This window comes from Monodelphis domestica, chromosome 4 (assembly GCF_027887165.1).
Source record: "Monodelphis domestica isolate mMonDom1 chromosome 4, mMonDom1.pri, whole genome shotgun sequence".
In the NCBI taxonomy this organism is placed as follows: domain Eukaryota; kingdom Metazoa; phylum Chordata; class Mammalia; order Didelphimorphia; family Didelphidae; genus Monodelphis; species Monodelphis domestica.
The window spans coordinates 222,349,254-222,925,969 of NC_077230.1; the positions used below are offsets into that span (position 1 = coordinate 222,349,254).

At 36.5% G+C, this 576,716-nt stretch overlaps 5 protein-coding genes and 1 non-coding gene across 17 annotated transcripts in view; 5 read left to right on the forward strand and 1 right to left on the reverse strand.

Annotated features, from left to right (window-relative positions):
* Positions 1-32,180: 32,180 nt before the first annotated feature.
* SPATS2L (spermatogenesis associated serine rich 2 like) lies at positions 32,181-276,230 on the forward strand. 5 transcript variants are annotated; one of them, XM_056794168.1, is made up of 13 exons: positions 32,293-32,629; positions 46,745-46,871; positions 159,329-159,390; positions 193,023-193,131; positions 198,627-198,676; positions 205,386-205,626; positions 222,025-222,231; positions 223,953-224,088; positions 258,087-258,145; positions 266,106-266,215; positions 267,643-267,745; positions 272,845-273,062; positions 275,343-276,230. In XM_056794168.1, the coding sequence occupies exons 3-13, from the start codon at positions 159,352-159,354 to the stop codon at positions 275,736-275,738; spliced, it is 1,668 nt and encodes a 555-aa protein (XP_056650146.1). In that variant the 5' UTR covers positions 32,293-32,629; positions 46,745-46,871; positions 159,329-159,351; the 3' UTR covers positions 275,739-276,230. The 5 variants fall into 5 exon arrangements, with proteins under 5 accessions (XP_007494645.1, XP_056650147.1, XP_056650146.1 ...); XM_007494583.3 differs by lacking the exon at positions 46,745-46,871 and having other exon boundaries at positions 32,181-32,629; XM_056794169.1 differs by lacking the exon at positions 46,745-46,871 and having other exon boundaries at positions 32,223-32,629; positions 222,028-222,231.
* Positions 276,231-280,274: 4,044 nt separating this feature from the next.
* On the reverse strand, positions 280,275-309,108 carry KCTD18 (potassium channel tetramerization domain containing 18). Of its 4 annotated transcripts, none has more exons than XM_001379522.4 (7): positions 308,741-309,108; positions 305,348-305,551; positions 302,851-303,062; positions 301,127-301,314; positions 294,681-294,775; positions 292,078-292,180; positions 280,275-287,548 (listed from the first exon to the last, which is right to left on the reverse strand). In XM_001379522.4, exons 2-7 carry the CDS (start codon positions 305,502-305,504, stop codon positions 287,035-287,037), a joined length of 1,269 nt encoding a protein of 422 aa, XP_001379559.1. In that variant the 5' UTR covers positions 305,505-305,551; positions 308,741-309,108; the 3' UTR covers positions 280,275-287,034. The 4 variants fall into 4 exon arrangements, with proteins under 4 accessions (XP_001379559.1, XP_056650148.1, XP_007494648.1 ...); XM_056794170.1 differs by lacking the exon at positions 308,741-309,108 and adding an exon at positions 308,609-308,629; XM_007494586.3 differs by lacking the exon at positions 308,741-309,108 and adding an exon at positions 308,299-308,444.
* A 20,225-nt stretch (positions 309,109-329,333) lies between these two features.
* On the forward strand, positions 329,334-360,524 carry SGO2 (shugoshin 2). Its single transcript, XM_007494588.3, has 9 exons — positions 329,334-329,492; positions 336,171-336,332; positions 340,670-340,845; positions 342,379-342,456; positions 345,891-345,976; positions 347,406-347,686; positions 351,486-353,582; positions 355,082-355,232; positions 360,186-360,524. The coding sequence occupies exons 2-9, from the start codon at positions 336,185-336,187 to the stop codon at positions 360,298-360,300; spliced, it is 3,132 nt and encodes a 1,043-aa protein (XP_007494650.1). The 5' UTR covers positions 329,334-329,492; positions 336,171-336,184; the 3' UTR covers positions 360,301-360,524.
* A 24,151-nt stretch (positions 360,525-384,675) lies between these two features.
* AOX1 (aldehyde oxidase 1) lies at positions 384,676-488,152 on the forward strand. 3 transcript variants are annotated; one of them, XM_007494589.3, is made up of 35 exons: positions 384,676-384,936; positions 390,565-390,622; positions 393,704-393,800; positions 395,710-395,818; positions 398,070-398,196; positions 402,378-402,439; positions 411,507-411,596; positions 413,789-413,869; positions 414,431-414,575; positions 414,774-414,866; positions 415,983-416,134; positions 416,317-416,410; positions 417,299-417,408; positions 420,042-420,226; positions 421,882-422,044; positions 424,997-425,089; positions 425,735-425,904; positions 426,866-426,992; positions 433,784-433,906; positions 442,394-442,490; positions 447,623-447,747; positions 448,803-448,936; positions 452,498-452,585; positions 454,829-454,915; positions 455,996-456,187; positions 457,176-457,403; positions 463,712-463,807; positions 467,156-467,284; positions 469,060-469,134; positions 471,709-471,761; positions 474,168-474,282; positions 479,319-479,384; positions 482,528-482,716; positions 483,085-483,252; positions 486,231-488,152. In XM_007494589.3, exons 1-35 carry the CDS (start codon positions 384,880-384,882, stop codon positions 486,279-486,281), a joined length of 4,029 nt encoding a protein of 1,342 aa, XP_007494651.1. In that variant the 5' UTR covers positions 384,676-384,879; the 3' UTR covers positions 486,282-488,152. The 3 variants fall into 3 exon arrangements, with proteins under 3 accessions (XP_007494651.1, XP_056681075.1, NP_001278595.1); NM_001291666.1 differs by having other exon boundaries at positions 384,880-384,936; positions 421,882-422,053; positions 486,231-486,281; XM_056825097.1 differs by lacking the exon at positions 482,528-482,716 and having other exon boundaries at positions 384,695-384,936.
* Positions 411,847-411,904, forward strand: MIR12348 (microRNA mir-12348). The gene has a single exon (NR_162904.1). It is a non-coding gene; the product is annotated as a microRNA mir-12348 (primary transcript).
* A 5,465-nt stretch (positions 488,153-493,617) lies between the features above and the next one.
* Positions 493,618-576,716, forward strand: part of LOC107648868 (aldehyde oxidase 3-like) — a 159,603-nt gene continuing 76,504 nt past the window's right edge. For 2 of the 3 annotated variants that reach the window (XM_007494930.3, XM_056794172.1), the window contains exons 1-16: positions 493,619-494,868; positions 496,471-496,528; positions 505,002-505,098; positions 507,401-507,509; positions 509,051-509,177; positions 527,044-527,105; positions 528,437-528,517; positions 529,813-529,893; positions 535,370-535,514; positions 536,066-536,161; positions 543,048-543,199; positions 543,694-543,787; positions 548,592-548,701; positions 550,737-550,921; positions 555,016-555,178; positions 555,548-555,637. In XM_007494930.3, the coding sequence (XP_007494992.2) occupies positions 494,812-494,868; positions 496,471-496,528; positions 505,002-505,098; positions 507,401-507,509; positions 509,051-509,177; positions 527,044-527,105; positions 528,437-528,517; positions 529,813-529,893; positions 535,370-535,514; positions 536,066-536,161; positions 543,048-543,199; positions 543,694-543,787; positions 548,592-548,701; positions 550,737-550,921; positions 555,016-555,178; positions 555,548-555,637 (1,707 nt within the window). In that variant the 5' untranslated portion in view covers positions 493,619-494,811. Of the gene's footprint in view, positions 494,869-496,470; positions 496,529-505,001; positions 505,099-507,400; positions 507,510-509,050; positions 509,178-527,043; positions 527,106-528,436; positions 528,518-529,812; positions 529,894-535,369; positions 535,515-536,065; positions 536,162-543,047; positions 543,200-543,693; positions 543,788-548,591; positions 548,702-550,736; positions 550,922-555,015; positions 555,179-555,547; positions 555,638-576,716 lie in introns of all 3 variants that reach the window. The other variant, XM_056794171.1, reaches the window with a different exon arrangement.

Below are 576,716 nucleotides of genomic sequence, written 5' to 3' on the forward strand. Positions count from 1 at the left end.
GGTTTGGTAGGGGAAAAGATGACTTCAGGTGAGTCTGAAGTGATAGTGGAAATGCAAATGGAAATGTCCAAGACATTGAACATTGGGGAATAGAACTCAGAGAAGAGGGGTCAGGGTCGGAAATATAGATTTAGCTATCATCAGCAAAGAGGTGGTGGATGAGCTCCCTGAGGAAGAGATTGGAGGAAGAAATGAGCAGAGAGCTAAGGATTGAACCTTGGGGAATGCCTATATTTAGGATTAGGAAAAGGAAGGTAACCCATTGGAGGAGAAAGAAAAGCAACAAAGATATAGAAAGAGACTCAAAATCATATACTGACATGGAAGCCAAACTAGAAAAGAAGGAGGAGGTTAGTGGCTGGCCAATCCTACTGGATGCTGCATCGACATCAAAGATTATAAAAAGCATAGATTTAGAACTGGGAAGGATAATAGAGGCCATCAAGTTCAATATTCTCATTTATAGATGAAGAAACTGAAGCACAAAGATATTCGATGGCTTCCCCAAATTCATACAGCTAGTAAAGTATCTGCTATGAGATTTACACCCAAGTCTTTCTGACTCCAACCCTCAGCTCTCTAACCACTACACATACTGCCTGTCGGGAGGCTAAAAACAGAAGGGGAAAATAAACCCTAGATTTGATTACTTGGATATTAAGAGATCCCTGGCATCTCTTAAGTGTCAAGTTTCAATACTGATAAGGATGAAAGCCCAACTACAAAGGTCTAAGGAATAAGAGGAATAAATTATTATGGTGAAAAGAGATCTCAGCTCAGGGTCAGGAAAATCTGGGTTCAAGTCCTATCTTTGACACATTCTGGGTGTGTGATCCTTAGTCAGTGCTCATAAGACTAGTTGCCAAGTGATTGTTTACTAATTTTGATAGGGAGAGTGCCCTATGCTGGTGAAACCACAAGTCCAGACCAATCCAAGAAGTGATAGGCTATGTCTCAAGGAAGGCAATAAGTGTATATATATATATATATATATATATATATATATATCCAGGGAGAAGCCTGGTAGCTATAGGATAAGAATAATAAAGTGTTGAGGGGGAGAGAGGAAAGGGTCAGATAATATGATCTATCCATTTTATCTCCTACTATATTTCAGGACAATATCTCTACTCCAACTGCCCAAGGGTCTCCTTCAGGTCGTCAAATATTGAGTACCACCAATTTGAAGCCCTTCCTCTTCTCCTTATCCTATCTAAATAGTAGCCCTCAAGGTTCTGCCTTTTCCCATTGCTCTAGACTACACTAATACATCCCTTATTCTAAAATACAGTATTTATAGAATTAATTTTGATCCTGAATTGTATACTCAACTACTTCTTATGTGTATACCTTTCTTTCTTTATTTTTCTTTCTTTCTTTTTTCTCTCTCACATGATTTCTTTCTTTCTCTTTCTTTCTCCCTTCCTTCTTTCCTTCCTTCCTTCCCATTGCATGGAAAAATCATCACAACTTATCATCACAACTAGGCTCATAAGACCTTAGATATAGGGCTAGCAGAAACCTGAGTAGCTCTTCCCCCTCATTTTAAAGATGTAGAAAATAAGGCTCAGGGAAATGAAGTGACTTGCCTAAAATGGCATGAACAGAAAATATTGAGGCAAAATCTGAACCCCAGACCTCTAACTTCAGAGCCATGCTTTCTTCAATCTATTACCACTGCTTCATCTTACACAAGAATAATATTTTCTAATATTTCTTTTATTTGCTCCTCTACTCATTACATAATACTATTGCATAGATGAGACCCTCAATAAATATTGAATGAATCAACCTGCTATCAGACAGTTCTGCCCTGATTTCCTCTCAGGATTTCCAATCAATGGATAGAGATGTTAGTTAGTCAGAGAACAGAGGGAAATATGGATCCTATCTGCATTCCAGTGCAATGGCTTAGGGACCCTTTATGGTCTATTATTCCCTGGGAACAGTCCTATATTTTCATATTATTCCAATAGTTTGCAACTCCTACGACCAATAGTTAGTTGGCCACTTCACGGAAAGCAGTGATGCTTCATGAGCAGCCACTCTTCTTATATCATGACCCCAGACTACCAGCATCACACTGAAGGAACATTAAATCAAGGGCAAACAATTAGCCATAATCAGTCACTCTTCAGTATTCTCATCCTGGAATTAGTGGTGGCTGGATTGAGTGCTATACAGAACCCACTTAGCTATCTCTCTTGCCTCTCTTCAGGTCTCAGGTACCACAATTTAGGAAGGATATTGATCAACTCTACTCAGCATAACACCTGGCAAATACTTGGCACTTGGTGAATAAATGCTAGGTGACTGGCAAAATGGAGTGCATTCTGGTGGGAATCTCTAGAATGGTATACAAACTCACACCATATCATATAGGATCATTTTAAATGTCTAGAGATGTTTAATCTGAAGGAGGGACATGAAACTGATCTTTCCATTTTTTTAAGAATTTCATGTAGGATGAGGATTAAACTTGTTTTTCTTTCAAAATTCCAACAATGATGGGGCAGCTGGATAGCTCAGTGGATTGAGAGCTAGGCCTAGAGATGGGAGGTCCTAGGTTCAAATCTGACCTCAGACACTTCTCAGCTGTGTGACCCTGGGCAAGTCACTTATCCCCCATTGCCTAGCCCTTACCACTCTTCTGCCTTGGAGCCAATACACAGTATTGACTCCAAGACGGAAGGTAAGGGTTAAAAAAAAAATTCCAACAATGATATCTAATACCAAGAGATGAAAGCTATAGGGAGACAGAGTTCATTCAATAAAAGGAAGGATTAGAGCTTTAATGAACTGTCTTGTGAGGGAGTGAATTTCTTGTCATTGGAAGTAAGTAACCACTTACCAAGAATGCTAGAGACTATGCCTACATGAGAGGCTGGATAAGAGAAGCAGTAAAGCACTATCCAGCTCAGAAAACTTATGGATTTTGTTCATTGCTTTGGAGTCATCTTTAACTCCTCACTCTCCTTCAATATCCTTCTTAAAATAGAGGTCAAGTATTATTGATTCTATTTCCATATCTTTCCTATTTGTTCCCTTCTCTGAAGTCATTAGCTCATACTGCCATTACTCTAGACCTCTCTCATAACTACAATAAAAGCCTACTGATAGAGTCAAGAAAATGAGATTCTTGGAACACAAAGATGACCATGTCACCCCAGGCTCCAAAGACTCCTGTGGCTCCCTCTTATCTCTAGGATCAAATTCAAACTCTTCTGCTTGGTTCTTAAAGCTCTTTGAAATCTAGTTTTTTCCAGACTCATTGTACATTGGTTCCTTTAAGCACTCCATGGTCTAGCCAAACTGTCTGGCTTGCTGTTACTTGAACAAAACACTATATTTCTTATCTCTACAGCTTAAAAGCATTGCCTCCTTGCCCCTGTCTCTTAGAATCCTTGCTGTCGATATTCAGTTGTTTTCAGTCGTGTCTGACTATTTGTGACCCCACTTGGGGTTTTCTCGGCAAAGATACTAAAGTGGTTTGCCATTTCCTTCTCCAGATCATTTTACAGGAAAGGAAACTGAGGTTAATAGGATGAAGTGACTTGCCCAGGGTCACAGAGGTGTCTGAGGCTATATTTGAACTCATGAACATGAGTCTTCTTGACTTCAGGCCCTGTTCTCTAGCCATTGTGCCACCCAGCTACCATTAGAATCCCTAACTTTCATCAAAACTCAAAGGACAGATCAGACTGATATAAGAAGTCTTTCCTGATCCACCAGGTACTAGTCCTCCCTCCCCCATGTCTTGCCTTATATATACTACTTATATTATGTTTTAGAGTTACTAATACATACATATGTTTCCCCTAATAGAAGATCCTTTAATAACGGGATCTGTTTCAGTTTGTTTTTATATCCCAAATGTCATGAGCAGTAATTGGAACATAGTAGATGCTTAATGAATCCTTGCTGGTTGATGGGGTGACTATGCTTCTTCTCTCCTTGCTTGATGTGCACAGAATGAGAACTGTAAGGAGACAGCTTAGTTGGCTTGCAAGGCCTGATGCTGACAGGAGTCAGAACAGCTTTATTGATTTATACTGCAGAAGATAAGATAAGTTTGCCATTTAAAATGTGGCAGTTTGAACTTGCCGACTTTATGAAAACTCTCCAAAGGTGCTAGAGCATGGTATGTGACAATTTTACTTTTAACCCTTGCATTTTAATAATTCGAAAATGACCCAACTAATTTAACAGTTCCTCCCAATACCTTTTCAAGGTACTTCTTGGCCAAATCTATAAAAGGACGGTGTTTAGAAACATCATTTGTCTTAACAACAGGGTTACCACTCCGATAATTACAGAGGACCACAAGCTCATATCTCAAGGGCTAGAAAGAAGTAACTTTATTTAGAGATTTTCAAAGTGTGACTCTTTCAGGATATCTGCAAGGTCAAAATTATGTTCATAAAAATATTAAGATATTTAAATTTCCAACATAGTAAATTATCAACAGATGTAACCTACATAAACAAAAGCTTTTTGAGTTTTTTACCATTTTGAGTAAATAATTTTTAAGAGTGTAAAGGGGTCCTGAAACCAAAAAGTTTGGGAAATGATGATCTTGTCCAATCTCTATATTTTACAGTTGAGGAAATTAAGACCCAGGATTGTACAATAATTTTCCCAAGGTCATACAAGTGGCAAAATGTGGCAGAGCCAGGCCCAGAATCAGTGTGATTAAAACTAAGAGAGCCTTAGAAAGTTTATTTAGTTCAGTGGCTTGCAAATTCTTTTGAATTAGAAGCTATTTTCTCAGGGCTAAAAGATGTAAAGGATTGTCTTCCTGACTTTTTCTCATTTTCTACTGTAAAACAACCCACAGTCCAAATTGTGCCATAACTAAAATGGGGGAGATTTAGAGGGTGTCAAATTTAGAAGACACTTAAGAGCACCTTTCAGTACTTCAGCTAAGAAAAATAACAGAGCTGAGTACCTAGTTAATATGAGTAATTGGCTAAAATATAAAGATACCAGATTCACAATGAATAAACTTCACCTTTAGCTTCACAAAACTATTCCTGCCCCACATTCCATTTCCTCCTCAAATTGGAGTCTCACTTCTTGCCACTTCTCTTAGGTACAGTTTATGGTACTTGTTCCAAGTGAAAAAAAGGCAGGATACAGCTTAGATAACTTTAATTTGGACCCCCTCCCTCCAGAAAACACACTATTAAAAGGGGGAAAGTTCTTTAGCATTTAAACATGAAAAATAAATGATTTAATAATTTTTTTAAGTTTGTGTCCTCCTTTCTCGGGCACCTGTTCAATATAGTTAATATTTATATAACTCTTTGGTAATAAGTAAACATTATTGCAGTTACACCTTCAAGGTTTTTGCATCCTAAAATGTAGGTTCAATTCTGTACTGGAAATATATGTTTAAGTAGACAAAAGATAGAAATAATGTTGAAAGTGCAATAGGAAGACAGGCACATTAGTACACTGTTGGAGCAGTGATTAGATTCAACCCTTCTAGAAAGTAGTTTGAAACTATGATAGAAAAGTGGCTTAAATATTCATACCCTTTGACCTAGCAATGACACTATTGGATATTTACCCAAGGAGGTCAAAAGCAGAGGGAAACATTAGCAAAATGTTAGTGGAAACACATTTCACACTGGCAAAATAGAAAAACAAACTAGAGATAAAATGGGTGTCCACCAATTAGGAAGTAGTAAACAAATTGTAACATAACAAATAATAGAATATGGTTGCACCATTGGAAATTACAAATAAACAGAATTCAGACAAACTTGAAAGGATTGATATGAAATTATGTATATCAAAAGATAACAGAACCAAGCAAACAATATACAAAAAGACCATAAGAATAAAAAGGAAAATAACAATAAGAGACATTGGGAATAAGATTTTTGCAATGACCAATCCTGATTACGAAGTACCAATGATAAACATACATCTCTCCTTTAGGAAAAGAAGTGGTGAACTATAGGTGCAGAAATGGGTATATATTGATTGATCTTCAGTGTATTCCTTTGTTTTGCTTAGATGAACTTCTTTGTTTAACTAAATGTACTTCTTTATTACGAGAGAGGATTCTACAGGAAGAGGGTAATTACGTTTATTCAGGAATAAAAGTGATTTTGAAAATTTTTTACGGCTTAAAAATATTCTTAGAAGACATTTTGGAATGCTTTATGCTTTGAATAATATGAAGAAATAACTCTAAAATCATATCTAACTATGTTGGATAGATAAAAATTCACCTTATTTTTAAAGAATTCTGGGAAAGAAGGAGGATTGAATGATTTGTATTGATAGTTCATCCCAATATTGAATAGTTCTTTTGGGAAATTCTTCCTTCATGTCAAATCTAAACCCTGCATGCTGCCATGTAAGCCAATCTGTTCTGTCCTCAGGAGAGAGAGAGGGAACAGCTGGTCAACATCTCTATATAACTTGAAAAGAATTATTAAGTCACTCTTCAATCTTCTTTGCTCTGGGTTAATTTAGTTTGGGTCCCATAGGTTTTCCCCCTTGGTCCTACTTTTTAACCCTAAGGTGATCCTTTCTGAACTATTTTCATATTCTGTGATTGAAATTTTAAGAATCACTTTCTGTCTTATTTTTTAAGTAGTGAACATCATTTGGCTCGATATGTTTGCACAATCATAAACATAAGAATTCCTTCTTGCTCTTAGGTGCTTTATTCTGTTGCCCCTCTAAACCTCCTACTCAATATCTAAATATAATTTGTAAATATTTTTCAGTGTTACATCTTAAAAGGCACTATATCCTCCCAGAGGAAGTACATATTTCTATGTAATTGTGCATGTAAGATAACAATATCTTTATTTTTGATAGAGAGAAAAATAATATATACCAATTCTTTTGTGATAGGTAGGCAATGCAGTTTTATAATAATAATAATGGATACTTATGGTATCACTCTTTATGTCTAAATCATGTTTTGACTTATCTTAGTATATACAGTGTGAGATGTTGGTCTGTACTCATTCTTTACCATACCTTTTTCCAGTTTTCCCAGCAAGACCTACATAAACTGATGAAGAGTGAAGTGATCAGAACCAGGAGAACATTGTACAGTAACAACAATATTATATGATGAACGCTTGTGAATGACGTAGCTATTCTTAGCAGTACATTGATCCAAGACAATCCTCAAGGACTCATGATGAAAAATGCCATTTGCCTCCAGAGAAAGAATTGATAGAGTCTGAATGCAGAATGAAAAATACTATATTTTCTTTTTTCCACTTTTTCTTACTATTTTTCATTCTAGTTCTCTTTCACAAAATGACTAATATGGGAAAATATTTTACAATATTGAAAATTTAAAATCTATATAAAATTGCTTGTTGTCTCAGGAAGGGAAAGGAAAGAGAAAAGGGAAAGGAAGAGGAGAATTTGGTTCAAATATTTTTTAAAACTAAATTTAAAATTGTCTTTTCATATAAATGAGGAAAAATACTTAAAATCTCAAAGTAATAATTTTAAAAGCTTAAAACAATGTTTATACAAAACTCTAAGGTTTACACAGGACTTTAGGTTATTTTATTTAAGCCTTATAACAACTCTATGAGGAAGATATTAGAAGTATTATTATTTTAAAGATGAGGAAGCAGAGTCTCAGATTTTAACTTGTCAAGAAGGATCATATAATGAATGGAAGAGGAAGGATTTAAATCCAATTTTTATGACTCTAAAACTAGCACTCTACTGTACTACACACATTGTCACTTTTGTACCACACTAGTTCCCCTCCCCATAGTCCATAGATAACTTGCTTTGGAATCTGGAAGAACTGGATTTAAATCTTGCCTCTGACTTTTAGTACATCTTTGACTGTAAGTCAATTAGCTATTGTTCAATTGTTTCAGTTGGGTTCTACTAAAAATCATAACCCAATTTGGGGTGTTTTCTTAGAAAAGACACTGGAGTGGTTTGCTATTTTCTTCTCCAAATTGTTTTACAGATGAAGAAATTGAGGGAAATAGGGTTAAGTGACTTGCCTAGGTTCACACAGTAAGTTTTTAAGGCTGGATCCAAATTCAGGAAGATGGGTCTTCCTGACTTCAGACCAAGCACCCTATCCACGTTGTGCCATACAGGTCCTGTTACTTACAGGCTTTATCTTCTTTGGCTTGTACAACTCTATTTCATTTTAAAAAATCACTATTTCCTCTTAGATACAATGTGCTACTTATGAATAACCTCAAAACCAAGTTCATACTTAAATGAAAAGCTTAATTAGATTAATTAAAAGATGAAAAAATAAGAAGTATTAGACATTTTTATCACATATAGTGGGAGTGAGATTCGGTTCCCTCCCTAGGTCAATTTGTATATTCAAGAAATCAGAGCAGAAAACAGAAATAATGATATGTTAAAATATTAATGGCAGGAAAAGATCACTTACTACTCTCTGTTATCCCTTCATGAAGTGTGAAAGGGTTATCCTTAATAGAATTGAAAAGGCAGCTGCTTTCTGGCTTGGCTTAAATTGGCCATGCCTTGAGGAGCCTTTAAAAAGGTAAGGCAGTTGAATTGTTAGAAAGGTCAAGGCATTTTAGAAAAGGAACAACTTTTTTGGAGTCTGAACCTTTGCCTTTAGCAGAAGCCAAAAGAGGCTGAAACTCCTACCAGTGACCATGGAGTCTAGCAGTTGACCTATCAAACAGCCTTTGACCCTATGAGTATATTTGCTCCCTAGGAACCTATCCACAAAATCTGTGAGTGCTGAATTGGAGAGATAATCCTAAGAAGATATGTTGTAACTTTTTATATTTAGCCCCCCTTTCAGACTGGATTCAGCCTGGTCTTTTACTCTATTCTGTCTTCCCAGCTGTGTGTAGGAGAGAGAGTGAGAGACTATTCCAAAGTTCAGTGCCTTATAATGAATTTCTCACCTTGTAGTAAAGCAAGAGTAAGATTCAGGCAGTTAACTCACAACAGGTTGTCCTCACAGGATGCAGAGCAGTGCAGAAGCTTTTAGCAATTCTCTTGGATGTAGGTGACTAGCTGAACCAGCCAGCAGGTTAACTATGTTCATGGTCCTACAGCTCTGGATTTTATAAACTCCAGGATATATTGGCCTGGCTCGTGCACCTGTCTATCCCTGAAATCCTAGAACTGAAAAACTAATGACCTCAAAGAGCTACCCTGATTGTTACAAACCTAATACCAACAAAGAACAGAGGCACAAGTGTGGCTGACCAGAGTCCCCAGCTGTTATTGTTTTCTCTTCCTTTTCTCACGTGTCTCATGGCAATCAAACCAATGGCATACATGTTGGCACTGAAACCAGCTGGAAAGTGTCTTGGTACTGGTGATGTCTATAAAAACATTTTATCCCAAGGTTCTGGGATTGGGCCCTGATACATTCATTTCCTGAACTATGTTTACAATAAAGAAATTCGGAGTATGAACTCATAAACAAAGTGACAGCAGAAATCAGAGGACCATCAAATCTTTAAGGTAGATTTGAGTTCATTGATCTCTTAGTCCATCTTAAACCTAAAGAAGAATCGCATCTTAAAAAATCCCTCAAAATTAACCATTCACACTTTTGCTATCAGCCCCATTGGTGAGGGGCACATAATGGTAAGTTGAATTTGTTCTTCTTAAAATATCACTCCTAGTTCTTTTATCTAAAGTTAAGCAGAGCAAGTATAATTTTTATTCTACAAGATAGCCCTTTCAACACCTAAAGACATCTATCATGATTCCTGAGGTTTTTTATTCTTCATTTTAAATATCCCTAGATTTTTCCAATAATTCTTTTATTGCTTGATCTATAATATCTATACAATGTCCCAAACTGTAAATTGATGATTTATGTTTTGTGTTTATAAAGTGCTTTAAATAGCCTTATTTGGCTAGTTAGTGGCAAAGCCAGGATTGGAGCCCTGGCCTCTGCGAAGTGTGAATACTAAGTGAATTTGAAAGTCACTTGCTAAAATGATTGATAACTCCAGAACTCAACACTAAGGAAGAGTGTTGGCAAGTCATTTGCTAAAATGGGTGATAACTCAATTAGTCAGAAACTTGTGAATTCTTTTAAAGAGTTCATGCCCACAGACACTGTTCAATCAGGAAACTGTGAACCTTTTTTATGAAGAAATTGACTTTCAGAAGGTGAGAACTGGTTCCCACCAACACCAGGATGAGAGGTATGAATTTCACAAGCACTGGCAGTGCTAGACAATTTGGAAACTGTGATTGGCCCTTGTAAAAGGGGGAAGGGACGAGGAGCCAATGTAAAAGATCCTGAATTTCTGGGGCTAGGGAAGTTGACTCCAAGAAGGAAGTTGGCTTCAAGAAGGAAGTCAGCTTAAGGAAGAAGGTCAACTCAAGGGAAATAGTAGGCCTTAGGAGTCATTTTCAGCTTCAGTCATTGTCTTGACCTGCCTTTTGGAGGGAACTTGGGTGAGCAGATAACTGACTTTCCCTTCCTGTCTTCTGGAGAGAGTTTCATTCCAGTTGAAGGTCAACAAGTCCTGGCTGAGTAGGTCTTCTCTACCCTTTTGTATTTCTCTAATTTCACCACCTCTTTTGTAAATAAAAGCTATTAAAGGTCACTTTGAGCAATAATACTTTGAATTATATATTTTAGTCAAACCCTTAATTTTAACTCTTACACCTCTTAGATGTCAGCACAATATCCCTTCCATTGTACCACGTGCAGAAAATATATTGTTTTGAATATAGATTACTAGGTTGTTTCCCAATATGGGGCATGCTTCTAGAAATTTCTTTGAAAAGAAAATAACATTCATGAACACATACAAACACAAAGTCCCAAAAGACTTGGTGCAGTTTTAAGCTTAAAAGTTGTTGTCTTTTTGTTTTAAAACCTTTATCTTCTGTCTTGAAACCAATACTTAGTATCGATTCCAAGATAGAAGAGTCGTAAAAGCTGGGCAATTCGGATTAAGTGACATGTCCAAAGTCACACAGCCAGAAAGTTTCTGGAGCCATATTTGAACCCAGAACCTCCCTCTCCAGACCTGGATCTCCTTTTCACTAAGCTACTTAGCTACCCTGATTAAAAATCTTGAACTCAAAACTTCACCAAGATTTTTTCTATATTCAATATAGATGTAGGTATACATTGGGAAAAAAGACAGAATGTGGCTTCTATCTGGATTAATACAGGAACAAAATTAAATAGCTAGGAAGCTGAATTTGGTGGGAGGAGGCTAAAGGGGACCAAAGCCAAAATGGTGGATTAAAGGTAGCAGTCCCAGCAAACTATCTCAACATTCTCCTTCAGACAACTTTAGAATAATGCCTTAAATAAAACTTTGGAGCAAGTGAGCCAAAAAAAGGTCAGGGTGAGACATGTTCCTAACCTAAGAAAACTTAGAAAGTCTGTAGGAGAGGTCCGTGACACCAACGTGATGCCCTGTCTGGAGGGTAGGCAATTGGTGGCAGCAACAACAGCATCAGCTTCAGGAACTCTCAGGTCAGAAACAGTAAGAGGGTTGACCAATTGGTTGGAAAGAGATTACAGGGGACCCTTTCCTGGCACTGGGTACAACTAACATTGATTAGCAACTCTATTGCCCATACACAGTTCTGAGTTACAGTCCCAGGACACAGAGGAGTGCTTGTGATCAGTCACAAGGGAGCAGGGGTTATGGTCTCAATTCTAAGGTGGAGAGGAATACTAGTGCTTACAGCTACAGTGGTGCAGGGGCCTTTCCTGTGTAAAGACCACACTACAAACCAGGAAAGCAGTGGCCACACCTTTCCTCAAATCATACCAACTTGAAAGCACTGAAAACTTGCAGACTCCTAGAAACTAGCTCTGAAAACAGGAGCAAAAATAAAGAAGCCCAAAAGGAGCAAAGCACAACTTTAACATAAAATGCAAAGTTGAGAAGTGGGCTGGAAAATGAGTAAACAACAACAAAAAAATTTTGACCATAAAAAACCATTACAGTAGCAGGGAAGATCAAGACAAACCTAGAAGACATAATTGTGGAAATAGCTACAAGCAAAAAATGAAAGGAAAATGTGAATTTGACACAATCCCCACAAGGATTCCTGGAAGAGTTGAAGAAAGAGAAAGAGTGGTAGAGGAAAGATCAGGAAAAGAAATAAGAGGGATGCAAAAAAAAATATGAAAAGAAATTTAATGACTTAATAAACAAGGAACAAACTAACTGAAGAAAATAACATCTTAAAAAAAAAAGAACTAACCTAAAGAAGCCATAAAAACTGATTAAAGAAAAGAAGTTCTTAAAAAAGAAGAATTGGACAAATGGAAAGAGAGGAACAAAAGCTGAGAATATGTTTTGCATTATTTCATTTGTACAATTGATATTATCATGTTGCTTTCTTAGTGGGTAGGGGAAAGGTAAGAGGGAGGGAGAGCATTTGGAACTGAAATTTTTTAAAATAAAAAAATGTTGAAAATAAACAAATATATAAATTAAAAATCAAACCAAAAAAATAAAAAGAATCCAAAATGCTGTGGATCTATGTTTCAGTATAAAATGAACTACATTTATTCTGCAGAAATAATTCTGACATTTGTAGAGAAGAAAAAGAGAAAAAAATACTGATAAGATCAGCATATTTACCAAGAATAATTAGTCAGGAAAAATATATGCTATCCTTACCTGTGTAACAGATTCCATTAGTACAGTTAATACAAAATTTGGCCTATTCCTTTCCAATATTTTTTACCTAAAGGTTATATAGATTACCCCTTTTCCCCTCAATTCTTGGGAACATAGAGTCATTCTGTCTGGGCTTCAGGTATAACCATGGTTCCAAGCTGAAAGTCTGCTCCCCACCCCATCTGATTCTGTCTCTCTGTCCCTGTCTTACTCTCAACATCTGAAACTTAAACCAGTTATTCACTCTCCTCAATTTCACTCCAGAAACTCTTCAACAAATCTTTTCTGGTCCTCCCTGCTATTCTCACCACCCCCCCTAACTAGTTCAACTTTCATTATGGGTTTCCTTTCTTTCCTTGTCCTTATTATTTAATTACTAATTTTGTGTTGACCTTGAAAAAGTTATTTTCTTTTTCCGGGCTTAAGTTTCCACATTTTAAAAACAAATAAATGTGATGATCATAAATTTTGCTGCCAGTTTTAACATTTCATGATGCCATTCTTCTTCCCTTATGCTTATGCTCTAAGCCTGCCTGATTACTGGAATAAATATTTTTGGTTTCATTCATTTTCATTCAACATGTTTCTAAAATTACCAGGGTCTAATGGCTCTAGAACCAATCCATCTTGACATCCATATTGTTTTCCTGTTTCAAGAAGGATCCAGGAACACCAAGAAAAAACACAGAAACTCCAGCAAATTGGACACGGGCTTTGGAAGAACTCAAAATACAATTCAAAACATAATTAAGAGAGGCTGAAGATAACTAGGAAAAGAATTTAAAAAGCAAGATAAATCATCTGGGAACAGAAAACAGTGTCTTGAAAGTCAAAATTAATCAGCTTGAAAATGAGGCAAAGGAGATGAAAGATGACCTCTAAAGAAAATCAGACCAGAAGGAGAAGGATGATCAAAAAGCCAGGGATGAAATCCAGTCTTTAAAAACTAGAATACAACAATTAGAAGCAAGTGATTTCACAAGGCAGCAGGAAACTACAAAGCAAAATCAAAAGAATGAAAAAGTTGAGGAAAATATGAAACATCTCATTCACAAAACAGAAGATTTAGAAAATCATTCCAGGAGAGACAACTTAAGAATCATTGGTCTACCAGAAGACCATGACAAAAGAAAAAGCCTGGACATCATTCTACAGGAAATTATCCAAGACAACTGCCCCAACATTTTAGAACAAGGGGGAAAAGTGGAAATTGAAAGAATCCACAGATCACTTCCTGTACTTAATCCCCAACTAACAACACCCAGGAATGTTATAGCCAAATTCAAGAACTACCAGACCAAAGAAAAAATATTACAATCTGCTAAGAAGTCATTTGGATACCATGGAACTATAGTTAGGATGACACAAGATCAGGCTGCATCTACACTGAAGGATGAAAAGGCATGGAATATGATATTCTAGAAAGCAAAGAGAACTAGATTTACAACCAAAAATCTACCCAGCAAAATTGGCTATGTTCTTACATGGGAAAGTATGGTCATTTAATTAAATAGAAGATTTCCAAGCATTTGTAAAGAATAGACCAGACCTGAACAGAAAATTTGATGCCCAAACACAGAACTCAAGAGAATCATCAAAAGGTAATTGAGAAAGGGGGAAAAAAGAAAAACAAAATTAACAAACTTTTCTTAAGGGACCCAATAAGTTAAAACGATATGTATCCCTACAAGAAAAGAGGATATTGGTAATTCTTAAAAATTGTTATTATCACCTGTGTAGCTAGAAGAATTATAATTAGAAGGAACAGTGAAACTGTATAGGATGAAATGCCAACACAAAAATATGTATATATATATATATATATATATACAACTAGAGTTTTAAAAGGAGGTTAATATTAAAAGAAATGGGAAAATAAACAAAATGGGATAAATTTATATGTCACAAAGAAGCACATGATGGGAGGTGGGGAGAACATCAGTACATTGGAAAGGTAAAGAGGTTGGAGATAAGAAATACTCAATTCTTACATGCATTGAAATTGACCCAAAGAGGGAAGAACAATTCAATCCATTGGGGCAGAGAATTGATTTGTGCCCTATAGGGAAGTAGAAGGGTAACAAGAGGACTGGTAGGGAAGAAAGCAATAATACAAGGGAGGGAGAGGGTGGGGAGGATAGTTTTAAAAGACTGTAAAGAAAATAACAAGGGAATATGAAGGGAGGAGGTAGGAAGGGAAGTAAAATAAGGTGGGAATTAGGGGGACTGATTAAAAACAAAACACTTGTATAGGAGGAAATAGTGAAAGAAGAAAGGGCAGGACTAGGAGTAGAACTCAAAATGCTGGGAAATACACAGCTGGTAATCATAACTCTGAATGTGAATGGAATTAACTCACCCATAAAATGCTAGCAAATAGCAGAGTGGATTAGAAATCAAATCCCTGCCATATGCTGTCTACAAGAAACACAGATGAGGAAGGTAAACACACATAGGGTAAAAGTGAGAGGATGGAGCCAAATCTATTGGGCATCAACTGATAAAAATAAGGCAGGAATTGCAATCATGATATCTGACAAAGTCAAAGTAAAAATAGATCTAGTTAAAAGAGATAAGGAAGGTAATTGCCTCCTGATAAAAGGCAGTATACACAATGAGGAAATATCAGTACTCAACATGTATGCACCAAATGGCATAGCATCCAAATTTCTAAAGGAGAAACTAGTGGAGTTCAAGGATGAAATAGATAGAAAAACTATACTAGTGGGAGACCTGAACCTTCCTCTATTAGACCTAGATAAATTAAACCAAAAAATAAGTAAGAAAGAGGTAAGAGAAGTGAATGAAATCTTAGAAAAATTAGTGTTAGTAGATATGTGGGGAAAAATAAATAGGGGAAAAAGAAATATACCTTCTTTTCAGCAGCACATGGTACATTCACAAATATTGACCATGTACTAGGGCATAAAACATTTCAAACAAGTGCAAAAGAGCAGACATAATAAATGCAACCTTCTCAGACCATAATGTAATGAAAATAATAATTAGTAAGGGTACTTGGAGAGGTAAATCAAAAATTAATTGGAAATTAAACAATACAATTCTCCAAAATCAGTTAGTTAAAGAGAAAATCATAGAAACAATTAATAATTTCATTGAAGAAAATGACAATGATGAGACGTCCTTTCAAAATCTATGGAATGTAGCCAAAGCAGTACTCAGAGGGAAATTTATATCCTTGAGTTCATATATTAACAAATTAGGGAGAGCAGAGGTCAATGATTTGGGCATGCAAATTAAAAAACTAGAAAGTGAACAAATTAAAAATCCTCAGATGAAGACTAAATTAGAGATCCTAAAATCAAAGGAGAAATTAACAAAATTGGAAGTCAAAGAACTATTGAATTAATAAATAAGACCAGAAGCTGGTACTTTGAAAAAACAAATAAAATAGACAAAGTACTGGTCAATCTAACTTTAAAAAGAAAAAAAAGAAAACCAAATTGACAGTATCCAAGATAAAAAGGGAGACCTCACCTCTAATGAAGCGGAAGTTAAGGCAATCTTTAAAAATTATTATGCCCAATTATACAGCAATAAATATGGCAATCTAGGTCATATGGATTAATATTTACAAAAATATAAATTGCCTAGACTAACAGAGGAAGAAATAGAATACCTAAACACCCCATATCAGAAAAAGAAATTGAACAAGCTATCAAAGAACTCCCTAAGAAAAAATCTCCAGGACAAGATGGATTCACTAATGAATTCTATCAAACATTCAAAGAACAACTAATTCCAGTATTATACAAACTATTTGACAGAATAAACAAGGAAGGAGTTCTACCAAATTCCTTTTACAACACAAATATGGTACTGATTCCAAATGCAGAGAGGTCAAAAACAGAGAAAGAAAACTACAGACCAATCTCCTTAATGAACATAGATGCAAAACTCTTAAATAGGATACTAGCAAAAAGACCCAGCAAGTGATCATAAGGGTTATTCATTATGACCAGGTAGGATTCATACCAGGAATGCAAGAATGGTTCAATTTTAGGAAAACCATCTACATAATTGACCATATTAACAAGCAAACTGACAAAAATCACATGATTATCTCCATAGATGCAGAAAAAGCCTTTGACAGAATACCACACACTTCCTATTGAAAACACTAGAAAGTATAGGAATAGAAGGGCCTTTCCTAAAAATAATAAACAGTATATATCTAAAACCATCAGCAAACATCATCTGCAATGGGGATAAATTAGAAGCCTTTCCAATAAGATCAGGAGTAAAACAAGGATGCCCATTATCACCTCTATTATTTAACATTGTACTAGAAACACTAGCAGTAGCAATTAGAGAAGAAAAAGAAATTGAAGGTATTAAACTTGGCAATGAGGAGACCAAGCTATCACTCTTTGCGGATGATATGATGGTTTACTTAAGGAATCCTAGAGAATCAACCAAAAGTTACTCGAAATAATCGACAACTTTAGCAAAGTTGCAGGATACAAAATAAACCCGCATAAGTCATCAGCATTTCTATATATCTCCAACACATCTCATCAGTAAGAATTAGAAAGAGAAATTCCATTTAAAATCACACTAGACAATATAAAATACTTAGGAATATATCTGCCGAGACAAACACAGGAACTATATGAACACAACTACAAAACACTTTCCCTACAATTAAAACTAGATCTAAACAATTGGAAAAACATTAACTGCTCCTGGGTAGGGCGAGCAAACATAATAAAAATAACCATCCTACCCAAACTTATTTACTTATTTAGTGCCATACCAATCGAACTACCAATAAACTTTTTAACTGAATTAGGAAAAACCATAACAAAGTTTATTTGGAAGAACAAAAGATCAAGCATATCCAGGGAAATAATGAAAAAAAAATGCGAAGGAAGGTGTCCTTGCAGTACCAGATCTCAAACAATACTATAAAGCAGTGGTCATAAAAACAATATGGAACTGGCTAAGAGACAGAAAGGAGGATCAGTGGAATAGACTTGGGGTAAGTGACCTCAGCAAGACAGCTTTTGGGACAAAAATCCACTATTTGATAAAAATTGCTGGGAAAATTGGAAGACAGTATGGGAGAGATTAGGTTTGGATCAACATCTTACAGTCTACACTATGATCAACTCAGAATGGGTGAATGACTTGAATATAAAGAAGGAAACTGTAAGTAAATTAGGTGAATACAGAATAGTATACTCCTCAGATCTTTGAGAAAGGAAAGATTTTAAAACCAAGCAAGAGTTTTAAAAAAAATCACAAAATGTAAAATAAATAATTTTGATTATATCAAATTTAAAAGGTTTTATATAAACAAAACCAATGTAACCAAAATTAGAAGGGAAGCAACAAATTGGGAAATGATCTTCATAACAAAAACTCTACCGTGGTCTAATTACTCAAATTTATAAAGAGCTAAATCAATTGTACAAAAAAATTAATCCATTCTCCAATTGATACATGGGTAAGGGACATGATTAGGCAATTTTCAATTAAAGAAATCAAAAGTATTAATAAGCACATGAAAAAGTATTCTAGATTTCTTATAATCAGAGAGATGCAAATCAAAACAATTCTGAGGTATCGCCTCACACCTAGCAGATTGGCAAAAATGACAGCAAAGGAAAGTAATGAATGCTGGAGGAGATGTGGCAAAGTAGGGACATTAATGTATTGCTGGTGGAGTTGTGAATTGATCCAACCATTCTGGAGGGCAATTTGGAACTATGCCCAAAGGGCGATAAAAGACTGTCTGCCCTTTGATCCAGCCAGAGCACTGCTGAGTTTATACCCCAAAGAGATAATAAGGAAAAAGACTTGTACAAGAATGTTCATAACTGTATTCTTTGTGGTGGCAAAAAATTGGAAAATGAGGGGATGCCCTTCAATTGGGGAATGGCTGAACAAATTGTGTTATATGTTGGTGATGGAATACTATTGTGCTCAAAGGAATATAAACTGGAGGAATTCCATGGAGACTGGAACAACCTCCAGGAAGTGATGCAGAGTGAGAGGAGCAGAACCAGGAGAACATTATACACAGAGTCTGATACACTGTGGTACAATCAAATGTAATGGACTTCTCCATTAACGGCAATGCAGTGATCCTGAAGAACCTGGAGGGATTTACAAGAAAGGACACTATCCGCATTCAGAGGAAAAACTGTGGGAGTAGAAACACAGAAGGAAAGCAACTGCTTGAAAACATGGGTGGAGGGGATATGATTGAGGATGTAGACTCTAAATGATCACCCTAGTGCAAACATCAACAACATGTAAATAGGTTCTGACCAAGGACACATATGTAATACCCAGTGGACTTGCTTGTTGGCTATGGGAATGGTGGGGGTAGGGGAGGGAGGGAAAGAATATGATACTTGTAACCAAGGAATAATGTTCTAAATTGACTAAATAAAATTTTTTTCAAAAGGATCCAGCACATTATAAATCTAGCATTTCTGAAGCCTACCTTTACATAGCACATATGATATCATACCAAAAAATAAAAAAATTACAAACCAGAAAACTTTTGTCTACAGTATGGAAGTATGTATTTTATTTTATCCAGGCCTATAATTCTTTTTCTTTTTTTGAGAGAACTACATGTGGGAATTCCATCATTAATGTAGATGGCCAATTCTGCAGTTTATAGTCTTAATTATTTGCTGAAACAAAGAATGTGTATATGACTTGCCTATGGCCATATAGTTAGTCTATACCACAGGTAGAATTTGAACCCAAGTCTTCCGGATTTCAAGGCTAATCTTTTATCCACCTACCTATATAGCCATAGCTTATATAATCAGGGATAGGATTTATTCCTCACAGGGTTTTAAGCCTCTGTGGGAATTGAAATTCATTTTGAGACATTCCAGCAGTTGTAGAATGAACTAAATCCAGCTCGTCCTTTCTCTGACTGTTTTTCTCTCTTTCTTCCTATCTTATTCTATGTCTTCCACCCTTATTTTTGTTTCCATTTCCTTTTGAATACAAAACAAAATTCTATCAATTGCCATGGAATAGCTCTTGAATGAAAACGAATTCTTTCAGTTTCCTGCTAGTCTGAAACTTCATGCCTGGAAGAATGGAACTTTCCCATAGTACAATATAGGAAAAGGAGGGTGGGCCAGACCATTTCCTTATGAGGAAAAATAGCAAGATAGACTACAGGACTTTGCCTTTCTATGTTTACATGTACGAGTGTCAGCTTGTTCCATCCATGAGATCAATATAAAAGAAACTATTTAAAAATAATTAAACTAGATATAATTATAAAAATTAAAGTAATTTTGTTCATTCTTAAAACAACAAAAAAGGTAGGGTTTTTTTACATAGTGAAAAACTTTCCTTAAATTAGCTTAGAAAGAGATTATGATTTATTCATTATAATTATAGGGAATTATTTCAATTAGCATAATTATATTATCAATAGATGAACACCTAGATAGCTAGGGATACATAAAATATTTCCAACTATTTTTTAATGTTTGGCTGAAGTATAAATATATCGTTTTCCATACCAAATTTCCCTGGATTTTATGCCCACGTATATTTTTACAGAAATGTAACCCATATGTTTCTTATTCATTTATGCGTAACTCATCAAAATGTTGCTTTGTTAAGTTATTTGGAGTGCATGAAGCTTTTTATGAACCTTTTTATAAGCATTTAAATCTCTTTTTTTAGGTAGAAATTCTCTTTTTTTTGCCACAGGTAAGTTAATTTGGACAACAAATATTTTATATTTGCTTTTAAAGTCAGTCATCTCTTAGAATTTAAAAAAAACTTATTTCTGAAGATTAATAGTGTCTTCTCGCACTTGTATTTACTATCTGAGTCAACTTAGAAAAATTTAATTCATTTCCTCTAAGGTACCTTTAAAAACTGTTTTTGTTGTCTTTTCTGAACTTGACAAACACCTTTTGAAGTTATTTTTAAGTTATCTTTTCAAGGCTTCATTTCTACTAGGTCATACAATTTCTAACTATCCCCCATGATAACATATGTTCTGTCTTCACCTTTATCTCTTAGAAGATTTTTCTCCTTTCAAGTACAACCTCTTCTGACGATTTTCTACAGTCCCTTCAGTCTCTTCATTTGGCACTGCCCTCTACCTTCTCAAATGACTTTGATTTTATGTGGTATCTTCTGAAGATTAAATGTAAACTATCAAAGGGCAAGGATTGTTTAATATTGGGGGCCCTGATTAAATTTGGGGGTGGAGTCGGGGATTGCCTTCCTTTCCCCAATACTGAAAACCATACCTTATACATAGTAGATAATTGAAAAATGTTGAATTGAAATGTAACTCTATTGAAAGGATCATAGATTTTAATTAGAAGAGCTCTTCTTAAAGGTTATCTAAACCAAACCTTTATTATTTTATGAATGAGAAAAATTGGGCATCAAAAGTTTAAGTAATATACCTAGAGTTGCACACAGAATAAATGGCAAAGCCAGGATCCTAGTTCCTTTGACTCGAAATCAGACCCAGTGATTACTGTACCAGGCTGGGTTGTGCTACTTGGTCTACTTCAAAGTTATCTCATAAAGCAATTTAATGCTTAACTTCCTTGCTTTATTCAAGGTGTTTTCAATAGTCTGTCTCTATAGCTACTATTTATTAGCAAATACTCTCAAAAATAAAAAATTATGGATGTTCTTTTGAAAGTCCTCTCTTTTTCATGCCAACTACAATGAAATTGCCTTTGATGTATTCAGTCAAGCATTGTTTGTTGACTGATCATCAACAAACATTGACCAAAAATCTAATATGTACCAGGTACTGTGCTAGGCACTGGAGATAGCAATACAAAGATTGATGCAGTGCCTAATCACAAGAAGTTCACATTCTATTGGAAAAAACAATAAGTATGTATACGTATGTGTATATCCACATATATGTATATATACGTATACATATATGTATATGCACATATATATACATGTGTGTATATATACATACATATGCATATACATATGTATGTATATATACATACATATGAATAAAGAAAACAAGAAATGGGGTATATGAGTGTTAAAGGAGGATTAGTACCGCCAGTATCAGAGCTTGCTGAGCCTTTTTTTGGATGGTTCATTCACTTTTGGGATCCTCCTGACATTCAACTCTCACCTGTGGTTCCAAGAAGCTTTGCATGTGCAGTGGCTACATTCTAGTAAATTCCAGTTAATTGGCTAAACCAGTTTCAGAGCAACTGACATGCCTCAAAACCATTGGTAAGTTAGTAGAGATGTCTATCCCAAGCATGTGAAGACTTCCTCCTGTGGAACAGACAGAAAAGAATAATCTACTCCAATGACCATAAAGATGGCTAAAGCTGGTGCTGTGGAAGACTTAGAAGACATCAAGGTCATCTATTGTATCTTGGGCCATCACCCAGTTGTCCTGACTTTTGCCTTGCCATTGAACTTGGATGATTCTGGAAAAGAGTGAAGCTGATGTCTTTGTGCAACCCTGCCTCATTTAAACCCAATTTGCACAAAAGTAAAATCATCACCTTGTAATGCCATTGATCCTCTTCAAAAACTAAGGACAAACAACAGCAACATATAAATAAATATATACAAAATAATTAGAAAAAATAGATGCCAAAAAATACAAAACAGCTAAGGCACTAGTAAATTGTGGGATTAGAAAAGGCTTCATGTAGAAAATATTGCTTGAATGGAATCTTGAAAGAAGAGAGAGACTCTACAAAGCAGAGAGATGTGAACATTCCAGAAGTACATTTTTTTTAATTGGTACCAAGGCAGAAGAGTGGTAAAGGTTAGGCAATGGGGGTTAAGTGACTTGCCCAGGGTCACACAACTGGGAAGTGTCTGAGATCATATTTAAACCCAGGACCTCCCATTTCTAGGCCTGGTTCTCAATCCACTGAGCTATCCAGCTGCCCCCAAGTACATTTTAAATATGGGGAAGAACATATATTTAAGCACAGAGACAGGAGTTGGAGTACAGTGTATGAGTTTGACTTAGCTATTTAAGCTTAGCCCTGCAGGTTATGGTAGTTGGAGCAGCAAAGATTGAGGATACCTCAGCAGATTTAATTAGAAACAACTTTTTAAATCTCTATGAAGGAAAATCATAATTTCCTATGTATTATAGAATGATAGTTTTTCTTGGGTTATAATCTTAAGTTAAAAATAAATAAAGGCTGAAATTGATGCCATAGAGTTCTTTTTTTTTCAAGGACAAAAAGCAAAAGATAGAGGTTAAGACAGATTTCAACCAGGATGCTTTCATTTTGCTTCTGGTACTTAAACATTTCAAGGGTAGCTAGAAGGCAACCGTAAATAGAATGCGGGGCTTGGAGTCTAGACACCTCATCTTCCTCAATTCAGATCTGGCCTCAGAAACTTACTTAACTGTATAACCGTGGACAAGTCACTTAATCCTGTTTGCCTCAGTTTACTTATATGTAAAATGAACTAGAGAAAGAAATGACAAACCACTCAAAAATCTTTGAAAAGAAAATCCACAAGGGATCACAAAGATTTGGACACAATTAAAATAACTGAACAACAACTTTAAATTTCCTCAGAAACATAGGAGATAATTTGAAATTATATTTGTCTTTTCTATTGGTGGGCAATTCAGCTTCTAAACATAACCCTTCTTGAAGGAGAGCAGAGAGATGGGACTCGAAAGGAGGCTCATTCTTTCATAGTCATACTTCAATTCCTTATCCTAGCTGACTTGGGAAGCAGGGGTCTATTATGTCACCATATTTGAACTTTGCCAGAAAGGTGTTTGAATTTTGTTAGTCTGTGTTTATTGATGATGTATGATTTATGATTCTTTGTACTTACAGAGATGCATTATATTAGGCCCTTGCACATGATTAGTATGGGCACAAGAATGCTACTGAAGACCTGTTGAGTGTATAATCCAAGCAGCTATCGAGATACCCTTCTGACTCTAGTAAGGAGGAAAGTTAAGGATTTGGAAATTATAAAACTCCATTACACAGGAAAGATATCTGTCCTTTAGCATCCCGCCTCTAGAATTTGTTACCTACAATACTATGTTCATGCATAATGATTGAGAAACTACACTTTTTTTCTCATAATACTCATTTGTACCTCATAAAAATAGTGGCTTCTTGCATGTAGCACTTTAAAACTTCCAAATGCATTCCTTTTAACTCTGTGAAATAAATCATGTAAATGTAGTTATCCCCATTTTGCAGATGAAGATAAATGTCTATTAAAGGTTCTACTTCTTCACATCCGTCCTCTTCTCTCCACTCCAGACACTTATCACATCTCTCCTAAACTTAAAAAACAAAACAAAACAAAACAAAACACTTTTTACTGATGCCTTTTGCCTTTAGTCAGACTTCCTCTTGACAAAGAAAAACAACTAAGTGACAATGTCCTAAAACAGGAAATGTGTTCAACAAGCACATAATGTTTCTTTTGTTGTATTCTCCAACCTCTCTGCCTTGTGGGAAGGGATAGTTTTCATTATCTTTTCTCTGGAATCTCCACTGGTTTTTTTCACTATTCACTTCAGTCTTCCTTTTAGTGTTCTCTTTTCTGCATTGTTGAAAGCATTGTATATTTATCCTCTTGGTTCTCGTGGTTTCTCTCTGCATTCGTTAATACAAATCTTTTCGTGTTTCTCTGAATTTCTCATATTTATTATTTCTTATTCCACTATAATATTCTATTATGTGCATACATTGTAATTTATTCAGCCATGCCTAAACCAGTGGATCCCTACTTTCTCTCATTCTTTACTATCACAGAGTGCTTCTTGACTGAATTCTTAAAATGACCTCCTAATTGTTCTCTATTTCTCCCCTTGGAGTTCTTACATTTTTATTTTTTTGGTCACAGACCCCTTTGTATAGTGAAGCAGGTGGACCCTGTCTTGGAATAATTTCTCCTCCACTTTGCATCTGCCTGGTTTTAACTCCATGGAACAAGATGTTCTCTTGCCAGTATCTCCTGGTCTTTCCACCTTTCCTGTCTCCTTTTTTGTATAGTCTTTTCCTTTATGTTGTAGGCTCCTTGGGGGCAGGAAATGTGTACCTTTACTAATTGTATCCCCAGCACTGCGCAGAATGCATGACACATAGTAGGTATTTATTAAATGTTTATTAGATTGGATTGGATATATCTAAATGCATAAAATAAAATCCCTGGCATCATAAAGGAAATCAATTATGCTAAAATTCATTTTTTTTAAAGTTCACACCCCCAAGTTAAGAATTGCTGGTCTAGCAACTCTCCTCTCTAATACATCCTCTATATAGTTACCAAAGTGATAGCCTTAAAGCACAGGTCTAAATATGCGATTCCCCTACTGAAAAAGCTCCAGTCACTCACTTCCTATAGAATACAAACTCCCCTTTTTCATACATTGAGCCTCCTTGCTTCCCATAGACATGAATTCTCTGTCTCCAGATGCCTTTGCCCAAGCTGGAATCCTCATACAATTTTTCTCATATCCATGTATTCCCTCCTCAACTCTACCTTCGAGAATTCCTAACTTACTCTAAAGTTCAGTTCAAGAGCCATCTTCTTTATATGGCATCCTGATTCCTCAGCTGCTATCACCTCTCCTCCTCCTCAGTAGAGTGTAAGCTTCTTCAGGTCAAGGACTATTTCACTTTTTTTTCTTTTTGTAGCCATAATTAGGAATAGAGGCCAAAACATAGTAGATATTGGAACAGGGAATGGACCTGTAATTTCTAGAGAGAAATCCTGGTAGAAAAACTTCCTCTACCAATGGAGTGCTATCTTTTTTCTGAAACTTACACTTTTAGAGAATTGTATCAGAGATGAGATGAAACCCCTATGTTCTTGGCTTGGAGGCCAGCTCTCTAACCACTATACCATGCTGCCCCAGAGGGCAGAATGGTGTGTGAACATTACACAAAGTAATCTAAAAGGAAAGTGACTGAAAGTAGGCAAAAAAGCCAGGTGGACAAAAAACTGGCGAAGGAAGCATTTTATTAATGTTTCTTGATAGAAGAAATAGATTAATGAGGCTTTGGAAAGTTAGGTGACTTGCTCACTATCATACAACTTTTGAGGAAGGATCCAAACACCAGGGATTCAGATTTGTCACTCACGTTGGATCAATTATCCCACACTACTTCATGCTGAACAATCCGTTTTTATCTCTGTTCTTTCTTTAACATATCATAGTTATTACATCCTCCAACTAAAAAATCCTCTTCCAATGTCTGGTTGAGGCATCACTGAGTTCAATTACAATTTAATTACTACTACATCTACTCAGATGACTCATTGAGCCCTAATCTCTTTTCTGAGGTTTAGTCCCAAGTCACCAACTATCTAGCAGACATTTCAAACAAGATTTCCCATAAGCATCTCAAATACAACATTAGTCAAATCACTTAACCTCCCTGGGCCTCAGTTTCCTCACTTGTAAAATGAGGGCATTGGACCAAATGGCCTCTAAGGTTTCTCCTAGCTTTGCTTCTCTGATCCAATGATCCTTCATCTAAAACTGAACCCATTTTATCTTTTCCCCAAAATATTACTCCTTTCTAGATTGTCATTTCATTCTTGAGAACACCACCATCTTTCTAGTCACTCAGGTTAGAAACTTGTATAATCCTTGACTCCTCATTGGCATTTGCCCCATACATCCAATCCATTGCCAAACTTTATTTCTTCACATCTCTCCTATATCCTTCTCCTACTCTTAAACAGTCATGACCCTCATTACCTCGACTAAATCACAGTAAGAGTCTTCTAACTGGCCTCTTTATCTTAAGCCTCTGCCTACTCCAATCTGTCCTCTATTCAGGAGCCATGGTGATTTTTGTCTAAAGTAAGGGTCTGGGGCAGGGGCCAGCTGGGTGGTTCAATGAATTGAGAATCAAACACAGAGATGGCAGGTCTTGGGTTCAAAGGTGACCTCAGACATTTCCTAGCTGTGTGACCCTGGGCAAGTCACTTAATCCCCATTGCCCAGCCCTTACTGCTCTTCTGCCTTAGAACCAATACACAGTATTGACTCTGAAACAGAAGGCAAGGGTTTAATTAATTAAAATGAGAATCTGACACCCATCAATGTTAGATCACCCCTACCTTCACTCAGGAAACTCCAGTGGCACTATTACAACTAAAGTCAAATATAAACCTCTCTGTTTGGCATTTAAAGCTATTACAACCTCAACCTTCCCATATTCCCATAGAATACTCCCCATCATGAACTCTATGGTCACAGTACAGGAAGCTAAATTGCAGAAGGTTTTTAAAAGAGGGAGATGAAAGAGGATCAGTGGAATAGACTTGGGGCAAATGACCTCAGCAAGACAGTCTATGATAAACCCAAAGATCCCAGTTTTGGGGACCAAAACCCACTTTTTGATAAAAACTGCTGGGAAAATTGGAAGACAGTATGGAGAGATTAGGTTTGGATCAACATCTCACACCCTACACCAGGATAAACTCAGAATGGGTGAATGACCTGAATATAAAGAAGGAGACTATAAGCAAATTAGGCGAACACAGAATAATATACTTGTCAGATCTTTGGGAAAGGAAAGACTTTAAAACCAAGCAAGAGCTAGAAAAAAACACAAAATGTAAAATCAATAATTTCGATTACATCAAATTTTTGTTTTTGTACAAACAAAACTAATGCATCCAAAATTAGAAGGGAAGCAACAAATTGTGAAACAATCTTCATTACAAAAACCTCTGATAAAGGTCTAATTACTCAAATTTATAAAGAGCTAAACCAGTTGTACAAAAAAAATAAGCCATTCTCCAATTGAAAATTGGGCAAGGGACTTCCGGTTAAGATGGCGGCTTAGAGAAAGCTAAAGCTCAGATCTCCGGAAAACCCTTCCCGACCGATCTCAAACTATAAGCTCCTAAGGCGCCAAAATTCAAAACGATCAACAGCACAGACCCTGGGAACCCTCCTCCTGGACCTGGACCCGGTTCAAAAGGTACGGCTCCCCTCAAAAGCCAGAACCCGAGATCACTCGGACCTCAGGGGTAGGAGCGCAGAGTCCAAGGCTCCGGGAAGCCGCAGCCCGGCCGGGCTCAGAGAGCAGAACCCTCAGGGCCTTCTACCCGAGTCCCAGTGAAAGTTACTGCCTGCGGCTTCCACTGCAGAGAGCTGGTCTAAACAACAGCAACCCTCAGGGCGGGCAAGACAGCCTCACGGGCTGGATCCTGCTATCCAAGTCTCAGTGAAAGTCCTTGCCCTCGAGCTTGGGAAAGCTGCAGCCCATCCCCCGAAGGCCGAGGAAACAGCCTCACGGCCAGCGATTCTGAAGGCAACTTCCGGAAAGCGAGCCGGGGGGAGAGTGTGGCCTCGTGGTCCGACCCTTCCATTCCAGTTCCAGTGAGGCATATTCAGTTTAACCCAGGGAAAGCTCATAGAACCATCTGCCCAGGACTAAAGCCTCTGATCACCAGACAGAGATAAGAAAAGCTAATCCTCCACATTCAGAGATGACAAACTCCACAGAAGCACAGAAGCCCCAAAATACCAAGAAAAATAAGAAGAAAGGGGCGACTTTGGACACATTCTATGGAGCCAAAATACAAAATACAGAGCAGATGGAAGATATACAAGAAAATTCTCCAAAATCTTCCAAAGGAAATAGAAACTCTCCACAAACCCATGAAGAATTCGAATCAGAAATGACCAAAAAGATGGAAGCCCTCTGGGAGGAAAAGTGGGAAATAATGCAAAAGAAATTCATGCATCTACAAAACCAGTTTGACCAAACTGTAAAAGAAAACCAGGCTTTAAAGCAAGAACTAATAAAGCAAAGCCAAAACACCAAGAAATTAGAAGAGAACATAAAATATCTCACCGACAAGGTGATAGATCTGGAAAATAGAGGGAGAAGAGAAAATTTAAGAATAATTGGACTCCCAGAAAAGCCAGAAATAAACACCAAACTGGACATGGTGATACAAGATATAATCAAAGAAAATTGCCCAGAGATTCTAGAACAAGGGGGCAATACAGCCACTGACAGAGCTCACAGAACACCTTCTACACTAAACCCCCAAAAGACAACTCCCAGGAATGTAATTGCCAAATTCCAAAGCTATCAAACAAAAGAAAAAATCCTACAGGAAGCCAGAAAAAGACAATTTAGATATAAAGGAATACCAATCAGGGTCACACAAGACCTTGCAAGCTCTACTCTGAATGATCGTAAGGCATGGAACATGATCTTCAGAAAGGCAAGAGAGCTGGGTCTCCAACCAAGAATCAGCTACCCAGCAAAACTGACTATATACTTCCAAGGGAAAGTATGGGCATTCAACAAAATAGAAGACTTCCAACTTTTTGCAAAGAAAAGACCAGAGCTCTGTGGAAAGTTTGATACCGAAAATCAAAGAGCAAGGAATACCTGAAAAGGTAAATATTAAGGAAAGGGGAAAAAGGTTATCTTCTTCTTTTACTCAAACTCTCTTCTATAAGGACTACATTTATATCAATTTATGTATACTAACATATGGGGAAAATGTAATGTATAAATAGGGGGTAAAGAAAGACCAAATAGAATAATCGTTCTCACACAAAGATTCACATGGGAAGGGGAGGGGAAGAAAACTCCTATAAGAAGGAGAGGAAGAGAGGGGGGGGGGTTACTTAAACCTCAATCTCAGGGAAATCAACTCTGAGAGGGAAAAACATCCAGATCCATTGGGATCTTGAATTCTATCTTACCCAACAAGGGTAAGGAGAAGGGAAAACCAAGGGGGGGAAGGGGAGAGGGAGAACAAAAAGGGAGGGAAAGAGAGGGGGGAGGGGGAGGGAAGAAAAAGGGAGGGACTAAAAAGGGAAACATCAAGGGAGGGGACAAGGGGCACTGATTCAAAGTAAATCACTGGACTAAAAGGTAGAGCCGAAGAAGAAAAGGTTAGAATTAGGGAAGGCAATCAAAATGCCAGGGAGTCCACAAATGACAATCATAACTTTGAACGTGAATGGGATGAACTCACCCATAAAACGTAGACGAATAGCAGAATGGATTAGAATCCAAAACCCTACCATATGTTGTCTTCAAGAAACACACATGAGGCAGGTTGACACCCACAAGGTCAGAATTAAAGGATGGAGTAAGACCTTCTGGGCCTCAACTGATAGAAAGAAGGCAGGAGTGGTAATCATGATATCTGATAAAGCCAATGCAAAAATAGACCTGATCAAAAGGGATAGGGAAGGTAATTATATTTTGTTAAAAGGGACTCTAGACAACGAGGAAATATCATTAATCAACATGTATGCACCAAATAATATAGCACCCAAATTTCTAATGGAGAAACTAGGCGAATTGAAGGAAGAAATAGACAATAAAACCATACTAGTGGGAGACTTAAACCAACCATTATCAAATTTAGATAAATCAAATCAAAAAATAAATAAGAAAGAGGTAAAAGAAGTGAATGAAATCTTAGAAAATTGGGCAAGGGACATGAATAGACAATTTTCAGTTAAAGAAATCAAAACTATTAATAAGCACATGAAAAAGTGTTCTAAATCTCTTACAATCAGAGATGCAAATCAAAACAACTCTGAGGTATCACCTCACACATGACAGCAAAGGAAAGTAATGAATGCTGGAGGGGATGTGGCAAATTTGGGACATTAATTTATTGCTGGTGGTGTTGTGAATTGATCCAACCATTCTGGAGGGCAATTTGGAACTATGCCCAAATGGCAATAAAAGACTGTCTGCCCTTTGATCCAGCCAGAGCACTGCTGAGTTTATACCCCAAAGAGATAATAAGGAAAAAGACTTGTACAAGAATGTTCATAACTGCGTTCTTTGTGGTGGCAAAAAATTGGAAAATGAGGGGATGCCCTTCAATTGGGGAATGGCTGAACAAATTGTGTTATATGTTGGTGATGGAATACTATTGTGCTCAAAGGAATATAAACTGGAGGAATTCCATGGAGACTGGAATGATCTCCAAGAATTGATGCAGAGTGAAAGGAGCAGAACCAGGAGAACATTGTCTATAGAGACTGATACACTGTGGTACAATCAAATGTAATGGACTTCTCCATTAGTGGCAATGCAGTGATCCTGAACAACTTGGGGGAACCTAAGAGAAAAACCACTATCCACATCCAGAGGAAACACTGCGGGAGTAAAATCACCGAAGAAAAACAACTGCTTGAATACATGGGTCGAAGGGATATGGTTGGGGATGTAGACTCTGAATGAACATCCTAGTGCAAACAACAACATGGAAATAGGTTCTGATCAAGGATACAATACCCAATGAAATTACACATTGGCTGCAGGAAAGGTGGGTGGAGGGGAGGGAGGGAAATAATGTGATAATTGTAACCAAGGAATAATGTTCTAAATTGACTAAATAAATTTATTCAAATGGAAAAAAAAATAAAAGAGGGAGATGAAGGGAAGCAGATGATGGAGTGGAAAGGAGCTTGAATCTTGAAGATAATTCCAGTGTGCATAAACTCTAGCAAGTTCTACCAAGTAGACCCTGAGAGATATATGTCTGTCTTCTCATATCACCTAAGTAAATTCAGACACTTATCCACAAAAGGTTGACCACTAAACCATGAAGGTTTCTTACTGAGAGCAATTCATGGAAACCATCCCCCAAGACTTGGAGACATTTATGGTACAGAGAGCCCCCATATTGATGAAATGACTCCTGTTGTGGAGTTTTGAAGTAAATTATCCAACACACTCCTGTTCCATCTGAGAAATGTGTGTGTTCACCATCTTCAGGGAAAGGAATGTAAACACAGAATAAAGACAACACAGCATGAAGGAATGGGGAGGAAATTCACTCTTCTGGTTGGTCAAATTTCTAAGACCAGTCTGAAAACCTAAGGCAATTTTCTTTCTTTAGTTCTTTGTGTATCTGTGAATTGTTTATATTGTTTAACAGATTTCCTAAAAATATCACCATCTTCTAAAAATCACCATATCTTCTAAAAAAGTATTCTTAACCATTTTTGTGTCATACATCCCTATGGCAGTCTAGTGAAGCCCATGACCCCTTCTCAGAATAATGTTTTTAAATACATAAAATAATTTTTATGCCTTTATCATATTTTTTAAAAATAGCTGAAGAACCCCTATTCTAAAAAGAAGAATTGCCCTAATTATCATTTCCCCCTTTTTAATTCATGGACTGTTTTGAAGGAAGCAGTTCATTTACCCAAGAAGGTGGTATGATTTAAATCTTTGAGTAAGTAGGTGGCACAAGGGGGTGAGAATATGATGGGGTGGAATGGAATGGTTTGTGGAAACAGCAAAGAAAGCAATCCCAGGATAAAGGAACTGAAGGATGGGAGAATTCAGTGGTCAGGTACCTAATGCAGGTGAACAGAAGGAAATTTTGAAAGAAAACTCGGGTCTTTCTTAATGGCTTGGTTGCAGAAAAATATAAGAGCTTGTGAGAAAAGTGTATGCGAAAGAAGGAGAGAGAGAGAGAGAGAGAGAGAGAGAGAGAGAGAGAGAGAGAGAGAGAGAGAGAGAGAGAGAGAGAGAGAGAGAGAGAGAGAGAGAGAGAGAGAGAGAGAGAGAGAGAGAGAGAGAGAGAGAGAGAGAGAGAGAGAGAGAGAGAGAGAGAGAGAGAGAGAGAGAGAGAGAGAGAGAGAGAGTGTGTTTTGTGCCTGTATGTATGAGTGACATTGAGAGGGAGGGAAGGAGGGAGGAAAAGCCTGAGTGAGTGAGAGGGGGGAGTGTCTATACGTGGAAAAGAGAGACGGGGAGTTGTGTCAGTGAAGGAATCCAGTTAGGGGGCTGAGCCAGGGCTATGCTCTCAGTTTTTAGCGCCAGCAGAGCAGGGCGAAGTAGGGACGAAGAGGAAACCCGCGGAGAAGCAGCTCGGCGCCCAGCCCTCCTTCTCCTCCTCCTCCTCCTCCTCCAGTTGGCTCTGGGGGCTAGCAGCTGCGGCGCCTTCTCTCCACCCTCACTCTCTCCCTCTCCACGGCCCGGGCCGAGCAGAAACAGTCCTCTGGCAGCGAGGTAAGCTCCTGGGGGGAACACTTGCTGCGGCGTTTTAGCACAGGGTTCAAGGCAATGTTGCCGGTGCAGTTTGTGAGCCCCCCCCCCCTCCCCACTGTCCTCTTCTCCACCTTCTCCGTCTCTCTCCTTGCTCAAGCTGTGCCCTCCTCCCTGCAGCCACCAGGGGTTTGCATAACGGGGGAGAAGAGAAGAGAAAAGAAGAGGGGAACATAAGGGTGAAGGACAAGAAGAGGGACGTGCTTATGGGTTTCTGGGCTTAAAAAGGGGATTTTGCACCTTAGTTGTAGAGGCATGCCCTCCCCCCCCCCCTTTCCTGGAGCTGCACGGAAACCCACAGAACACTGGGGTGTGGTGTTAAATCACGCCTGGATATTAATGGTTTGGGGAAACGCTCTGTAGACTGGACTTTATGTGAGAATTGTGATCCCATTTTTTTCCTCTTCCTCCTTCCCCTTACAAAAGGAGAGGCTGTGGAGGGGCACTTTGACTCTTGTGCCCGTTCAATTTATGGGATGAAAATGTTGGCCAGCTGCGATCCAACGTGGACCGGCCCGCCTTTCATCCACCCCCACCTCGAAAATGCAACTTCACCCATTGCTGGGCTTTGCTCCTCAGTTCCAATACACTGAATAGCCCAGCCCTCCCTTTACTTACTCACGGGACTAGCATATCCTCCCGCTAAATCACCCGTTTTAAATGAGATTTTACATTCCAAAGTCAAAGGTAAAACCCTCTCGCCGCCACCTTCCTCCTGCTCCGATGATTTAGTGGAGCCGTTGGGAGCTGTAAACATCAACCGAAATTATTCTTCTTACCATGCTGTATTCAGTATTTTATTTCTTTCCAAGTGAGACTCGAAAGGAAGTTGGATTGCATTTTACAGCTCTGGTCGATATTATTACTTGAAAACAAATGATACTCAGCAAATTATAAGACTATTCCTGGAGTCTGCTCCCTTGAATTATGCCCATACAGTTGTGATTGCAGGGGAGAAAATGCTGAAACAGCACCATATTTTCATCAAATGTTGCATTACAGTTTGTCTGAGTTGCCATATGTTCACATATATACTGTGATTACTGGGCAAGGAGAGAAGCTAAATGTTTAGTGCATTTTTCTACAGTGTTTTGTGGAACAGCCTAGCCAAAAAATAAAATAAAAACAAAAAACATGTCAAATGTTGTAAATGTATGTGTGTATGGCGTTTGCTTACTAAGATGGCAATAAATGAAGCTCAACTGGATGGATGTTGATGCATAAAATATTGACTGATTATTTGGAGATCAATATTGTGTTCTTAAAGCTCTGTTAAGCAGCAGACTTTATTGCTTTTACTTATGGTAAAATTTGCCAAGTATTTAAATAATTATTGTTCAAAATTGACTAAATAGCTAACAAGCTGCACTGCCCAAAACTGGACTCTAATGTAAAAAAAAAATGGGAAAGAACCCACCATCATCGGTCACTACGGCAGCCTGTATGTAGAGAGAAAAAGAAAAGTATCTCTCACATACTATTTGCTTATTTCAGGTGTAGAAGAGAGCACTCACTGGGTGACTTTCCTCTTGAGAGAAATGTGAATGACAGGTTCAGATTGTTGACTTTTTTTTAACTTTAGGAGATTTTAGTTAACTAAGAATCCATATTCTAGCAAATGCCAAGGTTTTGAACAACTCAAAGCACTTGGACTGTTTGCAGAATGTACCTGAGGCTATTTCTGAATCTCCAATATGACAACTAGTCAAAGTATTAAACTTCAGAAATGGCATCCTTTTCCTTGCATCAAATTCAATATGCTGTTAAGGGATCACTATCCTAATAATTAAAAAAATTGTCATTATATCTGATCATTACAATCTCCTCTCTTTCAGGCTTCTCATTGTATAACAAAATATAAAAGAAAAAAATTGGCCCCCTTAATTTTAGAAAATATGGGTCTTTTGGTGGGTTTTGTTTGCATTTTTTGCTTTTATATAATAGATGGGCATAACTTTGTTCTGCAAAAAGAGTGTGGGGCCTATTTCTAGTAGATTCAAATCTTACTTGGGAATTTAAAAGATCACTTTGCCTGTTAGTCTTTAGGGAACAATTTATTGCAACTCTTGATTTATTTTTCGCTGTGACACATTAGAATCAAGAGTGGCTGAAAAAAGAAGCAGAAAACAGAATGAATCTCACTTGGGAAAAGAAAAATAAGATTATAGAGTCAGTGATTTTCAAAGGCTGCCCTAAAATAAAGGTTTCACATTGTAATCAGGACAAATCATCAGCCCCCTTTGAAACCAGGTCTCTGATTGAGAACAGCAGTAAGTTATGTGGATAAAAGCAATTATATTGGAACTACTATACCAACTCTAGGCACCAAAATGACTGAAAATGTTGTATATGTATGATTGTGTTTTTGCTGAATCTTTAAGTGGAGGAAAAAAAAACAACTTTTGTAATAATTTTCTATTTGGACAAGGCAAATAGTGCTGCAGTCCCTAATTAGAATTTTGGAATAAGCTCAAATCTCTATCATTTGTTCAAGTCTTTTTTTTTTTTTTGGAACAAAGTACTAGAAAACACGTCAAGTTTTCTGTCTCTGTGTGGTGGGGTGGAGAACACTAGAAAGATACATCTTTTGAATATAATAAATGTTGCTTCTATTTAACAGGTAAGCAAACATAAACCACCTGGAAGGGTGTATATTTTTGACAATGCTGTTTTTCTGATTCCTGCCTCTGATGAAAATGTTAAATGATTTTCTAAGTATCTACTTAGTCGAATGCATTAATTTTGATGGGCAAATGCATCAATAATTCTTTCAGGCTAATTTTATTTTACTGAGCTTCTTGATAAGAAGTCTATTCAGTTTAGCATTGTACAATCACTGATTTTTCAAGTGGTCATTCAGAGAATGAGTATTGATGGCCTTTTGAGGTTTCCCAGTGAGCTCTCTAAGTATCCATAAGTAATAATAAGCAGCATTACTCTCTGGAAAGCCTTGGTGTTCATAAGCTTTGAAATGCATGATGAAATGAGATAGCATATGCAAAAGCTACTCCAATTAACCTAAATATTTTTTGGTGGAGTTGAGCCTTGTGCATTTAAAATTTTGAACTAAAAGCATTATGTGAAGAGAGCATTTGGCTACCTCTGTCAATTAATATTTAGAAGATGTAAATAGGAGAGTAGAAGAAAAATTCTTGGAAGGGAGGAAGTCTGGATTTTTGCCCAAAATAGATTTAATGTTGAAAGGGGTCTTTACAGGTCATCCAAAATCCAACTCCCATTTTACTGATGAGGAAACTGAGACACACTGAAGCTATGTGACTTGTCCAAAGTCATAATATGGTAATTGGCAGGTCTGGATTTGAACCCCGCTTTTCTAGCTCCAAATTCGGTGCCTTTTTTATCATATAACCCTGTCTTCTGAGTTGACTTATTAAAGCTTCAATTTCCTCAACTGAACAATGCATTGCCCTCTCACAGGGTTGTTGCAAAAAAGGAATTCTGTAAAGTGCCATGCGGATGTGAGATATTATTATATGTTTGGGGCATAGCAGTTGTTTTCTCCTCAGAGCCCAATCCAGTGTTATTAACATTGAAGAAAGTGACCCAGGGCCATACTGTTGGAAACATCTCTGATAAAAATTGAACTGAGGTTGTGTTTAGAAAGTTTTTTGCTACTACCTCCCATCCCTCCAAATGAAAAATTTATTGTGGCTGATCAAAAGCAAGTCAGTCTTGCTTAGTCACTGCTCCATGCTACTTCAGAATTGACTTTGGGCAAGGTTTTTTTTTTTTAAAAGATTACAAGCCCTTTAAGAACAGTTTTTGTTGTTTCCCTTTGTATCCCCAGCACACAGGCATGATATAGAGCACTTAGTAGGAGCTTAAGAAATTTGTTGAAAAATGAATGCATATTATTCCTGTATGTAAGCAGCTGCTAACCCTCAGGCTTGTTTTTGATACCTTTGTGAATGGTAGCCTTTAGGAAGCATCGGTGTAATCAGACATTTGAGGGGTCTGTTCATTGATTTATACACACATTTCTGCATATAATTCTACAACTAAAGTGTTCTATTGATATCTCATCTTCTAGGGTAACAACAATGTAAAAAAATTCTTTTTATGAAACATAGGTTAAAACCTATGAAATCCTCTACTGCAGAAGACATCCAAATCACCTTTCCCACCCTCCTCATTTCCCCTCTTTTGTAAAATAAGGTTTTATAGAACTGTTATTTCCTTGACATCTCAAAGTAGCTAGTTTAATGATCTTGTGTTATGTAAACATACCAAATGTTTAGTTTCTAAGGAAGTTTATACTATCAATGTCATGTTATGGAGTAGCATCTCATGAGTGGGGTAGATAAGGAAAATTACTTTATGAAGATGTATCACAGTAATACACCTATTACAGTTTCCTGCAGTTTGTCATTTTTATAATTCTAGATGAATTTAATGGTCAGTGTTTTCATTATAATTATTATTTGAAGCTTTATGATATTGTCCATCCAGATATACATAAGATTGCACATGTAAATCTGCATCCTAGGCACTGACTTCTCATCCAAATCTTCAATTCCACATTTCCACCTACCAAGTGCATATTTCCATTTAGATATCTTACCAACACCTCAAATTCAACATCTGAATCAAAACCATCTTCTTTAATAAATTTATTCCTTTTTTCACCACTTCCTTATTTTCTATTTCTATCAGAAACTACCATTCTTCTAGTCAACCAAACTCAGAACCCCAGTCTTCTCAGATTTCTTCCTCCCCTTTAACTTTCATATCTGGTTTATAATCCTATTTATTTGTCCTTTCTAGTATTCCTCTCTTATTGGTTGTTTCTTTTTCATTCTACACTAGACCAAGATCCTCCTGACAAGTTTTTGCCCATTGTTTTTCATCATTCTAATCCATTTTATATGTTCTTCCTGGTTTAAGATTTCTAAATTATATCACTTTAACCAAAACTCTTCTGTGGCTCTACATTCCCTATTCTATCACATGAAAGTCTTCAAGCTAGCAGTTAAGGGCTCACCACACTTGGGTCCAAAAATGCCTTTCCAACCTTAACTTTCCAAATTAAACCTTTAACCTAACCACATCAATCACTTTATTCATTTATTCCCCAAAATTACATCCACATTTTCATCCTTTGCTCATAGTGTGCCTCTTCCTTGAATGTCCTGATCCAGTCCTTCAACTTGAGGTGTTACTTTTCTACTCCCAAATCTTCTCTAATTGTTCTAGCTCCCATTGTTCTCCTGTTTCCCAAAATCTCTATAGCATATTATTATTATTATTATGGATTGAACAACAGATTTAGTATTAAAATATCTAGATTCAAATACTGGACCTAAATGAGCAATAGGTCATTCAGTCTCTCTGGGTCTTAAATTTTCACTTCTTGTAAAATGAAGGGGTTGGATTAGCTACAAATTTGAACAAATGTCAGAGCATCCAGCTTTAACATTTATTTTTAGTACAGGGAAAACCTCAGAGATCAAGCCTCTCATTTTTATAGATCAGGAAACTGAGGCCTAGAGAAGTTAAGTAACTTGCTTAAGGATACGATATCAATGGTGGGGTGGCCTTTGAATCCAAATTTTCTATCTCCAAACATAGCATTCTTTCTATTACACTGATTCCTGTCTTTAATTTTGCCACACTGTCTCATATTAATATTAATTGATAGTGGTGACAAAATACTTTCTTCCCATAATACTTAATATTACCAATATTAATATTATTAATACTGTCCCATATTAATAATAATAAAATGTTTCATGAATTGTACCTCCTTTTTCCTTCTAGATTGCAGTCTTCTTGAGGGAATGATCTGTGCCTGATAATTTTTTGTACCATCCCACAGTGTCTGGCACAGAGTAAGTTCTCAAGAAATACTGACTCAGTGAAGTATAAAGAGGAATGTTTTCTGGAGGTGCTGGAACCAGGCATTACACCGAAATGATAGAAACATTAAGTGGCAGGACGCTTTTTCAATTTGTTTTCAATGGCTTCAATCAATTTCCGTGATAACCAGATGAGAGTTTTGAGAACTTTGCATTTTCCAAAGTTAAGAGATAATGATGGACTGTGTTGCAGCTGTGACATCCTCTTTGCACTAGCAATAAAATTTTCATTATATTAAGACCAGAGTGAGGAATCTTAATATTGAACATAAGCAGAATATTTGAACTTTATGCCAACATTTTAAAAAATCAAGCCAATTAAATTGTGTCATTCAATCAGTAAACATTTATTTTATTAAGTGCCTACTATGTACCAGGCACATTGCAGACTATCAACTATATAAAAATTTAGCCAACTACTCATAATCTTTCAGACTTTTTATAGTATTTCTCAACCCTTTTTGTTCTTCAATGATCCAACAAACATTTCCAAAATCTCTGTGGAACATCTGGCCTTTTGAGGTTAAGGTGAAAATCTCAATACACTAATGCTGTATTTGGAATAAAGTATTTGTTCTGATTAAAATGGATATGAGAGGAGAACACGATGGGCAAGTTTTAGAAAAGGATACAGAAAATAGAGAAAAATTAATGTAGACCACCCATGCCCAAGAGAGCCCTATACTGTATTCTAAATAGGGGAGGGTATAGAGAGATAAATAGAGTAAATAGAATAAAAAGGTAACACATCAAGTAACAGGCTATAAAAGGAAAAAGGCTGACCTGGGAAGAAAGCCCACTGAGGCCTTTCTAATAAAGAAATCGGTCTTTTTTTATTTGAAAATTTTTATGTAATTAATTGATTTAGAATATTTTTCCATGGTTACATGATTCATGTTCTTTCCCACCCCTCCTCCCATAGCCAACAAGCAGTTCCACTGGGTTTTACATGTGTCATTGATCAAGAAGAAATAGGTCTTTACATACTGAAAAGCACAGCCATATATGTTTATATAAACCTTAGGCAAAGACTTCTAGGTTTTAGCAGCCCTTCAATAAAGACATGACATGCAACTTGTCTGGAAGAGACTGACTCTGGTTTGGTTACCCTGGAAATTGTTCCAAATAAGTGTCAAGGAGTTTATGGCATTGAAGCCAATTCTAAAAGTATAGCCATTATCACTAGTCTTCTTAGATATCACTTTTTTTAACATATCTAATTCTCTAAACTTTATACATAATGACCTAAATATGTGTATAACAAAGTATGTGGGAGGCAACATGGTGGTTGGATGGAGAGATAGATAGCCTTGGAATCAAGTAGACCTTAGTTCAAGTTCTGCCTCTGACATATATTTGCTGAGTGAGTCTAGGTGAGTCATTTATTCTGGTCTGAGTCTAATTCAGGCCAATATAGTGATTCAAGTTGGAGGTTAGCATGTAATGCTGTTTTCATGGACCATAGCATGTGATAAAAACAATGTGGAATAAGATTTTAAGGGATTTCATTCCTAATTAAATTAAAAAAAAATACCATTCCCACTCATCTCCATGTTTACTACAGTAATCAACCACACTCTGTCAAGAAAATAGTAATTCTGCTAGAATTTCTGGACACTGACACCATATAGACTGGGCTTTTTAATGCCCTTAGCTCTCAGGATTTAGCTAGGCCCCAAGGAGAGAACTTCCTTGATTCCTTAAAGAGAAATCCTCCCACTCCATATTAAACAAGTAATAATCTTGTTTCATCATCAAATTTCTCAGGTTTAGATGCTGACCTGGCACTGGTAGAGGGAGCTTCTTCATGAAGCATTGGTATAGTTCCCTATCTCAGTGAAATGATGGGTATGGTCCAAAAGGAAACCCAACTAAATGCAAATATTGGTTTATGTGGAATCCAAAATTGTTAAGTGGCAGTCCTCATGTGGGAATTTACCCCAAATAGAAGGCTGAAAACCATATTTTTTTTTGCTCGCTGAGTGTGTTAAATATAAGCATGTAGTCACTAGTTTTATCCTCTGCCTAATTAAAGTAAGAAACTCTTTAGGAATCCTATAGGGTCATGACTGATGGACCTTCAGATTCCAGCAGCCAAATACTGTCCATCACTTGTTTGGCCAAAACTTAAAAATTATTCTCACAAATAGTAGAATCAGTGTCATTGAGTTGGTTTGTGGATAAAGTTCTTGGGATAATAAATAGAATTCCTTGACCATTCCATGGTAACCCTCTAGTTCTAAAAGGTTAAAATACAGATATAAATGTCAATGTAAATAGTAAGCACATAAAAGGTCAGTCTTCTTGGCTTCAAGGTTGATACACACTAGCTATAAAGCCATGGACAAGTCACTTTAGCCTCCCAGTCTTCAAACAAATGACTCAAGTTAGAGTAGATGTGTTGATCTGAATTGGGGAGGGAGTTTTCCACACTAGGAGTTCATTACACTGATGAAACCATAGCTCCGAATCAAGAATAAACAAAATTCTCCAAGAGGTTGCCTACCAGACAGCCACCATCACCGGGAATATTATGCCTTCAACCCACTATATACTCAATAAATATTTGTTAAATGAATGAATGCATGCATGAATGAACAATAACCCAAAACTAATAGTTCTCTTTGAATGGGAAATACTGAGGGATCAAGGAACTGCTTGTAGCAAAGTCAATATAATAATACATTGTCAACATTGCCAACTCTTCATGGTTTTGGAACAAAGTACAACTTTGTTGAATTCAGTGTCATGTAGATCAGCCTAAATGTAAAAGTGGAGTGATCCAGATGTGGACAGATTTCCATCAAACTTAGAGACTTCTTTTCTGAGTTAAAGGCATGCTGTGAATTATTCCACACCTTTGTGGTATCACTGAAGATCTGCCAAGCAGGGAATCACATTGAAACAGGACTGTCAGTTACCAATTGCTTCATTGTGACATAGATCAGACCTCATGAGAGCTACTACTGTAGGAATGGAACTGAAATCTTGAGGGTGCAAGAGATTGGAAAGAAATCAAACTCCTTGAACGAGGTTGAGAGGGTAGGACACAAAGGCATTAGTTCTGTATAATTGTCATTCATGGTAGGATGGGGCACTTGCCTTCTGTGACACCATCGCCCACTTATAATTTGAATAATTATGTTGGCCCTCCTGATGCAGATGAACAAAAGTCTTATCAGTTAACTTAAAACTTGAAACTGTTTCAGAGCAGGTGCAGAATAGCCAAGACAGGTTTGGAAAATAACTCCTGCAGGCTCAAAATGAAGGAAAGACTTTCGGTGCAGTGGAAAGTTGCTTCCCTTTAAAGAGATGAATTTGGAGTCAAAAGGCCCAAGTTCAGATGTGTGTCATTTCTGGGGCTCTCAGTTGTAAAATGAGGGGCTAGACCACATGACCTCTGAGGTTCCTGCTAGCTATAGATTGATAATCCTATGATTTTAAGAGATCAGGGTAGAAATAATTATCAGTCAAGTAGCCATTCCTCATAAATCATTAATTTCACACAGATATTGGACAATAATAGTCCAAAAAGTCAAAAAGTATAGTTAGTGGGGCAGCTAGATGGCTCAGTGGATTAAGAGCCAGGCCATGAGATGGGAAGACCTGGGTTAAAATCTGGACTCAAATACTTCCTAGTATTGATTCTAAGATGGAAGATAAGGGTTTAAAAATCATTTTAAAATTGAGATTTTTCAAAAACATTAAGGGAATGATTTATATGTGATTAGAAATCCCTAGTTAATAAATACTGTGTCTTATATAGGTGGCATTTGACCCTCTAACTGCCTGTAGTAATATTTTATAAAGCTTTAAGGTTTATAAAGTGTTTCCCCCCAATTCTAATTTTATGAGGTAGTTACGTCAGGTGTCCTTGTTCCCATTTTTCAGAGAAGAAAATGAAGGTTCACAGAAGTTGTGATTTGATTATGGTCACACTGCTATTGGTTTCTGAAGTGAGATTTGAACTCAAGTTTAAATAGCAAGCTCTATCCATGATTCCAGAATGCTTCCCCAGAGTAGAAAGTGGCAACTAATTGGAAGAAATAGTTAACTGAGGATGTGGGCTAGTTAGAAGTTGAAGAAGGATCAGTTTTGAGGAAACTAGGGGATAATCATGAGGACAATAAGTCAGAATTTAGAGTCCACTGAAATAGATGCAGACATGAGTTACACATTGTATAATAAGAAAAAAGGGGAGGGGGAGGAGAGCCAGGAAAACAGAGTTGAGTTTCTTAGGTTTTTGAAGTATTGTCTTTTATCCCCCTTTGGGAATAATAGTAGAGCCTGCCTTGTACCTAGACAGAGGATGTAGCTCGCTTTGTGATATGAGTGCAGGGCCTTCTCTACCCTGCCTCTCAAAAGGCTCCCCTGCAGCTCTCCGATGCTGAAATGCCACAATTAGAATGCTTCATTCATTTGATCATAGAGTCTGAATAATAACAACAGCTAGCATTTATATAGTGCTTTAAGATTTACAAAATGCCCAACATATGTTATCTCATTTGTTCGTCACCACAAAAAAAGAACAGTCATCACTACCTGCACTTTTCCAATTATGAAATGAAATCTATTTAAGTCAAGGACACAAGATAGTAAACTCAAGGTCACAAAGGTAGCGAGTGCCAGAGGCAGGATTTGAATTTAGGTCTTTCAGTCTCAAAGACCTCTTTCCAGCTGGCTACCTCTAACACCAGCACTGACATAGCTTCAACAGACCAGATGCTTCCTATCCTCTATTTCGATGCAGACCCCTATGAGGGCTAATACAAGGAGACTTCTCAATCTTTTACATGTCATCTGTTTGTCCACTACGTGGATTTGATGGGAAGAGAATGGATGGTAAGAACATGAAAACTGCCTACTGGAGGAGAGACATGGTGACATTTAAGATGTTTCTGGTGACATTGGTTTGATTTTGGTTTACTGATTGATTTGATTAAGAGCAAAGTGTGTGGGGGGGAATATAAAGGTGACTGGGAATTCTTGAAACTTTTTTCTCTTTTCCACAATTTTGTCAAAGGCCAGACTTGACCGCAGGTGGCCGATTGTGGCCATCTGGGGCTTTGGGTTTCACATCATAGAGCCATTGAACAAAGCAAAGAGAAACTGTCCTATGTGAGTACAACATATCAATAAATAATGCTAGTTTTAGCATCTCTGAATATTCTGACTTTAGCCCACTGCCAAAGTAAATCTTTTATTTTCACCCCTTGCTGATAAATTGCCCACTTTCTAGAGAAAAGGGAAATAAAGGGGGGAGGAGGAATGCCACTGAGGAATTCTCTGAAAAAGGACAAATCATATACAAATTGAGACCAGGGACAGATTCACAGTCATTTGTTAGCGCCATTCTTCCCTAAACTGTGGGTGCTTTAGAAGTTCTTTTGTTGTGTCCTTTGTTGTTGACAGGAGGGTTCTGGGGGAGATATTCTATACTGAGAAGACATGATTTTAATGGGAAGCAATACAGATCCCAGGGTGGGCTGCCTTTTTTACATTATAGTGATTGCTAAAACATAATCAACTGGAGCAGTGATGAAAATTCCATCTGACACAATGCTTCTTATGATAGGCAGGTGTTTTCTCTGGGATTGTGTACAATTCTGTAATGTTCAAATGGGAAATCAGAAAACACAATGGTAGTGGCTGTGACTTTGCTAATGTATCATGCACAAACCCCCTCCCTCCCAGGAAGTCTGACCCTTAAAAGACACATAGACTCCTCACAACCTTGGCTGCCGTCTATTTGTATGCAACTGGCCACATCATAGTCATGTAAGATCCAAATGCCATTGTCATTTAATGCCCAAATTACAGATTATTAAGCAGAATAAGTCCACTACCATCAGGAAAATTCAGATTGGAGGCACTTTTAACCCTCTCCCTCTCATTGCCAGGATGGCAGATGAGGAGATATAAATTCCTGTGTTGTTCTAACAGCCTCTTCAGAGGGAACTTATGTGCTGCAGTGAATTCTCTGATATAATCAGTGAGGGTTGCCATGGCAGCATTAATTTATAATTTCCATACTTTTGTAGCAGACTCGCCGATTGGGAGGGGGTGTGTTTAAATTTATTGTGTGTGTGTGTGTGTGTGTTTTTACCCCTCATTGATTCAAATGAAAGGAAGATACTTCATATCCATTTGGCTAACCATAAGGTATTGTGTGCTACCTGGAGCTACATTTTCCTAGTACTCAAGCTAGGGTTTGATTGTAAGTTACTTTGAAAAACTGAATTATTTCTCTTGGGTTATTAAGATATTATTCAGAATGGAGCTGTTCCAGTGTATAGCATGTAAAGCTATAAAGAATAAGCTAAAGTATAGATAGTAAAGTGTACGTACCATGCTTTATCTCAAGGTCAGCCTTCCAACAATCTCAGCTCTCTAAAACATGGGCTTCAACCCTAAAATTCTTAGAAATACCCGGCGCACCCAAGATAGCTGTCACAGAAGCCGAGCATGGTATTTCTTCACTCGGAGCTTTATTGACACTGATGTTACATGATGTTAACCAACTCTGTTTTCTGGTTTCTCAACCCACGGAACATCCAAAGTATCAAATTAGGACAAAGGTGGGGTAAAGGGATGCTGGAGGCAGGAACCATGAAATCAAGGAGTGTTAACTGGCAGCCTGATATCAAGAGAGGAAGCAGAAAAACTAAAAAGCACACCCAGAATTATATTAAAGTGCTGTAGTGAATATTTGCAATTCTTCTAGTCCTTTCGGTATTTAGAGTTTTGCGGAACTATTCCATTCCTATTTCAAAAGCAATAGGGCCTTTCATGTTTAGGAAAAATCTGAGGAATGAGACTTAGCAGGAGGCACCCAAAGCTGAGATCATGGATAAGAGCCAGGGGCATCACAGGAAGACCCACCCCCTACCAGGATCCACTGCCAATACCTCCAACTCTGCCACAGCTCCTCACACCTCCCCACTCCCAACTTGGGAGTGACTGATAACGTTCAAAATAGGAAAGGGGATACAACTAAGGATATTGCCGGGCATAAGGTCTGATCTTCTTCAGGTCATCGTGAGAAGAGGGAATCCACGGATTTGGTGCATGATAACACCAAACTTACTTTAGGGCATTTATGGGAGGACAGACATACTAGTGCATTGTTGATAGAACTGCAAGTTTGTCTGGACCTTTGGATAGAAATTTGTAACTGTATCCAAAAAGTCATTTTAACTGTGCATACTCTTTGACCCACTGATATCAAATATAGGGTATACACCCAAAGAGAGAAAAGTCTCATGTGTACAGAAATATTCATAAAAGCATTTGGGTTATAGCAAAGAACTAGTAATAGGGTTGAGAAGTGGCTAGAAAAATAAGCAGTATTTAGAATATAGTGGAATATTATTGTGCTATATGTCATGATGAAAAAGAATGAACTCAGAGAAATTTGGAAAAACTTACATGAACTAATACACAGTGAAATGAGCAGAACCACGAGAACAAATTGATATAAGGAATATCTCTGTAACAAAAAATGTCTCTGAAAGACTTAACTATGAGTAATGAAGTGAATGACAATGACTCCTCAGGAATGATAATGAAGCATTATAAAGAAGAAATGATAGATTGAGGATTACAGATAGAACCTGTTTTTGGACCTGACCATTGTGAGGATTTGTTTGGTTTGACTATGCTTTTATTTGTCACGAGGAACTTTGCTTGAGGAGATGGGGAGGTACAATGATGGGGAGACAGTTGTAATGAGAGTGCTGCCAGAAAAATTAAGAAAATATAGTTAATAAAACCTTTACAACAAATGAACAGAAGAGAAAAGAATGTTAGTACAAAGAGAGAGACCCTGACTATCAGGGTAGCTTTAAAATTCAGGTTGAATTTATTGTCATTTAACAAATATAGCTATGGACTAGACATTCATAGTTTTTTATCCTGTATAACACTCTTCTGTTCTTTACATATTGAAGTGTTCACAATGATGTTTGTCAAGTTCCGAATAACAAAAAATAAAATTTTTGCACTTTTCAAAGCTGTTTGGTGATTCAGAGCAGCTTCCTCTTCTACTGTCACTGTTTTATTTTGATCATGTGTAAATTTGACCTGCAAATCCTACCCTCCAGATCCCTCCCAAAGATGTGTCCTCATTCAAGGACTCTTGCCATACACTCAGATACTTCTTATTTGTAACAGTTTTCTATCTGAGTCTTTTTCTATTTCCTAGACCATTGGCAGCTGTCTTTGAGGCATCCACAGGAACCGCCTGCCCGTGTAGGAGAGATTTTCATGAATACAGGGGTAAGAGGCCAGGAAAAGAGGAAAGGAAGGAATACAGCATTTTGGCTGCCTCAGTAAGCACTAATTAACTAGTTTATTGGGGAAAAGCTGCTCCATATGGCTGAATAATAAAATTGATGGAATGTTTTTATTTCTCCTCAGGCATATATGGTGATTTCTAAAGTATGCTAACAGGACAATGTGCTAGTATTCCTTTATAAGTTTTCTTTTCTCTAGGCTAAGCATCCCCAGTTTCATCAAATGTGCTGCAAACAACAACATGGTTTCTTGATCCTGTGTCATGCCAGATATCCATCTCTGTGAAGTCACTGCCTCTTTTAAAGTGCAATGTTTAGTGTATTGCTGCTACTATTATTAAATTAGGTTTATAGTGCCTTAAATTTGGTACACACACACACACACACACACTCACACAAATTGCATTTTCTTATTTGAACCTCACAATGACCCTGTGAAATAGTTACTATAGGCAGAAAGAGAGTATTTATTAAGCCCAATGTGCCAGGTGCTAGAGATACGAATCTCTAGACAAACAAGAAAGACCCTGGCCATATGGAGTTTACACTCCAGTGGGAAAAGATAACACCTAAAGAAAAGGGTGGTAGAGGAGGTACCCACATAGCAGCAGGGTTTGGAGATGATAGCCAGGATGTGAGGTTGTGAGTCTGGTTCTCAGCAAGATAAAGCTAAAGAAAATTCATTATCAGAAGCCAGAGGGGTTCTAGGATTTCTAGGGAGGAAGTGGAGGTGATGGCCAGATATTAGACAGAATGGGCAGAAGCTGGGGGCTAGGAGGTTCCCATTTTACAGAGAAGGACTCTGATGATTGGAAAAGTTGCCCAGAGTCACAGAACTAAACAAAAGTCTCTAGTATGGCATGATTGAAACAGAGAGGAGCAGCCCTGTAATCTAAGCTCCCAATGCTTTTGTGGCAGCCATGCTACATTGTTGAGCTTAAAAACCACTGTATGTTTTTCACATAAACAGTTAAGTTAGGTGTCCCCCATCTTGTATAAGTCTGGGACATGTATCCATATGAAATCTATTTTAATCATTATAAACCATCATGGGATCTAATAAAGGGCATTAGATACCACCTAGTTCAAGCCTATAATTTCACATATGAAAAAATGGGGCCCAGAGAATTTAAGTGGCTTACCTCAGAGCACACATTAAATGGCAGATCCAGGAATTCAATCTAGGCCTTTGCCTTACACTCTTAACACCTCCAGATCATCTAGAAATCTGTCAGCTGAAAGGCACCGATAAAAACCAGAACAAGTGTGAAAACTGAGCCTTCTGGGATATCACTCTATAGTGATATCTGTTCAGCACTCTGTTCAGGCTGACATTGGTTTGTATGGTAGCAGTCTCTGAGTATTGCCATTCACCCACTTAAGAGTCTTTCCAAATCTTCTGTGATCTGGTCCAGAGGTGTCAAAAATCGAGCCCACATTACAATGTAACTGAGATTTATTTAACAAAAAATAAAAATATAAACAGACAATATTACATTTTTAAACTAGTCAATATGTGGCCTGCAGAAATCCTTATGTATGGATTAGTGGGTCCTCTTTCAATTTGAGTTTGACACTATTAATCCCGCCTGTTTATCTCCAGCTTATTCTAAGGATATGATGTGAGACTTTGTCAAGTGTCTTGTTAGCCTTTAAATACACTTTTGACTGCATTGAGGTTTATGATCTTTTGGGGGGAGGTCTTCTTTGACAATCTGGTGAAACCTATTTACCTCTCTTCAGAATTTCTTTTTTTAAACCCTTACCTTCCTTCTTGGAGTCAATACTGTGCATTAGTTCCAAGGCAGAAGAGTGGTAAGAGCTAGGCAATGGGGGTCAAGTGATTTGCCCAGGGTCACACAGCTGGGAAGTGGCTGAGGTCAGATTTGAACCCAGGACCTCCCATCTCTAGGCCTGGCTCTCAATCCACTGAGCTACCCAGCTGCTCCCAGAATGTCTTTTTTTAAAATCATGAATAAATTTCAGTTATAGGATAGTGAACATAAAAATGTAATTTTTTGCCATCTGAGTTAATGAATGCCCCTGAAGTGTGTCCACTGACCCAAGGGACTTGGACTCCAAATTAAGAATCCCTGGATTACTTTATTTCCCAATCTACCAGTCCCATAACACCATGGGAAAAAAAAAAAGATGGACCTTTAATTTGACATTATTCATTCTTAGTGAATTTTTTAAAAAATTATTTTGGGAAAAGTTATTAGGCAAAATCATTTACTAACCTATGAGTGTTATGTAGTCTATTAATATGCAAGAGTGTTTTCTGACATTCAAGATTTTAGCTCCTTCTGCAAAACTTTCTTCTGAAAACTGAATTGGCAGATGGGGGTGGGGAGGTAGCATTCATAGGTATAGCTTATTAGCATGCATGTTTTTCTCCATAAACAAAGAATCAATCTAGGTCATATCTAAAGAGTATATGGTACTTTATGTAAATAGTGACTAATATGAAAGTATCAGGGGTGTCGCTGTAATGACATTTCAATACAAAATTAATTTGAAAATTCAACATTTCTTGAAAATGTTCTTACTTCGTAGTATCTTTTGAGATGTTTACATTGGAGGCATGTATAATATTAATAATCAACATTTATATAGCACTTTACAGTTTATACAGTGTGCTATTCACAACCAACCTGTTGGAAAGATAGTGCAAGTATTTTTATCCTCATTTTATAGGTGAAAAAAATGAGGCTCAATAAGATTCCCGTCTGAATTTAAGTTGGGATAAATGTAAAGTTTTATGCTTGGATTTGAAAAAATCAACTTCAAAGTTGTACAAAATGGATACTGCATTATATTTTTAAAATATACTTATCACTTTCTCTCCCCTTTCCTCCCAGCTCTCTCATAGGATTGTTGCTCATAAGGATAACCTACTTATTGTGTAGTTAACTATTACCATGACTGGTTTATTTAATCTAAAAAGTAGTCCTAAAATACAGATTAAATAGATGGAAAAAAAGCAACATGATCATTAAGAGAGGCATAACTTTTACTGTGGCTATCTAATCTTTTTTTCTTACTCACAGAACACCATTATTTGCCATACCTGAGTGAGTCATGCCATAACTCAATGTTTAAAGTGGCATCGCTGTAGGAGAATTGAGACTCAGCTGCACATACATCTTTCAACAAGAGCAGCCATTTTTTAAGTACTTTGAGAATTCAGTTCTGACTTGTTTTGATATTTGTGTTACATTTAATAGTCAAGTTTTGTTTATTTTGTGGCTATTATGCCTATCATACTATTTATGATCTATCTCCTGAATTGCATTAATGGGTCTAATCCTATATTAAATAAGCCAAAGAGTAAAGTGTAAATTATTCTCTCCTCCCAGGATACCACAGTATGATTTTTTTAAGTCTGACTTTCTGTCTTAGAATTGATAAGTTTTGGTTATAAGGCAAAAGAACAGTAAGCATTAGGCAATGGGGGTTAAGTAACTTGCCCAGGATTATAGATCTAGGAAGTGTCTTGAGGCCATATTTGAATCTAGGGTGTCTTGACTCCAGGTCTGTCCACCAAGCCACCTAGCTGCTCCCACAGTATAATTCTGACAGGCAAGGTAGTTTTTCCAAAGGAATACCAGACTTGGAATCAAAAGAACCCTAATTCAAATCCTAACTCCAAATGCACAGCCTTTTTAATTTCCAATTTCATCTACAAAATAGGGCTAATGAAACTTACAGTTCTTACTCACCAAGTTATCGTAAGGCTTCCATGAGATATTAGGCATCAAGGGTGATGTGAACCTTAACGCTGGCTATAAACATTATTTTTGTAAGTTACCTTCTCCAGAATATTAATGTCCTGAACAACTGAATTCACATAAGATAGTTTTAAAGTGAAGTCGCTCATTACTCATGGAGCGACTTATTCATGTGCATCAACAACTGGAATAATGAGCACAGTCCTGGTGACCTCACCTCCAGAGAGCTGGAGACATTCCAGATGTCAAGAGGAATGGAGAAGAGGAGTCATATGAGGACAGTCTGAAAAGATTATGGCTCTTTGGGTCAGAAGAGAAAGGCTGAGACCATAGATATGGGCAAAATACTTTTTATTTTCCATTAAATCCAAAATGCTAGAACTAGAGGGTATGCCATGAAGAATGAAGGTTAGAATAGATAAAAAGAAGTACCATCCTACTTTATATTCTGGGTATTACATTTAGGAGGTCGCTACCCTGACTTCCGTAAGAGATAATATAAGCTTAAAATATGAGTCAAGAAGTATTTTGATAAAATTATGAATGATTCATCATAATGCTGTAGTAGAGGCATCTAAGTGGTATATATATATATATATATATATATATATATATATATATATATATATATATATATATATATATCTTCCTGCTTAGAGGTCAGTTTCATGGAAAGCAAATATTTTTTAGTAGAAAATAATTCCTGGCTCAGAATCAGAAGACTTGTACTAAAATACTGACCCTGCCTCTTAGTAAGCATGGAACCAAGTAAGTCACTTAAAAATTCTCTGAGCCTTAGTTTCCTCATCGTTTGTTGTTTAGTCATGTCTGACTCTTTGTGATCCCATTTGGGGTTGTTTTTTGACAAAGATACTGGAGTGGTTTGCCTTGTCTTCTCCAGCTCATATTACAAATGAAGAAACTGAGGCAAACAAGGGTAGATGACTTGCTGAGTCACACAGGTAGGAAGTGTCTGAGGTCAGATTTGAACTCCAAGCCTGGCACTCTATTCACTACACCACCTAGCTGCCCTTCTTTCATGTTAAATGAGATTCATTATGCCTGCACCAGCTACCCCATGAATTATTATGAGCAAAGCGCTTTAAAAACCTCAAAGAATCATATAAATTGGAGTTCTTATTATAGAGTATTCTACAAAATACTACTTAATTCCACTGTGAGAGACAGAGTATAATAGAATGAGCCTGAGGCCTGGGAGTCAGGAAAACTAGAATTTATTTCTGTCATGAACTAGCTATATGCCCTTGAGCAAGTCTCTCTCTATCTCTGAGCCTTATTTTTCTCATCTATTATATTTGGGTATTGAGTAGAAAATCCCCGGATTCCCTTACAACTCTCCTATTCTATGATATAATACTAGGATTAATGCATTGGCCTGGCTTAGTGTATGGTTTCTTTTATTTTCTTATATGTAACAGAATGAAACTCTATAGCAAGTTAGTGTGGTAGAATTGGAAGCTTGAGGAACTGGGTTCAAATCCCAGGAGCCATTTCGCTTGCCCCCTATGTGACTTTGGGCAAATCACTCTTTTAGCTTGTAATCTGGGATGCAATGAACAAAGCAGTGGGCTGAAGCAAGTCGGAGATTTTGAAAGACTACAAAGGAAATTTTTCTAAATCTTGGGGAGAAGAATTTAGCCACCTCTCCCCATTTGCTGGATAATCATGCAAACTTCCATTTCTTTTTAGTCAGATGGACCAGATGACAGATTGATTTTTCTCTGAAATACTCAGAATAATTCAAGTTGAGTAATTAAGTCAGTTTGTGTAACTAGATCCTAGATTTAGAGCTGAAAAGGAAACATAGAAGTCAGCAACTATCTCATTAGAGATGAGCAGAACGAGGCCTGGATGATCGAAATAATTTATTGAGAATTATGTAGGTAAAGTGGCAAAGCTGGGATTTGAACCCAGGTCCTCTAACTCCAAATCTAGTAGTCTTTCCACTGCCCATAAAGAACAAAAATAAAGTATGTTGACCCTGACAAGAAAATGATACTGTTTCACAGTCATCTGGTGAACCTTTTGAGAATTAATTAATGCTTGAGAGTAGGAGTCCAACAAGGAATCACTGATTGATCATTATTTATGACATAGCACACTAGAAATAAGCTAACATGTGAATACAATTACTCTCTGGTGTGAGCTCCTTGGGGAAGACACATTAAGATGGAATGAACCTTTAAATAATTGTTCAGATACAAAAAGTGACAGGCTGCCCCAAAACAGTCGGTCACTTTGAACACTTATCTTTCTAGCTCTCAAGCCTAACCCCCAGTGTGTTAGAGTGACAGTTAATTTTATATGAGAAAGCTATAATTAATATGAAGACCAAGTATACCTTCTCATACCTTTGCAGTGTTACAGGCCTTGCCAGTCAGCACTTACTGCAGTTTCTTAGAACAAAGAAACAACTGAAGCTTCTTTTAAGCCAGAGGATGGGGATTTGGCATTTTGTCAGTTTCAGCCTATAATGAAAAACATGAATTAGGGCCTCATAGTAAAGACAATCTCTCATAACAAAGCAACACCTTGTATTGTGTTTTATAACCTTCTTCTAGGCAATGAAGGCTGTATTTTTCTTTTCTAGTTCACAGGAATTTCTAAGGCTCTAGGGCTTCTGAATTCTATCCCTCAAATTACATCGCATAGATTTCTTTGACTGGATTTGACTTCCCATCCATAGGGTTGGCTTTCTTTCAACCATTTTGGCCTTTTTAAAAAAACAGATGTTGCCTCTCTTTTATGAGGTAGAAGATCCTAAGAGAACATCTTGTAGGACTTCAGTGATTTAGGCCCAAGCTCAGTACTGTTTGTGAATATTTCCCCTGGGATTGCCTTAAGAGGAAGGTCAGATAGATGGTACGAAAGAAAGGAGGGAGAGAGAAAAGGGAGAGGGAGAGAAGGAGGGAGAGGGAAAGAAAGGGAGAGAGAGAGAGAGAGAGAGAGAGAGAGAGAGAGAGAGAGAGAGAGATGAGAGAGAGATGAGAGGTAGGTAGGTAGATCCTTGAACAAATTTCAAAATCCACTTGTGGCTAACTGTTATTGGGACTTAGTTATGCTCCCTTGGCTATGCAGCCCCCACTGATATTGCTGATTGTTGAAGCTCTTTCCCTTCCTCATGTGTCTATGAAGTCTTTGATCTGGCATATTGTCTTTTAAAGCTCCATGGCTCACTCCCTAATACCTTTGATGGGGAACCGTCAGCCTACACATATAGATAGGGATCCTACAACCTAATAAGACTCCCAGGGTAGCCAGTTTCTTTTTATTGTGGCCAAGGCCAAGTAGATTCCTCTGATTCAAGCATGTATAGTGTGTTGTCCTAAGAAAGCAAGAAAAAATAAAATAACAAAATTTCAGTGTTGGAAGGTACCTGAGAAGGCATCTAGTCCAGCTTATACCTGAGTAATTATCACTTTTTATAACTATCCATGACAGGTGATTATTTAATTTCTTACTGAAGATTTCCGGTCAATGAGAAGCCACAACTTCTATCAGAATGTTTGTGCAGGATACATAATGTAACTCTACTGAGAAAAGCTCAAAGTAATATACTGTGAAGCTTAAAACCTCATGTGACAGGGTGCTGCTTCAAAACTTTGATGGAAACCTTGGTTTCACTGGTGTGAATACTCTGGTAGAGTTTACAATGCCCTCTTATCCTAAGCATTTCTTTTCTAAAGTTCTCCATAGAGGCTACCCTCTAGAGTTTTTAACTATCTTTGTGTCATGGAACCCTTTGGCAGTACGGTGAAACCTATGAACCATTTCTCTAAATAATGATTTTAGATGTGTAAAAGAAAATGCATCATATTACAAAGGAATCTAATTATATTGAAATCATTTAAAAAATATTGTAGTTTAAAAAAAATAAGGTCATGGATCCCAGATCAAGACACCCCCAATCTACATCTTCTGATACCTTGGTGAGGAGTAATTCTGCAATTTGGTCTTTCTCACAGAGCCCTCATTCTTAACACATAGCCAACCTATTCTTTTCTGGTCACTAACTCTTCAATGCCATTTTTCACATTAAAGTTATTATTGGCATCATATGTTAACATACTTAAAGCTGCCACCATGCTTTTTCACTAAAATTAACTTTTAAAAAATAGTAATCTGACCTTGACAATGATCATCAAACATGAACATTTCAGAAGAGGCAGAACAGAAAAAAAGAATTGTACCAAAACCAAGAATCTCTTTCCCTTTCTTTCTCTGTCTCTTTCTTTCTCTTCTCCTCATATATTTGTGTATGTATAAATATGCATGTCTATATGTATATATATATATTTTTTAATATTTTAAAAATAATATAGCAAATCCAACATATTATTTCCAAAGCTATTCTTCTGCTTTATATCTCCCTCTGAATTTTCAATTTATATGAGCTTAACTCATATAAATTGAAGATAGATAGATAGATATACATACACACCTTATATCTTTTGAGTTCCACAACAACCTATGTGGTAGACAATACAAATGTTATTATCCCCCTTTTCACAAAAATGAGACAGAGAAATAAAAGTTTCAACCACAATCTCTCTCTCTCTCTCTCTCTCTCACACACACACACATACACACACACACACATATGCACACACTCTCCTTTACCTAGGAAGTATTGGGTTTTTAATCCATTTCTTTCTGACTATTCCATGCTGTTTCTATTCATCTCCATTCTTTTTAGGTCATGGTTTTTCATACTTTTCAACCATATAGCATTACTGGGAGAACACTGGTCTTAAAAAAGGGGCTTTTGTGTCAGCAGCATTTTATATCATTAAAAAGATTATGAATTTTTACAAATGCAGTTAGTCCTTTTACTCTGTTTTGGATCTATCCATTCCCCTTTCCATTCAGTTATGGGTCTAGTCCAATTTCTGTCTATAGTATATGATATATATATACACACATACACAATATATACATATATAAAGAAACACATATGTACACATATATACACATATATACATATATATGCATGTGTGTGTGTGTGTGTGTGTGTGTGTGTGTACATATGTTAGCTAGGTGGTACCAGCCCCAGAGTGAAGAAGACCTAAGTTCAAATTTGGCCTCAGATACTTAATCCTGGGCAAATCACTTAATTTTGTTTGTCTTAGTTTCATTATCTATAAAAATCATTATCTATAAAATTAAGTGGAGAAGGAAATGGCAAACCACTCTAATGTCTATGCCAAGAAAACGCCAAATTGAGTTACAGAGAATTGGACATGGAAAGGACTAAACAACTCTCGTGTCTCTCTCTCGCTTTACACACACAACACACACATATCACATCACATGTGCACATATAACACTTAAGTTATAGACATGTGTGTAAGGATATATACATATGAGGAAAGAGCCATTAACTATGTTTATATGTATATAACAACTCAACGGTCTAATCTCTAGCTTTATTTTTCATCCACTTTGTTTTTCAATTGCAGATTGTTCAGTAATAATAACTGACTTTATAGTATACTTTTCATATTTTACTTTCCTCACAATAGCCTTGCAAAGTCAGTAATACAATTACTATCCATGTTATGGGTGAGGAAATTGCAGCTCAGAGAACTGAAATTATTCCCCCAGTGTCTCAGTTTTTGTAAGAGCCTCAGTGAGAAGCCAAGCTTCTGACATCAAGTCCCAAGTTCCTTCTACTACACCATGTTGACACCCATACTCTATTATCTCAAAATATGGAAAATTAATCGATTACCAGAACAATTATATTTCTGTCTAGGAAGGAAAGAGAACGGGAGAGACCAGAAGTAGCATATGGTAGTGGGAAAAAAAAAAAGAGCCCTGGCCTGGGAATCAGAAATTCTCTGCTTTTCCTACTGGATGGCACTATTGACTCCACAAAGGGGCTATGAGACATCAAGAAAGAGGCCCCTACAAGCTATTGGGTGAGCTCCTGGAGCATGCTGGGATAATCCAATCCTCTTTACCTACACCTTCCATTAGAATGTAAGATCCATGAGGGCAAGAACCATGTTTTATTTAAAGTTTGTATTTCCCCTGGCATCTAGAATAGCTCTTTATATAGATTGGTATTTATTAGATCATTATTTAATGAATGAATGGTCTCATTTTGATCAATTCCCCCCCCAAATTAAAACTTTTAGATATGGAAAGCTATGCTGAATATCTTCACATTTTTAATAGGCTCAGACTTTATTCTCTGAACTTTTATAAAGTGACACTTTCTGCATTTCCCACACTAAATTTCATCACAAAAATCCTATACCATGTAGTTATTTACATAGAAAATCCCACAACAACAAAAATATATCCAACGATAAAATATTACCTAAGGATGATCTGTTATCATATTATTGTTATTTCTGTACTGCAGATAATTGGCCACTTATTTCAAGCATTGATACAGCAAAATTCCTGTACAACAGAAAAATTTGGTTAGTCTCTTGGAATCTATTGAAATAGTATTCAATCTGTATATTAGACCTGTCACAGTTCTGATATTTTTCATTTCCACAGGTCAATAAATATGCCTTGATAGAAAAGCCAGTGAAATCAATATTTCTTGCTGTAATAAAGCAACAGCAACAATAAATTCTGACCACATATATTTTATCATAAATGTAGCTATTTGAAATATCCTCAAATGTATATCACCAACACAATACCATCAACACAACTATAATGAGAGAAAAAACCTGGAACATTTATAACCCCAAATGTTCCCTCCTTGATTAATTCTCTCATGTCTCCACAGCAACTTGAATATTTATTGTGCTTGCTGCATATACATAAAATCTGAGAATCTGAAGGGTTCTTGGGCAATCATAATCCATTTCCCAAGTTTCTAGATGGATTTGTGCCTGACCCGAGCCCATCTTCCTGTTCCTCTAAGTGCAGTTTAAGGGATGTAGATGTCTGAAAACAGCTTTAAAATATTATAATCACAATTTCCAATTCAAAGGGTTTGGGTGAGGAAAATTCTTTGTAAGCCATACATGTGTGTACATGTGTGAGCACATACATGTGAACTAGCCATATAAATATATACTGTTCTTAAAATGTGATGCCTGGAAGTGAACAGCTCTCCAGATGTGCACCAACTAAGGCAAGAAGTAGTTCTATCACTTACCTTACTATGAATAATATGCTTTCCATAATGCAACCCAAGATCTACTGGCCAGTAGTACTTTCCGGTCGCAGATGATGCAGTTATCTTATACTGGAGTTGGTAAAAGTTATCATGCTTTTTTTTGCCAATTAATCAGAAGTCATTTATTAAGCACCTGGTGGCATGAGCAGCTAGGCAGTATAGTGGATAGTGTGCCAGGCAAGTCAGGAAGATTCATCATCCTCAGTTCAAAACTGGCCTCAAATACTATGTGATCCTGGGATCACTTCACCCTGTTTGTCTCAGTTTCCTCCTCTGTAAAATGAGCTGGAGGAGGAAATGGCAAACCACTGAATATCTTTGCCAAGAAAATCCCAAATGGGGTCATGAAGAGTCAGACACTACTGAAAAATGATTAAATAGCCAAATGCTAAGACAAAAATGGCCTCTTGGCCTATGGATCCTTTGACATCATTTCTTAACTTAGGTGTGTTATCATAGTAATTCAGACTTGTCCAGTATTTTTTTTCTGGTCACATCTAGAAAAGCATAACACATTCTATGTATGTCTGTAATTATCATGAGTGCACATTTTGGGTTGTTTTTAAAAGGCCTGCCTCTAACATGTCAAATATACAGCTAACTATTTCTACTCATTCTATATGGCAATATTTATATTATTTACTATTTGAGATCATAGGATTTGGAACCAAACAAGAATTGTAGAGATTATCTGATCTAATCCTTTCATTTTACAAAGGGCATCTAATCAGTAATGTTGAGTTTTCTAAATAGAAAAAAAAATTAAAAGGGGAGTTTGTTTTTTTGCCTTCTCTGGTTCACATAGAAATGCAGAAAGTTTTGAATCTTTGTCAAAGTATGAAAAAAATTAAAATAAATCTCCTTTTAATGAGTATTATAATCACTAAGCAATTTCTTCTGCAAAGCTCCCTTTTATGAGAAACGAAATGTATCTAAAAGATATTGAGCTGACCTTTAAATTAAGTCTACAGCATTTGGGGACAGAAATACTTGTCATACAAGTAGCTGTACTAAAACAGATTTTGTGTGGATATGGAAATTGGCCACAAAATACTTTGGCAAAGTTTTGTTAAGTATCAGAGGAATGAATTTTTCTTGGGGTTATAACGCATAGGCCTGTTTGTAGTGTGCAGATTCTTCATAAAACTGTTAAGAAAAAGGGAATGCTTAAAAAGGAAGAAGCAGGGGGCAGCTGGTATCTTGGTGTATTGAGAGCCAGTCCTAGAGATGGAAGGTCCTGGGTTCAGATTTGGCCTCAGAAACTTCCCAGCTGTGTGATCTTGGGCAAGTCACTTAACCCTGTGCCCAGCCCTTACCACTCTTTTGCCTTGTATTGGTTCCAAGAGGGTTTAAAAAAAAATAAAGGAAGAAGCAAGCATTCTTTGGGCCCCTTCATTTCAGATTCACTTAAGTGCAGATAGAAAGAATAGACATCCCCTGAAATTTGACCATGACATCCCCACATAGCAGATCCTTTCACCCTTCTGGTGGCCTTTATTCTAGGACCATGCCAGAGGTTTTAGGGCTACTACTAAGGTTCAAGTCAGGGCAGTTGGCAAAAATCCTTACAGGTTCCTCTCAATTGTCATCTGAGTTCCAAGAGAATTAGATTTGAACTCAGAGGATCTGAGTTCAGTTCTAGTTTTGTTATGCTCACATTTCCTGTGTACTCTGAAGCAATTTATTTAACTTACATAGGCCTTGGTTTCCTCATCTGAAAAATAAAGGAGTTAGGCTCAGTGACCTCTAAGAAGTCTCTTCCTAAAGGGCTAAATCTATAGTTCTTTATGATATATGCCAATTTTACTAACATAGTAATTATATAATATAGTAAAATTTCTCAAATGAAGGTATATGGCTGGTTTTAATTAATAAGCATAAATTATGGGCCAGAAATATGAATATTAGAATTAGAAGGGATCTTTGAGATCATCCAGCCTACCTTCCATTATTTTATAGATGTGAAACCGGAGGTCTGGAGAAGTTAGGTCGAAGGAGAAATGAAAATAGAGCCTCAATTTTATTTTTATTGGGGCCAGTGCTCATTCCACTATAATATGTCTGCTTCTTCTTATGACCCTTAAATTATTTTATGACTATCAGGCTACTAACTGCTTGGGGCTGAAGTTTTCACCCTTTTTTCTGTCTTGGACCCCTTTAGCAGGGTCCCTTTCTTAGAATAATGTTTTTAAATGCATAAAAGAAAATACATAGGATTACAAATGAAATTAAGGCTATTGTAATTATGTATCTGTCCAGAGGTAGATATAGCCTAAGTATAGATATAGATTGAGATATAAATTGAAATCATGGACCCCTGTTAAGAATCACATTTGTTTCTATTCCCTCACAATAATATAGTATTATAACAAATAAATATTTTTAATTAATTAAGACCTAACTTTGTCAGCATTTTCACTGTCCCAGGTAGAGGCAGGTGAATTTTAAATTTGAATGATTGGGTGAATTTACTATAGTATAGTGGGGACATCTTGCTTTTCACAGCTTTCAGTAGCATGAGAAGGGCCTAGGAAGAAAGGAAAAATGAGGATTCCATTGTATTTTGCATTGTGTATTGAAGAGGACAGGGTAAGGTTTGAGGAAAGAGGAGTGAATCTGAATAAGCTACTCCATTGACTCAGGCTCCAGCTGCCACTCAAATCTGCTAAGCTCTGTAAGGAAGACTGAGGGGGTCAGAAGGATTCTGGGTGATGGGGAGGTTGCCTTGCCCTGGACTTCACTCCCTGAAGGTCACATCTGAAGGTCATAGGGAGTGTGAGTGAGCTGGCCATCTCCGGGAGGCAAAAATTATGGACACCTGAAACTTGGAGGAACCTAGGAAGGCAGAGAACCAGATTAAACCCATTAAAAATCCTAAATCTTGAATTTTTAAAAAAAGAAAGATAACTTAGAATTTATTTTAGTGCAATTCCTCTGGATAAACACAGACCCAGAGAGATAAAGTATATTCCCCAGCACTACACAGGTAGTAACAGAGTCATAATGTAAAACTTAGCAGATCATGCCTTTCTCAAAAGCCAGCTATAATTGCCTTGCTTACCCTCCTCTTAAATAGCTCCCCCCCCAACTTCCACCCCAGGGAATAGCCCTAAAGAAATAAAATTTTATTCCTCTTCAGTACATATGGTAATCTAAGCCTGCTTCATAAAAATGGTTGCCTAATAGAGGTCCTTTAAAAGTCATTTTTCAAAGAATAGACAATAATGGTTTGTAATTAGCATGTAAGTGATTTATATGTGAATAGGTGTTGCTAAAGTACCTGGATGTGGGAGAAAACACTTTGTCCTGTTCAGTCATTCCCTATAGCTGCCTACAATCTTGTTTGCTTAAATTCTTTCTTTTTTTTTTCTTAAAAAAAATAAAACAACCCAAAAACCTTTACCTTCTGCCTCAAAATCAGTACTAAGTATTTGTTCCAAGACCAAAGAGCAGTTGGAGATAAGTGACTTGCCCAGGGTCACTAGAGCTAGAAAGTGTCCGAGGTCAAATTTTTAATTCAGGACCCCATGCCTCCATGTCTGGCTCTTTATCTCCTAAGCCACTTAGCTTTCCCATTTACTTAACTTCTTTAGCAAAACTTTTCTTCTTAAAGATAAAGTAAATTTTAGTCTAGTCCTTGTGCAAGTAGCCAGGATCTTAATTGTACCTTAATGTAAGGTGATATGTGAGAGTTAGTGGGTGGGGAAAGAGTTAGATAAACTGAGGCAAGAGAGGATTTCTCACTTCTTCTGTTTTGTTGCTGACTAGACTTGTGGCAAGGGGGCCCAAATGGTGGCCAACTAGCTAAATGGAGCAAACAGGAAAGTAACCTATATCTCTCTCGTATTTTTCCATCTTTTTACCTGCTACTTTTTGATTAATAAAATTATTAATTTATGACCAGTCTCGTAATTTTCCCTCCTACAGTTCACTCTTTGTAGCTTAGAATTCTTATACAGTTTAAATTGTTTTCTTTTTCCACTGAGCCTGAATCTGTCTATTCTAACAAATTGATTCTGAATCACAAAGATGTGATGATGATTATTGTGAGTTGTTCGGTTTGTTTGCTTTTTCTTACTGTATAAAATACATTTTTCATTTTCCCACATCTTCACCTCATGCAGTAATTCTGAAATGTCCTGAATCAGACTCACATAGAACACATTTCCCATAAAAGTAGAGGGGATACAGATATAGCTGGCTCATTCCTTTTCAAAGTTACTTTTGACAAGACTGTCAGGGAAATGTTCCATTTCTTGGTCAGGCAAATGAAAGAATTAATATGTTAAATTCTGGCACCCTCTTCCCATCAGACAGGTAAGGACACAGTTAATTCCTGTTCCCTGGAAGAAATATCCCTAATCAGAAACTCTATTCTTTTGGAAGCCAATAGAAAACGGGATAGAAGACAGTAGCAATTGACAACTGTTATGATCAATTTGTGAGCAGAGAATGAGTTACGACAGCTGTTATCAGTCGTTATGATTATAGGACACATACCATAATTGACCATGCTCAAATGTAGAGAATCATGGCTTTCCTGGCTGCTCATTCCAGGGGGTGCAGCTTGAAACTACTTTTCTGAGATCAAAAGCCTTGCCTGTTTGTGTTAATCTCAAACATATGGTTACAAGGGCAAACTTAAAGAATTTTCTAATTACAGCTCAAAGGACTTATTCTCATTTTTAAGCTCTTTCCTGAGACATCATTGATTGAAATTATTTTTCCCTCAGTATAATTCCATTGCCAGATAGTTACATCAGAGTAAGAAGATGGCAACTAAAACCCATAATAACTTGGAGAAGAGGCCAAATTCCATTAAGAAGAGACAAGTCCCACATGGAAACATAAGCCATATAAATCCATTTTAATTGTGAGCTGTGGCACTTATCTGGTCATGTTTATTTTGGATGTTGGTGCCAAAGTTGGAGGTAGACCAGAACTCTAGCTCTGTAGATCTAATGACTAATCTGGGTATCCAATGAATCCCTTAATTCATTTCTTAATTAGGTCTCTCAGAACTCTAGGGTTGCCTGGTTACAGCTCTGAAAACTTTCTCATAAACTAGGGCAGATGTAGACATTTTATTTGGATATTTTGTGACTTTAGCCCCAAACATGAAGACATGCAAATGCCCAAAACTGTCATTCCAGTCATACTATTCATTATTTCCCTTTTAAATACTCCTGTTGTGTTCTTTAGTTGATTAGTTGCATCTGATTCTGGTTTTCTTTGTAAATATTCTGGAGTGGTTTGCCATTTCTTTCTCCAGTTCATTTTACAGATGAGGAAACTGAGGCTAATAGAGGCTATGGATGCCATTACTGATAAGTGTCTGAGGCTGGATTTGAACTCAGGATAATGAATCTTAATGATTCCATGCCCAGTGTTACCACTGTGCCATCTAGCTGCCATTATAATAATTATTCAGATTTATAGAACGCTTTATGGTTTTACATAGTACTTTTCCTTCTGAAAACAACCACCCTAAAAGAACCATAGGCAAGGTATAAATTATTACTCCCATTTTACAAAACTGAAATTAAAAAAAAAATTATTCGTCCAACATCCCACAATGACATAGGATTTAAACTTATGTCCCTTAACTCCATGGTACCTCTAATAACAGGAACTCACCTTTAGCTTAACCAAGATAAAATGCTTTCTTCATGAGAAACAACTACTTTAGTAGGAAGAAAAAAAAATCCATGCATTATTTTATAATTATAATTATTATGTAATAATTATATATTATACATATTTTATTTTAAATTTTATTTTATAAAGAAGATTGTGATGCATGAAAAGAGGAGTTCCAGTCAAAGTGCTAAGACAACTTTGAGGAGGGAAAGACTTCTTATACCCAGGATAGAATGGTATAAGAAGGGAATTAGTAGGGAATAGAAGAAAGCCCAGTAGAAGGGATATAATGCTAAATTTAGGCCAAGATAGATAACCTCCACAGACAGAGAGAGGGGTTGGGGAGGTATCTCAAGCATCAGCAACAACAGAAGCATCCAAAAACATGGAGGAATAAAGAATAGTTCAATTTCACTGGGAGGTGTAATACATGAAGAAGAAGAATATGAGATAAATCTGGAAGAATAAATTGGAGCCAAGCTGTAGACAGCCTTGAAAGCTAGCATCAGGAGTTTAGGCTTTGTTGTGAAGACAATGGGGAACTACTGAAGGATTCTGAATACCATACTGATGGGATTTAGCTGAAACCTGGGAATAATAATATAGCACATAAATGGTTTGATGAAGGAAGAACCTGGAGACAAGAAGACCAATTAGGGAAATATTCATGAGAGAACTTCAATGTCACTGAGTCCAATCCTCATATTTTACAGATGAAGCTGAAACCCAGAAGGGTGACTTGCCTAAGATCCTGCAGTTGATATGAGAAAGAGCTGGGGTTTGAACCCATCTCTTCTCATCCTATACCTGAGACTTTTCCTTCTGTACAATGCAGATTATATAACTAGGTGAAAAGGGATGATGACATAAAATGGGATAGAAGTGAACCAAAGGGATCCAGTATAAGATGCAAAAACTATTGTTAAGGAAGAAGCAATAGAATTTGGCAACTAATTTCATGGGTATATCAGAAGACAGAGTCAAAAATGATTGACTTCATTTTAAAAGTAGCTTTTTTCTCATTAAAAAATTTTTTACCAGTGTTTTACAATATGACTATAAGATTAATGTTCTTGAAATTCCCCCGATTTATCAAAAATGTTATCTGACATTTTTTTTAGGGAAGGAAGGAAAATTCTTTAGAATATTGAATTAATATTGTGTTTTCTCAACATACACAACACTGGCCCAGTATAATGGCAAATATGACTAAAATGCACAATCTTATTTTCCAAACAGTTAAATTTTTTAAAAATCACATAGCAAAATATTTACCCTAATTGTACATGTGTTGGGGAATGAGAGAAGAAAGCAATTGGGCTTTAATGTTGACTGTGTTCAGTGATCAATTCTGTTGATAATTTCAGGTACATTTCTTCAGGGTACCCATTTTATGAATATTCAGAAGTGAAAACCTTGAAGCTATTGCAGCCTAGTCATTTAACATGTTTCCACACTGACTGAATGAAGGTCATGTAACCTCATAATAGATTATCAGGAGATGCTGTGTAATTTTTCTCCCAGGGAGGATTTTTGTTTTTTTAAACAGATCCTATTTCTAAACCAGTTTAGATCTAGTCTTAAAGTAAATTAGATGAATGGTCTCAAACTATAATTTTGTGGTTGTTTTTACTATTTATATCAGAGCCAGGAAAGCTAAGATTAAAATCTCATTTCTAACATATATTAGCTGTGTAACCCTGAGCAAGTCACATAAACTTAAAGTGTTCTAGGAAATCTTGAAAACTGAATTTTAAAGAGCCAGCTAACATTGGTGACAGAAATTTCCTCATCTGGGAGTTCCCTCTATGAATGAAATTACAGACCTAGTCCCTATCCCTAATATATTGAGTGGTACGGTGGGAAAAATGTTAGATTTGATATCAGAGGACTCTGGGTTCACATCCTTGTTCTGCAACTTAACTGTATGGCCTTGACCAAGTCACTTAATTCTTCTGGGCCTCAGTTTCCTCATTTGTAAAATTAAAAGGATGTAAGTTCTAATATTTTGATGTCATACAAGAAGATTTTTTTTTTATTTGTAAAGCCTAGTTAATCTAGTTGCAGATTGGTCTGGACAAAAAGACCAAGGGCTATATAATGTTTTGGGCTTCTGGGACTCAAGGTAGCTGGTTTGCTTTAGCTGAGATACATGATTTCTTGAAATTGCTTTTCTTATTATTGTGGCTAAGGAAGAGGAAGCTACTGCCTCACTTTGTGGTAGAGAGGCTGCTGGCAGCAAATCTGAAATAAGCCAGAGATTGAGGATGGTAAAATATGCTCTCTGTATCAGTGCAAGGCATACCTTGGTCTAGGTCTCACTCTACTATCAGCTGCGTTAGCCCAAAAGGTCTTTTTTTTTTTTTTTTGGTAATTTCTGAAACATCCTCCTGTAACACCAGAAGAATTTTTGCCCTCTTCTTTGGCTCATTGCCTGAATGAACCTTGCCTTTGCTTCCCCTCTGCCAAAAAAGAATGTCTAATATCATTTGTATGTAAATGACTGGCTTAATATCTCTCCAACCTTGACCTCTTTCAAATTGAGAACTGCAGTTCGCAAATTAGTCCTGTTCCCACCAAAGCAGGACAAAAGAATATTGGATGATAGAACTGGAATTGGAAGAGAGCTCAGAGGTCATCTGGTCCAACTCCCTTCTTTTTCAGAGGACAAAACTGAGATCCCAAAGAAACATAATGATTTGTCTAATACTGCATCAAATTACAGAATTGGGATTAGGACTGGGGTCCTTTGATGCTGAATCCAATATTCTTTCCTTTCTGTCATATGTCTTTTATTGTAAGAATCATTTATCCCATTTGCTGCCCCCAATGATGATTATAGGAAACCCTTTTTGGCAGGACTCTGCTCTGTGTATGGCTGTGGGGCACTACTCCTAAAGGGACAGAAGAGAAAAATACATGGGCAGCTAGATGGCACAGTGGTAGTGGGCAGAGCCTGGAGTCAGGAACACTCATCTTCAGGAATTCAAATCCAGCCTCAGCCACTTACTAGCTCTGTGATCCTGGGCAAGACACTTCATCCTGTTTGCCTCTGTTTCCCCTTCTGTAAAATGAACCGGAGAAGGAAACCACAAAGGACTCCAGTCTCTTCACCAAAGAAACCCCAATGGGGTCTTAAAGAGCCAGACACAACTGAAGCCTCTGAACAATAACAACAATGAGATATAAAGAATACGAGAGAGAAGAAATTCCAGTCATACAGTCATACATTCTGAAGGGCTTGTGAGCAACAGGTAGAGATTTTAAGACTGTAGGAGTTACATTTTGGAGGTGTTGAAAAATAGTTTGAGTGGTGAAGTGGGTAGGATTGGTGAGGGATTCAGAATTAGGAAGTTTGCAGTTTAAACCCTGCCCAAGATATTTATTTAGCAGCTGTGTGACTGTGCAGGCCCCTCAATCTCTCTCCAGCTCAGTTTCTCCATCTATAAAATAGGACTAAGAATAGCACCTATTTCAAAGGGTTGTTTGTTAAGACCAAATGAGATAACACACAAAGCATTTAGCAAACCTTAAAAACTCTCTATAAATGCTGTTTTTTATGATGATTCATAGTGAAACAACTTGGGAGCACTCTACTTCCAAACTGTTTTGACTATTTTGTTTGAATTGATCAGTAAATTCAAAATTTTAAAACCTTAAGATAAATCAAGTAAAACCTTTTCATTAAATTCAATAACCAGCTGAATAGGGGGTCATTTTTATTTACATATGACTAAATTATTCACTTTTTCAGACAATTCAATTTAGCAAGCATCTATTAATGGATAACTTTGTGCTGGGCACTGTGGTCTGTGCTCATGAAGCAATGAGGAAAATCACTACCTTTGCTCAAGTAGTTTACATTCTACTTAGCAAAAATATCCATACGGATGAATATATGAAAAATATGTGCAGTGTAAATATAAGGTAACTTAAAGGGATTTGCTAACAACTGGGAAAGGGTGTCATCCGAAAAGGCCTCCTTTAGCAGTTGGCATCCAGGCTGTGCTTTGAAGGAAACCAGCATTCTACAAGACACATGAGAAGAAGGAAGCAGCTGGGTGAAGGCTCAGTGGATTGAGAGTCAGGCCTGGAGATGGGAGGTCCTGGGTTCAAATATGGACTCAGACACTTCCTAGCTGTGTGACCCTAGGCAAGTCACTTCACCCCCATTGCCTAGCCTTTATTGCTCTTCTTCCTTGGAACTAATATATAGTATTGAGCCTAAGATGGAAAGCAAGGGTTTTAAAAAAAAAAAGACAGATGAGAAGAGAGAGCATCCTATTAACGGGAGATAACACATGGAAAGACAAAGGCAGGAGAGAGATTGCCATGTAGAGAGAGGAGGGGAATAGCATAAGACCAGAGCAGAGAGAAATTAGGGCCATATTGGGAAGGGCTTTGAATGCCACCCAGAGGAGTTTTATCTTAGACTGAAGCTTCTTAAACAAGGGAGTGCATAGTCAAACATGTGCTTTAGGAATATTAATTTCTTGGCTTTGTGGAGAATGGATTGGAGAAGGGAGACCAAATAAGAGGTTATTGCAATAGTCGAGACCAGAGGTAATGAAGACCAGAACTAGTCGGGTGGCATTAGGAGAGGAGAGAAGGGAGATGGATGTGAAAGATGTCGTGCAGGCAGATTCTAGAGCAATTGGCTGTCAGTTGTTTGGGCAGTGTGTAGACACTGACAGATTAAGGAATCAAAGGCACAATGTAATGCTAAGTCCTGGTGTTTTTATGGTATATGACTACGGAGATTGTACCAATAGCATCCATGATACATTAATTTAAAATTCACAGTGTGGTCCTCAGCTCTTCTCCTCTGAAGGGATGCTATTCAAGGAATGGCTCATGCCCCATCTGATTAGCTATCTACTCTACTTCCATCCATGGTCATAAAGCTGTCATTCAGAAACTCTTTTCAAATCATAACCTTAGTAAGCAGTTTAATTAAATGAGATAAAAGGAGGATAAATACAAGCAATCAACATGTATTTCATGGAAGTTCCCATATCTGAACTCTTGCTGCCCTCCCCCTTTCTTGAATGCTCCCACTGCAGGATAAAAGAAATAGAAAGTGTATATGCTTCACACAGATGCTCCTGACTCCACTGGGCATGGGAAGCTTTGATAACAGTTACTCATGACAGTCAGCACCATCTAGGAACTGTAGTTCTTCCCTGCCTCAAACAGCTGCAGAGATTTTACCTGGTGCATTTGCAGGCCATATTTACTGTTCTCTTATTGGTGTGACTAGTGTAATAAGGGACTATTTTGAATGGTAAATGATAACTACAGATCAGACTTGTAAATCTTCTTCCTTCCTTCTTTCCTTCCTTTCTTCTTTCCTTCCTTCCTTCCTTCCTTCCTTCCTTCCTTCCTTCCTTCCTTCCTTCCTTCCTTCCTTCCTTCCTTCCTTCCTTCCTTCCTTCTTTCCTTCCTTCCTTCCTTCCTTCCTTCGTTCCTTCCTTCCTTCCTTCCTTCCTTCCTTCCTTCCTTCCTTCCTTCCTTCCTTCCTTCCTCCCTCCCTCCCTTCTTCTCTCCCTTCAGCCTCCCTTCTTCCCTTCCCCTTCCTGGTGATCTTCTATTAGTCTCTTAAATCAATTCAGGGTGAGTTTATGATGTCTCAAATAAAATACTCTTTCTCTTCTCTAAAGTAAGTAAGGGGTTTATTGGGGAAGAAAGGAAAGATTAAATTGGAAGGAGAGAGGGTATGATATTTCCCTAAAACTAGAATGAGTCTTAGGTTGAATGATGGTAGAATATAGTTCAATTTGGGGAAATGGCTGATAGGTCTGGAAGTTCAATCACTATCACAACAGAGTAAATCAGAGAGAGCTGAACTTTGTCCTTCTTTATTCTGTCTTCCAAGCCAAAAGACAACCTTCAAGCTTCAGTCTCCAAAAGCCAAGAGACATCAGACCCCTTCTGTCTTCCAAGCCAAAGGGGACCACACACACCTTTCTGTCTCCCAAACCAAGAGTTTAGACTTCAGTCGGTCTGCTCCCCTTCCTCCAACCACTTCTCTGGGTCAGGTTCCAAACAGAATGCTCTCCTTTGAATGACAGGTCGTTAGTCCCAGCTATTCCTGTCTTGTTGCAGGCTTTCCCAATTTCTCTCTTCCACACTAGGAAGAAATTGATTTGGCATGGTGTGACTGCCATGGGTCTGGATCACATTCTCTCCACACTGCGGCTGTAGGAAAGCTACTGGGTGCCCTTTTCTTGATTCTGGGGAAAGGTTATGCCCATAGTAGCAACCTTTCCCTTTCTCCACCCCATGATCTCCTTGCTTTTGGAAAGGCTTTCCCCCCAGTGATATCCATGCATCCTCCACTCAAGCCTTTGGGGAATCAATTCCAGGATTTATTTACTTTTTGCCCCAAAGCCATCTGGGAATTATAGTCTCTGGGAAAGAGCATCTAAGTTCCTAAATTCGCTATACCTATTATCTACTCAGCATTCTTAAGACGTTCCCAGCCAACATTTTTCCGCCATCTGTGAACATTTTGAAACACATTTAAATAGAACAGAACAGTTTTTCGGCAGGGATATACAGAGGTTTCTTCATCACCCGCAGGCTTACTGACATTATTTGTGAAGAATAACAGAGAAGAGTCAGCTGTGTGGAGAACCAGTCTGGTGGGGGCATAAAATGTATTGGGTCTGAAGTCAGGACAACACAATTATGGTGCCCTTCTCTGCCACTGATTTGCTGTGTGATTTAGGGTGAGTCATATAATGTTTGGGGGCTTTGCTTCTTCTTTTAATTAGATCAAACGTTCTTAATCTGAGGGCCACAATCCTTCCCCAAAGAATTGATGGATAATTTTCAGAGAATCTGTGAATTTACATGGTAAAAAAACCAGACACATGTATATATTACTAATCTCTAACTGTCCTTGAATTATGAATTTTTAAAAAATCATTCTGAGGAAGTTCACAGGTTTCACCAGACTGCCAAAGGAGTCCATGTTGAAAGAAGTATAAGGATCCATGAAGTCTAGAGTATCTCTTGAGGTTTCTTCTCGTTTGAATAGTGTTTAGAACAGTACTTGTTGGATGAATGTTGAATGAATGATTCTATATTGGCACTTATTCATTTGTGTTTTTGCAATAAGGAAAAGATGCATATGCACCCATGGCAAACTAAATGCTTATGGTGTGTGGTTTTTTGTTTGTTTTTTTTGTTTGTTTGTTTTTTGTTTTTTGTTACAGAAAAAAGTGGGGAGTGAGTTTTAGAGTTTTGTACTAACATAGCCAGAACAGATGGTGATGGGCCTGTCCCATTAGAATCATTTATCATGATCACGTCTAACGAATGCCCAAATTCCTTACAATCAGGAAGAAGCATACATGTGTATACCATAACCAAGTTTATGTATTACACACATTTTTAAATTGCTTTGCTCTGCAAAGAAAGATTCTTTCATGGTCCCAGTGCTTTGTTGAAGGAGCTGATGAGGTAATAATAAGCATCAGCACTTTACCTAATGTCCATTTCCAAAGGGCCATGGTGTAACAGACTCTGCAGTTCATACTTTGTTACCCCGCTCTCAATGTGTTATCAACCCAGGGCCTTTACACTGGTTGCAAGGATGATTTATTATTAGTCAGGTTTTAAGTGCTGACCCCTGAAATGTTAGACATCAATTGGCAGCTGTTGTCCTAAGGCTTGTAGGTGTCTTGACAAATGCTTTGAGAAAACTAGCACCCACAATAAATCACAGCATAAATAATGTTGCCATGAAATAATGGGAAAGATTGTGTACCTTGGACCCTACAAGCTATTGTGCATAGAAGTTCTTTACATGGGAAAGCTAAATAGATGGGTAAAGCAATTCTCAGGCTTGAATACTTGGACTTGGAAAAAGCCACATCTGATAGTAAAAGCATTTATGGTATCTTTGTTCTCCTGACCCTGAGATTTTTTGGCTCTGGAAGCAGAACCAGTACCAACTGTATGGCTAATCGCATTCCTTTTTGCTCAGAGAACTTTCTCAAAAAGATTTCATTCTTCTTTAAAAGAGGGTACCTTCGATGTTAGTTCTTGCTGTGACAGCTGTTATTTGTAAGACCTCTTCAGATATATCTGCGAAGAGAACTGGTGTGCTTTGTCCACCAGTAAGCAACCATTGCTTGGATCCTTGGGAAGCACACAAAGAATTATGGAAGAAAAAAAAATGTAGAAGATACAATCCCTGCCTTCAGAGGTTTATAGTCTCGCGAGGGGGCTTGTAACCTAGGAAGCTGTGTGATACAGCAGATAGAGGCAGCTAGATGATGTCCTCATAGAAGCACCCCTACCTGGAATCAGGAAGACCTGAATTCAGATCCTAAGATGCTAAAGAGTATTTTTTTTTACTAATTTACTGAATTTTAGTAAATTCAGCCTAAGATACTTGTTAGCTGTGTGACTCTGGGTTAGTCACTCAAACCCCATTTGCTTTGGTTTCCTTATCTATAAAATGGAGCACAGACCAAGAATTAAATGAGTAAAGAGTTTAGTACAGTGCCTGGCACATTGTAAGTGCAATAAAAATGTTAGCTGTTTTATTACTACACCTAGAGTCAGGAAGACCTAGCAGCCAGCTCCCCTCGCAGGTGCTTGCTAGCTGTATTATCCTGGACGATTCACCTCATTGCTCTGTGCCTCATTTTCCTGAATTTGCATTTTGGACTCTAAAGTCTCTTTCTGCTCTAAATCTGTGACTCTTTTGATATACCTCACAAGGTTGGTGTGAGGAAAATGTTCCAAAACTACTATGAAGGAGTGCATAATTACTGTTCATAGACTAGGTAGCAAACATTATTTCTGCTATCTCTACAAATGATTATTAAGTATCTTTTATCTACTTACACTAAAGTTTCTCTCTAATGTCTTATGGTGACATTAAGGTAGTCCTGCATTCTTGAAGGCTAGGCCAGCACACGGCAAGCTGTGGCAGGTCCATGTGGGGTGCAAAAACTTTGAGTATGGCCTTGGTGATGGGTTCCATATGGGCCATCTGAGAACCAGCCTTGCTAAAGTTGGAAAAGCTCGTCACCACTTTATGATACAAATTTATGAACTTTGGGGGGGACACAGCAAGTCTTTTTAAAAATTTCAAAATTTTTTTAAAATTGATGCAATTTTTAATAATTGTTTTCTGACATTTTGCAATCCATGCTCTCTCCCCCCCTTCCTCTCCTCTCCCCCCTCTGAGATGGCAGTTAATATGATAGAAGTTGTGTATGTGTATATATGTACATATATATATTATCATATAATACTCATTTCCATGTTCATCATGTTATAAAATAAAACACATTACTTATACAAGAAAAAACTGATGAAGGAGATAAAAGTGCTTCAATTTGCATTCAGACTCCATTAGTTCATTTTTTGATAACTTTTTTGTCCTGTTTCTCTTGGAAGTTATTCACAATTAATCATCCTTTATTATTGCTGTTACTGTATATAATGTTATCCTGGTTCTGCTCATTACACTTTGTTACACTTCATATAAGACTTTACAGGGTTTTTTTTATGATTATACTGTTCACCATTTCTTATGGCACAATAGTGTTCCACTGCTATCATATACCACAGCTTGTTCAGCCATTCCCCAATTGATAGACATCCCTTCAGTTTCCAATTCTTTGCCTTCACAAATAGTTGCCACAAATATCTTTGTTTATCTTTTCCCCTGTCTTCACAGTCTTTGGACCTAGTCGTGGTATTGGTGGATCAAAGGGAAAGTACAGTTTTATGGCCCTTTGAACGTGGTTCCAAATTGCTCTTCAGGATAGTTGTATCAGTTCACAACTCTACCAACAATGTGTTATTGTCCCAATTTTCCCACATCCCTTCCAATATTTGTCATTGTCTGTTTTTGTTATATTAGCCAAACTGATAGGTACCTTGACACATCAGTATATTTTATTAATTTTATTTTTTCTATATTTTTTCAGTTTTGTAAGTGGCATAACAAGTCTTGAAGGCTGTTTTAGTAACTCATAGAATGGTTGAGATCTACTTTAATGGGGGGAACTCCCGCACTGATGAAATCATACATGATTGAACTACCAAAAAAGAAACCTATTTATTATATTCCATCAGAGCTCCCCAGAGCTATCACTGTTGAACTAGATTCTTTGAGTATACTAATTAATTAGTATACTAATAATAATTATCTTTCAGAAAAGAGAGTACCTAGCTGGTAGATCTATTGGTAGATTTGCAAAGGGAGGGCATTTAAGATGACAAATTTAGAAAAAAGCTTCCATAAAATAAAAAGAATGCACACAAAAAGATTTCCCAGAAATCATAGTGCATGTAGATAGCTTGGAGATCAAAGGTGTATTAGAATACGAGCATGCTGGCCGCCATCTTCTGCACGATAATGGATAATGGATCAAAATATGCAAAATGTGCTGGATTGGTTTCAGCAGCATTGGCACAATGCTAACTGCTGATGAAGTGCCTGTGAAGATCTGGGCACCGAAGTTGGATTCCCCAGTGCTGTCCTGAGTATTTATGCATTAGAGTCTACCATAAAAAGGAATGAACAGAAACTTTTGGTCACCCTGTTTGCAACAAAAGAACTAAGTAGGGTCATGACTGCTTAAATACAGAAAATGCTGCAGGTTGTAGACTGGGAGATATACTCTAGAGTATATTGGAGCCACACAAACAGCTGACCAAGAGCCAAAAACATAACTTGGTGGAATGACTGACTAGACCCATTTATGGTAAAAAATGGAAAAAGTGGGTGGGTATATGCTTTCCTGTCATTGAAAGACAGATATGAATGAATGAATGAATCTTAAAATATTATCTGACCCCATTGCCTAGCCCTTACCACTCTTCTGCCTTGGAGCCAATACACAGTATTGACTCCAAGACGGAAGGTAAGGGTTTAAAAAATATATATATTATCTGATTCAGTGAACTTTTATTAAGCACCTACTATGTGCAAGGCACTGTACTGCATACTGAGCTTCAAAGACATAAATAAATAATCTCTGACCTCAAGGAGTATATAGTCTACTCAAGCAATAAAACGGATATGCTAATATAGAGTAGGAGGAAAAGTGAAAAGGAAGAAAGCAAGAAGAACTGGTTATCCATGAAATCTCACAAAAAGGGTTAAGGATTCCAATTTTACCAAGTCAATGAGAAACTGTCAGACCAAAGGACTTAATGGAGCTTCACAAAGTGCTTAATTTATTGCCCAAAATAGGTTACACTGCAGGGAGATTTGAATTCCTAGGTCCTTGGTAGTAAAAACAATATTAATTTGTATATTTATTTAGTTTTTTATAGTTTTTGAAAGAGATAGTACAAGTATGACCACCTCTTTCTTTATGCATGAGGAACTGAGACCTGGAGATCACAGGATTATAGATTTACAGCTGAAAGTTTTAATCTGTCTAGTCTAATCACTATAATTTACAGTTGAGAAAACCAAGGTCCAGAGAAGAGCAGCGACTTGCCCACAATTACATTGATAATAAGTGGCAGAGCCAGGACCTGAACCTGGGGGACTGTGACTCTAAGCCCCCGACTCCACACTGTCCAGATACCTGCATAGCATTATTATTGAACAGATTAGACTGAACACAAATGTAAATGTGAATTCAGTTGCTTAGAGCCTACGGCTGAGATCTAGTCTTCCCTCCCATACCTTGGCCACCTAACTTACAGATTTGTGTGATTGATTACCAAAAGAACCGGATGATGGAGAGTGAGTGACTTAGTATTAATCGATTGCCACTCCTGGAAACAAAAACCCCTAAAGGCAGACGTCCTGCTGACAGATAGCTGGAGTATCATCTTTGGATGAGGAAAACCTGTAATTTAATGAATAACACTACAAATGGCATCAGCTGGTCCACATTATATTACTGTGAAGACAGGTGGCATTTGGTAGTGGAAAAATTGCTGGACTTGAAGCCAGAAACCCTAGGTTTGAATGTCATTTCTGACACAAAACTGTGTCACCAGGGGTGAGTCATTTAACCCCATTGCCCCATATCGAAGTACCTACCTCATAAGGTTCTTCTGAGGCTCAGTTAAGATTATATATTTAAAAAATGTTAAAATCACAATATACTTTGTAAATTCCTATTATCATTTTATATTGTATACTTAGATACATTTATATGTCATATACATACATGTGTGTCATTATTATATATAATATATATATATATCACATATTATATGGCATGCATTCTCCTATAAGGTCCCCTTTTCCAATTGGTGAGTTTCTCTTGGAGTTTCCATTTTTAAGGAAAGGTCTAGGCCAGCTACCTTTCGTTCTTTAGACTTTACCACCATGTCTTGGGTGAGTCTCTCTTAACTTTCCAGCTTCCTTTTATGTATTGTCTTCCCCTATTTAAATTCCTCCTTGAGAGCAAAGACTATCTTACTTTTTGCTTGTATGTGCCCAGTGTTTAGCACCCTGCCTGGCACAAAGTAAACATTTAATACACAATTGTTGACTGCTTCTTCTCTTCCTCCTTCTCCTCTTCTTCCTTTTGCTTTTTCCCTTCCATTCTTTTCCTTTTTCCTTCTCCCTTTCCTTCTCTTCCTCATCATTCTCTTTCTTCTCATTATATCATTATTATCATCACCAAAGTGCAAATATTATCCCCCATATTTCTATGTTGTACAAATATATCATGAACTCTGTCTTTCTGTTTCTCTCTATATATAAATATATATACACACATATACATATATATACATGTACATATGGACTACTTCATGTCTATTTGGTTTTTTAGGAAATAATTCCTATATATAGATAGCTTTCCTAAAGAAATAATAGTGTAGGTAGGTGGGAGCAGCAGCAAGGTGGCTCAGTGGATTGAGAGTCAGGTCCAGAGATGGGACGTCCTGGGTTCAAATTTGGCCTCAGATACTACCTAGCTGTGTGACCCTGTGCAAGTCACTTACCCCACCCCATTGCCTAGCCCTTACCACTCTTCTGCCTTAGAACCAGTTTACAGGATCGATTCTAAGACAGAAAGTAAGGGTAAAACAAAAAGAAATAATAATTTTAACTTGTGTTTCCCCTAAGCTGTGGTATGTAAATAGACCATAATCATTAGCATTCCAACAATACTCCATAACTTTATAATATAGTCCCTAATTATGCTTCTTAAACTGTTTTAGACCCTTGGGAGCATTACTATAATAAACTAATCTTCAAAGCGTTGATTTATTGATAATACTCCTAAGGAATGTCTAAAGGTGCAGAACTAAAGGGATGTCATTCTGACATATATCTAATGTCTGCATTAGATATCTGCAAGAGTCTGCAAAGAATCCTCTAGTGTTTACTTCTTATTTACTTTACCCCTAGATTTAATTAGCCCTTGTGGATTAAGAATAGATCTCCTAGAATGATTGTAGATTCAGTGTCTAAAAATTATCACTACCTTTTGTAAAAGTATAAGCAAAAAGCATTTTCCCACCAATTTGTTTGAGGGCATAAATTTGTTTTAACATGTAGTCAATTCTAAGGAAATCTATGAATACCATTAAGGGTCTATGCTATTTCTTCAAGAGCAACTGATATAAGATCCAAGACAGTCTACATTAAGCATATGTGCCAAGCTTTACTACAATCGTTTTTACATAGAATCTATTTGTATGGCTTATAGGTTTTAGACGTGGAATAAAACTTGAAGATAAATGAAGTTCAACCTCCTCCACATTTTACATATAAAGAAACTGAGACCCAGAGATGTTAGAGTATTTAAAAATAGGATTTCTATTGAACTTTGATCATTAATTATGAAGCAGTTCATCTTTAAAAGTTTGAAATGGAGTATTTTATTTTGAAAAAAATTTAAGAGACCTTACTTAAGCTTTTTGCTTTTCTCACCTTAATCATTATATTGCCTTTAGAATGTGTTTTTGTAATCTGCTTTCTTTTTTGCAAGCATTGTTCACCAAATTATCTTCCAATAAAATTCTGAATCATAGAATAATGAAATTATGAGAAAAGGGAATCATGTGCTCTTAAAAAAAAAAAACCCTCAAGACCTTTACCTTCCATCTTAGAATAGATACTAAGTACCAGTTTCAGGGCAAAAGAGAAGGCAATTGGAGTTAAGTGACTTGCCCATTATCACAGAGCTAGGAAGTGTCCGAGGTCAAATTTGAGCTCAGGACCTTCCATTTTCAGGCCTTGTTCTTTTCACTGAGCCCTGCAGTGGCCCCCATGTTGCATTTAAAGATCACTTCACATAATTAGAAAATCTGCATTTATCCATAATTTTCCATTCTAGAAAATAGACTTATATGAGATGTTGTACTTGAAACTGACAAAGAAAATGTTGACTTTCCAGAAAATGAAGTGGTTTGTCCATCTAGAATAGTAGCTTCTGGAGCATATTGTAAAGTTTGTGACTACAATAATGTTTATCCCAGGTAATAATTGAAAAATTCTTCCAACCTAGACTTCTCATTACAAACAAACTCATTGTAGTTTAAATAATCCCCCTTGTAATCTCATTTATTCCACTATTTTGCTTAGAAAAACCTTTTTCCCAAACCCTGTTAAAGTATTTAAAGAATAGATGATTTTATTGCTTTGCCAACACAGATAATCTTTGCTTAATCGATCACCTTTGAGAATTGTCCTGGTTGAGGACAACTGGGTGGCTCGGTGGATAGAGAGCCAGGCCTGGAGAAGGGGGTTGGGGGTGCTGGTCCTGGGTTCAGGTCTGGTTTCAGATATTTCCTAGCCAGGTGACCCAGGGCAAGTCCCTTGCCTTTAATTGCCTAGTCCTTACCTCTTTTCTGCCTTGGCACCAAAACTTAATATTAGTTCTAAGACAGAAGGTAAGGATTAAGAAAAAAAAAAGTTGTCACAGACAAAAGATTTAACAGCCAGCAGCCAATTTAGTGGTGCACCTCACCATACTTAATCCATTATCAAAGTCTTTCCAGGTTAGCAGGACCTTCCAGAGCTCACCTTTGACTAGAAAATATTTTCAGGAACCAAGGTCACCCCTCATATTACATTGAGATGTTGGGGTAGGATTTTGATGCAGATTGCTAGATCTCACAAAAGTAAATTTCTTCCCAGACTATCTAGATGTTCAATGAATCTAATCTATGAAGTTCTAACGAATTGTCTCTTCAGAATTTTAATGCTGGTCCTAGGCCCATGTGTGAATAGAGAAAGGGCTATTAGACTAAAAGCAGGAAAAGTTGAAGTATTGGTTAGTTGGTCTGAGTTGAGAGATTAGATTAGAAGAGAATGATCTATAAAGGCCAACCTGTAATCCAGAAGTTCCTTACATTTTTCTGTCATGGATTTCTTTAGCTCACTGCTTTAAAAAAAAATAATTGAAGGGGGCAGCTGGGTAGCTCAGTGGATTGAGAGCCAGGCCTAGAGATGGGAGGTCCTAGGTTCAAATCTGACCTCAGACACTTCCCAGCTATGTGACCCTGGGCAAGTCACTTAACCCCCATTGCCTAGCCCTTACTACTCTTCTGCCTTGGAACCAATACCCAGTATTTATTCCAAGAGGGAAGGTAAGGGTTTAAAAAAAATTGAAGGGAACACTTAATTTCAGTTAGAGGTCAAAAGAGGTTCTCTTTTCACTAAATTCACAGACTTCTTAAAACTCACTCTGTGGACCCCAAGTTAAAAACCATTGATCCAAGAAAACCTAAAAATCTAAGAATCTGAGGTCCAAAGACACAAAATCTAATCTAGAAGTGTTAGGAGAACCAGGGTCAGAAACCTAGAAGGCTCAGAGATGCCGTAGAAGTGGACTAAGGAGAAATGGGAATCATCAGAGTGTTTGAGAACTTCAAGCAAAGAAAGGAAAGCCAACTGTTGCCTTACAAGTGCAAAATAAAGCTTTAGAGTCCTCACAGCCTTGTTCCTTACTTACCACTATACTCTGGCTTCCCATCCCTTAAAAGTGCACATTCCTGCTTCAAGTGACTGAAAAGGACAGGGTTACGAAGGTTCATGAGAGGCTTAGGATCCCACATTCTCGTGGATATACTGTCAGTCCAGGGCAGCATGTCCACTTGTGGTCCATTATAAGGGCTGCTACTTCCAGGTTCTCAGTGGTACTGTTGTTGGGCCCTTTTCCAGGGTCTTCCACTCAAAGTAACAACAGTACTGTAAATAACAAAGCTAAATGCATGGCCCGGAGCTCTTGGGTCACACTATTGTTAGAAGGTCCCTAATGGAAGTGGAGGAATTCCACGGAGACTGGAACAACCTCCAGGAAGTGATGCAGAGTGAGAGGAGCAGAACCAGAAAAACATTGTACACAGAGACTGATACACTGTGGTACAATCAAAGGTGATGGACTTCTTCATTAGGGTCAATGCAATGTCCCTGACCAATCTGCAGGGATCTAAAAAACACTATCCACAAGCAGAAGATAAACTGTGGGAGTAAAAACACCGATGAAAAGCAACTGCTTGACTACAGGGGTGGAGGGGATATGACTGAGGAGAAACTCTAAATGAACACTCTAATGCAAATACCAACAACATGGAAATGGGTTTGAATCAAAACACATGTGATACCCAGTGGAATTGCACATGGGCTACGGGAGAGGTGGTAGGAGGGGGGAGGGAAGAAAAGAAAATGATCTTTGTTTCCAATGAATAATGTTTGGAAATGACCAAATAAAAATTTTTTTAAAATTATGACAAAACAAAAATAAAACAAAAATTAAAAAAAGAAGGTCCCTAATGGGTAGAAGACCAGTCTCATGGACTCATTTTTAGATAGCACGCTAAAACCATATATTGTTTGATCTGACTCTGGGTTCTGCTTTTGTATCTTAAATGCTTTGTGAAATCATTGGAGTTTCTGTCATATTCCTTTGTGTCACATTGGCCAAATCCCGCTCTGATAAACAGCCCAGTATTTGGACCACAACTGTGAAGAGACCGATGAGCTGTTTCAGGACTTACCAAGTATCCCAACTCCTTGCAGGGTTGCTTAACCTAGGGGTCTTTAAATATTTTAATAACTGTATTTCAGTGTGATTGATTTTGTTTGTAATCTTAAGGACTATATTTTAAATGTCTAAAAATAGCGTTCCTAGAAGGAGTCCACTTCACTGGACTGTTAAAAGTACCCATGACAAAAAAAGTTTCAGAATCTCTGCCTAGAAGGTCTTAATGGTGTATGTGTTTCTGCCATAGAGGAAAGAAATGCACTGTTCTGGCTCTGAAAGAAAGAGCTAGCTGGATGAGAATTTATAGTCTTTTTTTTCTAGTTTTGGTTGGATTCTGATTGGGCTATTGGACTGACAGATAAATTTGAATGCTATTCGAAAAGCAGCTGGTGAGCAAGATGTCTGAAAGTAATCTCAGTGAAGTCATGGCTGACATGAACTTCGTAATGAGTCCTCGAATGATTGTATCTATTGTTTAGCAGAATGGATTAACAGAATCTTGAGTAGTTTGGGAGGCACGATGGAATGAGCATTGTCTCTGGAGTCAGAGGACTTAAGTTAAAATCTTACCTCTAATGCTTGCTATATGTATCTTCTTGGGCTTATCATTTAACTTCCCTGGGTCTCAGTTTCCTAATCTGCAAAATGGAACATTTAAACCAGATGGCCACTAAGGTCCCTTCTAATTCCAACTCTGTATGAGTCTATGAAAAAAGCCAATGCATCCTTCCCTGCTGAATTAGGGAAAACATAACCTTTCAAAATTTCTTTAGGTTTTTTTTCCTTAAAGTTCGCTTTGATTCAGCAAACAGGATGTAGGACCCAATGGATTTCTCAGAATCATAATTATTAAGGAATGAAAGACATCCATCAGTTGTGAGGAATACTCTAAATATTCCAGTAACCCTCAACATAAATTGAGTAAAATCTAAATACTGCCAGAATTCAATGAAGTAAACTTTCAAACTCCTTTCAAAATGCATCATTTAAACCAGAGGTTTGGAAAATAGTGTCTGCCTTCTCTATACTCCCTCTGACTAAGCCAAAAGAGATGACTTTCCCTATAACTTTGCCCATTTTATGGTCACAGCAATTGAGTAACGTTGATACTATAGGTATCGTATCCCTACTTTATGGATGAGGAAACTCAGAGAAATTTGAGACTCAAGACAAATCCTGTGGTAATCCATGAAACCCCAGGTACTGCTGAATTTGAATTCAGAGTCTTCCTGAGTCAAAGTCCTCTTCACCCCGCTGTTCATGGCTCTTGATGACTGAACTCCCTGCCCTGAATTTTGCCATTCTTTCTGCTCATCAGGGTGAAATCTTTCAGCTAAAATAATATTTCACTTACCACCTTTCCCCTCTGCTTCAAAACCTTCCATTGGCTTTCCTTTTCTCCTGAATATATATGCTATCCAAGAAAAGGAGACAAAAATTATTTATTAAAATAGGGAATTTGCCAAGAGTGACTGGGGAGGAACACGTATAGCATCTGCCTGCATTGATTTTACAGGATTCTTTCCTTCTCTCTGGCAGAGCTATTTAATACACATACACACACACACACACACACACATTTATGCACATACACACATTTCAAGGCATTATCTTTTCCATATTTTCTTAACATTTGTCTGAAAATCAGTTATAGATTCAGGGCTTAAAGATCAACCAATCCAGTACTCTCATTTTACAGATGAGGAAACCGAGGCCATAGGCAAGAAATTACTTGGCCAAAATCATAGAAAAACTGGCAGAGATAGGATTTGGACTCACATTCTCTAACTAAATCCAGTATTCTTGTCCACTACTACCCTCCAACTTCTGTTTTCTGATATGACTTCATAAAGAGAGGAAGAGTCTCAGATTCATGGTGTGAGGTACACATGAAATCAGTAGAACCAAAAGCAGCTGTTATCAAAGACTGGCTACCATACTGATCTGACCAAGTTATTTTGTGCTCCTGTATCACTCCGGTCTTAGTCTTTATCATTCTTCCCAGATCATATGTGCTAAGGAGCTGCCTAGGGCCACCTTGGTCATTTAAAGCACAGGGGTAGGCATTAATCATAGAGACCTTGACTGAGAAAGTTTTAAATTCATTAAAGCGTGCTCTTTGATGAAACTTATAAAAACTAGTTTAGAAAAAGTATGGTTGCTCTTAAATCCTATGAGATTTTTTTATTCTCCTGAAAGCTCTTGTTAGGCTCATTGACCAGGGTGCATCCCTGTGGGTGGTGACTTAGAGAGATGCTCCTGTCAATATATATATATATATATATATTTAAAATGTTTTAAATTGTTAAAAATGAACTAGAGCTGTTAACAATTAAAAATCTAATTCTAACTAAAAATCTAAAAAAAATTGTTTTTGTGGTGGTTGTTTTTAATTTCCCTCACTGAATCAATTTCTCCAGGCTTAGCCCTGGCCTTAGGAATCACATGGGTTCTCTCACACTCTCACTATGTACAAAGGCAAACAGGTCACTGGCTAGAGATGATTATTCTCCAGGGACACACAGAGAGAGCATACAGCCCCGAGTCAGGAAACTCTAGCAAGCTCTAGTAAAATGGAAACTCAAGACTTATTGGAGAGCAGTAGTTCCCTTGCTATGATAACTTCATCCTTGCATTCTCTATAAACCACATACCTGGATGATGCAGCCGACTGACTTTGGCTTCTCCAAAATGAGATGGGCAGTCTCAGGATCGCCAGTGTCAGCAAACACTCTGACATCTTGTGCAGTTTGTCTTAATCTGCTGCCAGAAAATGACCAGAAACAGCTGGCGTTGGGCATCTGACTGAGATCCTTCTGTGCCTGCACACTTGCTTCATGCATTAGCCATTCTCTTCACTTTTCTATCACTGTGGCCATTTGTACCTGCTACTTCCAGGCTACTGTTATTAATGAGCACACCTGTTGTTACTTGGGAGCAAGAGCTTTACCTCCTGTCTTCCATGACTTTTTTACTGATCTGCTAAGTTTGTGCCTTTAACTTTAAATATGCTTATCCTTCCATTCCATTCCTTCCATCTTTCCTTCCCATAACTGAAATGAGTGTCCAGTGTATAGATAACAAATGTTAAATAATATTATCTTAATAAGATGTCTGTCTACTGAGGAATAAAGAAAAGTGGGAAATGGATTCCCAGTACTTCATCTTTTCTTTTTTAATCCTCACCTTCCGTCTTTGAATCAATACTGTGTATTGGTTCCAAGGCAGAAGAGTGGTAAGGGATAAGCAGTTGAGATTAAGTGACTTGCCCAAGGTCATGTAGCTAGAAAGTGTCTGAGGCCACATTTGAACCCAGGACCTTTCATTTCTAGGCCTGGCTCTCAATCCACCATGCTACCTAGCTGCCCCTGATTCCCTGCACTTCAAAACATATCTCAACAGAATAGCTTTTAATCGCCTTGAAAATTAATACTTAATAAACCATAATTTAAATCATCATCAGACTTACCACCTTAGAATATAAATTTCCATAAGATAAGATCATATGTGTGTATGTGTGTGAGACATATATCTATAGCTATATATCTGAATAGCTTTAACAGGAAGAAAAAAAACTAGGACAGTTGAAAGTTAAGAGATGATATACACTGTTCTTTTTTAATCACTCTTGACAAATCTTGTGGTGTTATAAATAACTTTTCTCTACTTTTCTTCTTTAAGAATGTCAGAATTACCTCTCCACAACAAATGTAGTTTTAAATTGAAACATGGATCTGCAATATCTTGGTTTCCTAATTCTATTGCTGAATTGATTCCAAGAGAAGACATTTTCCCCCAAATGTCACTTGTATAAAACTGGAATGTAGCCTGTAATCTGTGTTATTTTTTTACTGTGTGTTTGTATATAATTTTCCTTTAAAAGGTTATTCATTCAGGGGTTACAGCCTATATTAGAGAGCAGCCTACATTCAGACCAATAATGTCCTCTTCAAATGTGGTACAGGTGGACTGAATACTGCCCTGAGACCAAGGTTCCATTTTTGTCTCTGCCACTGCAGAGATGAGCTATGAAACTACCTCATAAAACACAAAACATTCCAAGCAGTGTCAGTTATAACAGGCCATTGACTGAAGGAACTGGGAATGTGTAGTCTGTAGACAAGAAGCTTTAAGGAGGAACATCATGATTGTCTTCAAGTATTTGAATCAGGCATGTCACAAGGTCAGGGGATTAAACATATTCTACTTGGCCTCAGAGTTTGGTAAAATTAGGAGCAAAGAGAGGAAGCCACAGAATATCCAGACTTAACTTAAAGAAAACCTTCCCATTAACTGAGGTTGTTTAGTTATTTTCAGTTGTGTCTGATTCTTTGTGACCTCACTTAGGATTTTCTTGGTAGGGATACTGGAGTGGTTTGCCATTTCCTTCTCCAACTCATTTTACAAATGAGAAAACTGAGGCAAATAGGGTTAAGTGACTTGCCCAGAGTCCAAGGCTAGATTCAAACTTGGGAAGTTTGAATCTTTTACTCCAGGCCCAGTGCTCTCTCCACCATGCTACCTAGCTGCCTTTCCTGTTAATGAGAGCTATCTCAAAAAAGACCAAATTGCCTCCACTGGCAATGGTACCTAATCACTAGAGATTGTCCATCAAAGGCCCAATGACTGACTGTTTGGAATGGGGTAGAAAGGGTTCTTTGTCAGGTACAGGTTGGACTCCATGACTTCTGAGCTCCTCCCAGCTCTGAGATTCAGTGATGATGATGATGATGATGAAGAAGACACATAAGTAGCATTTCTATAGCACTTTAAAGATTTCAAAATTTTATGAATTTTATCTCATTTAGTTCTCATAGCAACCCTGGGAGGTAGGGGACTATTGTTATTCCCCCATTTTACAGATAAGGAAACTTAAACAGAGGTTAAGTGACTTGCCTAGAGTCACCTAGCTAATAAATGTCTGAGGCAGGATTTGAACTTAAAACTTCCTGATTCCAGGTCTAGCAGTTTCTACTGGGTCACTTGGCTACCCCTAGTACTATTACTAGAATTGTAGTATCTTGAGTGAAGTAATACTTCTACTATCCCTCTTCCTCCTCCTCCTCATCTTCCTCCTCATCTTTATCCTCCTGCTCTTCCTCCTCAGAATGCAGGCTCCCTCAGAACCCACCCAGTTGGATTGCCTTCCTGAAGAGATCTAGTGAAGAAACTGTACATCTGTCACTTATGTTAAATTTAATTGTGGTTGGACTCTGAATATTTATGTAGGTGGTCACCAGGGATTTAATTTCTAAATCCCAAAATGAATTACTAAATTAAATGGAATTTATGGTAGCTTATTTACAATAGAGGGAAGATATTGATGAAAGAGAGAGAGACAGAGAGACAGAGAGAGACAGAGAGACAGAGAGACAGAGAGAACTCCAGCTTCCTCCGAGCCAGGTAGAAATTCTAAGGCCCTAATCAGAGAAAAAAGTCTCAAGAGGATGAACCTTTGGGCTTCATGCCTCCAGAAAGGCAGGTTCACTAAGTCAGCCTTTCACTCACCAATGGTGACTTTCTAAAAGGGAATCAGTCTGAGGTCTCCTGCATGAGCTCCTCCAGGGTTGAGTTCCTCTTCCAGGTTCTCCTGAAGTGTAAGATCTTTTTCTCTTGTGTCACCTCCCCTAAATTTCATGTCCACCATTCACAGCAGAGGCTTCTCTCCAGGTCAGCCCATTCTTTAGTTCACACCTTCTTTGGTTAGATTATATTTTTTGGGTTACTTAACATCTTTTTTGTAGTTAAAATGGGTAGATCTACTTAAAATACTGAGTTATCACCTTTTGCGATTAAAATCTAAAAATAGATTGTGGATTACAATTCAATCTTCCCAATAAAGGAAGAGCTAAGTACCTTCATTGTTACAATCAGGAGATAGCTAAATCCAATCTTCACACACTTGAGGACCAGTCCAGTTAGATTCAGGGAGGTTTTCTACCAGGTTAGCTGAAGGGTGATGAATTTTTCCTCAAAGACAATTTTTGAGGATAATGTACCAAGTTGTCAGGGAGTTGCAGTCTACATAGGGGGAAAAGCGCCATTGCTGATGAAATCACAGGTCCCTGAAGTGCATATTCAGAGAGAGACAGAGAGACAGAAAAAGAGAGAGAGAGATACTAGCTATTTTTCATTTTCAAAGAGGACCAATAACAATTATGGGGTGATGATTTGACTTGTGCATGAATTGGATATAAGTGCGGCAGAGTTATGTAAGGCTGTCAACCTCATGCTTTCTTCCAGAGACATTCAAGTCCAGGAGCAAGACAAAAGTCAGAAAGACTGGGGATGACCTTTGCATCTTTGATGTCTGACCAAGCTCTAAGAGCTCCACAAAGCCAGCTTTAGCCACCTTCATGGTCTTTGGAACAAATTGTTCTTATCTTCTCTTTTCACCAGGGGAAGTCTTCATGTACTTGATGCATAGCTCCCTAGCTCACTGATGGGTTTGTGACCCATTGGTTACCCTCACCTTTGTTTAGCCCATCTGCCAAGAGAGTTTTATTGCATTATGGCTGCTGCAGGTGCTACAGCTTCTTGGAGCCACAGAAAAAAGTTGAGTTCTAGGTGGATAATAAATGTGAGTGAGCCCTGAAAAGGGTTCAGCAAGTCTCATATCACAGGTGTGAGTGCTCTGAAAATTCCTCTACCCTGCAAGAGATAAAATCTTACTATGGGTCTAATATATCAGTTAAACTGTATTGTATGTATATGTGTAAGAAAATCATGTTGTATATTAGGATAGCAGGTGTTTGGTATATCTGGGGTTTCAGCTATCCATGGTAGGTCTCAGAATACATGTCCTAGAAAATGGGGGCTCTCTTTGCACTGGAGTAAACAATTTTACCTGAGACTAATGGGAGTTTCCTTATCTCTGAATGAGGGTGTTGGACTTAGTTATTCTAAGATCCTTCCCATCTTTAACAATGTATGACTGAAAAATAAAGATCATGTCACATCATCCTGTGTTACTTATGACCTACATGACCTTGGGTCAATCATTTTCCCTTCCTGGGCCTCAGTCTTTTCATATGTAAAATGAGAGTGTTGTCCTATTTGGCCTTCAAGGTCCCTTCAAGCTCTCTTTTATTCTAATATATCAACAACTAAAAAATAAAATACCCATCAATAGTTAATGTTCTCCCTGCTACTTGTGTTACTCATAATAAACTATTTTTTCTTATTTATCTTCTGTTTTTTGGCCAAACTAAATCATTTCAGCCAATTTCTTTTATTTCATTCTTTACATCCTCAGATACTACTGCCTGTGCCTTTGGACCAGTGGGAATTTTTTTTTTTAATGCAGCTTCTCTCATTATACTCCAGTTTCTAAAGATATCCCTGGGGTAACAAAATGTCAGCTCAAAGATTCTCACATTTGTTATAGATTGTAACCTAACCTACACAAGTTTAACACATAATTTGAAACACAAAGATTCCTTTATTGGAGACACTAAGCTCGGGAACATACAGTATGATTTATCACTGTAATTTAAAAAGAAAATGTGATTTAACATTTTTAGGATCACATTTTCAGTATCTAAACTGATTATGTAAAATTGGATCCCAGCATGTATAGTAGGCTCTGCCTTTTAAAATGGAAAATGAGCTTCTTTGATAGAGTGGAAATTTCAAGTTTACTTGTCCATTTTCCTGGACAAATAAAAATGAGGCAATCAGCAGTGCCTCGCTGCAAACTAAGTATCTTTGTATTGAAGAGTTGATCACTAATTTGACTGGGATTGTAACATAATTCAAACCATTATTAAATTTAACAATTGCCTCTCTGAGTACCTTACTCATTTTGAAAAAATAATATGAAAGCTAAGGTGACCACTCAGTTTCCAAGGTCCTAAATACTTATTAAGACCTTATAAATGCTGTACATTAATGAAGTCAAAGGCTTAATTCCCCATTATAAAACTAGATCAAGTCAAACAAAAAAGGATTTATTAAGCACCTAATATGTGCCAGGGACTGTGCTAAGTTTTGGGGAAACAGAGAGAGGCAAAAAGTACTTGCTTTCAAAGAATTTACACTCAAATAGAAGAGATAACATGTAAAACTTGCACTCACAAGAGATATATACCATAAAAATGTAAGGGGTGTGCATGAGGACTCGTGAAGTTCTTCTGCAGAAGTTGGGATTTGAAGGAAACCAGAGAAACTGGGAGTTGGAGATGAGGAGGGAGAGAATTCCCAGCATAGGAGACAGCCAGTGGAGAGGCAATCAAGAGACAAGGCACAGTGTGCAAAGAATAAGGCCAATTTTACTGGATCAGAAAATACAGGAGAGAGTAAAAATGTAAGAAGACTAGAAATGTAGGAGGGAGCCAAGGTGTGAAGTCTTTAAAACAAATCAAGGATTATATATTTGATATTTCATTTTTTAAATTTTATTTAATTAATTAATTCAGAATATTTTTCCATGGTTACATGATTCATGTTCTTTCCCTACCCTCCCCCCAACCTCCTCCCACAGCCCACATGCAATTCCACTGGGTTTTACATGAATCATTGATCAAAACCTATTTCCATATTATTAATATTTACATTAGGGTGATTGTTTAGAGTCTACATCCCCAATCACATCCCCCTCAACCCATGTGATCAAGAAGTTGTTTTTCTTCTGTGTTTCTATTCTCACATTTCTTTCTCTGGATGCAGATAGTGTTCTTTCCCATAAGTTCCTCAGAATTGTCCTAGATCATTGCATTGCTGCTAGTGGAGAAGTCTATTACATTCGATTGTGCCTCAGTGTTTCAGTCTCTGTGTACAATGTTCTCCTGGTTCTGCTCCTTTCACTCAGCATCACTTCATGGAGGTTGTTCCAGTCCCCATGGAATTCCTCCACTTTATTATTTCTTTTAGCACGATAGTATTCCATCACCAATAGATACCACAATTTGTTCAGCCATTCCCCAATTGATGAGCATCCCCTCGTTTTCCAATTTTTGGCCACCACAAAGAGCGCAGCTATGAATATTTTGTACAAGTCTTTTTCCTTATTATCTCTTTGGAGTATAAATCCAACAGTGATATGGCTGGATCAAAGGGCAGATGGACTTTTAGTGCCCTCTGGGCATAGTTCCAAATTGACATCCAAAATGGTTGGATCAGTTCACAACTCCACCAGCAATGCATTAATGTCCCTACTTTGCCACATCCCCTCCAGCATTCATTACTTTCCTGTTAGCCATTCTGCTAGGAATGAGGTGATACCTCAGAGTTGTTTTGATTTGCATCTCTCTGATTATAAGAGATTTAGAGCACTTTTTCATGTGCTAATTAATAGTTTTGATTTCTTTAACTGAAAATTGCTTATTTGTATCCCTTGCCTCTTTATCAATTGGGGAACAGCTTGCTTTTTTGTACAATTGATTTAGCTCCTTATAAATCTGAGTAATTAGACCTTTGTCAGAGGTTTTTGTTATAAAGATTTCCCCCCAATTTGTTGCATCCATTCTAATTTTGGTTGCATTGGTTTTGTTTGTACAAAATCTTTTTAATTTAATATAATCAAAATTATTTATTTTACATTTTGTAATTTTTTTCTAACTCTTGCTTGGTCTTGAAATCTTTCCTTTCTCAAAGATCTGACTATTCTGTGTTCACCTAATTTGCTTATAGTTTCCTTCTTTATATTCAAGTCATTCAACCATTCCGAATTTATCTTGGTGTAAGGGTATGAGATGTTGATCTGAACCTAATCTCCTCCCATACTGTTTTCTAATTTTCCCAGCAGTTTTTGTCAAATAGTGGATTTTGGTCCCAGAAGCTGGGATGTTTGGGTTTATCATATACTGTCTTGCTGAGGTCACTTACCCCGAGTCTATTCCACTGATCCTCCTTTCTGTCTCTTAGCCAGTACCATGCTGTTTTAATGACCACTGCTTTATAGTATAGTTTGAGATCTGGTACTGCTAGAACCCCCCTCAAGGATTATATATTTGATCCTGGAGGTAACAGGAATCCTCTTGAGTTTGCTGAGCAGGATGATATGGTCAGAGCAGTGGTTAAGAAAGATAATTTTGGCAACTGAGAGCAAGATGGATTATAATGGTTTAGAGGCAGGAACTTGGGTGAGGCAGAAGAACCAAGCAGAAAATTATTGCAGTAGCAATTACAGGCACGAAATGATCAGAGATTGTACTAAGATGGTGACTGTGTGATTGGACAGAAGAGGATATGTATGAGAGATATGAAGATAGAAACAAGATGGGAAACAGATTGGATATGTGAGGTGAATGCAGATGAGAAGTCAAGGATGACAGTGAGATTGTAGATGTGGGCGACTTGAGAGGGTGGTAGTGCCTCCACCAATAATCATGAATTTTAGAAGAAGGGTGGTTTGGGGAAGGAATATAATGCACTCTGGAGCATGTCAAGTGGAGATGTCAGTGGAACATCTAATTTGAGATGTCTAATAGGCAGCTGGTGATGTAAGACTAGAGATTAGGAAGGTTAGGAAAAATTAGGAAAGAAGACAAAGCTTGATATGTAGACCTTGGAATAATGATAATAATAAAAATCAATGGAAGCAGTGATGATAGCACCAGTGGAATACTATATAGGAAGAAGAGAAGAGGGCCGAAGAAAGACACTTGGGGAATACTTGTGAATAGTGGGTGTATGCTAGATAAAGATGCAAGAAAGAAGACCAAGGACTGGTCACACAGATAAGAAGAGAACTAAAGAGAGAAGGGCCACGAAAACATAGAAAAGAGAGAATGTTCAAGAGGACAGGGTGCCCAATTACCAAAAGCAGCAGAGAAATCAAAGAGAACCAAGAAAGGCTTTTAGACTCGGCAATGAAGAGATCAGATGCTAGAATATATACCTCTTGGTTCCATAGGATCATAGATTTAGAACCAGAAGGAACCTTAAAGGTTATTTACTCAATACCTTCATTTACAGTTAGTGAAACTAGTGCTCAGAGAGGTTGTGACTTGCCCAAGTAGTAAATATTTGAACCCATGTCATGAGTCCAAATCCAATTCACTTTGCTCTATACCAAGCCTTACTTGCTGAGATACCGAATACAGTGATTGCTTTTCTTATTATTAACTAATTTTCTTATTTTCATTTTTTTGATAAAACAATTTTCTCAAAATTTTGCCAATTAAAAGAAAAGATATTTGCATTTGGACATAAACTTGTATAACAAATTAAAACTAAATTAAATAAAAAACATCTTGCTATAAATCCTGAAAAAGCAGAAGTTTAAAATAGAAAAGCCAGCAAGCCTTTAATTATATAACATTATGTAATGATACTACTCAGGTTCAGCATTTAAATAAGAGAGGTTTAAAAATATGCTGACCAGCTTATTAGGCGCCATTATTGTTGTCTTTCCTTTTGAATAAGGGAACATGGGAAACTGATTTCAAAGTGATTTGCTACTGTTACATATAGAAACACCATTACCAACAAAACCAATGACACAGTTCTGACAGTGCTCAGATGGCCTTCAATTAGCTTTGGGTTAGGCAACTTCTAGCAGGAGCCAGTATTGATTTCTCAGGATGCTTTCTAGCCTCTCAGAAGAAACGACACTATCATGTCAATCATTTGAAGTGAGAGAAAAATTTGCTGGAGGATGTACTGCTTTGAAACAATTCAGCACAGGTTGGATGAAATTGGAGTTCTGGGCTGCAGGTAAAGGAATCAAGGAGGAACTGAGGAGAGAATAATGGAATGATCTGTGTCAGGAGGAATATCATTGACTCTTTTAGTCACTTTTTCTTCTCATTTCCAATGACCACAGAGGAACTGAAATGGAAGAATGGAGATCAAAGGATTATAGATAACAGAGTCCTCAGAGGCTAATCTCATTTTCCAGATGAAGAAATTGAAGAAGCTAGGTGAACCCTGGGCCTGTAGTCAGAAAAACCGGAGTTCAAATCCAACTTCTGACATTTAATAGTGGTGTACACCTGGGCAAGTCACTTAAGCTCTGTTTTCCTCAGTTTCCTCAACTGATAAATGGCGATAATGACAACTGATATCTCACAAGGTTTGAGGACCAAAAGAGATTTTAAAGCCCTTGACACGTAGTAGGTACTTAATAAATGCTTGTTTCCTTGCTTCCTTGCCAAAGTTACAGAAACCTTAGAAGTAGAATTTGATTCCAAGTTCCATTGACTCCAAAGCCAGTATTTTTGGTTTGTTTTTTCATAGTGCCTAAAGGAGGGTAATTCTTCAGGTTAACTTCACCTTCCTGCTGCAATTTCCCTGACTGTCAAAAAAGGAAAGTGTTAATTTTACCTTCACCCCTTAATTAAATAATTAACTAATTAATTAATCACCTTCACAAGTGAAGGAGGCATATTTGAAAGGAACCTGAAGTCATTAGAAATATATTTAGAAAAAGGGTGTCGTTGCATCATATGTGAAAAAAAAAGTGATCAGAGGATTTGTGGGAGTGGGAAGGAACTTGGAAGATCATCCTGTCTTGCCTTTAGACAGAACTACATCCAAAGTATTCCAGACTGATGACTATCTTTCCTATTTTTAGGCTCCAAAAAAAGAAGATTCTGTGGTTTATCTTAATAACCCATTAATGTGTTTTTAAAACTCTCACCATAAGGAATTTCTTAAATATATCAGATCTAAATCCTTCATACTGTTGAATAAGTCTACTTCTTGTTGCTTGACCATTTCTAGATTAAAAAAAAAGCTGAACATCATCTGTGGTATAATTTTTCCTATATTTGAAGATTTACAATATAGAATCTCAAAATTTTAGGACTAGAGAGTACTTTAAGGTTTATATGCCTTGATCTTTTAACTTATAGAAGAGTTAGTGAGGGCATAAGAAAATAGCTGGAGTGATAGAGACTTTAGAGACCATTCAGTCCCATGTTATACGTGAGAAGACTTGGGCCCAGGAAACTTAAGTGACATGACTGTGGTCACGAGGTTATAAATTATACGACAGGATTTGAAACCACGTCTTCCTAGTTCTACACTAGAATTCTCTTTCTTACACTAGGTATATTCTCTATACCAAAAATATTAAAAGAGTAATAGAGAAGGAAAAATTGATTTATTCTGTGTGGTCCAAGCAAAATTAAGCTACATATCCTCAAAATGTGCTAGGCATTTCTCCATCTTTCATGCCTTTGTTGATACCATTTCTTGAGATTACCCAGCTTGGAGTTCGGGTCAAATTCAGCTTCACATGTGAGGCCTTTCTTCACCCCTTCAGCTTAAAGTGACCTCTTTTCTCTGAACTTCAATACTGATAATTTTTTTTTTTGCTTCTTAGATTTATGCAGTTATTAAGGTAATCCCTTTGGGGTGTTTTATTGTTTATCTTTGGCATGAAGGGTATGACTTCTTTTCATCCAGATTATAAATTCTTGGAAAGAAAGGACCATATATAGCTCTCTGTTCTTTGGATTCTCCATAGTATCCTTGTACAATTTCATAGCCATAATCAGGACTCAGTATATGTTAACTGCTCTTTTTGCCCATTCAATCTAGTCTTTCCAAATTCTCATTTTTCATATTGGAAAGTTGTTGATATGAAACTATAACATTAATGAATGGCTATGGAAATATTGTATTATAAAATTTTAGAGATAGAGAACTTGGAAACCATTTAGCACCACCCCAATTAAAGTATCAGTCCCCAAAAAGGAGTGCCCTGCCTTATTTGCAGATCTTTTGTGACTGGACTTAAGCGACTTCTAGAACAATTCATCCCAATTAGAGATAGCTCTAATTGCTAGGAATTTTTTCTTTGTTCTAAGCCAAAATTTATATCCCTTTAACTTCTGTAGGTAGATTGGTATTAACTTTTTCCTCTAAAAGGCAAAGTGGAATGAATTTAAACTGCTGTCCATGTTGCAACCCTTCAGATATTTGGAGATAGTTAATGTGACTCCCATATCAGAGGATCTTTTAATATTAGAGGTGGAATTAGTGATAATCTCATTTAAAGTTCACACTTTAAAGATGAAAAAAATGAAGTCTCAGAGAAATTAAATGACTTGCTCAAGGTCACATAGTGAGTGGTACATTAATGAACTCAAACCCAGGTTTTTTAACTCCAAGTTCAATCTCTTCTTGAAGCTAAACACTTCTTTTCTTTTTTTTTTCAACCCTTACCTTCGGTCTTGGAGTCAATACTGTATATTAGTTCCAAGCCAGAAGAGCGGTAAGGGCTAGGCAATGGGAGTCAAGTGACTTGCCCAGGGTCACACAGCTGGGAAGTATCTGAGGCCAGATTTGAACCTAGGACCTCCCATCTCTAGACCTGACTCTCAATCCACTGAGCCCCCCCCCCCCTAAACACTTCTTCCAACGAATATTTGTATGGCATGATTTCAAATCTTTCCAGCATCCTGTTCACCTTCTGGATATACTTTAGTCCAACAGTGTCCTTCCTTATATGTGACCCCCAAATTAAACAAAAGAAACGACATGGTAGGAAAAGGGAGAAGTATACTGAGATAATATTCATTCTGAACATTCTGTTAATATAGCCTGTAATCATATTAGATTTTAGGGGGAAATCACATCAATCACTGGCTTCATATCAAGATTTTAGATATTAAAATGCTCAGGTATTTTTCTCCTTAACTGGTGTTAGGTCAAACCACATTTTTGAGCCTAAGTATACAACTTTACATTTATTCTTACTGATCTTTCACTATCTTAAATTTGACCTATTGTTCCATCCTTTTGAAATCTTTTTGGGGTCTGATGTTTTCATCCATCATATTAACTCTCTCAATTTAGAATCACCTGAAAATTTAATAAGCATCTCATTTCCATTTATTATTTTTTAATGTTAAGTAAAACAAGACCAAGGAGAGACCTCTGGATCAAACCAATTCAGTATTCCTCTAATCTGACATTGATCTATTAACCATCATTCTTTAACTCTAGTTCTGAATTCACTTAATCCATAGAATTCAGCCCATATTTTTCTACCTTCCCCTTACAAATATAATGAGAAACTTGGTTAAATACCTTGCTAAAATCCAAATATACTTACTAACATGGCATTTCCCTTGTCTACCAGTCTAGTAACGCTGGCAAAAAAAGGAAATGATATTAAATCTGATATGATTTGTTTTTAATAAATCTAGATTAATTACTGCTGATCAATTCTCAGAAACTATATGTTAATGCAATCTAGATTTTTTTCCTTGAAATTCATGCTATTACTAGTCAATGGCCTGTAGTTTGCAAAATCTGCCTTCCCACAGACTTTGAAATGGAACAACATATATTCATCTCCTCTAAGATTCCTCAGATAGTAGAAATTGGGACAACTAGGTGGCTTGGTGGATTGAGAGCCAGGTCCAGAGATAGGCAGTTCTGGGTTCAGATATGACCTTGGATACTTTCTAGCTATATGACCCTGAGCAAGTCATTTAATGCCAATTGACTAGCCCTTACCACTCTAATGCCTTGAATCCAATACTTAATATACAATCAAAGATGGAAGGTAAGGGTTTAAAAAAAATAGTACAGAAATTACATATGCAAATTCTTTAGTATCCAGGAATGTGGCTTACCCTGGCATATAATCTGATCTCTCTCTCTCTCTCTCTCTGTCTCTCTCTGTCTCTCTCTGTCTCTCTCTCTGTCTCTCTCTGTCTCTCTCTCTGCTCTCTATCTCTCTCTCTCTGTCTCTCTGTCTCTCTGTCTTTCTGTCTCTCTCTCTCCCATCCATTTTGTTCTCTAGTTATCTTCTCTCTCTTCTCATCTCTCTCTTGTTTGATCCCTCTCCCTCACTCTCTCCCCAACTCTCTTTTGTTCTTATTCTCTCTTCTCTCTTGCTCTCTCTCTCTCATCTCTTTCTTTTTTGCTATTTCCATTTCTTGCTTACTCTCTCTGCCTTCTTACTTTCTTCCATCCTCCTTTCCTTTCCTCTCTCTTTCATTCGTTCTCTCATTTAAACTTTTAAAAAATAAAATACTCAAATCTGTTGTTTCATTAGCTTGGGAGTTACATCCAATGGTTCAGATATTCAATCTGTATGATTTAAATATTTTTTCTTAAAAATGGTTTTGTACCCATGTGCTTGCTTTGGCGGCACATATATTAAAATGGTATCTACTCAGTATACTGGAGGCCTTCCTTGTTTTATTCCAACATTATGAGGGTATCAATAGAGCAGTCTCCTATCTGTCTTCCATCCCTCACTCTTGCCACATGATCAGACTATCTTCTCCTCCTATTCTACAATTCATTGATAATATCCTATACATCTATTCTTCAGAGTTTCTCAGGTTTTTTTTTTTTATTTTGTAGCCTTCTCACTTCCCATAATGTGCCTCTCTGTTGCCCTTTGTGTGATATTTATCTTTAGTTCTTTAGAGACCATGACATTCCACAACTCACTGCCATCTACCAACATTAGTAATACATTAGCATTGAAAAGATAGACTTTTGCTGCCATGGGAAATTTGGGATCAGTAAAAGAGCTTTGTAGCTTCCCAAGAGCAATCCAGCCCACAATCCACCTCCTTTTCAACTCTCCAGATTATTGTCTACCTGCTACTTTCTGTGCCAGATATACAAGCTGTTAGATAAGTTCTATAGGGTTTCAGTCCAAATGTATGTTGAAATCAGGGCAATAGACATTTTTCATGCATTTCATCTTTCCTGTGTGGATGGAAAGGATAAACTCTTTTAAGTATTGGAAGTCTCTTCCAGGGGTTCAGCAATATCCTGAGGTTTCTTTAAACTTGCTTTATCCTCTGCTGAATCTCTGCTTTATGAGATTGTAATGCTTATAATTGTCCATCATCCTTTGGATGTTACAGATAGGTTTACATTTTAACCTGTTTTGCCTTTGGAAGACATCTTTCCACATTTGGCAAGCACATCAGGTATTTGCCAACCAAAGCACTTTTAGGACTCTTCTGTTCTCCATGTTGTGCCAAATAATTTACATTGGTTAAACTTTTAATTTAAAATATTTTTCAAAATATCTTCATTGTCCTATCTTAAAAATTGGTTGCATTCTACCAATTAACAGTAATATTTTAGGAATCAATAATGGAAATTCTATCCATTATTTGATTGAAACTTATATTTAACTACAGGCTTGGAAGCATTAAGAGCTTACATTTAGACTTGTCTATGATAACAGAGCCAGTATTTGTCAGAGGAAGAATTTGAACTCAAGTTTTCCTGATTTACAGACTGCCAATAGTATTTTATAATGTGTTTATGTATTACCTTAATATATTTTTAAGTCTACTGAAATCTCCACGCTCTCCCTGTTCATTGATGTCTAGCCATAGACATCTGAAACCTTACACAACATTCCTGCTTTTCTTTTTTGAGTTTTCTCCCTATAAGATACTAGATCCCTTTCCCATTCATTTTTATGTAACACCCCTGCTACTTTATATGGATCTTGTTTACAACTGGATCTGGAAATTTCTATTACCATGTCCCCCTGCCACCTCCATTGGAACTTTAAATTCCTCTTAATCAGATCTCAAGAAGTTTCCAGGCAAATTGTTTCTTCTCACGGCTTGCCAAGATACAATACATCCATGGCCAAAGGCCCATCATTCCTGTGTTCCATAAAGTCCAATCCTCAAACCTCAACTTCTTAACCAGATATTCATTACATGTATCCAATAGCTTTTCTGAAGTCTCTGTCTTTAACCTGAAGAAATGATGAAAATACCACCTGTGCTCTCAAGCCTGCTATTCTTGCCCATCCCTTTATAATCCCGAGGTTTACCTATACCTGCAGACATGGAATGATTGATACAAAATGAGACCTGGTGAAGTGAGCAGAAGCAGAACAATTCATTACATATATTTATCTTTTTATTTTATTTTTTCTAAATGTTGATACAATTTTAATAATTTTCTGACATTTTGCAACCTATGAATTTTCCCACCCTCACCCCTTCTCCCAACCCCAAGAGGGCAGGCAATATGGCATATGTTGTGCATGTGATATCATACAATACATATTTCCACGTTCGCCACATGTGAAAGAAGAAATATCACTTATACTAGAGAAAAATTCATGGAGAAAAAAATCATTGATTCTAAGACAGAAGGTAAGGTAACAACAACAAAAAGTCTCTCTAGAGGTTAGTGACTTGCTTGTGGTCAAACAGTCTGTATCATCAGCAAGATTTGAACCGAATTCTTCCTGGCCCCAAGCATTTCTCTTTATTCACTATATCATTCTCATTCAGAGATAGATAGGTAGGTTTGTAAATAGAGACAGACAGACAGACAGACAGACAGACAGACAGACAGATAGATAGATAGATAGATAGATAGATAGATAGATAGATAGATAGATAGATGATGGATGGATAGATAGATGATGGATGGACATATAGACAGATGGATAGATTGATGGATGGATAGATAGACGGATAGATAGATAGATACATGGATATCTTTATAAATCCACAATTATGTCTTTATGCTCTTTAGAGAATTTCCTTATAGTTATGACATTGATTCATGGATTGAGGCATTAAATGAACCTCAGATAAGTTAAGGAAACCTTCACACTTAAGTGTTAGAAGAGATTCTATTAAAAGCTCAAGGAGGTGACCAGATTCACCCTGTATTCAGTCACTCCCAAAGAGGCTCCTGAAGAGCAAATCTACTTGAGTCTTCAACAAAAATCAACATCCCAGCATGGTTCAAAGTCATGTTTAGAAGGTTTTTAAAAAGGAAAGCACTACAGTAAGTGAAATCAATAAGCAAAATCAATGGGAGTTCTGGGTGAGAGGCACATCTGTAAATTACCTTAACAGCTACATATCTGCTGTAGAAAGTGTGAAACATTGGAGCATTTTGTGTTTTCAGGTGAACTAACAACCATGGTTAGAATGCATCCCCCCAAGAATTAAAGGATGAAAAATAGAAGTGGAATTAAAGTTTTAACACAAACAGTATATGGCATAGCATAGCATATTTGCAAACCATATAAAAGTATTGCAAATATTTATCTCACAGTCCCTTAAAGTTAAAAATTATTTTTAAAAAATGAATGGCACATTTTATTTTACCAAAGAGCAAATACTCCATTTTAAGTTAATTTATGGATGTGGTAACTTTCCTACATGATGCATTTTGTTGGATAGAGTATCATTCCTGGCATGGAGGCATGTGTAATTGTTACCAAAGGGATTTATCCTATTCACTCATCAGACTTGATAGCAAATTTACATAATCCTGGACTGTGAAGCATGTGAAAAATGTCTACATACTGAAAAATAGTAATGGATGATTATTTTAATTTTCTCTGGTGTGTTTACACCAGAACCTTGTGCTAACATAACCCACTATAATGAAATATTTGGCATAGTATAGTTCTCTTACAGATCCAATATAAGTGGAACCAGTTACTACAAGTATCAGAGAAATGTGCTCATAAACACCTTCTCATACACAGTAATCTTCCTTATGGGCATTCCAATTCTTTTGTATCTCTGGACTTCCATAATGCAGTTCTTTTCACAGAATGTATACTTAATAAATGCTTTTTATTATTTTTAAATGTCCTTCAAGAATAGGGTTATCCTGAGCCCCTGGTGAGTCTTCAATAGTTTCTTTAGTTTTTTGGTTCCATTTACCTCTTAACTTTATGCTTATTGACTTGAAGAAAGAATACTAATCTCCATTACTTTATAACATCCTTGCCTTTTACATTAATGTGTGATGGTGGGAGAGAGCCCCAGAGTTTGCAGCCTAAAGACAAGCATAGTCAGTCATTTGTATTCAAGGTCCATTCGGCAGTATGTACAAAATGATCACATAAGGAAGATAGAAAAGGGCAGCTACTTAGAAACATAAAATGAGTTATCACAGCCTATATACAAAATGCTTGACATCTCAGTTTTTAAACCACTAAGTCTACAAACTGCCAACACAGCCAGTTGAAAAGGGAGAGTGGAGGGTGGGAAGAGAATCTGAGTGCTTTTTTCCTCTCCTTTTATTATCCTACCTCAAATAGCTGGTTTAGCCAATTTTGCCTCCCCCTTCCCCAGTACACACAGTGAATTAAAAAGTTGCTTTGTTTGCTCTGCAGATACAACCTCAGAAAACTCAACTGAGTTATTTCATTTCCCCCAATAAGTACCTGAGAGTGAGGCTGGGGAAAGAAATCATTAAAGAGGGGCTCAGCTAGGGTAATGGTACTTGTGCAAGCTCTCCCTCCCATCCCATCCTTCTAAGTTAATAGGAAGCTTATTAACATTCTGCTTTCCTTTTTGACTACTGGGGAAAGTGGGAATTCATTTCTTCACTGCTCACAGCAAGAGTGAAGCTCCCTGGACAATTCCTCCCTTGTTCTCCTGTCTCTTTGGCCTTGAGAGTAGAGAAGGTGAAAGGGTAACTAATCCCTGGTAGGTGGTGATAAGTGCAGCATTCCAAAGGGATTAGCAACATTAAAAACCAGGACCTTCCAGGAAAAAAAAAAACCAACACTGCCACAAAAATATAATAACAGTGATTTTTCTTGTGTATGCTTTAAGGCACACAATAGGATCTGAACTGTCAAAAATAACATAATTCTCCCACAGAAATGAGAGAGAGAGAGAGAGAGAGAGAGTGTGTGTGTGTATGTGTGTGTGTGTGTGTGTGTGTGTGTGTGTGTGTAAGGGCGCAGGGCCTCTGGCAAAATGTGTCGGGGAAATATACTTGACTACATTCTATAAGATGTTTGAGGGTATTACTGTTTTTGAGTACAGGGAAAAAGGGATTGTTTGGGATAGCATCTGCTTTGCCTTAAGGGTCACATCTGGTATTCATCAAATACTTTCTGATCAAGGTTGTAACAAACCACCTTGATTTCTGACATTTCAGCCTAGAGGGGCAAAGGAGTGGGTGGCAAAGGCCATGTGGATGAAAAAGTCCATGTAATTGTTTAACCACATCCGAGAATAGTTCTGGAAATGAAAATTTGGCCCCCTTTAAACTTGTCTAAAACAGCACAGGCTCTGCACTGAGATGTGGGCTTTTAATCACACAACCCAAGTGGAAGTCCCTCATATGTGCTTGAATAATGGATTTGTTGAAATATAAAGTTGATATCATTCTTTTCTGCTAATTGGAGGCCAAAAGCATCCCACACACATCTGCCTAACCACCCTTCAAACTGCCTGGTATGAAAATAAACCATGTGCTTTTAGAAATCGCCGTCCCCAAGGCAACAAAATAGTCTTGATTGAGTTGATCCCTAGGTCACTTCTCTCTGTCACAGCATTCAATACGACATTTTCAAGTCTAAATCGTAGGATCTCGGGATCAGAAGGGACTGCAAAGGCCATTTAGTCCAACCCATCCCTGAAAAGAATCCTTTCTACATCATACTGAACTACCTCCGAACCTACCCAGCACTTCCTGCACCATGAACTGGTCCACTCCACTGTGGGATAACTAGTTGGCAGGAAGGCTTTTGTTATATCCAGCCTGAATATTTGCTTCTGATGCTTTTAGCAGCTGCTCCTTGTTCTACCCTCTGGTGCCAAGCAAGATAAATGTAATTCCTTTACCATTTGATAGCCTTCAGATACTTAAAGTTTGGCATCTTCCCTTCCTGCCCCCAAATGTTTTCTTCTTCCTATTAGTCACCCTAGGTTCCTTCACTCAATCCTCAGAGGGTATGGCTGATTATATCTGGCTTGTACATGATTTGTTTAAACCCTCTCTACTCATTTCTTCTCTTTTTTCACCCTCACCATCCCCCTCAAAAACATTAAATCTTTTTCTCTCATGGGATTATAATTCTAGAACAGGAAGAGACTTCAGAAGTCAACCAATCCAGCCCCTTCATTTTACAAATGAGAAATCGAGGACCCAAGAAGGTTAAGTAATGAGTAGTGACAGAGGCAGGATTTGAACCTATGTCCTCTACAGAGGCAGAAATGAAGAGACCAAGAGAAATGTTTATTAACATGAGTACCATTATCCCCAATTCCTCCTTTCCCTTCTTCTTCCTAACTCCCTTTCTTCCCCGATTTCCTTGTCTTGTTTGGAAAACAAACTGTCACTCATATTCATTATTTCTTTGGGAATAGAAATGTAACCAATTTATATTGAGTGAGTCTGTTTTTTTTTTCTTAAGTAAAACCAGTATTCCCATTCTAAAGGGATATTGAGCCATTGTTGGTAAACTGTAACTTCTTTTAATTTCCTGGACAGTCATCCATTTGTTCTCTCTTGATTGCAAGGAGAACATTCTGCAAATACCAAAGAGAGCCTTCAGTAAAGATCCCTTACTAAGTTTTGCCTGGTGTCTTCCTTTGAAAATGTATCCTTCTTGATGTTCCCACAGGGTAATTAAGTTAAATATTTGTGGAGTGATTTTTTTTTTTGAGAGGAGTGCCTTTAGGATGACATGTTGTAGCAAATCTATGCTTAGCTAATCATAAGTAATTATTTGCCTATGTCTATTACTTGATCATAATGAATCCTGTGTTGAAACCTCTTTTAACCTAACGGAGAGAAAATGCACTGAGGTTACCCATTCGTGTGATGGGAGTACAGGTCTGTGTTTTGAGAAGAAAAGAACACTACTATTATACATCTACTCAAAAGGAGATTAATTTTTAAAATATATTAGCTTCACAATTGACACAGAATAACCTAGGATCTGTTTGAGTGTTGGCCAGCTGGAAGGAAATAATCATTCTCAAATAGTAAGTTCTGTTTTACCTATTCTATCTTAGAAGTCAGGGTGCTAGCTGTTATCAAGAGATTTCCTTTCAGCAGCCTATCCTTTCATTCTTGGCAGCATCCTGTGGCACACACAAATAGCTTTCAACTTACTACAGGGATTCATTTTAAACTAATTCCAGCTCAAATGCTTCTCTAGGACTCAGAAGGAGAACATGAGAAAGTGCTTTGCAGTTTAGGAGAAAATACCATAGGATTTGTGCAAATGGCTTAGCTATTTGCTGTGACTGACCAAACCAGATTTTAGTGACAGAGATAGTCAGTCCCTTTGACACATTGCCAGAGTTTTGTTCCATAGCCAAACATGACATTTAGAAATGTCAACTATGGATTACATTTTTAAAAATTCAATGAGGTGTGGTTGTACATACAGGCGAATCCCTGCCTGAAAGACACTATATTTATAAAAAATCACATATATAAATAAACACCCTTTTAAAAAAAGTTTATCTTATGTTTATGCTTTTTGTTGATATGTCACAATATTTCTTTTTTATTAAAATAGATTTTAGTTTTACAAAATTCCACCTTTTCTTTCTCCCATGACTCCCCTACTTTGAAAAGAGCAAGAAAATCAAAACCCTTTATAGTCAATTCAAAACAACCCTATACTGACCATATTTGAAAAAAAAAATTGTAATCCAAACTCTGAGTCCATCACCCCCTCTATCTGGAATCGGGTAGCATGTTTCATCATATAATTGTCCTCCTGGTTCTGCTCACTTCCCTTTGTTGACGTTTGGTCTTTCAATCGTGCCTGACTCTTTTTGAGCTGGTATAGGGTTTTCTTGGCAAAGATATTGGAGTGATTTGCCATTTTCTTCTCCAGTGGATTAAGGCAAACAAGATTAAGTGACTCACCCAGGAACATATGACTAGGGAGTATCTAAGGCCAGATTTAAACTTGGGTCTTCTTGGCTCCAGATTCAGCATTCTATCCACTGATCCATATAGCTGCCCCCCACTTACTTTTACAGATATACAGGTTTTTCCAGTTTTTTCTGAAATCATCCTTTTCATTATTTTTTACAACACAGGTTTATTCCACACACATTCATATACTATAACATTTAGCTATACCCCAATTAATGGGTACTCTGTCTATTTCAAATTCTTTGACATCACAAAATGAGTTACTATAAATTGTATGCTACAGATGGGTCATTTTCCTTTTTCTTTGATCACTTTGGGATAAAGACTTAGTAGTGCTACCACTGGGTCAAAGGACATGAACAGTTTAATAGCTTTTTGGGCATAGTTCCAAATTGCTTAGCAGAATCACTGGACCAATTCAGTATTCTACCAACAGTTAATTAATATGTATGTTTTCCCACAGTCCTTCTAGTATTTGTCATTTTCTGTTTTTGTCAACTTTACGGTCTGATGTATGTATGTTGGAACCTCAGAATAGTTTTAATGAGAATTTCTCTAATTATTAGAGATTTGGAGAATTTTTTCATATGGCTATTAATATCTTGGTTTTCTTCCATTGAAAAGTGCTTGTTCATCTACTTTGACCATTTGTCAATTGGGGAATGGCTCTTATAAATTTGAACAAATTCTCTATAGATAATAGAAACAAGATCTTTATAAAAGAAACTTGCTGCCAAGATTTTTCCCATTTGCCTGTTTCTCTTCGTTTTATTTGAATTGGTTTGATTTGTATTACATTCATTTCTGAATATATTGTTTCACCCCCTTTCCACATTTGAAGCCATAGGAGTCAGAAAGACCTTAGTTCTAATTCTACCTCAGACCCTTACTTTAAAGCTGCATCACCAACCCTAGGCAATCCAGTTAACCTTTCTTAGACTCAGTTTTCCAAATTGTGAAGTAGTCCCCTACCTTATATAGTTGCTATGGAGCTCCAGAAAGATAACATATGTAAAGCACTTTGCAAACCTTAAAGTACTATAAATAAATAAATATATATATATATATAAATATTGCTCTTATTTTTTTATCATTATATAAAGTATTCCATGGTAATAGTTACCTGTTCAATGTCAGGTACATTTCCTCAACTGCTTTTTGAATAAAGCTTTGTTGTCATAGTTATGCACATAAGCTTTTGACAGACACCCTCTCCACCTAGAAAAATCCCTTCTTTACCTCCTAAACAGAACTGCAATTGACATGGGAACTTTGGCTTATTAAGAAACAAACAAATCAAAAAATAACAAATTGGGGTTATTAAAGGACCTGACCTGTGGTTTTAAAAATGAAGAAAGGAAAGAAAATGTAAAAAGCAGGAACAGCTGACAAACTGACTGTGGGGTTGGATAACTTGCCTATCTGGAAGTCTTCTTCCTCAAAAATATCTTCCTGCTTTTATTATCTTTTTTTTACTTCACTTTGTTACCCAGTCTGAAAGTGAGTAGAGATTGTCTTGAATTAATAGGTACCCTCTTTGAAAATGGCAAATTAATCTGGAAGGTAATATGTTACAGTGGAGAGAGTTGGCAGTATGCATCAAAAGACCCTTTTTTGCATTTATTTATATCTCCAGAAAAAAAAAAGATTATTGAAAATTGTACCGACATGTAATCTGGGGAAAAGATTGTTTTTAATTTATTCTTTAATAAAAGAAAACTACTGAAATTGTCCAAGCAAAGCAGTAATGAGGGCCTGAACTAGAAAGATTGTTATTTGAATGCAGGGAAGGGAATCATGCAAAAGACTTGGTAACTGATTTGATATGAGCATTGAGAGTCAAGAGTCAAGGATGATTTCAAGGTTGCTGACCTGAATGTTTGAAAAGATGGTACCATCCTCAGCAAAAATAGGAAAGTCTGGAGGAAAAATGGATTTGGGGGCAAAAGATGAGTTCTATTTGAGACAGGTTGTATTTGAGATGCTTGTAAGACTTCCTGTTCAAAATATCTATCAGGCAATTAGTGATTTGAGACCGAAGCTCCGGAAAGAGATGAGGCTTGAGTATTCAGATCTGGAAGATATATGTATAGAGATAATGATTGAACCCTTCAGAGCTAGGTTCACTGTGAGAGAGTATAGGGAGAAAAGAGAGCTCAGGGGAAAAAAGCAGAAAAGAGATTCTAGTAAAAGTATGAGTTATATTTCCTTGTACACTTCTATTCCCTGAGCACACTAGTTCATAAAGGTTTACTTCTTACTTTCAGGACTTTGGTAGATGAAAAGGATTTGTATTTCACAACTATGTTTGAATTTCACACCAGGAAGTCAAACTCATCAAATATTTCCCTGGGGTGTCATCTTTGATTAAAGCCTGAAGGCTTTGTTGTATTTGTTATTAAACAACAACAAAAAAATACTGTTCCTGAAAATATAAAGGGCACACAAAAACACATCACAATTCTGGCTATAGCAATAACATGTTTGTACAGTTACTTTGATGTAGGCACTCTTACTGGCTCTAAGGATCTAGTTTTCTACATTAAAATATGGAATGCTATAATTTTGTGAAATTTAAAAAATATTATATTTAAGATGTCACAAAATAAAGAGGGTTCCCAAGGAAAACATGTTAAAATTAAATAAATTAAATCATCTAAGAAAAAAAGCTGGGGTGGAAGATCTGGGTCTTTTATTGGAAAACAGGTTATTCTCACTATTGTATTTTTTAAAAATACTAAGACATTGCTAATTTATGGAGTAGCATCATTCCCATGTTCCATGTTTTGAATGGAATATTTGAAATGAGAACCAGCTTAGAGAGTGGCAAGCTGCAAGCCACAAAATAAATAGGTTTCAAGTTAAACATTCACTTGAAAGTCAAAGAACTAAACATTTTCATATGGCTTGGCAAATGCTTAATAAAGGACCAAAGTTTCTAGGACTGTTGTTATCTGGGACCAAAGTGAGTTTTGGTTAGCCTGAAAATATGCAGTGTGCCACTTTAATTCTTGGAACATTATCTCCCAATCATCTTCATAAATATTTCTGTTTTTTGTAGGGGCCTCTATTAAATTGGTAACCTTGAACAGAATAATGAACCAATATGTCTACCATGTGAATCACCACCAAGATAGAGAATTATTGCTATTAGAAAGTAAGAAGTATTTTTATTAATAGCTGAACGATTATATTTTCTATGTTTTACCAAATAAGTTCGGAATTGTATTCTTAGAGCCACTAATAAATACAATAATTTCTGCTATATAATGCAAGATCATCCTATCAATCCTTTAGCTGTGTTGGCATTTTCAGCCTGGCAGAACACTGAGCTCAACATGTCACTACCTTTCCTAGATCACATCTGCTCCTCCAACTTATCTCTTTTAGGATGTACTTATGAGATTTCTTTGGTGATTAGCTTTTGTCTTGGGTTGGTTTTTTTAAGTTGTAGTCTTGGAAGAATAATATTTTGGGTAATGAGATGATGTGTTTAGTTTGGGACATATTGAGTTTGAGTTGTCAATGGAACTTCTAGGTAGAGGTCAGGTCTGGATATGGACCTGTATGTCCTCTGCATAGAGGTGATAAAAAAATTGAAGGCACCAACTGGATAAGGTCACCACAGGAGAAAATCTAGATAGAGAAGTCTAAGGAAAGAGCCTTGGCAGATGCCCATACTTAAACCAGGTTTCACTTAATTCAGGGATTCCATAATTTTTGTATTTGTTTTAAATTAATATCAATATTTTTCACTTCTATGGTAGTATCTATTTTGAAGTACATTTTAGATGTTATATAAGGAAGTATAATTAAAGACATGGATGGTGTAATTATCAAATCTTCAGATGATACAAAAATCATATTGAATGACAAAAGTCACAGATATATCAAGTGAATAATAGCAGTGACCCAAATATCATATGGCATTCCCACAAAATTAAAGCTCGGTGATGATTGGATGGTCATAGAACCTGGCTTTCCTGTCAAATCTGTTATTCTGTCCCACTGTCCAATGCTATCTCTATTACTCAAAAGGCCAAACCATCCTGATATGAAACACTATTTCTGATATGATGCTGAGGAGCCCTTACATGCTGGAAAAGTCTGGCAGAATAATACAACTGATTCTTTCTTTTGGTCCTCATATTAAGAATCAACCATTTGAGTAGACCATTCACCCTTGTGAAATCAACTGCCAGAAGTTAATTGCTTAGAAGTGAATTTTGCTTTATTCATAGCAGAAAATTACCCTTAAATGGGCACCTCAAACAGCCTCTGTGATGATCTGGTGCTTGGAAGATTTCTTTTATTCCTATGTGTGTAGCCATTTTTCTTCTCCAAACTACAATTGAGCTTCAGATGGAACATTCATTTATTCATTAAAATATGTATTAAATAACTTCTGTGTATCAGAGCTAGGCACTGGGGATGCAAAAAAAAAAAACGAAAGTCACTTCCCTCCAGGATCCTACATTCTATTCATGGGAAACATGCACACTGACAACAACATATAAGACATATTTACTCAGAATGAGAGAACTAGAAAGGCCTAGTAGAGGGAGAGAAGCATTTATATAGCAGCTATTATGTTCCAGGCACAGAGCCTATTACTAGCCCCATTTTAGAGTTGAGGAAACTAAGGGAAATAAAATTAAATTATTTGCCCAGGGTCACACAGCAACCACTAAACGTCTGTGGCTAGATTTTAATTCAAGTCTTCCTAACTCTAGACCCAGCATTCTATTCACTTTTCTACCAGCTGCCTTTCTATAGGAGGTTAAAAGTTAGCTGTGCTTTGAAGAAAGCTAAGAGTCTAAGGACAGAGGTGATAAAGCAATGAATTCCTGGCACTCCTAACATGGGTCTCCCTCCGCATAGCATGTGCATGATTGACCAGAGGGCAATATCTAGAAAATTCAGATCATTATTCCTTGTCAGTTTGTGGAAGTTGGCCTTTTATTCCTTTTTGATTTATACTTTTTTCATTGTTCCTCAGATATTCAGATAATCATTCTCATTAATTTTTCCTTTAAAATTTCTGCTAGATTCACCTATTATGTACTGTTCTTGTTACCACAAACTTAGTCTGAACATGACCTGCTATAGCTTGGATACCCTCCTTGGAGTGTAATGGGGGAAGCAATGTAGGGGATTTCTAGATAAAATTAATTTAGGTCTAGCTTTAAAGAGGAAACACATCCCTAAAGAAAACCAAGTGCAGCAAATTATGGGAATTCTTTGTTGAATCAGCCTCTTGTCTATGGTGTTAAGAGCTTGTAGGTGGATTGTTTGCCCCCTCAGATAGTATTTTATCCTGGTACCCAATATTTCCATTCTGGACACTTTTCCAATTATAGTCCCTCAATTGAGTACCTTATATCTCCACATACCAACTCTAGATCATTTCCCAATCTAATCGATCCTCCTGGGCCACTACAAAGAACATCTCATCCTTTCTTCTGTGCCCACCCCCTTCCCCTAAGTAGGGGATGCTTCAAGCTCTATCACGGAATATTCTTGGCTTTACTCCTTGGCAGGGCCAGCAAGAATAGTACATTTATCACTTCCCATTCTGTTGACAGCTCATCCTAGGTGTTGGCTCTGACTCTAGTGTTTCCTCATTCACATTCATTCACCTACAGACTACTGCCAAATTAATCTGCCTAAGACATTTTCATGTCATTGCTCTCCTCTACCTAACCCTTGCTCAAAAACCCACATTGACTACACATTTCCTATCACAGCAAATCCAGCTTCCCATGCCTGACCTTCTGAGTCCTTGATAAACCAGTCTGCATCCTACATATCCCACTTTATTTTCTCATTCTGCTCCAGTATATAACCTTGTGTTTTAATTCAACTAGTGCTTTGATGCTCCATAAATATGCCTTGCATGTTGCTACACTCAAGTTTACCTTGTCTCCTAAATCCTAGAATATCTTCCTTTTTTCCCTTAACCTATCAGAATCTTTCCCAGCCTTCAACATTTGATTTGGGCACCATTTTTTCCTTGAAGCCTTTTCTAATTGCAGGCACCACCATCATCATCATTGTCAATGTAAAGCATGTTAAGATTTGCAAAATGCTTTTCATGAAAAATATTAATTCATTTTTATCCTCCCCACAATCCTGCTGAATGTTATTATCCCTATCATAGAGGTGAGAAAACATTCATGGAGGTTAAGTGAATTGGCCAAAGTCACACAGGTAATATTTGACCCCAGGTTTTGTAGACCCCAAATCTGGCATATTTTTATGCTACAACTCTGCCTCCTGAATAATAAGAAAACAATAAAAGCTAGCATTTATGTAGCTTTTTTAATGCTTACAAAGCACTTTACAAGTTTCTCATTTTATTCTCACAACCCAGGGAATATTATCGCTATTTTACAGATGATGAAAGTGAAGCAGATAAATAAATCAAAGTGATTTTCCTCTTAAGTGTTTGAGGCTGGAGTGAACTTGTGTCTTCCTGATTCCAGGTTCAACCCTTCATCCTCTGCTCTACTTAGTTATGTCGCTTAAAAGTATTGAATTACTTAAAGATCTCCCATGAGATAGTCCATTTTCCAACTATGAGCATTTTCACATTGTCCATCATGCCTGGAATGCCCTCCCTCCTCATTTTCATCTCATGACGTCCTTGGCTTCATTCAAGTCTCAGCTAAAACCCCACATTCTGCAAGAAGTCTTTCCCAATCTCCCTAATAATAGTGTTTTCTCTCTGATTAATTATCTCTAATTTATTTTGTGTGTGTGCATATAAATATATACATATATAGTTCTTATATGTTTACACATTCTAATTTATTTTATGTATATGTGTGCATATATATACATTATATATATGCATATATATATATATATATATAGTTTGTATATATTTGTTTGCACATTGTCTCCCTTATTGAACTGTGAGCTTCTAAGGATTGTTTTCTTGCTCCTTTCCTTTTGCTTATCTTTATATCTTCAGTATCTTAGCACAGTACCTACCTCATTATATGGACTTAGGTGAATTGATTTCCCATCCCTGCCTGGTGGTAGGACGTGGTTGATATAGCAGTTATTCCCTGCCCTTGCTACCTAGCATGCATCTCTATGATGATATCCTTTATGCTGCTTTTTCAAATTTTTTCTTAGTTGGTAATATGTAATATTCACCTCCTCTATGAGTCTCTCCATTGCCCCTTGGATGGCCTACAACTTTTAATTCTTTGAATTTTATGTTATTCCATGATTCATAGCCAGACATCACTGTAAGAATGTTGATGTCACAAAAATGGACTTGTTTACGAGAGATGTTATGGGTAAGAACATTACCTATGATCCCAAATGCCATCCAGCAAGCCCTTTTCTTCATAATCCTTTCTGGGACTAGTTCATTATCCATCTTCAGTAACTGTTCAAGATACTGTCCAAAACTATATGGATTATCACTCTAACTGCATATTATAGTTTATACTATAGCCATTTTTATCCAGTTGGTTTTTCCTATTTGAATAGGCTTTTGAATTATTTTAGATCAAATTTGGAAGGTTCTGTAGTATTCTAGGCATTGATATAGTCAGTACAATGGCATTCACAAACAGGAGCACTTGGAGAGCCTCACCATTTTTATTCCATCTCACAGTTGGGCTCTGGATCCTCCATGACTGTGGCAACCACCTTTGCCAAGCAGAAGTCTCCCTGATTCCTGTCTGATTTGATATCAACAATCAGGATGTTCAAATAAAGCTATCTCTGTTGCTCTACCTGCTGTACATGAGTCGTGTGAGAGACTTTAAGGTTACCCTATTGCTCTACCAAATCAAATACTTTCTTGTTGTCAGTAGCAAATACAGTGAAGTCTTATTCTTTGTATCCTTCAGTAAATTGTATGATTATAAAGATTTAATCTATAGAATACTTTTTATGAAAAACTGCCTATTTCCTTCTCATACTTTCATCAAAAATAGCTTCAATTCATTTGAAGATTATTCTCATAAAGATTGTATAGCAATGGTAAAGGAAGTATAAAGGCTGGTAGGTATTAGTATTTTCCTGATTGCCTCCATTGGCAGAAATAAAGTTCATCCTTTCTCCCAAGGATCTGGAGTCATCTCTTTCAGATATCTTAGAATCAATCTCTTAACACTAATTCGACTAACGTGAACTTCCTTTGTGTTTATTTGGCCAAATCCTGCTCCCTTCCTAATCATCATTTTTGCTTGTTCATGTGATATTTTAGGGAGTATGATATTGGAATCTAAATATAGTGATTCCATTGTCATTGATAAAGAAAAGAAATTCTTATACAAATCTTCACAGATGTTTTCTATTTGTGATCTGTTGTTCTATTTGTAGGTTTGTACCTAAATGTTCTTGGATGATCTGGCTTAATTAGGTCTCTTGCCAAACTTTCTGGAAATTTATTTTTCTTTGTTCTTAAAATGTTTTATTGATTTCTTTTTGGTATTTTACCTCTTTACTTCCTGTTTCTACCCTTCTCCATATTCACTGAAACTTCCTTGTAGCAAGAGAAAACAATTAAAATGCAGGGATGATTAATGATAACTAAAAGTCTTTATAAGATTATACACCTATAATCCGTCAGTTCTCTGCTGAGGGCAGGAAAGTATGTTTGATCATAAATTTGCTGGTACCAAGATTGGTTTTTTAATTTAATCCAAATTCTAATGTCTTTTAATGGCTAAATCTTATTTTTCTTTCATCACTTCTCACTGTTTTATGTGACACAATCACTCATAATTTTCTGCCATCTTTCTCCATAAGATTTTAAATTTCTTAATGATATATTTTTTTCAGTCACATTTGTTTCCAGTCATGTACCCATACTCTTCTTTACTCAGGGATCTATTCTTCAGAACAGAGATTTAAAATGAGAGAGGGAAAAGTTCAGCAAAATCTTCCCACATATCAGTTGTTCAATGGTCTATTAAATATCCCACATCCATCGTCTTCCACCTTTGTGAAAATGTAAGCAGAAGAGTTCATTTTTCTTGCCTCTTCTATGGAGCTAAACTCGATCTTTATTAAAAACACAGTGTTTATTTTAATTTTTGGTCTTTCCAGCTACATTAGAGTTATCATGTATATTTGCTTTCCTGGTCCTATTGATTTCATTCTGCATCTACAATTCATAGTAACCTTACTGGGATTTAAAATTTTCTCATAATTTATCATTTCTTACAGTTTAGTAAGTAATATTCCATTATATCCACATCTGTAATTTAGTTGACCATTCCTTGAGACAGACACTCAGATAGATGGATAAACTGACAGATAGCAGTTATTATGCACTTGCGGTATGCCAAGATTATGTTAAACAGTGGGGATATGGGGCCAAGAAATTAAGACAGTCTGCCCTAAAAGAGTTTGCATTCTGATATGAGGAAGCAAATACATAAAGGAGAGCTAGAAAGAGATTGGGGCTAGGAGAGAGGGTAGCGCAGACCATGCGTGGTATGGGGTGGAAATGGATAGGGAGTGACGTGAAAAGCGTACCTAGCAGGGTCTAGTGTTCCAGAGGCAGGGTCCCATTTTCCATTGGGAGCAGGATAAAGATGATGGCCAGATGGCAGGTAGCATGGTATGGCAATGGCTAGAAGTGGCATGAAGGTTTGATTCTGGCAAATGATGAGGTAAAATCTCACTGATCAAAGCCCAATGTTGTAGAGGTAAAGTCCAAGTTTTTGGAAGGCAATGTGATGAATTTGGAGTCTGGAAGCTCTGAATTCAAATTCTGCCTCAGAAACTCAGCAGCTGTATGACTCTGGGCAAGTCATGTAGCCTCTCTCAATTTCAGTTTCCTTATCTATAAAATAGGAATAATGATCTCACCTACTATCAGTGTTATAACGATCAACCAAGCTAATATAAATACAAACCCTTTTTGCAAAATTAAGTTGATATCTAAATGTTAGCTATTATTGTCCTTTATTTGTCACTCTTTTCTGCCCATTATAACTCCTGACTACCTCATGGACTTCAAATCCTAAGAAACAGAGAAAGGTTGTCTCCAAAAAGTGATGTTAAGGAGTGAGTGAAGCTTCACAGCTAGGTGACTCTGGATTGAGAGCCAGGTCTAGAGATGGGAGGTCCTGGGGTTCAGATAGGACTTCAGACCACTGTGTGACCCTGGGCAAGTCACTTAACCCCAGTCACCTAGCCTTTACTGCCCTTCTTCCTTGGAACCAATACTTAGTATGAATTCTAAGACAGAAGGTAAGGATTTGGGGTGGGGGGGTGGGAAGAGTTAGTAGAAGACCTCCATCTCCCACTGAACCAACAGAGCAATAAAATGTGGTGTCTTCCCCAAGAGTGAGCAGTAAGGAATTCAAAGGCTTTCCCACAAAATAACCTTATCTTTGTGCCCTGGATAAAGGTTTTTTACAAAGTGCTTCCCTTACAACATTCCAAGGAAGACAATAGAAGTATGATATTCCCCATTTCATAACAAAGAAAATTCAGACTGCACCAGCCTAGTAGAAATAAAAGAAGAAAAGAAATAAAAGGCTGGATTTTGTCGATAAGATTCAAAGGATTACTGGGAGATAATCAGCAGAAGAACAGAAGGCACTAGCCCTAAGGAGAAATTAGGGAAAGATTTTTACAGAAGGTGGGATTAGCTGAGACTTGAAGGAAGACTAGATAAGGGAGAGATGAAGAAATACAAACAGAAAGATACAGTGTAATGGGGGGGGGGGGAATAGAGTGTCCTAGGTATGGGGGACAGCAAATGCCCAAGTCAGAGATTGACTAGTTAGAGGAATAACACTAGACCGTCTCATCAGCTCATCTTGACCAGTAGCTTTTGAATGAGAAATATCTGCAAGAAGGATAGACAGTAAAAATAATAGTATACTTATTGGGAGAAATAAATCTGTAACAAAGAGACAAATTTAGCATGAAACTGTGGGTATCAATGGCTCAGGATTGGTCATTGGTGAGGATGAGGCTTTTTTTTTAAAGCACCTTTCCATAATATTGTTAGATGTCTGAAAACAGAAAATTTGACAGCTCAAGTATATCTGTTATATTGTGAATAAATGGGGGAGTGGGGATGGAATCATTATTCCTGGTGATTTTCCAAACTAACTAGATAGGGTCAGTTTGAAACCAAGATCTACAACTTTCCTTTGACTCCTGGGACTTCATACACTATTACATACCAAAAAACAAAAACAAAACAAAGCAGAAAATCCTTGAAAATCTGAACCATTCTAACCATAATTCATATTCTTCCCATTGCCTGAACAATTCCCTATGTTCTAAGTTGAACATCTCTGGAAGTTATAATAATATATATTTATAATCTATGAGGTAAAAATGAATGAAACTTATTTTAATTTTCTGGAAATGAAAATTCTCAATTCCCCCCTTCCTTTTTTGTTTGAATACTTTAATGTGATTAAGAATCTTTGTACTGAAAAAATAATCAGACATTTTGTTTGTTTCTGCCTCTGCCTCTCTCTCTGTCTCTCTGTCTCTCTGTCTCTGTCTCTGTCTCTCTGTCTCTGTCTCTCTCTGTCTCTCTGTCTCTGTCTCTCTTTCTCTGTCTCTCTCTGCCTCTCTATCTCTTTCTGCCTCTCTGTCTCTGTCTCTCTCTTTCTCTGTCTCTCTCTCTGTCTCTGTCTCTGTCTCTCTTTCTCTGTCTCTCTCTGCCTCTCTATCTCTCTCTGCCTCTGTCTCTCTCTCTCTTTCTCTGTCTCTCTCTCTGTCTCTCTGTCTCTGTCTCTCTCTCTCTTTCTCTCTCTCTCTTCCCCTCCACCTTCATTCTCATACACACTCAATATATATATACATGAGTGAGTGTTTCCCACCTGAGACTTAAGTATAAATCATGTTTATTGAGTTTATTAGTCAAGAATTCTCCCCCCACATACTCCCCTCCACCTTTTAATGCCATTATTTGCTTAGTTCATTTGTATCCCTGGACTTCATCCCTATGTGACAAAACCAACCTGCATTTGAACAGTCAGGCTGCTATTTCTCCACTTAAAACTAGCAGCAACATCTGATTTTCTTTCTAGTTTTTGTTATCAGAAATGGCAGTAACAAAAATGACTAAATTAGAACAGGGACACCCAAAAGAGTATGAGTATTAAGTAGTAATGCATCATTTTCACTAGGAAGGATAAATATATCTGCTCTATACATGAGTGAACATTCACTTTGAAACAAAATAAATCAAAGGGGATTTTTTCGGAAATTGCATTGTTTTTATTTTAATCTTTCTAGCTGTTAAAAAAAAAGTAGGCATTTGTTTTTAATTTAAAATGTTACAATTTCCATTAGTCTAGCTTGAATTGCCTTTGTTTGACTACCTTGTATTTTAATAGAAGAATATACGGGCAGTCCCCATCTTGTAAAATAAGTTAAGTTCCAAAAGTTTTTAAGTGAATTACTTGGAGAATTTTCCCCATAAAAATAATATTGTAATTAGTGGTTAGTTTTCTAAGTCAATCCCCCAAAGATGATTTAATCCTTGATATAGTTAAACTCTGGTACTACAGGCATGACAGAACTTAATCCCATGGAGAGGGGATCCCTATCTTTGGGGAAATGTATTCAAAGTTCCATTTTGGGATGCCAGGAACATATCCCCTCCTGCCTCTCTGTTTGAACCCTCTGTAATGGGAATGAGATATCCCCACTCAAAGTCACTACCCCTGTTCCCAGGGAATGGAGCTATGGATAGGTGGGTAAGTGGGAAGGAGTGTAAAGGAAAAGATTTGAGTCCTAGGATAAGAAAAAAGAATGAGGCTAGAGGCAAGAGTTGAGAAGCTGTAGTAAAAGGGTATAAGTCAGCTAGATAGGGTTGTACATAGAATATTGAACCCAGAGTCTAGAAAACTTATCTTTCTGAGTTCTGGATTCAAACACATTAATTATGTGACCGTGAACAAGTCACTTAACCCTATTTGCCTCAGTCTCCTCATCTGTAAAATGAGCTGGAGGAGGAAACGGCAAACCACTCTAGAATCTTCTCCAAGGAAAGCCCAAATAGGGTTTTGAAGAGTTGGATGTGACTGAAGCCACTGAACAACAAAAATAGAAGGGTATATATTGTTTAGTTGCCTCTGGAACAAGCATACCTTTGTCTCCCTCCTTCCATTTCTATGCTCTCTTTCCTTTCAATCCTATTGTTTTAGAAGGAAGAAGTAGAAGGATGGTTATACTGGTAATTGGGATTATAGACTTTTTAAGATTTAGAAGGGACTTCAAAACCATCTAGTACAGTCTTTCTCATTTTATAGATAGGGAAATTAAAAAGAACTAGATGGCATAGTATATTGAATGCTGGACCTGAAGTCAGGAAGTTCTGGGTTCAAATGCAGCCTTAGACCCTTTACTAAGTATCTGATCCTGGGAAGGTCACTTAAACTCCATTTACCTCATTTCATCATCCATAAAATGAGGATCACTTTACCTCATAGAAGCAAAAATAATATTTATATTTTTAAAAAGCACTTGACATAATGCCTGGCACATAATAGACATAAACATATCAGCTGTTATTATTGTTTTATTATTATTATGAAACTAAGATTCTAAAAAGTTTTTTTTTTTTAATGGTTATATAAGTAGTAAATGGCAGAGCTGGATTGAGAACCCAGGCTCTCTGAAACCAAATCCAGTCAACTTTCAACTACATTACATTTTTTATCTTGTTTAGTTGTTTCAAGGAAAGCACTTCATAAACCTTAAGTCATTAAAACAAAAAAGTATTTTAATTATTAATAAAATAAAAGTAAAAGAGGGTAACTTCTGCTACAATAATGAAATGAGTTGCTCAGTTGGTTCTATGAAAGGTCAGGAGAGTTGAAAGCAAAGAAAAGAGGAACAAAATCTAAGGCAACAACAATGTTCTTTGGCCACCGTTGTTAAATCTGGGTTGGAAATAATTACATCGGGCCCATATTTCAAAAGAGATGACTAATGAGTGGGAATTACATTTTGTAAGTATAAAATTCACTGGATTTGATTTTTAAAATCCTTTCCACCCAATTTCACACTTCTCACTGAAAATGAATACATGGGTCTAATTTCAACAGTAGGAATTACTTGGTGTTCTCCCCTACTCCCTTCCATTGTGTATTTTCAACTTGATCAGATGGGGAAAATTGGAGATCACATCCAGTTGAAGAAATGAGGCTACTTTACCATGAAAAGGAAAGGCTTGAGTGGATGGTAGGGAAAGAAGGAGATGGCTGCCATTAAGTATTTTAGATGCTTCTACCAGAGAGAGGGATTAGATTTGTGCTTCCTGGCCGACAGGGCAAAACTAGGGGGGAAATGGGGAAATGGGGAAATGGGGAATAGAAGCCAAAAAACACCATCACCAAAAAACTTTCTAAATTAAAATTGTTTCAGAGTACACTGGTGTCCTAGAATAGAAATGGGCCAATTGAGAAAGGAAGTGAATTGCCCAGTACTGGCCACACAGTCCCATATTAGTTCAAGCACTGATAACCTTTCAATCTGACTATTATAATAGTCAGTCAGTCAATAAACATTTACAAGAACCTCCTAATTGATCTCCCTGCCTCTAATCTCTCCAGTTTCCAATTCACCCTCCAAGCCAGTGGTATCAAAATCAAATAGAAAAAAGGGTCATTAAACTGTAGGTGAGGATCCCTCCAGGCCCACATATTGGCCTAGAAAACCACATATAAACATTATTTTTGCACTTCTTTATTTTATTAAGTATTTCTCAATTACATTTTAATCTGATCTGGCCCCATTTGAGAGTATCGTAGGCTACAATGATGCCCAAATTTGAAATTCATAAAGCACATGTTCTTTCTGGCCATGTTACCCCCACCCTGCTCAAGAAACTCTGGTGGCTCCCGCTGGCCTCTAGCTAGGATAAAAGAGAGACTCCTGGTGTTTGCCTTTTAAGGTCTTCAGAATCTAACTTCCTTGGATCTCACCTTCCTTCTTTGACACACTCCTTTTTAGCCTTTTTAGAACTCACTGTTCCCCATTCACTTCATTCCATCTTCTGTGCCCTCCTGTCTTAGCACAGTCTTAGAAAGGATTAGAGTACCAAAAGCTCAGGACAGAGAAACATGGAGCTCACAAGGCAGGAAAGCAAGAGAGCTCCATTGAGGAGAGAGACATGACAAGGATATCAGCAAGAATGGACAAATGGCAGGCTACTGGGGTCCTGGATGGAGTGAGAGGCTCTTTTCGCAGAGGGCACCCATTCCCCAAGCAGTAAAGTGTGGTAGGGTTTTTCAGGGCTTTATCAGGGTCTAAAAGGACCAGGTGAAAGGAAGGAAGAGCCTGGTAGGGATTTATGTTAGTGGGAGAGGAAAGATATCTGAATAATTGGTGGCTGGTTGATATTCAGACTCTTCACACAGGCGAAGGAGGCTTTGGGTCATTACCCCACCAGGAGGACTTTGCTTCCCTGTCAGGGTCAGTTGAGCTTCCCAGGACTTGGTTATCAGGGCAGGGGATCTACTGGGTCATCGTACACACACATACACCCCAGACCTCATCCCCGTGCCGCCTGTTTGCCTGGAATCTTCTCTCTTCACCCCCATCTTGAAAAAGTCCTTCTTCCTAACTTCCATCAAGGCTCAGCTCAAAGTCCATATCCTGCCCGAAGCCTATCTTAATCCCCTAACCTCCCTCATCCAATTACTTTACACTGAGATTCTGTGCTTGCTCAGCTGGTTACCCCTCCAGACTCAGGAGGCTTAAGTCACAGACTGCCCATATATGTATCAGTGAGCTTCATCCCACCTTGTTAAATTAAAACAGACCCTGTATATTATGAATATCTGTGTTTGTGCTGTTAGCACACTAAGAGTAAGGGCTTTGCCTTAACTAAATTTCATCTCTTCTCCAATTTCTGACAGGGCTATAAGTACTTAAATGTTTGATGAATTGAATAGAATTGAAAAAGGTGCTTTTGATTGCAAGGGAACTAGCAAAATAACATGACTTGTTTAATGTAAAAAGTAGCAAGGAAGTAGCATTATAGGCTGCTAGAACGGTGAAGAACCTTAGAAGTAAAATAATTGACTCAGGTCACAATTAAGTGACAGAGGTTGACTGGATTCAAGCCTTCTTTATGTGTTTATTTAATATATATTTAGAATGTTATTAGCCCATGTTCATTAATGATAAATAAATTGAAACTATTATTGATCTTTCTGTTCATAGCCTAATGGTATACTTAACTGTTGGCTACCATTCCATGGGTTGCTACATATAATCCATGTCAAATGGATTTTAAATTATGCTTATATTTACTCCTCTGATCTCATAGCAAATTATAAGCTTGATGAAAGTTAAAAACAAAAGCAAACCAAAAAAATTATTTTGAGTGGTTGAGTCCCTGAAGAAAGCAATTAAGAAAAAAATAATTAGAATAAAGGGGTGAGGGGAATATAAACACTAGTATAATCTACTAAATTCTCAGTTATTGCTAGAGATTAAGTGGATTTTAAATTATGCTTATATTTGGTCCTCTGATCTCATAGCAAATTATTGGCTTGATGAAGGTTAAAAGCAAAAACAAACCAAAAAAATTCTTTTGAGTGCTTGAGTCCCTGAAGAAGGCAGTTAAGAAAAAAATCATTAGAATAAGGGGGAGGGGGAATATAAACACTAGTATAATCTACTAAATTCTCAATTATTGCTAGAGATTAAGTGGTGATTCATACATAGAATATTTACTATTATTAATTGTTATTATTAATATTATTATTAAATATTTACTGTCAAAACAAAAATGTGAACCAATAAATATTAACAAGTGAAAAATGTGAAATCATGATTTGGTAATATAAGTAATTATAGGATTACATATTATTTATAATTTATGGGAAATCAAATAATTAACAAAGGAATAAATATCATCCTAGTATATTTTTGTATTCCTAAAACTTATTGCATAAGAAACTAATTTCTGTCAAATATTTGACCAGTGTGCAAAGCTAATTTGATAACATAGGCATTTTAGGAAGGTATGGGACTACTAGAAGTCATAAGGTTTTGGAGGTTTTTTAAGGCTTTTTTAGAAGTCTTTTCCTTGTTGCTAGTCATTTTCCAACATGCTTACCCTTCCTCCATCAAGTCCTTTCTTGTAACAAAGGAAAAGTCAACTGATATACCCTTATGGTTTTATTACTGTCAGTGTATCCCTTCCCACTTCACTTCGGGCAAAGTTACACTATTGTTATTAATCATCTTGTTCTGGCCACTTCAGGGCATTTTTCTACCTGTACCCCACCCCATCAGGAATCCTATCAGGAAGACCCCAGTTCAAATCCAGGCTCAGAACATTTACTAACTGTGACTATGGGCAAGACACATTGGCCTCAATTTCCTTTCTTTCCTTGTGATAAAATGAATATCAAAATAGTGCCTACTTTCTAGGGTTGTGAACTTTAAATGAGATAGTACTACAAAGGTAGCCTTACAACATCAGAAGATCTCTGGGAAACCCCTCAGACAGGTGGGTGATTAAATTATGGAATATTCATGGAAGGATAAGGGCAAGTGAGCCTCTCAGGCTAAGAAGATCTAGAAGAGTTGTTACCTGCATTGATAAGGAAAGGGAATACTTGATCTCTTCAGAAAATAATTAGAATATATTAAGTGCAAAGTCACAACAAGGAAGGAAACAATTATGTATATAGCACTTATTCTGTGCCAGTCACTATACTAAAGCACTTTCCAAATACTATCTCATTTAATGTTCACAACCCTAAAGGTAGGTGCTATTATTATATTCACTTTATAGTAAGGAAAAGAAGGAAATCAGCTCATCATTTAAAAGTTTTTTATTTTAATTTAATTTTTAAAATTTTATCTTTATTTTATTCCAATAACAAATTTACATATAAGTTTTCCAGGTACCTAATTCATATTGTCTCTCTCCCTTCTTCCATTCCCCCTCCCAGAGTTCATCTTTTATTTTTTAATGTCTGTCCATGCTGACTTACATTATAATTACCTGCAAACATTTTCTATCTCTCTAGTAGATTGTAAGTTTGTTTAGGGTTTAGGGTAGAGGCAATGAATGTCCTGTTCACATTTCTGTGTCCCCATTGCTTAACCCAAGTTTTGTGTATAGTAGATACTTAATATATGCTTGATTGAGTTGAATTTTGCTCTTTCTTAAAATAGATAGTTTTGGAGCTTCAAAGAAATAATGCCTGTAAAGGACTTTGCAAGCCATAAGGTGTATGAAGCCCTCTTTGTTAGCTTTGTCTCAGAATAGGACAAAGTCCATAACCAATTCATGAGTCATGACATCAGTGGACGTATAACACAGGCTGTTGGCAGAGCACATCTGGAGAGCAGTAAAGACAAATTGATTTACAGTTTCTCTATTGGCAAGTTATTCTGGGCAGAAATCAGAGCCAATGTAAATGATTTTGAATGACTCAAGAACTTGGCATGAACGTCTAGAAATAAATGAATGTTTTAAAGAAAATAAGAACTCATTCTTGGTATAAGAAAAAGAATTTGGGCATAGTGTTTTAGGGGAGAAGAGATTAACACATTTTATTGAAACTTATCTAAACTACTTGGCATGACTCTTAAGGTGTATCAAATAAATATAGAATGTAATGTTTTTAGTTGCATGTCCTAGTGTTGAAAGCTGATTTTAATATTCATTGGAAGGAACATTATAACAGGAAGATTGCCAGATTTAGAGTTGGAGAAATTAATGTGAATCTTGACTGTAACTAACTACCTATGTGACATTGGGTCAATTATTTCCCTCTCTAGACTTTACTTGCCTTATCTGTAAAGTGAGCAAGGTGGCCTGGAATGCTTCTCATATCCCTTGTGGTTCTAAATTAACATTTTATCTTTCTTTCCTATACCTACCAAAGAAAATGAAAGTTTTCAACAAATCCTAAGCTTTTCAATCCAGGTCAGCAATTAACCGAATGTAGTTTTGCTTCTCTTCATTTAGTAATAAAAATAATTAAGAGCTAGCATTTCTATAGTGCTGTAAGGCTGGCAAAGTTTCACCAGATTGTCCAAGGGTCCATGGCACACAAAGAGAGGAGAACCTCTGCTACATACTGTGTGAAAAGCAGTGTAATGTAAGAAAGCAAATAGAAGAATCCTTCCTGGGTTCAAATAATAACTCAGATACTAGTTTTATGGTCGTAATGAGTTTCAGTTTCCTGCAAAATAGCTGTGTCTTAATGTAGTTTGAGTGACGTTTAGGGCTCCAGGGTGCAGTAGAAGGAGGAGACTGAATACTCTGAGAGAGAACAAAGCTCAAGATGGGAGTCAGATGAGAGAAAAAGCTTTTTTGAGGGGAAATACAATAGGAGTGAGGCAGCTTTAGTGAGGGAAAATACAATAGGAAAGGCAGTTAAGGGAGGATGGAAATCAGTCATGCTGGCTTGAGGGCCTAGTTAAAGAAGATTCTGTAATCTATAAAACCTGGTGGTTTGGGGGGGGGGGTCTTATCAGGGTCAAGCAGGACCAGACATTGGTGAGGAGGTCAGAGGGAGCCCGAGTCAGGTATGAAGGTCAAGGTTTGAGGACAGAAGCTGATACATACTGGAGGGAGAGGCACTAGGAGATGGGTGGCTCCTTGATGATCAAATTCCCTGCTAGTGGGGAAAATGGGCTTTTGGCAATTACTGCCAGTTTTTCTTTGGCCTCTTCATTTAGCAGGTGAGAGAGGTGACCAAGGTCCTCGCAGAGTGTAATAATACCTTTATTATGGACTTTACAAGGTTGTTTTTTGATTGTTTTTTTTCATAAGGTTCTCATGTACTACAGATATGGAATGTGACTTGGAAACCTTAAAGAGCCATATAAATGTCAGCTGGTATTAGTTTATCAGAGATTCATTTCTTCAGGTACCTTATCAATTGTTACATAAGCAGAAGCACACAGTCCTGCATGTGGGATTTCTTTTCCATATAGCTTGGGCATATACACAGGTTACTTTGAAACTAGAATAATATGCTTTTTAACCTAAAATTCAAATTGTTGCCTGCAGCTGAAGGAATCCCTTGGAATCAAACCATTGTAGATCTATTTATCAATCTCCATATGCTAATTTAGGGCAGCTGGTGGCACAGTGGATAGAATATTGGGCCTAGAGTCAGGAAGAATCATCTTCTTGTGTTCAAATCTGGCTTTAGACATTTCTAGTTGAGTGACCCTATTTTATTTGACTTGTATATATTTATATTTGACAAGTCACTTAACCCTACTTTGCCTCAGTTTTCTCATCTGTGAAATGAGTGGAGAAGGAAATAATAAGCCACTCCAATATCTTGGCCAAGAAAAACCTCAAATGGGGCCATAGGCAGAAGGGACTCAAATACTTGAACAACAATATTCTAATTTGCAGGACTTATAGACATTAAAGTGACTTGGGATGGGATAGGCTGGTTTTTGTAGTAAAAGACCAAGTGACAAAATATCAATCACTCATTATGTGGAGAATCTCCAAGTCAGGGTGAGTCCTCAACAGTCAAATGTCTCTCTGTCTCTGTCTCTGTCTCTGTCTCTGTCTCTGTCTCTGTCTCTGTCTCTCTCTTCTCTCTCACACACACACAAAATGAAATAAATAACAGTGTTGGTTTGGAATGATAGTTTCTATATACTTGTTTACTAAGAACCTTATCTCAAATGAGAAAGAGATTCTTTTTTCTGTAGTATAGTATCACTAGTATTGCTCAATCACAATTTTCTAAGTATAGCTCCTCATTGTTCCAGAGGAATAGTCTTCTGGTCACAAAAAGGAAATCCCAATGGACCTTCCAGGATGTCCCAATCTTGTCTATGCTGTAAAAGTACCTGCCTCAAATCCTGTCTCTGCCACTTGATCAGTGAGTGATATGACCTTAGAAAAGTCACATACCCTCGCTCAGCTTCAGGTATAAACAGAAAGGAGCAAACTAGAATAGTTTTAAATTTCTTCCTGATCTAAAATCTTGTTGATAAATTTGACTGTAGTTCCTTAATGACAACACCCCTCCTCACTCCTTAGGCTAGCAATATAGAGGAAATGGAAGAAAGTTACTGTCTTTATTGTCAAAAGGTTTATGAGGATATGTTTTATGTTCATATATTATGTATAATATTCACTAGAAAAGCAAAATGAGGCAAAGCTACTTTCTTATTTCTTTACTGAAAAAGATGTAAAAAGTACATTTATAGACTACTGATGTATGTTAATTAAATCATCTTTATGAGAGAGCAGTAAATAACATACTATATTATAAACTTTTTGAAGGCAGTGACTGTCTTATCCAAAACTATGTATCTCCCCATTATCTAGCCTAGTGTAGGTACATAGTAGGCCCTTAAATAAATGTTTGCTGAAAAATATCAAAACTAAGTTTAGTGAAATGATAATGAATAAGCTTGATCAGAAAGAAGAGAAAAGAGAAAGGATCATCTTCCACTACCATGGATATGAAACAGTGAATATAGCATCAGACATTTTTTAATATATTGAATAGTTTTGCTGAATTTTTTTAAACCTCTTATTATTTGCTGAAAGTGATAGCTGAAATTAATGAGACAGGCAGGAGGGAAGAATATACTGGGAAATATAGGCAATGTAAAACCAAAAGTTATCAGTAAAATTTTTCTTTAAAAGTAAATGAATGTTTATTATATTAATAAACAAAGGTGAGATTCATAGAAGAAAGGAGAATAAATTCCAACTAGGTTAGTAGCTTAGTAAACCCAAGTAACCCCTAAATGAAAACCAAAGGCATTGGGACAGAGGGGAGAAAAATACCCAGGAATTATGAGATAAGCGACTTTTCTCTCTTTTCCTTTGGACAAAGGGGGAAAGACTGATGGGGAATTTTAAAACCTAAGCAGAAAAAAAGGGAGTGTAGAGGAAGTATGAGGACTTGAGCCAAAGGAGCTGCAGGCCAGGTTTCCGTTTGGCAAGGCACTGGAGAAGTAATTTAGTTCTAGCAGCAAGAGGCAATTAACATACCTCTCTGAACAAAGAAGCTAGGGCTGAGATGCCTGGGCCTGAGAGGGAGAGGGAGAGGGAGCATGCTTGAGGTGCCCAAAGCTTTAAGAGCTAGAGACAAGCTGAGACCTGAGGCAGCTTTGGAGAATGGCCCTTTCATTCAACAGGATCAAAAGAAATGAGGTATGTGAAAGTGCTTTGAAAATTGAACAGCACTGTGTTTGTTATTGTGATTAACAATAATAATTTCCTTCCACTGGTGTCTGATTACAGTAATGGCCTTATCTTTACATGGAGGTGATTCTGGGATTCAGAAGACCTATGCTTGCTGAGTAGACATTTGAGCAAGTTCTATGAAGTTAGTAAAATTTCAAGCATGGGGCAGGAAGTTGGTTAAGTTGGGAAAAGTTTATCACCTGGAGCTTGAAGACCACATGATGAAATTTATACCTGAAGTCAGGAAGATTTATTTTTCTGAGTTCAAATTTCACCTGAGATATTTACTAGCTCTTTGACCTTGGGCAAATCACTTAACCCTGTTTGCCTCAGTTTCCTCATCTGCCAAATGAGCTGGAGAAGGGAATGGCAACAAACTATTCCAAATGGGGTCACAAAGAGCTGGGCACAACTGAAACGACTCAACAATAGTACCTTTTTTCATTAGGCTATATCAGGACTCTTGAGTTTAGTTCCAGATGCCACAATCTAGGAAGAATATTCATAAACTGCAGAATGTTCAGGTAAGGGTGACCAGCATGGCAAAAGGCTTTAGGATTATTCCATGTGATGATCAGTTGAAGGAACTTGGAATGTTTAAAGCTTTGCAAAAAGATGAGTGAAGACTTGATCACTAGCCTCATCATTTACTATATGAAATATATGAAGAGTTAACAGAGAGAAGAGAGATCATAGGGGCAGCTGGGTGGCTCAGTGGATGGAGAGCCAAGCTTAGAGATGAGAGTTCCTGGGTTAAAATCTAACCTCAGACACTTCCTCGCTGTGTGACCCTGGGCAAGTCACTTCATCCTCATTACCTAGCCCTTACCACTCTTCTGCCTTGGAACTAATGTACAGTATTGATTCTAAGATGGAAGGTAAGGATTAGAGAGAGAGAGAGAAAGAGAGAGAGAGAGAGAGAGAGAGAGAGAGAGAGAGAGAGAGAGAGAGAGAGAGAGAGATCAGGCTCGTTCTACTTATCTCTGTATGACAAAAATTAAGAGTAAAAATTGTAGATTTTTCTTGATGTCAGGAAAACACCCCAACAATTAATTAGATATTTTTAGAAGTCGAATAGGGCTACTGGAGGAGTCATAGATTTTTATTTACTAGAAATCTTCAAGCAAAGGATAAATAAAAGATTGCTATAGGAAGGATTTTTGTTCAAGTGTTGGAAATGTCTTCCGAAGACTTCTGGTCAAGATGGCGGCTTAGAGAAAGCTAAAGTTCAGATCTCCAGAAACCCTTCCCTACCAGACTCAAACTATATGCTCCTAGGGCACCGAAATTCAAAACGAACAACAGCATAGACCCCGGGAATCCTCCTCCTGGACCTGGATCAAAAGGTACGCCCCCCCCCAAAAGCCAGAACCCGAGATCACTCGGACCTACAGGGTAGGCAGAAGGAAGGTCCCAGGACCCATCCCCCCCCCAACCCAGAGAGCTGAGTCCGAGGCAGCAGAGGGAAATGTCTTCCAAAGTCTTTTCCAATTTACAAATTCTGTCATTTTATGGATAAGATAGATTGTCAGTTGGAAGCAACTAAACTGTAAACTCAGTGGGGATTCTTTGAACTCTCTTTCTCTGAAGCTGTGTATACTGCAAGTGCTTAATAAATGTTATTTAATGAATTAAAATCCTATTACTACCACATTCATGCATATATAGGTGATGATAATTTCTATTGCATTTTACTTTAAATGGTATTTTCCTAAATACTAACTTGTAAATGAAGGTAAATAGTATTTAATGAATATTCATGCCAATATCTTTAGAGCTTTTATAAAATTAAAAAGCAAAAGAAAGTGAATAAAAACTAATTTTAAAACCTAACTAAGTCTGCCCATTTTTAGAGGAAAAACCTTTCATGATGCTTATGTAATACACTTGTCAATTTTGCCTCAAATCCTGATGTGATAGATTGCATTTACTTTAGGCATTTCTCTCAATAATGATCTCTAGGCTTGTTTTATTGCTCTTCAGAGATTCTCTCGAGATTATCAAAATGTGGCTTGCCCCTCGATAAGGGTCATTAATTCCTCTGCAAGCCTTCAGGCTAACATAATATCAGCTATGGGACAGTTGGGGCTACTATATTTGTAGCTTACTATATCACCACTACCACCACTACCACCTGGTGACAGTCTCCAGAACTAAAGTAGAAAATAACTAGGCAAAAAAAAGAAGAAGAAGAAGAAGAAGAAGAAAGAAGAAAGAAAATGGCCAACCTCCAAGGGCAGGGTAGGAGGATTCCTTGTGAAGCCAACTAGAGATCCTAAAATTTAGAGTTGGAAGGAACCATGGATATCATTTAATCCAATCTTATCATTTAATCTCATTTTATAGATTCAGAAGCTAAAGCCTAGAGCATTTAAGGGACTTGCCCAGGTAGTAAATAGCACAGATATTTGAAAACATGTTCTCTGACTCCAAATCTAAACTTATATGGAGTATATCACATTCTGTAGTAAAAATCACAAGGATAAAGGAGAAAGCTAAAAAACATTTTCTTTCTTCTTAACAGTTCTTAAAATGTGTTGTCCAGATTTCTCTCTTATTGCCATCACAACCTACTTTGTGTTATACTTTTCAAGATGTCATTTCTTTTCACCTCAAGAAAAAATTGTAGAGTATAAACTCCTTGAAGGCAGGAATTGTCATTTTAAAAAAAAATCTTCCTATTTTCTACATCTATCACAAGTAGTAGGTAATTAATGAGTATTTTTTGAAATGTAATAAAGAAAGGGGACCAAAAAGAAAAGAGAAAGAGGAACAGAAAGCAGAAAAGGTATTTCAGAGCTATTTGCATAATTCACAGCTAGAAGAGACAGAAATATAAGTGCTGAGAGGAGAACTTGAGCACCTCTTTCCTGGTTCCTTTTGGCATGCCTCCCTCATACCAAGCACTGCTTTAATTCTGTTGATGTACTAGAGTAAAACCTTTGAATAAGGAGAAAAAACTGTGAAAATGACAAAATGGGAGTTCCTAGGAGTGTGATAGTGCCAGAAGACAGGAGAAATACTGGTAATAGGCTGATTATTCAGAGATTTGAAGAAATGGAGAGCTTCTGTCATGGTTAAATTTATTTCCTCCCTCCCACCATCATATAAGATAGTAGTTCAATTTTTAAGGAAACTAGAGCAAGGTTTTGAGTGATGTATTTCTGTAGTCTTTACTCAGGCTCAAATTCATTCCAAGTCTTCTCTGAGACAAAGAAGAGGCTCATTCTGTATAGTCCTTTATGATATGAAAGCTTGAAATGAAAGATGAAATCATGCTAATGCCAACTAACATCCCTTTTAAGGAACGAAGGCAAGCATGATGGTAGGTTTTTTTTTTCTCTAATAGATGCTAATTTTCTCATCCTTTTCAGCTAGCATTTAGTAAAACAAAGCCTTCTTTTGGGTTTCCTTATGATTGAACAATTTTTCTTTTTAAGATTAGGTATTGTAAACTAAGTCATGTTGGTCATTGGTCATCTTCCAATATGTGAAACTAGGTAGAAATGAAACTGGAAGAAATCACATATAGTCTTTCATGAATTGCTTCACTAGAGCTGAGTGAAATTCAGCTTTAATTTGCTCTGAAGTTCTTTATTTGGATTTGGATGGAACCTTAATTCATAATAAAAATCAAACCTGCGGGGGAGGGGGAGGGGGGTTGCAGCTGAGTGCATTAAATGGGCCTGAAAAAAATCCAAGCCTTGGCCCAGCATTCTAAAAAGGGTAATGGAAAAACTGGAAAGGCCCCAAATCTAGAGCTTCACCATCAGGAATGAAAAAGAAAAGCTGTGCCTCTCTGTCCCAGTCCCTAAAATAAAAGCAAATGAGGCAAAAGATGGCAAATCTTGTGGCTACCATCATCTACAGAGACCAAAGTATAATTACAACTACAAACTTAAGGCAATTACAGAATGCCCAATTTTTGTTTACTTTATTCAATAAATATTTGTCACATACCAAAGTGTGCAGAGATCTGTGAAGATCCAAATATAAAGTACCATCTCTTCTCTTAGAGAGCACGGCGAGCAGATAAGAAATGTGAACATATGTTTATGATACAAGATAGGATGGGTAAAGTGCTATAATAATGGGGGAGGGGGAATACAACAAAAGTTCCTGAAATGAAAAAAAGATTTATTATTATAACCAAGGGAAGATCATTGTTTTCAAGTCCTATTGATTCTCTGTTCTTCAGTTTCTTCATCTGTAGACTGAAGAGGTTAGACTAAATAATCTCTAAAGATCGATTGAGCCTATGGTTCTGACTTCTAGTTTTCATATCAACCATTGCCCTTAGCTGGATTACAATCTTCTATTCATCTCATCATGTCCTATTTTGCCTCTTATGTGTCTTATTTTCCACTTTAAAAAATGAAACATGATGTTATCTCCATGAAGACTTCCTCAGCTAGCCAGTTACTCTAGTGAATTCAGCAACATCATGATATTGGTTTAACAAATTGTACTTGAATAAACTTATACTTTTCCCTTTCTGTTTTAATTTATTTACTAGTGTTTTTACATCAGTTTCATTTCTAAATATCCCTGCCTCTTCCCTTCCCAGAGTATTTGAGGGGTTGTTTAGTTGTGCCTGAGGGGTTTAGTCTTTCAGTATAAAGGGAGAGAGACAGAGACTTCCCTTCTCAAGACAGCTGATGTTTAAGGTTGGCTCAGAGAGAGGAGAGGAGGTTTGAAGTTTTCCCCCTTCTGCCTTCCCTCCTTAGCTAAGGCTGCTCTCCCAGATTCTTCTGTCCCTCTTGTCCCCCCTCCACTACTCAAGACCAAAGGGTCTCCCCTTGATCTGTTCACTAACAATTGATTCAGAGCTTGGGGAAAAGATAACTATTTTAATGTCAACTCAAGCAGGATAATACAAAGAAATAACTAGCAGGGAAAGAATGGGATAGGAAAGTGGGGAAAAGGGGGTCCCTGTCTCTATCTAAACTCTTTCCCCTCCCTCCTCAAGTTTGGGGGGAACTTAGGCCTTGGCAGCCTGAGCCCCCTGAGAGAAAGTCAGGTTGACTCACCCTGTGTTTGGCCCCTTGGCCACAGTTCAGACTCAGGGCAACAGGAGCTAAAGTAAAGTTGAACAGAGATTTAAAATGTCTTTCTCAGGTTTCCTCTTCAATAGTCTTTTCAATTGGGAAATATTGGGGGGTGGGGAAAATTTCCAGTCACAGACAGGAAAAAGTGAGTAACCTCAGGAGAAAGTCTTTGTCAACCTTCTCTCTTTGGCTTCTCAGGATTGATAGCCCAACTCCTCTCCTAGTCAAAGTCTTCTCCTCCACCAGATTCCCAACTCCTGGGGCCCTCCCCCTTCGAGGTGATCAGTTTCACACACTCTTCAGCCTGGCACTTTTCTTATGTGCCAGCCTCTGTCACACTAGCAAGGCATTCTTTTGAAGGAAGGGAGGGAGGGAAGGAGGGAGGAAGGAAGGAGCAACTAAATCGAAAGGGAAGAAAAAGGAGGAAGGGCTGGGAAATAGTTCAGCAAAACTATCCAGCATATCAACTGGCTGTGACAATATATGCAATATTACACTTATGTAGGCCCACACTTCTGCAAAGAAGTGAGATTATGTTTGTTTTCAAATTCCTGTTAGCCTCTTTCCAGTAATAATACCATTATTCTCCTATTCATGTGTACTTAAAGTTATATTAATATTTTTTTGTTTTTTGTAACTCTATTTCTGTTGATGATACTATCATTCTCCAATTCATCTAGACTTAAAATCTCTGACATTTTTCACTGTTCTTCCTCTTTACCCTCCAGTTCAGTAAGTTGCCAATCTTATAACTTCTCCCTCTTTGATTTTGATTACCTTTATCCACTCCTTTCTAGTCCTAACACAACCACTTTAACTCATATCTTCCTCACCTAACTCCTGTAATAGCCTCTTAACTGGTCTCCCTGCCTTCAATTTCTCCCCAGTCTAATCTGTCTCCCAAATCATCTTTTCAGTGTACCACTGAGGACATCAAACTTTTAGTCACAATTCTTGAGTGGATTCTTGAGATGTAATAAAGAAACAACCCCTTACTCTAACATTTAAGGACTTTCATCTGATTTTTCTGGCTTTATCTCACATTACTTCCCCTTATACCTGGCTAAAGAAAAAAATTTGCTTCACTCAAAATGGACTACCCAGAAGCTGTCATTCTTATCTTTTCCCTTTCTTCTGGGTGCTTTTGCATTTGCTGTCTGTCATGTATCTATGGAAGACCCACTCATCTGTGCCTGCTGAAATTTTTATTGCCATTCAAAAGAGGTTCCACCTCTTTCAGATGTCAGACAGACGGGTAATGTGTTGATGTGTTGTAAACACTGGGGATACCAAAAAAAAAAGATAGTCCCTGTCTTCAGTAGCTTATCATCTAATGAGCAAAGTCGAACATACAAAGGGAATCTAAAAAGTGGAGGAGGAGAGGTCCTGGGGAAGGAACCCATGGGCATGATGAAAAAGTCAGAGAGATATCAAAGTTGTGTGACCAAGGGAAAAATGAGTTCTGAGCCTAGCTCCCTTCTTAAATGGAGTGTGGAAGTTCATGACTCTACCCACCAATGAGAGAAACAGTCAGAGCCCCCAAATATAAAGGTCTTCACCCTTCTCAAATGTTTCATAGCACTTTCCCCCCTTCTTTATACTTGTAACAACCTGCCTTATATCCTAGTGACTTGTGTATTCAGATCATGAAAAGTAAACATTAGAGACCATCAAGTTCTGTCTTTTCTTTTTCCAGATGAGGAAACAGAGATCTAGAGAGGTTCATTGACTTGTCCAAAACGTTACACAGGTAGTAAGTAGGACTGCTGGGAATGAACCTAAGACCCCTCATTCTAAATTCAAGGATATTCCCACAATACCACAGGGTTAAATTGAATTAAGTTCCCATTTGTTTTTTCCAGTACCCTTTCACTAAAATAAATTCTTCAAGAGTTAAGAGACTATGTTATATTTTTGTGTCTAACTTCCCTACATATCTGAAGAGATTGCTTAGTACAACAAAAATACTCTCTGGGGGGGCTGACTTTGAGCATTTTATAATAAGTCCAAAAGCACAAGTTAAAACCAGATGAACTCTGTTTCTTGTCTGTGTGATTCCAAAATTGAGGCTGGAAGCACCATATATTTATGGAAGTGAAGCAGGTGATCCAGCATTTAATACATTGAAATTTCAGTGACTTGAAATGGAAATGGATGAAATTTAGCAGAAAATCTTTCAAGGGAAATAATAAATGATGCTATATTTAGTTGGAAAGGGTCTTTATAGTAGTTGAGCTACTGAAGAAAAGTTCTCATTTATTTAATGTCTTGAGTAATGATCCAGAAGAATGATGAGATTTGCTACTGCTCAAAATTCTAGATGAACATAATCCATTCAGCTGGTCCAGGCTGAGCCTCTACAGTGCACCTGGCACTTGCTGTAGGACTTGCTATAATGGTTTACTCAGCATGGAGAAGACACAGGGGCTGTCCTCAAGTACTGTATGATATAAAGGTTGCCATAGAGCCTATGGAGAACACATGCATCCCAAAGTAGGAGCATAGGATAAGCACAAAATGAGGGAAGACTCAACATAGAGGGCTACTATATGAGAAGAGAAATGGGCTTGGAGTCAGGAATTCTAGAATTCAGGTGCAGTCTTAGATACTTAACAGACCGTTTAGTCCTGAGCAAGTCCCTTAACCTCTAGCTGCCACAGTCTCCTCATCTGTAAAATGAGGATAATGATGTTATTACCTCACGGGGTTGTCGTAGGAATAAAATAACATATTAATAAATCACTTTTTAACCGTAAAACACTCTATAAATGCTAGAAATTTTGACAGTTATCATTAAATGGATTTACCATTGGTCAGGAAACAATTGTTCAGTGTGGAAAGATAGCCTAGAGTTGCTTTGATAGGCAATAGAGATAGATAATAATGGAGAAGCGGGAGGCTTTTCAAATGATATAGCCTATGCTGAGTTACAGGGTAAATTCCCCAAAGGGAATGTTTTAAGCAGTGGTGTTAAGGGTGATGAGTCCCATAAAGCTGAGTATGAGTTGATGGCCTTCACCCTGATATTAAAAGCAGAGTTATTGCAGGATTATGTGACTGGAGAAGCACTTGATAATTATGTTTTTTAAGGTGACATTTAAGATGATACAGAATGGCAAGTATTACAATTCCTGATGAGAGCAGCGAAACTAATAAAGGATAAGGAATGACTAGTAGTCAACAGAAAAGAATAAAATGAGCTTTAATATATCTAGGGAAAGTAATCAGAAAAAGCTTTTTTATGAGAAGTAATTTTTAATGATTTATTGAAACTTTTAGAGTCTTGTTAGCATTTAATCATTTTTAATCATATATTATCTATGATATATAATAAATAATGTGATTATTTATTAATTTTCTAGTATAAAATATTGGTTTAGAAATTATAAATCTGCATCTTTTGTATGAAGATTTCTTACGGAAATTGAGAGGTTAATTTCTGAGCAATATGATCTCTAAAATTTTAGTGGCACCATAAAATAATCAAGCTCAGTCTTTATTGTTCATAATATTAGAACAACCTCAAGAGACACAAAATTGTATTCTTAATCTCTTCATTCATTTTGATATAATTACATGAGACCAACATTAAAATGGAGCTTCAGTTACTCTGTAAGTTGTTTTCCTTTTTACCTGAGGTTTTATTATTTCTATAATATAAATATTTATTTCCTGTCATAGAAATGTATCTAAACTGTGACACAAGTCCCTAGAGCATAAATTTTAGTGGTGATCAAGGAAGGGAACCCTAAATTGGCACATCTTTCTTAGTCAAATAAGTAGGAAGATGGATTTTAGTAGCACATTCATTTTTACTGATACTAAATATTTTCCTCCACTCTGATGACCATGAAGAAAGAATGATGGTGCTTCTGGAAGATTATGTCTACCATAAAACAAGTATCAGTCTCTTGGGCCATTCTCCAGGTCCTGTATCCACTACTTTTAGTTGTGCTAAAAAACTAGCACTGTAGCTAATTGAAGGACCCCTTTGTTTGTCATTCCCTTCTTTTGTGACTTTGCAAAGGAATGTTCAAGGAAAAGAAGAAGAAAAAATACACCAAAAGGTGCAAATTTCTTTTTGGCCAACACCAGTGCCAAAATAATTGATAAAAATGATAGCTGACTTCTGCTTAGTATGGATGTCCTCTATATATTAGTGCCATTCTTTAGTTGAGTACAGATTCTTCCAGAGTTTCTAACTATCCTTAAGTTTTCTTAGAATGTTATTGCCAGGAGAATACTTTAATAATATGGGAAAATAATGCTTTCTATAAATAGGGAAAGCTTTCGTACCTGTGACCAAACATATTCACACACCCAAAGCTATATTTTATCCATGTAGGCAGAGAAGGCAACAAGCCTACTATACAATATAATTTGGGAGATACCAAGAAAGCCTCCCTAACCCAAAATAGGATCCCCAGGGTTTTTCATCAATATTGGAAATTCTGTCAATTTTGGCCCTATGTCTTATCCTCTGTGAAAAAAAAAATTCTCATTCCCATCATGCTCCATTTTCATACTCCTGAGAAGAGTGCACAATTAGTACTTTGATGTAAATTAGAGCAAAGTATTTAAGTGATGATCAGTAGAGGAAGAAATAAAAATGATATGTTATATTTATACTATAGGCCACTAGGACAGAAGGAGTAATTGGGTAAAGATATTGAAAAACAGATTACAAACTTGGCAAGGAGGCACAAATATATTAATGATGAGAGACTTTGATTTTGTTTGGGGTGACTACTAGATCTTCAAGAAATTTCCTCTTGCCAGAGAAAAATTGCTGATAAATTCTTGACTTGCATTCCTGACAACCTCATTATTCAAATGGTTCAGTAAGTGACATGGGACACTGTTATTCTGGACCTCATTCTGACAAAGAAGGAAAAATAATTAGGTGGCTAAAATAGAAATGATGGAAATCTTGGGGAGATGTAACAAGTTCACCTTAGAATCTGGGATAGAAGAGGAGAGAAATGTCAAGTATAGTTTGATGAGAACCCTAGATTTGTAGAGAACAAACTTCAGATGTTTCAAAAATAAAAGAAAGGTTAAGATTCTATAGCCTAAGATTCTATGGTGTAAGACATCTCAAGGAGAGACAGGAAAGACTCAAGGATGAATTTTTGAAGATATAATTGTTAATAATTCCAGTAAGGCAGAAAAGGTGGAGATCTCTAAGGACACTAGGGTGAAACAAGAAATTAGTCAACCAATCTAGATTTTTTTTTAATGTCTAGAAGATAACATTAAAGGCAAGCAAAGAGGTATAAATACAAAGACTTGGCATAATGATGGAAGAATAGTGTCATGAGGGCTGGATTAAGCAGTAATTAGCAAATGCTTAAGCACAAAAAAAAAAGACTTCTTTGAGTTATGTTAGTAAAAAAACTAATATTAAACAATGTATGGGGCCACTACAAAGGGTAGGTAGGAGAATGAAAACAGATAGGAGAGAAGCTAAACTTTTTAAACTTTTATTTTGCGTCTGCTTTCACCACCAGGGAAAATTATTTTTGGATTAGGAAGGGCAGAACAAAAATAGTTAACAGAGAATTCAAAGACAAATGAGCAACATGATAAGAAAGCACCTTTCTATCCCCCAATAAATTCATCACCAGGCCCAGCTGAAACACTTCCCTATGAATATTAGAAAAAAGTGGCAGCTATTGTTACTGAGCTTAGAAAAATCATGGAGAATGATGGAGGTGCCAAAAGGCTGGTGATAGGTGAATACTGTCCCTATTCTTTTTTCATTTTTTCTGTCCCTATTTTTAAAAAGAGAAAGAAGGCTAGATTTGCCAGGAAACTTGATTTCCATTCATGGCAAAATTCTAGAATGTATTATTAAAGAAATTGTTTGGAAGTATTTAGAAAGGCAATGATCCATTATGACTTTATCAAGGACAAATCATGCCATACTAATCTGCTTTCTTTTTTAAATACACAGTTACTAGTAATTCAGAGGAATGTTGTAGACATGATAAGACTGGATTTCAGCGAAACATCTGAAAGGGGTTTTGTGCTACCCTCATGAACAAGATGAAGAGATTCAGGATAAAAGTCGGGGAATTAACTGAATGACTATCCATTTGTGGCTTAGTGTCAGCTCAGAAGAAGGTCTCTAGAAGTGTCACAAATTCTATTCTTGGTCCTGACCTGTTTAACATTTTTTATAATCAATGACTTGATTGAAGACAGAATGCTCATCTAATTATAGACATCACAAAACTGGGAGATAGAGCTAACACATTGGATGACAAAGACAGGATCTAAAATGGTCTCAGCAGGCTGAATGATTGAGTATAATAAGATACAACTTAAATTGGTATATGTGTAAAGTCACACATTTAGGCTCAAAAAATTCAACTGTATAAATATTAAATGTAGAGGTACATTTAGGCAATAGTTCGTGTAAAAAAAAATCTAGAGGAATGCAGCTAATTGGATAAGTCAGTGGTATGATGCAGTGCCCCAAATTATGGATCCCATAGTGGGCTGTGATGAAATAGTTATTGTGTCTAGAACTACGGGGTTAATTGTGCCATTCTACTTTGCCCTGAGTAGCCTACATTCAGAGTATTGTTCTAGGCACCATATTTTAGCCAGGAGGGCACACACAAGTCCATGCAGAAGAGGGCAAACAGCACGGTGAGGGAAATTGGGATCATACTATATACAAAGATCAGTTGAAGGATCCTGGTTGTTTACCTTGGAGAAGAGGAGATCTGTGCAGAATAGGACAGCTGTTGGCAAGTATCTGAAGCATCATCGTACCAGGAGAGGACTGTTCTGCTTGGCCCATAAAGAGGAACTAGGAGCAAAGGTTCTCCAAAGGAATAATAGGCTGCCTCAGACAAGAGTGAGTTCTCATTGCTGGACATATTTAAGTACAGGCTGAACAACCAAGGGTTGGGCTTGTTAAAGGAGAGGTTGCTATTCAGGTACAGGTTATCTGGAGTCCTCTCAAACTTTGAAATCCTCTTTGTGATTTATTAGATCCTTTCCAAAGGGTTGACTGACTGAAAGTAGGCATTGCAAAAGAATGGAAATAGCCCCCATTGATAAATGGTCAAAAAGATGGGAACAGACAGTTTTTAAATGAAGAAATCAAAACTATATATATATATATATATATATATATATATATATATTCTCTTGTTATTCATTAGAGAAATACAATTCCATCTCCCATATCATATCTCCCACCTTTGTTTCAGTAGTTCCTCCTGCCTGTATTGCTTTTCTGCTTTTCCTCCTCCCTGGTGCCTCTTGGAGACCCTAAACCCATCTCAAGCACCACTTCCTTCAAGAGGTATTTCATTCATTCACCTTGTTGTTTGTGACCACCCCATCCCAGTTTTGTGTCTACTTTACCTATGTCTCATATCTACTTGCTCTTGCGATTCAGTCATTTTCAACCTTGTCCCACACTTCGGGACCCCATTTGGGTTTTTCTTGACAAAGACACTAAAGTAGTCTGCCATTTCCTTCTCTGATTCATTTTACTGATGAGGAAACTGAGGAAAACAAGGTTAAGTGACTTTCCCAGAGTCACCTAACTATTAAGTATCTGAGACTGGGTTTTAAATTCAGGAAGATGAGCTATCTTAACTTCAGGCCCAGAACTCTATCCCCTGCTCACCAGATTGCTTTTCTATACCCTTGTTTCATTCCTCTCAGTAGAAAGGAAACTCCCTAAGAGTAAAATAGCTCATTTTTGTATTTTGTATCCACAGCGCCCAGCACAGTGCCTGGTAGACAGTTAATAATGCTTAGTTGTTTCATTTATTCATTTTTTTAAGAACCCATTATGGGAGGGGACAGCTAGGTAGCTCCATGGATTGCAAGCCAGGCTTAGAGACAGGAGGTCCTGGGTCCTAGCTCTGTGACCCTGGGCAAGTCTCTTCACCCCCATTGCCTGGCCCTTAAGCAGTCTTCTACCCTGGAACCACCGCACAGTATTGATTCTAAGGGTTTTTAAAAAGAGCCCATTATGAAAGGAGTCATGTTGCAAATCTGAAAGTAAGATAGTTCCTCCCCCAAAGAACTTAACCTTCTCTTGGCAGAAACAGCTATGCACAGGTCACAGACTTGGGACTAGGAGAGAGCAGAGAGATTTTTCTCCCTTAAATATGGGGAAACTGAGACCCAGAAGGATTATAGGGCTTGCCCAAGGCCATACATCTACCATAGGTGTTAGAGCAGGAATTAGCACCCAGATCCTCCGACTCTAAACTCAGTATTCTTTCCCTCTACCGTGCAGCCTCCAAACGTGTGTTTTGCAAATCTAAGCCGCAGACAAGGTATGGAGAGGTTGTCATGGGCATTGATGAAGGAAATGCCGTCTCCTGGAGGACTGAAGTGCTTTATTGTTGTGTTGAGGGTGATAAGTCAGGCACGTGATTAGGGGCCTTTTCTAGGCCGACCTTTGGAACCACGACAAACTACAAACTGCCCTGGGTGTCTCTGCTCCCTTCTGCCTTTTATCTCCGAGCAGCACCCACAGGGTTCATCGCGGCCATTCTCGAGGGCCGTAGTGTTTCGATCTCCGTAGAGCCGGGCACCAAGTGCCCAAGGCAGAGACCTTGAACTTTATTTAGCAGCGGCGAGCCGGCAGCATCTCGGGAGGTGACGAGTCTGTGGGAGCCTCAGGTGGCTCGGCTGCTGCCAAACAGCTGATGCCTTAGCCCCTCCCAGGTCCTGCCACATACCTCATTCCCGGGCCCCACCTGCTCCACTTACTCTGCCGATTACACACGGATGGGCCGGGAGGGAATCCAGCTGCCGGAGCACCGAGGACGAGGAAGCGGCTCCCCAGCAAGGATTTCGTAGCAAGTAACAGGAGCTCCCAACCTGTGAATTCTGGTTTAAAAACAGAAAGACCCAGAAATCGTAAGTTGGGCCTTCTTTTCTGTTTTTATTCTAAAGAGGGAGACTACTTCAGGTTTGTTCCCTGCCTCCCCCAGAGGTAGAGCTTCAGGAAAATAATGAAAGATCAAGGGAAAGGAGGAAGAAATATGGCATCGTGAGCAGGAACAGTGTCCTAAGGCCCAGCTGTTTCTGACGCTCACGTTCTCTTGTGTTTATATTAAGTAGAATGGCAAAGGAAAATGAGAATTGGATGTGCAGTCATAAGATCTGGGTTCGACTTCCACATTGTTACCCCAGGACCTGACTCCTCTGGGATGATTTTTCCATCTATAAAATGAGAATTATAATGCATGTCACTATTTGCCTTCTCGAGGTCATGGTAAGGAAGGCATTAAACTGGGTTCGACTTCAAAATTGTTACCCAGGACTTAACTCCTCTGGGATGGTTTCTTCATCCCATCCATAAAATGGGGATTATAATGCAAGTCATGTGTCTTCTCTGGATCATTGTAAGGAAGGTATTCTGTAAACTCTAAGGCATCAGGGCAAGGTGAACTCTTATTATTACCCTCTTCTACTAACTATCAGTGTTTCTATATTTTGAAAGAATCCTGCTTTTAAAAAATTTAATAACTAATTTCCACATAAGTTTTCCAAAGTCATATGATCCATATTGTCTCCCTCCCTTCTTCCCTCCTCCCATCCCATAACTGACAAGCAATCTAATCGAATTCTCTGTTTCTTAAACTTAGAACAATTATGGTTTCTGGTGGGGAAGAATAACTTCCTCTCTGACTTTTAAGAAATGTACTCAACTTTTCTGTCTTATATCTCAGGAATATTATAAATTTATTAGAGTAAAGCACTTTGGAATTGAAATATAATCCAAAGAAATGGCAGGCCACATATAGTCCATTTCTCTAGATCTTTTACCCTGTGACAAATGGACAAACTTTCTCCCTATTAGTAATGCAAAAAAAAAAATGACTTGTTTTTGCCAAGCTTAGTTTATCATTTCTACTAGTACAAAATTCTATTGAATCTTTCAAAAATCAATATGTAGTTTTGTGCTTATATAAAATAAAATGATTATAGAGCTAAGAAAAAATAGCCTAATTTTCTTCTAAGCTTGTTATCTTTATGTTTTACTGAATCAGTAATGATACTCAGTAGTTTCAATAGATGCTGCCCATTCTTCTATAGTAGTTCCCTCAGGAAGGTAGAGGAAGAAGCAGTGAACCCCAAGACATTTAAGGAAGAAATTCTTGATGGCTTCTGATGTGAGTTAAAGCTCTATATGGTCTTTTGTTGGAACTCCAACTAAGGACATGCTATGGGCAAATTCCAACAATGGTAACATATGATAAACCTCTAATTGTGGCCCAGCTTGCTCACTACAACGTAAATCGTAAAGCATAGATTTATAAGTGGAAAGAACCTTTGAAGTCATCTATTCCAGCTGCCTCATTTTATAGAAGAGGTAACCAAGGCCCAGAAATAGGAAGGGATTTGCCTAAAGTCACACAGGTCACATTGAAAGCTATTAATCTGCAAAAGTGCAGTTCCTCCTTGAGTATCCCTTTTTAACCTTTGCATAGTTTATGGCATTCCTTTTCATACAAAACCTCTTTGGGATGGACATACTTCAAAGACTTGTGCCCCTGTTCTTGCATTGTAAAGAAATAGACATACTAGAATCATGAGTACAAGTGGATACTTGCAGCTAGGTCTAGGTCACTTTATATCTCTGTGGGATTACATATTTGCTTTAAAGAAAAATGCTTCCTATCTGCAAAGCAATAAAAAGCTTAGTCAGATATCAGCTTATATTAGATCATGTTTTCTTTTAAGGCATTTATATTCTTAAGATGTCAGAAACTTCAAAATGAAATAATTTTAAATTAAGTGGAAAAAATCATATCAAAGATCAACATGAATAAAGCTTTCCATTTTCTCTTTCTTTCTCCTCCATCTCCTTGGCTTCCAGCCACTAAATTCTGTTTTATTTATCTTTAAAGCCCTTTGCCCTTTTTTTTTCCCACTTGCATCCTGAAGCAAGGTTGGCTTGGTACTTTAGGAAAAAAATGGTATGAACCTCAATTCATAAACATTTGCCAAGATTAAAAATGAGAAGCTCAAAGTTGGACCTGCAATAAAATTGGGTCTGTGCCACTACTGCTGCTATTACTACTACTACTACTACTACTACTACTACTACTACTACTACTACTACTGCTGCTGCTGCTGCTGCTGCTGCTACTACTGCTACTGCTACTACCACTACCACTACTACTACCACTATCACTACTACTACTACTATTACTGTTTAATATTTTTATGTGTTCTTCCTATACCTATCTATATGGCTGCATCCACAGTGAAGGTCAGTGGACTACCTATACTAAAGCTTCTTCCAGAGGCTGATGAAATGAGTTCTATTCAAGAGGTCACCATCTTGGGGCAGCTAGGTGGCTCAGTGGATAGAGAGCCAGGCCTAGAAATGGGAGGTCCTGCTTTTGAATGTGGTTTTAGATACTTTTCAACTATATATGACCCTGGAGAAGTCACAACCCCAGTTGCCTAGCCCTTTCTTCTCTTTTTGCCTTGGAAAGGCTATTTAGTATCAATTTTAAGATAGAAGGTAAGGGTTTAAAAAAAAAAGTCATCTTCTTGAAACTACATTTCTTGCCCCTGATCTCTTCAAGTAATATTCTAAGGGAATGAATGCTATCACCTACCCTTTAATGATGGACTTTAAAAATAAGAATTGATGATTAATCATCCATTTAAGTAAAACATTCATTTATTTTTCCTTTTCTTCCCATAAGGAATAAATAGGCATTGATTTTTTTTTAGGTATTGATATTTCTAGACCCAGATCATAACCTGTTTCAAAAGAAGCAAGGCTTTTAACTACAGATTTTCCTACAGTTTCCCTTAAAAGTTGTGCAGTGAAGTTGCTAGAACAATAAGCTTTTAATGTCTGGGTGCCTTTGAATTAAAGTATGGCCTCAAGCTGTTTTCTAAATAAAGGAGGACATGTAGTTAATTTCATCATGTGATCATATCTAATTCTGCCAGTTACTCCATTTCAGAAAAACTGTTGGAGGAGTAGACTTATAAATAATAATCAGCATTTATGCAGAGTAGCCCAAGTCTCACTGCAGTTTTAAGCTATTAAACTGGTAAGTCTAAAGCTATTTATAGCACTTTTTTTACAAGCTGCTTTACATCTATAAATTATCTCATCTAAGCTTAAGAGTAATAACTTGAGATTGGTACTACAAGTCATAGTATCCCCATTTTATAGCTGAGGAAGCCAAGGCTTACAAAGGTCAGGTGATTTGTTCATGGTTGCCATAGCTGTATAGCTGGAAAGAACTTATGACATCATCTATTCCAGCTTCCTCATTTTACAGATCAGGAAACTGAGGCCCAGAAATGTTCATACAGGTTATAATGAAAGCTACTAATCTGCAGAAAAAGTGCATAGTTTCTCCTTATGTACCCCTTTTTAATATTTACAAAGTTCAGGGCATTTCTCTTAATTCAAAAACCTCTTAAATTGGACATACTTCAGACTTGTGCCCCTGGACTTGCATTGTAAAGAAATAGCTACAATAAAATTGTGAGTACAAGTGGATACAAGTGGCTAATTAGTATTAGAAATATTAAGGGGGAGAAGAAAGGGAGAGGGAGAGAAGGAGGGGGGGGAAGGAGAGAGGGAGAGGAGAAGGGGGAAGAAAGAAAGAGAGGGATTGGGCCTGGATCTGTGACTTCTCTGGAAAAGAGAACTCTGGGGAGTAGATGCATTCTACTAATGTGGTTGATGATTTTCCATATCCAGGTGGCTTCTTCTCTGCAATTTACAGTCTTAAAGAGTTATCTAGAGCACTAAAAGGGTAATGAATTGCCCAGAATCACAGAGGTAATCTGTGTGTCAAAGGCAGAGCTATAACAATGACCTAATACGAGAGAACTAGAAAGCAAAACTAAGCACTCCCCTATTACAGAAATGAAAGTGAAACAGATTGAACTTTAAAAATTATTATTGCCATTCTCAATTTTTTCAGGCATGAGACCAGGAAGCAAATGATTTCTAAAACTCTTTTCCATCCTGGGCCATTTGTAGAAATTTTATATTGATGGGATTGCAGAAAGAGTTGGAGGGCATGTAAAAGGGTGCTTGATAACCTGAGTGTCTTAAAAATCATTAACACTCTGTGTGTGTGTGTGTGTGTGTGTGTGTGTGTGTGTGTGTGTATGTGAGAGAGAGAGAGAAAGAGAGAGAGAGAGAGAGAGAGAGAGAGAGAGAGAGAGAGAGAGAGAGAGAGAGAGCATGACAGGCCTGCACTTGAAGCTTCTAACTGGCTTATCAGTCTTGTTGTTCATTCATTTTTTTTTATCCTGTCTGAATTTTCATAACCCCATTTGGGGTTTTCTTGACAAATATCCTGGAGTGGCTTGCCATTTCCTTCTCCAACTCATTTTACAGAGGAGGAAACTGAGGAAGTCTTGTCTAAGGTCACACCGATGCTGTCTGAGGTCAGATTTGGACTCAAAAAGATCAGTCTTCCTGACTTTACACCTGGCTTTCTATGCACTGTTCCACCTACATTGACATAATACATATCTTCTGATCACCTGTGATTCTGCTCTTCCCCATATAAACTTGGTCAGACTTTATTTTTTAACCATTTGGGTTGGCAACACTCCTGGGATCACTTTCCTAATTCTAAATCTGAAACCTACTCCCTTCTCTACTTCTTTGTAGCTATTAAACACAAGAAAATCTGTTTGGAAAAATACTATGAGAACCAGGTTTGTTTTTCACCAACAATTCTCACTGAGCTATTTCTTCTTTTTAAAAAAATTACTCAACACCTGCCATCTGTACCTGAAAAAGAAAAGCCTGATGAAAAGGAATAAATGGCCCTTGAGACCCCTTCCACATCTGAAATTCCTTAATTCTGAGGCATCATCATATTATAAAGAGATTATTGGACTAAGAATCAAGATACTCAAGTTTTTAGGGGTGGCTTTAATAGCTATATGACCTCAGACAAGTCACTTTGCCCAAAGATTTCCAGAACTTTAGACCTGGAAGGGATTTTGGAGATCTTCTAAGTACAATCACCACATTTTAAAGATGACAAAACTAGGATTCAGAAAGAAGGCTTCTTTGGTTGTTATTCTTTTATTTTATTTTGATACAGAATCTCTTTTTTGTTACCCAGACTGGAAGGGCAAATGACTTTTCAGAGGCCCAATTCTTGGCATAGGAGTTAGTTTGACCTGTACCACTTCCATCCTAGACTACTTTTCTCCTTCTGAGGCAGCAAGGAGGCCCCTGCTTCCAAGAGCTTACCATATTGGTACCAGATTTTGTGAGTACCCAGTTAGTTTGGTGGGCTATAACTCAGTTCCTGAGCTCAAAGTATCCACCAGCCTCAAATTCCCTTCTTGCAGGAAACCATGTGTGAACTATGATTCTTTCTTGATGAAGGCTTTGAAATGGTCTTTTTCATCTCTAAAATAAGTAGGTTGTACCAAATGATCTCCAAAGACAGAAAGATAATGCAGTGGACAGAGTGCTTGGCCAGGAATCAGGAAGATCTAAGTTCATACCAGCTGTGTATCCCTGGGCAAGTTGTTTAACCCTCTTGTTTGCCTCAGTTTCCTTCAGCTGTTAAAGGAGGATAATAATAGCACCTACCTATTCAACTGTGAAGATTGAATAAGATAATATTTGTAATGTGCTTAGTACAGTACCTAGCACATAGTAGGTGCTATATAAATGCTTATTTCCCTCTTCCCTTCACTTCCCCATCCCTTTCCAACACTAAGATGAAATGGCTTTGAAATCTCTTGGCTTTCCCCAGTTCTTTTCCTTACAGTAGTTAGGGTACCATTTCTTAGCCTTTTAAAAAAGGGAATCTTTTCAAGATGATGAAGTAATTGTCAAATTCAGGGAAAAGAAAGCCTCCAAAGAGTTAACAAAAGGGATTTCAACACTGTTCCATGTCCTGTAAACTAATGATTCTTTCACAAAAACAATATATACTATTTTCCATGAAAACTTATTCAAAAGAGACATATGGTTGGGCAATAGGCCCATCTGCTTAAAATAAAAGGAAGCAGACAGTTGGCCAGTTGACTGAAGATTTTGGTGTTCGGCTCAGTATTTCATACTTATTAAGGTTTTTTTTTTCCTTTGTGAGCCACACAAACAGCAATATACAGAAAAAGTAATTATTTTTTTAAAAAAACTTAAACTGAAAATAAATGTTTTCATTTGTACCCCAAAAACAAAAAACAGTCATAAAAATGACTCCAGAGGACCATGCTGATGCAGTTGAACCAAGCTGAAAAGAAGGAAGTTGTGAATGATCAATGTGGCTTTCTCTTATCTCCTTCCCTCCCTTACCATGTTTCTGATGATCTGGAAGCAAGATCTTAAGGGAAAGAAAGCAATCTCTTTTCCTTTCCCTGGAAATGTCAATGGTTTTCGTTGGTTTTTACATCACATTAAAAGAAAAGTGTAACACACCACCAACTCAGACCTTCACTGGCTGACCTGAGACTGAATGACAACCCAGCTAGCCAAAAAGAGAATGGCATAGCTTCAGGAGCCTCCATTATGTCTCTCCATTGTTTAACACAAGAAAATGGATCTAGACAACAGCTTGCCACGTATGTTATCTAAGAAAATAGCTTCAAAAACATTGAATGGTTTTTAGACACTAATGAACTGAGGAAGGAAAGGGGAGATGGGCTAGAGTAAAAAGGAGCTTCCAACTGCAATCTGGGGATTCCTAAATAGGACCATGCCTTTAAAAGTCCCATTCTACATAGCCCAAAGTCTAGCTCTGAAATATTATGATCTATGGAAACAAAGAAAGTAAATCACACTAAAAACGATAATGAAATACTGAGAAATTCATACATATTCTGTCAAAATACATATCAATTAATAAGAAAGATAATGCATTTTAACTCAAAATTTGGAATTTATTTTGTTCTCTTATGAATAATCTTTCTTTGGGGTTTTTAATTAAATGTCCTAAAATGCCAAGCTTCTCCCATTTACATAGTTTTTTATGTTAAAATTTTTATCTTTGAAATAAACCAGGAAAATTTCTAATTGTCATTAGTTGCAATATTTTATTGAAATCCTAGTCTGATTCTTTATCATGGCATGAAAATGACCTTAGATTATTCTAGGTCATGAGAAAGGAGTACAAGCTCAGAAAGATCTCAGCAAGCAGAAAAGACCCCAGGTATGGGCTTGGTCAGTAGGCTTGTGTGTCTTTACTACCTAGTAGAATCTAGAGAGGTTCATCAATCGGTTTAGCTGCAAGGTCATGACTCTTGTGGTCATAAACCTGATGAAGGCCTTTTATTAAGCTCTAATGAGACTGTGATCTCCATCGGTAGAAGGTTTGCCAGTCTAGACAGAATCATAGATCTTGGAAGCATAAGAGTTAATTGTGATATTAGGTAAAATCTTTGAATAGAAAATGTGGCAGTTTGGACTTTTACCCTGAAGTGACCCTGCATATTCCCCTTTCTGAGGCGTAGTTCACTTAATAAGGTCACCCTCAGCCTGGCACAGCTCAATAACAAAACAATAGCAGGCTAGAAAGTGTTCTGCTCTTATAAGGTAAGTCAGTCAATGTCAACAAACATTTATTAATTGCCTTCTATGTGCCAGATACTATGCCAAGCACTGGACACAAAACCTTGTGATAATAATAGCTTATATTTATGCAGCATTTGGGGGATTGCAAAGCACAGTCCTCTAAATTAGGCAGTGAAATGTCTTCCAAGCCCACTTTACAGATAAGAAAACTGAGATTCAAAAAACGTAACTAGTTTGTTCAGGGACATAAAATTAATAGGTGCTGTGGAGCCAGGATTTAAAATCAGGTCTTCTTGATTCCAAGACTTATACCATCCTACCTTGATAATAGTTACTTATGTATAAGTCTTCTCTCTCTTATTGGACTATAAGCTTCTTGAGGATAAGGTACTGGGCCTTATTTATTTGTTCATATTTTCTTCCCTAAAATACCACCTTGAACACACTTGGTATTCAATAAACATTTGTTGATGTGCGTTGAGTAAGAATTAGGACATCACTCACTTTTACAAATTTAATCTGTGCCTTACCCATATTTATGGATTATTCATTTAATCATTTGACAAATACAGCAAAGAGGAATAGAGAAAACCATTTTGATGATTTACCAAAATAATGAAATTGATGTTCTTTGGATTTTGCTGTATTTTTCTTATAAAAATGGATTTTTATGACTGCAGCATACATATTTCAAAAAATAAAATGAAGTCTCAAGACAAGTGAATTAAGAACCAAGAGGCTTTTTATTGATTTTTAAGATTTCCCCCAAGAATATATGTGAAAATCAGAACATATGAATTACTTTATAATGTAATTACTGAAAGATAAATTATAGCTTTAAAATATTTTTAAATCACACTGAGTCTTTAAGATTACATTGAGGACATGATTTGATTTTTATTTTGGACTCCTTGATTTGGTTTAATTAATAGATAGTGTGGAAGAGGCATGAAGGAAGAGAGAACTTCATGCATGCAAGACAGAAAGCTGGGGACATCATCTGTCAATCAAGGTGAACATTCCTAACAGGGGACCATTTCAGAGCTTCTTCCCCCTTCAGCCTGGCTTGCCTCCCCCACTGTCTTTCCTGGGAGCATTCTATTTGGAATGTTCACCTTGATTGACAGATGATGTCCCCAGCTTTCTGTCCTGCATGCATGAAGTTCTCTCTTCCTTCACGCCTCTTCCACTAGGCATGGAAATTTCATAACACATCATTCTTTTTTATCACTCATCGATTAATTGAGAATGTTCTAATCTGGGGACAACAGTCAATTTCACCAAAAATCAGGAATTTTCCATGATCTTTATGGGGAGGTTAAATCCTGAATGCACAGCAGTAAGAGAGAAGTACGTGCCTCCTTTAGGCAGCCATAGCTAACCTCCATCAGGGCGTGATGTGGGGTGCCCAGAAGGGGGCTACTTGCTCACAGACCTCATTCCTATCAACTTTCTGCCTGAAATCCATAATATTCATGTCTTGCTTAGTAGCTGGCATCTTTTCAGAAGCAGTGTGCCTAGCTGTTTACCTGTTTCTACTAGTTTAGGGAGAGAAGCAGTGATATTACCTGAGGGAGTAGCTCCAGGCCCTGATGTAACACAAGGAAATGTTTATGGGGGAAAAGGGATGAGGAAAAATCTGAAACATGGATTAGTGCCCAAATGGAACTTTGGGATCCTTTTAAGTGGTTAGGAGGGAACATGATGCTAGTGGGTGCCTGAGAGCCTAGTGCCAACAAGAAGGAGAAGGACTTGCTGCCACTAACCCACATTCTTGTTTAATTAGCTAGGTTCAGTCTTAGGCCCTTGTATTGGCCAAATAGAATCACTTAAAGTCTTGATTTCTTATAGTTCATCTAATTAGAGTTTGTAACAAATAATGATAATTAGTATGTAGTCCCTTAAGTTTGCAAACACATACAAATCTATAGATTATGGATGTGCAATATATATGTACATATAATTTCATTTAAAACTCTTAAAACAACTCTGGAAGGCAGATGTTGTTATTACTGTTTTACAGCTGAGGAAGCCAAAACTGAGAGAGTAAAATGAATTGCCAAAGATACCAGAGCAACTTATTATCTAAGGTAGGATTTAAACTCGGACTTTCCTAATTCAAAGTCCAGTGCTCTGACCAATTTTGAGTACTTGTAGTTAAATACTCATTTTGAGTTCTTGTAGTTTATATATTGCAGTGATTTCTATAGAAGGAATTTTTACAGAGCAGATTTTCCAGTAATAAAAAACCTGTGATAGTCTACTCATCTTTTGCCTGTTACCTGAAAGTAAAAAAGCTACCAAGAAAGTTCTAGGTGATCTAAGAAAGTGAGAAAATAGAGGAGAGCATCTATGGTATGAGTTGCAGTAAGTAGTAAAGCTCTTCATCATAGTAGAGGAGTACCATGAGTTCCCATTAGAGATTTTTGAATGATAAGCAGCTTTGAAACCACCCAATTATGCTATGGAAACTGGCTGCTAATAAGACTCAAGAAAAGATCCACCATAAAACTAGGGCTAGGAGAAGAGTGAAAGTGAGGAGGAAGACTTCTCCACTTGCTTGCTTTGCTTTAAAAAAATAATAAAATGTTATCAATGTGGATTTAAAAAAAATTCTTATCATTTGACAATTTTGTTTTTGTAATGGTTCTTCAGGCATTTCAGTTATGTCTTACTCTTGTGACTCCATTTGGGGTTTTCTTGGTAAAGATACTGCTATTTCATCTCTAAATCTTTTTACAGATTGAGGAAACTGAGGCAAACAGGGTTAAATGACCTGCCCAGAGTCACAGCTAGCAGAGTCCAGATCTGAACTCAAGAAGAAGAGTCTTCTTGCTTCCAGATCTGACACTCTATCCCCCTGGGCTACCTAGATGCCTTTTTGGCCAATACTGCCCCTCTATAGAACCCTTCCGTGTAAAATAGAAATGCAATTAGGGGAAGATAAAAAAAATAGTATTCACTTATGATGGAAAGGACTTCAGAGACCATCTAGTCCAGATTCCTTCATCATTTTACAAATGAAGAAACTTGAGGCCCATGATGGTTAAATGATTCCTATGTGATCACTCAGGAATTTACATCCAGGTCCTCTGCCAAGGCAATGCCCTGTCCATGGTAGGACACTTGCTGATGTCTGTCAGCATATGCTGAATTCTACACCATAGGCAGGGGGTGCTGGAGCCAGTTCAAATGACTCCGAGCCAATAGTTAAATTTTCAGTGTGAGCATTTACACCTCAGAAATCAGCAAATGCTGCAGATTGGGACTGGAATTATTATTTTGTTCATTGCCTAGATTTAAGAAAGTGACAGAGAAAAATCTTAATAATGTAGAATTGAAAGTATGTTGTATCTAAATATTTTTGAGAGCCAAGTTGTTGGGCATTTACCAACACATTTCTGTCTGTAATCCAGTATTTCTTTACTGAGAGTAGAAAGGTATATTTCTTTATCTTTTCTTTAGAGTTTTATTGGTTGTTGTAGGAATCTGAATTCTTATATCTTTCAATGTTGTGGTTATTGTATATTGTGGTGATTAGATGCTAGGTGTTAAAGGGGATAGAGCTCTAGACTTGGAGTCAAGAAAACCTTAATTAAAATTAAAATTAAGATTAAAATTAAAATCCTGCCCCAGATACTTATTAGCTATGTGACCCTGAGCAAATCATTTAATCTCAGCCTCAGTTTCCTCATCTATAAAATGGGGGTAATAATAGTACCTAACTCCCAAGGTTGTTATGAGGACTGAATAAGACTATTTTACAAATGTTAAGGTCATAGTATAAATGCTATTATTGTTGTTATTATTATTATTAATTCTCTCGGTTTTGAATATTTAGCTATATATCAGTTCATACAAGTTTTTCCAAGTTCCTGCTAATTCTTCATATATATCTTTTCTTAGGACAGTAATATTTCTCTCTATCCATGTGCCATGATTTCATTCCCCAATGAGTAGTCTTTGCTTTGTTTCTAGTTGTTTGCAAACAAGAAATTCTGCTACAAATATTTTATATGGGGCACATTTTCTTTGTTCTTTGACCTCTTTGGGGTAAATATTTAGTGGTCTCACCTGAATATTAGCATATTAGTCATTTTCCTAGCATAGTTTCCAATTCTTTCCAGAACTGTGGAACCAATTCACAGCTCTACCAACATTATATTATTGTTCAATAATTTTCTAATCCCTAAAGCATTAATTACTTGGAGATTTTTATTGTCTACTGATCTTCTGAGAGGTGACTCTTCAGAAATGTTTTAATTTTCATTTCTAATTATTAGTGATTTTTGACACATTTTTCCCTATAGTTATTTTCATTTCTTCTTTGAAAAACTTAGTATCTTTTGACCATTTTTCTACAACTCTTGCCTTGCCACATTGCTTTCTCCAGCTGCCAGAGAAGAGAAAATGGCATTCACTGTTGAGACTCAGTCATTTGCAAAATATATACAAATGGGGTAAGTATGTTTATAGAGTATGTGGAACAAGTTTCTGATTGGATAAGGGGAGAATTTGCCCCATTGTAAAGAAAGTAAATTTTAAATTATGAAAGAAAAGGGCCTGTTCCTCTTTCCAGGGCATACATATAGATTCTGAATACAACTGTAATAGCTAGAATACTACCCTTTGTATTTACCTTACAAAGAAAAAGACTAGAGATCTAAGTTTTAGACTGTATCTGGAAGTAGACTTGTCAGTACAATAAAGCTGTGTTGGAAGAAATAATATGTAGAGCTTAAATATATATATAAATATATATGACAAGAACATTACTTTGTCATAGATGCTATCTGAGAAGAAAAAAAGCAATCAGTTAAATCATAGAATTACAGAACTTATTTTGCAAAAAAAGAAAAATGAAACCTGGAGACTTTAATGACTTTCTCAAGGTTGTTCAGTTCATTAATGACATGACCAGAATGGAAAACCAAGTCTTCTTATTTCCACTACACAAGGGTCTTTCTACTCATGGTGAATATGGAGAACACAGAGCCATATGGAATTATTGATTTTCCTTATTTACTGGCTGGTTCACTCTCCCAAATACTCCAGATGTCCTAATACTTAGTCTTTACCTCAAGAAAAACCCAAACAAGGGGCATCTGTGTCCTCTATATTGGGTAATTTTATATGTAACAGGTAGAATACCTACTTTCCTCCTTCCCCCTAAGACCTCTACTCCCCAACCTTACTGCTGGCTTGAAATTGTACTTGAAATCCAGCCATAGGAAATTCCTTCCCTTGAGTCCTGAAGACTTTTAGATCTTTTAGACTGGAGTGTCACCTTGTGAGGATCAGCAAGAAGACTGGAATAATCCTTCAGCATTTGAGAATTTGAATCCATGCATAGGGGCAAGCCCTTTCTGATCTTCTCAGCTTTCTCTAATCCTGTGGTCTCATGGAAATCCTTCCATGATTTTCCTGTGGATTGTGACATCTCATTTCAACTAACACTGCCCCCAACCAAACCTTGGTCATCAAATGGGCCTCCTGAGGTTTGTTGGTTTTAAATCTGTCTCTCACAGAGTCCTCATCACTGTAACAATTCAATTAGACATGCTACACAGATTCAGTCGGTCCAGTTCCTTGCAACCTTTCTACATGATCCCATGAGAGATGAAACCCTGGAGTGCTGAGGTAGTTCCCAAAACCATCTTTATAAAAGAGGACTGGGAGATAGGGGGCAGCCAAACTTTCTAGATCTCTTAGTTACATATGATAGAAATGAGTCACAGGAAAGTAATCTTTATAAATCTCTATGATACACATAGTGAAATTCAGGTTTTTCTCGATGAAGCCAAAACTTCACGAGGAAAAGTGAAAAGAAAAAAAAATCACCCTGATGCTTTGAAATGTCTAGTCCTTTGGCATTATGTAGTCAAAACATCCATAGGATTGATTCAATTTTTCATTATTATTCTGTTCCCTGGAAACATCCATTCAGATATTCTCTTATGTATCCTCTCCTTCCCCCATTCCTATTTCCTTCTGCCTATCTCTTTTCCACATTATATACCATTAGTAACTATAAAAGATACCAGAAAGTAACTAGAATCCCTTTTGAATATCAAGTGGAAGAACTGATGAAGATAAATGCCAACTGCTATTTAATAGCTAGATTGGTTGTTTTTTCCCCCACCTGCCAAAGTAGAAGATATGGTGTTTCCTCTTGGGAAGGAATTATTTTCAGAAGGTCTACTAAGTAGAAGAGGATTATTTATGGAGTGTGTAAAAAGAGCTGACTGTATGGGGAGAGAATATACAGAGCTCTTCTCTCTGGGGAGGTAAGATGTATATAGACCACTTTGAAGATTCTAAAAATAAGTTATTTCTGCCTCTGATACATACGTTCTTTTGATACGTGGAGGGACTCTATCTTTACTGAAATGAATATTCCCTGCAGTGATACAGATTACAACTCATTCGTGCTTTCTCATCTAGTACCACATTTGTTCACATCTTCCCCTCAACCCTTCACAGGGCTTCCACCAATGATACTAGATTCCTTCTTCAAGATCTCTTGAAACTAGGTGTGAGTAGAGCAAATATGGGCAGCACAGCACGTTAGCCTTTCTTTTTACTATATGACAAATATAGTGCCCCCTTTTTCTGGCTATATATCTCTAATTTTTTTTCAGAGACAACTCTTTGAATCTTGTATGACATTTATTATCTATAATTTTCACTGGTAATATTCTTCAGCCTACTTATACCCACCATATGTTTTTCTTTTGTCATTGGAGTCAGTTTCAATTTTAGTTCTTTAGGAGTCCTTGACTTATAGTCATATTGGACAACACTAGAAAACTATAGATGTTTCTTAATGGCTTTTGTTTCAGGGAGTGGATTATGATCCTTAAAAGCACTATATAATTTTCAATCTAGCCCACTCTCATTCTTATTCAATTTTAGGCCCATTTTATCTTGAATTATCTGCTCCAAATATATGTACTTGTGAACCATTTGTCTATTAAACTATGTTTTATAGACATACTTCTCTCAGTTGTTTTTTCCCTGTTTGAATAGTTAGGTCAAACTCTTTGAAGTAATTGTAGGGGTCACTTAACCAATTCTGGAATGTTCTAAATCTTGCTAATGTAACATAGGGTTATATGTAAACAAAGGATCTATAGAGCCTTAGTTATCTACAGGGAATCTTTCTTTTATCCTCCATGATAATTGAAAAGAATTTTATGATACTTTTGATATTAATAATCAGAGGATTGTTCATCAAAGTTATCTCTGTTATATCATTCAAAGATTCTTGTATTATTTTGACATATGCTTGAAATTTTGTTGGAGAAAAGCCATTTGTTCTACTAAATGAAAATTTTTTTGGTTTCTTAAAAACTGTAAATATGATAGAATCTTGTATTACTATAGAATGTTATTTGCAAAAGCCTATCCTGTTAGCTTCTCATATCTCATCTGGATGATCTTTATGTGTGTGTAGAAAGTCTCATAAAATTTTATAGAGATGGGAAAGTTGATATGAGCACAAAGTTATTGATATTTTCTCTGTCAACACTTTTTGGGCAATACTAAGGTCTGAGATTTTTTTCCCCAAGCTTTTGATATCCTATTCTTTGCCAATACACTGTGAACTACCAATATATAATTGATTCCCCAGTGCTCTCAAAACAACATCACTTGCAGCATAGATTTCCTAACTTGATCCAACAATTCTACTCACCTTGATTTTCTTTAGTGCCATTCCTACTTCTTAATGCAGCATATTGGAGATATGAGAGTAAATTCTTAACTGTGATGGTTCTTCTGTCATTGTTAGAGAAAAGAATTTGTTCTAGAAATCTTCAAAATATTTCCCATTTCCTCTATTCATTGTTCTCCTTTCATATTCATTTTGAAGTGCCCTTGTCATTATTTTGCTTAGTTTAGTCTCTTACTAAGCTTCCTATCAAGTTATTTTCCACCCATGTTGCTTTCTTTTGTGAGACAATACTGCTCACAACCTTCCTCTATCTTCTTTATAAAATTTTATAAATGAGTCTAACATTCTAAAACAGTATTTCCCTTAGTGTCTATCTTTTCACATAGCAAGAAGGTAGTTTGTTGACCGAGTTGTTTTCTAGGACCCTTGAGTCTCTTTGTTGTGGCAACTGATTCACAATGGTCAAATTTCTTTCAGAAATTGTAATTCTCTATTTAAATGACTTTTTTTACTTCCTATTTTCTAGTGCCAAAAGCTTATTTAAATCTGTGACAGTGAAGTTACCTCACTTGTGAACCTTAGCTTCCTGTTGTTACTCTTTATTCTGGCTTGGTATTAATTTTGTTCTTTAATGTAACAAGTAAATACGCTGACATTATGCATAGATACTTGGTACAAAAATAACTCCTACAGCTATTTACTATTTTATTTGTTTTTCTGTCCCCAATACAATGACATATAGAAGACCTCTAATAACTACTTATTAACTGATTAAAATTTAGGATATAACCCATTAAAATTTTTGTAATATTATTTGGTACTTACTATATCCAGAGCCTCCCACACTTTCTTCTCAAAAATAAGTTTATGAATATTTGTGAAGCTTCTTTTATATAGTTTTTACTTCTTTTGGTTCTTACTGCTAAACTATATTTTTTTCTAAATTTTAACCATTGTTCCCTATGTCCTCCTTTGCATTTAAGTCAATGAATATTAAATATTGACAATTTATCTACTCACAAAATTCTTTGTAGAATTTCTCTACTACTTTTACGCCTAGCAACAGATGTTGTTGCATAAATTGCAATTATTTTCAGGGTGGTCTTTTTGTAAATGCTTATCATGAACATGATAATACTATATGAATAAGTATCCCATAATACTCTGGATTTTTTTTTGGCCTTCGAACATAAAATAAAACCAACTTCCTTTACTCATTTATTGCCTTTTATCATAGTCTGTGAGTTATCTTTCCATTTAGCTATGTTTTCCATTTCTCTTCTGGTTTCATGTATAATGAGAATGTTAAACTTATCATATTTCATTCCCTGAAAATATTCAATATTTTCCAATATTCATTGGCCACTGAACCATTAATGTAATGTCCTAGTAATAGGACAAACAGTGCTTTCTGAAGACCAGGCTAGCTAAATATGGACTGGCTTATTACCAGCAGGCAGGCCACTTGGTGATGAATGTTTTGGCTACAGCAGTGTATGAAACAAAGAAAATACCAGATGTACTACAGTTCTATAAGGCCTATTTTTGCTTCTGTGATGATGACAAAAAAGGAGTGAAAAAGGGATTTGCTAAAAAAAAAATCACGATGTTTTTAGAGCATCTACAAACATTAACAGCTTGTAGATAACCATATGAAGTAGAATTCCTTTTTAGAATCCTATTTTGGAGAGAGTTTCCTGAATGGTAACAGAACTTGTCACTTTTTCCAGGTCTTTCAGCAGGGTCAGCAAAAGGTACTGAATATGAAAATATATTCCAAATATGATCCCTTGAGAAGAAGCCAAAATATTTACCTGTTGCTTAAAGTGTATTTTAGTTCTCTCCAATAAGACTATATAAAACAAAGCTTACAGGAAATTATAGGAGTGTGTATCAATAGCCATTACTTAATTGTTTGTTAAATGTATCTAGTACACAACTCTATTGGCCTTTCTACTTATCTTTCTCCTTTATTAAAACTAATCTCTTTCTCTCTTATCTCTCTTTTGCTTAGAGGAGGTCAAAGCCATTAAAAACTTAACAGTGATTTTCCATTACAATAAAAAATGTAGCCTAGATGTTCAGGTAGGTACTTCCCCAGCTCTGATTTGATCAGAGGGCCAGCTCTGAGTACCAGCTGTTCTATGGTACACAAAATTCTAAATGTAAATTTGAGCAACTAAAGTTTTTTGTACTGATGCTCATGTCCCCAATCAGTGTGCTTCCCATTGATTAACCACCAGTAGACTCAATTAGCTCTTAATAAAGATATTTAAGAAAATGGTATAAGACCTTTTTTGGGTTATTTTCAGTCATGTCCAACTCTTTGTGACCCCTTTGGGGGTTTGCTTGGCAAAGACACTAGAGTGGTTTGTCATTTCCTTCTCCAGCTCATTTTATTTATAAAAAAATTGAGGCAAACAGGGTTAAGTGACATGCCCAAGGTCATATAGCTAATAAGTGTCTGCAGCCCATTTTAAACTTGGGTCTTCTTGACTCCAGGCCTTATGCTGTTTTCACTTGTGCCTTTATAGGAAAAATAGTGAGCACCAAAATTCCTACCAAAAATGTCTATGGCACACTCTCTCGTACATACGTGGCCCCTAGAAAGAACAGTCTCAAAATAAAGTTCACTTGAAAGGCACATGTGCAAAGAATACATGTGGCAATGGAATACTTCACAACTCCTAGTTATTGGGAATCTTTTCTTCCCTTTGTAGAGTCCTCCTAAAGTTCTCCTTAGAGCTCTCTGCTGGGCTCTGAGGTTCCATAACCAATATTCTTCCTGTCATAGGAGCCATACTTCCTGAAGCTGCTTTCTTTCTTGAATGGCTTTCCTCCTATCTATCTGTGCCCCATGTTTGTTCTCAGTATGCCTCTCTGCTGTCATTTGGGAATATCGTTTATTACTGTGACCTCCTCTTCAGTGACATGGTCAGTGGAAGGGAGTGCAGAAATTGCATGAAACTTCCCCACCCCACCCCCATACCTCCTAAAAGCAATTTCTTCTTTGGGGCTTTACTCCATCTGGAATCCTCAGCTCTCAAGATTCAATCTTCCCCTTTTGGGTTGGACCCCTCTTGACTAGGGAACTGTTGGAATTATTTAGCAAATAAAGTTCCCAGAGAAGGACTTCTGTAATTTGTCAGTCACTCTTTTCCTTCCTCCTTGACCAAATCAAGGAGATTTATTCCTGAGGATATATAGAGATGGTCTTGTCATATATCACGTTCTTTGATCAATCAGTTGATTCTAAAAGTCAATCAAAGGGGCATCTTTACCTGATATAAGTTTCAGAACACAGAAAATCTTGGAAATTAAATAGAGGGAGAATGGCAATACACCCCTTACATTAGAAAAGAAAACAGCACATTTAATAATTAGAAGTGTGACCTAGATCTCTCATGTTGGGATAATTTCAAGAATCAGGTTTGGAGAAAAGCATCATGAGTAGGAAGCTCTTCTATTTACTTGGCTTTCACATAGTATTTACTGTTCAAAAGCTAGGACTATCGTTGTAACTAGTGGAAGTTCCTAGAGGTCAGGGACCACCACTTTCTAAAATGCTAATACAGTTTTAAGTAGTCCACAGGTACTCACTGAATGATTACTAAATTAATCAGGTATATAACAAAATTATCTGCATAATGATGAATGTGAATCTGATTTGCTTTTGAACCAGTATAAATGTGTTCAATCTCAGCCCCATCCTCATTTCTGTCAAAACCCCCACTTTTATGTATGCAATATGAAGAAATAAATTTTGGATCTATGTCCATCCATCTTTATAAGTTTCATTACCTTACAATCTGAATAAAAGTCATTACATTGTCTACAAGAGTTACTGCAACATGTTCTTGGAGCATATCTGAAGTAAAGTCTTAGCTTTAAAATATTTCTCTATCTTAAAAAAATTAAGGAATATTGATGCCTCAAGCAGAGGGGAATTATATTCCGTGGTTCAGGGAAAATATAAGAATAATATAGAAAAGTTAACATTAGAGCTGTAAAGTTAATCTTTCTCCTATTTTCTTCTTCATAGGTCATATTGCAACTAGGAGAAAAATGGCTGAACTCAATACTCAAGTGAATATCAAGGAAAAGGTAGGATAAAGTAATCATACATATTTTTAAAAAACCATTGCATGTACTTATGTGTATATTCATTTATACATATATATACCCACATGCATGTATATGTGTACGTATGCATGTGTATGAATGAGTGTGTGTAGACTGAGACTCGATATTAAGTGACTTTCCCAAGTCAGAGTTAGGACTTGAATTCGTATTTTCTGAATCCATGTCTAGTGCTTTTTTTTACCACATTATGCAATGGGATCAAATACAAATATCTTATTTCCTTTCATACTTATGAGGTGCTTTTTAACCCCCATTTTCAAATTCCTGTGGCTCCCACATATGCCAAGTGTTGAGAAAGAAACAAAACCCTTTATTTCTACCTCTACCTAATATTTTATCCAAGCAGATTGCTGCTCTGCAGCCTACAGCACTTATATAATCTCTTTTTGGAAAATGATTGACCTACCAAGAAATAGTCATTCAGAGGGATAACTAGGAATTGTATATTAGGGGGTCTAGAAGTCATCATTAACATAACAAAGTAATAAACTAATAGAGTAGTCTCTGGGAAGGAAATTCTGGTGAAGTGCTGAACGTTTTATGTGGGCTAGAGCCCCCAAATTTCCCCAGAATGAAATTTGGCCATGTTTGGCATACCAGTAAAGTTACACCTGTGTCACTCATTTTTCCCAGAGGGCAAAACCTTCTCCAATCATAGTATGCAAAAGATATTGGTGCCATTCCATGTGCTCTTAGAAAATGTAGTTCAATTTAAATAATTTAAATTTAAATAATTACATTCAAAAACATTAAATAAAATTAAATGTAATTAGAAGAATCTCCCTCAATGAATAAGGCTTCTTTGACCCCAAGCCTTATGAGAAATGAATTCTATGACTGCATACTTTACTCCTTCCACTCAGGCACCTCCTTGCTGCTGATTTTAAATTCTACATGTTTTAAAACCTCCATCAGATTTTATCTTCTGTGTAGAACCTTTTCCAGGCACTCCAACCACACTAACCTTTCCCTTCTCGGAATTCTGTAGCATTTATCACTAGTACTGTGCTTTCAGTCTTCTTTCAGTCCATAACACTTAGATCTATCTGATTAGATCATGATCACAGAATCTTGGAGTTGCTAGATAACCAAGAGTCCATCTGGTCCAAGCTGTACCTGAACAAGAATCACATTTACAACAAACATTTGTGATAAATCCTCATCCAACCCTTCTCTTGATGACCTCAAGTAAGGAACCCCCTAAAAATCTGGGGAAGTTTTCACTCTGAGGTTCCTCCAGAATGTTAGGAGGAAGGTTTTTTTTTTCCTACTACCATCATTCATTTATGCAATTCAACTTGCATGCTAGGTCCAAGTAAAACAAACCTGATCCCTCTTCCATGTGATAACCTTTAAAATACCTGAAGAGAGCAAGTGTGCCATCCCTCCCCCTCCCCTGATCTTCCTTTGTCCAAACTGATCATGCTCAGTTCCTTCATCTAAACAACAGGTTCTGGGTTATATACCATTCTGGTCACTCTCTTGGATGCACTCCAGCTTCTCATTACATTTATATTAAGTTCTCTAAATGTGATTTCACAAAGACAGAATACAATAGTACTATTACTTTCATATAAGCAATGAATAGAGTGCTTGGCTTGGAGTCAGGAAGTCTTGAATTCAGAGTCAAACTTAGAGACATTAGCTGTGTGACCCTGAGCAAGTCACTTGATCTGGCAGCCTCAGTTTCCTTGAATGTAAACTGGTATAATAATTGCACTTACCTCACAAGATTGTTGTGAAGATCAAATGAGACAGCATTTTGTAAAGCATTTCGCACATTGTCTGGTATATCAGAGATGCTTAATAAATACTTGTTCCTTCCTTCCCCCAAATTCTGGATGCTATGCCTTTTTCACTGCCATCTTAAATAACATTAGCTGTTTGGCTACTGTGGCATACTATGTCCTGCTATTGGGTTGGCATACCACTAAAAGCCACAAATCTTTTTCATAGGAATTATTGTCTAATGATTTTGGACATGTGAAGTTGATTTTTTAGACCCAGGTAGAGAATTTTACATTGATTCTAGTTAATCATGATAATAAAGATGATGAAGGTGATTGTAATGATAGTTTTAAGCTTTACAAAACATTCTACATATAAAGATCTCATTTGATTCTTACAACTCTGTGAAGTGAGTGCTATTATTATCTCTATTTAACAGAAGAGAAAATGAAGCATAAGGTTAAATGACTTGCCCAGAGTCACTTAAAACTGGTAAGTGGCCAAGGTAGGATTTGAGTAGAGGTCTTTCAAACCCTATGTCTAGCATTCTATTCATTATTCTTCCTTGCCTCCTGGTAAATTTTACCTTCTTAGATTCAGCTCATTTTTCTAGCCTGTCAAGATCTCTTTGGATCCCATCCATCTTCCATAGTGTTAACTGTTCACCCCAGCTTTGTATCATCTGTTGATTTGATAAGTATGCCTCCTCTGCCTTTTAAACATTCTTTGATAAAAAATGTTGAACAGAAAAGGGTCACATCCCTGGGGCTCTCCACTAGAAACCTCCCTCTGTGTTAATATTTACCTGCTCATTATTTTTTATTACGTCATATTACATCATTTTACTGTTGGGGTCCAGTAATTCAACTACTTCTGAAATTCCCTAACTGTGTCATCCAGCCTGCATCACTCCCTTTTTTCCCCACAAGGATAGCATGCAAGATTTTAAAATAATTTGCTGGAATCTAGTAATATTTATCTACAGCATTTTTCTGACCTATTGGTCTAGGTAGCCTATCGTAAAAAGTAATAAGATTAGTCTAGCATGACCTACACTTGATGTACTCACGCTGGCTTTTAGTTTCCATTGCTTTCCTTTTGAAATGTTCACAAATCATTCCTTTAATATGTTAGTATTTTGCCAGACTTCAAAATTATGCCCATTGATTCTCTGTTTTGCAATTTCCTCTTGCTTCCTTCTTTTGAAAATAGGAATAAAACATTTGTTGTTCAATCTTTTTCCTGTTGTGGCTAACTCTTCATGACCCCATTTCAGATTTTCTTGGCAAAAATACTGGAGTGGTTTGCCATTTACCCTTCTTCAAGGTATAATGTGTTATATAGGATATAGTGTTGTTAAGTGGGTAGTGCTGGATTGAGAGTGAAAAAGACATCAGTTCAAATCTCTAAGATTCAGTTTCCTCTTCCATAAAATTCCATGAGTTTTATCTAAGACTCAATGAGATAATAAATGTAATATCTTATAAATGTTAAGGCATTATATAACTAGAAGTTATATTGCTGCTGCTGCTCCTACTACTATAAATATTGCAATTACTACTACTACTACTACTATTACATCACTAACTAATGAAAGGAGTATATATTGGAAGTTAATGACTAAATTTATATATATATACCATCAGTGATGTCATATTAATATATAGTATTTTTATTGTTATACTTTGTATAACTCATGAAAAAGTTACCATTATCATGTAAGAAGATGAATATTAAGATAGTAAGTATTGTGAATCCAAATGATGAAGGATATTTGTATCCCTCTAATCCATTTAGTGAATGTTACACCTTTTTTATTATGCCAAAAGATTCCTAGATTTCTCAACTTGGTAAGAGAAAACTAAAGAAAGAATGAAGAAGTTTCGATTATTTCAAATTTTACATTGGTTTTCTTGAATAAAGTGTCTTATTTAGTTGTTAATTTCTGTGAATATTTTTTATAACTGGCTTGTATCTCCTATCCCATCTAGGAATGGCATTTCTGCTCTGAAAAATGATAATTACATAGGAACTTTCCTTTATATATCAAGTTACAGGATCATAGGAATGAAGAGTATTGTTATGATGCCTGGCAAAATATCATAGGCAATTAAGTCCTTAAAAATATTTCTCATCTATGATTATGATGATGATGATGATGATATCTGTCACTTCAGTTTCAACTAATATACACAAGCTCATGATTTAAAGTTCAGTGACTAATACAACTGATATTTACATTTGCATTACCTGTGGAATAAATCAGCTGGCTTTTTCATTAAATTCCTGTTTTCATGAGTAGGAATATACACATTTAAATTGGTTTTCTTGCCAAGATAAATATCAAAATAATTCTATCCTTTAAACTGTACTTTCCATTAATGGTAAATCTTCATCAAATAGGAAGCAACATGGTATGATGGCATGAGCAGTGACTTTAATGCCAAAGGACCTTGGTTAACCTCCTACGTGATCTTGGGCAAGTCCCTAATCAAAAATCAACTTCCCTAGGTTTTAGTTTCCCTCATTTGTAAAGCAAACAGGTTTAACTAGATGGCCCCAGAAATACTTTGAAGCTTCATATTATGGTGCTACTTTGGAAAAGTAAAATGGAAATATCACCTATTTTTTTTTTTGTTTAGGAAGGAAAGCTTTCAGTTTTTTCTAAATAAATAAAGAAAACTACTTGGATTTCAGCAGAACTTGTGGTTCTGTAGAAAAGTGTTTTTTCTTTGACAAGTGGTTTTCAAGTATTGAATCTATTTTAGCAACCATTAACATCTCAATATATTGATAATGTCTCCAAATACCATTCAAGGAAAGGGGAGCATAACAACAATCTTTTGTTGTTATCTGAAATCTTTTATTTACATCATATTTTATTTTCACAACTTTTCTTTATATAGACTTTCTATAGAGTGACATACTAGAAACCAGGAGGATTACTTAATTCTGGTTGAAAATTAGAGCCAGTATTGTAATTCTTTAGAAATATTCATAGGATCATAGGATTTAGAGGTCAAAGGGACCTTAAAAATCATCCAGTCTTAACGTACTTTTTTTTTTTTTACAGATGGGGTAATTGAGGATTAGAATAGAAGGTCAGTGTGACTTATGCCAGGTAGTATGTTGCCAAGCAAGGATTCCAGTTCAGACTTTCCAACTCCTAATCCAGTATTCTGTGTTCTCTTTAAATAAATAAAAATATAGCTCTTTAAGATTCTTTACAAATCTTAAAGAACTATATTTTGAGTTATTGTTAATATGAGATAGTTATTATTAACCATTTTTACCAGAGCAGGGGTACTTAATATATTTGTATCAGTCTGATAGAGCCTATGAAACTTCTTAGAATTATGTTTTTAAATGCTTTAAAATTCATAGGAGGGGGCAGCTGGGTAGATCAGTGGATTGAGAGCCAGGCCTAGAGATGGGAGGTCCTAGGTTCAAATCTGGCCTCAGACACTTCCCAGCTGTGTGATCCTGGGCAAGTCACTTAACCCTCATTGCCTAGCCCTTCCCACACTTCTGCCTTAGAACCAATACACAGTATTGATTTCAAGATGGAAGGTTAGGATTTTAAAAATAAATGAATTAAATTAAATTCATAGGAATATGAAGGTCAAAAATCACTTTGAAATCAATTTTTTAAAGTTTGTGGATCCCAGGTTAAAAACCTTTCAAACAGAGAATACTAAGCTGCTCAACTGACACAGGACAGGTGGGGAGCAAACCTTCAACAGGCCATCAAAATTTAGAGGCTCCAACAGGACTTTTCTCTTGAAGCTACAAATACAACTATTAGTACCTCCCTATCAAGAATAATTAGACAAAACAAGAAGTAGCCTTGCTCTGTCTTCAAGAGTCTACCTGATCTTTGAATCTCCATCACTGAATAAATTTCTTTTTACAATTTGATTTGAGGTTTACTCTTTATGCTGCTTTATAAAGTGCACTTTATAAAACTTGCCCTGGATTTTTAAAAAATATTACTCATGGCTCCTCTTGAGAATGAATCTAAATGAATAAAAGCACCATTTTAAAAGTAATCCTCAATTATTTTGAAAAGACCAAAAAAAAGCCTTATATGAAGTCTAGATGATATAAAGCCCCAGAAAAAAATTTCCATAGACATTATTATAATCTTTCCTATAGTGAAACACAGTCAAACTATGAACTAATAGTATAAAAACTAGATAAGGCCAGATTTTAAGAGGTTAGGTGTACATGCTGCTTAAAACAAATCCTACTTTGGGAAGAGAAACCAAAAAACGGTCACCCTAAAGTAAATCTACATTATTTACAGTGTAAGATGGATTAAGCACTTTTTCTAATATCTTAGCAGCTGGGACCCCAGAATTTAAATGTCTACATTTTTGGTAAAAATAAATTTAACAATATTGATAACATGCCTTTGTATAATATGTCATGGTTCCAAATTACTTCATTCATGATCCCATTTTATCCATTAAAACAACTCTGAGGTAGCTAATGCAGGCATTAATAATAGCCAACAACTAAATAGCCCTTTAATGCTTGTAGAGCACTTCACATGTATTATTAGTGGCTGCTCAGTGACATAGTAGATTTTCAGATAGGTATAACCTTGTGCTAGTCACCTTTTGTTGGCCTCAGTTTCCCTGTCTGCAAAGGGGGGGTGGCAATAAGAACACTTGACTTCACAGGGTTGTTGTGAGGATTAAATGAGATTAAGTACTGACTAGACCTTAAAGTATTATGTAAATACTAGCTAGTATCATTACTATCTAATCTGATAAGTACTATTATTATTATCCCTATTGGGATGGAAACAAGATGGCAGAAAAGGACAAGGATTTTATCTGATTTCTATCAAATTAACCTCTAAAAAGCAAGGATATACCTCAAAATAAATTCTGGGGCAGAATAACCCAGAAAAAGATAAAGTAAAAAAAAAAATTAGCCCAAAACAACTTAAAAGGCTGGCACTACAGATCTAGTGCTCTAGGGTGGAGGTGGAGCTCAGTGTGCCAGGGCAGGCCCCCCATCGGCAACAGGCCTTGGACACAACTGAAACAACAGCCAAGGCTTCCAGAATTCTCAGGTACAGAAGGAAAGGAGAGATTGGCCATTATGGGGGTCCCTTTGTTGGCTCTGGGTACAAGGCTCTTGTTGCAGTTGCTCATGCTCATTACCAGGTCTCAGTCCTGGGGTACAGTCCTAGGGTGAGGAAGAGCATCAGCAGAAACCAGCACTTGCAGTCACAGGGGAGCAGGGGACCCTCATCTTAGTTCCTGTGCTCTGGCCCGTGAGTAAGCCCAAGTCACAGGCCAGAGCACAGGCCAAGAGAGTATTAACACACTTCTCCTTATATCATGGAAAAACTGAAAACAGATATGTCTCCAGTGTCAGCTCTGAAGATAGCTTCACAAAGAACCTGAAGCTCAGAAAAGTGCTCCCTTCACCACAGTTACAAAGCCCAACTTTAACAAATTTTTAAGTAAAAAGAAAAGAAAAAGGCAGGAAAATGAGCAAAAACAAAACAAAACATTATAGGACATTATTTTGGTAACAAGGTAAACTCAAAACTCAGAAGAAGACAACAAAGTCAACACTGCTGCATCCAAAGTCTCCAAGAAAAATATTAATTGATCTCAAGCCCAAAAAGAATTAATGGAGGAGCTCAAAAAGGAATTTTAAAAATCAAGTAAGAGAGATAGAAGAAAAACTGGGAAAACACAAAATATGCCATTTGGTAAAAGAGGCACAAAAATCCAAAGAAGAGAACTTTTTAAAAAGCAGAATTGACCAAATGGAAAAAGATATTCAGAAATGTACTGAAGAGAAAAACTTTTTGAAAGACAGAATTGGCCTCACAGAAAAAGAGGTACAAAAATAAAGTGTGGGAAAGACTCTTTACAAAGTAGAATTAGCCAAATGAAAAAGGAAGTACAAAAACTCCCTCAAGAAAATTATGTCTTAAAATTAGAATTGAAAAAGTAGAAGCTAATGATTCCATGAGACATCAAAAAATAATCAAACAAAGTCAGAAGAATGAAAAAAAATAGAAGAAAACATGAAGTATCTTATGGGGAAAGTAGCTAACCTGGAAAATAAATCAAGAAGAGATAATTTAAGAATTATTGGACTACCTGAAAACCAACATCAAAAACAGAGCTGAGGTGTCATCTTTTAAGTAATCACCATGGAAAACTGCCCTGATATTCCAAACTTTTGCTAATAAAGGTCTCATTTCTCAAATACATAGAGAAATGAGTTGAATATAATACAAATCATTACACAATTGATAATTGGTCAAAGGAGATGAACAGACAGTTCTCAAACAAAATGCCAGAGAGATAAAAAGAAGTATCTATATGAAAAAAAAAATATTTAAAGCAGCTTTTTTTAGGGGTGCAAAGATTTGGAAAGTGAGAGGATACCCAACAATTGGATATTGGCTGAGTAAGATATAGTATATAATTACAATGGAATATTATTGTATTATAAGAAATGGCAAGTAGGAGGAACTCAGAAGAACCTGGAAAGCCTTAAACTAATGAAGCAGAGTGAAATAAGCAGAACCATGAGAACATTGTACAGTGACAGGGATACTGTATAATGAACAACTGTAAATAACAGCTATTCCCAGCAGTACAGTGGTCCAAAACTGTCCCAAAGTACTCATGATAAAAAAAAAAAATGCTATCTACTTCCAGAGAAAAAGAACTGAGTCTGAATCCAGACCAAAGCAACATTTTTCACTTTCTTTATTTTTTCTATTTTAGTTTCCTTACACAAAAGGATTGATATGGAAAGATAGTTTATATGATTGCCCTTTTAAAATCTATATGAGACTGCTTATAAATCATCTCAAGGTAATAGGAGGTTAGGGAATAGGGAGGGATGGAGGGAGAGAATTAAAAACTCAATATTCTTTGAAAAATGTTGGAAACTTTTTACATGTAATTGGGGGAGATTAAGTTAATTTTTTTAAATTATGATCCTGTTTATTCAAATGAGGAAACAGGATGAGTTAAGGAACTTTCTCAAAGCAAATTCAGGTTTTCCAAACTCCAGGTCTAGCTAGTGCTTTCTTCACTGACCCATCTAACTGCTTAATATCCCCATGCAATATATGAGGAAACCAAAGGTCAGAGATGGCTCATTTCAGATCAAACAATGTGTGTCACTTAACTAAATCTTCTATCTCCAAATCTAATGCCCAGTCCACTAAGCCACAAGAACAGAAGACTGAAAGCATGACATAGTAAAGAATCTATAATAAAAAGAATATAAAATAAAGATGGATTTGACTTTTAAAACTTTTGTTATTGTTGAAATATACCTAGAATTACTGTAATGGACACATGAAAGATGTCTTAAAGTTTTTGAAGAACTGCCATGTGGTGCTATCTGTAAAGACTGAAATTTAGGGGAGACTATGGGGAGACTGAGGCAGGTAGAAATTAGTTTCTCTCAGCAAGGAATATTATATTTTTTAGAGGTTTATTGAAGATTAAGGATTAAAGAAAATACAGGATAAGAAACATGTGGTGCCTAGGCCACAGAGGCCTAGACAAGACCTCACCTACATTATGGAAAGAGCCGAGTCTTCTCCAAAATGGAAATCCAAAAAGAGAGAGAGCCCCGCCTACAGGGAAGACCCTTTAAATAAAATTTTGTTCTCATCCCAGGTGAGAATTCAGTGAGATTACAAAGCATTTTGGGGAAGTGGAGCAAGGGCTTGTGGGGATTGAAGTCCAGAGTTCAAATCTCAATTTTACATATCCCAGAAGGCAGAACTAGAACAGTACATAGGAGTTGCAAAGAGCCCAATTTAGACCGGATTAAAGTAAAACCTTTAGTGAAAATTCAAGCTCTCCAAAAGTGTTAAAGGCTGCCTTGAGAGTTAGTGGATTTTCCCCCAACTGGTAAGACCAGATGAATTCTTGTCTGATACACCCTGGAGGTGATCATTTTTCTGGCACAGATTAAATGGTGCCTCTGTGGTGGTTCCTCTTCTAAGACTGAAATTCCAATTCCAACATGTATGCCTAGAATTAGGAGAGGCAAAGATAATGTAAAACAACATGTAGTCAAGCTCAGAAGCAAAGAAGAGTCCATCAGGAGAGAAGATTCTGAAATAAGTCTAGAGAAGTAAGTTTATTGTAGCTCTGGCTATCTCTATCAAGTCATTTAACTCAGTTTCCCCATTTGTAAAATGGGAATAACAACAGTACCTATTTTACAGGATTTTCATTATAATCAAATGAGATAATAATACTAGCCAATGTTTATGTAGTGTTTTAAGTTTTGTAAAGCACTTTGCAAATATTATCTCATTTGATCCTCACAACTTTGGGAGGTAGATACTATTATTATTATTATTATCCCCAATGGTGATTGTAGAAACTCTTCATTGAAAACTAAAGTTTGTATTTTATTCTGCTTGCAGGAGGGAGGCACTAAATGTTTTTGAGCTGGAAAATAACCCATTTATACCTGTGCATTAAAATGATCATTTTTAGCAGTTTTGTGAGTTATGAACTGGAAAAGGGAGGAACAAGAAGGGGAACAACTAATTATGACATTAATGTAGTCCAAGCCACAGATGATGAGAGAATGAATGAGATCAGTAAAAGTTTAAATGGAGTGAAGAGAAAGGATGTAATGATATGTGTGGAATTAAAATCCATAGGATTTTGGGGCAGCTAGGTGGCTCAGTGGATAAAGCATCAGGCCTGGAGATGGGGGGTTGGAGGTGGAGGTCCTGGTTTCAAATCAGACCTGAGACACTTCTTGGCTGTGTGACCCTGAACAAATCAAGAGACTTAACCCTAATTGCCTAGCCCTTACTACTCTCCTGCCTTGGAATCAATACTTAGTAGTGGTTCTAAGATGGAAGGAAAGGGCTTAAAAAAAATAGGATTTTGAAACTGATTGGATATGGTGAATGAGGGGGAAATGAATCAAAGATGAATATGAGATTTCAAGGATGGTTGACAGATAACAGTAGTAGATTTTGGAGGAAGACCCATTCAGTCATTTGAAGCATATTGAATGTGAAATGCTGGTAGGATAACCAAATGAAGACTCAGTAGGAACTTTGAAATTCAAGAATGGAGCTCATATTTGGGAGTCATTTACATAAAACTAATAACTGAAATCATGTGAACAGCCAACATTAGCCAGGTAGAAAATAGGGAAAGAAAAAAAAGAAAACTCAAAATAAAACCTTGGGAGACAACCATATTTGGAGGATAAGAAAAGAAAGCTGAAGTAATAAAAAGAAAAGTTGGAGAAGGAACAGTCAGTCAGACATACAGAAATAGGAGAGCAATGTTGTGGAAGCTAAGCAAGAATGAAATAATCAAGAAATAGGCAATGGGTAGGAGCATCCAGTGCTACATTAAATTAACTTTCTTTGGCTTAAGGAAAAAGTCTGGACTTGGCAAATAAAAACTGGCCTTGTTTGAATAGAAAGATGAGTGTGAAAGCCTTATTTCAGGGAGTTGATGAGTAAGTCGGTAGTGAAGAAATTAAAGCATTAAATATAGACTCTTTTAATAGAAGTTTATTAATTAATTAATGTTAATATTAGTTACATGTATATAGTGCCTACTTACTATGTACCAGACACTCTGCTAAGTGCTTTATGTTTTATATCGTTTTATCTTCACAACAACCTATGGAAGTAGGTGTTGTTACCATTCTCTAATACATCAACCTTGTTATCGTAAAGTCAGTTGGTCATTTCCGATTCTACGTTTTTCTTACCAAAGATACTAGAATTGTTTGTCATTTCCTTCGCCAGTATGTCCCCATTTTACAGATAAGGGACTGAGGCAAAGGGATTAAGTGACTTGGCCAAGGTCACACAATGGCAGGGTCTGAATTAAGATTGTCTAGTGTTATATCTACTGCAGTTATACCTACCTGCTCCCCAATTCATCACCTACATACCTGTTACTATAGTTACTATACAATACAACCCAATAGAATAGCATATGTTTAATTTTATGAGTAATTTTAATACCATTTTATGATTATCATTTATTTTCTACAGTGTTTTAATTTATCTTTAGCAAATTCTTAAGTAGAGTACAAATTATGGCAGTAGAAAATGCCCAATATCTAATTAAAGTCTTTGTGTAAAGCCTAAGAGGCTTAACATCAAATTGTAATGAAAATATTTTTAAAATACATTTTAATTCAGTAAAAAAAAAACTGATTTCATTGGATTTACTTATGAAAGGTCAGTGTAACAAGAATGTTGAGTCCAGATGGACAGTCTCATCTTCCAAGTCAGATGCTATGAACTACAGACAAAAAATGGAAATGATGGCCTTAGGGTGTGATACTAATTCTCCTATTTGAAGGTCTTTTTTTCTAATTGTGCCAACTATCACTAGGGATTGATTAATTAAATAATTAGACTTAAGACAATTGTTAAGATCACATACAGTTGTTGATCATTTAAAAAACCCTTTCATTCTTTCTTAGAGTTGATAGAAGTGTGGGTTCTAAGGCAGAAGACCAGTAAGGGCTAAGCAATTGGAGGTAATTGACTTGCCCAGGGTTACACAACTAGGAAGTGCCTGAGGCCAGATTTGAAACCTGGACCTCCCAGCTCCAGGCCTGGCTCTCTAGTCACTGAGCCATCTAGCTGCCTACATACAATTGTTTCTAATGACCAAAGTATATGCACTTTTTATGAAGAACCTTAATTTATCATTTTCAGTTACCTTGAAACAAAATAAACCCCAGCCCTCATTCAGATAGCCAGAGAAGACGAGCTTACAAATTCCACTCCAGTGATTTAAAAAAAATTATCATTCTCATCTTCTCTTAGGAAATGGTCATTAAATCTTCCTTTCCTTTTATCAGAAAAGAGAGAAACACTGACAGCAGTTAGTGCCTTAATGCTTATGCGTAGCCTGCTGCTGGTGGTGTTGCTTGGCAACTGGCAGAGATTTGAAGAAGAATCTTAAGGAAATAAATGAACAAATGGAAATGTCAAAATCAGTTTCAGGTAGAAAAGAAGAAACTTACTACAAGTTCCAGCTTTTCTTTCAAGTTGTTTGATTGGGTGTCACAGCCTCTCTGATTGTTTTCTCCTCATCACCTTTCATCCTCGTGGTTAACAAAAAGGAGAACAGAAAGAAATCAATATTAAAATAAAATTGTCGTTCAGAGATCACAAGGTTTCACATCCACTAAATGATAGATAGATAGATAGATAGATAGATAGATAGATGATCCGTTGAAGTCAATCATTTATATTTTAATGCTAAAAAAAACAAAAGGCAACTTCCACTGATATCCCTCTACTCTGAATTCCTATAGCACTTGGTTTATAGACACACAGTTTAGTACTTAATAGTATGTTATTTGTCCCATGTGTTGCCCTGATGCTTGAATCTTGCTGTGATTAGACCTCATCTCTCTCACCTCCCTCTGAGGCTTCTAAAAACATGGCAATTCTGACCTTCACAGAGTCTGACCTCAAAGGAAAGTGAGCCACCTGGGATATAAACTTTGAAGAAGGTCCCTGGGAAAATAAGAATATCCAGAAACTCCATTTTTAAAAAACAACTGTTGAAAGTCACACGAGAATGACTCAAAGGGATATGAAAGAGTTAATTTATAAGGAAAATTAGATTGAGGGTTGTGAAATCTTTGTAAAAGGCCCAACTTTGGTCTAGTTGTGTAATCCCGAACAGGCCAAATAACCTCTCTGGGCCTCAGGTTGATCTCTTACAAGGAAAGGAATGAATAATTTGATATCTTCACTGTCTTTCAAATTCAAGAGCCTATATTTTCCTAGTTATACACTATTTTTCAGGTGTTCTAATCTTCCAGTTGAGAAGAAAGTAGTTCAGAATGCTGATCAAGGTAAAGGAGAGCAAATAAGTTCATAGAATCATGAGAGAATAAGCTGGAAGGATCTTAGAGATTGTCCAGTCCAACCTCTTCCTTTTACAGAAGAAAATACTGAGATATAGAGATAAAAATTGACTTAGCTGAGGTGGGAGGTAATAAGTAGGAAAATCATAATTCTCAGTGATAAGTGATAATAATATGACCCCATGTAGCTATAATGTCAGACATGGTACTAAGGTTCTAATTCTGTATACAAATGGGGTCATAGATTAAGCCATTAAGAAATTACAATAAAGTTAGTCAAATAACTATTTTGACTTCATATAAGCTTTTACTTTTGGAAGACAGTCAAAATAGTAAGATAGATTTTTGTTTGTATACAATTCATTACTTAAAACAAGGTTAAGGTTTTTTTTATGTTTTTTTTTTGAGTTGCATATGGTTTCCACATTTTTTAAATGGAGTCTTCTTAACAGGTTAAAAATAATTTAGTCTTATTTAATTTTACTTGTTGATTAAAGTTAAAATAAAATAATGACATGATTTTATGCCACCTTTAATCATAGCTAGTAGATGACCAATGTTAACAGTCTCTTTTTGCTTAATCTTTATCCAGGTAGTACCCAGTAATTGTAGGGGTTTTCAGATGTTTCAGTCTTCTAGTTAAGAATATAGCACTTCAGGAGGCTGTTTGAGGAAAAAGAGAGCAAATAAATTCAGAGAATCAGAGGAGAAAATCATTAAAAGTTGGAAGAGCCCCTAAGGCTCTGTTATGGGCCTTCTCTTTTCTTCCTCCCCATTTTATTTGGTGATCTTGTCAGCTTTCATGGATTCATTTAATGATTTCCAGATCTACTTATCCAGTTGTAACCTCTCTCCTGACCATTGGTATTGTATGTTTAATTTCCTGTTGGGCATTTCAAATTAAGTGTCTCATGGGCATCTTAAACTCAACATGTCAAAAACATAATTCACTCTTCTTCCTCCCACGCTTTTCTATCTTCTAATTTTTCTATTAGTGTCAAAGTCATCATCATCTTCCAAGTCCCTGAGGCTTGCAATCTAGATATCATACTGAACTTCTCACTGTTTCACCCTCACTCTTCCCCTTGTTCAATTAGATGATGCCAAATCCTATCAATTTTGCCTTTGTAACATCTCTTATATATGTTCCCTTTTCTCCTCTGACACTGCCATTATCTTGGCTCTTACACCTCATGCCTGAACAATGAAATAACCCCTGATTGGTCTCCCAGACTCAAGGCTATTTTCCACTACCCTGTCAAATTGATCTTCCTAAAGAACCAATCTGACCATATTGCCATCCTGTCCAAGAAGAAATAATACAAGAACATCCTCAAGGTCTCTCTTAACTTTGGTATCAGTTGTGTAACATGGAGATGACCATGCAGCATGGAGTGTCCCCACCAAAGGAGCAAATTTAGAGACATCTCCATCCCAAATGTCCATATGGGATATTTGTGCCCAACTTGTGGTATATAGACTTTTGAACCAAAGTTAGACATGCTGTACAGTGATCCCTTACATAGTGATGGCATATCGGTTCTCTTTGAGTTCAAGGGAGAGCAACCAGCCAACCAACCTGTCCAATAAACTCCAGTGGCTTCCTCTGACTTCTACAATCAAATATAGAATCTTCTGTTTGGCATGCAAAGCCTTTTAAAACCTGCCTCCCCTCCCCAAATCCCAGTCGCCACCTTGGTACCCTTCTGACTCCTTACTTCTTCCTCATGTACTTTGTAATCCAGAAACAGTGGCCTCCATACTGTCCTTCACATGACACTCCATTTCCAGAGTCTGGGCATTTTCCCTGAATTCCTTCAAGTCCTAGCTAAAACCCCAATTTCCTACAAGAGCCCGGTTTCCAATCTCCCTTAATGCTAGTGCCTTCCCTTTGTTGATTATCTCCAATTTATCCAGTATATTTTGTTTTCACATACTTACTTCTGTTTGTTTCCTCCCACATCAGACTGTGAGCTTCTTGAGGTCAGGGATTGCTTTGGCCTTTTCTTGTATCCCCAGCATTTGGCAGAGTTCTCAGCACATAGTAGGTGCTTAATAAATAAGAGCTTGTCCACAGACTGACTAGAATGAGGCAGAAAGCCATAAATATTCCTTCAATACAATTAATAAATACCTCTCCTTACACTTAAACAAAATAGAAAAGAAAGAAAAAGAAAACCCACTTAACAAATATGTCTACACAAACCAAGCACATTCCCTCAGAGGCCATGTCCAAAAGTCAATGCCTCATTGTGCATTTTGGACCAGGAGGTGAGGAGCTTTTGCTGTTGTACTGATCAGAATTCTACAACTTTTCAGATTTGTTTTTTCTTATGAGGTTGCTTGTGGCATAAATTGCTCTTCTGGTGGTTCTCACTTTATCAGTTGATGCTGCATCAATTAATATGGATTTGTGTTTTTCCAAAACTATCCTTTTCATCATTTTTATATTGTAACATCCCATTATGTTCATATGCCTTACTTGATTTAGTGATTCTCCAATAAATGAGCACCCCATTAATTTCAAGTGTTTTTGCTACTATAAAAAATTACAGCTATAAATATTTTTGTATATTTGGGAAGAATGAAATCTTGAGAAATCAAGTTGATCTCTAAGAATGTGAAAAGACAATATACAATTAATCCTACCAGAGCTTCTGGATAGATATCAGGAAACAGGGGCTTACTCAATCTACTGCTTCATCTAGGAGTCCTTATGTGAGAAGTTAGGACCGTTCTATACCAGCTGACTCGAGAATTTCCACCCTTTTTCTTATCCCTGAGTATAGATGTGAGGAACCAGCTAAGCCTACGTTGTCTACAATTCCAAATTAGAGCTAGAGCCAATATCTATCCTACTTTTTTGTTCCAATTAAAATGCCCCCCCAAAAAAACCTTCTGAAAAGAAAAGTACATCAGATTAAACCAAGTATCAGAATTCACCAGAGAAAGTCACTGAAGCAAGTAGTCATAGCTTGGAGTGTTTACTTTCATATACACTCATATCTTTGAGTGTAAGTGTATCCATTGGTCGGAAATCGACTTCAAAAAAGTATGCTTAATGGACTTAAACTTTTATCCTGCCTTGAAATTATGTGCATGTCTTACTAGTAGTTCTGGGAAACCATGGGTGAGAAAGCAGGCACAACTATGGAAAATATGCAGGTGAAACCATTAAAATTGTCTAAAAGGGACTTTTTCCTCCCACTTTAAGTTCTCTGCTATTGCATCAGTGTAACATGGAGGTGATTTTGGGTTCTTGAAAACTGTACCAGGGAAGTACAAGCTAAGTCAGGTTCTACCAAGCTGAAAAAGCTTCAAGGAAAGCTGACTATACAGTGCGAGAGGGAGTCTGTCCTCTGAGGACTAGCCTGTCTACTTTCTGAGAGAGAGAGGCTCATCTCCAGAAGGCTGGTCTGTTGCCCCATACAATAACTGATTGGAGGGGGTGCATTTTGTACCTGTAGAGGGACTTCCTGTACTGTGAAAATCATGAGTCTTTGAAGTACCTACGTATAATTTTTCCTAGTATTTGTCTCAGTGGAGATTTAAAATACATATACCACTAATGTCAAACATTTGAAGGTTATAAAAGTCTCAACAGGTGAATGTTTAAAGGTCAAGGTTTTCAGATATGAGAAAATACTCATGAACTAATTTAAAAGATTGAAGTTTCCTTGTGGAATTTTCATTAATCATTTTAACAGAGAAAGTCTGTTTTATCATGTCAAATGCTGCAGTAAGTCAAGAATTTAATCTTATTTCTAGGTCCATTAAAGAAGTTATTTCTAAGACATACTGTCAATTTTCATTTGGTATTATGGTAACCACTTCTACAAAATTGATTGTCCCACAAAGTGTTGAATTACTTGGCATATTTAAGTGTAGTTCACAGGCTAATAAAAGGACTGCTTTTCTTTTTCTTTTTTTTTTAAGGTAACTGGCTTAGACAAGATCACTTTTTTCTTTCTTGAAATTTCAATGAAAACCATAAGAAAAATTCATCATGGCTTTTTTGGGCAAGATGGAGATAGATGAATTGGATAAAAAAATAGCTGACCTCCATTTAGTATTTTGGTAATAATTACAATTCATATTTATATTATGCTTTAATTTTACAGAGCATTTTCTCCAGACAACCTTGTAAAAGTCATTGAAAGTTATTATATACATTTTAGGGATCAGGAAACAGTTTTAATTAGGTTAAATGATATTCAGTCAAGGAAACAATATGTATCTGAGCTAGGATGTTAAAACTAGGTCTTTTCATGACTCCAAGTACAGAATTTTTACCACTATATTATTCTTCTGCTTCAAACGTTTGAGGGTCTAATGGCAAAATCTGGCTCTAGTTTAGGAATTCTTAACTATTTTTTTGTGCAATAGCAGTCTGGTGAAGCCTTTTTCAGAATAATTTTTTCTTCAGAATTTTCAAAATAATGTTTTTTGACACATAAAATAAAATACACAGAATTGCAACTATGCTGAAATAAAGTTTTCTAATTATTTTTTAAGTTCATAGATCCAAGGCTAAAATCTCCTGTTATGGGTTGTCTTTAGAAATGAAACAAATCTTCATCATTTAAAAAAATTTTTCTTAAAAACAACTTGCAAATAATACAAATATTATTATTCTGTTTAAATTCCTCACATATATAGATAGGAAGACTAAGGCTCTAGGAGGTTAAATGACTGTTATGGAATCATATTGGGTAGCTAGGAGGTACAGTGGATAGATTCTAGGACCTAGTGTCAGGAAAACTCCTTTTCCTGTGTTCAAATCTGGTCTCAGACACTTACTAGTTGTGTGACCTTGGAAAGTCACTTAACTCTATTTGCCTCAATTTTCACATCTATAGAATGAGCTAAAGAAAGAAATGGCCAAGTAATCCACATCTTTGTCAAGAAAACCCCTAATGTGGTCACTAAGAGTTGGACACAATTGAAAACAACTAAAAAACAACATGGAGTCAAATGACTAGTAACATCTGGGTCTTAAACCAGGGTTTTTACTCCCAAATCTGATGCTTATTCTACTGAACTTTGGTATAACTAGAGGAATTCATATCAATTTGATTAACCATACCTAAATGTCATCGATATATGGATGAGTGTATATTCTGGAAAGTTGTCTCTAATGACATGTTCTGTTCAACCCTTAATTTGTGTTCAATATGTCTTTATTTTGATTGCTAACACCACTGTTTCCTCAGATATCCAGGATCAAATCCTTGGACCTATCTTGGGTTTCTCTCTTTCCCTTTGTCTCTACATTCCAGTCACTTGCCAATTTGTGTAGATTATGCCTTCTGGTGTTTTTTGCACCCAATTTAGGCCCTCATTATTTCTAGCCTGAACTATTGGTCATCTCCCAACCTCTCTTGTCTTCTCCCCACTGCAATCTACTCTATATCCCAGCCTAAGATTAATTTTCCTGAAGCGAAGCTTTTCTCACATCATTCCCTGCTCAGAAACCTTTAATGGAACAGAGGAATAAATCTTTTTTAATTTTTGTACTCTACAGGGCATACTTGAGTTGGCTCTGTACTCTTGTACTCTGTATTTTTGTACTCACCTACCAGAGTACTTTTTGCAGAGTAGACACAAAATAAATATTTATTAAATGAATAGATGAGGTTGCAAGTAGGTAGATCCTGTATTTTAATGAGAACTGAGAAAAATTTAGTGGACTACTCTGAGAGTCCTCCATCACTGAAAGTGTTCAAGCAAGACTTGTATAACTGCTTTTCAGAAATGTTTTAAAGGTAAATCCTGAATTGGGTAAAAGATTAAACTAGATTTTCCTCCAAGATCTATTCCAGCTTGAAATTGATTGAATCACTGAATCTCAGCATCAAAAGGAACCTCAGGAATATAATATAGCCTGACTTATAATTAAAAGAGGCAGTCTCCATCCTTCTCTCTATCCCCCTACAGTAACCTCAGGTGGTGGGAAACTAACCTTCTACTAAGGCACCATATGTCCACTTTTAGACAACTCTGAGGATTAGGAAATTTTTTCCTTCTATTGATTTCAAATCTGCCATCCTAAAACTTCCACATACTGCTTCTACTTTTGTCCTTTGCAGTCAAGCAAAACAAATCTAATCCTTTTTTTCCACATGACAGACCCTCAGATACTTGAATCATTCACTTCTGACTCTCTGATCCCCAACTTTCAAACCTTTCCTTCTCCAGACTAAACAACACTGACATTTCCTTCAACCAATCCTTGTATGGCATAGTTCCAGGACGCTCCCCATCCTGGTTGCCTTTCTCTGGAAAAGCTCCAGTTTGTTGATGGCTTTCCTGGAACGTGGCATGCAGAAATGAACACAGTTGTCAGGATGTAGTGTAGCCAATGCCACGCAGAGTAATATGTGGCATATAGGAACCACATAATAAATGTTTGTTGAACTGAACTGACCAGGGAAAAGTATAGTAAGGTTATTCCCTTCTTTTGTGAGATTCTTAACTTGTGCTTTCCTAGACCACAGTTCAGTCTTAGAAGTTCTTCCCTTCTCCCTCTTTTAGAAAGCTTTTTTTTAGTTTCCTTTTTTTTTTTAGGAAGCTCAGTTCTCACGGGTTTAAATGTAATCTCTTTGCACATGACTCTTAGTTCCACAAGTCCAGCCTTCATCACTCTCCTGAGCTAAAGGCTTTTCTTTCCAAATGCCTACTGGACATAGTCACCTGGATGTCTCCTAGGCATCTCGTACAAAAGTAAACTCATTATTTCACTCTAAACCCATTTCTCCCAACTTCCTATTTCTATCAAGGACCCCAAAATTCTTCCATTTTTCAAGGTTCACAAGCAGGGAGGCATCGTTAACACTTGCAACTCATTCCCTCCCCACATCAGGTGTCAAACTCTTGTCAGTTCCATCTTCACGGCATTTCTTAAATCTATGCCTTCTCTCCATTCACATGGCCAGCACCCTAGTTCAGGCCATCTTTCTCTCTTGGTGACTACTGAGACTGCCTACAAATTAAGGTACCTGTGTCCAGCTGCTCCCCTTTTTATTATGTCCTATACAAAGCTACCAAAATGATATGCCTAAAGTTCAATCTGACCCTATTGAGCCTTGCTCTAGAAGCTTCAATACTAACCCTGTTTAGTATTGGCAGCTCTTTGCTCTCTGGCTCTAGCCCATCTTTCTAGGGCCCCCCATATATTCTATAAAACAGACCCATTTGCCATTCCCCATTTCTTCCCATAACTCTCTACCACCATAGAATGTAATCTCTTTGAGGACAAGGACAGTCTTGTTTTTGTCTTTGTATCCCTGGTGAGTGCCTAGTTCAGTTCTTTAATAAATGCTTGTTGATTTTTCTTCATGCTGTACTTCTATTAATGCAATTTTTTTGATGTTATATCATTAACATTGATTGCTATTGAGCTCATAGTCCACTGCATTCCCTAGTTCTTTTATAAACTGTTATCTAGCAATACTGTCCCCATTCTGTGCTATAGATGTTGATTTTCACCTTATTAGATTCTGCCTGTCATTCTAACTTACTGAGATGTCTTGGGATCCCTGTTCTTTCATCTAACATATTAGTTACTTCTTTCAAGTTCATGTTATCTGCATACTTTATAAGGATAACATCTAATCATCCAAGCCATTTATTAAAACAAAACAAAACACAGCAACAACCTTCTTGAAAACAGGACAAAGAAAACTCTCAAGAGCACCTTATCTTGAGGTTCTTCTTTCAGGAAGTCTTTAAGCATTATTTACTATTCTTTGGGACTATTCATTCATCTAGTTCTAAATCCACTTAAATGATACATTCTAGCTTCCATATTTTTGTTTTATCCATAAGAACTTCTGGAAAGAATTTGTCAGTTGCCAAAACTTAGTTATATATACTGTCTGTGTCATTCTGTCATTCTCTGGAAACTGCCTTTTCTTTACTTTGTCCAAACAGACAGTGCATTTCTTTCTTTAAAAAAGTAGAGTTTCAGCAATGAAAAGGTTAAGTTTTGTTTGTCACCTTGGTTTTAATTTAGTCCAAAAATGCAAGCCAAGTAGAACATGACAGCACCTCATGCACATCTGCTTGCTGGTGGAGAGTAGATCTCAGAAAAGGCAATTAAATTGTAGTATTATCCTTGGTGCAAGAGTATTGGACTGCAAAGAGCATTTTCTCTCCCAAAAAGATTCAGAGGAAGACTGCCTTCATTAATGTGTAGATAATATTAAAGGAACAGCAACTGAAGCAAAACATACACAGATGAGCTGCTTTTAAGGACTCTGTAAATAGTTCTGCAGTTGAGAAATGCTGAACTAACCAAGGTGATTGCGAAATTCCTTTCAAAATGGTAGGAAAAGTGGAACCTAGAAATGACTATTCATACGTCCTTCATTGATGTGAAAAAAGTAGACTTGCTGGGTGGTGAATTGTTTTCCTTCTAGGTGATAATATTGAATATGGAGTTATTTAATAATGTGAAATATTGAGTATCCTCAGTGACAGAGATATTCAGAAACAAGTGGCTACCCAAGGGAGATAGGCAGCAATGCTCATTTTTATATAGGAACTAGGTCTGCAATTTCAGAGAAGGGGATGAGAAGGGAAGAAGTATTTGTATATGACTTACTATGTGTCAGGGACTACACTAAGCACTTTTATAAAAATGATCTCATTTGATCCTTGTAACAGCACTGTGAGGTAGGTGCTATTATTCACATTTTACAGTTGAGGAAAGTGAGGCAAACAGGTTAAATGACTTATCCAGGATTATATAGCAAGTATGTGTCTGAGGATAGACCTGAACTCATGTTCCTGACTCCAGGGAAGGATAGGAAATTCCCTTTCCCAACATAGGTCAGCTCCTCCCCTGAAACTTATAGACTTAGAGAGCTGCCTAGAAGACTAAGAAATTAACTCATTTGCCCAGAAAAACAAAGTCATTGTGTATTAGAAACAAGATTTGAATCGAGGTCTTTATTGTTCATGCCCATGTGAATATCCTGAAAAAATCTGGGAATAGGATTTTTTAAAAAACATGGCAATAAAATAATAAATGAATCTAGCATTTCATGAATTTCACATTTCTCAACTCCTACAATGAAGTGAAAAGAATCAAACATTTTCTGTGTATAATTTTCAGATTGAATCATAGCCATCATTTTAGCTTTGTAGATACAGATTATTGGAAATGTTTTGAAAACTGTATAAATACTTTGATTCAAAATAATCAGCATGATTGGTCTATAAAGTAATACATTCAATACAACTACGCATTCTAGGTTTTCTCTCCCATGGGCAAGTAGCTAGTAGATTAGAGCTAGACCACAAAAATCAGATTGACCAAAAGCCAGGGTCTGCATAATTCTTGGAGCTATTAGAGTTGGGAACTTAAGTGATTCATCACCGAGTTGAAAACTCAATAGCTACCGAGAATTATTAAAGGGGAATATCATTAAGCTAGTCTAGTTGAACAAAAAAGGCATACTTAAGGGAACCTAAGAATGTCTCATAAGCAAGATTTTATAAGAATAGGAGTATTTCAATTCAAACCAGCTAGTATTTATTTAGTGACTTTCTAGGCGCAAAGTACTGTGGATATAGAATTTTTTAAAAAGTCTTTCATTAAAGAAAATGATAATAATGAGACAACATACTAAAACCTGTGGGATGTTGCAAAATTAGTAATTAGAGGGAAATTCATATCTCAAATGCTTATATTAATAAAAATAGAGAAAAGAACAGATCAGTGAATTGAGAATACAATTTTTAAAAAAAACAGAAAAACAATTAAAAATATTCAACCAAACACCAAACCAGAAATCTTAAAAATTAAAGAGAACAATAAAATTGAATGTAAGAAAACTATTGAATTAACACATAAATCTAGAAGTTTATTTTATGGGGGAAAATCAACAAAATGGATAATCATTGATTAATATGATTTTTAAAAAGAGAGAAGAAAACCAAATCCTCAGCATTCAAGATGAAAGAGTGAATATACCACTAATGAAGGTGAAATTAAGGCAATTATTAGGAGTTGCTCAATTATAAGTCAACAAATCTAACCATGTAAGTGAAAGAGAAGAATATTTAGAAAAACATAAACTGCTTAGACTATCAGAGTAAGAAATAGAATACCTAAATAAATCTATGGTAGAGAAGGAAATAAAATAAGCCCTAAATGAACTTCCTAAAAACAAATCAGGACCAGATAGATTCACAAGTGAATTCTACCAAACATTTAAAGATCATCTAATTCCTATAGTAAATAAATTATTTGAAATAATAGGTAAAGAAAGAGTTTTACCAAACTCCCTTTGTGAAACAAATATGAAATAAACCAGGAAGAGCAAAATTAGAGAGAAAATTATAGACCAATTTCATTAATGAATATGAACACAGAAATCTTAATATGATGTTTGCTAGAGGACCACCACAATACATCACAAATATTTTATATTGTGACCAATCAGTATTTATTCAAAGAATGCAGGAGTGGCTTAATATAAGGAAAACTTTCAACATAATTGATCCTATTAATAACAAAAGTAATTTTAAAAGCATATGATTATATCAACAGGTGCCAAAATAAAAAAGCCTTCAATAAAAATACAACACTCATTCCTTTTAAAAATACTTGAAAGCAGAAATATACATGGATTTTTTTCTTAAAATGATATACAGTATCTACCTAATGCTGTCAGCATGTATTTAAAGTATCAGGGTATAAAGCAAACCCATATAAACCATCAGCATTCTTATATATTACTAACCAAGTCCTGAAAGAAGAGATAGAAAGATAATCCATTTAAAATAACCACAGATATAATAAAATACCTGGAAGCATACTTGCCAAAACACACTCAAGAACTACATGAATATAATTATAAAATATTTTTTACAGGACGTCAGCTCTAAGTATCTGGAGAACAATTCATTGTACATGGATGAGCAGAGCCTATATAAATAAAATGATAATCCTACTTATTCAATGCCATCCCAAATCAAAATACCAAAAAGTTATCTTGAGCTCAAAAAAGAATAACAGAATTAATTTGGAAGAACAAATAATAGCAAAAGAATTGATGAAAAAATGTAAAGGAAGGAAGTCTAGCATTACCAGATTTAAACTATATTATAAAGCACTAATTATCAAAACTATCTAAGAAGTGAACTAAACTGGCTAAGAAATGAAAAGGTAGACCAATGGAACAGATCAGACATACAACAAACAGGAGCAAAAGATTATAGTAATCTTGTATTTGACTGAATAAAAAAATGCATAGAAGATAAAAGAAGTTCAGAGAGAGATTCAGATAAGCAGGATAGCTATGAAATTATTTTATTATATACTTTAAAAAGTTGTATGTAATAGAAATTTCCAGTTTTATATGCAATCCTATCATTTTGTTCTTTATATAGAAATATTCATGTCTATGTCAGTTAAGTTTAGGATAACAGAAAATAAAAATTATTTTTTAAAAAGTCACTGCCCTTGTGTAGGTTAAAATCTATTGATAAAAAGGATAGTGATGACAGAATAGGCCATGGCCCCTATTTTTATCAGGTCATACAAAGATTTGTAGTGCTTAGAGCTTGGTCAGACATTGAAGATGCCACAATCATCCGTTACATCTTGGGCCACTCATCCATTGCCACTGGACTTTGATGACTCTGGAAGAGAGAGTGAGGCTGATGACTTTGTCTCTGAATCTCTTAAATGTAGCACCCACCAAAATAAAGACATCACCTGTGATATCATTGGTCCTCTTTGAAAACAAAAGGACAAAGATGTGGATTCAAGATATTGAACTTCCAAAAGACCCAAGAAAAAAAATAAAAAAAATTAATGAAAACATCAAAAGGAAATTCTGGACCACTTCAGGCTCAAAGACAAATATCTGTAAAAGCAAACCAAATTTAAGCATGTAAAAAATTTGAAGAAATCAGCATTTGAAATCTTAAATTTTAAGGTGAAAATTTAAATGAGAGGAAAAAAGCAAGTTTTGAAAAGGTTAAAGTAAGATATAAATGAAATGACCAGATTCCAGTCTGTTCTGGTTTATATATTGTTGACTATTCTTGGACTCAATAAATACTTTAGGAACATATGAAAGTCAGCTTCCAGGAACCTGAAACTCTTCTATTGGGTAGACCAGTATGGCACATGCCAACTAAGAATAGAGTAGTTCTTTTTGATTAAAGACTTAGACAATAATACAAAATTGAAACAGTCAAAAGCAGCAACAAGCTTAGTGAATAACTGAATTTCAAAAGTTCTCATTGTGTAATATTATATATTATACACAGGTACGTTATTACATGCTATTATATGTTATTAGAGGCATATGTTAGAGTTTCTGGAAGGCTGGCTTTGGAGTCAGTCAGAAAGAAAAGGGGGTCAAGTCCTCCTTCTGACACATATTGTCTTTGGAATCTTGGGCAATTTACAGGCCTTTCAGTGCTTCCAGACAACTCTAAAACTAGAAATCATGCATAAGTTGCCAAGTAGCACTAGTAGAAAGAATTTCTACACTGAGAATTCCCACATCAATAAAATTACAGGCCTACACATTTTTCATTCACTGAATTTTTCTAATATATTCAAGCTACACAGGCAGTTGTTAGATAGTGGAATGGATAGCGCATTGAGCACAAAGTCAGGAAGACCTGAGATTGCTTCCAACCTCAGATTCTCTGTTCTAGCTGTGTGAACTTGAGCAAGTCACTTTTTTAAAGTAATCCTATGGACCCCTCATTTCATAAGAGGGTAGGTTGGGGGTATCTTCTCAAATTTCTTCATTCAAGTCCTAATGGCTTTTTCTAATTTTGGTATATTTTATTTTTTATTTTTTGGTGTGTCATTCTTTCCATTTACATTGTTGCAGTTACTAGGTAAATTTTTTTTCTTTGATTGGCTTATTTTCACTCTGCATCAGTTCATATAGGTCTTTCCAATCTTCTCAGTATTCATCACAAAAAGAATTCTTTACAGTATAGTTATATTCCATTGCATTCATGTGCCACAATTTGCTTAGCCATTTCCCAACTGATGGGCATCTACTTTTTTTCCCAATTCTTGGCTGTCACAAAAAGTGCTACTACAAATGTTTTGGAGGATATGGGAGGATACGGATTCTTATTGATGGCCTCTTTGGAGTATAAGCTGGGCAGTCACTTAACCTCTGTTTTCCTCAACTGTAAAATGGGAATAATAACAGCACCTACCTCTCAGGGTTGTTGTAAGGATCAAATGAGATCATATTTGCAAAGCTCTTACTATAATACCTGGCATACAATAGGCATTTGTTAAATGCTTGTTTCCACTGTTCTTTCTATTCATTCAACAAACATTTATTATTTACCAACTCTATGCCAGATACTAGGTTAGCCACTGAGACTATGGGAACAAAAGCAAGATGATCCCTGTTTTCAAGGGATTTATTTACTCACTGGCTCCTCTTGTCTGGTGTTAATAGTTTTAAGGGCATTCTCACTGGACAGCAGAAACTTGCATGTGCAGGTCTAATTAAAATTAACAGTAAGACTAGGACCAAACCTTTTGTTTATGGGTGTGTACATAGAGGTAAAATGCATAGAAAATCATTACAGGGGACACTGACAACTTGGGGGACCAGAAAAGAACTCATGTAGGAGATGGCAACTGTGATGGGATATGAAAGAAGCTAAAGATTCTAGGTATTACAGATGAGGAGAGGGAGCGTGTTCCAGGGAAGAGAGCAATGGGAGATGAAATGTCATGTATAAAAACCAGCAGGCAGGTGAGCACAGCTGGAAAGCAGAACAATCAGCCTGAGGAGCAGTATCCCAGACTAAAAAAAAAAAAAACCTCTTTACTACAGTCTCACAATAATACTGTCCTTGTCATCCAGAATCACCCTAGGAGAAAACCACAATAAGACTTAATTAAACCTTTTCTCAGGAAGATTTCTAGTAAGTGATTGTGCTAGGTGATGAGACTCCTGTGTGAATCTGTATGCATAGAGGCAAAGATTGCCACGCAGAAGAGCAGAACTGGCAGGGGGACCTTCATCCAACCTCCTTGTTTTATAGCTAAGGAGCCTAAAGTTCAGGATAAGAAATTGATATATCCAACAAGTATGTAGAAGCATTTGTGTACTAATTGTGTAATCTTACGTTGTACTTGACTCTTCATGATTCCACTTGGGATTTTCTTGGCAAAGACACTGGAGTGGTTTGCCATATTCTTTTCCAGCTCACTTTACAAATGAGAAAACTGAGGCAAACAGGCAAAAAACGTCACTTGTCCAGGATCGTGTAGCTAGTAAATGTCTGAGGCTGGATTCGAAATTAGGTCCTCCTGGCTCCAGACCCAGTGGCTATCCATTGCACTGCTGTCTAACTTATGTGCACTTTGTATATTTCACATAAAATTATATGTAAGTCTTTATTAAGAGCCAAGTAAGCACAAGACAGGATTCTGGGAATACAAAGAAAATAATGGAACAGCTCTTGCCCTCAAGGAACTTAGTTTATATTGAGGTAATACAAGAAAACATAAAATTATGTGCTAATTTGAGGAAGAAGAAAAAGAGAATGATATCTATTCAGGGTTCTTAGCCTGGAGTCTGTGAACTTGCTTTTTCTAATATTTGGAAACCATTTCAATATAACTTGTATATTTTATTTTATGCATTGAAAAAAAACATTATTCAGAGAAAGAATCCACAGGGTTCACCAACTGCCAAAGGAGTCCATGAGACTCCCTCATGTAGATTTCTACAATAAAAGATCTGTAGTTTTAAATATCAAGATTGACAAAGAGTACCACTTCCCTCAATCTGGCCAAGCCCGAATGATTAAAATAAAAATAAATCTTGCCAAAGAAATTCATTCGGGTTCAAAGCCTGCTGTGGATTATCCAGTTATATAGCATCGAGGTTTAGTTTTGTTTCTTTAGAGCTTGGAATTCCTCTTTTAATTAAATATCTTCCTCTGGGAATTGAGTGTAGTATGCTCAGTTAGGTGTGACTAGCAAAACTCAGTTAATAACCTCAAATTCTGAAAGAGGGAGGCATCTAATACAGCAATGAGGAAATAGACAGCAAAGGGGTGGGAAAAATGTGCTCTATATGCAAATTTGATTGCTGGTGTGGAAAAAAGGAGGATTGGCTAAACATTTTTAAAAAACTTCTAATATTAATCAAATAAATTAACCAAAACAATGGAATTTTTAAGTATCTGGGATCTTCTGAAGAAAGTCATGCTGTTGGTCATAATGTTGGTAATTATTAAAGCATTTACATGATACAAACCAAAGAGTTGTGACTTGAAAAGACAGCATCAGCTTTAACAAAGAACTCTATTATTATTACCAAGAGTAATTGTAATGGTTAACTCCAGAATTCGGGTAATTAACTAGTAGATTAATGTTATTGTGAAACATACTTAGCTAATGATTTTTCTTGTTTGGTTAGAGACTTTGGGATCACAGATTTTCAGTTGGAAGGGACCTGAGAGCTAATTCAGTACAACCCCTACTTGAAGCACAAATCCCTCTTCCAACAGCTCTATCAAAGCCAGAAAGAATAAGGTAGAGAAGAACCGAATTCCTGATCTAGGAGGGAACTTAGATATTACCTAAATCAACACCCTTACTTTATAGTTGGGGGAAAACTGTGGCCAGGGAAATTGTGACTTGCCTTGGGTCACAAAGCTTCCACTTCAATACCAGCAATAATAGACCATTCATTTCTTCCCAAAACAACCCATTTCACCTTATAATATATTCTAATTGTTAGGAAATTCTTCTTTATGTATAACTGAGATTTTCCTCTTCATAATGACTTATTGGTCTTAATTCTGGCTGTTTTCCTCCCCATGTCCCCCTCACCACCCTTACCTCTAGTCTCTGCCATGAAGCTCTTTTCCCCATACTGTGATATTTCTATTTCTAAGCATTATAATTTCTTCTCCATCTATAAAACTAGCTAACACTTCTGATGGAGAAAATCTGTCTTTCCAGAAGAGATAAGAAAAAAGAGAAAGGGAAACTTTTTATTTAGCTGCATTCAGCAAGGAAGATGAAATACTGGAAGCAGAAAGAAGTAGTTATAAAGAGGAGGCTAGTTGAAAAAAGCCCAACTTCGATGTAGAAAAATGAAGTTTTTTATTAATAAGGAAGCAAATATAATAAGAAGCCAAAATAAAATATGCCAAGGAAAAGGAAGGAACCTTGGAGAATGTTACTGTCAGGGGCCACACATTTCCCTGAGGATCATCTCTTAAGAGTGAACATAGAAGAAGTTGCTGACAAATGATCTCTGAAACATACCCAGCCAGCTGAGACTTCATAGCCAGATATTCCTTTTACCTTTTGTTATCACACTAGCTCTGGCCAGTCTCTAGATTCCTTCCTTTGGCACACAGATGGCCACAATGGTACAGTGGAAAGAGCACTGAATTTGGAGTCAGAGAATGTGGATTCAGATTCCAACTCTGATACATACCACCTTTGTGATTTCAGGCAACTCATTTTATCTCCCTGAGTCTTATTTTTAATATGGTGCATTAGGACTAGATAGTCTTTCAACTCTAAAGCTTTTCTCCTAGGACAGTGTATTGTATCAGTCCTCTCTGGGTATATCCATTGCCCAGCTTGTCTGCTCTGGTGCCAAGTCCTGTGGTATAGGGAAGAAGAAGGCACCTTAGATTACAATGCATGTAGATAAGCAGGAAAGAAATTCCCATAATTTTAGGAGTCTAGGAATACCTTGTTTTATTGTGTTATGCTAAATTACACTCATATATTGTTTTGGTTTTTTTTCAAATTAAAGATTTGTGGTAACCTTGGATTGAGCAAGTCTATCACTGCCATTTCCCTAATAATAAGTGCTCACATCATTGTCTCTGTGTCATATTTTGTTAATTCTCATAATATTTCATATATTTTCATTACTATTATATCTGTTATGATGATCTATGATCAGTGATCTTCGATGTTACTATTAGAATTGTTTTGAAAACTGCACCCACATAAGATGGTGAACTTAATCGATAAACGTTGCATTTGTTCTGAATGTTTCACTGACCAGTGGTTCCCCTTTTTCCTCCCTTTCCTTGGGCTCCCCTATCCCCTGAGACACAGCACTATTGAAGAATATCATATAAACTTAGTTGATAAAGCACCAGCAGGTTTGAGAACATTAACTCCAATTCTGAAAGAAGTTCTACTGTAGGTAAAATGCTCTCAACACCATCACATGCCACAGAGAAATCTTTGGTGAAAGAAAGAGGCAGTCACTATGGTAGACTTCATTATCTTCTTTTAAGAAATGTCCACAACCACCCCAACCTTCAGCAACCACCACCCTAATTAATCAATGGCCATCAACATTGAGGCAAGATCCTCCATCAGCAAAAAAATTACCCCTCCTAACGGCTCAAATGATGGCTAGCTTCTTTAGCAATACAGTCTTTTTTAATTAAGGTGCATATATCTTTATTTTTAGACATAAAACTATTGCATTCTTAATAGACTGCAGTATAAGGTAAACATAACTTTTATATGCACTGGGAAACCAAAAAATTCATGACTCGCTTTATTGCAATACTTGCTTTATGGTGGTGGTCTGGATCCAAACCTGTAATATCTCCAAGGTATGTCTGTAATGAGAATGGCCCAGATCCACGGGGGACTGAGTGAATCTTATGTCCGCCACAAGCATAGCAAACAGATGACAATAACTCTTTCTAGCATGCGAGAGCAAGGAGCATTGGTAACATGATCAGAGATGACTTCTCTTCCCCTGGCTCTTATCTTTTCCAACTCCCCTAACTCCCTTTGCACCATTACCATTAACTGGCTGAGAGAGAGAAAAGTGGTGAGCAAAAGCAGTACCAAATGAACCACTCTGGGAGCTGCTACAACCAGAAACGTGCTTTCTGGCTCTTTTTGTCACTTTAAGTGCTGCTTGTTTGGGGATCTTGGGACTTCCAACTTTGGACTACCTTAAGGAAGAGAAAATGGTCCAGGAAGTGATTGGAGGGAAGCTGACCTTCTGGCACAGATTACTCACCCTCACCTCCACTTGGTACTCTCCAAGCCAGAGACCTCAAGCAGTTTGGCTGCAAGCCCCAGCACTTCTACTCAGATATACACAGCAGGAGGGAACAACACAGACACAAAGAGAAAGCCACCCAGGAACAAAAGATCCTCACAATAGCCTTATTTAACTTCCTCCCATTTACCTTTCTCCCCCCCTGAAAGAACAAAACTTCCCAACAGTATGACGTGGTTGGCCAATGAATGAATACATAGAGCCTGCTTTTATATGCCAGTTGCAGGCATCCCAGAATTGGGAGGCAGGCTGGTACTCTTCAGGGATATCAGCGGCAGCTGTTTCCCTCCTTCCTTATTCCCTCACTTATTATGATAACAGATTGATTCCACAGTGGATGAGGCTTACATTGATTTCATGTGACTTGTTTATATTTCCCCTGCCACTCACCCATATGAGAACATCTCTTGACAGTTGCAGAAGTATGTCTTTGGAAAGACCTAGATAGTGACCATTTTTAAAGCTCAATTTTTTTTAAAAATCCTATCTTTTAAGTTTATAATTTAATTCAATTCAACAAACCTATTAAGCATTTACTGTATATGTAGTATTGTGATAGACCCTTAGGTAGATAAAAAGTTAAAAAGAAACTATCTACTTGCCAAAATCTCAAATCAAGCCATCTAGCCTGATATTTCTACTGGACTCCAGTTGTACATTTCTGACTGCTGGCTGGACATCTCTACTTAAATGTCCCACTGATACCTCAAACACAACATGTCCAAAACTGAAATTTATCATATTTTGTCCCCAAATATGTCTTTACTGCTAAAATTTCTTTCACTTTCCCTTCTGCCCCACCATATACTACCACCATCTTTACTCACACTCTCCTTGCCTCTGTGAGGCTATTGTAATAGACTGCTAACAAGGCTCCTTTCATCCAATCTCTCCTCTCTCCAATTCCTATAATTGAAATAATCCTCTTAATTCATAAATCCAATTATGTTCCCCTTTGTCCATAAAGTAAAATTCAAACTGTGTAGACCAGCATTTCAAGTCCTTTCCAGTCTGGTTCCAATTTTCCCACCCCAATCTCATTTCATTCTATTTCCCTTCATATATTCTACATTCAAGCTCAAGGGGGAAATCAGACTCCCTCTAGGGAGCCCTTCTTGGCCCTGTTCCATTTTTTTTTTATCAATGACTTCCATAAAGCCATAAATGGTCTGTTTTGTCAAATTTTCAATCAACACAAAGATGAGAGGAATAGCCAACACATTGGATAACACACAGAATTCAAATAGATTCTTGAAATGCTGGAGCTTGATTGGATATTCACTGTTTCCTTGCCTTCATAGCCTTTCTGAACTTAACTGGCTGGTTCTCATATGATGCCAACTCAAAGTCTTTCTAATTTGGTAGGACAAGTCAGACATTGCATGACAATTGCATAGCCTTTGAGAACCACAATTTGACATCAGAGTTTGACTTCAGTGGAAATTAATAATGATAAAGAAAATAAATTTCTATTTCCTTGGAAGCTTTAGATATACTTAATCGCTAAATTGCTGTCACCTCAAGTTCATATTATATCTTTATGTGTTTATTCTAAAAATCTATCAAATTCTTTGTTTCTTTTACAAGGACATTCATCTAGGACTCGATTTCCTTAGAAATAAACTGAGAGTGATGGACCAGGTCATCTCTAAAGTCTCTTCTAACTTTAAATCCTATGCTCCTACAATCTGATTCTATGTTCAGAGTTGAGTGGAGAAGAAATGATAAGTAGCCCAAATCATTCCGAAAGCCAGTGATCAGGGTGTGAAATGCATTGATCAGTTGATATTTCAAGGCCTCTTCCAGGCTTCTATACAATGCTTTTCTATGTATATTTTATTCTTTTTTGAGATTGAGGAAAAATTATCAATTACCATTGTTTTCTTTTTTCTCCAGATCTATGCAGTCCGATCAGTTGTCCCCAATAAAAGCAATAATGAAATAGTGCTGGTGCTACAACAATTCGATAATAATGTGGACAGAGCAGTTCAAGCCTTCATGGATGGTAAGCCTGAATTTTTCATTGAGACAGAGAGATCAAAACCAGACATTATATTCCTAAGTTCCTTAAGAAGGACAATGCCTTATCTTCCCCCAGAATCCATCACTGGGTCCTACAGATAGTGGGTACTGGCTTAATAAATGCTTATTGAGTGAATGAAAGTTGAATATTTAATATTTTTGACCCTGTTAATTTTCCTCCTAACAAATTCTATCAAGACCAACTACTGCTTAAATTTTTCATAAGTTCCCTTGGGTCCATGGCTTACTTTAAAAAAATTTTTTTTATAATGTAAAAGAAGTGCTGAAAACCACTTTTCTTTCCTGGAAAATCCTTTAGATGTTTTCTGTGAAAGGTAACAGTTATAATCTTCCTAATCAAAGGCAATTCAGCAGTCATGGAAATCAGACTTGACTGGCATTTTGACAATCAAGTCCATTCTCTACAAATGGTCATGGTGTCTTAATGAGAATGACATTGATTTAATCGTTGCCTTTTTGTGGGAGGAGAATATACTTCATCCTAGATTATGAAGGTTTTCAACACCTTTGGAGTTTAAAACAAATGTAACCAGCATAACTATATTTGTCCTTGTGACTAGAGTCCTTGCACTCAGGGCTTAAGGGGTCCCATAAGCTTGTGTCTGATTTCTCCTCTTCATGAAGTATGACCCTGTTATCTCTACTCAAGCAAAACTTCCCCTATTTATATCTACCTCTGTTCTCTACCAATCTCTCTAGGACATTTCCCCCCAGCACTAACAAATCAAAACTAACAAGTTTTAACTTCACTACTGTGAATATAAAATCCTTAAAAAGGTGGTGGCTGGGACAACTACATAGCACAATGGACAGAGTGCCAGGCTCGAGTCATGAAGACCTGGGTTCAAATGTGGCCTCAGACACTTCCTAGCTATGTGATTCTGGGCAAGGCACTTAACCCCCCTTGCTCATCTCTTATCACTCTTTTACCTTGAAATTGATACTTGGTATTGATTCTAAGACAGAAGAGGAGTTTTTTTAAGAGCTTTTAAAATATTAGTAGATATGACTATCTAAATTTTTTGCTGAAAAAAACTAATATTTATAGAAAGTCTTTAGATTTGCAAAGTACTTTATGTATGTTATCTCATTCCTCAAAACAATCACTGATATTACCATCATTTTACAGATGAGGAAACTGAGGCAAAGAAAGGCTAAGTGACTTACCCATCATCATATAGCTAGTAAAGGGTCTTGAACCCACGTCTTTGAGACTCCAAGTTCAACTGCCTAACTACTATGCCACCTTATGTCCACACAAAACTGTTTTTAGGAATAAAGAATAAAGAAGAGGCACATACCTCTTCTGTGTCCCACCTCTCTAGACCAGATTTATTTAGTTATGCACCTGTGATGGGATAGCACAAGACCAGGAGAGACCAATTTTGTACACAAAATCCAATGGACTGTACTTATAGTTAGAAAAGGTAAAGTTGTCAGGCTTCCAAGAGGGACCAGTTGGAAGCAGAAGTAGGAAAACTCCTGAGCTTGCATCGATATAACCAATTACATGCAAGTCAGGTGACTGGCGTATTGCAATTGGCAAAGTATCTGTCTTTAGTACCATTGTGTACCACTATACCAAATACTCATATGACTGCTGTTACTGACTTAGGTCCCTTTCTGCATCTTGGTGTGAAGTGGGGCAGAGGTCAAACCTGACTCCCCTTCTCCTTCATCACTAGCTCTTTCAGTGTCTTTCTAGCTTTATATCCTGGACTCTCTCTGCATGGAAAATGATGCTTCAAACAGGGTCTGTTAAACCACTTTCCGTATCTCAGATTGATGAAGTTCCTTTCCCATAGGGCTCCCACATGCTCCCTACATGAAATGTTTTGAATGCAAAGTGGTGCTTCTGAAAAGCATAGTAATTGATAGACTGTCAACAAAACAATTTGTATTTAAATGGTCTCCCATGAAAATTTGTCTCCCATGAAAATTTCACCTTGCCAATGTTGTTGCCTCATTAATAAAGCCTTCTTCTAAGAAACAACTATTCATTGGTTGGTGAACCAATAGAAATCCTGTTAAAAAAACACAAAGAACCAAGCTCATTTGTTAAAAGCCCTTTAAGAGGCACTAGATTGTAGAAGTTTAATGGCCTCAGGCATTTTGAAATTCATGTACACAAGTTATTTATGGGTGGTCCAGATAGCTTTAAACAATCCAAATAGAGTTCAAATTGAATTATAATCATTTTGGAACGTTCTGCTTGGCATATAGTAAGAGCTTAACAAATGTTCTTTTTTGCATTTTTCATTCATTCATGATATTAGTTCTTTTTCTTCTCTGGAATTTGTTGTTTAATTGTTGTTAGTTGTTTTCAATTATGCCTGATTCTTCATGACCCCTTTTGGGGTTTTTGTGGCAAAGATACTGAAGTAGTTGCAATTTCCTTCTCTAGCTCATTTTATAGATGAGGAATCTGAGGTTAAGTGACTTGCCCAGGGTCACACAACTAGGAAGTCCAAGGTTGGATTTGAAGACAGGTCTTCCAGATTCTAGGCCCAGCACTATGTCACCCCCTCAGTTCTTTGGAATTACTCTTTGAATGTTCATTGACTTGCCATTATTTGCTCACAGAATCATAGAACTACCAAGTTGGAAGGGATCTCGGAGACCATCTGATGCAATCTGTGCTTCAAAAAGAATTCCCACTATAATGATTCTAACAGTCATCTAGACTCTAATTGAAGATTTTCAGTGATAAGGAGCTCATTTACCCACTTTTAGAAAGACCCTTCCACTTTAGAACAGCTCTGATGACCATTTTCCTTAATTCTACTTGTCTGGAACTCAGCAAAATGTATCTAATCCTTCTCTGACAAACCTACAGTGGTCACATCTACCCTCAGAATTATCTTCTTCAGTTTAAATATCCATAACTCTTTCATGTAATTCTCACAAAGCTATTCGACTCAGAATGTTTGGAAGAAAATATGATGTAGCATAACTAAACAGGAAATGGGCACTTCTTTTCCCAGATGGAAAATGCAAAATTAGGTGAAATTGGCTTAAATTATGTCAAGAGAATTACAGATTGGCTCTAAGAACTTCCTGGAGAATTGTAAAACAATGGAGTTAACCAAAATAGAGTTATATAATATTTTCCTTATAAGTCTTCAAAATGACTAACCAGGTCAACCTTCATAATTTGGGGGATTTTTATAATTCCCGCATATACGTAATTATATATTTTCTTTAGAGATCTTCAAAATGATTAACCAGGTCAACCTTGATAATTTAGGGGAATTTTACAAAAGAGTAACCTAAATTCATGTGAAGTCTGAATTATGTGTTTTGTTTTTTTGGTGAGATTTCATTGCCAGGTGCTTACAGTAGTAACTTGATTGAGGCTAGCATGTTGACTAATTGAATCCCTGCCTTAATGGATAAAATGATTATATAATTGGTATGTCAACTCACCAGTCAAAGCAGTATTGGCAATAATATTACAATGCAAAGAGAGCAACACCTGAGCGATTAGAATTACTCTCATTTTACATTTCCCATAAACAGGACAGAAACTGGTCTGACATGTTTATTGGTTTAGAAAATTCCTTCTTCATAAGGATTCTAGAATGTTATAAGTGTAAGCAACAGTTTAAAAAAATTACCTCTCTGTTACTAACCCTTACTAGAGGTGAAAACAACAATCCAGAAAATTTAAGGAACTCATCCAAGGTTATAATTAGTCATTGGCAGAATCCAAGTAGATTGCTTTTTTTTTTTGCTAGACTCATTGCAAATTAATACTATGAAAATATAATATTGGGAGTATATAGATTATGTTGGGCATCTGGGTGCCACAGTAGAGTGTTAGAAATGGAGTTGAGATACTAAGTTCAAATCCAACCTCAGATACTTACCAGGTATGTGATACGGGGCAAGTCATTTAACCTCTTTTGGCCTCAGCTTTCTTTACTGTAAAATAGAAATAATAGTAGCACCTATCTCCCAAGGTTGTTGTGAGAACAGAATGATATATTTTATAAAGGTCTTTGCAAACTTTAAAGTACTGGATAAATGTTAGTTTATTATTATTACTACTACTACTATTTTGTTGTTGCTATTTAAAGCAGGCAGTATAATAAACTTTACAAGCAGTCTAGAAAATTTGGGGAGTGCTAATTTACATAAAACAATTTTCTATTACCATTTACAAACCAATTATTCAATCCATTGCCACTCTTCTTGATGGGATGAGTCCTTAACAACCAAATGTCAGCAGTAATTTTCTTATACTCACCATTTTCATTTCTAGCCAGTCAGACCATGAACAGTTTCATTTTCTTGAAAATCATAGTCCATTTTCTTGTTTAGTTTTTTTACAGTCATGTTCGCCTCTTCGTGACCCCTTTTGTATTTTTCTTGACAAATATACCAGAGTGGTTTACCATTTTACAGATGAGGGAACTGAGCAGAGTTAAGTGTCTTGCCTAGGGTCACACCGCTATTGTTTGTCTGAGACCAGATTTGAATTCATGAAGATGGGTCTTCCTGACTTCTGTCTGAAGCTCTATCCATTACATCACCTAACTGCCCCCTCCATCCTATGAGATGCCATCTTTAAGTTCACCATCATCATCAAATCACTCATCTCATTAAAAGATAAAGCACTGCTAAGCCAATTACAAATTAGTCCAGTCTTTAAAACAGCCCCTTTATGACAATGAATAAATGTCCTGTTAGGCTTGTTTAGGTCATTTATGTACTTAAAAATATTTTTAATGTTTTTAAAAAAATATTCTATAATCCAAACTTTTCACTAGTTCATGTTAGCCTTTCCCAAATTAGTATGAATTGTCAAAGATTTAGTGTATATTCTGTATATATAAATGGAATGTGATAGCATCTGAAATTCATGCTTTGGTTATAATGAACTTCCATTGCTTCAAAGTGGCAGTCTCATAAACAATTATATCACCATAATGTAAAATTAAGATTAAATCATCTGTTCTTTCCATCTTATGAGCCATAGGTCTGGAACAGAAATGTAAAAAAAGAATGGGTATAATTAAACTGCATGAAATAGCCTATGTAGTTATCAAAATTTGGAATGATCTTTTTTTACATTGAGATAATTATAGATATAGTTCTCCATTCATTAAGTATAAAAAGTTTATTAGTATCACTTTTGGAGGTATGCTTATCAAGAAATATGTCATTGCCTCTGAGATAATATAGTAATGAAATATAAATTATTATGATAGAAAAGTAGTAGGAATTAATTTTTTGTTAAGGCAACATCTCTGGTAAATAACATGAAGGTGGAATCCTGGGAAATTCAAGAAAAGATATGTTTTGCTTGTTAAAAAAATAGAATTCTATTATGAAAGCAGAATACCTTAATAAATAAACTGATTAATAAGTGCTTTTAGGATAATATGGTGGTGATGTTTTTGTGGTTTCTGTTTTATTCTACCAGTATGTTAAATTATCTTTTTCTTTGTCTAGGCAGTGCAATTCAAGTTCTGAAGGAGTGGAACATGACTGGGAAGAAGAAGGTAAAGTACTCAATGTGAATCTCAAAGCAGTTGCCTCCCCAGCCAGACTCCTTTGGCTTTTTTCCCTGCTATTTTTTCTGCTTGTTTTGCACTGATTTCATTCATGGACATATCTGTATTCACATTATTAGCCATTTCTGCTATTCTATGTACTGGCAAACCTATGTTCAGGGAGAAATCATCTATCCTCAGGTATACTTAAAGCTTTTCACTCAAAAAGAAACCAACACACAACCCTGTAAAGAGAAATTAGCTCCAGAAATTAAAAAGATTTCAGGCCAAACAGCTCTGAAACTATCCTAGAGCATGGAGGACAAGAAGCATCAAATAACTCAAGTAGACCAGAAATTTCTAAAGAAACGTTCACATGCTTCCCCAAATAAAAGAAACCCACATTAGGTCTGATCTGCCTTATGAGCCTTTTCTGGCAATACATATATCTGTATATGTGTATACACACACACACACATATATATATATATATGCATGTATATACACTTGACTACACACATATATTTCCAAATAGAAATATATATATATATATAATATATTGTAAATCTTGAAATTTCTCAGACTTGTGAATGTTAAAAATTTCCACATTGAGGAATCCTCCATTGGAACAAATTCCCTACTGGAAACATTCCCCCATTTTGATGTGAGAACTCACCAGGATCAGAAATGGGAGAACCTCTACTCCACCCGTACTTAAGACTGCTTTAGGGGAGAAAACTCCTTGCTAAACAATGAAAGTACTTGGACCCATGCTTATAATAAGGCAAGGAGTTCTTTGAGCCATACCTGTTTTTTAGAATTGATACAATGGGATGCTAGGTACCTAAAAAGGTTGGGCAGGTTTTCTCTTGATGAGATTAGTCAACTCAGCTGTGTTTTCTCTGGTTCAGATTCACTGAGGGGATTAGTCGACTTAGCTGGAATTCAGATGGGCTGTCCTTTAGGAAACATCTACTGTGATTGGTGGATGGAAGAACTTAGGGGAGGTGACATAGGAAAAAACCCGCTATATAAGAAAAGGAATCTCTTGAGCAGAGAGAGGCTTGGAGATCCTTGAATTCCTTGGAGATCCTTGAATCCTTGGAGATAGATCCTTTTGGAGGAGACCCTTTGAAGATCTCTTGAGAAGAAGTCCCTTGGGAGGCTGACTCTGGCTGGAACTCCCTTTGGGGAGACTCTGTTCCCCAGAAATCCTTGCTTAGACAGACCTTGTGGTGAGTGATAAAAGACTGACTGACTGATCTCTCTCTCTTAAGACTCAGGTCTAGGTCATGTTGGCTTAAGGCCCTTCATACTTATTTCCTTTTTCTCTCTTTCTCTCTTTTCTTTAATTCCACATTTGTATTAATTAAAATCTCTATAAAACCCAGTTGACTTGGGTATTTTAATAATTGGGAATATTTCCCTGGCGACCACCTTATATTTGATTTAAAACAAGACACTGTAGTGAAACATATTTTCTGTGGTCACAATTTACTCACCCTCTCTTATATCTATCATAATTTATATCTTCCACTATTTATCTACCACAGTTTATGTCTCTAACTATTTTAAACATAATACACACGTACCCATATGCATGTCTGTTCTATAGGTGATGCAATGCATGGAGGGTCAGGTCTAGAGTAAGGAAAATATCTTTTGAGTTCAAATCTGGCCTTAGACACTTACTGGCTGTGTGACCCTAGGCAAGTCACTTACCTGTTTGTCTCAGTTTCCTCAACTATAAAATGGACTAGAGAAGAAAATGGCAAACCACCGCAGTGACTCTGCAAAGAAAACCCCAAATGGTGTCACAAAGAGTTGGACATGACTGAAAAAATCTGAACCACAACAATGTACATTCTATATCAGCATGCATATATGTGTGTGTGTGTATTTTATATATAAATATATTGTATAGCTATGTGTATATATGCACATGTATCCATTGGTATGTATACATAGTACTATATGTGTGTGTGTAATCTATTATGTATATATATATTCTCTGTGTGCTATGTAGGCACGTATATACATTGTGTATGTGTATATATGTGTTCATGTGTATATGTGCACGTATATAATTATATAACCTCTTAAGAGCTTGGAAATGCACATATCCACGTACATAAAGCATACATGTGTACATATGCATGCCAACTGTAACAGGGCGGGTAAATCCCCTTAGTATGCAACACACACATATGTAGATGACACACACCCATATAGTACTCTATATGCACCCTACATGTATGTGCATATCCATGTACATATAAATCCCTTTTTAGCACTAAATATATGGTCTTGCGGTACTATGAACTCTCAACACAAAGAAAAGGAGGATGTTTCCTCTAATCCTATCCTGTTCTTTTTCTACCACCTGTATTCCCAGTCTCACTGTGACTTCCTAAAGGAGAAATAAGATCTCTTACTTATGTAGTGAATTTGTCTAACCTTTTACATTTCTCTAATATTCTCACACATGCACACTCAGAGAGCCTCCCCTGTCAGGGATAGTCTATCTATTATAAAGACACACTTCCCTTTTCATCTTTGACCTGTTTTAAGACTACACGCCTTTGGATGAAGATCTCATTTCCCATTCTTTCCACATCTAGGAAAATATGTATAATCACTGAGTTCCTAAGACCAAAGTTTGAAGGTAGAAGGAAACTTTGATTCCATCTACCCCAATCTTTTCATTTTGCAAATAAGTAAAATGAAACCCAGATCGGTTAGGTGACTTGTCCAAGAGATGCATGCAAGACTTTGTCAAGTTCGCTACTGAAATCTAAATAAACTCTATGCTCAGTGTTATTATAATCTGCCAGTCTGGTACCATTATCAACAAAAGGGCAGGGGGGAGCAGCTGGGTGTCTCAGTGGATTGAGAGCCAGGCCTAGAGACGGGAAGTCCTAGGTTCAAATCTGGCCTCAGATACTTCCCAGCTGTGTGACCCTGGGCAAGTCACTGGCCCCCCATTGCCTAGCCCTTACCACTCTTCTGCCTTGGAAACGATACACAGTATTGATTCTAAGACGGAAGCTAAGGGTTTAAAAAAAAGGGAATTGAAATTGCAGGATCATAGACTTAGGCTTGAATTGAAAGGAACTTCAGAGGCCATTGATTGCAATCCATGTAGTGTTACATAAATGCTAGCTATTATTGTTATTAAAGAGACTGATGTTCAGGGAAATCATTGACTGAGTCACATTTTTAAAAGGCACATACAGAAGATGAAAGCAAGGACAGGTAACAAAGTATAAATATAAAAGCCTTGCACGGCCCTTTAAAAAGAGTGTCAGGAGTGCTAATGTTCAAAGTGAGCTGAGGCTGGCAAGGATAATTTAGGACAATAAAAAGAGGTTTTGTGTATCTCTATTGGGGAGGAAAAAAATTTAAGGCCTGCATTAATCTGGGATGACCTGCTCTTGATAAAAGTCATGATGATTCAAGGATTGTTATTTCTTTTTATACACATTCACTGACCATCCCTTTAATAATATTTTTTGGTGTTTTTCCAGGAATCAAATACAGGCTCCTTGGGTTATAATTTGAACAACAAGATCACATTTGCCTCTTCTCTGGTCCCACAGTACCTTCTCCTGTCCTCCACAGCCTTTCAAATATCATTGACAGTGACTCAGCAATCACAGTTGCCAATTCTTTCATTATTCTAGGATGTAGTTCATCTGGGCCTGGAGACTTGAACTTATCAAAGGCAACTAAGTGCTCTCTTACTTATCTTGGATATCAACTTTTTATTAGGTATTTCTGTTCGGTTCTTTCCAGGCCAAAGATCATTCTCCTTGAGAGAGAAAAAATTAGAATCAAGAAGCAAACCTTTTCTTAAATGTCAGTTTTCATCCTCTCATTCATCCTAAGTACCAGGCTGACATCTCCTTTGATTTTTCTCTTTTTCCCAATAGAGATACATAAAAACTCTTTCTGTTGTCCTAAATTTTCCTTCCCAGCCTCAACCTGAACATAAGCACTCCTGACACTATTCTTATTTTATTAATATGATACTTTCTTTTCTCCAATTGAATATAAAAACAATTTTTAACCTTTGTTTTTGAAAATTTCGAGTTCCAAATTTCTTGTCCCCCTCCCTAAGACATTTAGCAATTTGATCTAGGTAATGATTTTGCTGTCATGCAAAACATATTTCCACATTATCCTGATCTTATTCTTAAAGGACTATGCAGGGCTTTTGTATTTACATTTTGCTACCTGTCTTCACTTTCATCTTCTGTATTTGTCTTTTTTTAAATTAAAGTCAGTGGTGAATTCCCTGAACATTATTCTCTTTAATAATGATAATAGCTTACATTTTTATAGTCCACTAAGGTTTACAAAACACTGTACATATATTATCTTATTTGATCCTCACAATAACCCTGGGGGGTTATTATTATCCTTATTTTACATTTGAGGGAACTGAGGTTGGTAGAAGTTAAGTGAATTTTCCATAGTCACAAAGCTACTATGTTTCTAAGGTAGAATTTGAAATCAGATCTTCCTGAATCTAGATCCACCATTTTTAACCACTACTCTACTTGCTTACCTTTAAAAAGTGTTATTAAACACTCCCTTTTTCTACTCATAAAAGTTATTTCACTTTATGTCTTCAGAATCCCATTCCAGGGATATTTCCATCATTCTAGGGCTGACTGCCCCTAAATATTTTAGCCTATGATTATCCTATTTATCATTTATCTTAAATTTGCTCCTAAAATCTAGGATATGTCTCATACATAGAGGTTGGAGGGTAGGTGTAAAGAGAGAGTATTTTGGGAAATAACTGGTCAGAAAAGCAAAAGGCATCCTAATTAGACTTTTTCATAAAAAAATATAGGGGTCATATTGGTCTATGCCTGGTTACCCTTTTTTCTTGACCATAAGTTTTAATAGGCCATAGGTTCCCATAATTTCCTGTCTATTTTGGTAAGAATAAGATCAAGAAGCAAGCCTCCTCCCTTCATTGGGTCCTTTAGCTTTTCAAAAAGTGAAATTATAATTGAGAAGTTAAGACATCATTAATTTCTCACTTTTGCCAGAGAGCTTTAGCAGATGTATGGATCTGAAGCTCCTCATCACTCCTATACCATGGCTTATTTTCTGTTCTCTAACCTCCTTTTTCTTATCTCCAGGGAGGCTCTCTCCATGATCATTCGGTGATTTCTTTAGTTCTTATGAATTCAGTTACTCTCTCTATATAAATGGATCCAAAATCTATATCTCCTTCCCTCTAATGAACTTGTGTCCCACATTTCCAACTAAATTGTAGGTAGTCCATCTAGTAATTCACCTGCCATCACCTTTAATGGAGCGTGTTCAGTGGAGTGAATTCAACATGTTCCCTTCTAAATCCATCTCTCTTCTCTCAAAATTCCCCAATTCTATGAAGGCACCAAGTCCTTCCAATAATCCAGACTCACAATCTGGAGTTTTCTTAATTCTTTCTTTTTTCCTCGCCCCTGTCAGAAATAAATGACTAATTCTCACCAGTTTAACTTCTGTGACATTCTACAACATGGTGAAGGCATCTTCCCCTCATTCTCTCCTAGGTCAGACTCCATATATCGTCTTTTGCCTAGAGTAATGTAATTGCTTGTTGAACTATTGAAATGATCCTCTTAATGCACAGGTTTGACTTTGGCATTCAATAGATCAATAATTATCAATGGTTCCTTATTGTCTATGAGGTAAAATTCAAACTCCTTAGCCAGGCCATGAACATCCTCAGCAATCTGTTTCCAGTGTAACATTTACAGCCTTATTTTTCTCTATAATGTCCTTTCCCCATGCCCCAAATGCATTCTCTCCTTACCTCTGTCTTGGGCATTCCTTGTTTTTCTTCAAAGTGCCATTCCTACTTGTTCTGCTTAGCTTTCATTTATCCCATATTTTTAAATTATCTTTTCTTCCTCAAATTTGTATGGCATTTTGCTTGATCTTTCCCTTGCCCTCATCACCTCTATGTAACACTTTTCTATCAAGCAGATTGTATTGTTACTCCACAACCACCCTGTCCCAACTAGGATAAAAGCTCTTTGAGGGTAAGAACTAGTTCTTTAAATCCTCAGTGCCTAACCTGCCACTTTAAATATAGAAAGTATTTACTACATGTTTCTTTTTTCCGTTGAATTGCATTTGTTGCACATGGGAATATGGTATTTTGGCTTCTGGGCATTTTAGAAGCATTATTTACATTACTTTGAATATTATGCTGCAAATCTCTCCATCAATTTCTCAGATAACTGATGCATTACCTATCATTTATTTTGGTATAGAGTAGGGTCTTTTTCATCTAAGATTTATAAAACCTTCCATCTTGGAAGTAAGGGGTAGGCATTGGAGATTTAGTGATTTGTCCAATATCACACAGCTTTAAGTGTCTGAGGCCAGATTTTAAAACAGGAATTCTCGTCTCCGGGCCTGGCTCTCAATCCTTTGAGCCACCTAACTGTCCCTTCCTCTAACATTTTTTGTATTTAAATTCTATGCAACTTACTACTCAAAAATTTTGCTAGGCAGTGCCTTAGCTGTGGTAGGTAATTGTTAAATAATGCAGATTTACCTCCCCCAGGTTCTGTTAGAACAGCTGGAAAATGAATGTGAAGACACATTTCATTCAGCTATCTAATTGTTTTCTTTTATTGCAAGGGTTCACGTGGAATAATTTTTCTTTCCTTGTTATTGCTTGTTCCAGAACAATAAAAGAAAACGAAGCAAGTCCAAGCAGCACCAAGGCAATAAAGACGCTAAAGATAAAGTGGACAAAGCGGAAGCGGCTTCCCTAGTGCCACCAGGAATGTATAACTGCCATGTGAATGGCTGTGACAAGGATAACTCCTCCACGGAGTCCACCCATGACAAAACAGAAAGACTCCCTCGTGAGAAAAAACCCTTGGCCCTGGAGGAGCCACTTCAAGCACAGCCAGAAGTGACAGGTCAGTGTGCCTCTGCTCAGGAAAGAAGGGTCACTCCATGATTAAAACGCAGAAGGAGCAAAAGCAAGAGGCTGTGTTTTTTGCGTTGTTATTAGTACCAGCTATGACAAATGAAAAGATTTGCCATCTGTCTGATAGAGATTCTGCTGAAAACAGAAAAACCACAATATCGGGGAAAGCTTTCTGTTGACATGCTGAGAGAAAGAATGAATGCCCAGCCTGTCACAGAAATCCTGAAGGGAATTAGGAAAGTGCTAGCAGCCATTTATAAAGAAGCAGAACATGCCGGCTGGTGACTTTCACAGCCAGCCACTGAAGCTGTGCTGAAGTGACCAGCGCAAGCCGCCATCTTAACCTCTTGTTCAACAAAAGTTTTTTATTCAGGAAAAAAAAAAGTCTTAGAGGACTTTAGAGATGGATTTCTGAGTGCATCATGGAAACTGTTAAGAAATAGGATTTTTTTGCTTTGTAGAAATTACTTTTATGGTGAATTTTGCTAAAAAAAATTGTATTATTTAGTTGTTTTTTTTCCATTTGTATCCAATACTTGGTACCCCATTTGGAGTTTTATTGGCAGGGATACTGGAATGGTTTGCCATTTCCTTCTCCAACTCATTTTACATAGAAGGGAACTAGGGCAAAAATGATTAAGTGACTTGTCCAGGACTATACAGCTAGTAAGTGCCTGAGGCTGGATTTGAATTCAGGAAGAGAAATCTTTCTGCCTCCTCCATCCCCTGTACCACCTAACTGCTTAAACATACCAGTTTTGTGAAATGAAGTATACCCATTTGCAGGGAAATATTCCTTTGAATAGAATATGACATATTAGACATTTTATGTCTCTAAAAAGGTTGTGCAGAGTACTGTTTTTTAAGTTTGTGGACTTATTTGTTTCTAATATCAAAGCATAATCTTTATCATACACATAATTACTCGGATTAACAAATTTTGTAATGTATAATAAATAAAAATATAGTCATTGATCAGCAAATTGATTCTACTAACTTTGGCAGGTCATCTGTAAAATATGGTGGTTGGGTTTAGAAGCTAATAGCAAAGATTTATAACCAAAAAGGACTTAGATGCCATTATACTAATGAGAAAACTAAGGTTGATTATGATCCAAGAATCTTATCCAAGATCATACAAGGAAGCATTTGACAAGGCTAGTATTTAATCCCAGGTTCTCTGATTTCAGTGCGCTTTCAACTACATTTCTCAAGCAAAATGGAAGAAATGCTGAACATATCAAGAGAGCTGGGTTTGAATCTCACCTTAGACACTTACTAGCTCATTAGATTACTGTGTAACCATCAGCAAATCACTTACACGCTGAGGAATTATTTTTCCTCACATTTAGAATATGGATGATAATACTTGAATTCCTTAACACACAAAGCTGTTTCTAAAAAAATGCCTTGCAAACTTGAAATGATATATGAATGTGAAATTATTAATATCATCATTTCATTCTTATTTTTGATAATGGCTCAGAGATAAGACACCATTCTTCTAGATGGCCTCTGTAAGCACCTCAGTAGATAGACTGACTATAGGGCTTGGAGTTGAAGACTTGAGTTCAAATCCAGCCTCAGATATTTATTAACTTGTGTTACTTAAGTCATTTAACCTCTGTATGCCTCAGTTTCCTCAACTATAAAATGAAGATAAAAATAGCACCTACTTTCCACAGTTGTTGTAAGGAAAAAGTTTGATAATATTTGTAAAGCACTTAGCACAGTGCCTGGCATACAGGTGCTTAATAAATTTTTATTTCATTTCTTCTTTATTATTCTTTTATACTTAATAGTCTGTGGACTTTTATACAGGTGGACAAAATAACTACTTTTTATTATTGAATAGAAAACTTAGAATATAATCTCACCCTCTATACTGCCAAAAATTTTTTCTTCAATATAATGCCATTAGCCGGCAGAGCAACAAGTAAAATATCACTATATTTCACAAGCTTTTTTTCCTATGTAGCTATATTCCACCCAAATTATGAGTATTTCACATGGACTTGTCTATTTAAAAAGTTGTCTTCAGATTTTTATAGAACAGTGTTATATAAGTCAGCAAGTATATGCCACATAATATTTAATTATTTATATGTACAATTTGAGAGTAATATCAATATTTTTATCATTCTTATCCTTTTTGTTGATGTTCAGATAGACTTTATTGTTAAGGTCCCTTCTGTTTAAAAAATTCTATCATTCTGTTGTCATTCAAATGATGAGGAATTTCAAAGAAAGTAATGAAAGACATGTTTTGAAGGCAGTCTGTCATGTGGAAAAACTTTTGATGGATGATGGAGGAAATATGACAGAAAATAGAACTGCCCAACTAATAGATTAGATCCCATGGGGCATTAAATGGCCAATTAGAAGACTTCAGACTCAATGGAACAAGCCAATGATGCACCTATTTTGACAAAAAAAAAATGAAAACACTGAACCTAAGATCATTGATTCCAGTGTTCAGAGGATCTTTGTTGATATTGAGGTGACAAATTTGGATAATAGACTCTAATAATAATAACACTGTTCCCTAGGAGTAAGAAAATGTCATCTAATTTAAGCTCTTCTTATTCACAAGTCTTTGAGCCAGTCACTTCCCTTCTCTAGATCTCATTTCCTTCATGAAATAAAATTAGGAAATTGAACTAGATATCATTAAATGCCCTTTGAGCTCTGACCTTCATCTAGTTTGGTTTTATTAAGTACAAGGTGTTACTGCAAGGGATACAAAGTAATATAAAATGCCAGATTTAACAATCTAGTTGTAGAGATAAGACAGACAGACAGACAGACAGATAGACAGACAGACAGACAGACAGACAGACAGACACACACACACACACACACACACACACACACACACACACACACACACACACAAGTACTAAAGCAGGTTATAGGAGAGATCATATCAAGCCAAAAAGAGATACCTTCCGGAAGAAGGAAGTATTATTGTTGAGTTTTGAAAGACAGGAAGGGCTATGAAGGTAAAAGAATTAGGAAGGTCATTTGAAATAATGTAAACAGAGTGTTAGAAAATTGCAAGAAATCTAGTGATTAATGAGTTCATATTAAATTGCTAAACATTATAAATATTACCCCACAGCATTTTTAAGATCTGAAAAATGGCTTAGAACACTAGTTTTCTTACATGAAAAAATTTTATGACTCAGAATCAAGATAACCTTTATTATAAAATGATTTGCTTACAAAAGAAATCACTACTTTTCCAGTATCAATCAAAAATTTGTTTTTCCTTCAGTGTTTTATTATGCTACAAATTTCATACTGCTTTGATTTATTAAGCTTGAGAAGAAGGAAATTAAATAATTAAGTAGTGGCAGAATCCCAACCTGCCTTGATATTATTTTCATTTGAATCACTTTCAAAATCTAATTGCACAAGTTATCATTTTGACATTAATCACAAACCAAAGGCCCATCAAATGTAACACATTAGAGGAGATGCAATCCAGGTGTACCTGATTGTTCTCTGTGGGAGTTCTTTTGGCATGGTGAATAGAAGGCTGGCCTTTGAGTCAGGAAGATCTAGGCTGAGTCCTGACTCTAACAGATACTAACTGTTTGACCCTGGGCCAATCATTTACCCACTTGGTGTCCCAGGAAACACTCTAATGCTATAAATTACAAAAGTATTACTGGATAACCAAGAAAACAAGCAAGCATTAATTAGCATCTTCTGTATGCCAGGTATTATGCCAGGTGCTGGGAATATAAAAACAAAAAGGAAAAGGAAAAACTCTCACGTAGCTTATATTCCTGGAGGGAAAACAACATGCACACATTTAAATGAAACATAACAGGTCTCCACGAATGGCTGGTTACAAAAGAAGATGGAAAACATATGCACAGCAAATGCAAGATGATTTGGAGAGAAGGCAGGAGAGCAGGGTCTGTTTCATAGAGTCCTTTGGCAGTCTGAGAAAGCCTATGAACCCCTTCTCAGAAAAATGTTTTTAAATGAATAAAATAAAATATCAGCTTCAAAGGAAGCATATTAGACTGAAAAAGTTACCAAAATATTCCAAAAACAAATTTGTGATATTATAAATGATCTAGTGGTGGTTCTATTAACTAGAATGATTTTGAATAATGAGCATAAATGATATTTTAAAATATATATAACAGCTCTAATGTGACATGAAAAATAACTGTGATTTCCGTTGGTGACAGAGTCACAGCACTGTTAATAATATTAACGCTTGTTGCCTGCATTCACAATTAAAGAGGAAAAATAAATTTCAAGTAGAGGTTATTAAAAATAAACATAATTTTCTTCAAATTCCAATTCATTGATTCTCTTAAATCTGTCCCTGAACCCCTCGGGCAATTAGCACAGTGCCTTGGCACATAGTAAGCATTTAATATATACTAGTTGACTGACTGTGGATTCCAGATTAAAAACTCATGCATTTGGGGGCAGCTAAGTGACTCAGTTGATAGAGAGCCAGGCCTAGAGATTGAGAAGTCTTGGGTTCAAATGTGATCTGAGATCTTTCTGACTAGGTGATCTTGAGCAAGTCACTTAACTCCAACTCTAGCCCTTACCATTCTTCTGCCTTGAAGTCATTATTTAGAATCAATTCTAAGACAGAAGGTGAGGGTTTAAAAAAGATGATTTTTTTTTAAAACCTTGCACTAGGTCAATAAAAGTTTCCACATTGTGAGGTCCCTTCCACTGAAGAAATCATTCAAATAATTCCTACCCAAAAAGTTATATATAAATCAAATGTGCTCCAGAAATTCAAATATGTTCCAGAAACATACTAGGAGGATTCTCAATTTAAAGAAACCTTCTATAATCCAGAAACATTTATGAAGCACCCTCCTACTATGTACAGATCCTTCTATAAATCAAACACCCTTGGGGTTTATCTGTTTTGGCAAGTTCTGGGTTCTTGGACTCATTTTTCTTTCAATATAATTTTTCATTCCTGCTACCATTTTTAGCCACTCTATTCATTCCGAATATCTAGTATTTCTTGAAGCCTTTACAAAAAAGACATAAGCATATATAATGAGGGAATCTACATGAGTTTTTCTGTAGAAGAGTAAAAAAAATATCCACCTTATATACTTTAGCAATAGTACCATGCTTATGATAAATCTGAAGAAAGATTTGTTAGGACAACTGAATAGAGCAGCAGGCCTGGAGGCAAGAGAACCTAGGTTCAATTTGGTCTCAGATATTTCTTGGCTGTGTGACCCTAGGCAAGTCATTTAATCCTCATTGCGTAGGGAGAAAAAAATATTTGTTCCTAACCAATGAAAGGTAAGAAGATAAGCTGTTCTCCCCACCAAAGAAAATAGAGTGACAAAGAAGCTAATAATTGAAATTTTCAATGGTTTTCATAATGAAAATGGATCAGCAAGAATCCTGGAAAAACAATGTACAAGAAAGCCTTCCTGTCAGGCTAAGTCATTGTGGTTAGGGACTCATCGACTGGTATAGCTAAGAGAGATCCACTGTCTAGTCTAACCTCATTGTTTGGATTAGGAAACTGAGGCTCAAAGCTATTGAGGGACTTGTCTAAAATTTCATCGCTAATTACTTGCAGAGTCAGGATCAGAACCCAGGTTCCCTGACTGCTAGCTAGTTCAATGCTTTTTCTATAGAGTTTGATTCAGATTTTGTTTTCTTTTCTTTTGATTTTGTTTGTTTTTTTAGGTGATTCCCAAAGACTAGTTTTAAAAAAGTACACTAGCTCCTGAAAACATGAAGAACAAATTAATAACTAGCTATCAGCAATAATAAACTAAAGAAAGAAAGCATAAGAGCACTATGAAGTTCCAGGCAGATGGGGGGGATTTTCAACATGACTAAAAGGCAGTCTTCAATCTGTTCATGAATGTTCATTTGTCAAACTTACCAGTAATGAAACAGGCTCAAGGAAACTTGCTCTGGATGGCCCATTTGGGCAACAGACTGTGAATCATGTGTTTTATCTTTTTATAACACTTTGACATTCAGAATCTCCCTTTTTCTAAAGTCTTAACCAGTTAAGTTAGCTTCCAGAGATGTGCAGGTGGTTCAGGGGTGTTAGTGTGATTTGCTAAATGAGAAATAACTACAAAAAGCGGAGACCAGAATTAAAGGGTTGGGTTGAGTTTGTATTTTGTTTTTGGTTGCTTTTTAAAAAGAAAATTCATCTCCCATCATTTAAAGCCAAAAATACCTATATAGTCATTCAGTGGAACAGTGAAAACACATCTCTTCACAATGCTGCCAAACTGACGTTCCTAAAATACAAGTTTATGTCACTCACTCAAAAAATCTAAAGTGGCTTCTTATTACCTTAGATAAAATGGAAAATCCTCAACTGAACATTTAAATCCCTCTCCAATCTGGTTCCCACCTACCTTTCCAGTCTTATTTCATTTTAATCCCTTTTCACCTACTCTCAGATTGTCTCAACAGTTCTTCCCTGAACCCAGCATTCCATCTTCCTCCTAACAGGGTCCCCATGTCTGGGGTATACCCAGACCCTCTGGCTTCCCATGAAGCACCACTCAGAGCCCACTTCCCACTGGAGGCTTTTCTGATTTCTCCAAGTCATTACCTATATGTTGGTAGACATACACATAGACATATATACATACATACACAATTACAAATATACAGTTGTTTCATGGAAATTTATAAGGAAATAAGATTTTTGCTTTCCAGAAGTTTTTTTTATAGTGAATTTTGATGAAACATGTTATTCTTTAGTCATTTTTTCAGTCACATCCAAAGCTTTGTGACCCCATTTGGCGGTTTCTTGACAAGGATACTGGAGTGTTTTGCCATTTCCTTCTCCAATTCATTTTACAAATGAGGAAACTGAGGCAAATAGGGTGAAGTGACTTGCCTAGGGTTAAACAGCTAGTAAATGTCTGAGTTCGAATTTGAACTGAGGAAGATTAGTCTTCCTGACTCCACTCTATCTACTGCACCACCCACCTGCTCCTATATATAATCTACTGGGACCCATAATATATAGATCATATCTATTAAAAAATCAATATTTTGAGTCTTTTTGACTTGATAGATGATATTACCATCTTACATTGTTATACAGGTTTATGGTCATGTCTGCTTTTTCTGACAGGCTGTCATAAATTCCAATTTTGCAGCCAAGCCTCCCCATGCTCTAAACTAAACTGTATGTGATATAATCATTTATATTATTTGGAAGTGGCAAAGAGGGAGGAATTTATTAACTGAGTAATGTTGATTTGGGTTAGTCAGGCTTTAATTTGCTACAGAAAAAAAAAGCTATATTTAAATACTATTTATGTTTAGTAATCCTGATATCAGTTGTTTAGGGACTGGTAGATATTTCTGTTAATTACTAGGTATCATAAAGTAATCAATATCTCAAGCATTTAAAAAAAAAAAAAGCTTATCTTTCATCTTAGAATCAGTACTGTTCATTGGTTCCAAGGCAGAAAGGCAGTAAGGGCTGGGCAATGAGAGTTAAGTGACTTGTCCAGGGTCACACAGCTAGGAAGAGTCTCTGAGGTCACATTTGAACCCAGGACCTCCGGACCTCTTATCTCACAATCTAGGCCTGGCTCTCAATCCACTGAGCCACCCAGCTACCCTCTCAGGCATCTTTATCTACTTCTAAGTGAACAGTCAAAGTATGTTTTGAGTAATACAAAAATTTGGAACTTCATAAGCAGACATGTTACAACCCAGTAATTTTGCTAGGCAGTGCTATGCAATTTCCTATTTTCTTTATCAGTGCATCTTTTAGAAATGCATTTATTTGTTTAACAAAGAGCAGTTTTATAATACTGTATTTTGCTCAGATGTGCTTTTCTGAAATTATATCTACAAAGTAGCTCTGGTACCATCTTATGTGAGTATATAAATAGCTGAAAATTAGTTTCAGGACTGTTATATAGTTGGCATAATCTCTTTAAGTAAGGTTTGAATTGTTTGTAGATATAGAAAACTTCCTTCAGCAAAGCTCAACTACATATAAATATACAAAGCTTTGAGGGGAAAATTAGGAGTAGACAAGGAAAAAGCCTTTGGAAATTTTCAAATGTTAAGAAAAAATGTATGTTTGATAATTTTTTAACACAAACCCATTGGATATATTCATAAGTTTCCCAAGAAAAGATTGTTTTCATGAGATATGTTTTTTTTTTAAATCAGTGTGAGAAAAATTAAGTAAAAAACAGTGAATGTATTCAGCATATTTCTCTGAAGTCATAGATCCCAAGATCAAACCTAGATGAAAGTGCTTGAACCTTGACCACTTCCCAGGCATTTACAAGCTCCTACCATCATCATTCCCATGGTATTTAAATTGGAGGTTTAAAAGTCAAAAGTAGAAGAATTAGTGGGGTTACTTATAAGAAATATAGAAGAATCTAAACCAGAAGAGCCAAATGGCTCAAACTATTTTTTGTAGGGGAAAAACTGGAGAGATGGAGGATAAACTTTTTTTTTAATTAAATTGATTTCAGATGAGTTGACTGTCAGGACTGAAGGAATAGTCATTAAAGAGTTCCCAGTCCACTTGGAACATGGTCTCCAGGAAACTCTCCCAGGGATCTATGTATGAATCTATTCTATTTAATATTTTGAGCAAGGATTTGGCTGAAGAGATGGATGATATCCTTATAAAATTTGAATGACAAAAAGCTGAGAGGGGGGTGGCAGATACATTGGATGAACCAAGAAGATCTTATCAGGCCACCATTTTTAAGTCATAATCATATCTTCCAGGGGTTCCATGTCACACTTGGAACCTTTCAACTTGTCAACCCTTGCCCTTCCTTAACACTTCATTGAGATGTACAGAAATGGTCAGACACATAGAGTAATGTTAATGCTGCTCCCTTCTTCCAAATGGTGGGATCACTGGGGAATATTTTGTGACTCAGCTAACTAGTGACAAAGGTTACATCTTCCTTCCTTCTCCTTACCTCTGCTGATTCAGCCTAAAAAACTGTGGGCAGCAGCTTGAAGATGAATATTATTTTCTGCTTCATCAGAAATATCAGAAGAATTTTAGAAACTACTCATCCATTTACTTCTCAAAGTCTTCTTGGTGCTTCCTGTTCCTCCTCCTCCTCCTCCTCCTCCTCCTCCTCCTCCTCCTCCTCCTCCTCCTCCTCCTCCTCCTCCTCCTCCTCCTCCTCCTTCTATTTCTTCTTCTTCTTCTGAAAAGGAAGAGAAAGAGGGGCCAAGGCAGCCTTTATTTGGGAAGTATCCCCAAATGTTCTAATGTGGGTATGGCTTCATGTAAATTGTTTCCAAAAATTCTTCTTTACAAGCAGGAGCCATCCTCTTGAAGCTTACAGTGGATTCTGGTGAATGAGAATACCATGGCCTCTAACAAAAGGCTGGAGGCAGATAACTGACCAGGAAGAGCTCCCAAGATGTTTTTGTTTCTTTTCATATGATTAGTGGAGTGAATTGTTGAAACTATTCCCAATCTGTGGTAACTGAGTAGTTCTTTCTTCTGTTCTTCTGGGCTAGAACTGGTTGGTTCCTTCTCCAGTGTCAGAGGTGGACATCTTTACAACTCAGAATTTTATACAGTAACCTTCTAGACATCCAAATTTTCTAACCCTCAAAGTTTTATTAACAATAAGGTAACTAATGTTAGTGAACCTCAGAAACCTGAAAAAGATTCCAGGAACATTATTTATGTTTCTGCTAGTTCACATCCTAATTCTCTGATAATCTCCCCATGCTAATTAGCATTAATCACTATCTTACATTTAAGCAGTTTTCACATCTTGAGTATTTCTTTTCTTATTCCACAGCTGTTAGCTAGTGTATTAGGTTGTAATTTAAAGCCTCTGTTTTCCAAAAATAAAATGGACGTTCTTTGAAGCTCAAAAAGAAACAACTTTTCTATAGAGTTCTGATTTTGACAATACCTCATTTGAAAAAAAAAAAGTAATACTCTCATCGGCTACTAGAGGAAAAAGAAAGGAACAGGGATAAGTCCAGAAAAAACTGTGCCTCTGAATGGCAAATTTAAATGCAAATATTTTAACCCTTATTATAGCATTAATTCACTCTTTACTGCTACTAAGAGGTCACCACTTTGCTTTGATCAGTCACAGCATATACATGCTTATAGTGCTTATTTACATTATTCATGCCCCTTGACCAAATATTTCATTGTGTGCTATAATTTTCTCTTAATTAAGTTTTTAAAGGGTACACAGTAAGAAGTTCAGCCTAAGCTGTGCTTTCTTTGATGTGCAGGCATTTAATGATGAATTCAGCTTGAATCAAATTCAGAACCCTCCAAGAAGGGATTTACAATCACAATGATGAAGTATTAGGTCAGTTAGGATTTTCATAGCCATAAAACTCTCATAACTGTTTTGACCATTATTGTATATGGCAGGGTAAGCCTGAAGCAAAAAGAGTCCTCATCTCTCCATTTTCACGTGTTTAAACATTTCATGTAGACCATAAGGAATAGGGATGGGCCAGGTAACTCCAGTCTGGCCCACAGGTCTTATCTAAAATCACAAATCTAGAGCTGGAAGAGACCTCAGACACTATCTAGTTTTACTCCCTCCTTTTACAGAGGAGATAAATGAGGCCAAGGGAAGTTGTGTGGTGTAGCCAAGGTCACAGAGTATCAGAGACAAGATTTGAAACTAGGTCCTTTGACTTCTTATCCCATTACCGTATTAACATGATAGTTACAGTGTACTGTTTAAAATGGTATGTCTTTGAAAGAGCTAGATGGTGCAGTGGTTAGAGAGCCAAACCTGGAGACCAAGAAGTCTTGGATTCAAATATAGCCTCAGACACTTCCTAGCTATGTGATCCCAGACAAGTCACTTAGCCCCAATCACTTAACCCGTACCTCTCTTCTGCTTTAGAATGAAACTTACTATCAATTTTAAAGGTTAAAAAAAAATACGATGCCTTTTAATGGTGTAAATGTGAGAATTATCCTTCATTTTTCCCAGCTTTAATTTAAAAGTTTGCTTAAAATCCTGTTTAACTGTCTACTTTTCTTTTCCTTTTTTTTAACATAACATAGATACATGTGAAGCCTACATAGATATCCAGAGTAATTTTACAGAGTAAAATAGCCTAAACTATCTAGAGCAGCGGTTCTCAACCTCTCAATTTGTAGCAATGAGGATACATAATGCATATCAGGTATTTACATTCCGAATCATAACTAGCAAAATTACAGTTTTGAAGTAGCCACCAAAATCATTTTTTGGTTTGGGGTCACCGCAACATATTGCAGGGTCACGGCATTAGAAAGGTTGAGAACCACTGATCTAGGCACTCAGAATGAATATTTTAATCCAACTTACTATGTGATTTTGTTATGAAAGAAGTTTTTATGTCTTTCCTCCTACATCACTCGAATCTTCCATGGGATAATTTTCTATTGCCTCTCATTTTATAGGCAGTAAGCTTGAGGTAGTACGATTGTCAGTGTGCTTAATACTGAGTTAGTGCCAGACGTGGACAACTTTACAGCTCTGCTGCTTAGTTCTAGGTCCATTTATCAGTGAAGAAAGAAAATAATACCAATGCCACAGTAAATACTAAGGGAAAGACAATTCCTATAATAGCTCATGACGATATGGTGCATTATAGTTTGAAGTGTTCTTTCCTAACAACAACCCAGTGATGTCAGGAGTGAAAGTGCTATCCCAGCTTTATAAAAGAAGAAACTGAGACTTCTGACTCCCTCTACTACAATATTCTTCTTCATGCTATAAATGTTAGTTGAAGATAAATTGAAAGACAGCTAGGTGGCAGAGTGAATAGTGTGCCTGGCCTAAAATGAGGAGGTCCTGGGTTCAAATGTAGCCTTAAGATACTTTCTAGCTGTGTGACAATGGGCAGGTCACTTAACCCTATTTACCTAGCCCTGGCCCTTCTGTCTTAAGAGTTGCTACTAAGATAGAAAGTAAGGGTTTAAACAAACAAAAAAAAGTATTAATTGAAGAAAAGGGGACTAGAAAATGAATAGTTTACAATATTACTGATAGCAAAAACAAAAAATGTAGTTAATTGTTATTAGCAAAAGCATATTAGTGAACAAATTCTCTTATAACCCCATTAGCTCAATGTGGCTGTCATGAAAATCCTAGGAGAAAATATTTTCACTATGAACAATTGGACAAATAATTTTTTTTCAAAGTTTTTACACTTGCTGCAATTATAATAGAAAGGAAGAGAAAGAATGTCTATCTACTGCCTTGTGATTTTTAGTACCATTAACTTATTATGTGACTGTGAGCTTGTTCATCTGTAAAGGGAGGGACTTAGACTAGATCAGTATTTCTTAAGCTATATTTGTAGAGTATGAATGTTCTATAAACCAGTTGAATTCTCTGAGAAACTTTTAATGTTTATAGTAATTTCTCTTCTGAATTAATCATCATAAAATTATTTATGTAAAAAAATACATAGCATTTTACATGAAAGTACAATAATAGTACTGAGAGCTTATATATTCCTACTATACGCCAGCCATATATGCTTTATTAATATCTCATTTATTACTCACAACTAGCCACACAGAAAGCGAGGCACACCAAGGTTAAGTGACTTGCCCAGGATCATATATAACTAGCTAGTAAGTATCTAAGGCTGGATTTTGAAATCAGGTCTTTCCAACTCCAGGCCCAGTGTTCTAGCCACTGTGTCACCTATTTTGGTTCCAGATTTCCCCAAATACTTTTTTTATCTCAGGAATATTCTATACCTCTCATATCTGCCAGATCACCATGTAGGAAGTATCTCTTTTTGTTTTAAGACCAGAAATGTTCCATGAGCAAATTAGCTTGGAAAATATTATAGTAGATAGTTTCCAAGGACCCTTATAGTTCTGAAATTCCATTCTAATATCATTATATCATTTCATGATTAAAACAAGTTCCTTAGCTTGGCAGAGGTAGTATTATCATCTGTATTTTGCATATGAAAAAAAAAATAGGCTTAGTGAGATCAAGGAATTTGCTAAAGGTCACACTAGGTTTCTGTGATTGAACTGGAACTACAGCCCAAGGCATAGATGCCAAAGACTATGTTCCTCCCCACCACCACCACCACCACTTTCTCTCCTCAAGGCTTAAAGGTCACAAGGCATCCATTTCTCTTCTTTATGGAAATATAGTAATTTCACTATTGATATTTTATCACCAAGATTATTTTCAGGATATGCTTAATTATCCCATAAGTATAATTTTAATTGCTTGGACTTTTCAGGACTTTTTTTTTTTATGTAACAGACCTTCCTTTGTTAGTGCCAGTTGAGAGAAGATTCCATCAGTTATTAGTAGAAAATAGAAGAGGGAAGGGTAACAATTACATCAGCTCTAGGTAGTCCTGCCTCTCCAATAAAAACCAGTTCCACAACTCAACTACTTTATTTACAAAAAATATTCTGAGCCTGCCAGAGGTTTTGGTGAGAGATATTCATTCTTTCAGACCTCTAGCGATAATATAATTCAATCTTTGTTATCTACAAAGGCAGGAAATAACCTAGTCCCTGCCTTTAAGAAACTTTCATTTCAATAAAAAAAAACTATCCAAAAGTGTCAATAGACACAAAATATGATTGTTAATATCCTAAAAAAATAAAAACCTTAAAGTTCTGAAGAAAATCTGATTTCCTAGACCTTAAAAAATAATCATAGCTATCATTTACATAGCACTTTATGGTTTACTTTTATAAATATTACTTCATTTGGTCCTTACAACAACCTTAAGAGGTAGATATTATTATTATTTTGTAGATTGAGAAAACTGAGGCAAATAGAAGTTAAAAGACTTGCCTAAAATCACAGCTAAGTGTCTAAGACAGTTTGTTTAAATTAAGATCTTCCTGACTCCTGGCATAGCTAGCCCTCTACTGTACCCACCTAATGAGTTACAAATGTACAAATCACAAGAAAAATTGAGAGAATGATTAGGTCACAAGAATTAAGCCCTTACTCACTACAGTGGAAAAACTATTTCATTTGACAGTTTTATTTTTTACTTCTCCCTTTTCTTTCTCTTCTTTAAGGGGGAAAAAAAGAATAAAAATTAACATTTCAAATTAAAAAAAAAAAACACTTATTGAGCTTCTACTTTGTGCCTACTAAGTGTCTGAGGCCAGATTTGAACTCTGGTCATCCTGTCTCCAGGCCCAGCTCTTTATCTACTGTACCTCCTAACAAACCTCATAGAATCCCTATAGGTGTCCTTCAAAGCCCAATTTCAGTGCCATCTCTTTAATGAGGCTTTTTCTGATTCTCCCTGAAGCTACTAGAAGTTCCCTCCCCCATAAGACTTACCTTGTTTTTCGTGGGTTTTTTTTTTCCATTTCCTTATATATTTTGTATTTACTATTATAAGAGAAGCAGCATAGTAGATCATGTGGTGGCCTCTAAAATCAGAAAGATGCAGGTTCAAGACTTGCCTCTGACACATGCTGATTAGTATGAGAATCCAAAGTCACTTCACTTCTTAGTTTCCCAGGCAGCTACTGCTATATGACTATAAATCATGGTGGAAATGCTGATCACTATTTGGTAGGATGAGAAATTAATATTGAATTGGGTTATTTTTGTAAAATAATTTTCCCCTTTGGTCCACTCAAAAACAGTGATTTTCTAAGGTCAAGCCAAAACAGTTTCTTCCCCAGGCTATTAAAATGAACTAGATTCTCCCTTCTTTTGTTTAGATCTTAAAAGAATAACAAGATTAAGGGTAGGGTTGGGAGGCATGGTGAACACTAATTAGGAGTATGCTCTGCAACTTGTTGGACTGACCTGGCCACATGGAAAGAAGGAAAGGATGTATTGGCATCCTTCCTCCTTTGGAGAAAGACCTATATCTTCCCGCGATGAAGTTATAAGAGAGGAGTTGGGGTCTCTAAGTCCACCTCCACAGGGGCTCTATTTACCTATCAGAGCAGTCTTGGAATGACCAAGGGAGGGACTGAATAATAAGATCACAAATGTTAAAGAAGGCCTACAAAAGAGGGATTCAGCTTCTTTTGCCCTGTTCTTTTGTGCCCATTTGGATAGTGAAGGGAGTCAACTGGCCTATTTAGATTGTGTTGAGCAGTTGATTAATAAATTAACTTAGAATTAAGAAATACAGCCTCTAGAATTTCAACCATTCAACCAACTTTCTCCCTACTAGGAGAAAGAGAGAGAGAGAGACACACTCACACAGAGACAGAGAGAGACAGAGAGACAGACACACAGACACACAGACAGACAGATAGACAGACAGACAGACAGACAGACAGACAGACAGACAGACAGGGAGAGTGTTTTCCTGGACAGGCATATAATGGGAATCTTCTTTAGGAAAATGGCTTTTATAGTTTGTGTAAAAGACACATCATACAGTGGGAGAGGGATTAGAGGCCATTTAAAAGGGCATCATAATAATCCTGATAGGGGATAAGAAGTGAATGGCCTAAGTCAGGTAGGTAGGTATGAATCCTGATGACAAGGTAGATTCAAAGGCTTTATGGAGATATGGAACAATCAATAGGACATGTGACAGATTAGATTAGATGAAGAGGGTTGAGGGGGGAGAAAAATGAAAGATGATTCTGCAAATTCCAACATGAGTGATTGAGACACTACAGAAAATATCAAGAAAAATAGGGACTCAGAGAAACATGAAGAAATTGAGTAGAAAAACCAGTAGAGTAATCTATATAGTAACATTGTAAAGAGAAATAATTTTAAATTATGTAAGTACTCTGATCATTGTAATGATCAGTCACAACTCCAGAAGATACATGATGAAGCATGCTATTATCTACCTACCTCCTGATAGAAAAGTGATTGACTCAAGGTGGAGCCTGAGATGAATATTTTTTGGACATGGTCATTGCAGCAATTTTTTTGCTTGACTATATATATATATTTGTTACAAAAATTTTGTTTTTATGTTTTTAACGAGGAACAGAAAAAAGTAGGAGGGAGAGAAAAATAATAGTATTTTCATTGAAAAGGAATATATTTAATTTTTTTTAAAAATAGAATTAAAAACTTTAAACGGAAGAGTTAATTGGAGAAGGAAGAGGAAAAGAAAGAATTCAGTTTTGGCTATGCCAATCATCAGGAATGATTATCATTAACTTAGTACTTTGAGAAAAGTCAGTGGTGTTTTGAATGCACCATCTTGAAGAAATCTTGTTTAAAACTCCTTAAAACTTTCATTAATGACATTCATTAATGACAATCATTTGGTAGTCATCTTCTGGGGATTTTGTTCCTTTATTTTTTGCAATGGCAGGCATCACTGCCAACATATAAACATTATTGCCTGTTTCTTTCAATATTGGCAATGTTCTTAGCTTACCACTTTACAGTTAGTATTTGGTGTTTTCTTACAGAAGGCAGCAGACTGCCCCGACAAAGACTATCTCTAGATGCGAACCCAAAACCTGTGCCCGGAATAGAGAGGTCAGATGGCCTACAAGCTTCAGCCCAGCCGCAATATTGCAACACAAGCAGACCGAAGTCGAAACCATCTGTTGTTAAGTCATGTACTCCTGCAACTCATCCTGAAGTTGCAGCCGATGAAGTGCTGAAGAAAAGAGGTAAAGTGATTTCTTTCCTGAAAGCTATTTAATGTGTGCAGCCAGTGATTAGATTATAAGCCTTTGCATCAGCACTGATGTATATCTAGAAGAGACCCAGTGCATCTTAATGAAGAGAGAAGTAGGATGAAGTATTTCTTCCTGCAATATTAAATGTTGATAAATAAGCAGGTGTGCTTTCTTTCTTATTAATCTGACAGTGTTGTACACCTAAGTAGATCAAGTCCTTTTCCCAAGTACCGGACTCTATGGCCACTATTTTCATAAAGCATAGATGACCAATTTTTATAATATTTTGCCATAAGGTTTTCGTTGTCCAAATAACCTATAAAGAACATATTTCAAACAGTAAAATGTAAACATTTTAAATGAAACTAATCCTTACTTTAAGTATGCTATTATTTATATAAGAAAAAATACTATCCATTTACATTTAATTCAGTTAACCCACTTAAAAATAATTCATGAATGGGGATTGAAAATAACATTCCATGTAATATTTTAATAATACTGAAGCATTTTATTTGTATATATTTACATGATTATTCAAAAAGAAAGAGATTTATAAAATCACATTATCTCAGAGGAGGAAGTGAATTTAGAGAGCATCCCTATGCCTAGAATGAGCCATCTCTTAATCTCTGCCTTCTGGAATCCTTGGTTCATTCAAGGTGCAGATAAAATGAGAACTACTATATAATCTCTTTCCTGATCCTCCAAGTAATTAGCACTACTCCCTCTCTCAAAGGTTACTTCATTAGTACTTTCTATATGTTTTGGGTTACTCATCAATGTCTACCATTGTTTTCCCTCCCTACCCCAATAAAAAGTAAACTCCTTGAGGGTCAGGACTGCTTTTCACTTTGTACACTGGCTTTCATGGTCAGCACTTAATAAGCATTTGTTGAATACAACTGGGGAGCAAGGGGCAGAAAAGAATTGATAATATCATTTCTGTTTACCAGAAGATTTAGCATTCTTCTTTCAAATTCCCATTCAATAGTATCCATTTTCTTTTGGCTCCAATTTGATATACTTTCTAAACCTTTGCAAAGATATGTGTATGTGTGCATAATAAATATGCCTTTACTGAGGTAAGAACAATTTGCCTATTTATTTCTGGGAAATATACAAAACTTTGGTGACGGTTTCAGGAAACAGGGAAAGATTAGCTCAAATAAAACTGATTTGAATGTTGTTTCTATAATTACATGCTGCCTAGCGCTAAGAACAACAGAATCCTGAGCTGAAATACCTCTTGTCCATATTCCATGCCACCATTACCTCATTTAAGCCTCTTGCAATCACTGTGTCATTTCCTTCCACAAAGAGCCTCCTTACCAAGACAGCCAGTAGTACAAAGTTTCCTAGTGGTATACAGCTAAAACCATATTTTTGATAGTGCAGACATATTAGAGTATAGGGGGTAGAATACTCCAAAATGGCCCTGTCAGAGAAACTCACTTGTGTTATCTTTTTCTGCTGGGGACCCCAAAGAAGCCCAACTGCACTGAAATCACCTTCTCCCTTACCCAGCTTAAGGTGTTTAATGAAAAGTTTGCTCTAAGGTGCTTCCTGCTTAGCCTGTGCTTTCTTTTTTGTACGATAAAAGAGGAAAAGCTCTATTTGGAAATGTTATTTTCACAAATGAAAAAAAGATCCTCAGACCACATGCTCACCTTTTTTAACATTTTTTTGCCTTGTTTAACAATTAATTTTAGGTCCCAATATCGAGAAATCAGTGAAGGACTTACAGCGCTGCACTGTATCTCTGACCAGATATCGAGTAATGATCAAAGAGGAAGTGGATAATTCAGTGAAAAAGATCAAAGCTGCTTTTGCTGAGCTACACAGCTGGTAAGCCATTCAACTCAGGAGCTAGAAACTTATGGCAGCAGGTGAGGCACTCCTGCAGGTATGAGCATCAGAGAGGAAACTATTTATTTTACCCATAAAAATCACAGAGCAACAAGTTACCAGCTGACCTTTTAAGCAAGGCTGAAGTGTGTATCTGAGTAGAAAAAAGAACAGAGCACATTTCAATGAAAGGAAATCTGATATGCATAATTCTTTGAAGTTTAGAAAGCTGGCACAAAAGAATACAAATGATAAGGAACAAAACACTCCACAAATAGATGAGATATTTTGACCAATCCTTGAAAGCTTAATACCATGAATTCTATCAAAAGGAAATTTTTTTTTCTAGCCATATCTGTGTGAGATAAGGAAATAACCTCTTGTAACAAACTTAGGTAAGTTCATGAAATCCCTTTCTTTGGTAGCCTTTTAGAACAGAATCAGCAAATACTGCCTTGAGGTGATTTAGGGTTAGTCCTTTAAAGGCCTATGAATTTAGCTATTTCTTGACATTCCTTAAATCCCTCTGAATCTATGAATGCCAAAGCCTGGAATGAAAAGTCTAGGATTACTAAAGGCTAAAGTATAATTGATAACAAGATATTACTCTGGGAAGAGAGATAACTGAATGATTCTTCTATAGGGGAAGGAAATAAGCTTTTATATAGATCCTACTATGTGCCAGACACTGAACAAAGTGCTTTTCCAAATGTATCATTTGACTTCACAACAATCCTATGCGGTAGATGGTGTTTTTAATCTTCATTTTTATAATTGAAGAAACGGAGACGAACTGAGATTAAACAACTTGCCCAGAGTCACACAGCTAGAAAGTGACTAAGGCCAGTTCTGAACTCAGGTCTTCTTGCCTCCAGACCCAGGACTCTATCCAGTATGCCACAGAGTTGGCTTAATGAGGGAAAGCCAAACCATCTGAAGTCTAAGGTCTCAGTTCTTTCAGTAGAGAAAGTTTCAGACCAGAGAGTGTAAAACTCAAAATGAAAATAGATTCCTACAGGATACATATTGATTTAGAAACACAAATGAACATTTTCTATATTGTGCTGTATGTTTATTTTGTTAAATGTTTCTCAATTTGATTTTAACCTGATTCAGTCACTGAAGTTTTGTCTACTGCACCTACCATGATCTTGATAACTGATTTAGACCACCATGTGGCATACATACAACAATAACAGTTACTATTTTTATAGCACATTAAGGTGTGCAAAACACTTTACATTTATTATACTTCATTCAATCCTCACATCAACTCTTTGAGACAGGTACTTTTATTTTTCCTATTTCATAAATGAGGACACTGAGGCTAAAAGTCTAATAATAATATTATAGGTAACATTTATAAAGCAGTTACTATGTGCCAGGCACCCTCTTGATCAATTTATAGCTGTGATCTCATTTGATCCTCACACCAACCCTGGAAGATAAATGCTATTATCCTTACTTTACAAATGAAAAAACTGAGGCAAACAGAGGTTAAGTGACTTATCTATTTGCACTGCTAATAAATGTCTGAGATGGGATTTAAACTCAGATCTCCTTGACTCCTAGTCCAGTATTTATTTACCTCACACCTTGCTGAAGAGCTTAAAGAGATTTGTTAATTGTTAACCCAAATTTGTTAACCCTAAAGACATGGGTTCTTCATATCCTGGTTCTGATTCATTGAGTCATTTACGTTTTCTAAGCTTTGTTTTCCTCATTTCTAAAATAAGGAAGGTAGAATATATAATCTCTAAGTTCTTTTCCAGTCTTAAGACAAGATTCTTCATGTTATCTATGTATCAGCTAATACCCAGAGTCATTCATTGATGTACCTGCCTTTAGAGTTTGGACAAGTAACTTGAACTCTTCCCAGGTCCTAATTCAACACTATTCTTCTTTCAAAAGAAGGAAAACATAAGCACTTTGAGTAGAGAAACTATTTTCATTTTTGTCTTTATAGCCCCAAACTAGTACAATATTTTACTCATAATTGATGCTTAATATTAATGTTTGTTCAATTTAATTGAACCATGATAATGGAACATGCCATTTATGATTAATCTAATACTTACTGATGGTCCCTAAAACTTAGCAATTATTTCATTTCTAAGAAAGGCTAAAGAAAGATTTAGAAGAAAATGCAACATGCTGAATTAGAAAAGATTGAGTAGAATAATTGGCTTTGGAGATAAGAAGCCCCTTGTACCATTCTCTAACCCCCTTCCAAAGTTTTCTTTTCAGTGGATTATCCTTTTTTTTGTTATCTACAGTCTTTTCTGAGGAATTGTCCAATGACTATTTTTACTAGAATCATGAATCAAGAGCTGAAAGAAATGTTAAAGAATAACTAGTTCATTTCACTCACTTGATAGGTTAGAATAAGACTCCCCTGAGGCTGAGGGAAGTTAAATCATTGACTCACCCAAAGTCACACAGGTAAATAGTATCAGAGGCAAGATTTGAAACTGAGCTTACCTGACTCTGACAGCTAGGTGGCACAATGGACAAAGTACCCGGCTAGCAATTAGAAAGACCTGTTTGTTACTAGCTGTGTGACCCTGGGCAAGTCACTTAACCCTGTTTGCCTCAGTTTCCTCATCTGCCAAATGAGTTGGAGAAGGAAATGGCAAACTCTTCCAGTATCTTTGCTAAGAAAACCCCAAATCGGGTCATGAAGAGCCAGATACAACTGAAAAACAACTAAACAACTCAATTAATTCAGAGCCAGTATTTTCCCCCCTGTATCCTACCATTAGTATCAGATAAAAAAAGACCACCTTCTTACTTGCTCCAAACACAGGCCCAAAATATGTTTGCATGTGATCTGCAATTTTGAAAAGCTAGAAACATTAAATATATGGTTCCATTATTGTTGCTGTTATCAGCCTGATCTCTCTGTACTCTGACTGAATAATAAAACCCAAAAACTTCTAAACCTGTTTTCTGCTAGAATTATTCAGTTACTTAGAGAAAGGAGCATTTTAGAGAAAATTAAAGAATGTAGGCATTGCAAGGAACTGAAAGGGATCACATTGGAGTCCAAAGGGAGTAGAGTTCAATACCTTCATTTCATCATTATTTACATAATAATATCTCACATTTACCTAATGCTCAATACTTAAAAAGCTCTTTAAAAACATTACATTTCCATTTGACCTTCAGTAGTCCGAAGACTTGGTTATATAATGTAACTTGTGAAGAAACAGCTCAGAGAAGTTAATAGACTTAACCTGAAACCAAGATCACACACCGACTAAATTGTGATCCCACAGAGCTAAAGGTTCCATTCCTGCATCTTCTAAATCTCACCCTATCTAGATTGACCATCCTATTAATAAGTCCTGGCTCGGAAAGATGAACTGCCTCGCTCAAAGTGACCTAGCTTAGTGCTTAGAGATATGGGATTGGAACCAAGCTGCCCTGTCCCTGCCGGAGGTAGAGTGGCGCTCCAGATCCTTTGAGCTCCCCTTTTGAGGTCCTGGCATCGAACCAGAACTTCTTCTGTTCTTCTAAGGAAATGCCCTAAGCAGTTTGTCACTTGCACTTCCCCTGGCTCCCGGAAATATCCAGCTTCCCTCCCAGGACAGAGTCACGTGTCCTCCTCACGTGTTGAGGGATACCTTGACATTTATAACTGGCTTTTTGAGTGTCTCTTCAGGCAGAGGACAGAGCCAGACTAGGAAACCAGAGTTCTGTTACTCTGTAAATCACAATGTATTGTTAATGGAGAGGAAATAGAACTTGTAAATGAACTCTTTGCAGCAACTCTGCTGTTAACAACAAAGAAGTTCCTTAGCAAAGGGGTACTTTTTTGCCCTTGTGGGGAGAAAGGGGAAAGGCGAATGTATACTAGCTGCTACTATGAAAAAATAGGGTGTTTTTTTCTAATTTAACCTTTAATCAACCTCATTCAAAAATAATTACATATATTAGCTAGCATTTACATAACACTTTACATTTTGAAAAGTATCTTACATATATTGTCCCATTTAATCTTCCCCACCATCCTGGGGGTTAAATACTCTTACTATTCCCCTTTTATAGATGAGAGAATTGAGGCTGAGTCACTCTGAAGTGACTGCCCAAGGTCATAGAGATAGCATTCTAAGAAAAGATTTGAACTCAAGTCTTCATGGCCCCAAGATTAGTGCTGTCTACTATGTCACCTAAAAATAGCCTATCAGAGTAGTATTTTTTTTAAACCTTTACTTTCCATCTTGGAGTCAATACTGTTAAATGGTTCCAAGCAGAAGAATGGTAAGGCTTAAGTAACGTGCCCAGGGTTCTATCTCTAGGAAGTGTACACAGTCAAATTTGAACTCAGGACCTCCAGTGTCCAGACCTGGCTCTCAATTCATTGAACCACCTAGTTGGCAAAGTAGTTTTTAACAAACTTTTCAAACATTTCTTCCAAATGGAAATCCCTTCCACATAAATTAATAGACTAACAAGAGTGATAACATAAATCTTCCTTGTCATTTTCTATTTTTTAAATTTTTTTAAAATTTAAAATATTTATTTATTTATTTTTGGTTACGATGATCACTTTATTTCCCTCCCTGTCTCCCTTCCACCTACCCTTCCCACAGCCAATGCACAATTTCATTGCGTATTACTTGTGTCTTGATCAAAACCTATTTCCATATTGTTCTTTGCACTAGGATGTTCATTTAGATTCAACATCCCCAACCATATCCCCTTGACCCATGTTATCAAGCAGTTGTTTTTCTTTGGTGTTTTTACTCCCACAGTGTTTCCTCTGAATGTGGATAGTGGTTTTTCTCGTAGATTCCTCCAAGTTGTTCAGGGTCCTTGCATTGCCACTAATGGAGAAGTCCATTACATTCAATTGTACCACAGTATCAGTCTCTGTGAAGATTCTGGATTTTCCTGATTCTGCTCCTCTCACTCTGCATCACTTCCTGGAGGTTGTTCCAGTCTCCATGGAATTCCTCCACTTTATTATTCCTTTTAGCACAGTAGTATTTCATCACCAAAATATACCACAATTTGTTCAGCCATTCCCCAATTGAAGGGCATCCCCTCATTTTCCAATTTTTTGCCACAACAAAGAGCACAGCTATGAATATTTTTGTACAAGTTTTTTTCCTAATTATCTCTTTAGGGTACAAACCCAGCAATGCTATGGCTGGATCAAAGGGCAGACAGTCTTTTAGCGCCCTTTGGACATAGTTCCAAAATGTCCTCCAGAATGGTTGGATCAATTCACAACTCCACCAGCAATATATTAATATCCCAACTTTGCCACATCCCTTCCAGCATTCATTACTTTCCTTTGCTGTCATGTTAGCCAATCTTCTAGGTGTGAGTTCTTTTGATTTGCATCTCTCTGATTATAAGAGATTTAGAATACTTTTTCATGTGCTTATTAATAGTTTTGATTTTTTCACTGAAAATTGCCTATTCATGTCCCTTGCCCATTTATCAATAGGGGAATAGCTTGATTTTTTTGTACAATTGGTTTAACTATTTATAAATTTGAGTAATTAGACCTTTGTCAGAGGTTTTTGTAATGAAGATTGTTTCCCAATTTGTTGCCTCCCTTCTAATTTTAGATGCATTAGTTTTGTTTGTACAAAACCTTTTTAATTTGATGTAATCAAAATTGTTTATTTTACATTTTGTGACTCTTTCTATGTCTTGCTTGGTTTTAAAGTATTTCCCTTCCCACAGGTCTGACATGTATATTATTCTGTGTTCGCCTAATAATTTTCTTCTTTATATTCAGGTCATTCACCCATTTTGAATTTATCTTGGTGTAGGGTGTGAGATGTTGATCCAAACCTAATCTCTCCCATACTGTCTTCCAATTTTCCCAGCAGTTTTTATCAGATAGTGGGTTTCGATCCCAAAGTGGGATCTTTGGGCTTATCATAAACTGTCTTGCTGAGGTCATTTACCACAAGTCTATTCCACTGATCCTCCTTTCTGTCTCTTAGCCAGTATCAAATTGTTTTGATGACCACTGCTTTATAGTATAGTTTGAGATCTGGGACTGCAAGTCCTCCCTCCTTTGTATTTTTTTTTTTCATGATTTCCCTGGATATCCTTGACCTTTTGTTCTCCCAAAGGAACTTGGTTATAGTTTTTTTTCTAATTCCATAAAGAAGTTTTTTGGTAGTTCAATGGATATGGCACTAAATAAGTAAATTAATTTGGGTAGGACTGTCATTTTTATTATGTTAGCTCTTCCCACCCATGAGCATTCAATGTTTTTCCAATTGTTTAGATCTAATTTTAACTGTGTGGAGAGTGTTTTGTAGTTGTGTTCATATAGTTCCTGTGTTTGTCTCAGTAGATAGATTCCTAAGTATTTTATATTGTCTAGGGTGATTTTAAATGGCATTTCTCTTTCTAATTCTTGCTACTAAAATGGGTTAGAGATATATAGAAATGCTGATGACTTATGTGGGTTTATTTTGTATCCTGCAACTTTGCTAAAGTTGCTGATTATTTCAACTAGCATTTTAGTTGTTTCTCTAGGATTCTTTAAGTAGACCATCATATCATACACAAAGAGTGATAGCTTGGTCTCCTCATTGCAAATTTTAATACCATCAATTTCTTTTTCTTCTCTAATTGCTACTGCTAGTGTTTCTAATAGAATGTTAAATAATAGCGGTGACAATGGGCATCCTTGTTTCACTCCTGATCTTATTTGGGAAAGTTTCTAGTTTATTCCCATTGCAGATGATGTTTGCTGATGGTTTTAGATATATACTGTTTATTATTTTTAGGAAAAGCCCTTCTATTCCTATACTTTCTAGTGTTTTCAATAGGAATGGGTGTTGTATTTTATCAAAGGCTTTTCTACATCTTTTGAGATAATCATGTGATTTTTGTCGGTTTGCTTGTTAATATGGTCAATTATGTAGATGGTTTTCCTAATATTGAACCATCCTTGCATTCCTGGTATGAATCCTACCTGGTCATAGTGAATAACCCTTGTGATGACTTGCTAGAGTCTTTTTGCTAGTATCCAATTTATGATTTTTGCATCTATATTCATTACAGAGATTGGTCTATAGTTTTCTTTCTCTGTTTTTGACCTGCCTGGTTTTGGGATCAGTACCATGTTTGTGTCATAAAAAGAATTTGTTAGAACCCCTTCTTCGCTTATTCTGTCAAATACTTTGTATAATATTGGGATTAGCTGTTCTTTGAATGTTTGATAGAATTCATTTGTGAATCCATCAGGCCCTGGGACTTTTTTCTTAGGGAGTTCTTTGATGGCCTGTTCAATTTCTTTTTCTGATATGGGGTTGTTTAGGTAATTTATTTCTTCCTCTGTTAGTCTAGGCAATTTATATTTTTGTAAGTATTCATCCATATCACCTAGATTGCCATATTTGTTGCCATATAATTGGGCATAATAGTTTTTAATGATGGCCTTAATTTCCTCTTCATTAGAGGTGAGGTCTCCCTTTTCATCTTGGATACTGTCAATTTGGTTTTCTTCTTTACTTTTTCTAATTAGACTAACCAGTACTTTGTCTATTTTATTTGTTTTTCAAAGTACCAGCTTCTAGTCTTATTTATTAAATCAATAATTCTTTGACTTTCAATTTTATTAATTTCTTCTTTGATTTTTAGGATCTCTAATTTAGTCTACATCTGAGGATTTTTAATTTGTTTGCTTTCTAATTTTTAAATTTTCATGCTCAATTCATTGACCTCTGCCCTTCTTAATTTGTTAATATATGAACTCAAGGATATAAATTTCCCCCTGAGTGCTGCTTTGGCTGCATCCCATAGGGTTTGAAAGGATGTCTCATCATTGTCATTTTCTTCAATGAAGTTATTAATTTTGTCTACGATTTGCTCTTTAACTAACTGGTTTTGGAGAATCATATTGTTTAATTTACAATTAATTTTTGATTTACCTCTCCATGTTCCCTTACTAATTATTATTTTCATTGCATTGTGATCTGAGAAAGTTGCATTTATTATTTCTGCTCTTTTGCACTTGTTTGCAATGTTTTTATGCCCTAATACATGGTCAATTTTTGTGAATGTACTATGTGCTGCTGAAAAGAAGGTATATTCCTTTTTCTCCCTATTTATTTTTCTCCACATGTCTACTAACTCTAATTTTTCTAAGATTTCATTTATTCTCTTACCTGTTTCTTATTTATTTTTTGGTTTGATTTATCTAGTTTGGATAGAGGAAGGTTCAGGTCTCCCACTAGTATAGTTTTTCTATCTATTTCATCCTTGATCTCCTCTAGTTTCTCCTTTAGAAATTTGGATGCTATGCCATTTGGTGCATACATGGTGAGTACAGATATTTCCTCATTGTCTATACTGCCTTTTATCAGGATGTAAGTGCCTTCCCTATCTCTTTTGACTAGATGTATTTTTACTTTGGCTTTGTCAGATATTGTGCCTTCTTTTTATCAGTTGATGCCCAAAAGATTTGGTTCCACCCTCTTACCTTCACCCTATTCGTATCTATGCGTGTATTTCTTGTAGACAGCATATGGTAGGATTTTAGTTTCTAATCCACTCTGCTATTTGCTTACGTTTTATGGGTGAGTTAATTCCATTCACATTCAGAGTTATGATTACTAGCTGTGTATTTCCCAGCATTTTGATTTCTACTCCTGGTCCTGCCTTTTCTTCTTTTACTATTTCCTTCTATACCAATGTTTGTTTTTAATCAGTCCCCCAAGTTCCCACTCTTATTTTACTTCCCTTTCTACTTTCCTCCCTTCTTATTCCCCCCCTTATTTTCCCTGTAGTCTTTCTAAAATTACCCCCCGCCCCCTCCCTCCCTTGTACTGCTTCCCTCCCCACCAGTCCATTTGTTACACTTCTACTCCCCTATAGAGCAAATTGGATTTTTCTTCCCTCTTTGGGTCAATTTTAAAGCACATAAGAGTTAAGTATTTCCTATCTCCAACCTCTTTACCATTCCAGTGTATTGATGTTCTCCCCTCTACCACCACGAGCTTCTTTGTGACATATAAATTTACCCCCATTTGTTTATTTTCCCATTTCTTTTAATATTAACCTATTTTAGCTCTAGTTTTATATATATATATGTATATATATATATACTCATACACATGTGTATGTATTTATGCATGCATATATCTATATACCTATATATGTGTTGTCCTTTAATCCAATACTGTTTGTCACTGTTCCCTCTAAGTGTACTTCTTTTAGCTGCCCAGGTAATAACAACAGTTTTTAAGAGTTACCAGTGACCTCTTTTCTTATAGGGATACATATCATTTTAACTTATTGAGTCTCTTTAAAAAAAGGTTTTGTTTTTTGTTTATTTTTTTGTTTTGTTTAGTTTTTCTTTTTCCCCTCATTTTTAATTACCTTTTGATGATTCTCTTGAGTTCTGTCCTTGGACATCAAATTTTCTGTTCAGGTCTGGTCTTCTCTTTACTTGTAATTCTTCTATTTTGTTGAATGACCATACTTTCCCCTGTGAGAATGTAGTCAGTTTTGCTGGGTAGTTGATTCTTGGTTGTAGACCTAGTTCCCTTGCTTTCTGGAATATCATATTCCATGCCTTTTGGTCCTTTAGTGTAGATTTAGCCAGATCCTGCATTATCCTCATTGTGGTTCCATGATATCTGAATGACTTCTTCTTGGCACTGATAGTTCTTTGGTCTGATAGTTCTTTGGTCTGATAGTTCTTGAATTTGGCTATAACATTCCTGGGTGTTGTTAGTTGGGGATTAAGTAAAGGAGGTGATCTGTGGATTCTTTCAATCTCTACTTTTCCCTCTTATTCTAGAATATCAGGGCAGTTTTCTTGAATAATTTCCTGTAGGATGATGTCCAGGCTTTTTCTTTTGTCATGGTCTTCTGGTAGACCAATGATTCTTAAATTGTCTCTCCTTGAACGATTTTCTAAATCCTCTGTTTTGTGAATGAGATGCTTCATATTTTCCTCAATTTTTTCATTCTTTTGGTTTTGTTTTATAGTGTCCTGCTGCCTTGTAAGGCACTTTATTCTAGTTGTTGTGTTCTGGTTCTTAAAGACTGGATTTCATCCCTTGCTTTTTGGTCATCCTTCTCCTTCTGGTCTGATTTTCTTTGGAGGCCATCTTTCATCCTCTTTACCTCATCTCTCATCTCCTTTGCCTCATCTTTCATCTCCTTTGCCTCATTATCAAGCTGGTTGATTTTGGCTTTCAAGACATTATTTTCTGTTTCCAGATGACTTACTTTAGTTTTTAAGTTCCTTTCCCAATTGTCTTCAGCCTCTCTTAATTGTGTTTTGAATTGCATTTTGAGTTCTTCCAAAGCTTGTATCCAATTCGCTGGGATTGCTGGTTTATTGTTCGATGATCCCTCCTCCTCTGTTCCATTTGCTCATTGCTCATTTGTTCATTGCCTGTATAGAAGCTGTCTATTGTAATTTCTTTCTTCATTTTATGTTTTTTGCTCATATTTACCCCTTCTTTACTCCCCATATTTGTCTGTGCTCGTGCTCCTCTCATTTTTTTAGTTTTGGGGCTTTCTGTTAGTCTCCCCTCTTGGAGCTTTGACAGATCTCCCTGTGCAGTCTGTGGGGAAGGGGTGTTGGAGTTTCAGCTTCCCTGTCCTATGGAGGATTTTGATTGGATTAAAGTCCAGCAGCCTGTGGGGGAGGGGTGTTGTAGCTTGGGCTTCCCTGACCTCTGAAGGCTTTTGATGGGATTAAGTTCAGCTGGGTTGGGCTGGATGTGCCCTGAGGTCAAATGCTCCTGGAAGGCTGGAGCAATATGGAGGGTCTCAGCCTCTGTGATCAGGCTTCCTGCTCTTGGCTCCCTCTCCAGCTCTTTCCCTGCTCCCTGTGTTCAATTCTCTGGTCCTGGCACAGCCCTTCCCGCAAGGTATACCCTCCAGCCAAGCGCCTTTGCCTTCCCAGAGGTTCCCGCTGCCACTGGAGGCTTAGTGCTCTGGGGGGGTGGGGTGTCCTAGGATCTTCCTTCTGCCTTCCCCTTAAACCCAAGTGTTCTCAAATTCTGTCTTTTGGAGGGCATACCTTTTGGGTTGAGTCCAGCAGGAGGGTTCCTTGGCTCTGTCTTGTTATTACGTTTGATTTTCAGTCTCCTAGGAGCATTCAGTTTGTGATCGGTAAGGAAGAGTTTTCAGAGGTCTCAACTTTTGCTGCTTCTATGCCGCCATCTTGACTCGGATTGTTCCCTTGTCATTTTCTAAGAAGAGAAAGTATACATTTTAGGGATTTGGGTTCTTTTGAAATGCACTGGATTGATAATCTTGAAGAAAAAAGCCTTCTGTTAATGAAAAAATTATCCAACATGTTGAGAAGCTCTACATACTCTTAAAAGAATGTAATGCATTTATAACTTTCAGGTTACGTGATAATGTAGCAATTCATTTCAATTCAACTGATTTATTAGATGCTTGACATGTGTGAGACATTGTGGTAGGCACTGGGGATATAAAGATAAATGTGACACCCACTCTGGCCTCAAGGAGTTGATCTCCCATCTTTATTCAGTATCCACGAGCTATTTCTCTGTATGTAGTATGGTAGAAAAGAGATTTAAATAAGAAGTCAGGAATTCTGGTTCCTAGTCCCATATCTTCTACCAATTAATAACCTGCGTGACCTGAGCAAAGTTTGTTTACTTCTGTGGGACTCAGTTTCTTCAGCTGTAAAATGTGAGGCTTGATTTAGATCCTTTCTAAGACCTCTTCCATCCCTGAATATCTATGTATCTTTTGAGACCTCAATTTAACAAAATTTGTTGTGTACCTACTGTGTGCAGTATACTTTGTTGCTTTACTTTATTCCTGGTGAGTGAAAGCTTAGTCTCTGCCTTCATAGAATTTTTAGATTACATGTAACTATAATACAAAATCATAAGTGGTAAATGCATTAGAGAGGTACTAAGTCTTTTACGACATAAAATGCTGAGTAGAATTTATTGCCAACTAAGTGGTTCAGGAAAGACCATTGCAAAGACTTGCATTGACTCTGTATATATCCATTAATAAACCTATTTTATGGACAACTAAATGGTGCCATGGACAGAGAACTAGACCTGGAGTCTGGGAATTGAAGTTCAAATTCACCCTCTGACATTTAATAACTACGTGACCCTGAACCTGATATTTCACTCCTGCCTGCCTCCATTTCCTCATCTGTTAAGTGGAAATAACAATAATACTTCCTCTCCAGGGTTATTGTGTGGATGAAATAAGATCATATTTGTAAATCACTTAGCACAGTGCCTGGCAAATAAGTAAATGTTCATTTCCTCCCTTTTTCCATTAGATAGCTCCAGTTTGGGATCTTTTCTAACCTTGGTTACATATGAAAGTGTTTAAATCTATCTTCTAATTCTTGTGATATTATTAATTCTTTGAACTTTCTGGTCCTTTTATAAGGAAGATTCGTTTTGTGTTTTCAAACCACTCTGTAAACTTTGGAGCCTCTTCAAAGATAAGTGAAAACCCTCACATAGGAGATTCTGAAACTTATTGTTCTTTGAGTTGTAGGAATAAGGTGAGATTCTTGTAGTCCAATTTTCCTAAAACAGCATAGCAAAAATCCATGGAAATTAAGCTTTTATGTAGAAGAGGGGAAAAGACATTGTGTTCATATACGCATGAAATATAGCTTACATCAGCCTATAGTGAACCTGTTCTTCATTCTCACCCATTTATCATGTGGAGAATACTTCATTAAATAGATAGAATTATTTTAAGGAGTTAGAATGTAAAAGCCAGACTGGAATTTGTCATTGTGCTGCCAATTAGGGTTAAACCTCTAGAGAATATTCTCATTTTCCCAGGAAGAGATGAGGAGTTATTGAGACATAATGGTTAGGTGCTCAAAAGAATACATAATGTTCTAACCCTCTTATTTATAAAATAAATTTTAAAATGTGAGCATCTATGTGAAAAGTCACAAAGGAAAAAGTAAAATGAAACAGATAAATGGTACAGATGGTAGAGCACCAGCCTAGAGTCAGGCAGACCTGACTTCAAATATAGCCTCGAATATTTACTGTGTGACCCTGGGCAAGTCACTTTACTTCTGTCTGTCTCCATTTCCTCATCTATAAAATGGAAATGATAATAGCATTTCTCCCTATCCCCTGGATTATTGTAAGAATCAACTGAGATAATATTTTTAAAGCACTTAGCACAGTGCCTGGCACATAGTAGGCACTATATAAATATTAGCTGTTATTGTTATTTGTGAAGCACTTTTCAAAGCTTAGAGTGCTACATGAATGCTATCTATTTCTAGAGGTCTGGGTCTGGAGGACTTGAATTCAGATCTTGATTCCAACACTTACTAGTGATGTGACTTCTGGTAAGTCATCGGATCTCTCAAAGTCCTCAGTTATATCATCCACAAAATCAAGGCATTGGATGCTATAATAATGATGATGATGATGATGATAGCTAACATTTATATAGCACTTTATGTGCCAGACACTATGCTAAGTACTTTAAAATTATCTCATATGATCTTCACAACAACCTTGAGAGAAGGACATTATTATTATTTCCATTTTGCAAATGAGGAAAGGGAGACAAATAGAGATTAAATGACTTCCCCAGAGACCACCCAACTAACTATTAAATGTCTAAGGCCAAGTTTTAACTTAATTCTTCTTGACTCCAGGCCCAATGTCCTACCCACTGAGCCACCAAGTCTCTTCCCCACATACACACCAAACAAACACTAAATCTATGATCCTTTCAAAATAATTACTGCCAGAATATAATTGTTTTGTGTTTGAGCCAATCAATCTCACATCTTTTGGTATGTCCAAGTTGATCTGGATGGCTTAACATGAACAATAAAACATTACATTTGAAAAAAAATGTAAAGAAAGGAAATAATACTTGGTAGTTCTGCCATATCCTGAGGGAGAAAACGTGTTCCAAAATTGAGCTGTAAAGATTATGTCAGGTACCATTGTCAATTTGGCATCTAATTAAAAGCTGTCTTGGAGTTGATATAAAAGTGCAATAAACCTGTGAATGGGAGATTGTGTAGTGTGAGGGCATATTTATAGACTGTTTTGCTTACAGAAGGAAAATTGGTTTAAAAGCATATTTCTATCTAAAATGTTAGAAACATGTATATACCTTCTCACTTAGTCAATGCCAGGGGGCGGGGGGAAGGGGGAATTCTAGGAGAAAAATTTCAAATAGATGGACTTTTTCTCCCATAATTAGCTGTGTTACCCTGGACAAGTCACCTTCTTTTTTTAGGCTTCAGTTTCCACATCAGTAAAATGAAGTGACTGGACGAGGCTCTGAACCTTACTAGGCCTCTTTTCTCACTTGTAAAATGAAGGGTTTGGATTAGTTGACAGACAGGGCCCCTTCCTGGTCTGCCATTTCTAGGGTTCTAATCTTCTCTTTCCAGTGGCTCCCTCTCCCTGACATACTCCACGCTGTTCCCCAGATCTCTCTCCGTGCCATCCCATGCAGATTGGGTCTCCTCTACATCATCCCCTTCCTTTGGGCCTCCTGCTCATCCTTCCCCTCGTCCAAGGCTGGCCTATGCAGCCACTCCTGTGGCACCCCACCAACACCACCCTAGCTAATGAGTCTCCGTGCTTAGGGGTGAGGGGAATTGTGAAACGCAATGCTTTAAATCAAAATTAAAACTAATCACTGATTGCTTCTTTTATGGGAACCCATGTGGAAACTAGGCAGCAATATATCTTGACTTCAGAACCCCTGCCATGTTCCCTAGTGACTAAAGTAAGTCAAACATTCCAAGAGGATAATACATATGGAGTACACTCATCTGGCATCACCTCAGTTTTTATTTCAAATAAGATTATTTTCCTTTACTTTGTCAGACTTAATTACTCACCACTGCAGGGTGGGGGAGGGATAAATTAGTTTAACAAAAAAAATAACTTTCCATAAATCCTAATAGGAGCCCATTTGAAGGGAACAGTTTCTCAGAAAGCATGTTCTTGTCTTCCCCTCTTGACCTCAGTACTTCAAACTAGTTGTTATGTACCTTAAATTCGTTCCTTAAATTTGCTGAAGCTTTACAACCAACTCTGTTTTATAGATGTTGGCTTGAAACTCATGCTTCATATTTCTCATCTTGTAACTTATTGTTGTTTGTTTTTAACCCTTTGTGGCTCCATTTGGGGTTTTATTGGCAAAGATACTGGAATGGTTTGCCATTTTCTTCTTCAGTTCATTTTACAGTGAGAAAACTGAGGTAAAGTTAAGTGACTTGTCCAGGGTCACAAAGGAGTAAAGTGTCTGAGACTAGATTTGAACTCAGAAGGATGAAATTTCATGACTCCAGGCCTGGCATTCTATCTTTTGTACCACCTGGTTGCCGCACCATTGTGTAATTAACTGCAGACTATGTAGACACGTTTGTAGGTTTTATGAACTCTCCTTCTGAGATTACCTGGAGGAATTAGGATTATAGATTCAGAACTAGAATGGACCTTAGATGCCATCTTGACTCCTTAAGGGGAATCAGAACCATAAGGTCAGAGATTTACAGCTGGAAGGAATTTTAGAGGCCATCTAGTCAAAACATCCCATTTGACAAAAAGAGACCCTGAGACCCAGAGAGGTTAAACAACTTGCCCAGGGGAGCACATCTAGTACCATGGGCTCATGGATTTAGAGCTGGAAGAGGTCTTAGAAGTGTTTGAAACAAATCTCCCATTTTACAAATGAGAAAACTGAGGCACAGAAAGTTTAAGTGATATTCTCAGGGGCACACAGCTTATTCAGTGTCTGAGGCAGGTTCAGAACACAGGTTTTCCTGTCTCCAAGTTTAGGACACTAATTATCCCTCCAATATGCTACCTCTGAAAAAGCTTTTCCCAAAAACACTCAGAGAGGCAGCGAGTGCAGCTACCTTGACCATCTCCCAGTGGTGTTGAGTCTTGGAGATGAGAGATGGGGAAGAGGAATTCTCTGCCACTGATTAGAGTGGTAAAAAGGGATATATGAAAGTGCTTTGTCTTTTTATGCCAGTACTACACAAAATAACTTTATTATCATGAGGTGAAATGTAAGTGATCTATCTATAAATATTAACGGCCAAACTATGTGCTTGCTGTCTTAAGAAGAAAACATTTGTATTGATGAGAAGAAAATAGAGGGTTTTCTCATTTGACTATTTTTCAATTTTTATAGCTCAATTCGGTTATAAAGCCAAAAGGAAAATAAAGAACCAAAGATACAGTCCACTTTTTGCTCGCTCTTATTGTTCCTAGATAGCCCTTCTGATTTTACTTTATCTTTAAAAATCATCTTCTCTCATTTTTCAATGAGCCTGAGCAACTTAATGAGGTGGAATATCAAGGTAAAAATCCAAGGAGCATGAAGATACATGAAGAAGGAAAGTTGTTTTGCAGGGACAGTAGCAAAAGAACTCACTCCAGATGAAGGCCAGAAAGAGGATTTCCAAACCTGCATACCCCAAAGGGTCCTCTAATACCCACGATATGGTAGAGTTCATATAACCAGGTTCTGAAAATCAGTTTAGTGTGTGGCTTTGCCAATGCCTGCTTCCTTCACACTGGCCGAAATAGCACAGCTGGCTATTTATTCGGTGCTGGCCAAGTGGTAATGACATAATAAATAGACTGGTCAACTCTTTTTAATGCATAGAGCCATTGGAATTGAGGTGCTATCTATGCTTTGATTAAAGGTGTTCAAAAATATTTGCTATGAGAAACAGATCCTGGGTTATTTTACTCTTGGACAGGAAGCACTGCATTCAGTCACAGTGTTCAGTCTCAGTGCTGTGAGATTATTCCATTCTGGGATAAGAAGCATGGCATTCAGTCTCTAATAGCAGAGGTTATTAGGCCAGTTAGGAAGGTTCCATTCAAAAACTAAAATAGTAACAACTGAGCATCTCAGCTGGCATTTTACACAAATGAAGAACCAGAAAATCTGGAACAATATAGTTGGGATAATAATAAAACAATGCTTTTCTCTGAGCAACTCAATATCTGTCATATAAGGGCTATTATAATGGATTTAGCTGAAGTATAGCCTCCATGAGTATTCTTTTTCTGACTAATTTTGTAAAACATTAAATTATCCATTAAGATCACAAGATTGCATTCAGTTATTTCCAAATCAGGCAAGATCTTTGGATTAAACACAAAATCCATGTAAAATAAACATATAATTAAGAGCTCTTAATCCCAGTCAGCCCAAGAAATATGTTGATTCTTCAAGACGAAATTTTAGAAAGGACAAAAGACTCAGAATCGTAAATCCTGGTTTCTGGCTCTACCTCTAAATCATTATACAACCTTGGGCAAGTGCCTTAACTGTTCTGGGACTCTATTTCTCAGATATAAAATTAGGTGACCTTCATTCCTAACATCCTATGATTCTTTCTCCATTGGACAAAATCTGTATAAGTAAGTCTTTCCTAATTAATCTTATTCTCATCAAATAGTTTTATGTTTTAAATTAAGGACCCACCTATTTATGAATTAGTGCTAGATACTATTCAAAGCATATTACACAAGCTAGCTTCTTGCTCCCTAAAATAGACTTTCTCCTTAGTGGCACCCTAGAAGAAACTCTACTGATCCACACACAGTTGAAAAAGAATGCCATCTGAATAATGAATGCCATAGCAAGAGAAGAGGCTAATGAATATTTATACCCTCTGAGTTGGAATATAGTGACTCTTTTGCTGTCCTACCTGATGAATTGTCTCAGATGATTCCTTATTCTCTACTAACTCCTCCCCACCAGGCCAATAAACAGAAGTAAATTCCAGGATTCATTCTGGAATTGCAAAAAGGCCAAATACCATGAAGATGGAGATGCTCAAGGTTTCCATGACTTTGAGCCTGAGGCAGTCCCTATGGTATGGTGTATTTTAAATCCTGCCTCCACACAGTGTCTCATTTGTGAAAATGTGTCATTCTAAATAGGTGTAGCTTGTACTTTGGAGTTGGAAACTTCTCATTTTCCATTTCCTTTCCTCCCAAAGGTTTTTAATGCTTTAAACATTTCCCTGGGGCCAAAGTAAGGACTAAACAAATCAGTTGACATGAAGGAAGAGATGGTTGATAAATACCCAAAGTACAAAAATGGCCTTTTCCTCCCATGTTGGTACAGTTCCCAGGACACCATCATAAATAGTACCTTGTGTTTAGAGCCTTCCTGAACTACATTCATGGATTAACTTACATTATGTCAGTAGCACACTTACTATTGCAAGTTAACTTTTTCTCTTTCCACACTGAGATCCTTTGGGGAATAGTAGGAGAACAATAAGGACTGGAGGATAAGAAGTGGATTCTGATAAGCTCTGGACCTTGGAGTCTTCCAAACTTGAAGGCTCCCAGTCAGCCAGTCTAATAACGTGATTTTTAAAGGGGGCAAAGAAATTATCATCCTAGAAGAAAGAACCTTAGGGAGAAAAGAGCATAGCTGATAGTTTTTTCTTTTACACACTCCCATAGGAAAGTGCTATCATTTTTCTTATCTATATGCCAAATTTTGAGTGGGAAGCTAGAGGGGGGAAAAAAACAAGATGAATTTGCTCCTACATAAGTTTGTATAAATGCAAAATAGACGGCAATACTAAAAAGTAAAATATGATGCCTGTCATCCTAATTTAGCTATATGAGGGCAGAATGGCACTGCAAGTCATTATAAGAGAAATATCTTGTATTTATGCAGCATTTCTTCCAAAGGCAGTAAACCACTTTGCTCCAATTGGGCTTTATCCTAATGGAAAGGCAGAGAGCTGCTTTCAAAGGTTTATTAACTCCTTCATGGCACTAGATAAGCATTTAGTAAATCCTTCCACTAAGTAGAGGATAAATGGATAGATATGCCTGTGTGTTTATGCATTAACTATATATATATATATATATATATATATATACACACACATACATGCATATATAAAGCATTTTGTAATGATATAATGCTATACCAAAATAAGTTATTTGTATTAATGTAATGATGATTATAAGAGGCAGTAAGGCAATAAACCTGAAGATTCTGTGTTTCAGCTTTTTTCTTTGTGTGAATTTAGATGAGTATGACAACTTTGTCTCAGCAATAAAAACAGAAAAAATGACTTCATATATACTTCATATATATAATATATATATTATATATATATTTAGGCTTAAGGTAGGGAGGAGTGAGGGGATGAGGGATTGCATATCTTCTGGAGTGATGCTCCAAGTCTCTAATTCTATCTTCTCGTTAACCATGCCAGAGGCCCTCAGCAATTCAGAGGTTATTTCCCAAGGTTTGAAGGATTTCCATTTATGCCTTTCCACAGGTCCCCCCAAATAAGAGACCAACTAAAGCCTGAAGCATTGACATTTCTATGCAAACCTCTGGGCTGTTCAGCTGTTGTCCATTATTCTTACTATATGACTGACCCAACTCTTTCTCTAGTCATGCAGATACTAGATGATGTCTTTTATTAATGTGCAGATCATCTTTGGTAAAAGCCTACTGCCCATTTCCACCCATCATAGGTCTTTCCATTGTCATATGGGTTACCTACAATTTTGAGTCTTCTGATCATAGTCTTCTTGATTCAAAGCCACATAGGATTCCTGAGAGATTACACAAATACCTGAGTGATTTTTATCATTGCATATATTCCTTCTAGCAGTGAATTATAACGCCACATCTGCCTATGCTGTTGGCATTGCTTTCCCTTGTATTTTATCCTTAAAGAATCTGGACGTTAAAAAAGATGGGATTTTGTGGTGGGGGACCTATGGAATTTTCCATTACAGTTTATGTTACCTGCTCAATTTTTCAATTTTATGGCCTATCTAAGGTATAGTTACTGATGTATTAATTTAGTGGATTACTTATCTAACTCTGTAATCATCTGGACAATGTACATTCTTCATCCATTTGGCTATTCTGATGTGGATGGTTCTATTGATCTATCTTAAGTGGCCATGGCTCACATTTAGGAAGCTCTGCAATGTCTTAATGTAATTGATGAATCATCTGCAAATAAGAACATCTGGAGAACCATGTACAGCAAATCCAATCCCTCTTCCTTTTGCACATTGTTCATATTTTAGGCAAGTACCTTTGGTAAGAGTTTTCCTTCTTTTATATTTTGCTTGATAAAGACATTCAGAAGTTGAATGTTGAACACAATTACCTCTGGTTGCAATTATCAAGGAATCTTTTTATAATCTTTTATGAAAACTTAACCTCTGTTTGCTTCATCTTCCTCATCTAGAAAGTGAGGATAATAATAGCACCTATTTTGCAGATTTATGGTAAGGATAAAATGAGATAATAATTGTATAGCACTTAAAACAATAGCTGGCACATAGTAAGTCCTCTATACATGTTAGCTAATAAACAATTTGAAAATGTACCTGTTTCCTCCTTCTACTTTCATTAAGAATGCCCTTGATATTCGTGTAGACCATTCTTACAAAGATTTTATGAAGTTAGCACATGAGGGGGTAATTGTTGATGTGTTTTATGTCATCTTATTTTGATAATAATATTGTCCATGATTTTTCCAATTCTCTTGGAACCTTCCTCTCTCTTTTTTTTGGAAATATATTGAAATTGAACTTATGTGTAAAGTGGAAATAATAATAATACCTATAGCATCTACCACCTATGGATGCTATAAAGCCAAATGAAACATTGTATGTAAAGTAGTAGTAGTAACAGTAATAGTAACAGTAATAGTAACAGTAGTAGTAGTAGTAGTAGTAGTAGTAGTAGTAGTAGTAGTAGTAGAAAAGTGGTTAAGTGACTTGCCCAGAGACATCCAGATAGTGCCTGAGGCCAGTTTGAAGTCTAGTCTCCCTGACTCCAAGTCCTGGGCATTGTCTACTGAGCTACCTAGCTGCTTCATTAATATGTACATTGATGAAAGGAAGACTGCCATTGCATATAAGGAGAAAAAATGAAATAATGATATTGAATGAGGGTAAGAAGAAACTTAGGAGATACAAAGCATTTGCTTCAAATATTTAGAGAAAGGATTTGATTCTGTGAGTCTCCAAAGACTTAAAGTAAGACCCTTAGAACTAAGACAAGGAAGCAAAAGGAAATAGAATTGGGTACATACTAAGGAAGAGCTTTTAAAAAAAGAGATGGCATACCATAGAAGAAAAAGAATGTTTTAGAATCAGGAGATCTGGGTTGAAAGCTTGATTTTATCACTTATTAGCTTGTCTTATTTTCTCTATGGCTCAATTTTCTTATCTGTAAAATGGCCATAATCATATTTACATTTACTTCAAAGGATTTTTGTGAAGATTAAATGAGATTGCATGTGTGAAAGCACTTTATAACCAAAGAACACCTTTTTAAAAGCTGCTATTATTATGAATAAAGCTGATCAAAAATGGAATATAAATAGGAAATACATATCACTGGAAATGCTTAAGTGGAATTTTGATACCCAGTTGTCAGGGATGTGGTAGATGGAGTTCTTTCAATGGGTAAAAAATCAAACAGAATTAACCCCTATAGGTTCATTCCAATGCCAAGATTCTTTGACTCTATTTTCATTTTATTAGGAACTTTCTGGCTGTAGAGTGGCTTGAATTAACTGCAGATGTAATTTAAAAGCAGAAAGGTTTTACCTCCTTACTACATACTCTGGCTTTCAATGGGAGGTGGAGAGAAGGGCAGCCCCACCAGGAGATACAGATTTCATGTAGAAGGAAAGGAAAAAGCTCCCTTGCAGGAAAAGCCGTTGGCTGTATAGACATGAGTCAGAGAAGCAGTTACGTGCTAGAAGACAGTTCCATTCCTCCAGCTAAAGAAGGAAAAGCAATTGCTTTCCCTGAGGCAGGGGTCCAGGGAAAAGTATGTGCCCACTTGGGAGGTGATTTGTATGAGGGACACAGGCCACTCCTGACACCTGAGGTAGTAATGGACAGTGATCAGCATTGGGAATCTAACTTGAATGACAGTAATCTGACTTTTTTTAACAAGTTTCTTCAATACGACAAGCAAAGTGATTTAGAGAAATGTGTGGTGTGTAAATAGAAAGTGTTTTTCCTGCCCCCCAATCCTCTTAATTCAGTAGATAATGGAGTTAAATTTTGTTTTTTCTTATTCAGACTTGTGATTTCACTAAGTGGAAGGAACTTTTGATGAGGAAACTCCCTCTGACAATGCAAATGGGCACCAACTTATTAGCAACTTATAGAGTTGTAGTTTTACTCAGATTTTAACTGTTTTCCAAAATATCAGAAATGAAAAGGACTTCAGAGACTATCTAATCCAGCCAGTATCTGAACAGAAAACCCTTTCAGAACACCCCTGACAAATGGTCACCCAGCCTTTGTTCAGAAATTCTCCAGTGATGGCCCAACAACCCATTACTTCCTGAGCTGGCCCTTTGTATTTTGGGATATCTCTGAAAGCAAAACTTTGCCTTTGTAGCTTCCACCTTAAGGGGCCAAACAGACAAATCTAATTTCTGTTTTCATGAGAACTCTTCAAATATCTACAGGCAAGTTTCATGTCCTTGTGCCATCCCCTAAGCCCCCACCTTCTTCTTTTCTAATGATTTCTCATTGAACTTCTCCCCAAGGGATTTTCCCAAAAGCCTCACAGTCCTCTGCCAAATATGCTCCAGTTTGTCAGGTCCTTCCTACACTGAGCCACCCCAGAACCCAACATAATACTTGAGCTGTGAACAGACCAGAGGACTCTTACCTCCCTCATTCTGAACCCTGCGCTTCTCTTAATGCAGCCTAAGCTTGCACTCACTTTTCTGGCCTTTTTGTCTCACTGTTGGTTCATATTAAGTTTGAAGTTTGCTGAAACCCCCAAATCTTTTTTTAATAGAAATTGCTTTATAGCCAAGTCTCCTCTATATTGTACTTGTGAGGTCGATTTTTTAATGTACTCCAGTGAAGAACTCGGTATCTTTTCCTATTAAATTTCATCTTGGGAGATTTGTTTCATTATTCTAAGATGTCCAGATGAAGTGGGATCCTGATTCTGTTTACCCCCATGTTCATACCTTGCCAGTTTTCCATTTTCACCAATTCAGGAAGCCTATTTAGGATGTCAAATTTGATTTTTGCATTCATTCATGTCATTCTTTTTAAACTGTTGTACAGCCCAGTGTCAAACACAAATCACTGAGGCCCCCAATTCAACAAGCATTTAAGTGCCTACCACACATAAAGCATTGAGCTATTTACAGAAGTGCAAAAGCCATAAAAAGTAAAAATTCCTCCCTGCCCCAAAAGAGCTTTCTATATTCTGGAGACCTCTCTCCACATCCCAGGGCAACATTAACCAATTAGTGACTGCTTTCAGGTCCAGTCATTCAGTTGTATTCGTCTCTGCTTCATGGGGTGTTTAGTGTCCTTCAGAGCTCCCATCAAGTGACAGCTACTACACAAATCCCAATTCTCCCAGCTATTAGTGCCCTCCCTGCTGAAAATTATGTAATGTCTCCTTCTTGTATATTTTGCATTTACTTTATTGGGTACATATTTCTTCCAGCTTCCACTACCTACAATATAATGTAAATTCCTAGAGGTCAGGGACTGGTGTCTTTGTATACCTAGTGTGGTACCAGAAATATTGTAGGTGCTTATTGAAAAACAAATGAGAGGGCAGCTAGGTGGATCAGTGGATAGAAAGCCAGACCTAGAAATGAGAGGTTCTGGGTTCAAGTGGGGGTGGCCTCAGACATTTTCTAGCTCGGTGGCCCTGGGCAAGTCACTTAAACCCCATTGCCTAGCCCTTTTGCCTTGGAACCAGTACACAATATTGATTCTAATATAAAAGGTAGGGGCTTTAAAAAATTAATCAGCCATAAACCCACATAACTCTACAACTTGTAATACTGGCATTCATATCGCACTTTGAGATTTGCAAAGCACTTTACAAAATTATTTCATTTTATCTTCACAACAACCATGGGAGGTGGTTATTACTGCTATCCCCATTTTACAGATGAAGAAATTGGGGCCATCTGAGATTGTGTGACTTGTCCAGCCAGAGTCACACAGCTAGTAAGAGTCTAAAACAGCATTTAGCCTTAGATCTTCTAATTTCAGGTCTGGTACTCTAGCGGTATACCATGTCATTTAAGTACCTCTGGAAGATAGTATCATTGAGTCCATTTTTTTTTAATATATTTTATTTGATCATTTCCAAGCATTATTCGTTAAAGACATAGATCATTTTCTTTTCCTCCCCCCACCCCCCATAGCCGACACGTAAGTCCACTGGGCATTAGATGTTTTCTTGATTTGAACCCATTGCTTTGTTGATAGTATTTGCCATTGAGTCCATTTTCTCTGCCTTCATCTTAGCATTTTAATATGTTTTCTAGGGCTTTTCCCTTTTTCAGAGTTTATATATATGTGTGTGTGTGTGTGTGTGTGCATATTTGATATATATGTATATGTACATATATTACTATAAATTTATTTCATTTTGAAATCTACATTCTGGCTTTTTATTCCTGAAAAGTCTCTAAATTTGAATTGGTTCCTTTTATAGCTATAGCTCACTGCTATAGTACACCAAGTACTTCGTTTCTGTGAGGGTTTGTATTTGGAAGAGAACGAGGCCAAGGCTGTTAATCTGCGTGGCTGAGTCATGCAGTATAACTAACACATGCTTCTCTGGTGTCATTGTTTGATCTGAAAAATGCTATTTCACAGCTTGAGTCCTTGAGAAAATGACTCTTTAGTCCGTTTATAAGCTTTTATTGTATCTGGTTGTACTGAACATGGCTTTGATAGTACCAGAGAGTTTCTGAAGGTGATGAATATTTTGGAATAATCTAAAAGGACATGGTCACACAGTGTCTTCCAGCGTGCTTGCAAAAGTGAACCCCCTTGGCTGTCTTCCTTTCATTATATTTCTGGTTGGATGACTTACCTGACAAAGAAATATAGAGTGTATTTTCTATGCGAGCAGATAAACTTCCTTTCTCAATACAACAGAATACTAAAAGTTGGAATGCTAACCCCAAACTTTCCAAGCCTCCCTCTCACTTTTTTTTCATGAACACAGATCTTTTTTCTGCCCTTTGCATCTCCTTACTGGTACACTTAGCTATTTCCTACCACAGCTCCCTCATCTTCCTTCTAATGCTTTGTGAATTGTTTTGAGAAAAGAAAAAAAAGCTATTTCTGTATTCCTCACCTCTGGGCTTTTCAGGTAAACCTGATCAATGTCTCTGTTGTTCTTTCAGCTTCCAGGCCTTCTCTCCAATGCAGCCTATTCAGAGCCCACCTCCCATCTACAAATTACCACACTCTCTCAGTTCTACAATTTAAGCAATTTAGTTCATTGTTACCTCCCCTATGGTGCCAAGCCCTACCCTTACTGACAAAAAGAATTTTTTGCTTTTCTTTACTATGTGTCTCAAGTATTTCTTTTTTCCCTGAGATCTAGGATAGAGGAACAGAGTGAATTCTGATTCAGTGATTCAAGAGCAAAATGGTGGTGGGAGGTGGGGAGGAGAGCAAGCATGAGTACCACTAAAAAGTATCCATTATTGATTGGCCCCAGAATGCAACTGTAACCTTAGTTCTGTCAATGATCTAAGATCCAAGGATTTTTAAAAAGAGGAATTAATAGAAAGAATTTGGAGTTGAGCATAAAAAACAAAGTACAGGTGAAGTTTTAGAGAGATGCAAGATTCTTAGTTCAGTAATAGCACAGAACAAATTCAATTTTATACTGAATAACTACCCAGAGGACTTCTGTGATGCCCTGAAGGCTATTTCCGGGCCAAAAACCTATGATGCATCTCAGCTACTCAGCACTGATACACAGTGATAAGGACATGATCCTGGAAAAATGGGCTCCTTAGTGTTCTTGATAGATCTCCATCAACTAATGCTGAAGCCATTGACAGTATACCTTATATTGAAATCAATCCCTCTTGTAAGGGGATAACAGCATTATATTATAAAAGGTTGGACTGGATTATATTTAAAATAGAGTCACCGGGAATTTAATTTCTTCCAAAGAGATTTATTGACAATTTATTTACAAAATATAGAAAGAGTGAAGTAAGAAAATTAGAGAGAGAATAGGGTAAGATATCTAGCCTAAGCACTAAAGTAATTTACTCCCAGTCCCTGGCTCAACCTGAGCAGGGAGAGTTAATTTAGCTGGAGAGGCCTTAGCAAAGCCATGGACCTGGGGAATACTCTCTCAAGAGGTAGGTCCCTTCTGAGGCTAGTTTCTTCAGAAAAATATCCAGGAAAGGAGTCAGCCTTTTCACTCACAATGTGTCAGTCCAAAAGGAAGAGATTTAAGAACAATCTCACCAGGAAAAGGGTCGCAGGAACAGTCAGCAGATTCTTCTTCAGCCTCCACTCCAAGTAGAACTCACTCAGGAAATTGTAACTCCCTTTTAAAGACATTTTCTTTTGCATCACTTCCTGTGCCTTCCCCTAACTTTATGTCTACAAATCATAGTTGAAGCTTTGCTTTAAGACTGTTCAGGGGCAATTAGTTTAATTCTGATTCATCACCCACTATTGCCCATGTGGGTCATAGGCCTCCTCCTCTCAAGTGTGAATGGGGTGTTTACACCTTTGGTGATTAAATCTAAAAATAGGCAGGGGTTACAATTTAATCTTCACAATCAGGGGAGAGTTAATTAATTTCATTTTCACAATCAGGGGAGAGTTAAATTTAATCTTCACACTCTCTAGATAAACTTCCAACTGTAGAAGATGTTTTAAATGCTGTTAGGCTCTTCTCATGTGGCAAAGCACCTGGTGCTGATTCTATTCCAGAAGAGATTTACAAGACAGGAGGTCCATTGATCACACACAAACTGATATGGTAAGAGGAGATTATCCCCCAGGAGATCAAGGATGATTCCACTGTCTGTCTCTATAGAGGAAAAGGAAATAGTCCTGTGACAATCACAAGGGGATCTCTCTTAGTCATTGTTGTCAAGATTCTTGTCAGAATTCTCCTTGATAGGCTGATCCTTCACTTGGAAGATGGTCTGAAAGCCAGTGGTAGCTTCAGAAAGGGCCAAGGAATGTTTGTGTAGTGTTTGCTGTCTAACAACTCCAGGAGAAATGCCAGGAGCAGAACAGAGTTCTATGCCCAACATTTATCGATATGGTTAAGGCCTTTGATACTCCTAGTCATCAGGGCTTGTGAAACATCATGGCAAAATTTGGATGCCTAAAGTTCATCGGTATTGTACACCAGTTTTGTGATGCCATGCCTGAATGGGTTCTACATAAAAAATGATGCGCTCCTGCTTCCAGTCACCAGTGGAATGAAGCAGGGTCATGTGTTTGTTCCCAGTTTTTGAGAATGATGTTTTCAGTGAGGTAGTCCTTTAGCAAGGATGAACATGGCACCAAAGTCAGCTGCTGTGCCAAGGCAAATTATTTAACTTGAAAAGGCTAGCAGCCAAGATTAAAATGGAGGGAGAGTTGGTGTGGGACTTTTTGTTTGCAGGCGATTGTGTAGTCAGTCATCAAAGAAGAGATTATCACAAGCCTGGAATGACCATGGTCAGCACCAAGTACTATCAACATATATTTTAGCAGTACTGAGATACCTATAATTTTCAGAAGCCAGTTTTATTGACTAAAAACCTAAAACATGATATGATAGCCACCCTGGATGGAATAGGGTCAATTGACTCTAATGATAAAACTTGGAAGAGAGGATGGGATATGGGAAATAGAGAGGGAATTGGCAGAAGGTAACTGGAAGGGCAGTCAAGCAAAGAGAAAGCAAAAAGCAATACAAGGTCTGGTTCCCTGTCAGTGTAACCTAGCTTCCTCCCAAACTTAGGGCTGGCTCACATATATCTCCATAGTTCAAAGTGCTATAGTCTGCATTTGGAGTCTTTCTCTCTCCCCTGCCTCCAAGGAGATCCTTCTTCAATATGTCTTTTCTAAAAGACTGCAAAAACTGAATAAGTCTCTCAACAGATAAGGAGTGTTACATTCAACATTTTCTTAGTCAGTTGGGAGCAATCTTTCCCTCCCTCCAAACCTGCAGAGCAAAAGTGCCCTAGTCTTGGGCCAATGTAATGCTTGAAATCTCTTCCTTTATTTGCTTTTGCCCCTATGTAGTTCATAATTGTGTATGACGGGGCGGGGGGGGGGGGGTGAGAACCCTTTACCAGAAAAAATGGTTGAATACAATTTTTGTGGGATAGAATAGAGATAAAAAGGGCAGTTTGAGTTTTTTTCCATCTGGTGAAACCTGTGTGGGGAGAGAACCCAAGCTCCACAAGATGAGGCAGTGACTTTGAGAGACTAGTGAACAGTGAAGTGAAGGTGTACTCTCTAGGGAAGAAGAGTATAGGACACATCCATCACATTTTCCTAGACTGTTCTAAAAAGAAGATGCCCTTTCTCAGTGGCAACATTGTCTCAGTCTCTATCCCCCACCTCCATAAAAGCCCCTGTGGGACCATCAGTCATGGAAAGGGAAGGGAATGGGTAAAAGATAGGGACTCATTAGCATCAGCATCCTAACAACTGTGAACTCACTAGTCATAGCTCCAAAGGTGGCCCAGGGACCCAGGTCCTTGACAGAAATTACAGGTCAGAGCTGAGGGTACAGTGTTGCAGGTTCTGCCCAAGGTGGACTCATTAGGTCTTGTCAGGAGGCCATGCTGCATCCCCAACCTCCAGTGAGAGTTGTCAAGACAAAGATTGGCGTTGGAAAGGACAGTGGCAGGACCTGGAGAAGGGACCCTCCCTTAACCCTCATTCAGGGTAGCTCCCTAGTATGGAAACCAACTGACCTTAGCCTGTGGTTCACATTTAGACATTCACAGAAGCCAAATGCATTTACCCACAGCTGTCAGAAGTCAAACTATCATTCCATGAGTTTGCACAGTTCCTAATCTTAATGTGATAATAAGGAGCAAGACCTGAGGAGGAAGGAAATGCTTTTTCATTACCTCTGTTGTCTTCGCTGATAGAAATGGAAATTATTTATGCTGGGAATCCTAACTATGCAGCTTCTCACTCATTTAAATGATTTATACCACTTGAGGGAGCCAGGAGGACTCAAAAATTGCATTTATATTCATTTGGATTCATTCTCCCCATGAAGTCCCACCCCCTTATTATCTTCCCCATTTTCTTACTCTGTACAGTAACTGCAGGGAGGAAGATGTGCCCTCATTTCCTGGATGCCTATCGCTGCCCATTTCCACCTCTTCTTTCTGTTTTCCTTCTGATTTCTGATATTATCTCCCCATTCTGTTTCCACTTGGCAGGTGATGAGTTGAGGGAGGCCTGCACAAAAGTCACTTTCTCCGCTGGAAGGTACTGATGTGAAATTGCTTGGGACCAGATGATCTCAGACAATTTCACTCACTACAAACATACTCCCTGAGGAAAATACATCAGGGAGGGAATGTGGGCTTGATTTAGCTCTAACAGGGAGCTCTGGCTGGTGTGCGTTTCTTTATTTTAACACCCCTTCCCTTTTAAATTCCTCTTTCTACACCCCAAGCTCATAAGTGTATTGTGTCTTCCAAGCTGATTGCTTGTATTGTCCATCTGTCTCAAGGGATCATTCCTTATTTATATTTTAAGAGAGCAGATTTCAGGGAGCCCATCCAGGACACTATTACCATTTTTTTTAGTGTCTCACAGTTTTGTCACACACATTCTTAGTGTCCAGGTTTTAAGTAAAAGCCTTTATCAGACTACGGTCATAGTCATTTTGTTTCTATGAAGGTGTCTTTTTTTCTTTCTTAAAAAAAAAAAACAACAACCTTACCTTTTGTTCTAGTAACAATTCTAACAGAAGAGAAAGGGCTAGCTAAATGGGGTTAAGTGCCTTGCCCAGAATCACACAGCTAGAAAGTATTTGAGGCCAAATTTGAACCCAATTCCAGGCCTGGTACTCTTTATTGAACCACATAGCTGACCCTCAAGTTATCTAGGGAACTGATCTGGAGTCAGAAGACTTGGGTTTAATTACCACTTAAGATGCTTACTACTTTTTTGTTTTAAACCCTTACTTTCTGTCTTAGAAAGAAAACAGAAGAGCAGTAAGGATTAGGCACTGGAGGTTAAATAACTTGCCCAGGTTTACACAGCTAGGAAGTGTCTGAGGCCAGATTTGAATCCAGGCCCTCCTGACCCTTGGCCTGGCTCTCAATCCATTATCCTAGCTGCCCCAGGATGCTTACTTCTTACATTTCCTCAGGCAAATTATTTTATTTCCTTGGATCACAACTGGCACATCTTGAAAGGAGGAAGTTGGACCAGATACCTCAAGATGCCTTCCAGCCTCAGACCTATTATCTTATGTGGTCTAAGCCTAGATGGGGTCTGAGGGCCCTTCTCGCTCTCAGTTGAATTTTTTTTTTTACTATTCTATAGGAAGGAATCCACAGTAGAAACATTTTTATAAAATGACCCTTTATCACAGTGATTATATAATAAGACATAAAATAGTTGTCATGGTTATCCCTTTCTCCTTAGGTATTATTGCTTTGGTAATAAAAGCTTTTTTTTTTATAGCACCAAAATAAAACTTTACTGCCCAAGCAGTTTAGGCAAAATTAGAAGACATATGTTTGGGAAGGAAAAAGAACAATCCTACAAAACTTAAGGTCAGTATATGAGCCCTGTGAGCTTTGTTTATTAGAATATGTATTATTAGAAGTCCCTTAATTCTGATGCCCTCCAAATTAGTCTAAATTATACTATGAGGAATACTTTGGGTGGTCAGGGAGAAGTCATTTGGAAAAGTCAGCCTGTACTTCTTTTAAGCATGTGGAAAATAAAGTGTTAAGCCAAGAAAGGGTCAGTATTTGGTGTTATGGATGATTAAGTGGGGAAAAGAGCAAATCCTAAGAAGTCAGATTAGCAAACTGAATCATCAACTTCCTATTTTGACCTTAAGCTCTTGTACTATAGTTGGTGAATATTCAACACTATTGAACTTGGCATGTCTTTTAATCATAATACTTCAAATGATTTTTTACTTCTTCCATGATTAAGAATTCTAAGATTTTAGCATTATCATGACTTATAGCCAGCCAGGACCATATACCAGCCAAGAAACAATTTCTATCATTTTTGTACCCATAGGAAAATGAATCTCCTCCCTTCTTTTACTGACAGGAGGAAGGGGAGGGATCAGGGGCACAAGGGATCATGGGTAGTTGTATTGCTCCTGGGATATTTCCTTGTGATGTGACCAGTAGTCCTAGGGCTTTGAGTAATAACTACAGTAGCATTTCTGGCTAAAAGATTTTAAGAGAATCAGATGATGGAGCTCATCTTAGAGCAAGTCAGTCTATATTTTTGGTGGCAAGAAACATAAGTAGCTAAGTGAGGCAGAAATTGAGTAGATAGTGGGCTGGGTAGCTATGTGGCTTAATGGATAAAATGCTGAGCTAAGGTCAAGAAAAACCTGAATTCCTATTTGGTCTTAGACATTAGCTGTAGAACTTTGGGCAAGTCACTTAACCTGTGTTTACCTCAGTTTCCTACAGGGTAAAATGAGGATAATAACACCTTTGACTCAGGGTCATCATTTGGATAAAGTAAAATATTTGTAAGGCACTAAGCCAGGTGCCTGGCTGTGTCGGTTTAAGGGATATCACTTTGTTTCAGTGTAGAGGGTAGATTGGAGAAAGGGGCCAAATTGAAAGGCCATCACAATCATCTAAGAGAGAGGAGATGGGGGCTTGAACTAAGGTGAGAGCTTTGGAGTTAGAGAGGAGTCAGGTGAGAGGAATGTCAGGGAGGTAGAAATAGCTAGATTTGGGCGGTTAATTGGATATGTGGGGTGAGAAAGTTTAAGGAGTCAAGGATAATGCCGAGGTTATAGATTTAAGGGGACCAGAAAAATAATGGATCACTGGTAACCTTGGAGAGATTTTTAGTCAGAAGCCAAGATTGCAAAGGATTAAGAAATAAATAGGGACTGAAGACATGGGGGTGGGGGAGAGCAAGGATAAGGGTATAAATGGACAATATGCTGCCCACATAGAAAAATTCAGAGGCAGCTTTCAGTTCTATATTACTAATGGAACTCTCCAGTCTAATGCTGTAAGGTTTCTTTGCTCTACGCTCATCGGTGTTAGGCCTTATCAGTTCATAGCACTCCACTGACTCAGCAAAATCATACCTTCTTACACATGAGCTTTGAAAACAGACTTATCTGTATGGAGCAGCTCTGGGATTGCACAAACTTTTAAAGCTGGTCAAGGTCTGTTGAATTTTCCAGGGTTTTGGAAAAGTGCAATTTAACACAGGTTCCACGTCTTCATTTGCTTCCTCAAGTGTGCATAAAAGAGATCAACACTCCCTTACCTAATGCCAGCTTGTTGTGTTCTGCCAGTGGCAGGGAATGGGTCACACAGGTCACTATTGAGACTAGCTAGCATGACTTGCATGATTATCACAAGACCCCACGTGGTGTAAGGAGTGGAGTGTTGGGCTTAGAGACAAGAATCAATTAAACAAGTCTTTTTTGAATGTTGTGCATCAGGATTATCTTGGTATTGGAAAGAAAGATACAAATGAAAGTGTCCCTGCCCACAAAGAGCTTACATTATATCAGAGAAGTCCTACATTTAAAACATGCCCTTGACACTTCCTAGCTGCTTGACTGTGGGCAAGTCATTTAACCTCTCCAGGGCTCAGTTTCAATAATGTATTGCATCTACCTCACAAATTGTGTCATACTTCAGTAAGAAAATGTATCTAAAATACTTTACAAATTTTAAATGTAAGTTCCTGGGATCTTAGGACAATAGTCCCAGAGCTGGAAGGGAACTTGGCATTTTACAGATGAGGAAACTAAGGCTGGGAAAACGTAAATGACTTCCCTGTGGTCAAACAGACAGCAAGAGGTAGAGCTTGAATTCGATGCCAAAACCAGCCCTCTTGCTACTCACTGTACTTCTGTCATCATTTATCATCATCAGATGAATAAATAAATGAATGAGTGACTCAGTCACCTTAGAATATTTGTGAATATCTCAAGACACCAAACAGGTCTAACGTAGTATAGATATGCTAATATTATTCTTCATAGTTTTCTTTGACCACACAGCAATGAACTGCCATGCAGTGAGTCTGCCATGTTTTTCCATTACTTCATGTTATATTTCTGAGTAGTTGATGACATCCTGTAGTTGATATGCAAGGTATCTTACTGGCTTTTAGCAGCTATCCAGAAGAGTTAGTCACAGTTTACATTGATTCTGGGACTTCCTGAGTGGAAACAGCTTCTAAAACACCATTCCCAAGTCACTTGCCGCAAAGCTCCTACAGATGTCTTCACTCTCCAGGTGTTTCATGTTTAGTTCTCCCCATCAATCAGTTATCACTCTCAGTGATTCCCAACCATGCTTCTGTGATACCCCACAGAGGCACCAATTACTTCAATAAGCTCTGCAAAATTCTCAGGAGAAAATTAATTTCAAATGACTTTAATTTCAAAAGTAAATAGACCACATAACACTTATCTCGGGGAAATGAAATCTCACCAAATCAAAACAGAGGAAGTTGCAACTTGAAGAAAGTTGAGAATGCACTAAATTGACTTAGATAATCTGGAGGCCAGATAGCAGGGCATCAATTTTATTTTTAGTAAAAACCAGATTTTTTTCTTGGAGCAGTTATTTCAACACTACCTCTTTGCATCCTCAGTCCTTATGCATAGTATGTGGTCAGTAAATGCTTATTGAATTAAATTCTGTGGGTAATGATAAAATGAACATCATTTAGAGCTTACCTTCTTTTATTTGGACAAGTAAAATAAATAGTTTGGCAACCTAACACAAGCATTTGTAGTAGCCATTTTTGTTAACTTGTTTAATTTTTAAATTTTTTTCTCTTTCCCTCTTTGTTTATTGACAATTATGTAGCATAAATCTTCCTGAAGACATGGAATGAATGCTACATTTTTGATCCCAGGAACAAGTACAATGCATGGCAGTCATAGTAGGTGGTTAAAAATGTTTGGCAAATTAAATTATAAAGTCAATCTTTCATGAATAAATTGTTCTTTTCTTTCAGCATCATTGACAAAGAAGTTTCATTAATGGCAGAAATGGATAAAGTTAAAGAAGAAGCAAGTAAGTGATGGAGGGATGCCTAATGTGAATTTTTGGGTTAAGAAGGGGAATTCCCCAGATCAAATTACAGTGGCTCCCTTACTCCAAACCAGCACTGGGTGCCAGATTGTCCTCCCTGAGAAAATGACAATAGAATTTTAAACATTTTTCAGACCTGAACATTCCACAGTTCTGATGACATTCCACAGCCTGTGGGACATTGTAGATGGCATGTTAGCATGATTTCATAGCCTCTGTAGTTAGGACATGGTTGCATTTTCATGGAACATCATATTTCTTCAGGAAAAGTAGATGAGCACAATTTTTGCATTTCTCAGTGTTAGCTTGTTTTTCTCCTCAGTTTCACGACCTTTCAGAGAAAAGTGGAAACAGTAGATTTTACTGTATATCGTCTCTGACAATGCCTTCTCATCTCAGTGCAAGGGCATTATCACATCATTTTCTCACAGGGAAAAAAAAAACGAAAACCCTTGGGTTCTTTTCCAGCCTTCTCTTCCCCATGCAATCATGTCAGAAGCCAAAAAGTATTGAAGTCTGAAGGATTTCTGAAGATTATTTCTCTCCTAGAATGGTTTGGGACAATGAACACAATCCATTGCCACATAATTGAAGCAGTTATGTCAACTGAATCCATCCTCCGTGTGTATAACAGAACATCAAATTGATCTTTCCCTTATTCTGAATTCCTACATCACTCCTGTATACAATAGGAACAAACAGTATCTTGAAATCACCTGGATATTATCTCCAAAGTGTTCTCAGTTGTTTCCTTGGCTTCTTGAGGAAAGAGATTCTGTCTTCCCCACACGGTAACCTGCAAAGTGTTGAACACGTCTGCAGATCGGTAAAAGGTCTTGGATTTCCTCACAGTGAAGAGCGACTGGTGTAGAAATTCTACCAGGAGCCTGCTATAATGTCTTGGATCATAGAATCCTAGAACTTTAGAGGCCAGTTAGAGGTAGAAGGAACTTTAGAAGCCACCTAGTCCAATCCCTTTATTTTACAGATGAGGAAACTGAGGCCCAAAGAGATCAATAAATAACTTGCCAAAAATCACACAGGCAGTAACCATCAGAGGTGAGATACAAACCAGGTTCTCTGTCTCTTGACCTAGTATACTTTCCATTACACCATACTGGCATTCTTAGGAAGTTTTGTGGGGCACAAAGAGAAGAAATAAGTTCTAGGTGTAGGATCTGGACCCACATTTTACTGACTCCAACTCTAAACACTATGTACCCTACCACACTGATTCTACACATTGAATATTCTTTTGATATATTTTTTCAAGTCAACTAAACTAAAGATTTTATCCTGTGGAAAAGAAACTCCTACCAAAATAGATAAGAAATTTGTTGATTTAAAAAGTTTCCTGGGGCAGAGAACTTAAGGGACTTGCCCTTGGTCACAGAACTGGTGAGTGTCATAAATAGGACTTTACCAGTTTCCTGACTTCAAAACTCACCCATTATACATATATTTTGCTGTAGATCAGTCATTTTTCAGTGGTATCCAACCCTTTGTGAACCCATTCTGGGTTTTCCTAGCAAAGATATTGTAGTGGTTTGCCATTCCTTCTCCAGCTTGTTTTATAGATGAAGAAACTGAGGCAAACAGAGTTAAGTGACTTGCCCAGGATCACAGAGCTAATAATGTGATTTGATCTTGGGAAAATCAGAATTTGTGAGGTCCAGCATTCTTTCTTCTATGCCTCCTAGCTGCCCCTTCCATATATACATATATACATATATATAAATATGCATATATATTATGTCATACTGAAACACTTAGTAAATGAAATTAATTTGCTTTCTCTGGAGTGTTGGGTCCACCATAATTGAACATGCCAGCAGGACTGCAAACCTCAGTACTTCTATGATTATTATTTCAGTGCTATGGTCTACTTCCAGTAACATAAACAAACCCTTAGGATGATAGCCTGCCATGAGTTGCCAAGGCAAAACAATAATGAGAAGAAGAAGAAGAAGAAACCCATAGTGGCCAACCTTTTGATGCAGATCTCTTGAGCATTTAGCAGACCTGGTCCTTGGATGAGAGATGTCCAGTCTGTAATTAGACTCACATTCAAAGACTTTCTATCTCAGGGCCTCTCAGAGCTGGTACTGCCCTGACATCTGCTTTAAGAAGCCTAGATTACACTGACCTCATGCCACAATTCAACACAGAGCAGAATTTCAACAAGGAATTATGAACTAAAGAAATAAATCAAAACCTCAGAGCCTTTGTTCTGTCAACAATTCTCATGGCATGAAGTGTCTGGACCTACTCTGAGGAGGCCTCTCACTTCTCTTGCCTCACAGTTCCCCACCCCAAAAACCTGGGAAAGTCTCTCTACCTGGCACTACCATTCAATATATTGAGAATGATTCCTCTCTTACAAGGGTAGAGATCTCAGTATTACAGAGCATGTTCCTTAAAAGCATGGATTGCTCCATATGTTGTATTTGTATCACCAGTCCCTGGTACACAGTGGGTGCTTAATCAATGTTTGTTGGTTGAGTGGTTGATAAAAAAAAAATTATTGAAATGAAAAGGAAAACAAAACAGAAACCCTTGTATGAATAGCCATTAGTACCCAAGGTCTTCTATGTAAATCCCTAGAAGGCCCTTTTGATATTTTTCTCTCTCCCTCTTTTGCATTCCTTGCTTTTGACCACTTACAGGAAAAAAGATGGATCTTTCTCCCTTCCTCTCTCTCTGTCCCTCATCCCCTTCTTCCCCCCCTCTCTGTTTCTCTTCCCCTCCCTCCTCTCTCTCTCTCTGTCTCTGTCTGTCTCTGTCTCTCTCTCTTTTTCTCTCTCTCTTTCTTTCTCACTCTCTCTCTGTCTCTGTGTGTGTGTGTGTGTCTGTCTGTCTGTCTCTGTCTCTCTTCCCTTCCCTCCCTCTCTCTCTGTCTCTCTTTCCCTTTCTCTTTCTTGCTTTCTTTTTCTCTCCTCACCCCTTTCTCCTCTCTTATTTTTCTAATTTCTCTACCTTTGTTCTTATGGGTTCCACATTAATGTCTGCTTCTTCCATACAGATTCTGAGACACTTTAGGGCTGTCTATCTGAATAGCTTGCATTTATTTCAATATACTTCCTCGTACTGAGGGACCACCCAGTTAAGTCTACAAGAATTAGGGTACTACACTACTCCCAGTTGTGTAACCAAGAATTCAGTTTAGATCTGATTCAGTCATGGGGGGAAAGGCGGGTGGCCTGCCTCTTATTAGGGGGCTTAGGCTCCCCTTTTGCACACATTTTAGCTTATTAAGTCCCCCATCCCAATGCCTCAGAAAAATAAAATCTGCTTAAGGCTTAAGTTATGGCTCATGTCTAGGGTTCCCTCAAGAGGGAGGATGGGGGAGGGAGAGGCAATATTGTGTATGTGTGTGTGTGTGTATATATATATATATATACACATAATATGGTTCATCTTATAAATAATAAGCATTTGTTAACTGCCTGTTATATACGAGGTACGGTTCTAGGCACTAGTAATGCAAAGACAAAGATGAGAATAGCCCTGACCTCAAGGAATGTACATTATCAGAGAAAACAAGGCCGCCACATAAGTATGTACAAAGTAAATTTCATGCATGGGAGAACACAAGCAGCTGAGGAAATAAGAAAAGGTTTCATGTAAGAAGTTGTATTTGAGCTTAACTTTGACATGAACTAGGGATTGGATTTTATTTTTTTATGTGTAGATACAATTTTTAATAATTGTTTTCTGACATTTTGTGATCCATGCTCTCTCCCTACTTCCCAAGATGGCAGGTAACATAATATAGGTTATATATATGCTGCTATACATGGAAATACATATTTCCCTGTTTGTCATGTTGTGAAAGAAGATTACTTATGACAGAGAAAAATCCACGAAGGAAATAAAGCAAAGCATTGTATGCTTCAATTTGCATTAACTGTGAACTCGAAGAGGTAGTAATGAAGATAGTACAAAGAAAGAAATACCGAGAATAGGAGCACCTAGAATCATGGTGCAGTTCTCAAATTGACTCGCTGTGTGACCTTGGATGAGTCATTTAACTTTTGGAGGCCTTAGTTTCCTTTCCTCTGTAACACAAGGAAGTTGAACGTAGTGAATTCTAAAGGTCTGTCCACTTCATGAATTCTATGATTCCAAAATTCCAAAACATTACTAAAATTCTAAAGGATTTTATAAAGGCAAGAGAGAAAATACATTTTGGTAATCCTGATAACTTCTTAAAAATAGAGATAATTATGTAATATTAATGTCTCAGCTCCTGAATACAGTGAAATACAAGTTTTCTTCCAATGTAACAATTTTTCCCTTTCACATTTCTAGAGGAAAAATGATAGTTTCAAAACTTCCTTATAATTCTATTTATCCTGATGTGATCAAATGAACCTCAGGTTTTGACCTGAATCTTTGATTGATGTCTTTGAGGTGATAATATTGCCTCCAAAAGAAATACTGCTTTAGATCTGAAGTTTTAGGGTCTTTTCATAATGAACGGCTTTGAAATGTTAATGTAGAATATATATAAAATGCTTCCAAAGGCTTGCTGATGCACATGTCTTCATTTACATGCACATTTACATTAGTCTGAGCACTGGAGGAGCTAGCTGGTAATTCTGCACCTGCACTCTTATTTTGGGGCCCATTCACATCCTCTCGGATGAAGTCTTTGGTTTTTGACTGCCACTGGTGTGAAAGCTAAAGTCTTGCTGCCTCAGAAAAGAACAATGACATCTAATTGTCAGTTGCTCCAAAAATCATACATAAAGAAAAGTCAGAGAGCATTACTAGTATGCCTTGGGAACTGACAATGCTTGGATTAAGAATGCTTGACTTGGAGTCAAGCTTCATGACCCTGAATGAGCTATTTAACTTCTCTAGCCCTCAGTTTCCTTATCTGAAAGAAGAGGGTGGACTAAATACATTCTCATGTCCTTTCTGGCTCCAACATCTTATGATTTTATTATTCCAGCTGTTCAGCTAGTTTCATCTTGAAAATTCCAATCACCTCTTTCCTATTCTGTGGTCCTGAAAAAAAAAAGAGCCTATTGATTAATCTTATTATACTTTCCTACATCATATAAATTGCTTCAAAGACTTTTTATTTAACAATATGCTTTCTGGACCTCTGGACTTCCAGTCCTACTAAGATTGAATGGGCAAGAAAATTGTGGGTACCAAGACACTTATTTTATTTTTAAAATTTTAAATGTTTATAGATAATTTTTGTACTTCTGTTATCTTTATCTATGAACATATATCCCTTCCCCACTACCCAGTGAGTTATTCCTTGTACCAAAAAAGAAAAAAAAAAGAGAGTGGGGTAGCTAGTTCAGCAAAACTAACCAACAACCAATTCTGACAGTATAGGCAATATATGTTTTTTGACTAGTTCTACACAGTCCTTTATACTCCTTCACCTCTACAAAGGAAAAAGGGAGCTTCATTTTCTCATTTCTTCCTCAGCCAACCCAGATCTTAATAATTACCCAGCATTCAATTTTCATAGGATTATATATTTAGAGCTGATAGAGAAGTTAGAAACCATCTAGTCTCATCTCTTTAACTCATAGACCAAGAAGCTGACTCAAAGAAATGAAATAACTTTTTTTTGAGGTGACAGACCCAGTGAATGCCAGAGGCAGGATTTGAACTCAAGACCTTTGATTGATTCATTGTTGTTCTTTCCACCTATATGGTTGTAATCAATGTATATAATTATTTTCCTCCACTTAAATCAGTTCATATTTTTTCCCATGCTTCTCTGAATACTGTGCTTCAAATCCATCTTCTCTTATGACTCAGTAATATTCCATGACATTTATGTACCAATTATTTGGTATCTATTTTGTTTCTAGTTCTGTGCCATCATAAAAGTGCTGCTATGAATATAGATATAAAAAGATATATATATATATAAAGATCCTCTATATATACATATGTTATATATGTATATATATTTCTTCCAAAATGGAAAAAATGTGCATGTATATATATATATATATATATATATATATAGAGAGAGAGAGAGAGAGAGAGAGAGAGAGAGAGAGAGAATGTTTCTTTCCATTTTGATTCTTTTTAAGGCATATGCCTAGCCATTGCTTTGATCACTGTGTGAAAGGAACTTGGACATTTTAAAAACTTTTTTTAGCACAATTCCTAATGACCACTTTGGGAAAGGAAACTGCTACTTTCTCCTGATTCCATCCAAAACATCATCCTGTTCCCCATCTTCCATATTCACATATAGGACTCTACCACCACCACCATCACCACCCCCATAAACAAAAAAAAGTACAAAAAATGTGAATATTTTAGCAGGTTCCTACATATTCTGAGAGGCTCTGCAGCACAGATCAATCTTTCCTGGGAAATGTGCCTTGGTAAATCAGGGGGAGGGGGTAAGTAATCAAAAAGGAATTATAGCAGCCTGACATTGGCTATGTGATTTATGGTTTGATTATTTTATTAATATCCCAACATCGCTATCACTATGTTAAATTTTATAAAAAGATATGCCTATCACAGATTAATAACATGGTATATGGGTTTGTAGGGCACCTAAACTCCTGAGTCATTCTTTACTTTGCTTCGTTCAGGCACTTAAATGCCTATTTTTAATATTTTGTATGTTAAACATCTTCACAATAAGAAATCATGTTGTGTTTGGCACTGTGGTTCTGGGGGTATGCTGTGAATCAAACCTCATAGATTAATGGGTTATTTATTATTCAGCCAAGAATTTAAAATGAATAGCTTTATACACTTTCTCATTCAGTTATACTTTTTTCCCCTTATAGCAAACAGTGTTTGACATTGAAATGGAGGCACTGATTTTAGAACTTAAATGAGAAGTAAGAGTTTGTTAAATGATAGCATTGTAAATGCAGCCTTACTCTGTGTGTGTGTGTGTGTGTGTTTATTCATTGTTTTGTAGACTCTAATGTATTTTAGGAGCTGTCACAAATTCACATGAAATGCCTGTGGGCTACTAGGTCTATTTGGATCTGGATTTTAGCTGACAGATGTATGAAAATATAGAGGCTGAGAACTCCCTGGTGTCTCCTCCACATGTGCAGATGCTGAAGAATACTCTTCTTGGACCATTCCAGTTCAAGTTGGCATTGACTTAGTCTTGCAAATGTGCCTTTGGGGACATTTACAATACAGACATGAAATGCTTGGATTTGGAACTTGACTCTCTTTGTAGAACAGAAGCATATCATCAGAGCAGAGGCATCTGGGAACCTTTTAGCTCCCCAAAGCACTTAGTGTCAAGTCAAATACGAGTGTATGACTCAAATGGCAGTTAGTTGCCTTAAGTGAATCTGGGTGGATGAAATATAGAAAACTGTCAATAAATTCCATTTTATAACTTAGCATTTAATTTCTTTAATAATTAGTATGATTTCCAGAGATTTTCTAGATATTTTTCAGGATATAAAACAAAACATTGTTTCCTCAATATGAATTCCCATGCTTTACACTGTGATCCAGATTTGTAGGGAATTTTAAGTGGCTTTTAGACAACTTGTAATTTTTCACTGTCTCTATTTTAAGATATTTGTTTCTTTTAGTTTCCCCATTTGAATGTTGAGATCTGCAGATGAGATTAGATTAGGTGCCTTTTTGAGGTTTTGACAGAAAATGGAGTAAAGAGGAGGTAAAAGGAGTGTGTGTGTGTGTGTGTGTGTGTGTGTGTGTGTGTGTGTGTGTGTTGGGGTGGGAGAATGAATATTGTTCATTAGAAAAGGAGGAGTTCATTGATGGGATTAAAGCACATGGAAAAGGATTAGATAACAATCAATAATAGCCAGGTTCAGTGGCCAGATCAGAAACAGAGCATGGCTATGTATTCAAAAGTGAATATAAAAAGGGAAAATTGGTTCTAAAATACGTCCTTTAGTATGTTTAATTTTCTGCTCTTAATATATTATTCTTTCTTCCTTGGCAGTGGAAATTCTGACTGCTCGTCAGAAAAAAGCCGAAGAATTAAAGAGACTTACTGATCTATCCAGTCAGATGGCTGAGGCGCAGCTGGCTGAACTCCGGGCGGAAATTAAGGTAAGTTTTGAAATGTCAAAGCCTGAATTCTCAGATAAGATCACCATTATTTTTGTTTTGCATTCATATAGTGTTTTTCCTCTAAGGATTTGGCATAATATACTAGGTTCTCTTTCAAAAAGGTTAAAATGGAGACTAGAGTAGGGTAAAGGTCACTGAATAACACCAGTTAAGTATAAAAAGGTATGGTAGGAGTTATTATCATAAAGAAGCACTGAGCTTTTCTCTGTATTCATTGAGAACAGGCCCAGAGGAAATGGGAAAGTGGAGTAAATGAGTGAGTGTGTGTGTATGTGTGTTTGTGGTAAGAGACAATGACAGAAAGAGAGACAGAAAGAAAGAGACGCAACTTTCTATGACATGGAGAATTTTTAATTCAAGTGATTGAAATAGAGCAAGGTTGAGCGTGGAAGCCCTTTTTCCTGCATGCTGTTATGACTTTATTACCCAGTGCTATGTCTAGAATACTTTAGACAATCTAAATAACATTCTGGAGTCAAAGGAGTTGAATTCAAATCTCAGACCTAAATTCAAACCCTAGTTCTTTGGTGAGTGCAACCAAGTCATCTAATTGAAGTAGGTTTTGATTTTGTCATCTTTAAAATGAATGGGTTGGATTAAATGCACTAAAGTCCTTTCTAGTTTTAAATTTATGATCATTCTCTCAATCTCACCTCCCCATATACTGTACCAGACACACACACACACACACACACACACACACACACACACACACACACCACTTTCCAGTGTAATCTTCTTGAGTGATGGAAACAGAGGATTAGAATTGTTCCCAAGCAAGGTAGAGGAGTTGCCAACTTCAGAAGAGCTCATCTCTGCTCAATTTAACCATAAGTCTAATTTAAGAGGAGACCCTGGGAAGAATGGGAAGTAATGGTTTTCTTCTCCCTTCTTTGGGTGGTTCTGGCTTTATGAATAGGGGAGTCAGGATCTAGTCAAATGCTCTCATTTGAAGGGCATCAGGCACCAAAAACATCTCATCCAGAACCTGCACAAGTTCTTGAAAGTCTCCTGTTAGACATTCATCCTACTGAGTTCTAAGAGCTTTTAGAGCTTCCAGAGACACTAATTAAAATGCATATGCTCCTGAAATGGGTAATAAAGTGCTAGTAAGAATTAGCTAATACTAGCTGAGAATAAAGCATCATAAAATACCAGACAGGGATCTGGAGTCAGAAAGGGAATCAGAAATTTTCAGAAACAGGGAGACGGAAGGAGGTTGGGTCAAGGGAGAAACAAGCTCAAGAAAAATCTAAACTAAGGTCTCAATGGCACTTTATTACAAATGAATTAGAGACTGATTCATCATTGTTGGCTTTACTATTCTTGTACCTAGAGACACAGAAAAATTTTTCCACTAACATTTTTTTAACTTGATATCTCTGTTTAATTGTCCTTCTCTTAAGCACTTTGTCAGTGAACGAAAATATGATGAAGAGCTGGGAAGATCTGCCAAGTTCTCCTGTGACATTGAACAGCTAAAGACCCAAATCATGCTCTGTGGAGAAAGTGAGTCTTGCATACTAATGAGTTCTGTGAACATACCTTATGGTTTTCAGTTATTTATAAAATCCAATGTCCTTTTCCCACCAACCCAAAGAGTTGGTCAGTATTTAAATCATCCTCTTACTAAAGAGGATTTAATTACAGTTGGTGGCAGGGAATTTTATATAATGTGGGAAAATAATGTTGAATTGTGATATTAAATTGGTTTCTCCCTTTGGCCCCCCAAGAACAATTTGATTTTAAATCTATAAAACAGTCTCCCCCCAGCTATGAAACTGGATTGGCTCCTCCCTTCTTTTGTTTTTAGTAAAGATAACAGAGTTAAAGGAGTATCATTGGGCTGGCTTTTGTTACAGGCAGAATGGAGATTTGTTCCTTCTTTATATGTCAGTAAGAACTCTCTTAGGTAATGAAGTCAGCTCCAGCCACTGTGGTGGTCCAGCCACAAAGGAGGAGGAAGGAGCATGTGGACACTCTTCCCCCCCCCCCCCCCCACCAGATGAAGTGGTGAGAGATGAATTGACTTCTCTGAGGCCACTTCCTGCTTGCCTGTTTTCTATTTCACAACCACACTTGGATTATGACATCCCTAACACACAGGGTATATGATAAAGTAAAAATTACATGGAAGAAGATGAAGTCAAGAGAAGCCGCTATTGGACCTGATCTTGTAGATTCAGAAGAAATCAGTCCTGAAGGTGGGATAATTCTAAAGGCATTTAGAGATCAGTTTTTAAGATATCTCAAAGAGGGGAAGATTCCAAAAGAAGAGAAAAATCACAGACCCTTGCCCCCTCTCAAAAGGTAACTGAAAAAGCATCAGCAACTACTGAGTACTGTTCCTATTTTCTCATCTGTGTAAAATTTTTATGAGAATGATCTACAAACATATTGATTAAAAATATGAGAAGGGAAGGAGGAGGTTTTGATTTCCCACTGTGTACTACATCTTCAGAGACACCTGATTGATGGATACAGATAAAAAATACAAGACCCCACTGAATTTGTTGTTTGTAGATTTTATGCTATTCACTAGAGTACAATTCAGCTCTTTTTTCACGAGGTGTCTCCCATGCATACATTACATGCCTACAAGATTTCTTCAGAGATAGAACAACATACATAACTGCTCTACAGTTCTCTGTTTCTAAATATCAAGTAGGGCATAAAACTGATCAAAGATGTTTGAACTGGTCAAAGAGGCTGTCCTGCTCAAAAAGCAAACTGAAGAGGGATGCCCTATAATGAGTGAGCTCCTCCAGATGCTCCTATTGATAGATTACATTGTGATGACTGCATTGAGCCCCAGAATACTTCTTGGGTCTCTCCACAAACAATCAGAAGGAATCATCCTGACAAACTACAAAGGAGAAATTAAGCGGATAGAAGATGCCCATTGCTAGGATCCCAGCATGCAATTAGATAATCAGGCCAATGAGTTAATCCATCTGTAAATATCTTGAACAGATACTGAAGACAGCACATTGGACCAGAATTGAATAAGATGAAGAGAGCTGAGTCGATTGCATTTTGGAAATTGAGCAGCACTTTCAGGAATTTCAGGCTGCCCCCCCCCCCCCCGTGTGTGAATGCACAAACACACACACGTAGTCTTTTAAATGAATTTACCTGGTGACATTAAATGGCTACCAAAAAATCAATTACCGCAGTCCCCAAAGAACTAAACTTCAGTGGATCCAACAGGCAATAGAGAGAAAAGCATGGTCAGTTTATACAGGGTACACATTACCAACAATGCTTCATGTGCTAGAAATGCATAAAAAATGTCTTCCCAAAAATGCACAATCAGAAAAGGTAAGCCAACGAAATACCAGGAGTGAGGAAGAACAAAGGGAGAGATGGAATGTTGCCCTGAGGCTCAAGAAATATATCTATATCTATAGCTATAGCTATATTCTTAAATGACAACTACTTAGAGCAGGGAATCTTAACTTGGGGTCCATGAATTTTCCTTTTAAAAAATTATTTTGATAACTTATTTCAACATACTTGGTTTCCCTTCTAACCCTAAATATTTTATTTTATATATTTAAAATCATTATTTTGAGCAGGAGTTCAGCCATGCATGGACTTCACCAAACTAGCCAAAGGGATCCACAACGCCCTGAAGGGACCTGGCTATAAAGGAGCCCAATGAGTAGTTAAATAGGCCAGTGTGGACAAGAATCATATGGAGCGAGACAACAGGGATAGCTTGAGATTGGCCTAGTGGAGCAAATACACATATGAATGATGAGTCAACAGATCCATTAAAATATGATACCAGTGAGACCTGTAGGGATGGTTCTGGCCAATGTCCTATATCAATTCACCAGAAATGCCAGGATTTTAACTCTGGATGCCCAAATGCCAATATGCCATAGAGAATTGTTTTAGTTGTTGTCATTTTGTTTTTTAAACCCCTATTTTCTGTCTTACTATCAGTTCAAAGACAGAAGAACAGCAAGGGGTAGACAATTGGAGTTAAGAGATTTGCCTAGGGTCACCCAGCTAGGAATTGTTTATGGGAAGATTTGAACCCAGATCTGGTGCTCTAAACACTGTACTGCCTAGCTGCCCCACGAGAGTTTTTATAACTCATTATGTGGAAAATAGGTAGTATAGCAAACTAAAGTTTGCATCTTGTGATTTTTCTTAAAAGAACAACAAGCTAAAAACTATGCTTCTTATTTCAGACAGATGTGATTCTACATAGACATGTTTGTTAAAGAGTTAGACTTCCTAATAAATCTGGTAATAATCAGGTGCGCTATAAAGCATTCTGGCTGCTATCTCTGCAGGGTACCCACAAGCTTTTTTGTAGCCAAAGGCGCCCTACAGCTGCATGGCTTAAGTGGCGTCCACCATAGCTCAAGGACTTTCTTTCCATTAATTTAGCTTCTGTCCTGTCCCTCACTGAATCTTAACTTGACTTAATGAAACTTTGTACATCAAGTCTCCCTGATTCTAATCACTCTCCAGTGGAAAAGGGAATCAACAATGGAATAGTTCAGAAAGAGCAACAGGAGGGAAGAGTTTGGGAAGCAGATGGCCTGGAAGAGCCACAAACTAATAAATTTGCACCCGGATAACTGAGAATTGACAGTGCCACCAAAAACCTGTCTGCTTTTCTTGAGGCTCTCTAAATTTTTTTTTTAAACCTTACTTCTATCTTAGATTTGATACTATGAATTGGTTCCAAGGCAGAAGAGTGGTAAGGGCTAGGCAATAGGAGTCAAGTGACTTGCCCAGGGTCACACATTTGGGAAGTGTCTGAGGCCAAATTCGAACCCAGGACCTCCCATCTCTAGGCCTGGCTCTCAATCCACTGAGCTCCCTAGCTGCTCCCTCTCTAAATTTTTTAACAAGAATCTACCCCCATTCAGTCTCATTGTTTTTTTTTCCTCTGAAAAAGGGAGCAAAAAGCATAATAATTCTGAACTGGAGGCTTGACTATTTGTCATAGTTTCCATCCAGGCTTTTGGGACAGAATGTAGTTAATGCTCAGCAACTATCTTCCACCTTCTGAATCTCCCAAGTCTAGTCTCAGCTCTGCCTGAGGCATTATCTTCACTCCAGTGCCATCTGGTGGGGAGAAGCATGCCTTTGCCACGTGGTGAAGGCAAGAATCAACCCTGGGAGCGTGAGAGCACTCCCAGCCTCCGAGCCAACGAGAGAGGAGGCTCTGGAGTAACGCCCTGAGAGAAAGAGTGGGTAGCTTTCCTAGTGTACGTGACAAGGGCCGCTATGAAATGCAGGGCTTAAAGGGCAGCACGATTGCGGGGGAGGTTGTGAAGGGATCCAAGCACTCTGGAGGGCAGTTTGGAACGATGCCCACCACGTACCTGCCCTTTGATCCGCCAGTGCCACTGCTGGGTCTGTAACCCAAAGAGATAATTAAAAAGGGGGGAAGAACCTACTTGTACAAAAACATTTATAGCAGCAATTTTTGTAGTGGCAACGAATTGGAAATTGAGGGGATGCCCATCAGTTGGGGAATGGCTGACCCCTGTGGGTGGTGGAATACTATTGAGCTATAAGGAATGATAAGCAGGATGATTACAGGAACGGATGAAGAGAAAATAAGCAGAATTTGGGGAAAGTTGTACACAATAACAGCAATATTGGACAATGATTATCTGTGAAAATTTGGCTATTGTGCAATGACCTGGGACAATCCTGAAAGGCTTATGATGGAGAACGCTATCCACCTCCAGAGAAAGAGCTCTTGGAGTCCTCTTTCACATCAGTGTATTTGTGGTCTTATTTGGGGGTTTGGGTTGTGTATGTTCTTTCAATAGTAACCAGTATGGAGGTGTGTTTTGCATGACAATAAAATAGAATTTCTTAAAAAGGCAACCTAGAAAAGTGACCAACATGGCACATAATGACCACCCTGGCCAGTGTTGTGAATCCAAAGTGACAATTGTCAACCCTCAGAGAAACTCCTAGGCCACAACATTCCTCCTTCAAGGGCTCTCTCTTAAGAATGAAAGAAAAACCTGGCGTTTTAAAGTCTGGTTAAAAAAAAAAAGAATTCCAGCATAACAAATTAAAAGGAAAAAAAAACAACAACTAGTGAACTCTGAATTGTAAAGTACTGACTTTCTTGCTCTCTTTCCCAAGGCCCCATAAGAAAAGTCACCATCATTTGTCAGACAAGTTACATTTTGGAAAAACAACAGGAACTATAAACAATTCTCCAGCAACCCTTCCTAATGCCAAGCAGAGGGTCTGGTCTGCCTGCTTAGTTTTTGCTCTAAGTGAGCTTTGGAATCAATTGTGGTTACTGTATGGAAGCTATTTTGGGGGTGGGGGTGGGGGCGGGGCAGAAAAAAAAAGGAGTTTCGATTAAGTAAAGTGCCAGATCATTTAGTGAATTGAAAACATTTTAGAAATTCTGATAGGTCTGAACCTTAGCATCTAGAAATGGAAGGGTTACTACGAATTCAAAATTAACTCCTACTGACTGTTTCCTCATCTACAAAATAAATAAAAGAAATCTAGAATTCTCTGGTGAGTTACTGAGGTTCCAATGATAGTTTCATACCCTCTAACAAAACCCGCTAATGTTATTTGTTGTTGGGTTGGTTTTTTTTCAGTTTCGCATCCAAAAAACAATTACTCCTCAAGAACTCCCTGTAGCTCACTGCTGCCTGTGCTGAATGCACACACTGCAACATCTGGAAAACAGAACAACTATAACCGAAAACCACCAAGTCATAAGACCTCTGACAACAAAGCAGCTGTCACTAAAATGCCAAGTAATCCTCCAAACGCCAATGAAACCTCTCCCCAAGTCATACCAGCTACCAAACAGGTAAGGCAAATATAGCCAAGGACACAAGGGACTGCAGGGCCTCTAGCATCACCCAATCATTTGCCATTTAATATCGGATGAACTAGCCCTTAGTATTCTAGTGGCAGAGGGAGCATCAATTGCTCAGTACTAAATTCTACCTCTCTCTGCCTTCTCAACTCACTCCACAAGTGACATGACCAATGCTCATTATTCTGATCTCCTAGAAGCCCCATGCAGCAGGCTGGCATCCAGGGAATTTTCCAGAATGGATTCTATTCAGAAGGTCTCGCTTCATATGTCTTTTGACAAATGGTGGTGGGGAGGAGGGACCATGCACGGATTTGTAAAAAGTGTTAGCAAAGAATCTATTCAAATATGTTAATTTTTCTGAAGTTCTCAGCACCATAATTAGATCTCTGATTATTTTTTCACAGATGAAAGACTCAAGTAAATAAGGCCTCAAACATCTTATTTTATTTGATCATTCTGTACTTAATTAATGTCTAGTTTATGAATTATGGGTCATATTCACTTTTCCTTCTGTCGCTACAGAGTTTTCAAGAAGGATCACATATTAATCCAACATGTGCTGTTCTTATGATGACTTTAGCACATAAGCAAATGGTCACCTCTCCATTCCTATCCAACCCAACATAGAAAGTTTAAACACAGGTTCCCCGGGGTTGTCTTCCTACTTCCCATTGTCTTTTCTATTCTGGTGTGCCCTGGAGAGGTGATATCTCACTTTCACAGAAAAATAAATGTAATTTACTATTGATGTTAATCAAGTTCAGTAGTCCCAAAAAGCACTGCTTCTTGTTATCTTTAAGAAGGCTTCTTAGAACTTAGAAATGCTGTCTCTCTTATATCTGCTAAAAGTGACATTAACCTTTGTGAACCTGGTCTTGCAGAATTCTTATTATCAACAATGAAAACAGTTCCTTTTGTCCTAAATTTCTTGACAATTTTAAATGAGCATTTCGACTTGGAGCACTTCATTTATTCATCTTGAAGAAAGATACAGATGTTATTTGAATCTGTCTGAGTTGTGTTTTAAATACAGCTCAAAGGTTTTTGTTCTTGCTCATTCTAAACATCATATTGAAATCTCAACTAAAATACCATCAGCTTTTACCAGTTCTTTGACAGTGTCATAAAAATCAAATGTAGATTAAAATGATACCTACAGAGATACTTTTAAAAAATATACTGTATTTAGATAATACCTTTCTGCTATCAAGACATTTAAGTACATCCCTTTGATTAGAGAATATAAACACAATATGTGTGTATAGCTATACATACGTGTATGTATATACATATTAATATGTAATAATATGTAGTAACAAACCCAAACACACACTTCTAAACTAGAGGGAAATTGAGGACCCCATTGGTGTGTAACTCATGAGGGCAGGAATAAAGGAGGTTCCAGTAATATAGGCAGAGTTCCCCAAAATGCCAGGGTTCACCCTCAATCAACCCACACACAACAGTGATAAATTGTGTTACATAGGTGAGAGTTAGTGATCTTGTGTTTGGATAGGCACCAATAGGCTAGTTTCATTTCTTCTTCCTCATTTCTGTTTATTCTTTGGTAATTGGAGTGATGAAGGAATACCCTTCCAATAAGATAGTTTAATGAAAACTGAGGAAGACACTTTGATTAAAAATATGTATGTATTTTTGTTGGATTCTGCCTTGGATGGCATCTCTAACCTTCAGCTCTTCAGCCAGTCATATCTTTTTTCAGTTTCTGCTCAAAGTAGAATTTTTAGATGAAATAAGATATTATTTGTTATGAAGCAAACAGGATGTTGCCTTGAGAGAATACAAAATAGAAATTTACTTTTATTATTTTTGACTTCATGAGACAGCAAAATTCATATTGTATTTCTAGAAAATCATTGGTCCTCTTAGAAATCAGATGGTGTTTCAGCAGCAGTGACTTTGTTTATAGATGTGACCTATATTTTAAAATGAGGTTTGGGGTTGTTTATTTTATGCCTCTGTAACCCTACATTTCAGCTTTGGTGTTTGTCTTACAGTTCCATCTCCAGATGCCTGAAGCCACAAACTCTTGAAACAACCCAGTGGCTACATGTTTTATTCTTTGAAATTCAGGATTTTGTAAAATGTCATATTCTACTAGGGATGGAGAGGTGGGGGGAACCCTCTCTGCCCATTTGGGAGATTTCATGACTAATGATTCATGATTTAGACTTTATTCCTTGCAGACTTCCTAAGCTACCACCAAGGTAAAGCCACCTAACAGCTATCTGTTTTCCTTCTCGGTAGAATGGGCCTTCTAGCCAGAGACGAAGATTTAATCCACAGTATCATAACAACAGGCTGAATGGGCCTGCCAAGTCCCAAGGCAACCTCAGTGAAGCAGATTATCCCATAAAGGGCAACCCGAGACATGATCATAGAAGACAACAGCACAATAGCTTCCGGCCAAAAAATAAGGGCATCACCAAAAACCAAGAGCCACCCCTGGCGACCAAGGCCTCTGAGAACCCGGCCCATTCCGAGAAGCCCCGGCGAAAGCAGCATGCCGTGGATGCCCCTGATGCCAGGCCTTTCCGTGGGAGCGTTGCTAGGGTTACCCAGTGTAATCTGTGTCCCACAAGGATAGAAGTGTCAGCAGATGCTGCCGTTCTCTCTGTGCCAGCGGTGACTTTGGTGGCCTAAACTAGCATTCCCAAAAGGGGGGAAAAAACGCAGCTTTCACCCAGTTTTGGTTCCCTACCCAAGGTGCTGATCTTATTGCTGCCAAGAGAGTTGATCAGAGTATGCAAATCCTATATCATCAAGACATCTTCTCTTGATAATTTGTATCCATTCTAATAATCAGCTATAGCTTGCTTCATACCTTTCATGGCTTTGCTTGATGCGTTGAAGCTTCTTTTCATCAAGACATTGCAGCATTTTAGCCGAGCAGTATTTACTCATTCATTAGGAGAATCAAGATGTTAACTAAAGATCAAATGCCCAGTAGCAACTTTATTATGTCGTAGCAGTTGTATCAGTCTGTTGGTTGTTTTTAGAGAAGTTAATGTTGCAAAACAAATCCCGAAGATCAGGCAAAAGTGATCTAAGATATGCGCTTTTGTAGAATTTAACATCTGGTGTTTTCTGAAAAATTATATACATATATTGCTTTATTAAAATTGCTACATTTGACATTTGCTTGCGTCTTCTGTGTTTGGATATTCTTAGATCGAGCTTGATTGTTAGTGAATGCACTAAATGTGTTCCATGGGTAAACTCATCCGCTGAGAGACCACCCCGTACATGCAATAACAACTCTTGGGAAGAGTATGCTTACTTTCTGCAAAATAAATTCCTTTTCCACATATCCCAAGAAAACTTACCCAGAGGAATACATCTTTTTGGCACATTATCTTGGCCACCCTATGAAGGGGTGAAGCTGACCAGTGATCAAAGCTCCATGGTTCATTTAATTAGACCTTCCCTCTGTGGGTTTTAAAAATTAATATACAATAACTAAGTATTCTATTTTACAAAGTTTTATTAAAATAAAAAGCTGAAGTTAAAAGGCTCACTTAAGCAATGAGAAAAAAAGAGGAGGGAGAAGTTACAGCCAACTTATAACCAATCACGCAACCACACAAACACAAGGATTCAGGAAAAAGGAAAAGGATTCTACGTAATACAGAAAGGAATTGGGGGTAATGCGGTTTTTAGGGGTTCAAAAATTTCCAACTATATGACTTCATCATTCCCCAAATGCAAGCCCAACTCTTACTACTGAGCTGCGGGATAGTGCTTCCATTAGGCTTTGATGCACCCAGAGCACTTGCTGGTCATCTTCATGCACAAAGGCTCACTTTCAGCTCGTGGGGTTCCATGCGTGCTCCTGCAGCCTGAGCCTATCACAAAAGCAGCCCACACCGAGGAGAGCATCAACACTCTTGCTTTGCCAAGTACAGGAAGATTTTGCCTTCTCTGTCGAATGCTTTTAGAAGCCTCTGGGCCACCCTCTCATTGAAGAGGAATTCAGAATGTTCACTCAAGAAAGGAAGAACTGTTTATCCAAACCCAGAAGAGTAACAGCGAGCATCGCAATCCGTGTTTCCTTGCAGACCCTCAGTCAGAATCCAAGCCCTACAGGGTAAGACAGCAGGAGAGTGCATGAGTCTGCCTCCCCTTCTACTCACCGCCAACATTTTCAGCAGAAATTTTTCAGTCTGGTAGCTAAATCAAGAAATTCTCGGATCTAGGCAAGAAAGGGACTTACCAGGTTACCGTAGATGCCAGTGTTGTCTCCCAAAACCCAATAGGTGCCCACGTCCTCCTACGATTCCTTAGATTAGATGAGCAAAAACTAGCTTATAGCCCCGGAGTAAAGCACACACGGGCAGACACAGGTCTGCCAATCCCCTACGTGCTCACTGTCTCCTATGGATCCTTAAATTAAAAACAAAAATGAGTCATAACCGCAATAAAGTCCACGTATAAGCATACATATGTGTGAACAGACTTATACATATGTTGAAAAGTAATGGAATTGATTCCATTTGTTCTAAGATCTGCCTGATTTTTTCAACCCTTAGATTATAAACATTTGCCAATTTGTTACCATAGTAAATTTTAACAACTTAATGCAAAGGTTACTTTATACGTCCAAAAATGGCTTCAATTTATAAAACATTATTAATCTGACCCTGGGGGTCTTTGTCATCCAGCATAATGGTAGAAACCTTAATCCACGACAAGTGTAAGGACGGTCTAAATTTTTGTTTTTCTCTAGTTCACAAAGGATTAAAAATTCCATTCAAATATCTAGGAAGATATAATTGAAAATGATATGGTTAAATACCTGCTATAAGCCGAATATTATATTAGGAATTGGAAAATGATAATCATCACAGCTAGAACATTAGACTTGAAGTTGTTGGTAAGACCTGGGTGTGAATCCTGACTCAGATACTTATAGCTGTATGACCCTGGGCAAGAAATTTAACATTGTTCTGCCTCAGGTTCCTCATATGTAAAAGGTGATAATAATTATAAAATGGTGATAATAATAAAAGGTTGTTGTGAAAAGCAAATAAGGTACCTTAAAGCACTTTATAAATGTCAGTTTTTACTATTACTCAGCATTTTAAGGTTTGCATAGAGCTTTACATCTGTTATCTCACTTTATCCTTACAACAACCCTAGCATTTAAGTGTTATTATTACCCTCATTTTACAGCAGATTTAAGTGACTTGTCCAGGATCATACAGCTAGTAAGTGCATGAAGTAGTATTAAAATTCAGGACATCCTGACTGCAAGTCTAGCCCTCTAAACACTGAGCCACTCTGCTGCCTAGATTTAAAATTTAGATAAAATGTGATTCTTGCTTTCATGGAACTTGTGGTCCAGTTGAACCAAATAACCAATACTAGTTGCTAAAACATGTAGCATTACATACTAAGTGCATTTGAGAGTTACACCACAGTGTTATTTGAGGATCAGGGAAAACTGAAACTGAAAAATTCACCTCCACCTCCGCAGGGATTTTTCATCCAAAACTCCATCTGTGAAACTTAGGGATCTTTTGAATTCCAAGTTACTACTGAGGTAGAGTTAATGAGTCAGAGAATCAAGAAATTCACTCACACTCCTGTGAAATTAATAAATACGCTAAGACTCAACAAATTAATGCAAAATTCACTGCCTTTAAAAGGAAGTGCAACCATTTGGAGAAGAAACTGCATACTAGCATCAGCAGTGTGATCACATTTTTCCTTGAGGTGCCTGTAGGAAAGCTGATCCATGGGGGACCAAGACAAAGCTACCACAGCAGAGACTAAAAGTAACTCAGCATCCTGCCCAGGATGTCCCCTGTGTGATCCTTAACTAGACAAATTTGGGGTTGAACTTCATATCTAGATGAAACCATAAGAAGTTGAAGGTGGGGAGCTGGGCAGCTTTTTGACCTAGATCAGAGGTAACCAAACAGACCCAGGGTAAAAGCCAGGATTCATCAACAAAATATTGTTAAATGATGATAATTTCTAACTTCAATAATTAATTTAATAATGTTTATGAATATAATGCTGCTTAGAGTCCCATCCTATGTCTCTGATGCTGGAATGTTAGGTTGTTATTGATTTTGTGAAAGAAGTTTTTTATTCCTTTCACACTTATTTCTAAAGCAACATGGAGCTCTGAACAAGTCATAGATGACCCAAGAGTAGCAGGTTGTACATCTCCATTGCTTAATTTTGGTACTAGGAGAACATATAGTTAAGAACTATGCTAGCAAACCCCAAATCGAAGTTAGGAAAATTATGTTGAGTAAAGGTAAACCAAAATTAAAATGTTCCAAAAGAGAAAATATAATTCCAAAAACATTAAGCACCCCTTCACTGGCTGGGTGCTGGGGAAAAGATGCAGATATGAATGACACAGTCTCTGCTCTGATGGAGCTTACAATTTTAACTACAATCTGAAAGGCCCAAGTTGTAAGAGACACGTATTTATTTTTCCAGTTTCTAAAATAAACTATCAATAGAAAGAATAAAATGGCCTGCCACTGATTAAATCATTACTGAAAACTGATGACTTTCAGCTGCAATTCCTCATTATCCAGGTAAAATGAAGGAACTAAACAACTAAGCCTCGCCTATTGCTTTCCCCTTGGTTTGAAACTATTTGCTTTTTAATATTTTTCATAGTCATAATATAAGAACATTTTCCCATCCTCCTCTTCTCTGCACCATCAGTCCCACTGACCATGCTAAGGAAGTCCTCTGTGTCCATTTTTTATTTTAGTAGTGTAGTAACTCAATGATTCGTAGTTATAGTCTTGGATTGCATTAGAAGCAGTCACCTAGCTCCAAGTTCTTTGGGGAAACTCCAGTGTTTTTTATTTTTTCCGAGAAAATCCTTCTTATTCTTAACATATTCTTAAAAAATAAAATTAGTTCTCATGGCACATTTTCCTGATATTTTTAGAGAATTTTCATGAGCCCTTTGGAGTGTGAGCTCTATTCTTTCTAAAACTATAGAAATAGCTTTTTTATGTGATAAAATAGTATTCCAAAAGAAAGTAATTTTTAATAACATATAGTAAAAGTTTCAGAAGAGAAAATGCCACCATTTTGGAGCAGACTAGGCTTGAGATCATTGGAAAGGTCTTAACGATCCTCTAAATCAACCTGTTGTGGATAAATAAGTTGGATTGAAATAAATTATTTGACAGAGCAAGTGCATATATTTCTGGAAGAAATTTTATTTCATTGTAGATGACCACTACACTAAGCAAAATGAGTATTAACTACACATGATTTTTACAGAAAATTAGAACACAAAAATCAGTTCTTGCTGGTAACAGAGTATCTATTAATGGTTTTCAAGCTTCAATAACACAAGGCTATTTCCTAGACTTCTGACATAACACATTTTTGAAAATTCTTGCCAAAAAAACACACACAAATTGATTAATTCAGTCTCAAATTTTGATTCCTCAAAAACCTTTATGAAAGACTTTGAAGGTTTGTAAAAGGCTAGAGTTCAATTAGCATGAATCCACCCACCAAATCCAGAGAAGAGCAATCCCCATCCATCCATTCTAGCAACCTGTATTAAGCATCCTCTCTGGTCAGTGCTAGAGGGGAGTGTGACAACGGTCTCTTCCCTTAAGTTTACAATCTCAGTGGGACAAACAGAAATAACGACAAGATAAATGGTTATGGTAAGAGGAAAGAACATGGTTGAGGAGGGGGGGCATCTGTAGTCTGGGACTTTTGAAAGGCAAGGGGAGGAAAGGAAGATTACCTCTTGCTCATGACCAAAGAGTGATATGGATGAAGAACACTACTTTGCAGCATCTTTGTCACAAAAGTTCCTGAAACTGGGACTGCGAGGTGGCTCAAAGGATAGTAAGGCCTAGAGAATTCAGGGGGTCCTGCATTCAAATTTGACCTCACTTCCTAGCTGTGTGACCCTGGACAAGTCAATGAACCCCAATCCTAGCCCTTAACACTCTTCTGTTTTAGAACTGATCTACAATATGGATCCTAAGATAGAAGGTATGGGTTTTAAAAAATAGTTAATGAAAGTGTCTAATTGTGTGAGGTTCAGCCTTGCAGGCTATTTTAAAAGGCCCAAGACTCCTTTCTCTTCTGTTTTTCACTTGCATCTTTAAGATACCAAACTTGTTAACTTGTTTACCTGAAACCATCAGCTCCCTTTCCTGCTCAGGCATTCACTCGCTGAACTAGAGGAAAGAGTGGTTGAGAGAAGGTGTTAAGATTACTTTGCTTAAGAGCCTTTCATCCAATAGGCCTTGGGCATATACAAATAATGTGGAACAATGTATGAGTGGGAGAAAGGGATGAGAGCCTTCAGGAACAAAGATAGGACCTCTGGGGGCAGGAGCAAACAGGATGCATAATCCAGAGCAATAATCAAGGCCTTTACACTTCAACCATGCCCTACTGAACTATTGAAAAGGGCTTTAGATGTAGAGCTAGAAGGATTCCAAGAAGCTATCTAGCCCCGTCCCCTTAATCTTATACCTGATGAAATGGAGGCCCAGTGATTGGACCCAGGTCACACAGGTTAGGTTATAGGTGTCAATGGGAAGATATGGACCCAGGTGTGTTGACTCAAGAGTCAGTGCCACTTGACTCTGTCATTGACTCAACTACAGTCCTGGACACCTGGACTCAACAACATAGATTAAACATAGACTATATTGAAGTCTATCTAAGGCAGAAACAAAGGCAAAAACTTCTCGAGGAGTACACATTCTACTGTATGTATTCATACAAATTTTTCTGCCTCCTTTACTAGAAAAACGCCTATTTCCAAAATGTTTTAGCTGCACTAACAAAAAGAACAAATCCTGGATATCAGTATTTGCCCCCCACCTGATAAAAATAAATTGCCATTTAAAAAAAAATCTTACGTTCTAAAAAGTTATGACAATAAAACATAAGATCTGGCAAGCTGAAAAGGCATCTGGATTATGGTTTCTCATCTAAGAGCCCACCTAGTTACATTTTCAGAATGCTATTACTGTAAAGCTGGTCACCTGATTTTTTTGCCCACAGTAATTCATGAGCAAAGAAAGGCTGTAATCCACATCAATAGAATCACTATCCATAATGATCAAATCATGATAATATCTTTGATGTACAGTGTAAAAAGTATAGAAATTCGGTACGTATAATAAAGAATTCCTCTCTCCTAACACTGTACTCATCAGTTTTATGTGCTAAAGGAATGTGGACTTTGGGATCACAAAAGGAAATGGAGTTATGTAAAACAAAGCTTTAAAGTGAAAAGACATTACTAAGTGAATAGGCAGTTAGTATACACAGAGTGAGAATTTCTATGAAATTCTATTGGCTTATTATCTATATTGGCTTAAAATGCAGCTGCTTGTATCAACTTTTCAATGTAGAACATTTTAAATATGTACAGTGTGTTTGGGGCAACATGTTAACAAAGGCTGTAACAAAGAACAATTGGGTTTTCTATCCCAATACATACTATATGGATTTTAGGAGTTTGACAAGAATACAATTGAAAACGTAGCCTTGATTTTAATAAAGACTGTACCATCGTCCAAATTCTATGAATGTGGAACTCTGGAAGCAGCTGGAAACAAAGTCATTTTTTTTCATTAGGTATTCATGTTTTCATTTGGCTGTATGCTGAAAGCTCAAAATCCTATGAACTAACTGCAAAGCCAACTTCCAGAATCGTTCATTCGCTAATCACTAAAAACATATATCATTTCATTGACAATATTCAATGGAAAGTTTCAGCCTATAAATACATGTGGAAAAACACTGTCATCATTATTAAAAGTTCTTAGACAACTAAAATACACCATCTGGAATAGATTTCAATACTTAGAAGCATATAAATACATATGAAAAAACTTCACCATCACCTTTAAAAATTCTTAAGTGATCCACACTATGGAATAGAGAAGCCATTTAAGAATATTTCCTTTCATATCTCAATATGGCTACATTTTTTTCTTTCGTTTCACAAAGTACAAACTGAGAGAATACAGTGTTCTAACCTAGATCATACATGAACTGTTTCAAACGATATATCTAAATCCTGGCTCTTCCCTTTACAAATGGATTCACCAATGAAATCACCTTGTACACTCAACATGTGATTTTATAATTTCTCAAAACTTAATAGGATAAAGCAAAGTATGCTTATGTTCTCTCTCGATTTTTATTTAAGTAGAACCTGGGATATACGTAAATCCTTTTTGAGCATCAGTACAAGGCAACATGGTTTATTTAACCTGTGGTGAGTTAAGTAAATTGTCTCAATGGAAAAGGCTACCAAGACAGAAGTCTGAGCTTCTATGACTACCATAGGAAATATGACACACTAAATGGCCTGGAGGCAAGTCCCTAGCAGGCTCAGACCTTAGTTTCTCATCCATAAATCAAGTCTATGTCACCTACCTCACTGAAATGTATTGATGAAGCTTTAGTCTCCAAATGGTTTTAAACATGGGGGGAAGAGAGGGATGACATCTAAGTATTAGTTCTGTATTAGTTCATACCAGAAGTCATTCTATAATTGGTAAAAATTATCATAATAAAGCATTGTCATATATAAATCTCATTTGGTCCTTACAATTATGTAGATGATAATCAGTTGCCCTGTCCCGATCTAAATACCATCACTGATCCCTGCTAACAGAATGAAATGTCCAAACTTCTTGGCCTGGCATTCAAGGCCCTCCATCTCTGACCCCAACCTACTTTTCCACTTACCACTCCAACCCTCTACTTCAGAACAACCACTCAACTTTCCCTGAACATACCTCATTTGCCTTCTAGCTCCTTGTCATTGCTCCTGTTATTCCCCAAAAAGAAATGTCCTACCTCATTGTTTATGCAAACCTTTCCAACCCTTCAATGCCCAGTTGAGATCTCACCTCTTCAGTGAAACCTCCCCTAACTACCAGCAGGGACAAGTGATTTTTCCTTGTTAATCCTTTCAGGGTTTATTTTCATACTAATCACTTAGAATTTACCTTTTGCCTGTCTTGAATAGTCATCTCCCTATGCATTATGTGAACTTTTTTAAAAGACATTTCCTTGTATTCCTCTTTGCAGAAGAGACACTCAATAGTTAATCCCTAATGAAGTATAACATTTATACTGCACAGGGTACCAGAGTATTAGAAAACTCCTCAACTAATGGTCTAGACAATCCAAGTCTAAAACTGGAATGCTTTGATTCTGAGACATGCTATTGTGTTGACCTAACTGTCCCAAACATGGATGTACATCAACACAATTCACCCAGTCAGCGTATAACCAAAACTTGGTCAAAACTATCATTAAAGAGGCAGTGTTGGATTTCTGCACTGTCTCCTACTTAGTTTTTATTTAGAACAGCATTTCTTTCTTGAACTATTGTGCAGTTATTTATAGTGATTACTTCAGCAAAAGATAAGTAAAGGACCACATAGATAATAATTTGGAATCTTTTTTAATACATGACAAAAATGAGTTTTTTACTTCTTTTTAGTCTTTCTTGCTGAACTGAGATAGTTTGTTTAATCTGACTTAATGACAGATCTCAGTGTACCAAAAATTACAACTTTTCTTAACTTGTTTTTGCTAACTCCAAATCATCTCCTTTATCTGTGTAAATCATTCCTCAAAATATAAATTCCAAGAGAACAAGGTAAATTAAGATTACTTTTGTCCTGAAAAATACTGACATGTGCATTTTATTGCTACAGTTTCAGTCATCTGACAAACTGAAGGGTTTCTGTGGAAACACACAAAATGAAAATATCAATGACCTGCAATCAAGACGATGTGCTTTCAGGTCATTTTCCCAGTAATGGTGTTGGATTGTGCTAAGCCAACCACACACTCGTCCAATGTCCTTACAAAGTCACAGACATTTGTGAAGTATATCTGGTTTAATTAAAAATCTTTGTACTTTGTTGTTATGGGAGTTTTTGTTTTATGAAATGATCATGTCAAGATAGAAAAAACTTAGTAAAATCAACACCCTCCATTTGACCTTGTTTCCTGGTACTAGATTTAACTATCCAGTCCTTAACCCTGCTTTCTTCAAGCTCCTTTTACATTCTGCCCCAAACCAAATTCTCAGAGGAACACAAATGAAGGGTTATTAGACGCCGGCTTCGTTTTACATACTTAACAAAAAAGGCACAGGATTGTTAGACAATTCAAGTATCTTTTGTCCTTTAAGCAACAGACCTTCTACACAGTTGCAACTGGTCTTTATTAAACAACTGACTTGTTAGCAATATATACAATCTATGTCTCTCAATACTGGCCCTTCCTGATAAATATTAGAACTCAATATAGTCTTTAAATTTCTGAATAAATTCCAATGTAGTATTTTTTAAACAGTATTTGAAATCAAGAGTATTTTTTTCAAGGACTGGATGTTTTAAACATATAGAATATGAAAGAATGTCATTTTGTGGCAATAATGTCATAGATCTTCAATATTCCATGCCTATTAAAAATTCTAGCCAAAGAAAACCCCAAGGCTTTGGCATATGTAAATATAATCTATTGTGATAGTAGCATACTTCTCTATTCATGTTTAATTATTTGCTGCATTATTCAAAGTCAAAAGTTCCTAAATCTATATCATTGTAATTACTATTAAAGGGCAATGAGTCCTAGAAAATGCACATCCACAAAAAATCATCACAATTTCTTTTTCTGGAAAAGTTTTATTTTATTTTTTGTAAAATTAGTTCTCTTAAGGATCTTTAGCTTATTTTTTCAGATCAATCAAAAAAATCAAATTCTGATGAGTAATGAAGTAGAAAGTATTGTTTTATGAAATTAGTTGTAAAAACACAAAGGTATACTATTTGTTGACAACAGAAAGAGTTCAGATAGAAAATAAAAAATGTAAAAGTAAAATATATGCAACTGAATATTTATGGAAAAATAGATGATTAATCCAAATATTCTATTTTAAAAAATCTTAAATTCTTCTTCCCATGAGAAAAGTTATATGCATACAAATTTTGTTGTATGAGTGTCTTCCTTTAGTGTTTGATCATTTCTGAAAAATATTACTTTATTTTAAAATATAAACTTCAACTTCTATTGTTTCAAAGAGCTTCCAAAAGGTAAAAAAAAAATCCTGTTAACCAAAATAAGAGAAAACGATTTTATCAAATCATTCTAAAGAAGTTCCCTAGAATTATATCCTAATAATTCCTCTTACATTTAAATCCAACCAGATTGCAAAAGGAAAACAGTAAGAAAAGCCAACTACATGTGTGTATGTGTGTGTCTGAAAGAGAGAGATAGAAACAAAGAGAGAAACAAGGACAAAGAGAGCACACTTCTTTTAAATTTCAAGAGATAAGGTATGATCTTGAAGTATTGTCTTATAGAGTTCTCTCTCCCCATATTTTCCTGTCCTTTGGCCTCAAATGGATGGGGGTTATTTCTACTTGATCAAACTAAAAATTCTACATTTTACTTTCCAATCTCTTGACTAACAAAGAATATAGTAGTATGGATATAAACTGTTGTCCATTAAAGCTGTGATTTACTCCAAGCCCTGATCTTCAACAAATATGAAAATATGAATGTGCCTCTAGTCCCAATCAAAGTTTAGGTTTATCATTTTTTGCCTTAGGACAAAGATTATTTGATGACTAGTTGCTGTTTTCTTGCCTTTGTGCCATAAGATATTAAAACAAATCCAGCATTTATTAATAAAATTGATATTCTTAACTATGCCTATGTAAATAACTAAATGTTGAGCAATTTTAAAAACAATAAATCAGTCCTAACCATTTAATCCTTCAGCCAAAACTCCTATTGTCCACAAATTCCCCAGGAACTCTCAAATTTTCAGTTTCCACCACTACTGTATCCGAAGATACTTATTAACTTCATCGTACCATATGGGTTAGAAGCTCTAAGGAATAAAGACAAGAAATTTTCATTCCACCACTGGTCACTGCTAGTTATTCTCATTTTTCACATTTTGAGCCCATACACTGGAAGTATGGGGTATTTCAGCAGAAGAGGTTTCAGGGTGGTTTGGTTTATTCAATCCTGGTGAGGAGAGCTGAGAAGGTGTTACAGTACACAGAGGAGTCCGTTTCAATTTGATCACTCGAGTAGAGGCCGGCTTCTTTTCTGAGAGGGAAGCCTTCACTGGAGATGTATGTGTTTCACCATTTTCTGCACTTCCAGTTCCACAAGGTGTCTGTGAATTCACAGATATTGCAATGCCAGGGTCAGGTATGATTTTTGACACTGTATGGCATCGAACTAAATGACTGCCACTACTGGGCCTTTTAATTGTTATCTGAGAAGAGGTTTTTGAAGTATTAGATGTAACCACCTTTACTGAAGCAGAATTCTTGACTTTTATATGTGTACTTGTTGAAGGACCCAAAAATCTAATGGGTTTAGGTCCTGCTTTACAGTTCACACCATCTTCTTCCTCTTCATTCAAGGCTACCAAGCGCCTGTAAATATAAAGGATGGTCATTTTCAAGATTTTACACAATCTACAAGTTACAAAAAAAAGGAATGATAAAGAGAAAAGAAAGCAACCCCTTTTCAAATCATTCTAAAGAAGTGCCCTAGAATTTATATCCTAATAATTTCCCTTATTAAATTCAAAAAGACTTGCAAAAGGAAAGTAAGAAAGGCTAACTATATATGTGTCTGTGTCTGAGAAATAGAGAAAGAGAACATTTCTTTTTAATTTTATCAATTAATGTCTCTAAAGTTAATATTGAGGCTTAAACAACAAGGTTTCAAGCTAAAAAAAAATTAGTAAAATCACTCTCCTGCATAAAACCAAAGTCAGCAATCTCAAATATGGCTTTGTAATTACTTCTATAAGAAACGTTGTTCTCCTTAAAACAAACAAAAAAACCCTGAAATATGAAACTGACATAGGACTACTCCAGTTAATGTATCTTTATATATTAAAAGAGACTACTCAAATTAATTTATCTTTCAAAATGAAAGAAATGTAAAATACATCATAACATACCTGAAATAGGATTTGATCCTCAATTGAATCAAACCCACAGTATGGTGAGATATTTAACAGAATCACACATTATGGTGAATTAGAGAGGGAAAGGGAATCGGAAAAATATTTGAAAATCACTGATACAGTAATACAGTATAAAATAAAGAACATTAGACTTAGGTCAAGAAAGACTCAAGTTTAATTTCCATTTTCTGATAGTGACAAACTGTATAACCATGGATAAGTCACTTTACAACTCACAGTCTCAATTTCCACATGGCAAAATGGAGATACCATCCAAACTTCTTACTGACTTTAGGACTATTGTAAGAAGCTTTACAAACTTTGGAGTTCTACATAAAGGGCAGCTTTTATCAGTAAGTCTAATTTACAGATGAGAAAACTAAGTTCAGAGGTGATAAGCATCACCCTTGATGGTTCAGTAGATGAGCTAGGACACATGTACTGCTCAGCCACTGAACCAGTCAGGGTAGAGACATATGGTCTCTCTTAGGTTACTTATCCTCATTTCATACTCTTTCCACTACACAATGGTATTCAGTGGAAATATAGGGCAAGTTTGGGAAAGGTTTATAGAAAAACAAAAATAGAATAGAACAGCTGCTATTAAGATGCCTAGTCTTCCCACTGTTTTCATCACTTTTATTTTGTATTTATTTTCTTCTCTCCGTATTTCAGAAATATTTTTTACTCCATTACTCTCTCCTCTAATATATGAAGAAATTGCTTATCAAATATCAGATCAAGCCTCTAAATCTACACATGAACACATAATTTCATATTTAATATTTGTATATTTAATCAAAATTAGCTTCTAAAACACAAAATAGAGAATAAAACTGTTATCTGAAAATGACAGAAATGAATCTAGTTAATTAAATATTCTGGTTAATAAAATTATAATGCATATCTCATGAACTAGCAATATTCAGAGTAAAAAAATATTAAAATATAATAAGAGAACTATGATAAATATAATATATAATATTCCTTGATGATTCAAGTGAATTTAAGAATCTTCCCCATCTTCAGAATCATTATTACAAATTGGTGAGAGGAGGCAAGGAAATTCTGGTTAACAGAGTTCCAGTAAATGGAATACTACATGTGGCATAAACATACCCTAAAATTTAGCTCTATTGACTGTCTTTCTGCTTATCTATGCTGCAAATTTTATTCTTTTTCCCCTATACCAGTGGTTCTCAACCTTTCTAATGCCGTGAACCCGCAATACAGTTCCTCATGTTGCAGTGACCCCAAACCAAAAAATTATTTTGGTGGCTACTTCAAAATTGTAATTTTGCTACAGTTATGATTCGATATGTAAATATCTGATATGCATTATGTATTCTCATTGCTACAAATTGAGAGGTTGAGAACTGCTGCCCTAGACCCTTTGTTGATTTCATACTTTTAGAAAACATGTTCAAAGAAAACAGTAAAATAAAAGTAAACAGCTCTAAGAAGTGAGAGAGAGATATATGGACAAAAAGAGCTAACATCTTTGGTCTGGAATAAATCCTCTCTCTAAAAAATCTGCGAAAGATACAGTGAACATTTGTTAGAATTACAGACAAAATCTTAAAGGAGACTACATAAAATATAAATCTCCTTATACATTTGAATTCACAGCTATATTAGAATGGATTAGGATAGATCTAAAGCTAATTTTTAAATGGATAATTTACTCATTCATATAGTCTTAATAGATAAAAAATTAGACTGTTTTATGATAAAAGCAAAGAAAATTTTAGAATATATCATTATGAATTTCTAATGCTCAAAATGATTAATCAACTTACATTGGTATAATCCAAGAAACATGACCAGATTTTTTATAAACAAAAGAAAAGAAAAACATTCATCTAACTTCCTTTGTGTGAGAATCTTTGTCAAAGATAAATAAATGAATAATGATATATTTTCCTATCAAAAACATGTTGTAAGGGCAGCTAGTTGGCTCAGTGTATTGACAGCTAAGTCTGGAGACAGGAGATCCTGGGTTCAAATGTAGCCTCAGACACTTCTTAGATGTGTAACCCAGAGTAAGTCACTTAACCCCCATTGCCTAGCCCTTATTTTTCTGCCTTGGAACCAATATGCAGTATTGATTCTAATACAGAAGGTATGGGTTTAAAACAAAGATACTGTAGATGTGGTTTAAATAAATCAAACTATTTCCATAAAGTTATATCATCTCTTTTGGACTGCCTTTATATCTATTTTTTTATGTCTATTTCCAAACCTATGATTCAATTGGTGCAGAGAACTCCCTCCAACAATTCAGATAAGAAACTATTGTCATGATAGGTTATGAACCTAGTCAAGCAGACTTTAACTTAATTTAAACCCAAATTATGTTTAGTTTAATAATTAAATTAAAAGTAAACAAATTAAATTTAAATCACATAATGATTAGCTGGGTGACCCTGGGGCAGGTCATTTAACCTTTCTCAGCCTCAGTTGTTTCATCTATAAAATAAGGATAATAATAGCACCTACCTCACAGGGTTGTGATGAGGATCAAATGAGATAACATATGCAAAACATTTTTGAAAACCTGAAAGTATTACAGGAGTGGCAGCTATCATATGATATATTTTTAAGAGTCCTAGATAGCTGGTTGGGGCATGAAGAGCTGAAGTAACCTACCTAGAGAGAGACAACTAGTGTTTGTCATAGGCTGGACTTGAACCCCATCTTATTGGCTGCAAAGTAGTGTGTAAAGGGAATCCCACCCCCCCACCCCCGATCATGCATTTGGGTCTGACCTGCTTCCCTGCACTCCAGTGTGGGTCACAGGAGAGTGACCTTGGCACATTGACTCAGAAAGGATCAGGTTAGGATCTGGGGGTAAAGGAGAAGATATAAAAGAGGGGGTTTCCAGGAAGTGGACTGTCTCTATTCACTTGAGCACATGGAGAGAAGGAGGGTGGCTGAGAGAGCCATGAAGCGGAGCACCCACATTACTAGTTAGAAATAGGCTTTTTCTCTCTGTCTTCCTTCTTTTACTCAAGTAAATATTGATAAACAGTACAGAATTAAGGACTAGAGTTTCATTTAATAGTAACAGAAGTCTTGATCCACTGAGGCAACACTGTTTCTCATGTTTCAGTAGTAAATGGAATATAGGTGGCAAGGTGGAACAGTAGATAAAATGCCAGTCCTAGAGTGGGAAGGACCTCAGTCAAAATCTGGTCTTAGACACTTACTATACACTATTTCTTAGACACACTAGTTGTGTGACCCTGAGCAAGTCACTTAACTCCAGTTCTCTAGACCTTGCTGCTCTTCTGTCTTAGAACTGAAACTACAACAGAAGGTAAAAGTTTTTTAAAAAAAAGTAAATGGAATATACAAGCATTTTATCTGACTACAGGGTATATGTACATATAAATAAATGTATTCTTTAAAATAAGTCAGTATATGCCACCCTAAAATAATGACATTAAAAATTGAGGATAGGAATCTTTAAGCAAATCACTTAATTCTTCTGAGCTCTCTATCTATAAACTAGGATAACAGTATTTGTAATATGTACCAGAAGACATAGTATTCTATAAAGTGCTCCAAAAAGATAAAATGCGATTATAATTATGAGACTTTTTAAACCAATGCTATCTTTAATGAGTTAGCATTTTTATAGCACTTTGAGTGTTATAAAGTGTTTTACATGTTATATTTGAATATCCCTTTAAGTCTGATCTTTAAATTTCCCATTTTCCAATACTCTTCCTTTTCCCTTTCCTGACCATCAGTGGAGGTGGACCAAACTTTGTTCAGTCAAAATAAATCCAATGAATATGACAACAGAACAAAGGTAATTTAGTAATAAGTACCAAAAATTCTAAAAGAAAATGGGAGAAAACTCAAATTATATTCAGTCATTTCACAATTATCTGAAGAAAGGATTACTTTCTCTTTTTAAAAAGCAATAAAAACATAGCTCTCTAACCAAGATAGTGAAGAGTAATCAATAAAACAAATAACCTTTTTCTAATTGGAGCCATGTGACGAAGATTTCCCTGTAAAGGTCGCTCTTCAAGAGTCCAACATTCTATCAATTCCTGTGGAACACGCCAGTAGCTGACACCTAGAATGCAAAAGAAAAGTCTAGAATGATATTTCATTTTGAAATATTCAGAATCAAGGTGCCATATAAGATTAAGTAGAAGAATTTTTAATTCTACACATTCTATTTGTAACAGGAGCACAAATATGTAAATGTGAATCTCACCATATATTACAAATAAATCATTCAGGAGGGAAACATCACACCACATAAAAAGCACTGAATTAGGATTCCAAAGATTTAGTTTTAAATTCGACCTCTGACACTTAACCAACTAAGCAATCTTGAGCAGGTGATTTACTCTCTCTAGGCCTCAGTCTACTCTTCTACAAAATGAAGAGGATGAGCTAAAGGCCTCTAAGGTCCTTTCCATTAAGGAGACTTCCATAAGGTATTATCAACCTTTATCTAAAAGACCATAAATGCCATTTTATTGTCATCAGTGAATAAAAGGGACAGGAATCACTGAACATGTTGCCCCCCATGAAAACATTCTAATATTTTCCAAGAGTAATGAACATGTGACCATAGCATGGCAGAAGACAGAGAGAAGGCCTCAGAATCTAACATATACTGGCTATGGGACATTAGGCAAACTCTCAAACTATAAATTACAAGGTGTCAGCCTGCACTGGTAGAAAAAATTTTCTCATTCAGGAGTTCACTATTACAATGAAAATGTAATTTTTAGTTTCTAAAACTAAAAACATACACAGAATATTTGTTGCTCTACCATCTATAATAAAAAAATCAGAGAAGTGGCAGAAAGAACCATCTATGTATTTCCATTTTCTATAGCTATACATGAAAGAGTTAAGATTCATTTATATTGGGGGAAGCTAAGTAGCTCAGTAGATTGAGAGCTAGGCCTAGAGAAGGAAGGTCCTGGCTTCAAATCTGGTCTTAGATACTTACTAGCTATATAACCTTGGGCAAGTCACTTAACCCCCATTGCCTAGCCCTTACCACTCTTCTACGTTAGAACCAATACACAGTACTGCTTCTAAGATAGGGTTTTAAAAAAGATTTGTTTATATTATTTATTGTAAAGATGGTAAGTCCTTTTGCCCATTAATGATTTCTCTTGATCAGTCCACTGCTTCTCAATTGTTTAAAGGGAAAACCAGGACAGAATTTTTTTTTTGTCAAACAGGATGAGCAAACAATTCTCAAAAGAACTACAAACTAAGAACAATCATATGAAAGATTATTCCAAATAGTCAATAATAAGAGAAATGTAACTCAAAACAACTCTGAAGTTTTACTTCACACCTACTAATTGGTAAAGATGACAAAATATACAAATAGTTAATGTTAGAGCAGCTACAAAAAGACAAGCATACTAATATACTGTTGATGGTGCTATGAGTTCATCCAATCTTTCTAGAAAGCAATTAAGAATTCTGCTTTTAAAAAGGTACCCCAAAGAGGTAAAAAACAAAAATTCTGTGCTGATGGCAAAAAGTTGCTACTGAGGTGGCTTTTCCTACTCAGCAGATTGTCTTCCTTTATAGTGTATCTTTTTTTAATGTTGCATGTTATTTGGGGCAGCAGCCTGACAACAAACATAAATATTCATAGCAGCACTTTCTCTAGTAGCAAAAAGAGTAGAAATAAAGATTTCCCCAAAATGGCTAACCAAACTAAAATAATGAATATAATATTTACTGTATCATAAAAATTCATACTCAGAGAAACATGAGAAAACGAATGTGAACTGAAATATAGTAAATAAGCAGTTTAGTAAAGTAAGCAGAACCCAGGAAACTCTACACAATGGAACATTGTGGAACATTGGAAAGAACAAAATGAACACTTGACCCAAAAGAAATAAGAAAATATACCTCTTGCTCTTATTTGCAAAGCTAATGAACTAAGGAGGTGGAACACTATACAGTAAGGCTAAGTGAATAGGTTGTTTTGTTTTGTTCAGTTTATTTCCTCCCCCTCCCCCTTTTCTTTATTCTCTGGTATAACAAATACCTCACTAAATTGGGGAGAGGAAAGGACACATCTGGAAATAAAGGTGAATTTAAAAACAAAGGATATTAATAAAAGTAATTTTTTTTATGATGAACCCCCTTAAAAAAGGACTTAATTTCAAAAAGTATTTTACAAATTGGAATGTGACATTAAAATATTAACTGGCTTTGTATCACATTTTCTAGATTTAACTGCATATGACTCCCTTCTTCAAATTATTTTCCTCTTTGAACAAAACTTTAGGCATGCTACCGGGCACAGCTGGTACTCAAAAAAGCAAAGCAAAACAATTTGTTGCACTGAGATAAACTAATAAACTAATGAAAGTGGGTTAATAATCACAACTAGCCACTCATGCATGGCACATGGCTATATAACTAAACCACCTCAGTATGTTATCATGAACAGCCTAACAATTTCTTGCTGGACCCATTCAGAGAACTTCCCTAATAGAGGCACCATTCTATTAAAAGGCACTTTGTGGTTTTGAGAAAAGGTATAACTGTTACTATAGGGAAAAAAATTATTGATATCATACCTTCACCTTCCCAAGTATCAAAGGCATCCATCATCTTCTTCAATTCAGCTACTGAATAATAGCTCCAAATGTACTGCACATTATTTCCAGCCTCTCTAAAAATATTTTCAATAGATAAGAAAAACAATACATTTAATACACTGCACACAAATAGCCTTCATTTTTACATCTATATCTATCTCAGTGGTTCCCTACAAGAAGGCTGAAGAATTACTGGAAGAAGTCCTCAAATCACTATACATATAAAAGCATTATCATTATTTAGTCATTATTTAGTGCCACCAAAATATGCACTGTAAACAGTGAGTTCCTGAGTCAAGACATGAATGGATCAGCAACCCTTCAGTGAATATAATATCATAATCTCATATCTGATATCAAAAGAAAATACAGCTAAAAACTTTCCTGTAATAATTCTTTAAAACAAGTCTTCATGAAGGAAGGAAAGCCAAGATGGTAGAATAGCAGGAAGAAGTACAGTAAGTTCTGCCTCTTCCCCCAACAAAACTTTTCAAAACAAATCTAGAAAATGTACCTGACTCAATCTTGATGGGGAAATCCATGACAAAGTCACACTGAGTCATGTTCCAGACCAGGCTGGCAAAGAGACCCAGAGTTCTACAGATGCAGAGAATGGAGTCTAGCAGAACATTCCAGCACCCAGGCAAAGGTTGTGCCCCAGAGCAAAATGAGGTCCCAGACCTGTACTGAGATCTGGACAGATGAGAATGGGCAATTTTGTTACCCATTCCCCAGAACTAGGGCAGACTGACAAGAATGTCTGCTCCCACTCCCTACAATCCCCAACAATCTTAAACCTTGAGCTACATGTATTCTGAAAGAGAAACAAGTTCAGAAATAAATAGCAATGTGGTTCAGACCCCAGGAGTAGAGTAGGGTATTCAGTTCAAAGAACAAAGCCTTAAAGAAAAAACAATTTGGGCACACAACTATAATTCCTGGAAGAGATGAAGCAAAAGTTTGAAAAAAAAATACTTTTATCAACAAAATAAGATCACTAGAAAAAAAAATCTATCTAGAAAAGAAAGAGCTATGGAATAATTAGACAATGAATTAATAGTTTGGCCCATAAAGTACAAAACCTTGTTCAAGCACTAAAATTAGAATAGATGAAGCAGAATTTGCTCTATTAGGTAACAAGAAGTATTTTTAAATGAAGTAAAAAAAGATATCTCATGATAAAAACAACTGAGTTGGAAAACAGACCAAAAAAACAAATGACCTGAATGCCATGATCACAAGAACCTACACATCATACTTTAAGAAATCTTAAAAAGAAAAATGTCCTGATGTCTTACAACCAAAGAGCAAAGTGAAAATTGAAGGAACCTACCAGTCATCACCTGAAACCCCAAAATGAAAACTCTCAGGAATAATATAGCTGAAAAACACTCAAAGCAGCCAAAAAGGAAGAATTCAAAGAACCACAGTTAGGTTCACTCACACTTTAGTAGTCTATGGGATACTATAAACAAGTGGAGCTCTTGGCATACTATATTCCAGAAGGCAAAAAATATGGGCCTTATTGCTAAGAATTACTTGCCTAGTAAAACTAAGTATAATCCTGGGGGGGAGGGGGAAATGGACTTTTAAATGAAATAGAGAGAGTATTTCTGATGAAAAGAAACTTTGAAGTTTAAACACAGGAGTTGAGAAACATAAAATGGTAGAAGTGAATAAATATTATAAGGGTTTTTAAACAAGGATAAAGTGCTTAGATTTAATAGAGGATTCATATATAAATATATATGCGCATATATATATATATATCCCATCAAACCTATCATCATCAAGGGTCATAAAGGGAATCTAATTAGACAGAAGACTTGGAAGTAGTGCTTTTATGTCTCAAATATCTTTAAAAAAATAGAAAGTAAGCAAAGAAGAATACACTTGGCAGGGGGTGGAGGGAAGAAAAGTTAAGAGAAATCTCTCACATAATCAGGGTGCACAAGTGGATATCACTGCAAACAAGGATGAGGGAACAAAAAGGGAGAGGCTGATGTTTGAACCTTACTCCCACCTGAACTAGTCAAAGGAGAGATGGAAAGCACACACAATTGGATGGCAGAAAAACATTTCATTAAACAGGGAAATAGGAATGAAAGAGGTGAAAGTAGAAGGGGAAATTAGAAAGAGGGTAGATTAAGGAAGGGATTAGTCTTTTAAAAATGCAAAGATAAAAAAAGAATTATAGCTCTTTTTGAGGTAGCAATGAATGGGAATGAGTGGGGTACCCTGAAAATTGGGGAATATTCATGGTATATGAATGTAATATAATACTATTGTGTCTTGAGAAATGATGGTGCTTTCTGAGAAACCCGGGAATACTTATATGTACTGGTACAGAGTATAGTGAGGAGAACCAAGAGAAAATTTTACACAAACCAACAATATAGTAAAGGCAAACAACTCAGAAAGAATTAGGAACTCTGCAAAGTGTAATGACCAACCACAATTCCAGAAGGGAAATGATGAAACATGCTACCTTTTCTAAAAGAGACATAAAGGGGTGAGGGAGAGGAAAAAAGAAGGGAGGGGGAGACAGGAAGGGAAAGAGAGAGAAAGGGGGGGAGATTAAAAAAAGATAATTTAAAAAATCAAAATAAAACTAGTCTTTACAGCTGGGTGTAGTGACCCAGGTCCATATTATCTGCTACTATGGATGCTGCAACTGGTGCATTCACTAGAGCATCAAAGTTCTGAGCTACAGAGGGCTAAGCCAATCAGATATAAACACTTAGTCCAATACAATTAATGTGATTCCCTGAAAATGAAGGAGAGGGGCCACAGACTACCTAAGGAGAGACAAAGTGGCCCATCACAGAAATGAACCAAATCAAAGATCCTGTTCTGATCAGCAATGGGATCAAGTCCTTAGGTGGCCTCTGTACTTCCAATGAGAATCACATAGGGAGAGAAAAGATGGAAAGTGAGTAGAAAATAAAGGGAAGGAGGGAAGGGCAGAAGTCTTCATCCAAAAGGCCTCTGCTAACTTATTCATTCCAAAAAGTTACAAATGTTTAATAAAGCTGTGAAGTACTTATTCCTTTAACCACAACATGTTTGTAAAGTGGATTTTTGCACTTCCAGACACAGAAATCTAAATACTCAAACAATCTGGATGTAGAACCAGATTTACAGTCGAAATTTTTATCATTCCAACCAGACTTCCAATTTCCAAAAGTTAATAACACTGGAAACTTCATGAAATGACTCAGTATAACATGCAAAAATGTTTTTTATAAGCTATATGTCTGACATATATCAGTATTACCAGTTTTCAAATATGTTAAGATACTGTTTTAACAACAGAAATTCGTTTTAACGTATTGTTGAACTCATGGTACTTTTTTGTTTACTATGTATTTTCTCAGGAGATATACTACCAGCAGTACAGTACATCAATATGTGGGAATATATGAAATTTTTTATGTTAAAAAAAGTTCTTCATTCTTGAAAAGGCTAAGAAACTATGTGTATAAAGTAAGAATTGACACTTCTAAAATATACATGGAAAATTCAAGAAATCTTTCAAGTTAAGTTTTCAAAAATTATTTTAATCCAAGGACAATTAAGAAGCCATCACATATTTTAGTGGGGAAGAAAAAAAAATCAGAAATACTTACAGAATACCTAACTATGATGCCCGCTGGTATATGCCATAGGTTACAAAAAATATATATAAGAAAATGCCTGATCACAAAGGGCTTGTGATATAGTTAAAGGCTGTTCTAGGCCCATGATTTCATTACTAGGGGAAACCTCTTCTATTACTGCAGACAGGAACTCCTCTATAACTTGGGGTTTTAGGGCATTAATGGATTAAGTGACTTTCCTCGGGTTGACAAGTAACATATGCAAGACAGGATCCCCACCCTGGTCTTCCTTCCCAACTCAAAACTAGCATTCTACCTATTGCAACACTGCCTTTAATTGTATTATTCCTGTCGAGTATGCTAAGAAAATCAGTAACATGAATGAAATAGTTGGGAAAATATTTAACCTATATGAAAGAAAGCAATTCTTAAGTCCGTTAGCATATTAGATCATAGAATTTTAGAGCTGATAGGAAAATTAAAGATTACCCCATTCAATTCCATTTTGCCAATGAAGAAACAAAGGTTAGGTAGAAAAAGGTTAAGAAACTTTGGCTGAGGAGAGATTTAGGAATAGAAACCTGTTCTGATTCCTGGTTGAGATTCTTTCCATAAGACCTGACTAATTACCATGGATTGAAATAGGGAATGGTGCTAATTATAAATTTTATCCATTCATTAAAGTAGATCCATCAAAAAATAAGAATCAACTAAGCAACTACTTGTTAGAAAAATATTCAAACTGTATTTGCTTAAGAATAATTGAATAAAGTTACATATTTTCACATATCCAGAATGACTTTCATAAACTCATAACAGCACAGTCTTGAGGACTTGTGATGGAAATTTTGAAAGCTACTCTCATATTAATTTTTCACCTCAAATAACCCCAACTACAATCCAAAAGTTTTTGTTTGTTTCTCTCTCAAACTCATTCACTGTTAGCAAGATCTCTAAAACTTAAAATCATAAGAAAATGAAAAATGAGAACAAAATGCATATTAATTTTTAGTTACTTATATGCTTGGAATCATATGAGTCTTTTAGTAACTCTTTTCACATTAAGCAGATATATAGGATGTTAGCAAAAAAACCAAACTGTTAAACAACTACTGAATGCCAAGTTATGAAACATAGATTTAAAAGTCCTTATTTTCTTAAAGTGTATAGTCTAGTAGAGGGATAATATACTGAGTTCAAATCATGGCTCTGCTAGTTAGATGACATTGGATAAGTATTTTAGCCACCATGGGCCTTGGTTTCTTCATCTATAAAATGAGGAGGTTGAACTAGAAGACATCTCAGATCACTTCTAGCTATAAATTTATGATACTTTGATTTGATTAACACACAAATAACCATATTACATGACAAGCAAATTAGAGTTATAAACAAGTCTTGAGGTTCCAATGATTCAGAGCTGAGATAGGGGTAAAATCAGGGAAGGCATCAAGATTTATTATTTAGTGCCACCAAAATGTGTCATTTGAGCTGTATTCTAAATAATGGGTTGAGATAGAGAGGGGGGAAATTTGAGAACACAAAAATAGTGTGACCAAAGACACAGACATGGGAAGGAAAAGATCATATGAGTTAGGGTGGTCTACAATGTGTGTGAAGAGGAATGTGAAGATTAAATTAACTCTCCCTTGCCCATTTTTAGATTTAGTCACCAAAAGCATATATACCCCACTCACACTTAAGTGGAGGAGGTCTGTGACCCACATGTGCAATAGTGGGTAACAAATCAGAATCGACTGACTGCCACCCTGGGCAGTCCTAAGCAAAGCTTTAGCTGCAATTAGTACACATCAAATGGAAGGAAGTCACAGGTAGTGACGAAAAGGAATGATCTTTAAAAATGCTAAGAACTTCCTGTGAGGAGGCTCTCTTTGGTCTTTCACCTTCGATGTGAGGTTGGAGGAGCTCTGATTGAGATCTCACATTGCTTCCTTTTGGACTGATATGTGGTGAGTGAAAAAGGCTGACTCCTTTCCTGGATTTTCTGAAGGGACTAGCCTCAGGAGAGACCTACCCTCTTGAGAGAGGCTTCCCGTATCCCCAGGTCCTCGGCTGAAGCCTCCAGTTAAGGGCTAATTAACCCTGCCTGGGTTGAGCCAGGGGTCAGAGAAAAATATTTAGTGCTTAAGCTAGATATCTTACCCTATTCTCTCTGATTTTCTTTTACTCTTTCTACATTTTATAAATAAATTGTTAAAATAAATCTCTTTGGAATTAAATTCCTGGCAATCCTATTCTTAAATAATCCAGGCCAACCTTTTATTAAAACCCCTCACATTTCTACCCCTTACAGGAGTAATATGACATAATGCAGAACCAAATTGGAGATTGCCAGTATTGGCAGTATTGATTCTAAAGCAGAAGGTAAGAGTTAAAAAAAAAAATCCTGAACTCCTATCCTACCTTAAAAACTATAAGTAAACTCCTTTTATTTAAAAATAGAATTTTTTTCTATTTTTATTCAAACATTTTATTTTCCCAATTACATATAATAATAATTTTCAACATTTCCTTTCCAAAATTGTAAGATCTAAATAGTCTTCCTTCCTCCCTTCCCTCTTACCAGAAATGATAAGTAATATCATCTAGGCAAATAGATGTATTATTATACAAAACAAATAAAAGGAATTTTTAATGTTTGTAATGGTTCTGGTAAAAATAAAAACTTTATATGGTTTGTGTACTTTCAGTTTGTTTATATAGCTTGTATATGTCAATTATAGTCAATATCATTTTTGTAACATATTGGAAGTATTCAATGTTATGCAAATTTTGCATTTTTTTCACATTAAAAACTATACTTACCTTTTGTAAATACTACGAATTCTTCCTCCTAGCTGTTTATCAATAGCATCAGTTCCATCTGTTTTTGTAGCATAAACACCAATAATTCTACTCTCACAGCTTGCACCAGATGTGCTGAGATAGTGTAGAACCCAAACAGTAGGTTTGTTACAGGCTAACCCATAGGAATCACAAAAGTCTGTCAAAGCCTGTAACAAAAATCAGAAAATCTGAATTTAATTCCATGAGAATGACTTTGCCAGACTGACTTTTACCTTCAGAAAGCAACCCAGGTCAGTCAAAAGGATACTAGACTTGGAGTTGAAAGACCTGGGCTAAATGCAGCCTCTAACATTATATGCTAAATGTAGTGTGGCTATTTCATTAGCCTAATCCAAAGAAGCTCAGAATTTTGGTGCAAAAGAGTTCCAACAGCCTTAGTCTCCATAATAACAAGGATTATAGGAATGAGCCACAATGTTGAGTTATTATTTTATATTAAAAATAATAAGTTCACGTCTTCATGTCTTTTCTATCTAAATCACAATGAAAGCTTCTGGACCAAGTATCAAGAGTGTGTGTGTGTGTGTGTGTGTATTTTTTTTTAATCTTCTATAGTTCCTATTACAGTGTTATTAAAATAGAAGACACTCAAAAATGGGTAGGATATGAATGTGTATATAGTAATTTCTTTCCTGATTATCAGTTGAGAATAAAAGAATCATAGAGTATAAATCATAAGAGTTCTACAAGAATCTCAAATAATTCTTGTTCCAGCAGTCAGCTTTTAAGCAGGTAAGGTTTTCAACCCCATTTCATAGAAGAAGCAACTGATGTCCAGAGATTAATTCATTTGCCCAAATCAATTCCAAAAGCAAATTCAGTAGCAGAACTAGGAGGCAGTAAAAGGCCTCATGAGGGTTGATTAAAAGACACTCAGAGCTCTTCTTGAGTATTATGGCCTGAAGTGTCCTGTAGTATTCCTTCAATTCCATAACACTCTAGTGATGGACTGCTAACTTAAAGTCTCAGATATGTAAATTAAATAAAGTATATTAAACAAAATAATTTTATTCCATTTTAATTGGTACCAAATACCTCTTAAAATGTGTAACATCAATTGAAGTGAAAAGCAACTAATAAAATTTACTGAGTCATGTTAATGGCTAAAGACATGGTTAAAAATATATTACTAAAAAAAGCTTTAATGGTCATAAGATGACTGATTAAATCCTATATTTTACTAATTTTTATATTCACTATATCTGGCTAAGTGTTTTTATTTATATGGCAATCCTCCTAATAAAAAGGGTAATTTTGGGAAAGACTGCCCCTTCCTATGACACAACATGTCACAATAAGAATTTATAAACAAATTCAGTAAGTCAGAACATTCCTAAAAAAGAAGTAATCAAGGAATATTGATCTTTAATGAGGAAAAAAAATCACATACACATATATATGTCTGAATTCTAAAGTAATCTCTCTCAAATTAGAAAGGAAAAACACTAACCTTATGAGAGATCCCAAGAAACAATAATAAATTCATGTTTTTTGTTACAGAGTGGTATTTTGGTCCAGTGCTTAAAATATGCATGAATTCTCCCTTCTAAATTTAGGAAAATGAAATATCTTCACAATTTTTATATAAAACATGGTATTCAAAAATAAGTGATTTCACTGTTTTTTGCTGACTGACATGAATTAATAAATACTTTAAAAGAAACTTAAGAAAATGCCAAGACCTTTTTAAGTTCTATATTTGACCTTAAAGCATATGTCTCCATTTCATTGGCCAAGTGGTCAGATAAACTGTAAGGATAAGGGATGCCAAAGTAATCAGCCTCCTCCTGCAGTGCAATTCGAGTTTGCTCATCTTTAGGAATTCGAACTTCCCCATGAAGATAATCCAAAAGGTACTTAAACAGATTTCCATCACGATCAATAAGACAAGCCCCTAGAAATACACATAATACAAAAAAAAAAAAAAGATTAAACAAGTCAGACTTTCAACATTTTGCCAAGCCAAATCTTTACGTAGCCAGTCCATGGATCTTTCATAATCATTTGATACTTATACTGTATTTCTTAGTGAGTACTTTCTATAAAAGCAATTATTTAGTTTTTTCCTGATTTTACAAGATAATTACTTCACCTAGAAAAAAAAAGGAATTTTAAAGACTCACAAAATATTATGGATATAATTCCTTTCACTGTAAGGATGAGGAAACTGGGGGAACAAAGTGGTGAAATCTACTTGCTCAAGTTCACAAAGCAAGTAAGTATCAGAACTGGAGCAAGAACTCAGGTCTCCTAACTTTCTTAACATGATTGTTTATAAAAATTAGATATTTACAAATAATAGCTACAATGTAAATGAGAGTAATCAATTAATCACTTCTCTAGAAGTAGAATTTCTCTTATCAGGTAAAGAGAAAATATAGCCAGTGGCCCTCTAATTTATAAATAGATATTATAAAAGTTCATCTGTAACTCAGTTATTTGATGTAGTGATATTGCAACTTAGCTACACTATGGTTTAAATAGACTTTTGTGAATTGGCCTGGGAAACTAACCAATTTTTATAACATTGTTTCTATGAGAAAATGAATTTCAAGTTTCAATTTAGAACTCTGGACAATAGATGCATTTCCCCACCAGTTGCTGCTAAAGAAGCCTTTATTTGCTGCTGTCCTACAAGGGAATTTATCCCTCACCTGTAGGTGGGGAAGAAACAAAGCAGAATGATAGCTTTGAATAGGAAGGAAGCATCTTCTCTAGCCATTAAGTAATGATAGATTCGCCACCTAATATAAGAACAAGAGATCCACTATGGTAAGGATTTATATACGAGGGGTATTTATGCTAGGTACTAATATATCAAGGAATTTCTGTATATTAAACCTAAATCCAGTCATTGTTGTTTAAAATAGAAAAAATAAAGACAATATAACTGGCCAAATATTGCCCCTAAATATTATACAGTTTAACAGACCAGCAAAAAGAAATTCCATTTCTTCATCAATCTATCTCAATTTGAGGATACTCCTTCCTATTACTGACTTAGGAAAAAAAAAAGAGTAAAACAGCAGCATTCTGTAGGCCAAGGGAGAGAAGAAGTTTCAGTCTCCCTAATGTCAGTTAAATGGAATCCTATCTTCTTACTACCTAACTGAGTACTCTAGGCCCAAAATGTCAGCCTGGAGTGACAGCTTTGTAAAGGGTTTTAAGGTCTTTTCCCAGCTGTCATTCAGCTGGGAATTTTTCTCTAGGCTTCACTAGCAGTAGAACCAGGAATACCACTATATTTCATAATCATCCAATTCTTTTGACCTAACAGGAAACATGAAACAGGTTCCTTGGATCCCAAGGCAAATCAAAACTGTAAGAATAGCCCTGGGCCCTGGAATTATGTTTTTAAAGTTTTCTTCTTTATCTAGCAGTTAACTTTTGCATCTTTCTTATCTTCAGATAAATCACTGTATTGAAATGTTTCCTCAGGCATATGTCAGATCATGTAACAAGACTATGTAACAACTCTAACACTAATTCTACACTTACATTAGTTGTTCTTTGTCAGTTGTACGTCAGACAGCTGCTCTCTCCACAGAAATAAGCGCTCTACTGTGAAGAACACAGGGAGAGACTAATACATCTAATCATCCTAAATACCTTTATCCATGAACTTGCTCTAATGTATCTTGACTTTCCAAATATAGTTAATGACATTTTAGATCTCAATTGGTCCTGATTCTTTCTGATTTCTTCCCTAAATTTGAGCCAAAGCAACATGGATTTTGGACATTGGCCTAAAGTAAATAAAGATGCACTTCTTTCATTTTCATATAAACTAACAAGAAAGAAAATGCCACATATCATTCAATAACATTATTAACTAATATATTTATTGTTACTAGCTAGCATTTATATAGTGCTTTAAGGTCTGCAAAGCACTTTAAATATTATGTCATTTTTATACCTCAGAACCACCCCAGGAGGTAGTTGCTATTATTATCCCCACTTTATAAATGAGGAAACTGAGGCAGGAAGCAATTAAGTGACTTGCCCAGGATCACACATCTAGGACATGTCTGAGGCTGGATTTGAACTCAGGTCTTCCTGACTCCAGGCCCAGCACTCCATCCGCTATACCACTTAATTTTAGAAAGCTGAAAAGCAGTTAAACTTGAAACCCCTTTTAATGAAGATTCATAACAAGGTTTATAACTTTAATACATTTACCAGATTCATCCACCTTTAGAGGAAATCGTCCACTGAACATAGATGCAAGCATCGACTCCTTAAAGCGGCACAAGGACTCACGCCTGGCTGTATAAATACAGCCTCCCACATTAAGTCTGAGAATATCCAGCACCTCTTCTGCCTTGCTGCCTTCCATTGCTCCCACCAACTGTCCTAATTATTAGGCCACAGTACTATTCAAATCTGCAAAACAGTTGTGCTCACATGAATTTCCATGAGTGAATAAAAAAAAGAAATATACAACCACTATTTCCTACAATACATGAGACAATCTATTTCCTGAGTCTTTTAATTCTCCTTAAGTGACAATGACACTGATTAAAGTGCTTTAAAACATAAGATAGTTTCAAAGTATGCTAAAAGATACAATATCATAAAGGTTTGTTTATTTCAAATACCTTTTTCATTTGTATACCAAATATGAGGTGACTAAATGGCTCAAATTTTAAAATTAAACTGAAATAAAAACAATGAGCTATTTTCAAGTTATTTTCTAAAGTATAATAACTAAAAGTTAAGCTTGATAGAATTAAATACTACCATTCAAATTCAGTTTAATAAATCTTCACCAAAGCCACTATGGCTACAATCAGTGAAAATTAAGGATGTGTGTATCTGTCAAAAGGACTCAAGAAAGTCCTCTAAAACACCAGGAAAAAAAAAACCCATTTTCCCATAGCAGATTTATGGAAGGACAAAAAATGGACCCAGAATGGAAAAGAAATGGAAGGGCTACAATTTACATTAGAGGAAGTACCTACATCCTATATCAATGAGATCACAGATCCAACAGTTTTGGCCAATATACTATGGATAAACACTTAATATACATGGATAAAAAAAAAAACAACTACATGGTCTCTGCTTCTAGAGAATGAGGTCCCTATATTTTAATAGGTGAAGAGTGAGTCAGACATATAAACAAATAACTATGCTAAGACTTAAAATATAATTAAATTTGTAGAAAAGATCAAACAGATCTGGGAAGTTCAAAGCAGGGCAATGCAGCTAGCTGAAGGGGAGAGTCAGGGAAGGTTTCATGGAGAAGGTGGCACTTCTGTCTCTTAAAGAACTATTTCAATGAGGAGAGATATTTATGTAAAAAGGGGGAGAGGAGAGCAAGATTAGATTGGGGAACTGAAAGAACTCAACTTGAGGACAATGAGTGGTAGGAAATTAGGCTTTAAGACAGCAGTAATCAGATTCTCAAGAATTTATTTGTTAAAAGTATTTAAACTACTAAGAAAATAAAATATTTGAGTAGGTAGTAACTCATAATTATTGCTGAACAGATAAGGTTAACAGTGATAATCATCGCTGAAATTTTGGTAACTAAAGCCTTTTCTACTAAAACTCTATTTTGATACCTAGCTCCAACACAGAAGTGACAATGGATAGTCAAAAACTATGCTAATAGTTGGCAAGCTTTGACAAGTTCTACCAAGCTGAAAAGGCTTCAAGTAAGAATGCAGTGATGTTTATCTGTCATCCACGAATTAGTTTCATTACCAGAATAGCTCATCATCAGAAAATTACCACCAGGTCATAAATACTTTCAGCCACAGCAATTAATGAAAATTGCATTATGAATCAATGGGAAAAACCACTCACACCTGTTGTATTTTAAGTATAAAAGAAGACATACTTTGTCATTTAAGTTCAAAATTCTGAGCATGCTGGTAGACAACACATCCTCCAAGTTCTATAAGGAATTATCTTTAGGTCTGCTTCATACACTAGTTGGATTTTTCAGCATTAAGTTAGCCATCTTAAAAAAAAGATTAAATGCCTTAAACATGAAAAAAGGTGACAAAATGTCATTGACAGAGATAAATATATGAAACTTAAAATGTTCCTTGACAGTCATTCATGGTTCTAAGAATGAGATCATCTAAAGTAAGAGACCTCATTTAAAATCTCTACTAGAAAGTTCAAAAGACAATTCTGCTTTTTACCTTCGCACTTTCCTTTGAACTACATTCTAAGAAAAATTATAAAAAAAGAAAACACCTTAAGGGATAACCACATTCATTGAGTAGAATCAACTAGACTACCATATCCCAAATTTTAAAAAGGGATAGGACCTGTGATTTCATTAATATAGGAACTGCCTAAGTGAGGAAACACCCTCTTCCAATCAATTCAAATCAGCACTTTCTCTGGAAATTATACTCTTTATAGAGAATAGTCTAAAGCACTGAATGATTGAGGTCCAAGGCCACTTCATTCTTTCTTTCTGTCTGTCTGTCTCTCTCCCTTCCTGACACCCACCCCCACCCCACCAGAAAACCAGCTCTGAAGCAACAGAACAACTTGGCCAGTTGGTATTAAGGATAGTAAGAGAGTAAAAAAACTCCAACTAATTCCTAAATACCTTTGGCTCAGGCACCTTCCTTGATCTCTCCTCTTACTTGCTTGTGCTCTCATCTCCTCAAATTTTTCTACAGCAGTTTGTCAGTTTTCTCTAGGGCCTAGTTTTTAAACTGGGGTATATATACTTATTTTTACTTTGTTTTTTATGACAATTTCATTATTAGTTTCTATTATAATTCTATCTTTTTTTGTTTGTTTTATGCACTTAAAAACATTAATCAGAGAAATCCACAGGTTTCACTTTACCAAGAGGGGTCCATGGGACTACAAAGATTAAGAACTCTTGTTCTAAGGTTCTTCTCCTCACTTACCAGAAGTCATAATTACCTTTATGCAGTCTATTTTCCTCCTCTGCCCCTGCTCTTTCAGGGAAAGAGGAACTAATTCATGTCTGACTTGGCATGCTCACCTAAGAGGTGCTTAATATTGATGGCTTGAGTTATTAATACCTGGAAGCTTCCCAGTAGTGGAGTTCGTCCATCCATCTATCCATGCATCCATCCATCCACCCATCCACATCCACAAGCATCCATTAAGAGCTTACTATAAAGGCTTACTAAATGCCAAGGCAGGAATGCAAGTACAAAGAAAACATCTCTACAAGCCAGGAAACTGGACTCCCTCATTCTTCTCAATCTGCACTGGGGATAGTCATTTCTAACCCATTCAAACCACCATTCCAGGTCAAAGGAAACACCTCAGACGTCAAGGTCCCGGCTGAAGTGCCCCGCTGGGCAAAGGGGGTCGGGGGAGAGGGAGGAGTTGTGAGAGCAGACGGGAACGCGGAAGGGGGTATTGTGCTCGCTCGCGCCCCCGCAACATAGGCGGGAGGGGCCGGCACTGGGAACTTTCCCTCTAAGGGCTCACCGAAGACAGGCGCTGGGGGGCCAAGGGCGAGGCTGAATCGCTCCTCTCTCACTCCTTAGAGTTCTCCAGCCTCGCCCCCATCCCTCCTCCTTCTCTTCCTCCTCCCTCCGCCGCCGCCACAGCCCTTCTTACCTGCGTCCCCGCCTCCACAGGGTCTCCTGCCCCGGCCCGGAGCCGAGGCCCCTACCGGCTTTGGAACGGGGGCCCGACAGAGCGTGGAGAGCTGAGCCGAGGCAGGGTAGCCCGGGCCGAGGCTTCCCTCCCTCCCGTTGGTCGACCCAAGGCCAGCGGCACAAAGCCAGCCCAGACACGGAAGTGGAAGCGGCGGCGGCGGCGGAGACTGCGACTTCGGCAGTGGCGGCTTCGGCGACGCCTCCTTCTACGACCTCCAGGCTGCGGGCTGCGCCCCCGTGCGGCCCCCGTGGGCCACTGCGGGCCACCGAGGGCAGCCGTGGACGGTGGGGTGGAGAACTGGGGCCCGAGCCTGAAGCCCCGCCCCCTGGCCGCGCGCTTACCCCAACCCTCCACTCTAGCCCCGGCCAGGCCGAGCTTCTGGGAAGGAACGTGACCAGGATGGAGAGAGAAGAGAAGTCTTCGGAAGGAAGCCCTGAAGGGGGAGAGCAAGCCTGGCTGGGCCCTGCACCTTCTCCCTATACAGCCTTTTCTGATCAGACAGGCCTTGCACACAGGTACATCCATAAGCGTAGCCATGACCTTGGCCCTACCCTCCTGGACTACCTCCAAGGCTTCGTCTTGGAGAACTGGTCCCATCATATTTTTTCGAGCCTTATCTCCCCATTAATCTCTTAGAAGTAGGGTTTCCAGTCTTGTTGCCTTGGGAGTCTCCTCCCTAATGGGAGCAAAATCACAACTGAAAAATACAGGCCATAATTAAACACATTGGATCATTAAAATAATGAGCTCAAGAAATCAAAATTGTTAAAATACCTATTAGATGAGTAACCTATAAACTATATTCTTTTATACTTCATTCTGCTCTTAAACTATGCCCCTAATAAAGGGTCAAAATCAACTGAATTGTAATCACAAGTGCTTGAAGCAAATCAAGACAATTAATGAACAAACTGGGCAGGTAGGCAGTAAAGTGGATAGAGCCCCAGCCCTGGAGTCAGGAAGACTTGAATTCAAATTCAGCCTGAGACACTTATTAGCTGTGTGACCCTATACAAGTCATTTAACCCTGTTTATCTCTGTTTCCTCATCTGTAAAAGAAGCTGGATGGCATACTACTCCAGACTCTATCAAGAAAGTTTGGCTGCCTCTAAAACAGATTTACCCCCTCAAATATTTTCCCCAGAATATCCTGTACAATTTTCAGTCCTTTCCCCATTGTGTCAGACTTTTTCTGACATCATTTGGGGTTTTCTTGGCAAAAATACTAGAGTAGTTTGCCATGTGAAAAACATCAGGGGTTTTTAATTGAACAGTGGAATGTAAACTCAAGGAGTCAAAAGTATGACATGGCAGCCAAAAGAAAAAAAAATTAAAGCTATACTAGTTTGAATTGGGAAATGTAGGAAGTGATAAACTTCTTGTAGTGGGTTCTGGTCATATCTTATCAGTGATATTCTGTTTAATTCTGAGTACCTGCTAGACATATTTAAAGAGGACATTGAAAATATGAATATGCTCAAAAGAGGATAGTAGGATGGTGAGGGGAATAAAAATCATATTTTACAACTATAGATTGAAGAAACTGAAGATGCACTATCTTTCTCCTGAGTTCCAATCCCACATCAATTAATTGTCCAATGAAGGTTTCAATTGAAGTGGATCATAGATGCTTCTAACTTAACTGTCCAAAAAAGAACTCATTATTCCCCCCCCACCCCAAACAACATACCTTTCTACTGAACTTTTTTTTTCTCTTGAGGGACCATCATCCTTCCAGCATCCCATGATCATAAGAATTTTAGGGCCTTAAGAGGAATATGATATTTGTCTTCTATTATATGAGCAAGAGTTAGACTTGTTTAGCTCTGAGCATTGAATGGAAACTTTAAAGAAGCAGATTTTAGTATGATATTAAGGGGAAAAAAACCAACCCTTTCTAACAATTATAGTTGTGCAAAACTGATATCAATTAACCAATAAGCATTTAAATGTCTTCTAGGAGCCAGGCACTGTTAGGCACTAGGAATTCAAAACCAAAAATGAAATAATCCTTTCCTCAAAAAGTTTACATTTTATATTGAATGGTTACTTTGGGAGGGAATATAGTTTCCCTCCCTTTACAATTTTTCAGGTAGAGGTTGTTTTAATCTTCCAGCTCTGCAATTTCTTCAGATTCCATATCCTACTCCTCCCTTTCACTTCAGATACAAAGGAATGATTACACCTGTGGAAGGGAGAAATCACAAGTGTTCCATTTCCATAATAAAAAATTCTGATATTCCACTATCTGATAATAATTTATCATCCCAACTATCTCTATGTCTTACCCCTTCTCAGCCCTTTCTTTTTCTCAGGCTATTATCACTGCTTTAACTTCACTCTACTCCCTTCTCAATTTCAACTCTAGAGTTTACAGTTCAACTCCATACTTCTAATACCAAATCTCTTGCTCCTGTGTCCTATGGGCAAAGTTGTCTTGCCAAAGTACAGCTAGAGTAGTCTAACAAGCCATTTTTTCCAATTATATTTATATGCTACTGAATGAGAAGGAAACAAGTATATAGCTCCTACTGTGTGTCAGGCACTGTGCTAAGCACTATACAAATATTTCATTTCATCCTTGTAATAACCCTGTGAGGTAGGTGCTTTTATTATCTCTATTTTACAGTTAAGGAAATTGAGGAAGCCAGAGGGTTAAAGTGACTTTCCTAGTCACAAAGCTGGTAAGTGTCAGAATTCAGATTTGAGTGGAGGTCTTCCTGGCTCCAGATCCACCTCTTTTACCTACTGCATCACCTATCCAGAAGTCACAATCCTGAACAGATTGGATCTACTACAAATAAATGTCTAACCTGAACTGGGCCTACACTGCAATAATATATCCCATTTAATTCTCCTTAAATGATTCCCTACCCCACTACAGCCCCACTCAGGAACTATTCCAAACCTCCTCCCTCCAACCTCTCAGCTGTAAGATCTCATCCTATACTTTACTGAGAAAATAGAAGTCAATTACTATGAACTCACTCTTTTTCTTTCTCTTCATCTGAAACCTCCTTGACATCATCCCTTATTCTATGCTCCTTTATTCCAGTCTTTGATAATAAACCGCCACTATCTAAAACAAAGCAAACCCCTCTACATACACTCTTTACCCATCTCTCTTCCTCTTGCTTCTAGTAGTTGCCTTAGATGATTATCATATACCTCATAAATTGAGGTGAGTAGTATAACCATGAAAATATGGCTTGCCAAGACTGTGAATTGCCAAAACTGTAAAGGTTTCAGCCAAACTGTAAAGATAATATTTAGTATCTTGATTTAAAATCTAAAATTAAGTGGTCGCCATGAGAAAATTCCCAAATACGAAAATATCCAAGTCAGCTGGGTTTTATGGAGATTTTAATTAATACAATGAAGGAATTAAGGGGAGAGAGAGAGATAGAGAAAATAGTAGAAAGGGCCTAGGCCAAATGGCCTAGGCCTGAGCCTGAAGGGAGAGAGAGTCAGTCTTTATCACTCACCATAAGATCGTCCCAAGCAAGCTCCAGTCCTTCACTGAAATCCTCAACTCCTGAACTGAGTTCAGAGACCCTTCTCTGAACTCCTGAACTCTTGAACTGAACTGAGTTCAGAGATCCTCCTCTGAACTCCTGAACTCTTGAACTGAGTTCAGAGAGCTCCTTTTAAAGAGAATTTTCTCTTATGTCACCTCCCCTAAATTTTCATATCTACCAATCATAGTAGACACTTTTTCCCAGGACTGCCCAGTCTTAGTTCTCATCACTCTTTAGTTCTCACCTTCTCTGGGTATATTATATCTTCTGAGTATTTCACATCTCTTTTGCTAAGCTTGCCTTTTATAAGTTGCTTGAACTTTTAGTGATTAATTTAACCTTTATAGGTACTTAGTACCCTTTTGTATTAGATCTAAAAATAGACCACCTAGCTTAGGGTTTTTGCTTCACTATAAGTATGAGTTGGGGACTTTTCATTGTTCAATCAGGAATTTGCAACTTTATCTTCCCCTAAGGCACTGTCTGAGCAGGGTGGAGTAATTTTAAAGTTCTCAGTATATTCCTGACCAAGTACCTCTATTGTTAAAAATGGGGAATAGCTTAATCAAATCTTCTGAAGTAGAGTCTGAGTAGTTTTAAGATTCACCATAGTACAATTGAAATGGTGAACTGTAATAGAAAACCATCTTTAAAATTCTACCTATTCCCTTCTCATTTTCAAGAATTCTTTTAATGAATATAAACTGTTGTTGATGAGTCAATTTTCAGTCACGTCTAACTCTGTGACTTCATTTGGGGTTTTCTTGGCAGAGATACTGGAGTGGTTTGCCATTTCCCTCTCCAGTTCATTTTATAAATGAGGAAACTGAGGCAAACAGAGTTACTTGACCAGAATCACTCAGCTAGTAAATGTCTGAGGCTATATTTTAACTCACAGAGTTGAGCCTTCCTGATTCCAGGCCTTGGAACTCTATCCTCAATGCCACCTAGCTGCCCTTATAAGAATTTTATTTATTTGTTTGTTTGCTTATTTGGCCCAAACTTATTATTTCATTAATGTGGAGTATTTTCAATGTGGCTGTGTGAATTAAATATCTAGGTGACCCCAATCTTGGAAAGACTTAACATGTGCCATAGAGTCATATGCTTTAATTTGCTAGCATGACAGACAAGATATCTGACCAGCGGAAGTCAATGTATATAATATGTTGTCTGCTAAAGTGAAGACTGAAGTAAAACTCTGGCCAATTAGAAAGTCTGTGGAAGTAGGATTAAAATGAAAATTAAAAGGCCAGCAGGTCAAGCAGTTCTCACTCTGCCATGTTTTCTTGCAGGACCATTACTCATCACTCTTCTCTCTCTCTCTCTTTCTCTCTCTCTCTCTCTCTCTCTCTCTCTCTCTTTCTTTTAGCCTGGAGATCTTCTACATAAATTGCTTATTCTTTTTCTTTCTCACTTTTTCAAATAAATAATTATAAATTTAATATGTCTCCAATATGTCTTCAAAGTTCATTTTTAATTATAACATGGAATTTCTTCCACTTATGCATGTCAGCAATTCATCAAATTTATATAACATAAGAAGGACCTAGTCTTGGGAGCATATTCAAGGAGCTCAAATTTCTTCTGGAAGTGCTGGGCTTAGATTTCAGAGGACTTGATGAAACATACCTTCCATCTATGGGCAAAAATGTGTAAGACGATACATAACCATGTATTGTAATTTGTTACAAGGGAGTGTTCTAGTGGGAAAAGAGGGCTGGAATCAATAGGAAGCAATAATGATGAAAAAAAGAAAACTTCATTATAACTTTTTTTCATAGTCTTAAAGAGTATTTTTAGGCATTGAGAGGTTAGGTAATTTTTCCATGATTAAAGAGTTAGTATACATCAGAGGCTAGACTTGAATTCAAGTCTTCAGGATTCCAAAGTCAGTCCTCTATCCACTATACCATATTTCTCAAAGACTTTTTAGAGATAGAAAATAAGCAGATGAGTTAATAGTTACCCCCCCCCCACTTTCTTTTCTTTTTTGATAAAATGACTATCTCTGATTTTTCTAATCTTTTGAAATCTTTCCCTTCTTTACCATAAACAGAAAGGTTGGGTAATTGAGCTATGGAACTGAAAGTCTTTCACTCCACCCTGCAGTAAAACTGAAGTTGCTTAGGCTACAAACTCTGGGTTTCTAAAGTAGTATATTCTCATATTGTATAACTGACTTTGTGTCAAGTGGGAAAACCATGGAGCCCTAGAGAAGACTTTGCTGCCATTCTGGTTAACTAGGTTCATGTCTGTGTTGTATTCCCACTGTTATGTGTGATCTAAGCAAAATCTTGTTCAGTAAGCTATACCTAAAGCTGCTGAAGGTTGACACTCCAAACAGCTTGGCCAGTATTAGGACTGTGTCTCAAGATCAGAGCTGGCTTCAACCCTATTTGACAAGGCCTTTCAGAGACCCAGAGAAGATAAGACTAGCCTAGATCACATAGGTAATAAACAGTAGTCATATTTTGAACTCAAGTCTTCTGAATTTCTTTCCTATTTTTTGACATGATTTGCCCATGCCAAAGATCTGGTGCCGTGATACTCTTTTCTTTAACATAAACCCCTAAGTATCCTTGAAATTGTTGCCTCTGAAACAGATACTTTTCTCTACTTGCTCTTCCTAACTTCATCTTAATTGCCACTGTTTCATATATTTCCTTGTATATTATATGTCCAAATGTTATGAGGCCTTACGTATCAGAAGAGGCTGTTCCACCACATGGGAGGTGTCAATTTGGGGCTTGAAGAGAGGAATAATAGAAATCTCTAACCTCTTTCTCCACAACCCTTCATCAGTGGAGATTACTCTTTGCAAAAGAGAGGAAGTAGATCAAGGGTCAGAGGCTGCTACTCTGCTCTCCTCAGAATGAAAGGGTACTATCTTAGAATTATAACTATCTACTTCCTTAAGTATTATTAGCCTAGGAGCTATAATACAGTTCAAGTTAACATCTAGTTTTTATATATTATTGTGGGGAAGCAAAACTCTTGGGCTTCATAGCTAAAGTCTGACCCCCTTTCCTACCAAATATGGGTTCCACAATGAATGAAGTACTTGGCCAACACACACAGAACTTGCCAAGTCTATAGCAAAACAGAAATTAGAAAAAGGATACTATATGTATATACTATATGTACTATATGTGAAGGAGCTCTACCATTAAGAGCAAGGTAACTTAGCTCAACTAAGAGAGGGCATCCTAGATCTCATCCAAGGGGAAGTTCCCCAAATTTCATATTGTAGCAAAGTAGAGCTTAGGGGATATGATGGAGACTTCCAGCTCCTCTCATGTCTAAATGTTTTTGACTTGAATTATTCATTTAAATTAAATATTTTCCTAACTTATCATTAATAATTTTAAAAATTACATTTAGGGCCCTTTTCAAGGTTTTTTTTTTAAACAATATTTTATTTGATCATTTTCAAACATTATTCATTAGAGACAAAAGATCATTTTCTTTTCCTCCCCCCCCCCCATAGCCAACGCACGATTCCACTGGGTATCACATGTGTTCTTGATTCGAACCCATTTCCATGTTGTTGGTATTTGCATTAGACTGTTCATTTAGAGTCTCTCCTCAGACATGTCCCCTCAACTCCTGTAGTCAAGCAGTTGCTTTTCCTTGGTGTTTTTACTCCCATTGTCCTCTGCTTGTGGATAGTGTTTTTCTCCTAGATCCCTGAAGATTGTTCAGGGACATTGCATTGACACTAATGGAGTAGTCCATTACATTCGATTGTACCACAGTGTATCAGTCTCTGTGAAGATTCTGATTTTCCTGATTCTGCTCCTCTCACTCTGCATCACTTCCTGGAAGTTGTTCCAGGCTCCATGGAATCCCTCCACTTTATTATTCCTTTTAACACAGTAGTATTCCATCACCAACATATACCACAATTTGTTCAGCCATTCCTCAATTGATGGGCATCCCCTCATTTTCCAATATTTGGCCACCACAAAGAGTGCAGCTATGAATAGTCTTGTTACAGGTCTTATTCCTTATTATCTCTTTGGGGTACAAACCCAGCAGTGCTAGGGCTGGGTCAAAGGGCAGACAGTCTTTTATCACCCTTTGGGCATAGTTCCAAATTGCCCTCCAGAATGGTTGGATCAAATCACAACCCCACCAACAATGAATTAATGTCCCTACTTTGCCACATCCCCTCCAGCATTCACTACTTTCCTCTGCTGTCATGTTAGCCAATCTGCTAGGAGTGAAGTGATACCTCAGAGTTGTTTTGATTTGCATCTCTCTGATTATAAGAGATTTAGAACACTTTTTCATGTGTTTATTAATAGTTTTGATTTCTTTATCTGAAAACTGCCTATTCATGTCCCTTGCCCATTTATCAATTGGAGAATGGCTTAATTTTTTGTACAATTGATTTAGCTCCTTGTAAATTTGAGTAATTAAACCTTTGTCAGAGGTTTTTATGAAGATTGTTTCCCAATTTATGGCTTCCCTTCTGATTTTAGTTACATTGCTTTTGTTTGTACAAAAGCTTTTTAATTGGATGTAGTCAAAATTATTTATTTTACATTTTGTCACTCTTTCTAAGTATTGCTTGGTTTTAAAGTCTTTCACTTCCCAAAGGTCTGACATGTATACTATTCTGTGTTTGCTTAATTTACTTATAGTTTCCTTCGTTATATTCAAGTCATTCACCCATTTTGAATTTATCTTGGTGTAGGGTGTGAGGTATTGATCCAAACCTAATCTCTCCCACACTGTCTTCCAATTTTCCCAGCAGTTTTTATCGAATAGTGGATTTTTGTCCCAAAAGCTGGGATCTTTGGGTTTATCATATACTGTCTTGCTGAGGTCACTTGCCCCAAGTCTATTCCACTGATCCTCCTTTCTGTCTCTTAGCCAGTACCAAATTGTTTTGATGACTGCTGCTTTGTTATATAGTTTGAGATCTGGGACTGCAAGGCCACCTTCCTTTGTATTTTTTTTTTCATTATTTCCCTGGATATCCTTGATCCTTTGTTCTTCCAAATGAACTTTGTTATGTTTTTTTTCTAAATCAGTAAAGAAATTTTTTGGAAGTTCAATGGGTATAGCACTAAATAAATAAATAAGTTTGGGTAGGATGGTCATTTTTATTATATTGGCTTGTCCTTCCCATGAGCAGTTAATGTTTTTCCAATTGCTCAAGTCTAGTTTTAGTTGTGTGGAGAGTGTTTTGTAGTTGTGTTCATATAGTTCCTGTGTTTGTCTCTGGAGATAGATTTCTAGGTATTTTATTTTGTCTAAGGTGATTTTGAGTGGGATTTCTCTTTCTAGTTCTTGCTACTGAGCTGTGTTGGAAATATATAGAAATGCTGATGACTTATGTGGGTTTATTTTGTATCCAGCAACTTTGCCAAAGTTATTGATTATTTCAATTAGCTTTTTGGTTGAATCTCTAGGATTCTTTAAGTAGACCATCATAACATCTGCAAATAGCGATAACTTGGTCTCCTCCTTGCCTGTTTTGATGCCTTCAATTTCTTTTTCTTCTCTAATTGCTACTGCTAGTGTTTCTAGTACAATGTCAAATAATAGAGGTGATAGTGGGCATCCTTGTTTCACTCCTGATCTTATTGGGAATGCATCTAGTTTATCCCCATTGCAGATGATATTAGCTGATGGTTTTAGATATATACTGTTTATTATTTTTAGGAATGACCCTTCTATTCCTATGCTTTCTAGTGTTTTTAATAGGAATGGGTGTTGTATTTTATCAAAGGATTTTTCTGCATCTATTGAAATAATCATGTGATTTTTGTTGGTTTGCTTGTTGATATGGTCAATTATGTGGATGGTTTTCCTAATATTGAACCAGCCCTGCATCCCTGGTATAAATCCTACTTGATCATGGTGAGTGACCCTTCTGATCACTTGCTGGAGTCTTTTTGCTAGTATCCTATTTAAGATTTTTGCATCTATATTCATTAGGGAGATTGGTCTATAATTTTCTTTCTCTGTTTTTGACCTGCCTGGTTTTGGAATCAGTACCATGTTTGTGTCATAAAAGGAGTTTGGTAGAACTCCCTCTTTGCTTATTATGTCAAATAGTTTGTATAGAATTGGGATTAGCTGTTCTTTGAATGTTTGATAGAATTCACTTGTGAATTCATCAGGCCCTGGGGATTTTTTCTTAGGGGGTTCTTTGATCACCTGTTGGATTTCATTTTCTGATATGGGATTATTTAAGAATTCTATTTCTTCTTCTGTTAGTCTAGGCAGTTTATATTTTTGTTTATATTCGTCCATATCACCTAAATTGGTATATTTATTGCCATATAATTGGGCAAAGTAATTTTTAATGATTGTCTTAATTTCCTCTCTATTGGAGGTGATGTCCCCCTTTTCATCTTTGATGCTGTTCATTTGCTTTTCTTCTTTCCTTGTTTTAATTAGATTGACCAGTACTTTGTCTATTTTGTTTGTTTTTTCAAAGTACCAGCTTCTAGTCTTATATATTAGTTCAATAGTTCTATCACTTTTGATTTTGTTAATTTCCCCTTTAATTTTTAGGATCTCTAATTTGTTTTTTTTTCTTCTGGGGGGTTTTAATTTGTTTGCTTTCAAGTTTTTTTATTTGCATTTCCAATTTATTGATCTCTGCCCTCCCTAGTTTGTTAATATATGCACTCAGAGATATGCATTTTCCCCTGATTACTGCTTTGGCTGCATCCCATATGGTTTGAAAGGATGTCTCACCACTGTCATTTTCTTCGATTAAATTATTAATTGTTTCTATGATTTGTTCTCCAACCGATTTTGGAGTATCATATTATTTAATTTCCAATTAATTTTTTATTTTGTTCTCCATGTACCCTTACTGATCAATATTTTTATTGCCTTATGATCTAAAAAGGCTGCATTTATTATTTCTGCTTTACTGCATTTGTATGCCACGTTTCTGTGACCTAGTGTATGGTCAATCTTTGTGAATGTGCCATGTGGTGCTGAGAAGAAGGTGTATTCCTTTTTGTCCCTATTTATTTTTCTCCATATGTCTATTAACTCTAATTTTTCTAAGATTTCATTCACTTCTTTTACCTCTTTCTTATTTATTTTTTAATTTGATTTGTCTAAATTTGATAGTGGTTGGTTCAAATCTCCCACTAATTCAAGGTTTTTAAAATATAATTTTGACAATAAAGTTAGTTTATTAAGATTAATAGAATTTACTCTTACATATTTTATTTTCTAATATAAAGAGTATACCCAGGAAGAGCCTGGTCAAAGTTAACTCCTTCAGTACTCTGCCACTGGTACCTTTCCAAGGCTAAAGGGCTCCCTGAAAAAAATATCACAAATACAGAAATATTTCCAAATCAAGGGATTGTTCTGCTCTCTCACAGTAACCTTGTTCCTCTCAGTTTTTCAGGCATACCTCTGTAGAGTTTTGGGAAACTATATAAATCCTGTTGATGGTGGGGAAAAGTGTATTTCCATTAGTGAGGAAAGGAGAATTGTCTTAACTATAAATGGATTGAAGGACAAGGCCATTGTGCTTTTTGTGAGATTAAATTAAAATATTTGATGTATGGAATCTGAGAAGTAATTTCCTTTCTGTAGAAACTGTAAAAAATGGAGATTTGAACCCCAGACTTCAATCCCCAGAAGTCCTTGGCCACTTCCCAGAATGCTTTGTAACTTCACCTGAATTCCCACCTGGGCCGAGAACAGAAATTGTATTTAAGATGACTCTCCGCCTACTTCAGCTCTCTTGGCTTCCACTTCTAGGGACATGCATCTCCGAAGATGTAGTGAGTGAAATTGAATGGGCCTTTCGGCTCTCGTAGCCCCATGCTTTCTATATTCATATTTTCTTTATTAATCTTTAATAAACCTCTAAAATTATAATATTTTTAGCAGAGAAACTAAATTTATATGTTACAGTTTATGGTGACCACTAGATTGGATGAGAACTTCTCAAATTTTTTAGCCTAGATAATGATTTTTTAAGCCATGTTTCTCCAAGATGCTTTTTTAGAAAACCATTTTGATCAGCTCCTGCCAGCAGCCATCTGCTTAGGGCTTTCTTGATTTAATATGGCTCATCTGGTCCCAGCCCTTCTGGCCCGGCTACTGTTGCCTGTAATCTGGACCTGTTTGATTCAGAAAGCTCACCTGGTCCTGACCCTGCCCACCCCTGCTTCCCACTCTGGCTCTGGCTCCTGCTACTGGTCTCTCTCTTGCTCACCTGACCCAGCTGATCCCAGCCCCGCAACCCTGGCCTCAGAGCAGATCTCTCATCACCCCAGGCCCAAAACTCACTTCTACCAGCTGGTAAAAAACCGGGGTGTTTTTTCCTTAGGCTACAGTTAGCCTCCACATGGACTGGGGGCAGGGAATCACAGGGAGGGAAAAAGAAGGACAGAAGGAAGAGAGTTTTCCAAACAGGAACTTACAAGCATGGGATATTTAAAAGAATATCTTTTGACTGTACTGATAATTTCATTTATTTCACTTATGTGCCAGGGGGAAAATTCAGCTCCCTGCAACTCTTTAGCCAAATTTGAGATTCCTCACTATGGGGAAGCAGTTCAGCAACTTAGTGAATTGAGAGCCAGGCCTAGAGATGGGAAGTCCTTGGTTAAAATCTGTCCTCATACACTTCCTGGTGGTTTGGCCCTGGACAGATCATTTAACCCCCATTGCCTACCCCTTACGAATCTTCTGCCTTCATACAATAGGCATCTAAACAGATAAAAACCCAAGGAACTTTAAAGAGACTGGGGGTTATGTTTTTTAAGGCATTTCAGACTCCATGTTTTATAAAATCTCTGTATTCTATTGCATTTGCTGATTGTTTTGTTTAAGGTTTAATTTTGTGATATAAGTTCATATTTTAAGTTCATATATTACTGCATTCAATACTATTTTGTTACACTGAATCAGTTTAATGTACTGGGTTTTAACTACTATTATATTCTGTTGCTTTTCCCCTTTAACCATACTGAACAAACATTATTGAGTAGGCCCTTATAAAAACAGCTTTTCATTTTTGACTTTGTAAATTGTCACATAGAAGATAGATGGATTCCATCAGAAAAGTGCTACAACAACCTTTGGAAACTTTATAGAGCTAATTATCTCAAACTGACTTTAAGGATTCTTTAGACACGATTCTTAGAAATTTTCTTAACAATCTCTGGTAATTTTGCCTGCCCCTAACACAAGGTAAGGCCCATTTTAATAGCTGACATGAAATACAATTATAGACCCCAACTCTCACATTTATAAAAATGTGATTGGAAGTTGGGAAGTTAATCCCAGGGCATGTAGTACCCCTAAAGAGCCTCCCAAACAACAAAAAAGGGAGCATCTCTCATTTATATTCTTCAGCTTATTTTACCTCCACCAGAATGATATCTAGATTTCTTCATGATGTTCAAAACCCGAAATAAGTTTTACTTTGTTTAAAAATATGTTTACCAAGGTTGAAAGATTTGCTATGTTTGTAAAAATTGTGACAAATATCCATCAATTCATAGGCTTGAAAATGCCATACAGCAACTCATGTGAAATATGATAGTGGGTTTGTTTGTTATTTTAATTAACTGGACTATTGAGAATTTTGGGGATACTGATTATCCTACATATTTGTACTACTGTTCTTTATAAAAAAACTGTTACCTTGTTTAATTTATTTGCTTGTACTCACAGTGGATCATGGCCAGATATGAAGAGGAAATAGATCTCATTTTTGGTGAGAAAGCCTTGTATTCTATATTTTCTTAGCTGACACAGTGTGTCAATGATTATAAGCTACATTTTTGAATTTTTAAAACTCTTTTATTATATTTTCTTGCATGTACAATATACTATTTCAGTTTTTTATTTTTTTCTCTCCTTTTTATATTTGAAGCACATGTCACCAATATTAAGAATTTTCTTTAACTTTTTGATTTTGCAGTAATATAAGTTTAAAATACATTTGCTATGATGCCAATACATGCCCCCAAAAGCTTGAGACTATAAAAATGATTCCACTAATTATTTAAAAAAATTTATGGTACTTTGCTTAATGATTCTGTCTGATTCCAGGACAAGATATACACAAAAGAGCCATTGCATAGGGCCAAAGACAAACCAATCCAGGACGGACTGATGCAATTCTAAGCCAATACAAAGGACTTGAACCTAGTGTGAAGACTCAAGGTTGAGATGCTTAACATACATTAAGACATAGGCCTTCCTTGTATTCACACTCACTCTGAAAATACTTAAAACAAGTATCCCTAACTTGGCTCCTAGTTGACTTCTATAATCTAGTCCCTTTTCTGTCTTTTCTAGTGTAGTCCTGGCTACTGACTGGGTAAATGTTTACTTGCTTAGATCATTTTAATTGGGCCCTGATTCAAGGACCTGTTATAGATTTAGTTTTCCTTTACTTGGAATTTTTACACATAAGACTTTGATAATCTATATTTTCATCCAGAAATTATTTTTTTATTTGGATTTTTCTGATGTCTTTTTAATTTCTCTTGCAAATTGATTATTATACCTCATAACTCAGCCATGCATTGAAAAAATCACCCTCTTCATGGGGAAATGTAAAAAAATTATTATTTTAAATTGCAAAATTTAAATTCCTTTTGAGAAGAATTTTAGGTAAAGAAACATGATACCTCTCTGAATCCAGAAACTGAACTGTTTGGAGAAGACACCATGAAGATGCCTCCAGACCACAAGCTTCACAAAAAGATCAAGAATGAACTTTGGGTGTGGTTGATTGAATATTTATTTGTATGTATACTCGCATGCCAAAGGGGACTGCCCCCTAACTGGCTTTTTGTCAATGCGTCTAGCAATTATTGGTTTTGTTTTGTTTTTTCCTCTTATCCTCAAATTATTGTAATCTTTAAATTGATTATGTTTTCATGATTCTTTTGGGGAAAATCTTTCCCAAGAAGAATCAAACGGGGGAATGTAAAAATGGAGATTTGAACCCTAGACTTCAATCCCCAGAAGTCCTTGGCCACTTCCCAGAATACTTTGTAATCTCACCTAAATTCCCACCTGGGCCGAGAACAGAAATTGTATTTAAGCTGACTCTCCGCCTACTTCAGCTCTCTTGGCTTCTGCTTCTAGGGACACACATCTCCCAAGATGTAATGAGTGAAACTGAATGGGCCTTTTGGCCCTCCTAGCCCCGTGCTTTCTATATTCATATTTTCTTTATTTCTTAATCTTTAATAAACCTCTAAAATTATAATACTTTTAGCAGAGAAACTAAATTTAAATGTTACAAAACCTAGGCTCGAGTGTCTCACAAGAGTAGTATCCCTTGACTTGTCTGGTTTTAAAAAAGACAGATTGACAACAGAGGGAAAATGAAAATAAATGCCATTCCTACCAAATCTCTAGCACTTTCTTTCCCTTGAAATCTGAAGCTGAATCTTCAAATGTCTTCAGAATGTTTCAGTCTGAATTTTCCAATAGTTTATCAAACTCAACATGTACAAAACCTAACTTTTTAATCTTTCATTCCAACCCTGCTCTTGGCAGTCACAGTGATACCAATATTCACCCAGTCTCCAAAGTGCTGATATTTAAGAGTTATCTTTGAATCTTTCCTTTCACCTTTTATATCTAATCATTTTCTAGATCCTGTTCATTCTGCCTTGAAATATCTCTTCCAATCCATCATTTTCTTAATGCCCACCAATACCACAGTAGTTTTTTCCATAACAAGGGTTAAAAAAAAAGTGGGTGGAGGGTTCTATAGGATTGATCCTTATTTATACCCAAAACATTTCAGATCTTATTGGTTTTATTCCACTGTAACTTTAGTTACTGAGTAGCAATAAATACTTTTAGGAATATATTTAACTGAGATTAGTCTGGCATGTATTTTGAAATTTTTTAAAAGAACAAAAAATTTTAACAGAACTATCTTCTTTCATTTCTTTAGTTAAGTTCTTACAGGATGAATCAGAATACAATTCTTTGTCCAACTCCACTTGGATAAAAACATGATGAGATGTTTGCTGATTGTATCAATAAACCAAAGTTATCTAATATTTTTTTATTCAAAGAACCATAGAAAGGTGAAATGCTATTTTTTCAAGTCAACAAGCATTTTAAAGTGTTTATTATGTTCTTTGCATGTGTTAAATTCTGGGTTTATAAATATAAATAGAAAGACAGTTCCTACTCCCAGTGAGCTTACATTATTAAAAAATTTGAGGGGGGCAGCTAGGTGGCTCAGTGGATTGAGCCCCAGGTCCAGAGATAGGAGGTCCTGGGTTTAAATCTGACCTCAGATACTTCTTAACTGTGTGACCCTGAACAAATCACTTGACCCCCAAACCCTAGCTCAGAGGTCCCAAAACTTTTTTACACAGGGGAGCCAGTTCACTGTCCCTCAGACCGTTGGAGGGCCGGTCTATAAAAACCTAACTCTAACTCTAACCCTAACCTGGCAGCAGTATACATGGTGCGGAATCCTTCACCCAGATTGCTGTTCACCATGCTGATGTCTTCTATGGTGCAGCCACATAATCCTTTGGCATGGTACTCATTCTAAGGTGCCACACAAAGGATTATGTCACTGGAAGTAGTACTGTACTTCAGTGATACCACATTTTGCAGAGCAGCCACATATAGTGCTTCTCTCACTGACCACCAATGAAAGAGGTGCCCCTTCTGGAAGTGCAGTAGGAGCTGGATACATGACACCAATGAAAGAGGTGCCCCTTCTGGAAGTGCAGTAGGAGCTGGATACATGACCTCAGGGGGACCGTAGTTTGGGGACCTCTGGCCTAGCTCTTAATTCTTGTTTGCCTTGGAACCAATACACAGTTTTCATTCTAAGAAGTAAGGGTTTAAAGCTTTTTTTCTAATAATATGTAAAATATTTTAAAGTTCTTTTTCTTAAACCCTTACTTTCTATCTTAGTAACAATTCTATGACAGAAGGGCAGGCAAATGGCATTAAATGATCTTCCCAGTGTCACTTATACAGGAAGTATCTAAGATTAGATCTGAACCCAGGTCTTCCTGACTACAGGCTTGGCACTTTATCTACTGTGCTACTTAGCTGCCCCCAACATCCATTTAAAAAAATTTTCAATTCCAAATTCTCTTCTTCCCTTTCTCTTCTTCCCCTTAAGTGAAAAAGTAATTTGACATAGATAATGTATATGCTTTCATGCAAAACATATTTCTGTGACAGTGACAGGGACCAGCCCACGCTGTCCTGCTGATGTTCAGGGTTCCTCAAAGTCCTCAGTGGGGTAGGAAGACGGTGAGGTAGATAAGAAGGATGGAATCAGGAGGGCTAGAGATGTAGATGGCAATCAAGGGCAACTTTATTGAGAGTAATCATGATTTTTATAAGGGGTTGAAAAACAAGCTGCAATTTCTACCCAAGCTTTCCTACACATGGTTACAGATAATGTTTACAAGTTAACAGGCAATGATTAACAGGGAGACCTTAAGCTATCATAATACACTATGCCATACATCAATGATTTATTGGATACATGTTGGGCAGGGGTTTGAGAGATGGGGAACTTTCATGGGTTACTTGATACATACACAAATTACCCTTGGATTACATGACACATAACCAAGAGTTTGCCTGGGTTATCTATACCTTTAGGGGTTTCTAGAGATATGGGATATAAACATGCCCTAGATGGAGAAGGAAAGAAAGGAGGGGGAATTTGGTTGAGGACTTTCATCTCTAAGGACCTGAAATTTTCTGAGGGTCTCTGGAGCTCAGTTTTGCTAGGGTGTCTTAGCCTGCTACATTTCTATATTAGTAATGTTGTGAAAAAGAAAACAGATCAAGAACAAAAAGGAAAAAAGATGAATAAAATTATTCTTCAATCTCTATTCAGACTCCATATATTCTTTCTCTGGAGCTAGATAGCATTTTTCATGAGTCCTTCAGAATTGTCACAGTTAGTCCTTGTACAATATTGCTGTTAGTATGTGAAATGTTCTTCTGGTTCTAATAACTATACTTTGAATAAGTTCATGTAAGTATTTCCATGTTTTTTTTTAAGTCATCCTGCTTGTCATTTCTTATAGCACAATAATATTCTATCACAATCATATACCACAACTTGTTCAGCCATAATTGATGGGCATCCCTTCAATTTCCAATCACAAAAAAGCTGTTATTAATATCTTTGTGCTTTGTGCTTTTCTTTTTCCTTTTTTTTATCTCTTTGGGTACGGTTTTTAGGAGTTTGGGGGCATAGTTTCAAATTAATCTCTAAAATGGTTAGATCAGTTTACAACTCCAACATCAGGGCATTAGTGTTCCAATTTTATCACATCCCCTCCAACATTTGTCATTTTCCTTTTCTGTTATTTAGCCAATATGATGGGGAGTGAGGTGGTACCTCAGAGTTGTTTAAATTTGCATTTCTCTGATTAAGAATTATTTGAAGAATGTTTTCACATGACTATAGATAGTTTTGATTGTTTCTTCTGAAAACTACCTGTTCATGTCTTTTGATCATTTATCAACTGGAGAATTGACTCTGTTCTCTATGTATTTGAGAAATGAGGTTTTTATAAAAAAACAAACAAACTTGATACGAAATCTTTTTCCCAGTTTTCTGTTGGGATTGTTACTTTTTAAAATTTTTATTTATATTCCTCAAAGTTATCCCCTATGACTAGAAAGTTTTAAAAAAGGGAAGAAAACTCAGAAAAAACTAATCAACATATCAGTCAAGACTCATGTTTTATGTAGTATTCTTTATCCATAGTCCTACACCTCTGCAATGAACCCAACACAGTGGATCTCATTTCTATTCTCTTATTCTCGAATTTCTCTTCCTTGAGCCCAAGTTTGATTATTGTGATTTCAAAGAATTCAGTTTTAGTTTCATTATCGGTGGTGGTTTTTCTCCATTAACACTGTTGGGTCATGGTGTATATTGTTTTCTTGTTCTACTTAGATTATTTTGTATTTAGTTTATATAATTCCTCCCATTCTTGCCTGTACTCATACTCATTGCTTCTTTTATCACAATATTTCATAACATCATGTTCCTCAGTTTGTTTAATCATTTACTAATCAATGTGCATCTATTTTGTTTCTAATTTTTGCTACAAATGTTTTACCATTTCACTCTATTTTATAAATTTTTGTGTGTTAGGAAGCTAAACTGAGGTGGAACACAAAAACACTAATTATTTTTTATGATAGGATACAAAAAGAAATTATAGTTTTTGCTTACTTGACCCAAACAAATTGTACTTATCAAAATTGTATAAAACTATTCCAAAGGATAAGGAATTAACAATGTCAAGTAAAGAAAACTAAGACTCTAGCAATGAGGAAATTAGAAGTAGATGCAAACATATTGGTAGTTTACCTCAATAAAGGTTTGTTTCATTTTTTCAGTAGCACCAAAAAGAGACCTTATATACATGCATACATATTTTACTATTTTTTAACTGACTGTCTGCACATTTAAGCATCTGATACATATTCACCAAATAAATCTATCTTTCATATCAAAATAGACAAGTTCCAAGTGCTTACTTAGAGAAGTAACGAACTTCTCACTAAAGATCTTTAAGAGGAGATCTGGTAATTCTTTGTCAGCATAGTGCATTAGGGTTTCCTGTGCCTAGAACAAGTTGGACTACACTTCTAGGATCTCTTCCATCTCTGAGATTTTGTGATTCTGAGAAAGTATTTGAAATTTCTTTGCAAGTATAAAGAGCTATATAAAGAATAAAAAATGCCTTTTGAAACTCTAGGCTCCTTGTATTACTACTACTAATAATAACTAGCATTTACCAACTATTAATAAAACAGTCTGGGTGTTAACTCATTTGTTCTTCACAAGAAATAGGTAGGAGTACTATTATCTCTATTTTCTCATCTGCAAAATGAGAATAATGCCTCCCAGCAGTTGTTGGGAGAGATGAGATAATAATTATAAAACACCTAGCATAGTGCCTAACACATAATAAGAACTATGTTAGCCATTATTATTTGGGCAACTAAGTAGTGCAATGGATAGAGAGTTAGGAAGACTCATCTTCATAAGTTCAAATCCATCCTCAGACACATACACTGACATATACAGGACACTTGGTAAGTCACTTAACCCTGTCTGCCTCAGTCTCCTCATCTGTAAAATGAGCTGGAGAAGGAAATGACAAACCACTCCAAGTATCTTTTCTAAAATCTTTTCCATTTTCCAAATGGAGGAAGAGTTGGGCATAGCTGAATAAAATTATTTTTAAAAATTTGTTACACATAAAAATTCCCAGGTATCTCCCATCTTCTCTCTCCCTCCCTGCAATTGAGGAGGCATTTAACAAAAAGATGTGTATTAAACTGTGCCTTGCTTGTTTCTATTTATCAGTTCTTTCTCTGGAGGTGGACATATAAAGGGCATTCTTTAAACAGTATTTCTGTTGCTGTATGTAATATTCTATTGGTCTGCTTGGTTCACTCTTCATAATTTCATGTAAATCTTTCCATGTTTTTCTAAAATCCCTGCTCATTATTTTTTACAGCACACTAGTATTCCATCACAATCATATGCCATTGCTTGCCTAGCCATTATTCTACAGATGAGAAAATCCAAGTACAAAGCTGCTTAGTGATTTGCCCCTTAGGTGTCACAAGGTCAGTAAACATATCTTTCTGGCCACAACTCGAGCATTCTCTTCACTAGGCTAAGGTAGCCCTCTAGTAATCTATTGCTATTATTGAATGGTTTCCCTTTGTTTCACATCTCATAAATGGTCTTTTGCTTTGTTTCATGACAAAATATTCGCGAAACTACTGTGTGCTACCTCCGTATAATTAAACTCACAACCGACCCAAACACAGTCTGTCGCAAAATCTCTCGCATCTGGCCGGCAACCAGCCCAGCCCAGCCTAGCCCAGCCTCAGAACCGCACCTCGGAGATCCCTAAACTCCCCAAACCCAGACCATACGGACGGGCACTAGGACTCTTCCGCCTCACGCAGACGCTGACGCCAACGCAGTTTCCTTTCTCCCCGCCCCCAAATTCCCTTTCCGCAATCTGATTGGTTGACTGTCCACACCATTAACGTCTGCGAGGTTTGAAAATCAAAAAGGGGCAGCAGAACCAGAACTGAGCTGCGCGGGGAAGTTGGGGTGCTGGCTCCCTTCTTATGCGCTTGTGCTTAGGCTCAGGAGCCGCTGGACAGACGCCGAAGGACAGGTAAGCGAACTGACCCGGGGCCGGGTGCAGCTATCCGAAGGAACATCTTACCCCTAGCGTGGAGGGCACGGCCAGGCCAGGGACTGCGGCGCCTCCTAGGCTTCTCGGGCCCGGTGTTCCCTCCCTGCCTTCCCTTGACCTTTCCGGGCGGCGTTCCCCCTGCTTGGGCACGGGGGCGGTTCCCAGGTGGCAGCTTACCCCGCATCTTTGCTCCTCTTCCGCTGGCCTTGCAAAGGAGTTGAGGGTGGTGAGCCCAGTCAGTTTAAATTACTGCTTTTATTCAACTAAAATTAACTTCTTTGACATATGAATAGATTTAAGTCCTAAGAGGGGAAATGACTAGACCTTTCCTTGCCCTTATAACCACCCAAGTGGTAGATCTGAGACTAAAACTCTAATAACTAGTAGGTTTTCCACCAAAATTCGCTGAAATTGATGGATACTTTTTGGGCATTTAAGTTAAGTTTCATGAGGACCCAGGATTACGTACATATACACTGAGTTGTGTCTAGTGTTGTTAGTACCTCAAAAATGCAAACAATAATTACAAGTGGGCATTTTAGCATATTATGATTTTCTAAATGATGTATTAGTGATTTAGCAATAATAAAGTTGAATAGGGTCTGTATATCAGATTTACTCAGCCAAATGAGAATTTGGAGACCTGTATGCAGGCTTTATCATCAAATAGCTAAGTGATCTTGAGCATGTCACTTCTTTACACCTCTGTTTTCACATTCCTAAAACGAGAAGCTGAGGTGGAATACAAGATTAGTAAGATTCTGTTTGAACTGTGAAATTCCAAGTCTTTGATTTCCAAATTCAAGTCCAAAGATGACTTGCTACTAGGGCTTAGGTTTGAAAAGCTACCAATTTCCCGCTAGTAAATTAGTGTTAAAATCTGAAAGTTACTCTCAATCTTTTTGAAGTTGTGACATACTGTAATTAGTTGATTTAATAATGTCCTCACTTTCCAAAAGTAATATATGACTTTTATTTTTTTTTTTGAGTTATGAAGTTAAAAACTTTTTTTTGCGGACTTTTGCGTAGTTTTGTGACATCCTTGAGTAACTGAAGACATTTTAACTATTGTGTGTAGAAACCACAGATTAAAACCTGTTTTTTTACCATATTTTTAATATACAGTAAATGTATTAGTCAGAATACAGTCCAGTTAACAAAGCACATGGATAAGAATGGGGATTTGTCTCTCTATTAGTAAAATAAGCCATTAGGTTCTGGGCTTGCTATTCAGGAGTAAAATATTCCTTTATCATAAAATCATATGCTCCTGGTTCCATCATAATCAGACAAGTTATTATTTTTGCTTAGATTTTTTTTAAGACTGAGATTAGCCCAGTCTTTAAAAACATGCAAGGTAACAGAACACCATTATCGAAATATTTTGGGATCGATTTGTAAGCATCTATTTTGTACTAAGTACTGTAATATGTTAGGAAAACAAAGGTAAACCAGAAACAGTTTCCTGCCTTCAAGGAGTTTACAGTCTAGTAGTGTGTACTCCTCACATACAAAATAGAAACAAAGTAACCTTGGGTGGGAATATCCCTGGCAGGGGGCTGGAGATATGAATGTAATGGACAGACCATGAAAGATCTCTTAAAGAGAGGGTGGCTCTTTCACTTGATTCTTAGAAAATTAGGGATTCTAAGTGGCAGAGGAAGGATGGGGAAAAGGAGAATTTCAAGCTTGGAAACAGACTTTACAAAGACATGGATACAGAAAATGGAGCCTTAAACTCTTCAGTCAGTGACACTGGCCTTTTGACTGTTCTATGAACATCTGGACTCTGTACATTTTCTCTGATTGTTCCCTATATCTGGAATGCCTTCTCCCCTCTATTTTGACTATTGACCTCCTTGGTTTTCTTTTTAAAGTGTCAACTTGGAAAAACACAGGACCATTAAAATGATTGGAAAAAACAAATCTTTAATCAGGATAAGAGACAAGTTCTTAATATTCAGCCACCCCACAACATCAAACCCTAAATACTACACAAAGCCAAAGTTCTGGGACTCTGGGAACAGTGTCTCTGGGAGAATGCACTGCCAAAGATGGTTCTCCAAAGAGCAGTAGAACTTAGGGTCTTATACACCTTTTGGGGGAATAAAGGAGAGGAAAATATGATTTATTAACTTTACAATGGACACCAGAAATTGAGTCCAGGGCTGGATCATCAGGGAGAGGCTAATGCTTTACAATGGATACAAAAGGATGATTCCAGCCTGGTGCTGGTCCACCTGAGAAAGGATCTGTGATACATGGGGGAAATTTCTAAGACAAAAAGGGTGATTGAGTTTTTGAGCATTTCTATCATTCCTGTTCAGGATACTTGTATGTATGCTTGGTGATCCTTGTTCAGTCTAAGACTAGGTCAGTTTGAGACTTATCTTAAGACAAGTTCCCACAGGACAGGGGCAGACTTGGGTTTTCCAAAAACACAGTTGACAAAAAGTCCAACTAAAATCCTACCTTCTAATTGCTCATTCTGCCTTATGTAATAAACTTGTTTCCATTTTATCATGAATTTGCCAATGTTTTCCTTTATGGATCTTGTTTTACTCTAGAAAGATGAAAAGCAATTTGGAAAGTGGACTCAAAGTCAGAGGATTTGGTATAATATTCTGCCTTTGTTATTTAATACCTGTATATACTTGGGCAAGTCACTAAAAGAAAGTCACTTAACTGCCAGGCCTCAATTTTTCCACCTATAACATGGGAAGATTAGAACTAGATGGCTTTGGAGGTCCTTCCAGCTTTCAATCTATGAGCTAATGTTGCCCTGAAGATTATATACATGGGGACAGCTAGGTAGCTCAGTAGATTGAGAGTTAAGTATAGAGATGGGAGGTTCTGGGTTCAGATTTGGCCTCAGACACTTCCTAGCTGTGGGAGAGTCAACTGTTAAGACCCTGGGTAAATCCCTTAAACCCCATTGCCCAGCCCTTATCACTCTTCTACCTTGGGACTAATACACAGTATTGATTCCAAGACAGAAGGTAAGGGTGTAAAAAAAAAAGGCTAGCTACATAGAGGAGTACAAATACAAAATATATACAAAGTAATTTCTACATTGGGTGGGAGAAGAACACTAATGACTGGAGGAATCAGATAGGCCTCATGTAGGCAGTTGAAGGGAGCTCAAGGTTTTGAGGGGCAGAGAAGCGTTTCAGGCTTTGGGGGAGGATGAGGGAGGAATGTGATGTGCAAAGGAACATAGGCAGAAGACAGAATGTTATGTATGCTGAACAGTATTTGGGGCAAGTTTATCTGAAATGTAGCTTGCATGAAGGGGCATAATATAAGAGAAATCTGGAAAGATAAGTTGAAGTCGGAATATGTGGTGCTTTAAATAACATTTGTGCATTCTTTATGTAACCATTGTATTCTGTGCAGATAAAGATAACATTTTTTCACTCACAGGATTTACTTGCTGTTTGGGGGGTAGGAATGAGGAAATATGAAGTACTTTATGGACCTTGGAGTCCATAAATTTATTTTTTTATCATTTTTTTATCATTTTTTCATTTTATCTTAGAAGCAATAGGGATACATAGAAACTTCTTGAGCAAGGAAATGTTATAGGCAGACTTAAGCTTTTGAAAGACTATTTTGGCAACTGTGAGAAGGATGGACTGGAGAGGGAAGCCAGGGGCTTGAGTCAGGAAGAACCATTAGGAGGCAGTCTTTTATTCTTGGAATCTCTCCCTTCTCACTTCCATGTCTTAGAATACCCAAATTCCTTTGAGACTCAGATTGCCACCTTCTGAGGAGAATCTTTACTGGTTTCTTTATCCCACTCTTCCTGCTTCTGGGATTTTCAACTCTCAAATTATTTTCTACCTACTGTGCATCTTGAATATACCTATTTATATGTTGTCTATCCCTTTAAAATGTATCTTTTTGATGGCTTTCTTTATATCAGATCCTCTGTGCTTAGCACATAGTGAACACAAGCTTATAATTGACTGTTGCAGTGTCCAGGTAGAAAGTGACAAAGTTTTCAATGGCTGTGTGAATGGAGATAAGGGCACCTGTACAAGGAAGACTGACTTCATAACCAACTGGTTGTCAGACTAAGTGAGAATAAATGATGTCTCTGAGTTTGTAAACCTGGGCAACTAGAAGGAATTTTAATGCCCTAGACAGAAAAAAGGAAAGTTAACAGATGGGTTTCCAGGAAAAATATGAATTCTGTCTTGGGCATATTGAATTTGAGGTGCTTATATCTATCAGTAAGCATTTATATCAGCCCTTATTATGTTCTAGGCACTTTGCTAAGTTCTGGGGATATAGAGGAAGTCACAAGACAGTCTGCTCTTCATCAGCTCAGAACCTAAAAAGGAAGACAACAAGCAAATATATACAAAGCAATCTGTATGTGAGGAAATGAGGATGACACCTATGTTGGCAACCAGAGTGGGAGAGCTAGGAAGATGGTGGTACAGTTGTCTATAGGATATCCAATTTGAGACATTTCTTTGGAGAACCCTTGGTTCTAAAAGATTCCCCTCCCCTCATGTGTGTTCTTGAATTCTCTCAGTGGAAATAAATCTCTTTACTACAAAAGTGCATGCTTATTTGGTTCAAGGTTGAGAGGATCAAGAAGAAGCAATGTTTGACTACTGTGACATCCAAGTAGAGATCTCTGGGTTGTTGTGTTGGCCTGGAGTTTACTCAGGAATAAAATGATATAGAGATTTGTGAGTCTTCTGCAAAGAAATAATTATCGAACCTATGGAACTGATGTTCATAGCAAGAGAATGTTTATGGAGAGGAGAAGCAGTTCCAAGCTTTGGGATATCCGTGAATAGGAAGCAAGATATGGATGATGGTCCATTGAGGGAGATCAAAAAGGAGTAAGAATCAGAAGATAACAGTCTCTTTACAAACTCTGAGAGAAAGAGGACATGGACAACAATTTTTAAAAAGCTACAGAAAAGTTAAGAATGAAAACTTAGAAAAGTCATTTAGATTTAGCAATTAAAAGAGAGTGATAAGCTTTCAGAAGACTATTTCAGTCAAATTGTAGGATCATTGAGGCTGAGAAATGAGTGGAAGGTGAAGTGGAGATGGCTACTGTAGATGACTTTTTCTAGGAATTTGGCAATGAAAAGGGAGGAAGAAATGCATTCAGACTCCTGACAGTTCTTTCTATGGCTGTGGATAGCATTTTTCATTCTGTGTCTTTTGGGGCTGACTTTGAATCCTTGTATTGTTGATAATAGTTTAGTTCTTCACAGTTGATCCTCATGTAATATTTCTGTTACTACATACAATATTCTTCTGGTTCTGTCCACTTTACTCTGCATCAATTCATAATGTATTTCTAAAGTCATCCTTTTGTCATTTCTTATGGCACAATAGTATTCCCTTACAATTACATTTCACAATTTGTTTAGCCGTTCCCCAGTTGATAAGACATCAATGAGAGTATGTTGAGGGGAATTCAAGGTATAGAATTGGAGAGCTCATATTTTTTTAGTAAAAGATGGGGTACAGCCCTTTACTGAAAAAGGGTGAAGGGAATAATGGTACAGAGAGCTTGAGAGAAGGCAAGGTTTGGAGTAGCAGCTGTGGGGGGTGTGATAGAGACAGTTAATGAAAAGATTAGTTAGATCATCAGGAATACAATTGATTAAAAAATAAAATATAAATGTTGAGGGGGAAGCTGAGCTTTTTAATTTTATCCATTGGCATTCAGCAACACTTAAAAAGGTGAGGAGAAGGTAGCTGTTGGAAGTAATACTGTGTTGGGTTTTGGAAACTTTTTCTTTCTGGACTGTTATACCTCTTCTGTAACTGCCTTGCCTGCCCGGTTATGACCAGCCTTAAGGCCTGCCCCTGATTGGTGACTCCTTGCCCTGGATCTCCTTTTTTTTTGAGAATCTTTCCCTTTTTAGCTCCTCTTTATTTTGACTTCCTCTGTTAGAATATAAGTTCCTTGAGAATAGGGACCATTATATTTTTCTTATGCTTTTCTATTCAATGGTTAGCACATGATGGCCTGACGCATAGTAGGCACTTTATAAATGCTCTCCTCTATTTAATTTATCTTCTGTTTTGACTGGCTCATTTGCTGCAAGGTGATCCACTTTGATGATCTAAATGCAGGAATTGTGATGATAGCCTGTATACTAAAACTTTTTTCTTTATTTCTGACTAGACCTTTGCAGAGCTTTAGAAGATTTAAATTACCATTTCATTCCCTCTCACCTTTCAGAATGAGTAAGGCCAATTTGCAAAGGCAACAAAGGCAAGACTGAATGAGCCCAAAGTCCAGACTCAAGCTGTGATTGCTTCCATGCAGCTTTGACAGGCCTTCTTAGTCATCTAGAGGCATAACAGATCCCACCCTTTTATCCCACACTTGGTGGATACCTGAAGACCATATAAGTCACTGTCCTTCCCTGCTGACTAAATATATTTCCATATGAAGACAAGAGGGGCCCTGTCTGCTCTAGCTAAGTACTTTTGTATATCTTTGCTTTGTTAGGGGTAAGTAAACCTCTTATGTTAATTGTTCATAAACTCCAATATTCCAATTTCCTCAGGTATCGAACCTGAACTACAAGGTAACTGACATCAGATATGCAAAGTATAAAACTTAATTCTGGAGGGAACTAATCTTGTCTTTTTTTCCCTCTCCATTTTCAGCAACCAACTGTGCAATGTTTGCTTCAGAAATGGAGGATCCAGATTCCTCTGGAGCTTTATTTTTCACTCAGAGAATTAAGAGATATGTGAAAGATAAGAAAACTTCAAAAGTCAATAAGTTGAATACTTCTCTTGCATCAAAGATAAAAAACAAAATAATAAGTAAGTTCATTGCTTTTTGTAACAATAGTAAAAAATAAAATGTTAGTAGTGTTTAAATGTAAATAAGTTGTGACTTTCACAACCATTCTTCCAGTTTTCCCTTTATTTTGTAAAGTACAAAAAATTCTTAAAATTTAATTTTTCATTTATATGCTTTAAGACACTTTCATTTCTCCTCTCCTAACTCTTAGTCCCACTTAATAGAAGAATTTATGCAATGCAGTGTCCATACTAAGAAAAGAGGAGTTAACCAACAATAAAGTATAGATCTAAGGATGTCTTTTTAGTAATTATTCCCAACAGTGAAAGATAATTCAGGATCAGTTTTAAAGGAGAAATTAAATTAGCACATTAGAAGTAGGCTGCCTCTGTTCTTCTGATATGCAGTAGTCTGAGGGTAGTTCTTCTATAACATGCATTTCTTCACAAGAAAGTAGGCCTAAATGGAGCACAGCAATATTCGATGCATTTAACATGAGGTCCATGGGAATTTTGGGGACTGGAAGTTGGCAAGGGTCTAAAAGCAAAATTTGACTATACAACATTTTTGCCTCTGTTTTTGCCTGCCAACCTTGTTGGAAAAAGCTATTTCCGTGTAACAATGAATATTGTTTCCATAGTCTGTTCATTAATGTCTTCTCTAAAAACTCTGAGAAAGTATTCTCCTGGGGGCCTCTGTGCCATGGCTATCCTAATGTACTTTTACTTTGGATGAATAAAAAGCACATTTTGCATCTGTAGTATATTAATGACAAGTATCCAAGATCTCTCTAGAAAACTCCTAGGTTTCCTAGTGTTTTTGACAGAATTGCTCAATTTTCATTGGATGGCTTTATTTAGAGTTGCTTTTCTTTCTAAAAATGAAATAAGTGTCTCTGAGACCACACTTGAATAGAGGACCTCTCATATCTAGACCTGGCTCTCTATCCATGTCATCTGGGGCTATTATTTATCATAAAGAGAATCTTCTATAATAAAAATATGGAAAACAAACTTTTATTCAGGGACTATTAACATTTTTTGTGTTATGGAACCCTTTGACAATCTGGTAAAACCTATAGAGCCTGTCTCAGAAATTTTAAAATTCATAAAATACATAGGATTTTAAGAAAATCAATTATACTCTAACATAATTATTAAAATATTAATAGTTCCAAGTTCAAGAATCCCTTGAAATTTGTCTATAGACACCAGAGAAACAACCTGCTTTTATATGTTGGTAGATTGGGTTTTTTTTTTTTTAAGGGAAAGGTAGAAGAGCCTTTCTCATTTCCTATCATCTAGGCCTCTGGTGGTGAACCTATGGCACATGTGCCAAAGATGGCATGCAGATACCTCTGTATGCAGTGTGGGTTTTGAAAATTTTGTGGCTGGGGGAACTGCATCCCTCAACATTCTTTGCTGTTTTAAAGAGAATTGTATGCTGGAAAACTATGTCCCCCAGCATGCCCTAGGGTTCCTTCCCTACCCTCTACTTCCTGGCATGGGGTTGTTCTATATAAGGACAAATCCCATGTCAAGGAAGAGCCTTTGAATCACACTTTATTCAAAGTTTGAGCGGGAGATAGTTCAGGCTGGTGGAGTTCCGGATTTTCTTTTAATGAAGGTTTTGTTAGATCAAAGATATCTGGGTTGCCATATTCTGGGAGGAACCATGGGATGGGGCCATAGCTTTCATATCCTGGTCTGCAGAGACCAGGCACAGCAGCAGATCAGAAGTAATGAACAATGCCAGTGCCAGGTGCTGCCACCTGAAAGCCACCATCTTTATCCATTTGATATTTGGAATACACATCACTGTTGAAAGAGAATCCAAATGGGATATCATCAATGGACACTGCAGCCAATATGAACTGTTTGACAAATTCTGAATCTACATCCTTGAATAAGCCAATAACAGCAACTTCAGTGGAATCTACCAAGGACTCAGCAGGAGCAACATCTGCCAGGACAGTGACCACTGGACTAGTCTGCTTCTTCAGGCAGTTCACAATGTCTTTAGCTTCTCTACCAGCTGTATACTCTTTAGGAGAAGCTGTATCTCCATTCTTAAAAAATTTGATACTGGGGTACCCCAAACCCCATACTGCCATGTAAGATCAGATTCTTCAGTGGCATCTACTTTGGCCAATCTGATTTAGAACCTTTGGCCTTCAATTTTCCAGCTACCTTGGCATACTATCAGGTGCCAGAGCTTTACAATGGCCTTGCCAAGGAGCATAGAACTCCACCAGGAGGTACTTGTAGTTCTTCAATGCCTCCCCAAAGTTACTCTTATTCAGGATCAAGATGTCGTCCTCTTCCTTAGGGGTGTCAGCATGGACCTTGGCCATCACAGTCAGAGTTAGGCATTCACATGAATCCTAGTCTTTTTAGTGGATGTTTGTATCAATACCAAGAAAGAAAGGGAGGGGGAGGAGCTGAGTCTGGGGATGGACAGGTCTGGGAGAAGGGGCAAGGGTGGACAGGGTGGCCAAGAGCTGTACAAGATGGAGAGTACAGAGGAGATTCACATCTGGGGTGCCTAGGGAAGATCCGGATCTGGGATGAGCAGGGAGGGTGGCAGTGGTAGCAGGGAGGAGGAAAGCTGCCAGAGGAAAGAGAAGGAGGAAAATATCAGGAGCACAGATAGATGGGAAGGGCAGACAGCCTTGGAAGGGGAGGGGGGCAGGTTGTGGAGTCTTTTCATAGGTCGCCAATTGAAATGATGAAAAGAAACTTCTTTATCTTTGATCTAACAATACTTTTATTAAAATAAAAACTGGAGCTCCACCAGCCTGAAAGTGACTACTCTCCCACTTAAACCCCAAATCAAGTCTGATTCAAAGGCTTCCCCTTGGCATGGGATTGGTCCTTATATAGACCAATGCCACACTTGGAAGTAGGAGGGGCGTGGTCCCTCTCTAGGAAAGGATTGGTCTATTTATATAGACCTATCCTGTTCCAGGGAGGGGGGGGGAAGAGAACCCTGGGGCATGGTGATGTAGTTTTCCAGCATATCCTTCTTTTTAACACAGCAAAGAATGCTGGGGGATGCAGTCTCCTATCCATAATATTTTCAAAACCCACAGCATGCACTTTATATAAAGGCAGAGGGACTCTGGTGGAGCTGCTCCCTTCCTCCTCTCCACTGTGCCTCCCCATCCCTCTGTGCTTACTCTCTCACCTGAGTTGAGCACTCAGTCTACTTCTCTCCCTTTCTTCCTCCTCTGTCTGAGGTAATTCAGAGAGAGACACTTCATCTGGGGGAACAGGGCACAGCACATAGTCTCTAAAAGGTTCATCATCACTGATATAGGCTGGAAGTACAATGATCTCTCACAGGCATGATCTTATTGTTGAATGGTATGGGAGCTTTGACTTGGTCCAGTTCAGCCCTCCAGCAGCCTGCACTTGGGGTTCATCATAGTGGTGCCAGAGTTAGTGCAGACACCTGATCTGTTTAGCCCATTGCTGCTCTGAACTGTCAAGCTCAGGAGATTTATTAGCCTCAGACTCCTTGGGAAGCAGGGAATCAGATATTTATCTACAATGTAATTCATTTTAAGTAGTTTATGTGTTCTTGAATTGTTACCTACAAATAACAAATCATCAATCTAGTTATACTTTTAAGTTCATTAAAGCAGTGCAGTTTTAGGAAACTTTACAAAGGATTCATACTAATAAAGCAATTCTATTAACATTTTAGAATTTATTTGGAATATGACTATGTAGCTACTATAATGAGCTCAAGTTTAGATTGCCATAGATGCTCAGGAAAAAATTGGTAGGCGATTTCTTTGGTGAAGGTAAAAATGTTCATGTCCCCTGAGGTTTAGATAATCATCCAACTTTGAAAAGTGAGTACCTAAAGCTTATCTCCTAACTATTAGCAGCCATAACCATGTTTAATTTTAAAAGCCATTTTGCTTTGCATTTTCCTAATCCTATGAAATATACTCTTCCTTACTTTTTCTTATCTTGTACCTTCTCCCCCCCAAACCATGTAGAAGTAACCGTACCTCCCACATTGGTGATTTGGTACTAACATCGGGTAACTCCATTTTGAAAAAATTGTTTCTATACTTGATTTGCATTTCTGAGTTACCACACAACTCAAAGATAGGGTGTTTTGTCTTCTGACACATTCTATATTCCCCTTGATGCTAATCCCTCCCCGTTTCTTGTTTCCAAATTAACCTGTCTAGATTTTGTTTGTATGCAGTTGTTTGCATATTATCTTATCCCATTAGGCTGTGAGTCCCCATTAGATTGTGAACTCCTTGAGAACAGGTAGATGTGTGAAATAAATGCATCTCAAAGGATAACATATTAACCATTTTCTTCTCTTTCCATAGATAATTCTTCTATCATTAAGATTTCTTTAAAACATAACAACCGGGCATTGGCTCAGGCTCTGAGTGTAGTCAAAGAAAATTCTCGAAAACTTACAACTGAAAAAATGTTATTACAGAAGGAAGTGGAGAAATTAAATTTTCAAAATGCTTTTCTTCGTCAAAAGCTAAATCATCTGGTATGGCTTCTCTGTGTTATGTTTGAGTTTATGTGATCACTTAAAACCTTTTACCTGGATTTTTGTAGTCACTAAATAAGAAAAATTGTAAAAAGTATCTAAGAATATTGTGGAAATTCCTTGCTGTAAATTATTGAAATTTATGATGTTATGATAGTTTCAGAAAAAGGGAGAAAACTGCTGCAGAGATTTCTTTTAATTTTATGTATTGTAATATACATATTTCTTTGCCATAGATTATTATCATCAACATGGAAGCAAAATTCTTTCCTAAGGCTGTAAGGTATTTGAAAGAGATCTTAATCCAGTTTAATCAATGTGAAGAGAAAAGATAATTCCCAGACGATTCTTTAGTATTCCCCTGGATACAAGTCAAATAGGATGAAGGCTTCTCTGATTCATTAATCCCCTCATAACCAGCACCTCCCCACCCTACTATCCCCAATATAGATGGAATTTATTTGGGGGAATATTTTGGACAAAGGCTCAAGACTAAAAATCAATAAAAATTTTAATTAAAATGAACTCCCAGATGAGGAATCTTCCTCTGCCAATGCAGGTTGGTGCCTTCTCTGCAACTTAAGAGTCATGGAGAATTGCCTAAAGTTTAATTTTTTTCACACTTAGTTTGATGACTGATATGTCGGAAGAAAGGCTATGGAATAGTTTGCGGTTTTACTCTCTAAAGCTACTTTTGTGTAAGAGCATTGAACTTATAAGGAGATCCAGGCTTGAATCTAGACTCCTAAACCTAATGTTTATGTAAACATGGGCAAGTTATTTGCGCCTCAGTTCCCTTATCTGCAAAATAAGAACAATAATACATCAATCTCACAAAGTTAGGAGGGAACTCTAAAATTTTGCTCTGGAATCCCAGGACCTGTTTAAAATGTTTCCAGTGACCTCGGTAAAGTCACTTTATCTCTGTGTTCCCTAGTTTCCTCATCTGTAAAGTGAGGTGGACTAGATGGACTTGAGGCTCCTATAAACTTAATATCTATGATCCTTAAGGATAGAATTAGGGTTTGGAGCTATAATTTCATTGAGGGAATTCCCAGAGGAGGAAATTCCTTTTGCCAGTGTAGGTTAGCACTTTTTCTGAAACTGAGAATTGCCTGGAGTTCTAAGAAGTTTAGTGTCTTGTCCAGGATTACACAGCAGAAGAAGGACTTGAATTCAGCCCTTCCTAATTAGAGGCCAACTCTGGTGTCAAACTCAAATAGAAACAGATCCTTGTCAGCCACAAATTGACTTAGAAAACTACAAGTTAACATCATCTATGTTATATTGTATTTTTATTTATATGAGTTTAACATCTCTGCACTAAGACTTTAATAATGGGAATCATTAATAATATTTTCTCCTGTGCTACTGTTTATTACACTATATGAATCATGTGTGATTCTAAAAATATTTGCAAAGCTTCAACAGACCATACAAATATATTTATATGTGTGTGTATGCGTGTATATATATATATCTCACTGTTATCATTGAATTTTATTTGATTAAAGAGTCTATTTTATCCTATAGAATAAAACCCTCTTAGAAATAGAAGCCTTCATGAGCAGTAACTTGATATCTGCAATTGAAATGACAAACCACACTGAGGTAAATGCTAATTTTCTAAATATTATAGTCTAGTCATCCATACAATTCAGGAAGATCTAAGTATTTCCCAATTATTTTCTAATATTCTTAAAAACTCATGTGTAGTATATGTCTTACCAGTTCAAGTATGTTTTAGTCTTATTTTTGTCTTTTGAATGACTAGTGAAGTAAACTATTCTAGTTGAAATTTTAATAGCTACAGATTAAGGCTCTTAGAGTATTTTGAGAGAGGATATTTTAATTTTATTTTAAAAATGAAATTGTAAAAATTTTTGGTGCTTTAAAAATGACCATATGATACCAATTATATTATCTATTTATAGAATTTGTATTTCATTGTTTCCTTGACATCTTTTTCTTTTTTGTTACTATGCATTCAGTTCTTTCTGAATTTTGTTTTTAGTTACAGTTCTACTATATGTTACAGGTTGCTTTGAAGGTAGTGTGGTGCATTGGAGAATATGAGGTAGACCTGGGTTCAGTTTTTGTCATTTATTCCCTTTGTGACCCTCTACAAGTTATCTATCTTATTTTCTCAGCATCTTCCTCTATAAAATGAGAGGATATAGATTATAATGTTGTTAAAGTTTCTTCTGACTCTAAATCTACAATCCCATGAGGAAATAAATAGGTTAAAAGAGAACACATTTCCAGTCTACAGGACATAGATGAAATAGAATCTAAAAGAAATTCATCAGTTTTCATATTGAAATAATACCATATTGCAATAAAAAAATTTTATTGTGTCTAGAAAACAATATTATAAAAGGAATAAATGCTACAAACGTTTCATTTTCTCATGAGACCTTTATTCACAGTGGACTATCTGGGTACAGTATAGTACATTTTGAGAAATACCAATTTAACCCCATTTATTAAAAAAAAAAACTTAGTATAACCCTGTGTGATTTCATTAATTTTTTTATCAATTTGTCTTTGAAATACTAATTTTCATATTTGGCTTCCTAGTTATTTGTATTGCTATATAGGTTAATTTATTCTTTCATCTCTCTTTGTATAAGATAAGGGAAGGAAATATTCCCAACTGTACTATTAATGCATAGTCCTGCTTGCAAAATTTACTTCTGAGATGGCAAACTGGAGAATGGACATAACTCTTAACTCTTAAGCTATTAAAACAAATTATCTTTGTAGATGTTACTTTAAGCTAATAATATTCAAAGTTGGTGTAATTAATGGGATTATAATCACAATCCTGATAAAGAATACCAACTTTACAAATTCAGTAAAAATCGACCTCATACTTTTACAAATTCAATCTATTTTAATTGATGGTAAGCATCACAGCAGATAACAGGGAAGTATTTAGTTCTTGTTTACATTTGTTTAAAGATCTTTCTATCTTCATTAAAATACTGATTTTTTGAATGACACTTGAGTTCCAAGACTATGTCTTTCAAACTGTTGCACATTCCTTTCAATACAAAATGTTTGAACATTTACTGTAATGTATATAATTTTAAATACTTACTGTAACATATATAATTTTTATTTAAATTATACAAATATATATTTCAAGAAGTACAATTTAAATTGATAAATTATATGCCTATGTTATGTGACTTAACACTCATCAAATTCAAAACAAAAAGAGAGGTGAGACTCATTGCTCCAGGTGATGTGGGGACAAGGGGTGACAATGCTGTGGGTTATCAGAGGAATTTTCCCAATGGCATCTCCCAGCAGGTATGAATGCCCTATTATTACTGTGCTGATGGCCATGAGGTTATATTTGGCTGTTGCCTTGGGCAAATAAGGAGGAGGTTGAAATTTTGCACAGAATTGGGGAGAGGGATTTGCCAAAGGATAATGGGAGAAAGATAGGTGTGGTTGTGTTCAGAAATGTCCCATGATTGGCTATTGCAGGGATAATTAGGATTCCTCTTCCCATTAGTTGGCTACATACCTCCTGGAGTATCCAACTTTGGATACCACTGTCCAAAGGAGTAGATATGTGAAGGGAGCTGCAGCTGACAAAATTAAGAAGTTGTAATGTACCAAAAAAGACCTTTGTAAGCAAGGCGGCTATCTTAAGTTAATACTGTTGTCATTCATAACACAAAATGTGATTTTCTAAATTTATTCATTCATATAATCCTGGTGATATGATAATTCAGTATATGCTGTATCTCTCAAATGAATACAGATATTTTCTCTTAGGCCACATAAATGTGAAGTGAGGAAATTGACTATTAATTAGTGAGTTTTCTCAGACCAGCCCAATTCGTCATTATTACTATCATCCTCAAATACCATCTATTAAACACCTGTATAATAATAATAATAATAGTTTAATAGATTCTATATCAGAAGAACTAAATAGAATTCTGATCTCTAGAAACACTGAAACAAGATTCTTGCAATTAAAACAGAAAATATATTTTATGTTTAGCTAGCCTTAAAGACCTAGTTAATATTCTCCTTGAATCAAAATAATAACCAAAAAATGAATTTTCTTCCCTAAAATGAGATTCACTTGTGAACTCATTAGTATTTCCTAATGAGTCTGCTTAGGCCACACTTTTTCCCCCTCAATCAACTGAAGCTGGTCTTGCATGTCCTCATTGGGAATTGAATGAGCAGGAAAGGAGTTGTCCCTTATGGGCTGTTAAAGGGCAGCCTTCTTCAGTGGGTAAAGATAACTATGTAGAAGACAAAAAAGATAAAGTAAAAACAAAGTTTGTTCTCTTTCTTTTCTGCCCTCTTCCCCAATCCCTCCAATCTCCTGTCCATTTGAAATTTCTAATACATTCATAAAGTAGAGGACTTAATCTAAATGGGGTGATAGTCTGTCAGAAAGAACAATAAACTGGACTATACTAAAATGTAGCATCAGCTATACCACCAACTTATTGTGGCCACTCTAATGACAAAAGTGTTATGAACCAATGACAGTCTCTTCTGTGACCTTGGATAAATTACTTTAATGTCTTGTACCTCAGTTTCTTCATTTGTAAAGTGATGAGGTGGAGCTTAATTACCTTAATAGCCTATTTCATTCTAATAGTCTATAATTCTATTCTAGGGTATCTGTTAATTTTATAATATTCTTTAAAGAAATTTAATTTAAATTCCTATTGGATTTCACTTCTAGAGTAGATGGCATTAGTACTCTTAGGAATTTCTAGAAAATGTATTAAAAATAATATGCTTTTTTTTGTTTCTCAGTAATTTATCAACTGTATGTAGACTATTGTAAGTGATAGGATAAATTAATTTTAAAACATTGAATTCATAGTGGCTTTTTATCTTTTTAAAATCAGTTATTTAAGTTAGTGTTTTGTGGGTCATTTAATTTTTAAATTTACTTTCATAAAGGGTCCTTATAATTGAAAAAGGTTGAGAACAATTGTACTAACAAATAAGCCATCTTTAATCCTCTCATTTTCTTTTTGTTCTTTTTTCCATAAAAGGATTATCAGAGTCCCTTTATATTGACAGCTTGCCAGAAGAAAGATGTTGGTAACCAATTGGATTTATTACAGCATTCATTTGGGAGGTAATTTTTTCATAGCTTAAGAGGACATTACTATTTGATTACCCAAGCTAAATTAAATTCAGAACTATTTATTATTTTAAGTACTTATATTTGAGATCTTTCTCCCTAGCACCTTGTCTCTAATTTGTCAACTTTATTGTGGCTATAAATTCCATTTTAGTATCTTTCTTTAAAAAATAATATTTTATTTGATCATTTCCAAGCATTATTCATTAGAGACAAAGATCATTTTCTTCCCCCCCCCCCCCCCCCAATAGCCAACGCATGATTTCACTGGGTATCACATGTGTTCTTGATTCTAACCCATTGCCATGTTGGTAGTATTTGCATCAGAGTGTTCATTTAGAGTCTCTCCTCAATAATATCCCCATAACCCCTGTAGTCAAGCAGTTGCTTTTCCTCGGTGTTTCCACTCCCACAGTTTGTCCTCTGCTTGTGGATAGTGTTTTTCTCCTAGATCCCTGCAGATTGTTCAGGGACATTGCATTACCACAAATGGAGAAGTCCATTACGTTCGATTATACCACAGTGTATCAGTCTCTGTGTACGATGTTCTCCTGGTTCTGCTCCTCTCGCTCTGCATCACTTCCTGGAGGTTGTTCCATTTTAGTATCTTATGTTTAGTTCAGTTAACCATTTTCCCATTTCCAAAAAACTGTTTCATGTGATATTTGGTCCTATAATCCTTATATAATGGTAGCTTCTTATATAAATATAATTTACCTCTAACAAGGGGATGCAAATCATGGTATTATAAATAATATCTGAATGATTTAGGGATAGGTACTTTACTCAAGGTAGGTTAAATATTTTTCATGAATCACCATGTTAAGTGATGCATAGGGCCATATTTCACATGAAATAGTTTGGATAAAAGTAGTAGTGCACACACATAATAATGTATGTAATTCTAAAAATGCTATCTGAATTGCCCGTGGACAGAATAAGGGGGAGCAAAAGATTTATTTGAAAGTTGATAATAGCTCTTTTAGCTAGCATATTTCTCTTGTTTTTCTCTTTTGCTCCTACCCTTCTTCCCCTTTTAGATCCTAGAATAGATAACACCCTCTTACTTTTGAAGCAGATTATTGTCTTAATTGTCTAGTAAAAATATATGTCATGATCTTCCTGAACCATCAAGGTCATAAAAATGAGACATGTTTGTTGAGAATGAGGAGATAAAAAACATGAAAATTAAAACCATGAAACCTTTTCTTACCTATAATTATCTCTGGAAAAGTTATAGGTGAATATGAAAAAGAGTTGTACAGAATGGGTTATAATCTACTTCATTGGAGGGAATACCCACATGAATGAGTTCACAGATACATTTGAGTTATCATTTTAGAAATTCTCTGGTCCCAGGTAAGTGGCTTTTTTAGATACTATCTATGAAGTGTACTAAATAATAATCTCATTTATAAAATAGAGAAGTTCCTCCCATCAGACCTACCCAGTTGCCTATGAGAGTTCTGCTTACATCAGCAGATGATGATGATGACGACAGTGATGATAAAGACACATTTACGTGTGGCAGCAATTTGACATCCAAGAAAGTACCTCATTCTCTCACTCCAGTAGTGTGCAAAGCATCTTTATCTAATCAGTTTCATTTGGAATTATCGGGAAGTCCTGAGAAAAATAATGAGAAGACAGATGCTCTTGATAATCCAGAAAGAAATGTTTCTGTTGTTGCTGTGCTTTCCACAGGTGAGACCTTTTTAAAGAATTTTGTTTTTTTAAAGTTTAACACGGATATGTTTTTTCTTGAAGTTATTGTGCTTCTTTCAGATCAAAGAAAATTCTATTCAGAAATCATCTTGATTTGCTCAAACATCATTTATTTATTTATTTTTTTAGACCCTTACTTATTGGCTCCAAGGCAGAAGAGTGGTAAGGGCTAGGCAATGGGGGTTAAATGACTTGCCCAAGGTCACACAACTGGGAAGTGTCTGAGGCCAGGTTTGAACCTAGGACCTCCCATCTCTATGCCTGGCTCTCAATTCACTGAGCTACCCAGCTGCTACCACCCCCCTCCCCCCATCATTTCTGACAAAGATAAACTTCTAATCAGTGTTGTAATTACTTTATTGATAAGGTGTTACTTATTCAAAATATTCTGTGTTTATTTTAGACAGAAATTGGGGAATTAGGGTGATGAATATTAACTGTATCATTGTGATTCTGGAGTTCATATCTGATTGGTTTTCTTGTTAATTTTTTTTTTTAGTTCTTTTCAAGAAAACTATAAAAAGAGGATGAAATTCTAACTTGTACCAATCTGTTAGTCTCCTATCAATAACTACTTTTTTTAGTTATTGGCAGGATATTCTTATTTAAATTTGCCTCTGAAAATAGGAAGATGGGACTTTCATTAGATGTTGCAGAAATGAAATTTTATGAGCTTACCCCAAACTATTTAACTTCAAGTTCTTCATCTATAAAAATAAAGGGAAGGGAGTACCCCATGTCCTTTGAAAAACATTAATTCCAGGCCAAAAAGTGAAAACATGTTGGATATGGTCCACAAGTATAACATTTGCTTTTTAACTATTATAGAAATGTAAAATATGTAGTTTTAAAGGAAAGAGTTTGACTTTCATAAAATATCTTGTTAAATGTAAGCAAAAGTCTGTTTGGTCTGATAGAAACTTAACAGACTTTCTCAGTTCATTTTGATTGGTATTAACAAATTTATTACCAAAAATCCCAAAGCAAAACTTATAATTAATTTTAAAAATGTCTTTGTTTTTAATAAAGGAAGGAAACATTTATTAAGTGCCTATTGTTAAGTGCTAGACACTGTCACTTTATAAATATTATCTTTTTTGATCCACACAACAATCCTGGGAGATAAATGCTTTCATTATCCCTCTTTTATGGTTGAGGTAATTAAGGCAAAAAGAAGTTAAGTGACTTGCCCAGAATCATAGAACTAGAAAGTGTCTTGAGGTTGGATTTGAACTCAGATCTTCCTGACTCCAGGCTGAGCAGCATTATGCTGTAATAATAGAAATAGCCAAAAATGTTAATGGTTGGAATGTTACAATAGGAACAGCTAGGAGTGTTAAGGGGGGGAAATTGGGCTACAGTACCTTTACTGCTTATAATAGATCAGGTAGGTACCCAATAGCTTGTGGCTTACTAAAGGTCCAGGATAACAACTAGAGATAGATATAAAATATCCTCTATTTAATAACTATTAAAGGTTAAGGAAAGGCAAACAGGTTTTGAGGATTAGGATTCCCTAATCTAAAAGGTCTAAACTTATCCCAGTTCCCACTGGTCCTCACAAACCTGCTTCCTGCTCAGGGTTTCCCTTGAGCCTCCTTAAACTCTTTTATCTGTCACTAAAACCCCCAAACTATACCGAATTATAACCTTATGCTAATTACTAATCCTCTAATTATATATTTACTGTCTCTTTTAATCTCCTTCAGCTTTGAATCAGTTGGCAGTCCTCTCACTCTGCTCACTGCCAGCCCTTCCAGACCTAGCTAGACTTTTAAAGCCTGACCAGGCTACAAGTTGGTCTGACCCTCTCAGCAGCCACTCAGAGAAAAAAACAGTTTCTCCACTTTCTCCTTTCTGTTAATTTTCCCCACAAACTTATTCCAGAAACTCTAACCTTTTCTCCTCCTTCACCTGCCACTATGTGTAACAAATAAAAAATAATAATTTTATTCAGTTATGCCCAACTCTTCCTCCATTTGGGACTGTTTTAGAAAAGATAACTGGAGTGGTGTGTCATTTCCGTCTCTAGCTCATTTTACAGATGAGGAGACTGAGGCAGACAGGGTTAAGTAACTTACCAAGTTTCCTGTATATGTCAGTGTATGTGTCTTGAGGATGGATTTGAACTTATGAAGATGGATCTTCTTAATTCTCTATCCATTGCACTACTTAGCTGCCCAAATAATAATAGCTAACATTTATATAGTTCTTGCTATGTGTTAGGCACTATGCTAAGTGTTTTATAATTATTATCTCTTCTCTCCCAACAACTGCTGGGAGGCGGGTGCTATTATTATTCTCATTTTGCAGATGAGAAAATAGAGATAATAGTACTCCTACCTATTTCTCATGAAGAACAAATGAGATAACACCCAGAGTGTTTTATTAATAGTTGGTAAATGCTAGTTATTATTGGTAGTAGTACAGGAAGTACGTAATGACAGGAAGTCAGTGGGCTCCTGGGAAATGTAGTTGTTTTTTTTTTTAAGGGTAACAGATTTTCAATTATATATTACCTTGTCCTTAGCTGCTAATTAATCCTAATACTGCCATCTTACCAAATGTCTTAGGTATGTTTTTCATGCCAGATAAAAAAAATTATTAAACATAACATAGTAAAACACTGGCCTTTTAATTAGAAGACCATTTGAAACTCAGTCCTCCTCAGTTCTCTTTCCCTAGTAATGTAAGCCCTGGGGCATATTTTATCACCTCTCTGGTTTTCAGTCTCTTTATTTGCAAAATGAGAGGCTCATAGTAGATCTCTAGAACTTAATCTTTTGTGGTTATTATAAGAGCCTAGCTCATGATATATACTTGAGGACTTTCTTTGAATCATACTAAAAACTTTTCAAGGTTGGTATTCCAACTTTGGTTACAATTTCTTGGTATTCTAAGGCCTTTGCTCTTGCCCTGTGCACATGTAGTGGTACAGGACTGTAGTTAGGAAGCCTCAGTAATTTCTCTGCATTTACATAGACTTCTCTGTTGTATATCATGGAGATGACTCTTTGCTAGGGGGTCTTTAAGTTCTTGAAACAGGGACCTTTCCTATTAATGTATTTGTGAAGACAAGAGAGGTTGTGTGTATAGAAGACCCACAGAGGATGCAAGAAGACCTGAGTCTGCCTTTACCTCCAACATCTACTGGCTGTGTACACTATAGGCAAGTCACTTCAGGTTTCAATTCCTCCAGGCAATTTTCTAGCACTAAAACTTGCAGAATAGTATCTAAATTAGTAAAGAGATTTTTTTAAAAATCAGGAGGTTATTCTTCCTTATCACAAATTTGATCCAAGAAAGCTTTGTAAGAAAGACATGTTCTAAGAGACTTCCTGTTAGCATTTTTTCCTACTACCTTGCAGACATTTGAGAGTAGCATTTAGAATAATCACATATTGCTTTGGCCTCCAGGGAATCGGATTAAAATCAGCAAAAATATTAACCCTCATGCACAAGTTCCTGAGGAAAAGGGGAATGATCTGAACTTGGTTCTTTCTAAAGTTCCAGAAACTTGTGGTAGTGACTCAATATCACATGGGTTTTGGCAAGGGTTAGCCCTCTAATTCTTGGCATCCTAGGCCATTGGAAAACTATTTTTCTCTATAGACATCATTTTAAACATTTCAAATAAATATTTTCACGATTTCTTTTTTGTTTTAGCCAGTTGTCAAGGACTCATAGGGCTTTAAGAAACTTTCAGTTGACCATAATACAGAAGTCACCTTTTTTTCTACCTATTACTGAAATACATTTATTTCTTTTTATTGTGTAGAAAATCAGGCCCATCCAGAAGAAGGTTCCAAAAGTTCATCAGCAAGTGAACCGAATAATAATATTCAGTATGTAGGAAAGGGGAAAGAGAAAAGATCTCGTAGTAATAGTCAATCTGGCAATGTGACTGAAAGAAAAAAGCGTCTACCCTCTTGGGAATCCAGTAATCTTCCTGCAGCAATTCCCCTTGCAGTAGATTTGGAACAAAGAGAAGTTTCCAATAACGTTTTAAATTGGAGCAACAAGGTAAATGACAATTCTATAGAAACAGAAACTAAAACACAACAAAATGGATTATGTCATCTTGACTCACAATCTCAATCTGCCAGTGACCTCAATCAAGCGTTCCCCGTTGTGGTGCTGCCCAATGATGAGCAGCAGCTGCACAAAACAGTGTATGAAACTGATATGGATTTAACTGCCACTGAAGTTAGCAAAATTGTTTCAGTTCAAACAGGTGCCCACAATAAAAGTCAACATAAAACTAAGACTTCTGGGAAAAAAGCTTTTAGAAAAGTGAAAGATTCAAGTACTGACAAAAATAGAGAGAAGTCAAAAGTACAGCCTAAAACCAGTTCGTATTTACCTAAGGAAGAAAGGGATAAAAATACAGAAGAAAGCAGTTCTCTTCCTTTGGCTGATAGTAGTAAATCTGAAGATCAGAAGCTCACTTTGGATACTGAACAGCTCACTCAGTTGAAAACCTTGAAGAACATTATGTGTCAAGAACTCAGTGAGCAGAATGTGGTTCAAATTTCACAGCATCATGATAAAAAGAGCAAAGTAAGAAAAACATATGTCCTGAATAACGAAGAGAGAAGAGTTTCCTTTTTCTCTCCCTTGTCAAATAAATCCCACCAAGACAGCAATTGTGGTGTGGGACATAGTTTCCAAACTTTTGATAAAGTCAAAGATTTTAGACGGACATTTGTGGTTAATAATTCAAACAAAGATTCATGCTTTCCAGGTCAAAATGATAATGAAATAGTCTCTGGCATATTAGAAAACTTAGAAAATGAGCTACAAACGATTGATAATTGTACCAAAGGTAGCCAAAGCCTATCTGATTTTAAGACCCAAAATTCATTGAGTAAAGAAAAGCAGCCTTCCAACCAAAGCAACACAGATTTAAGCAAGAAACCTTTGAAATATAGCAAAAAACGGAGGACACGTGAAATACTTTTTGAAATGAACCAAATACATGAACATTATAACAAGGTCATGCAACACAAAGAAAGCCACATAGAAGACCTTAATTCAGAAACATACAAACCTGAAAAAAAACCTAAATACCAAGTGAACAACATTGAAAATGGATCTTGTGTAGAACTCACCAGAAAAAAAATGGAAAATCATGATCAGTGCTCAGATCTTCAAAATATCAATAAGATATGTAACAAGAATTCATTAGGCAAACCAGTGAGTTTATTGATAAAACCTAAACCCAAAATGTTTATGCAGCCAGCAGATCATACTCAACATTCTGTTCCCTTAGAGTCAGGTTTAAAACATTCTATGAGAAAGTTGGAAAGTGATCCCAAATACCACAATGAACACCCGAAGGGTCAGACACAAAACACAATTGCAACCCTGAGTAAAAAAACATTTCACAATTCAGTGACTGAAGAAAATGAATTACATATTAAAATACCAGATAAAAGAGAATCCAAGTCAAAAAAGAGCCGAAAGACTTATGTAGTTGCTCCAGTTGATCAAAATGAAATCGGGGAAAAAATACCTGAGGCTCTTGAGGAAAGGTTAATACCATGTGATTCTGAGCAAGTTATTCAGGAACCAGACTTGGAAAATGAGAATGTATTAGTCAGAATAAAACCAGACCAGTTCACTTGTAACCCAGTAATGGAGAACAGTTCTTATCATTTAAACTCTTTAACTCAGTTATATTCATCTAAAACAAAGAAGGGTTTTTTAAACTTGGACAAACCAGTTGCTAAGGACCAGAAACTGCCAGACAATGTTACTTTGAAGGAATCACCCATCTTTCATGTGGAAAACACTAAGCAAAAACATGCTTTCCAAGAGAAGACAGATGGGACAGTATTTCAAGTCAGCAGACGAACAGAAACAGCTGGAAAAGGTAAGTATTAAGATGCCTAAAATGATAATTAAGATAAAGACCTATCCATTTAGGAGATAGAGTGTTGCTATATCTATCAACAGGCATTAATAACCTGTATAAGAGATACTGGTTTTGGCTCTGGAGAAAGACAAAAATGAAACAGCCCTTGTCCCCAAGGAGCTTTCCTTTGTTTGAAGAAACTATACTTTAAAAAATGTACATAAAATCTATATAGACACAACCAAATGAACTTACAATTTATAGACCTGACTTTGAAAGGTATCTGGCATCTGTGGGTTTAATTAATATCTCTTATTCTCCAGACTTGGTAGCTTTTAGGACCTTTGTCCCCAAGTCTTATTTTTAAGTCTTTCTCACTTTCCACATCTAATAAATTACCAAAGACATATCAGTTTCTTCCTAAGGATGTCTTATCACTCTCTCTTCTCATTTATGCATTGCCATTACTCTTGTCCAGGCCCTCATTACCACTTGGGCAGGGCTATTATAATAGACTTTTTTAGTGGTAAATTCCTACCAGGTTTTATTTCATTCCTTATTCTAAACCATCCTTCATGGTGCTGCCAAATTAGTCTAGATATGCCATTCCTTTGCTTAAGCTATGTTCTAATTTTTTTTTTAACTTGGTATTGAAGGTCCCTCACAATCTGGTATCATCAGACATATTAGTGTATGTTCTTTTCCTTTCCAGCACAAATCCTAGAATTACATCAAACATTTTCAACTTTATTTCATCATACTGGTTTCCATATGCTTAAAGCTTCAGCCAACCCTAGCATTTTCTCAAAGTCTTATCTTTGTGCTCTTTACACATGGAATTTGGAAAGGAAAAAAGAATTCTCCTTTTTTTGTATTGGTGAAAATTTACCCTTTTTTTAAAAAAAGTCCAGCTCAGATGCCACTGCTTCTCTGAAATTTACCTGATTTCCTTTCTCTTGCTTCAAATCAGTAATGACCTTTTCCTCCTTACTCAGCAATTTTCTCAATATGTCTTTTATGCCCTTATCATGTATTATAGGCATTTTTTTTTTTTGGAGATCTCATTTAGCTTCCTCTGCACATAGCTTAGTACTCCATATTAGTAGGTACATGGTCAATATCTGTTAAAATGAAACTTGCTGTATGGTCTTAAATCAATCAATCAATTTTTATTTCATTTTAAGTGGAAATAACATTATGCTATACCAGTTTTATCCAAAACATTAATTCATGATTATTAGTTTCTGAAAACCTACCAAGGAATATTACACATAGTAAATATATCATTACAAATACTTTATGAAAAATAATCGAGAACCTTTTAAAGCATTATGTTTTTGAATCTTTATATAAATGACTTCTGAGTAGTTAATGTTGGGTAATACTATGTTGGTCTATGCTTCAAATTAAGCCTTATTTTTTTTCTTCTCCAATAATGTTGAAGTTTATTTTAAATAACTTTGTCATTTACTATTTAAAATTCCATAAAACAATAAGAAAATATTTTTTCTTTCCAGGTACCAAACCATTACAAGATTTGACAAATGCTAGTTTTGTTTCCCACAATTCTTCTCCTAAATCTCAGAGTGCATTGGATGAGATTTCTCCAATCATGCCAACTAAAAGAAGGCGAGCTGCTGTTTGCTATAAAGAACCAAGTCTTACAAAGTAAATATCATTTTTTTTGTGTGTGTCTTAAAAGTAAACTTATTTATTTTCTCTGGCATTATTTTTCAATCCTCTGCCCAAATTGTTTTCTATACAGATGATCCAAAGAGTTAATTTTCAATTAGTTATATGTACTGATTGTTATAACAAATGCCCTAATTCAGGTTTTCATTAACTCTGATTTAAACTATTAGCTTAGCTTCTTGATTTGGTGGTCTTGCCTCCTCTTCCTCCCTTTTCCAAATCCTCCCCCATTTAATTGTCAAATTGTTATTCCTAAAATGAAAATACATGTTATTCCATCTCCCATCTTCATACTTTTACCCAACTGGTCTCCTATGTCTGTCCCCCCATCTTTTAAGGCAGAGTTCAGGCACCACTTCCCTCATAAATATTTTCTGATGTTCTCCTCTCTTCTGTCCTTGTAGCTATTAGTACTCACTGTTTAAAATTACTTTGATATATTTTTGCATTTCCTTATAACATATAATACCCCAGATGAATATAAGAAGGCATGAATAGTTTCTTTTTTGTCCCAGCTGCAGCATAAGGCCACACATCTAGGATTTTTTTGTTGTTTGCTTTTTGTCTGGTCCCATGATTTCATTCATGTATGGAACAACTAGAAATGAAGAAACTCCTTCAACCATGCAAATCAGTTATTATTCTGTAACCTTAAGAGAAATGACTGGAACATTCAGAAGTTAAATGGTTTACCCAGTTTCTCACAAGTAATTATATAGAAGAGGCAGAAATTGATTCCAAGACCAGCTCTCACAAAATCAAAGAACTTTTAGTTAGAAGGCCCTGAGTGTCCACTGAGTGAGTCCAACCCATAACTGAAAGGCATCCCCCTTATAACATAGGAGACAAATAAGATATGCTCTGATGCCTTCCAGTAAGAGGAAATCAACTCTAAATTTGCTGCTTTGCAATGTTGAAGACGGTCCAATTCCAAAAGATGATGTATAATGTTTGGCCATGTTGAATTGTGAAAGATGTGGTGTTAGAAAGGAAGGCTGTTGCATTTGAGGCTAAGAAATTGATAGGGAGGGCAATAGATAGGCAATGGAGCAAAAAAATCCAATCAGGTTCCTAAGATAGTTGAGCAGTCAGAAAGTAACTATAGAGGCTGGCATCCCTTATGCCATGCTGCCTTATATAATGCAATTTTTGTGAGAGTTTAAAGAAATATATCCTTTTAATCATAGATTTGGTACCTTGAAGTGGCTTTCCATTGATTCCATTTGATTTGTTCCAAAAAAATCTATCTAAAAACTCATATTTATAATGCACTTTATCTACTTCTGTGAGATGAAAAATGCAAATGTTGTTATTCAACTAGATTTCCACAGATCATGCCTGGGAGAAACTAAGCTGCTCAGCTCTAGCCAGTGCCTTTGATAATGTGCTTCTTCATCTTGGCTGTATTCTACTTTGCTGCCATCTATAATACCACCCTCCTCTCCTTCACCTCCTGCTTGATGAGTTGTAATCAATTCAACAATAGAATCCCATCTGGGCAGGGCCTGTCCATTGACTGCTGTGTTGATCTCTTCACTATTCTAAGGGCTTTCCAGACCAAGACACCCATCTCTGGCTACCACTCCACTATATGTGTTGTTTTCCTCTGTTTGAATATCAATTTTTGAGGGCAGGGCCGGTCTTGCATTTATATCTCCAATGCTCAGAACAATGTTTGGCACACATTAAGTGCTTAATAAATACGTATACACCTCATTTTACAAAAGAGGAAATCAAATCACATAGTAACTTGCATCCATAGTTTGATAAGTAATTCCAGTTGTCTTACATTTAAGTATATAGTTTTTATATCTAATTTGAAAGCATTTTCCCCCCAAAACATATACTATCTCCGTTAACCTAAAAGAGTGCTTCCCATAAGAGATAAAAAGCAGCAGCCTATTTTGAAAAACCCCATCTTTCGAGGTGGGGTTTCTATACCTCAGTCAATACTTTTTCCAAAGGACTTTAAATTTGCTGCTTTTATGTTTGGTCTAATCATAAAAATAGACCTGATCTTTTTTTTTTTTTTTTAATCAAGAACCAGTGCTATGATAGCTAAGTAGAAAATTACTAAACCAGCAGAGGGCAGCAAAATAAAGCCAAGAGACAGGGAAAATTAGCTAGAGGAAATAAAAATAAGCTTAGTATTCATAGGTTCAGGAGCTGCTAGAGCCGGAAATATAGAGACCAATCTCTTCATTTCTCACATGAAGAACTGAGACCCAGAAAAATCCAAGGATACATAGGTCCTAAGTTCCTAAGTAACAGAGGCAGGATTCAAAACTGGCTTTGGACTACAGTTAGATTTAGAGTTAGGTTTCCATAATTTAAGCTTTGCCTTCCCCAAATCCCCTTCTCACTTGTAAACCCATGACTTAAGATGGACAATTTGAAGTAGAGAGAATTTCAAATAAGGATTTTCTTCCATGATGTGATATATTACCAGGAATATTTGCATCTAACAGCTATAACATTGTTATCTTAACCCCCAAAGGCAAAACTAAAGACAATTTGAATAGGGAATACAATCAATCACCTTTTGAAGAATGTTTCTGTTTAAGATATGATCATATTGTGCCCACTTTACTAATTTTTTAATCTTTTTACATTAAAAAAAAATTGAAGTGCTCACTTGGATTCCCTGTTCCTAGAGGAGGTTAAGGCTAATGGATCTCCTGAACTTAGGAGTTCTGAGCTGCATTGGGCTGAGCAGGTCAAGTGTCTGCACTAATCCTGGAACCACTATGATGTACCCCAAGAGCAGGCTGCCTGCCTAAGGAGGACTGAAATGGTCCAAGTCAAAGCTCCCATACCATTCAGCAATTGGATCAAGCCTGTGAGTGCTCATTGCATTTACAGTCTAGATGAGTTAGGGAAAGCTCTTTCCTCCTCTTTTCCACCCAAAAAAGAAAAAAAAATCTACCATCATATTAAAGCAGACAATTTCCCTGGTGTCTACTGACAAGCTTCAAGTGTAAATGATATAAACTGTAAATGCCCAAAACTGTAAAGGTTTTGGCCAAACTGTAAAGGATAATTTTCAGTGTTTTGACTTAAAATCTAAAATGTGGTTGCCATGGGAAATTCCCAAATATGAAAATACCCAAGTCAGCTGGGATTTATGGAAATTTTAATTAATATAAATGAAGGAATTAAGGGAAGGAGAGAAAGAGAGAGAGAATTAATTGCTCTGACTCAGGCTGAGCCAAGCAGTATAAAAGGGCCTAAGCAAAAATGGCCTAGGCCTGAGCTTAAGGGAGAGTGAGTCAGTCTTTATCACTCACCACAAGATCATCTCCAAGCTGGGTTCTTCCACTCCGAACTGAAATTATCCCCCAAACTGAATTACTCCTTCCTTTTAAAGAGAATTTTCTCTTATGTCACCTCCCCTAAATTTTCACATCTTCCAATCACAGTAGAGGCTTTTTTCCAGGACTGCCCATTCTTAGTTCTCATCTTCTTTTGTTCTCACCTTCTCTGGTTAGATAAAATCTACTAAGTACTTCACACCTCTTTGTTAAGCTTGCCTTTTATAAGTTGCTTGACCTTTTAGGTACTAATTTAACCTTTACAGCTACTTAACACCCTTTTGTATTAGATCTAAAAATAGACCTAGCTTAAGCTTCTAGCTTTACTATAAGATATGAGTTGAGGACTTTCATTGTTCAATCAGGAGTTTACAACTTTATCTTCCCCTAAGGCACTGTCTGAGTATAGTGGAGTAATTTTAAAAGTTCCCAATACATTCCTGATCAAGTATCTTCAATGTTAAAAATGGGGAATAGCTTAATCAAATCTTCTAAAGTAGAGGCTGAGTAGTTTTAAGATTCACACAAGGCATTCCTGAACTTGGAACTTTCAATATTCTGGAGAATTTTTAGAATGTAATTGGTTATGAATTTAAAAAAATTCTAAGAAGGGGTCCATAGGTTTTATCTGACTGCCGAAGGGTTCCTTAAAAAAAATCAAAATTTATATGTTCTAGCTTATATTTTAGGATTCTGTTTAAGATAAAGGTATTAAAGATAAGGGTGCGATAAAGGATAGCGAGCTAGACCTGGAGATGGAAGGTTCAAATGTGGCCTCTGATTCTTCCTAACTGTGTGACCCTGAGCAAGTCACTGAACCACAGTTGCTTAACCCTAATCACTCTTCTGCCTTAGATTTGATACTTAGTAAGGATTCTAAGACAGAAAAATATAAGGATTTAAAAAAACAAGATGGAAAACAGCTTCCAAAGTGGTTAAATTCAATCTGAATTTGAATTTTTTGTTTATAGATTGCCTTATAAACTAGAAGTATGTTTCTTGGTACCTTTTGTTTTTATATGACATTAATTTCTAAATATATTCCTCCCCTTCCCTTATTCAGACATCTGTTCTTCATTTATAAAATTTTTAAAAAGAAAGCAAAAAAGTTTGTCAGTAAAACCAGCCGCCATATCTACCTCTGGCAATATATATACAATAATACATATTCATAGTAATCCAACTCTCTACAATGAAGGGAAAGAAGTGTGCTTTTTCCACCCTTCTCTGGGTCGGAATTTAATCATTAGCTATAATACTCAGTTATTTCAAGCTATCCATTTACATTAGTGTATTATTTTTTTTCCTTTTGCTTCCAAATAGAAGACCTAAACCTCCTCCTTTTGCAGCTGAGGAAACTTGAGGTTCAGAAGTGTTAAATTATTTGCTCAAAGTCCATAGGTAGTCATTTTTTCTTTATATCTCTCATGGTGGTAGTAGATGTATGCTTAAAAAGTATTTAAGTTGAATTTCTTCATAACATTTGTATCTGAAACAAATTTTACATTTCAAATGACCAACTTTTGAATGTGAATGATGCTTTTCATTTTGCACAGTATCAAGCAGTAGATTTGAGTTTTCAGGTCATGTAATATGTTCATTTAATTCTGTTTCACAGAAAATTGAGGCGAGGAGATGAATTTACAAATTCTGATTTTATGGATTCCAAACCTAAAAAATCAAAAGGGAGAAAAAAGAAAGAAGATAAGGAAAGCCTTCAAGAAAGACTTTAAGTGGTTGATTTAATTTTTTTCTTTTTCTAAAAAATGGAATGATGCAGCTTTTATTTTTAAGCTTGAGCAAATGTATATATAAGTTTTCTAATTTTGCCATTCGCAAAATGGTTTTGATCAAGACCATGCTATGTAAACTCATATTTTTGCTATTACAAATAAATAAATGCAGATTGCTTATAAGTATGCGATTCAATAAAACATTTTATGTGTGTTTACAATTAGTAATGTTCTATTTTACTAATAAATTTAATTCTGTATTGGTTGCCTTTTATCAGTTGAGTGACTATGGTGGTGGAATGCTGCCCCTGTAAGCTTCTACCAAGAAACTGAAGACCAGGATTTAAATTCTGCCTCTAGGCAAATCATTTCACTTCCCTTGACCTTCTTAGTTTCATCATCTGCAAAATGAAGAATTTTGGAATGAGACCATGAAGGTCCCTTCCAGCTGTAGAACTATGATCCTTTGAAGCTAATAGGGAACAAATGAACAAACTGTGTCTGCTGCCAGAAAACCAGATTAACAAAAAACAAACTCATCAGAAAGTTGGTGTTAAAGATGGCCTTTTTTCTTAGGCACAGTAAATTATGAATGAAATTACATTGTCCAGCCCCTATTTTCTATTCCTAATATTTATGTAGGGTGTATGGGGTGTTCAGGGAGGGGTAGTATCTCTGGTATGGAGGGTTTGTCGTGCCCTCCTAGGGTAGCTTTCCAGCCTCCGACCCCCACCTCTCTCTCACTTGTGGCTCCCAGTAGATGCTAGCATGCAGCAGCAGCCACACCCTAAGCAACGGCTTCGACAGGCCGGCTAAACCTTGTGAGGGTAGCCATTGGGTCGTCAACCCCTGGTGAACTAGGGCTTTGCTCACCCAGCACGTGAAGACTGCTTTGGCCGAACAGACGGAAGAAACCAACAAGAAGGTTCAACGGCTGAGAGGGCGACGCAGCAAAGCAGTGTGGAGTGCTCAGGGCATGTTGGAGCACAAAGGACAACACGGCCATCCAATGCAGCTGAGGAAGTCTCCAGGTGTAATGATTTTTCGTGCCATTGGACCCAGGCTTCCAACGCCAAGAGAGTGGGACTGTCTCTGTGCATCGACTTTTCCACTTAAATCTCCTTCACGCACAAGTGACTTTGTGCACACTCATCTATCATAGATGAAAACACACAAAGACAATCGTCATCCTCGGTTACCGAGAGACTACTACCAGACCAGTAACTTATGTGATTGCTGCAATCCACCTTCCCTTTTGAGGAACATCTGATGTCTGATTTCTCCCTACAGAAGTAAAGCTAAGTGATGGGCCAAACTGTGTAGGACTGGGTCCATTTGTTAATGTGTTCTCAAACTGGTAATACAACTGCCCAAATATTCCCAGCTGTACTCAGTAAGCATGGTATCTTGCATCTCCACATGTTAAATTAGAAGTACATCCATCTCCTTTGTATTTCTTAAAGAAAAAAGTGCTTTGCTACAAATAGTGCCTTTCCCTACTCCATTTATTCCATATATCCTCTAAGCCAATGGCCCCCAAATTTGATGGGGGGGGGCTGTACAATCCATTTAGGTGGGGGAAGAATAATATTGCTATTTCTATTTTTCAAAAGGAAAGAAATTAAGCTTTCCTAATATTTATTATAGAGCTTTAACATTACATCCTTGTTTCATATAAGGTGCTATGTCGTCGGATTTCTAGGTTTCCTGAGGCAGTAGTTCATAAAATGCTTTGGATAAGACCCTTCCACAATGTAGAGGGATTGATGGTGGCACCCTCATTCATTCTCAGTCATCTATACTGAGCATGTTGCAATTTATGTGTGCTCAGTTAAATAGACTTATGTCTTAACCCTCACATGATTTAAAAGGTTTCTGCAAAAAAAAATCAACATGAATTAAAGACAATACTAATGGGAATAGCTCAAGCAGACATGACAGCAGCACTGACACTCTTATTCCTAAGCTGTTCTCTTCATTGGCCACATTATAAGATAAAGCAGTGATGGCCGAATATCTAGTGAGAATTTGGCCAAAAAAATTAAAAATATAAAAAATGTTTGAAATATGGATTTGCATCTTCTATCATTAACCTATGTATAGAGTAAGTGATAGAATAAAGACATCATTTATCTCAATATCCTATATGTAAATTGTAGTTTTTTCATGACTCCCCATTTAGATTATAAGCTCTTCAAGAGGAAGAACTGTATATCCTCAGTACTTAACAGCTTCTGGCACATTTAAATAAGTGTTTAATGACTGGCTGTGGGAATGAGTGCAGGCCAGGCAGCAGCCCGAGGCCCCTGTAACAAGGGAATCACCTTAAAAGACTGATATATATTAATTTAAGGTCGCCAAGGAATCTGCTATGTAATTCCTAAATAAAAAACTTAAGTCAGCCGTCAGCCTTTTTTGGAGTTTAATTACAATAGGAGTAAGAAGGGAATTAGAGATAGAGAGAGAGAAAAAGGGAGAGAAGGGAATAGGGCTTAAATACCCCTTCTGTTTAGGCTGGGCCAAAAGGCCCAAGCCCTTAGATAGCTGGGGCAAAGAAAAGAGATCAGTCCCTATTACTCACGTGTCCAAAATGGAGAAACAGTCTCAGAGGCCCCCACCTTCAGCTTCCTTCAGAGCAAGCCTTCTCAGAGCCCAGGAACCACACCGACCAAAACCTCCACCCTCCCCGAGTCTTCAGCCCCCTATCTTTAAGGAAACCCTCCAAGTTGCCTCCCCTCAGTCCTCACATCTACCAATCACTCTTCATCAATTTCCCTGTCAATGGAGGCTCTAGCTTAACCCAGGACCGCCCAGAGGTTTCTGGCTTTTGCTGAAGGTCATATTTTCAAATGATTAAATCTTTACTCCTTTGCTACAGCCCTTTCTAAATCCTGTTAACTTGAGTATGGTAGAGATTGGAATAATTAAATTTTGATCTAGGCTGCAGCCCTTACTCAATCCTATTAGGACTGAATAGGGTGGAGATTTATTCCAAGTATCTCCATTGTATCAATTCTAAAATCAATCAAGACTCAAAGAAATTCCTGTTCTATGCTTAAGCATAGGTCAAAGTCCTTTCCATTGTTCAGCAAAGGGTTTCTGTCCTAAAGTAATCTTAAGAAGGGAAGAGAAGGAACCTCCCATGCCAATGGGGTTCCCATTCCAATAGACTATCAGTAAGAAATTTTCCAAGTATTAAATATCCCAATGGTGAAATTTCCAACATTTATAAGTCTAAGGAAATTTGAGGTTTACACCCCAAATGCTGCCAGTATTTGTTGTAGTATTTGTGTATTAACCATATAAATATATAAAACTGTTACTCTTTATTACTCTTTTAATGCATTACTGACAAAACTTGTGAGAGTGGTTCCCCTAACCCCATTTTCCCTGTAAGTCCTATGGTTTTCATTGTATGATTTCACATAATCCAGTGATTTTTAGGTACTTATATGAGCAAAAAGAAAGGCCCTGCCCTAAAAAAGTTATCGTCCAATAGGGAAAGACAATACATAAAGGGGAGTTGAAAAGTAGGAGTTGGCAAGATGGGATGGAGTGGGTGGGATGTGAAATCCTTCACAGGGGCATGATGGATGATGGACAAGTCTAGCTTTTCAAGAGTAGAGTCTATTAAGAAGTGAACTGTGGCAGTCACAGGCACGTCTGAAATCAACAATGAGGGGAGAGGTGGAGCCGTTTAACAGGTTGAGAGGACAACTGTGGCAGAAATGGAAAAGTCCAGAGAGGCAGGAGTGGAGCTCGGAGAGAAATGGAATTAACTCCAAGAGAGCTATAGGTTCCTGAATTCTGCCTTAAGTTTCTGTCAATGACCATATGTGAGTGTTTTGGAATTTCCTTTGTGTTTAAGAAAGAAGTACTTGATCTATACCTTATTTAATAAGAACTAGCATTTTAAGGTTTTAAAGCACTTTATATGTTACCTCATTCAACCCTTACAGTAACCCTGAGAGAGGTGCCAGTCAGCAAATTAGGAAAATGAGACTAAGTATAAGTGACTTACCCAGTGTAAAAATGGATTTTGGATGGTATATCAGTGCAGTTTCTCAAGGAGTATCTGGAGAAGGATCTGACAGAGAGTTGATGCCTGAATGGACTAGCACCTACCTACTCTCTCACCCCCCTGAGAGGGGTTGCTGCCAATTGCTGCACTGGTATATTGAGGTTCCCTGAGGAAAAGGGGTAGTGGGGAGTTGATGACAAGGTTCCCTTATTAAATAAACCCAAGGATAACCTCAGTTACTTGGGCACAGAGAGGATTTGGGGACAAGCCTTGGTGGAGGCCTCAGTGAGGGATGGTCTGAGTGCCTCCCTGTTGAACTTCATCAGATACCTCCTCAAATATAAGCCAAAAGCTGGACAAATCTGACTACAGTTTATAATGTTTAATAGTGATACTGTAGGCAAATTGGAGATGGAAATTGGGGATTGGTTTCCTGATATTTCCTAATAAGGTCTCTTACCTGCGCAGTGTGATTTTTCAGACCCAGGTTTCTCTGTCCCCTTCCCCAACTAAATGACCCCATAGTTTAATCTATATATAGGTAGGTGCAAAAGAGCTGAAAGGGCAAAGGAGCTGGGCTCTCTCCTCTGTGAGTCCACAGTCCCCCTTTGGGGTTTAAGGGGTCTTCTCAGTTGAGAGGTGGTTGGAGATATAACAGATGATAAATCTATGAAGAAATTGAATACAGGAATAGGATATTCTCTTGTGGCTCTCAGTGAAATCCTCCAGCTAGGAAACAGGTCCTGCCAGGTCAAGGACTCAGTTGAAAGGCCCAGAATTCCATCTAGATCTTCTTCAGGTCGGTTTCCTTTCCCAGCATGCCTTGTTCTCCAACCAAAGCTTTCTGTCCCTCACCCCTGATGCCAAGATTCCAAAATCTCATGCATCCATCATTACACCAGGGAGGTGGGAATTTAACGTGGGCGGTACCACTATGACTCCCAAGTCCAATGCTTCCATGCCATCAAGCTTCATTGAACACTGAACACTTTTCACTACTTATCATCATCTACCCACTTGGGGAGAACTAGATGTGAGGCCAAACTTAAGATATTAGTAATTTTTCCTCCAGGGTACATGTGAAATGAAATGAAACGGGTGAGAAAAAAAGACTAATTAGAAGCCAAGTTTTCCTTAGGAACTGAGTTCTCTTCAGACCATTATCTGGGTCCAAAGCAAAGTGGTGCTTTAGAGAGAAAAAAAAATGGGTGTAGTGCCTAGCGGCTTTAGTTCAGGAGTGTTATAAATGTTAAAAGTTGTTCATCCTTTATTTTCAAAGGGGATCAATGACAGCCTAAGGAGGAAGTCTTGATGTGTATGAATTGGATTTAAGTGACACAGAGTTGCAGTGGATGACCTTGGCATCTTTTGATATCTTGCTAAGCTCTAAGCATTCCACAACACTTGCTTCAGCTGCCTTTGTGGCTATTAGAACAAATTGTTCTCTTCCCCTCATTCTGCTGGGAGAATTCACATGCTTGGAACAGGCATCCTCCTGACTCACCCGCAGATTTGAGGCCTTTTGATTACCCTCAACCTGATTAAGTCCATTTGAGGAGTCTGTTTTATTGAAGTGCAGCTGCTGTGCAGGCTAGAGTTTCTTGGAGCCATAGGTGAGAGTTGGGTCAGAGGTGGATGAGCATCTTTCACTTTATCTCCTTCATGAAATTTTTTTTTGTGGTGCAATAGTATGTGATCTGTCACAGCTTGGGGAATAGGGAAATCTGTATTGCATAAAAGCACTTATGTAACAGACCATTAAACTCCTATGGGTTGGGGTGGGGAGAATCTGAATCACAAAATAATAATTTTTTTTTATTTAATGAAATGTTTATTGATTGCTTGAGGATAATGAACAAGTTTAAGAGAAGCAGAATGGTATTTTCTGAGATTTTGGTCAGATAAGGGAATTTCAGAGTTCTGATGTAGACTAGTTGTTTCCCCAGTAAAACATAAAATCCTTGAAGGCAAGGGCAATTTCCCTGTTATCTTTGTAATCCTAATATTTGTGGAGAAGAGAGAAATTACAAGAAAATGCAGCAAGACAAGAAGCTAGAGATTGATCATCTGTCAGTCAAATGAAGATTCCATTTGGAATGTGACTGGGAAACAGTTGGAGGCTAGAGCCTCCAACTGGATTTGACTGTATTTGAAGGTATTTGGGGCTTTCTGGCTGACTGAAGGAAGAAGCTGGTTTTATCTCTGGGACTTGGGATAATCAAGTTGGAGGTGACCTGGTTGATTTGAAGGCAGAAGAAGAAGAAGGACAATAGTCCCTATATCTCTCTCTGCCTAGCTCTGTTTCATGGTAGTGACTGAATTGCCTTTTCTCTCAATATCCTCCAACCTAAGATTCACTGTAGATAATAGGGAAAACCCCATCCCTCTTACCTTATCCTCCATCTTTCCTATTTTCCCCAATAAACCCTTTTTTGAGATAAAGAAGAGAAAGGAGTATTTTCTCTGAAACATCATTGCTCACCCTGAGTGACTTAGAATGAGGCTGAAGAAGGAGAAAGGGGAAACTGAAGGGAAGAAGAGGGGAGGAAGGGAGATTTAGAGGGAGGAGAGTAGGCAAAAGAAGATAACTGCCTGATCAACATAGCAATGGGTTCAAATCAAGAAAACATGTAATGCCCAGTGGACCCACGCATCGGCCATGGGGGGTGGGGGGGAGGAAAAGAAAACGATCTATGTCTTTAATGAACAATGCTTGGAAATGACCAAACAAAATATAATTAAAAAAAAAAAAGAAAACTCTAAAAAAAAGGAAGATAACTGCCTGATCCATTAGTTATCTAGTATCCATCAAATATACATACCTCCAAATATCTATTACACATTTGACACAGCACCTAAGATGTAGGAACTTAATTAATGCTTGTTTATTGAATTCTTAATTGCTAAATTCTTATTGATGAATGGGTGGAGAAGGCAAGGTTAAATGTAATAGTGATATCTAAGATGAATGGAGAGGGGTAAACAGGAAGGGCCAAGGTGTTTGATAAGATGTTGACATGTGTATGAGGACAAGGGTTATGGTTAAAAGGCTATATCACTAAAGTCCTGGAAAAAGAGGGAGAGGCCCTCAAGGAGAGGCCCTCCCTTCCTCCCCTCTTCTTCCCTTCAGTTTCCCCTTTCTCCTTCTTCAGCCTCATTCTAAGTCACTCAGGGTGAGCAATGATGTTTCAGAGGAAATACTCCTTTCTCTTCTTTATCTCAAAAAAGGGTTTATTGGGGAAAACAGGAAAGATGGAGGATAAGGTAAGAGGGATGGGGTTTTCCCTATTATCTACAGTGAATCTTAGGTTGGAGGATATTGAGAGAAAAGGCAATTCAGTCACTACCATGAAACAGAGCTAGGCAGAGAGAGATATAGGGACTATTGTTCTGTGTAGCTGAATGATATAAGCCTCTGGAGCTAACCTCAAAGGAAGTGGGGCTTCCCAGTGATGGTGGTGGCTGGGGGAGAGGGGAGGGGTGTCAGAAAGAAACAGTGGGGAGTTTTGGCTGGGTGACAGAGTATGTAAATACCTTGTAAACAGGGCCCCAGTGTCTTAGTTGAATTCAGACATGGAGCCAACTCTCATGCCAAGATTTTGGGAGCTGAGGCATAGCCCAAAGATACCCTGAATGTGGAGCCCTGGTGTCTAGGCCCTGGTTCAGGAAATGGGCTGGGGGGGGGGTGGGTGGGCTGGTGACTGAGGCAATATTTGATCCAAAACTGATTTGTCTCTTTAAAATAAAGCACCAGCTTCCTCCACTGTCCCACTCATCTGGCACAAGAAGGAGCTTTTATTACAAAAGGCATGATGTTGCCTCCAACCTCAGGGAATATTGGGGAACTTGCAATAGAAGTTCTGGAGATAAGAAAGATATTATAACCTTACTTGTCAGGAAATATATGACCTGACCTGACTGGAAGTAGCAGATAAGGCTTCAAGATGCAAGGGTCATTTCTTTTAAGACCTTTTTGGGGAAGTAGGGTTTCAGTTGACCATGATGTTCCTCCGGTGGGCAGGGATGATCCCAAATACAATTCATTCGTCTCCTCTTTCTCTCTATCTTGAATTTGCCCGATGTAACTTGTGTTGCTTCATGCCAAGGAAGAGGCAACTGGACTAAGGATTGGTGAGCTAATCCAATTCTAGTTACAGAACTGTTACTTGATTATATTTTATCATTGCTCATAGGCGTTAGAGCTAGAGTGGATCTTAAAGGTGACAATCCATTTTTCATTTTACATTCCCTCCTGATCTCTTGGAATCCCTGATTTTCATCTAGATACAGCCAAAATATCTTTTTTTCTTTAAATGCTTATTTTCTGTCTTAGTGTCAATTTTATGGCAGAAGAGTGGTAAGGGGTAGGCAACTGGGGTTAAGTGACTTGCCTAGGTCTGAGGCCAGATTTAAAGCCAGGATTTCCCATCTCTAGACATGGCACTGTGATACCTTGCTGCCCTCTAAGCACTTTTTATTTTTATTTTTATTTTTTTTTTTGCTGTTTGCATGTTTTTTTAAATAGTATTTTATTTGATCATTTCCACGCACCACTCATCAAAGACAAAGACCACCCTCTTTTCCTCCCTCCCACCCCCCCGTAGCCGACGCGTGACTCCACTAGGCATCACATGTGTTCCTGATTCGAACCCATTGCCATGTTGTTAGTATTTGCATTAGAGTGTTCGTTTAGAGTCTCTCCTCTGTCATGTCCCCTCAGCCATTGTAGTCAGGCAGTTGCTTTTCCTCAGTGTTTCTACTCCCTCAGTTTGTCCTCTGCTTATAATAAGGATAGCGTTCTTTCTCCTAGATCCCTGCAGATTGTTCAGGGACATTACACTGCCACTAATGGAGAAGTCCATTGCGTTCGATTATACCACAGTGTATTAGTTTCTGTGTACAATGTTCTCCTGGTTCTGCTCCTCTCGCTCTCCATCACTTCCTGGAGGTCGTTTCAGTCTCCATGGAACTCCTCCACTTTATTATTCCTTTTTGCACAATAATATTCCATCACCAACATATACCACAATTTGTTCAGCCATTCCCCAATTGATGGACATCCCCTTGTTTTCCAATTTTTGGCCACCACAAAGAATGCAGCTATGAATATTTTTGTACAAGTCTTTTTGTCCATTATCTCTGTGGGGTACAGACCCAGCAGTGCTATGGCTGGATCAAAGAGTAGACATTCTTTTATTGCCCTTTGTGCATAGTTCCAAATTGCCCTCCAGAATGGCTGGATCAGTTCACAACTCCACCAGCAATGAATTAATGTCCCTACTTTGCCACATCCCCTCCAGCATTCATTACTTTCCATAACTGTCATGTTAGCCAATCTGCTAGGTGTGAGGTGATACCTCAGAGTTGTTTTGATTTGCATCTCTCTGATTATGAGAGATTTAGAACACTTCTTCATGTGCTTATTAATAGTTTTGATTTCTTTTTCTGAAAACTGCCTATCCATGTCCCTTGCCCATTTATCAATTGGGGAGTGGCTTAATTTTTTGTACAATTGATTTAGCTCTTTATAAATTTGAGTAATTAAACCTTTGTCAGAGGTTTTTATGAAGATTTTTTCCCAATTTGTTGTTTTCCTTCTGATTTTAGTCGAAATTATTTATTTTACATTTTGTGATTCTTTCTATGTCTTGCTTGGTTTTAAAGTCTTTCCCTTCCCAAAGGTCTGACATGTATACTATTCTGTGTTTACCCAATTTACTTATGGTTTCCTTCTTTATGTTTAAGTCTTTCACCCATTTTGAATTTATCTTGGTGCAGGGTGTCAGGTGTTGATCAATTCCTAATCTTTCCCACACTGTCTTCCAATTTTCCCAGCAGTTCTTATCAAATAGTGGATTTTTGTCCCAAGACCTGGGATCTTTGGGTTTATCGTATACTGTCTGGTTGAGGTCACTTGCCCCAGTCTATTCCACTGATACTCCTTTCTGTCTCTTAGCCAGTACCAAATTGTTTTGATGACTGCTGCTTTGTAATATAGTTTGAGGTCTGGGACTGCTAGGCCCCCCTCATTTGTGTTTTTTTCATTATTTCCCTGGATATCCTTGATCTTTTGTTATTCCAAATGAACTTTGTTATGGTTTTTTCCAAATCAGTAAAGAAATTTTTTGGGAGTTCCATGGGTATGGCACTAAATAGATAAATAAGTTTGGGTAGGATGGTCATTTTTATTGTATTGGCTCATCCTACCCATGAGCAGTTAATGTTTTTTCCAATTGCTCAAGTCTAGTTTTAGTTGTGTGGAGAGTGTTTTGTAGTTGTGTTCATATAGTTCCTGTGTTTGTCTTGGGAGATAGATTCCTAGGTATTTTATTTTGTCTAAGGTGATTTTGAATGGGATTTCTCTTTCTAGTTCTTGCTGCTGAGCTGTGTTGGAGATATATAGAAAAGCTGATGATTTATGTGGGTTTATTTTGTATCCTGCAACTTTGCTAAAGTTGTTGATTATTTCAATTAGCTTTTTGGTTGAATCTCTAGGATTCTTTAAGTAGACCATCGTGTCATCTGCAAAGAGTGATAACTTGGTCTCCTCCTTGCCTATTTTGATGCCTTCAATTCCTTTATCTTCTCTAATTGCTACTGCTAGTGTTTCTAATACAATGTCAAATAATAGAGGTGATAATGGGCATCCTTGTTTCACTCCTGATCTTATTGGGAATGCATCTAGTTTATCCCCATTGCAAATGATATTAGCTGATGGTTTTAGATATATACTGTTTATTATTTTTAGGAATGACCCTTCTATTCCTATGCTTTCTAGTGTTTTTATTAGGAATGGGTGTTGTATTTTATCAAAGGCTTTTTCTGCGTCTATTGAGATAATCATGTGGTTCTTGTTGGTTTGCTTGTTGATATGGTCAATTATGTGGATGGTTTTCCTAATATTGAACCAGCCCTGCATCCCTGGGATAAATCCTACTTGATCATGGTGGATGACCCTTCTGATCACTTGCTGGAGTCTTTTTGCTAGTATCCTATTTAAGATTTTTGCATCTATATTCATTAGGGAGATTGGTCTATAGTTTTCTTTCTCTGTTTTTGACCTGCCTGGTTTTGGAATCAGTACCATGTTTGTATCATAAAAGGAGTTTGGTAGAACTCCCTCTTTGCTTATTATGTCAAATAGTTTATATAGTATTGGGATTAACTGTTCTCTGAATGTTTGATAGAATTCACTGGTGAATCCATCAGGCCCTGGGGATTTTTTCTTAGGAAGTTCTTTGATGGCCTGTTGGATTTCATTTTCTGATATGGGATTATTTAAGAATTCTATTTCCTCTTCTGTTAGTCTAGGCAGTTTGTATTTTTGTATATATTCATCCATATCACTTAAATTGGTATATTTATTGCCATATAATTGGGCAAAGTAATTTTTAATGATTGCCTTAATTTCATCTTCCTCAGAGGTGATGTCCCCCTTTTCATCTTTGATGCTGTTAATTTGCTTTTCTTCCTTCCTTTTTTTAATTAGATTGACCAGTACTTTGTCTATTTTGTTTGTTTTTTCAAAGTACCAGCTTCTTGTCTTATTTATTAAATCAATAGTTCTATCACTTTCGATTTTATTAATTTCTCCCTTAATTTTTAGGATTTCTAGTTTGGTTTTCTGCTGGGGGTTTTTAATTTGGTCACTTTTGAGTTTTTTTATTTGCATTTCCAATTGATTGATCTCTGCTCTCCCTAGTTTGTTAATATATGCACTCAGGGATATGAATTTACCTCTGATTACCGCTTTGGCTGCATCCCAAAAGGTTTGAAAGGATGTCTCGCCATTGTCATTTTCCTCGATGAAATTATTGTTTCTATGATTTCTTCTCTAACTAAACGATTTTGGAGTATCATATTGTTTAGTTTCCAATTAGTTTTTTATTTGGTTTTCCATGTACCATTACTGATCGTTATTTTTATTGCCTTGTGGTCTGAAAAGGCTGCATTTATTATTTCTGCTTTTCTGCATTTGTGTGCCATGTTTTTGTGACCTAATGTATGGTCAATCTTTGTGAATGTGCCATGTGGTGCTGAGAAGAAGGTGTATTCCTTTTTATCCCTATTTATTTTTCTCCATATGTCTATTAATTCTAATTTTTCTAAGATTTCATTCACTTCTTTTACCTCTTTCTTATTTATTTTTTTTATTTGATTTATCTAAATTTGATAATGGTTGGTTCAAGTCTCCCACTAATATGGTTTTACTGTCTATTTCTTCCTTCAATTCTCCTAGTTTCTCCATTAGAAATTTGGGTGCTATATTATTTGGTGCATATATGTTGATTAGTGATATTTCCTCATTATCTAAAGTGCCTTTTAACAAAATATAATTACCTTCCCTATCCCTTTTGATCAGGTCTATTTTTGCTTTGGCTTTATCAGATATCATGATTGCCACTCCTGCCTTCTTTCTGTCAGTTGAGGCCCAGAAGGTCTTACTCCATCCTTTAATTCTGACCTTGTGGGTGTCTACCTGCCTCATGTGTGTTTCTTGGAGACAACATATGGTAGGGTTTTGGATTCTAATCCATTCTTCTATTCGTCTACGTTTTATGGGTGAGTTCATCCCATTCACGTTCAAAGTTATGACTGTCACTTGTGGACTCCCTGGCATTTTGATATCCTTCCCTAATTCTAACCTTTATTCTTCAGCTCTACCTTTTAGTCCAGTGATTTACTTTAAATCCGTCCCCCTTGTATTTCCCTTTCTACCCCCTCCCTTCTTATTTCCCTCCCTTATTTTCCCCTGTAGTCTTTTTTAAAAATTCCCCACCCACCTTCTCCCTCCCTTGTACTGCTTCCCTCCCCACCAGTCTGTTTTTTACCCTTCTATTCCCCTATAGGGCGCAAATCTATTCTCTTCCCCAATGGATTGGATTGTTCTTCCCTCTTTGGGTCAGTTTCAAAGTACGTAAGAGTTGAGTATTTCCTATCTCCAACCTCTTTACCTTTCCAGTGTATTGATGTTCTCCCCCCTCCCGCCATGAGCTTCTTTGTGACATATAAATTTACCCCCATTTGTTTCTTTTCCCATTTCTTTTAGTCATAATCTCTTTTCTTTTTTAGCTTTAGTCATGTGTATATATATATATATACACACACACATGTATATGTATTTATGCATGCATATATCTATATACCTATTTATGTCTTGTCCTTTCATCCTATACAGTTTGTCACTGTTCCCTCTGAGTGTAGTTCTTCTGGCTACTTAGGTGATAGCAACAGTTTTTAAGAGTTGCCAATGACCTCTTTTCTTATAAGGATACATATCATTTTAACTTATTGAGTCTCTTAAAAAAAACCTTTTTTGTTGTTGTTGTTTTTCCCCTCTTTTTTAATTACCTTTTGATGATTCTCTTGAGTTCTGTGGTTGGACTTCAAATTTTCTGTTCAGGTCTGGTCTTTTATTTATGAATGCTTGGAACTCTTCTGTTGTGTTAAATGACCATACTTTCCCCTGTAAGAATATAGTCAGTTTTGATGGGTATTTTAGTCTTGGCTGTAGGCATAGTTCCCTTGCTTTCTGGAATATCATATTCCATGCCTTTTGGTCCTTCAGTGTGGATGCAGACATATCCTGTGTTATCCTCACCATGTTTCCATGGTATCTGAATGGTTTCTTCTTGGCAGCTTGTAATACCTGGTTCTTTTATCTGATTGTTTTTGAATTTGGCTATAACATTTCTTGGTGTTGTCAGTTGGGGATTAAATACAGGGGGTGATCTGTGGATTCTTTCAATCTCCACTTTCCCCTCTTGTTCTAGGATTTCGGGACAGTTTTCCTGGATAATTTCCTCTAGTATTATGTCCAGGCTTTTTCTTTTGTCGTGGTCTCCTGGTAGTCCAATTATTCTTAAATTGTCTCTTCTTGAACGATTTTCTAAATCGTCTGTTTTGTGAATGAGATGCTTCACATTTTCCTCAATTTTTTTCATTCTTTTTGTTTTGTTTTATAGTGTCCTGCTGCCTTGTGAGGTCACTTGATTCTAGTTGTTTTACTCTGGTTCTTAAAGATTGGATTTCATCTTTGGCTTTTTGGTCTTCTTTTTCCTTCTGGTCTGAGTTTCTTTGAAGATCGTCTTTCATCCTCTTTATCTCGTCTTTCATCTCCTTTGCCTCATCTTTCATCTCCTTTACCTCATTTTCCAGCTGGATGATTTTGGCTTTCAGGACACTATTTTCTTGTTTTAATTCAAGTGCCTCTGTTTCCAGATGACTTATCTTAATTTTTAAGTTCTTTTCCCAATTGTCTTCAGCCTCTCTTAGTTTTGTTTTGAGTTCTTCCACAGCCTGTATCCAATTCGCTGGGATTTCTGGTTTATTGTTTGCTGATCTCTCCCCCTCTGTTCCATTTGGTGAGTAGTAGCTGTCTATTGTAGTTTCTTTCTTCTGTTTCTGTTGTTTGTTCAAATTCACCCCTTCTTTCCTCCCTGTATTTGTCTGTGCTCTTGTTCCTCTCATTTTTTTGGTTTTTAGGGACTTCTATCAGTCTCCCCTCTTGGAGCTTTAACAGAGGATCTCTTGGTGTAATCTCTGAGGGAGGGTTGTTGGGGGTTTGAGCTTTCCTGTCCTCTGGATGCTTTTGATTGGCTTAAAGTCCAGCAGTCAATGAGGATGGATGGGGAGCCTGGGCTTCCCTGTGTTCTGGAGACTTTTGATGGGATTGAGTTCAGTTTAGTTGGGCTGGGTTTACTCTGAGTTTTAAACTTTCTGGACGGCTGGAGCAGATATGGAGGATCTCTAAAGCTCTGGGCAGGCTGTCAGGTCTATGCTCCTTCTAGGCTGCCATCTTGACTTCGCCTCTAGGTTTCTGTTTTTTCAGAAGACCCAGCTCTCTAAGGGTGGAGGGATTGTGGCTTGCCTGGACTCTTATGGCTCCTGATGGGATTAGGTTCAGGTGGTGTGGGCCGAAGGATCCCCAAGCCAAAAAAAGGAAGAAAAAAAAAGAAAAGCAGCAACCTCCTCTTCCACAGTCTGTGTTGAGTGCCCAGAAACTGGCCCAGGTTACTTTCAAGGTAAGCTCTTCCGAGCAACCCCTTTGCCAGCCCTGAGTTTTCTGTCCTTTCAGTAGCTCTGAGGGCTCCTGATGGGATTAGGTTCAGCTGGTTCTTTCAGAAGACCCAGCTCTCTAAGGGTGGAGGGGTTGTGGCTTGCCTGGACTCTGATGGCTCCTGATGGGATTAGGTTCAGGTGGTGTGGGCCGAAGGATCCCCAAGCCAAAAAAAAGAAGAAAAAGAAAAGCAGCAACCTCCTCTTCCACAGTCTGTGTTGAGTGCCCAGAAACTGGCCCGGGTTACTTTCAAGGTAAGCTCTTCCGAGCAACCCCTTTGCCAGCCCTGAGTTTTTTGTCCTTTCAGTAGCTCTGAGGGCTCCTGATGGGATTGGGTTCAGCTGGTACCCTAAAGCTGGGACCTCCCTTGAGACTCAGATGGAAGAACCCAGCCAGGGGGCTACAGGCTTCCCCCTTCTCTCTATGTTTCCCTGCCGTCTGTGTTGGGCACCCCGGAGACTGGCTCAGGTTGCTTCCAAGGTGAGTCCTCAGAGCCCTGAGGTTCCCGCTGCTGCCTTGAGCTCAGCACTCTGGGTTGGGGGAGATGGGTCCTGAGACCTTCTTTCTGTCTACCCCTTAGATCCGAGTGATCTAGGGTTCTGGCTTTTGGGGTGTGGTACCTTTTGATCCAGGTCCAGGAGGAGGTTTCCCCAGGTCTATCCTGTTGTTCGGCTTGAATTTCGGTGGCCTAGGAGCACTCTGTTTGCGATCAGTAAGGAAGGGTTTCCGAGGTCTGAACTTTCACTGCTTCTACACCACCATCTTGACCGGAAGTCTCACAAAATAATTATTAAAAATTGTTTCACCATGAAATTAAAAAAATAGTTAAAAAAGGATGGATGAGCAGCTCTGTATTTGCTCAGCAAGCCCTGACATCAGTGATGCTAGTCCTCTATACACCCTATATAACAAGCATTATAAGAAGTAGAAATGACACTAAAGAGATCACAGTTGGGAAAAGTAGCAAATGTACGACCCACCCTCGATCACACTTGTGAGAACAGGAGGGACTGATTTACAAAGTATCTGAACTTCAAATCACTATTTCCAAGTGTTGAAGCAATATTTTTAAAAATGTAGCATACTTGTTCAATTGTTTCACTCATGTCTGACCCTTTGTGACCCCATTTGAGGTTTTTCTTGGCAAAGATACTGGAATGGTTTGCCATTTCCTACTCCAGTTCATTTTACAGATGAGAAAACTGAGGCAAACAGTTAAGCGACTTGCCTAGAATCACACAGCTAGTTTGTGGCCAGGTTTGGACTTGGGAAGAAGCGTCTTCCAAACTTCAGGCCTGACAATCTATTTGCTATCCCACCTAGCTGCCCCCAACAAGCACAGAGTAGGCATTTAACAATTGTTTATTGATTAATCTCAGTCAAGGCATAACGTATGTTCACAAGGAATTTGCCAATGTCATAGAGACGATAGAACATAGTGTCCAAATTGGAGAGGGATTCTCCAAATGTTCTTACCTGTGGATGACATTGGGCTGGATACACTAAACCTCATTATACTTTAGAACATCCTAGATGGAAGTCAAAATTCCTTAAATGATTTTGACCCAAGTGTTCATCCTGAAAAAGCAAGTGGCTGAAGAATATTGTCTTGGGGAATGGCTAAATAAGTTCTGTCATATGGTTGTAATGGAAACTTGTGCCAAAAGAAATAACAAAGAGGATGATCACCAAAAAAAAAAAAAAACCAAAAAACCCTCAAACAAACCTGGAAAGTGATAAAGTGATACAAAGTAAAGTGAGCAGAATGAGAACCCTGTACACTGCAACAGCAATGATGTATCATGAACAATCATGAATGCAACTATTATTAGCAATGCAAAGGATCCAGAACAACTCCCAGGGACTCATGACGAAAAAGATTGTCACAAAAGGAATAGAGGGAGTCTGAACACAGACTGAAGCCTGTTGTCATTCATTTTATTTTCTCCATGATTTTTCTCCAGTGTAAGTGATATGTCTTCTTTCACAACATGCTGAACATGGAAATATGTATTGTATGATAACACATGAACAATCTATATCATATCACCTGCTGTCTTGGGAAGGAGAAAGGAGTGGGAGGGAGAAAACGTACCTCAGAAGAAGTATTTTGGATAGATATTTTGCCAATGGACAATGAGTTTGGCCCAAAACTGAACAGGAAGAAAGTAAGACTGTATTGTTTTTAGCAAATCACAAAATTCTTTTAATGACTGAAGTGTCTGAAAAGGGGGCCATTGATAAAAAGAAAATCCCCATTTATGCCAGAATATTTATAGTAGCACTTTTTTCTTGTAAGAGCAAAGAATTGGAAACCAAGTAGATGCCCACCAATTAGAAAATGGCTAAAAAATTGTGGTGCATGAATGTAGTGGATTATTACTATGCTATAAAAATGATGAATGTGATGAATACAGAGAAGCATGGGAAATTTATATGAATGATAGAGTGAGGTAAGCAGAGCCAAGAAAACAATTTACACAATGACTATAACAATGTAAATAACCACAAAAATTAGTGTTACAAAATTATAAAGTACAAGCGTGTCTAGAAAGAATAAATCTGAGAAGCTATTTGTACCCCAACTATCTGCAGAAGTGGGAGGTCCACAACTGTTGCACATCGCATATACAATCAGATTTTTAAAAATATATTGAATAATTATTATTTTTCTTCCCTTTTTGTTTTATTTGTTATGGTATGATTTTCTAGATTGGGAGGTAAAGGGATATTGAAGAAAATATGATGATTTCCATTCTTTCCTTTCCCCACCAAGCAAGGCATTAATAAAATTCTTATTTTAAAAAAATGTATGTGTGTGTATTGTATGTGCATCAACTCAAAACCTGGTATTCTTGTTGCCAACTGTGTACATAATTGAAGCAGCATCAAATGACTGGAAGAAGACAATGTTAATGTCTGCAAAGACAATGATATTTATTGGCTTACCTTTGGTGTTTTTTCAAATTCAGTCATATAATAGGGGGACTCAAAGCATTTTAGGAGGTAGAGAAAATTGTGAAGTACCAAACAGCCAACCTTTTGTAGTTTTTTGGAAGTCAGCCCTTAAGTCAGCCCTACATGTAAGGGGCATGTGGGCTGGTAATCAGGAATCAATATGGAGGGCCTTTTTATTCTTAAGTCACTATGAGGAGAGTATTAGAATAATCAATATTTATTAAACACTATGTACTAATAATTGGATTTATAAAAACCAAAGTAAAACATTCCTTGGAGGGCAGCTGGATAGCCAAGTGGATTGAGAACCAGGCCTAGAGATGGGAGGTCCTGGGTTCAAATCTAACCTCAAATACTTCCCAGCTGTGTGACCCTGGGCAAATCCCTTGACCCCCATTGCCTAGCCCTTACCACTTTTCTGCCTTGGAACCAATTCACAGTATTGACTCCAAAATGGAAGGTAAGGATTTATAAAACAAACAAACATTCTTTGCCCTCAAAGAGCTTACATTGTAATAGGGGAAACATGTATATATATAAAAGCATATTCATAATATATACAAGATGAATACATGATAGTTTTGAGAGGGCAAACACTGACAATTGAGGGGATCAGGCAAGGCTTCATATAAATAGACCCAAGTAGTTGATATAAGAGGTGGAGATGAGGAAGAGAGTACATTATAATCTTGAAGACAGCTAGTGTTGTATAGTAGGATAAAAGATGCCATTAAAATATATGTGAAAAAGGAGATGGCAAAAGGAATCACATAGCAAGACTGAGGATAATTGGTCTGACAATTCACATGCTCCTTTGGTTTCATTGTATTTTCAAGGAAAGACAAAGAATTCTGGACAAGATGGCAGAGTAGAAGGGAAGAGTACAGTTCAGCTTTATCTCACCATTAAACAACCCAATTACTTAACAATCTAAACTCATCTCTTAAACAGGAAATATATTTTATCCAGATCCCTTTAGGAATGAACACAAAAGGCTATAGAATTCATTGATGAGAAATTCTGTGAGAGGAAAGCAAAAGTGAAGGACTAAATTCTACAACTTGATCCTTGTGATGACTGATAGACTTGTGAGGTTTAAAAAAAACCAAAACAACAAACAACCCTACACACTAGGGAAAAGGAAACATCCTGATGTGAAGAAAAGGAAACTAGCTCAGGTTGACAGTTGATTAAAAAAAAAAAACAGTCCTTAACTGCCTCAGCAAAGAGAAATCTCCTGATTGACCTATAGTAAAAGTAATAGATTTGGGATACTAAGGAAAGATTTCAACTAAGTCTCTCACACCAGTGAGGGGCATCTTCTTATTTAACTGAGGATTAAAGAAAAAATTTGGTAAAAAAAAAAAGAAAGAAAAAAAAAGAAAAGCCTAACTCATCAGGGTAAAGGAAGGATTTTTAACTTGATTTCCCACCCCTCCCCCCAAGAATATAGGAGACTTAGAAACTTCTGAGTCCCCAGTAACAAAAATGAATAAACAAAACAAAGGACTGTTATGACTCCAGTGAGTCATAAAGTACAAACTTAGAAATGGAGAATTACTAAAAAATGCCTATAGTCAAAATAAAACAACAAATGTGCCCCACAGGAACTAGAATTCTTTGAAGAAATGATGCAAGAGTTTTAAAAAGATAAAAGAAATGAGAAATATGGAGGAAAGAATTGAAAGAAATGTATCAACGACTTAACTGAAGAGTTACAAACCCTCACCCTATTAACAAACCCCATTAAAAAAACAAAGAAATCCAATGAAAATTAGTGATGCCAGGAAACAAGCATTAAAAAATAAATTTTAAAAAATGAGAAAGAGAACATTGTAAGGTATTTCATAAAAAAACAATGGGCTTAGAAAACAGACCAAAGGGTCTTGAAAGTCTATGATCAAAAAAAAAATAACCTACACAATATATTTTAAGTAATCATTAAAGAAAATTGCCCTAACATAGAAGGATAGGACAATGTAAAACTAGAATCCACTATCACTTTCTGAAAGAAACCCCAAAATAAAATCCCCAAATAAAAATTCATAGGAGTGTTATTGCCAAAAAGCAGAGTTCCCATATAAAAGAAATAATTCTACAAATATCCAGAAATAATTAATTCAAATATAAAGAAGGCACAATAAGAATCATACAAGATTTGGCAGTTATAATTATAAAAGACAGTGGAAGATGAATATTCAAGAAGAGAAATTACAAAAGTCTACATAACCAAGAATGATTTATCCAGGAAAATTGATTCTCATGTTACAAGAGGGAAAAGGGGATAGTAAATGAAATAGGGGATTTTCAAATATTCCTGATGAAAAAACTGAAGCTGAAGAGGAATTCTGAAATATAAATATGGAAGTTAAGAGAAAAAAATGAAAGAGGTAATTGTAAGTGAACAATCAAAAGGAACTTTTTGAAAGGTGAATTATTTAAATTCAAATGGAGAAGGAAGATGGTAAAGGGTTCTTTAAAATTTTTATTGTCAGGAGGGGTCATAGAAGTAGTCAGTTGAAATAAGAGACCTATAAAGATTTTTGCTATGTTTTGAAGTAAGAAGAAAGAAAAGGGGTGAAAACATAAGGTAAAATGGAGGAACAAAAAAGGGGAAATTATTAAATTACCTAATTGAGTTGTAAACATAGAATTATATTCAAACATAAAAGGATTAGGATAAATAGGCATTATCTGAAATTACTTTGATCTAAACTGGTCAAAATTGAGTAGAACATACATATATATACAGTTTGGTAGGAATACATTCAACTTAAGAAGATACAGATGGGGACAGAAAGGGGAAAGAAATTTTAGAGGAAGGGTAGATTCAGAGAGGATTAGTTATAAACAAAACAAATCTTAAACTTTTAGAGAAGTTAGTGAAGAGAAAGTTAAAAAGGGAAAGAAGAAAGGGTAATATCTTTAAATAAACAGGAAGAGAAAAGTATAGGGAAGAAAAATTATGAAAGAATAGAATTGTAGGAAATAAGCAATTAACTATCATAACTATGAGTGTGAATATGAACAGGATGAACTCACAGATAAAATGGAAGTCAGTCATTAAACATTTATTAAGACCATACTAAGCAATGAGAATAAAAAGAGTGGGGAAAAAAGTCCTGCCCTCAAAGAGTTTACATTCAAATGAAGGAAAGCAACAAATAAATGGAAGCTCAAAAGTGGAGGTGGGAGATTCAAGACTATGATGAAGGTATCTGATGTGACAAAAGGTAAGAAAATTAGGAGTTCAGCATGGAGAGGAATGAGACATAGCTGACATGAACCTCCTTTAGTGGAGGTTTTGAGTGGATCCATCTAACCAGATAAAGAGGCTCCAAGATAAAAGTGAATTCTGGTTTCGGGATGGAGAAGTTTCTGGATCACTTTAGAGAAAGTCTGGTACCATAGCTGGAGAGGAATGAGAGGTTGGTAGAATGGATTAGAAAGCAAAATCCAACAATGTGTTGTTTATAAGAATGTACTCAAGCTGGGTTTAAAAAAAAAAGGATTGGAGTAAAAATCTGCTATGACTCAGCTCACCAACTCAAAAAAAGCAGTGTTAGAAATTATGATTTCAGATTAGACAACAGCAAAGATAGTCTTTATTGACCCATCCAGTTATTATCTTTCCTTCTATGGTACCTTCCATCTATTTTATATTTTTCTTGTATGTACCAATTTATGCATATAGCTAGGTGATATAGTGGACAAAATGCTAGTCTTGAAGTCAGGAAGGCCTGAGTCCAAATCTTGGTGCACTTAGGTTATTTCAAACAGGTTAAGTTTAAAATAAAATGAGTGATAAACCTTCATTGCCTTATCAAATCCCTTTAATTCAAGAATTATTTGTCCAAAATATAAATGTAGTTTCTAAAAATGTTTTCACATTTTGAGGGATATTTATAACTGAAGAGTCTACAGAAATAAATAAATATATTCAAAAATATTTAGTAGAATTCTCAATTAGTTCTCTTAAATAAATTAACAAAAATCCTTTGATTGCTGAATCAGAATTTTAAGATTTCTAAAATCACACAGTGTGACATTTAAAAGAGTGGGAGCCATTAACTGTAAGAGTTAAAATGGTGGAAGATATAAATTGTAGTAGATATAAGAGTGGGTGAGTAAATGTGTGACAGTAGAAAATATGTTTTTACTACAGTGTCTTGTTTTAAATCAAATATAAGGTGGTCACCATGGAAATATTCCCAATTATGAATATACTCAAGTCAACTGGGTTTTATAGAGATTTTTAATTAATAATACAATGAGGAATTAAAGAAAGAGAGAGAGAGAGAAAAAGGAAATAAATGAGAAAAGAATAGGCCGGCCCAGGCAGCCCTGGCTAACCCAGGCCTAAGCCCTAAAAGAAAAGATCAGTCAGTCCTTAATTACTCACCATAAGATCTGTTCAAGTGAGGATTCAGGGGGACAGAGTCTCCCCAGAGGGAGTTCCAGCCAGAGTCAGCCTCCCTTGAAAGACCTCCTTAGAGATTGTCTCTCAAGAGCCTGTATATCTCAAGAGCTCTCTTCAACCGTCTGTCCTTTTTCTTATATAGCGGGTTTTCTCCTATGTTACCTCCCCTAAGTTCTTCCATCTACCAATCACAGTAGACGTTTCCCAAAGGACAGACCATTCTGAATTCACACCTGAGTGGATTAATCCTTTTAGTAATCCACACCTGAGTAGGTTAGAATCTCTGTGTAAGTTTTTTCCTCTTTGCTCCTTTTAAGTTCACAAGTTGCCTGACCTTTATAGGTACTTAGCACCCCTTTGTAATTAATTCTAAAAATAGGCATGGCTTAAGTATGGGTGTAAGTACTTTTCATTGTTCAGCAAGGAGTTTTCTCCCCTAAAGCAGTCTTAAGTATGGTGGAGTAGAGGTCTTCACATTTCTGATATAAGTAGAGTTCTCACTGTCCAAATGGGGAGTGGTCCCAATAGGGAATTGTCCCAATGGAGAATTCTCCAATGGGGAATTTTTTAACATTCACCAGTCTGAGAAATTTCAAGATTCACAACAGCAGGCATATAGTTTTCTGTTACTTCTCTCTGTTTCTATTATATAAAAGTTGTGTTTCAATCAGACCCATGTACTCTGATTTTACTTGATGCCTGAGGAACTATAGAGATATCTGAGCCTTTGGGGAACTCTATAGCTCATCCTAGGGGGACTATGAATATATCTGATTTTTGGGAAACTATAATCATATGTAATAAAAATTATACCATAGTGCAAGTTTTTGGGTATATAAGGAGGCCACTCACAGGGCTCAGGGTCTTTGGTTGCTAGCCAGAGTCGGGTTTTACTGTGAGACCTGCCCTTTCTCAATAAAACTATTTCTTTTTGGCTGGGAGACTTTCGTTTTACTTTTTGGCATCTTTGCTAATAAATTTTCGCCACAAGTTAAAGTTGTGAAAGAGTGGAAGAAGTTTCTCTCAGAGGAGTGCCTTTTATCTATGAAAAACAGGTCCAAATCAAGAGGAAAAAAAAAAGAGATTATGTAATGTATTTTGGTCACACAAAGGATCTGAGCCATAAAGCTGGAATCCAACCTAAAGCTTGTGAGGACAGTCCCTCCAGTGTTAATGGCAAACATTTATTAGCACCTTCTATGAGCCAGGCTGTTGAGAAAATAAGAGATATAGATATTTGGGAGGAAGAGTATGTCTGTGCAGAAGTGATTAGACTCTTTTCTTAGTTTTTGCTATTATAGCGTGTCAACAAGATTCAGATAATGCTATATTCAAAAGGAGGTGACATGGAATATGAGGAGATTTTTACTCTGGGTTTTTGTTTGGTTTTGGTTGAGTTTTTAAAAGCAGGTCTGATTGTTTTTTAGACTACTCAAAGCTGTGTCGCAGTTAAAAATCTCGGTGAAGGAGGGAATTTTAGTTGTTAGGGTGGAGGGGGTGACCACAGATGGGTGGAAGAAGCGAAGGGAAACTGGGAAAGAGGATGAAGGAGGGAGGAGAAAGGAGAGGGGGCTTAAGAGGAGAGGAGAAAAGGGGGAAGAGGAAGAAACGTTTAATTAAGAGTGGCACGGGATCAGAAGGGGAGAGAGGAGAAATGAGGGACAAGGAGGGAGGTAGTGGGGAAAAGAAAGGAGGCTTTTTTTTCTTCTAATACGCTACTAGGAGAGAGGTAAGCGGTTCAGTTAATAAATATTTGTTTCCTCCCCTTTTTCTTCCCATGTTCCGGCACCTAGTTAAGTCCATTCTTAAGGCCACCTTCAGTTAACTCATTCACTTGGAAAAGTAGTTCCGACGGCTCGTTTAAGGCAAAAGACACGAAGACAAATGAGTGCGCTAGTCAGCTGGGGCTACTAAAGAATTCACGGAAGCTTAGGCAAAGCCCCGCCTAGGTCAGAGGAGATTGGGGCGGCGCGGACAGTTAGAACTATGCCCCTCGCTCTGCTCCTCAATTACACTGTGGTGCATTCCCTGGGTCAGCCGCGCTGAGCTCCAGAGCCTTGAAGCCCTTTTCTGTGTCGAGGCTTTACTAGCCCTAGCTGACCAGGACACTCTTTTGCTATCATGTCTTTTGCCTTAAACGGGCCATCGGAACTGCTTTTCTATGTGAATGGCAGAAAGGTGAGTTAACTGCAGGTGGCCTTGAGGGTGGGCTCGACGAGGTGCCATAAAACGGGAAGGTAAAGAGGAAGGAACAGAAATTTATTAAATGCCTCCTGTTTGCTAGGTATTGTGCTAAGTAAACGCGTTACAAATGTTATTTTATTTGATCTTCACCACAAACCTGAGAGAGGGAGGGGATATTTTTACAATCGAGGAAACTGAGGCATACAAAAATTAATCGACTTGCCCAGGTTGTAGTGTTTCAGGCTGGATTTCAGCTGAAGTCTTCCTGACTCCAAGGCCAGCTCTCTAATCACTGTACCACCAACCTACTCATATAAATCGACATTTCTTTTGCTTTGGATAGAGAAATAGATCTATGCAGACCTATTAATATATTTGCATAGATAGATAATTTTATTTCAATATAATTCATTTCCTTTGTAATCCTATGCATTTTATATTATGCATTTAAAAACATTATTCAGAGAGTAGAATTCACCAGATTGCTAAAGGGATTTAAAAAGGGAACAAAAAAGGTTTAGAATCCCTGAGTTAGCCCCTTCCTTTGAAATTACATTTCTCTGTCCCCTCCATTAAATACACATAATCTCAAAGAGGTTTTGGGTGTGAAATAACCTACTTGAACTAATTTATAGGCATATAGTCTATTGACTATAGTCATTAAAATGATATCATTAGTCCCTGCAAGATATCACCATCCCACCAATACTGAACTCAATGCATTGCACATAATAAATACTATTCATTTTTGACTCTGCCTGATTCAAGAGAAGTTGCCAAGTTTTAGAGGCAAGATCACCAAACTTGAATTAAACATGAATAGTCCCACTTCTACCATTTAAAAGTTCTTAGACAAGGCCTTATTAAGCCTCAGTTTCTCATAAAGTGGCCATGGGCCTCAGGATGCTGTAGTGTATAAAAAGTTATACTTAGAATGAAGAAAACTTGAGTTCAAGTTTAGCCTCTGACACATAGCAGTGTGACCATGGGCAAATCTCTTGACCCCTCAGTTATCTAGGCAGGTTTCTTTGTGTCTCCAGGGAGCTTTCCAAGACAGTAGAGTTGCAGAAAGAGTTTCTCCTCTTCAAAAATAGGGATAATAATTGTATTTCCTTCTCAGTATTATTAGGAGGATCAGGTGAGATGATTGATATGAAATGTTACATAACTGTGAACTATGATTATATAACATTTAATTTCAAATAGGTTTTGAATCAAAACAATTTAAAGAAAAAAACCTCTTGTGCTCTTTCTCAGTAACAACTCTAAGACAGAAGGACAGAGCTAGGCAGTTGGGAGTAGGTGACTTGCCCAGGGTTACACAGCTAGGAGAAACCCTGGTCTTCCAGCCTGGCACCCTATCCATTGCTACTTAGTTGTCCCTAAAACAGTTTTAAAATGAAGTTCCTCACAATTTTGCAAATTAATAGAATTGGAGAGCTTTTTGGAAAGGTCTTTAGTTCTTTCTTTTTGACCTCAGTTATTTTGCCATTAAAATTAAGGTGTTGAAGCAACATATCTAAAATCATATAGTTAGTCAGAAGCAGACCTACAATTTGGGTTTTTTGACTGAATCTAGAGCTCCCAACTGTTTTTTTATCCTCTTTTGCAGGTGTAATTTAAGACATGAAGAGTATTATATAATCAGAAAATCTGATCCAGATACCAGGGGTTACAAAATTTGCCACTAAATCATATTTCTCTCAGATTTTCTTTGCCACTGTTAGCCTGAAAAATTATAATGCTGTTGTTATATGCAACATGCAGAGAGATGGCCTTGAAGCCCAAGATCTAGGTTTATGTCCAACCTCTAACACAGATTATCTATGTGACCCATACCCAATTAATCTCTTAGGACTCTAGGCAACTCCAGGAATAAAAGAGGAGCAGATAAGGTTCTGACTTGCATTTTTGGAGAGAATTTCCTCATTTGGGGAGTTGTCTATTATATAAAAGCATAGATTGAAGCTCTCTGGGAATATATTTCTTTTCCATTTTATTTATTTATGTTCTAATTAATTTTTGTATTTTATTTTCTACATTTTATGTGTTTTCCTCACAGCTTTGTAAATTAGGTGGTATGAATATTATTCTGAATTAACAGATAAGTAAACTTCATTGAGAAAGTTGGTGAAAAAACTAGCTAAAATCCAGAAAGTAGGTGACAGAGCAAGCATTAAAATCCAAGTCTTTTTTTTCTTAATAAACCAAAATATTAAGTCTATTTTAAAAGTGCCTGGAATACACACCATTTCTTCTCTTTTACATCTTATGATACAATATAGTACCAGCTATATAATATGTAAAAAATACTAAGTGGAGTAAAGAATGAAATTTGGAAAGATAAAATACTCATAAAGCACAGAACTGAGCAGGAGAAAGGTGCTATCCAGTTCATTAAAAATGGGTGCCTACGGACAGTATTTTTCAAGTCAGCTCCCTGGTTTTCATTCCACGTATATAGAAAAAGTATGATTGACATTTTAGAACTTCAATAAATGTAATTTCTTTGAAGCCCAAAGACTGTTGCAGAAGTCCTCTCAAAGCTAATATATAATATTTCAGCTGCCACAATAGAACATTTTTGAAATTTGGGAGCTGTTATTTATTAATACCCTGGAGCACTTGAAATAAGCATAATAAGTTAATGTCAGGGCTGGGCTAATACATAGTTGATGTAAATTAAAGCACCCCCTTGAAAAGAATCCAATTTCAGTTTTGTGCTTGTCATGGAACTTTAGAACTAGACCAACCATTAGAGGGCATCTAGTTCGGCGCCTTGTTATTTAGTCATTTCAGTCATTTGTGATACCTTTTAGGGGTTTTCTTGGCATAGCAACTAGTGTGGTTTGCCATTTCCTTCTCCAGTTCATTTTACAGATGAGGAACAAAGGTAAATAAAATTAAGTGACTTGTCCACAGAGGCCAGATTTGAATCTAGGATGATGAAATCTTCCTTTTTTTTAAACCCTTAACTTCTATCTTGGAATCAATACTGTGTATTGGTTCCAAAGCAGAAGAGTGGTAAGGGCTAGGCAATGGGGGTCAAATGACTTGTCCAGGATCAACAGCTAGGGAGTGTCTGAGGTCAGATTTGAACCTAGGACCTCCCATCTCTACGCCTGGCTCTCAATCCACTGAACTACCCTTGGATGAGTTTTCTTGACTCCAGGAACTGCACTGTGTCTTCTGTGCCATCTAGCTACCACTGGCCAACACACAGACACTTAGTGATTGTCTCTTTGTGGTGCTTAACAGTTCATTTCAATCCTGGACAATAAGTTTAGATGGATAGAAAAAATATTTATTAACTGCTTAGAATGAGCTATGAGCATGAGCAGGAATATCAAGCAAAGAGATAAATCCCTGCTCCCAAAGAACTTCTATTCTACTGCATAAAGATAACACTAACACGGGAGCTGAAAAGAGATGGAAGGTACCTGAGATTGGGGCAAGGTGGAAAAGTTCTGGGCATTTATAAAGGGATAGACATGGCCACCATGAGATGGAAACTGGGACTGAAGTAGAGAAGTATGCCCATCTAATTTGAAGTGAAGAGTCACAACCTAATCATATATTTTTTGAAGTAAGTTTTGGTATTTTTGAGGGCATGTTATTATTTTAGATAAAACAATGTTATTATATGATACATTTAAATAATTTAAAATAAAACTAAAATATTTGCTGCCTGTTTCTTTCAGGGTTCATCGCAGCTACATCATGTGCGTGTGTGTGTGTATATGTATATGTGTATGTATATATAATACCACTTACTCTGGCCCACACTGCATCAGACTAAAGATGTTACATTCCTTCTCACCCCCAATCCCACACAATGTTTGTTCTCAAGAGGAGAATCTAGATTATCATTGGCTATAGCCCCTACTTATGATGTTTCTTCGGTTACAGGGGTTCAATTTTATCACTTAAAAATCAGATTATCTTTTGCAAAGGATTATTTGCTTCATATATATAGCAAGAATAAACATACAAATATTATCCCACATACAAGGGCAGTGGAGGGGACATACTTCCCAGGCTTTATGGAGGAGACAGTATTGGGTTCATAGTTTTACCTCAGTTCCTATATAGAACAGTCCCACCAAGTTCCAACTCCAAAGGCCTCCTTTGGGCTCAAGTTCCAGGTACCCTGGCTTCTTTGGGTCCTAGTAAGTCTAGCTGTAACATCTGATGTGCCTCCAAGGCCACCATAATTTAAGTTCCTGGGTCTGATGCAAACTCTGCACCACCTCATATAGACCTGAAAATGACAAATAAAATAAAATTCCAATTCTGTGGGCAAGAGGTTCTAAATGGAAGAGGAAAGAAAGGTAGCATTTTCTGCCTCACCAGGTAAACTAGACCTTCCTTGGTGGGTAAATGCTATTATTAGTTCTTCTTTACAGATGAGGAAACTGAGGTAGACAGAGGTGAATTGCCAGGGTCACACAATGATTTTCTGATGTTAGATATGAATTCAGTTCTTCCTGACTTCAGGTCAAAAGCTCTATTTGATTGCTTCAGTCTCTTAAAATTTAATCAAAATAGATTTACTTGGAAAGGAAAATAGGTTCTTATTTGTTCTTATCATAAAGGTAAGTTCATTCTTATAAAATTATATTTATTCTTATCATGGGTGGTTTTAAAAAATTAGTTATTCCTTATTCTTCTCCCTTTATTAGATTTATGCATACAGATTCTAATAGAAATTCCTATCTCCATGTTGATTATATTGATAGATACAACGTCATGGTTTTGGGAATACCCCAAATAACAGACATCTCTAGAATTCAATCAGTGAGTCTTAAAAGCAGGAGTCATTAAACCTTTTTTGTGTCATGAACCCCTTTGGCAATCATGTGAAACCTAAAAACTATTTAGACTAATGTTTTCTTTTAATTGATAATTGAAAGAAATGCAATTTTTCACTTAGAGGTCATTGAAAATAAATATGTAATTAATTCTTCCTCCAATTCAATGGATTTTTCAAAATCTACTGATAGATTCAGGTTAATAACCCCTGTCTTAGAAGGTCTCTGGAGATTTAGACGGGTGAACTGTATCAGACAGTCACACAGATAAGTATCAGAGACAAGACTGAGCCCAAGTTTTCCAATAGGTTGTCGATTTTTTGAAAATGTCAAAGTAAAATGTAAATATGAGAAGGGCAAATTTTAAAGGATTTCAGAGAAAGGATAGATAGAATTCTCATGAACATCAAGCCGGAAGAAATGGGAAGCTCTTAATTAAGGAAGAAGTTCTGAAGGTCAAAAGACTGAAAATTATAGTGAGAGGGAAAAGAGAATGTTATGGATGCTACCTGAATGCATTAGGAACATTGTCCACATATTTAAGTAGAATACTTTATATTCTATTTTTATTAAATCATTACTTGTGAATGCCTTCAATGGCCTAGTTACCTAGTTGCTACACATATTGTCTCCTTTCCCAAATGATACTTTGATTCAGACTTTTGCTCCCCTTGTAACAGGTGCCAAAGTGTGCAAAAATTGCCTTAGAATAATTTGAGAAGCTTTTTTCTTTTGGCAAGTATTGCTTTAGCAATCTTTGAACCTGGATTGGTATTTTAATCTAAGTCTCTAATTTTGCTTCTTGGTGCAGGTAACTGAGAAGAATGCAGATCCTGAAACAATGTTGTTATCATACTTGAGGAAGAAACGTATCCTTTCATTACATCTGTCTTTCTATGTGTTTGTAATTGAAGTAATTGATTCTACATAGTATTTCTATGTGTTTCTACCTCTATATAGTATTTCTATGTGTTTGTAATTGAAGTAATTGATTCTATATAGTATCATATTGAGCACTAACAAAAATTGATAGCATTCTTCATTCAACATCCCCTATGTCAACCAACATAGACTTATAGTTTGGAAATATCATAGTAGGAACATATACAATGGAATATTTTACCTCATACTTAAAATGCATCTTCCCAATAACATACAATCAGTGGAAAGGCTGAGCAAGTACAGAGATAGAACATGGCAGAACTGGACATGGGTAATGTGCCTCCCAGGTTGCAGGGCCCTTGATATACCTTCTCACCTGTGTTTGACTCCTGCATTGGAAACTTAATAGCCATGGGACTCTTGGAACTTGGGACTTCATGGGAAAGTTACTTAATTTTTTTAGGCTTCAGTTTCCTCATCTATAAAATGAGAAGGTTGGATTTGATAGCCTTCAAGGTCTCTTCCAGTTCTAAATCTAAGAAGCTGTGATTTTCTAAGCAACAAGGATCCAGGCTGCAAATGTCCTCTTCTCTTTGTGATCACTCTTCTTTCTCTTAATATCTATCTTTGTTCTCTCAACCTTGATATCTATCAAGTTCTCTCAACCTTGAACTTAGTTTCTATTTTATCCTCAAAAGTATGTAATAGGAGAAAATTTAATTTACATTATGGGTTATATCAGATCTCTGCTCAACTATAATCTTCATATGACAGAGACAATATCTTATTTAAACTTTGTATCTCCCAAATGCCCAAGAAAATGCTTTGCATATATAAGGAGTTAATAAATATATGTCAAACTGTAATTGATATGACTAGTAGACATTTTGTGTGTACTTTTGAAAGGGCCAGGAAAATAACTGATAATTGGTCCAGGGATTTGTGGTTGATACCTTCTTCTACCATGTACTTATGAGGGTGAAATCTAAGTTTACTAATGGGAGAACTGAACTGACCCACCAAGGTAGTCCTGGAAGAGACCATCCACCAAGGTTTGAAGTGGAACAAAATAGATAACAAATAACAAATACTTCAGTTGACTCATATTGGGAAAATTGAAGAAGTGAATTACAGTATAGACACTGGTGAATATTTTTCTAATTGATAGATATTTTAAAAACTGTTCAAGAGGGACTATTCATGGAAATAACCACCTAGAGAGTAAAATATCCTTGTAAAGGGGAAGTGGGAAGAAAATTGGAGAATAGATCCTAAAGTAGAAAGTAAGATTTGTTTTTACCATTATTATTTCATGTGGGCAGCTCCTGGAATATGTTATATAAAAATGATTGATTCACAATTGAAACAAAGAAACTTCTCCTACTGATCAACTTTATAATGACCAAGTTTGATCCTTAAGAGTTGAAAAAAATGTACCTCCCTTTCATGTTTGCAGAGATGGTGGATGATGGCTATGGAATATTGCATATCCTCTTAGACACTATTGAGTTAATGATTGGATATGGTGAACTACTTTCACTTATCCTAATATTTTAAAGTTTGTTCACTAAGGGAGAGCTTGTTGAGTAGAGGACCTGGAATGCTCTATTTGGAGAAGAAAGTTATAACTAAAAATAAGATAAAAAGAAAATAAAGAATCAGTTGCCTTTTAATTTAATGACATGAATTCAAAAGTTTTAAAATTGCTCCCTATTCTCATTTTAACTTAACACATTTTTTTTATAAAGTTATGCTATGGATACAGGAAAATGAATGACTGCCCTTGAATTTTTTAAAGTAAAGCCCTATATAGGTTGTCAGTTCTCATTAGTCAATTGTTTCAGAGACAGAAATTCTGGAGCTATTTGAATTGAATTCAGCAGGCATTTATTTTTTTTTTTTGAAGTGTGCTATACTAGGTACTGGGTATAGATTATGAGTTGAGGAGGAGAATGGACTGGAGATTAGGGTGTTTGAGGAATTAGCAACATGTATTGAAATTCCTGCATAGGAAGTAAGAATTTAGTGGTGGGGAGAGGATTGGAGAAATGTGAGGCAGTTTACTGAACTCCTTGAAGAAGAGGGACAATGTTCTGAGGTCTAGCAGATAATAGCAGCTAGGATCTGGACTGGTTGATAAAAGAGATGAAATGAATTTCAGAGAAGGAGAAATTGTTAAGTGATGGCTGCATCTGGAAATCATACCAAGGAGCAAGGATTATGCTTACTCTTCCCTCTGTTCCCTTGCATGCAGAGGGGGAAAGTAAAGGAGTATGGTAGAAATTACATACAGTCTTGGAGAAGATGGCCAGAAAGGCAGTACCTTTCCCTGGAATGAGGAAATTCAGGTTTTTGCGTGCAAGGACATTAAAGAAGTATGATAGGAAGAGGTCTAAGTTGAACAGAAGTTGATTAATGAGAGAGGAAGGTTCTAGGGGTACAATAGGAAGGTAGAAGAACAGAGCTGTAACTCTGAAGAGGTAGAACCGATATGAATGGGACTGAAGGAGTCTGGAATAGTAGTAGCAAGAAGTTACTATCTAGGCATCTCTTGAATTTGCAATTAGGAGAGGGCGGGAGTTTGCTAGCTACAGATCAGAAAGCTGTCATTCTCTGCTATCAACAAAGATATCTTCTCCAGTAAATACCTGGTTCAGGTATTGATTTGATTTTTTTCTGGAGACTGAGACAAATAACAAATAACGAAACTATTTATATTTATTTTTCTTTGGGATAAAATTACTGACACATAGCTGAACATTCAAATAAACTCATGTTCAGATGTGAAATACTATAGGCTCTTTTCTTTTCCAGTCTGATCTACAGCTTGCTGGCTGCCTGGGATGGAGCTTGAGAGGAAAGAAAGGAGACTCTAAATGAGTCAGAAAGGGTTTATTGTGCAAGCCCTCAGTAGCAAGCAGGAAGCCTCTTACCCCTCAAAGTCATGCTTCTTGAGTTTCATCTGATGGACTGGATATGAAAGCTTGGCTTAGTCAGAATTTAGGGAAATAATTCAAAAAGAAAAGCACTAGAAAAAGATTTTCTTTCTTTGACTACTGCCCTTCAAGTCCATCTGACAGGAACAAAATATGGCTGTGGTGGAGGTGGCTGTGGAGCCTGCACGGTGATGATATCAAGATGTGACCCTGGAACTAAAAAAATAAGGTATCCTTCCCCAGTCATCAGAATGAGGTGTTAAGGTTTATCCTTCAGAGCTTTTCTTCTGTCATAGATATAAAGGCGGTAGGATTGCAGAAATGATAAAAATTGACATTTGTATAGTACTTAAAGTTTGCAAAGCATTTTATAGTTTTATTAATAAGCCTCAATAAACCCCATTCTCCTCATTATCTCCAGAATCAAATATAAAATCCTGTTTACCTTTTAAAGCCCTTCACAACCTGGCCCCTTCTTTCCTTTCTAGATTTTTTATATTTACTCCTCGTTATATCCTTAAAAAAAAAACAAAAACTCAAACAACCCTTTATGTTCTGTTTAGTATCAATTCTAAGATGTCAGGAGTAGCAAGGACTAGGTAGTCATTTGGGGCTAAGTAACTTGCCCATGGTCACACAGCTAGAAAGTGCCTGAGGCCAGATGTGAACCTAGGTTCTCCCAACTCCAGGCCTGGCACTCTGTCTACTCTGCTACCTAGATGCCCCTCCATATACCTTTTGATACAGTGACACTGACCTCATTGCTGTTCCTCACACATGCCATTCCTATTCCCAATTCAATATCTTTTCACCGGCTGTTGTTTGGGATCAGAATGCTCTGCCTCACCTCTACCACATCTGGTGATGTCAGACTTCATTCACTTGCCAGCTGTGTGACCATTATCAAGTCATTTAGCTTCTCTGAACCTCAGCTTCCTCTTATATAAAACAGGAATGAATAACAGCTATAATGTATATCTCACTGTGTTAAAGACTATAAAGTGTTTTGCAAACCTTAGGATATCACAGATATACCTGTTATTTTTATTCCTTTTCTAATCTCTTACAATGTAATTCCGACAGAAATGGTCTTGGAGCAAATCTTTATTTTCTATGAACTACTGGATGGGTAGATTAAAAACTAATTTTTATATTTAAATGAAAGTATTAGTATATAAGGTCATCCGCTGTAGGCTTCTTGAAAGCTTACTCAGTATAACTGATGGACAGAACAACATCAACAATAACATATACCTATTTCTCCTCCCACAAAATTCTGATCTGTTAGGTCAAATTTTAGTTTCATATAGCTTTGGAAATTATGGGTATTTGGAATGGTGGCATCTATTAAAACCAGTGTTTTACGTTTTTATGACTCAATGACATATCTAGGTGATTGTGACCATTGTAAGTTTGATTTGGGATAAAAGTTTGATTCTAGTCAAGTTTATTAGTTCTGTTTTTTAGGATGTTTTGAGGTCTGTGATTATAATCTGATGATTTGTTCCATGGATATCCATGAAAGATAGGAAGCTTCTGATGTCTACTTCTAGCTATCAGGTCATATCTTGCTAGATATTCAGTAACTAGTAAACTTTTGTAGCCTGCAATAATTTGTTACACAGTCTCTTTTGTGTTCTTGCATAATATTTACTGATGAGAAGATTCATTCTCTATAAGGATAACCTTTCTGTTTCTTCCAGTAGCAATGAACTAGTCCTGAACTGTTATCATAAATCCTTCTATTTCTAGAAACACATCTATGTGACTCAGCATTTTTAAAGACCCACTCAACCTCTTGTTGACTGAGTTCATAAAGATGTTATCCATGAAGGGTCTTTAGATTTCACTGGATCTTGGCTGCTTTATAGGTTCAATTCAGCTTTAAACCACTTGGACTAAGCAATAAGTGTGAAAGGTTGAGTGATCAGAAGCTGCTCTATTGGAAGCTAACTAGTATGATGATATCTGGGTACCTGCTCAAGGGGCACTGGAAATAAAGCAAAACAGAGGAGAGAGAGCACAGTTAGAATAATATTGTTTTTGTTATCAACTTCACTTTGGCAAACCAGTTAAAATTGTTACCCAGATGTTCATAGGAGGATAGTTGATTTATATTTCTTATTTTTGTTCTGAAGACATTATTCGGCCAATGCCTGCCTTCTTTCTATATGCTCTCTGTATGGGGCTGCTGTCACCACAGTAGAAGGCATAGGAAGTACCAAAACCAGGCTTCATCCAGTTCAGGTGAGTCTGTAGAACACTTTTCTTGCTTCTTCTTCTATCATTTGTTAGCTTGTTAAAGAGTATACCACAAGATGCTTTGATACTTTCATAAGGCTAGAGTTCTGTTACTGCAGATATTCCTTTATTTGAACCTGCACCATATTTTCTTAGCCCCTGTGATTCTTCCCTTTTTCATTTTTATAAATTTTCCATAGAGAATCTACCCAGGGCATCAGGGGCCTTCCTTTTGTTCCTTTCAGATACTGAGTGATCCAGTATACCACCTGGTTAGTTCATCTTTTCTCTTTCTCAATACATGACCAGTCTACCTACCTTGCCAGTTGCAGATATTGTGACCTGAATTAAAATGGTAACTGTTATCTGTGTAACTGAGGGCAAGTCAGTATACTTTTCTGGACCTTAGTTTCTTTAATTATAAAATGAAGGACTAAACGAGATGTACTCTAAGGTTCCTGCCAGCCTTAAATCTATGATTCTATGATTGTTTTAATTCTATATTTGTCTTCTCTTTGGAGCCCTGATTTGGAAGTCAGGAGAAATGGCTTCCAGTTCCATTTTTTACCATTAACTAAATTTTCCACGAGTAAACTAAAGTAAAAGTTATTATTGCAAGGATACAGTGCTACGGTTTGACTAAATGTTTTCTAAAGTTTGCCTTACATCTAGCCTTCTATGATTCTAAGATTAACTATTGACCTCTTTTCAATTTAATTTGGAGATGGGAACATGTCCTTTGAGGAAAATGTCTACCTTAACATTAAAAAAAAATATAAGCAATATATAATTTGTAGATGCCAAAAGCAGATAGACTTCCTTTATTATTTGACAAGTGGACTTTGAGAGCTTACCTCAAGAAGGCACTTTGTTGTCTTCCTTTAAATTTGGAATAATACCTCATACTATTTTAAAGATATATTTAAGTTACTCATTGTGCCTATAAAATGCAATCAACATTTTTCTAGGCTCACAATCTAGGAAGAGTGGGGATGGATACCAGCTCTTCCAAAGACAGGGTTATTGGAGTGGGGACAAGCTCTGAATTTTTCTCACTTCAATTCTATCCAAAAGCTTTTGTCCCTGGTTAAAATTAAAATACTATTCCAGAGTTCAAGTCCCTGGGCTTTTCTCAAAAAACAAAGAAACAAACAAATCCCCCCAAAACACCTTATGGGCTTTTCTCTATTGTGTTCTTTTCTCTTCCTACAAATGGCAAATTTAGCCTTGCATAGAAAGTGCTGTAATTGCTCAATGAAAGAAGGAATTGAAACATAATAATAATAATAAAAATATAAATAATAGCAATTTTCATCTCTTTACCACTTTACCAATTATGTTCGATTACAGTAACCCTGTGAGGCAGGTAGTGTATGAATAGATGAATAAATGATAAAATGAAAATGCCTGCTGATTAAAAGGAATAAAAGCTTTCTATGGCTTCTGATTTATATAGCATGTATATATAGTAATGGTTTGGGGAAGAGGCTTTCAAAGAATATCTGGATTAATTAAACTGAAATAACTTTCCCTATCCTAGGAAAGTATAAAATGTTTTTTTTCTAAGAATGATATGCTATAGCAATAACAAAATAAATCAATATAAAACAAAACAAATGGTAAAATATTAATGAACATATACAGCTTTTGGCCAGAAGAAAGAGCTTCATTAGCTTGGTTAGAGCATGGTGGATAAATGAAGATCAGAGGCTCATAGATCATGTTAATATGTTTATAGCTAGAAGAGATCATTAAGTCTAACTGTCTCATTTTACAGATGAAGAAACTAAGGCCCAGAGAAGTTATTGAACTTATCTAGACATACGGGTAGTAAATGACAAGATTTGAACTCAAATCTTCCTGACTCCAAGTCCAGCATTCTATCCACTGCACTGTCTGTTTGAATATAGGGCAAATATTTCTTCCCAGGAAGAGAAAAAGACCCATAACTAGAATGGCCCCCAAACCCCCCTAGCCAGTTTGCAAATGTAAGACAGCATTTCAGATAGGAATCTAATGAGAACATGACAAATTCACCACTTTAATACAGACAAGTAAAAGTTCACTTCATATAGTGAATTTGTAGCAGCATGTTTGGGAATGAAGTTTGACATAACTGTTTTGATTAAATTTCTTGTATTGATAGTATCTTGTACAGTGAATTTGTTATCAACACTCAGTTCTGTAAGTAGTAGTAGAAAGGAGGAATCAATGATACTGTAGGTTTTAAGCATGACCTATTGTTTTTTTATCCCAGGAAAGAATTGCCAAATGTCATGGGACTCAGTGTGGATTCTGTAGCCCTGGGATGGTGATGTCTTTGTACTCTCTTTTGAGAAACATTTCGGAACCCTCAATGGATCAGTTAATGGAAGCTCTTGGAGGTAGGTACTAATTAGATTATTTTGAAGACTATTTATAGAAAGAATCTGTTGAAGAAGGTGGGGAAACTCTAGAAATTCTATGAAGAACTTAATAAGACCCTTGTAACTAAATCATCATTTTCTTCTTAATTTGATGGTTTCAGTGCAAAGGTGTGCATAAGAGAGGATAGTGAAAAATATGTTGGAAATAGTGGCTCAGGATTAAGAAACAAAAAAAAAAGTCAAAGCCTCATAGGCTGTATATAAACCTAATGTTTTATACTATGAAGATTTTTTTTTTCAATAAAGAAGAAGCACCAGATGTGAGAAGTGGGGACACACAGAGTTGAGCATGACTGAAAAATAACAAAGAAATATGATCAAGTTTCAAATAAGTTTATAAAAAGTAAAATTGAGTACATCTAATCATATAGGAAATTACTAGTTACCAAAGAAGTAGCCATTCTGAATCAATTCTCAATGTATCATTAACATTTTAGAGAAAAGAAAAAACTTAATTAATAGAAAGTAAAAATAGAATGAAAATGCAAGGCTTAGTTACATAATTGAGGTAAGTCCAGGCTGACACATTTCACACATATTATTCATATAAAAATGAGAATTAGATCCAAAATGATGGTCAGCAGGAAGTTAATGAAAGAGCTAGAAAAGATCTGCAAATGTAGAATACAAATCATTCTAATATCCTGGTTGATGAAGCTAATATAGACTTTCTGACAACTGATACTCCTCCATCTGATAAAGAAGCCTTCAGAATCATAATCAACTTCCCACAAAATTATCCAAGCCCACATTAAAAGAATTTATTTACTATATTAACATTAAAGAAAAAGATGTATTTGCCACTAATTAATGGTAAAAATGGGAAGCCAAAGATAAAAACTGACCCAAGTCATCCAGACCTCTGTTGGTACTGGTGAATACACCCTCAACCCCAGCAGGGTCTTCCATACTGAATAGACCTAACTGAAGAAACCTCTAATGACCATAAAAATTCTAGAAGAATCCTGATGAGTTTAAAGGACCTGTGAAAAAAAGTGACACCATGGACTAAAATTTTCTATGATAAATTTCAAGTAAGACTGGAGACTAAGAAGAGTACAATTAAAATATCTTACAAAATGAAATTCTTTGGGAAACTAACAGGTGTGTCACTGTCTGTTATTAATTTGTAGAATTTATCTACTTTACATATTTTTCTTTTTTAAGAAATCATATATTTTTTCAGTCATTAAAATTTTGCCTTTCCCCTTAACCCTCAAAAATTTCCCCTCCATCTGTGAAAATGAAGGAAAAATAAATTTGTTATGAACATGTATAGTGAAGCAAAACAAATTTTTGCATTGACCATGTCCAAAAAAATACACTTATATGCCATAACTCAGATATTCTCTAATTTATGGGAATCCTCTCAGATTTCCATACTTTGCTACCCCTAAGAAAGCAATAAATATTTTTGCATATCCTTAGGATTAATTTTGTTTAGTATTAATTCCTCTCTTAATAATAATTCCCTCTTCTCAATTCCTTAATTTTTCTGTTTTCCTTTTGAGTGAAATGTATCTCTTTTTGCATGCATTTGTGCATGTACCTTCCTTTTTTGGTCAGAATAAGGTTCAAGTGTCAGCACCCCACTCCCCATTCTTTACTCCTCATCTATAGGGATGTCTACTTGGTCACTCTGATTTTGTGATGTAATTTCCCCTTACCTTCTGTATAGTTTTCTTATTAAAAAGTATTTTAGGTAACTCTATAAAAAAAGATGAAAAGCTTAAGATGTTACAGTTCTGTTTTATTTGTTTTAAAATAATTGATTCAATTGAAATATATCCCAAATAAAAAATGGATTAGATCTTCATAAAGAATTTTAAACAGTGTAAATCAGTCAATTCACAAACAAACTAAAAGTTTCTAGAAGCCTCCTCAGTCTGCAAAGTATTGATCTCTGCTAAATTGGAAGTCCTAGGACCTCTTGGCACAACATGGTTAGGATATTAATTCATTTGTAACATCTTATGAAAGAGCATAGTGGAAGATTGTGAGTAATATTGCCTCATAAAAATAGCAAGAGACAACAGAGGGAAAAAATGGTGTCTAGAAAACTTGGTGAGAGACCTAGTCAAGGTTAGATCATCTGGGAACAGTGAAGGAAAGAGCTAAAAGGACAACAGGTGGATAAAAAGAGAAAATAGCTTTTAAGATTTCCATATCAAACTATTCCATCAATGACAATAGAACCACTGTGGTTGGATATTAACATCTCAGTTTCCATTGTACTTCCCCAGGAAGTGGCAATGGCACTAAAGACAACAAAAATGGGAAGAACAGGTAGAAAAGACTAGATGTTCCCAGAGAAGAAGATCCATCCTGAGACTGATGCCATTTTGAGTACATTATGGAATTGATATTAAAGATAACTGGAAGAAAAGACAATTTGGAAAACTGAATATCAATATAATTGACTTCCTTTATTGTTGTTCAATCATTTCAGATTGTAATCAAACAGAGTGAAGTGACTTGCCCAGGATCACATAGCTAGTAGATATCTGAGGCTAGATTTGAACTCCAGGCCCAGAGTTCTATTCACTGTGCCAACTAGTGTCCCATTGATTTCTTTATAGGCCAATGTGTTTTATGAGTTTAAAAAATCTTTGGAGAAGGGGTCCATAGACTTTACCAGACTGCCTAAAGGGCTCATGATACAAAAAAGGTTAAGATTCCTCATTGAGAGGAAGCCTCCCCCAGAAAATTGGATGGACCTCTCCATGGAGGATTTATGGAAGGACATGTAGTGATTAAGAAAATATGATTAGATTTTTATCTATTCCATTGGAGAAAGTATTCACATCTAAGAAATAACATATCCAGTTATATTTGCATTTAAGAAGTTGTATAAAGAGTTTAATCCCTGGTAAACCAGAGGGTACATGGAAGAGAATAAGCAGGAAAGTGAAGTATCTTGAGTTCATGTCATATGAGAGAATCAGCAGAAGGGACATTTTTCCAGGAGAGGAGAAGACTCAAGAGGAAACAGGGTCATTGTCTTTGAGTGTTGGAAGGGTGGATACATATGAAAGGGATGAGAATTTTCTGTTCAGCACCAAAAGGGCAACTGTTAGATAAAGCAGAGGCAAATCAGGGCCCAATGTTGGGAAAAACTTCTAGTACTGAGATCTGGCAGGTAGGTGACACCATGAATAGAACAACAGGCTCAGAGTCAAAAAAACCCAAGTTCAAATCTGATCTCAAACATTTATTAGCTGGGTGATTCTGGAAAATCACTTCACCCCTGTGTGTCTTAGCCTGCTTATCTGTAAAATGGGTGCTTACCTCCCAGCATTGTTGTGAGGATCAAATGAGATAATAATCATAAAGCATTTAACATAGTGCCTGGTACATTAAGCACTATGTAAATGTTCACTATAAAACTGGAATGGGCTGCCTTGGGAAGACAACCCTTTTCAAAGGTCTTTCAACAGCAGGAAACTTTCTAAGTATAAATTGGACCAGGTAGTTGATAAAGTCGCTTCCAAATCTAAAATTCTTTGAGTTTGTCATCCAAGTTAATTTATGACTGGAAAAGGAGACCAACTACTCCTGTAGTGAGAGAGCCTTTGTGGTACCTACCAAACAGTAACAGACCTGTAGAAAAGCGTCCAGTAAACTGGATTTATGCTTCCTATGAAGATTTATTGAAAGATCTGGATTAGAATTATACAAGACTAGGAGCCAAAGATGGATTACTTGGCTTTACCACTACTTACTGAGTGACTCTATGCAAGTCTCCAACTGCTCCATTTTTTTTCTCATATGTCAAAAACAAGGGTTTTGACTAGATCCTAATTCCCTACCAGCTGTAAAGCTATCATCCTTTGATTCTGATTTGCACTAGTGGAGAAGGAATTCAGATGGATGAGGGCATAGATACATTGACATTAGAGCACAACATAAATATTGCAGCTATCAGAATACATGGTCTTCATTTTCTCTTCTTCCATTATTCTCCATCAGACATTTCTGTACCTGACAGAGAAGAAAGAGTTTGACTGACATTTCCATTGGTGCCCTGATTTAGTATTATACATTTCTCATTGTAGGTAACAAAGCAGAAAATGTATAAGAAGTTTGGAACTCAACTTCATGTGTGCAGTTAACATTGGTGTATTATTTTTCTCATTTAGGTAATTTGTGTCGTTGCACTGGATATCGGCCCATAGTAGATGCCTGCAAGACTTTCTGTAAAGTAAGAAGGGAAAAAAAAACCTTTTATTTCATTTTCCCCAGTGAGTTAAAATGCAGGTGTCAGGGTGGAGATGGCAGGGGGAAGGATCTGGAGACATGAGTAGAACACAGATCCATTCTTATTATCCAAGTGAAAAATACTTAGTTCTGTTGCTGTAGGCAAGTCGACCTCTCTGAGCCTTATTTGTTATATGTATAAAACTGGGATAATAACATTTGCGTTTTCCACCTCACAAGTGGAGGTTGTAAGGAAGTATCAAATTATATATGTGTATGTTTACAAATACATACACATACATATATATTAATTTGCTATATGCATATATGTATATTACTTTATAAACATTAGCATGCTATGGCAACATAAATTGATAAAATTATCATTATTATGATGATACAGTTCATCTAACTTGGGACATCACTTACTAATTTTAGTGGAATCACTTAATACTGGTAAAATGGTCAGAGCTTTATTTTTAGCTCTTTGCTTAGCTCTGCTATTTAAAAAAATATAAAGAAATTAATAACAAATTTCCATGTGAATTTTACAAAATTGTATACTTCAAATTGTTTCCCTCCCTTCTTCCCTCCCCATTCCTGGAGCTGGCAAGCAATTCAGTCTGAGTTATACATGTATTATAATGCAAATGATGTTTCCGTATTATTCATTTTTGTGAGTGAATGTTATAAAGCCAAAGCCCCAAAATATATACCAAAAATAAACAAGTGATAAATCATATGTTTTATATACATTTCTACTCCATCAATTCTTTCTCTGGAGGTGTATGTCCTTCTTTTTCATAAGTTCCTCAGAATTGTCCTGGATCATTGTATTGCTGATAGTAGCAAAGTCTATCACATTTGATCATTCTACAATATTAGTTCTGCTATTTTTGTTTCAAATCCTTTGTACAACAATGTTTTATCAATCAGCCAACAAGTAACTGTTAAATGACTACTGATTGTTCACAACTTAACTGCTGGGGATACAAATAATACATGTGAAAAAATTCCTTCCTCTCTTACAGGAGTACCACCATCCTTTCAATCAGTTTCAAAACCTCTGAACTGTCCTCAGCTCTCCACTTTGCTTCATTCCCACAGACTTTCTATTCAGATACCAAATCTCGTCTTTCTATCTTCATATCTCTTATCCCTGTCCCGATTTTTCTTTTAGAAATTTGGATGCTATGCCATTTGGTGCATACATGTTGAGTACGGATATTTCTTCATTGACTATACTGCCTTTTATCAGAATGTAATTACCTTCCCTATCTCTTTTGACTAGATCTATTTTTACTTTGGCTTTGTCAGATATCATGATTGTGACTTCTGCCTTCTTTTAATGAGCTGATGCCCAATATATTTGACTCTATCCTCTTACTTTTACCATATGTGCGCCTACCTTCCTCATGTGTATTTCTTGTAGACAGCATATGGTAGGGTTTTGGTTTCTAATCCACTCTCCTATTCCCTTGTGTTTTATGGGTGAGTTCATTCCATTCACATTCAGAGTTATGATTACTAGCTGTGTTTTTCCCAGCATTTTGATTTCCACTCCTAGTCCTGCCCTTTCTTCTTTCACTATTTCCTTCTACACCAATGTTTTGTTTTTAATCAGTCCCCCTAATTCCGACCCTTATTTTACTTCCCTTTCTATTCCCCTCCCTTCTTATTCTCCTCTTATGTTCTTTACAGTCTTTTCAAACTATCCCCCCACCCTCTCCCTCCCTTGTATTGCTTCCCTCCCCACCTGTCCCTTTGATACCCTTCTACTTCCCTATAGAGCACAAATCAATTCTCTGCCCCAATGTATTTGATTATTCTTCCCTCTTTGAGTTAATTTCAATGCATGTAAGAATTGAGTATTTCCTATCTCCAACCTCTTTACACTTCCAGTGTATTGATGTTCTCCCTCCTCCCACCATGCACTTCTTTGTGACATATAAATCTACCCCATTTAGTTTCTTTTCCCATTTCTCTTAGTATTAACCTTGTTTTTTAGCTCTAGTTTATATATATATATATGTATATGTATATATGTATACATACATATATCTATATACATATTTATGTCTTGGCATTTCATCCTATACAGTTTGTCACTGTTCCCTCTAAGTATAATTCTTCTAGCTATCCAGGTGTTAATAACAATTTTTAAGAGTTACCAATGTCTTCTTTCTTATAGGGATACATATCATTTTAACTTATTGGGTCTCTTAAAAAAAAGTTTTTTTGTGTATTTTGTTTTGTTTTTCTTTTTCCCCCCTTTCTTAATTACCTTTTGATGATTCTCTTGAGTTCTGTGCTTGGGCATTAAATTTTCTGTTCAGGTCTGGTCTTTTCTTTACAAATGCTTGGAATTCTTCAATTTTTTAAAATGACCATACTTTCCCTTGTAAGAATATAGTCAGTTTTGCTGAATAGTTGATTCTTGGTTGTAGACCTAGTTCCCTTGCTTTCCAGAATATCATATTCCATGCCTTTTGGTCCTTCAGTGTAGATGCAGCCAGATCCTGTGTTATGCTCACTGTAGTTCCTTGGTATCTGAATGACTTCTTCTTAGCAGCTTATAATATTTTTTCCTTGGTCTGATAGTTCTTGAATTTGACTATAGCATTCCTGGGTGTTGTCAGTTGGGGATTAAGTTCAGAATCTGTGGATTTTTTCAATCTTCACTTTTCCCTCTTGTTCTAGAATATTGGGGCAGTTTTCTTGGATAATTTCCTGGAGGATGATGTCCAGGCTTTTTCTTTTGTCATGGTCTTCTGGTAGACCAATGATTCTCAAGTTGTCTCTACTGGAACGATTTTCTAAATCTTATGTTTTGTGAATGAGGTGCTTCATATTTTCCTCAATTTTTTCATTTTTTGATTTTGTTTTATAATTTCCTGTTACCTTGTGAAGTTGCTTGCTTTTAATTGTTGTAATCTGGTTTTTGAAAACTGGATTTCATCCCTGGCTTTTTTGTCATCCTTCTCCTTCTGATTTTTCATCTCCTTTGTCTCATTTTCAAGTTGATTAATTTTGGCTTTCATGACACTGTTTTCTTGTTTTAGTTTAAGTGCCTCTGTTCCCAGATGACTTACTTTGCTTTTTAAGTTCTTTTCCCAGTTGTCTTCAGCCTCTCTTAATTGTGTTTTGAATTGTATTTTGAGTTCTTCCAAAGCCTGTGTCGAATGTGCTGGAGTTCCTATGTTTTTGCTTGGTGTTTCTTCATCCTTCTTTGTTACATTTGCTCTTTGTTCATTGCCTGGATAGAAGTTGTCGATTGTAATTTCTTTTTTATTTTTCTGTTGTTTTCTCATATTTGCCCCTTCTTTTCCCCCTGTTGTTGCCTGCACTCTTGCTCCTCTCATTATGTTTTGGATCTGTGGTTTTGGGCTTTTATGTCAGCCTTGCCCCTTGGAGCTTAGTCAGCAAATCTCTCAGTGCAGTCTGTGGGGGAGGGGTGTTGGAGCTTGAGCTTCCCTGCCCTTTTAAGGCTTTGATGAGAATAAGTCCAGCTGGTTTGAAATTGTAGAGCTGGATGTGCCCTGAGGCCAAAACCTTGGGAAGGGGGGTGGATATGGAGTGTCTCTGCTGCTGCAACTAGGCTGCCTGCTCCACACTTCTCCAACTGCTTCCTTGCCACCTGTGTTCGATGTTCTGTTGTGCACAAGGTACTCCCTCCAGGCCAGCACCCTTGTCCACCCAGAGGTTCCAGCTACTGCTGGAGGCTCAATGTTCTAGGTGGGGGAGGGGTCCTGGGACATTCCTTCTTCCTTCCCCTTAAACCTGAGTTTTCTTGAATTCAGGCTTTGGGGGGGCGGTGTCTTTTAAGTTGAGTCCAGTGGGAAGGTTTCTTGACTCTGTCTTGTTGTTAGGCTTGATTTCCAGTCCCCTAAGAGCATTTAGTTTATAATCAGTAAGGAAAGGTTTTCAGAAGTCTGAACTTTCGCTGCCTCTAAGCCGCCATCTTGACTCTGCCTCCCCTGTCCTGATTTTTCTACTCACAAGGCCACCATGCTTTCAGCCCTTCTTGCCTGGACTTTTGCCATAGCTTCCTAATAGAATTTCCATCTCAAGTGTTTCCTCTCTTAGATCCATCCTCTAAACTGCTGACAAGTTGGTATCCTAGAATACAGGTCCAGGTGTCCTGGAACCAGTTTGTACTGGCCCTAGAAAGCTGACTGTTAAATTTTAAACATGAACATCTTACATCTCAGAAATCAGCAAATGATTTATCATTTTTGTTGATAAATAATAAAATTTCAAGGAAAATGTTAAGGATACAGGTTAAACTTAAAATAATGTTGTATATGCTTTTTTTTTTCTCCCAGAGAGCTAGTTGTTAAACATTCACTAGCTGGCCACTCTACATATCTGACCTTGTCACACTTCTGCTCCATAAAATGACTTGCTTTTTCCCCCTAATGTTTAATGTGATCTCCCCGCTTTGATGTTCAATATCTTTTACAAATTGGTTCCAACCTACCTTTCCAGGTTTATAGATTACTGGTCTTCACATACTCCACTATTAGCCAAACTGACCTTCTTGCTGTTTCTCACATGAAACACTACCTCTCCTATTTCCATGCCTTTAAAGAGGCTGTCTCTCCTTGTTTATATACATTTCCTGTTTAATCTCTGTGCCATATAATTCCTTGTTTCCCTCAGATCTCTGTTCAGTTGTCACTTTCTACATGACGCCTTTCCTCATCCTCCTTGAGTGCCAGTTTTCCTCCCTTGCAAACCTTTTATTCACTTTATATATTTTTGTATATACTTATATGTATAGTATTGTGTATTAGTCATATGTACTTATTTATTTGCATGTTATTCTTTTTTTTCCCTGACTACCCCTGATTCTCTCAAGCCTCAAGATAGTTTTAAGTTCTTTGAGGTCAGGAATGGTTTCATTTTTAAATTTCTATCACACATACCTATCACAGTGTCTTGTCACTCAGCTGGGTACTTAATAAATATTTGTTGATGGATTACATGGGAGATACAATAACTCTTAATAATTAAGGTGATCAAGGAAAAAGGAAAAGAACCTATATATTCTAAAGTACTTATAGCAGCTCTTTTTGCTGTGGCAAAGAATTAGAAATTGAGGGCATGCCCATCAGTTGGGAAATGACTAAACAAGTTGTAGCATCTGATTGTGATGGAATACTACTGCATCATGAGAAATGACAAGCAGGTCAATTAGAAAATAAACATGGAAAGACCTACATGAAACTATGAAGAGTGAAAAGAGCAGAATCATGAGAACATTATATAGAGCAACAGAAATATTGTTTGAAGAATGACTTGTGTATGTTCACCTCCAGAGAAAGAAATAACAGAAACAAGCAAGACATAGTTTTTGTATACACATATTTTTTTGCTCAAATTATGCCTTCTCTATTGTGTAGGAGAGGGATGGAGTGAGAAACCTGGGAATTTAGATATAACAAACCAACAAATAAAATCTTTTAAGGTTAATAAGTATACTATTACACTGAAAAGGAATCACAGTACTTGAAGTGGGGGTGGAGGAGTAGGGCACTTACAATTCGGGGAATTAGGAAAGATTTCTCTTTTTAATTATAAAGGTATTTTATTTTACCAATTACACATAATAGCAAATTTTCCCAAAAGTTTTCTGAAATTATATGATCTGATTTATCTCACTCCTTTCCCTCCCCCACCCCAAATCTGGCAATAAATTCATCTGGATTATATATGTATTATCATGGAAAACATATTACCATATTTAGTTTTTGTAAGACAATAATCATATAAAACCAAAACCACCAAACAAAAACCCAAATAAACTAAAGTGAAAAATTGCATGTTTTGATCTATATTCTGACTCTGTAGGTGGATAGCATTCGTTGTTATAAGTCCCTCAGAATTGTCCTGGATCTTTGCATTGCTGAGAGTAGCTATGTCTATCACAACTGATCATTCCACAGTAATTCACTTATTGTATACATTGTTCTCTTCATTCTGCTTATTTCTCTGTACCAATTCATGTAGATATTTCTAGCTCTTTCTGAAATTATCCTATTCATCATTTCTTACAGCCCAATAATATTCCATCACCATCATATACCATAATTTATTTATCCATTTTCTAATTGACAGATATCCTTTCAAATTCTAATTCTTTGCCACAACAAAAAAGAGCAGCTATAAATATTGTTGTACAAGTAGTACCTTTCCTTCCTTTTTTTTATCTCTTTGGAATACAGACCTAGTAATGATATTTCTGGATCAAAGGGTATGCATTATTTTATAGCCCTTTGGGCACAGTTACAAATTGAGCTCCAGAATGGTTGGATCAGTTCATAACTCCACCAACAATGCATTAGTGTCCCAATTTTGCCACATTCCCACCAACATTTATCACTTTTCTTTACTGTCATATTGACTCATCTGATAGGTGTGAGGATATTACTTTAGCATTCTTTTGATTTGCATTTCTCTAATCAAGAGTGAGTTAGAGCATTTTTTATATGATTATTGATAGCTTTGATTTCTTCATCTGAAAATTGCCTATTCATATCCTTTGACCATTTATCATTTGGGGAATGACTTTGATTCTTACAAATTTGACTTAATTTTCTCTAATAATTCTCTGAGAAATGAGACCTTTTTATAGAAATTTGTTATAAAATTTTCCTCCCAGTTTGTTGTTTCCCTTCTATTCTTTGTTACCTTAGTTTTGTTTGTACAAACCCTTATTAATTTAATATAGTCAAATTTTTTCATTTTACATCTTGTAATGTTCTCTATCTTTTCTCATAAATTCTTTCCTTCTCCATAGATCTGATGAACTATTCTATATTCCCCTAATATTCTTATAGTATCATTCTTTTTTAAAATTACAATTAAAATTTTTTTTAAACCCTTACCTTCCATCTTGGTGTTAATACTATGTATTTGCTCCAAGGCAGAAGAGTAGGCAATGGGGGTCAAGTGACTTGCCCAGGGTCACACAGCTGGGAAGTGTCTGAGGCCAGATTTGAACCTAGGACCTCCCGTCTCTAGGCCTGACTCTCAATCCACTGAGCCACCCAGCTGCCCCCTGTAGTATCATTCTTTATGTCTAAATCATATACCCATTTTGAACTTATCTTGGTATAGGGTGTGAGATATTGATCTAAACCTAATTTTTGCCATACTGTTTTCCAGTTTTCCCAGCAGATTTTGTCAAATAGTGAGTTTTTATCCCAAAAGCTTGGATCTTGGGCTTATCAAACACTAGAATGCTAAGGTCATTTGCCCCTAATATTTTCTATTGATCCATCATTCTATTTCTTAGCCAGTACCAGATTGTTTTGATGATTACTGCTTTATGGTACAGTTTAAGACCTGGTACTGCTAGGCCCCCATCCTTCATTTTTTTTTCATTATTTCCCTTGATATTATTGATCTTTTGTTCTTTCAGATGTATTTTGTCATTAAATTTCTCTTTCTATGAAATAATTGTTTGATAATTTGATTGATATGGAACTGAATAAGTACATTAATTTAGGTAAGATTATTGATTTTATTATATTAGCTTGGTCTACCCACAAGCAATTAATGTTTTTCCAAGTATTTTTATCTAATTTTATTTGTGTTAAAGTGTTTTGTAGTTGTGTTCATATAATGCCTGTGTTTGTCTTGCAAATAGATTCCTAAGTATTTCATATTGTCCAAAGTTATATTAAATGGAATTTCTCTAACACTTGCTGCTGGACATTGATGGAAATATATAGAAATGCTGATGATTTATGTGGGTTTATTTTGTATCCTGCAACTCTGCTAAAGTTATTAATTATTTCAACTACCTTTTTAATTGATTCTTTAGGATTCTCTAAGTATACCATCATATCATCCATAAAAAGTGATAGTTTATTTTCCTCATTTCATACTTTAACTCCTTCAATTTATTTTTCCTCTCTATTTGCTAAAGCTAGCATTTCTAGTACAATATTAAATAATAGTGGTGACAATTGGCATCCTTTCTTCACTTTAGGAAAGGATTTTAAAAGGAAGTAGTGTTTGAGCTAAACCTTGAAAGGAGCTAGTGTTTCTAAGAAGAGAAGGTGAGGAAGGAGATAGCTATGCAAAGCATTAGAGGAGGGAGATTCAATAGCATTGTCAGAAAGGGTATACAGAAGTCTGGGTTTGTAGTAGGAGTTTGGCAAAGGCTAGGAAAAATCTCTTCCAAGTCTAAATCAGAGATTACCTGAGGACTTTAATCCTATTTCAGATTATTTCATTTAATATATAACATTTCTTGTGCTCTTTCTTGGTTCTGAAAGTCTAACTATGAGGCAATTTTAAAACTAAGGACTTTGCTATTTTTATGTAACATCCATTTCTGAGCCAAGCTGTGTATACAATGGCAAAATAAAAGCAAAAACAAATATCTTAAGCCATACTTTGGCTCTAATAGAAAAACCATGTACACAGTTGACATGTAAATATTTATCTTTCTAGGATCATGCCAGACCTAGGATTTCATTGGTAGAGAGTTCCTTTTATTGGGGTGGGGGGTGGGACCTTTCACTACAGAGAGTGCACTAAGAAATTAAGGTCTATTCATAGAATATTTGCTCTATCTACCACATCTCTTTCCACTAATATTAAATGACCATTTCAGTTCTGAGTAATTAAAAAAATCTAGCATTTGGATGTCAAACAGGAAACTTAATGAGAAGGGCTTTCCTATTAAAATAGAAATAAAACAAAGGAGATAAAATACATTTCTCTCCTCACTAAGAATCAGAAATTCCAATACTTTTTGGGGGGTAGGGGAAGATGGTATGGATCTGTGATCTAGAAATCTTATCACTAGTTTAATGCTTTAATCTTGACCAGTCAATCTGGAGAACAGAAAAATTAAATGATTTTGTCACCATCAAAAAGCTAATCTGTGCCAGAATCAGGCACACCATCCACTACACTGTTCCCCCTTTTATCCATTATGCTTTATGAATATGATGGAGAAGTCTCTAATTATTTATCATTACCATAATTCTTTTCCTTTAAGGTTTCTAGTGATCAGTTGTAACTTATTCTTGTTTTTTATTCTACTCCCCCAGGCTACTGATTGCTGCCAGAGTAAGGAAAATGGCATCTGCTGCTTGGATCAAGAAGAAAATGAATTGCTAGATTCTGAGCAAGGAAATAGGGTGAATTAAGTTAAAACTTTTGTTGAAGATCTCTCTAGGACCATAGCTGGTCTTGCCTTACCAAAAGGCAGAGGAGATGCCTATTTGAAGGAACTTGGGAATGTTCCCTAACCCAGTGATATCTGTCTTTCCTTCTTACAGGAAGATTTCTTTTTGCTAAAGCATTATTTCTTGTTGAAATACAAATTCCCCTGGTAGGGGAAATGTAATGTCTTTGTTGACTGTTAAAGTAGCATACTCTTTCCTTTTCTTTCTATCAAAATCATTAGTCTTTATTCAGAAGAGATCTGATAGTTTTGATAGGAAGGAAGAAGAAAGAGTGCTGGGCTGGTGGCACCTTATGTGGGGCAAGGTCACGGAATAGGAGGCAATAGAGTACAGAAGACAACCTTTGTTTCTTCCAATTTTCTGTAGACTCGAGTCTCTATAAAAGTGTCCTTTCAATGCTGTATTTATTTATTTGTTTATTTATTTATTTTTTTAAACATTATTTTATTTGGTCATTTCCAAACATTATTCATTGGAAACAAAAATCATTTTCTTTTCCTCCCTCCCCCCCACCTCTCCCATAGCTGGCGCATGATTCCACTGGGTATCATATGTGTTCTTGACTCAAACCCATTTCCGTGTTGTTGGTATTTGCTTTAGAATGTTCATTTAGAGTCTCTCCTCAGTCATATCCCCTCCACCCCTGTAGTCAAGCAGTTACTTTTCTTTGGTGTTTTTACTCTCACAGTTTATCCTCTGCTTGTGGATAGTGTTTTTTAGATCCCTGCAGATTGTTCAGGGACATTGCATTTTGACACTAATGGAGAAGTCCATTACATTCGATTGTACCACAATGTATCAGTCACTGTGTATAATGATTTCCTGGTTCTGCTCCTTTCGCTCTGCATCACTTTCGGAGATTGTTCCAGACTCCATGGAATTCCTCCACCTTATTCCTTTTAGCACAATAGTATTCCATCACCAACATATACCACAATTTCTTCAGCCATTCCTCAGTTGAAGGGCATCCCCTCATTTTCCAATTTTTGGCCACCACAAAGAGAGCAGCTATGAATATTCTTGTACAAGTTTTTTTCCTTATTATCTCTTTGGGGTACAAACCCAGCAGTGCTATGGCTGGATCAAAGGGCAGACTCAATGCTGTATTTAATTGTTAATTCAAAAGGCATTAAGTTAGTAGTCAAGCTCATTTTATGGCATTATCTACAAACTGCTTCATGCGTAAGAAGATGGGAGACTTTTCCTTTCTGTATTGCTTCCTAACCTCTTTCTTGCTCAGATTAGTTAATTTTCTTTCAAGAACCCTAATCACTTTCTTCCCTTTATACACTTTTCTCAAGTACTCCATGACAGTTATAACTAAAAGGGAAAATATTTAACCCTTTTGATTTTACTTGTAGCACGTGCCAGGCTAATGATTTTTTAAAGGACATTGAAATAGACCTTTTTACTCCTCTAGGTTCCTCAACTATGTAAGGAGTGAATCTGAGACCTCTGGCTAACCTTGGACACAAACCTCAGCTGGAAAACCAAATGACAAATCTTTCCATTAGCATTTATTATAATTCTTTGAAATTAAGCCAGCAACATGCAAAACCATTATCCTTGTCATTAGTTTGTATTCAAAAGGAGATAATATAGCAAAGTAACTTTTGTAAGATTCTGTAACTCAAAATCCTTTCCCCTAGCATTTTCTTTTTTTATTCAGCTTTTCTTTTTTTTTTATGGTTGTTATCATTTCTTAATCATGCAGAGAGGATAGAATTGATAAGAGGATAGTGGACAGAAAGTTAGAGCAAGGGAAAAGGTAAGATAAAAAGAGAGGAGAGGACCAAAAGTAATTTAATTCAATCCAGTGAACACTTATTTAATATCTATATAACTGCATAGCAAAGCAAAATTAGGGAGATTAGGGAGAGGAACAGAAAGTAAAAGGGGAGAGATAGGAAAGATTATAAAATGCAGAGTAATTTCCCATGAGTCAGTCTGTGCTATTTGTCACTGGTGCTTCCTGTAGGTCCTTATGATATCCCTATACTCATGCAGCTAGAGATGAAAAGGAGGTGGCTCATTAGGGGAAAAAGTCTTGGCAACAGTGCAGAACTGTTGGGATTTATTTTATAACCCTTTTCTCATAGCCAACTAGAATACTAAAAGTAACCACTGGGATTTTCTCTTTCAAGACATGTCAAAAACCCTTTCAAGAAGAAGAGTTTCTGCCATTGGATCCTACTCAGGAATTTATATTTCCCCCTGAACTAATGGTAAGTTAAGCACAGTTATACTCATGTTGTAGGAATTCATGATGAGGTGTCATGGTGTTGAAGCAATGGGTAATTTTCTAGGCTCCTTATTGGAGGTGAATAATAATATGCAAAGGGAAGAAAGACTAAACAATTCATGGATCATTGTTTATGGAAAATGTCATATCATCTAATAGAGCAACCACAATTCCAATAAATCTGTATATTTCCTATCCCCATTTTTATCTCCTGATAGGATTATTTCTCAGAAATTATTGACCTATTTATATCATAACATAGGAAAAATTTTCTTTTTCAAGAGGTACACTAATTGAAAGTGCTGCTATGAGGCACTATGTGGGAATGACCTTGAAACAGAAAAAAATTTTGCTATGTTTTTGGCCTCATTCTTTTTTATTAACATTTTATTTTCATATCCTTGAGATCGCCAAGCTACTAAATTACTATTCACTTTAATTACTTTTTCAAAGATGGTGAACAGTTCAAGAATAGAGCAGAAATACAGAGGCAAGAAATGTAAATCACAAGATAATCTTGAGGTTGTTTTTTTTCCCCCACCAGATGATGGCTGAGAAGCAGCCTAAAATAACTAGGGTTTTCTATGGGGAACGGATAACCTGGATTTCTCCTGTAACACTAAGAGATCTTCTGGAAGTGAAAGCCAAGTATCCAGATGCACCAATTGTCATGGGAAACACCACTGTGGGTATGTAGAAACCAGGGAGCTTGTTCCATTTGAAAATGATTGAAAAGTCTTGAACAATCCAAGTATTGAATGTTCTCAAAGGATACAATGGAACTCCTGGTGTTTTGGTGTCCAACAATTGTTTCCATAATTTCATGATTAAAAAGGCAATCACCTTGGTTCTTTAAAGTCTTATTCTTATTTTTTTCACCCCTTTAGGACCTAATATGAAGTTCAAAGGGATTTTTCATTCTGTTATCATTTCTCCTGATAGAATTGCAGAACTGAATGCTGTAAATTATACAGACAATGGTGAGTTCTTAGATTTTTCTGCTTTTTTTGGCATATGATGAATTAACTACATATTTTATCCTGCCTAATGGGGTAGTAAAAGTAATGACTTTTCCTAACTATTATTTATGTATGAAGAGAAAGTGGTGGTTGAATTTTGACTCTTCTTTAACAAAAATATAATGATTCTTTTTTTTGTTTTTACATGTTATTTCCCAATATGGCAGTATATTTCATCAAACTAACCTTTGTCACAAAGAAAAGCAGTTAAAATAGTATGACACAAAGACCACCTTTGAGAACATTTACAACCACCTACTACACTAATAGACCGTACCTCTCTACCAAAAAGAAGGAAGATTGTTTCACCAGCTCTTTTCTAAAACCAAGATTGATCATTACAGATAATTAATTGAGTTTGGCTGCCTTTTAGTGTTGTTTTCATTTTATAGTTTTTTAATCATTGTGCATATAGCTTGCCTGGTTGAGCTTATTTCACTGCATCAGTTCATATCAATTTTCTCATGTTTCTCTGCATTCTACATACTTATCATTTCCTCTAAGCATATATTTTCCTTGAATTCATATAACACTATTTCTTCAACTATACTCCAATCACTAGATACTCATTTTTTTCAGTTTTTGCTTTTTTTGTTTTTTTCACCTTTTGCTATCACAAAAAGTGCTGCTAACTGTTCAAAACATTCCTTCTGACTCCATTTTCCTTGGAGTACATACCCAACAGTAGAATGACTAGGTCAAAGGGTATGCCACTTTTATCCTTGCTCCCCTCTTCTCTTTAGAAGTTGATAAATCCTAAGACTAAGCTATTCTCTATTATTGAATAATCAGCTTATTATTAAGGGAATATTTACAATAGCTAAGTAATATCAACTAACTTGATCAGCCTACTAGGTAGTGTCAGATAAATCTGCCAGCCTACCAAGTGTTTATTCTTTTCCATTTTCATTGGGATGCCTCATCTCTTGCATAGGATTGAGAATCAATAGCATAAAGTACCATAATGGTTTTTTAGTTTTTCATATTCTAAGCTTGAAACTGTAGAAAGAGTCCCATGGCCAGATTAGGTAATTAATATTGCTTTCATCTTATTAATTTTAAACATCTTGGTTTCAGGATTGACAATAGGTGCTGGCTGTAGCCTAGCCCAGTTGAAAGATGTCCTTACTGATATGATCTTGGAGCTTCCAGGAGAGAAGACACAGACATACCGAGCTCTCTTAAAGCATCTGAAGACTCTGGCAGGATCACAGATCAGGAATGTGGCAGTAGGTGTTCTTTCCTGATAAACTTCATGATGTGGGAATTGCTGTTAGCACTACATGACACAGGTTTGGTTTGATCAGGAAGAGATAGTGTAGGTTCTCAAATTTTGATTAAATCTTTTTGTATTTGTTTTTAAGTATGTGTTAGTAATGGAATAAAAATGCTAACTTTTGTCTTTACAAAGTCTTTAGGGGGCAGTGTCATCAGTAGACATTCAACATCAGATCTGAATCCCCTTCTGGCTGTGGGTAACTGTACCCTTAATCTGGCTTCGAAAGGTAAGTTATTAGAAAGGGCATAGAAAGTGTCAGAAGTGGTGCTCTGATAAATCAGACTGATAGGACAAGAAAGAACTTTGAGTAATTTTCTAGCCAAGACCCACCTCCTGATTTCAAGGAGAAAGATGACTTTTGTGTCAAGGACCCTTTTGGCAGTCTGTTGAGGCCTATTGATGGCTTTAATGTTTTTATATGCATATAATAATATATGTGGGATTATAGAAAAAAGCATTTCTATTGAAATATAGTTATGAAAATATTAAAAAACTAAGAAAACAAATTCATGGATCCCAAGCTAAGGACCTTCAATTTTAGCCAAGTCCAAAATAATCACTATCTTACAGGCTCTGGATAGATATATCTGTATTTCAGTCCCTAAATTGGTCTAATCTCTCTTTACTTTAAAGTGTACTGGATAGAGCTGGCCTCAAAGGTTGGACTGTGACACATACTTACTGGGTGATGCTGGAAACTAACCTTCAAGCTGGGATTCTGATACATACCAATGGGAAATTCACTTTATTTCTTTGTGCTCTAAACAGAGAAAGTGCTGACCTACACTGGTAGAAAGAGTTTCCTCATCCAGGAATTACCCAAACTCTTTGATCAAATCCCTATCCATTCTTTTTTTTTCCCCTATCCATTCTCATCTCTAATTAGGGTACAGGATCATGGGTAGCTAATGGTAGTGTGATTCTGCATAAATTGTTTCACCTCTGAGTGCTCCTAGGCTACTCTATATGTTCTAGAGAAAGCATTCATCTTCATTAGTAGAGAGAATTCCTTACTGCAAGATCCTTGCCCAAATAAAATCAGAGGTCTGTTCCAGGAAAAAAAGGGGGAGAGACAGAAGAGAATCTGTAGAAATTAATATTTTTTCCCCAACAGATGGAAAGCGACAAATTCCTTTGAATAACCAATTTCTTATGAGAGTAAGAAGTTCAGATCTCAGACCTGAAGAAATCTTGATCTCAGTGAACATTCCCTATTCTAGAAAGGTAATGAATGCTTCAACTTCTTGGTTTTACTAACAAGCCTAATATAGATGGCTTGTTCTCTTATCAGACCTAATTTGGAAGAAAAAGATATAAGTTTCCTGTATTCATAGTAGAAGTCTTAGTTACAAGAAATGTTGCCAAACAATTAACTTTTGCAAAATTCAAGCTTTTCAGAGTTACTTTATAATCATTTTATATACAATTTGTTATGTTTCCATTTTCCTGTTTCTTCTCTCTCTATAAATTTAAATTTGTTTGTTTTATTAAAATGCCACTAATTCCTTCCTTTCATTTAGAGAAGGCATCATTTGACAAAATATATGTGTATATATAAAACTATATCTTCCTTATTTCTGTTTATCAGTTCTTTCCCTGGAGGTGGACATAAATAAGTCATTCTTCAAATAAGATTTTTGTTAATGTATATAATGTTCTCTTGGTTCTGCTCATTTCATTCTTCATAATTTCATACAGATCTTTTCATGTTTTTCCAAAATTAACCTGTTCATCATTTCATACAGTACAGTAATATTCTATTATAATCATATGCCACAACTTGTTTAGCCATTCCTCAATTGAAGGGCATCCTTTCCATTTCCAGTTCTCTGCCATCACAAAAAGAGCTGCTATAAATATTTTAGAACATATAGGATCTCTTTCTTTTTTCCTGAGTTTCCTTAGGAAATAAACTTAGTAGTGCTACCTCTGGGTCAAAAGGCATATACAGTTTTATAATTCTTTGAGCATAATTCTAGATTACTACTCTTCAGAAATGGTTGGAATGGTTCACAGTTCCACCAATAGGGTTCCCATTTTTTCCACATCCCCTCCAACATTTGTTATTTTGCTTTTTTATCATTTTAGCTAATCTGATAGTTGTGAGATAATATTTTGAAGGTGTTTTGATATGCATTTCTCTAGTAAATGATGGTTTTTCATATAGTTATATATAATTTTGATTTCTTAAATTATCTGTTCATATCTTTTGATCATTTAGCAACTGAAGAATGGCTCATATTCTTATATATTTGACAAAGTTCTCTATATACTTTAGATGAGACCCTTATCTGAGAAACTGTCCATAAATTTTTCCTCCTCCCACAACTTCCTGCTTTCCTTTTATTATAAATAGTGGCTTTTTAACCTGAGACTTTTTTATACTTGTTTCTACCCTATGTTGCTTTTAATCCCTTTAAATAGATTTGAAGAATACACTTTTTCCTCTTTGAGGGATTACAAGAAGGCATAGAAAACATTTCTATTAAAAAACAATGCAAAATTTATAAGAAAATTCCATTTTCTTATTAGCATTTTTACTGATTGCTCTCCATGCTTAGATTTCTCTTCCTCCTTATCACTGCTCTTGGTTTCCTCCAAATCTCAGCTAAAGGCTCACCTGTTAAAAGCATTTCCTAGTCATCACTTATCTGAGGGCCTTCCTCCTAGGATTGGGTCTAATTTGACCTGCATATAGCCCATTTGCAGACTCTTTTAATATTTTCCACCTATTAGACAATACATTCCTTGAGAGCAGAGCCAATTCTTTTGCCTTCCTTTTTATCTACCTTGTTTAGTACTGATGCCTGGCACTGAGTAAGTGCTTAATAAATGGTTGTTGATTTGACCTGATTTGTTTTTTCCATATAGTTTGCTCCAATATTTTCTCTCCCTGTAGAAAAGAACCTGGACCAGCTTGGTTCTGCTTCCTCCTATAGAAAATGGTGTGTAATTTGCCCACATTAACCCATCTGGGGCAGCAAGGTGGGTGTAGCAATAGAGAGTCCAATCAAAGGCAGGAAGATTTGAGTGGATATCCAGCCTCAGATATTTGCTGGCTGTGAGACTCTGGTCTAGCCACTTAATCTCTACCTCAGCTTCTTTAACAATAAAAAGGAGATAATAATAATAATAATACCTATCATGCAGGTTGTTGTGAGATTCAAGTGAGATAACTTGTAAAGCAGTTAGTACAGTTCCTGGCATATAATTGGTGCTTAATAAAGATCTATTCCTATCCTTTCTCCACTTCATCTGGGACATGAGGAAATCTGGAATATATCAGTGGAGGGAGACAGGTAAGAGAAATTGAGTTATTCCTTGCCAGAAAGTAGAGGTAGAAAGGCATCATATTGATATATCCTGTTATTCATGATTCTGAAAAATTGCTCAGAAATAAAATTATTCAGTCTTATAATCATGTTGAAATGAGGAATGTTGTTGAATGAAGATGAGGTGCATTACAAATACAGAGTGACACAGCTAATTATTGGCAGAATCAGACCTAGAATCCAAGTCTATTGGGTTCACTTTACATTGTACCATTTATATTTTGTATCCTCTGTGGAAGATGGATATCTAAAGAAAATATGTGATGGATCTTTCTTTTTGTGAAGAATCTTTTTTACAAAATGAATTAACACCTTTTACTTTTTTCTTTTTTATTATTATCAATTCTGATTTAAAGAAAAACTCATGCATGATTTTCTGAAGGTGAAGCTTGGTTTTTTAAAATTAAACTTTACCAGCCAGCCTGATGGCTAATCATCCAGCAAGATCATGTGTATGTATAAATTCTTAGATCCTGAGTAATCTGCAATTTCTATGCTTTTTTTCTCCTTAATTTTTGTTTTTAGTGGGAATTTGTCTCAGCCTTTCGACAAGCTCCACGTCAACAAAATGCCTTGGCAATTGTCAATTCTGGAATGAGAGTCCTTTTTGAAGAAGATACAAATATCATTAGGGATATCTGTATTTTCTATGGTGGCATTAGCTCAACCACTGTATGTGCTAAGAAATCTTGCCAGAAACTCATAGGAAGGTACAGTATGATATCCATAGACCTAGAATGATGGGAAATTTCCAATTTATTGGAATATAGACTCCTTTATTGCTTTAAAAGTCTTACTGGTGTGGGTAGTTCTCTCATAGATACAGGCGCAGCCCCATCAGCCCTTAATAGACAATTTGCAAGAGCTCCTGGGACCAAGCATCTGCTAAGGACCTAGGCCACACTAAGCTAGACTTTATACAACAGGAATAGTTCATCAATGGACTCACGCTTGAATACCTTGGTAGGGTCCTCCAAAGCTGGCACTTTAGTGGTATTGCTGTTGAGAACCCATGATCACTTATGGTAGCAGATAGGACATGAATATAATAACACTTCATTCATTCGTTCATTCATTCATTCAGTTCAGTCTTAAGTTCATCAGTATATGGTGCTTCTGATGTCAATATTTTTCCACCACTCAATCCCAACATGTGCCTGGTTCTGTACTAAGTTCTACAGATAAGAGAGACCAAAATGAAACAATTCCTTACATTCTAGCATATGTTGTAGACCTGCAACTCAGCTGTAAAATAGAGGTAGTTTCCTAGGACACTAAGAGGTTAAATGTCTTGTCCACAGACATATAGTCACTATAGTATTTGAACTTGTTTTCCTTTCATCAAAGCCATAATTTCTCTCTATGATTACCAGGAAAAATATATGTGGAATCTACACTAAAATGTATACAATTCAATTAACGTTTCATTGTTATATATGGATGAAATTGTCTTAATAAAGCCTGAAGTCAACCTCATGTAGTGATAGTAGCATAATCTCTAGAGTTGGAAATGACATTGAAGATCATTTGGGCTAATTCTTTCATTTGCTGGATAAAGAAAATCAAGCTCAGTGAGATTAAGCAGTTTTCCTAAATTCATACAGCTAGTAAGTAGCAGAGGCAAAATTTTAGCCAAGATTCTCCAATTCCAAATCCAGTGATTTCCCAGGTCCACCATTCTGGAGTGTGTGTGCATATGTGCATACCCTAAGTCTGTCTTGCAAATGAAGACAAAGAATTTGTCTTTTTTACCAATATGTGATTTAAAAAAAAACAAAAACCTTTCCTTCGGTCTTAGAATAGATGTCAATTTTAAGGCAGAAGAGCAATAAAGGCTAGACAACGGGCATTAAATGACTTCCCAGGGCCACACAACTAGGAAGTGTCTGAGGCCAGATTTGGAATCCAGATCCTTGGGACTCCAGGCCTGGAACCCCAATACTTGCTCCATAAGTCTGGGTTTATCAGTCTGTTTCCCAATAATGTGTTTGGAGTAAGTAAAATGATAAAATCTGTATTCTTTGCCCTGGGAAAATAACTATATCAGGTTAAAAATATACAATTTAAATATAGCCCACAAAATATGAATATGTATGTAGAAAGAGAGGGGATAAAGAGAGAGAGAGAACTAGACAACTACTTTTCAGCATATTTTAATTTTTGTTTTGGGTCCTCTTATAAGGGTCAAAGAAATTGTATTAACAGTTGTCTCATAGATTTATCATATAATGTAATCATAATCCCAACTGCCTCTAGTTGTTAATGACAGGAACCGTGCTTTGTTCCATAGACTATCTGAATCTATAGGACAATGACATATATAAGGAGTTCTACTTTTTAATTTTTAAAAATCTATTTCTTGTAGAGCTTGGAATGAGGAGATGCTGGGTGATGCTTGTCGACTGGTTCTAGAGGAACTTTTCCTCCCAGCCTCAGCACTTGGTGGAAAGGTGGAATACAAGAGGTCCCTCATTGTCAGTTTTCTTTTCAAATTCTACATAGAAGTGTTGCAGGTTTTGAAGATGATGGTAAGTTTAGTATTGTGTTTAGATTGCTTTCCTTCTTCTGAAGGGCTTTGCTGAGGGCCAGTGAAGAAAGTACTCTGTGGCTTACTAAATAAGATTATCACAGAAAAATTTCTCATTTCAAATATGAATATGGCGAGAATTTCATAAACCAATATTCTTTAGAATGCTGAGTACAAAACAAGGCACATCATACTCATGTGCAAAAATCATGTACTTTCTCTATGTACTAACCTGCTGTTCCCAAGGTCAAGGCTTGATCTTCAGCAAGTGGACATCTCTGTGAAGTGCCATCCATCAAAGCTCATTGCTTTCTGTAATGCAAACAGATTTTTTAAAATAAGTCAATAATTTTATTATCCCTGAATGTGGTGTTCTTTAAGAGTGTGAATATATATTTTCTTCCATCAAGTAGTACTATGATAAAATGGAAAGAATGACAGTCAGTGAAAATATGTTTGTATCCTGTCTCAGATATCTATATGACCAAGTCACTTAATCTCTCTTGGTCTCAGTTTCCTTATCTGTAAAATGGGATTGGCAGTACTTGTAGTGCCAACCTCACTAGGTGAAATGATGTACAATGTAAAATGAGTTTTATAAATCCTCAGAATGTTACATAAATGGTATCTATTTACTTGACCTCACGTCAAGAAGACTTATCTTATTAAGTTTGAATCTGGTCTCAGACACTTAGTATGTGACTTTGGACAAGTCACTTAATTCTGTTTGCCTCATTTTTCATCAGTAAAATTAACTAGAGAAGGAAATTTCAAACCATTCCAGTATATTTGCCAAAAAAATCCCAGGGTCATGAAGAGTCAGACATGATTGAAAACTACTAAACTGCAATTATTTATTCATATAGCTTGGATGTGATGATAAGCTATTCATAATATAAATGTCATCTATTATTATTTACATATTTGACTTATTTGCAATGATGTCCTACTCTTAATATACAAAGAGAACACTAGTTACCCATCATCAGCAATGGTGACTGATCTGGGCAGGTCCATCTATATTAGAGGTCCTTAATCTTTTTTGGTTCATGGACCCTTTGGTAATTGAGGCAAGTCTCCTCCTCAGAATAATGTTTTTAAAATACATTTATCATCTTCCTCAACTCTTGTCTATATCCTCCCAGAAATCCCCTACAGTGGTACACCCATCTTCTGGAAACTATCCTCTAGATCAGTTGTGTAAAACTCAAAAAATGCTGACAGTGCATATTGATTTAGAAAACCACAAAATAACATTATTTATCATGAATTATATATTTATTAATTTGTTAAACATATCATGTGCTCTGGAGTTTTGCAGCAGCCACTATGCTCTGGATCAACAACATTACTTGGGTATCAGGAAGTTGGCCATGTGTTGTATATTACTTCCTGGTCATATAGCTAATGCTCATTGATTTAGAGCTAGAAGATATATGTATCTTCTATAGACCATCTCTTATTTTGCAGATGAGAAAACTACTGAGCCCCAGGGAGTTTAAGTAATTTGACCATAGTCATTCTATTTTTATTTAAAAAATACCAGTAGCTTCTATTTTAGAAGCAATACTATATATTGATTCCAAGGCAGAAGAGTGGTAAGGGCTAGGCAATGGGAGTTAAGTGACTTGCCCAGTTTCACATTGCTAGGAAGAATATATGAATCCAGATTTGAACCCAGGACCCCTTGTCTCTAATCTTGATTCTCACACTACTGAGCCACCTAGCTGTGCCTCCCCTTCTTCGACAACAATCATTCTTTAAGAGTGTCCTTTATGCTTCATTTGGTATACATTTTTCCTTTGGTAATATGCTTCACCCTAGTTATTTCTGCCAAGATATTTCTATTGCCTCTTAGTTAACCCCAATTTTAATTTTCAGACTATAATATTGTATGATTTGTAGACATGTAGTATCACCTGAAAAAAGTGATATACAGACAGATAGAGCTTTGCTTCAGCATGAAGTGAGGGGGCATTAATAACCCCAGAGTTGCATGCTATAAAACATAAACAATAAGAGTTGACAATTATATCATGTCTTAAGGGTCACAAAGTGCCTTCATATACATAATTTCATTTGACTCATATAACAACCCGTAAGGTATTCTTTTCCAAGGTTTATTTTAAAAGTAAATGTTTTATTCATCTTCTTAAAAAATAAATTCTTGCTACTTCTCAATGACTATCAAACTTGCTTATAAGAGAATATTATAAAGGCACAGAGTTAAAGCATAATAAATCAATATATTGGATATGGCTGACAATGATTGCTTCATTCTACCACATCTCTGCTGAGCAGCTATTATCTTAATTTTGCAGATGAGGAAATTGAGGTTCAGGGAAATTAAATGACTTTTCCATCAGCATACAGCTAGTATCAAAGATAAGATTCAAGTTCAGATCCCCTTCATTTCTAAATCTAGTGCTTTTTATACTTTACCACATTTTCAGTTATGAACATACAATAATCTTCCTTTAATGGTTAGCTCCCTCCCTTTTAAAAATTGCCTGTATTGTCTTGGAATTTTACTTTCTTATTTTAAAAGAAGTAATCACTTAAGAAATGAAAGAAATGCTAAGAGTTAGTGATAGAAGCTTCTTTAACAACATGCATAGACTGTATTGTTTTTGTATTAATTTTCTATATTGATTTTTTTCATGTATAAAATGAAAGAATTGAATCAGGCAGGCTCTAAATGTTCTGGGATTTTGTCTTCAGCCTTCTTAGCTAGATTGTTTTCTATTGCTTGAGGGGCAGGCCTGTGTTTTGTGACTCTTTATCCACAGTTCCCCTACATACAGAAGACATATCAATGAATGTTTGCTAGTGATGATGACAAGGATCAATCGAATGTTAGGTTTGGAATAGACCTTCTGGCTGTTAAGTAATTTTAGACTTTACTCATAGATTATATCAACACCCTAAAAATGATAATCTGCTTTTCTTTCAGAACCCTGCTCTTGGTCCTTATTTACCCTCTGAGTATGGAAGTGTTTTAGAAGATTTCCATTCTAAACATTATGAGACCGTTTTAAGGTACCAGGTGAGTGACGTTTTTCCAATACCAAAGTGTAAAGGACATGGAATGTGAGGATCGTGCCTGACCATTTTTGTTCTTTAGGGGGAATATGTGTTGGAAATAGAGTGGTGGATTTGAAGGAAAATAAAAAAAAATTCTATCTTAAAGCAGCTTGTTTCTTAAAGCAGTTTGTTTCTCTACATGTACTGCCAGCATGGCTTCTGGGTTTTGCCAAACTTCTATTTCTATTCCTTACTTGAGAAAACTTTCCATCATCAAATAAGTATAAGAGCTAAGTGAAAGGAAGGAGAATAATATTTGTTAGTTTAAACTCTTACTAAAAATAAAAAAGAAAACCCAATTGCTTAAGGTATTATTTACAGGAATGAAACACAGATATACAAACACATATATTTTCCCTTGGATCTCTAAAATGTAGTGAAATCTCTGCTCAGATATCACTTCCATAAGATTTTAATCCCATAATACTTTTATCTTGAATTTTAAGATTCTGGTATCTAGCAGAAAGGGAAGGTAGATGAAAATGATGCCTGGCAATACCAGAAGAAATTAGTGTGAGTTTACTTATTGTTATTTTGCAAAGAGGAGCAAAATGAAAAGAATGGTTGTTTTCTCTATTGATTGTATAAATACTTGTTTACTTAACAGAAGGTAGATACTAAACAATTTCCTCAAGATCCAATTGGGCGTCCCATCATGCACCTTTCTGGTATTAGACATGCAACGGGTGAAGCCATTTATTGTGATGACATGCCTGCACTGGAGCAAGAACTTTTCTTGGCCTTTGTAACAAGTTCAAGGGCTCATGCTAAGATTGTGTAAGTAACAGTGTGATTAGAGGAAGGCAATAATAGTTTACTTTTTCATTTAACCTCCAAAATAATGCTGCCACTGAAAATGCCCTGCTATTTTAAGAGAAAGGGCAAAAGAGACAAAGGGTAAATTATTTGCTCAGACTCTCAATGTGAACTAAGGTCATGGTGGGACTAGGCTTTAGGATTTGTCACAAATAATTTCATCATTCCTCATGAAAGATCTTGAGTTAAAGTCATAGAATCAAAGAATCTCAGAGTTGGGAGAAGCATCATAGGTTCTAGTCTTGTCTATTTCATCTCTTCCCCTCTTCCTCCACAGAGTAGGGATCCTTTGACATCGTTGATAGGTGCCTCTGAAAGGTTATTTTTGAAGAATTCCAATGAAAATAAAATTAACTAACTTTTGGGATAGTTCTATTAGGCAGTCCTTCCTTATTTGGGCTGAAATTTGCCTTCCTGTAACTTTCATAAATTGATTCTAGTTCTGCCATTTAGTTAGTAGACCTCTAAGTTTCTTTTCATGTCTAAATATATGATTCTTGACTTACTTTTAGTCAGCATAAACTAGTTCCCAAAGTTCATTGCTTCTATACACATATATAAACATATACAAATATATTTTGGGGGTAGAAATTTAAAGGATAAAATTGAATCTTTGCTTAAAAGCAAGGTTTTTCCTCTCAATACTCTACTCACACCCAACTTTGCCACTGTTTTGCTGTCTTCGACAAGATGGGAAAAAGGTTGATTGGACAAAGGATAGAAAGGGGCATTTTCCCCAAAATGCTCATGCTCATCATTAACCAGAGGATCATTCAGGGCAATGAGGAAATAATTTGACTGAAGCAATTGTTAGGTGCATCTTACCTTTAGTATCTTACCTTTGAATGACCATATTATAAGTAGTTTTCATATTTTATGTATGTTTCTCTGAGGCAGCCTTGCTATTTATTTTTTAACTTAGGTCTATTGATACATCAGAGGCTCTTAAATTACCAGGAGTAATTGATGTTCTGACAGGTAAAGATCTTCAAGATGTAAACTCCTTCAGGGATTTTCTTGAGACTGAGGAAATATTGGCGACTAATGAGGTACAATGCCTTTATTGTCTGCTTTTAAATCTCTTTTCCCCAATTAACATCACTTAAATTAAAAAATAACTCTTTAAAAATTTATTAATTACCAAACAAGTCTAACATTATTTGCATATTTATTATAGAATTCTGTAATCAAATTTTGAATGAGCCAAAATCCATTTAATCGTTTTCCCATGTAGCTATTTAAGTGATATAAAAATAATGCTTATTTTTAAATAAAGATGTGTGATCTTAGAGTTGGAAGATCTAGGTTGTGGTTTGGCAAGAAATAAGTGGCAACAGGATGTGAGGGCAAAATATTAAGCACATAGAGTATGGTATATAGTTCGACTATTTGATTATAGAGATAAAATCAAAGGGGGGAAAATGAGGCCATAGGAGAGGGTAAGAGACTTGGAGAACAAGGAGGGATGAAGAAGATGAACATCTAGAGAGAATGAAGAACAAATGTAGGAGGAATAAGACAAAGAGATGGACAGAAGAACAGAAGACTATGAGAGAGGAAGATCAAGATCATGGAGGTGGTACTGTTTTGAATGATAATGTGACCAAAGTGATAGCACTGTCTTCATGGGTGATTGAAGTGGAGTTAAGGTGTAGGTTAAGGTGACTGAAGAGTTTGAGATATATATATATATATATATATATACATATATATATACATATATATGTATATATATATACATACTGGGAGGTCAATTATTTCTGAAGGTATATCAGCATGTATATTGAAGTCCTTGAGAATTAAAGTAGTGGTTGGGGTAGAGAAGACAACTATCAGTCAAGTAAACTTAACTCATTGTTAAAGTGTGGAGAGGAAAACATCTGGAGACTGTTAGATGAATAAAAATTATTTGTACTGAGTGATCTTGGCTGCAGGAGGCAGCAAAACTGAGTACAGGCTGAATCAGATTAAAATGTAATTGGGTAGTAAGTCTTTGACAAAAGAAAAATACAATATGATGCAAATAATGTTAATTTGTGGTTTTCTAAGTCAATAGAATGTCTGTTTCTATTTGAGTTTGATACTACTGAACTAGATGGATGGAGTGAATCATTGAAGGAGAGGCTACTGAGAAATGGTAACTAAAGAGCTTTCTGGAAGTTGATTGAAAAGCTAAGTAAACCTATTCCTCCTGGCTGATTTTGTCAAAGGACATACATGAGGAAAAAAAATTTAGTGCTGGAAAAGGTGAGACAATGTTTTCTTCGGGCAGCTTTCCACCAGCCAGTATATGGATAAAGAATGAGAAGTACAAGGAAAGGGAAATCTGCCAAACAAAACAAAACACAACATGACAAGGCTTCCAAAAACCACAATAGAAATAAGAAACTGGGGAGTGCCAGATGTCTGAGGTAGATTGGGCTGAGTGAAGTGTTTTGGTCATAGGGGAAAGAAGGCTTTCACTTTAGCACATGGTGATGCCAAATAGATGGAGAAGCACTGTAAGAAATTAAATTTAGGGTATGACTAAATATGAGAATTCTAAAGTAATATTGTGGTAACAATATAAAACATTATAACTCAAGTCAAAATAACTTTTAGTAGCTTTTATTTTCAAAGAGGTGGAAAGAGGGAAATTAGAGAAATGTAAGAAGAGGGTAGAGAAAATGTCTAGCCTATTACACTAAATGTTGCTCCAGTGTCCAACTCAGCCCTGGCAGGGCTCAGTAACCATCAGGCAGAGGACCCAGTGGTGTCTTATGTAAGGATTCCACCAACACAGCCTACTCCAGGAAAGGAAGGGCTCTCTGGAACTAATCTCTCCAGAAACCAGGAAAGGAAGGCCAGCTACTCACTCATCCAAGATGAAGTCCAAAGGAGAAGATCCAGGAGCATTCCTCCAATAAACCATCCAAGAACCAAAGTCAAGGTCCAAACCAAAGGTCAAGTCCAAAGGTACCTCCAAAAGCCAAATCACCAGGAGAAGGCCCTGGAGAAAAGTTTAGGACTTTTTATAGTTCAGGACCTTTTCCCACATCACTTCCTGTCCCTTCTTCCACTTTACAGGAACCAATTGCAGTCTTTCAACTTACTTAGCATTGTCCAGGGGGTGGTCAGTGGCCTCTGGAGTTGTCACCCACTTTAGTGACTTGTGAACTCTAGGGGTGCTTAAGTTTTTGACTTATTAATTTAAAAATTGCTGATAGCTTCACTTTTCACCACACCAATTGATGAGAGGTCCAACTCTCTGAAGTTCTGTGATGATGAAAGGTGGTGTCAGACTTAATTCTCTGAAAAAAGAAGAGGTTGAGACAATGTAATCTAGACATCTGGATCAGTATTTGTTTCCAAGATCTTGATGGGATCCACATTTTTGCTAATACCTTTGCTTAATCCCAGGTGATGGTAGATGATGCACACCCAGAAGGTATTTTAGATGTGGAGCTTGCACTTGACTCCTAGTATCTGAAGACCTGTTTATGGTGTTAATGAAGGAGCAGTGGTTTAGAAGGTAGTTTAGTACTGGCTTTTAAAATGTCACTGCAAAGTCTTTTGGTCTGGGAAATGTTAGCTCATACTCAGTTTGTATAAATACATCACAGGAGTTCTTAGGCATCTCTGAGCACCATAGGCATTAGAGTTTTCATTGGTATCTAAATTCATTGTCTAATAGGGACAGGCCCAATTTAGCAATCAGACTCAGCAAGAAAAGATTTTTAATAATCAGTGGAGCTTGAACTAAAGCTACACCAAACAGAAACCACTGTGAATCCCATGCGAGAAAGCCAAGCTGTTTTGGCAGAGTAAGTGGAGAACTTTGGCCACTAAGTGAATATTAACTAAAAAATAAAGTTGTTTAATGTTGCCTCTGGAATGCTTGCTTTGTGGATGAAGTGGAATGTGACAGTGATCAGGCCAACGAAGTGCTCTGAGATATGAATTGTTCATTGTTACATTTCATAAGGGACAGTGACTATGTCCTTTGATTATTCTCTGTCCCAGACCCATCAGAAATAGGAACGTACACTGGAAAAAATGTTGTGATACCATAGTGATTTATAGAAATATCAAGCTATTATCATAAATTAGAACAACCGTAGGGTGTATTTAGAAAAGAATCATGTCTGAGAGGCGAGAGGTGGCTGGGATGGTAAAGGGACAGGAGACTATATCATGTCAGGATCAGTCGAAAGAACTAGGGATGTTAAGCCTGGAGAATAGAAGGAGAAGAAATAGGAAGAAAATGTGAAGGAGGAGGAAAGAAGAAGAGAAAAATGCAAAGAATATGCTAAAGTAAATTTTAGCTTTTCAGAAGACATCTGAGACAAAGTTAATAAAAAGAACGAGACAATGGCTTCTTCTCATCTGTCTCATTCTATCCTTTCTGCTTTTCATCGCTCAACAAATTCTGAATAAAATAGATTTAAGGGGCAACTAAGTTATACAAATTCTGAGTAAAATAGATTTAAGGGGCAGCTAGGTTATACAATGAATAGATTGCTGGTCCTGAAGTCAGGAAGACCCAAGTTCAAATCTGACCACAGATACTTAATAGTTGTGTGACCCTGGGAAACTCACTTAACCTTGTTTGCCTCAGTTTTATCATTTGTGAGTTGAGCTGGAGAAGGAAATGGTAAACCATTCCATTATTTCTGTCAAGAAAACTCCAAATAGGATCATGAAGAATTGGACACAACTGAAACAATGAATAACAATAAAATACACTGAACTCTAGGCCAGAAGTTTGTCACTTAGACTTGTAATGCTTCTTCACCTGGCTAGCACAGGCATATTTCTCATAATAAATAAAAAGAATTTGTCTTAATGACTCACTGTTGTCAGAAAGTTTGGTTATAAAAGATTGTAATTATAGAGGAAGAATAGGAATGTGATTTAGCATATGGCTGCTGTGCTAAATTGTGTTACTTCTTCTCTAAGGTCTTTCTATACTCTCTTTTTTTGTAGATAAGACTGGATTTAATTTAACAAGCATTTGTTAAAGTTCTAGGCAATGTTCTAGGTCCTGGAGATACAGAGATAAATCCAAAACAGTCCTTACCTTCAAGAAGCTTATTTTCTATTGAGGATGGTAGTAATGATGATGTTAGTGGGTATAACAGATGCACAGAGAAATAAATTAAAGATAATATGGAGAAGCAACACAAAGAACTGGGGCAATCAGAAAAGGCTTCCAATAAAAAATGAGGCATCTAAACTGGATCTAGAAGGAAGCTTTGGGATTCTATGAAGCAAAGGTGAGGAAGAAATGGTAGCCTATGCAAAGATATGCAAACAAGAAGTGACAAGTTGAATTCAAGGACTAAACAGTTTGGCTTACAACATAGGGTGTTCTTGAAGGGAAATACTATGAAATAAGATTGGAAAGGGATTTGGGAACCAGATTGTTGAATGGTTTTACATACAGGATGAGAACTTTGCATTTTATTCTCAAGAACCACTGAAGATTTTCTGAGAGAAGGTGGCTGGGATAGTAAAGGCACTGGGAATGATATCATGTCAGGATCAAAACTAGAAATGTTTAGCCAGGAGAATAAATGTAGAGAGGTCACACTCAGACTTTTATTCAAAATATTAATTTGGTGTATGAGTCAAAAATAGATTAGAGAAGAGAAAGCCTGGGATTTGGGGGGGGCAATTTGGAGATCATAGCAATAATCCAGGAGATGGGAACCTCAAGTATGTTGGGCTTCCATGGCAAGGAGTAGTTCACTCCTTTCAGTATAGCTCTCTACCCAGAAACAGAGACAACCAACAGCCACAGGTCAGGTAGTACCTTCCCCCAGAGACTTCCCTTTCAGTCAGACCCCAGCCCTGATCTGCTCTCAAGAAGCAGAGCCACGGGTGTTCATTCCCCTTGACCAATGTTACCCTGTTCCAGTTCTAAAGAGTTTTGAAATTTCCTTAATTTTTTGAACCAGCATCACTTTTCTTTTAAAGGTGTGTGGTTTCCAGAAAATTTGATAATGATAGACATGTTACTTTATTATTCATTCATTTCCTCTTATTCAACAAATACATATACCTGCTATATAAACATACATACATATACCTGCTATATAAACATCCCCTTACTCAGATCCTACTCTGATGCCCTATTATGGCATAGAGGTTAACCTGAGTTCTTTTTAAAAAATTTTATTTAGAATTATTTTTCCATGGTTACATGATTAATGATCCCTCACTACTACTTCCTCCTTCCCTCCTCACCCAAAGCCAACAAGCAGTTCCACTGGGTTATACGTGCATCATTGTTCAAAAACTATTTCCATGTTACTCATATTTGTAGTAAAGTGATCCTTTAACATCAAAACCCTAATCATATCCCTATCACACTATGTGGTCAATCATATATTTTTCTAATGCATTTCACCTCCCACAGTTCTTTCTCTGGATGTGGATAGTGTCTCTCTTACAAGTTCCTCTGGATTGTCCTGGATCATTGCATTGCTGTTAGTAGAGAAGTCCATTACAATTGATTGTGCTGCTGTGTATCAGTCTCTGTGTACAATGTTCTCCTGGTTCTGCTCCTTTCATCCTGCATCAATTCCTGAAGATTGTTCCAGTTCACATGGAATTCCTCTAGTTCATTATTCCTTTCAGCACAATAATATTCTGTCACCAACACAGACCACGATTTATCCAGCCATTCCCCAATTGATGAACACCCCCTCATTTTCCAATTTTTTGCCTACACAAAGCGTAAGGCTATGAATATTTTTGTACAAGTCTTTTTCCTTATCTCTTTGGTGTACAAACCCAGTAGTGGCATGGTTGGATCAAAGAGTAGAAATTCATTTAAAGCCCTTTGTGCATAGTTCTAAATTGCCATCCAGAATGGTTGGACCAACTCACAATTCCATCAGCAGTGTATTACTATCCCAATTTTGCCACACCCCCTCCAATGTTTATCACTTTCCTTTGCTGTCATATTGGCCAATCTGCTAGGTGTGCGGTGGTACCTAAAGGTTATTTTAATTTGCATTTCTCTAATCAGGAGGGATTTAGAACACTTTTTCATTAGCTTATTGATAGTTTTGATTTCATCCTGTGAAAACTGCCTATTCATGTCCCTTGACCATTTGTCGACTGGGGAATGGCTTGATTTTTTATAGATTTGACTTAGTTCTTTATATAGTTGGGAAGTTAAACCTTTGTCAGAGAGTTTTATTATAAAAAATGTTCTCCCAGTTTTTAACCTGAGTTCTTAAAGGTCACTTTAGTGACCTTGAGCTCTAGCAGATCCTTTTGTTATTGTTTTCAGTCATATTTGACTGTTTGAGACTCTTTCTGGGGTCTTCTTGTCAAAGATACTGAAATGGTTTCTGTTTCCTTTACCAGCTCATTTTATAGAGGAGGAAACTGAGGTAAACAGATTTAAGTGACTTGCCTAGGATCACATAATTAGGACATATCTGAGACTCGATTTGAACCAACCTTAGCATTATATCCATCTAACTTCCCTCCAACTCAGAAAATCTTCATGTGTTGCTCTGGTAACAGACGGTTGTCAGAGAGCCTCATCCCCAGAAGAGTGATCACCAAGAGATGAATTTATTTGCACACATCAGCACACAACCTGCTAATGCATGAAAAGTTTGCATTTAGCAATGGTATAAGAATATTCATTACCAGGAGCCCGGAGATCTTCTGAAGTTTGGGAATATGTACTTGTATGGGAATACTTTTAGAAACTGTAGTATTGATGTGTGTATCTAACTGTAGAAGAAGGTGAATGTGATGTAAGAGAAGAATAAAACATGCTCCCTCCTTCCACCCCCAAACCTATGATTTTTATGTTTTTTTTTTGTTTGTTTTTTAGGTCTTTAGTGTGGGCCAGCTTGTGTGTGCCGTAGTTGCTGATTCAGATGTTCAGGCAAAGCGAGCAGCTCATCTGGTGAAGATTGAGTATAATGATTTGAAACCCTTGATCCTGACTATTGAGGTGATTATCAAGATTCTTCAGTTCTCTTCTAAGAAATTAGGAGACCAGGCAGCCTTCCATCTTGCCAGGGATTTGCATCACCGGACATAGCTGTGTCCTCATCTCCCTTTATCTCCAGCATCATTCCACCAAACTCTGAAAGAAAATTAAAGGAATTCTCTTCTGTGAAGTCCAATTTCAGTTCCCGTTTTTCTATTCCTCAATGTATATCTTCCCACATAGGAAAAAGATTTAATAAGATTTAATCATGTTCTTTCCCTCCCTTTCCCCCAACCTTTCCTGTAGCCGATGTGCAATTCCACTGGGCTTTACATGTGTCATTGATCAAGACCCATTTCCACATTATTGATATTTGAACTAGGATGATCATTTAGAGTCTACATCCCCAATAATATCCCCATCGACCCATGTGATCAAGCAATTGTTTTTCTTCTGCGTTTCTGCTCCCACACTTCTTCCTCTGAATGTGAATAGCATTTTTTCTCATAGGTCCTTCTGGATTGTTTTGGATCATTGCATTGCTACTAGTAGAGGAGTTCATTACATTCATTTGTACCACAGTGTATCACTCTCTGTGTACAATGTTCTCCTGACTCTGCTCCTTTCACTCTGCATCAATTCCTGGAGGTCATTCCAGTTCACATGGAATTCCTGCAGGCCATTATTTCTTTGTATGCAATAGTAGTCCACCAACAACATATACCTCAATTTGTTCAGTCATTCCCCAATTGGAGGGCACCCCTTCATTTTCCAATTTTTTGCTACCACAAAGAGCTTGGCTATGAATATTCTTTTTTAAAAATTTTTTAACATTATTTTATTTGGTCATTTTCAAACATTATTCATTGGAAAAAATTTAATTTTCTTTTCTTCCCTCCAAACCCCCACCTCTCTCATAGCCGCTGTGCGATTCCACTGGGTATCACATGTGTTCTTGATTCGAACCCATTTCCATGTTGTTGGTATTTGCATTAGAGTGTTCATTTAGAGTCTCTCCTCAGTCATATCCCCTCAACCCCTGTAGTCAAGCAGTTTTTACTCCCACAGTTTATCTTCTGCTTGTGGATAGTGTTTTTTAGATCCCTGCAGATTGTTCAGGGACACTGCATTGACCCTAATGGAGAAGTCCATTACCTTCGATTATACCACAGTGTATCCGTCTCTGTGTACAATGTTCTCCTGATTCTGCTCCTTTCTCTCTGCATCACTTCCTGGAGGTTGTTCCAGACTCCATGGAATTCTTCCACTTTATTATTCCTTTTAGCACAATAGTATTCCATCACCAACATATACCACAATTTGTTCAGCCATTCCCCAATTGAAGGGCATCCCCTCATTTTCCAATTTTTGGCTACCACAAAGAGTGCAGCTATGAATATTCTTGTACAGATTTTTTCCTTATTATTTCTTTGGGGTATAAACCTAGCAGCGCTATAGATGGATCAAAGGGCAGGCAGTCTTTTAGTGTCCTTTGGGCATAGTTCCAAATTGCCTTCCAGAATGGTTGAATTAGTTCACAACTCCACCAGCAATGCATTAATGTCCCAATTTTACCATACCCCCTCAAACATTTATTACTTTCCTTTACTATCATGTTAGCCAATCTGTTAGATGTGAGGTATCTGATAACTCAGGGTTGTTTTGATTTGTTTTTCTCTGATTATAAGAGATTTAGAACACTTTTTAATAGTTCTGATTTCTTTATCTGAAAATTGTCTTTTCATGTCCCTTGCCCATTCATCAATTGGTGAATGGCTTATTTTTTTTTTTGTATAATTGAGTTAGATCCTTATAAATTTGGGTAATTAGACCTTTTTCAGAGGTTTTTGTTATAAAGATCCCCCCCCCCAATTTGTTGCTTCCCTTCCAATTTTGATTGCATTGGTTTTGTTCATACAAAACCTTTTTAATTTAATATGATCAAAATTATTTATTTTACATTTTGTGATTTTTTTCTAACTCTTGCTTGGTCTTAAAATCTTTCCTTTCCCAAAGATCTGACCAGTATACTATTCTGTGTTTTTCTAATTTACTTATAGTTTCCTTCTTTATATTTAAGTCATTCACCCATTCTGAGTTTATCTTGGTGTAAGGTGTGAGATGTTGATCTAAACCTAATTTCTACCATACTGTTTTCAAATTTTCCCAGTAGTTTTTGTCAAATAGTGGATTTTTGTCTCAAAAGCTGGGATCTTTGGGTTTTTCATAGACTGTCTTGCTGAGGTCACTTACGCCAAGTCTATTCCACTGATCCGCCCTCCTGTCTCTTAGTCAGTACCATATTGTTTTGATGACCGCTGCTTTTTAGTACATTTTGAGATATGGTACTGCTAGGCCACTTTCCTTCACATTTTTTTTTCATTATTTCTCTTGATAGTCTTGATCTTTTGTTCTTCAAGATGAATATGTTTTTTTCTAATTCAGTAAAAAAGTTTCTTGGTAGTTTGTTGGGCAATGAATAAGTAAATTAGTTTGGGTCAGGTAGACATTTTTATTATGTTAGCTCATCCTACCCATGAGCAATTAATGTTTTTCCAATTATTTAGATATTGTTTTATTTGTGTGGAAAGTGTTTTGTAGTTGTGTTCATATAGTTCCTCTGTTTGTTTTGTGAAGTGGATTCCCAGGTATTTTGTATTGTCTATGGTGCTTTTAAATGGAATTTCTCTTTCTAACTCTTGATTCTGAGATGTGTTGGAGATATATAGAAATGGTGATGATTTATGTGGATTTATTTTGTATCCTACAACTTTGCTAAGTTGTTGATGATTTCTCCTAGGTTTTTAGTTGATTTTCTAGGATTCTTTAAGTAGACCATCATATCATCTGCAAAGAGTGATAGCTTGGTCTCCTCATTGCCTATTTTAATACCTTTAATTTCATTTTCTTCTCTAGTTGCTACTGCGAGTGCTTCTAATACAATGTTAAATAATATAGGTGATGATGGCATCCTTGTTTCTCTTTTGATCTTATTGGGAATGCATCTAGTTTATCCCCATTGCAGATGATGTTTGCTGATGGTTTTAGATATATGCTGTTTATTATTTTTAGGAAAGGCCCTTCTATTCCTATACTTTCTATTGTTTTCAGTAACTATAGGTGTTGTATTTTGTCAAAGGCTTTTTCTGCATCTATTGAAATAATCATGTGATTTTTGTTGGTTTACTTGTTAATATGGTCAATTATGTGGTATGGTTTTCCTAATATTGAACCATCCTTGTATTCCTGGTATAAATCCTACCTGGTCATAATGAATAACCCTTTTGATCACTTGCTGGAGTCTTTTTGCTAGTATTCTATTTAAGATTTTTGCATCTATGTTCATTAGGGAGATTGGTCTGTAATTTTCTTTCTCTGATTTTGACCTGTCTGGCTTTGGAATCAGTACTATATTTGTGTCATAAGAGGAATTCGGTAGAGCTCCTTTTTTGCTTATTTTATCAAATAGTTTGTATATTATTGGGAGTAGTTGTTCTTTGAATGTTTGATAGAATTCACTTGTGAATCCATCAGGCCCTTGGACTTTTTCTTAGGGAGTTCTTTGATGACTCGTTCAATTTCTTTTTCTGATAGGGGATTATTTAAGTATTCTATTTCTTCTTCTGTTATTCTAGGCAAGTTATATTTTTGTAAATATTCACCCATATCACCTAGATTGCCATATTTATTGCCATATAATTGGGCAAAATATTGCCTTAATTTCCTCTTCATTGGAGGTGAGGTCTCCCTTTTCATCTATGATACTGTTAATTTGATTTTCTTCTTTCCTTTTTTGAATTAGACTGACTAGTACTTTGCCCATTTTCTTTGTTTTTTCAAAATACCAACTCCTAGTCTTATTTTTTAAATTCAATAGTTATTTTACTTTTGATTTTATTAATTTTTCCTTTAATTTTTAGGATCTCTAATTTAGTTTTCATTTAGGGATTTTTAATTTGTTCACTTTCAGGTTTTTAAATGTGCATGCCCAATTCATTGACCTCTGCCCTCCCTAATGTGTTAACATATGAACTCACAGATATAAATTTCCCTGAGTACTGCTTTGGCTGCATCCCATAGATTTTTGAAAAGATGTCTCATCATTGTCATTTTCTTCAATGAAATTATTAATTGTTTCTATGATTTGTTCTCTAACCAGTTTTGGAGAATCATATTGTTTAATTTCTAATTAATTTTTGATTTGTCTCTCCATGTACCCTTACTAATTATTATTTTTATTGCATTATGATCTGAAAAGGTTACATTATTATTTCTACCCTTTTGCACATGTTTGCCATGTTTTTTATGCCCTAGTACATGTTCAATCTTTGTGAATGTACCATGTGCTGCTGAAAAGAATGTGTATTCCTTTTTGTCCCCATTTATTTTTCTCCACATGTCTATTAACTCTAATTTTTCTTTGATTTCATTCACATCTCTTACCAGTTTCTTTTTTATTTTTTGATTTGATTTATCTACATCTGATAGAGGAAGGTTCAGGTCTCCCAATAGTATTGTTTTACTCTCTATTTCCTCCTTCAACTCCATTAGTTTCTCCTTTAGAAATTTGGATGCTATACCATTTCTTTGTATATATGTTGAGTACTGATATTTTCTCGTTGTCTATATTGCCTTTTATCAGGATGTAATTACCTTCCCTATCACTTTTAATCAGATCTATTTTTACTTTGGTTTTGTCAAATATCATGATTGCAACTCCTGCCTTCTTTTCCCCATTTGATACCCAATAGATTTTGATCCAGCCTTTTACCTTTACCCTGTGGCTGTCTACCTGCCTCATGTGTGTTTCTTGTAGACAACATATGGTAGGTTTTTGGTTTCTAAACCACTCTGCTATTTGCTTTTGTTTTATGGATGTGTTCATCTCATTCACATTCAGAGTTATGATTGCCACCTCTGTATTCCCCAACATTTTGATATCCTCTCCTAGTTCTGCCCTTTCTTCTTTCACTATTTCCTTTTAAACCAGTGGTTTGCTTTTAACCAGTCTCCCTAATCCCCACCCTTATTTTACTTCCCTTTCTGTCCCCTCCCTTTTTCTTCCCTTCTTCTTACTTTTTTTTAGGGTCTGTTAAATTCCCTCTCCCCTCTCTTTCTATCCCTTTTTGTATTCCCTTTCCCACTCCCCACCCTTATTTTTTCCCTTCTCACTTTCCCTGTAGCTTAAGATAGAATTAGATACCCCAAAGGATCTAGATGCTCTTCCCCCACAGAATTGATTCCACTGAGAATAAGTAATACCTCTTAGCACTCTCTTTCTCTCATTCTTATAATATCATTCTTCCTCTTCACTTCCCATGCACCTCTTTGTGTGATATAGACTGTCCTATTTATCTTATTACTTCAAGTTTCTCTTGGTGCCATCCTTTATTCCCCTTCCCCTTTTTCTTTTTTTTTTTACATACCATCTTAGACCACTTATTACCCCAATCTCTATTAATGATTCTTCTAATGACTATAATAGTGAATATAATTTTTGAGAGTTAAAAATAACATTTTTCTATATAGGAATATAAACAGTTTGATCTTATTGGAGCCCTTAAAGAAGAAAATTTAAATAAAAACATTTTTTTTCTTTTCTCTCTCTTTGTTACCTACCTTTTCATGTTTCTCTTGATTTTTGTGTTTGGATATCAAACTTTCCCTTTAGTCCTGGTCTTTTTTTTTTTTTTACAAATACATGGAAATCTTCTATTTTCTTGAATGCCCATACTTTCCCCCTGGAAGTATATAGTCAGTTTTGATGGGTAGGTGATCCTTGGTTGAAGACCTAATTCTCTTGCCTTTCCGAATATCATATTCCAAACCTTGCAGTCCTTTAGTGTGGAAGCTGCCTGATCTTGTGTAATCCTGATTGGTGCTCCTTGATATCTGAATTGTCTCTTTCTGGTTTCTTATAAAAATCTCTTTACCTTGGAAGTGCTTGAATTTGGCAGTTACATTCCTGGGGGTTGTATTTTGAGGATTTAGTTTAGAGGATGTTTTATGAACTCTTTCAATGTCTATTTTGCCCTCTTGTTCAAGAATATCAGGGCACTTTTCTTGGATAATTTCTTGTAATATGATGTCAAGATTTCTGTTTATTTCTGGGATTTCAAGTAGACCAATGATTCTCAAATTGCCTCTTCTATACCAATTTTCATGATTCTATCTTCTTAGTGAGATATTTCATGTTTCCTTTTTTTGTCAGTCTTTTGACTTTGCTTTATTAATCTTTGCCATTTTGCAGACCATTGGCTTCCAACTGCCCAATTCTGGTTTTAAAGCTTGTTTTCTGCTATAATCTTTTGGTTTTCCTTTTGCTTTTCATGGCTTACAGCTATTTAATTGTGTTCTCAAATTTATTTATCATTTCATTTGATTTCTGGGCTTCTTTCTTCAATTAGGAGTTCCTGTCTTTTAGACTGTTATTTTCTTTTTGAACTATTTCCAACTTTTATTGCCAAAACTCCTCTATTTTTCTTAAAATATCAAATTTAAATTCTTCAAGAGTTTGTGGCAAACTTTTGGTATATTTTTTGGAATGTTTGGATGCATTTAATTATTTGTTGTCCTCTGCTGTTTCTTCTGTAGTCTGAATTTTTGTCCATAAAATTTATCCAGGGTTAAAGTCTTCTTCTTGATCTTCTTGGTGTTTAGAAGTTATATTTTCTGGGCATTGTTTGCCATTGCTGAGCTGATTTTTCCTTCCCTTTCCCTTCAGGAGTCTGAGTGAGGAGGGCAGGCTTTCTGTGTATGGAGCTAAGGAGAGTGGTTTTTGCCTGAGGCCACCTCTTGAGTCTCCAAAGATTCTACTGTTTGCAGCCCTTCTCTGTGCTATCTCCATGCCCAAGGTCTGTACTCTTCCTTTTGGGGTCTTACGTTGAGCTTCTCCCAGGGGTAGGTCTTTGGTGGTTTTAGTCAGCTGCCAAGGACCTAGAGGTGCCCCTCACTTGCTCACTGATTCTAGTGAGTGTTGGCTCTGAATCTAGAATACTGGCTCCATAGGTGGGGTGAAGGAGAGTAGATCAGCTTGTGTTTTGGTGGAAGCTATTTCACCCCCTTATCGTGTGGAAATGCCCAAATCTCATGTACCTTCAGTGCTGCACCCTTCTGTGGAGTTCCTTCGTTCATATAATTTCACTTTTTTTTTTTACCTTTTGATGTAGTCTATATTAGTAGCCAATGAGGAGAGGTAGATTCCTGTTTCTAAACTACAGCCATGTTTACCCAGAAGTCCTAAAAGTTCTATTTAAATATGAGCTTTCCTTTTCCTTATTCTTCTCTTCCTCCTCTTTCTAGTAACAAAATATTCCCATCTCTACCATCAAGTAAAAAATATTAATAAGCAATTCAGAATTATTCTAATTACCTGACAAAAACTCTACCTAAAATAAAAGTTCAAACTTTGTAAATGTTCCCTACAATAGTGTGGAGTAGAATCTTTACTCCACCTCTGTAGTGGTATCATTAGCAGTTAAATCTCTCTAAGACTGACTCAAACACAAATGGATGGATTAAAAGGGCATTTGTAGAATGGAGCAGTGTCCCAAACTAGATCAAAGTCAGGTCTCCTTGACCAAGAAGTATTTGAAAAGTATACAGCCTTAAGTTGCCCTAGAAACCAGAGGACACATGATCTTGAAAAAGAATTGCTCAATAGAATTTCCAAATTAACTTTGGGAGGCTGCCTTATAAGGTGAAAAGTATTCTGAACTTAGAGTCTTTGGACCTGAGTTCCAGTCCTTTAATTGCTTCTTACTGCCTGTAGGGTCTAGGGCAAGCTCCATTTTTCTGGGCCTCAGTTTTCTCATCTGTAAAATGAGGAGATTTGACCAGAAGGACTCTAAAGATCCTTCCACTTAGCTCTCTGTGTGTTAGCTCATGTTTCTGTTTTTGACCCAAGAAATATTAAGACTGTAATGGGGGCAATTGGGTAGCTCAGTGGATAAAGAGCCAGGCCTAGAGACAGGAGGTCCTAGGTTCAAGTATGGCCTCAGTCACTTCCCAGCAGTGTGACCCTGGGCAAGTCACTTGACCCCCATTGCCTAGCCCTTACCACTCTTCTTTCTTAACAATAAAGCTTCAGTGTTTAAAATTGGTAGAGCAAATCAATTCTTGGAAAATTATATGTGTGATCCTGACATTTTTCAAGTATACTCAGCCCTTTTTTTCCTCCACTCTTTCTTAGGAAATCTCAAATTGGATTATTTGTAGTCTCCTCAGGGAGTGTCCCTAAAGTTTCACTGCTTCTTCAGTAGGAAAAGTTTGAACTTTAGGGAAAGTTCAGACAACACACAGGACTAGAAGGCTACTAATATTCAAACAGTAAAAACAATGAGGCTGGGTCTTGTGTAGTGTCATGTTCCTATTGGTCTATCTTACTTTTCTTTTTTTTTTTCACCCCTTAAAATGTTTTTTCAATGAACAAAATGTTATTTTCTTTCCCATTCTGCTTCCACATTTGAGAAAAAAATTTTATGATATTTTTTTCTATTTTATTCTTAGGATGCTATACAGCATAACTCTTTCTATGAGCCAGAAAGAAAAATAGAATATGGAAATGTTGATGAAGCATTTAAAACCGTTGACCAAATCCTTGAAGGTAAAGCATTTTGTTCATTAAACATGGGGAGGCAGTATTGGATAAGAGAAAGAAGACTCATAGACAACCTTAGCTTCACAGCTCTGTCACTTGCTGTGTGGAGACAGCATGGTATAGTGAGTGCTAGAAGTCAGAGGACATGGAGTCAGACAACTTGGGCTCGAATCTAGATTCTACCACTTAATTATGTCACCTTGAGCAAGTCACTTAAATGATCTAAGCCTATGTTTCTTCATTTGTAAAATGAGGAGGATTAAACTAAATGCTGTCAGAGGAACTTTCTAGCTTAAAAATCTATGAGCCTGTAATATTGGGCAAGTTATTCCTTGAAGTCCGTTTCCTACCTTGTAAAATGAGAATAATAATATTTATAGTGTTGAGCTCACAGGGCTGTTGTGAGTAATGCTCTTTTTGAATCTTTCGTTGTTATGTAAATATGGTTTTTCAAGTTAGATTGAGTGTTGCTGAAGTACTTCTAATAAGGAATTATTAGGGCAGATACCCTTCATATATAGAACTTTCCCAAGTGTCTGCTGGAAATCAATTTTGGTAGCTTGAATATTCTGCCCTACGAGTATCAGCCTACCTGAAGCAATCAATATCCTTGTCCATCCTAAATGGTAAGATTTCTTCTAGCTTTACGTCTATGATTCTCCAACCACTTCTCCATATTTTCATCTGCCAACTCTACTTTGAGAAGGATGGAATTTTTAAGGGAGTCCATAGCAATTTAGGAAATCTGAATTTTGCTTTCAATACCATCTGGCATTCCATTTTTCCAAGTTTTTGATTTACCCAGACTATCTGCTGGCTAATTTAACTTGTAAAAGAGGTCTTCTTTGCCCTTTCTTTCAAAGCAGAATTTATTGCCATAACATAAACAGAATTTATTGCCATGATGTCCTCTCCTTCAGAAGGGGATCCAGCATGGCAGCTTACATGGTTTACAAAACCCCTCCACGGTATTGGTCCCTTATTCATTATTTTCATAAGCCGTACTGGCTATTCATCAAATGAAGTGCTCCATTTCCCACATCTGGATCTTGGCACTGGCTGTCCTCCATTCCTCCATAAGAGGGCTCTCCCTCTGAACTTGGATCTTGTAGCATCCCTGGCATTCTTTAAGGCTCTGTCCAAATGCCCCTTGTGGCAGGAGGCCTTTCCTGTTCCCCAACTGGATTTCCCTCGAAGGGGACCTTTCATCTACTTTGTACTTCTCTAATATGTACCTGTATACATGTACACACACACATACTACACTCACACACTCACATGCATGCATGCACGTCTGTATTCAAATGATCTATACATATATAAAAAACTAACCAGGTACTATATGAATACCAAGTATATAGAAGTATAGAAAAAATGAAGTAGAGAAAAATATGTATATGTATACATATATTTGTATTCAAATGATCTATACATATATAAAAAACTAACCATGTACTATATGAATACCAAGTATATAGAAGTATAGAAAAAATGAAGTAGAGAAAAATATGTATATGTATACATATATTTGTATTCAAATGATCTATACATATATAAAAAACTAACCAGGTACTATATGAATACCAAGTATATAGAAGTATAGAAAAAATGAAGTAGAGAAAAATATGTATATGTATACATATATTTGTATTCAAATGATCTATACATATATAAAAAACTAACCAGGTACTATATGAATACCAAGTATATAGAAGTATAGAAAAAATGAAGTAGAGAAAAATATGTATATGTATACATATATTTGTACACATATGTAAAGAGGTAAATATTTGTTAAATATATTAAATAAATATATAAAACAGGTACATCATATAGACATACACTTACATATAAACAGGCACATTGTACATATATACTGTTAGATTTAAAATGGTGAAGGCCTTAAACTGTAACAGTTAAAAGAGTGATGTTGTAAACTGTAGTGAGTTAAAATGGTGGAAGATATAAATTATGATAGATATAAGAGAGGGTGAGTAAATTTGACCGCAGAAAATATGTTTCACTATAGTGTCTTGGTTTTTAAATCAAATATAAGGTGGTTGCCAGGGAAATATTCCCAATTATTCAAATACCCAAGTCAACTGGGTTTTATAGAGATTTTAATTAATACAAATGTAGAATTAAAGAAAAGAGAGAAAGAGAGAAAAAGGAAATAAGGGCCTTAAGCCAACATGGCCTAGACCTGAGTCTTAAGAGAGAGAGATCAGTTAGTCAGTCTTTTAACACTCACCACAAGGTCTGTCTAAGCAAGGATTCTAGTGACACCAGGCCAGCTCCATCTCAGCTGACTTCACCAGAGAGAGTTCCAGCCAGAGTCCTCCTTAAAGAGACTTCCAGCCAGAGACTGTTCCAAAGGGCCTCTCTCCAGAGCCCCCAGAGGGACAGTCCCCTCAGAGGAGCTCCAGTGAGATATCCTTAGAGATTGTCCTCCAAGAGCTTCCCTTCTCCAGAGCCTCTCTCAAGAGATTCTTCCCAAGCGATCCTCATCAGAGATCCTCCAAAAGGATTTCTTTTTTTTTTTTTCAAGAGATTCTGTTTTTTCTTATATAGGGGTTTTTCTCTCATGTCACCTCCCCTAAGTCCTTACATCTACCAATCACTGTAGACATTTTCCAAAGGACTGCCCATCTGAATTCCTGCTAAGTTGACTAATCTCCTCAGTAAGTCTGAACCAGAAAAAATGCTGCTGTGTCGACTAATCTCCTCAGTAAGTCTGAACCAGTGAAAACACAGCTGAGTCAACTAATCTCATTAAGAGAAAATTTGCCTGATCCTTTTAGGTACTTAGCATCTCATTGTATCAATTCTAAAAAACAGGCATGGCTCAAAGAACTCCTTGCCTTATTATAAGCATGGGTCCAAGTACTTTCATTGTTTAGCAAGGAGTTTTCTCCCCTAAAACAGTCTTAAGTACGGGTAGAGTAGAGGTCCTCCCATAGCAAGGATTTTTTTCCCCTAAAGCAGTCTTAAGTACGGGTGGAGTAGAGGTCCTTCCATTTCTGATCCTGGCGAGTTCTCACATCAAAATGGGGAATATTTCCCAGTAGGGAACTTGTTCCAATGGAGGATTCCTCAATGTGGAAATTTTTAACATTCACAAGTCTGAGAAATTTCAAGATTTACAATACAAAGCAGGTATATTAAAGATACACATGTATAAACAAGTATCTCATGTACACACATATAAAGGGATATATAATCTATAGTAATACTATACTATAATATATAAAATATCATATAAAACATATAAAGATACACTTAGAAATAGGTGTATTATATATACATACATAAAATAGATACATTATATATCATATATACATATAGTTATATTAATTATACATATATAAGTGAGCACATCATACATACATATACACACAACAGGTACATTATGTATATACACATACAAGTACATATAAATCTACATGTATACATAAAATGGGTACATTATATATACATGTATGTAAATAGCACACATACATATATAAAGCAGGTATATATACATTATAAAAAGGAATAGAGAAGTACAGAGTAGATGAAGTAGAGAGTATGTATGTGTGTGTCTATATCTTTATCTGTCTATCTCTCCATATATAAGTATGTTGGCTTCTCCATTTGAATGTAAACTGTTTTTCCTTTTCTTTGTATCTTTAGTGCTTTGCACAGCACCAAACTAAGCTCTTAATAATTTTTGGTTGATTGAGTGATTTATGAGCACATTCTATCGCCCTCACCTCAAGCCAGTGTCCTCTAGGTATTTTTTTAGAATTACATCGATTTTTGTACTTTTTTAGGTAGACTTAACTATGTGGAATTGCAACTTATATCCTAAATGGCATCTACATAGCATAACTGAAGAATTGATTAGCATCCAAGGTTGGCCTGTGTAACTCTGAGAAAGTCACTTAACCCTGTCTGTCTCAGTTTCCTCATTTGTAAAATCAGCTGGAAAAGGAAATGGCAAACCACTCCAATATCGTTGCCAAGAAAACCCCAAATGGAGTCATGAAGAGTTGGACATGACTGAAACAACTACACAACAACAATAATGAACATGTGCAGTCAAGCAAAACATTTCCATATTAGCCACGTTTGTTGTTAAGATACAAATTGTAGTTTGTTTTACTAAGCTAAATGCCTTTAAGTGGGAAGGTGCCTTTCATCCTAGGACAGCTTTAGCTAAGTTCTGAGAGATATCACCAGAAAGTTGGTTATCAGGAAATGTACTGGCTTTAATTTTTTCCCCCTTTGGCTCTCATGAAGACTCTTTATTCAGTAACAGATTTAAAGCTGGAAGGAACCTTAGCAATAATTATGGCCAACCTATTCATTTAAAGATGAGGAAATTGAGGACAAGCTAAATGCAGTGACTTTCCCAAGGATGCATGTGTCAAATGGAAAAGCCAATATTTGAACTCAGGTCCTCACTGTACTACAATCTCTCCTCTAAGGGACTGAAGAGTTTCTGACTTTCACCACCCTTAGTGTCCATGCTGGATCATTCAAATTTCTGCTTTCTAAGTCTCCCATTCCCAGGAAGCTTTTTCTTATCACTTGCTTTCCCATTGACAATGAGAAATTCCAGGAGAATTAGAGACTTAAGAAGCAGAAATTTGACCAGGGAGGTGGGGAGGAGGAGTCAGGAATAAACATTTTGGGTCAGATGAGTTTGCCTAGACATTGCCTTAGGTATGGGGAATTTTAAGAGCTAGGGAGGAAATGAGGGAAGGGGAATGGTTATTGTGAGTATACCTACTTCCATTTTCTCTCTTCTTTCCATATTTGGTACTGATATTTGTTATGAAGTTTTGTCTCTGAATTTAAGAAGCCAGATATACCTAATGACTTTGTGCTCTGGTTTCCCCATCTAAAATAATTTCAGTCCCACAAATTTGAATAATAATGCTCCTGGGCCTTAAAACTGTTTAGGATCAGAGAATCTAGGACCTGGAAGGGACAATGAAAATCATTTAAGGCTGATGTTGCTGCCTGTCAATCTAATGCTTGTGAAAAATGAGGTTAATGTTGCATAGCAGGTAGAGCAGGTTTTGCCTGATTTATCCCCTAAACTTGTTTGTATAAATAATTTGAGGATTGTTGGATTTTTCTCCTTGTTATAGGTGAGATCCACATTGGAGGTCAAGAACATTTTTACATGGAAACTCAAAGCATGCTTGTTGTCCCACATGGAGAGGATAAAGACATGGATATCTATGTGTCAACACAAAATCCTAGATTAGCACAGGTAATGCAGAGCCCTTGTCCAGGGAACACAGCTAATTTTAAAAATTCTCTTAACTAAAAACAAAACAAAGTAACAACAATCCCCAAGTCCCATTGTCTATTTAAAATACCCTGAATTTCACATTCTATTATGTCATACTGAAATGAATATTCCCTTGGATTTTGAAATGTTACACTCTAACTCTATAGTACTGCTTTTTTGGTGGCAATCTAGAATCAGAGAATGGAGACTGTTACAGTGATATTTGTATTAAAAGGGACAAAATTAGAAAAGAAAATCTATTAATATACAATAAACCGTAGAACTTTTTACATCTTAAAAAACTTTTAATATATAACATGTCTTCCTTTTTTAGCAATTGATTATTATAAATGTGATTTGAATTCACATGATTTTGACACATTTTAAAATTCATTATGAAATCATAGTTTAATCACACTGAATATGAAGTGTACCTTTGACTTCTTTCATTATAGACAATTAGCTTTCAATGAAGTTCAAATCAAATGTATTCCCAGGCTTTTAAAATATATTTATCTTCATCTCTTGGATATGTCTCTCAACTTTTGTGATATGTGAGATGATACTAGAACTTGCTGAAGTGTTCTATCTCTTTTTGGGATTTCTGTAATTCCAAGACAATTTTAATTTTTGGTATACAAATATGTTTAATAGAATTCGTAATTCCCTTGATGGGGACAAGACTCCTGGGTCCACTGGGAAACAATTTTCAAACATTTTTATTCAGGCAGATTTTATAATTTAATGAAAATACCTAATTTTACAGGGTAACTTGCATTGCTTCCAACTTGGTTTTTGCATAGCCTTGAGTGAAAAGGGGATTTTAATTGGTAAAAATTACCTTTACTAATCTTCAGTATTCCAGTACTTAAATACCCTGGCCCTGAAAGAATTTTTTTGTTAAAGTAATAATTAGCCAGCCACTGGCATTCTGCAACCCCCCTCCTTCCCTCACATATATAATTGTTCTTATTCAAAGGAACTAAATTTTTATTTTAAAGGTTTTAGATTAACCCAAATATTATTATTTACAGGACATAGTAGCTTCCATATTAAGGGTTCCATCTAACAAGATCATGTGCCATGTCAAACGAGTTGGTGGAGCATTTGGTGGAAAATCAATAAAAACTAGTATCTTGGCAGCTATTACAGCATTTGCAGCAAGCAAGTAAGTAGAAATCATGTTACATTTACCCAGAGCAAGAGGCAGCATAGTATAGTAAGAAGTGCTTTTGGAATCAGACTAGTTCTGCATCTTCTAGCTATGGTCCTGAGTAAGCCACTTTACCCCTTTGAGCATCATTTTCCTCAACTGCAAAATGTGTATAGTTTGTTCACCACCTCCATATCTTGATTGTTGAAAAGCAAAATGCTTTGTAAATTGAAAAAAAAACCTGTAATGAGAAACATATTCAAATGAGCCACAAATTTATTAATTTTTCCACCTTAAAGCTAAACTGCATATATTTATAAATTGTAGAAACCAACATAGTTGTAAAAAACAAGTACAAAAATCAGGAAACAGTGAACTCCTAATTAATTATTTTATTAACCTTGTCCACAAATGTTCACCTCATTATGAATTTTAATCACCTTTTTGTCAGGAAATGATATCTTTCTTCATCATCAGCCCTTTGGAATCATGGTTAATTATTACATTGGTTAAAGTTCTTAAATCTTTCAAAATTGGTCATTTCTGTAATGGTGATTTTATAGTATAAATTCTGGTTTTGCTCATTACATTCAGCATCAGTTTCTGTAAGTTCTCCCATGCTTCTTTGATATAATTTCTTTCTTCATTTCTCACAACTCAGTAGTATTCCATTACATTCATATACCATAATTTTGTTTAACTATTCTTCATTTTATGGTTACCCCTTAGTTTCTAATTTCTTGTTTCCATAATAAAAGCAATAATAACTATAATTAAAATTTATATGGAATTTTAAGGTTTGCAAAGCTCTTTACAAATACCACCTCATTTATCCACACAATAGCCTTAGAAGGTAGGTTCTATTATTATCCTTACTTTATAAGTGAGGAAACTGGGGCAGACAGAAGTCTTAAAATGACTTGTGTTAGGTTGCACAGCTAATAAGTATTTGAGACTATATTCGGACTAAGGTCTTTCTTGTTTCAGGTCCAGAGCTCTGTCCCATTGTGCTAAGGTAGCTACTTTTATAAACTTTTCTGCATATGTGAATTCTTTCTTCTTTCTTTGATCTCTTTGAGGGGTAGGTCTAGTGATGCTATTTATGAATCAAAGGGATATTCATAGTTTAATAAATTTTTGGACATAGTTCCAAATTTCTTTCCAGAATGGCTATACTAAATCATAATTCCAACTAACACATCCATGTGTCTGTTTTTCTATAGCCTTTACAATAGGTAAAAAAAGTCAAGAAGCAATTATTAAAGGCTTATACTGTGCTGGGCTTTATGTAAAGTATTGGAGATATAAAGAGAAGCAAAAATAGTCCCTGCTTTCCAGGAGGTTACTTTTCCACTGAGGAAGACAATATTAAAAAAAAAACCTACATACCCTGGAAATTTATAATTGGAAATAATTTCAGAGAAAAGGTATTAATAATTAGGGGACCCAAGAAAAGCTTTCAGAAGGTGAGTTTTAGCTGAGCATCGAAGGATACTAGGAAAACTAAGAGGGCAACAAGGAGGGAAAGCATTCCAGCTATTGGGGATAGCCTTAAAAAAGGCACACAGTAGGGAGAAATAATATCTTATATGAGAAACAGCATGGAGGCTAGTGTTACTGGACTGTAAAATATTCAGGGGGAATAAAGAGTACGAAAAGCATTTTTCATTTTTTTGTGTTGACTTTGCCAGTGTTATATATATGTATGAAGTGGAACCTCTGAGGTGCTTTTCATTTCTCTTGATCATTAATGATTTGGAAAATTTTTTCATGGAACTGGAAAAAGATTGTATTTTTTTTCTCTTGAGAATTTCCTGTTCACATCCTTTGACCCTTTATTAAATGAATGGTTCTTACTCTTGTAAATTTGAATCAGTTCCTCATGTATCTTGGAATTGAGACCTTTTGTGGGAGAATTTTGTTGCAATGATTTTTCCCTCCTGTTAATTATTTTTTGTTCTAATCTTAGCTGCATTAAATTTGTTGCTGCAAAAAATTTTCTTAATTTTATGAAACTAAAACTGTCTATTTTATCCTCTTTCATCTTTTTTTAACCCCTTGTTAGATCAGGAGCCATCCACTTGTTCATAGACTTGACTGGTACTTTCTTCCTTGTTGCTCCAACCTGTTTATGATGTGACCTTTGATATCTAGGTCATGCATCCATTGGTAACTTATCCTGGTATATGGTGTAAGGATGTTGATCAAAGCCCAGTTTTTACCAGACTGCAATGCAGTTTTCCCAGTAGTTTTAAAAAATAAAATAAGGAGTCTTTATGCCATTATTTAGGATCTAATTGGTTCACTGACCACTATATTACTAAGTTCATTTGCTCCAATAAGTTGTGTACCTAATCTGTTACACTGATCAACCAATTTTTAATCAGTATCAAACCATTTTGATGATCACTGCTTTCTTTATAGTTGGAGATCAGGTACTATTAGGTATCCTTTATTTCCACTTAAAAAAAAAAAGATCATTTCCCTTTAGATTCTTGACCTTGTGTTCCTCCAGATAAATGTCATTACTATTTTTTTCTAGTTCATTAAAGTAGTCCTTTGGTAGTGGTACATTGGTATGGCACAGTCTAAGTAAATTAATTTTGGCAGTATTGTCATTTTTATTATATTTGCTTTACTGACTCATTAATATTTTTCTAATTATTTAGGTCTTTTAAAATGTTAAAAAATGTTTTGAAGTTGTATTTATATATTGCCTGTGTGTATCTTGGTGGTTAGACTTCCAAGAGTTTTATACATCTAATACTTATTTTAAATGGATTGTTCCTTGAATGTTTGATAGAATTGAATTTTCTCTGATCCCATTTTTTTCTGTTGGAATTTTTTTATGGTTTGGAACATAGAATTTTAAAGTTGTAAGGGCATTAATAAAATAATGCAATTTGCCTAGTCATTTTATAACTGAGGAAACAGAGAGAGTCAGAGACATCAAGTGACTTTTTCAAAATTATCCAGATTCCTGTCTGGATATCAAACTCCTGTCATTTAACTTGAAATCAAGTGTAGTTTTCATATGATCTGATGGCTCTAGATTCTAAATCTTGGTCCATAGGTAGCCTGGAGCATGAACTCTTTGTTCCAGTTTCTCAATTGAAAGCCTTCCCTTGTAGTATTCCCAGTTGTATTAGTATAAAATAAATATTTTGGATTTTTAGCTTCACTCAGAAAGTTTTGAAATCATAGATTTAATTAACTGTTACAAATATTTCCTGAATGCCTATTTTGAATCTAGAATTATGGTAGGCATAATACAGAAGGTATATATGATAAAATCCATGAAAAATATCTTAAGATCATTCTCTGTATGGAAGAGTAGATATAGAAATCCCTAAGGAGCTAGGAAACTTTTCAAGCATAGGCTGGTACAGTAGAAACTCTCCTATAGTCAGACAACACCAAAGCAGTAAACCTAATCAAGGATGAATTAGGGTGGGGTGTGACATGGGAAATAAAGTGAAAAGAAACCAATTGAATAAATCCAAAATACTAATACTACATTTTTTTCCCTGATGTGTTATCTTTACTTGGTATAAGTTGACCTTTTTCTGATTTTAGAACTGGTCGTCCAGTTCGTTGCATTTTGGAACGTGGAGAAGATATATTAATAACTGGAGGTCGTCATCCTTACCTTGGAAAGTACAAAGTAAGTAGAAGAAAAAAAGTCAAAATGACCTGCAGTCTTATAAATATGTGTAAGTAAAGGTCCAGGGGGCAGGAATAAGCATTGTTATAAATAAAAATTAATCTTGAGGCTTATCACCAGATTTGTAAATGTTTATTAGCAAAGAGAGAGAACTAGATAGAGGTAGAGAAATAGATCTCAACTTTTTACTTTTAGGTAGGGAATAGATCTAATTTTCCATTTAGCTGGCTCAGGCTCCAGTTGCCAAAGATAGCCAGATAAGATAAGAGCAGAGGGAGATGCTGCAGACCATTCCTTCAAAGTGGGAAGCAAAAAAAGACCACTCTCCTTCCAGAATTTGCTTTTTAAACATGGTCCTCCCCCATGGCCACTTTGCACTGGTTCTGCCAGGCTGACATCGGATATACACATTGACTGGGAACTAGACATCCAGCTGTCAGACTCTGTGACTCCCATGTCCTGCCAAATCCCCTAAATAAATTACTTCACACAGTTATGGAATGAATATAGGAGGAAATTATGAAGCTAGCTTGACTAGAACATTGGGTGTTTGGTGAGTAGCTGTGAGAAGTAAAGCTGAACATCGGTAAAGTGAGTCCAGATTGTATAGTTTCAGATACAAACTAACACAAGAAGTTTGAACTTGGCCAGTGGTCCTAATCATTTTTGTGTCATTGACCCTTTTTGTGATCTGGTAAAGCCAATGGATGCTTTTTCTCAGGATAATATTTTTAACTGTATAAAATGAAAATAAATTTATCAAAATATGTATTTTTAAAAAAGAAAGTTCACCCAGGTTTAGAAACATTGGTGCATAGAAAATGGAGAGAAATTGTGACTTCTTGAGCAGGAGAGTAGTGTGATAAAAATACTCCTTAAGCAATATATAACAGCATGGGGACATATTATGGGATGAATCTGGCATGAAATGTGAGAGTCTAGAGTTAGGGAGACCATTAGAAAGTTATTTCAGTAATTCAGGCATGTGGGAGGGTACCACCAGCAGTGATGCTGGTACTGGAAATAGAGAAGAACCCAAGAACCCAAGAGATATAAAGGGAATTTTAATGTAACAAACAAACCAATAAATTTTAAAAAGATATCATGAAGGAAGAATCAATAAGAACGTGAGACGGATTGGATACAGCAGATGAGGAGAGAGAGAAATAGAATATGACTTTAAGCATAGGAGAATGATAATGTCATTAGCCAAAAAGGGGCATATTGAAAGGAGGAACTAGTGGGTGGAAAATGAGTTTGGTTTGAGAAATATTTAGTGTGATGGGCCATCCAAGTGGAAATATGCAGAAGGCAATAGGAATGTTATGTCGAGGAGAATGTCTGGATTAGGAATTGGAGCTCTAATTTTTGGACTCATGAGCCCAGAAGTGATAGCTGAAATTATGAAAAGTTGTTAGTGCACTGTAGAAGAATCAGAAAATCAGAGAGCAATGAGTCTTTAGAGACATTCACATGTAGGGAAAAGCAATAAGTGAAAGAGAAAAAAAAGGAATGGTCGAAGTGGAGAAAGTATGTTGTAGTATTTTGGAAACCAAGAGAAAAGAGAATTAATAAAGATTTAATAGTGTCAGGTATTACAAAGGAATGAGAAAACAAATACTAAGAAAAACTTCCACTAGATTAATAGGGTTCAAGGTCACACTGAAGGCCTTTTGAGAAAACAGTTTCAGTAGAATAGATTGGGCAAAAGCTGGATTGCAAGTGACTACAAAAAGAATGGGTGATGGACTACTTGTTGAAGAAAACTGGCACAGTGAAAGAAAGGAAAAAAAAATTATATCAAACACAGGATTTTCAAAATGGGAAAGGAAGAATGTGTTAGGGATAGAAAGAACCAGAGGAAATTAGGAGAATGAAAAGATTTTAGAGTGAAAGGAATCAAAGATGAAAACAATTTTTTAAGACAGGATGGGACTTGGAGCATAAGTAGAGGGGAAATCTTTTAGATCTTTAATTTCCATATCTACATGATTCATTATACACAAGTATTTGCATTTTGTTTTATGTCTTTATGTATTATTGTCCACTGCCATGAATTATTGTTGGAGTTCAGGTGACAATAGGGGGAAAAAGGAATAGTCTACTTTCAAGGATTAAGCATAGATAGACTCTAGGGACATGTAAGAGAAGGATAACTTGATTTGCCTTTAGATGTGGCTAATTAAAATGTAAGGGAAATACTTCTGTCTTTCAGTCTCTAAAGAAATGGTTCTATTTTTTAGGTAGGATTCATGAATGATGGTAGAATCATGGCCCTCGATGTTGTACATTATGCTAATGGTGGCTTCATGTTGGATGAATCTGTATTTGTAAGTATTAGTGAAAAAGCATAATTTCTATTACTTAAAATATGGAATTACAAAAGTAAAAATTCCATTTATAAATATTAATATTGTATTATTAATAACATAGTTTTATAACATATTTTATAATACATAATTTATATAGTATATATATGATATACCACAAGGTATAATATAATAAATATTAATACATAATAAATATAAAGAAAGAGACTATTGTTTCTAGTGATATGACAGGGATAGCATCTACACCTGAGATTTCATTGGCATAAGAAATTCTCAAATGAGGTAACTTCCTTTACCAAAGCAGTTGGTACTTTCTCTGCAAATTATAGCTTTAGGAAGATGTCTGGAGCACTTAAAAGTTAAATGATTTTCCTAGGGTCATGCAATCAACAAGTATAAGAGGAGGGTCTTCAGTGCTGATCTTCTGGAGTAGAAGTCAACTTTCTCTCTATTACACAGACACAACCAGCTCTAAAATTGTGGAAATGAATATTCTTTATTTAAGGAAACTGTTGGTGGAGAGACAACACGAAGTAGTCAAAAGACCACTGAATATGAATCAGAAGACTTAGACTGGGTTCCCAAGTTAGCTTCACTGTGCAAGTTACATGATCTAAAGCAGGCTGCTTCTCTCTAAACCTGTTTCTTCATCTGTAAAATGGGGAAAATAATACTTTCAGTACCCAATTAGCATGGCTTTTTAAAGCATCAAATGAAGTAACATATGTAAGTGCTTTATAATAATTAAGTGCAATAAATATAGTTCTTGATCACATCCTAGTGAAATTAGGTTTTTGAAATGATTTTTGCCACCTGATTTCTGGCACTGATGATATAGCTTCTGAATATGTCTCAGATCCATAAATTTCTCCCTCAAAAATGTACCTTTGATGCTCATTATGGGTCTGCTTTTTGTCACAAGTATGGAAGAATAGAAACAGGGAGTGGGAAAGACAAGTGTTTATGATAACATCACGGTTTTCTTGTATTCTAGTGCCCAGCACAGTGATTGATATATAGACACTTAAAGTAAGCATTTAAAAAATGCTCTTTGATGATTTGTCTGATTGATTCCTCCAGGTAGTAGAGATGGGCATCCTAAAGTTGGACAATGCCTACAAGATCCCAAACCTGCGGTGCCGAGGTCTTGCTTGCAAAACGAATCTGCCTTCCAATACCGCTTTCCGTGGATTTGGCTATCCCCAAGCAGCACTGATTACAGAATCGTGTATGACAAAAGTTGCTGCCCAAAGTGGTTTGCCCCCAGAGAAGGTAACTAAATTACTCTATAACAGAAAACACATAAAATATTGGAAAAGGAAAAAATCCTAAAGAATATATAGCTTAACTATTTTGTTTTATAGAGGAAACTAAGACCCAGAAAGAGAAAGGAGGCATGATATTGCACCCCTTGTGACAACACTTTTCTTCCATCTAGAAGCCCCAAACTTAACTGGCTAATGATCCCTATTGGTTGCTAGTCAAAGCCACCTCCTCATTTCCAACTAGATCCCCTAGTCGTTGGTTTAGCCTGCAGGAAGCATCTTAAAGTTTTCCCTGTTCTGCTTCCTGACAAAAGCATTCAGTCTTTCTTTAAAGCGTTCAATGGGTTAGTTGCAAGCATGCCAGGGAAAGGATGTAATAACACCAAAAGGGGAAATTACAAATTCGTGGAGGTCTTATCAGTTGTGGTCTTTCAGGCACAAGGAGCTACATCTGCCTCTTCACTGTTCTTGATTTTCTCTGGCTGACAGGTCTGTTCCTGAGAGTCTGTTTAATCCTGCCTGAGTTTGGGGTTAGATTAGTTCTTGGTTTGTGTCTACTGGAACCAGTCAGACAAAACCATAGGGTTGAAATCCTGTCCTACCTTTGATGTTTACTGCTTTCTGAAATTTAGTTACCTTGTCCTCTTGTCCTAATGCACAGCTCTGTATGACCTTGTGCAAGTCTTTTAACTTCCTTAGGACTAATTTCCTTACTTGTAAAATAAAGAAGCCCCTTCCACCTCAATTTCTATGGTCCTATAAGCTTAGAGTCCTCAATAGGATTTTAGTGAAAGAGGCTTTTGAATTAGAAAAACACTGTTGACTAGAATAATCTAGGAAGACCTCTCATGGAAGATATAAAACTTGGTCATTAAAATGTGTATGTGTATGTGTGTGTGTGGGGAGAGAGAGAGAGAGACAGACAGACAGACAGACAGAGAGAGAGGAGTGAGGAGAGACTATATTTTGTCATTCACTGAGATTTCTTTTATAAGGTGAGAATGATAAACATGTACAAAGAAATGGATGAAACACATTATAAACAGGAGATTGATGCAAAGAATCTAATAAAATGTTGGAATGAATGCATGGAGATATCCTCATACTACAGAAGGAAAGCGATGGTAGAAGATTTCAACAAGAAGAATTATTGGAAAAAGAAAGGCATTGCACTTATTCCAATGAAATTTCCTATTGGTCTTTGCTCACTTGCTGCTGGTCAGGTCAGTTTGCTATAGACTGGCAAAGAATTTTGCTTTTTTTTAATGGGAAAAAGGACCTGAAGGAAAATATAGTTTTATTGAAACAAAAACTACTAAACTAGCTACTAAACTATATTTTTCTCTAGGTCAACTCTGTGTGTGTTGGTATGTGTGTGTTACACATGCCTGGTTTCTGGATTGCTTCCATTACAAATAATACTGGCTTTTAGATAGATATTACTTGTTTGAAAAAAAGTTCCAAGAAAGTTCCATGCTTTCTAGTTTGTTTGTTTTTTAGCAGAAATGGGTGTTGTATCTTCTCAAAAAAGCTTTTTATGTGCATCTGTTGGTAAAATTAGATGATTTTTGTTGGCTTTATCACTAATATGATAAATTATGTTTATAGTTTTTTCTAATAATGAACCACCCTTGCATTCCTAGTGTAAGTTCAGCTGAGTTATAGGGTATGATCTTTGTGATATATTGCTATAATCTAATTGCTAGTATTTGATTTAAAATATTTTGCATCAATATTAATTGGAAATATTGGTGTATGCTTTTTTACTCTGTTTTGACTCTCCTTGGCTAAAATATCAAGATCCCATTTGTGTCATAGAAGGAATTTGGTAAGATAAATTCTTTACCTCTTTTTTTAAAAGTTTACATAGTATTGGCATTGTTTTTAAATTTTTGGTAGAATTCACTTGTAAATATGTCTGGTCCTTAGACATTGTTGACTTTTTTCTTCTAGAGTTAATTTGTGGCTTCCTTGATTTCTTTTTCTGAGATAGGATTAAGTTCTCTGTTTCTTGTTCTGATGATCTGGGCAATTTGTATTTTTGCAAACATTTATCCAAATAACTTAGAATGCCATTTTTATTGACATATTGTTGAACAAAATAGCTCCTAATAGCTGCTTTTTTTCTTCTTCAGTTGCTTGTGAATTAATTTTGTTTTTCATTTGGGATAAGTAGCAATTTGTTTTCTTTCTTTTTTAAAAATGAAATTATTTTTATTGGATTATGATCTGAAAAGTTCACATTGATTATTTCTGCTTTTTTGCATTTGTTTACCATGTTTTTATGACCGGGTAAATGAATCTTTGTGAATGTACCATGTGCTGCTGAAAAGAAGGTGTATTCCTTTTTGTCCCCATTTATTTTTCTCCATACATCTATTAACTCTATTTTTTCTAAGATTTCATTCACATCTTTTACCTCTTTCTTCTTTTTTTTAATTTATTTGATTTATCTAAATTTGAGAGTGGTAGGTTTAGGTCTTCCACTAGTATAGTTTTACTATCCATTTCCTCCTTCAATTCCACTACTTTCTTCTTTAGAAATTTGGATGCTATGCCATTTGGTGCATACATGTTGATTACTTATATTTCCTCATTATCTATACTCTCTTTTATCAGGATGTATTTATCTTTTCTATCCCTTTTAATCAGATCTATTTTTACTTTGGCTTTGTCAGATATCATGATTGCAACTCCTGCCTTCTTTCTATCAGTTGAGGCTCAATAGGTTTTGCTCCAACCTTTAACTCTAACCTCGTGAGTATCTACCTGCCTCAGGTGTGTTTCTTATAGACAACATATGATAGGATTTTGGATTCTAATCCATTCTCCTATTTTTTTTTTGGTTTTGTTTTATGGGTGAGTTCATCCCATTCACATTCAAAGTTATGATTGTCACTTGTGTATTCCCTAGCATTTTGATATCCTTTCCTAATTCTGTCCTTTCTTCTTTTGCTATATCATTTTAAAACCAGTGCTTTACTTTTAATCAATCTCTCTAATCCCCTCCCTTAATATGCTTCCCTTTCTGGCCCTTCCCTTTTTGTTCCCTTCTTGTTTTTTTTTAGGGTCTGTTAAGTTTCCTACCCCCTCTCAGTCCCTCCCTTTTTATACTCCCTCTCTCCTCCCCCTCCCTTTAGTTTTCCCTTCTCTCTTTCCCTGTAGGATAAGTTAGAATTCAAGACCACAATGGATCTAGAAGCTCTTCCCTCTCAGAATTTATTTCACTGAGAGTAAGGTTTAAGTATTACTTATTAGCACTCTTTTCCTCTCCTTTTTATGAGTATTCTTCCCCTCCCCTTCCCATGTGTATCTTTGTGTGATAAATATTATCCTATTTATTTTATTTCTTCAAGTATCTCTTGGTGCCATCTTTGATTCCCCACTTTTTCTTTTTTTTTTTGCATATCATCTTAAAGCCCTTATTGCCCCAATCTCTTCCTGTGCATGTTTTTCTAGTTACTATAATAGTGAATATATCTTTTGAGAGTTACAAATAGCATTTTCCCCATATATTAATATATGCAATTTTATCTCATTGTAGCTCTTAAAGAAGAGAGTTTGAATAAAAAAAACATTTTCACCCTTTCCCCTCTCTTTCTTATTTACCTTTTTATGTGTCTCTTGATCTTTATGTTTGGATATCAAACTTTCCACTTATTTCTGGTCTTTTATTTACAAATACTTGGAAATCTTCTGTTTTGTTGAATGCCCATACTTTCCCCTGGAAGTATATAGTCAGTTTTGATGGATAGTTGATCCTTGGTTGAAGACCCAATCCTCTTTCCTTTCTGAATATCATATTCTAGGCCTTGAGGTCCTTTAGGGTAGAAGCTGCCAGGTCTTGTGTGATCCTGATTGGTGCTCCGTGGTGTCTGCATTGTCTCTTTTTGGCTTCTTGTAGAATTATCTCCTTAGCTTGAAAGCTCTTGAATTTGGCAATTTTATTCCTGGGAGTTGTCTTTGGAGGATTTAGTGTAGAGGGTATTTCCTCTGTAACCTGGGTTATTCCTCCATAAAATTTTTCAAAGGTCAATCCCTTCTTCCTTTTTTTCTTGGAGGGAGGTTGTTGCTCCTGAGCACAATTTACCATTACTGTAGAGGTTTTTCCTTCCCTTTCTAGTCAGAAATCTGAGTGAGATGGGCAGGCTCTCTGGGTATGGAGTTAAGGAGCAGGGATTTTGACTGAGGCAAGCTCTTGAATCTCTGCAGCTTCTGCTGTTTGCTGCCCTTCTTTGTGTTATCTTCCTGTGAGTGCCCATGGGCTGAGCTCTTCAGCCTGCTGGGTTTTCAGGTGTAGCTGCTCTCAGGGGAAGATATTTGGTGGTCTTAGCCAGCTCCCAAGGACCTAGAGATGCCCCTTACTCACTCTATAGGTTCCCCTCACTCACTCGCTGGCTCTGACTCTGGTTCCTTAGGTGGGATGGGGGAGGGTAGGTCAGCTCGTGTTTTGTTGGGAACCTTTTCACCCCCTTATAGTGTGGAAATGCCTAAATACAACGTACCTTCAATGCTGCACCCTACTGTAAAGTCCATTCATATGAATTTAGGGTTTATTTTGGTCTTTTGAGGTAATCTATATCGATGGTTGCTGAGGAGAAGAAGAGTCTTGTGTCTAGACTGCTGCCATGTTTACCCGGAAGAAAAAAGTATTTCTTTTAAACAACACATAGTTGGAATCTTTTTCTAATACATTCTTCTAATCCTTTTCAATTTTATAGGCTAATTCATGTCATTCACAGTTATGATAGTTAATTGCATATTTTCTTCCATTTTATCCTATTATACTTTCTCATTTCCCTTCTACCCCCTCTTAAAGTTTGTTTTGCTTCTGACTAATTCCTTCCTTGATTTGCTCTCCATCTTATTCACCTCCTTTCTCTTAATCTCTTTCTTTCTTATTTCCATATGAGGTAAGATGTATTTCTACCTAACTGTCCATGTATGTGTTCTTTTTTCCTTTAGCCAGTTCAGATGAGATATAGGTTTAAGTGTTATCCTTCCCTTATTTCATCATCCTCTCCTTCTAATACATATGTCTACTTATATACTCTATTTATATTTGATAATTTTCCCCATTCTTTATCTCCTTTCCTCCATCTCATACTTCCCTCTTCCCAATTGTCAATTATTCTTTGGAGACCATCAAAATATAACAGAATCACACCCATACCCTCTCTCTAATTAGAGTCACTATATTGCCCCCAATGATTATAGTTTGTTGTCACATTCTCATATAAGAATGGAAAGAATTTAACCTTGTTCTATCTCTTAGGATTCTTCTCTCATGTTTACCTTTTTAGGCTTCTCTGGATTCCTATGTTTTTGGTAAAATTTTCTTTTTAGCTCTCGTCTTTTCATCAGCAATCCTTGGAAGTCCTTTATTTCATTAAAAAGTCAATTTCTCTTTATATGAATATCCTCAGTTATTCTGGGTAAGTTATTCTGATTCATAAATATAGTTTCTTTTGGAATATCCTATCCCACACTTTCTGCTCCTGTAGAGTAGTATTTACTAAATCTTATATGATCCCAACTTTGGCTCTTCTGAACCTGAATTCTATTTTTTTCTGGCTTTCTGCAGTTTTTTTTTAAACCTAGAACCTCTGGACTTAAGTTATAACATTCTTTTGCGTGTTTATTTTGGGATTTCTTTCAGGCAGTGACCAGTGGATTCTTTTCATTTCTACTTTACCCTCTGGATTTAAGATATCTAGGCAGTTTTTTTTCATGATTTCTTGAAATATGATGTCTAAGCTATTTCCTTCCATGACTTTCAGGTAGTTTAATGATTCTTAAATTCACTCTCCTCAATCTATTTTCCAGAACATCTGTTTCCCCCATCAAATCTTCCATATCTTTTCCTCTTTCCTCCATTTTTAACTTCATTTTATTATTTCTTGAAGCCTTGTAGAATCATTAACTTTGATTTGGCCAATAAGTAATTTTTAAGACATCATTTTAAGACATCATTTCTTAAGCTACATTTTTTTTCATATCTTGTTCCCTAAGTCTCATTTACTTTTCTCCGTCTCCCTCTATTACTCAAATTTGATTAAATATATATATATATATATATATATACATATATATATATATATTTTTACCATTTAAAAAAAAGATTGCTTTAACTCTTCAAGGAATTCTTGTTTAACTTTTGTTCAAGGTACATTTTTATTTGAGGCTTTGTGTATAGATTTTGTAGAGTTCTCATCTATGAGTACACAGAGAGGCTCTGCAGATTCAGTATAGTTGAAATGTAGGCTTCTCTTTAGTCTGGGACACTTTCCCTTCCTATTCCATTGTAGATATTCACGCAGCTAGAGATTAGAATAGAATCCCTGATCAGCTCCTGAGACCAGAGCTATTTGATTATGCTTTTCTATCATATCTCAAAGGGGCCATGGAGATCATTAGTTCAAAATCTCTAAGATTATGGAAGAGGAAACTGAGGCTTTGAGGAGATAAGTAAGTATGAGTCAAATTATGGAGAATTAAGTTATTTCCAGACTTGAATCGAATTGATCTTCTTCAAATCTTATCTTGCTCTTTCTCTCTGGTAGTCCTGGAAAACTTAACTTTTAAAATTTCTTCATTATGTATTTTTGTAACTTGAGTCCCTTCTAAGTGATCTAGGTGATCTACCTGAATATTTCCAATCCATTATTCTTAGAATGAAACTTTCCCCTTGATATCTGCCCTATGATTATTTTTCTTTAACTCATCATGGAGCAATTATTATACTACTACCCAATTATTTGTTTTCCTATATAATCAAACCTGGAAAGTAATGTATTAGTGGCTACATCCCAGGAAAATGGCTTAGTTAGGTATCTGCTTAGTATGCCGCCCAAGGATTATGCAGGTGTGGCAGATATATTAAGACCAGATTTATTGGAACCTGAATTTATTGCAGGCTGCATTTTGGGATAAGGGATAAGTGGTGGGTGTGTTTGGGTTGAGTGAAACTTCTGTTACCCGAGTCATGTATTGCTCCCCCCAACTCCATAATTATGTATATTTAATTTTATTTTTAAATAATATTTTATTTTTGAGTTATAAATTCTCTGTTTCCCTCCTTACCTATCTCTCCTTCCTTCTTTCTGAAAAGGAAAATAATCTGGTATAGATTTCACATGTTTGTACATTGCTTTTATTTTAATTAATTAAGTTTAAACTTATTTCCTTTCTTAAAATTGATATTAATTATCAGTTCCAAGGCAGAAGAGAATTAAGGGTAAGGCAAGTGGAGTTAAAATGACTTCCCCAGGGTCACACAACTAGGGAGTTTGATCACATCTGAACCCAGGATTTCCTATCTCCAGGCCTGGCTCTCAATCCACTGTGCCACCTGGCTGCCCCTCATGCATTGCTTTTATAGAGAGTTAGGATTTTGTTCCATGTATGACATTGTGTCACTGACCAATCTTTATGTATATAGATTTTTGTCAAACAGAAAATCGTTTTAAATGAATGATTGTACAATAATAATAAGAGTGCCCCAAACCAGGTTTTGTTTTTTTCTGTTTAGGCAGCTGCTCTAGTTCACATCTATCTAGATGGATCTGTGCTAGTAACCCACTGTGGAATCGAAATGGGGCAAGGAGTTCACACTAAAATGATTCAGGTAAGAATAAGCAATTGTGTTGTGTTTGGGAAGAGAAAATGAAAAATGAAAGGAGAACAGTTGTACTAATTTTGTATTTACTTTTTAATAAACTAATATTTTAAGCTATTAATCTAGTTTACACAATCCCATTATATTGTATGCAAGGCATTATTTGAGTTGCTAGGAATATAAAGAAAAAACAGACAAACAAAAACCAGGTTCTTCCCTCAAGGAGCTTACATTCTGATGGAGGAGGCACACAGCATTTAAACATATAAATAAATAGAACAATTTAAGGAAGACATCACTAACAACTAGGAATGACTTTTTGTTAGAGATGGCCAAAGTTGAAGGAAGGAAATACAATTCATTCTAATTGATTTAAGAAGAGACTGTATTGAGTGAAAATTCCAAATTATTAATTTTTCAAACAGAGAAATATTTGCCCTAAAAACTGAAAATAGTAATCTCATTGAACAGAAGTCTTAATAATGATTCAGATTATTGCTTTGTGAGTATGGAATGAAAACAAAGCAGTTGGAAACTTTATAAGGAATATTTTTGCACAGAGCAAATATCATTTGTCAGATGAAGGAATTAAGCCTTACTGATGTGGCCACAACCTCCATGAGTAAAAATGTTGCAACTGTAAAATAGGAATGATAAAAGCAATTCCCTTACAAAATTGCATTGAGATTTAAATGAGATATTAAATAAAAAGCTTTGCAAATCTTAAAATGTTGTGTAAATGTCAGCCATTATTATACTTATATACTTATTACACATTATTATACTAGTTCATCTGAGAGATAATAATCTGTTTAATCTTTAAGGAGATTAATATAATTTCTAAACTCTTTAGAGTGTAAACAGATGAGCAAACTAAGGTTTTAAGAAGTTATGTAATTTATCAAAGAACTGAAGCTGCAATCATTACTTCATTGTAGATGAGAGAGAATCATTAATAGGGCAAGATCCTAGAAAGGGTAAGAGGTCTTCACTATACACACTGATGTCCCTTTGCAGAGTCTGGCCTCTCAATTTATCAACCTCCTCAATTCCCAGCAACTTCATCATCACTTGACACCAGTCACAGGCATACATGATTGAACCATACCATCTTCTCTAGTTATCACTCTATATCTTTTCTCCCTTTAATTGCCAAATACTTAAAAAAAAAGAATTATGTGCCCTTGCTGTTTCTCTTTCCTCGCCACTCTCACACTTATTTCTTACCTTTTTTCAAACTGGCTTCCCATTCTGCCACTTGCCTGAAATAGCTCTTTCTAAGGTTATCAATAATCTCCTATCTTCTAAGTGAGATGATCTTTTCTTAGTCCTCATGCACTTGGACCTTTTTTCATCTGTTGATATGACCATCCCCTTCTGTTCCTTTACTTTTCCCTCCCCTCCCATGCCACTGCTCCCTTTGATTCCCTTAGCTCTTTCCCTCTTACCTCTGTGCCTTTGTATGAGCCACTTTCTATACCTGGTTTATATTCTGTTAATTGTTTTCTCTCAATGCATAAAAATCTATCTCTCCTTGTATTTGGGTCCAGTGCCAAGCTAAGGAGCCCTGGTCCTGACTTGTTATGCGACTGGCATTGATAAATTTATATTCTTAGAGAGTTGAACCTGTTTTCTCAGTTAATTTAGATATCACTCATCATCCCTATTCAGAAATTATATATTTATATATACATAAAATTTAAGAAGGCTGAATTTTCAGAGTGTTTTTATTCTCTTAAACTTACAAAGACTACCTATATGGTAATTTTTACATTTCAATTTTTTGTGCATATATATTGGTGATCCATGGATTTATACAGAATTATTGTTATAATAATTAGTAATTATTATATTTATTATAACACTGTTCTATTACTTTTATAATACTCTAATACTGCTTGCCTTTTTGTTGTGAAATTTTAACTCAAGCTTTTGTCCAGATCACACATCTAATTTTTATTTTTACCAGACACACGTTTGTGCATGAACACACACCCACAAATAAATATAGAACTCCAAAATATGCATTTTTAGAAATAAAGTATATGTGGCTCCTCTCATGGGAATTCCAGTTCCAAGATTGAATGTACAAATATCTAATAACAATCAAGAACTAAGAATTAGATTTATTCATTCACTTTGTGAACTTGCTCTTAACAGCTTCTCTTCCTGAATTACAGTCTACAGTTTCTACTCTGAGATAGAATATCTTCTCATTCAAGAGTGATCATAATTAATACAGAGTTTGAGAGAATATCTGAATCTACAGTTTCTATCACTAAAATGAATACCAGGAATTTATGGAACCATTAAAGAGAAAGTCAAGAATGTTAGAACTTATGTGATCTGGGGAAGTCACCCATCCTCTGTTTCCTTCAGGTTCTTCATTTGTAAAACAAGGATAATAATAGCACCTGCCTACAGGTTTAAGGTTCCAATCAAATAGGAGACTTTTGTAAAGCATTTTGCACACTGCCTAGTAGGTGCTTAATAAAAGTGTGTTACTTACTTTCTTCGTATGATTGGGTACAAATATCAACATTTCTAATTTTGAATTTAACGATCCTAGTGAAATGCATTTCAAGAAATTCACTGGGGAGATATGTTAATAATGTGAAACCTATTTTGTTTCCAAATAATTTCAATTTCATATTTAAATTCATGCCTGACTTTCAGATTTTTAGATATTTTTTTTATCATGATTTGAATCCCTTTTCCTAAAACTAGCCAAACCATAGAAAAATTGATGTGTCTATTTGAATTGAGATTTCAGACCAATCAAAAAATTTTCCCTTTTTCACTTAAGGAAGCACACACATACACATATAATTCACCATTAATTATAATTCATTAAATATTTTATCAATCTATTATTAATTATAATTTATATTCAATTATTAACTATAATGTTAACTTTATCATGATTTAATTTAGTATATTTAAGTCAAACAGGAATAGGCAAAATATTTTCATGTGTAAAACAGTATTCCTTTTTGGGGATTTATATCTATTGATAAAAATGTTCTCTACTAGACTATCTAAGTATATTAAATTGTCAGCAATCATATCATCACCAGAAATCCCAGTGAAAATAGTAAAGAGAACAACATATAATGGAACCCAATAAATTTTTTTATTTTAAAACAAAAACTGAGTTGAAACAGTTCTTTATGTTTTAGTGCAAACTGACATCTGTTTACATCATCATTATTGTTATATTATTAGATTGTAAATTGTTAAAGAGTGGGGTTTGCCTTGAATTCTTAACTTCTAACACAGGGGCCATCATAATAGATATAATAATGTCTGTTGAATTGAACTGAACATTTCTTAATAAGAGCTTGTTCTCCTTGTTAGGTTGTCAGTCGTGAGTTAGGGATGCCAATGGACAATATTCATTTGCGGGGAACAAGTACTGAAACCATCCCTAATGGAAATGTCTCTGGGGGATCTGTGGTGGCAGATCTCAATGGGCTGGCACTGAAGGTAAAATCAGAGCACTGATATCTTCATCCTTAGACTGAATAAAGACTTCTCCCAAAATCTTACTAAAATTTTAAGCTATTAAAGTTAAAAATTTTTAATGAATTTAAACTGTCAAAGCTTAAAACCTCAATAAGATTTTGGGATATGTTCTACATGAGAATGGAAAATCATTCAAATATTTATTAAGCACCCAATTTGTCCAGGGTTTTAGGGATAGAGTAGAGGATTACAAATAAGTCTAAAAGATGTTTCTTTCCTATCCTCTAGAAGCTTACAGTCTAGTGTACTGGAAAAAAAAGTGTTGAATTTAACATAAGGAAGACTTTGATTCAAATTCTGTCTCTGATACTAGTCATGTGAACACTGACAGGTCACCTAACAGTTTGCTCTTTGGTAAAGACAAGAATACAAAATATGATTTTGTCAGCATGGAGAACTCCCATTGTGGGAGCTTCTTATCCAGCCTAACAATGGTAAAGGAAGTGGAGTAGAATTACATGATCATTGTTCTAGCAGAAAAAGGGTTTTTAGAGATTATCTAGTATGACCCTCTTCGTTTTCTAAGTGAGGAAACTGAGGTCCAAGGAAGTTAAGTGACTTTTCCAAGGTAAAACAAGTAAGCCTCAAAGTCAAGATCTCTAACTCTAATGGTGTTCTTTCCCCTGTCTGAAGGGAATGGGTAGGATTTGGAGAGGTGAAGAGAAGAGGGTTGGGCATTCTAAGCTTTGGAAAGTAGCATGAAATAAAGACCAAGAGATTAGAATATACAAAATGTATTTGGGAGGCAGTGACATGATGAATCTGGTTGGAGTAGGGAAGTTTCATGTTAGATTTGAAAAATGGACTGGATATTCCTCCTGTCAGTAGTTATATTGTAATCCCTTACTTAATAAATATTTGTTAATTGGATTAAATTGAAGCTGGATCTACCCCACTTTTATTTTCACGTTGACACTCCTTCTAGATAATGTTCAACTAACCCAACCACATTCTTTGTGATCAACATGCCTTCATTAAATAAAGGATCTTGCAGTATGCTGTAGGAAAAGTACAGCCCACTTTAAAAAGTCAGGCAGTATCTCCTCTATTCCCAGATAAGCCCTCCAAACTATCATGTAAAGACCAGCTCCACAGAAAGTCCAGCCTGTAAATAAGATTATTATTCTACTTTGAGTTAAGCTTCTTTCAAAAATTTTTGTCCAAAGTGGTGACACCTCAAGTACTTCATTGTCCTATATAGTTTATGGAATAGCTTTAATTTTAGTTAATTCTGGGATGGCTCAAATTTACTGGCCTGGCCCCAGTTTCCTCTAGGCCATGTACATGTCCTAGCATTATGCTAACTTATATAACAACCACACAATACTGCAGATTCATCTCAAATTATGACTGCCTCCATTCTTCTCAGAATTAATAGTAGATTGTTTATTCTTACTATAAACAAGTTGGAAGAAGATATCAGGTTAATTCATTCAACAAACATTTATTTAGCACAAAGAGAATACAAAGCTCTGTTTAGACTCTGGAAGAAATAAGATGAACCATGGTCTTTAGTGATCTTATAATCTACTCTATACTCTTATAAACCAGATATAAATCCATAGGCATTAATGACATTGGTCTGACAGAATCAATTTGCAAATTTATTCTGTTGTTTGCATCCAATTGAGCTTTTAAAAAATTCTAATTTGGGGCCATTTTCCCCTCAAGTATCTAGGTTAATTTCTTCCTTTGCAACACTACCATCATAATTTTAATTTTTTCATCAACTATAGGATGCTTGTCAAATTCTTCGAAAGCGTCTGGAGCCCATCATTAGCAAAAACCCTTATGGCACATGGAAGGAGTGGGTAAGATTTTTTTCATGTGAATGAATCAGAAGCAGTTCTTGTTACAAGAAAAGTCCCTCATAAGCTTTAGCAAGGGGTTCTGGAAGATACCATCGTAGTAAATAGAATGATCACTGAGGAGGAAATAAAGGGACAGATTGCTGAAGTTTGGGATTGGATTTTGATAGCTTTAGTTTTAGACTCTCAAGTATTCTGTCTCAAGATTTATTTGCCTCTTTCTTTAATGGCAATAATATCCTAGGGCTAAATTGATAAAGGACATTTCTAGGAAAAGAGTAGATGCCATGGATTCTTGGTAGGTGGAAGAAGGGGTTTCCCAAGCTTATTCTGTGTAACATTTTCCAGTCCTGAACAATGAACTTTGACTGAGTCACAGAACCCAGATGCTTAGAGTTGAAAGGGACCCCAGCAGGCCTCCCTACCACAGTATCCCTAATAAATGGACATTCAGCCTCTGTTTAAAAGGGAGAGGGAGTTCTTGACTTCTAGGGACTGCCAGCTAATTGCACTTTGGAATAGTTCTAATTATTGAGATTTTTCCTGATATCAAAACTCTATTTGCCTTTTTGCAAGCCCTACCTGTTGTTCTTGATTATACCTTCTGATGCCAAATAGAGCAAGTCCAAGCCCTTTTCCATGCACCAGTTCTTCAATTATTTAAAACATAGTGAGGGTCCTTCTTGAGAATTCTCTTTTCCATGCAAAACATCCCTAGTTCCTTCAAGGGATTAGCAAGGACTTAATATAAAAAATCATGTAGACCAACCTGGCTATTATACAGATGAGGAAATTTAGGCTTAGAGAGAATAAGTGAGAGTAAGTCACACAGCTGACAAGTTACTAAGCTGAGTTTTGCAGTATGTGCATATTGTGTATGTGTATATTCCAGATAGTCCTTCTACTGCACCACACATTAGCCAGGGCACAATACACAGGGCCACATAACTAGGGACATTTTTATATTACTTTTTAAAATTTTTTAAAATTTATTTATTTACTTTATTTATTTTCACTCTATTTGTCTATTTATAGTTATATTTATATATTTATTTATTTATATATTTATTTTTATTATTTATTTTATTACTTACTTTTATATTACTTTTTATAATAAAGGATTCTATTCTCCATAGCATGTAGTCCAATCACATGTTATAGTGATGATTCAACTGTCAACACACAGAGAATATAATTTTTTTAAACCCAACCAGGACAGAAGAACAGTAAAGGCTAGGCAATGGGGTGAAGTGACTTGCCCAAAGTCATACAGCTAGGTAGTGTCTGAGGTAGCGTTTGAAGGCAGGACCTTCCATTTCTATCCTGGCTCTCAATCCACTGAGTGACCCAGCTGCTCCAAGGAAGTAAATTTTTTTAGTTTGTTCAAGGAGAAAAAATATCTAGCTCTAGCTCTACAGCCTGTTGTGTACACATGGCAACCAGGGGGATTTTCAATGCAATGGATACAATTTGATGGAATTCTTCTTTTATGTTCTCGTTTTTCCTCTTTAGTATTAGTATATATCCACAATTTTGAAACCCATAAACTCAGTCACAGACACTGTAAAGGGCTGCAATAAATTCTTTAGCATTTTAAAAATTCTAAACAAAGACCAAGTAAATAAACATTTCATTAAACAAAGTAGAGCAGATGAAAGCTTAAATATACCACAAATTTCCATTATGTATACATAATGGAAATTTGTGGCTTTATGTAAAACACTTTTCCTTTTAAGTATATAATAAATTCAAAATGTTACTTTCAAAGCTGTATTGCTCATCTGTGTTTCCTTATGAAGTTTCTTCTGTTCATTTTGTGTTTTTAAAAATGCTTCAAAGACTGTTTATTTTTTGACGATATTATTGCTACCTTTCTCTCTTCTCCCCTGCCCCTTTCCTCCAAAAGCGGGACAAAGGAAAAGCATCACCACTGCAGATTCTTGAAGCATTGTTTTATGCTCATTATAAACTGGTCATGAGGCAATAATAAGATAGTTATATTGTAGGAAGAGAAGACAGGATGTCCATATGGAAAAGATGAAGAACGGCAGACAGACGGCTAGCCATCGTACTCTACTGATACCCTCCCAATGTCAGGAGAAAGTAAGGAGGCTGCCAGCATAGTCCCTGTGACAAACTTACAGGAGAATATGGCAGCTGCACAGGATGGGATGATTGTCCCATTACTCTTGTATGGGTTGTGTAGAAAATTCTACACTGATGACGTTAAAGATGCAAATGGTTGTCATATGAATATTTTAATTTTAAAAACATCATCAATTCGGCCAGAAGGCAATGAAGTTGGCTATCACAGCCCTCAGAAGACTAAAATTTAGTCATTGGACTTTCTAAAGGTAGGGGAAGTTGTACTGAAACTGGGACAGAAAATTGTTCTGCATGCTGTTGTAGGTTTTCCATTTAATTTGTAATAAGATGGAAAAGTTACTGACCAGATAGAGGATTACTTAATTTAGAATAAGATTATAAATGAAAACAAAGATAAAATGTTACATTTAGCTTTTGTTTCTTATTAAACACATCTCATATTATATGAGAAAATATGCTCATCTTTTTCAGGCACAAGAAGCTTTTAATCAAAGCATTAGTCTTTCAGCAACTGGATATTTCAGGTACAAAATCTTTTCAACCCCCTCCTAGGATTATTTTTTCTTTTATACCTTTACTTTTCATCCTAAAATCAATACTGTATATAGGTTTCAAGGCAGAAGAGTGGTAAGGGCTAGGCAATTAGGTTTAAGTGACTTGCCTAGGGTCACACAGCTAGGAAGCATCTGAGGTCAGGTTTGAACCCAAGACTTCCCATCTCTGGACCTGACTCTCAATCCACTGAGCCACCCAGTTACCCCCTAGAATTGTTAAAATATGAGGTAAGATGATACCATCTCACTGTTGAAGTGAGAAGAGGAAGAATTTCAAAGATGAAAACTAGTAAAGAATACTTGAAAGAAATAAATAGAAATTCTTTTTTAGAATATGATTTTTAAAAAATAGTGTAACTAGGGAAACTTTCCTCTCTGTAATTTTGACAAAAACTATTTTATATTGTCTTATAATATGATACACTAACATTGAGCTTCTAATCCTTATTTAAAAGTACAAATGTCTAAAATGACAGAGGGAGAACTTGCAGTTGAATAGATAATATTGCAACAAAAATAATAAGTTTATCAGGGATGCCCAACAAAAATTCATGAGAGGGCAGGAGAGTTGCATCTTGTTCTTTTTATCATTTTAAAACAATTTTTCTCATTCCTAGGGAATCTTCTAGAATAAATGTTTGGAAGTCTTTCATATCCTATCTAGGGTGAATTTAGCAAAAGAAGGGAAGAATTTGTACTAACAAATCAGTAACCTTCGATGCTCCTGCTTACTTCCTACTCTCAAAACGTGTCTCAACACTGAAAGACTAAGGGTTAAACAATGAACTGCTACAGATTGTTTGATCTGAAAATGGATGTCCAGGTTAATGATAGAGAATGATGGATAGAGTGGTGTCATCTTAGTATTACAGGCCATGTTGTTGTCATTCATTTCTATTTTGTCTGACCCTTTTTGACTCCATTTGGGTTTTTTTGGTTCATTTTGGCTCATTGGCTCATTTGGCTCATGAGAGGCTAAGACTTGACAAGTTGTACCAAGGGATTTGATTATAAGCCTCTTATATTATTTCTTGGGGGCCCAGTGTCAGTTTATAACATAGGTGTAAAACTCAGAAATGGGGAACATTAAACCATATATAAGGATGCTTGTGGCCACATTGATTTGGAAAACTACACATTACATTGTCTGTGTTTATAATATTGTTATTTATTTTGTTAAATATTCCCCAATTACATTTTAATCTGGTTCAGACTATATTAAAGAGGGTTTTGAAATATGTGTTTGACTTCTCTGGTCTAGAAGATGTGGAAAGCTTTGAGTATTTATTAGAAAAAACAAGTATTAAGACCTTCATGTTAGATTAAGCCCCATTGTAGGCAAAATACTTCTTGAGAGGGCAGTATTTTTGGAGGGTCTTTCTTATGACCTAAATCATTTGTTTAGGGCCTTCTGGAGGTTTGGAATAAGAGTGCGGAATGAGATGCTTGTGTGTGTGTGTGTGTGTGTGTGTGTGTGTGTGTGTGTGTGTGTTGTATCAACATGGTCGAAGTGGCCTGGAAATACTCCTCAAGCATCAATGAAATGATTCTTAGGTTTCATGCAATACTTTTGCCTTTCAGTGGACTGAACAATCTGCTGTATCTCCCAGAGATCTGATTGATTTCTAAGCCTTTTGTTTTAAACATAGTTTATAATACCTGTGAAATTAAGTTCAACCAGATTTCTTAAAATAATAAATATTGCCTACTTATGATAGCTCAATATTTTTATTATTTTACAGTTACAAAGTAGTCTTCTCATGACAGTTGTCAAGAGTAGTTCATGTAAGTGTTATATCCATATTTTACAAATGAGGAAGCTGAGGAGCCACATGAGGAAAAGAGGCTAAGAGTTAAGATAAGTTAAGTGATTTGCCTTATCATTTAGACACATGGGTGATAGAGTAGAGGGAGTGCTTAGCCTTCAGTCAAGAAGGCCAGAATTCAAATCTGGCTTCAGACATTTACTTTCTATGTGATCCTGAAAAGACCATTTAACCTTGTTTGCCCAAGTTTCCTCATCTGAAAAAAGAGTTGGAGAAGGAACTGGCAAACTACCCCAGAATTTAACTATGTTTGCCTAAGTTTCCTCATCTGAAAAATGAGTTAGAGAAGGAAATGGAAAATTACCTCAGTAGCTTTGCCAAAAAAAAAAAAACCAACAAAAACCAACAACAAAAAACCCAAATGGGATCACAAAGGGTCAGATAAAATAGAAATGAATGAACAACAACAAATAGTCACTTGGATTTGTAAGTGCCAAAGCCAAAACCTGAACTCTGGCCATCTTCAAGTGCAGGGTTCTTTCTGACACAGTGTGCTCCCAGTTATAACCTGTCTCCTCCAAAATACTTAAAAGATCTACATTTTCAACAGGGGCTATGAGTCAAACATGGACTGGGAAAAAGGCGAAGGTCACTTATTTCACTACTGCGTGTATGGAACTGCCTGTTCAGAAGTTGAAATTGACTGCCTGACAGGAGATCATAAGGTAACTAACTGCTTATTTATATAATCTTCAACATAGGCTTAACTTGTAGGCTGAATTCCACCCCTCCCTTAAAGCAGATGATGCCAGGCTTATGTAACCAAATCACAGATTCTCAGAATTGGTTAGTATGTCTGCAGCAGCCATTGTTAACTTGGAAATAACACAGAACTACTAAAGTAGTCAGGAAAACCTTGTCTTTAATCAGGAAAGAGATAGTGTTCAGTTTTGGCCGCCACACAGAGTGAAGGGTCTAAAAACCACACAAAGCCAAGAGATCTGGGACTCTGGGAACTGTATCCCTGGGAGAAAGCACCCTGCAAGATGACTCTCCTAAGAGTGGCAGAACTTGGGGTCCTTTATACCCGCTGGAGAACTTGGTACAGCAAGCATGCACAGACAAGCTGCAAGCAGGCTGCAGCCAGGAGCTGGGGTATCAGAGACTGGTCTACTACAAGGAATGCAAAAAGAAAGGGTCAAACCCAGAGCTGGGCTTTAATACAATGGGAGAAGCTACTAAGACAAATAAAGGTACTCAACTATGTAGGTACTCAACTATGATAGACTATGTCTATCACCCAAACCGGGGTCACCAAATACTTCAGGGTCTATTGTTCAGTCCAAAACTGGTATGCTTGGTATTTCCTTTAAGGTGAGTTCTCAGGGGGCAGGGGCAAACTTGATACTTGCAGAAAATCCAGTTGACACCATTTATTCCAACACATATCAGAAAAGGAATCTTCAGAACAGCATACATGGCAAGTGATAGCCACTTTTTGCTTGAAGACTTCCATTGAAAAGAAGCCCACTAATTCATTGAAGCCCCTTACAATTTTGAATAGCTCTGATTATTAGAAAGGGGCAACCAGAGTACTGGTCTCAGGAAGATTCATTTTCCAGAGTTCAAATCTGGCTTCAGATACCTAATAGATGTATGATCCTGTGCAAGTCACTTAACCCAGTTTGCCTCAGTTCTTTATCTCAAAATTAAGCTGGAATAGGAAATGGCAAACCACTCCAAGACCTCAGCCAAGAAAACCCCAAATGGGGTCGTGAAGAGTCAGACACAAAATTTTTTCCTTATCTGATGCCCCAAATTATTTTTTTAAATATCTTTCCACTGCTCCTGGAATTAAGGGAGGTGGAGACTTGTACACTGATAAGTATGGTAAATATGAGGAAGAGTGAAATGGCATAATATTCTATGAAAGTTTGAAAAATAGAAAGAGAGGGAGAGGGAAAAGTGAAAGGAGAAGAAGAGGCAAAGAGAGAGAAAATAAATTTTTGTTTGGTATCATTGAGGAAAACTCAGAGGATTCTGGAAAGTTGGACCTTGAAGGAAAGGAAAAATGTTCATACATGGATTATAGACTTGGACATGAAAAGGAAACTCAGAGGTCATCTAGTCTAAACCCATCATTTTCCAGAAGAGAAAGCTGAGACTTACCCTCAGTTATGGGTACAACACAGATAAAATTTGAACTCAGGTACTTTGAATCTAGAAGTCAGTTTTCTTACCATTGTACCATGCTAAGAGGAAGTCCATTTTAGGTTTGGGAGAATAGGAGAGGAGAGGCCAAGAATAGATGAAATAAAGAGTAGCCTAGTTTAGTTGGAACATAGACATGTAAAGGAAAATAATATGACCTAAGGCTAAGTTGGAGTCAGATTCTTGAATGAAAAGATCAGGAACTTATACTTGGAATGTAAATGAAAAGCTCAACTGATATTCTTTAGCTTAAATATCTTTATTTTAAAAATTTAAACAACAATTTTTAAGCTCAATATTTAGCCCAGAGAATGTTACCAAGGACATTTGGTGTTATCAGATCAGGGTGACCTGTAATTGTTAGTTATTTCTTATTTGAAAAAAATATATATATAAATGAGCATTCTCAAAGGCCTGCTGAGTCAGACTTAGATCAATATAAATTTATTGTGTGTCAACCAATAATTCTATTTCCTGGTTGCCAGGAAAGTGACCTTCTTTAATCAGGTAATGGGCCATGTACAACTTTTCATTGAATAGTGAAGAATTTTTATAACTTTCTGAATTATGTAAGAGAAGTCCCCCTTCTATTCTGTCATCTCCCCTTGCTCTCCTTTCCCCCTTTCCTTCTACCAATCAACAAAATTCCAAAGTATTTCTCAAATGATATTTTTAGGCTGGCTATAGTTTTCCTCATCATGTGACTTCAACCTTTGCTGGGGTTGCACAAAACAAATTAACTGGTCAGCTTTAAGAAATATATATGGCCATCACTTTGATTACTGGGGACAATTATATACTTACAGTTGACAAGAGGACCAAGCTGTCAGGGTCAGAAGATTGGTCCCAAGGTTACTGCAAAAAGAATGCACTGCTAGTTCAGGACATCCATGATCCACACTGATCCAAACACCCCCCAGCGTCCCTCAAGGTGATGTTTTTGAAGTGTGATCTGGACAGAGCTTATCACCAATATGTGAATGTGTCATCTTAATGGAGTCCTCTTGTTTTTTGAAGATTGACAAACCTTGTTTATCTAACCCCAGTCTATCAAGGCAATGGCCATGAAATTCAAGCAAGGTTACCTCTCTATGGTTGCTATCAAACATAATGCTTATCACTGGGACTTGGTGTACATGCTGGAGAGATCATGAAGTATCATTGCACAACATTTCATTTCTCCTTACTATATCTGACTTCTCCAGCCCTTCTCCCAGGAGAAGGGAGATTAGAAGGCTTTCTGCCTCATCTGTACTTGCACATTTCCAAGCTGTGCTTCCAAACTGCCCAAGGTCCTAGGACAAGATTGTAACACTCTAAAAATATGATAATTCTTGGAGTTCCTCAAATAGTTTTTCAGCCCGCCAGAACAGTTTTTAAGAGAACAGCACTGATGATTTGTCCTAGCAGGGGTCGTAGAACTGACTGAATGCCAAGCCTACAAAGTTCTAGGTAATCTGCTGCCAGATTGTTGACTTTAGAGGAAGAGCACTGGATCTGTTATCAGGAGATCTGGATATACTACCTTAGTCCCAATATAGATTGTGTATCATTGGAATGTCTTTTAACCTCAGTAAGTCGCAATTTCTTGAGATGTTAAATGGGTCTAGTAGTACTTAAGCTATCTACCTCACAGGGCTGTTGTGAAGAAAGTGCTTTGTAAAATTTAAAGTAAATATAAATATGAGTGTCTTAAGTTACATTTTTTCTTCCCTCCTTCCCCTACCAAGTCAAGCTTCCTGGGTAAGCCCAGTGGTTCTAACCAATTCAGTTGGGTATGTGCAGTCATTAACCACTGGATTGAATACTCTTTGAAGGGCTATGCTGGGTTTTGCATCTTTGTGTGCTATTTGTCTTCGGGATAAGCATTTCATCTGTATTCTGAATTTGTCTCCTGCCCTCCTTTCCAGCCTTAGGCTGTAGCAAAGGGCACATTGAAAACATTGAAAACAGAACATGTTCCCTGTCATGGTAGGTTTTGGGGCTGCCCCAAATGTTCTAACTTGGCTAGTAACCTCCTATAGGTCTGGCTCAGCCTGCAGATATAGAGCAGAACTTTGTCCTTTGTGACTTTAGACACCAAAATAGAGCCCTTGAACTGGGAGGTCATTTAGTTTGACCTCTTATTTGTAGACGAGGAAGCTGAGACCCAGAGAAGTGATGTGACTTGGTCAGGGTCACACAGTGAGTTGGTGGAAAATCTGGGACTAGAACCCAAGTCTCCTGACTCCCAGAAAGGAATAACAAAAGATTCTAGCCAGTCAAAAGGAATATTTTTCAAATCACTGAGCTGAGACAACCAGTATTTATTAAGTACTTTTTACCTAGTATGTGTAAAGCAGTGTGCTATGTATTGAGTATACAAATGTAAGCAGAAATAAAAACTGTCCTTAAGTACTTATATTCAAATGGTGGAAGAAAACTCATAAAAAGAAGAAAGTTGCTGAAAGGGGCAGAGGGAGGGAAGAAGGGATGAAGGTAAATAGCCAAGGGCATGGTAGAGAAGGTTTCACTACTCCACCCTGCTGAACAGGTGAGGCACATGTTTCAAGTCTTTGAAGATTTAGTATCTTGTATTACTAAGTGTCTTCAGAAGACAATACTCTAGATTCAAGGTGTCAAATTCAAATAGAAATGGAGGCCACTAAATTATACAAAAAGATCTCTCTGGGTCATGTATTGACTTAGAGAATCACATGAAAATAAAAAATACAAATTTACCCTTAAAATATGTTTTTAATTAATTAATCAACACCTTAAAATCAGGTAAGGACTTTATTTTATTTTAATCTAACCCCCTTTGCCCACCCTGGACACCTCCTGGTCTCTCTCAGGAGTGTTGTGTGCTGCACATTCAGTTCCTCTGATCTAGATGAAGACATAAGCTCAAAGAGTACACTCTTCAGTTTTTATAGTTTCCACTAATTACTACAGTTAATCCTGATCCCATGACAGATGAGAGTCCTCAGGGCTTTTGAGGGAGGCAGGCTGGCTACCCCAACACATTGCTTTTCATTTGCAGATTAGTAGAGAAGTTCTGCTTTCTAAATCCCAACCTTGACGTTCAGCACTTTTACTTCTGTGAAAATAAAAACCTAGGATAAGAGATGAGATAGTTCTTGTTCTTGTTCTTGTGGCACACCAAGTTCTATAAACATTTATTTTGGAGAAAGAATGTGGATACTATTTCTTATCGTGTTTTGCTACAGTGATAGGGGAATAAGAAAATATACAGAAGAACAAGTTATTCTGCATCTGTTGTATCATTTCTTAGGGCTTTTGAGAAATAGGAATCAATTTATTTAATTGGTAATTTATGACAGTGTCATCTTTTCTGTTAACTACTTATTTCTTTCAGAGAGAATAGTGGCTAAACTATTAAGTTGGTGACTTTATTCATGTAAGTTTGAAAAATGTTCCTTTTCACTAAGTAGAATCTTTTGTTAATTCTTTCTCCCAAAAGAAATAAATTAGTGCCAAGCTGGATGTAGCTTTTTCTTCTCCTTAAACCTGGTTTTAAAAATGGACCTGTTGTTATTTTTATTAACAGAATATAAGAACAGACATTGTCATGGATATTGGCCACAGTATCAATCCAGCTCTTGATATAGGGCAGGTAAGTGTCACTATTTTTTTTTCAATTTTTGGTATTTATCACACAATTAAAATTTTAGTTTTGATTAGAATAATACAATGCTGTGAGGATTTTCAGGGAGATAGTTAATCATTACTTTCATTTGCCATACTTTTTATGTAAAGGTGTCTTTCCCTTCTCCTGGGGATCTTTATTCTCCCAGGGCTCAAAATAGTTCCTGTTACCTCATATTAGGTCAGGAAATATTTGGGCTATTTTAAAGAAGTTTGGATATGAGAAAAGACCAAGACTACAGATTGTAAAATAGAATCTGAAGGATAAGGATGCCTTAGTTATTTGAGATTCGTAATGCTACAAAAAAGTCAACTAAGCAATAAATATTTATCAAGCACCTACTGTGTGCCCAGTTGGCAAGAAAAGCACAAGTATTCTAAACTAGTCTATGCTTAGAAATCATCATGAGTTTGTCCACAAAGATGATGCCTATTTTGGCCATTAACTCTCAAAGAGTAAAATTTTGAGCTTAAATCTTAGAATCTAGTTTGAGAGAAAAGACAGTAATGTGAGAGAATAGTACCTGGGTTTATAATGACTTGCTAAGTAAACGCCATAGAGACAAGTGCTCAAGGAATTCAGAAAATGAGGGAATCATTTTATTCTCAATTTGGGACATCATCATGGTGTACAGAAATAGGATATGAGTTGGTATATTAAAAGATTGTCTATGATTTAGTGAGGTGGTTAACAGAAATAATAACAGCCAGCATTTACATAATATTTGGAAGTATTTTTTATCTTTACCTTCCATCTCAGAATGAATACTTCCAAGACAGAAGAGCAATTAGGGCTTGGCAATGGGGATTAAGTGATTTACTGTTGGGGGGATCACATAGCTAGTAAGTGTCTGAGTCAAGATTTGAACCCAAGAGCTTCCCATCTCTGGGCTTGGCTCTCAATCCACTGAGCCACCTAGCTGCCCCCATCCTTTAAGGTTTAAAAAAGCTATACACAACTATGTCTCATTTGAGCCATACAAAATAATCCTTGAGGTAAGTGCTATTATTATCCTTAATTTTTGTAGATTAACAAACAGTCTTGGAGGGATTAACTAATTAAGAGACTTGCCCAGCATCAAGCTAGTTAGTGTTTGAGATATGATTTAAATACATGTATTTCTGATTCCAAGTCCAGCTCTCAACTTACTATAACAGGCTGTCTTAAAAAAAATAAAAAAAACAACCAACCAACCATAGAAACAAAAAGTCCGGGGAAGTAAAAAGGATGAACAGGCATAGGAAGAAGATAATGAGTTCATTTTTGTATAGGCTTTTTGAGGTGCCCATTCAATGTATTTGTGGAGATACAGGTCTAGAATTTAGAAAGATATCAGTATCTAAAAACCACAGGGAGGAAATTGGTTGGACTTGTTCAATTATTCAATGTTTTCTACATAGTGGATTAAGCTTATAAAAATGTTACTTTCTGGATATTGGTCTGGCCATATTAGTACTATTTAGAGCAACCCTACTGTCATGTCAAACTGAATTGGATACAGAATGTGGCAGGGGAAAACTGCTTTTCTCTAAATTGAGTGGTTTTATTGGATGATCTTGACAGTTTCTTCTATAAGAAGCTATCATGTCCCACCCTTAGCCTTTTCTTTTCCAGGCTAATCATCCCCAATTCCTACAATTGATTCTCATTAATTGGCCGCTAGCCTTAACATTAGAACTGCCCTTCTCTAGACATATTTCTCTTGTTGAAACCCTAAATAAACATAAGATTTCAGATGAGATGTTGTATCATCACTGATTCTGGTTCCTGCTACTGTTAGTAGAGTCTAAAATTATGCTTACTTTTTAGGTTATCGTATTATATTGTTGAATTTTATTGACCTTGCAGTTGATTGGAACCTCTAGATATTTTTTACATGAACTCTTGTCTAGAATATATCCTCTAACCTGTACTTATGCAATTGATAATTAGATCCCTATAGGATTTTATATTTATACCTAATAATTTTCATCTCCTTAGATCCAGACTATTGTTCTAATTTACAGAAATATTTTTTGGATCCTGTATCATAGAGTCAGTGTGGTGGCTATTCTTTTAAGTTTTATGTCATCCACAGATCTGATAATCATTGTCTTTTATACTTTCATTCAAATAATTAACAAAAATATTGAATAGAGAGGATCAAAGACAGAGTCTTGATACATTGCACTGGCATCTTCCCTCCAAGTTGACATCAATCTCTTAATTTCCACCCTTTAAGTCCATTAATTCAACCAAGTCTAAACTAACTTAAAGATATACTTTTTTGTCCCATATTTATCCATTTTATCCCCATGGATATCAGGAAAGATTATATAAAATGCTTTGCTAAAAATCCAATTATATTCCCTCTCAGTGGAAATTCCCTGATCTAGAAACTCTATCAAAAAAGGAATGAGATTGGGCTAGCATTGCTGCTCATGATTAAGCCTGGATACTGGCTTACTGGATAGAGTGAGAGGAGAGGACATGCTGAGAGAATAGTAAGAAGTGTTAAAAAAAAAAGTGGTGAAAGTCAGGGTATTTTTTTGGAAAGTTTTGACCTAGAGACTATTAAAGTCAACATGTAAAGGTATAAAAATGCTCTTGAAGACTGGAAGACCTGGGTTCAAATTCGATTTCTGATACATATTGACTGTATGTCTTTGGGAAAGCAAGTTAGCAGGTCTGTATGATTATGAGTTGCAAAGAAGGCAGTGACCTCTATTAGTAGGAGGACTTTTTTCCCCCTAGGAATAATCAAATCACAGACTCATTCCCTGTTCAATATCTCTATGAAGGTAAGAAATTGTGATGACTAGAAATGGAAGGGACCTTAAGGATCATCTAGTAGAATTCCCCCATTATTACAGATGAGGAAACTGGGCTCAGGAAGGAAGGTGAAACTCTGCTATCACAGTAGTTAATGGCAGAGCCAGGATTAGAACTCAGATCTCTTTACTCTCAGTTTATTGTTGGTATTGACGTATACCTCAGGAGCCTGTGGTTCCTTATAAAATGCTTAAAATATTTTAAAAACATCTTAAAGTTGCAAACTATTTGCTTTAACATGAGTAATGATATTTGACTATATGTGGAAAGATGAATTCCTTATCACTTTTTCAAATCAGGTTGAAGGTGCATTTATTCAAGGTGTTGGTCTTTATACACTAGAGGAACTGAAATACTCACCTGAAGGAATTTTGTACACTCGGGGACCAGAACAATATAAAATCCCTTCTTTCTGTGATGTTCCTTCTGAACTCAATATTTCCTTTTTGCCTCCTTCTAAAGTTGCTCACACTCTATATTCATCAAAGGTAAGCTGTATTGGATAAGAAATTAATTTTTCACTGATAAGTGTTTGAGGTGGAAATTCAATTCAATATAAGATAAGTATTTTTTATATTAGTATCTGCGAGGCAATGTATGGGGTTTACATTCTACTGGGAAGAGGATAATGCTTCTTTAGGTTCAACGCACCATCTGAAATAAGCTTACTTCTCAGTTGCTAATGGTTCATATTCAACAAGAACTATAAAAAAGACACATAAGAGCTAAAATTTGCAAATAACTTTACATCCATTAACTCATGTTTTACAATAAAAGAGATTAGTTAAATATAACTAAAATACATAAATAAAAAGAAAGGTTTTTTTTTTATTTGTTATATTTGTTTTCCTCTAAGGGCTTGGGTGAATCCGGATTATTCCTGGGATCCTCTGTGTTTTTTGCTCTACATGATGCCATTCTTGCAGCACGACAAGAAAGAGGATTTTCTGGAGTCTTCACACTGAATAGTCCATTGACCCCTGAGAAGATTAGAATGGCTTGTGAAGATAAATTTACAAAAATGGTACATATTTTTTCAAAAGAAACATGGGAAAAATGCTAATTGTTCTCTGTGAGACTACTAGGGCTGAACCAACTACCAAATTAGTTTTCTCAGCAAGAAAGGGCGAGGGGGAAAATGACAAATTTTAGGATTTAGGATTTAGTATTTCTAAATAGAGCCCTGGAGATTCCTAGGCCTATGAGATAAGTCTTGCAGCTCTACAGTGAAAAACTCACCATTTTTCATGGTTCTTTTTATAAAAGAAAAAAGAAAAAATTGAAAAGAGGTGCAAAAAAGTCTGATATAGGTGGCCCTATTATTTAACCTGTTCCTTCATCCATTCATGATTAGGCTCATCTCTGTCCTTTCTAAAAAGGACTTACTTTTTTTTGTTATCCTTTAAAAGGATATGTTTGTGGAATAACTCTTCCCTTGTCTCTCACTATGTTCAAACACATGCTCATAGTCTCTTTCTCCCTCTAACACTCTCTTTCCCATTAACAAAAGGAATTAACCCCTTAATAGAGAGGACAGACCATGGAGGACCAAGACTAGGAACCCCAGTTCATTTAACTATTTCTCTCATATTGGACAAGGCATGAAAGGCTGCCTGGCAACTTCAAACAGATTCCTTTTCTAAATGTTGATCAAGTATCAGGAATCGAAGTCAGATTCATTGGACTATAGTTTAGTAACTCCTTCCTCTTTTTAAAAAATATTTTTTAAAAAAACCTTTACCTTCTGTCCTAGTTCAGAAGTGTAGCAAGGACTAGGCAATCTGGGTTAAGTGTAAGGGTCACATAGCTAGGAAGTGTCTTGAGTCCAGATTGAACCCAGATCCTCCCAACTTCAAGCCTGGTGCTCTATCTAATGTACTACTTAGCTGTTCCTGATCTCTTTATTTTTTTCTAAAATTAGTATATTTGCCCTTTTCCAATCTATTCCCACCTTCCACTTTCTCTATAATCTTTAAGTATTACCAAAAATGGTTTAGCAAGCCCATCTGCCAGTTTTCAGTGTCCTGGTATGCAGTTCATTTGCGCCAGTTGATTTGAACTTATCAAGGGTATCTAAGTGGATACTTATGATCTCTATGTTTATTTTTGGTATCCTATTAGCTATTTTTGTTCTGTATCTTCTAATCTAAAGATAATTCTTCTTGTCAGAGAAAGCCCGAGGGAAAAAATTTCTCCCTATCATCTTTCTCCCTATCATCATTCCATATATTTAAAGCAGCATTCCTATCCCTTTTTTGTTACTCTTCTCTCCTTCTCTCCTCAACAATATTAAAAGAAGAGTTAGAATGATGTAGTTGATAGAGAGATGGTATTGACTCAGCAAAAACTAGGGTCCAAGTCTTGTTTCTGAGGCATCCTGGTCATGTGATCCTGGGCAATTTACTTAATCCCTCAATAATCTAATCAATTCTCTAAGATTATAAATTGCAGAGAAGGTGCTGACTGACTTTAATAGAGATGTCTTCTTCATCTTGGAGTTCCCTCTACAGGTTCAGTTCTTGTACTATAAATTTTTTAAAAACTCTTAAAAATGTCCTTAGCCTCTTTCACCAGCCTTAGATTACTCTGAGCTTCAGTTCTGCTGACAATGTTCTTGCATGACTATGTCACACTTCTGAACTCATGGTTTAATGAAAAGAATGTTGGACTTTGAGGATTTGAGTTCAAGTCCTTGTTCTTTCATTTTTTGTTGGTTGGTGAGTTACTTGTAGCATTCTCTTTAGAAAAATTTCCCCTTTTTTTACTCAGAATTGTTTTTATTTGTCTTCAAAATTTCATTATTGAGAACTTCTCATCTCTCCTCACTTGACTTCCCTTGTAGAATTTTAGGCTTTAGGATCCTACCTATCATTTCTTTGTACACTTTGATGGCTGTTCTCCCATAATCTAAGGTGTGTGAGACTAATTAAGTGGAGTTCAGGTGAGAGGTGAGGAGGATCTGAATGGGAGCACAGTGGCTCCATGAGTGGAGAGAAGGGATAGGTGAGAAATATGTCATGACAAGACTCAATAACTTATTGGATACCAGAGATATTAGAGAGAGGGATTTGAGAATGGCACGGACATTGTGGTCCTAAGAGACTGCCTAGTGATTTTAATAGAAAGAACAAAGTAAGGAAGATAAAAAATTGGGGGATTGGGAAGACAATTGTTTCTGGGTTGAATATGTTGAATTTGAAATGCTTTTGGGAAATCCAGGGAAAAACTGACTAAATAAGTTGTTGCTAATATAGGAATGGAAGGTGTCTACATAAAGAAGATCAAACCTATGGGAACTAATGACACCATTGAGAGAGTATAGAGAGAAGAGCCAGGACAGGGTATATGCATAAAAAAGGGGGGTGAAATAAGAGATGAAGAACCAGAAAAGGAAATGGAGGAGTGATTAGATGTGTAGGAAGATGACTGGGAGAGAACAGTGTTGTTCCCAAGGAAGACAGGGTTTCTGGAAGGAAATGGTCATCAGTAGTGTCAAATTTTGCAGAGATCAAGAAAGAAAAAGCCTGAGAAATTACTTAGGTTTTGAAATTATAGAACATTGATAACTTTGGGCAGAACAGTCTCAGTTGAATGATAAGGTCAGAAGCCAGACTGCAAGGGGTTGAGAAGTAAGTGTCAGAAGAAAAAATGGAGGCAATATATATACAGGCTAGTTATTAAAGGACAGTAGATTAAGGGGGTGGTAAAAAAAGTCAAAGCAGGGTTTTTAAAGGATGGGAAGATTTGGAAGTGTTTGAAAATGATAAGGAAGAAGGCAGAAGAAAAGGAGAAATAACCATGAGCAGGTTATTTAATCTTGGGGCAGAGCTCTGAGTACCAATGGGGAGGAAAGGGAATCAAATGAAATAAATGAAATAAGAGCTCCTTTAAGTATTCAAGTCAAAGTAGTAGTGGAAATGATAGATAACTTAATATGATTACAAAATGAAAATAACCATCATCAATAAAAGAGGAAATATCTTAATTTCTTCTTTTCTTTAGATTCCAAAGGATGAACCTGGATCTTATGTTCCTTGGGATATTCGTGTATGAATCAAAGACAAAAAAATAGAGAAAATATGATGGAGATTGTGATTATACCTGGTAATGGAGAATCAGTCACATGAATCTTCTTAGATTAAATAATGCCATATCTAATACTATTCATTTCCAGAATCCATTAAGATTTTGGCAAATAAAGATATTTAACTCTGCTTTTAGGTACGTTCAACAATTACCCTCCTCCTGCCTCAGATTTTTATAGCTATCCTTAGGCTCTAAAGACCAAATGAAAGGGACAACTTCTAACCTATTTCCTCTAGAATACCTTTTCTCCCATTAGGGATTTGTCTAAGATTATATTGTGAGAATTTCAATATGCATATGAATTCATATGGTCAGCATTTCCATAGATTGGGATGTCTTTCTGGGTCCCTACAGGAGATGAGAAAAGGATCAGAATACTCCAGGGATTGATGGTATGATAAAAAGATAGGAATTTTAGCTTGAAAATCAAAGAGCATGTTGGAAAGGACAGTGTGAAATCGTGGAAAGAACACTGAGATTTCAAAGAATATAAGTTTCTGTCATTATCCTAACACTGAGTGACCTTAGGCAAGTCCTTTACTTCCTTAAATTTCAGTTCTCACATCTGTAAAATAAAGGTGATGGGTTGGAATAGACTTCTAAAGTATTTAAATCAATGATATGAGATTAGATCATGTCAGCCCTAAAACATTTTTAAATTTTGTAATCAAGAGATTAAGTGATCCAACAAATCAAAAGCCAAAAATCCATAAGTCATTAAAATACTTGATCCAGGGGCAAGGATGAAAAACAACCCAAATTTAAGAGTAATGTGTTGAAAGCCAAAGCAATAAAAACCAAAGTTAGGATAATAAAATTGGTAGAAACTTTGGCCTACTTTATCTAAAAACATGTTTCCTTGGGGCTAAATCCTAATTGAAAGAGTGACAATGGATTGTTGACCAGGGGTTTTAATTTATCTGAGTCTTTGTGTTCTTCATTTGTAAAAAGAAGGGGGTTCAACATAATGATTTTTAGTTTCCTTTCCAATTTCATATTTTATGGTTCCTTAGTGTTTGTTTTATGTAGAAATATTATTTTATGACAAGGTAAATAATGACTATAAATACCCCAAGATTTTAGCATTTCCTCCTAAATGGGGTTAATTTTCTTTGGTATATATTAAGTAAACAAAAATATGATGGTATTGGGGTTTTTTCCCATAGGATGGATGTCAGGCATCTCCACCTCATAAGTATAATTATTTTTATTTTATCTCTTCCTAAGTTTTATATTTCCACATGGTGAATTTTCTTAAAGCAGGATTTGCCCAGGTTTACATTTTTTGGTCCCATTTCATAACCTAATATTCTTCGGAGAGCTGACATTTAATTAATCATTGTTGACTAATGTGTTTTTTGTTATATTGGTTTTTCTAAAGATATGAGGAGTGGAGAGAAAGAAAGTATATATAACTCCATTTATCTGCCTTATATTAAAAATACTACTAATAATAAATATTCAGTTTTGTTTCTATAAAGTGTGGCATTCTACACTTAAATAGAAAGCTCACTCATTTATTGAAAAAGACAATTAGTTTAATTGATTTAAGCATTTGAGATGTTTAAGCCTCAGACTTAAAGCTGTAATCCTATTATATATGAGGAGAAAAATGTTAGATTATTATTAAAATTATAACTTATCTTTATATAGTGCTTTAAAGTTTTCAAAGTGCTTTACATGCATCATCTCATTTTAGTCATGCAAAACCTCTTCTAACAAAATGATTTTGATTAAGTTTGTTTTAGAATGTAAGCTCTCTGGAGAGCAAAAATGATATTGGTTGTTATCTCTTATGCTGTTTGTGATGATTAATAAATGCCATTTAATAATGCTAATGATATCTGGCTTCATTTTTTTGGAAAGTTTTCTCCTTTCCTTGTATTGAGACTGAGCCTACAAATGAGATCCACTTAATAAGTTTTTGTATATAATAGTACTTTGTGAGTAGACATGAGTGGCTATATATGTGAGCTTAGGTGAAGTTATTAGAATTGTCAGAGGGTTTGGGTACCCTTTTGGTAACATCTGATTGGTTGTATATAATCCTAAGGAGACATTTTGGCCTCTTTCCAATTCCCTAAAATCCCTTTCTGTCTAGACACTCATGTATTTTCTTTCTAACCCTAACCTTTGTTTTGTTGTTACAAGGTAGAGTTAGATTGAAGGATAGATCAGGCTCTACACAATGTAATAATAGAAAAAAAGAATGTAAAATGCCACATTAAGTCAGATTACTAATCCATCTCATCCTGTATTCTTTTTATGTCAGAGGCATGAATGATATTTTGTGAAAGAGAAAACATAGAAGTTGTCTCCCAAGACAGCACCCTTAAAAAGCTAGCAATGACAGACAAATGGTATTAACTCCAGTTTTGTAATCCATTTTTACTCCCAAAGTGACACTGATGGATTTCATTAATCGACATTGAATCATTAACAAACATCAATAAAACATTAGCAAAAAATTATTAACAAAATCTACTAACCCTTTATCTTTTGTGATTGCATTTCAGAGTATTAATAGGATCAGGGTATCACTAGTACTATCTAATGAGCATGTTAGATAATTCACATTTACACAGTATTTGACAAGTGTTTTTTTCCAAAGAGCCCTATATGATAAATAGTGCTAGAATTATCCATCCATCCCCATGATATGAGGAAAGTTAAGCTTTTAGAAGTGAAATAACATGCATAATCACAATACTAGCAAGTTTCTGAGCCAGGATTCTAACCTAGGGGTACTAAATCCAAGTGCAATTTTTTTCCCACTCTGCCATATTGCTTCTATTTTGAGCAGTTATACAATACTGTCAGTGATTCCAAATTGCTGCTAACACTGAAGTTATTGTTTTTAATGCTAATATTCTCTTGGAGATGCTATGAATCTAGAAAATCAGAAAACAACACGATCTTAGAAGAGCCAAAATTATAGGTTACCAAAGAAGCGATGGAAGAGATGCATGGTGGGTATAAACAGCTACATTGTCATTTGCCAGAAAGACATACCTTGCTATGTAATTTTTTTCCAGGCATGGATGATTGAGCTCAGTTGTAAAGCAACAGATAACTAGTTCTGAGGCCAGAACAGCAAAGAATTTCATTATTTTTCACATCTCTTAGGTGTTATTTGTGTCCTGTTTCCTAAGCAGCCCAGAGAGAAACTCAAATGAGTGCCTTAAACCTGAGAGAGAGAGAGAGAGAGAGAGAGAGAGAGAGAGAGAGAGAGAGAGAGAGAGAGAGAGAGAGAGAGAGAGAGAGAGAGAGAGAGAGAGAAAGAGAAACAGATAGATAGGCAGAGACAGAGACAGGCACAGACAGGAACACAGAGAGACAGAGAGACAGATATGGAGAGACAGAGACAGGGCCAGTCAGAGAAGGATAGAGAGACATATAGAAAGAGACATGCACAGAGAAATGCTAGTTGTTATTCTCATGACTACCTTTCCCAAAGGTATAGCATATACAACAATCCAAAGGGAAATGCAAGAGTAATAATAAATACTTGGACCACCACAACACACTGAAAATCTTGTAAACACAGGATTGTCTAACCAAGAAGGATCAGCACCAAGAAAGATCAGCAACCGAAGATAGTATATAATTAGATTAAGTAAATGCCCATTCCCTTCTAGGTGGGGATGGATTCCCTGACACTTGAATCCAATGAGTAACCTTCACTCTACTCATTCCTAAAAGTGGTACTTTACCATTAGTGATGACTCGTGCACAAGAAATTGTGGGAAAGATCTCATCCAGGACCAAAAGAAGTCACTTTAATTCACTTAATCTCTATGTAACTCAGTTTCCTCATCTGTAAAAATAAGAGAATCGAAATTGGTTTCCTCTAAGATCTCTTTCAGCTGTAAATCCATGATCCTTGACCTTTCTGGAGACTTGCCTGTTCCTCCAGATATCTGGTACTAGCTGCCCTACTGTAGTATGGGGTGTTGTTCTTGTTTGGGTGTTTCTATCATGTCTGACTCTTTGGAACTCCATTTCGGGTTTTCCTGCCAAAGACAATAGTTTGCCATTCCCTTTTCCAGATCCTTTTACAAATGAGGAAACTGAGGCAGGGTTAAGGTTCTTTTCCAGGATCACAGAACTAGTGTATGAGTCTTGATTTGAACTCAGAACTTTCAGAGTCCAGGCTCAGCACTCTATTCACTGTACCACTTAGTATTCCCAATTGTATGGAGTAGATAGAGACAAAATGGTGATAAAGGGGAAGTGCAAAATATAATTCAAGCCACACTGAGCTTTAATCTCTCACTTGTTCAGGAAATTAGGGTGTCCAGAAGCACTGCAGATATCACCAGGCTGTCACTTGAGTGATGACATCCCTAGAGACCCAAACTTTAATGACTGGTACCATTTGGTGTTTGATACTTCCTTCCCTATTTCATAACCTGCTGTCAAAAGGACCAAAGAAAAACAGGAAAAAAATGCTTAATGCAGTTTTACTCAAATACATGCAAATCAGTGTAGTTAGAGATATTTACACTTATAGATGTGCCAATGGTGGCTCTAGCTTAACCCAGGACAAGGAAATCACTTTAAAAGACTGATATATATTAATTTAAGGTCGCCAAGGAATTCAGCTATGTAATTCCTAAATGAAACCTCAAGTAAGCAGTCAACCTTTTATGGAGTTTTTAATTACAAACAGGAGGAAGAAAGGAATGAGAGAGAGAGAGAGAGAGAGAGAGAGAGAGAGAGAGAGAGAGAGAGAGAGAGAGAGAGAGAAAGGGAAAGGGGAGAGAAGGAAATAGGGCTTAAATACCCCCTCTGTTTAGGTTGGGCCAAAAGGCCCAAGCCCTTAGATAGCTGACGCAAAGAAAAAAGACCAGTCCCTATCACTCACGTGACCAAAATGGAGAAACAGTCTCAGGGGCCTCCACCTCCAGCCTCCTTCAGAGCAAGCTTCTCAGAGCACAACCTCTCAGAGCAAAAACTCTCCAACCTCCTCAGTCCTCATACCCTGCTATCTTTAAGGAAACCATCCAAGTTCTCTCCCCTCAGTTTTCACATCTACCAATCACTGTCCATGTCTTCCCTGTGCCAATGGTGGCTCTAGCTTAACCCAGGACTGCCCAGAGGTCTGCCCCTTTGCACATATCTGTTGAAGGTCATATTCTCAAATAATTAAATCTTGAGCTTTGCTGCAGCCCTTCCTAAATCCTGTTACCCTGAGCAGGGTGGAGATTGGAAGTTCCAAGACCTGGTTCTGTCATTCCAAGTATCTCTATTGTATCAATTCTAAAATCAATCATGACTCAAAGAACTTCTGTTCTATGCTTAAGCATAGGTCAAAGCCCTTTCCATTGTTCAGCAAAAGGTTTCTGTCCTAAAGTAATCTTAAGTAGGGAGGAGAAGGACCCTCCCATGCCAAGGGGGGGTTCACATTCCAATAGACTATCAGTAGGAAATTTTTCAAGTATGAAATTTCCCAATGGTGAAATTTCCAACATTTATAAGTCTAAGAAATTTTAAGGTTTACATAGAGGCATGAATTACATCAACTGGGCCTTTTCTAATCCAAGTGCTATCAAGAAACATTGATTTTTAAATATCTCTGAAGGAAAAAAGAGGGATTTATGACAAATACTGCAATGTATTTAGCTGAGAAATGTAGGTATACAATCACAGGGGAAATATTTCTTTGATTTAATAAGTAGCAACTAGACTAAGCCAACTGAATTAATGTTGAGACTTAGGTCCTGGTAGGGAAAGGGCTAAAGGTTCAACCAAATTAACTGGGTATTGATACCAGTAAAACTATGACTTGGGACTTTACATACAAATAAATAGCAGGCTAGCTTGGTTGAAATCCTAAATGGGAAGGGTATACTTCATATTACACATGAAACAGTAAAGTGTAGAAGGTTCATATAATGAGACAGATATCCAAAACCAATTTTTCTATGACCGTAACAATAAAAGCTCCCCCCCCAATTGTAAGACTTCACAAATCCGCTCCTCTTTTCCTTTTTATTTAAAAGCTATTTACCTTCTGTTTTAGAATTGACACTAAGCATTGGTTCCAAGGCAGAAGAACAGTAAGGGCTAGGCAATAGGGGTTAAGTGACTTGCCCAGGGTCATACAACTAGGAACTGTGGCCAGATTTAAATCCAGGATCTCCATCTCTATGTCTGGCTTTCAATCCATTGAGCCACCCAGCTGCTTCCAAGATTGCTTTTTCAGTCAAGGATCTTAAAATTCTTTGCAAATTTCCATATTATAGATAAATGATATAGAGACTCACAGCCTAGTCAGTATTGACTCCTTGTTGTCTCTCAGCCTCTCTCATGTCCAGTCTCTTGCCAAGTTCTATCAATTTTACCTTTGCATCAATTCCAGCATATGTCCCCCTTTTCTCTTCTGACGCACCCGCTACCCTGATACAGCATTTATCACTTCATACCTGGAGTCTATTGTGGTAGCCTTTTGGTTGATCTCTCTTCCTGAAGGTTATTCTCACTCCAGTCTATCCTTCATGCAGTTATCAAAGTGGTATTCCTAAAAAAGGATATAAAAAAATAAAGGTCTGACCATGTCTCCCCACCTCCCTGAAATAAAATCCAGTGGTTCTTTATCACCTCTAGGATCATATGTAAAATCTTTTGACATTCAAAGCCCTTCCTACCTGGACCCTCTCCCACCTTTCTAGTCATCTTCAACCTTATCCACCTCCGAATCCAGTTATTATGGCCTCCTTGTTGGTCCTGGTACAAAATACTCCATCTTCCCAGTCCAGGCAATTTCACTGGCTTTCCTTTAATGCCTGGAATTCTCTCTATTATATCTGTCCCTTAGGTTCCCTATAATGTCCATGATGTTGAATAGTAATCAAGAAATTCCCTGATTAAGGGTGGCCTTATATTTCAATTATCAAGAACTATCATTTCCTTATGCTTTTATTAAGTAATATGTCCTATAATGGGAATAATTTATTCCTATCAGAAAATGAAAAACAGTTTGAATTTCCATGTTTAAATTAGTTAGATGGTTCAGTGGATTGAGAACCAGGTCTAGAAATGGGAGGTCTTGGGTTCAAATCTGCCCTTAGACACTTACTTCCTACCTATTTAACCCTGGGAAAGTCACTTAACTCAAATTACCTAGCCCTTACCACTCTTCTGCCTTGAAAATAATGCTTAGTATTGATTCCAAGAGGGAAGGGAAGAGTTTTAAAAAATTACATATATCAGGGACCCAGACTCAATCAATACTTTTATATACAACTGTTCAAAATACAAACCTTTTATTTAAATTAACCAATATTTTCTTTTAGAATAGGAACATGAAAAGATGATCATTTCATGTATTTTCTGATCCTCCTTTTATTTGATTGATCTATTAGCTGGTTTTCTGTCTTTAAGAGTTGTTGTTATTGCTGTGGTACAGTCTTTTGGTCATGTTCAACTCTTTGTGACCCCAGGGACCATAGGTATGCATGGATTTTTTTATTTTGGGGGCAAGAATACTGGAGTGGTTTGCAATTTCCTTCTCCAGTGGATTCTTTTGTCAGGCAGTCAGGGACTAAGTGACTTGCCCAGAGTCACCCAGCTAGGAAGTATCTGAATCTGGATTTGAACTCAGGTCTTCCTGACTCTAAGCCCAGCATTCTATCCACTGAGCCACTTAACTGCCTCCTAATAGATATACACACAAATATAAGAGCAATGACTAAGTATTATGAATCAACCCAAATGATCATCATTTTAACTAAATATTTTAACTTCAAAAATATAAGAAAAGAGTTTGTAGTTGGATAAACAGAGCAACAGAAAACCAAGATATCCTAGGTCAGTTGCAAAATTCTTAAATAAAAAAATGAGTATTTGAAATTTTCCAACCTAAAAACAACCTCTGTGGCAGTAAAGCCAGTTCTGCAGAATCCTTGGGCCATATTTTCCCGGGACTACAAAAACCTTTATTATTCAATTGCATGCTCCTCAAGTGCTTTTAAATACAAGTTTACATGATAGCTTGATAATCTCTCCAATTTATTTCATTTTAGAAACAGTAAAAGTAAAACTGAATGCAAATAGTTGACACGATGTCTTTTAGCTTATGTCCTTAGTCATTTTAGTTGCATTCCACTGACTGCTATATTTTCTCAGTAGTAGATACCATCAGGAATGTAACAGTAATACCCTCAGCCCAAGGGCAGGAAGCTGCATGCCTTACATAAGAATTAAATCTAGTATGAAGTTTCATATTTGCTTAGGAGAGGAGGAAATGAAGAAGAAAAAAGGGCGGGGAATGAAGAGTTCTGGGAAAATGTTAAAGACAGGAGGAGATTGGCTTATTGAAACCCAAAGAACAGACCCAGAACACGTCCGATCCCTTTCCTTGAGTGTGGACGCTTATTTTTCATGGTGCATTAACTTTTCTTGACACAACTGCACATGCTAACTCAGATTAGGTTCTTAAGAGAAACTCTTGACTTTTAGCTACTTTCTACTTCAAGATCTGGTGTTTGGAGATATGATGTCTCATTCTGAGAAGTCAGATACTCTGGTTTTCTTTGTGAATGGAAGAAAGGTAAGTTTTTGTTTTCATCATTGTTAAATGTCAGATAGCGAACAAATAAGGGCAAATGATACTTCATTAGACCCTCTGCTAAGCTTAAGGGGGCTGAGAATTGAGGAAGGGGAGCATAAGGAGTGTGTAAGCCTCAAATGGGTTGTGTGACCAGGAGAAACTATTTTATGACCCATGCTCCCTCTTTTTCTGGTTATGAAATAAAAATGTGAACTCTGTTTTTAGAGGATATTTAGATGTAAGTATGCTGTGAGATCTTAAGATTGTTCTTGCTCTTGTACTTACCTGACTAGGGAACTTGTACATCTCACTGAGGGGTTTTGAGGCTCTTTGGCCCATTATTCTGAAGTGGGGCAGGTTTTGTGTTAGTATATGTTCTTTTAACTAAGAAGAAGGAAACAGATTGCTCAGTCAGGCTGTGGTTGTTAGAATGTATCCAAGAGCAGGCAATAAAAGCCTCAGAGGAAAATAAAAAAAATTACTTGAGCCGCTTTGATTTTACTTTACTGAAAGTTTTCTAAATTCTCAAGCAGCATCTTAAAAAACCCCTAAAGGCCTCATCTTTGACAAGCCTTTTGAAAAACAAGTGAAAACTGAAACCCAACCTGTCTAGATGTCAGAGAAAGAAGTCCTGCTGATATGTCCCCTCTCCAGGCCCAAGAACAGATTTCTCAGCTGTAACTTTCACTCCTTGTCCCTTTGGGCACTTATAAAAATAGGTCAAATTTTTTTTTTTTTTTTTAGATCTTATTTTCTCTTGGATTAATGTGGTCATAAAAAGGAACTATTCATTTTTTATACTAACATGGGTTCTTCACTTTTCAAGCTCTTAAAGCTTTCTTCCAGATGAAATCATTCATGTTTTCAAAATTTCTGATCCAAATGAGAAAATAGTCAGAGGGAAAATAGAGAAGCCTGACCTGGTCTCGCTTAAGCCAAAGGAAGCAAAGGCTTTCAAATGGGGGAAAATTCTCATTTGGCCTGGAGAAAATATCTCTGCTTCCCACATCATTTTTCTCCATTGCACAATTAAACCATTATAAGTTATACAAGTAAAGATCTAACATTTAGTGAAACATTTCGGTGTTTCTGAGTAGCTAATGTTGTCAAACCAAATCTAGAACTGGATTTTAAATTCATATTCAGTGTGTTTTAAAAGTTTCCTTTGAGTACTTGCCCTCAGTTTTTCTGTAGGGGCTGAGAGAACACTATAATCTCAAGAAATGCCATCACTATCTCTGTAACTTTTTATATGTTCAGTTGAAGAGAACGATTTCTGCTGGCTTGAAACTCAGAATCTCCCGTTCTCCTTTGTTCTTAAGCTATTGGAGGCCAGGACATGTGTACACAAAAACTTATTTGTATGTGACAACCTTTCTCATCGTGATTCTGAAATATTGTGGGTTACCAACTCATCCCTTTAACCTCAGTCAAATACTTAAAGATATCATGTGATTTCATAATTGGAAATATGGAATTTGATCAGATTAGGTTAAAAACATGCCCTACTTCCCTAAAAATGACTTAATGAGCTATTGCAGAAAATGAATTTTCTCTAACTGAAATTTGCTTTATGCTATTGTAACAACTTCTTTTATATAGGTAATTGAGAAGAATGCAGACCCTGAAGTAAACTTATTGTTCTACTTGAGAAAAAAGCGTATCCTTTTATTTATGCATTTTATTGGGCCAACTGTATAGTGAACTTTTATGTACTTTGATAACCACATTGGGCACAAAAAGTCTAGAAGACTTTGGCCTTTCCTTGCATTATAACTTGTTGAAAATGTAATATTCTGGGGCAGCTGGGTAGCTCAGTGGATTGAGAGCCAGGCCTAGAAATAGGAGGTCCTGGGTTCAAATCTGGCCTCAGAGACTTCCCAGCTGTGTGACCCTGGGCAAGTCACTTGACCCCCATTGCCTAGCCCTTACCACTTTTCTGCCTTGGAACCAATACACAGAATTGATTCCAAGATGGAAGGTAAGGGTTTAAAAAAAAGAAAAAAAAAAGAAAATGTAATATTCCTAAGGAACGCAATACTCCAGGATATTAACTAAAGCAGTAGAAACAGACAAAGAAAGAGAGAAAGGAGGAAGCAGAAGAAGACCAGTTCAGGGAAGGAGAAAGCTTTCTGATCATCAAAATTCTAGCTCTTGAAGCTGCTAATGAGTGACCTCATCACCAAGTGAAATTTCAGCAAACTAAGGAGACATTCAGTTAGTCCATGGTTTTAGAAACTTGGAGGTCATCAGAAAAAAGAAGGAAGTAGTCATAAACCAAATAACATAGTTTTTGCTTCCACAGCTATAGTTTGAAGGCCCTTGATGGTTAATAGCCAGTATTTGCTTCACAAGTATTTCCTCATTTTATAGTCATAACAGCCCTGGGCAATAAGTGATACTATTATGTCTTTTTTACAGACAAGGAAGCTGAGGTAGATAGAAGTTAAATGATTTGCTCAGAGTCACATATCCAGCAAGTGTCTGAAAGTGGCTTTGAAATCAGGTCTTCCTGACTCCATAGTCAGAGCTCTATTTACTATTTCATTTAGCTTCCTTAAACCTTCTGGTTTTTAGAGGAACTTGATTATGCTAGGCTATTTTTTCTTTCAGAAAACACCCATATCATGTCTAAAAATGAATAAAGGACCTAAATTGTACAAGTAGAAAGGGATATGATCTGAGTCTGAGCCAGAAGGCTTCTATACTTAGTAGTAGGAATTTAATAAATGTTCAATTAAATTCTGAGGCTCTTAGCACAAGGCTGGCCTCATCCACTGGTGAAGTTGCCTGTAATTTTTTGATAGAGTATTTGTGCTGTTCAGTTGTGTCTGCCTCTTCATGACCCCATTTGGTGTTTTCTTGGCAAAGATACTGGAGAGGTTTGCCATTTCCTTCTCCAGCTCATTTTACAGATGAGGAAACTGAGGCAAACTGGATTAATTGACTTGCCTGGGGTCACATAGCTAGCAAATACCTGCAGCTGGATTTGAACTCAGGAAGATGAATTTTCCAGACTCCAAACCAAGTGCTCTATCCACTGCACCACTTAGCTGCCCACTCTACAAAATGGATAAGCTATAGTTCTAACTTTGTGTTTCCCCAATTGCTTCCTAGACCAACTATTGAGACATGGCTGGCCTTTAGTGCTTTAAAAATATTTTATTGATGCCTTTTGTTTGAATATGACAGAATATGAATTTCTTGTTTGTCAGCTTTGGGAGGGGGGAGGAAAGAGTGAGTGGTGATGGGGGAAATCATGAATCATGTAAAATATTCTAAATAAAAAAGAATATGAATTTCTGGTATATTCTCTCTACATTGTCTTCCCTTATAACAACCAAAGAAATAACAAAAATCAAAACAAATCAAAATAAAACAATTAAAAACAATTGACCCATAAAATCAACATGTCACTAACAGCATTTATATATTTTGCACTTGCAATTGATAACCCTTCTGCCAGTGGGATGTCAGTGTGCTTTATTATCTTTTTTCTAGATTGGTCACTGCAACTAATCTTCCTGCACTAGCCTCAGATTTATTTTCATTTATCATATTAAAATAATTGTGTAGATTGTTCTCTTGACTCTGGTATCTTTGATTGGCATCTGTCCATACAAGAATTTCTCTTTTTCTCTGTATTCTGCATATTTATCTTTTCTCACAGTACAGTAACATTTCATTATAATCATATTCTACAGTTTTCTCTGCTTGTGCTAGGTTGATGGATGCCACTTTGTTAATAGTATTTGCTACTACAAAAAGTGCTGCTATGAATATGTTGGTATATGTTCTTTCTTTCTTACTTTGACTTTCATAAGGTATCTATGCCCATTAATGGTATGTCTGGGTCAATGGAAAGTTAGAAAAATTTTAGTGACCTTGCTTACGCAATTCCAGATCAATCTACCAAACTGTTGTACTCACTTCACTCCTCTATTCTCTATACCAATAGTGTTAGTCTGCCAGTCTTTCTACGTCCCCTCCAACAGTGACTATTTCTGTCTTTTAATCATTTTTACTAATTTGATTAGCATGAGAGCCTACCATTTTGATCACATTCCTATGAAACTAGAAATCTATCTCTCCAAGGTATAGAAAGAGAAAGAAGTCAAATTAAGCTCACTATATCTAATTCTCATGAAATAAGAACCAGGAATAAAAGGCAACTAATTTTGACCTAATTTTCTCCAGTGGTATTGAAGGCAGGAGTTTTAAAAGAGATGGGTTGATTTGGAAAGTGAATAGTTGGTTAGAAGGAGATTTTAGATTTCTGGGGTATGCCTTAAGATATAGATATGATGAGCTTTTTTTTTTTGTCTAGGAATGACGTATATTCCATGAAGGCCAGCCAAGAATATTTGCCTGTAGACTTCAAATCTTATTTTAAAAAGTTTTAAACAGAAAATGAAGTAAGGAAAAGGGAAATGCACAGATATATTTAGCAAATTAGATGGCATAGAGCACAGTAGGCAAGATTTGAGTAAAAGAATTCTGGTGGAAAGGGGCAGTAATTCATGGGAGATAATAACTAAGAAAAGGAGTAGCAATAAAACTTATATATGAGTAATAAGCATAAGGCTTCCTATAAGTGTACTGCATGTGCTAACACATGGAGGCAAATACGACCTCACAGGTGTCACTAAGACTTAGGATATAAGATGTATAGGCATATAGACCTATATGTTATGAATGGCATAGATAGATGTAATCTAAGGTCTCTCCTACCTTTGTGGAAAGTATGATGGAACTATACCAACAGCCAAGATTCAGGATTGTTAATGATCCAAGATAGGTGACACATTTCTTCATTTTTTTCCCTTAGTCATTCTTTATTTTTCTAATTTATAACATTTTATTTTTTGCAATTATTTGTAATAACAATTTTAACATTCATTTTCTAAAATGTTGAGTTCCAAATTCTTTCCTTCCTTTCCTTACCCCAATCCTGAGATAGTAAGCAATTTGATCTCAATTTATACATGTGTAATCCTGCAAAATATATTTCAACCTTTGTTGTGTTGTAGAAGACAAAAAAAGAAAAAAAACAAAGTTAAAAATAGTATGCTTCAATTTGCATGCAGGTCTATCAGTTCTTTCTCTCAAGGTGGATAACATTTGAAAAAAGTGAGTTATTTCACTTATTAAGATATTAACTTGATTGTCTCTGTCTGGGTCAGGCTGGTAGACTGGACTGGAAGGCTTCAGGCCTGGCTATGAGATAAACTGCAAAATGACTGCTTTTCCTTAAAAACAAGAGGGTTTACTTGAAATGACTGAAACAAGGAAGGGAAGGAGAGCCAAGGGAAATTCTCTAATTTTCTAATTCTCCTCCCTCCGATCTATAGACTCTTGGGATCTTTCTTCTGATCTTGAAGCTATCTGACATCCTAATACCCCAAAATGTCCTATCTAGCTTTCCTGACTATGACCTTTCCCAACTGGTGTTGGAAAGAAATATAGTTCAAGTTTGCTCGAAAGGTGATGACAGAATGGTAAAGTCACCCTCAAGGCCTTCAGCCCAGAGGTTGAAGGTTTCCCTTGAAAACAGACAGATTTATATCTCGGGTTGGCTTCTTCTCAGTATCTCAGTTATAATTTAGAAAATGGAATCAGGAACACAGGAGGCAGATGAAATCTCGTGAATAAAATCTCTCTGGGTAGACCAAACAGATGATAAGAGGAACTCAGAATTAGGGTCCAACAGCTTCCCACAGAAAGTCATTTAGTCTCCTAGAGAGACAGGAACCAAAGAGAGCCCCCTCCAATATTCTTGTCCTTATAAAAATCCCTGACATTCTGTAGAACTTTAGCCTTGTGTTCCACTCATGAGCCAAGTTGGATTGCAAAAGCAAGCCTCTGTAAGTTGCACACATTTCCTTTCTTCTCTATATTCCCACACATTTTTTTCTTAAGTTCTTTGAACTTGTCTTAGGTCATTGTATTACTGAGAATTGTCAAGTCATTTGTAGTTGATCATTATACAATATTGCTGTTACTATGTACACTTCTAGAAGTTTATGCTTCACTTTGCATCAGTTCATGTAGATTTTTCCAGATTTTTCTGAAATAATCTTTTTTATTGTTTCTTCTAGTTCAATAGCACTTCATTACAATCACATACCACAATTTGTTCAGTCATTCCCAAATTGGTGGACATCTCCTCAATGTCAAATTCTTTGTTATCACAAAAAGAGCTGCTATAAACATCTTTGTGAAAATAGGTCCTTCTCCCTTCTTTTTTTCATTTCTTTGGGGATACAAGTATAGTAGTAATAATGCTGCATCAAAGGATGTGCACAGTTTTAAAGCCCTCTTTAGACATAGTTCTAAATTGCTCTTCAGAAAGATTGAATTGATACACAACTTCTCCAACCAATGCATTAGGGTGCCAATTTTTCAACAATACCCTCTAACTTTTATTTTTTTTTCCTTTTCTATCTTAGCAGTCAATCTGCTAGGTGTGAGATGGTACCTCAGAGTTTTAATTTTCATTTCTTTAATTTTTTTTAAACCCTTACCTTCCACCTTAGAACCAATACTCTGTATTCTAAGGCAGAAGAGTGGTGAGGGCTAGGCAATGGGGGTTAAGTGACTTGTCCAGGGTCACACAGCTAGGAAGTGTGTGAGGCCATATTTGAACCTAGGATCTCCCATCTCTAGACCTGGTTCAATCTACTGAGCTATCCAACTGCCCCTGATTTCTTTAATAAATAGTGATTTAGACAATTTTGATTTCTTCATCTGAAAACTATGCATTCATATCATTGCACCATTTGTCATTTGAGGAATGTCTTGTATTTTTATAAATTTGGCTCAGTTCTCTTTATATTTGAAAAGTGAGGCCTTTATCAGAGAAACTTGCTATAAAATTCCCACTCCCCCAGATTTTTGCTTCCCTTATAATCTTGGTTGTGTTGATTGTGCTTGTGCAAACATCTTTTGATTTAAAATAATCAAAAGTATATATTTAATATCACATAATGCTCTCCAACTCTTGTTTTGTCATAACTTCTTCCCTTATCTATAGATCTGACAGGTAAACAATTCCAAACTTCCCTAATTTGCTTAAGGTATTACCCTTTATATTAATTTGTGTACATATTTTGACCTTATCTTGGTATATTGTATGAGACGTTGGTCTATATCTAGTTTTTGTGGTACTTTTTTTCCAGTTTTCCTACCAGTTTTTGTCAAATAGTGAGTTCTTGTTCCAAAAGTTTGGATATTTGATTTATCAAACATTGGATTATAGACTACAGTCATTTATTGCCCTGTACCTAATCAATTCCATTGATCCACTACTCTTTTTTTCTTAGCCAGTACTGTATTGTTTTGATGATTACTACTTTATAGTCCACTTAAAGATCTGATACATCTAGGTTACCTTCTTTCACATTTTTTCATCAATTCACTTGATATTATTGATCTTTTGTTCTTCCAGATGACTTACTATTTTTTATATCTACATAAAACAATTTTTGGGTACCCTACTTGATATGGCACTGAATAAATAAATTTATTTAGGTAAAGTTATCATTTTTTAAATTCACTCAGCCTAATATGAGCAATTAACATTTTCCCAGTTGTTTAGATCTGACTTCATTTATGTGAAAACTGTTTTGTAATTGTGTTTATATAGTTCTTGGGTTTGTCTTGACAGGTAAACTCCCAACCTTTTGTTTTCTTTAGAATTATCTTAAATTGAATTTCACTTTTCATCTCTTGCTTTGGGAGTTTGTTGGTAGTAAAAAGAAATGCTAATAATTTATGTGGGTTTATTTTGTATCCTGAGACTTTGCTAAACCTGTTAGTCATTTCAATTAGTTTCAATTAGTTTCTGATTCTCTAGGATTCTCTAAGTATACTATCATATCATCTACTTTCTGTTGTTTTTTTAATAGATACTACTTATTTTAAGGAAAGTTCCATTTATTACTATGCTATCTAGTGTTTTTTTTTAAAATAGAAATAGATGTATTTTGTCAAAAGCTTTTTCTGCATCTATCGAGATAATCACATGATTCTGTTGGTCTTATTGATGTGGTCATTTATGCTAATAGCATTTTTCCCCTAAGAAAAGAGGGGTAAGGGACTAAAATAATATATATCTGCCATCACTCAAATATCTCTAGTTTAGGGATATGATGTTTAGAGGTTCATAATGGAAGCCATTTCTCTGATTTCTCTGGCCCATAGCTTGTATTCAACAGATCAACCTTTTTTTTTTTTTAAACCAAACATTGGAAGAAAGTCAAAGGACTTTTTAGAGACTAGAACAACTGTGTTTAGGTGGATATAGAGAACAAAGCAGGAAGCATAATTGTTCTTGGCACAGGACAATTTTTTTGTCCTTAGGAGCAAAATGGATAAACCCTATTTGCCTGCATGTTTTCATTCTTTATCTTCACAACTGCACAGATGATTCATTGGAGTATCTGAGTCTATTGAACAGACAACATGGGTAAATCTAGTTTATCCTTGGCATATTTACCTCTGCATTAGAGCCTCAGTTTCTCCTGATTTCTGTGAAAATGCCATTTTAAGTTCCCTGTGGCAATCTACAGTAGATGATCCCTTTCATTTCTTGATAACTTCCAGAAGAGTATAGTATTTATGCTCAGACACTCAAGAATTCAACAAAAAATTGTTGTGGTCCCATTCTGTACATCGGTGGTGTCAAACTCAAATAGAACAAGATCCCTACCTGGGTATATTGATTTAGAAAATAACTAATTTACATTATTCACATTGTATCATTTTTTGTTATTGTGTTAAACGTTTTCCAATTACAGTTTAATCTGGTTCAGGGCTGGCAGTCTGAGTTTGATACCACTGAGTATATAATACAATAGTTGTGCTTAATTCTGAGATAAGTAAGCAAAGATAATTATGGCATTGCCTCTTTTCTTTAAGGAACTGAGAATCTAGTAGGGAGAATAAAATAGTCTCACATTTATAGTCTTTAAAGTGTTGTTCTCACAACTCGGTAAGATTAGTAATGTAAGAATTTTTATCTCCGTTTTACAAATGAGGGAACTGAGGCTCAAAGAGGGAATATAACTTGTTCAAAGTCACTTAATTAGTAGGAGGTACAGATGTGACAATATTCTTGATTTCTTATTCCAAAACTCAGCTCTTTCAGGTATTTTGCATTACCTCCACATATACATTTACAATGATTAACTATAGTATAGTTTAGGGCATGTTAGATACTCAAGAATATTACAGAGTATAATGAGAAAATGAAAGGCTAGAAAAGGTCCTTTGCATGGGGGAGGGAGAGTGATCAGGGAAATGTTGGTTAAGAAAGTAAAATGTTTGATCTGAACCTTCAAAGACAGATGGAATTTAAACTAGGGAAGTTAATTAGGCATAAGTAATAGAGAGAGCTAAGGCACTGAGGTGGAAAAGGGGGAGATAGATATTAAAGTTTAGCTTACACACAAAGCAAGTGAAGGCGATATAAGGTTGGAAAGGCAGGCTTGGTTAGGTTCCAGGCTAAGGTATTTGGTCTTTATATAGTAGGCAAAGGGAAGCCATTGAATATTTTTGAGTAGTGCTCAAATATTTTATATAATTGGTGCTTCTCATTAGGAGGAAAAATATGATCATGTTATGTAGGATAGATCATAGACAATAGGGTCTAAGAGTTGTTCACTGTCTATTTCCACTTTACCTCTAAAAAATTCAACTTAAAATCATCTTACTATTGGATTTTCTACATCATAAATAACTAAATTAAAGGTAGGATTGTAGAGAAGCCAAACTGTAAATTCATGTTCAAAATAACTACAGTAATATGCCTTCTGTGTTGATCAGCTCTTCTGGCTCTGGGGTACAATAGAGTAAATAAAGGTGAGAATTATGAAAGATCCAGTCTCCAATGAAATTCCTATCCCTGGTTTTTCCCATTCCTTTCTAAAGAACAATTTGAAGGCTGACTTTTTTTTTTCTTGGCAAATGATTTTAATTAAGTGATTGATGACAGAAATCAGAGAGTCTCTATGGGATAACCAGGACTCTTCAGAAAATTATGTCTTCTTTGCATAAACAATAAACAATAGTAGTGAGAATCTCCAGAAGGAGAGCCATTTCAGTCCTCTTTTCCTTGACTACCTTCTTCCTAGTCCGTCTTACAGGAACCAAATATGGCTGTGGAGGAGGAGGCTGTGGGGCTTGCACAGTGATGATATCAAGATATGACTCCAGCAGCAAGAAGATCCGGTATTCAATTTTTAAAATTGTTTTTGTTTGTTTGTTTGTCTTTTTGTTGAAACCTTTGTGAACTTGTTGGGGATTTTCATGGCAAAGATACTTGAGTGGTTTGCCATTTCCTTCTCTAGCTCATTTTAAGGAAAAGGAAACTGAGGCAAAGAAGGTTAAGTGTTTTGACCAGAGTCACACAGCTAGTTATTGTCTTGGGCCAGAATTGGACTCATGGAGGTGAATTTTCCTGATTTCGAGCCCAGTGCTCTATCCACTGACTTGCTCAGTATCACACATCTGAGGTTGCACAAATATTATCTGAGGCCTGAATTGAACTCAAGTCTTCCTGGTTCCAGGTCTGGTGCTGTCTCCATTGTGTTGCCTAGCTGTCCATTCAAGTCCTAGAAAATTTTAATTATAGAGGATCATAGATACAGAACTGAAAAGTCATATAATGCAAATGCAGCTAGAAGAAACTGAGACTCAGGAAGAAGTATCCAAGGTTAGAGAAGTAGTTAATGAACTCCAGAGTTGGTCAAAAAGACTTTGATTCAAGTTCTTCTGGTACAAAATGATTGTGTGACCCTAAACAAGTCGTTTATCTTTTCTGTGTTCCTGGCAACTCTAAAATTATAAGATACAGAGAGGTTGAAGATTTGTACAGAAAACCCAATTTCCTCTATTCTAATTGAAAAGAAAATCTGTCACTTAGATTTCCATATTATAAAACAATGACTGACAGAACATATGGAATAAAACATCCTGATTCACTCAAGGAAAAAAAAACCTAACAGCTCTCTGTCAATGCTTTGTAATTCATGTTAAGTGACTACCTTTGTAGATAGTGTAGGAATGAGATCTGAAATTCCTGAGACTGCTCTTGCCAGTAGTTGCTTTGAATTGTGGACAAAATTCAGGACAGAAATTTGCTGACCATCATATTCTTGTTCAGAGAAAGAATGTGTTCTTAGAGGCAATGAGTATTTACAAGAAAAATATATTTGATTCAGTTACTGGCTAGGGAGCTCGTAGTTATGATGAGTTGAATTTCTGCCTAATCCATCTTTATCTTTATGGGTTAAAGATAATATATTTTCAAGAGTAATTTCATGATGGAATGCCACTACTCACAAATTCTAAACTGATGAACATAAAGCAAGAAAGGGGGTTATTTTAATTCTTGAAATATATAGTTAAAAATAAGAAGAATAGAATATTAGCTATCAGGTTTATTATTAAAAAAAAACCCTTACCTTCTGTCTTAGAATCAATACTGTTGGGGAGAGCCAGGTGGCACAGAAATGGGAAGTCCTGGGTTCAAATCTAGCCTCAAACACTTCCTGGCTATGTGACCCTGGACAAGCCACTGAAATCCCATTGCCCGGCCCTTACTACTCTTTTGCCTTGGAACCAATATATAATATTTCTTCTTCTTTTTAAAACACTTACCTTCTGTTTTTTTTTTTAACCTTTACCTTCCATCTTAGAATCAATATTGTGTATTGATTCCAAGGTAGAAGAGCAGTAAGGGCTAGGCAATGGGGGTTAAGTGACTTGCTCAGGGTCACAAAGCTAAGAATTATTGTCTTGGACCAGATTTGGACTCATGGAGATGAATTTTCCTGATTTCAAGCCCAGTGCTCTATCCACTGACTTGCTCAGTAACACATCCGAGATTGCACAAATATTATCTGAGGCCTGAATGGAACTCAAGTCTTCCTGGTTCCAGGTCTGGTGTTGTCTCCATTGTAACTTCATAATCTGAAGTTAGATTAGAACTCAGAACCTCCTGTCTCTGGGCCTAGTTCTAAATCCACTGAGCTACCTAGCTGTCCCCAATGTTTATTTTAAAATGCAAATAATAACTAACATTTATATATTGTTTTAAGTTTTACAAAACACTCTCACCTACTTTCCCATTTGATTTTTCACAACTCTGAGGTAGATGCTATTATTATCTCCATTTCACAAATGAGAAGACTGAGATTAAGAGATAGTCACTTGCCATAGTCACTCAGTTCATACCAGAGTGTACCTCAGCAGGATTTGAACTTAGTTTTTCCTGATTTCAAATGTAATGCTCCTTCTACCATGCCAAGTAACTATACCATAATGCCTTTGTCCCAGAGGAACTCTGGTATGCTTTTATTTGTACTAGATGCCCCTTGAGGTACTTTGTAGGTAGAAGCCTTTGATTCTGTCTCCATCTGAATATGATTGCTATTTTAATTATTTCCTAGTTGAGGTCTCTTCTCTATTATTAGGTATCATTACTTTCATTGTTTTAATACTTCTTTTCTTTGTCATGTAAAACCTGAAGACATTACTCTGCCACAGCCTGCTTGATTCCTATATGCTCCCTCTATGGGGCTGCAGTCACCACAGTGGAAGGTATTGGAAGCACTAAAACCAGGATTCACCCTGTTCAGGTAAAACTACATCATAACATGTTCTGCATATTCTTGAATTTATGAGTCTGAACATAAAACACATGGTGGTTTTTTCTATCGTCTAGGCATGTAGTAAGTTGCTGAAATTGAAGCAAAGATGATTAAGTGATTTTCCAGGGTCACACCTAGATAGAGTCTAAGGTCAGATTTGAACTCATAAAGATGAGCCTTCACGGCTCCAGGCTCAATGTTCTGTCTTCTGCGCCCCCTAGCTAGCTGCCCCAGTTTGGTTAGTATAGATAGTCAAATGAGACAATTCTCTTGAGGAAAATCTACTTGGGTGCCTGATCAATTTGACTTGCCATTTATCTGTTGCATTCTGTGGTTGTGTCCACATGGGCATATCATACATTTCCCACTAGGTTTTATGCTCCTTGAGAGCTGGAATTTGTCATTAAAAATGTCAAAGAAACACATTGAATACATTGAAGTATTACCTTTAATGTTATTTCCATTAGTGTACAGAACTTGCCAACATAGAACAGCAAGAGCCTAATCTCACTGCCCAAAGGCAACGTGGCAGCACCCTAACTATAGTGTCAGAAGAAAGGTGTTTGAGAAGTAAACAAGATCAAGAAAGTTATAATGGGCTACCTGGACACAGATATTGCTTCACTGCAGCACAGATCTGTTGGAAAGTCTAAATCTCTGTCATAGCATAATGGTGAGAAGGTCAGAGACTGCTGAATCAGCTCTGAAAATTCTGGGTCACTGAGGCACTTTCCCAAGACTCAGAGATCCATTGTTTCTGAGTTTTCTTCCTTTTGTCTGTCTGATGGGAAAGGCAGATCAAACACAAAGTTAGAACCCAGAATTTCTGAACAAAAAGCATATAATATAGACCTTAACCAACATTGTTCCTGGAAGGAGTGTCTGGTCTTCCTACACTGCTTGCCAGTCTGCCAAGAGAGACATGCTAACCTTTTTTTGCTTATACATACCACTCTGAGGCACATAACTTTCATTCATTCATTCATTCATTAAAATCTTCATTTTTATGTGTGTGTGCTGGGTTCAGAAAGGAACTACAAATATAGACATGAACAATGTCCTCATCAAATCCATATTCTTCTCCTAGCTAAGGTTTTTATATATTAAAAGGATTGAAAAGGAAGAAAGTATGATAAACTCCCAAGGTCAGTGAGCCTTCTAAAGTGAGCACATCTTGAGCATTGAAGGAGTCGGAAACTATTTTCAGGGACAGGTTCCATGTCTAACCAGGGCCTCCAGGTCACCTTCTTTGACCCAGGTGGAAGCAGTAAGGGAAGAAACCTAAATGATGATCTTTAGCTACTACCATCTTATTTTCCTCCAAATTATGTCTGGAATAATTTATTGAACTGAAATGAAATAACTCTCATGGTTCTCTTGGAGTATTCTCTTTCTGGAATTGAAGATCATGCCCCTCTTGTCTGTAACACAGCATACCCTTGTGCATACCTTTACTTGTGTAAATAAGGAACTTATATTGGATGCTATAAGCTGAAGCTTTATGGCAACACTATTTTCTTGGCTTCCAGGAAAGGATTGCCAAAGGCCATGGCACACAATGTGGGTTCTGTACTCCAGGGATGGTGATGTCCATATATACTCTCCTGAGAAACCACCTGCAACCATCCACTGAGCAGCTGATTGAAACCTTGGGGGGTAAGTTTTCCTATAATCTTTTGAAGGGTAGGATGTGAAAGCAAAATGTTTACTTTAAGAAAATTATAGGTGTCTTTTGTTTTTATATTTTCATCTTTTCCATATATATCCCTATCAGAGTTATTCTTAATTTATTCACTTTCATCCAAAGAAATCTTATTCAGTGGTTTCTGTATTTATAATGATTACCTTACATTTAATTTTTGATTAACTCTCAGTTGGAGTTTTTAAAGTCAGTGTTGATATAGTAATATTTAAGTCATTGTTCTGAACTTTTTAAGAGAGTCTAGTCCTGAGATTTAGTTGGTATAGCAATAGAATCAGTGTGACTCATTTATTACATAACAATTTAGAGAGATTCTTCCAAGTCCTGTCCTTCTGTGATATGAGTCAGAGATCGGATTTGAACCTGATCTCCCTGACTTTTAGGACTAGTTTTTATTCCCAGAAATATCAGACTTCTGGTTTGCCTAGACAGAATTCCCTAGTGGGGCCCAAGCAGGACTAAAATACAATTGGGAAATGTTTAACAGAATAAACAAAAAATCCAGTACAACATAGAGAACACAAATTTGTAATTCTCTAAGTCAATATATGTTCTACAGGAATTGTTTCTATTTGAATTTAATACCATTGCCTAGACTATGTCAACTTTCAATGTACTAAAAAAATAGAAAATACATATTGGGTACAAAATTAGAGGTAAACAGTCAGTCAATCTACATTTATAACTATGCACCAGTCATTGCGGTATTCTCAATATTCATGGTTTCTAGGATTCTTCTCTGACAATACTACTGTAATAGCTAGCACTTTAAAGTTAACAAAGTATTATAAATATCCATACATATAAACAAATATGCAATGATTATCAGAGGAGCTTTTTACTTTAGAACAGTTGACTTAAATCAGTGAAACTTCTAATAGGATACTAGTCACTCTATAGTCTTGTTGCATTGCATCTCTAATTTTTTTTTTTCTCTACTGGACACAGCCCCAGATGTGCACAGTTCCTTCCTACCATGAGAGTGAAAATGAAGTTAGTAATAAAATCACTAAGATAAAATCATGTGCATGCTTGAAGTTGCAAAAGTTCATAGGGATGTTGAGGACCTATTATATATTTATATATACATATAAATTTACATAAATACATACACATATATTTTAGATTTAGTATCAAATTTGGTACTTAGTGACTCCTAAAAAGAAATATCATTTGTACTTATAGACTCACTGAATCTCAAAGATGGAAGAAGTCTTGAAGATCATCTAGATTGACTTTCCATTCATAAAGGCCAACCAGTGGCCTTCTCTAGGCATATCTTACAAACAAATCTTATAGCCTGATATGTCTATAGCTGGTAAAACAAGCTCCATGTGGCTGAGGATTTAGCAAACACCTCCACATCTGGCAATTTCAAACTTCTCTAATATGCCATCTTGATCTCATACTGCTTTCCACTGTGTTTTCTGTATTGCCTAGTTGGCTTTCTGATTGTTACATATTCAGGCTTGCTTATCAATAAAGGATTCCAGTTAACCTTGCAAATCCTCTCTGTGCTGAGTGACCTCACAGATTAGTTTTATGGCAATCCCTTTTACAATTGTCCATTTGTCCCTGGAATATTTCTAGTGGCTGAGAACTCATTCTCTTAAAAGGTGATCCATTCCATTTTAGGAAGTTTCATTTTCTAGGAAGCTCTTACACATATAGAACAGAAATGTATCTCGTTATAACTTTTCTTCATTTGTCTTTATTTTTCCTCTGAAAAAGGAAATAAAGGTCTAATCTATCTAAATGATAAAGACAATGACTGAAGATTGCTATTTTCATCCCATTTAAATCTGCTTTTTTCTAAGTTATAATTTTTAAGAGTTATAGATATTATTTTTCCATATAGGAATATAAACAATTTGACCTTATTGGAGCCCTTAATTTTTTCTCTTTCTTATTTACCTTTTTTATGTTTCCCTTGAATCTTGAAAAGTCTGGACTTTTCTTCAGGAATGTTTGGAAATCTTCTATTTTAATAAGTGACCATACTTTTCCCTGAAAGAAATATAGTTAGTTTTAAAGGATAGGTAGTTCTTGGTTGTAAACCAAGTTGTCTTGACTTCCAGAATATCATATTTCAAGCCTTCCAGTCCTTCAGAATGGAAGCTTCCAGATCCTGTGAAATCCTGACAGGGGTTCCATGATATCTGAATTGTTTCTTTCTGGCTACTTGCAGTTTTTTCTCCTTGACCTGGGAGCTCTTAAACTAGGCTATAACATTCCAAGGAGTTGTCATTTGTTGATCTATTGCAGGAGATGATCTGCTGATCCTTTCAGTTTCTATTTTACCTTCTTGATAAAGAATATCAGGGCAGTTTTCTTGGATAATTATTTGTAATATCATGTCTATGCTTTTTTTTTATTACAAATTTCAGGTAGTTCAATAATTCTTTTTTCCCCCATTTGAATTAGTTTATTTAGTCAATTTAGAACATTATTCCTTGGTTACAATAATCACATTATTTCCCTCCCTCCCCTCCACCCACCCTTCCCACAGCCAACACGCAATTTCATTGGTTATTACATATGTCCTTGATCAGAACCTATTTCCATGTTGTTGATGTTTGCACTAGGATGTTCATTTAGAGTCTACATCCCCAACCATATCCCTTCAATCCATGTATTCAAGCAATTGTTTTTCTTTGGTGTTTCTACTCCCACAGTGCTTCCTCTGAATATGGATAGTGGTTTTTCTCATAGATTCCTCCAAGTTGTTCAGGGTCACTGCATTGCCACTAATGGAGAAGTCCATTTCATTCGATTGTACTACAGTGTATCAGTCTCTGTGTATAATCTTTTCCTGGTTCTGCTCCTCTCACTCTGCATCAATTCCTGGAGGTTGTTCCAGTCCCCATGGAATTCCTCCACTTTATTATTCCTTTGAGCACAATATTATTCCATCACCAACATATACCATAATTTGTTCAGCCATTCCCCAATTGAAGGGCAGCCCCTCATTTTCCAATTATTTGCCACCACAAAGAGAGCTGCTATGAATATTTTTGTACATGTCTTTTTCCTTATTACCTCTTTGGGGGTACAAACCCAGCAGTGCTGTGGCTCTGGATCAAAGGGCAGACGGTCTTTTAGTGCCCTTTGGACATAGTTCCAAATTGCCATCCAGAATGGTTGGATCAATTCACAACTCCATGAGCAATGCATTAATGACCCAACTTTGCCATATCTCCGCCAGCATTCATTACTTTCCTTTGCTGTCATGTTAGCCAATCTGCTAGGTGTGAGGTGATACCTCAGAGTTGTTTTGATTTGTATCTCTCTGATTATAAGAGATTTAGAACACTTTTCATGTGCTTTTAAAATAATTTTGATTTCTTTAACTGAAAATTGCCTATTCATGTCCCTTGCCCATTTATCAATTGGAGAATGACTCCATTTTTTTTTGTACAATTGATTTAGCTCTTCATAAATTTGAGTAATTAGACCTTTGTCAGAGGTTTCTGTAATGAAGATTGTTTCCCAATTTGTTGCTTCCCTTCTAATTTTGGATGCATTAGTTTTGTTTGTACAAAAACTTTTTAATTTGATATGATCAACATTATTGATTTTACATTTTGTGATTTTTTTCTAATTCTTGCTTGGTTTTAAAATCTTTCCTTTCCCAAAGATCTGAGAGATGTACTATTCTGTGTTCACCTAATTTGCTTATAGTTTCCTTCTTTATATTCAAGTCATTCACCCATTCTGAGTTTATCTTGGTGTAGGGTGTGAGATGTTGATCCAAACCTAATCTCTCCCATACTGTTTTCCAATTTCCCCAGCAGTTTTATCAAATAGTGAATTTTGGTCCCCAAAACTAGGATCTTTGGGCTTATCATAGATTGTCTTGCTGAGGTCATTTACCCCAAGTTTATTCCACTGATCCTCCTTTCTGTCTTTTAACCAGTACCAAATCATTTTGATGACCACTGCTTTATAGTATAGTTTGAGATCTGGGACTGCAAGTCCTCCTTCCTTTGCATTTTTTTTTTCACGATTTCCCTGGATATCATTGATCTTTTGTTCTTCCAAATGAATTTTGTTATGTTTTTTTCTAACTCAGTAAAAAAGTTTTTTGGTAATTCAATGGGTATGGCACTAAATAGGTAAATTAATTTGGGTAGGATTGTCATTTTATTCATGTTACCTCATCCCACCCACGAACGATCGATGTTTTTCCAATTGTTTAGATCTAGCTTTAATTGTGTGAAAAGTATTTTGTAGTTGTGTTAATAGAGTTCCTGTGTTTGTGTCGGTACATATATTCCTAAGTATTTTATATTGTCTAGGGTGATTTTAAATGGAATTTCTCTTTCTAATTCTTGCTGCTGAAATGGGTTGGAGATATATAGAAATGCTGATGACTGATGTGGGTTTATTTTGTAACCTGCAACTTTGATAAATTTGTTGATTATTTCGATTAGCTTTTTGGTTGATTCTCTAGGATTCTTTAAGTATACCATCATATAATCTGCAAAGAGTGATAGCTTGGTCTCCTCATTGCCAATTTTAATACCTTTAATTTCTTTTTCTTCTCTAATTGCTACTGCTAGTGTTTCTAGTACAATGTTAAATAATGGAGGTGATAATGGCCATCCTTTTTTCACTCCTGATCTTATTGGGAAAGCTTTTGGTTTATCTCCATTGCAGATGATGTTTGCTGATGGTTTTAGATAGATACTGTTTATTATTTTTAAGAAAGGCCCATCTATTCCTATACTTTCTAGTGTTTTCAGTAGGAATGAGTGTTGTATTTTATCAAAGTCTTTTTCTGCATCTATTGAGATAATCATGTGATTTTTGTCAGTTTGCTTGTTAATATGGTCAATGATGTGGATGATTTTCCCAATATTGAACCATTCCTGCATTCCTGGTATAAATCCCACCTGATCATAGTGAATAACCCTCATGATGACTTGCTGGAGTCTTTTTGCTAGTGTCCTATTTAAGGTTTTTGCATCTATGTTCATTAAGGAAATTGACCTGCCTGGCGTTGGGATGAGTACCATATTTGTGTTGTAAAATGAATTTGGTAGAACTCTTTCTTTGCTTATTCTGTCAAATAGTTTGTATAATATTGGGATTAGTTATTCTTTGGATGTTTGATATTGAATTCATTTGTGAATCCATCAGACCCTGGGAATTTTTTTTCTTAGGGAGTTCTTTGATGGCTTGTTCAATTTCTTTTTCTGATATGGGGTTGTTTAGGTAATTTATTTCTTCCTCTGTTAGTCTAGGCAATTTGTATTTTTGTAAGTATTCATCCATATCACCTAGATTGCCATATTTATTGCCATATAATTGGGCAAAATAGTTATTAATGATTGCCTTAATTTCTTCTTCATTAGAAGTGAGGTCTCCCTTTTCATTTTGGATATTGTCAATTTGCTTTTCTTCTTTCCTTTTTTAAATTAGACTGACCAGTACTTTGTCTATTTTATTTATTTTTCCAAAGTACCAGTTTCTAGTCTTATTTATTAAATCAATAGTTTTTTGACTTTCAATTTTATTAATTTCTCCTTTGATTTTTAGGATCTCTAATTTAGTCTTCATCTGAGGATTTTTAATTTGTTCACTTTCTAATTTTTTAATTTGCATGCCCAATTCATTGATCTCTGCCCTCCTTAATTTGTTAATATATGAACTCAAGGATATAATTTTCCCTCTGTGTACTGCTTTGGCTGCATCCAATAGGTTTTGAATGGATGTATCATTATTATCATTTTCTTCATTGAAGTTATTAATTGTTTCTATGATTTGTTCTTTAACTAACTGGTTTTGGAGAATCTTATTCTTTTATTTCCAATTCATTTTTTATTTACCTCTCCATGTTACCTTACTAAGTATTATTTTCATTGTATTGTGATCTGAGAAGGATGCATTTATTATTTCTGCTCTTTTGCACTTGTTTGGTATGTTTTTATGCCCTAATACATGGTCAATTTTTGTGAATGTTCCATGTGCTGCTGAAAAGAAGGTGTATTACTTTTTGTCCCTATTTATTTTTCTCCACATATCTATTAACTCTAATTTTTCTAAGATTTCGTTCACTTCTCTTACCTCTTTCTTTTTCATTTTTTTGATTTATCTAGTTCAGTTAGAGGAAGTTTCAGGTCTCCCACTAGTATAGTTTTTCTATCTATTTCATCCTTGAGCTCCACTATTTTCTCCTTATAAATTTGGATGCTATGCCATTTGGTGCATACATGTTGAGTATGTCAATAATTCTTAAATTGTTTCTTCTGGATCTATTTTCCAGGTCAGAAGTTTTTTCAATAAGATATATTTTTTTTCCATTTTCCATTCTTTTGATTTTGTTTCATTGTTTCTTGATATCTCATGAAGTCATTAGCTTCTACTTGCCCAATTCTAATTTTAAAAAACTGAATTTCTTGCATGGTCTTTTTATCTTCCTTTTTAATTTCATCCATTCTACTTTTCATTGAACTTTATATTCATTAGATATTTTTTCCCTCTTTTCCCAGTGGGTCAATTCTGTCTTTAAAGAAACTCTTTTCTTCATTGGACTTTTGTGTCTTTTTTTACAGCTGACCAATTTTGCTTTTTAAGCTGTTATTTCCTTTTAGCATTACTTTTATTTCTTTTTTCCATTTTCTTCCCAAATTTTTTTTACCTATCACTCCATCTTGACTTTGGTTTTTGACTCATGTTATGAGGAGCTTTTTAAAGATTGATTTGGTAGGATTGTCAGAGTGGTTTCAGCTTTTGCTGCTACTAATCCACCATCTTTGTTCTGCCCCTCCCAGAAAATAATGATTAAAATTGTATCTACATTATGATCTGGAAAAAATTAAATAAAAAATAAAAACCAAAGCCAAATAACATGGTAAGGACTTTAAATGCCAAATAGAGTATGTTTTAGCAGTAGATCAGATATAAAGTGATAAGAGCTTGCATTAAGATTATGTTAATGTCATTAAAGAGAAAGCCATATATAAAAGACATGTTACAAAGGTAGATAGATAGAACCTAGCAACAGATTAAATATGGGGATGGAGAGCAAGTGAGGAATTGAGGATGACACCAATGATGTGATCCTGGATGGTGATATCTTCATCAATAATAGAAAAATTCAGAATAAGGGAAGATTTGAGAGAAATGATGAAGTACCTTCCTAAGAAATCCTCCTATGGGTCTCTGTGATCCTAAATCCTAGTGATATCTATTATATAATGTCTTGTGAATATGTCAGATTTACTTTATTCTTTGTACTCTATGAAATCTTATATAGACACCTGAAGCCATATTTATTATTCCTGACCTTCCATGTTTCTTCCTCCTAATAATTATTCTGTGCTTCTCCACTCATTATTCTATTTCCTACTCCCCCCCCCAATAGCACCTAATAGCACCTAATAATAGCACTTTACACTATTGTATTATCTGACCTTTATTAATCTCAAATTTCAATTTAAATATGTCTTGTTAATATCAATGAATCTTTATCCAAACACATTCTTCTCATTTCACTGTCTGCTATCATGAACTGTGGGCCAGAAAACCAAATCTTATTCTTTATCATTTACATAGTGAGGACCTACTTTCTATAACTTCCCTGTCAAACTTCATATGCATCATCAATACTACTCTTACTTTTCTTGTTGCCTGGAATTGTCTCCAGATTACATCAGAGGTATCTAAGTATTATATGTAAGAAATTATTATCATAAATTAAATCCTCAAATTTTTAATTGAAAGCTTAAGATAGGAAGGTAAAAATTTAGAGAATTTTGGTTCAAATACCACCTGGATTGTGTCTTCCAAGTAACTCCTCCCTCAAATACAGAGGACTCCTGGTTGAGGTGAGGACAATGATTTATTAAGAGCAAAAGACCCTAGATATGCATATCAGGGACATCCATATTCTAAGTGCAATAGAACCCACAGCCTAATGGAGTCAAGGACAATTTAAACTTGAAAACCACAATTGGTGGTTTGGGGAGGAGTTGGGGATGGGGAATGGGCAGTCTCTTTCAGGAATAGGTAGAACACAGAAGTAGTATTTTTCAGGATGCTTTATAGCAATGGCCAAACATGAGGCTGTTTTAAATCTGCTTAAGGCCACTTCGGGTAGGGCACAAGATGGACAACTCAGCAAGGTCAGTCAGCGAACACCACGAAGGTGTTTGGGAGTGAGCAAGATTTCTGGCTCACTGAAGGCTCTTGATTGGCTCTTTTCTGCAAACAGTCTTACTCTGTGTCTCATGAATCTTTATAGTAAGATGGCACATGGAAAATAGACATATTAATTTTAGAAGTATTTCCACAGTTGCTTATAATTTGACACTGAGCAAGTTATTCAACTTTTGGTGGACCTTAGTTTCCTCATCTTTAAAATGAGGGATTTGGAATGGATGACCTCTGAAATTCCTTCCAGCTTTATATCTATGAACCTATGTTTTTATTAGTCTTAGAAGATTTTAGTTTACATTCTGCCTCTGCCACTTACTTGCTGTATAATCTTGGATCCAAACCCCTCTTTAAGCCATATTTTCTTCATTTGTAACATGGGAATAATAATACCTGCTTGATCTACTTCATAGGGTAAGCTTAAATGAGCTGTGAGGATTAAATGAGATAATGGCTTATAAAAGTGCTATGTAAACTATAAGGTATTCCATAAGGAGGAAGTATTACAGACTTATAAAAAGAGAGGATCTCAGGTTTGGAAATGAATTTCAGAGGTTTGACGGTCCAACTTTCTACCTTCAACATGAGAAATATAGTGCCATAGTCCTCCTTTATTAATAAATACAAGTGGGGGCAGCTGTGTGGCTCAGTGGATTGAAAACCAGGTCTAGAGATGGGAAGTTCTGGGTTCAAATATGACCTCAGATTCTTCCTAGCTGTGTGACCCTGAATAAGTCACTTAACCCCCATTGCCTTGCCCTTACCACTCTTCCATCTTGGCATAGATACTTATTATTGATTCTAAGATTGAAGCCAAGGGTTTAAAAAGCAAATAAATATATGTATTACTCCTTATCTGGTAACAGAGAAGTTTTTTCCCCAGAGAAGTAGACTGGAACCAATGGGTAGATTTAGGTTCACTTTAGGAAAAAATCTCTTAAATTATAATGATGGTCAAAATTGGAATAGGCTTTAAGGGAAGGCAGTGAATTCCTCTTTTCTGGAGGTCTTCAAGTGGTGGCCAGATGACTACTTGTAAGGAATGTTGTAGAAGAGATTTCCATTCAATTATATGTTGGACTAGATGAAGTGCAATGAAATGAGTTCTGGAGTGCTTCAGTTCTAATCCCAGCTCTGTTATTTACCATCTGAATAAGCTTGGACAAGTTCACTTGACTTATCTGAGTCTTGCTAGGATTCAGTCATTATTTAGTTATGTCCAACTATGTTTCCCCATTGAGTTTGTCCATGGGGATTTCTTGGTGAAGATATTAGAGTTTATGAATGGTTCATCATCTGTACTCCTTATCAATGATGTCAGAGACCCTTCTACCTTTCCTTTTCTAGTGTGTCCCCATTTTATAGATGAGAAATTGTGGCAAATAGGGGTTAAGTGATTTGCCCAAGAACATAGCAAATAAATGTGCGAGGCCAGATTTGAGCTTAGATTTTTCCGACTGCCAGTGTAGTCCACTGCACTACTTCACTTTGCCCCTACATGGGCCTTAGTTTTTCTGTTTGTAAAATGAAGGGAGTGGGCAGGATTAGTTGACTTTAAGATCTCTTCAGCTCTAGGTGTACAATCATAGGATTCTATGACCTCTGAACTTCCCTTTAACTCTTAAGGGATTTAACTCTAATTCAGGAAAAAATACTATTGATCTACGTGTGATTTTGCAAGTAAGTAACATCTTACTTTCAGTCAAGATGGCGGCTTAGAGAAAACTAAAGTTCAGATCTCCTGAAACCCTTCCTTACCGATCTCAAACCGAATGCTCCTAGAGCACCGAAATTCAAAACGATCAACAGCATAGACCCCGGGAGTTCTCCTCCTGGACCTGGACCTGGATCAAAAGGTATGGCCCCCCCCTTTCAGAACCCGAGACCACTCGGACCTAAGGGGTAGGCAGAAGGAAGGTCCTAGGACCCCATCCCCCCCAACCCAGAGCACCGAGTCCGAGTCCCAGGCAGCAGAGGCAACCTCAGAGCCCCATGGCCTGCTATTCTGAAGGCCACATCCTGAAAACAACCTAACCCAGTCGAGAGGGCATCCAGACAGCAGGGAAACAGAGAGGGACGAGGCAGCTCGTAACCCCCTGGGAGGAGCCCTTGGAGCTCCGGGAAGCCGCAGCCCCTCCCCCTCAGAGATCAGGGTCCTCCGGAACAACAGCAACCCTCAGGACTGGCAAAAGGGCCTCGGGAGCTGGCTATTCTGAAGACCACATCCTGAAAACAACCTGACTCAGTCCAGGGGGCACCCAGACAGCAGGGAAACAGAGAGACGGGGAGCTTGTAACCCCCTGGCTGGATCCCTCCATCCGAGTCTCAGGTCCCTGCCTCAGGGCACACTCAATTCAACCCAGGGAAAGCTAATCTTTTTATCAGGAGCCCTCTCCCAGAGCTCCGGGAAGCCGTGGCCCCTCCCCCTCAGAGAGCAGGGTCTTCGGAAACAACAGTAACCCTAAGGGCTGGCTAAAGGACCCCAGGGCCAGCTATTCTGAAGGCCGCACCCTGAAAACAACCTGACCCAGTCGTGGGGGCACCCAGACAGCAGGGAAACAGAGCGAGACGGGGGAGCTCGTAACCCCCTGGCTGGATCCTTCCATCAGAATCTCAGTTCAACCCAGGGAAAGCTAATCTTCTTATCAGGAGCCCTCGCCCTGAGCCCAGGGAAGCTGCGCCCCGCCCCCTCAGAGAGCAGGGTCTTCAGAAACAACAGTAACCCTCAGCGCTGGCAAAAGGACCCCAGGGCCGGCTATTCTGAAGGCCACTTCCTGAAAACAACCTGACCCAGTCGAGAGGGCACCCAGATAGCAGGGAAACAGATAGCAGGGAAACAGAGAGATGGGGGGAGCTTATAACCCCCTGGATGGATCCTTCCATCATAGTCTCAGGTCCCTGCCTCAGGGCATACTCAATTCAACCCAGGGACACACCAGCAATTCCTGGCTTCCCAGGGAAGACAGAACAACAACTTCATAGAAAGGACAATCTGCCTGGGACTAAAACCTCTGAACACCAGACAGAGATAAGAAAAGCTAATCCTCCCCACTCAGATAGAGATGGCAAACTACACTGAAGCACAAAAGCTCCCAAATTCCAAAAAAAAAACCAAGAAGAATGGGGAAACTTTTTATACATTTTATGGAGCAAAAATACAAAACACGGAAGAGACAGAAGAGGAAACACAAGCAAATGCTCCAAAACCTTCCAAAGGAAATGAAAACTCTCCACAAACCCATGAAGAATTTGAATCAGAAATGATCAAAAAGATGGAAGCCTTCTGGGAGGAAAAGTGGGAAATAATGCAAAAGAAATTCACACATCTACAAAACCAGTTTGACCAAACTGAAAAGGCCTGAAAACCAGGCCTTAAAACAAGAACTAATAAAGCAAAACCAAAAGACCAAGAAATTAGAAGAGAACATAAAATATCTCACTGACAGGGTGACAGATTTGGAACATAGAGGGAGAAGAGATAATTTAAGAATAATTGGACTTCCAGAAAAGCCAGAAATAAACAGCAAACTCGACATTGTAATACAAGATATAATTAAAGAAAATTGCCCAGAGATTCTAGAACAAGGGGGCAATACAGCCACTGACAGAGCTCACAGAACACCTTCTACACTAAACCCCCAAAAGACAACTCCCAGGAATGTAATTGCCAAATTCCAAAGCTCTCAAACAAAAGAAAAAATCCTACAAGAAGCCAGAAAAAGACAATTTAGATATAAAGGAATGCCAATCAGGGTCACCCAAGACCTTGCAAGTTCCACTCTGAATGATCATAAGGCATGGAACATGATCTTCAGAAAAGCAAGAGAGCTGGGTCTTAAACCAAGAATCAGCTATCCAGCAAAACTGACTATATACTTCCAAGGGAAAGTATTGGCATTCAACAAAATAGAAGATTTCCAAGTTTTTGCAAAGAAAAGACCAGAGCTCTGTGGAAAGTTCGATATTGAAAATCAAAGAGCATGGAATACCTGAAAAGGTAAATATGAAGGAAAGGGAAAAGGAGAAAAATGTTATCTTCTTCTTTTACTCAAACTCTCTTCTATAAGGACTACATTTATATCAATCTATGTATACTAACATGTGGGGAAAATGTAATGTGTAAATAGGGGGAAAAGAAAGACCAAATAGAATAATCTTTCTCACACAAAGATTCACACGGGAAGGGGAGGGGAAGAAAACTCTTATAAGAAGGAGAGGAAGAGAGTTTTTACTTAAACCTTACTCTCAGGGAAATCAACTCTGAGAGGGAAGAACATCCAGATCCATTGGGATTTTGAATTCTATCTTACCCAATAATGGTAGGGAGAAGGGAAAACCAATGGGGGGGAGGGGGAGAGGGGAAAAAAAGGGGAGGGAAAGAGAGGGGGGAGGGGGAAACAAAAGAGGAAGGACTAAAAAGGGAAACATATCAAGGGAGGGGACAAGGGGGACTGATTCAAAGTAAATCACTGGACTAAAAGGTAGAGCCGAAGAAAAAAAGGTTAGAATTAGGGAAGGTTATGAAAATGCCAGGGAGTCCACAAATGACAGTCATAACTTTGAACATGAATGGATTGAACTCACCCATAAAACGTAGACAAATAGCAGAATGGATTAGAATCCAAAACCCTACCATATGTTGTCTTCAAGAAACACACATGAGGCGGGTTGACACCCACAAGGTCAGAATTAAAGGATGCAGTAAGACCTTCTGGGCCTCAAGTGACAGAAAGAAGACAGGAGTGGTAATCATGATATCTGATAAAGCCAAAGCAAAAATAGACCTGATCAAAAGGGATAGGGAAGGTAATTATATTTTGTTAAAAGGGACTTTAGATAATGAGGAAATATCACTAATCAACATATATGCACCAAATAATATAGCACCCAAATTTCTAATGGAGAAACTAGGAGAATTGAAGGAAGAAATAGACAGTAATACCATATTAGTGGGATACTTAAACCAACCATTATCAAATTTAGATAAATCAAATCAAAAAATAAATAAGAAAGAGGTAAAAGAAGTGAATGAAATCTTAGAAAAATTAGAATTAATAGACATATGGAGAAAAATAAATAGGGATAAAAAGGAATACACCTTCTCAGCACCACATGGCACATTCACAAAAATTGACCATACATTAGGTCACAGAAACATAGCACACAAATGTAGAAAAGCAGAAATAATAAATGCAGCCTTCTCAGATCACAAGGCAATAAAAATAATGATCAGTAAAGGTACATGGAAAACCAAATCAAAAACTAACTGGAAATTAAACAATATAATACTCCAAAATCGTTTAGTTAGAGAAGAAATCATAGAAACAATTAATAATTTCATTGAGGAAAATGACAATGGCGAGACATCCTTTCAAACCTTTTGGGATGCAGCCAAAGTGGTAATCAGGTAAATTCATATCCCTGAGTGCATATATTAACAAACTAGGGAGAGCAGAGATCAATCAATTGGAAATGCAAATAAAAAAACTTGAAAGCAATCAAATTAAAACCCCCCAGCAGAAAACTAAACTAGAAATCCTAAAAATTAAGGGAGAAATTAATAAAATTGAATGTGATACAACTATTGATTTAATAAATAAGACTAGAAGCTGGTACTTTGAAAAAACAAACAAAATAGAGAAAGTACTGGCCAATCTAATTAAAAAAAGGAAGGAAGAAAAGCAAATTAACAGCATCAATGATGAAAAGGGGGACAGCACCTCCGATGAAGAGGAAATTAAGGCAATCATTAAAAATTACTTTGTCCAATTATATGGCAATAAATACACCAATTTAGGTGACATGGATGAATATATACAAAAAATACAAACTGCCTAGACTAACAGAAGAAGAAATAGAATTCTTAAATAATCCCATATCAGAAAATGAAATCCAACAAGCCATCAAAGAACTTCCTAAGAAAAATCCCCAGGGCCTGATGGATTCACCAGTGAATTCTATCAAACATTCAGAGAACAGTTAATCCCAATACTATACAAACTATTTGATATAATAAGCAAAGAGGGAATTCTACCAAACTCCTTTTATGACACAAACATGGTACTGATTCCAAAACCAGGCAGGTCAAAAACAGAGTAAGAAAACTATAGACCAATCTCCCTAATGAATATAGATGCAAAAATCTTAAATAGGATACTAGCAAAAAGACTCCAGCAAGTGATCAGAAGGGTCATCCACCATGATCAAGTAGGATTTATACCAGGGATGCAGGGCTGGTTCAATATTAGGAAAACCATCCACATAATTGACCACATCAACAAGCAAACCAACAAGAACCACATGATTATCTCAATAGAGGCAGAAAAAGCCTTTGATAAAATACAACACCCATTCCTATTAAAAACACTAGAAAGCATAGGAATAGAAGGGTCGTTCCTAAAAATAATAAACAGTATATATCTAAAACCATCAGCTAATATCATCTGCAATGGGGATAAACTAGATGCATTCCCAATAAGATCAGGAGTGAAACAAGGATGCCCATTATCACCTCTATTATTTGACATTGTACTAGAAACACTAGCAGTAGCAATTAGAGAAGAAAAAGAAATTGAAGGCATTAAAATAGGCAAGGAGGAGACCAAGTTATCACTCTTTGCAGATGACATGATGGTCTACTTAAAGAATCCTAGAGATTCAACCAAAAAGCTAATTGAAATAATCAACAACTTTAGCAAAGTTGCAGGATACAGAATAAACCCACATAAGTCATCAGCATTTCTATATATCTTCAACACAGCTCAGAAGCAAAAACTAGAAAGAGAAATCCCATTCAAAATCACCTTAGACAAAATAGAATACCTAGGAATCTATCTCCCGAGACAAACACAGGAACTATATGAACACAACTACAAAACACTCTCCACACAACTAAAACTAGACTTGAGCAATTGGAAAAACATTAACTGCTCATGGATAGGATGAGCCAATATAATAAAAATGAACATCCTACCCAAACTTATTTATCTATTTAGTGCCATATCCATTGAACTCCCAAAATATTTCTTTACTGATTTAGAAAAAAACATAACAAAGTTCATTTGGAATAACAAAAGATCAAGGATATCCAGTGAAATAATGAAAAAAAAAACACATATGATGGGGGCCTTGCAGTCCCAGACCTTAAACTATATTACAAAGCAGCAGTTATCAAAACAATTTGGTACTGGCTAAGAGACAGAAAGGAAGATCAGTGGAATAGACTGGGGGTAAGCGACCTCAGCAAGACAGTATACGATAAACCCAAAGATCCCAGCTTTGGGTACAAAAATCCACTATTCGATAAAAACTGCTGGGAAAATTGGAAGACAGTGTGGGAGAGATTAGGAATAGAGCAACACCTGACACCCTACACCAAGATAAATTCAAAATGGGTGAATGACTTAAACATAAAGAAGGAAACCATAAGTAAATTGGGTAAACACAGAGTAGTATACATGTCAGACCTTTGGGAGGGCAAAGACTTTAAAACCAAGCAAGACATAGAAAGAATCACAAAAAGTAAAATAAATAATTTTGACTACATCAAATTAAAAAGCTTTTGTACAAACAAAACCAATGTATCTAAAATCAGAAGGGAAATAACAAATTGGGAAAAAATCTTCATAGAAAGCTCTGACAAAGGTTTAATTACCCAAATTTATAAAGAGCTAAATCAATTGTACAAAAAATCAAGCCATTCTCCAATTGATAAATGGGCAAGGGACATCAATAGGCAGTTCTCAGATAAAGAAATCAAAACCATTAATAAGCACATGAAGAAGTGTTCTAAATCTCTTATAATCAGAGAGATGCAAATCAAAACAACTCTGAGGTATCACCTTACACCTAGCAGAGTGGCTAACATGATAGCAAAGGAAAGTAATAAATGCTGGAGGGGATGTGGCAAAGTAGGGACATTAATTCATTGCTGATGGAGTTGTGAACTGATCCAACCATTCTGGAGGGCAATTTGGAACTATGCCCAAAGGGCGACAAAAGAATGTCTACCCTTTGATCCAGCCATAGCACTGCTGGGTCTGTACCCCAAAGAGATAATGGACAAAAAGACTCGTACAAGAATATTCATAGCTGCGCTCTTTGTGGTGGCCAAAAATTGGAAAAAGAGGGAATGCCCATCAATTGGGGAATGGCTGAACAAATTGTGGTATATGTTGGTGATGGAATACTATTGTGCTAAAAGGAATAATAAAGTGGAGGAATTCCATGGAGACTGGAACAACCTCCAGGAAGTGATTCAGAGCGAGAGGAGCAGAACCAGGAGAACATTGTACACAGAGACTGATACACTGTGGTAAAATCGAATGTAATGGACTTCTCCATTAGGGGCAGTGTAATGTCCCTGAACAATCTGCAGGGATCTAGGAGAAAAAACACTATTCATAAGCAGAAGACAAACTGTGGGAGTAGAAACACCGAGGAAAAGCAACTGCCTGACTACAGCAGTTGAGGGGACATGACAGAGGAGAGACTCTAAATGAAACTCTAATGCAAATATTAACAACATGGCAATGGGTTCGAATCAAGAACACATGTGATACCCAGTGGAATCACGCGTCGGCTATGGGGGGTGTGAGGGGAGGAAAAGAAAATGATCTTTGTCTTTAACGGATAATGCTTGGAAATGATCAAATAAAATATTATAAAATTTAAAAAAACGTAAGTAACATCTCTTTATGACAAAGTGCAATGGGTTCTGTAATCACTCTAGGGTAGCTGGAGACTTTGGCTCACATGGATGGAATTCTATAGTTTACTCTCTTCCCAGGTTATTTGTAAAGTAGCAAGGGAGATCCTATGAAATAATTGGAGGAGGGGGTAATTTGGAATCTTGGACTCCCTTTTGCACCTTCTTTATGGTGTCATGATGTCATGAAGGATTTGTCTCCAAAATAATTTTCTGTTAGTAAATTATTCAGATAACAGATATGAATAGTTCACTATCTGTACTCCTGAAGGGATTTCATATCAGTGATGCCAGAGACCCATCTACCTACTAGATTAAGACTATTTTTTATCTGGCCTGTATATCCATGGAAGAAAGATATCCCTTTAATCTTACCCCTCTTCTTATATTTTAATGTGTCTAATAGCTGTTACTGGAGTTTCTTGCATGTGACCTTAAAAAAATCAACCACATTTTTTGGCAACTACTTAACGGATTAAGATAGGCATTCATAGAAGATCTTGAAATATTAATCATATTAGCTATATTTTTAATAATGTAAGTAAATTATTTATTCACTCCCAGATTGCTCAAAATACTATTCCAGTTAGCCTCACTTATTTTAGTGGTCAACATAGACATTTGTATTCTCCAATTGTTTTCTCAAAAATGATTATTCTATGATTTAGTTTTCAAAGAATTCCAAGGATGAAGATTTTAAGAAAATTATTCATATTCAAAATACAAATAGTCTGTTTCTTCTCACTTTAGTATCTTTATTCCTCCTCATCCTCTCATCCCTACCTCCAATGCCTTTCTTCCACTAACCTTGAGCCATTGTAGAAAAATTGCTTCTTGCACTTTGTTGTAGTCCTCATAGCCTTTCCATTAAGACTGGTCTCATGACAAGGAAATACTGCAATGCAGAGGGGCAAAGTATGAGTTGTAATGTTTTGCATTTCTTTCTCAACAAGGTAACCTGTGTCGCTGTACTGGATACCGGCCAATTGTAGAAAGTGGGAAAAGTTTCAGTACTGTAAGTATGGAAAAACTATAGATGTGACTTCAACATCCTCCAAATTCAATAATATCACACCAACCACATTAAGTGGAAAACTATTGTTTCCTATAGAAAATCCAGTTTTAGCAGAGTCTTTTACTGCCCCTATCTTCCTATCAATGATTAAGTTGTTTTTGTTTTTGTTTTTGTTTTAGTTTTTGCCCTGAAAAAGGCAAAAAAAAAATGGATCCTCTTTGGTTTGTTTTGTTTGAAGGGAATGTTAAGTAACAAATTACCACAGAATGGATCAGACTCCATTCTTTATAATGAACTTTGTTGTCAGGAAAAGCTGGAGAATTCATTTTGTCATGTTGTCATATGAATAGTACATACAATTCAGACACACAATAAAAATTTCCATTGAGTTGAACATTTAAGTTGTTTTTTCTACATGTGATCATTTCAGTGACTGTGGTGGATATTTATAGAATCTAAATATCAGAAAGAAAAGAGAAATCAGGGGCAGCTGGGTAGCTCAGTAGATTGAGAACCAGACCTAGTGATGGGAGGTCCTAGGTTCAAATCTGGCCTCAGCCACTTCCCAGCTGTGTGACCCTGGGCAAGTCACTTGACCCCCATTGCCTAGCCCTTACCACTCTTCTGCCTTGAAGCCAATACACAGTATTGACTCCAAGATGGAAGGTAAGGGTTTAAAAAAAAAAGAAAAGAGGAAAAGAGAAATCATTTAAATAGCTCATCTCCTGGTGTAACTGGCTTTTACAACTAGCCTTCTCATTCTCAGAGGAAACTTCATTCTCCGGGCCCTAAGTAATCACTTTCCCATTTAAACACACTGATAAATGCTTATAAATTCTGCTTGTTATTAAAATAAGAGGAAAAGAGACTTTTTCTAGTCTATTCTTGTAACATTATTTACCTTCTTTCATTGAGGTGACACCCTAAATAGATGAATCGTAGAGCTATTGTAAACCTTACTATCACTATACTCAAAGTTTCTAAGTCCCAATGCAAGACTGTCATTTTGGACCATGTATCCACTCAAGCTTCTATAAGCTGTATTAGTAGTTCTTGGGTTTTTAAAAAAGAGCCAGTAGACTGGTGAGTTTAGAACTGGAAGGGGTCTTAGGACAAAGATCCAAAGTGATGAGTGGATGTGGAGAAGTCTCATCTTTTTCTGTGGAGGGAGGGGTTACCAATATATAAATGGGAGTGTTTTTTAGTTGGAAGATCCTCTGGTGCTCTTCAAATCCAGCCACAAAAGTCCTGTTTATAGTTGGGGTACTGACATAAATAATTGGTAGTGGTCAACTTCTAGCTCTAGAGTTCTGTTATGTTTACTTATTTAGGAGACATCTTGCTGTCAAATGAAAGGATCAGGAAAATGTTGCTTGGATCAAGAAGAAAATGAATCTGAGAATAAAAATGATGTAAGTAATTTTTTCCATTTTCCTCCATCCTTTTCATTTTAAATCATTTGCAATATGTGGGTAGTACTTGTCTCTTACCATGAGTTGGACTAAAACACCTGGGCTTGGAACAGGATGAAGAAGAAAGAAGATAATGCTATGAAAACAGTTGCCTATCTTCCAGTCTCCGTTTATCACCTCATTAACTCTCAAGTCCCATTCTTTGAAGAATAGTAGTACAGCGATCCCTCACCTATTGCAGGAGTTACATTCCAGAGCCCCTCAGGATAGGTGAAAAGTCACAAAGTAGCAGTGTTACATTTATTTTATTATTCTTTGATGGTAAGCATCTTCCTCCGGCACTTATGTTCACTGTCAGAAGCCTTAGAAGGCACAGAACATTGGGTGGCATAGGACTTGAAATAAATTCAAACTTTTACAAAAACTTCACAAAGACACACCACCACAGAGCATCACTATGTGCAGTGATCAAATATCAAAGCAAAGTGGACAAGGAGAGATGCTAAATGTATGGGTACAGCCCAGAGAGCAAGCAGACCGATGCTACAATCACTGAGCTGATCAGCGCCCAGGATACGGAACACAGTGCTGTGGTTGGTCACTTTTCATTCCATCAGCCAATAGGGTGTGTGTACAATCTCATTCTCTCTCTCTCTCTCTCTCTCTCTCTCTCTCTCTCTCTCTCTCTCTCTCTCTCTCACACACACACACACACACACACACACACACACACACTCTCTCTCTGTCTCTCGTTCTCTTTCTGTCTTTCTCTTTCTCCCCTCCTCTCTTTCCCTCCACACATGTGTATATATGAATCTGTATATAACTATACAACTTCACTGTCTTGTCAACCATACATGGAATTCAATGTCTGCTAATGTGATCTTAATTAAGGCATAATTGAAGAAGCATTTATTAAGCTCCAGTTATGTACCAGATACTGTGCTAAGTATCTTACAAATATTAATAGATCCTTACACATTTGTTGAATGAATCTTCTCTCAGAATTCCTAGTTTCCTTTGGAGTGTAGCTCAAGTGTTACCATCTACAGGAGGTCTTTCTAGATCTACTCAGCTCCCAATGCCTTATCCCCAAATCACTTATATTTATTTTGTGTATACCTATATATGTAGTGTCTCCTCTGACTAGATTCTAAGTTACTTGAGGGAAAGTGATGTTTTCCTTTTTGTTTTTATATCCCCAGGACCTGGCACATAGAAGGCACTTAGTAAATTCTTTTTGATTGACAATGAAGTGTTGCTATTTGTGGATGAATTAGATTTTTGTTTTTTAGGTCTGTACCAAACTGTACAAAGAAGAAGAATTTTTGCCCTTGGACCCGACCCAAGAACTTATATTTCCACCTGAACTCATGGTATATTGTTTTCCTTGATTTCTCTCCCTCCCCCTCCCCTCTCCTTCCTTCCTAATTTATATTTTAAGGTACAGATAAAATAATTTTTGAGAATTTTTTCCTGAAAATTTAAGATTTGGATTTTCTCCATCCCTCCCTTCTCCTACTCCCTCTCTGGGTGGTATATAGTCTGATATAGGTTAAACCAATACTTTCATGCAATACATATTTCCATATTGATCATGTTATGATAAAAGACAAATATCACAGATACAATAAAAATCTCATGAAGGAAATAAAGTGGAAGATGTCATGCTTTTATCTCTAATCAAACCTCAATACTTCCTTTTTTGACTGTGGATAGCTTTTTTGGCCCTTTGAGCCTGGTTCCATATTGCTTTTCCAGAATGGTTGTATCAGTTACAGTTCCACCAAAAGTGTGTTAGTGTCCCAATTTTCACATGTTCCCTCCAACATTTATCATTTTCTTTTTTGATCATGTGACCCAAACTGATAGACATGAGCTGGTATCTCAGGGTTGCTTTAATTTTAATTTCTCAGTTGATTTCTGCTTTTAAGTAGCACTATCCCATCTTCTGTGTAAAAACAGAAGCTCCTGAATTAATTCCTACCATTCCTTGTCTGGAGTGATTTTTCATTGGCCCAATCCTGGGGAACCCACAAGGGCAAAGGAGGGGGACTACTTTCTTGTTTTGCCTTTGTATTCATACCCTCCCCACTACCCTTACTTCCTCTTCAGAGCTAATGATGTCCATTGCTATAAAGCACACTCAGAACCTATTCAGTTACAAAACAAATAGTTCCTCTGTTCAAGAGATCATCAGATTACAAACTAAATACAGTTGAAATAAGTTGGAAAACATCCCATCATCTTGTATTATTACTCAATTAGCTTGGCACAGGTTGAATGTGTTCTACAGTCTCTTCCAGGCGTTTCTTGTTTTCTCTTCTCCTTCCAGCTTAGGGACTGCTAGGTTTTACTCTGGATCATCAAATTTTACTGGTAGTCTAATCACCAGCTATGCCTAGAACTAAGATGAACTCTTGTCAGTTCATCCCATCCAGCCTTTAGAAAATCATTTTCCTTTCCTTCCTATTCTCTGGGTCTACTTCATTCATTCTGCTACCTTAACAATCACCTTATTCACCTTGAATTCTACCCAGAAGGATCCTCTCTTTTGGCATTTTTCTGGATAATCAGACTCTTATTCATTTTCCCTGTTCTTCTCCCATCTAAAACACCACAATTTCTTTTAATTCTCTTTCTTCTCCTCTCTCTAGTTCTTGCTTTTCTGATTGCCTCAGACCTTCCAATCTCTTTTGCCTCCTCTTGCCCCTATATTCTTCTCTGTCTTGTTTCCTTTTCCTCTTAGTTTATTTTCTAAGACCTTTGCAAAACATTCTGTTTCTTTCCAGCTTTATGTCCCATTCTAACCTATTTCCTAACCATTTTACTGCAGTGGCTCTGAATTCTCGACCCATGTCCTGGATCTCTATGGTTACCTTTTTCTTCTCTTCCCTTTCCCCATGACCCACACCAGGAAAACTGCTAACTCATAATTATCCATATTAAAGAACCATTCCTACCCTACATATACAAATTTATCATAGGATAATTTAGAGCTGGAAGATACCCTAGTAGCTATCTAGCCACCTCCTCTTATTTTATAAGTGAGGAAACTGAGGTTCAGGGGTTTAAGTGCTCAAGGTCACAGAGGTGACTTAGCATTAGATCTAGGGTTTGACCCAGATATTTTGACCTCAAAATCAGTGTGCTTTCCAACTATACCTCTGAGCCATGTAAATGAAATGGAAGAAGAGTTGTCTATCAAAAGTTGTCCACATAAAGGGCCCAAGTAGAATGTTTCAATGTATGATATATTTGAAGGAGTACCATCCACTTTAGTTTTAAGTGAACAAAAGAATTCATTGTACCATAGTACACTTAATATAAAACTATTCTACTTTTAAAAGAGGGTCTGGTATAACGTAAGAGCACTACTGTGAATCAACATTTTGGGGCATAGATGGACAGAGGGATGCACACTCATCAAAACTGAAGGCAATAGTTCTTTTAACAGAAGTTCTTTATCTCTGATACAATAGAGTACTGTATTAGGAGTGATAAGCACCTGGGTTTTTGGCTCCAATATTAGGATATTAGGTTTTCTGGACACCACACTGGATGTACTGCCTCCTAGAGTATTAGAAGAACTGGTATATAGGATTATGGTATTGTTTCCAGTGATCTCTGAAACACAGAGAGTGGGAGAGGCATGGTGGAACTAGATAAAGTCAGGTATCTTTATTTTCATCACTATTCATTAAGGATATTGGTTTGTAGTTTTCTTTCTTTGTTTTTGTTCTTCCTCAGTTAAGGATCAGTAACATATTTGTGTCATAAAAAGGAATTTCTTAGAGCTCTTACCTCAGCTGTTTTTTCTAAATAGTTTTTGTATAGTAGAATTTATTGTTCTTTAAATGTTTGGTAGAACTCACTTGTGAATCCATCTGGCTCAGGGGCTTCTTTCTTAGGGAGTTCATTAATGGCATGTTCAATTTCTTTTTCTGAGATAGGATTGTTTAAATTCTTTTCTCTTCTGTTAATCTAGGCACTTTATAGTTCTTTAAATATTTATCTATTTCATTTAAATGATCAGCTTTATTGAAATATAATTGGGCAAAAAAACTAATAATTAAAAAAATTTTAATGTTATTTTACGCTTTTCATTTTTAATTCTGGTCATTTGGTTTTCTCTTTCTTTTTGATCATATTAATCAATGGTTTATCTATTTCATTTATTTTTCATAAAATGAATTCCTTATATTTTGATGGTTTTCATATTAACATCTCCTTTGAGATATCCTTATTTTACAAAAAAATAAAAGAGAGAAAGAATAGAGTTTAAGTAAACCAGTGGACATTACTCCTAGTACAATTATAGGGACAAATATGTCCATATAGGAAAGTGAGGAGCAATCACAACTCACCATCATTGTTTCCTTAAGAAAATATCCTGTCAGACTAACTGCTGTGCTTTTTCATTTTTTTGGACAGATAAGTGAGGAGAATATCAGATATAGTTGGCCAAAGCATTTGTCAGTCTTTCATGCTTATCTTATGGAAAGGATAGAAAAAGTTATTTAGGAACAGTTAGGGGGATTCAAAACAAATAAGGTGACCACATGCAGAATATGGTTTGTGTAAGCTTAGAATAAGGTCTCTACTAAACTATCTTAGGGATTTGTGCTTGGGCCTAACCTATTTAGCATTTTTATGAATGCTTTGGATAAAATCATAAAAATATGGTCAGATTTGCCACTAACATAAAACTTGGAGGATTAGCATATATGGACAAGATAGGTGGTATTTCGAATGATCCTGATTGACTAGACTTTTTGACTGAATCTAATAAAATAAGAGAGGGAAAATATAAAGTTTTATACTTGAGCTAAAAAAGTCTACTTCACAAGTACAAAGAAGCAGAAGAATGGCTACATAGTTCATCTGGGAAAGGTCTCAGCAATATGAAATAGCAGGCAATGAGAAGACTCTATTGTGTTCAGTTCTAAGAAAGGATATTGATAATCTTGATGTCTTACCAGAATGGTGAAAGGACCCAAGATAGCGGACATCAAGATCATCTGTTTGAGGAAAGTGAAGATCTTTAGCCTACAGAAGAGAAGACTTAGTTGGAAGGAATTAGAGATCAACAATCCAATCTTTTCATTTTATAGATGAGGAAACTGACGCCTTGTGCAGTTAATGACTTGGCCAAGGTGGTAGAAAGGAGAGACAGAATTTGAAGCCAGGTCTTCTGACATCCAGTCCAGTGCTCTTTCCACTGTAAAAGGAAAAAAAAACTATGTAGCAATAACCACTATCCAAAATTGTAATGGGCTACGTAGGGAAGATAGGTGGAAAAGTGGTTAGAATATCATGTCTGTAGTCAGGAAGTCTCATCTTTCTCTGTTCAAATCATGCCTTAGACATTTTCTAGCTATATGGCTCTGGGAAAGTAACAATCCTATTGGCCTCAGTTACCCCATCTGTAAAATGAGATGGAGAATGAAATGGCAAATCACTCCAGTATCTCTGTGAAGAAAACCTCAAACAGGGTCACGAAGAGTTAAAGATAACTGAAAATAACAAAAATAACAAAATCTTGGGAAGGCAGGAATTTCCTCCTTAATAGAGATCTTTTAAAAATAGGGAAAGATATTTTCTATGGACCCACACCTAACATGTCTTATCTATCTCCACATAACCAAATGATTTTAGAGTTAGAAGCAGTCTCAGTGGTCATCTCATCCCCCCAAACAGAATCCCCATTCTAACCCATTTAAAAAGGGATCATCTAAACTCTGCTCTGAGGGAAACTGCTTATCTCCCAAAGTAATGTTCACAGTGACTCTTCAGTCAGACTTTGAGATAGCTGTTCTGTCTTTCTGAGGACAAGTAGGTGCCATTTGAGTTTCTGGACTTGGATTCAAGAAGAGCCCAACACAAATCCTCTCTAAGATACAATGCTTGGAGTCATTTTATCTCAGCTTCAATTTCCTCAACTGTAAAAGGGGGATAATAGCATTTACCTTAAATGGTTGTGATTCTAACATCAAAGGCTTTGCAAACCATAAAGAACCAAAAAAATGCAGTTGTTGTTATTATTACTTATATTTAATAAGCTAAATTTACACAGTTCCTTCAGCTCTAGAAGTTTCCATCATTCTGTAATTAAGTGGTAAAATTTCTACTGCACTTTCCCACTGTGATATGGAATTATTTAGATTGCATTTTTGATACCCCTGGACTTGTTTTAAAAAAAGGGCTCCTTTTGTCGTTTAACATGTATAGAAACTTTGGTACCTTCATGGTCATAGAATATGGATCTCCTTTTTCATGATGAGAAAACAGATTCAGAGAGATAAAATGTCTTTCCCAAAAGTTATACACATAGTTAATCACAGAAACTAGATTAGAAAACCTGCACTTTCACTGACTTGAGTTTTTCCTCCACAATAGTTTATCAGAAAGGAAAACAGATAGATACTGTACACAGGACCATGAACACTTGGTTAAGGATTTGTAACTGAAAAATCAAGGACAAATTGTCCTTCACTGTTAAGGGCTTGCTTATAATCTCTACTGTTATTTGAAACCTAGGCAATAATTATTTTGTGAGTTGGAAACCTGGCCTGAAATATCTCAACCTGGGAGCATATTTTATTCATCTGTTTTCAAATAAGATTTAATTGCATTTGCTTGGTTTTTATATCAGAGGAGATGGCAAAATATACAAAGCAATAGGTTTAATTATAAATTGATTACATTACATTTCTTTGATCAGTTTTCTTAACTTTCTACTCCAGAGCACATTCTTTTTATTCTTATTTTGTTTGTGAGCCTCAGTCAAATATTTACCTTTCATTATTTTTATAGTATTCATGGACATTATCTACTTTGTGTCCCTGTTAGAGAATGGCAGAAGAGCCAATACAGAAAACACTGGTGTTCCAGGGTGAGAGGGTAACTTGGATTTCCCCTGCAACCCTGACTGACCTTTTGGAGCTCAAATTGCAATATCCCAAAGCACCTCTTGTTATGGGGAACACCTTTGTGGGTGAGTAGTTGAATTGTCTTTCTTGTATTCAGAATCACAATGTGAGTTTCTACCTTTATGCGACTAATAAAAATAATAGAAGACATTAACAAATCCATTCCAAAATCAAAATGTATACCTGGGCACTCATCATTACTGGATCGCTACAATAATATTGCTTAGCATGTTAAATATTTAGTATTTATTATTCTTAAAGGGAGATATGATCTATTTACCTAACTAGAATGTTTCTGTTTTCCAAAATTAGCATTCTTGTTCTTTTGATCATCACAGATAATGAAATGAATTCCTTGAGAGAAGGAACTGTGTCTTCTTTATCTTTGTTTCTCTTTATCATCTAGAATAATATCTGGAACAGAGTAGGCAAGCAATAAATGCTCATTCAATAAATGTTTATACCTAATAAAAATATTCTCAGAAACCTTAAAAATTCATTATTGTTTTTATATAACTTTGTGGGTTTGCCTTGTGACTTCCTTTTCTAAGGTAGTGACATTTCTGTAAAGAGAGTAACTTGTCTTCTGTTCATTAGTGCTACTTTTATTTTTTAGGACTCAACATGAAATTTAAAGGTGTCTGTTATCCAGTTATTATCTCTCCCTCTAGAATCTTGGAACTTCAAGTTGTGATGATTGATGCAAAAAAAGGTATGCTCCCACTTAAATTAAGGCATTATTTATGCTGGTGATTAGGTGAAGAAAAGCAGAATGCATTTGAACAGATCATGGAAAACCAACAGTGTCATCTTGGCCATCTTGCTGCCTTAAGATACAACTTCATCTACAGCATACCAAACAGGAAAGAATTTGCCCATTTTCAAGGGCTTCCAAGGAAGGGTGTATAATCTACTTTCAGATACAGTTCTTTGTCCATATCTAGTGGATGCCCAAGAGAAATTAATTCAGTTAGAAACCTTTTCTAACAATTTTCACCATCAGGAAAATCTTACTATCTATCCTATTCTCCTTTAAATGCTTTTCCTGTTATTTTCAGCAAAGATGAGAACAGTAGGTCATCACCTTCTAGAAAATAACCCTTGCTATATAGTATATTCTCAAATATTGCTATTATCGCTTCATCACTTTTTCTCCTTCAGATTAAATATTTTCTTTTTAGTTATTTCCTCTAGTTACCCAACATGCAACAAAAGAAAGATAAATTTCACAAACTGCTTCCCAGTTCAGAATTCAAACTGGTAGATTAGCATTATCCCATGATTATATGAGAATCTTAACATGGTAATTTAAAATGAAAAAAATAGGTGGGGAAATTTTATTTAGCATTATTATTTTATTTCATTTGTAAAGCAGTCTTCATCCTTCAACCACTGAATATTTCTACACATACATATTTTCCTGGTAACCAAAGTATAATGATTTAATATTAAAATTGAAATATTGAAAAGAATTAGAATTTTTTTTTTTGAGAGGCAGAGGAGAAGGAATCTTCTTCACCAGTTAGAAAATCTCTAGATTTTGCTAGTGCTCCTGTAGTCTGTTCTGGAAGCCAGTGTAAAGATATAAATGATGGGGAAATCACTACTTTCCATTTGGGAGAAACATTCTGATTTATTAGCTCTCATAGCAGTGTAAGATGGACAACATAAGGGACAACACAATGGGGTGCATGGAGGGACATTTTACAATATTACTTTCTACAAAATGCATATTTTAAAAGCTAAAAAGTTGTAATAGTATATGTCCTTTAGGCATTTATTTTGAGATAAGCCAAGCTGCATTTTTAAGAGTAATACTTTAAAGCTTCCAATGAAGAGTAACCAAAAGTGAGAAAACTTTAAGCTTTGCCTAGGGTACATAAAAAATGATAATAATAATGATCATTTACATATTCTTTATGGTTTGAAAAATACATTATATGCATATATTATTCCATGCCTTCTGACTCTGGGTAAGGAGATAGCTTAAGGGACACCTTTAGTATTTCTTATGTGTTCACAGTTTAAAATTCACAAATTGGCTAGTTGCAAGCCTTGCTTTTCTATATCATGTACATATTTTTATTGCTTAGGGAGAGCCTTTCCTTCCACCACACACACATTATAGAGAAAGTCATGTGCATTCGTGATGTAGATTCCATATGTGAATTCTGTGCTCTTGCTTTCAAGTTTTGTTGTTATTGTCCAGGAAAACTAAGGATGAACCTAAGCTGTACAACAAAGATACAAGTTTTCTAAGCTCTGATTGGATTTTCTTTTCCATTTCTATTTGGATAACCTCGTGGTAATCACCCTTTGAAGTCTAAATAAATATCTATTTTATAAGAGCCAAAGAGCAGGGTCCTCTTTATTGGTGTCAAATATCAAAGTACATTGGATGTTTCATTTTAAAGTCACTAATGCTGTCCAACTTCCCAAAGTTAAGGCATGTGCTCCCTCTGCTGGAAGACTGTCCCTCTTGTGATCTTAGAACTCATAATGGCTGGGGACTCCGGTAAATCCCAATCACTGAAAGGTGACTCATTTAACTTTCTTTGGAAACATAAGTAAATGGCCATTATTATTAAATGGGTAATTAAATGTACAAAAATACAAAAAAAGACATACTGTAGCAACTGAGGCAAAGATCTCAAAAAAAGAAAGCCTTCATAATATAAAATGCATGCTCCTTCATGCTTGAATTCTAAAATATATCCTTAGAGCATGTTTTGTATTTTTTAAAATATTTCAAAGAAAAGCAAAACTAACTCTAAGTTATGACTAATAATTAATTGCCAAAATTATGAGGCTCTGTAACATTTGCTTCAGAATCAAATCCATTATACACAAACAAAAATGCTGTAATTAAAAAAAATCATTCATAATTAACTTGGTATATTAATATGAATTGAGCTCCAATTGTTCATTTATATATAGAGAAGACAAATAAAGTCTTTGAGTACTAACATATAGCCCTTGTGTGTCATAGGTGTTATCTGCCAGGGCCTCAGTTTCCTCATCTGTCAAGTAAGAGAGTTGAACTAAATGATCTGTGCCTCTTCTAGGTCTAGAAATCTGTGAGTTCCAGGGACTTTCCAGAATTTCCAGGAAGCAGAAGTTCATAAGTTATTATTTGTTTTGGAAGGATACTAGTGCCTAGGAATGCATTAGTCATTGTTGTTGACAGAAAAAGAATTGGCTGGCTTCTTGCAAGGACACAATTCAATTCATGTTAACAAGAACTTTTTGAGTATCTGCTATGCGCCTGGCTCTATCCTAGGTGTTAGGGTTAAAAAGACAAAACCAAAACCACCCTTCCCCTAAAGAGCCTGTGGCACATATAGGGGGAAGTAAAGAATGTAGATAAATAAATTCAAAATGCATACGGTGTAGGGGCATCTAGGTTGCTCAGTGGTTAGAGTATGAGGCTTGGTTTCAGACGTGACTTTAGATCTATGTCACTTTGGATAAGTCACTTAACCCCAATTGCGTAGCCTTTTCTGCTCTTTTAGCTTGGAACTGATACTTAATATTGATTCAAAGATAGAAGGGGTATATATATTATGTATGTATATATATTTAATTTGATAATAATTTTATGCATAATTATATATGATTATGTATATTATATATATAATTTTGGGAAAGAATAATAGAGAATGCATTAAGACCTAAATGATTCAGAAAAAGCTTCCCATAGGAGGCAATGCCTGAATTCTGAACTGTAATGAACAATTTTCACATTTGGGACACAAAAGATAGGAGGCCACTCTGTAAGGATGAGGGAAGACAGATTCTAGAACACTGACATTAAATAATGACCAGGGAGGCTGATAGGGCTAGTGATGCAAAATGGGGAGAGAGGGAAGTAGCCACTCCAGTGATTCAAAGAAAATTAAAGTACCATTGGCTTCCTTTAAAGCAGAGTTTTAAAATATTTTTGTATCACAGACCTCTTTGGAAGGCTGGCAAAACTTAAGGATTCCTTTTTCAAATAATGCTTGTTGCCTCATTAATGATCAATGAAAATGCTAAACCAGTTAGAGGTTAGTGGAAATAAAAATGTATTTTTTTTCTCCTCCAAGTTCAGAGAATCCCTGAAATCTATCTCCTGATGCCTAGAGGGCATCAATTGACTCCAGACTCTAAAGTCAGACCTTTCTTTGGAAAAGCTATCGTCCCCCTTTGTTGGTTATAGCTCTGTCTAAGCTGACTTTCAAAAAGCTGAGAGTCATATGAAGTGGAAATAAGGAGAAAATGCATTCTAGGCATGTCTATACAAGGATATGACCACAGGAGATTGAAGATTATATACAGGGAATAGAAAATAAGTCAATTGACCTGAACAGAGTACATAAATAATGTATGATTAGCCTGAAAAGATGTTGTTGTTATTGAGTTATTTTCAGTTGTGTCCTTCTTCTCATGACCCCTTCTGGAGTTTTCTTAGCAAAGATACTGGAGTGGTTTGGCATTTCCTTCTTCAGCTCATTTTACAGTTCAGGAAACTGAGGCAAAATAGGTTAATCAACTTGTCCAGGGCACACACAACTAGTATCTGAAGCTGGACTTGAACTCTGGTCTTCCTGAGCCCAGGTCTGGCACTCCATACACTGTGCCACCTAGCTATCTCAAGAAGTGGCAGTCTTCTTAATTAAAAACTCATTTGTTCTTTTTAAAATTATTTTTTGAAAGAAAAAGCCTTGAAATTTGGGTGGAACTGTCATAACTCTTCAGTTTTCATCATATTTGCTTATGTTAATAATAGATTCTAGTCAATGTTCTTTGTAGTAACCAACAGAAATTACTGAAAACTGGAGACCAGTAGGATTAATTATAAAGCTTCTCATAAAAAAGCAAATTGAGTTACTCTATGAACATTTATGTGCTTTAAACATTTTATTTTAAACCCTTGCTTTCTGTCTTAGTAACAACTCTAAGAGAAAAGGGCAAAGGCTAGGCAAATGGGGTTAAGTGACTTCCTCAGGGTCACACAGCTAGTAAGTGGCTGAGATCACATCTGAACCCAGGCCCTTCCAATTCTAGGCCTGGCACTCACCAGCTGCCTCAATAAGCATTTATTAAACACTGGCTGTGTACCAGGAACTATACTAAACACAGAGGCTAAAAAAAAGGGACAAAAGAGGAAAGATACATTAATCTTGAGTTCACAGTCTAATAAGGGAGACATGTAAATAACTATGTAAAATCAAAATATATACATGACAAATTGGAAATAATCCATAGAAGGAAGGCAGTAGAATTAAATTAGATTAGAAGAGGCTTCCTGTAGAAGATGAGATTTAAGTTGATTACTTGAAGAAAGTCAGGAGGCAGGGAGAACATTCTATACACAGGGAACAGTGAGTGAAAATGTCTGGAGTCCAGAGACTGAGTGTTTGGTTTGAGGAAGAGCAATGAGGTTAGTGCCACTGGGCTGAAGAAAATATGATGCTTAAAAATGACAAATAGGCTCTTAGTTAAAAATAATGCCATTTGGCACTTGATGTTTGAAACATCCAAGTTTCTAATACCAGTCAGGTGACTTATATGAAGTTACTTTTCCTCTTTGAGAGTTGATTTTCTCTCTTAGGAAATGGGGAAAAACAATATTTGATCTGTCTACCTCACAGGGTTATTTTAAGGCAAGGAATATTTTTAGAAAAATTATTTTTATTTCATTAAATATTTCTTAATCAGGTGTAAAGTAATTTTAAACAATCATTAAAAATGTTTTTTTTTTAATTTCCAAATTCTCTTTCTCTTACCCCACCTTCCTTCTTGAGAAGCAAAGTACTTTAATTCGATAATAGACAAAAGGTCATGACATAGTATATAACCCATGTTACCAAAGAAAGCACAAACAGAATAAAATGATAAAAATAAAGTTTTAAAAGTATGCTTCAGGGGCAGCTAGGTGGCTCAGTGGATTAGAGTCATGTCTAGAGATAGGGAGTTCTGGGTCCAAATCTAGTCTCAAACACATTTAACTGTATGGTCCTGGGCAAATCAATTAACCCCTGTTGCCTAGCCTTTAATGCTCTTCTGCCATTGAACTGATATACAGTATTGATTCTAAGATGGAAAGTAAAGGTTTAAAAAAGTATGCTTCAATTTGCATTCAGAGTTCATTATTTCAATTAGCGGTGGTAATAGATATAGGTAATAGATAGGTGGTAAAGATAATATTTTTCATCATGTATCCTTTGGAATTTGTCTTAGAGTAGAATGTCTTGATCAGTGTCTCTGAGTCTTTCATACTTGATCATCCTTACACTATTGCTATGACTAGTTCACAACTCCTCCAAAATATATTAGTAATCCAATTTTCCTCATTCCATCTGCATTTATTATTTTCCTTTTCTGTCATGTTAGCCAAACTGAAAAGTGTGAGGTGGTATCTTAGAGTTTTAATTTTTCATTTCTGTAATTAGTAGTGAATTAAAACATTTTTATATGACTATTGATAACTTTGATGTTTTTCTTCTGAACACTGCCTGTTCATATCCTTTGATCACTTATCAAGTGGGAAGTGGCTCTTATTTTTTTTTATAAATTTTATATATATTTGAGAAATGAGGTCTTTATTAGAGAAACTTGCAAAATTGATTCCTCTAGTTTTCTGTTTTAATTTTAGCTGCCTTAGTTTTGTTTGTGCTTTTAAAAATTCATATAATCAAAATGATCTGTTTTACTTGCCATAATCTACTCTATTTCTCAATTAGTCAAAATTGTTTTTTAGTAATTCAATTTTATCTGACTTTTTGTGACCCCATTTGGAATTTTCTTGTCAAAGATACTGGAACTGTTTGCCATTTCTTTCTCCGGCTAAGTTTATAGATGAGGAACGGAGGCAACCAAGGTTAAATGTCTTACTGAGTCAGGGTCATAAAACTAGAGAGTGTCTGAGAGCAGATTTGAACTCGGGAATACAAGTCAGGAGGGCAAAACCTATGGATCCCTTCTCAGAAAATTTTCAGTGCATGAAATAAAATAAGATAACAAAGGAAACCAATTATATTGAGGTATAGTTATCATAACATGCTAAAAAGTAAGTTGAAAGATTTCAAGTTAAGTCCTATTTTAGGAATTAAATGAGATACTATGAAGAAATATTTTTGCAAACCTTAAAATACTTATGGTGTCCACTATGTTATTATTGCAATGTTATGGGATCAAGCATGTAAAACACTTTAACTATCAAATGTCATATAAATATAAGATTACTATTTTATTATAAAACTGAGTTTTACTATAAGACCATCAAATTAAAGTTAACATTGTATTCAGTGGTTACATAAATAATGTTTCATTTTATTTTTCATCCTCCAATTGGGGAAATTATGCACTAGCTTACACTGTAAATATGAGAGAGGAAAACAACATAGGAGGAAGAGAAGGGTCCAGCTAGCTGGTTAGCTTTATTTATCTAATCAAGATCTGACAGGTCAAAGACATTCATAACCTTTCCCTCCACCACCACCATGTTGCCAAAATGTACTGATACCTCTATTTGTAACTCTAGGCTACACAGTGTCCATATCTTGTATGTAATCAAAAGCATTCACATTTTATTAATGAAGATAAATTGCTTTTAGGATTGACTATAGGTGCTGGCTGCAGCCTAGCCCAGGTGAAAGAAATCCTGACTGAAATGATTTCAGAGTTCCCAGAGGAAAAGACTCAAACATATCAAGCTCTCTTGAAACAACTGAGAACTCTGGCTGGACAGCAGATCAGAAATATGGCTGTAAGTATTCGGAGCCACACACAGGGCAAAGAAAAGGTAATTTCAAGTAAGAGAAGTGGGTCAGAAAATGACTCCATTCCTTTGGAGACTATTGATTGGTGTTTTTTCATGTGTCCTGGAAAAGATTGTTCACCTAATTTTAGATCCGTGTTTAGTCCCAGATTGAATTCCTCCTAGTCAATACTTTTATATGAGGTCTTTCTAAGTCAGAAGTGAATGATATTTAAGAAAAAATAACTAACTCCATCTTCATTCTTCCTATTTTGTAGGTAAGGAATGGGATGAGCTGATCTTTGACTTGTTTTGGTCCTTTCCATAAATCATAAAGAAAATCTCTTATCTACACCCTTATTTCTGATTATAATTTGATATTTAGGTTAAGTTAAATAGAAATTACAGTTCTTAGAAAAACAATATTAGTTCCCATTGATAGTTATAAAGTATAGAATAATCATGAAAGCAACCAAAATTGTAAAAGAATCTTATTTGTTCAGTCCTTAGGAGGACACATCATAAGTCGGATGGCAAGGTCTGATCTCAATCCTGTTTTATGTGTAGGCAACTGTATACTCAACTTAGCATCAAAAGGTGAGAAATGGGTCTCCTCTGTAAATCCAGTATATAATGATATTTAATTTTGTGTTAGATACTATTACATGACATACAAGACCGAGTATATTTCATTTTTTTCTCCCCAATCTCCTGCCTCATAGGTCCTGCTTGGGGAAAAACTGAGAAAAAAGGAAATAAACTCTTTGAGGCACTATTTCACTTTTATATCTAGTGGTAGATGATGAAAAAATCCCAAATGGTTGACTGGAAGTGTATTGAGGAAGTAATGTTACTGAGGAAAATCTTATTAAAAGAACAACAAAATCCTAATAAAAGAATTATGACCAAAAAATCCAGAAATATTTGAGTAATCAATTTTGGGAAGGGCAGTTACCATTTTTCTCTCCTTTCTACAAAACTTTATGACACCATCATCAAGTGTTTTCTCCTCCCTAATTTATCAGGCTAGGCTGGGGCAAGTTCTATGGAATTTTCCATTAAAAAATGCAAACTCCTTGACATGAAGCTACTCATAGCATACCCCATCCTCCCTTTCCAGCACTCCCCTTCAGGTCTTTTCCCTACATTCTTTGGGATTTCCCAGTTGCCAGTCATGCCACTCCATACACAGTCACTAGGATAGACAATTTTCTCCAGTTATATGAATAAGAAATAGAGAAAGAAGAGGGCAGGTACCCCAGCACTTGCTAGAGCATTTAAGGATTAACTACACACCCTACCTAAACCAGTAATTGAATAGACAAGATGTTATTCTTATCTAAACCTATAATTGCCAGCAAGGTAAAGGTTCATTGAGTTTTTGTATGAACTAGTCAAGTGAACTTATTTAAAATGGGTCCAACATTGTGCAAGAAAAAGATATGTGGAATTTCCCCCTTCCAATATACTGTTGAAATCATGACAATAACAATCATAAGATTATGGACATTGTTATTGTATACGAATAGTATTTTACTATTTTAAAGGATTTTCACATAATTTACATATATTGATTTTTCACAACAGCCCTGTGAAATTCTTCCTAATATTCCCCATTTTGCAAATAAGGAACTTGAGACTGAGAGGAGGTTTTTATCAGGCTAGGCTGGGGCAAGTTCACATGGGCTAAGGTCACAGAGCTAGTTAAGTATCTATGGCAAGACTCTACTACCTAGCTGCTTCTGAATTAGGTGGAGCAGATACTATCTTGTTTTATAGATTGAGGCTCAGATAGATTGGATAACTTGTCCATATTTTTAAAGAAATAGTGAGAGAAACAGCCTTGTAGGGTTACTATCGATAATGCAGTTTCTGATTATTCAGTTTTTGGACTGGCTCCTTTCTTTTGTTGTTTTTAAAGGCTACCTTTGGAGCTGTTCATTGCTTGTCAATGATTTCCACTAGAGGGCAGGAAAACACAGAAAATGTTTTTTTTTTTTAAACACTTAAATTAGGGTGATTTCTTTGAGAAGGCTCTGACAAGAGAAGCATATGAATAAGGTCTTAGTTTAATAAGTAACACTGACACTCATCTAGAGGTCTTTGGTCTATTGGTGTAAAGAATGAGGTAGATTTGCTTTTTTTATACTTATAGATTTGTGAAAGATAAGCCATTGGGCATCCTGTGGACCTAGCTTGAGGCTTGGAGATAGATCATTTTCTCTGGAAACAGATTAAAATGTGGAGTTTACTGAAAGTGGGCTAGCAGCACTACTGCTAAAGAAAGAAAGGACAGAACTTTATCATAGAAGGAAAGTTTGTGGTTAAAGTAAAGCTCCTCTGATATCTTCAATGTTTTGTTTTGTTTGTTTTGTTTTTAAATATAAGGATACACCTTGAGCCTCAAACAGACCCAAATTTCCACACCTGCATAAAGTTGTTCTTTGTTATGTACAACAAGAGAAGTCTAAGGCCATTGGTAAGAACATTTTGACAGAGGAAAAACTGTGGAAATAGAAACACAGAAGAAAAACAACTACTTGACCACATGGGTCATGAGGATATGATTGGGGATGTAGACTCTAAATGATCATCCTAGTGCAAATGTCAATAATATGGAGATAGGTTTAGGAATTGTGCATGGGCTACTGGAAAAGGTAGAAGGGTAGGGGAGGGAAAGAACATGAATCTTGTAACCAAGAAAAAATGTTCCAAATTGACTAATTAAATAAAATTTTCAGAAAAGAAAAACACATTTTGAGATTGCCTTTTCTGGAAGTCCCTATACATGAAAAAAAATCATGACTTTCCAGTCAGGTGCTATTCTTGACTACAAAAGAGTTTTCTCCAATTTGATCCTCCATCTGATTCATCAGCTGTGGCTCTGAATGATTCTGGGCAGTTTCCAAAAATAAAATCCACTGGCTGAGGACAAAGAGTTGCTACCACTCTAGATATACAAAGAGTGAACTGTGGGCTTTGAAATAAAATAGGAATTCCATAACCAATTTTCATCTTTGGAATAAATGTATTGTTTTAGAATAGATGTATACCATAAAAGACTACTTTGAAGGTGATAACATATGTGAACTTGGAATCTAGAAACCCCAAGTTGGTGGCAAAATTAGATTTTCAGACCCCAAATTTTAATCAGCTTGAAAGCTGGAGACCCCAAGTTTGTCCCTGTTCTATTATTCAGTCTGAAATAGTTAAGTCTGAAACTTCCCTCAAGGGCTAACTCTCATGGGAACAGGGACAAATCCTGCATTTATCATTTGATCATTTGATTTATTTATTTAATGACCCTAGTTAGGTAGAGCTGGCAGATCTAAATCAAATGCTAAATACTCTTTTAGTCTTATTGGGATTTGTAATTAGGCACTCCCTGACTCTCCAGCCTCTGGCTATGTTTTATGGTTCTTTTTCACCACAGCCCTGCTAGGGGCCCTGGGCCAGCAGGGCAGAATTATGGTAGCCAGTCTACAGCAGCCTTAACTAAAATGGCTCTTGGTCTTCACAGCTGCCCCTAAAGGCTCTGGCAGGTCCCCCTACAATTATGGTGCCATTTTACCTCCTGATTAAAGAGTGGGCCATGTTCCCAAACACATGAGATCGAGTCCTTTTTCGAGAGTGGTCCACTTACCTAGCCAAACTGCTAAGGGACTTCCTGACTTGCACCTCAGTGAGTTCAGTTGGTACCTCACATCTGTTAGGAGGAGGCTAGACAGCTCCAACAACTTTGAATCTCAGTGGGACCTCCAAAATGTCAACTTGGAAAAAAACACAAATATTAAATAGTCAGAAAAACCAAGCCTTTAATCAGGAGAGGAATGCAGTACAATTCTTAGACCTCCACAGAGAGCCAAAGGCTCTGGCTACTCCCGCTACTATATCCCTGGGAGTGACACTGTGCTAGATGGCAGCTCCAAGGAACAAAAGAATTTGGGGGAACATACACCTTTTGGGAAACCAAGGGACAGGGAAATAGGACTGATTGACATTACCTTGGCTACAAAGAAATGGGAGTGTTCAAACTACACTGACAGGCTTGAGAAAGGAACCATAGCCAGAGGCTGGGGTATCAGGGAGTGCCTAATTACAAGTCCCCATAAGACTAAAAGGGTAGTTAGCATTTTATTTAGATCTGCGAGCTTCACCTAACTAGGACCATTAAATATTTTATGGTCTTTTATCCATTCTGAAATATCGAAGTCTGAAACTTCCCTCAGGGTGAACTCTCATGGGAACAGGGACACACGGTCTCTCCGGCTTTTGAGATGATTCAACCTGGGGGTATTCAGATCTCACATTGCTATACACCTGGGGTTTCTAGATCCCAAGTTCACACATATGAATAAGAAAACTCTAATAAAAAAGTGTCCCATTTCTAAGGAAGGACATGATAAATAACACTGGACTACAGGTCAGAGAACTGGGTTTCAATCTCGGCTCTACTACTTTGTTAGTAGAATAAATCATTATTTCTTTGCTTCAAGTTTTGTCATCTGTAAACTGGGAATAATAAGTCATAGCTACCAGGATCCTTATGAAAATCAAAAGAGATAATGCAAATAAAGTCCTCTGTAGTCTTAAAATGGCCAGATAAATATTAGCTTTTATCATTTATATGATTTCCACCTCCTGTAATTTATTTCAGTTTTGAATACTCTCCTTTTGAATACTTTCCTCTCCTACTAGGATGGATAATTACGCACCAACTATATCTTTACCCAGGTAGTTAGATGATGCAGTAGATAGGGTTCCAAACCTGGAATCAGAAAGACTCATCTTCCTGAGTTCAAATCTGGCCTCAGAGTTATTAGTTATGTGACTCTGGGCAAGCCATCTAACTATGTTTTCTTCAGTTCCTCATTTATAAAATGAACTGTACAAGGAGACAGTAAACCATTCTAGTATCTTTGCCAAGAAAATCTCAAATGGGGTCACAAAGAGTTAGAAATGACTGTGTAATTTATTTACCTCCATTTCTATAGCTTCTCATTTATTAAAATGAACATTCCTTTTAAATGCAGCCTTATTTATGTGTTCCCCACATATTCAGATTTCCCATTTGTCTAGAACAATGTGTATTATTAAATTATTGAATTGTATTCTTCATAAGGGCACATTTTAGTCCTTATTCTAGGAACTGGAGAGGTCCCACTGTCAGTATATATAAAACATTAGTGCCTTTTCAAGGGAAAGGTCCTAGAATGACTTTCTAAATCTGAGTACACACAGTAGTTATTGTATTTAGAGTGCCACTTATGAACATTTTTCAATTTTCTTTTTATTTCATATGCATTTCCCTTAATAAGACTGATATTATTTCGTGTTTTGAGAATGAAATTTCCTTTTTTTCAGTGAAAACTTTAAATGAAATTATTCTTTTGCTTAACAGAAGGAATACAACAAATTCCTTTAAATGATCATTTTCTTGCTGGGTCACCAGATGCAAACCTTACATCAGAACAGGTTTTAGTCTCTGTTTTTATTCCTCTCTCTAGAAAGGTAAGTGATCACAAGTGTTTTTTTTGTTTGTTTTTAGCCAACTTCTTGCTTTTGGTCCTATAGGACATTAGGCATAATGGAGTAGAGGAGATGTGTTAAGAGTAGATTAAATGTATAGTAAAAGGAGTACTTAATGAAATATATATGATATATTTTGTACATATAAATATGAATAATATTAACATGCAAATATGAATAATTATATTAATAATAGATTTGACTTGATCCTTATTTGTTGAATGGCTTTAGAAAATTTTATAACTTTTCCTGTCTTTAAATTTCAGTTCTAAAAACTTCATGATACTTGGAATCATAGACTGTTAGAATGTGGAGAAACCTAAGGAACTATGTAGTCAAACTTTATTCATTTGCAGATAAGGAAACAGGCCCAGAGAAGCTTGGTAGAAGATAGACTCCTGATTACTTGACTGGTTAGCAAAAGAAGCTGGACTGAACTCATGCCTCTACCAAAGAATAAAAAATAATTAAAAAAACTTTCAGTTTTGGTCAGAATTTCCTAAATAAACAAGATCGACAGAAAGTTCACAAATCAACTAAATATCAAGTACTGCTAAACAAAACCCTAGTATGTTAAGGCCTTATTTCATTTACAAGATTTGAACAACCAAAAATCTTATCCAGAGATCTTTTTGTCAATAAGGCAATAATTTTTTTTTTTTGCCTCAAAGGCCACTGTAAGCAAACTTTGGTATATTTGTTAACCTAGCTATAGTTCAGATAGGGAGCCCAGTGGATAGAGCTCTGAGTTCTAATCAGTTCAGACACTTCCCAGCTGTGTGACACTGGGCAAAAAATTTAAGCTTTGTCTGTTTCAATGTCCACATCTGCAAAATGGGGACAATAATAACACCTACTTGTCTGAGTTGTTGTGAGTATCAAATAAGACAGTATTACTAAAGCACTTTGCAAACCTTAAAGTGTTATATGAATGCTAGCTATTAATATTAACAAATACAGAGCCAGTCATTAGTGGAAAACCAGGATTTGCTGGCATTCTTCTTTCTTAAGGCCAAAGATTTCAGACAAGATCTTAGAGACAGTGTGGTACAATTGCCTCAATTTATATATTAGGAAACTGAGGATCATTGAGGTTAAATGAATTGGCTAATGTTACATAGGCAATAATTGGAAGACCCAGAATTAAAACCCAAGTTTTCTGACTTCTGAACTAGGATGATCATTCTCTTTCACTATATCATAATTAACATAGATTGGGTACAAAATATACATTAGATGCCACAGAAAATCATAGGATTATACAATGTTAAAAGTGGAAGGAGCCCTAGAAAACAATCAATCCAACAGTCATTTGAAGAAAAAACTAAATTCTAGAGAAGTGGAATAACTTATATAGAGTCACACAAATAGTAAACATTAGAGCCAGAATTCTATTCTTCTTCCAAATTCAGTACCTATCCTATTAAATAAAACTCAGTCTAGTGGTTAAAGTATAGAGAAAGGCAATGAATTACGTTGGGTTTTTGTCATCCAATCATTTTTCAAGCATGTCCAACTCTTTATGACCCCATTTGGGGACTGCTTGGCAAAGATACTAGAATGCTTTACCATTTCCTGCTCCAGTTCATTTTACAGGTGAGGAAACAGAGGCAAACAGGATTGAGTGACTTGCCCACAATCACGAAGTTAGTAAGTCTGTGGCTGGATTTGAACTCTAGGAGATGAATCTTCCTGATTTTATAACTGATGCTCTGTCTCCACTGTGCTATTTAGCTGTCCCAAAGCTGAGTTTAGATAAATGTTATCCCTATGCAGAAGTCAGGGATGGTAGTCTGTCTTTTGGGGATAAACACTGCAGACAAGTCTCACTCATTAAGAGGGTTTGCTTAATAAAGCCTGGGAAACTACTTTGGGCTTAAGGGATTATATAGTTTATTGCTATTAGTTGGAGAAGAGAATTAACATGATCCTGTGATGCTTGATTGGAAAGAATGAAGGGGGCTTAATATGGTAGAAAGAAAGCAGAGAAGAATTGTTTCATGTTATTTTTTTCCAGTGGGAGTTTGTGTCAGCCTTCCGACAGGCACAACGTCAGCAGAATTCCTTAGCAATTGTGAATTCTGGAATGAGAGTCCATTTCAAGGATGGCACAAATATCATTATGGACTTAAACATTTTATATGGAGGAATTGGTTCTACTACTGTCAGTGCAAACAAATCATGTCAGCAGCTCATAGGAAGGTACCGTATACATTCAACCAATTATTAAATGAGGTCTTTGCTATATTCAATATTAAATATTATTGTTCAGGGTTTGTCACATTTGACTCTTTGTGACCCCATTTTTTGGGGACTTCTTGGCAAAGTGATTAGAGTTGTTTTCCATTTCTTTTGCAGTTCGTTTGACAGATGAAGAAACTGAGGCAAACAGGAGCAAATGACTTGCCCAGGGTCTCAAAACTAGTAATTGACTAAGGCCAGACTTAAACTCATGAACACATGAGCCTTCCTAATTCCAGCCAAGTGCTCTATTCATTGGGCTACCTAGTTACCTGGTTAAAGGGAATACCAGCTTGAATAAAAGTTTATAATCTGCCAAGGCAGATGAAATATCCAGAATACTACAGTACCAACTAAAACATGATGAGATCACAAGAGAACTATGAGTGAGAGATTATGAAAGTTCTGTAACCATGAAAAATGTGGGTTTCAAGACTGTGAATTGCCAAAACTGTAAAGATAATTTTTAGTGTCTTGATTTAAATAAAAAATAAGTGGTCGCCATGGGAAAAATTCCCAAATATGAAAATACCCAAGTCAGCTGGGTTTTATGGAGATTTTAATTAATACAAATGAAGGAATTAAGGAAAGGGAGAGAGAGAGTAGAGAGTAAATAGTATGAAGAGCCTAGGCCAAATGGCCTAGGCCTGAGCCTTAGAAGAGACTAGTCAGTCTTTAATCACTCACCACAAGATCATCATAAAGCAAAACTCCAGTCCTTCACTGAAATCCTCAACTCCTGAACTGAGTTCAGAGACCCAGCTCCTCCAACTAACTCCAAACTCCAACTAAATTCAGAGAGCCAGCTCCTCCAAACTAACTCCAAACTCTCCTAAGTTCAGAGAGCCAGCTCCTTTTAAAGAGAAATTTCTCTTATGTCACCTCCCCTAAATTTTCACATCTACCAATCACAGTAGACGTTTTCCCCAGGACTGTCCATTCTTAGTTCACATCTTCTTTTGTTACCATTGTGGAAAGGAAACAAGACTGACAGTTAATGGGGGAAGGGGCAACTGAGAGTGGCAGTTGGGTCTTGTGACTAGTACTTCCTTCCTACCGGGGCTGAACTGGCTTCCTGGTGTTGGAGGAGAGAGGAGCTTGTTCAGCCCAGTCTGGTGTGGTGTGGCTCTTCTTGGTTCAGCCAGAAGATTCAGGCCCAATCACTTCTGAAGGTCAGACCTGTTCTTGTTTGCTTTCTGTCTACTGCTAAGATTCTGAATTAGACTAAGCAGGACTGATATAGAGTAGACGGGAGTGGGAGAACCCTCCGCCAGCCTCAGGGCCTGGCCTCAACTCTGAAGCTGAGAAAAAACTCCAATCCCAACTGGTTATTAAACTTTATATTATTTGAATTTGCAGTCAGATAAGTGGACTATCTTTTCTGGTCATAGAGGGAGCTGAACTTCAGTTCAGTCATTCAATGACAAACAGTCCTTATCGAACCCCTGCTGCTTCCTCTCAGCAGGGGGCATCTCTCTCCTTTGCTTCACTGAGCAACATTCCTTCTCTCCCTTCAACTCCTCCATACCCCATACAGACCTTCCCTTTATCCCCCATTTTCCAATCCTTCATTTCCTTTCCCAATAAACATAACATCACCTTAGATTATATATTCTGAATATTTCACATCTTTTTGCTAAGCTTGCCCTTTGTAAGTTGCTTGACCTTTTAGTGATTAATTTAACCTTTATAGGTACTTAGTCACAAGACCTCACTGCCACTCCCAGTTGGCCCCTTCCCCCACAAATGTCAGTCTAGTTTCCTTTCCACAGTATTAGATCTAAAAATAGACTTAGCTTAAGGTTTTAGCTTCACTATAAGTATGAGTTGGGGACTTTTCATTGTTCAGTAAGGAATTTACAACTTTATCTTCCCCTAAAGCACTGTCTGAGCAGGGTGGAGTGATTTTAAAATTCCCAATACATTCCTGATCAAGTACCTCCATTTGTTACAATAGGGGAATAGCTTAATCAAATCTTCTAAGGTACAGTCTGAACAGTTTTTAAGATTCACAGTTCAGAGAAGGTTTTGCCTGCAGGTATCTGGGAAAGCTTCATGGAAGATACCATTCCCCTGCCCACTTCCCCAGCTTCTGCTTTCTTGGCTGAGAGCCTTGCCTTATGTTTTACTGGAAAAAAAATTAGGTCATTTGCCAAGAGTTAGCTCTTCTCCCTTCTTCATCTGACAACCAGATGCCTTTTGACACCATCTCCTCCTTTACCTTTCTCATAAATGAGATGACCCATTTTCTTGCCAAGATAAATACTTTTACATATACAAATGATTTGCTTCTGTGACATCTTCTCCAGGAAATTGTCCCCTCTATCATCTCTACTCAATCATTTATGTTTAATATCATCTTGTCTACTGGCTGCTTTCACATTGCCTACAAACATACCCATATCTATGAGATATCATTTCATCACTGGATAGAGTCAGACTGTGGAGAGCCTTGAACACTAGCCTAAGTTGTTTGCCCCTTATATGGTGGGCTGTGGAACCATTGAAGGTTTTGAGCAAGAGGCCCACATGACTAAGTATTGCTTTTTATAAAGAGTAATCTGAAAACAGAGTATATGTTGGATTGGAAGGGAGAGAGCTTAATCAGCATTCAGGTTCATTACATGTTAATAGTGAGAGTACTATTGAACATTATTCCTTGTATAATTACAGTCTCATATGCATTAGGATAAGTGCATGGTCTATGGACACATCAATAAAATAGGCCTATAAAATGAAAAAAAAACCCTTCAATCATGGATCCATGACTTTGTTCATATGGGTAACCCTCTATCAAAGCAGATTGTATCATGTCTGCTTCTCAGTAGATAATATTCAGGAGTCTCCTCTCTCCCCCAAATTGTTACCTATTATCGACTTTCTGGTAATATGCTTATCTACAGTTTCCTAAACTGTTCCTTGTGCCAGACCATAACTGAAGATTTTCCATTGTGTTTGCACTTGAAGAGCTTAGATTTTAATGATAGAGTCTTCAAAAGCTCAAGGGAACTTCTATGTAAGGATGAAGGGTTGACTTTGAGCAGAAAGAAAACAGTATGAATAGAATTCATAGGTTTGATAGCATGACATCAACCCTGCACTCAGGGGAATTGTGTAGGACTTTCAAGGATCCCAAGCTGCTTTCTGACATAAGCCCCACCTTTTTAATACCAATATTCTTCCAATGGTGCAAATGTAACTACAATTTGTGCAACACTGTGATCTGAAGAATAAAAATTACGATTGATACAGATGGCAATTAAAATGTATGTGGGTATATATAGGTTACACCCTGTTTTCCTTCTAATATATGTCAAGATGAATATAATAAAGTGTACAAAAGATAATATCCATGAAAATGTGTAATCAGAAAAGGAGATGGAATGATCATATAGCAAAAATAAAGGGGTAAGAGATACCCCTTCTACATACTTTATTGGTACTTACAAAATATTAAAGACCTCTATTATATTGGGTAATGTGTAATTAGAATGTATTACCCTAAAAACTACAATTCCCAGCACCCCACTCTCCTCACCTTACATGCTGAGGTAGGGAGGATATAAATTTGGTGTAGCCCTGCCTCTCGCTCTCTTGTCTTCCTGTCACGGCTTGGTGGAGTGGGCTTTTTTAAACAGGTGAGGAGAACTTGGTCATGTGATCTTATTTTGTTAGATAATTACCTTTTTATTCTTTTACTTCAAGTGATTATTAGTAAGCTTTATAAAATATAATACTTGGAGTGTTGACTATTACTTTAAATCCTACAGTAAAATATCTTTGGAGATTTTATGGGAGGGCATGGAGAAGATTATGGATAAAAGAAGTATGGATAGATTGCAGCCCATACTCTTGGAAGGAGTACCCACATCAATATGGTTATAGATGCATTTTAGTTTACTTAAGTAGATGAGTTTGTTCCTATGTTACATTAATATGAAGACCGTATTAACATTCATTTAGTTAATTCTTAAAAAAAGATTTAAATATATTTTCTTTTATGACAATTTATAGCTGTTTTACTGGACTAAATTAGTATATATTTTTTCACCTAGGGCATGGAATGAGGAGATGTTGGATGAAGCCTGCAGGCTAGTCCTAGATGAATTGACTATCCCAGGCTCAGCCTCTGGTGGAATGGTAGAATACAGAAGAACTCTCATGATCAGTTTCTTCTTCAAATTCTACTTGGAGGTGTTACAGGAATTAAATATTAGGGTAATGTGTGTTTACTTCTGTGTTTACCATTACACGTTGCAAGACTAACTAGTTTGATTATTGTGATCAAAATCATTTTAATCAAAGAGTAAAGGTTTTGTTCAGTAGTTTTTGTTTTATTTCAGAACTATTATTAAAACTTTTATTGGTATGTAATTATATTTATTACTTTTTAAATAACTCTTAATTATGTTTTAAAGAGACTTGCTATAGCAATAGAAGATTTTAGAGAAAGAGGTTTGAATACTTCTCAAAACCTTAATCAGTGTTAATACAACTCATCTGTTTTTTCCCCCATGAATTGGCAGCTAATTGACTTCACAATCACTAGAACTCTTTTTAAAAGTAATGATGATATTCTTCTTTTAGGACCACAGATATCCTGATATCCCCAAGAAATTCCAAAGTGTCCTGGAAGACTTCCCCTTAACCATACCCCATGGAATACAGACTTATGAGGTTAGTGAGTTTAATTTCAAATAATCAAAAAAAAAAAGTAGCCAGCTAAATACTGGAAGTATTACCCATGTTATGGCTTTGGAGGTTTTTTTTTTTATGTGAAGTCCTTTGAAGAGTCACTTTAGCTTGTGCATGAGTCTAACTTAAAAATTTCTATTCTTTAGATACAAATTTAGTTCTGTAGACTGTAATTATGATTTCCAGTGGTGGGGAGATAGGGAGTAAACATTTAATAAATACTTGCTATTTGCCAGGCATTGTGCTAAATGCTTTACAAATATCATTTCTTTTGATCCTCATAAAACCTTATAAATTAGGTGCCATTTCCCCTATTTTACAGATGAGGAGACTGAGCCAAACAGAGGTTAAGTGACTTTCCTAGGTTCAAACAACTTATGTATCTGAGACCAGATTTGAATTTAAGTTTCCTGACTGTATTCTATTCAGGGTGACACTTAACTTCCTCCCTTTGTAGTCATTTAGGCGAATTAAGAAATAAATACCTATTATTATAAGGAAATCTGCAGCAGACACTAGTTGTGTGACCCTAGGCAAGTCACAATGCTTTTTGCTTCCATTTCCTTGTGTATAAAGTGATCCAGAGAAGAAAATGGCAAACCTCCAGTATCTTTGCCATGAAGGCCCAAATGGGGTCCCAAAGCATTGGACATGACTGCCTGATTAAACAATCTGAACAACAAAGCTTAATTCAAGATTAAATATCTATTATTATTATTAAGAAGTTAGCAGCAAATCATCTCTGAAAAATAAATAGCTTTTGTCACTGGGAAGCAAAGGAAATAAACATTTATATGGTACCTACTTTGTTTCAGGCACTATGCTGAGTTCTTTTTTTCTTTACCAATATTATTGTATATAATCATACATTTATACTTGTAAATAGAGTATGTTATTATATTTAATTTTCATAGCAACCCCAGGAGGTAGGCACTGTTATTATATGCATTTTATAGTTGAGGAAACTGAGGCAAATAGGTTAAATGACTTGCCCAGAGTGGCATAACTATTAAGCCTCTGAGACCATATTTGAACTCAAATCTTCCTGACTTTCAGGTCTAGAACTCTACTGTATAATCAGTTGCCACTAACCCCATTCAAGACATTTCAACTCATATTGTTTCTGAACTGGAATAATATGTCAGTTGTGAGTTGACAATTGATAAGAGCTGGTTCTCTCTAGAGACAGGCTCAGAAGGGAGAAGAGAGAGAAATCCCATGTGGATAAGAAGTTGAAAGGGTCAAAGGAGCCATGAATGGGATCACGGATTCCATTTTAGTGAGCATATAGGGCCAATATTTATATAGTTTCTACACTCTATGATCAAAGGAAAACAATATATCAAGAACATACATCCTTGGTGCCAATTAGAGTGTCCAGCTGCAGTTTGGAATACTCTTCATCCAGTGGTAATCTTCAAAGCTTCTTTTGATTGGTCATTGCTGGTATAAGAATTTCTTTAGAAGTACAAAAACACTAAGGTATAGCTGAAATGCATGAAGGCCACTTGTCCCAGAGATAGAGCTCAGGGTTGTGATAGTAAGTTAACTGGTCAGGATGTTCTGAGCCAATTAAGAAAGCCAGGTGTTCTTTAGACAGTGATTTGTAGACATGCAATGTCAGACTTATCCTTGCTAGAGTCTTGAGGCAGATCTGCAAATGTGTCTTTTCTGGCTGCTTTTGCCTCACGGGGACCAGAATGTCCTCATGGACTTGTCAGACAACAAACTTGATGTGACTATTTTGATAGAGAAATTCTGTGCAGACTAGAAAATGAGTTACAGGGGATCACCAGGAGAAAGAACCAAGTTAGAGTAAGCTAGCCAATGTTGAACTATTGTGAGGCCAAATTCTGTTTAAGAACTGTGACAGAATTTTAGAATCCGTATCTACTTGATATGTCTGAATTTTTACTAGGCTTTTGATTTCTCCCAGGCTTGTGTGCCTGAGAAACATTGAGTGTGCCTCCACCTCAAAAAATGTGAGCCCATTGTGCTGGTCATCAATTTTGATTGTGTGAATAGAGTTTGTTCCCCAGGACTTTTTTTTACCCAGTATTGCATTTGCATGCTTATACTGTGTGCTAACATTTGGATGATAAAGTTTTGGTGTATCCCTGCCCCTCTCTTTCCCTGAACATGGCTGCTGAAGCTGGCTTTCAGCCAGGTAGGAGAATTTACATATGTGGTCATATGTTAGATTATTAGACTCTAAACTTCTATTTCTTTTTTAATTTCTTCTACTTTGAGTGATTACTAATAAATGTTATAAAAATAATTGGAGTTATTGATATTAATTTAAATCTTACACAATACTATTGTGAGCTGAAGGAATAGCCTTAAGCTAGCACCTCATCACCAATTCATATTGTGAAAATGGCATATGGCATTGGGGGCCAAATCAGCAGTGTTTCAGGTTTATTACCAACTCAGAAGTTTTAGTATCTTCATAATTCTGGCAGTTAAGGATCTAACACTTGAAATTTGGAATTTACCATTGAGAATCCTTTATACTCACTTAGCAATCAAATTCCAGAAAGAGCAAGAGGACTAGGAAAGTTCCAAAAAGTTTCAGATTAATTCCAAAGAGAAGAGAGCTTTCATGAACTGTACTGGGATGTGAGGAATCAAATGAAAAGATGTATGTAAGATTTTGAAAAGTAAAAATCCATTCTACAAATGTGCTCATGCCTTATATTTCACTAAAGTCAGTAGCATGTTTTCTCTTTCTGGCTTTTCCTCTAAGTCAATTTTGTACTGCATCTTACTCTCTGTATGCATTTAATCTTATATGTGCAGATGCTGACCTATATCCTCTGTTAGTTACTCAGCCCTTCTGGGGAGCAACTTTGATGGGGAAAAGAAGTCCTTTAGGAGTATAGACTTGAGGGGATGTCTTTATTTTTCTTAGAAACTCTGCTGCCTCAATCTTTACATAGAAGTGCTAGATGGTAATTTAGTGATCACATAGTCTAACTCTTTCATTTTATGCATGAGAAAACTGAACTCCAGTGACTTGTTTAAATTAATGGCAAAACCAGGAATAGAACCTGGATGACTTGACTTTCAGGCCAGCATACTTTCTGCTACATCAGTCTTTTAATTCAATTCAGTTTGACAAAGAATTTAAAAATACCTATTATGCTTGGAGCAGCTAGGTGACAGCAGTAGAAAGTGCTCTGGGCCTGGAGTCATGAAGACTCTTTTTCCTGAATTCAAATTTAGCCTCAGACACTTGCTAGCTGTATGACCTTGGGTAAGTCCTAAAATCTTGTTTGCCTTACTTTCCTCATCTGTAAAATTGGCTGGAGAAGGAAATGGCGAATTACTACAGTATCTTTGCCAAGAAATTCCCAAATGGGGTCACACTTGAAAAACTACTGAATGATATGTTTTGGGCACTAGATAAAAATGAGATAACTCATTTCTCAAGGAGCTCATGTATTCTACTAGGGAGAAACAACGTGTTCATTGTAAATTCAAAGTATGTATGGCATAAAATAAATACAAAGCTATTGGGTAAAAGGGAATACCAACTGAGGGAAAAGGGAAAATCCCCCCCTTTTTTGGATGTGGTATTTTAACTGAGACTTGAAAGAGCTAATGATTTCTAAAGGTAGAAGGGAAAATAGAGAGAGCATTCCTGGGGAACACTGTTGGCACAAAGGCAAGAAAGTAGGAAGGGGATGCAATACTATGTATGGGAAATGACAAGTAGGCTAGTTTGAGTGGAACACTGAATATGTGAGGAAGAATAATGTGAAGTTATTTTGGAAATATACCATGATAAGGCCTGTGCTTTAGAAATATCAGCTTGGCAGCAATGTGGAAAAAGGCTTAGAGAACTCTGGGAGTGACTTGAGGCAGATGAGGCCTATCTGAAAGTTATTGTTTGCTACAGTACAGGCAAGCAGTGTTGAGGACCTGAACTAGGCTGGTGGCCATTTAAAGAGAGAGCAGGGAGGAGATGCAAAAAATTTCATGGATGTAGAATTGGCAAGATTTGGTAACTGATTGAATGGGAAGGTAAGGGAGGGAAAGGGGTTGAGGTTTACTCTGAGATTATGAATTTTAGTGATTAGAAGAAGGAGGCTGTCCTCAACAGAAATAAGGAAGATATTAGAGGACTGGTGGATTTAGGGGGAAAATAATTTCTATTTTGGGCATGCTAAATTTGCGATACCCCTGAGAAATTAAGTAAAGATATTTAAATAAGCAGTTAATGTTGCAAAAAGTAGGACTGAAGACAAATAAGGGCTAGTTATCTTCTTGTTTGAAACATTTAGATACTCTTGATTCTTTTTCAACTAGTGAAGGATTTTAGGATTGAATTAAGCAAGACATGTGGTTCTTTTTTATGCTAATAAAGGAGCCAATTAATTCTGCTTTAAGAAATGGATAACCCAAACCTTCTTTTCCCTCAGAAAACACTTGTTTCTGCTCTTACCAAAGAGAATTTTCTATGCATTGTTTTTTTGAAAGAGATGAAATTAATATTCAGTTACATGCAGTTCAGTTCCTACCATATTCTATTATCTCATCAACAAGGACTAACTGATTTAGGAACTGAGATTGAAATGTAGTTTGTGAAGAAGAGTGATATGTAATGTAAAATTTAAAATTAGGACTTTGGTCCTTATATTCTGTAAAGTTTTTATTAGAGTCACTTGGATAGATAAAAGATCAAAAATAGGTAGAAGTATAAAAGTAAAGTAGTCTAATCTAACTAGCATGTGGTTGATCCCAGTGATCATCTCCAACAGTAGCCATATTGACCCGACACCTGAGACCGAGAGAGCACAATTCCTCATTCAAATCTTTTTAACCTCTACTTTCACCTCTAGTAAAAATTCAGTCATGTCCAGATCAAGTTCAGAGTCATGTAACTGAGTGATCAGCCTAGGTGACATAAGTGACATAGCTCCAGGAACACAGGGAAGCAGGCAGGACCACATCCCATGCCTGATCCTAGGTGAGGATTCCCTTCACACAATCATCCCATTGGTTCTTTGGAAGCCCAACATTTTAAATCTCCTTATTTGGGTTCCCTAGGAGATTAACATGTCAGGCCTCCCCAATGAATCATTCCACATGTGTACTCAAGGTATATAAAATATTGCATTTTACATAAAGGAAATTACAACAATTTGGGGAAAAAAAAGAAAACAAAAAAATGATTGATAGACTCAATGACAAAAAGCCAATTAGGGGACAGGAACTCCTCTTTGGCATAAGAGTTTCCATTCAGAATAGGTTTAACCCACTTCAGTTCAGTTCATTATATCCCAAAATTTGCTCTGGATCTTTGACGTAGTATGTGATTTCTGTAGGCATCCTTATGGCATCTTCTTCAGAGGATCCACTTTTCTTTATTCAGGGTGTTGGCAATTTTCTTTTCCTAAAATTGCTTTAAAAGATCTTAAACCTTGGATGTTAGGATAATTATACTGTAATAAGGCTGGAAAGGTAGATAGAGGCTAAATTGTGGAATGCCTTAAATAGTAGACTAATAGGATTACATTTTAGCAATATAAAGTTACTAAAGATTTTTGAAAAAAGGAGTAATGTAGTCAGACCCATGCCCGAGGAATATTATTTTGGCAGCTAAATGAAGAATGTGTTGAAGAGTTATAAAGCAATTATCATCAAGACCATCTGGTACTAGCTAAGAGATAAAATAGTGGATCAATGAAACAAATAAGGTTCTCAATACACAGCAATAAGTGACCATAGTAATCTAATATTTGGTAAACCCAAAGACCCAAGATTTTGGAAGAACTAACCATTTGACAAAAATCCTGGGAAACTAAAAAACAATATGGCAGATGCCAAGGGTAGACCAATATTTTACACCATTTATTGTGGGTTTTTAAATTAATAACCAATAACTATTACATTTTAAAAGTTTTACTAATAATAACTAAAGTAAAAGAACTACCTAAATCCAACCTGGTTGTAAGAGAAGAGAGCATGGGTGGTTTCACAGCAAACTTAAATACAATCATGTAATCACTCAAACATGGAGATACAGGAGAGATTAAAGGGAATTTTGAGAAAGGTAGTTTTTTAGGGGTTCAAGAATTTTTAACTACACATTCACCCCCTGCGATCCTTTGGGAGACCAGTCTCCCCAATAGATCATGGAAACATAATCAACTTAAAAATTGCAATAATTTGTGGATAAGAGGGGAAAAAAGAACAAAACCAATGATTACTAGGTTGAGAAAAAGCCAATTTGGGGGCAGTCCCATTGGCATAAGAGTATACATTCAAAACAAAGGCATTTCAACCCCCCATAGTTCAATTCACATCCCAAAGTTCACTCTGGATCCTCTGGTGCAGCATGTGGTCAATGTATCCATCTCCATTGTGCCTTCTGAATCTTGGAAGTTAATAATTTGCTTATTCTAAAATTGTTCAAATTTAAATAAAAGTTCAAACAATAACTTGCCCCTCTCCCCCGGTGAATAATAACAAACACAGGGATCACTCAGGGATGTATGGCTGAGTTATGAGGTATATGAATCAATTCACAAAATAAAATGAAAAAAATAAAAAAAACTAAATAAAAGAGAAAAGTATCTTGTGGATGAAATATAAAATATAAAAGTCTTATGTCTAAAAAAATCTAAGTAAAGGAAAAACAAACCAATAACATGTCCTTGAATCAGGGCCCAATTAAAATGATTTAAGAATTTATGCACTTACCCAATCAGTAGCCAGGTCTACAGAAAGTTTGCCACTATATGAAAGACAGAAGAGGGACTAGATTTCAGCAGCAAATGGGAGCCAGGATGGCAGAAAAAAGGAGATGCTTGATAGAATGTGGTTCAAGGAAGTCCTGCATTTAACACATGTTAAACAACCATAATCTCAAACAAGTTCAAGTCTTTTTGTCATAAGTTAGGCTCAAAATTACATCAGTCCCACTGGGATCAGTCTCTTTGACCTTGTGCTCGATAGGTACTATGCAAGTGCTCTGTGCTTCAGTAGCACTATACAGTGGCTCTTTTTGTATTCCTTCTCTTCTGGAATTAGACAAAATCATTAAGCAAAGTCCCATAATATTTCATCAATGGCATCATTTTTATAGTCTAAAGCTTTTTGGGTATGCTATGCATTGACATTAGAGCAAATGTATTTTAAACTTATATTACTGCAAAATAAAAAAAGGTTAAAGAAAAATCTCAATACTATTGACATGTGCTTGAAATACAAAAGGAGAGAAAAAATAAAACTCAAATACTATATTGCACATTCAAGGAAAAACAATAATAATTTTGTAAAATAAAAAATATATAGCTTACAATCAGTGACACACTCTGTCAGCCAAGGAAAGGTAGAATACAAAAGTTTCTCACCAAAAATTTAGATCCATTTCCTTTTTAACTTGGCCATGAACCATTGTGTGAATGCAAATGATTTTTAAAATAAAACAGTAATACAGTAGATAATGCACATTCAAAGAAGTACAAAAGTCCCCAAAATTCACAATAGCCCAGTTAATTACAATAGCAAACAAAACCACTATCATATTTCACATAAGTTGATATGTGATATTAAAAAACCTATGAATTGATGAATATTTGTCACAATTTTTACAAATGTAGCAAATCTTTCAAAGTTGGCAAACATATTTTTAAACAAAGTAAAACTTATTTGGCTCTAGAACATCACCAAGAAATCTATATTGTTCTGGTGGAAGTAAATTAAACTGAAGAGTTTTGCAGAAGCTCTTTTTTTGGCTTCCTGCTTCATATAAACACCTTGGTAGGAACATCTCTTTGGTCTTCTACCTTTCATACAACATTCTTTATAATAAAATTAATTAAAAAATCTTTATAATATATTACAATTATAAATATCATCTATTCAGAAACCACTAGTTATATAATATTATTTTTGAAGACCCATTAAAATTATAATTAAATTCTTAGCTTATTAAATTCTCTCAAAGTTGTATATAGCTTTTTATGAAGTCCATCCATCATCATCTATGTGACAGTGTACAAAGGCAACATGTCATCTTCAATGGATCTAATGAAAATGGTTTGGGCAAGATGTTCATTGTCTTGTAATGATATTTTGTTCTTTGGCAAAGGTAAAGGTACAAATTAAAGATCAATATAGGCAAAAAATAGCTTAAAATGATTCAATATAACAGAAGGACATTGATTATATTAAAACAGATGAAGTTAAAAAAATTTAAACCTTAAAGCAATCAGTAAATACAATAATATAAACCAATGAGAATATGCAGGCAGGCAGTGCAGTCAAAATCCTTTTTGCCAGACCCAATAGACTTGTTCACTATTATAGGAGGAGAATAAAATCAAAATATTTAGCAAAAAACTTCCAGATATCTTTTAAAGTTTCCTTCCCCTCCCCCAGTATTTATTATTCATTCACATTTCTTTTGTCAGAATCCTGAAGTTCACCATAGTGAGGGAGAATTCTTCACTGAATATAGTATGGAGGGATCTCAAATTTAATGTATTACAAAGGTTGGGCAGGCCCAAATGTCAAAAGAGTGTAGGAAGATTAATCACTCCTCTGAATCTCAGGATTATTCAAGCTAAACACAAGGATCCCTGTACCCAGGAACAGTAGTGAGAAAAAATACTCCAAAACTTTGAGCTGCTTGAGATAGGTAATGCACTACTCTTTCATAGAGTGAGCCATGCTTTGTAACAAGTTTACTCTTTAAATAAATGTTAAACAAAAGGAGACCTTGACTGGAGGTAAGACTTTTTTTAGGGTTTTTAGCTAAAGGGTTTTTAAGAGCTATTCTTCTGTGTTCTCTTCCCTAAGGGCCAGACTTGGAGGGACAACAATAGTATATTTGCATATGATAGAAAAAAGTACAGCTCCTTGGTGTTTTGGGTCAAGAGAAAGAAGGAAAAAGTAGGCTTATTTCCCAAAACTGACCTTAATTCCACTGATTTTTAACTATTTGCCCTCAAAAGAAATGAGGTGTCCTCTTCTTATGAAAAAAAAATCCTGAGTTGCAAGTCTCTCTCAGCCAGGAGCCCACGGTCAACTTAAGACTTCAGCTTAGAAACTAGGAGGGGGTGGTATTTTTTTTCTCCACAATGAAAAGATGGCTAGAAAAAGACACATGGAGGTGGGAGTTGGCCAAAAGGATTGGGGAGGTCTCACTGTTCCGGGGGAAAAAATGATGGCAGTTAGGTCTGGTTGTGGACTGTTTGTAGGGCTGGAGACTTGGCAGGTATATCTCAGGCTGAATAAGCAGCATTGGCCATGATGGTGGGAAGGCAGGAGGGCTGGCAGGAGCACAGGGAGACCTTGGTGGCCTTCTTGATGGGCGATGACCAGGCAAACTTACTATCTTTACTGTAAGGCTATCTGCTAAAAATATTTTAGAACTTATATCCCTTTGTGGTAAGCCATAATGTGGGTTTTTAAATTAATAACCATTAACTATTATATTTTAAAAGTTTTATTAATAATAACTAAAGTAAAAGAACTACCTACATCCAGCCTGGTTGCAAGAGAAGACAGTGTGGGTGGAGTCACAGCAAATTTAAATACAATCATGTAATCACTCAAATGTGGAAACGCAGGAGAGATTAAAGGGAATTTTGGAAAAGGTAGTTTTTTAGGGGTTCAAGAATTTCTAACTATACACTACCAAAATAAAGTAAAAATGGATATATGATTTATAAATAAAGGGTGATAACATTAATTAGGGGAGCATAGAATACTTTCCCTGTCAGACTTATGAATAAGAGAGCAATTTATGACCAAACAAGACATAGAGAATAATGTAAGATGTATAATGGAAAATGGAAAATACATTAAATTAAGCTTTTGCAGAAGCAAAACTAAAACAACCAAGATTAGAAAGAAAACAAAATGGGAATTTTTTTATTGTAAATGTCTCTGAAATAGTCCTCATTTCTCAAATATGTGGGGAATAGAATCAAATTTATAAGAATACAAGTCATTCCCAAATTGATAAATGGTCAAATGAAAAGATTAAAACTATAGTCATATAAAAATGCTCCCAATCACTATTGATTAGAGGAAGTCAAATTAAAATAATGCTGAGGTATAATCTTACATCTTATCAGGTTGGCTAATATGAGAAAAAAGGAAAATGATAAATTATGGAGGGGATGTGTGAAAATGGGGATGCTAATACACTATTAATGGAGTTGAAAATAATAGAAATATTCTCGAAATTAATCTAGAACCATGCCTAAAAAGCCACAAAACTATGCATATCCTTTGATTCTTAAATGCCAGAACTAGGTTTGTATATTAAAGAGGTTAAAGGTAGGGGGAAAAGGACCTACATTTACAAAGACTTTTATTGCATCTCTTTTTGTGGTGGCAAAGAATTGGAAACTAAGGAGATGTCCATAAATTGGGGAATGGCTGAACAAGTTGTGGTATATGATTCCTATGGTGTATTATTGTGCAATAAGAAATGATGAACAGGATGATTTCAGAAACACCTGGGAAGACTTGTATGGAGTGATACAAAGTGAAGTGAGCAGAACCAGGAAAACATTGTATACAGTAACACTGACATTGTGCTACCTTGGCCCACACCAATTACTTACCTTCTATGTCTATTCTAATCTATCTGTGTTACTTATTGTTCCCATCTAACCTCCCACCACCCAAAATAATAAATTTTATCCTAATCTGTCTATTTGCTCATCTAAATTCCTAATTTACACTAAGAATGAGTTGTGGGAAGAGGGTTAGGGTTATGTACCAACAAAATTTTTACAATATAACAATTTCTTAATACAAAGGTCATTCCTATTGCAATCAATATAAAATTTAACTCTCAAGTAAAATTGAACTATCATATACCTTATGTAATACTAATTCCAATATAACAATTCATAACAATTATATATATATATATATATAAACTTGTATCCAAATGAGTTCTGATTTATTCTGTCCCTATGTTACCTCTCTAGTTATAACATTCCCTTTTCCACCCTAAATTATTCTGTCCCTGTCTGTTAATGGTTAGTATTTTAACTATCTCCTTCCTATCTATATTAGAGGATTAGATTGTTATTATGCTATTTATGTACATGTCTAGGTGTTCTACACATTTATATATGTTACATGTTATTTATACACACATATGCATACATATATAGATATACAACCTCTGATATTAGATATTTATTTACAGGTATACAATTTATGGGTTGTCCTTATCTACAGCACAGCCCCTAATGTCGGTGTGAAATTTGTTCGTATTCCAGATATGTCATGGTGGATGCATATTTATTCCAAAGTGCATGTGAATGTACTTCCCTACATATGAAGTTAATGTGATTAATCTTACGTGACCCATTTTCCTGAAGTCCATTCCCCATAATGTCTTTGATTCAAAGCTCTTCCTGTAAACCTTAAAATTTCTTAGACTTATAAATATTGGAAATTTCACCATTGGGAAATTTCATACTTGAAGAATTTCCTACTGATAGTGGGAACTCTATTGGAATGTGAACCCCATTGGCATGGGAGGGTCCTTCTCCCTACTTAAGATTACTTTAGGACAGAAACATTTTGCTGAACAATGGAAAGGGCTTTGACCTATGCTTAAGCATAGAACAGGAAGTTCTTTGAGTCATGATTGATTTTAGAATTGATACAATAGAGATACTTGGAATGACAGAACCAGGTCTTTGAACTTCCAATCTCTACCCTACTCAGGGTAACAGGATTTAGGAAGGGCTGCAGCAAAGGATCAAGATTTAATTATTTGAGAATATGACCTTCAACAGACATGTGCAAAGCCACAGACCTCTGGGTGGTCCTGGGTTAAGCTAGAGCCACCATTGGCACAGGGAAGACATGGACAGTGATTGGTAGATGTGAGAACTGAGGGGAGGGAACTGAGATGGTTTCCTTAAAGATGGAGGGGTCTGAGGACTGGTGGTTGGTTGGAGAGGTTTTGCTCTGAGAGGTTGTGCTCTGAGAAGCTTGCTCTGAAGGAAGCTGAAGGTGGAGGCCCCTGAGACTGTTTCTCCATTTTGGTCACGTGAGTGATAGGGACTGATCTCTTTTATGCTATTTATGTACATGTCTAGGTGTTCTACACATTTATATATGTTACATGTTATTTATACACACATATGCATACATATATAGATATCAGCTATCTAAGGGCTTGTGCCTTTTGGCCCAGCCTAAACAGAGGGGGTATTTAAGCCCTATTTCCTTCTCCCCCCTCTCTCTCTCTCTCTCTCTCTCTCTCTCTCTCTCTCTCTCTCTCATACCTTTCTTCCTCCTGTTTGTAATTAAACTCCATAAAAGGTTGACTGCTGACTTGAGTTTTCATTAAGGAATTACATAGCTGAATTCCTTGGCGACCTTAAATTAATATATATCAGTCTTTTAAAGTGATTTCCTTGTCACATTCCCAGTTGTCAATGTGTCTTCCATCCTTTGGTGTTGCTTGAAGTTTGTCACCGGTCCAGGGTGCCTTCTCCTTTACTGGATACATACTTGCCTGTCATCTCACCTTGAAAGACAATCTCAGGTATCCAGAACTACAGGATCATGCATGTGTGTAAAATTAATGTGTGTGTGTGTGTGTGTGTAAAAGTGAATATGTTGATGCATGTGAGTGAAAGTTTATACAGGATGTTTGTGACATCTTCATGTGTGTAAGTGAGATTTTTTTTCTTGGTAATGAATGTAGGTATCTTTCTTAATGTGTGATAGTAAGGCAATTATTCTATTCCTATGTGGTTGATTGTAGAGGTTAATGATACTTTAGTCTAGTCTTGAGATGGAGATTTTATTTATAGGTTTACTAATTCTAAGGGATTCTAAATTCACTCAAATAAATACCCAGATTCCACAAGGAACTGCTTCTCCTGTGTTTCACAGGCTACTCTAATCTTTCCTGATCTAACTAACCCAAATTTATACTATCTGTCTTGAGCATTATTCTGTTTCGGTTTCATGCAATAATTTTTGTTTGGGTAAGATGCTCCAATAGCATCTTGGATATTTCTCATCTACATTTACTGGGGTTTGTGGACTTGTCTCAATTTTTTTTTCCAGCCAGGGATTATCATTATGGGCTTAGGAGGTTTTCTGATTTGATTAAAGTTTCTTCATGGATCATGTGTCAGATCTTATGCCTAGTATCAGTCTGGGTTCTTATAAGGTTTCATGTTATTTGCTACCCTATAGACCTCAAACCAGTCCTGGCACCAAGTATTCTCAATAGATGGTATTAGTTGTGTTATGGGATGCTCAAGGTTGGATAAAGCAGATATGATAATAGCATTTCATTGTTTATTTCTTTTTCAGTTCTTTCTTTATCATATTACATCTAATTCAGTGTCACTGTCCCCTAAGTCATATTTCTTACAAAATTCTATTTCCTCTACTCTTTAATAAAGAGTTTCCTATGTTTTCAATTGCCTCATCAGAATCAGAATCAGAAAAAATTGTTCTGAATTCAGGTGTTCACTATGTCGATTTGTGTCCCACTCATCTAAATCTTTGTGAACTTTATCATAGAGTTTGATGTGCTCATAGGGTTCTTGTTCTTCATCACTGTTTTGGTCAACTATTATTGTACCATTTGGTACTGTATCATCTGGGTCTGAATCTGAAATTTGTTCACTGATTTCTGTACTCTCTAGGTCTTTCACTAGCTTTCGTTCAGTGACCTGTTGTAATTCTGTCAGGTGTTGTTAAATCAGGTTCTGTGTCTTGGTCTGACCCCATTTCAGCGATTTCTATATTTCCCAATTCTTTTTCTAGCTGTTGCCCAGTAATATGCCCTAATTCTGTGTTCTGTGGTGACAAATTTGATTCTTGTGGGTTTTCTGCTTCCTATGGATATGCTATTATGTTACTGCAGTGCACAGGTTATAACATATTTTATGGATTAGGTTCTTGTTAATCTAATCCCTCTTGTGGATCTGTTGACATAGAAACCATTCCCACTATGGTGGTATCTTCTGGGAAGTACTTCAATACAGATCCACTCTCCCCTATATCACTAGAGGTTTGTTCTTTTGTTCTCCCACTTCTGTCCCAAGATATGGAGTCTGGAGTCTCTTGTAAATTATCTATTATGGTGTTTGCATGCACAGATTTCCTATTATTATCAGGACCTTTTTCTTGCTCCATGGTTTCTAATGCACTTGTATAACTAGTAGATGTTTCAGGCTTTGTAGATGTTATAGTGTAATCTACCATCTTCTCTTTAGTTATTCCACCCCCATTCGATACACTATTATTAACTAGCTCTGGATCACTTTGGACCACTGCTGTCTGTGAGTTAATTGCTTTCTCAGAGGAAAGGTTTGTGTTTGTGTTAATTTCAGTTTGAGAACTGCTTGGATGATGATTCACTATCAAAGACTCTTCTATTTCCACTCCCTTAGATTGTTTTGCAGTCTCTGGTTCAGGGAATAGATAGTCATTGGAATTTTGGTATTGATTTGTCCTAAATCCATCCCCAGAACCGGGGTCTTTGAGCATTATAGGATTTTGTGGGTAAAAGTCTTTGGGTTTTGGGTTTAAGTTAGTTCTCCCCCCATTTCCTTTTCTTTACCCTCCTATATGTATAAATGTATCAGCTCCAAAGTGTCTTGCAACAATGTCTCGTTTGGTTATCTTGTCAGAATGATGTGGATACTTAAGTTGCTGTTTTAAAGATTTACCAGCCCTGTTTGATTTTCCACTCCCTAGACCCATTCTGCAAGCTAAGGAATTTTCAAAAAGGTTTTAATCTGTTCCTTGCTTTTCTCTATGCAGTTTTGTGTGCCCATGTGTTGCAAACTATAAGTGTCATGTTTCATGTCTGCTATTATCTGTGCAATTTCATTCTCCACCTCAATTCTAGACTTTTGTTTTGTACTTAAATTGCTCTGCTTGGCATCTTGCCCAATTTGCCCAATTATCTGTTTCTCCACTGCTAAAATTTTAAAGTTTTCTTTTTCCTCTCTACCATCTCTCTTTTTGCCCTTTATGCTTATGCCCTCATTTTTCCTCCCTGGGCTACCTCCCAAATTTGTCTCTTTTTTATTAGATAATGCTAGATCCTGGCATCTTGTGGTATAATGATTATTCCTCGCTACCACTTCTGAATAACAGGGTTTTGCTCCAGAAGCTATTGCTGCTTCCATGGATTTCAGGTCTGGGGTCTCCTGTTCTCTAAGTCTGTAGTGAGAGCAATGCTGCTTGGTATTAGAGTCCTGTCTCCCATAGTTTTTGTAGTATACTCTTTTCCTTGATAATATGCATTTTTGACCTTTCCCAACTCTCTTATTTTGACCCTGTTCATAGCAATGTTTCATTGGGCAGTTTCTTACTATGTGTCCCTGATGAGAACATAAAAAGCAAGTTCTGGTATTTCTTTGCACTCCCTATTGACTTTGGGGTGTCTGTCTATACTGTGTGGTTTGTCTGTTAAATGTCTTAATTGTAGCCAGGTTCTTAATCTCCCCTAATTCTTTCTGTCTTAATATTTCAGAGGTTTCTTTAGAGCTTTTTCTTTAGCTCGTTCTTTTCTTTTTCCTGATCTACTTTGCTATCATGAAGTTAGGTGTCAGTGTAACTAAGTTCATTAAGTGAAATGGTGTTAAACTTAGGGCAATAGTTCCTGAAGAAATTCCTGAAGTGCTTATCATAGCCCTTGAGAAATTATCTCCTCATGTGTGCCTCTAATTCTTTTGAATCAGGGTTAAAACCTAACAGTCCCTCAGTTTTTTCAATAGTAGTAGTAGTAGTAGTAGTAGTAGTAGTAGTAGTAGTAGTAGTAGTAGTAGTCGTCTCTCAGTAACCAAGAATGATGATTGTCTTTGTGTGTTTTTGCACAAAGACACTTGTGAGTGAAGGAGATTTAAGTGGAAAAGTCGATGCACAGAGACAGTCCCACTCTCTTGGAGTTGGAAGTATGAGTCTAGTGGCACAAAAAGTCATTACACCTGGAGACTTCCTCAGCTGCATTGGATGGCCATGTTGTCTTTTGTGCTCCAACACACCCTAAGCACTCCACAGTGCTTTGCTGAGTCGCTCACTCAGCCGTTGAACCTTCTTATTGGTTTCTTCCTTCTGTTCAGCTGAAGCAGTCTTCACATGCTGGGTGAGCAAAGCCTTAGTTCACCAGGGGTTTATGACCCGATGACTACCCTCACAAGGTTTAGCCAGCCTGTCGAAGCCATTGCCCGGGGTGTGGCTGCTGCCACATGCTAGCAGCTACTAGGAGCCACAAGTGAGAGCTGGGTGTCAGGTGAGGGTCAGAGGCTGGAGAGCTGCCCTAGGAGGGCACGGCAAACCCTCCATACCAGAGATATTACTCCTCTCTGAGCACCCCATATACCCCTCTGTGCTAAGAGTAGTAGGCTGAAAGCCTACTAAATGGAGAACATATATTAAGCTTTTCCTTTGAGTGATCTATCTTCTCTCTCTCATTTCTCACCTAATCCTTTATATTAATAAATCATAAAAAAATTTCTAGCCCAACTCCCCAATTTTATATTAATAGTATGCATTATTTTTTTAAATAAATATCCTATTTTATTCCATGTAGCCTTTTCTCTGTCTTCATTCTGTCTGTCTTCAAAAGTGTTTAGCTTCTGACCACCATATCCCCCAATTGGTCCTCTTTTTTTATCACCCCCACCTTCATTTATCCCCTTTCTTTTCTACTTTCCAATAACATAGAATTCAATAAAAAATGGACTATATGTGTTCTTCCATCTTAAAGTGTGTATGGGGTGCTCAGGGAGGAGTACTGTCCTAAGTACCAAAGGCAAAAGACATCCCCTTACATCAAGGAGGACAAAATCTAATGGGGGAAGACAATATGTAAAAAGGAGATGAGAAATTGTGTAGAAGGTAACCAGATGGGAAAAAAGGTGAAGTCCTGAGGTATACAGTTGGGTAGGAAAGGATGAGATGGTTATACTGGACACACTACTTAGAAGGAAAATTTGGAAAAAGCTCTCCACTACCCATTTTCCATCATCTCCTGTTAGAGGAAGGGAGGAGACAAGGGCCAGGGGTTACTAGGAGGTTTGAGTTTCAGGGCTGCCACAATGCCTTTCTATGAACTCTGTGTGAAGGAGATATATGTATGTATGTATGTATGTATGTATATACATACATATATAGTTAGTTAGACAGAAAAACAAGGAAGTAGAAGGGAAAGGGGTCAAAGTTTTTTCAATAAGGTGATCGATAAATGCACTTGGGTATTCATTTTTTTCTTGGGATAATCTGTCAAATTTTCCCCATGCATTGGGTCTTTCTGACAATTGCTTCATTACCTTCAATAGATACTCATGTCATTTTCTTAGATAATTCATTGATCTTGCATAAAAAAATCCAGACCCTCAAAAACTTCTGGCCAGCTTGTGAGTGAGGAATCTTTTCTAGTTTCCTCAGTAAAGTTTTTATGTTTCTGGGGTGTAAAAATTTCAGATAAAAGAATTTCTACATCCTCAAAATCTGGTTCATAGAGGTGAAATGCTCTCTTTATTTCTTTAATTGAGAGATGAATAAAAATTTAGGCATGCATTTACGTAAAGACTCTAAATCATAGGTGGTGAATGACTAATGAACTTTTGCATGCCAGAGTTATCAATGACCTTAGCTATATCACACAAAGACATAATCTTTTGAGCCTTTGATGCATTTGCAAGATTGTTAACAGATGCATTAATTGGTTCCTGTATGTTATTGGCTAGGTCATTTCCCCCTATTGCACCTAATGGTGTCCCAGTATTAGTATTAGTAACTACATCGTCCTTATTAGTCTGTCCCATCATGTTCCCAGTCTTCATGTTGGTTCCCTTCCCATGTTTTGTTTTCTCTGCATGTAATCCTGGCATATCTCAGTTATATTAGGGATCTGACCAAGCAATTCTTCTAATCTATTATCTATGACTAGAGCATGTACAGTTTTCTCTTGGAAGTTCAGGTTGGCACCGGCTTTGATATTCTTTAAGATGTTAGTCACTGCCATGAACACAACATAGACTTGGGGTATGATTTTCCAGAGGTAATTTACATCTAGGTAATTCATTGGCAACTGTGTCCATCCCATAATCATATTGGTTAACTTCTCTAGAACATTGTCTATCATCCCTGTCACTGTATTATAAATGATATAGTAGCTCCAATAAATTGCAATTATTCCTACTACAGCGGACCACAGTATTAGTTGTAACATGTTTACCATGAAATCTTTTCTAGGCTCTAACTACCAGGAGTTAACAGTTAGAAAATGGTTATTGTCCCCACATGCTTTGCTTCTAGCTAGATAGGATCCAAGATGGCTAGATCCTATAAGCTGACAGCCCTAGTACAGTCTCCCTTTTATAATAGCCTCTCTTCCTCAGTTTTGTAACTGACTAGAGTGGCAGTTGGTAACTGACTTGTACTCCCCCCACCAGGAATCAAGATGTTTTTGATCCTGTGTGGAAACTCCTAGGCAGAGTCAGTGACAAAGGCTGCTAGCCTCAGGAATTGTAATTGACAACAAATTCACAACTGACAGTTGGTGACAGTCACTAAAGCCTTTAAAAAAATAAATGTGGTTCTTTTAAATATGGGGTGCCATCTATATTATAAAAGGAAGGTTAATTTGTACCCCCAGTGGTTAAGACTTTCAGTATTGAGAGGGGAAAAGAGTGGAGAACCTCCCTTCTCAAAGCAGGGTTCAGGGGAGACAGCAGATGTCCTCAGAGAGAGGAGAGGGGATTTGAAGATTTTCCCCCTTCTTCCTTCCCTCCTTAGCCAAATCTGCTCTCCCCAATTTGATCTTGGCCCTCTTGTCCCCCCTCCAGTGCGCCAGACCAAAGGGTTCACTCCTTGATCTGTTCACTCACACTCAGCTTGAGGAACAGATAACTTTTAATGTCAACTCAATCAGGTAATACAAAAGGAATAATGGGCAGGGAAGAATGGGAAAAGGAAAGTGGGGAAAGGGGATCCCTGTCTCTATCTAAACCCTTTCCCCTGCCTCCTTGAGTTTGGGGGGAACTCAGGTCGTGGCAGTCTGAGCCCCCTGAGAGAAAGTCAGGTTGAATCACCCCTGGGCAACAGGAGCTGAGGTAAAGTCTGCTCAGGTTTCTCTTCAGAAAGTTTTTTCAATTGGGAAGTGTTGGGGGGAAGGATTTCCAGGCACCAGAAGGAAAAATGGGTAACCTTCAGGAGAAAGTCTTTTTCCCACCTTCTGTCTGAGGCTTCTCAAGACTGAGAGAGCAACTCCTCTACCAGCCAGAGTCTTCTCCTCCTCCAGATTCTAAACCCTTTGGCCCCCTCCCCCTTTGAGGTAATCAGTTTCACACACTTCATTCTGGCACTTTTTCTTTAGTGTCAGCTTCTGTCACAACATTGTAAAATGATCAGTTGTGAATCACTTAACTACTATCAGTAATGCAAGAATCAAGGACAATTCCAAGGGACTCATGAAGAAAATGCTATCCACTGCTTGAAGCATATACTTTTTCATTTTATTTCCTTCATGAGTATTTGCTTGTATGTATGTTATGTGTCTTATCTCACAATGCAATGAATATGGAAATATGTATGGCATGATAGCATATATATAACCTATATCAAATTGCTTGCTGACTTAGAGAGGGGAGAGGGAAAGGAGGGAGGGAAAGAATTTGCAACATGAGATGTCAGAAAATAAATGTTAAAAATTACTTATGTGGCAACTGGAAAAAAATATAATAAAGTTTTTTAGGAAAAAGTATGTGGAAGAGAAAAAAAAAGTAGAATCAGGAAGACCAACAGAGATCATTATAAAAAGAGAAATAAATGTAATGTTTTAATTTGAATGAATAAAAAAATTAAACTTTCATATAAGATGGAGCAGATGGGAGGAGATAACAACTAGAGAATGATTTGAGGATGCTAGAGAACTTCAACTTCAAGAATAGGCTGTAAAGATTAAAATTTAGGGGGAACTGAGGCAGGTAGAAATTTGTTTCTCTCTGCAAGGAGTATTATATTTTTAGAGGTTTATTGAAGATTAAAATATAAAGACAATACAGAATAAGAAAAGGCCCAGAGAGGCCTAGACACAACCTCACCTACATTATGAAAGAGCTGCATCTGCTTGCAAGCGGAAACAGGAAAGAAAAAAAAGAGACCCCAAAGCCTTTCCAATCAGGTTAAATACCCCATCTGATCTTAGCCCAGGTGAGAATTCAGTGATATTACAAAGCATTCTAGGGAAATGGAGCAAGGACTTCTGGGGATTGAAGTCCTGGATTCAAGTTTCCATTTTACAAGGCAACAGTATTATGTGGTACCAAAAAAAAAAAAGGATATGTAATTTTAGGCTATGCTAGGATATATATTCATGACCCTAATAATGCAAGTAGTGGTCCTGCTCAGCTCTGCTATAGAGACCCTGATGGGAGGTATAGAGACCCCCATGTGAATCCTATAACATCTATCTATGGGAACAACTTGAGGTGGAAAGAGGGGGATAAGAAAATGGCAGAATAATAATGACTCAAAGGCAGAAGTACAAACCAATGGGGCGTAACTCGAACTCCGAGGAAGCAAGAGGAACAAGAGGACAGGTGGGCAGTATCCACCCCTTGATACTCCTAGACAAGAGATTCTGAACAACCATGGGAAGCTTCGGGGGCGACTGTGGTGCTAGAAAAGGGAGGAGAGTCACCATTCCCTGGTGCCGAGGCACTGGGGGGACAGGGTCGCTAAGTAAGATGGGAGTCAACTGCTTGGTGCCTACTATCTCAATAGGAGGCACTGGGGTTGCTAGGAAAGGAGGGTAAGGGAAAAAGGAGAGAGAGGCCGAGAAGGCCGAAGAGGCTGGTAAGAGAGAGCAAGAGAGGAGTCAGTGAGGTAAGAGAGAGATCAATAAGAGAGGAGTTTGAGAGAGGCAGCGAAAGCCAAAAGGGAGGAGTCCGCTCTTGTCCCCTGGAATTTATTGAGGTTCTTAGGAACATATAGGTATCATGACATAGGTTTTTCCATTGGTCCAACTGACAAATGACAAGATCAAAGAGGTGAAGTTTAATCCATTCCTTGCTTTTGTAAATGA

What these genes read in the sequence shown, in the direction of transcription:
- SPATS2L (XM_007494583.3), top strand. Translation starts at nt 159,352, where the DNA reads ATGGCTGAACTCAATACTCAAGTGAATATCAAGGAAAAG. An exon ending in AGTTCAAGCCTTCATGGATG is followed by an intron (nt 193,132 to 198,626) that starts GTAAGCCTGAAT and finishes TTCTTTGTCTAG; the next exon opens with GCAGTGCAATTCAAGTTCTG. An exon ending in AATCATGCTCTGTGGAGAAA is followed by an intron (nt 267,746 to 272,844) that starts GTGAGTCTTGCA and finishes GTTTTTTTTCAG; the next exon opens with TTTCGCATCCAAAAAACAAT.
- AOX1 (NM_001291666.1), top strand. Translation starts at nt 384,880, where the DNA reads ATGTCTTTTGCCTTAAACGGGCCATCGGAACTGCTTTTCTATGTGAAT. An exon ending in GTGGTTTGCCCCCAGAGAAG is followed by an intron (nt 456,188 to 457,175) that starts GTAACTAAATTA and finishes TTCTTTTATAAG; the next exon opens with GTGAGAATGATAAACATGTA. An exon ending in GCCTGACAGGAGATCATAAG is followed by an intron (nt 474,283 to 479,318) that starts GTAACTAACTGC and finishes TTTTATTAACAG; the next exon opens with AATATAAGAACAGACATTGT.
- KCTD18 (XM_001379522.4), bottom strand. Translation starts at nt 305,504, where the DNA reads ATGGAAGGCAGCAAGGCAGAAGAGGTGCTGGATATTCTCAGACTTAAT. An exon ending in CAAATATAGAACTTAAAAAG is followed by an intron (nt 301,315 to 302,850) that starts GTCTTGGCATTT and finishes TTTTTGTTACAG; the next exon opens with GCTTTGACAGACTTTTGTGA. An exon ending in ATTCGTAGTATTTACAAAAG is followed by an intron (nt 294,776 to 301,126) that starts GTAAGTATAGTT and finishes AAATATTTTTAG; the next exon opens with AGAGGCTGGAAATAATGTGC.
- SGO2 (XM_007494588.3), top strand. Translation starts at nt 336,185, where the DNA reads ATGTTTGCTTCAGAAATGGAGGATCCAGATTCCTCTGGAGCTTTATTT. An exon ending in AAATGACAAACCACACTGAG is followed by an intron (nt 342,457 to 345,890) that starts GTAAATGCTAAT and finishes TTTCCATAAAAG; the next exon opens with GATTATCAGAGTCCCTTTAT. An exon ending in TTACAGCATTCATTTGGGAG is followed by an intron (nt 345,977 to 347,405) that starts GTAATTTTTTCA and finishes TTTATAAAATAG; the next exon opens with AGAAGTTCCTCCCATCAGAC.